Source organism: Dermacentor albipictus, chromosome 9 (genome assembly GCF_038994185.2).
Source record: "Dermacentor albipictus isolate Rhodes 1998 colony chromosome 9, USDA_Dalb.pri_finalv2, whole genome shotgun sequence".
Classification (NCBI taxonomy): Eukaryota; Metazoa; Arthropoda; class Arachnida; order Ixodida; family Ixodidae; genus Dermacentor; species Dermacentor albipictus.
Genome location: NC_091829.1, coordinates 3,954,291 through 4,484,773, shown reverse-complemented (window position 1 = coordinate 4,484,773; position 530,483 = coordinate 3,954,291). Strand labels below are relative to the sequence as shown.

The 530,483-nt window shown below is 46.1% G+C and overlaps 9 protein-coding genes and 1 long non-coding RNA gene across 35 annotated transcripts; 5 read left to right on the top strand and 5 right to left on the bottom strand.

Moving 5' to 3' along the window:
• Positions 1-7,495: 7,495 nt before the first annotated feature.
• LOC135906113 (uncharacterized) lies at positions 7,496-16,017 on the bottom strand. The gene is made up of 4 exons (XM_065437327.2): positions 15,023-16,017; positions 14,796-14,935; positions 12,797-12,922; positions 7,496-11,356 (listed from the first exon to the last, which is right to left on the bottom strand). The coding sequence occupies exons 1-4, from the start codon at positions 15,204-15,206 to the stop codon at positions 9,452-9,454; spliced, it is 2,355 nt and encodes a 784-aa protein (XP_065293399.1). The 5' UTR covers positions 15,207-16,017; the 3' UTR covers positions 7,496-9,451.
• A 5,396-nt stretch (positions 16,018-21,413) lies between these two features.
• Art4 (arginine methyltransferase 4) lies at positions 21,414-212,524 on the top strand. 9 transcript variants are annotated; one of them, XM_065437332.2, is made up of 16 exons: positions 21,416-21,740; positions 31,565-31,699; positions 52,392-52,495; positions 77,622-77,726; positions 92,826-92,939; positions 93,287-93,397; positions 113,386-113,563; positions 113,623-113,713; positions 114,435-114,464; positions 134,540-134,621; positions 142,124-142,299; positions 145,513-145,823; positions 145,980-146,043; positions 164,903-165,064; positions 172,582-172,694; positions 209,386-212,524. In XM_065437332.2, exons 1-16 carry the CDS (start codon positions 21,608-21,610, stop codon positions 209,430-209,432), a joined length of 1,956 nt encoding a protein of 651 aa, XP_065293404.1. In that variant the 5' UTR covers positions 21,416-21,607; the 3' UTR covers positions 209,433-212,524. The 9 variants fall into 9 exon arrangements, with proteins under 9 accessions (XP_065293407.1, XP_065293408.1, XP_065293404.1 ...); XM_065437328.2 differs by having other exon boundaries at positions 21,417-21,740; positions 145,980-146,039; XM_065437335.2 differs by lacking the exon at positions 172,582-172,694 and having other exon boundaries at positions 21,414-21,740; positions 145,980-146,039.
• LOC135906114 (uncharacterized) lies at positions 57,386-60,998 on the bottom strand. 3 transcript variants are annotated; one of them, XR_011508612.1, is made up of 4 exons: positions 60,710-60,996; positions 59,502-59,649; positions 59,185-59,400; positions 57,386-58,342 (listed from the first exon to the last, which is right to left on the bottom strand). It is a non-coding gene; the product is annotated as an uncharacterized lncRNA (long non-coding RNA). The 3 variants fall into 3 exon arrangements; XR_011508613.1 differs by lacking the exon at positions 57,386-58,342 and adding an exon at positions 58,349-58,669 and having other exon boundaries at positions 60,710-60,997; XR_011508611.1 differs by lacking the exon at positions 57,386-58,342 and having other exon boundaries at positions 59,102-59,400; positions 60,710-60,998.
• A 17,761-nt stretch (positions 212,525-230,285) lies between the features above and the next one.
• MED8 (mediator complex subunit 8) lies at positions 230,286-268,229 on the top strand. Of its 3 annotated transcripts, XM_065437339.2 has the most exons (8): positions 230,286-230,507; positions 230,635-230,722; positions 230,811-230,929; positions 243,142-243,286; positions 244,734-244,874; positions 249,183-249,267; positions 253,240-253,398; positions 268,113-268,229. In XM_065437339.2, the coding sequence occupies exons 2-8, from the start codon at positions 230,717-230,719 to the stop codon at positions 268,190-268,192; spliced, it is 735 nt and encodes a 244-aa protein (XP_065293411.1). In that variant the 5' UTR covers positions 230,286-230,507; positions 230,635-230,716; the 3' UTR covers positions 268,193-268,229. The 3 variants fall into 3 exon arrangements, with proteins under 3 accessions (XP_065293411.1, XP_065293412.1, XP_065293410.1); XM_065437340.2 differs by lacking the exon at positions 230,635-230,722; XM_065437338.2 differs by lacking the exon at positions 230,286-230,507 and having other exon boundaries at positions 230,534-230,722.
• Positions 268,230-276,035: 7,806 nt separating this feature from the next.
• CNPYb (protein canopy b) lies at positions 276,036-279,082 on the bottom strand. The gene has a single exon (XM_065437343.2). The coding sequence runs from the start codon at positions 278,856-278,858 to the stop codon at positions 278,232-278,234; it is 627 nt and encodes a 208-aa protein (XP_065293415.1). The 5' UTR covers positions 278,859-279,082; the 3' UTR covers positions 276,036-278,231.
• A 9,104-nt stretch (positions 279,083-288,186) lies between these two features.
• Positions 288,187-396,901, top strand: LOC135906118 (proteoglycan 4-like). 5 transcript variants are annotated; one of them, XR_010565637.2, is made up of 12 exons: positions 288,187-288,431; positions 306,841-307,681; positions 308,138-308,285; positions 315,426-315,579; positions 316,771-316,811; positions 317,245-317,329; positions 337,152-337,326; positions 340,144-340,196; positions 346,009-346,091; positions 347,427-347,464; positions 387,175-387,215; positions 387,386-387,498. XR_010565637.2 is itself a non-coding variant. In XM_065437344.2 (11 exons), the coding sequence occupies exons 1-11, from the start codon at positions 288,426-288,428 to the stop codon at positions 387,406-387,408; spliced, it is 1,605 nt and encodes a 534-aa protein (XP_065293416.1). In that variant the 5' UTR covers positions 288,188-288,425; the 3' UTR covers positions 387,409-387,498. The 5 variants fall into 5 exon arrangements, 1 of the variants encoding a protein (XP_065293416.1); XR_010565636.2 differs by lacking the exon at positions 346,009-346,091 and adding an exon at positions 396,782-396,901 and having other exon boundaries at positions 288,188-288,431; positions 387,386-387,460; XM_065437344.2 differs by lacking the exon at positions 346,009-346,091 and having other exon boundaries at positions 288,188-288,431.
• On the bottom strand, positions 389,510-406,396 carry LOC135906119 (uncharacterized). Of its 4 annotated transcripts, XM_070525054.1 has the most exons (5): positions 403,135-405,753; positions 399,579-399,682; positions 399,380-399,464; positions 391,774-391,857; positions 389,510-390,345 (listed from the first exon to the last, which is right to left on the bottom strand). In XM_070525054.1, exons 1-5 carry the CDS (start codon positions 404,123-404,125, stop codon positions 390,233-390,235), a joined length of 1,377 nt encoding a protein of 458 aa, XP_070381155.1. In that variant the 5' UTR covers positions 404,126-405,753; the 3' UTR covers positions 389,510-390,232. The 4 variants fall into 4 exon arrangements, 1 of the variants encoding a protein (XP_070381155.1); XR_010565640.2 differs by lacking the exons at positions 391,774-391,857; positions 403,135-405,753 and having other exon boundaries at positions 399,579-402,876; XR_011508368.1 differs by lacking the exons at positions 389,510-390,345; positions 391,774-391,857; positions 403,135-405,753 and adding an exon at positions 405,985-406,396 and having other exon boundaries at positions 394,016-399,464.
• Positions 406,397-410,272: 3,876 nt separating this feature from the next.
• On the top strand, positions 410,273-447,689 carry Csp (Cysteine string protein). Of its 2 annotated transcripts, XM_065437355.2 has the most exons (7): positions 410,273-410,602; positions 410,893-410,974; positions 411,357-411,413; positions 418,777-418,929; positions 422,385-422,516; positions 424,880-424,915; positions 445,789-447,689. In XM_065437355.2, the coding sequence occupies exons 1-7, from the start codon at positions 410,577-410,579 to the stop codon at positions 446,008-446,010; spliced, it is 708 nt and encodes a 235-aa protein (XP_065293427.1). In that variant the 5' UTR covers positions 410,273-410,576; the 3' UTR covers positions 446,011-447,689. The 2 variants fall into 2 exon arrangements, with proteins under 2 accessions (XP_065293427.1, XP_065293428.1); XM_065437356.2 differs by lacking the exon at positions 424,880-424,915 and having other exon boundaries at positions 410,280-410,602.
• Positions 447,690-447,755: 66 nt separating this feature from the next.
• LOC135906120 (glycoprotein-N-acetylgalactosamine 3-beta-galactosyltransferase 1-like) lies at positions 447,756-451,158 on the bottom strand. Of its 3 annotated transcripts, none has more exons than XM_065437346.2 (2): positions 450,352-451,158; positions 447,756-449,087 (listed from the first exon to the last, which is right to left on the bottom strand). In XM_065437346.2, exons 1-2 carry the CDS (start codon positions 451,156-451,158, stop codon positions 448,869-448,871), a joined length of 1,026 nt encoding a protein of 341 aa, XP_065293418.2. In that variant the 3' UTR covers positions 447,756-448,868. The 3 variants fall into 3 exon arrangements, with proteins under 3 accessions (XP_065293418.2, XP_065293420.2, XP_065293419.2); XM_065437348.2 differs by having other exon boundaries at positions 447,756-448,478; XM_065437347.2 differs by lacking the exon at positions 447,756-449,087 and adding an exon at positions 449,217-449,411.
• Positions 449,448-530,271, top strand: LOC135906122 (protein YIPF1). 4 transcript variants are annotated; one of them, XM_065437354.2, is made up of 10 exons: positions 449,448-450,286; positions 451,825-451,864; positions 451,932-452,041; positions 459,887-460,070; positions 475,096-475,212; positions 497,872-498,026; positions 514,009-514,128; positions 524,644-524,706; positions 529,931-529,967; positions 530,051-530,271. In XM_065437354.2, the coding sequence occupies exons 1-9, from the start codon at positions 450,245-450,247 to the stop codon at positions 529,937-529,939; spliced, it is 840 nt and encodes a 279-aa protein (XP_065293426.1). In that variant the 5' UTR covers positions 449,448-450,244; the 3' UTR covers positions 529,940-529,967; positions 530,051-530,271. The 4 variants fall into 4 exon arrangements, with proteins under 4 accessions (XP_065293426.1, XP_065293422.1, XP_065293425.1 ...); XM_065437350.2 differs by lacking the exon at positions 529,931-529,967 and having other exon boundaries at positions 449,450-450,286; positions 530,076-530,271; XM_065437353.2 differs by lacking the exons at positions 449,448-450,286; positions 529,931-529,967 and adding an exon at positions 451,056-451,189 and having other exon boundaries at positions 530,076-530,271.
• Positions 530,272-530,483: the final 212 nt, after the last annotated feature.

Genomic DNA, 530,483 nt, shown 5'->3' with positions numbered 1-530,483 from the left:
ATGAGCAACATGAAAACAAGGTGAAAGTAGGAGCCAACGTTTCCAAACGTGGACCTTGAAGAAGACAAGTCCACTAGTCGAGACGTTGGCTCCTGCTTTCACCTTGTTCTCGTTTTGCTCGTCGTCCTTTCTTTTTCTGGTAATTTGTATAACTCGCCACATTTTTACAAATGAACCGCAGTTGAAAGTTAGTCCTCGTCCATATCTAGTGTCATCCTGTTGATACTGCTTCATGCTATGCACTCTTGCAACATTTGTGTGCGTGTGTGTGCACACATGTGGATTTGTATGTGAGATCGGGCCCTTGGGCAGAGGTATCATTCTTCTCCTGTGCAGCCTTATGAATTCATTAACTATAGTGCAACAGAAATGCAATGGACAGGAACGAAGTGAACACACAGAGCGCTTTGTTCTTGTCTGATGTCTATCTGTTGCACTTTAGTTAATAATGAATACATACAAACTCTAGTTTTCAGTTATTATGTCAGGCTTATAAGCCCGCTTGTGTCCTGGAATATTTGCATGGCTATGTATCCTGTAATTTAATTTCTGGCCATGTGCTTGCAAGTCGCGTGTCAATCTCCTGATTTTCCTGACAATCTTGTGTGATGTGCAGGCCCAGACAGTTTCTGGTGAATCCATGCAGGGTGTTGTGCAGGGTGTAATCTGCACTACAAGTACTGCTTTGATTGCTTTCAGTTCAGCTTTTCTAGGTGTAGGATGACCTGGAATGGTACTCACTTATATGGAGTTTAGTTTTATGTAGTGTCATACTACTGTTACACTGCTATTGCCAGATCAGTGTACTATATGTGCCTTATGTTTGCTTGCATCTTCATGATTAGCAACCTCCCCTGTGGTTTTGGCAGTTGCATATAGTCTCCTGGCCTAATTGTTTACCCCCATATTCCACGGTATGGGCCTGTTGTGTTTCAAGTTCAGGTACTCCCAAGGTTGTGTTTCTGAAGGGAGGGGTAGTCGTCTTTGCATCTCATATGCTAGCTGGCATAGCATCTTGGTACGAGGTTCTGAGCTCTTGAGACAAAGAATTTGTGCTGCAGGCAGCAATTCTACTCTGTCTAGGTGCTTGTTCGTTAGCTCTTTCTCATAGAGGTCTTCAAGCATGGTACAGTTGGAAAGACCTGTTATTACTACCCGATGCCTGTATTCGATGAGTTGTCTTTTTTGTGTGCTGCAGGTAATTCATACCGTACCATACCTTGGACACAAGCAAAGCATCTGCGATTTTCTACAGTATCCACTCGTCCACCCCCATTATTTTGAGATTATTCTTTTCGCCAGGTGTGGAAGTTGCGTCCAAGCATTGCATAATTGTTTCACCCACGTGCTGGCTCTGCCGTCATGGGCTTACACTAGCTGAGGATTTGTGGACGTTGACTTGCGGGCATACTTGTCCAGCTATGTGGATCACAATGTGCAATCTGGGGTAGTTCTTGATTCTAGTCTTTCTTTTTTTCCGACGTCGATATGAGCTGACTTATCAGAAAGCGAGAGGCCAGACTGGCCAAGAAAGTCTGCAGTGTTGTCGAGGGCTTCTTGCATCATTCTTGATTTCTGTATAAGATAGCTTTCACATAGACTGTAATTTATTTATTTATTTATTTACAATACTGCCAGTCTCTACTGAGACCATAGCAGGAGGGCACTATACATATGTACATGTACACTGATAATGTTTAATACATGTATAAAGTCAGTTTCGCACCTTAAAACATCAACAATTTTCACTACAAAAATGTATACACCAAACACAAGTACATGCAAACTTTCAAAAAAAAAAGTAAGAAATGGCAATTGAGGTATTCTATGCTGCATACCCGACTACATACACAGGGCACAAGTACATGGTAGTTTGCACGATCAATAATAGCACTAGCAATTTTAACCTGCTAAACAATTTTTTCAATTTTTGATTCAAATTGAGACAGTGACTCTGTGTTAGTGGTGAGAGGTGATAACATATTCCATTCACGGATCGCAACAGGAAAAAAGGAATATTTAAACACATTATTATTACATTTATATTCTACTAAGGTGTTTGTGTGTTTGTGCCTGGTAGGTCGTGTTTGTGAATAAGATATGTAACTTGAAATGTCAATTTTGAAAGAATTATGCAGAAGTTGATAAAGAAATTTCAAACGTGCCTGTTTCGCTCGTGCTTCGAGCGTAAGGAGCCCAGAAATTGCTAGAAGATTAGAGGGAGAGTCTTCACGTCTAAATTTGTTGTGAATAAATCGAATGGCCTTCCTTTGTATTGTTTCTATTTTCTTTATGTTAGTTTGGGTGTGAGGGAACCATACAGTGTTTCCGTATTCGAGGATCGGCCTAACGAATGTCTTGTATGCTAGGAGTTTTGTTGACAAGGGTGCGAGTCGAAGTGATCTGCGTAGGAAAAATAACTTTTGCATAGCAGATGAGGTAATGTGGTGAATATGCTCGTCCCACCTTAGGTCTGACGTTATTGTTAAGCCTAGATATTTATATTTTTGTACTTTAGTCAAAACTGTACCATTTATGGTGTAGCAAAAGTCTGAAGGTTCTTTTTTCCTCGTTATGGTCATACATGCCGATTTTTTTACATTGATTATCATCTGCCAGTCTGAGCACCATTCCGCAATACTACTAAGTGATTTGTTAAGGGAGTAGTGGTCTTGATCATTTTTAATTTCTCTATAAATGATACAGTCATCCGCGAATAACTTTATTTTACAGTCTATGTTAGTGGTTATATCATTAATATACACGAGAAATAACAAGGGCCCAAGCACGGAGCCCTGTGGTACTCCTGACGTAACTGATACTATATCTGATGTTGTATGTTCGAAAATAACAAACTGACTCCTATTAAACAAAAACCCACGAACCCAAGCAACAATTTCTGTGTCTCCGATAATGCTCTTTAGTTTATTTATTAGTTTGGTGTGACAAACACTATCAAACGCTTTAGAAAAATCAAGTAGGATTAGGTCCGTTTGGCCGTGATTGTCAATACCCAACGCGAGATCGTGTATGACTTCTGTTAATTGAGTTATGGTCGATAAACCCCTGCGAAAACCGTGCTGGTTAGGGGACAGGATGCCTTCGTTTTCAAAAAAAATTGTTAAATGTTTTAGAATTATATGTTCGAGTAGTTTGCATGCCGTGCTCGTTAACGATATTGGTCTGAAGTTTGATTCAACGGATTTATCTCCCGACTTGTAGATCGGAATAATTTTAGCTATTTTCCAATCTTTGGGTAGTTTTGATGTCGACAGGGATTTACGGAAAATAAGCCCGAGGTATCTGCTACACCACTGTGCGTATCTTTTAAGAAATTGGTTGGGTATATTGTCTGGACCACATGCTTTTTTAGTGTCTAGGGCAAGAAGAAGGTTAAGAACACCAGCGTCTGTGATAACGAGAGGGTCGATAGTGGAAACAGTCCGTGGAACTAAGTCCGGCATGACGCCATTATCGTTTGTGAAGACCGAACGAAAGAATTGGTTATATCTGTTGGCTTTATCCGCTTTTTCACTTGATGAGAGCTGAGTTGTGAGTGTGCTTTTTTGGCGAAAGTGGTTCCAGAATCTATGCGGATTGTTCTTTATAAAGCTGGGGAGTACGGTGTTGAAGTAATGGTGTTTCGCTTCTTTGGATTTCTGTTTGAAATTTTTTGCTGCAAGCACTAGCCTAGGGGTCTTAGATGGAGTATTGCCTGTTGCCTTGCTAGCTTTGCGTAACCTTTTGAGTTGGCGTTTTGCATGTATTACTTCCCGAGTAATCCATGGGTTATTTTTCAAGGGTTTTTTCGATTTAACAGGAATAAAATGGGTTACACAGTGGGACACTATGTCTTTAAAACGTATCCAGACAAGATTTATATCAGACAAAGGATCTGAGGCCAATGCCGAAAACTCTTGGAATTCGTGAGATAAATAGGTTTGTATGTGGGCGTCATCTGCTTTGTCGAAATTGATTATAGTTTGTGCTGTGGTTTGCACTGATAATTTGTAATCTAGTGGTAAGATACACATCGGAATATTGTGATCGGATATGCCTTCTATTACTTCTAACTTCACTTGTTCTAAGAGAAAGTTACTACTTAGTAAGATCAGGTCAAGTATACTCCGAGACTCGTTTTGCACCCTTGTGGGGTATTCCACAATTTGGCGTAAGTTGAAATTTAACATCATATCGAGAAGGGCTTCCGAAGCCTTTGTTGTGTACTGCATGGTAGACCAGTTAATGTCGGCAAGGTTAAAATCACCCATAAGAATAACACGACAATTTCGAGCATGTTGCTGCAAATATTCTTGTATGGCAATTATGCATTCGTGTCCACATACGGGGCTTCGATATAGGCAACCAACAACTATACTTGTGCCCTTAGTGTTAATCTTACAAAAGATTGCCTCGGCATCAGCTACCTCTGGAAGAATGACCAGTGGGATTGATTTCTTTATTGCTAGCGCCACGCCTCCACCACGTGATTGCCTATCTTTGCGAACCAGTACGTAGTTTGGGGGAGTGACTTCATGACTTGAGACAGACAATGATAACCATGTTTCGGTGACTGCCACTATATCTGGTTCACGATCGAGCAATAAGTTTTCAAATGGCTGCACCTTATTTAAGATACTTCGAGCGTTGACGTTTAACAACGTTATTTTTTCTTGCGCTGGTATTGGCGTGTTGCCGGGCGGTTTACTTCGTTTTTTCCTTTTTCGACGTTCGCGTTCTTTTTTTGCTCCATTTTGTCGTGCTTCTTTATCTCTACCCTGTCATTCTTTTCGTCATCCCAGATGAAAATACGGTTGTTAATGAATAGTTTGTTGTACGCTAACGACACCTTGTCTTTATTTTCGCGGTTTGCCTGTGCACTGTTCCAGAGTTTCTTTCGGGTCTCCCTAACTTTTCGCGAAAAATCTTCCCCTATTGAGAGGTCTGATTTCTTTAGTTTAAAGCAGTTTTTTAGTATGACACTTTTATCTCTTGCGTCTAGTAATTTAAATATCACTGGCCTCGTCTTGTTCGGTCCTCGTCTTCCTAAACGATGTATGCGCTCAATGGCCACAGGTTCGAGTTCAAGGATTTTTGTGATTATTTCCTCATTTACGGCCTCTTCTAGCGCTTCGCTTGTTTCTTCTTCCATTTCTGGTAGGCCATAAACAATTAAGTTTGACCTTCTGCTACGGTTTTCGATGTCGTCTATTTTTTCTTCAAGACTCTTAATTATCTTATTCATAGAAGCCATTTCTTTATGACACGCGGTCACTTCAGCTTCGAGTTTCGTACGCCATAGGCTGTAGTGTTTCTTGTAGTATGCCCGTGTTGTTGTTGTGTGTGGGCCAAATGTACCTCCAACTTTGATCTGGAATTTTCTGTCTTGCAGAAAGTTACTGTTTAAGTGCTGTACCAGAAATTTTTTTTGCTCATCGTTCCTCTTATTAGAGCAGCATAAGGTACTGCTGTTAAAGGCCTCTTCACTCTTTCATAAGCGGTATTACACAATGTCCTGCGACAAAGTTTCTGCTGCTTATGGCCCACTCATAACTGCCAGAAGGGACAACTCTTGAAAAAGGTTTTCTTTGTGCTATGTGTGCGACGTAGTATGAGCATTCATGCCTTGACATTTATACATCTGTAGAACCAGCTTCCTGACACAGTACTTGCTATACCTGATCATGCTTATTTGTGCAGTGCTGTTGAACAATACATATTGATGCAATGAATATTTACACACTCGAATTATCACGAAAGATGGCTGTTTTACAATTCTGCCCTCTGCTTTCTATTGCTTTTTTATTGGTGTTATATTTTGCATAAGCATGCCCCCCTATGCAATAGTATTTTGAAGTCTAAGGGTTCAATAAAAGGTGATGAACTAAATCTAAGTGCAAGAGCTTTTTTTTTTATTTTTCACCTACGACTCCCATCGAAATGCGACTTCCATGGCTGGCAAATCAACCCCTCACCTTGTGTTAGCAGCAGAATGCTATAGACACAGTGGCAGGTGAACAAATTGAAGAACAATATTTCTGTCTATTATTTTTTTTCTTGCCTGTATGCAAGTAAAGTTTGGAATAAATTTGTCATTGCAAAAAAAGCCCAGTTTGTGGTCCTTTATCGAATAAACCACATATTGTGTATTGTTGAAATGCAGAAATTTGTTCTAAGATCCTCGGGTGATATATGTTCTTGCAAGTAGCATGGTATTTCATTACTTATAAAGATAGTAATCGCAGCGGATATCGTTATATGGGTTTACACACTAATATATGTGATCACAAACTTATTAGAAACATGTAAGGCATGAATGTTTCTGCACATTTGATCAGCTGTGAACGTGCAAGAACTGCTTGTACCGGCCGACTTCACTGCACAGTTTTGATTTACTTTTCTTCAGCGTGTCGTTTTATACTGTTTTATCCCCACAAGAACAGGCCGTTTGCCTGCTTTTTGCATTGTTGCACCAGTTCTACATGATTGTGCAGGAGGGTACGTTGTCACTGTGCCACTATAGCAAGCAATTTACTTAATCTACTAGCTGTACAGTTAATTACCTTGCAGAGCAACTGTTCATACAGATGCAATAAGGATACAAAGTCCGCAACATAGTCGATGTTTATTGGTTTTTGTGCAAGAAAAAAAAATTCTCCAGAGAAGAGGTGCAACTTAACGTGCATGTAATAGTTTATTCGAGCCACGGATTTAATGCTATCGTAGCAAATTCATTACGATAGCCTACACTTTTGCTCTGTCAAATTTAATAAGAGGCAAGATGAGCTTTCAAGATGCATCGGGAAATTCATGCTTGAAAACCGACAAGAAAATGCAACTGAACGGTACCGCGTTCAGCGCAACGTTGAAATTTCGGGTACTTTGCTGTCTTGTCATTTGCCCTTGCCGAGGTTGAAATAATTCAAGCTGCTCCGTAAGCGCGATTTTTCTATGCTACTCAACAAAACATTGCAGCAACCTCGTCGTCTGCTGGGGATCGAACATCTCTAGCTAGCACTGACAACTCGCAAAGGCGCACGAAGCAAACGTGAAAATGCACTTCATTTGCTGTGTAGCGTGCAATAGGAGAATGCAATCTGTACAAGTTTTTTATTCTCCCTTAATTCGCGCACGTACCTAATTCGACGATCCACGTTTCCGCGATTGCACTTGTCGTGCGAGACGCCATCAAAACAAACCGGCGAAATAGCTCCGTTGACAGCTCTCCGCGCAATTTCGACGGAAAATCGCAGCGATCGGTGCGACGGTGCGACTGTGCGACCAACCGGTTGGTCGCAGCCGAAAATCGGGGGGACGGCACTGCGACTGCGATTTTCATCGCAAACGACGGAAATCGCACTTCCGGTGCGACGAAAATCGCATCATGTGAAACAGGCTTCAGAGGACCCAATCAAATATGTCGCTTTACAGTAGTCGAAATCAAGCTTCGAAGAACTTGAAAGATACGAAAGCTCTCAGGTAGGCATATCTGAAAGAAATGTTGGACTTACAGCTGCTGCAACAGGCATTTATATGTGCTGCATGCAGGCAGCCGCCCGCGGCTGTGTCTTTGATGAAGATATGAAGATATTAAAGGTTAGCGCTAGTGTTGGTCTACTCTATCCGAACGTTTCTGCTGTACAGGTCATTTATTCGAGCGTTTAAGCACCGTCCTATGGTAAACGCGGCAAATGCTGCAATTGCTACCACACGCAAACTTGGCGTGGCAAACACTTCGCAACGGTAGCAACGGCTACGCGCTTCCTTATTTACCGTACGGCTGTTGCAGCTGCGCTAAAGCTCTCCATTAACTGGGTCTCAGGAGGGTGCTCTGCTGTGGCGGCTGTGGGTATCTCCAAATAATGCGCGTATTGCGCAGCATATGGGGCATATGGCTTTGGGGGCCAGTATACTGGCAACCAAAGCCATGCAAGCTAGACGTCCACGTATGTACTAGCAAAATATCTTGAACAACGAAAAGCCAACACTGGCAGCCGCACTGACCACTTCATAAATGGCTGTTGCGTGCGCGTGCATTACGTTTATTGCACTGATGGGCATGCAAGAAGAGAAAATGAGGACTGCTGACCACGATGCGTGAATAATCAAAATATAGTTTATTTTTGCTAAAGCTTACTTACTATAAATACAAAGCACATAATTAAGGTCTCGTATTCGAGGACTTGCCGTGGCAAGTAAGACGAATGTTGCTACAAGAAAGCTACATCACAGGCATACATTTATTATACACTGTTACAAATGAGTGTAAGGGATTGGTAAATCAACATAAAACTTAGATTTGAAAGTAATGAGTAATATATATGAGGTAAGTACACATGGGCAGCAGAGAAATAAATATGCATAAAAAGTACTACAAAAACATTGCTGCAACCCACAAGGACACATAAAAGACTGGTATATCTGTAGCATTTCTTCATCTAGCACACAAGACACACCAGGAAGGGGTGAAAACACAGACACGTGCTAATTTCCAACAGATTGATTTTCAGAAGCGTCCCACACATATATATGGCAATGAACAAGTGCATGGGCATTTACAACTGCGTTTGTAACATTTGACGTGATACAGGCACAACGAATAGGCCAATACAACAATCAAGAAAAAATGGACTTTCCAAACGCATGATGGATAGTTCAGTTGTAAATTACAATAAAGAAACTAAAATTTTTGTTGGGTGGTTTTTTGTTGTGCTTCCCGCCAAGTCTTTCACTCCTTATGGTTGAGATATTTTTTTCTATTAAATCAACCAATGATGTGCACTCACACACACGTCCCGAAAAAATTTTTCGACCAAGATTCTCAAAAGCCATGGCAGGCTATGCAACCACTATTTCCAGCTAAGTATGAAATAAATGAAATACCAACATATTCTATATTTAGCAGATTCCAGTGAACCACAGTGCAGAAGAGCAAAATCACAGAACATCGTTAATGGAGTGTGAAGGAAAGAAACAAATGAAGGTGTCACGCGAAATGTCTCTGTCATCATGCCAAGGATTCAGCCTACCTCTCACTAACTCTAGCAGTACAAACCAACAAAGAATACAACACAACATAATTGGAGCATCGAATACGAGACGGGCACAGCTAAAAAAAAAACATTGGCATAAAAGCTACGAAGGATGAAAATGAAGAAATGGTTTTACTTATTATAGTATTTTTACTTCCAAGCACCAAACATATATATAGGCTTACAATTATTACAATGGTGATTTGTAACATTCCCTCACAATTTCAGCCTTTCTGCCCACCCTTCCCCGTGAAACCCAGTGCTCCTTCTGGCGCAGATGGTCCTTATGCAACTGCAATTTCTTCATTGCAACTCTAGTTGCCGGTGATGCCAATGCTCTTTTTTTTGCTTTCACACCTGAGCACCCTTTTGTCGGTGAACCTCTAACAGCAATTCCATTGCTTGTGGTCACGTTTTTTTCAGCGAGCATTCTTAAGCTCATGTAACGATCCAAACAACTGCTGCAACACTGTGTCATCATGAATGTAGTGCAGGGAAGACAGTATGCGCTCGGTTTCAGCCCTTATCTTCGATTTGAAATGGCGCCTGCTCTGTTCAGATGTTTTCTGCAAATCGCACTCAATATGTTCAGTGTCTACATCACCTAGCTCTTCAGTGTGTCGTGCGTCAGATGTGCAGCCTGTAACAGCATGAGCAGTCATATTCGGCCCTTCCCTGTATTCTGCAGGCAGACGTGAAAAACCCCACCCATCAACAAGCAAAAAAACTGCAGCAAAGTGCTTGCATGGCAATTTTGACCTGTTAAAGTCGAAGCATGTGCAGCTTGGAGTGCTGAAGTTAACTTTATGAAAGCCCCTCCCCTCATTGACAGAACGAATATGGAATGTTCCTTCCTCACTGCCAACTTCCACGTCCTCGGACCTGTAATCAGACGCTCGTGCAAGCCGCTCCATAATGTGTTTTGCTACAACAGGAGGCCTCCCATGGAGGAACTCGGGCACAGCATGGTGGTAAAGACGGTATGAAGGTGAAAAACTCAGATTCGCCTGCAAGAATTGCACCTCTTTCTGCGGAAAAAAATTTTCAACCAAGACCTTTAAAAGCCCCTGCAGACTACGGCGACCGCTATTTCCAGCTAAGTATGTCTTCAGCTCCTTGTTTTTTGATTCAGTTCCATTGTTCGTGCCAAAAGGGAGGTCCAACCTATACATCTTCACCCACATTTCCTTTACTGAGAGCCATTTACTGCTTACATAGGCTTGCAACTTCTCATTTTTCTTCCATTGTGGTGACTGCTTCACAGCTTCAATAGCTTTTGTTAGATCATCTTCATTCGCACTGGATGCTACTTGCCTGAGCATTTTCTTCACAATGTCGACATCTTCTACTTCATTTTCTTTTTTTGAAATCCACCTGTGCCAAGCCTGTTCTCTGTGAAAATCACACAGGACTGGCCGACTGTTCGGGAAGGCAGCAGAAAGTGCGCTGATTTCCGCCTGGCTGTAGTCCACCATCCAAAACTTAGGACTCAGAGTTGGGTTCCATGCCTTAAAGGTGTTTAGTGCCTCTTCGATGCAATCAGCTGTTTCAAATTGCACCATGAATGCACCAGCAATAGCATAGGAACTTGCAGTCTTCACTACAATAAGAAATAGTGGTAGGGCATAATCCGTTGTTTTATATGTGGCATCAAGACATACCACATCATCACTATACTTAAGCATCAGTTCCCTCATGAACTCAGTCTGAATGCAAAGCAGCAGTGTCTGCTCGCATTCCTGTGCAACAGTTTCCAAAGCGTCACAGTAAGGTAACTCATCCAGCGGCTCCTCTTGCCCTTCTGAATGATGTTCCATTGACTTCACATGATAGGGTCGAAAAAGACATCTTGTTCCAGGTGCTTTCTCAATCATTTGTTCAACATACACAGCTACATTTTCTTGATCAATTGAACTACATCTATCTTTACGGAGTGCCTTCTGGATATGATTTTTTATGTCTGTCTTTGTAGGGTAGAAATCTCTGCATGTGGTCGGGGGGCACTGCTTGTTTGAGAACAGTACATCTCGGACAAAAAACCTCAGACAGCTCTCAACTGTTTTTACAGATGTCACACCTTGTTGTACAAGCTCACATATCTTTTTTGACACTTCTGAATTTATTGGCTGCGCATAGCCTGCACACCGGGCATCAATGTCGTGGTTGCAGTGACTTTCCCTGTCGGACATGCAGACATAGAAGCGATGCTGGCGCAGAACAGGTTTATCACTAGATTCTTCTTGCAATGCCAACCTCAGCCGGGACATCACCTCCTTCGAAGCTGTCTCGTGCTGCCATTTGCTACATTGTTCTGAGATGTTAATCTAGAGAGAAAAGAAAAGAGCAGATGGTAAACAGAGTAAACAAAATTAAGTGGTTCTGAATTTTGTCTGAAGGAAATAATAACCTCTTTCAGTGATAGAGAATAGAGATAAATTTGACATACGAAAGCAAAGGCATGACAGCTTAAATGCATAGGCATTAGAAGCTCATGTCATTATATTGATGACATTACAGAACAACATCAATACAATAACACTACAATAATTTTAAATAATTTTTTACAGCTTTATCAGCATTTGCCAGGGGGTCTATACATGGCCAAGCATCCTTTATCCACAAATACTGCAATTCAGTGCTGTAAAGCGCACTTTTTTTTATGCTTCTCAACCGACAGTTTCACCTGTGGCATCAAATGCTAAGATTTTGCATCAAGAATTGCAGTATGAATAAGTGAAAAGATCCAAACCAAAGGCAAGAAATAATAATGACAACAAACAAGAAAAATCTTGTACATTTATGCAACAGTCAAATGTATTACAAAATGGAGACTGTCCATGTTTGTCAGGAAGCATTTCAAGATGTCTGTACAACACTCTTGGTTTCTTGGGCCTTGTAACATGCGCTAGCAATTGTACTGTGAAATCAAACTCATGCGCTGACCCAGCATTCCAAACGTAGTGTAGAGAGGGATATATCTCATCTCAACAAGCACACTTGGAATATGAGGTTATCGCCATGACATAGAAAGAAATTATTAAAACAAGTAGTTACGTTCACAAGCTGAATAACATTTCATTCAGTGACTGCAAAAACAGTCATAAATAAAGCTGTAAGACTTGTAGGTTGAATAATTGTCCATACCATCTCTAAAAAAATTGATTATTAAAACAAGGGCGGAGGCGGAGGCATGTACAATTTAAAATTGCTCATACTCATAGGCATTACCCCGTCAGTTCAGCCACTTTCAACCAGACACATTTCTGCACTCGAAGAGGAGCAAAGAATGTTGTTCAGTACTGATTGCACAATCCACGTGCATTCACAAAAACATGTCTTTCATAGCGCATATGTCAAACCACAAGTTTCTTTCACAAAATTAATGACAACTAGTTGTGCTTAGTGGATGCCCCCAATTTTAACACCCTAAATTGTCCTAAAATAATTAAAGTCAATGTATGGAGAGAGTAAGAGTTTTTTTATTGGAAAAGAAAAATGAGAATTTAGGCATCATTTGAAATTCGCTGCATGTCAGTTCATTACTTATTTGGCTGCAAAAATCAACATTTTATTCATGACCGCTAAGCTGATGAAGTGAATGTCTAAGCTGAAATGGTCTAATTTCAAGTCCCTTAATTTAAAAATAAACATGCAGCTAAAGAAGGCTGTTTACGTTATCATCAATGTTGATCTTCCTGGGCTTCCAGCGAGTAAATCAATCCGAAAGTCAAGAAGTTATATATAGGCTATGTGTTTTTGCTTACCCTGAATTCCGGAAACAACTCCACTTGTTTTACATGCATCATTGCAGTGCAGCCCTTCTTCTTCGTTCCTTGTAACTTCACCTTTTTTCGTTGGAAGGTAGCTGCTGACCATTCTGCGTCTTTCTCCTATTGAATGAAGTGACATATCGAACATCAGTATGCTATAAATAATCACAATTATATTTGGATGAGTGCATGCAGTTAGTGCATTCATTACGAGTTCAGTATTGGTTCCTTGCTCATGCTCGTCCTTTATGGAACAATAAGTTCCATGGTCGCTTTAGCTCCTGCCAGTTGTCAATATTGTAATTCAGCTTCGGAGCAGCACTTCGCACGTTCCCTTGGGCACAGGCACCAAAACATTTGGCTCACATTTACATTAGCATTATAGATCAACCCTCCCTCCCGAACTCCTCCCCTCTTCACCCCCCACTGAATTCCGTGGATTTTACAAATTTTTTAGTGTATAGTGATAGAAATGCTAATAGGGCTGGGTGCTTAAACACTTTAATCTGATTAATACCTAACGTTTGAATAACTAACCATCTTTTAACTATCGCTTTACTGATTTACAAGCATATAGTACCTAAAATGGAAGAAAACTGCATTTGAACGAGACAGGTCATTTTTAATGATGTCGACTTTCACATTATTTGATGCTCCCTGTGCTACTCATTTATGGATTTGCCTGACCTCTGCTGTGTTAATATTGCAGCATGCCACTGGTAACAAATAAACCCTGCAACCAACAAGCTGGTTCCAATGTGTCTTACAAAACACTGGGGAGTTCATGCTCACTCCTGCTTTTTAAGCACTTCAGAAGGCACCAAAAGGATGACGTGAGGGATGTGTTTTGCAATATCTTCACCAATTTTCTTCAGGTTAATGTCAACTGTATGAACGTGCCACCCAGTTACCTTCATATTTCTCCGTGCTACTAATAATAGCAGGCTTACAAATTTCGCTTATTGTATTTTTCCGTGAATTCTGCCATGACACACAGCACTGGAAGTCCTGCTACTAGAGTACGGTTAACTTCAGTCTAACCTCCCCCAAGTGCGTGTCACATTTTTAGATGGTATTTTTGACTAATATCAAGGTTAAGGCCTCCATCGTCATTACGGGCATAATAAATTGATCAACAGGGGAATGGGTAAATTTGCATACTTTAAATATTAACTAATTAAAGAAATATGAAAGAATCCTGAATAAATAGTAAATGTTAACGATGTTGACATGCATAGACTTGAATGGATGCACTGTCCGCTTCTGTTTCTTCAGAAGCATCGCCATTGCTCAGTTTTAACGGTATTTTATCATTACAGAAACTATATAAATACTCACTTGGAATACTTGTCTATAAATCTGTTAACGGTAAGCTCCTGTTCTCTATAATTAATTACTCACGACCAGTTTCCTCACTCCACATCCAACCGGTTCACTTCTACCAACAGCTATTCATTACCACAACCTAGAACTAATGATGGTAGATTCACTACTAATTTTTTCCGCCACACAACTCAGGAACTCAAATAACTTGTTGTATTAAGATACAATGTCATTTATACACATTTAAATCGACCCTCCGTGAATTTTTTCACTTATTATGTTCATTTCATCCCCATTTTATTATCAATTATTTTGTGTTATTAAAATACCTTACAGTGTTAGCTATAGTATCTCATTTTGAACAGTGCCTTATGTGGCATATTGGTGCCTTGGATTTAATTATTCTACTCATCTCTAGCGGAAGGTTCCTTGTGAAGTCTGTTGACTATGGAACCTCCCTCTGTATGCATGTATTATTTCCCATTTAAAACCTAAAGAAAATTATAACATTTCACTGCAGCAGTGATGCGGACGGCATATATGCTATCGTGAACGCGCATAAGCAGAATTTCGTGCGACGTACCGATGCTTGCACGCTTCAGTGCGTAAGATATATGAGCGCGTTCTACCCATATCGGCTCCACATAGTATCCGTTCAATTGCCACGTACCTGTCGAGCACTTCTTGAATCTTGCACCTTGTGAAGGTCTCGCCCAAAGAGGCAGCCTCTGTCCACGGCTTGGACAACCTTAAAAGGCATGTCTTCATTCACGACCACATGTCCGCGCTGAGTGCTGAACATCAGCCTGCCTGATATAAAATAAATATTTATATCATCGTACCGTCGATCCTGACGCGGTACGTACTATACGTACTACACGCTTGCGATGAACATACCTTTTGGCTTCACGGAGTGCTCAGTTTGGAAGCACACATTGACAGCGGCTAGGTCCCTCAGAAGCTCTTCGTATACTTCTTTGGAGTCTGCATAACCGGCCCAGGTGTTTCCACACTTTTTCAAGTCCCGCAGGTGCCTCTTTAAAACTTCTTCTTCAGGTGCTATCGGCACAGCAGGCTCCATCGTGACCCCCGCCACAGAAAAAGTGGCGCGAAAATCTGCTCACGGCCACAGGCCAACGCCAAGGAGGCGTTGCACAGGCACACGGGCGCGCCTGCTGGTGTAGTTGTATATTATAGTTTGTGTTTCTCCAGTGCGCTCATTCGATTTTCGTCTGCTGCACGCGCCGGCGCAAGCGGTGGTACCGTTGCTAGGCGACGGCCGGGCATGCGCAGTGTAGAGCCATGTGACACGTACTGCGGAGAACCTCTCCCGTTCGATTTATCTGCACTACCTCTATGGCACTACCTGAACTAGTTCATGTGGTGCCACACTCGGCCATTCGTTTTGGCAGTGCAACGTGGCGCCCTCTGAACTACGGCGTTCGTTTTAAACAAGTGCAGGCGTCGTGCAGGGCTAGTTCAGGCAGACCCTGCACCGTGTTGAGAGGTGGTGCCGGTCGTGCACAAGCGCTACAACCATGGCAGCAGACGACGGCAGCATTTGCGTCGCAATAGGCGGCGTGGCAACGAAGCTGACGCCGATCGTCAATGAAGATGGGAACCGTGTTTGGCGATAGGCGTGTTTGGGAACCGTGTTTGGGTACCGTGCGACTCACAACTTCTTCACAGTACTTAGGAATTCTATTGCGTTGCAACCTAGTTAGCTTCAGCGCTAGAATTGTGACAACATCGTCGAAATCCTCGTCTTCACTGTCCGAGTCCATCAGCTCAATAACTGTTTGAACGATGGCTGCAGATGATGCGCCGCAATCCATAGCGGTTTCCACCATATATCAACCAGCCTGTACACCCTTCAATACACTTTCGCCTAACCGCGGGCATGCAGGCTGGATCAATCCATGAACTAATGTCGACGTGCAGCTAGCGAAGCGCCAAGACCAGCAGAAGGCCTGCACTACCTGCACTTCAGCATTCGTTTCAGTTTGGCGCTAGTGTCGCGCTATGCCTGCACTGCTGAACTGGCGCTGCATGAGTGTGGCACTTTTTCTGAACTGCCAGGAACTAGTTCACGCAGTGCAAGGTAAATCAAACGGACCTATAGAGTTTCTCACTGCATTATAGTGAGAAACTCTATGCCAAGAGTCATTTATGCCTTCCACAGTGCCACGAAAATAAAGATAGCGGTGGCGTCGTGAACTAAAGTATGAGGCGGAGAGAGGGCGCGGGCAACATCAACCAACCTAGGGTGCCTCGATGCGCGCGCCGCGCGCGCATCGAGGCACCCTACAACCAACCAACCAACCAGAGTTTGTGGGGGTAACAGAACTTTATGCGGCATAGAGTTTCCTACAAAAATTACTAGAGGGAAGTCTGGCGCCTCCTAGACGAAGATGAAAACAGACTGGGAGGAGAAGCGGCAATAAATTACATCCGAAACGCAACAGCCGAATCCTTCCAAGGCAATGACGAGGTTGTACTTGAGGAAAAAAAGAGCATGAAAGAGACCCAAGTGGAAAAGGAGCTGGTGCTGACAAATTTAAACTGGAAGAAAGCGGAAGAGAAAATTCGTAAGCGCACAGCCACAGGGCTAGACGCGGTTCCCGTTAGGCTGATAAATGAACTGGGACCAAAAAGTAAGGAAGCTCTGGTGAAAGCAGTGGAAGACGAATACCAGACAGTTGGCGACAAAGTAGAATGAATTTAATTTATAAAGATAAGGGGGAGAAAGACAGAATTCACTCGTATAGACCGTTGGCCATTACATCGGTAATATACAGGCTAGCAATGCAGGCAATCAAATTAAAGCTTCAAGCATGGGCAGAGAATAATATGGCATTTTGGGAGAGCTTCAGAATGGCTTTAGAATAGGTAGGCGTTTGGATGATAACTTGTTTGTTCTTACTCAGTGTATCGAAATATCAAAAGCAGAAAGCAGACCGTTGTATGTGGCCTTTTTGGACATTACAGAAGCATACGACAACGTAGACCGCAACATCTTGTGGGATATTCTGGAAGGGGAAGGCTTAGGTAACGATTGTCTACAGCTTTTGAGAGAGATTTACCTAGAAAATACCGTTTGCGTTGAATATGGGAAGGAATGAGAAGCGCGGAGAAAGTTCAAATCAACAAGGGACTGAGGCAGGGGTGCCCTTTATCCCCTGTTAGATATGGAGCTGTTTCCTGCGATTACGTCGAGTTCCCCAGACCACATCGGATTGCAGCGCAGCTAATTGAGGAATGCAGAAGCAGGAAAGCGCATTCCAGAGGAGACACGTGCAAACAAGTTTGCGGCCCCCAGGTCGTGTGCCGCCGGGATTAGAAGGGGCCCTGGGACAATGGAGCTCAATCGTCCCCCTTCGCCTTTGAAGAAGGCATTTGCCACCGCTGCGGAGCCGAGTCACTGGAAGCAGGTGGGCCCTTGTACAATGGAGCATGAGCGCCCCCCACCTTCTCCATCTTAGAAGAAGTGGGTTGCACCACTGTGAGGCAAGACCGCAGAGAGCCGCCGGGTGTGACAACGCGGTACGGGCGCCAACCATTGGCTGAAAGTGGCGTCATCGGAGCGGACTCTCCTATTGGTCGAACATGACGTGACTTCCAGTGCTCGAAGGGTTTATAAGAAGCCTTCCAGAGAGACCTGAGCATTCTGGGACATTCCCTAGCTGATTCCCTGATTCACCTCTCTCGAACTTCTTGCCGCGGGCCGCAGCGTTCGAGTTGCTGCCGGCCCGTAATGTCTGTACGACTGTTACTTGACTCCCAAGTTGTGTTTCATCCCGAAGTCCCGTCCTTCAACCCCTACACCCCGCTGCTGTTTATGATGTACATGGTGAGGATGGAGAGGGCACTAGAAGGAAGTAATATCGGGTTTAATCTCTCATACAAACAGGCAGGTACAGTAAAAGAGCCGCAACTCCCAGGTTTATTTTATGCGGACGACATTGTGTTGCTCGCTAACAAGCAAAGTGATTTGCAACGTCTGGCTAATATCTGTGGACAGGAAGGCAACAATTTGGGTTTGAAATTTGTTAGAAAATCAGGTGGTATGGTATTCAATGAAAACAGTGATACAGACAGTGGAGATACAGGGCCAAGAAATACCTCGGGTAACAGAATATAAATACCTTGGTATATGGATAAACGAAGGCAATGGATATATGGAAACACAGGAAAAAACCATAACAGTCAATTAAGGGGAAGAGAAATGCAGCCATAATGAAGCACAGAGAGCTGCCGCTCACTTTTACTCAACCATGGCTTACTCGTTCTTTAAAAGAAAAATAGAAAAACAAAAGACGACACAGAAGATCCGGCTCTCTCCTGATTGAGAGCGCTATGGGGATACAATAGGTACGAGGTCCTCCGAGGTATGTGGAAAGGGGTAATGGTTCCAGGATTCACTTTTGGAAATGCGGTTGTTTGCTTTAAATCAGGGGTACAATCAGCAGGGCTCGACGGGAACCAAAGGTGAGTGGGTCGCCTCGCATTGGGCGCTCAAGGGAAAACTACAATTGAAGCTGTGCAGGGGGATATGGGCTGGACTAGTTTTGAAGTGAGGGAAGCTCGCAGTAAAATTGAGTATGAAGAACGGCTGAGAAATATGGAAGAAAGTAAATGGGCTGGGAGAGTGTTCAGGCATCAGGCAAAACATTGATTCACAATGGAGGAAAAGAACTAGGAAGCTTACCTGGAGCAAGTATGCGGCCTGTGGGGTGGGCAATAACACAGCAACAAAGAAGGTCAAGCGGAAAGTCAGAGAGGCTGAATTAATCTCATGGGTGGCGGCAATGGAAAAGAAACCTGCCATGAGTAACTACTTAAGAGGAAAAAACGAAATCAGAAAAGAAACCATTTATGATAACTCAAATTAAGGGAAGCTCATTACTTTTCGAAGCGAGATCGGGATGCCTTAGAACACGCACCTATGCGAGATATCAGATCACGAGGGTTGCAATGTGGGCTTGTTGGTGCATCTTCAAGGGGAGTATGGCAGCGCGATTCAAAGACAAAGGGACAAACACAGCGCTTTGTGTGTCCCTTTGTGTCTATCTCTTGTCCCGTCTTTGAATCGCGCTACCCTACTCCCCTTGGAGATATCAGAAGGAAGAAGAAGCATGTGCTTGCTGCGGTAAAGCTAGGGAAACGACGGAGCATATTTTATTAGAATGTGAAGACGTCTACCCAGCGGTCGATTTAGGCAACACTGGCCTCCTTGAAGCCCTTGGGTTCAGCGGGAGCAGTGGTAAAGCAAACAGGTCCGCAATAGACGTTAGTAAGAGGCGATTGGAGGATGCCTCCTTTACTAGATGCCAGCCGCGTTGCTCGCTTTCCCATTGTGGCGGCGGTTTCCTTAGTTGAAGTTAGTTCAGCATAAATTCCGTGAGGCGGCGCTCGTTGCCTTTTCAACTAGTGTTCCTGTATATGCTCCCTGCGGGAGCATATACAGGAACACTATTTCAACTTTCGGCGGATGTGGCAGCGGCGGCTGAATGCTCCGCCGGCGCTTTGTATGAGCGGGCGTCTGTTAGCGAGCGTTATCGCGGGCCTCCGAGATGGCAACAGACGCCATGGTAATCTTTGAGGCCGCAGCACGTGATCTAGGTTGCAGACGTCCGCCACAAGCGGCGCTCCTTGCCTTTTCGCGGAGGAGAGAAAAGGGAGAGTGCCAGGAACCGAGTTTACGGACAACGCGGCTGGCATCTAGTGAAAGAGGCATTGTCTGTGGTAGTACGTTCTCTTTTTTGCTGATTTTTTATTTCTTTGTTGCAGCGGCCACTCTTTTCAGACTACAATGGCGGCTTTGTTTTGGTTCTGTGTGCTCACACGTGTTGCTCCGTAGGTTTCGTACCGTGGCAGAGGCGCCGTGCGGGCAGGTTTGCGTTGGTCTCCGTGTTTTGTTGCGCTGCGTTATTTGGACCGTGCTCTCCCGGATGTTGCTGTGGCCATGTGGGGCAGGAGGAACTAAAGTTCATGAAATGAATGCGCATGCAACGCTGTACGCAATGTACCGCGCCACGGCAATGGCTACGGACGAAGGAATATCCGCGGGAAATTTCGCCCTCTTTCGCGGAAGCATGTTAACGTGCTAACGACTGCTTAGTATTGCTGCGGAGCGCGGGCGTCCGAGCAGCACGGTAGCGCGCTGCGCGGCTTGGTTTCGCGAGAAATGTAAACAAGAGAGGAAGGAAACGCCATGAGCAACGCCAATTTCCGGCTTCACTTTAGCTTCACAAAGAGTGACGTCAGGTCCTCTCCTGAGTTTCTTTCCTCCGTGCCTGGCACCATAGAGTTTCCTACAAAAATTCTTGTAGGAACCTCTATGCCTGGCACTAGAGTTACTGTATATGCTACCACAGGTAGCTAGCATATACAGTAACTCTACCTGGCACAGACTTGTCTCGCCGCCTGCCGGTAGCAGCAGGAAGGAGCTGGTAGCAGCAGGAAGGAGCTGCTTGAAAGGATTGAAAGGAAGGATCTTGAAATCGGCGTTTACGCGACTGCAGCTTTTTCCTGCTGCTACCGGCAGGCGGCGACACAAGTCTGTGCCAGGGCTGGCCAACGGCTTTTCAGATGCCATTCTGCCCATAGGCGAGAACAGTTTCTCATTTTTGTTTTAAAAATAGGCGACTGATCGTGCCAACTGTTATACTAAACGACTCGGACAACAAAATGCGATCGTTCTGCAAAATTTGAGCAAGAACAGTAGAGTGATGAGTACAAAATCTTTTTTTTTTTCGAACAAGCGCAATCAAATATCCTGTACTCTGTATGTACGAACCCTTGCACGCATAGAGTTTCATATTAGTATACCTTATTTAGAAACTCTATGCTTGCATGTGATGGGGCACCATCCACATGAGTCTAAAAAAAAAAACATGCAAAAGAGGCAGTGGCAAAATGCCTAGAACAAAGTTTCAGCGCATGTATTCGAGGTTGTTATATTTCACAATTAATATATTGGCTCAGTGTGTATTGGCTTTGTAGCAGAACATCGCGGCGGCTGTGCGCCGTGAACGCGCATAAGCGCAAGAGGAGAAAGATAGAAATGCAGTGGCACACGTGAGAGAGACGATCGTTTATGAGAGAAAGGTGGAGGTCTCAGTAGCCACTTTTTAAACTCCATATGCTGTCGATAATTTTTGTGGGAAACTCTATGCTGCCGATCACGGTAATCTATAGTAGGGTGGGGTCAAATGAACAATGTCATCTGTCTATGCATGCTTTAACTCCCTTACCTTGCATTCAATATGTCTATCAGTCGCAAATTACGCTCGAAGCCCATGTGCAAGTCATGTCACAGAAAAAAAAAGAAAAAAAAAGGAGGAGTATAATATCTGCGTGGTAGGATTTCGATAATCCAGCGGGCTCGTCTCGCGCCCCTCCTCGCTTAACGCGCCGCTTTTCTTCTTTTACCCGTGGAGATCGCGCACCTGCACCTGGCGGTGGCTGGCAGTTGTAAATATGGCGGCCACGTTTGAAGGGGTGCTTTTATCCAGTCTGTCCGATACCGGCGAAATAACTCAGAAGTTCCCCATCCCTTTACTTCTGACAGTGGCCGACGAGTCGGATAACCTCATTGTGAAGTTCAAGAAGCGTGAGTAACACCGTGCACCGATCCCTTGCGCTGTTCGTCGGCTCTGTAAATCGAGCTTCTTTGTCTCCGCGCGCATTGTTTACTGAGGCGCATACATGTTGCACTTTCTATAATCTGTTTAGGCCTAAGGTCCTTTAATCGGTCCCTACTATTGTTTCACAGATCCTTGGCTGTTCGAAAAGCTCGTTTCGGCTTAGACGCACGGTGGCCGTACCGAAGGCCTGCGTGCGCGTTCGAAAGTGCGCGACATGTCGGGCCGCGTGGTGAGCTTTGCTGGCCAGCCGGCATCGGGCGGTTTCACTTCACCGAATGTCGCATGCTGCCAAGTGTAGCGGTACCTGTCGTTGGACCTCATAATTTGCGTGACATGCGGTCGGTGACGCTTCAGACATGTCGGTCGAGCAGCCATTTCCACCGTTTCCTGCTCGAAGAGCCTGCGAGTCTTGTGTATAGGTGTCCGTGCGGGCATGTGCGTTTCGCAGCGATGGTAAACGTTGGTCAACTTTGCTCTCGTGAGGGGTGCCCAGAGTACTTCCCAAACAAAAAAAAAAAAAATTAGATAAATAGATACTCGTGTTTGCCCTGAATAATCAGAATTGTAGGCTTTTTGTCTGTGAAAGGGCTGCTATCAAAACTACTCTAGCAACTGGAAAGACGCTCAGTGCGATCGCATCCTACCATCTCGAGCGTATTTACCGGCCGTCTACTAGAATTTTTTCCCACAAACGCTAGCGGTTGTGCAGATCGTGATGGTGTCGGGTTGTTTCCTCTTTAGTCGTATTGTTAGACCAATCAATAAAGGTCAACATTTAATCGAACAGCTTACCTTCATTTCATGGCAACACATATCGCAGACACGTTTTTCTGGTCTTGCCATAGGCAAACAAGTGCTCTGATGAGTGCAAGAAGTTTATCCTGTTACATGTCCTTCATACTATTCATAAGTGTAGGTAGTCACTTTTTGAGTGCACACAACCAGGTTTAGGCTCCTTGGGATTCTGTATCCGGCAGTCTTGGAAATGCTGTTTTTTCCCCATTTTGCCACACTGAAGTGAGACGCTGTTGTAGCTCTTCTGAGAACATGCAGTCTAGAGATCGGCATCTATTACTATTCTTGTACTACCTTGCACATCAGCCTCGATGAGCTGCTTCATACTCTTTCAGCAGAGCTGTTACCCTGAGCCAAGTATGGAAAACCGTTGGCCTCTTCTGCAGATGTTTTACTGTAATTGCACGATTCTAATGCACACTTCTTGAAATAAAAGGTGCGTCTAAATTGTAACTTCTTTTCAATGAAAGATAGCTACTCGCACTGCCATCGAACGGATCGTCTAAAGAAAGGGATGCTCGGAGATGCAATGACTCTGGTTTCGTTACGTGATGTGTCCAGTAGAATCGGCACCAAGTTATTTAAAAAAAAAATATTTGGATGGTAAGAGCAGGCTGGGGAACAAGCAATTGACAACTACGGTGTTGATTTTAGGAATGCTGGAGGAGAGATGTTGATAGGATCTGCAGAAACAAATAAGCTTTAATAATGAATACCTTTTTCAGGAAGCGTAGCAACCGAAAGTGGACCTGGAAAAGCCCTAATTGTGAAACAAGAAATTAAATCCATTTCATTCTTTCTGCCGATCCCAGCATAGTGTAGGATGTAGAAGTGATAGGTAAGGTAAAGTGCAGCGATCACAGAATAGTGAGGGCTAGGGTTCACATCAATTTGAAGAGAGAAAGAGCAAAATTGGTCAAGAAGAAACGGGCCAACCTAGAGGCAGTAAGGGTAAAAGCAGACAAATTCAGGCTGGTACTTGCCAACAAATACGCAGCCTTAGAACAGAGAGATGAAGATGACATAGAGGTGATGAATGAAACCGTAACTAGACTGGCTTCAGAGGCAGCAGTTGAGGTGGGAGGCAAGGCAATCGGTAGGCAAGCTCTCCCAAGCAGTGGCGTAGCTAGGTCTTCTGGCACCCGGGGCCCTTAGCTCTTCTGTCCCCCCCCCGGGGTGTAGTCGATGAAGGCGAGGATATCGACACTTTTCGGGTGTCTTCAGACGTATATCTCCCAAGTAACTCTGGGAGATATACTGCTCCCAAGTAACAAAGGACCCAATAAAGAAATGACAAAAAATGAAAGTGTCCAACTCAAGAGATTAGATAGAATACGCGGAACTGTCAAAACTGATCAACAATGCGAAAATAACTGATATTTGAAACTATAACGGGAGAAAGACTGAAGAAGCCGTAGAAAATGGTGGCATCCTGAAATCAGTGAGAAGAAAACTTGGCATAGGGCAAACAAAGATGTGTGCACTGAAAGATAAGCAGGGTAATATTATCAGCAATCTCGAAGGTATACTAAAGCAGCGGAAGAATTCTACACTGACCTGTACAGTACCCAAGGAGCCACAATACCTCCATTCGAAGCAGTAATGAACAGGTTGCAGAGACTCCTCCTATAACTAGTGGTGAGGTCAGAAGGGCCTTGCAAGACATGAAACGGGGAAAATTGGCAGGAGATGGAGTAACAGTAGATTTAATCCTAGATGGAGGAGACATAATGCTTGGAAAACTGGCAGCTCTTTATACGAAGTGTCTATCAACTGCAAGGGTCCCAGAAAACTGGAAGAATGTGAACATTATACTAATCCACAAATATGGAGACGTTAAAGAATTGAAAAACTATAGGCCCATTATATACTCTCGGTGTTATATAAAATATTCACCAAAATAATCTCGAGTAGAATAACGGCAATACTGGGCTTTAGTCAGCCAAGGCAACAGGCTGGCTTCAGGAAGGGATACTCTACAATGGATCACTTCTTTTTTTACTTTATTACCCACAGTGCCTTAACAGGAATTACAGTGGGAGAGGTATACACAAAAAAGATAAAAATACATACAGTGTCTGTCACACAACTAATACAAGTAACCACTAATCACAATCAGTCACAAAATACACGTCATTGGAACAAACTTAAACGCGGTTATGCTAACATAGAAAAGAAAACATCATTAGATATAACAGAGGCAATGTTAGACGGCAATTGGTTCCATTCGCGGATTGTTCTAGGAAAGAAAGACAATCGAAATAAATCAGTCTTGCATGCGATTTCCCTTACCTTGAACATATGATCAACTTGGTCTGAGACATAGTGAGGTGCAAGCAAATATTTTCTATTTTAGATACCAACACGACCATGGTAGAGAGCATGAAAGAATTTCAATAGGAACTTACGCCGACGATTATCTAAATTCTCTCAATGCAGTGTTTCGTTTATACTTTCCGCCCCAATAGTCCTGCGGTAATTGCCTGACACAAACTGGGCAGCCAAATTTTGAATCCTTTCCAATTTATCAATGTCTCGCTTTGCTGGAGGGTCTCAGACTCTGCAGGCATATTCAAGTGGTCTAACATTGGTTTTGTACAATAATTATTTAGTAGGTACAGGAAAAGTTATGGCATTCCGAGGTAAAAAGCCCAACACTTTCACAGCTTTGGCTGCAACGTAATCAACATGTCTCTGCCACCTTAGCGAAGATGTAAAATAAACACCTAGGTATTTGTAATCTGATACTTGTTTTAAAGGTATGCTGTTTAGATTATAACTGCTCATGTGTGTGTGGATACTTTTTTCTGGTAAATGTCATGTAAACAGTTTTTTTTTCATTTAAGTTCATATGCCACTTTACACACCACTCGTTGATTTTGTCTAGATCTTGTTGGAGAACACCTACATCAACACATTTTACTTCCCTTTATAGCACACAATCATCGGTGAATAAACACACCTGAGACTGGATACCCTCAGTTATACATCATTTATAGAAGTCATAGTGTCAGAAATAACCTGCAGATTTATATTATAAGCTCCAAGTTTTTTAATTAAGGAAGCATGGGGTATAGTGTCAAATGACATTAATCAGGTAATCGAGAAATCCATAGATCATAGATTATGTAAGCGCATTTGATACAGTAGAGATACTAGCATTCACAGAGGCATTACGTAAACAAGCAGTACAGATCGCTTGCATAAATACCTTGGAAAATATCTACAGAGATTCCACAGCCACCTTAATTCTACACGAGAAAAGTAGGAAGATGCCTATAAAGGAAGGGGTCAGACAAGGAGACACAATCTCTCCAATGCTATTCACTGTGTGCTTGGAAGAAGTATTCAAGCTATTAAACTGGGAAGGCGTAGGAGTAAGGATCGACAGCAAATGTCTCGGCAACCTTCGATTTGCCAATGACATTGTTCTATTCAGCAACACTGCAGACGAGTTACAACAAATGTTCGAGGACCCTAACAGAGAGAGTTTAAGAGTGGGGTTGAAGACTAATATGCAGAAGACAATGATGAATAGCTGGGCAAAGGAACAAGAATTCAGGATTGCCACTTAGCCTCTAGAGTCGGCGAAGGCGTACGTTTACCTAGGTCAATTAATCACAGGAAGCTCTGATCATGAGCAGGAAATTCATAGAAGAATAAAAAAGGGTTGGATCGCATACGGCAGGCATTGTCAGTTCCTGACTGGAAGCTTGGCATTATCATTGAAATGGAAGGTGTACAATCAGTGCATGTTACGGGCGCTGACATATGGGGCAGAGATTTGGAGACTGACAAAGAAGCTTGAGAACAAGTTGATGACCGGGCAATGGGTGATAGAACGAAGAATGCTAGGCATAATGTTAAAGAGACCCTGAAACGATTTTGGCAATTTTCTACAAACGTACTGAGTCGTTAGAGTACGTTCTTCTGATCATTAATTGATGCATCTAAGTGCTCTGCGTAAAGCGTGTAATTTATTATAAGGTTTTAAAAATACCCATCGCTGCCGATCGCAGCGCACTGCTCGGCGGAATTTTAAGCCGCCCCTACCCATATGATGCAAATAACCCATATTACGTCACATGGGCGAGCTATCTGATTGGCTGACCAGGGCGCGTGGTCGATCATTTTTCCAACTTTATGGTGAACAAATGATGCTCGTAATAGTTGGAATGTTAGTTACTTTGTTTTTGTAAAAAGAAAATAACTTAAAGAGAATACACAAGAATAGTCTTTTAGTACACTTCAGCACTTCCGGCACACAGCAAGTGTCGTCTGCTTGTGTTACAACGTACTCCATTTTGACGAGAGCTCCGCGGTCAGAGTCGGTCTCAGTCTTTTCGCGAGCACTATGATTCAGCTTTGTTGCCTTGTGGACTGCAAACCTAGCGACCTGCAAACCGCGAGTCCAGTATTAGGGCAAACGCAAGCGCAGGGGGACAGGGTCTGGCCGCTTGACTGTGCCGGGATGAGCCACGAGATGAGCAGAAGGGCAAATGTGAACGGTCTGCACGGTGCAGCCACCTGGTGGCACAGAGCTCAACCACACACAGTAGCAGCAACGAAGTGTATTCTTTGCTGCTGGTGTGTATTTTTCGCAGGAGTGTAATCATCAACACGTTGATTTATAAATGTTTAAAATGCTTTACACTTGGTTAGAGCAATATTAGCGCTTTGTTTGACTGGTTAAGCGCTGCGCCAGCAAGTGTCTGGACCGTGCAGACCGATCAGGCTGCTCACGTACGTCTACGCTAAAGTTCCTTCATCAGCTCGAGTTTATGCCTCCAGTCATTTGCCGAAATGACCAGCTTGCCTGTTTTTAGCGGAGTACCGGACACGTTCGGCGCTACAATAGAATGCTCGCAACGCACGCTGCTTCGATAGCTCTCGGTCGACGGCCAAGCGACTAGCGGAGAGGTCTCGCGCGGGAGGGGGCGTGCTCCTAAACAACCGGAAGTGAGCGATGTGACGTCGCATCGTGACGCTGAACCAGTGAAGGCGGAGCTTAGCGCCGCTCGCTCGGCGAGCGAGTTGAGGAGGAAAAGCATAGCTAGGGAGGAGGGTAACTTCTGATCGCTTGCAGCTCCATTAATGCGTAACGCTTCACTTAAATTGTGGTGCGAATGTTCTACTTAAGCTGTACCCTACGCACCTACAAAATTTGTCCGAACCGTTTCAGGGTCCCTTTAAGAGACAGAGAGCGGTTTGGATCAGATAGCAAACGGGTATAGCCGATATTCTAATTGACATGAAGAGAAAAAAAATGGAGCTGGGCAGGCCATGTAATGCGCAGGTTAGACAACTGTTGGACCATTAGTGTTACAGAATAGATACCAAGAGAAGGGAAACACAGTCGAGAACGGCAGAAGACTAGGTGTAGCGATGAATTTAGGAAATTTGTGGGCGCTTGTTAAAATCGGTTGGCACAAGACGGGGCTAATTGGAGATGCTGGGAGACGCCTTCGTGCTGCAGTGGACATAAAATAGGATGTTGATGATGATGATACCTGCACATTACAGTCGGTTACAATCATCGGGTCTTGGCTCTTCTGTACCGACTACTTCATCAAAAAGTTATTACAGAAAGTCACAAAGGCATAAATACGCTTTAACTTACCAAATAAATTGCAAGATGCGGTGAGAATGTAAAGGACAGGACTGATGAAAGATGAACACACTCTGCTGATAAATGCAGTTGTTGAACTGATGTGCACAACTAAAGCATTTTTTAGTAGGCGATGGTACTGATTCACGATTTGTGTACTCGAATTGTGGATAGGTTTTGAACAAAGTTCTTGGTTTCTGCAGCATTGAAATTTGTTCAGATTCTATGTAGGACTTCAAAGTCATCATAAGCATCAGCCTATTTTATGTCCACTGCAGGACGAAAGCCTGCGACTTCCAATCACCCCTGTTCTGCGCCAACCGATTCAAACTAGTGCCTGTAAATTTCCTAATTTCATCACCCCTCGTAGTTTTCTGCCGTCCTTGACTGCACTTCCCTTCTCTTGGCACCCATTCTGTAACCCTAATGGTCCACGGGTTATCTAATCTACGCATGAGATGACCTGCCCAACTCCATTTCTTTCTCTTATGTCAGTTAGAATATTGGCTATTCCCGTTTGCTCTCTGATCCACACCGCTCACTTCCTATTTCTTAACGTTACGCTTAACGTTCTTCGTTCCATTGCTGTTTGCACGGTGCTTAACTTGCTTTTTAGCTTCTTTTTCAGTCTCCAAGTTTGTGCCCCATATGTTAACGCCGGTAGAATGCACTGATTGTACACTTTTCTTTTTAATGATAGTGGTAAGCTCCCAGTCAGGATCTGGCAATACCTGCAGTATACGCTGCAGCCGATTTTTATTCTTCTGCAAGTTTCCTTCTCATGATCAGGGTCCCCTGTGAGTAATCAAGCTAGGTAAACGTGCTCCTTCACAGACTCTCAAGGCTGACTGGCGATCCTGAACTTCTGTTCCCTTGCCAGGCTATTGATCATTATCTTTGTTTTCTGCATATTAATCTTCAACCCCACTCTTACACTCTTTCTGTTAAGGTCCTCAATCATTTGTTGTAACTTGCCCCCGTGTTGTTGAACAGAACATTATCATCTGCAAACCGTAGGTTCTTGAGATATTCACTGTTGATCCTCATTCCTAAGTTTTCCCAGTTTAATAGATTCAATACTTCTTCCAAGTATGCAGTGAATAGCATTGGAGAGATTGTGTCTCCTTGTCTGACCCCTTTCTTTATAGGTATATTTCTACTTGTGGAGAATTAAGGTAGCTGTGAAATCTCTGTAGATATTTTCTAAGATATTTACGTAAGCCTCCCCCACTCTTTGCTTAGGTAATCATGGTTTTTCATTTGAATTCACTCTGCCGATAAAAGCAGTTTTGGAATTCATCTGCACTACCAAAACTCCCTTTGTTTTGGTAGGTGATGGGCCTAAGTCAGGATCTGTGTACATAAACTGTGAATAGATTGATTTCAAACAGAGTTCTTAGTTTCTGCACCAGCAAAGTTTGTCAAGGTTATTCGTAGGACTTTAAAATATCCATTGTCAAATAATGCATACCCATCATCTAAAGTGTGCAGACCAGGGGTTCCGTGGAAAAAAAAGAAAAGAAAAAAAAGGGATTTCTTGATGCCTTGGCATGCAGCCTGAAGCTGAAGACTGCAGTTTAGAATGCATATTTTAAACGTTGCTATGCGTTCGTCAGTTTCAGGATGGTCTGAGTTGCCAAGATGTCAAGTTTTATTCCCGCCTGCAGAATCTTTGGTTTGCATACTTTTGATCAGAGGTGTACGTCCCGCCAGATACCGTGCTGAAACTTCCATCTCTAGGTTTACTAGTACGATGATTCACACTTTAGTTTCTATACAACTTCAGTTCAGGAACAGGTGTAGGTGTGTGGCAAGGGACAGGAATGAGGAATGATAAATTAAGCTGCATTTATCCTGGCTTGAGTAGGGGGTCATTGTGGTTGTCATTTTTTTCATGGCCTGGAATTGAGTACACAGTGATTCTACATGATGCAGTATTGCAGCGGTGTGCACGTGTTAAATACTTTATGTTAATATAATAGACCAACCTTTACCTTCAAGCTAGTAAACTGGGAAGGTGTAGGAGTAAGGATTGACGGCGAATACCTCAGCAACCTTCGATTTGCCGATGACATAGTTCTATTCAGCAGCGCTGCGAACGAGTTACAACAAATGATTGAGGACCTTAACAGGGAGAGTTTAAGAGTGGGGCTGAAGATTAATATGCAGAAGACAAATATAAGGATAAATAATCGGGCAAGGGAACAAGAGTTCAAGATCGCAAGTGAGCCTCTAGAGTCTGTGAAGGAGTATGTTTACCTAGGTCAACTAATGACAGGGAACCCTGACCATGAGAAGAAAATTAACAAAAGAATAAAAATGGGTTGGATCGCATACGGCAGACATTGTGAGCTCCTGACTGGGAGCTTAACGTTATCATTGAAAAGTATACGATCAGTGCATTTTACCAGTGCTGACATATGGGGCAGAGACTTCGAGACTGACGAAGAAGCTTGAGAACAAGTCAACTACCGCGCAAAGAGTGATGGAACGAAGAATGCTAGGCATAACTTTAAGAGACCGAGAGCGGTTTGGATCAGAGAGCAAACGGGTATAGACGATATTCTAATAGACATCAACAGAAAAAAATTACGCTGGGCAGGTCATGTAGTGTGCAGATTAGATGGCCGGTGGACCATTAGGGTGACTGAATGGGTACTAAGAGAAGGGAAGCGCAGTAGAGGACGGCAGAAGACTAGGTGGTGCGACGAAAATAGGAAATTTGCGGGTGCTAGTTTAATCGGTTGGCGCAGGACAGGGGTAATTGGAGATCACAGGAAGAGGCCTTCGTCCGGCAGTGGACATAAATAGGCTGATGATGATGAATATTGAAGAGCTCCCAGTTACTCTCTACTGACTATTAAATTTAGGCATGTAGGAATGTTGCAAGTTCACTGGTAATGGCAAGAAAGCTTGCCCCATTGTAGGCTCTAATATACTTTGGCTGATACTTCTTGCATTCCCTGGCACAGTTAATTACAAAGTGAATGAAACAGTGATCACTAAAACCAACTAACAAAATTATATTGTAAACCATTTCTGCAGTAGTGCATACGAGGGCGAATCAGTCTTTGCCCCTATATTTTTTAGCCAAATTATGGCTGTAAATGTAAAGTCAACATATACATTCCCAGCAGCTGATTTTCTTCAATAATAATAGCATTCTTCTGCCAAATGAAGACTTTAACATTGACTGCTTTATGTAGCTTTAGTGTTGTGTGCCCTTTTAAGCTTGTAGAAACAGTGATGTGTTATGCTAGGAGAATGCCAGCAAATTAGAAAAACAAAATCGAGAGGCAGACATAGGCAAAGTGACGGGAAGCTGGCTGGAAGAGTGATATGAGCAGTACTGCGTAGATGTGGCCAAGTGTGGTGTTTCCTGTGCAGGCGAGAGCAATGGGCCTGAGGCTGTGCACGAGGTGGAGGTCTTCAAGGACACGGACACAGCCCGTGTGGGCAAGCGTGCCTTTGTCATCACCCACACCAAGGGAACACTGCTGGCACTCTTCCCCAACAGCCAAGGTGGGCCTGCTGTACTAGGTTGCTTTTCATAAGGAGCCAGCTGTGGATTACAGATGAACCTGTACCTAATAGATTTGCTTTAAAAAACAGGCTTGGGGATCCTACCATATTTCGGTTCTATGCCCACTTAAATGCCTGCTCCTTGTGAAACATTGGTTGAAGGTCTTTCTTTCCCGCGGAACATACCTTTGCAGCTCCGAACTTGAATTCGCTACTTGCTCTAAAGAATAGATGTAGAAAGTAGGCCGTGAAAGACAAACTTTATTTCTAGTGCCAATGACCGTGTTAAGGGTTAGGCACGCCGAAATAGTCCGAAATCTACACTTGCTCGTGCGGCAGCTTCAGCTTCACAACTGTGGTGTGCATGGATTCCAGCTGCTGCGTGAACACTGGCGGCAATCCTTTAGCATGCATAAAATCAATTAAAGAGTCGATCGACGACAGTGCCCTTTGCGTGGACATCGAGGTCGGGGTCAAGGAGCCTCTGTCAATCTTGTTGTCACTGTTGCTGCTGCCGTCGCACAACTTTGGTGTCTGTCGTGACAGCACATCTTTGTTGATCGCCTTGTCGGTGACCTCATTGCAGAACGAGACAGCACTGTCTGCAGTCAAAAACTCCTCCTTCGATGCACCACCTGTGTCACCAGTAGGAACGAGCTCCCAGAGCTCGGTATTGTCAGCGGCTTCCACCGTGTTGGTCTCAGTGGGTTGGGGAAGTTCGTCCTTACGCACAAAGCCTGCCTTATTGAAGCAATTGGTGATGATCCACTGGTAAAGTGCCTCTTCAACATCGGTGTACAATGGGTCTCTAACCCTTTTCCGCTGATCGGCATGGCCACTGATAGCTCCTGCCTTCACAATCGTGGCGCTCCCGGTTTTCAAGATGGTTGATATCGTTAACTGGGCGAGCTCATACATCTTCACAAGGGCGCTCACCTTGAAGCCGCATCGAGAGTCCTGCAAAATATCCATCTTCGTGTCAAGTGACACAGCTTTGCGCTTTATTGGCGCCATCTTCGAACTGGGTTGAACCGTTGGTTGCACTTTGCTTCGGTGGTGTCAGCCTGCTATCGCAAGAAAGAGAGACGCGGGACGGGCGCCACCGCGCCGCTTTGCTTGTTGCGTTTTTTTTTTTGTTTCTCTCTCTTTCGGAGCGACTGTGGCCGACGCGCATTAAGCAGCTAGCGCCATGTTGTGGCGCGCTGCGCCTACTCAGCTATTCTCCGGTGCGCGGGTGGGGCGGGACGCGCTGCGTGCTTATGGTGGCAGATGCGAACTTACAGAAGTAAACATTGCCTCGTCTCAATATCGTTTGTTTCTGGGAACTAAGCAACGCAAATGTTACGATTATTTGGCATGGAAAACGCCGTCCAGACTGCAAAATTTTGATCGTTATATCCGATATACGGTGAATAACCTATCGTTATAAATGCCTTTTTCCCCATAGACTTTATGCATAAAATGACACTCTCATGTCGACCCATCGTTATAACTGATGTATCATTATATGTGGTATCTATATAAGTGGACTGCACTGTACAATTATTGCTCATTTGAGTTAAACAGTTGAAAAATATATTAGGGTGTCTATCAACCGGGAATCCTCAGGGATTTTAAATAGTCTGGAAATAGTTGGGGGAAAGTAGGGGGGGGGGTGCTTCTATCAAGCAAAATTAGCTGTAATTTTATTGAAAGGGAACGAAAGTCGCGCTAATGCAGGCCGAAGTAACAGAGGAAGTGCAACCAATTGTCTTTGACGCCGTGTCATCTGCCGAAGGAGTTGTCAGTGTGTAGTCAATGACCGATTATCCATGTGCCTGATTTATGGGACATGTCCGATAATTCGGATGGCTTCGTGGCATCACCACGTGCCTCATAGAGTCAATGCATAAGAACGTATGAAATTTCGCATGCAAGAACCCTTTGCCGTCCAATTTGCCGGACTTTTTACTGTCACTGCACGTCCGAAACGGCATTAATGAGAGCCACCACCACCCATGCCTTGAACCAGTGCTACAGTGTACTAATATCAGGGCAGTGTGGTCAGGAAGTGCTCGCCACTGAGGCTGTTCATGTAGATAGCACGAGATGGCGTTGTAGGAACATGGGCTGTACAAAGCCGACGGTGCAGCACTCATGCTGCGTGTCAATATTGTTGTGATAATTTTCTGTCGCAGTCAAATAGACTTGCAAATGCTCGGCGGATGATAAGATGCATGCCTGAAACGCACTTCATATAAGAGTTGAATTATATGTGTACTTCTAGCGCATCTTAATGCTCATTATTTATTTATTTCATCAGTCATCATTAAACTCCTCATTAGACGGATTTATTAACCTGACAACAAAGGCATTGCAGACACGAAAGTAGTTGTGTAAAGCCTTGAAATCTGTTTCCGTTACCAGAAATTATTCGGACGGAAAAAGAAGACTGATTGTTTAATGGGTTTAATATCTGCAAGCAACACTCATGCTGGAAGTAGCACCATAGTAAGGGGCTTTGAATTGATTTGAAGCAACTCAGATTCCAGACGCACACATCTTTATTTTGCTGTCCGCATTAATAAAAAATGACCGCAGCATCTGCGATCCAACATCAATGGTGCGATCTTGTACGCGTTCCAAAATAGAACGGAGGCGGTTCGTTCCACCAAGCCAAATACGATTCGTCAATTTGAACCGTGCCGAACGCCATGACGTCAATTGCGGCGTGATATCTGCTATCAATCATTCCGTGTCGTCTGCTATCGGACGAACGGAACGGAACATACCGCCTATTTTGTGAGATAAAGAACGAACCGCCTCCGTTCTATTTTGGAACGCGTACAAGATCGCACCTCAAGTGCTTAGTTCCTCAGCCGTTGTAGAAGAGAAGGCAAAACAGTATGTACGTAAACGGCCCAAAAACCTTCTCTGCTTGGCATTTACTTTCTTTAGCGATAAACATTTGTCCCTCCTTCTTTCATCCCGTTTCGCAAATCCCCCGCAATAACTACACTTGCACAGTTTATTTGTGAATATTTTTATATACGTCATAAACTGCTCCCGAACGTCAGGCTCATGTGCGAGTATGAGACACATCGACATCCTACATTTTTATGAAAGGAATAAGACAGGTAGGAAAGACGCCAAGTAAAATGGATCTCTGAAAAACTACGCACAGTATGCCAAAACACAGAAAAACAGTGCGAGTACATTCCAGCCCAGACACTGTAGACCTACAGTGGAATTAATATGCTTTAATGAATTCCTTAAATTAATTTCTTAATTATATTCACAAAATTAGCTTTTTGAATGCACCAGTAAAGGTTGTGCATTTAGATAAAAAACAAAGTGCTAGCGTACTTGTTGCACCAGCCAGCTAAGAACAGTATAGCTAACTTCAAAGTGCAATTTATTTTTTCGTCGTGCTTCTCTTCACTGCTTAACACCTTTAACGTAAAATTGCAGCCTTGTTAACACATAAAAACGCACAACTGCTGATGTGAAATCATCAGCATGTGATATACAGCCTATGGCATAGCCATATTTAAAGCTTTCACTAGAATCATGGTATCAACCATGCTGTCGCTGCGAAGCTACTTTTTGCTGAAGAAGGTTGTAAATATATTCCCTCAAGTTTCTTTAGTGCTTCAAAAAGCAACTTGGAAGGATACAGCAATCCTCCCCTGTCCCAAATTTCGTGAATTTTGAGACTCTGCCACTGACACTAGAGTTCTGCAACAGAAGAGAGTGGCAGTCCTCACACTTTTTGCATGTAAAAAATTTCTGTGCGACATGCCCTGCCATATAATGGACGAGGCGGTCATCGCTCCTTTCCTCCACATAAGCTCAGTGCTCTGCCGGAGTACTGTTTAGCCTTTGCTCTAGCAGCATCAGATTTCCAGCTTCATCTAACTCGTCAAATGACGCAGCGTCCCCTTCCTTGTCAGAATTAACAGGTGAGTGAAGTAGCGATACTGAATCTTCGCTGACCTTTGTGTTCCCTGTTTGTGTTACCTTTACCAAGTTATAAAAGGACTGGAAATTCACAACTATAAAAAATTGAGACAGCATTGGGTGAACGTTGGTTCCGCATGACTACCTCAGAAGAAGTTCTCTGTCTTATATTGGCTTAGTCAAGATGTGAATAGGTATTTTAAGGGGGGACGCGGGTCTTGAAATCGCGAAAAATGGTCAAAAATGGCAATTTTCAAAAATTGCGTTTTTGAAGTCCTTAATGTCCCAACTATGCCTCTACAAAATATTATGGCGCAATTCCTACTCGAAGTATAAAATAAACGGTAATTTATAAACGTCGGTGAGCCGAAATTGAACGCCAAGCGCGAAGATTTGCCTCATTTTCAAGCTGCCGTAGCTCCGCGCGACGCGTACCGATCGGCGCCATCTTGGTCTCGTTTGAAAGCTGGTTTCCCGCTCTCCATTCTGGCGCCCCTCGGCACGCTGTAGACCCTCGTGCAGCGGAGGGATTGGCACCCGTTCTCAAGCGGGAAATCGTCGCGAGACAGCCGCTGATTGGGTGAACCGGGCGCCTCCTCGAGGCGCAGCCCTCTGATTGGCCGTGACGTATGCTTCGCCTTCCGCGGCCGCGTTGTCCGACTCCTTCACGTCGTCTGCTTTCGCCTGGACGCACGTCATTTTTCGAGCTCCTCTTTGTTTCCTAGTATTTTTCGTTCTGCCTTTTTCTTTATCGTTCTTCTAGATATTTTGGCTATTGGGTCGCTTCTTTTAACCACGAATTTCTTGCTTTTGCGTGCCTGGTGGCTTTGTTCCGCGTGTCACGATGGCGCGAGACGCGCGCTTGAAAGCAAGCACGCGAAAAGCAGTCGGCAAAAAGAGACGCGCATGGAATAAGAACAGCGCTACATCGTCGAGAACTACAGCTTCGGTGATGCCGCAAGCTGCTGTGCCCTTGGTGGATGCGGCAGGACTGAGCTCGCCAACAACAGCTTCGCCGGTGGACGCGGCTGAACAAACCCCGTCGACGCTAGCTTCGCCTGTGGACGCGGCTGGACAGTGCCGATCAGTGTCAACTTCGTTACCGCAAGTCTGTGCAGTGCCGGTGGATGCGCCTGGACTAAGCCCGTCGAAAATGCCAACTTTTGAGACGCTGCAAGTCGCTTCGGATTCCGTGTCGTCGGAAGCGGCCGAGCCGGCTGACCTAAGCCTAACGTTGACTTCGGCGTTTCCGCACGCCGCTTCGGTGCCGACGGACGCGGCTGAACCGAGCTCGCGTGCTCAACGCTTCGACACGGTGTTTTTCACGGAGGCGGAGTGCGCGGGGCGCGAAAATTACGCAGACAACGTTAAAACTTCATTGGCGAAGCAGTCCGCGACTTCCCGCAAGTTCGAGCTAATGAACGTCGGCACAGCAAGTGAAGATGACGATCGCGGCACAGAGTACATCATCGTTGATCTCTCAGTGCTAAAGAAGATGTTTGTGTCCACAAGCTGCAGCAAGTGTGGGATGACCACTCTCCAACTCGCAAAGTGCAGTGAGAGAGAATACGGCCTAGCAGTGAAGTTGGAGCTCACATGCTCAAATTGCGATTTCGCCGAGCGGCACTTCTCGTCGCCACGAGTGCCCGGGAAATCCAACATCACGCCCTTTGAAGTCAATTTGCGGGCAATGAAGGGAATTCAAAGTATAGGCAAGGGAGCGACTGCCCTAGCAGATTTTTGTGCCACCATGAACCTCTCTCACCGAGGACTTCACCACAAGACTTTCAGGGGGCATATGGACACCATGGTGAAAGCTTGCCAGGCAGTAGCTACTGCTACAGAAGCAGCAAGCGTCAAAGTGGTGAAGGACATGTACAAGAACTTCCTGAATCCACCAGGAAATGTAGATGTCATATTTGATGGCACATGGAAAACACGTGGTCACAATTCAAATATTGCAGTAGGCTGCATCATAGAGCTATACACTGGCCTAGTACTGGACCATGTTGTGCTCTCGAGGTACTGTCGTGGGTGCCAAGGGGCACCTGATCCCAGTGATGATGGGTACGGTGACTGGGCTATGAACCACAAGTGCATGAAAAACATCGACTGCAATGCCGGCCGGATGGAGACTGAAGCAGCTATCATTTTGTTCAACAGGTCTCTGGAAAAAAATGGGTTGCGGTACACAACTATACTTTCTGATGGTGATAGCCGCACCTTTCATGCATTGACCTCAGGAGAAGTGTATGGATATATATCCATTGAAAAGAAAGACTGCTTGAACCATGTCCACAAGCGGATGGGGACGGCTCTTCGCAACTTGGTGGAGAAGAAGAAGGCACAAGGAGAATCTCTTGGCGGAAAGGGCAACCTCACCCAAGATAAGATAAAGAAAATTACAAACTACTATGGGTATGCCTTGCGGAGCCACAGCCACGACGTTGCAGGCATGAAAAAGGCAGTGCATGCCACGCTGTTGCACATGACCTCGACAGATGAAGCCCCAGACCACAGTTGCTGTCCTCAAGGGGTTGATTCGTGGTGTGCCTTCAATCGTGCTTTGGCGAACCAAGTGGAGCCGTCACCACACAAAAACCCTCTGCCAGGCCACGTTCGCACTGCTCTTGAGCCAATCTTTGCAAGGCTGGGCGACGAGGCCCTCTTGGAGCGCTGCAAAGATGGCATGACACAGAACGCCATTGAGTGCCTACACTCTGTCATTTGGAGCCAAAGCTCCAAGAACACGCATGACTCTTTGCTGGCTGTTGAAAGAGCTGTTGCAGAAGCAGTTTCTCGCTTCAACCAAGGAATGGCAGCAACCAGCAGAGCTGTTGCAGCACAGCTTGGTTACAGTCCTGGGAGCTGCCTCATTCGTAGGAGCCTTGAGAAAGATAAGCAGAGGCTGTGCAGGTCTGATAAAAGTCACACCAACGCTGAAAAGGTGAAGAAGAGGATGGCCAAGAAACACAAGCCTGACAGAACCCAGGACTACTGCCCAGGACTTTTGTGAATGTGTGGCAGATTCATAGAAAATAGCAGGTGACTTTTTGAGCTTTTTTTTGTCAAAGGCCAACGCAATACAGAAGTTTTCACAATCTTTACATGAACAGATTTCTGTGAGTTTGGTGTTATTGTGTTCAGTAATGACTGGGCTGCATGCTAAAGCATTAAATTTTTCCATGTGATAGGTAAACAAAAGTGGCAGAGTAAGCAAAACTTTGAATGCAATTTTCTCAGCTTTGCTTTTTCGATCAAATGCCTTTGCCTTACGGAACTTTTCATAATGTTTGCATCAACTGATTTTATTGAATTAGGTATCATTTTTTTCAGTGAAACCTCAGCTGCATCCTAAAGCTTTCCATTTTTCATTAAACCAAATAGACTAGCAATTAGGTCAGGTGTAAGCTAATTACTCCTGCATTGTTTTTTTCTTCCTACTTTGATATTCATTCATGACCTATATGATGACTTTTAAAAAATTTCTTTAGCTTTAGGATGTGCAGTAGGTCCTTGGAAATGACAGCTATTCTTTAAAACTAGTTTTTTTAATTAAGAAATTACCATAATGGCCCGTAACAAAAGACCTATGTGGGATAAGTTATTTTGCGATATCTTCATTTCTAAATGAGATATATCAAATCTGAATATATATTTGGAATCAGCATTGAAAGATATATCTGCATGCGAATTTTCAGGAAGATACGTTAAGAAATAAAAAAAAAGTTTTCAAGACCCTCATCCCCCCTTAAAACCCTCTCCTTCCAAGTATTCTAACAGAGCCAAAGTGCTGCACAATGTCACACGGAGCCCATCTGCCGTCGACTGGCTCAAGAAGCCGCTAACTTCTTTTGCATGGGATTCCCAGCGAGACAGAAACTCGAGGAATTTTTTCACAGTCTTCACATTCTCGGATCCTGGGCGAAGGACTCTGGCTAGGAACCGAGAAGTCATGATCTTGACGAGTTGGTTGGTAGACTTGAAACAGTGTGAAATTCTCTTTTAAAAATGCACTTGTCTTAAAGAAAGGCACTTAAAGAAAGGTCGCTTGTCCTGAAGTATTCTAAATAATAATTCCTGCTTACGTGAGAAATCAGGATGTTGCATGAATCTTCCCCCACGACGACTCCAGTGTATCTTTGTATCAGACTGTCTCATGCAAAACTGTTCCCAAACAGCTGAAATGCAAAGGCCACCCGCATTTTCTCAAAGCCGTTTGGCTGCAGATGTACGAGGGTGGGACCGGGTATCGCCTTAGGAATGATATTCTTACTGCCTGTCTTGAATGGTTCCCTCAAAGGTTGGATGGAAACCTGAAATTATATCTGGGGCGCTATTCTGGACATTCCGCCATTTTCTTCAGTGCGTGACGTAGACGCGACGCAAACAAAATGGCGCTGGTGGCCCAGTTTTGCTTACGTAACGTGACACCAACTTGACGTCTCGCCTAAGAAACTGAAATGAAGGCACTGAATGTAACGTTATCGGTAATGCAAAACAGTTTTCCTCCGCAGTAAAAATAAAGCAGCTATCTCAAAGCGTATGATTGTTCCGTCGAAAACGCTTCGCGCTTCCGTCGTCTGCTGCGTAGAAGCCGTCGTCTGCTTCAATAGCTAGGATGCGTGTCCCCGGAAAATGCAATGAGTCATCGCATGTTGGCGCCAACGCACTTGTTTTCTTGCTTGAGACAACATACGCGACCTACCAGTGGTGATGCGCGCATGTTATCGCTATCTCGTGAAACGCAAGGGACTCGGCCTGACTCGACTGGCTGAGAAACGGCCGAATATCACCGATAGCGTTGCGCGCGCCAGAGATATCCACTAGAGCGACGCAGGCGCAGGCGCTGCCATCTCTTGTTCATTTCGCTGGTTACTCGCACCGAGAGAGGAAACTTCAAGGCGCCGCCTTGCGTACATTTCTTTTTATAAATTAGAAAGAGGCCGTTGTCATAACGTTTCATTGTGCGAAAAGGCATTAATCTTGATTACAATACAAATGCAGCAGTGAAAAGTGGACAACATTGCCGAAAGTTTGCCATGTTCAACCAATATTATTTTGTATAAACGCGTTCTTTTAAAGAATGATGGCCCCAAACACAAATGCCAGCACTACCCGAGAGCCATGCAAATACTATGAGCACGCATTATGAGCAAAATATTTTTGTGGCGCCAAACGACGGGGAAAATGTGGCGATACGCATTCCTCTCGGCTGCCATTGCATATGGCTGCTCATTAGCATAATTCGCGCGGCTCGTCGCAGCAAAAATTATGGCGGAAAATCTCAGCAATGGCGGCCCAGCGCAACGTCACGCATCGTCAAAATGACGTTTACGAAACAGCCCTTCCTGTGACGCTCCCCACGAGATATTCCTTCAGCCAATCAGCGAGCTGGCATGGCGCATATCTTGGATCAGCACCACATATTCGCGCAATTGTAGATGCATTGCACTGGCTTTTGCACGCTACTGCTCACATTCTTTTTGAAGCGCTAACATCACAATATATCTGCCAAGGACCACAAAAATGTATTAGTCCATGAAATTTGCAACTCCACGTCACGTTTCGTCATCTTGATGAAAACGCAAAATTGCATTTTGCAATACTTCCACTTCCCGGCACAAATTTCAAAACACGTGACCTCTCGACAGCCAATCAGAGAGTAAACATGGCAGATAATGGCGGCCGTGCAGCCGCCATGCGTGTCCAGAATAGAGCCCCTGTACGTAGTTGTAAGAGTTCAGTGTGTACTCAATAGCACAGTGCAACTCAGCAAAATTAAACTGCAGGTGATTATAAGCCATTGACATGAAATCAAATAACACTTATTAAGGCAATAGTTTGGAAGAAACAGAATTTAAGTGACACTTCTTATGAAGAGAGAATACTTACCATCCCATTCGAAGTGTACAGTGGGTGGCTGAGCAATGTATTCCTCACACATTTGATTAAGTGGGGAAAGTCCGACAGAAAAAAACAGGTGACGAGCAGGATCTGCAGGGTGCTCAGACTTGCAGGTGACCTTTCCTGACTCCACACCAATCCCCTAGATCTTCCACGTGTGGTGGTTCCATGAGGCACTGTCACGCATGATAAAATTAACAGGAAGTCCACTGGCTTCAGCAAGTACTGTTGCTTCAATTAATATCTTGGCTAGGAGCTCTCATTTCGCATTCCCTCAAGTGCAATGGAACCTATCATTTGCATCCACTTCCTAATAAAGGGCAGGAACATACAGTGAAACCTCGTTATAACGAACAGTTGAAAAGTTGGAAATTAGTTCGCTATATCCATAATTCGTAATATAAAATTTCGTAAAAAATGCATGCAAGAGGAGCAAAATTCAATCAGAGAAGGCACAGCAACTCGAACGGTGCTTACTTGGGTCACGTTCATTTATTTATGCACAAAGAACTGCGTTATCGCGGCCTGCTTCTTGGTGTTGATTGCATTCCGTATCACGCTCTGTTCCACACTTTGCAAACACTCAACAAGGGCAAACCCACTGCCCTCAATAGCACTGCAGTGGCGGTGCAGTAAATCCAACGCAGCAAGTGCTTCTTGTGAAGTCAGAATGTTCTCATCGTCTACAGGGTCAGCCTGAGCTTCGTCTGCGGAATGTTCAGAGACTTCCACAGCGATTTCGGCGTCCGTCAGTATAGTCGTGGTCGCTGAGATGTCGTCACCACCTACGAAGTCTTCTGCAGTTATTGTGAGATGCGGACGATTTCTTTGGCTGTCAACTCTCGATGACAACGTGGCATCTGTGGCGCTGTCAGCGCCTGCGAGGTAGTCCTGAACGTTTGCTGCGCCGCACAACACACTTGTAGTGCAACGAAGCCTGCCGCCTGCTATTAAAGTGAGGTAGGGCTTGGCGTCGCGAAGTTCGTTATATCCGTTTTATGCCAAGCCGCGTTCACTATAGGAAGTTGAAAATACATGTGTTTGACAAAAATATTTCGGAAGAGTTCGATATATTCAATAATTCGTTATATGCGTGTTCGTTATATCGAGGTTTGACTGTACCACCATTCCGTGGTCGCAGGGAGTGCCCTCTCCTCCTATGGTAAAAGAGCTAATGTCGACAAATCCCTCAATATGCCCGGATGACGTCACATTTAGGTGCTCTGACAGTTTGAGTTCATCGACCAATAGCCTTCCATGCCTGACAAAAGTGCTCATGTGTCTTGTTTTTTTGCTTCAGTTGTCTCAGTATTTTAGTGCTGAAATCGAAACCACTAGTGTACAGCTTCAAGTAACGTTTCAGTGTGTTCTTGCTTGGCAATGAGAGAATATTGTGCTTATGAAAATGTTCGTAGAGTTTGGGACTTTTCATCTTCATAAGGATACATTCTATAAAATCCAGTCTTTTGAGTGCGCATTACCCTTCGCACTTTTCTTCTCGGCCACTGAGAAGCACTGTTGGACACAATCTTGCTGTTTCAAAGGCAGTGACGCAGTCTATCCTTGTAAAACTTCTTTGGGCTTTAGGAAGTTCTCCTCCTGCATTTGCATCAGCCGGTCTTTTAACTGAACACAGAGAGAAAGGAGTTTCCTATTTTTTTTCTGCTGCTACTCGGAGCCTAGCAGTAGTGGTTCGGGTGCATTTTCTTATCAACCTTCAGCCTTGACTTTCGGGACTGAAGTACCTTTCTGGCGCACTGGCAGGAGATGCACGCTTGTCCTGCCAAGAGTAAAGCAAAACTGTATTCTAGGAATAAAAATTACTTAATCTTGATAAAAACTCCACCATGCACCATAGTAAGTGAACTTGTAAATTACCGCCTGTTTGTATGCATTAAGCATAGGGCACAGAAAATCATATCCTTTCCAGCGCATTTCTTGCTGTAGTATGTCCCATTACAGATGGTGACCTGCTGCTCTAGGCTTTCTGTTAAGTTGTGCTTGGGCATGTGACTCGTTTGCAAGGCGCCAGGGCAGACACGATGCAAATCGGTTCTGAAGGGAATGTCCGCTGCTTGTTCACACCTCAGAAGGGTTCCCTTTTCGACAATGCGGCCGTAGAGATAAGCTGTGCTAGTGATTTGAGGCTTGTCATGCCCTGTAAGGATAACCGCCCTTTCACAGACTTCGGACTTGCACGTACTGAGCTTACAGTATACAAATAAATTATGGCCTGGTACGTTGTGAGAACTCCAGTACATGGAAGGCACATGTGAAGAGTGCGAAGGGATAACGCAGAGTTTGCTTCGAACAGCTCCGATTCAGGTGTGTTGCCTTGCAAATCCGGCCTACCAAGTGGAGCGAATTCATTTTCAGCATTATTGTGGCTATTTTGTTCAGTAGAAGGCCTCTTTGGCTCAACACAATACACCGTGGAGTTCTTCCACTTTCTTGGCGCCCGAGGCTTCAGTGTCTTTGATAAATGGGCTGCGTGTTTGGTAGGAGCGTATGTACGGTCTTCAGCAGCAGCTCTGGCTTTTCTCACGGGATGCGTACCTCTTTCCCGTGTATTGGCCTCGAGCTCCACCACTGGAAAAGCTGGCGCCACCATCGGCGTGACGTGCAAGGAGGGATCACGTGGACATAGCGGCCGCGTCGGCTGCTTCGGGCGCGCTGAAGCGAGCTGAAAACGAGTTTAAATTCCCTCGTGCGCTGCGGTCCTCATTTAGTGGCGAAATTTTCCCGCTTTGAGTGTCTCCTTTACAATGCTTAAAAGCACTAAAATAGGTATTGGCTGCCTTTGAAGGCGCGCAACATGGTAGGCTACTGCTCAGTGCCGCAGGGCCGGACGCACGTAACGGAGGCCGGTGTCAGCCTTATTCACACGTAGCTGCAGGACAAGAAGCTGCGTGAAGCTTGGCTCGCGAAACATAAAACCGGCAAACAGTCATCGGCTACAACAGACGCGAGGACGCTTTTCTGCTACGGCGCCCGGTCTGCGATGTTCTGAAAACGCGCACATAGACGCTCGCCCGAGTCCGCTGCCCGACTAATGTCATGACGGTTTGGTCTATGAACTTGTCGATGCTATAGATACTGGCAAGTTCAGTGGAGTGGAAAGGCAGCGGTAAGAAGCACATTTAAAAAAAAAGCATGGCATATGGTCATGTTTGTGTTATGAATTAATGCACTGGATTACAAAGAAGGAGCAGCGGGAAATGGCACGCTGAGAACAACGATAAACATACAGTGCGACGCAACTCGAGAAATTGTATTGAAAGATCAAAGAATTTAGAAGAAAAAAAAAGATTGAATCGTCGCGACGTCACATCACAGTCCCCGTAGGCGTCGAAGTCTCTACAATGAAATTATTTTTGAACAGCTCTGATAGCGCCCACGCAACAATGATTGCTTGTATACTGTCAAATGCTCATATTCTGCGGCCTAAAGCTCATGGCACGGTGCGAAAACGCGCGCGCGGAGAAAGCGACACAGTGCGCGGACAAGCATGCAGACGCGCAGTCGGTCGCTGCCAATCTGCGCGATCGCTGCATTGAGGCTTCGTTCTATTACACTCCATTTAGTTATACAAACACTATAAGAACATATTTCACATAGTTTGCTCCCAGCGTTTACCTACCTTTCACGCAAGAAGCCAGTTCGGGAGACTCCATCGCGGCGACCGCGCCCAGTGGCGTTCACTGTACGTATTCGGTAACGAGATAGCGTCTGTAAACGATTGTGTGCTTTCAGTTTGCCCAAGATTATTATTTAGACAGTAAGAAACTTCTCTCGTTTCGAAAGTACTTACAGAAATGTCTGGGAGAGCTCGCGCATGGTGTTTTCAGTGAGCGCTGACAGCAAAACCTATGAGGAGCGCGCCACGTGATCCCTCATACTACGCCAGCGAGGCGCTTCCGATAGATGGCGACTCCGTAACCCCTCGCCGCCAATAATATGATCGTAATCTCGCAAGATACAAAAAGGCTCGAAATCATGCTTGCAGTCTGAGCAACTTTCATCAAGTACATAATCTTTGTGATGCAAGTTTCGTTCCCAAGCCTTTCTTCTTTCTTCATCTTTTGGCACAGCGAAGAGGCAAGGCTGCTTGCCTTGGGCCCACTTGTAGTTTGTGTCACACCTCGGCGCAAAGTTATGACATTGCCTGCGACAATTAGGCATTGGCTCTCACTCGCGAACACTGCATGCAACAAAACATCACACGGCCCGAGCGACCGAAATACGTAGTTTCTTCACAGCAAGATGGATCTCGGCAAGCACGCAGCATTCGGCTGCAACACACGGAGAACACGTCCGTGCAGCCTGTGTGATAACAGTGCCGCTGCATACATCCGGGACCTGTCTATCCTCCCGGCTTCACAGAAGTGCGTGGAACGCTTCGCCGTCTGAACACACTGCCGCTATTGCAGTACACTGTACCGGTGCTCTCGCACGCAAATTTTCTGGCAGCTAGCCACCACCATGGGAACGCTAGGCCTACCTACTTTGACGTTCGCTACTGTTAGCAATATGCTGCTGTTAGCAATGTACCGACTCGGTCTTTGTAATCCTCTCCAATGGCTTCGAAGGTCAAAAAGCACAACTCGTTATGCCTGTTTTGAGAGTAAGCTTGGCCTCAATACAGAAATGTTACGCGGTGAAGCATACGCAAAGTATTGCGGTGAAGCTTAACATGTGCGGGTGTAGTATTGCAGTGAAGCTTAAGATGTGCGGGAAGGGGCCATTGTCATAAGACTCGATATGTATTCCTTAGTTATACACACGTGCACCCACCATCTCCTGTCTGAGTATGAGAACCGATCTGCCTGATAAGTGTACTTGCAGGCCTTCAGAGGTTTTTGGGATGTGCCTGCGGCGATTCGATCCCTTAAGGGCAGTAAACGAGATGCATTCATTTTCTTAATCTGCCCGAATTTTCAGAGGTTTTCGTGGCCCCTAGGGAGTCCGAAAAATTGCATGTTGATTGTACTACTGAACAAATGGTTCATGGGACGAATGCGCACCGGAAGGGGGACAAGAACAGAAAGGACTGATGCAATGAATGAATGGGAAAGGAAGCGTGCTGCCGCTTCTTTGAAGGAGATTGATCTAAAAAAAACAGTGTCCCTCATCCAAACCACAATAAACTCTTCAAAGCAATGAAAGGCAACACTGAGATGTGTGCGGGCTTAGAGTATGTCAGGACAGTTGAGGTTGTTGAGAGAGAATCTCACTTGTGACAAAGTTTGGGCCTCGTATCTATGAGCTTGCTATCAGTCAATAGAAACAGCTCATATTCTAAACGATTTGCTTCTGTATGCATCTCCTTTTTATTCATATTTGAGAATGTTCAACTCGATTTGCAATCGGTTTTACCATTTCTTTCGAAGATATTTTATTCGCTGTCCATTTTACTAACCCCTTGCTTCATTTTTCTTTATGAATAAAATAAACACTACTACTTACTATTCAAACTGGGTTAAGTTGCTATACATGATTAAGTATCTTGTTTAAACGTGCTTACTAGGGAGTGACAGCATGGGGCGACATAGTGTCAACCCGTCATGACATAAACCAGAGTTTTGTGTCACTCGGGAAATTTTGCAAACGCACTCGGGGACAACCTGGAAAATTCGGGGAATTCGGAAATGTCAACTTGGTAGACACCCGAACTATGCATCCTTCCAATGAGATTTCCATGCCAGTTATGATCTCAAGCGTGGAGACACAAAGGTTGGCATTAGTGCAATAAATGCTAATGCAAACCTCTTGTGGTGCAAGCAGCACCCATTTTGGACACAAGCTGTAAAACTTTGACAGGGTGATGGCACTTTCAGGGTGAGCTGCTTTGAACATCTGAAACATCTCGGGGATAGAACGTGTCGTAAACCACCTTGAGATGTATTCTCTCTTGCCGTTCGTGATGACTGACACAATGTCCTTCTTGTTCGGTCTCTTCCAAGAGCAACCAAGTTGTCCTTGAACTAGTCGTGCGTAGCTTGTGCATTCGATGGGCTTAATCTTGACCTCATGTACAGATCAAAATCTGACTACATTCCATGCTTTTCGTGCCAATTTCAGGCCTTTCTGAGCATGTATTCGTTTACAGTTGGGATTGCCTCTTGAATGTGTTTTTGACTTCGGTGGCACGACGGTCAAGAGACGGAGGTGCTCTCGATAGGACCTTGTGGCTACTTATGCTTGCTTCAAGCTATTTAACTAGCCAATACATGCCCGACACTTTGTTACAGACAGTTCAAGTGTACTGATGCTTCCGTATGCAAAAGTTGAATGTATCTTCATCACCACCACGCTTTCAATCTCTGCCTTTTTTTTTTTCTTCCCATAAGATTGTCTGCTGCGTTTGTGAATGCAAGATGGTGGCTTCAATGGTGAAACATCATAAGAAATGTGAACCTGCCTGTTCCAGTTGTCAATCACTTCTTCCTAAAGGAATGCCTCGTCAGCTTCATTTCAGGTGTCATTAGATGAAGATAGGATTTCTTTGAGGTGCGTAAAGCAGTGCTGGCAGACCTTGTAGGTGTCGCGAATATCCTTATGTTCTAGCAGTAGTTTCTGCAGGGAATCAACATGTGAAATGTTTACGCAATGAAAATTTTTTTCTTGGCAATCTTCTTCTTGTGAATATAAATAATCGGCACAGGATACCAGAACCGAGCTATGAGCCACATGCATTATGCATACCTACCAACCCTCCCGATTCGCCCTGGAGACTCCCGATTTATTATTGAACTTTCCACTTGTACGATCACTGTCTTATATCTCCCGAAAAGTGGTCTCTGTACGAGCAATAATGGTTTTTGCGAAACTGGCACTGTGAAATCTAAAGCCACATCGTAATCGTCAGCATCGCCAACAGCAGCCGCACTAGCACCATCGGTATCATCAACTAAGCAGCCGACTACGGTGCCTAGTAAGCCGACAAAAGCCAGAGCCAATGTAGCTCTTGCATTACATGCAGGCATTCCTCGATGGCACATCTTGTTGCTGCTGCTTGCAAGGCGTAGCTCCTTGTGTGTATGATTAGTGTTGGCTAGGCCGTGTGCAGGCTGTGCGCCGTGTAAAGTTCCAATCCTCGTGTGCTTGATGCTATAGCACTATCAAAGCCCAAGAAAAGGTATTTGCAGAAGTTTTTGTGATCTTATACTTCTGAATTTCCGTGCTTTTAAAATAACATCAAGAAAATGAGAACCTGATGCATTTTGTACGTGTGGATGCGATGTCAGCACACGGTGCCAAAAACGACTTGAAACTGCACGTTTCCACAGTGCACCGCTGCGCAGCAAGACAACATATTGAACTTTCTTCGGAACAACTGCAACGACAGTGTCATACGTGTGGAGTGCCTGTTTACATGATTCCTCATCAAACACAACCTAGCCCTTAGTGTCAGCAACCACGTTGGGGCCTCTTCTACGGAAAATGTTTCCGGAATGCGACGAGGTGAAGTGGTATGGATGTCGACGCAACTCTGAAATGCAACTTGGAAGAATGCGGAGGTGGCCAACCTGAGATTTATTTCGCAGGCATCGCTCTCGAGTCTTCATTTTTTTATTCAGAGTTTCCTTCAGCTGCTGCCCCGAAATTCAAATGAATCTGCTGAAGACGTGTAAGATGCTCTCGAAGCTGAGTTTGCCACACTACAGGCGTACAGTCTTGAAGAGCACATTCTGAATGAAGAAAGGTGGGACGTGCGTTGTCGTGGTTGGAAAAATGAAAAATACTGATGGAAAACATGTTTCACCGAGTTGCTAAGGTGATGCTCAATTTACTTGTGATACCTCATAGCAAGGCAGAGTGTGGGAGGATTTTGGCATAGCGCGAAAAGCTAGGACTGAATTCCGCTGGTCATTGTGCAACAAAACCCTCCAACACCTGATGCTAGTGAAGGGCCGTCAGTCTGGACAATGTTTTGAGCAAAGCTACTCGAACAAATTTTTGAAGTGAGCAAAGCCTGGTACTGCAAGGTTCCTGCAAAAGGAGTCATCAAACACTGTCTGAAAGTTTGAGCCCCCCCTCCCCCCCCCCCCCCCCCCGTCCCACCAAAATTTGAAACTGTCGCGCATCCTACAATATTCCAACAAAGTCGCGCATCCCCACAATATTCCAAACTATACATGTCATTAACTATACCCTAGTGATCATTTGCAGCAGGAAGGCCATCCCAGTTTTGAAGAAGGAATGTATAGTGGGAAAATGAACAGTACGGACACACAGGCATGTGACTAGATAATAACCAGGTGTTCATGTTGTCTGCTTAGGTACAGTTTTAAGGATACGAACCCTTTCAGTGTCGCTTACCTACCGGTACATTTCCAGATTTATCTCACACCTTGTCACTGACATACCTGTACATAATGCACTCTATCCAATAAGCAGCTGTGGAGTGTGCCCCTTCATGGGCCTGGTTGGGCTGGGCAGAGCGCGTACATCTACAGAAGGGAGGGATGGCTCCTGGACATTGTACGTCACTACGGCAGTGATTCTTTGTTCAAATATTCACGCTGTCGCGTAAGGCTACCACTCTTACATGTTTCCGTTATTTGTTGTACAATTTTAGAAGATACAGTGAAACCTCGTTAAACCGTAGTTGGCTGAGCTCGAAAAAAGTACGTACTAAACTGTAGTACTGCTTAGCCAAAATAGCATGAGATCGCCCACTTACCTATCAAAAACGGAACTCAGAGAGAGTGCGATGAAAGGGGGAAAAGACATGTAGTATTTATTCACTTCGCACGACAAAAGTCTTATTTTCGTTTGATGCCGCGGCGGCCTAGCAGTGACGACAGCGGCCTCAAACTTGCTGAAGCTGTGAGCCAGCTTTTTAGCCTGCCCCCGTCTTCTCAGCAGACACTTGCGCGGCAGATTCTCGCATGGGTGCGGTAGCGCTGCAGGAGTCGCGGGGCGCCTTTTTCATTGTGGGGTGCTGTTCTTGTCGCGACAATTGCATTCATGAGGCTGACGTAACATGCAGCTTCGGTCACTGTCGGGTCTGAATCGCCCGTGCTGTTGCTTTCCGTGTTGTGCTAATCACTGTCGCTAGTCGACACTTCGGCAACAACAGAGGCAACGATGGTGAAAAGTCGAAGCTCTTAGCCGACATGGTATCTCCACGGTCGCAGCAGCGCTGTCGAGCAACTTCTTCACACTTCAAATGCCACACACCATAGTCAACAGTAGACCTCTGTCGCGTGCAAGCGCCAACTTTGTGTCATGTTCGATAGAACAAACGATGTCCAATTTTTATTCTATGCTGAGCACCCTGTGTCTTTTTTATCCGAGCTTCGGCATGGCGCGAGCCCTTGCTTGCACGATGCCGCAACGCTCTCTGGCACTGCACCCAAATGATGTTGATGTGGCTTCACGCGCAAATGCACAGGGTGCTTGGAGGCCGTTCTGATCTCTGAGGTTTGTTCTGCCCGAGTGAGGTGACGCACCGTCGTGTTTACGCGATGAAAAGTGGAAACACTAAGTGGCAAATGATACGTACGCAATAAGCTGGTACAGTTTATGCAGATACAAAACACATTATGTTCAATGGCTGTCGAGTTGGGGACTTGACTTTACTACTTTTAATACGAAACTACTGTTTAAGCGAGTACGGTTTAACGAGGTTTTGCTGTATATATATATGTATTTTTTTTCGTTGTCTTGCATTGTCTTCACTATGCCACACCTCTTTTCCAGCGATGAGGTTGTTCCTTTCATTAGTTTGCTTTCTTCAAAATGATGCTGCCTTCTGTTGTATCCCTATCATCTGTTGCTCCCCTGTTTGCTTTGTCTGGTTGAGTATGTTTAAACAAAAGCACTCCTTCGTTGAGCATGGCCGCATGATCGCTTTGAGTTGGCTGCTTGCTCAGGGTCTTCAACTGTTGATTGAAGCGGCAGTTATACTAACTCCGAATATGAGCCATGCCGAACTCGTCAGATGATAGCTTGTCGTCTGAGGAAGAGGCAACTTCGACCCTGTCGGACTCTGACCCTGACCCAGCGATGTTATCGCAAAAGCATGTGCATCAGAATGAAACTAGGTAGGAGACAGGAAATGGAAGATAAGAATGTGAAGACCGTGGATAGAGTGCATTTGCCATTGTCTGTGTCGTTTTTTTCCCTTCTGCATAACCAAGAATAAACTGTTGTGCTTGTCTGATAACACCCAAGAAAAGAAACCTGACACTGAAGGGGGCTAATGAGAAAATTATAAAATTACCAGCCTTCCAGCTTTGCCAAGATTGCTTCACTAGTACTCTTCACTCATTTATAACCACAATCTTAAAAAGGCAGCGATCACGTACGATGCTAGAGTTATTTTCTCTGTTTCATTGAAGTTAGCATAAATATGTGCTTTGCTAGCCAAGCAAAAGAAGAATCGTATACAAAAACCGCACACTAGACGCACTGATTGCACATTGTGGTATACAAGATTTCGCTAAGTTGTAGATGGATGTATTATATTGGCTAGACAGGGCGCTACTTCATTGTGAGAGTGCACTAGCATGGCCGAAAAATTTCTGGTGATTTGGGCTTGCATCGTACTTATATAAGACTACCTTTTTAAGGCATGCAAAAACAAAACACAAGGAAAGCAGTCCACTATTAGGTAAGCTGCATGAGCACCACTAGTAAATATTGCTGATAAACAATTGCAGTTTCCGAATGGCCATATGTGACGTTTATTTGTTGTTTGATCATGTCTGTATATATAGGAGTGTTGATAGTTTTCTTCGTGTTCCTATATGTCCTGTCTATTTGCTCTGCACAAACTCGGTTTTCATCTGAGGGCCCATACCAAGCCAATGGTATTTGCTATGTGGACTGTGCGCAGAGTTGCTTCGGTTCCATCGGATAGTGGATGCCTTCAAGACGGGCCAGAGCAGCTCCACCTTTCGGCAAAGGACCGATGAAGCCTCGGCCACCCAATATTTCCAGGTTGGCACCCTTTCTTGACAGTGCAGTGCCGTGCAAGTTGTCATGATGTGCACCTGCCCAGTTTTGCAAAAGTCCAACAGAGCCACCTATTTTTACAGTGTTTCTGTAGCTAGGGGAATTTGAGCATAGTACTACCCTCACAACCTTTGGCACTCTCGGCCAGAAGTGTCCCTTATGCCATAAAACCCAATCATCCTCATCATCATTGTAGAAAATAGGGAATGTATTCCACAGGTGCACATCCCTACACATCTCATCCGACTTTACCAAGATGGTGGACCTCGGTCTATAAATTGAAATATAATATCTCTACATAGACTGGTGCCACCACCACTGCCTCTGCTAACCTCAATGTCTTCCATCTCTCGGCTACTGCAATGTTGCAAGCAGAAGGTTGGCCACCTTGATGAAGACGCTTTAACACTTCTCTATCTGCGAGAAAAAAAAAAGGCAGTTCTTGGGTAGTCCAGCAAAATTTTTTTTAATGCCATTGCAAATGCTTGATATTAGAGTGTATGGTATCAATTTGTAGAAAAAGGTATGTGCTTTCTAATTGCATAATTTGCAAGCTACCATTTATTAACAGTTCTTTAAAAAATTATTTATTACAGTGAAACTTCGTTAAACTGTAGTTGGCCGGAGCTCAGAAAAACCATGTGCTAAACGGTAGTACTGTTTAACCGAAATAGCATGAGATCGCCCACTTACCTGTCGAAAACGAAACTTGGAGAGAGTGCGATGAAAGGGGAAAAAACATGCAGTATTTATTCACTTCGCGCTACAAAAGTGTTATTTTCGTTTGATGCCGCGGCGGCCTAGCACGATGACAGCGGCCTCAAACTTACTGAAGCTGTGCGTGCCAGCTTTTCGGCCAGCCCCTTCATTTCAGGAAGCACTCGCATGGCAGATTCCTCGTTGGCGTTACGTATTCTCTGTGCACGCGCCCAGTAGTGCTGCAGAAGTCCCGGGGCGCCTTTTTCATTGCCGGGTGCCGGAGTTTGGAATAGTACTTTTCGTTTGGACTAGTTACATTATTGCGCCTCTGTTCTCGTCGAGACGATTGCATTCATGAGGCTGACGTAACGCGCAGCTTCTGCCACTGTTGCGCCTGCATCGCCCTTGTGCAGTCGCTTTCCGTGTCATCTTCATCACTGTCACTAGTCAACACTTTGGCAACAACAGAGGCAACGAAGGCGAAAAGTTGAACCTCGTAGCCGACATCTCTTCGCGGTCGCAGCACCGCTGCTGAACAACTTCTTCGCATTCCAAATGCCACACACAGTAGTCAACAGCAGATGCATGTCGCGGGCCAGCACCGACTTCTTCGTGTCACGTTCGATAGCACAGACGATGTCTAATTTTTCTTCTATGCTGAGGACCCAGCGCCTTTTTTATCCGCGCTTCGCAATGACGCGAGTCCTCGCTTGCACGACGCCATAACGCTCTCTAGCACGGCGTCGAAATGATGTTGATGTTGATGTGGCTTCACGCGCAAGCGCACAGGGCGCTTGGAGGCCGTTGTTCCGAGCTATGAGGTTTGTTGTTCTGCCGGGCCGCCCGATGGAGACGACGCACCGCTGTGTTTGCGCGACGAAAAGTGGAAACGCTACGCTTTAATCGACGCATACGCAATAAGCTGGTACGGTTTATGTGGATACGAAATACGTTATGTTCAATGGCCATTGAGTGGGGGAATTGACTTTATAGCTTTTAAAGCGAAACTACTGTTTAAAGGGAAGCTGAAACGGTTTTCAATTTCCATGAATTGCTGGGATTGGGAAGAACAGACCTAATAATTTATGGTTCCGAAATTTTTTTCTTCGTTTTGGTAATATAAGGGGCAGGAATCGCTTTCTAAATCACCCCCGCGGACACGCCCCCATCGCTTCCCGGAGCGCCGGGTGAGGTGGTTGCCAGAGGAGAGAACTGGCGAGAGTGACGTCACCGGCGGGGACCGAGCTGCCGGACTGGCGTGCTGGCGTGCGCTGGCATGCCTCTTTCCGTCCTGCGCTTTACTGAACGACGCTACGAGAGATTTGCCGCCGCCGCCGCTCACGTTTGTTTTGCGATTTTCGTAAACTGTTCTTTCCTTCTGTGCTGTGTGAGTGCCTACAGCCAAGGGCGCCCAACATGCCCTCGTTCTGTGCAGCATTCGGCTGCGCGAACACACGCGGGCGAGACGATGTAGTGTTTCACAGGTTCCCGAAGGACAAGAAGCTTGCAGCGCAGTGCAGTGAGGAGAGATAAATTCGTGCCGCCGAAATCAACTGTGCTGTGCTCGGACCATTTCCACGATATTCGGATAGCCTAACGACAAATGTGGAAACGCGTTGTTGCTAGCGTTGCTATACTCCGTTTCATACATCAGGTGCAACGCTCTGGAGGCTTGAGATACTTCTTGCAGTGGCTGTGTTCACACTTAGAAAAAGTTCGGTGTTTCTTGACCCGATTTTTTAGAAAACTTTTCATATATAAGCTCAGTTCTGCATGAAAAAAAAAAAAAGATTTTCCCCATAGAAACAATCTGTGTACTTATACGGCTGCTAACACGTGCTTTTAAATCAATTTTCTTTTTGGCATTTTTTTTATTGCAGCCCGTCGCGGCAGCTTCACGTGCATGCTCGCGCGAGCAAACGCCGCTGGCACGCTGCGAACCATAGACGGAAACGCGCGCAGTAATAAATTTTGGTAACCGGACTTCGTGCGTAGCTTCCACAGCGTTGCACCTGAGGTATGAAATGGAGTATAGGCTTGCCTAGTGACATTCGACGTCCGGTTGCAGTTATCATGTTTACCACACGGCGGTGCTAAAACTGCCTAATATCTTTATGTCAACACTAGCATGGAGCGCGCATACCGATTCTTGATCGAGCCACAATCGCAAAGTCGTCGAACCACATTCTGAATATTGCACATATAATCCCCCTGACCATCTCGATCTGGATGGGTAGATAAGCAACTTCCATGACTGTACCTAGCAGCACTGCATGTGCACGCTTTGAAACGCGGCACTTATGTTCGCGATCGTGTATCAACGCTCAGAAAACCACGGGACTTTAGACAAGCAGCGGCAAGGTGCTTGACATCGCGGAATTGTACCCGTGTTTACAATCTAATGAGAAGTTAGTGCTTGGGCATTCTTCCAGCAGCAAGTTCCCAGTGACACTTTAGCGCATTTTTTCTCCCGTCATTGGAACGTGCAGCTACATGAAAAAAAAAAGCATACGTAACAGCTAAGATTTCAGCGCGAGAAGGTGCACACATCACTCTTGCTTTTGGCACACTCAACATCGTCGTTGCCACCGTTGCCGCCATCGTTTTCCGTATCGGCTGTCGGTTCGAATATGTACGGCAAAAATACAAGCTGTCCGGGACAGCGAGAACGTTCCATAATGCTTACAACTCAGCTATGAAGCCAGAACAGAGCAGCGTTCTCTGAAACGGCGGCGCCGACCGGCGACTGCCGGTCGGCGCCACCGACCGGCAGTCCTCCGGCGTGACAGCGGCGTGACAGCGGACTCGCACGACAGTCCTCCGGCGTGACAGCGGACCCGCACGAGATTGTGGTGAGAATCGCCGACGCATTCCGGGACCCATCGATCGTGGAGGCAAAGTGTTTGTGCACTGCTGGATTGTCGCAAAAGTGCAAGCACATCTCGGCTGTTTCTCCTGGCACCTTATCCTGGAACATTTGGTGTGGTTGTCAGTCCCTTTAATGTTTCATCTCTACATTGCGTTTCAATGTTGTTCATATTGCAAAGATCGTAGTAAAGTGAAATGTTCATGTGCGTGCACCGTTGTAAGCAGAAGAGATCCTATTATATGCCGAACTGCAACTTAGCTTGACCTTGTGCTGTGGCGCTTGGGGTTACCTATCACAATACATATCCTGCTTTTTTTCTTTTTTTGCCGACATGACTGTTCGTTTCCTATGGCTCATACGTTATTGTTTCACAATTTGTGCTCGAGCAACTGCATGTGATATCAGTGGCGACTCAGGCAGAACTCATGAAACCAACTTTTGTTGTCTTTGTTAGTGCCCTTCTTAAAGGGGCCCTGAAACTGGCATGCCGCATAATATAGATACCACGACCACCACAAGCTCTGTTCGCAGGACGATCAGACAGCCGTGTGTATTTATTGGTCTCTGTAAGTGATGTAGCTCCAGGCGTCCATCTTGCGTTTAGAGAGCGCCACACATGCCTGAACCACAAGTAGCAATGTGTAAAAAAAAAAAAAAACTTGACCAGGACCTTGCTACCTTGCCATGCACCGTGTAGCTTCCAGCACACTAGCTGAGGCAAAAGGAGAAAGCAATGCATCAGTGCAATAACTACTAATTCCGCTTACAGTTCAATGATTCGAAAAATTTTTGCAGCAGGCGGTGTCCTTTTGTAGTGAGGTAACTATGATCAGTCGGAAGTGTTTCAGTGCCCTTTTAAATGTTTGTTAAGTGCTTTAAGTGCATGTTAAACTTTTATGTCACTTACTTTCCATTTATTGATATGTTGATAGTAAGGACAGCTCTATATGCTCTCTGGAGGTCAATAATTATCATTCACTGATGTTAAGTCTGCACAAGTGTCTCCCCATGTTGTATTACCAGTGGTTTAGTTATGCTTCCCAGGACAGCCATTTGCACTGTATTCAACAAACTGGGAAGAAGCATAAATTATGGTACATATACCAGCTGGGGTCATTTGAATCAAACCATTCTTTCAGAGTACTCAACTCTGGTGGCCAAACTTTTTAAATACTCATCGTATGCAGGTTTGACACTGTTCCATGTTACTTCTCATGTTCTGTTTGGCCAGATATACGCTCATATGCTAAAAAGTGCAACAAAAATGGGCTTGAGTAAAACGTATGAGGCAAGTACAGTGAACAAAATATTGAGTGCATGTGGTTTATTTTGTGAAAAAATACAAGTAAGGAAAGGGACAACAAACAGCCATTGAAGAATAACCACAACTCTATGCACACAGATCATAAGTGAACTGCAAATATCTCGGAATACCATAAGATGAAAACTTGCATCAGAATGCGTAGTATAAATCAGCATTTCAATGAAGAATACAAGTTGCAAAAGAATGTGCATTGCTAATTTACAAAAAGTGTGTTGAAGTTGAAGTCTGCAGGTTTGGCCAATGCAAACAAGTGCAGCATGTAGATCACATGGCAACGACCGTGTCTGAAAAGTATGAAGTGGCTGAGTGACATAAAAAATGCTGGATTTCCAAACAGAAGACCGCACTTACTCTCAAGGCCGCCACGCTTTGATGGAGCCAAGGTCACACGCACAAATGCCTCTGTGCAGTACAGGCTACTTGCAATATCGCCAGCCATGGCACGACTTCAGGTGAATCACCTAATGCCGAATATGCAAACGTGCCACTGGAATTCATCTTTTGGTGGCACAGCCACAGTTACTTTTAAAATTTCACACATCAACTGAGCAGTCTCTGCAATTATGTTGCTACATGTAGTTAGAGAACAGTTAAAAAGGTGACTCAAGAATGCAGTGGAAATATGCTTCAATTTCACCAATGTCAATGCAATTGTTTTTACACATAACTGGTGCCGTCCTGAAAGTGGATGAATTTTTGTGTAGCACGTCACACGAGCATTCAGAACATCGAATGATAGCAGGCCTGTGAATGTATTTACGTTGCTACTATTTATCGTGTTCACAAACTTCTGTGGAAAAGTACCCGATGTCACTTGGGCAGCCTTGGTTTCTGTAAGCCTTGTCCGTGAAGCCATTTCTAGCAGGAAATTTGCCACGTCTTTTTCTTCTCTTTAGTACTCTGCCATTAATGTCCGGAGGCCAGGTTGGCAAGCACATTCCTGTCACAAAACAAAAGCAAGAGTTGTAATGTCTGACATATCTGACGCGAAATGCAGCTTCTTTTTGTCATTCCAATAATGCACGTCAATGTATTATATTCAATGTTGGAAGTAGGAAAGCCAGGCTTTTTGCATCAGTTAATTTGCACCCATCACACACCACAATCCTTTCACGAAGTTAATCCAGAAAACATGCTGCCGGCTAGGTAAAGACAGCTACCACATCACAAATATATAGAAAAAATAAATTGCCATATTTGCTATGTCCTTGTCCCTTATGGTGTTTGCAAGGCTTTGGTCCATGCTGTTAGGGGATGGGAAATCGTCCTGCAATGTCAGATAGAGTTCAGTTCAAGAAACCAGTGGTTAAGCAATGTGTGCACAAGTTGCAATTAATGTGCACCCATCACACACCACGTGCTACAATGCTTTTACGATGTAAATCCAGAAAGCATGCCACCGTCTAGGTAAAGACAGCTACCACAACACATACATATACAAAAAGAAATTGCCAGGGAAAAAGGGCTATCTCGACGCCTTTATCTTGAGTCCCTCATGATCCAGACTACGCCACACACTCTGAACAGGAGCGATGGCAATCTGCCGTCAGTGTATGCGCGCTGCCTGCGTCATGTGTTCTAGACTATTTAAGCGAGCTGCTCGAGCACCTTTGTTTATTTTACCTGTGAACCAGGCTCCCGTGTGGGAGCCGAAACGTCTTCTTTTCTTTTAAATCTTCATTTGGTCGGTGAAGTGCCCCGGGTTTTTGTTTACCCTTTTAACCATGTTTCATCCCGACCAGACGGGCTTCCGTCAAACACTGAACTTCAAAAAGAAATTACCATATTTCCTTTGTCACTTATTTGGTCCATGCTGTTGCGGTCAGGGGATGGGAGATCGTCCTGCAATGTCAGAGTTTAATCCCAAGGAATTAGTGGTGAAGCAATGTGTGCACAAGTTGCAGGCAGCCAATTTACCATGGTGGTCGTGCTGACAGGTGCATGGGGCAACACCTTTGCTTCTAATGGGGAGGCAACAGTTTCTTTGCTTGATTCATTCTGTAATGCATTAAAAGGTGTTGACATCTATTGCATGCTTGTAGACATGGTGTATGTACCATAAGCATATAAGTGCTGCACATGTAGTCAAATTAACTTACTCTGGCTGACCGATACACACGTCGGCGAAGTCTTGCCAGTGAAAGCTCTTTCATATGAGCATCCTTGTTCTCATCATAACATGACGTCCTTGGCAGGTTTTCAGTTGGTACTGCATTTTTTTCAGCCGCTGTCTTTGACATGCTACATCTGAAAAAAATAAATGAATTGTTTATGCTTTATTGTGCCTCAATATGGGCTGCACCCAGAATTTTTTTCTTTTTACCTCAGAAACAAGGCCACAATATTTATAAAAAAACATTTGCAAGGAAATGAAGCACGGTTTCAGTGTGCAAGGCTATGCAACGTTGTACACCGAATGTAGCATCTGCAAAACGTAGTTGAAAGCTGCTCATAACGCAAAGTACACAGGTGCAAACACCACTACATGACCGGAGTAGTTTTGCCACTGACTTGGGGATGATTTAATGACACAGATAAAGCTAGCATAGGTACTAATACTGCACATACATATGCGACACGTCAGTAGACGGCGGACGCCGTAAATTTTCCTCGAAACTAGCAAACGCATGTAAAATTGACATGTGGCTATCGCGTAAGTGGCAAACTTCTGCAATGAACGTGATAGGCTCGCCGTCGGTGCGAAATACTAGTGTCATATGGCCACTCTTGAGCACGTCGGAGATTCTCAAGTGCAAGTGGCAAATTCGTAATCAGTCGCGCTGGGAAGTGCCCGCGTGCAGTGCGCCTGTGCTGCAAGTTCATCCGCACCACGCATGATATTTATTCCGCTTTAGCATGCCACATACGTGGGACGTTTACACTCAACACTTCCCGAACTTGCTAGTACATCATTCGTAAACATTTGAATCTCCGACGCCCGTATAAGTTGCGCGAGACGTGCTGGGCATCAAAAGCCTCCCGAGTTACAGCCGGGTTAGCCAACGAGCGCAGAGGTGACGTTGCTCGCAGAAACCGCTGTGAAGCGTCGAACATGAGCTCTAATTACAGCCAATGTGGTTAACGAGTGCAGAAGAGACGTTCCTCGGAGAAACCGCTGTGACAGGTCTCGAACCTGTGCTCGAATTTCGCGTTGCGGCTAACATATGCAGCAAATAATGCATAGCCCAATCGCCAGTGCCCGCAATGCGAAACGTGTTTACATAAGGTGACACAGCGACATGTATAATGGCCACGCACAATGGTCATGCATTAGGGTCGAGTTCACAAGTTCACAATAGTGTCTCACCTGGTAAGGAGAAATTATCCCGTGCAAAATGCCGTGAGCAAACAGTCACTGTAAGCGCCACAGCCTTACCGATGCGGAGGTTAGCGATCCACCTGGTTCTGCGGCTTCAGCCTTTCCACTCGGAGGGAAGTGCGTGAACGGAAATATCGCTGTCCTTCCATCTCGCTGGCACGCACCGAGGAACACAGCAGAACTGCTTGGCCGTTCGCTTTTTCTTTGCTAGCAGCTTCATTCTTCCGTCCGCGACAGCAGCCTCTACGGCACACACGGTGACTGGACCTCCGTATTTCGTTTCTCCCTACTGCCGCTAGGTGTCGCATGAATTGCTGGAGTTGCGAATTGCCACGGAATACAGTATGTATATCTTAATTATACACGCGGGCACCCGGCATTTCCTGTCACAGTACGAGCACAGGTATGCCTAATACGTGTACCGACAGGCCTTCAGAGCGTTTTAGAACGTGCCTGTGGCGGTTTGAGCCCCCAAGGGCAGTAAATGACACGCATTTATTTTATTTAACTGGCCGATGTTTCGGACGTTTTTGCGGGCCCTAGGGAGCTCGAAAAATCGGTCGTGGACTGTGCAACTGATCAAGATGCTTCAAATGGTCCTTGGGGCGAACGAGTGGCGGAAGGCGGACAAGAACAGAAGTGACCTACGCATTGAGGAATAAACGAGAAAGGAAGCTTGTTGCCGCCGTTTTGAAAGAGCTTGAGCTCAAAAAATAAAGTTTTGGCTGATGCCGAGATGCAGGTGTCCCTCTTCCAAACCAAAATACACTCTTTGAAGCAGTGCAACACAACACTCGGGCGTCGTGCGCGGGCTGAGAGTATGTCAGGACTGTTGAGGTTGACTTACGAGCTCTTGAGAGAGAATCTCAATTGTGACAGAGTTCAGGCCTCATCCCACTGAGGTTGCTATCAGTTGATAGAAATAGCTCATATTAGAAAATATTTGCCTTTGTATGCATCTCCTTTTTATTCGTATTTGATAATGTCCGACCCTATTTGCAATTGTTTTCGAAGACACTTCATTTGCTGTGCATTTTACTAACCCCTGCCTTCTATTCTCTTTTTGAATAACATCAACACTGCTCCTTAGTATTCAAATGGGATTAAGTTGCTTTTTTTTTCATGTGCTTACTAGAGAGTGACAGCATCAGGCGATATGGTTTCAGCCCGTGTTGATATAAAACATAGTTCTGCATCACTCAGGGAAATTTGCAGTGGCACTCAGGGAAAACCTGGAAAACTCAGGGAATTTGGAAATGTCAACTTGGTAGACACCCTGGGTTTTGTGGCAGCTTCTTCGGAGGATGCCTCTGAAATTTCAGCAGAGGAAGCGTCAAGAAGCGAGCTTGACAGCACTGATTTTGGTGATGCTCTCGGGGACGTCACTTTTGAAGATTACGTCGCCGTAGACAAGGCAGTCGAAACGTGCGGTGCGCTGACGGATAGCGAAATTGTAGATTATTCGGCCCCAGGAAGCGACCCAGGAAAGCGACGACGACGTTGAAGGTGAGCCGCAACCTAAGGCTGCCGATGTAGCTGCGGGCCTTGCTCTTGCGGAGCGCTTCTTTGCTGCTGAAGGTAACGCGGAAGAAGCGTTCCGCCACTTCTACAGCCTGCAGAACTTGCTTTTAGCAGCGCGATTCGACAAGAAGAAGCAAAGCAAGATGACCGACTATTTTTCTTAGAGAAAATACTCGATTTCGCCACAAATAAAGTGCTGTTTTTTGTGTTTTGTGCTTAATTGGAAGTTCGTTTAATTCGAAGTTTTTTGCGGTCCCCGTGAACTTCGTATTAACGGGAGTCGACTGTACAACATTCCCCCAAATATGAGCTCTCTATCTGTAGAAGTTCTTTAATATATAGACCAAAATGTAAGCCTTAGTGGCTATTCAACGGTTCGTAAAAGCCACGTGGCAGCTTTTTGACGAACTGCCGCATAAAACTCCAAGTTTTTTGCCGCCTTCAGCAAGTGGTCCTGCCCAAATGACTGTTCACATCCTACAGATAAAGACTGACCTTTACCACATTTCGGATATTTTTAGTTCTGAGTGCGGCTGCGACGAAACGGTTCGGAGTATAGACCTTTGCACTGAGGCTTCCACGGGCGCCACCATATTTGGACTACCGGCGCTGCCTAGCGTCTGCTTGGCGGCGATGCCGTACAGGACTGTCGTTGCTCAGCCTCAGCCAGCTCAGCGCTGCTGTTGCTATCAACAAGCAGATTTAAAAACGTTGGTTGCTATCTACATCTGTGTTTCTCCGTATCTTCGGCCTTCACAGAGTCGTCTTGCCACTTTCGTGCTGTTCTCACCAGTGTCGAGAGGCATCGGCTACGCATCGAGACAGAAACTTTCCTGCTGGCAGCAGCTGTACGACTGCGCGCGACTGCCGGATGGTGCCGGCAAGCGTTTGCCGAGCGCTGCAGCTGCTTTCACCTATGGTTCTCCGTGTCATAAGTCTCCTCAGCGTCGTTTTGGACCTTTAGTGCTAGTATCACCAGTGTTGAGAGGTGTCGCGTTACGCATTAAGGTGAATACTTTTCTGTTGAGCGCCTGTGGCTGCGAATCAGCGCATCTTACCTTCCTTGCGTATCCGAGCTGAAGCGTTGGCTCGGATTCTCAAATGTTCGCTTCCCGTCGATAAAATGAAGCAGACGCGTGACGACTCCGTATGGACGAATTTCTTACGATTTACAGCGCTAATCCTGTGATGCTTAAGTACCGCATCGGCAGGAAACCGATGCAACAGGTACATGTTTCAGCTGCAGTCCTTTTGCAGAACATTGTGCGTGCTGCACTGCACTTTTCTTGCTGCATTGCACTTCTTCTGGTTGTTCGAACAACCGTACACAGCGCAGTGCTGCCCGGACGTTCGCATAACCTGTGCGGATAAGCTTAAGATCGCGGAAACGTTGTGCAGTCAATGCGGGAACTGGGTGCGTGACAGTCCAGCAAGAGAGGGCAACTATGAGACTGTAGCTACTCCTGCTACCGGGGGCCTAATATCCGTTTCCGACTCTCTGGTTCGAGGCTTCTGGTGCAAAGGTCTGTAAAACGAAACTTGCCCATGGAAAGCTGTTGACGTCCCTGGGCTATTTGATGCACTTTCACCGTTTGTACTGAAGCCTGATGAATCAAAATCTTTTCTCGAGCCTGTGCTGCTAAAATATTTTGTTGACGACTCGTCGAAATCCATCAAAATTAGCCGTTTTCTAACGGCAGCTGCGTGCGACATTGGCAGCATATCAGAAGCTACGAGTGCTCATCCATGGAGGAAGGAAAAAGTTAGGCGAGGGCATTACTTCATGTTGCAAGCCTTGGCAAGCAAACGCTCCGTGAAGCCCATACATTTGCTCAGTGGTGGTCCCACGCGTGACATCTTGCATCGAGATCACAAAGCAAGAATTGTGGTTCGCTGAGATGTTTGCTTCCCAGTAGCTATGCCAGTAGTTTTTATTCGATGTGCATTTGAGCGTCTGCCCTGCCGTGGCTCTGCCTGCGGAGCGGGAACACTAAAACCAACTGCGCACATAGAAGTGTGATCACTTGTTGAGCCGACAGGTTTGGCTTCAATCGCATTGCGCGATGCTCCCTCCTCTTTTTTTCCTTCCTCCATGTGCTCGTTACACTTGGCTAAAAGGCACTTTAAAAGTTCCGCACTGCAACGCAAAAGTGCAACTAGAAAAATAGTTTACCTTTTAGGCGCTGGATAGCACTAGCTGTCCAAAAGCGCTCCGAGCGCGGTAAAATTTGAAGTTGACATCATCGATAGCGGGTTATGGCACTGGACAGGTCATGTAATGTGTAGATTAGATAACTGTTGGACCATTAGGGTGGCAGAATGGGTACCAAAAGAAGGGAAGCGCAGTAGAGGACGGCAGAAGACTAGGTGAGAGTGCGTGTTAGAATGAGTTGGCACAGCAGAGGGCTGATTGGAGATCGCAGGGAGAGGCCCTCGTCCTGCAGTGGGCATGAAATAGGTTGTTGATGATGATGATAATAATTATAACGAAGTCGCTTTACTCGAGTTGTTGCTTTATTCGAAACTTCTCTCAGTCCTGACCAGAACATATTTAAGTCAGATTACTTTAAATTTACGATCAGATTACTCGGAAGCACCCCGATAAGCTGCTGCACTTAGAGTGAACTGTGAAGGGGCGCATGTGCAACCATAGGAGCGCTCGGTGCCTTTTGCACCGAGTGCTCTCTGGCGCTAGCTGAGCCATTGTGTGCCGCCTGTGCCTGCGCCTTATAAGCAGCAAGGGGGTGCATACTCACGGCTGTGCTCAGCACCTAAGCTTAGTGTATAAATTACGTGATGAAGAGAAACTGTCATGGCACTGGCACAAGCTGAAGCAAAAGACCAAGAAAACAAAAGGCATGGTGGGCAGCGCACGAATGCTCATGCGGTTGTTTTTGTGGAAACAGCAGACGTGAACAACGCGAGTCCGCTCCACCCAAAAGGGAGCCACAGATAAACCAGGGATCTCTTCACCTGCCTTTGCTCGCTGGCTTGGGTGGCAAGGTAAAAGAATTTTGCTACCTTTAGTTTTATTTGGGCGACTTACATATTCAGTATCTGAGCAAGCGACTTTTGCTCACTCCTTATGAGTCGCTCCATGGTGACTCGGAACCTGCACCTCTATGACACGGCGGCCACGGCACTTTGAGAGCAGAATGCAATGGAACAGACAAATGTTACTTCGCGTCGCCTTCCACGGGCCTTGTGGGCCCAAAGTCAATTGAACCAAGAGCCCACTGGCTCCCTCCCGCAGCTTGCCCAAAGGAGCCAATCACGACTGAGAAATTCGATCACGATCTGACTCGAAAATGTGTCACCTGACAACCGTACCAGACTTCCGCAGAGTTGTGTTATTTCAGCGCTGCATTTTAGTTGTTATGGAGTAGTCCTTTTTTATCCAATTTCCACTTGTACAAAATTTTTTTGCTGTCCCTTTCACTTTGTTTTATCGAAGATTTAGTGTGTTTGATGCAAAAGGATTAATCTTGACATGTTGATCATGGAATTTAGCATGTAACAAACATATGCTTAAAATAAATATTGAATGCAACAATGATACGTTCATATTGGATTAGAGTTTGTTTTAGTGAAATCCTAGCAATTAGAATAAACAGATGAATCATTACTTTGCCTATAAAAATGGTAAGTTTAGTTGCCAGTAAACACCGCTGTATATTGAAGATTAATTTTTTATAGGTTTTACAGAAATTACGTGCAGTGCTACGCACTGAAATAACTTTTATAACTTCTTTTTTTTTTTTTAGTGGTGCTTAACGCACACCAACAAACATTCTAAACACTGCGAGTATAAATTCATTAGGGCCCGTACATGGTCGCTCCGCCCGTCCGTTCCGCCCTCGTCCGGTCGCGTGCGGAAGCCCGAAAGGCGGAAGGTGTCGCAAAATTCGATGCACGCTCAATCCGCACGAGCGGAACGCACGCGCACTCCTATTGGGCGACGCGGCCTGTTGACAGCTGGCAACCGTTCGGCGGAGCAAAGGTGTTCAAGGTTGGCAACGACCTTTGACAGCAGACGACACTGGCATATTTTTGCAGATGTGATTTCAAGTTTCCGCGTTCCGGTGAAAATGCGACTCTAGGCTGCCACATTCTGTTCTGCAGCCATATATGTTGCATTGACATCGTCATCCTTCTTCGAAACATTGCGCAGTCGTCTTATCTGCGCCACCGTTTACAGATGTATTGCAATCGCATCACGTCGCAGCACGCGACGTATTCTCGGATGATTACTTTCAGTGCGCGCTGCCTATGCTGGTTGAACAAAACCTCTCTAATTATCGAACGTGAAGCGTTCTGCGTCACGCGAAACGGATAGTGTCGCCGGAAGCGCGGTTTCTGTAGTGCTAGTGACAGCTTGCAAGAATATGGAACACACGCACATCTGTCGCGGAATGCATTTGCGTAGGTCGCCAAGACACCTTTTTACCACTGAGCACGCGTGTGAGGCTCCGAGTACATGATATGCTTGCTCGTGCTTTTTTTTTCACTCTGCCAATTTTATGAGAGTGCTTAAAGTAGTTGGATGCATGGAATGCCTTTTCTTTTTTTACAGATATAAAGGCACCAAAGATGAGGCATGAAACATGCACCTTAGGAATTTAATACTTGCTGCTTGTAAACTTTCTAAACAAAATATAACCTTAAATGATGTGCCCAGCGATGAATTAAGTTCTCACCGTGTGCAAGAAGGTTGTGCATAAGTGGTTAACTTCATGCAGCAAGGAATTGAAGGTTAAGCAGCGAGTGTACAATTCACTATGACTGGCTTAAAGCAATATGTATGTATAGCGGTGACCTTATGCAGATATATGTATACTCATGAGATGTTTCCAAGGGGAGTATTTATTTGAAAGCATATAACTTACATTGCTGATAAGAAAACTTATTTTGAGTGAAATCGAACAATTACATTCTTTCTTGCCAGCCTGGGTGGCCAATATGTTGCCACCTTCTCTACTTAACATACCTAATTTAACATTTCAACAATGTACAAACATTACCGAAGCGCACAAAATTCAGTAGTACCTTGACAGTCATGCTCCTTCTCACCCATGGCACCAAACAAGGATGTTCGACTTGAGACTGTTTGATACTGTCAGCGTCATACGTGCGTGTTCTATTTTGATTGCTCTACATATAAAAAATAAGCTCTACTCAGGTTATATGAGTAGTTGGGCATGGGCTGCATGTTTATTTATTTATGCAGTAACAACCTAGCTAGCTCATGCACAGCCGTGTTTTAGAAAAATGAAAAATGCATAGCATAACATAAACAGCTGGCCAGTGCCTGTATTTATTTGAAAGCAAACTGAGATTATCAAGTGTAGATTAGCAGTGAGTTCAGTGACCTCTTGTGGTGTGAAAAGGTTGATGTAGTTAGTAGTTTTGTGTTTGTCTTTTTTAATTAGTTGCTGTTTTAACATGCTCATGACAATGAAATGAAGGCACGTAGGGCAGAAGACAGGGCCACACAAAAAGTGAGGAAACATTCATTGCCATTTTTTTATTTCCATAGCAAACCAGCGAATAGTTCCTTAGGTTCAGCTTTGTGAATAATGCACAAGGTGTTCTGTGTAAAACTGAAAGATTGTAGTGCTCCATTACGTATTCACTATTTGGGTAGCCAAATGAATTATACTCCCATTAGCACTGTGAGAGCACAGAAATATGCAGTCAAGAGGCCGTAGTGGCTCAGCCTCTGTGCCAAATGTAAAATTGTTCCAAAAGAAAACATGCATACTGGTGAATTGGGTATGCATTCACATCTACTATTCAAATCCACACATCACAAGTAATCTTTCATTCCTTGGCGCATTTCTCACCATTGTACAGACTTTGTTTCAGTGCTGTGTGTGTGAAGCAATATAACTTGGTAAATCAAAGCTGTGGTTATTCAGTACACTGAAAGCAACTTTGCGTGTGGGTTAGACAGGGTGTCTACCAACCGGGAAAACCGGGAAAACCGGGAATTCTCAGGGATTTTGAGTAGTCTGGAAAAAGTCAGGGAAAACTCAGGGAATTTGGGCCTCTATCAGGAAAAATTAGCGGCAATTTTATTTAAAGGGTCGAAAGTCGCGGTAATGCTGGCTCGAGTAGCAGACATGAATCGTAATGAATCGTCTTGGACGCCCTGTCGTTGGCAGGAGGAGTTGCCAGTGTACAGTCGACGAGTGACTTTTCGGATTCCCGATAATTTGGACGGCTTCGCGGCGCCACCTCGTACCCCATAGTGTCAACGTATCAGAACGTGTGAAATTTCCGACGCAAGAACTCCTTGCCGTCCGATTTTCCGGACGTTTTGCCGCGACGCAGGTCCGAAACGGCATTAATCAAAGGCACCACCGCTGCCGTTTTGATTACTTCACCGCCTCGAACCAGCACTCTCGCACGCAGATCCGCTGGCACCCGTTGCCACCACTGCGGCAACGCTAGGCCTAGCTGCTTCGACGTTCGCTATGAAGCTTCTTGCCATTGGGTGCCGAACTTTTTTTTCAAAGAATTCGCTGCTGTCAGCAATGGCACGGACTCCACCTTTGTGGTCCTCGCGATTGGCTTAGAAACTTGGAAAACACGGTGCGTTGCATAATGCCGGTTCGTAAAAGTCAGCTTCGCGTCTGTACAGAAATGTTACTCGGTAAAGCTTACGGAAAAGTATTGCAGTGAAGCATAACAAGCGTGGGAAGGGGCTATTGCCACGGAATACAGTATGTATATCTTAATTATGCACGCGGGCACCCGGCATTTCCTGTCACAGTACGAGCACAGGTATGCCTAATATGTGTACCGACAGGCCTTCAGAGCGTTTTCGAACGTGCCTGTGGGTGTTTGAGCCCCTAAGGGCAGTAAATGACACGCATTTATTTTTTTCATACTGGCCGATTTTTCGGACGTTTTCGCGGCCCCTAGGGAGCTCGAAAAATCGGTCGTGGACTGTGCAACTGATCAAGATGCTTCAAATGGTCCTTGGGGCGAACGAGTGGCGGAAGGCGGACAAGAACAGAAGTGACCTACGCTTTGAGGAATAAACGAGAAAGGAAGCTTGTTGCCGCCGTTTTGAAAGAGCTTGAGCTCAAAAAGTAAAGTTTTGGCTGATGCCGAGATGCAGATGTCCCTCATCCAAACCAAAATACACTCTTTGAAGCAGTGCAACACAACACTCGGGCGTCATGCGCGGGCTGAGAGTATGTCAGGACTGTTGAGGTTGACTTACGAGCTGTTGAGAGAGAATCTCAATTGTGACAGAGTTCAGGCCTCATCCCACTGAGGTTGCTATCAGTTGATAGAAATAGCTCATATTAGAAAATATTTGCCTTTGTATGCATCTCCTTTTTATTCGTATTTGATAATGTCCGACCCTATTTGCAATTGTTTTCGAAGACACTTTATTTGCTGTGCATTTTACTAACCCCTGCCTTCTATTCTCTTTTTGAATAACATAAACACTGCTCCTTAGTATTCAAATTGGATTAAGTTGCTTTTTTGATTAAGTTGCTTTTTTTTTCATGTGCTTACTAGAGAGTGACAGCATCAGGCAATATGGCTTCAGCCCGTGTTGATATAAAACATAGTTCTGCATCACTCAGGGAAATTTGCAATGGCACTCAGGGAAAACCTGGAAAACTCAGGGAATTTGGAAATGTCAACTTGGTAGACACCCTGGTTAGATAATGCAATGCTCCTACATATGGGTCAGCTTAGTATTATCAGCCGCTTTGTTTAGTAGTTCACTGTTACGCCTGAACTATATGGCGCCACTGGACAATGCTGTATCCCTGCAGGCACGCTAGAACAGCTTGGCTATGCACAAACAACCCTTTACATCGCACTTAAATTAAGGTGGTGTAGCTTTGCTGTCACAATGTGCTTGTAAGCATAACTGCCAAGCATTCAAAAAAGTGTTTGAAATGTAAGGGTGGATGCTCAGGTTTGCAGGTGTGACGTTTTACATTTATAGTGCAAGGACACACCGATGAACAGGAAGGATACCACACAAATCCTCGTGTTGTGACCTCGCAGTCACAATGCAAGTAGTTTTCTGTGGTTTTTAGCTATAAACATGTGAAGCAATCTGTAAATTCAAAACTGTATTAAGTAAACTGAGACACCATGCAAAGCAACATAACACTAAGGTATACATATTTTTTTTTGTCACATCAGCTCTTTGTGGAGCCGGTCAAATATGTATGCACGCTATTTGTAGCTGAAAACAGCATGCATAACATTTAGAGCTCAGAATGTTCAATGCAAAAGATTTTTAATGTGTCAGACATACATATGGTACCTTGTCCAATGCTTTGCACACAGATAGCTATGCTTGGCACAACTTGAGTAGCACATTCATAAGGGACTACTACATGCAAAATCCGTTTTGCACCTCTCCTTTGATATTCTACCCCCCGACACAGAAGTACAGACTGGAATTTTTCTTTATGTCAATATTTAAAAGGCAAACAGGTGTTTGGCATCACAGGTCTCAATCTCCCACACAGGGCACTTATTGCATGTTATGAATGTGCATTAATTGCCGATGACATATCTTCTAATGTGAAAATGGTTTGTTCGACATAGTTTTACCCGTTTATTTTTGAAGTTACCCACAAGTTCTCTGCCCTACTTGTATATACCTCCTTCAGTACTGGTATCTGTGCTGTGCCTTCAATAGCGCAGTAAATGTTGTGAAAGCTGTTAATTTATAAAGTAGGAAGCCTATCCAATATAAACAAGGAACTTGCAGGCAAAGTAATCACGACAAACCAGCTGAGACGGCGGTACTATTGTACTTGTTTTCGCTTGTGATAGCTCAAGTGTTCCCACTTGTGCTGCTGGATGGTTGTGACTGATATGCTCGCAAAGGTTTGGATCATTCACATTTCAAGGGATGAGTAACTGTTACATACGTGCATCATCTTCCTCTGCCTATATCAATGACTTAACTATATGTGCCAGGTTTAGTTGTGTGATTATTGGTGTAGCTGAAGTGATGTATCACGCATAGTTTCCGCGCACTACCCAATTGGCAAAAAGCATGCAGGAATTGGTCTTTGAGCTATTGGTTCAGTGGTGGCTTTCCACTAAACTGACTGTTGAAGAGGCAGATTTGACTTCATCGAAAGGCCCATGTGAAAATTAGCCTAGAACTCATGACGCCAAATACTGTCAACACGTGTGACTGAAGAACATGTTAGAGAACAATGAGCAGTGGAATTAATCTCACTAGTATACAAAGAATTGCAGCTGCATTCAGTATTTCACTGCTGGTATACTAAACACAAACCTTTATACGAATTGTTTGGATGGCATAATCAACAAGATCCCTCTAATAAGCTGTGGCAAAGCTAACTAAAAAGTTGCTACCCCAGGTACTGCATTGGCCTAAAATATGCATTCTCACATGCAGTGAATACAGTTATTAAATTGGTTTACATACAGGTATGAAATGCTGTAACTGCACCATGTGATAAAATTTCAATTAGATCGGCTGAACACCACATAGAACATCTTTAAAGGGTATAGTTGGTACAACGTCCCTTGATATTAGAAGTTGTGCTGTTTTATTCACACACACATGCACATAAATGCAAGGTACACATACATTTGTGTTCACGTGTTACTGTGTGCATCAAATGAATAGCACCACTTATACTACAAGCCATAAAGACAAATAATTTTTTTGTACCAGTCTAATTCCTATTAGCAATGCAGTGACTTTTCTTCTCACATGCAGCAACTCAACTCCATGCATAAGTTAAGCTGATGTTGCTAATCTAAGCTAGACTTGGGTGTCATGTTCAGGATATCATAAAATAAAGAAGTGACCATGTGTACAGGCCTAAAATTCATGGTTTGGCAATATCTTGTCTGGCTGGGTAGTAAATTTCTGTCAAAAAAGAACAATTCAGCACACTGACAAAACAGTGTGGCTAACATAATATAGGGAGCAGACACTCTGCCTGCAGAGTCACTTGAAAATTTTGCCAGCAGTTCGTGCTCATTGGCTGGCTTCGGTCACATAACTAATGCTTACATAACTGTGAAAATTCGTGCTCAGGATAAACTCATAGCAGCCAATAGGCACTTTTTAAATTGTGATAGCAGCTGACTTCTCAGGGACAACGCACTGTGGCCATGAGCATGCTAAAGAATGACAAGAGGCGAGGTCCCCCTTTCTATAGTCTGGCAGCGCAGCTGATAACGGTTCAGTTAATGAGTGGAACTGAGGCCTATTCAAAATGAAGATCAGTCAGATAGCCACTTACAGCGTCCAACATCCCGCACCCACGAATGATAGGTAGCAGTAAACTTACTGGCAGATGAAAGTGCACTGGAAAAACATTTAATGGACATACTTTACAGGCCCAAGTCAGTTTAATGCACATTATTTGCTAATGACTGTTGGCAGAATGAACATGAGGAAAGAAAATAAAGCACCTATCAGGCATACAATGCTGGTACTTGTGCTATTGTTTGCTTTAAACTGAAGGCTCGTGCCAAAACAGGCGACACGAACCAGATAATCAAATAGAGTGGATAAACAAAGTAACCACAAACTTTTGCTTACCGAATTCTGCCTGCATTAGTAACGTGACCGTGGCTGGCCAGTGAGGAAGAACTCTGGGCAAAATTTATTTCACGCAGTTCTGCTGGCTGCTAGCAAAATGTTATATAACACCATACCTGTGACACTTACTTGTTACTACTCGTCCTACGTGTTCATTTTTACATTCATATTGCTTTTTGTCAGCAAGCGTAAAATTTTTAGTTAATAAGAAGTAGTATCCAGTTCCTACCTATAACATATTCATCTACCATGCCACTAGTGTCTTCACAAACAGATTCTGTGCTTCGTCACTAGTCAAAAACAAGCAGCTCAGATTTTTGCATCACAAAATAAAGCAATTTACTTCGTGAAATCTAGAAATTCTTGATCTTCACACTAGTGTCCACATTATGAAAATCAAGGCTGCCAGAAATTTGCATTCATGACATTAGTGCTCTCAGGGGCGTCCACATTTCACGAAAGCGCTGAACGTCTTGACGTATGCAATTATTATGATGTTCCCTAATTTCCCCCCACCGATATAAGCATCTCCAACCGTGCAGTAACAACTTTTGAAAGAAACGATAGATGTACGAAGCAGAAAAGGCCGGTGTGATAGGGCTTATCTGTAAGGGTACTAAATATGAAAACGCGATCGGCAACACTTCTGCACAGTTCACTTCTGAGCAAACGCACATCGCATAGAACGAGCACTTCTACACCCCGCAACGCTGCGACACATCGCACATATATATCACTGTTTGTAGCTTGCAAACGCACTTCATAACAGCAAGAACACAGCTCGAACGTCGCGGTCACCTCGACACGTCGCAACCGGCAAAACGGCTCACACGCAGTATAGAAACACACTTCATAACAGCAAGAACACAGCTCGGACGTCGCGGTCACCACGGCGCATCGCAGCCGGCAAAACGGCTCTCACGCAGTATAGCACACGCAGAATGGCAGCGATAACGAGGCGATAAAAACTTATCGCTACTGATCGTATGATTACTTCTGAAAGTTGCGAAGGGCTGCCGTTCACCACTTCATGCAACGATCCGCATACACAGAGCAGAAACCAAACGTGTACACTGGGTGCGCCAGTCGGACGCTACTTATTTCGCTACGCCTTGAACGTGTGTGCTGCTCAGAATGCACGTGTATGTGATGGAGTTCTCGTCTGCGACGCACACGCGAAGCATGGCACAAGAAATCACGAAGTCGACGGCTTCAAATATTTCTTCCGACGCTCTCGTAAACACAACACACACTTCCTGCGTTCCGTCTGTTTCTGTTGGCGATCGCACGCACTGATGAGGTCTGGAAGGGTACACCGGCTTGCTGCTTTCGATGACTATCTCCGTGGGTGCCAGATAACTCCAGTAAAAATCACAAAAAGGAGAAAAAATAGACTGTTTCTGACGCGGCTGTAGCTTAGGCCTTACGTCCCCGCTTCGCTTCGCTTCGAGCACGCGCCATGTTTGCTGTGACGACAGCCGAACCATCCGCCTCGGACCAGCCAATGAGAGACGAGCAGGCGGCCGGACGGGAAACTTGCGTCCGCTCCTCGCTCACCAGTAGAGAGCTATCCGCACGCGGCCGGGCGAGGGCGGAACGGACGTGCAGAGCGACCATGTACGGGCCCTTAGTGCATAACATCTTTTCCTGCTAGGATATTTCGGAAAGAAAGAATGCGTACGACATAAATTGCCGTGATTAAAAGAAAAATGTTTGACATGTCTGGGACACATGGCAGAGAATGACCCTTCTTTGTCCTTTGCCTAGTACCACTATAGCCAAGATGGCACGGGACGCCTTGATATGCAGTGCGTAAATTTGGCATAATGAAGCCTCGTAAGGCAGATGTGGGTGCAGATGCATGTTATGCACTGTGCAGCCAATGCGCATTTTATGTATTGCAGAATAGGTATGGTTGATGGTGCAGTCAGCGCATGAGTAATAACGCAATGTTAAAGATAGCATAAACAAGCACTTTATTCTAGACTGGCCATACAGTCGCCGACCGTTTATTCGGACCTCACGGGGACTGCGAAAATGTCCGAATAAACAGGTGTCTGAAAAAGCAGATTAAGAGAAAAAAATGAAATCCTTTATTTCCACGCACTTATTCGGGCTTGGCAGTAGGCTTGGAAGAAATCGTTAATGCGCCGTTGCACGCTGCTCCGTTTACGCGCTATCAGATAAGCCTGAATCTCGGAGAGGGTCGTACGGTCACTATTAGTGGCTGAAAGCACAGTCACTACACGCTCCGCATGCCACGGCAGCGCAGCACATGGTGCGTCATCGTCCGGCGGTGCAGCAGAAACCTCACGAATGATCTTGCCGTCGTCAAGTTCTGCGCATTTCAATACAGCAGTGTCAGCACCTATGAAACTTTCAAATGAGACGGTGTCCGGAATTGCAATGCAACCACTGCGGAGGTCTCGGCAGAACATTTCCCGCATCAGTAGGGAGCACATCGGAAGGCGACAAGTCTTTTAGGCCTCCCGGCACCCGCTTGCCGGCATTCCCCAGCACGGTCTGCGCCGGCACTGTCGGCGCCATTAGATCCTTGACGCGATGTTTACGTATGCCGCGTTGGATCACCGAAACCTCGACACAGCACACAAAGTAAACACCACCGTGCCGACACCAGTCGCACAAACGGAAAATGCGGCCTGCTCGCAGTGTCTTGCGCGAAGAAACAAATCAGCTGCTGGATTGTCTTGACATGGCTTACTAAGCTGAAACCGGAACTGCTGCAGAGCCACTTCATCTAACCAGGCAGAAACGATGATGATGAGCGGGGATTTCCAGTAGCGCCACTTCGTGGGGCAGCAAGGAAGCTCCGTTCAAAAGAAAAATGGCGTTCAGCAAGTCGAACTATGCACCGGTCAGAGTCTGTGCATGGTGCTCTCGACCGAGTTGGCTCAAGGAGTGTCCGAAAAATCGACGAGAGGTTGCAAGGTGTCCGAACTTTCGGCAGTTGTTATACATTATGGTCTATGGGGAGAATGGCGGGGCCGCGAAGCTGACCGAATAATCGGGCACGCCCGAATTTTCGGAGTCCGGAAAATCGGTCGGCTACTGTACTAAGTTAAAATGGGCACGGATGCTTAAAGGGCCCCTGAAACGGTTCGAACAAATTTTGAAGACGCGTAGTCTACAGCTTGAGTAGAACATTCGCACCACAATTTAGGTGAAGCGTTACGTATTAATGGAGTTACAAGCAACTAGAAGTTGCCCTCCTCCCTAGCCATGCTTTTCCTCCTCAACTCGTTTGCCGAGCGAGCGAGGCTAAGCTCCGCCTTCACTGGTACTGCGTCACGATGCGACGTCACATCGTCCACTTCCGCTTGTTTTGGAGCCCGCCGTCGACTGAGAGCTATCAAAGCAGCGTGCGTTGCGAGCATTCTGTCGTAGCGCCGAACGTGTCTGGTATTCCGGTAATCACACACAAGCAGAACGTTTCGACAGAACGGTGAAGTCATAAAATCAAGCTGATGAAGGAACTTTAGCGTAGACGTACGTGAGCGGCCTGATCGGTCTGCACGGTCCAGACACTTGTTGGCGCAGTGCTTAACCAGCCGAACAAAGTGCTCATTTGCTCTAACCAAGTGTAAAACATTTTAAACATTTATAAAAACAACGTGTTGATGATTACACTCCTGCGAAAAATACACACCAGCAGCAAAGAAGAATACACTTCGTTGCTGCTACTGTGTATGGTTGAGCTCTGTGCCACCAGGTGGCTGCACCGTGCAGACCATTCACATTTGCCCTTCTGCTCATCTCATGGCTCATCCCGTTACGGCACAGTCAAGCGGCCAGACCCTGTCCCCTTGTGCATGCGTTTGCCCTAATACCGGACTCGCGAAACGCTATTGCGTTAGTGATCTTCCGGTATAAAGCGACGGCCACAAATGCGCAAATCCTGGCGCCGATGGGATAGCGGCAGTCCGATGAGCAGCAGCCAGTTCGCTCGTATGCGCAAATCCTGGCGCTGATGGGATAGCGGCAGTCCGATGTGCCGCAGCCAATTCACTTGTATGCTGCCTTGCAGAGGGACACGATGTCGCAGCTTGACATATTGGCAGTCGCTACGTTTGCAGTCCACAAGGCAACAAAGTCGAATCATAGTGCTCGCGAAAAGACTGAGACCGAATCTGACCGCGGAGTTCTCGTCAAAATAGAGTACGTTGTAACACAAGCAGACGACACTTGCTGTGTGCCGGGAGTGCTTAAGTGTACTGAAAAATTGTTCTTGTGCATTCTCTTTATGTTACTTTATTTTTATAAAAATAAATGAACTAACATTTCAAGTATTACATAGATCGTTTGTTTACCATAAAGTTAGAAAAATTATCAATCACGCACCCTGGTCAGCCAATCGGATAGCTCACCCCACTGACGTCATATGGGTGATTTCCGTAATATGGGTAGGGGGCGGCTTAAAATTCCGCCGAGCAGTGTGCTGCGATCGGCAGCGATGTGCATTTTTAAAACCTTATAATAAATTACACGTTTTACGCGGAGCCCTTAGATGTGTCAACTAATGATCAGAAGGACCTACTCTAATGACTCAGTACATTTGTAGAAAATCGTCAAAATCGTTTCAGGGTCCCTTTAAGTTTTACAGAGAGAACTCTGTTATTGTTATCAGGTAGAAGCTGAAAAATGCATTGCAAGTGGGCAGCTGTCTCAAATGTTTTGTGTGCTACCATCGTAGATTGAAACCTTAAATGTTTCTTGAATCCTTGCATGCCAGTTTTGATCCTTGGTATGTATGCGATAATTGGCTTGTGCTTGTGGTTGCAGTTTTACGGCTACCTGTCGCAGCAGCAGAACATGATGCAAGATTACATTCGCACCTCCACCTACCAGAGGGCCATTCTCAACAACATGGAGGACTTTAAGGATAAGGTATGCCACCTGCTCATTCAAGATGCTCTGTCATGTAGTGAGTAATGTCATTAGGTTTGCATGTTGTCTTCTCATTTGTGTTGTGGGGAGCACACGCGCCCATCTTCCCCCGCGTCGAGCGCCGGCATAGACCGGGGAGAGGCGCACTGTGCCCTCTCCCGATTCTCCATCGCTCTTGCGACGCGCGCGCGCCCTTCCACCCCCACTCGCGGGCGAGTAGCTTACGGGCGAGGAGGACATTCCCCTCGCCCAGGTAAAAAGGTACAAAACAGCGCGACCGGGGGAGACTCTCTCTCTCTGAGGCCGGACCCCTAACCTGCCGGACTGGAGTACCTGCTGCAACCCGTGAGTGACCACGTTGCCTGACCATCCCGGGCAACGAGGCCAGCCTATTTATTACTATTACAGAGAGGACATCCCTCTGCGAGTGTTCGATATTGCTAGTAGCAATAAACGTTGTTACCGTTGACACCGCTGGTTGCCTTATTTGTCCGAACCCGGCGTAGCCGCGATTCCCGCGCTACGGGTTGGGAGTACCACGAAGCGACTGCGTGGGGCTAGATCCGGAGCTCGCCTTCAGCCCTAGCCGCACGGAGAGTGGAACCCCCACAGTGTTGAATAAGTGCACTGCTTTTATGAAATGTTTGAGTAGCCGCAAACAAGCCTGCAGTTGTGTAAAGGTTAAATTTTCGTCGTGACATTCTTTTTGTTTATCAGTAAATCTGTATTTCTAGAAAGATTATCGTGGCACATTTGACAGGTCTTTTGAGAGTGTGTTGAGAGTGCGTAAAAGGAAAATGAAGCTGTGTTACGAAGACAAATGACTTCAGTAGCATTATTTCACATTTGTTCACACTATAGGAGTGTGCGTACATATTGTCATGACAAAGCTTAGTTAAATTTTTAAGGGGGGAAACAGGGATCAGATCGCAGAAAAGCGCCAAGAAGATAGTTTTTGGTAAACCACTCATTTCCGCATCTAATGCCTAATCATCACTGTACCAAACGATTTACCTAAAAGTACACTGTAAGTGCCCTCAATATTTATTTTGTTCAGCACAGATGGCGAGAAAGAAGCTCAAAATCACGCTAAAACACCGAAGTTTGTGTAGGTTTCTCTCGTCTTTCCTGCCGCCGAGTGCCACCACTTTGGTACAGTACGAAAGCTCAAAGTTCTGCCTTTTCATCCCTGCCCTCCTTGCGCTAACATGAAAAATCGGGGACTGGTCCGACTAAGTTCGCGAGAATTGAGAAGGGTTGTCTCGCTTGCCACACATTTTGTGGCCCATACGTACTCGGTGACCAAAGCTGGTGAGACCTTCAACAGTGGCGCATACTGCGGCAATAGCGGCACATACTAGCTATTGTTTAAAAACAAAATGTGAGACCTAATAATTAAATACATACCAACCATTTATGTTACAGCGTATAACCTCCTCTTCGTTCAATAAAAACTTTAAACGTCTGAACAACAAAAAGAAGAGACTCTCGAGCTGCCAAAAATTCAAAACAACGCATGTGCTTGGGCAAGATACTGTGCGGCAGAGAAAACATTTCAGTGCTATGCAGCAGAAGCTAAGCAACCATTCTTTTTTATGACAATAGGCATGATGTTGCGGGATAATCCAAAGCCATTCTGGAAAACAATTAAGCCAGGTCGCCATAAAACTATCACTATGCGATCATCACAATAAATCTCTTCCTGAAACTGAGGTCCCTAATGTACTCAATGACACATTTTCTTCAGTACAGTCAACGACTGGTTTTTCGGACCCTCTAGGGAACGTAAAAACGTCCGAAAATTCAGGCAGTCCGAAAAAATGAATGCATGCAAAAAACTGCACCTCTTTTCTTTTTTTTCTTTTATCTAGAGGTCAGAGGTCTAGAGATCTAGAACTTGTTGATTGTTGTTTGGACGGCGTTCCGGTTACATGCGATCATATTCGCCTCGATCTGAGCAAGGGTCATGTCAGCTCTGTACACCGATGAAAAAGTCAACATTGCTCGCGTCAACTCGGCGCTTGTAGGCGGCGCAGGCATTGGCTCCTCATTTTCAACGTCGGAGTCTTCTGAACCTGACGGACTATTCCCTCGTCAGTCAGTTCTGCGCAGAAGTTGAGCTCGTTGTCAGCGTCAAAAAACTGTTTAAAAGTTATTTCCGTGGGTACGGTACTGCTTTCCGCGCTTCGATGCCGTCGGCGAGGACGACGAAGATGGAGTGGGGGGGCCATCGAAGGCAAGCGAAATCCTCAAGTTGCGAACAGTGGAGTTCGCTGACGAGCGTCGAAGCACCTAGGCCTAGCGTCGCAGAGCACACTTGACACAACAGCACAACCACACACCACGCTAGTTAAAACGTGGCCTGCGCAAACAAACGAAATAGGGCCGCTCCGGAAACTCCGCCAAAAGCGGAAGTGCGGCCATTTGCGGCGATGTACGTAGCCAGCGTGGCCAGACCAAATCGGTGTGTGACGGCTAGATTCGGCTAGTTGTGGTTCAAAGCGGTGATATGCTTCGGCTGCAAGTTGATTTCCTTCGCAAGGGCGCTGTGCGAGGTGCCAAAGGACCTTCCGTCGCGTCAAAAAGTCCGGAAAATTGGACTGCGGGGGGTTCGAGCGTCCGAAACTTCAGATGTCCTTATACATTGATTCTATGGGGCTCGTGGCGGTGCCGCGAAGACGTCCGAAATATCGGGCATGTCCGAAAATTTGGGCGTCTCAAAATTCAGTTGACTGTATTTACCCTCAAACCCAGTGATAAACTGCCTGATTTTCTGTAATGTACTCAATGACGCTCTTCTTCTGTATTTATGCTCAAACCCAGTGATAAACTGTCTGATTTTGCAGAATTTAATTGCCGTACTATGCCCGACATACTATTCAGCCCTCATGGTATCAGCAGTATAATTGACAACCTTAAAGGGGGACATGGCTCTTTACGGCGAAAAAAATCTCGAAAAAAAATTGATTTTTTGAAAATGCAATTTACAATATCTGCAGCTAAGATTCCTTTAATTCACCAAGTTTCGGATCTCACGGGAGAGTATTTCGCCCGCAGTATCATTTTATAACACCACTGTGAGCTGAATTCCGCGCAAGGACGGGCCCTTTTTATGGCAGCGCGCAGCTCTTTTTCTAGGCGCGCGATCGCAGCCATCTTGGTCTTGTTGGAAAGAGGAGCCTTCCTTCTTTAATTTCCCGCCAAAGGTGACTCCGTAGGTTCGCCAGTGTTGTTGAAATACGGGGAGAAAAAAAAAAGTCCGAACGCACAATCCGATTTGTTGACTAGTGCAGGTGACCAAAAACACGTGTTGTGGTTGGCTGTGCGAGGTTCCCGTTGTCTGCTCCACTCCGTAGGCGACGCAACGGCGCGTCTCGTTGTCCACAGTCGTAGGTCCGTGACAAGTGCGCAACTATGTCCCATCCACCGCCTCTTTTTATAGCACCTTCATTGATGCTTTGGCAGGGTTTCGGAAGATTGGTACTTTGCCCTTTACCTCTAGATCCGATAAAAAAAGAAAAAAGGTACGGTGTTTTGCATGCATTCATTTTTTCGGACTGCCTGAATTTTCGGACGTTTTTACGTCGTCTAGAGGGTCCGAAAAATCGGTCGTTGACTGTACTCCATGCAGCGGGAGCCGGAGAAACGGCAAACTGCATAGCATCGCCATCTACAGGCAGCATCTGGGATCGAGACAGCCAATGTGTGCCCTTTATTATCTGCAGGCATGTCGCTTTACTCGTGTCATTGTAGATGGCGTCGCGATGCAGTGTGTTGCTGCTCCGGCTCCCGCTGCGTGGAGTATACCACTTTCGTTGGCGCCTTTGCGTGAAATCTGCATTACACGCTAAAACAGTTCTCGAGCACTCTCTTGCGCTGAAGGGACTGCGAGGGCTACTTGAGAGCACTTATTAAATAAGCATATATGAGGGCGGGCTGGTGCGTTCTGCATGTTCCGTCGGCGCTGCGCAATGAGCAGGGTCATCTTTCCAACTGCGCAGCACACTGCTGACTGAGGAATGTGGACCAGATCCTCGGTGACTGAGTGAAACGTGCCAGCGCCGTAATACCTGAGAGCCATCAACAACTGCAGCATGGGAGGCACAGGCTGTCCTCAGTTGTCCTCACTTTCCCTGATAGGCAACTTAGAGAGAAACTGTCGCACGGCGTTCTTCGTGAATCTGTAGCGACCGAGGACTTGTTCGTCATCGTACAGCTCCATCGGATTTTTCGGTCACGTAGGGCGGGTCGCGGAATTTTTGGCAAGGGATCCGTTCGGGAGGCTACTATGTTGGAATAACGCACGAAGTCAGTTTCAAGCTAGCCCGGGAGCAGACTTGAAACTTCAGCGGACTTCGACCAAGCCAAGTTGTGCGCAACTCATCCGCAAGGTCAAGCACGATTTAAGATGCTGGCGAAGCTCTCTTGAGACAGCCAGATGTCAAGTTCGAGCCTAGTTAGACCTCTGCATTCGGGGGTTAATCACATAGAAACGTGCTTGATAATGCAGGCCTTTCAGTGCACTGGCAAATGTGCCATGCCATCTTTGCTAAGATTTAGGTCGTGTCCCCTGGCTCATTCATTTATACAGCACCTGGTCTGTCTGCAACCTTGCTGCCCCGTCTCCTCACTGGTGGTTCTCGAGCAGAGTCGAACCAGCTTGACAGGGGGCAGGAAAGGTAAACGGGTGGTACCCCAACACCGGCCTGCCACCTTTTCGAGGTTTTGGATCATATGTACATAAGGAATCGCTGCATATATTACGGTTCTAGTAGTTTCTTCCTTTGTAGTGGCACATTTTTACCTTTTCTGCAATTTCCAAGAGATTCAGATTCTCGGTAGAAGTAAGAATTGGACAGCATTTGAGCTAATGGAAGCTTATTGCAGCATAGACCGCTGTAGTATAGTGTCGCCCCCTGTCAGATCTCTGTGTTATCGTACATGTATGTTTTGTAGTTGTTTAGCTAGATGGTGCCCCCCCCCCCCCTTCTGTCATGTGACGAGCTTGGACCAATCGGTAGGTGTCATCGGGCGTGTGAAGCCTTTATTAGTAATAAATGGCCGCGGGTCGGCTGAGTCTTCGTTCCGGTTTTCATCGGGAGCAGTTGGCTCCGTGTCTCCCTCTCTGCGTCGGACGCTTGCGCGCGTTCTCTGGCCGGGGGGGGGGCCCCACTTGCCTGCCACTGCCGACACAACAACCGCTTATAGCATAAGTTGCCGGAATCGTTGATATCCACAGTGTAAGCGCTACCGCTGTTTAACCAAACAACAGTGTTCAAAGGCTGCACGTGTGCAAAACATGTAGACCAAGCAGCTGCGTGTATCTGAGAGTCGAAGCATGCAACCGGGTGTTTTGTATCTGTTTAAACTTACAAATGTTGAAAGGTTAATGTCCAAGTACCCGTGGTCTTTGGATGGAGCAGACAAAGTAATAAAAATTTATTTGAAAAACGATGCCGACCGAAATATCAGATGCAGTACAGTCTTGTCTGATTTCTCGGACTGATTGGCGTATGCACGGTGTCGAAAACATAGTGACCGTGGACAAAGTTGCCAACATTCGAGTGTAGCCTGGGCCTTAATTTTTGTTATCAAGGTGGTTTTTCCAATTTACATGTGCCATACAACTGCTGCAACACGTTTAATTGATTTGGCACCAAACCACAACTTTGGTCATCAACAAGGTGCGCTTGTTACGCCTAGCCGGTGGGGGTATCGGGCGGCATGCCGTCACGGGAAACTTACCCTTGATATGTTTGTGCCCATAGACAATTACATAGAGATTACACATGTAATCATGTGCATGGTCTAAACTAACAGCAGCGTACGCCATGCTGAGCTTGGTTTCTCGGCCAATTATTCGTGGCTATTACTGCGCATGCATACCAAGTCTGTATGTGTGCACACTGGTAGGAATGACGGAAGCTCACAGGTACACATATAGCCTGAGAACTCCAGACTAAATTTGAGGAACACAGCTTAAATTGACAGTGGTCGAAGTTCCACGCTTTATATCTGCAAATTTCCCATTGGTCGGTACACCGCACCGCCACGCTTGTTGGTGGGATTTTCCCCCGGAAGCCGCATTGTAACCGGTATTTCGTCTCGCGTGGCTGCAGTGTAAGCGGAGTGCATATACATTCAATGACCGATTGTTTTCTTGACATGCTCGACAATTCAGACGCTTTTGCGGCACTGCCATGTACCCCATAGTGTCAGTGTATGCGAACGTCTAAAATTTCGGACACAGAAAAACCTTTGCGTCATCACGTGACGTCACATCATGTGGTCTCACTTCAGGGTCAATGGTGGCCACCGCCGGGAGGCGACCGACGGCGCGATATGAGGCACCATCTGCAGCCGGTGTGACGTCATCATGTGACGTCATGTCACGTGACCTACTTGAAGGTCAATGGTGGCCACCGCCGGGAGGCGACCAACGGCACGATATGAGGCCCCATTTGCAGCCTGTGTGACGTCATCACCTGACGTCATGTCACGTGACCCCACTTCAGGGTCAATCGTGGCCACCGCCGGGCGTCGCGCGAAGGCCCGAAACCTACGTTAATATGCCTCGCATAAAATTAAATTGATTTCCACGCTCTTAATCGGGCTCGGCAGTAGGCTTGAAGAAATCGGGAATGAGCCGCTGCACGGTGTTCCGTTTACGCGTGATCAGATAAGCCTGAATCTCAGAGAGGGTGGTACGGTCACTATAGGTGTCTGAAAGCACAGTCACTGCTAGTACACGCTCCGCATGCGACGGCAGCGTAGCACATGGTGCGTCATCTTCCGACTTGGAGTCATCGTCCGGCGGTGCAGCAGAAACCTGACAAATGGTCTCGCCATCGTCGAGTTCTGCGCATGTCAGTACAGCATTGTCAGCACCTGTGAAACTGTCAAATGAGACAGTGTCCGGAATTGCAATGCAACCACTGTGCCTGTCTCGGCAGAACATTTTCCGCGTCAGTAGGGGCACATCGGAAGGCAACAAATCTTGGGCCTCCCGGCACCCGCTTGCCGGCATTCCTCAGCGCAGTCTGCGTGGGCACTGTCGGCACCTATTAGACACTTGATGCGATGCTTCCGTATGCCGCGTCGGATCACCGGAACCTTAACACCGCACACAAAGCAAACACCACCATGCTGACACAAGTCGCACGAACGAAAAACGTGGCCTACTCGCAGCGTCGTGTGCAAAGAAACAAATCATTTGCTGGATTGTCTTGACATAGCTTACTGAGCTGAATCCGGAACTGCTGTAGAGCCGCTCTATCGAACCAGGCAGCAACGATGATGATGATTGGGGATTTGCAGTAGCGCCACGTCACGGGGCAGCAAGGAGGCTCCGTTCAATACAAAAAGGGCGTTCAGCAAGTCGAACCATGCAGCGGTGCATGGTGCTCTCGATCGAATTGGCTCAAGGAGTGTCCGAAAAATCTGACGAGTGGTCGCTAGGTGTATGAACTTTCGGCAGGTGTTATACATTATGGTCTATGGGGCGAGTGGCGATGCCGCGAAGGAGACCGAATAATCAAGCATGTCTGAATTTTCGGAGTTCGAAAAATTAGTTGGCGACTGTATTGGGTTTGCTTCTCGCCCACATTAGGTTAGGTTACCTTATGTTTAGGTAAGCTTAGCGTAAAACGCATTAGAGTGGCGCGGCGTATTCTTACAGCAGCCATGTTAGGTTACATTAGGTTACCGTAAAAGGCATTGCCATATTCCCCTGCTGACTTGTCTCCAGCCTGCTTCTTGCCTACCCTGGCATTGAAGTCGCCCATCAGTATAGTGTATTTTGTTTTGACTTTATCCATCACCGATTCCACGTCTTCATAAAAGCTTTCGACTTCCTGGTCATCATGACTGGATGTAGGGCCGTAGACCTGTACTACCTTCAATTTGTACCTCTTATTAAGTTTCACAACAAGACCTGCCACCCTTTCGTTAATGCTATAGAATTCCTGTATGTTACCAGCTATATCCCTATTAATCAAGAATCCGACTCCTAGTTCTCGTCTCTCCGCTAAGCCCCGGTAGCACAGTACGTGCCCGCTTTTTAGCACTGTATGTGCTTCTTTTGTCCTCCTAACCTCCCTGAGCCCTATTATATCCCATTTACTACCCTCTAATTTTTCCACTAACACTGCTAGACTCGTCTCACTGGATAACTTTCTAACGTTAAACGTTTCCAGGTTCAGATTCCAATGGCGGCTTGTTCGGAGCCAGGTATTCTTAGCACCCTCTGCTGCGTCACAGATCTGACCGCCGCTGTGGTCAGTTGTTTCGCAGCTGCTGGGGACTGAAAGCCGGAGTTTGATTGTTGTATTCATATAGGAGGTTGTGGCCAAGTACTGCACCAGGGTGGCCAATCCTGCTCCGGTGTGAGAGTGCGTTACCAGTTCTGGTCACCGGGATCAGGCCGCTTCCAGGCCTCCAGGCTCTAGGAATAGCAGGGGAGAGTTATTAGTAAAGTTTGCAGCACAGAATAATATGCGGATAATGAATACCTTTTTCCGCAAGCCGGTTAGCTGAAAGTGGACGTGGAGGAGCCCGAATGGTGAGACTAGAAATGAAATCGACTTCATACTCTGCGCGAACCCTGGCATCATACAAGATGTAGACATGCTCGGCAAGGTGCGCTGCAGTGACCATAGGATGGTAAGAACTTGAATTAGCCTAGACTTGAGGAGGGAACGGAAGAAACTGGTACATAAGAAGCCAATAAATGAGTTAGCGGTAAGAGGGAAACTAGAGGAATTCCGGATCAAGCTACAGAACATGTATTCGGCTTTAAGTCAGGAAGTGGACCTTAGTGTTGAAGCAATGAATGACAATCTTATGGGCATCATTAAGGAGTGCGCAATAGAAGTCGGTGGAAACTCTGTTAGACAGGAGACCAGTAAGCTATTGCAGGAGACGAAAGATCTGATCAAGAAACGCCAATGTATGAAAGCTTCTAACCCTACAGCTAGAATAGAACTGTCAGAACTTTCTAAGTTAATCAACAAGCGTAAGACAGCTGAGATAAGGAACTATAATATGGATAGAATTGAATATGCTCTCGGGAACGAAGGAAGCCTAAAAGCAGTGAAGAAGAAACTAGGAATCGGCAAGAATCAGATGTATGCGTTAAGAGACAAAGCCGGCTATATCGTTACTAATATGGATGAGATAGTTCACGTGGCTGAGGAGTTCCATAGAGATTTATACAGTACCAGTAACACCCACGAGGATAATGTAAGAGAGAATATTCTAGAGAAACTTGAAATCCCACAAGTAACGCCGGAAGAAGTAAAGAACGCCTTGGGAGCTATGCAAAGGGTGAAGGCAGCTGGGGAGGATCGGGTAACAGCAGATTTGTTGAAGGATGGGGGAGCATTGTCCTAGAAAGAGTGGCCACCCTATATACACAATGCCTCATGACCTCGAGCGTACCCGAATCTTGGAAGAACGCTAACATAATCCTAATCCATAAGAAAGGGGATGCCAAAGACTTGGAAAATTATGGACCGATCAGCTTACTGTCCGTTGTCTACAAAGTATTTACTAAGGTAATCGCAAATAGAATCAGGAACACCTTAGACTTTCGTCAACCAAAGGACCAGGCAGGATTCCCTAAAGACTACTCAACAAGAGACCATATTCACACTATCAATCAGGTGATAGAAAAATGTGTGGAATATGACCAACCTTTATATATAGCTTTCATTGATTACCAGAAAGCCTTTGATTCAGTTGAAACCTCAGCAGTCATGAAGGCATTGCGGAATCATACTGAAAATACTGAAAGATATCATACTCAAAATACTGAAAGATATCTATAGCAGCTCCACAGCCCCTGTAGTCCTCCATAAAGAAAGCAACAAAATCCCAATAAAGAAAGGCGTCAGGCAGGGAGATACGATCTCTCCAATGCTATTCACAGCATTTTTACAGGAGGTATTCAGAGACCTGGATTGGGAAGAATTGGGGATAAGAGTTAATGGAGAATACCTGAGTAACTTGCGATTAGCTGATGATATTGCCTTGCTTGGTAACTCAGGGGACCAATTGCAGTGCATGCTCACTGACCTGGAGAGGCAAAGCAGAAGAGGAGGTGTAAAAATTAATCTGCAGAAAATTAAAGTAATGTTTAACAGTCTCGGAAGAGAACAGCAGTTTACGATAGGTAGCGAAGCACTGGGAGTGGCAAGGGAATACATCTACTTAGGGCAGGTAGTGACCGCAGATCCGGATCATGAGACTGAAACAATCAGAAGAATAAGAAGTGGCTGAGGTGCATTTGACAGGCATTCTCAGATCATGACCAGCAGGTTGCCATTATCCCTCAAGAGAAAAGTGTATAACAGCTGTGTGTTACCAGTACTCACATATGGGGCAGAAACTTGGAGGCTTACGAAAATGGTTCTGCTGAAATTGAGGACGACGCAACGAGCTATGGAAAGAAGAATGATGGGTGTAACGTTAAGGGATAAGAAAAGAGCAGATTGGGTGAGGCAACAAACGCGGGTAAATGACATCTTAGTTGAAATCAAGAAAAAGAAATGGGCATGGGCCGGACATGTAATGAGGAGGGAAGATAACCGATGGTCACTAAGGGTTACGGACTGGATTCCAAGGGAAGGGAAGCGTAGCAGGGGGCATCAGATTGTTAGGTGGATGGATGAGATTAAGAAGTTTGCAGGGACAACATGGCCACAATTAGTACACGACCGGGGTAGTTAGAGAAGTATGGGAGAGGTCTTTGCCCTGCAGTAGGCATAATTAGGCTGCTGCTGCTGATGATGAAAAGGCATTTGGGTGGCGCGGCATATTCCCACAGCGGTTACACCACACGTTGGTTAGATTAACATTAATTTTGGTTACGTTAGGTTAGCGTAAGAGGCGTTAGGGTAGCGTGGCGCATTTTCATTGCGGTTGCAGAGGTGTCGAGCGTCACTGGCAGCCTTTCAGCCACTTGCGTTCAACTGCGGTTGCTAAGGCTTCTAGATGTTCAATATATGCAGTCTGACCTCCACTACGGTTCTTACTGCACCCACGGAAGCATCTTTGATGTTATTTTCAAGGTTCATTGCCATCAGGCGCGAGAAAGCTATGATTCTGCACGACTGACTTAGCACGAGGGCTACAGGTGCCAAATGAGGCATCAGTGCCTGCTGCTTCATATATTTCACTGCGTTAGCTGCCAGCATTCGAGCGTAAACAAACTCAGCCTTATTCCACAATGCCAAGATGCGTAGGGACAAACACATACAGCACGTGCTAAGAAACCTCCGTAGTGCCTATCCAGAGTCATATATTCAAGGAGCAAAAGCCCCCAGATTTTCTTTCTTGTGCGTGCTCTTATTTGTGCCTGTGCATAGACGTCAGGCGATCCCTAAAATGACCGTCTCGTGGCTAGTTTAGCATAAGCGACGCATTGCATGTGCTTCACTGACTCCTCCTCAGTGCTGCGCTCTGCGCCTGCTGTGGGCACTGAGGAATGGCGGCTTGCATCCACAAAGACACACGACACCACGGCTGCTGGATAAAAAAAACGTGCAGCCTGCCGCGTGCATCGAAAATGGTGTGATTTGCCACGGTGCATTGAGCCAGCGATATTAGTCTGGGATAGGCGTAGAAAATGCATCCTTCTTTTTTTTTCATAATCCAGTGGCCCTGCTGCTTCATACTTTTTTATTGACAGTGTTTTAAAATGCTCCGATCGGTGGACGTGGAGATCGCCGTGGAAGTAACATGCGAACTAAGACACTGGTGAGGTTCATCCAGCAAGTGTTGATATTGCCCCGCTCCCGACTTCAGCTGAGGCTGTAGCTGCTTCGACTTTTCTTGCCGCTACTGCGGTACTATAGAAGGCACCGGCCTATTACTTGTGGATCATTTAGACTATGTTGAGGACGCTGTGGTTTACCATGCGGCTGCCATTAAGAAGCAGGCTACACTGTTGCAGTACTTTCAGCCAAAGAAATAAGCATTTTGTGTGACGATTTGAGTATTTACTGCACCATGGTTCATGGGTCAATTTTTATAAGCTTTTGACACATTTTTTGCGAATTTTATTTAATGAATTCTGGCTATATTGAACTTTTTTGCGATCACTGCGTTGTTCGATATACAGTGGAACCCCGTTCGTACGTTTTTCACCGGACCGCGAAAAAAAAAAAAACGCAACAGCCGTGAAAACGCAACAGTGATGAAAGGTCCGAAAATTAATGAAAACAGTGCAGCTTTGCCTTGAAACAATTTATTTCAACATCAAGTGAGCTTACGTCTTAAAAAAAAAATCTGGAATGGTCGATTGCCGTTTTTTCCGCTCGCTGGAAAACACGCGTTTCTCAATGGCCTGGAAAGCCGCATTGCTCTCAGCGTCGCTTTGAGGTGCGACGTACCTGCGATGGAGGTCCAGAGCCGCGACGGCTTCTCCAAAGCTCGGGTCCGCCAACTCCCCGGAATCATGCGGCTCGTGCTCCTCGTCGTCATCACAGTCTGAGGCTTCACTTGCTACCGAGTCTGCAACGATCTCGGCGATACCCTGACACTCGGTAGTCACGACAGCAGCATCCACGGTGACATAGTCGTCATACGTGACTTCCGTGGCACCCAGCGCATTCAAAGCTTCACTCAGCTCTTGATCATGAGAGGCTGCTTCCGTCTCTTCAGCTTCCGTGGCAGTTTCCTCTCCGCCACCCATGTGAAAGCCACACCGCGCGAAGCAGTGCTGTGCAGTTGACGCGCTCACTGCAGTCCACGCCGAAGCGACGTAGTGCATAGCGTCCAGTATTGAAACGATCGTAGGCTGCTGTCCGCGATCAATACGCGCCAGACAGCGCTTTACGATGGACTTCCTGTACGAGTGCTTTAAGTTCTTTATGACGCCTGCATCCAACGGCTGCAAGTGGCTTCTAGTGTTTCCAGGAAAAAAAACAAGCTTAACGTCCCGAAGAAACGACGGGTCTCTCGGGTGGGCAGCACAATTGTCCAGAAAAAGGACAACACTCCTGCACTGGGAGCCCATCTTGTTGTCGAAGTAACGAAGAAATTCTTCGAACAAAGAACCCGTCATCCATGCAAGACTGTTGCTTCTATAGTGACATGGCAGCAGGCGAATGTTCTTTAAGCACCGTGGATTTCGGTATTTTCTGATTACCCATGGCTTCAGCTTGTCCGAGCCATCCATGTCAGCAAAGGAGCACCGTCAATCGTTCTTTGCTGCATTTGCCTCCATGGCATGCTTCGCCCTTCAGGCTTAACGACTTGGATGGCTGCACCCGAAAGAAAAGACCCGTTTTGTCGGCATTGTAATTGTCACGAGGCTCATACCCCTCAATTATGGCAGATAGTGTGGCCTTCCTATCGTCGACTGTTTCCAAGTTTACACTTGCTGCTTCCCCGGATACCGTCTTATACGCGATGCCGTGCCTCTTCTGGAAACGGTCGATACAGCCATTTGACGCCGCAAAGTCACCGATGCCCAGTCGGTCGGCTATTTCCATCGCCTTCTCGCGCAAAATGCTGCCGTCGAAGTTCACACCGGCAGCGCGAGCTTGTTTAAACCAAGTAAGAAGCGGCTCTTCGAGGTTTCCATACTTGGCGCCACGAGCCTGCTTAGCTTTCGGTTCGAAGAGCGCGGCCTTCCCTTGTATCTCAGCACGCTTCGAGACGATGCTGTTAAGCGTCGAGGGTGGCAGACCGACATCCTTGGCGATGTAGACTCTTTTCCGCGCTGGCTGCCTGTCGACTGCGTAGTTAACATCCAGCTTTTCCTCGTGGGAAAGCGCCTTGCACTTGCGCGACGCCATCGAAGGACGACAAATCGCTTGTGGTGTTAGCGAGGCCCGACGAGGCGTAGGCAACGTAAGAATTGAAGGGAGGACACGGACGACTCGGATGGGTTGAACCGCACAAACAAGAAAGACTGCATTAGCGAGGCCTGACGAAGCGTAGGCAGCGTAGCTGTTGACGGAAGGACACTGACAACTCGGATGGGTTGAACCGCATAAACAAGAAAGACTGGATTGCTGCGGGCCCGCGGGTTTTACTCGCTTCGGCTGACGAGGCAGTGGCCATCTAGTAACAATCTCTCCAACTCGCGTGCGGCTTTTTATGGCCTCCGAGATTACCCACGCACGTGCAAGGGGGTGATCTCGAAGGTCATGGTCTTGTAGCCAATTCCGTAGCCAAGCCTGGCCAAGACTTGTCAAAATGGCGGTTTGCTCACGTTGCCCGGCCGGGTTCGGGGTGCCAGGTTGCGACGTATCATGCGGGAACGTTTTAACAGTTACAACGTAACAGCAAGGTACCCAATGCATTGGATCCTATGGGAGCTATGCCGGGACCGGACAAAAACAACGTAACAGCCAGGAAAACGCAGCAGTGAGGAACGTAACAGCGGAGTTCTACTGTATTGGGCTTCTACTAGAGACACAAGCGTGTTTTTACAAACTTTGTGCAGTTTCCTCCCATAATATTGATTTTTTTTCTTTCGTCCCTTTTCTCTTCTTATTTATATACTGAGTGCACTTTAGTAAATGTTTTTTTTTTTTTCACGAGCGCGATTTTCTACTGCTGCTGCTGCTTTTATTCTCTCTTTCTGAGACATGATAGCTCGATGACATCCAGTGGAGCAGATAATCCCCCCCCCCCCCCCATCCGGGCCCCTTCCACGAAAAGCACTTGGTTGGCTGACACACCACACTACTGCATATTCCCTCACCGATGTTGAATAGCACCCCTTTCTTTTCAATTCTACACCCTTGCTGCTAACACAGCTTTGGTCATTGCCTCACCCACCTGCCTTACCCTCTCTCCCCTTTATAAGAAGCCTGCCTATATATACTGTGCTGAGGAAAGCATGTCTCCTTGAAAAAGACAAATCCACTTGTCGAAATGTTGGCTCCTGCTTTTCCCTTGTTTTCATTTTTCTCATTGTCTTGAATTTCCATCTCCCGCCTTCCCCGTGTTTTACCTGAATCTTGATTTTGGCAATTTACATATTTTATGGCATACATGTCGTGCATAAAACATTTATGCGTGAGAAGTGCATTCATTCTGCTTTTTGTTTTTGTATTCCATAAATAATTGAGTGTTTTTTTTCAGAAAAAAAAGGTCTGGCTTAACCTGCAGCTAATTTCCCCAAGCAGTGAAACAGTTACGCAAAATCATGTGAATAAGCAAGGGAAAAATGACACTGGCTCTGTGAATATCGTACAGGTAAAGAAACTGTGGCATGTTGCATTGTTGTGTGTTTCTTTTATTCCTTCTGAAGGTAGTTTTCTGCCATTGCCACAAGTGTTTTAGTACATATTTGTGGAACTGCCACACACAACAAAGTTCATGTGCTCTACTGGTTGATTAGACCAGGCACCAAGAACGCAGAAGTTTGTTCCGAACTAAAAAGACTTTGTATACCCCTCCCTTTTATTTTTTCCACCTTTAGCAGCCAGTGGTGTAAAAATTTGCATTTACCTTGCTGCATCTTTGATATTTGTTTTTAACAAGATGTGCCTCTAAATGTCCTGTTGAATGAGGAACCTACAGAGAGATCTCCTTGCTTCCAGGTGGTGCTCGATGTTGGTGCTGGGTCGGGCATCCTGTCCTTTTTTGCAGTGCAGGCCGGCGCCCGCAAGGTGTTTGCTGTTGAGGCCAGTTCCATGGCTAAGCACGCAGAGGTGGGTGTTTGAGGCATGCTGGGCTCGATGGACAGCTGTGGTGTGATCCTGACTGACACCATTTGCCAGTGAAATGCCTGGTAGGCAGAGCCAAGCCATGGCTGCGTTGAATATGAGCTGAGGGACTAAGGCTGCCGAGGGGACATAGTTTAGCCACATGCACACTGGCCAGCCAATTTTTCAGAGTTGCTTGATTGTAGCATTGCGGTACACCATAATACGATGTGGGATATATTACAGTACCTTGATATAAACTACAACGGTTGTCATAAAATATTTGTGTAGTTCAAGATTTTTACCAAAGGGAACAACTGTAGTTAGTTAAAGAATCAGCATAAATGTATTTTCTCATATTTTTGGCTGAAAGTGTCCACACAATCATGGACTGTAAGTGTTCAATTTGGCAGTACATTGAAGACTATAGGAGGGAAAATGTATTGCGTTTTACTGTGCAATCAGGACATAAAGCTCCTCAGGAGAAACACTAAAACAGTTCACGCTGATGGACTGTTCTTTCAAAACACTATTTTCACTATACATTGCTGGTCCAACTGCACCATTTGCAACATTTGGCTACAATTTACGTGCCTGTTCCTGGCTGTGCCACTAAAGTGCCATTTGCGCCGACTGTGCAAAAGTGCGGTACTTTTACGTTTTTACGGCAATGCCATGTTTTCATAGCTTTATGCAACTGCAGTCAACGACTGATTTTCCAGATGTCCGATCTTTCGGATGTGCCCGTAATTCGAACACTTTCGCGGCACCACCATGGTACTTCATAGAGTCAATGTATAAGAACGTCTGAAATTTCGGTCGCAGGAACCCTTCGCCATCCGATTTTCCAGATTTTTACCACGACCGCATGTCCAAAATGGCATTGATCAAAGACACCAGCACTACCATTTTGATTATCTCACCACCTCGAACAGGCGCTCTCTCACGCAGATCTGCTGGCAGCTGTAGCTGAAGCCACCACTGCCACAATGCTAGGCCTAGCTACTTTGACGTTCGCTACAAAGCTTCTTGCTGTTCGGTACCATGTTTTTCATTAAAAAATTCGCTGCTTTTAGCTGTGGCGCTGACTTTGCCTTCGCAATCCTTACCAGTGACTTGAAGCTCGGAAACCACGACGCTTTGCGTAATCAAGGTTCCCGAAACTCACTCTTGCCTCGATATAGTTGGGCTACGCGGTGAAGCATATGTGAGGGTTTGTGGTGAGGCATACCAAAAGTGGTAAGAGACAATTGTCACGGGACACAGTATGTATTCCTTAATTGTACACACGTCCAGCCGCCATCTCCTGTTACAGTACGAGCACTGATATGCCTAATAATTGTACTGGCAGACCTTCAGAGCTACTTAGGATGTGCCTGTTCCAATTTGAGTGCTCGGGAGCGGTGAAAGGTAGTTCTTCGAAAAGTCGGTTGGGTATGGGTGACGAGTTATGGTTTTATGCTGTATCGACTCCTATCTATTCACGGAGGCAACACGACAAGGTAAGCCAACAAACTGCCTCGCAACAAAAGTGAGTGTACGGAATTGTACGAACCTTGTTCTCGACAGCAATTGCAACCTTACCGACACCCCAAACAGGCATCTCATCTTGGCGGCGCTCATAGATGTGTAGTGTTTTGCGGAGCTTCTAGCATTGTTATTGGGCGTAATACACATTTTGTCTTTTGAGGTAAAGCATATTGAAGTACATGTGTCATTTGGAATGCACATAGGACATTTGCTGTCACTTGTCCTGTGCCTGACGGCGTAAATTGTTCTAGCTCATTTGTAATTTCATGTCTGTCATGCACCCAGGCGCACATCTTTGTTCTCGTTATGCTCCAAATTTTATTTAATTGTTCACAAAATAAGTTTGTTGCCTACTTAAATGAAAATGCTGGCAACATACCGTGCATGGTATGCCATCTGTGGGAAGGCAACCTTAATAGGTCGCTGTTAGCGTTATGTCTTTCTTCATTGTTGAGCAGCACTTACTGAGTGTACAGTAATTACATGCTTCACCATTTGGCTACAGATTACTGCTATACTACTACAAGTGTTACGAAAAAACTACCGTATTTACTCGATTCTAAGCACCCCCTTTTTTTCACGATTGCGATGCCCAAAGTGAGGGGGGTGCTTAGATTCGAAAAATCTAGAACGTCCCTCCCCCCTCTCTCTTTTCGCTGCGACATCACGATGAGACGGGTGCAAGAAATAACATTTTATTTTGCAAACATTCAAAAGCAAAATTGGTGCAGACAGTGAACCCATCGCTTGTGTAGAATGCTCAGTTACTATCACTGCCACTCGAGTTCGTCGCACCTCTTGAACCGCTGCTCTCGGTATCCCACAGCAGGTCGTCTTCCGTTGCGTCGAAGTCGTTTGAGATCGAGCACTTAAATTATTTGACCACAACACCCACTTGGATTCTCTTCCACGCATCCGAAATACACTTTGCGATGGTTTATGGGGACGCTTTCTGCTGCTTTCCCTTCGTCGTCTTCTTCCGGTAGGGGTTTCGCACCCACTCCTCGTACTCCTGTCGGAGATTAGCTTTGAAGGGCTTGTTGACTGAAACATCGAGGGGCTGCAGCACTAGCATTATGCCACCCAGAATCACAACCAAGTTCGATACAACCAACCAAGTCCAACCAAGGCTCGATACGTGTCCAACAGAGACATCGAACGTGTGCCTGCAGGTCTGCCGAGCAATAATTCAAGAGTGAGCAAGCGCGTTTGGCGGCCTTGGCTACGCGTTCTTCCTAACAAATAGGGGGGTGCTTAGATTCGCATGCAAACTTTTTCCCCAACTTTTTTGAAAAAATGGAGGAGGGTGTTTAGAATCTCGAAAATACGGTAATTTTTGTGCTCTGAAGCTGCCCCAAAATGCTGGTGTGGCTGCTCCTAAACTACTCCAGAATGACATTTTTTCTGCTCCAAAAATTGCGCTACGAATCTTAAGCTGGCTGGATTATCAAGGACTATATTTGGTGGTAATAGGTCGACTACTAAAGGTAAAATGCAGGTCCAAGTTGTATTTGCTTTATATTGTCCAAGAACCCCTATGCTGGTCTGTCAGTAATATTTTGTATTTCAGTTACCCTATTCTTTATCTCTTTTTTGTTGTTCTGCTTAAGTAAAACTTGTTCAATCTTGCACAGTGTAATGAATATAATGTGGGTCCATCTTTACATTTAACTAGGCCTTAGTGGACACCACAGCAAACTAGTGCGGCAACTTTTAGCTAATGTTGCATTTTGTCTGTGGGTTTTCTCTGGCTTAACAAGCTATTCAGTGAGGCTCTGTGCAAATACTGAATAGTAGATTTCGAATATCCAAAACCTTTTCGCAGAATTTCATGCTGTACCAATTTTGGGCAAGAAAACGGTGCTGAACATGCTTGCGAGTCTCCTAGCATTGCATAGCAAGAGTGTAGCAAGCTATCACTGACTTTAGGTACATAGAAATAATGATAAACAGTATGGTCTATTCTTATCAATAGGGATGCCGAATTAGTATGCCAGCACTAATTACAGACGAGTTTTAGTAGACGGTGTGGAAAATATTTCTTTACGCATACATTTTCTGTTGAACAGAATGAACTGCTTTTTTTCCTTCCCTGATACTAATGAACTAGTGATGTTCATTTCTTCTGAATACCAATGACGTTCCCAATCTAAGGGGGGATGCAGCTTTTGCGTCCTGAAAAATGGCCAAAAAACGATTTTTTGAAGAACTGCATTTTAATTTCTATAACCATTCTTTTTTTCTGATTCTGAAATATCCTTCAAAACCACGCAGGAGTGGTCTAAAATTTTTTTCATATGAGCCAAGGTAGCAAGAAATGTCACAAAAATCATGAAAGAACAGCATTTTCAAGCCACAATATTTCCAGAACGCCACAACCAAGCGACGCCGTCTCGGTCTCGGAAGGGGCATTTCTCCGTCTTCAAATTTGCCATTTCATTTAGTTCCTCCGTACAGAAAGAAGTTCACAAAAAACATGATTGAAGGTCTTTCAGGAGTCTGAAAGGCCGCTGTGAGACTCCAGCGTGGCTCGCCATTGGTCTTGCGCTTGCTCTGTAGGTCTTATTGTGCACCTTGCGAGCTGTTAACATCTCGACCACCGTGGTCTCGACGAGTGTCGAAACAGGCGCAACACAGACATCGTAGAAGCACGGCCGACCCCTCTGTTGCCGTGCATTCTCGGACTCACTCCGCGCATTCCCATACCTTCCACCTCTTCTGAATTTTCCGTAATATGTACGAATTTCAGGCATTCTTACAATTTTAAATTTTACAGAAAACATTTTATTTGCAAAAAAGAAACACTGTGAAAATGTTGTGGAACTACACCCCTCGTAGCTTGCGACTCCACGAGAGGGCAATACGTATGCATGTTATCCTGAGCAGCAGCTGCAAGGTTGTAGTGACCTCTGTTGTATACTGGGGGGGTCACGAATCCACATCCAAAACTCGATAGTGCCGTTAGGCAGGGTTGCCAGATTTGGCAATTTCTAGCCAAATTGGTTACGTTTAGAGGCTCCTGGCGACCGAAAATTGTGCTTCCCGGCTTGGCTACCTTCTGGCTACTTTTGGCAGTGGTAATTGTTATAGGTAGTGACTGAATCACACTGCCTCCCGACGGCCCCCTCGTAGCAACAGCCCCAATCGTCAGATCTTCGAGGCCACACTTTTGTGTATTGCGAACTCCGGAAGCAAATTCAGGAGCTCAAAATATATCATAGCCTCCACATAGTCAGTGGACCTCTTCGAGGCCCACTGATTCAAAGGTGAATGCTCGTTGGCTGAAATCAACGCCTCGGGCTGTTGAGGACTGTAATTTACGGATAATTAAACAGGCCCAAGCAGCTCCCTCTGAGTAACCATAATTAACCAATCTTAAACGCAATGCTTTTGCATCCTTTTAAGGACGGAAGCAGTCCGTGGTGTCTTAAGGGGGGAGGCTACACTTGAAACACAACTTTTTTATTTGTGGACAGATCTGAACGAAATTTTCACACATTGTGTATTTTAATATGCAGATTCTAAAAATATAATTAATTTCGCTACAGGATAGGTAGTTTCTGATATACTCTAAATGCATTGTATAAGCCGAGTCCTTTGTTTGGAGGAAAATTAGCATCTAAACAGAAAACCCTAACACATTAATTTGAGTATAAAGACTATCTAGGATATTCAGGGAGTGCCATAAGGTATTATTCAACGTTCTAGGCTAATCTGAGCAAGAGTTAGAGCTCATCAAAGTTGTGAGAAAAAAATGCCATCTTGACATGTCAAGCATGTGACCCATTTCAAAAACTTTTTGAGAAGAGTGCTGCTTTGAAAAGGTGCATATTGCTTACTGCATACATTTATCTTTCTGGCAAAAAAAAAATTATGTTGATAGCTGAAATAGGACAGAAGCTATTTTACCTCCAAAATTGGAAGTCTGTCGGAATTGTTGTTTTGAGAAATCAAGGAAAAACATTCTGCAACATCTTTATTGAGAACATACCAATAAAATCTTAAGGAAATTCACCAGGGGCATAATCTGGATACATCCTATCTTTTTGCCGTTTTTTGGCCAGCTTCCTTGCGCTCAAAGAGGCTTCTCGCTTCTTGCTGGAGTTAGCACTTCGAAGGTCCGGCGCTCCGGACGTTTTCCGGCGCTCGCTGCGCGCTCGCTACTTTCTTCAGTCGTGAAGGAAACGGTGCCTGCACGATCTGTGCCAACACGCGTGGCGTGGGCGGACGAAGTGTTGACGCTAGACGCGCCAGTTTGCAGCTCGGAACTCGATCCGGTAGAATGTCCAGGCAGGCCAGCAACCGGCAACTCCGCGAGTATGACAGGCCTAGCCGCCTTCCGTCGCGCATTGCACAGCCGCTTGACGCGTAGTAGCCTTGAGACGACAATCTTTTCCAGCCATCCGGGCAGCGAAATGAGCATCTTATCAAACGTCGCGAAGCAAGCGGCTGAACAAACGTAGACAGCGGTGCGATGAAACCAGAGATAAACAAACGTAGCGAGACGCGAGAGCGGTCGAGCGCGCGCCGACGAGCACCGGACCAATAGGAGCGAGGCGCGCGGGGGTGTGCGCGCTTTGGCCAATCGGCGGCACGGACGCATCCTCCAGAAATGACGCGATAGCGTCGGTTTCCCTTCACCGACGCCATTTTGAACTGGTGCAAAATGCGCACAAAGAAAACAGCTTCAAAACAAGCGCAAGATGGCGGCCATCGGCCACCGCGTTCGCAAATGGTGACGGCGCGAAGTTTGAACATTTTTGACCAAATTTTGCTGATTTCGCGTTCACCCTGGCCCCTTTAAGCGCGATTTTTTATTATTTTCCGATTAAATTTAGCTTCTAGATTTCGCGGAGGGATTCTTTAATATATAAACGTAGCGAAAATGCACTTTTCCAAAAATCGACTTTTTTGTGATTTTTTGCCGTTTCAAGACCCGCGTCCCCCCTTAATATTGCTACGGGATAGTATTTCAAATGACGAAGAGCCGAGCAGGAAGAAGACGAAGACGACGATTGGAAGCTAGCGCGGGCTGTTGCCTGTTGACCAACTGCGGCGTATTGCCTTGTAAATATACTTGTACATAGCTTTTCGTCGGCGTCTTCCTAGGTAACATATCTGGTGGAGGTGGATGTTCCCTGTACCTCGTCACGGAGCTTCGCAGTGGACGGTACGTCGAGCCTTCCTTCATGGCTTCCGGCGACGACAACCCGACTTCGCCGGCTCCGACACCTGCTGCCACTTCGACGACCTACATCACCCTCTCCGCTCCCCGTGATCCTGGCATATTCTCGGCAAAAGATGGGGAAGACGTCGAGGACTGGATCAGCCTGTACGAACACGTCAGCCGCAATAACCGGTGGGACCCTACTATCATGCTCGCCAACATAGTCTTTTACCTCGGTGGTACACCTCGAGTTTGGTATTGGACTCACGAAAATGAGCTGACCATTCGGGATTCGCTTAAGCAAAAGCTTCGCGACTTCTTCGGCAACCCCTACGGTCACCAACTTGCCGCGCAGAAGGCGCTTTCCAGTCGTGTGCAGACGTCAACGGAGCCCTACGTCATGTACATTCAGGGCGTCTTGGCTCTATGCCGCAAAGTTGACGCACACATGACTTGAGTCCGACAAGGTCTCCCACATCCTCAAAGGCATTACCGATGACGCCTTCAACTTGCTCGTATTTAACAACGTGGCGTCGGTGGATGCAGTTATAAAAGTGTGCCGCCGCCTGGAATTCGCTAAAAGCCGACGTATCGACCAACAGTTTGCCCGTCTGCCCAACACCAGGATGTTACCAGGATTGTCCGGCGTGAGATCGAGGCCGCCTATCCGGCTGCGTTCGACTCCAGCCCCTGCAATGCACCTGCAGTCACTGTTTCCCTGATCCAGGCAGTTGTCCGCCAGGAGTTCGCCAACATGGGTATTCACACCATCTGCTCGGCCCATCGCCCTGACACCCCTCCTGCTTCTTCGATTCCACCCCGTCCCGCACCTTCTTACCCACCACGTTTCCGCAACCCCTCTGAATGGCGCACTGCAGACGACAAGCCAATTATTTTTCACTGCCATCGAATTGGGCACATTTCTCGGCACTGTCGCAGTCGCTGGAGTTCCCAGTCTACATATACTGCCTACTCTCGCCCCCCAGGTGGCCTTTCTCGTCCCTATGCTGCCCACTCAGATAATGCCGCCACCGATTCTCCTGCGCCGAACCACCCCTATTCTCGTTCGCCTTCGCCCCAATGATGACAATCTCGCTTTCCCCAGCCCCGTCGTTCCTATTCGCCGACTCCCTTCGGACGCCGCTCCCAGCCGGAAAACTAGACGATGCAGCGCCTCGAGGTGACACTGCATTGCTCCCTACGGCGCCAAATCCTCTCCTGACGTTGCCCACTCATCTGAACCTTCTTGACGTGCAAGTCGACGGTGTTCCTGTATCAGCTCTCATAGACACTGGGGCGCATTTGTCGGTAATGAGCGCGGACCTTCGTAACCGGCTGAGGAAAATAATCATGCCCGCCACGACGCCTGTTGTCCGTGTCGCCGATGGCGGAACAGCCCCTGTAATTGGTATGTGTGCCACCCGCGTCTCCTTTGCCGATCGCTCCACTACTGTGCTATTCATAGTCATCGCTCACTGTCCCCACGACATCATCCTCGGCCTAGACTTCCTCTCCGCACATTCTGCTCTCATCGATTGCTCCGCCAGTACTCTCCGCCTCGACCTGCCTGTTCTGGATCCCGCTGAACAACACTTTACTCGCCTCAGTTCTGTTGACTTCGTTCGTTTGCCACCTTCGGCACTGACTTCCGTTGACTTCGTGTCATCCCCACCAGTGCCCGACGGTCACTACATCGCGGCTCCTATGCAAGACGTCCTCCTTACACACGGGATCACACTACCTCATAGAGTTTTATCTATTGTGGCGAATTGCGTCTGCCTGCCAGTGGTCAATTTTGGCTTGACGACACAAGTGCTGTCACGTGGGATGTCTCTGGCCCAACTTTGCTCATTCGAGGATCACTCTGTAGCATCGATTTCAGTAGACGACCATTCAACCGATCCTCCTCTACCATCGCAGTCGGCAACTTGTACCATCGCCAACTTACAGAAAATGATTGCACCCGACATGCCGTCCGAGCACGCTCATGCGCTCTACCGCGTTCTGATTTCTTACCAAGACATTTTTGACTTTAACGATCGTCCTTTGGCCCAAACAACAGCTGTTAAACATCGCATTAATACCGGAGATGCCCCTCCTATTCATCGCCGCCCGTATCGAGTATCACCGGCTGAGCGTCAAGTTATTCACACCGAAGTTCGCAAAATGCTTGCCAGGAACATTATTGAACCATCATGTTGTCCATGGGCGTAACCGGTTGTGCTGGTAAAAAAAGAAGGATGGCTCATGGCGCTTTTGCGTGGTTTATCGGCACCTTAACAGGGTTACCAAAATGGACGTTTATCCCCTACCTCGGATTGATGACGCCCTTGACTGCCTCCATGGTGCTCGCCGTTTCTCCTCTATTGACCTTCGCTCCGGCTATTGGCAGATTGCCGTGGTCGATCTCGACCGCGAGAAAACTGCCTTTGTAACACCCGACGGTCTTTATCAATTCAAGGTGATGCCGTTCGGCCTATGTAACGCTCCTGCCACCTTTGAACGCATCATGGACTCCCTTCTTCACGGTTTCAAATGGTCCACGTGCCTGTGCTACTTGGACGACGTTATAGTATTCTTCCCAACATTCGCTACGCACCTTGAGCGCCTCTCAGCAGTCCTGCAAGTTTTTTGGCGAGCCGGTCTGCAACTCAACGCATCGAAGTGCGAATTCGGCCGTCGCCAGATTACCGTCCTTGGACATTTCGTTGACGCGAACGGAGTGCAACCGGACCTAGGCAAGATCCATGCTGTTACGCACTTCGCTGTTCCGAAGTGTGTCAAGGTTGTGCGCAGCTTCATCGGCCTTTGCTCGTACTTCCGCCTTTTCGTGGCATATTTCACGGCCATAGCACGACGACTAACCGAGCTATTGAAAAAAGATGCCCCTTTCCAGTGGGGCGATAACGAGGCCTCTGCATTCGTGCTTCTAATCGACCTTCTCACAACGCCTCCTGTTCTGGCCCATTTCGATGCTTCTGCGCCTACCGAAGTCCGTACTGATGCCAGCGGTCACGGAATTGGCGCAGTACTGGCACAACGCCAGCGTGGCCACAACCGTGTTACCGCTTACGCCAGCAGGCTCCTCTTGCCCGCGGAGCGCAACTATTCCATCACTGAGCGTGAGTGTCTGGCCCTCGTTTGGGTGGTTGCGAAGTTCCGCCCGTACTTATATGGCCGACCCTTTTCCGTTATCACAGACCATCACGCGCTTTGTTGGTTATGCTCCTTGAAAGACCCTTCAGGAAGACTTAGTCGCTGGGCCTTACGCCTCCAAGAATATTCGTTCTCTGTCACCTACAAATCTGGCCGACTACACAAGGACGCTGAATGCCTGTCTCGCTACCCGGCAGACGAGCCTGACGACGCCGACAGTAGTACCGCTGACGGCATTTTCTCTGTGTCTGCCTTCGCTAACATCGCCGATGAGCAGTACTGAGACCTATCGCTGTGAGTACTCATCGAGCGTCTGCGCTCTACACCTACCGACGCATCCGTTCGCCGATATGTCCTCCAGGGCGACTTTCTGTACCGAAGGAATTTCCTCCCTGATGGCCCTGATCTTCTTCTTGTCGTGCCAAAACATCTACGACAAACTGTGCTCTTTGAGATGCATGACGCACCCACTGCAGGACATCTTGCGGTAACCTGCACGTACGACCGCGTCCGCCACCGCTTCTATTGGCCTGGTCTCGCTCGCTCCGTCCGACGTTATCTTGCTGCCTGTGATCCCTGCCAGCATCGGAAAACGCCTCAGGTGCTACCTTCCGGTCATCTTCAGCCGCTCACCGTCCCTGTGGAACCGTTCTTTCGTGTTGGATTAGACCTCCTCGGTCCCTTTCCCACGTCATACTCTGGGAACAAATGGGTAGCCGTCGCAACTGATTACACCACCCGATATGCTATCATGCGGGCTCTACCTACCAGTTGCGCCACTGACGTCACGGACTTTCTCTTGCGTGACATTATCTTAGTGCACGGCGCCCCGCGACAGCTGCTTACTGACCGTGGTCGTAACTTCCTCTCGAAAGTTATCGCCGACATTGTGCGTTCCTGCTCTATTCAACACAAGCTGACTACCTCATACCATCCTCAAACCAGTGGCTTGACAGAGCGGTTAAACCGTACTCTTACCGACATGCTGTCCAAGTACGTTTCGAAGGACCACCACGACTGGGACGTTGCCCTTCCTTACGTCACATTTGCTTATAATTCTTCCCGACACGGCACCGCCGGATTTTCTCCATTTTATCTACTCTACTGTTGCGAACCGACCTTGCCCCTTGACACGGTACTTCCTCCTGCACGACCTCAACAACCGAGTATGCGCGCGACGCCATCGCCCTCGCCGATCATGCACACTAGCTTGCCCGTGCTCGACTGACGGACTCGCAAACCACGCAGCAGCGTCAGTGCAACGCCCGCCACTGTGACGTATAGTTTTCACCTGGTGCGCTCGTGCTCCTGTGGTCGCCCTCTCGTCACGTTGGACTTGCAGAAAAGCTCCTTTCGCGATACACAGGGCCCTACCGCGTGCTGCGCCAGGTGACGCCTGTGACGTACGAAATTGCTCCTGTGAGCTCAACCTCGTCATCTGCTCTGGCATCTAATGACGTCGTGCACGTCAGTAGGCTCAAGAGCTACTACAGTTTGAGTCCGGGCTTTAGTCGCTCCGGGACGGCGCTTTTGCCGCCGGGGGTAGTGCTACGGGATAGTATTTCCAATGACGAAGAGCCGAGCAGGAAGAAGACGAAGACGACGATTGGAAGCTAGCGCGGGCTGTTGCCTCTTGGCCAACTGCGGCGTATTGCCTTGTAAATATACTTGTAAATAGCTTTTCGTCGGTAACAATATCATTCCCGGCAATGGTTACTTATATAGAGAATCTCGAAGACCATGGTTCTTGGCATCAGAAACGACTGCAATAAACGAAACCACATCATGGTAGCCAGCACATTACAGGTGCCTATATCTATGTCACTATGCGACTGCTTACCAAGGAGTGTAGAGCATGTGTGAGATGATAGAGTTCGCAAGGGAACATTTCAATTGAAGTTATAATGCCATAGAGTCAATATAACCATCTGTCCCATGTAACCAATGACCCCATGGACGGGATACCCAAGAGCTGCACTCTCGCCTCGAAAAAAAAAAAAAATAGAGCAGCTCACTGCCTCCATCGCTGCGATGCGGACTTTGAGCCATGGTCGCTCTCACGGCAACTCACGTTCGCATTCTCGTTCCCACACTCGAAGCAACTGTGACATCTACTGCTGGTGTCATGTCCGTTTTGGTGCCAGCGCTAAGAAGTGTGGGGAGCCCTGTCGCTGGCAGGAAAACACGAACACGAGTCGCTAATGATGGCAAGGGACTCGCTTGACCTTGCAGTGAAATGCAGCTGCCTGCTGTACGTATCAGACAGAATAATGGGACGTCGTTTTCTGGTCAACAGTGGCGCTGAGATAAGCGTTATCCCTGCCTCACATCATGACCGACAACGCGCTGAAAGGACTGAATCGTTACAAGCTGTAAATAGTTCCACAGTCGCCACATTTGGACAGCGTTCGCTCACCATTGATTTCGGACTGCGCCGCACATTTCGATGGATATTCATCGTCGCTGGTGTGCACTTTGCTATACTTAGAGCGGGCTTTCTTAACAACTTCGTCGTCGGCGCCTGAAGTGCTTGGTCGCGGGTCTGAGCCGTCGGCGCCTGAAGTGCTTGGTCGCGGGCCCAAGTCGTCGGCGCCTGAAGTGCTTGGTCGCGGGTCCAAGATGTCGGCGCCTGAAGTGCTTGGTCGCGAGTCCGAGACGTCAGAGCCTGAAGTGCTTGGTCGCGGGTCCGAGACGTCGGCGCCTGAAGTGCTTGGTCGCGAGTCCGAAACGTCGGCGCCTGAAGTGCTTGGTCGCGGGTCCGAGACGTCGGCGCCTGAAGTACTTGGTCGCGAGTCCGAAACGTCGGCGCCTGAAGTGCTTGGTCACGGGTCCGAGACGTCGGCGCCTGAAGTGCTTGGTTGCGGGTCCGAGACGTCGGCGCCTGAGGTGCTTGGTCGCAGGTCCGAGACGTCGGCGCCTGAAGTGCGTGGTCGCATGCCTGAGACGTCGGCGCGCAAGATGCGTCATCGCGGGTCCGAGACGTCGGCGTGCGAGGTGCTTGGTTGTGGGTCCGAGGCATCGATACATTGAGGGAACTGCTGCTGTGTGTCCACGATGTCCGCGCCGCACTGAACATCAGCAGAATCAGCACTGGAGGCTGTTGACGACGCTTTATTTTTGGGCATCGGAGACTTGCGCTTACGGCTGCCGAATTGATGTGAAGTTTTGTATTTCTTCTTGCGCCGTCGCCGATCCATGATCACAGCCGAGATCCAACGCGAAACTAAGCCACGGAGCTTCATAGCCACTACCGAAACTATGGAGAGTTTCGTGATATGGGCGATGGAGAACATAGCTGCGGGAAGAGCAGATTATGTGTGGCGCCGTTGCTAAGGGCAACCGCTCCAGAGACCAACGGGGCCGCGCACCGCCAATCAGGAACCTCCGTGAGACCTCGAAACTGGTGCTTTTTCTGCGTTTGTTTTCGCTCGGAGAAGGCCGGGAAGGTGGCAGATTTAAAGCTGAAGAAATGCTCTTTCTGGTGCGACCAAGAAGCCGGCGCTCGGTTGCGCCGTTACGGAGATATCATGGCTTGAAAAACACTGTCTTTTTGCGATTTCCGCAACACTTCTCGTTCTGTGGCTGATACAACAATTTTTTTGAAGTGCTTAAGCAGTTTTTATGCAAGATATTTGGGAATCAGGTAGAGAAAGTGTTATAAAAACTGAAAATATGATTTTTTAAAAATTGGTTTTTCGGTCATTTTTCGCGATGCGAAAGCCGCATCCCCCCCCCTTAAGACACTCGAATGATTTGCTGGCTTGTGTGAGTGTGGTTTGCCGAGTGACTTTGTGCCCTGCCCTTGCAGATGTCGCAAATGCTCGGTGCTTCACATTCTTCGTGTTCATACAGTTGATAACCAGAGTAGATGGTGGAAAGCGCTAGGTAGTGTTTGCGTGAGCATCTCAGCCCGCATGTACGAACGATTTTGTGATGTGGTGCGGCACCTGCGTTCCTCCACCAGAGCATGCTCCGTGTGTTTAAGTGCAGTGTTGTACTTTATGGCGTAGTGTTCCTGGCAGCAAATGAATTAACTCTCCTGGACGTGTCCTGTTCATGGGAGAGAGAGCTCGACATGTGCTACAACAGCCGGCCAGGCATTTTTTTTTTTTTTTCAGTGCTCGAATGTGCAGTTGGTCAATTGCCACACGCTGCCATATCCTAAAGCCCCTCTTTTGCGCAAATTGCTGACATCACGTGGGGTGATGCAGAGTGAGGTGACATTTTGGCACCCAATGTCGGGCAGTACCTTTCTTTGCATTACTGCTGTGCGTAATGAATCGAGAATCTGTGTGATCGGCTTGCCGTTCCATGTTTTCCAGCTTCAAGGAGTAATTGTTGATGACTTACGAATGTCGCTTTGTTCGACTCCTCAGCTGATGCTGGTGTCAAGCAAGGCACAGCTCCACTCCCAGCCACGAAGCACGGAGTGCAAACTTAGCGAGTGCAGACCTCTTAGGTACCGTATTTATTCGAATCTAGGCCGATTGAATTTAGGGTCGGCATAGATTCGAGTATTTTAAAAAACGCACCGGGTTGTAATGTAAAATTATAAACATGGTGCATAGCTAGCATAGTGAACTAGAATATTTCTAGTTTACTATAACAGCTAGTGTCATCTAGAAAAGTCAGTATCGTAGCCTTTATTAGCCACACCAGTAGCCAACTGAAGTACACGAGCGACGTCGATATTTTGACCTGTGTCCTATTGGCGTGCGGCGTAGCCCATAGCGTGGCTTTATCATAATGGCGCCAAACAGGCGATGCCACTATAGTGCCTGTTTCAAACAAAAAGTTGTGCTAGCTGCAGAGGCATCTTCAAACGTTCAAGCAGGGCAGGGCTTCAGCATTGATGAAAAAAACATCCGTCATTGGAGAAAGGCAACGGGGGATGCTTGTTGCGTGTGCCGCAACAAGGAGATGACAGCGATAAGGAAAATAAGCGCGCGATTACAGAGAGGAGCTGTTCGCCGAGATTGTGCTGCATTTTGAGGTGTGCGAGCTGTGCCGCACTGTCTGCGCATGTATGGGCGCGCGGATGTGAGCTTGCGTGTGTCCATAAGCATGCTTGTGGTCTGGGCTATCTGCGATAACATAGAGGGAGCTCAGCATGTTCATGATAAAACCCTCTTCAAAAGCGAAATGTCCTATCTAGAACGCTTTGGCAGATGATGCATGATGGTCATTGTGCGCATGTCTGTGATTTTCCTTATATTTGCTGATTTTTGGTGAATAAAGATAGATGAAGTTGGCGCTTGTCCTGTGTCGTTCTCCCTCTCGTGATCGTCTTAGTTGGCGCTGTTCCTTCTCGATTCAAGTACGCACCATCTAGCCTAAATGAATGTTGTCCTAAACAATTAATAAGCTCCACGGGATAAAGCCACAGTTACGATTCTGGCCCTTCGCAACAAAATCACGGTGAACAGATGTCCTATCCTGTCGTCTCAGAATAAGACACATTTGGCACCCATAATTTTCTACTCACTAAAAATGAACCTCGAACCTGTGGTAGGTGCATGGAAAGGCTGACTGTCCTCCACATCCTACGGGAGTGTTGAGAAGCTGAATCTGAAAAAAGTGACATTTTCTCCTAGCATACCAGCAGCACATTTCTCTTCATCCTGTAATGTTTCTCAGTCCCGAACTGTTTTTTATACTAAGACTGTTGGGCTGCTGAGCTCAAGGTTACGGGATCGAATTCCGGCCACGGCTGCCACATTTTTATGCAGGCGAATTGCAAAAACACCCGTGTACTTAGATTTAGGTGCACGTTAAAGAACCCCAGATGGTCGAAATTTCCGGAGTCTTCCACTACGGCGTGCCGCATAATCAGAAAGTGGTTTTGGCACGTAAAACCCCATAATCTAATTTTTAATCTTTAGTCACAGTACGAGCACCAATATACCTAATAACTGTACTGGCAGGCATTCAGAGTGTTTTCTGATATGTTTGTGGCAATTTCAGCCCTTGAAGGCAGTAAAAGACATGCATTCATTTTGTCTAATTGCCTGATTTTTCGGATGTTTTCGCGGTACCTAGGGAGTACTAAAAATCGTATGTTGACTTTGCAACTGAGAGGGTGGTTCAAATGGTTTGCGAAGTGAATGTGTGTCGGAATGAGAACGAGAACAGAAAGGACCTACGCATTGAGGAATGAATGGAAGCATACTGCTGCCGTTTTGAGGGAGCTTGAGCTCAAAAAACAAAGTGTTGGCTAATGCCGAGATGCAGGTGTCCCTCATCCAAACCAAAGTAAACTCTTTCGAGCAGTGAAACGCAACACTGAGGTGTTGTGTGTGGGCTGAGAGTATGTCTGGACAGTTGAGGGGCACTTAACAGCTGTTGAGAAAGAATCTCACTTGTGACAAAGTTCGGACATCATACGAATGAGTTCGTAACCAATCGATAGAAATAGCTCATATTCGTAAGTATTTCCTTCTGTATAGATATCCTTTTAATTCGTAATTGAGAACTTTCGACTCGATCCACAATAGGTTTTACTTTTTATTTAAGATATTTTCTTTGCTGAGTATTTCACTAGCCCCCCTCCCCTTTCTGTTTTCTCACAGAATGAAATAAGCACTTCTCCTTATTATAAAACTGGATTAAGTTTTTTTATTTTTTAACATGTTTACTAGAGAGCGACAGCGTTCGGCAACATGGTGTCAGCCCGCTTTGACATAAAACAAAGTTCTGTGTCACTCAGGAAATGTTGCAAAGGCACTCGGGGGGAAAAACTGGAGAATTTGGAAATGCCAGCTTGATAGACGCCCTGAGCAGCTGCTCGATATTTGGCTCAACAAGCCAGTTAAAGAAAGAACTTGAGGGCTGCACACTGAGGAGTTTTTAAGGCAGACATGGGTTCCGGAAAAAACAGTTTGACTCTAGACACATGAAATTGTTAGGGAATATTCAATCTTGTTTGCTGAATGCAAATATGAAATTAGTTTTTTTGCTTAGTCAATCCAAAACAAGTTGCAATAACTTTTGTATTATAAATATAGGATGCAACTTGCAAAAAGTGTACTGCACCAAAAGAGCTCAAATTAAGCAGGTACGTTCCTTAATGTTCAAATAACTTGTTTGCATTTTAATGTTTGTAGTTTGGATGATAATAGAAAATTTCAAAGTTGTAACTTTGCAAATGAGAGTTTTTATTGGGGATTTCTACCAAATTTCAAAATGTTGCTCAAAAGAACATTTGTCGCACTCACCATCTGCACTCTTAAACAAAATTGCACCCTTTGGGTGGTATCTTGCCACGCAACAATACTATCATCTGTCTGCATATCCCTTCTTTAATGCTGTGAGTCGGGTACATCCAAGTCTCGAATGGCATGCGCATTATCAGCGTGGCAGACCATTCTCAACAGGAAAGGAGCGGGCGCAGCGTTTTCAAGAAAGGAAACGCAAGTAAGGCAGATGAAGATTATTGTTGTGTGGCAAATATGCACCTCAAAACATGTACCTTTGTCTAAGAGTGTGTCCTAAGAGACTAAGTTTTTTTTGTACTCTCCGACACTCTAGCATTCAAGCAAAAAAATATTTGGAAAATATGAAAAAGCATTGAATGAGTAGCAGCAGACACATGTTGCCCACACAATATAGACTTGCTAAAATCAAAATTTGAGAAACATGTAATAAGGAATGTGAACATACACACTTCATGGTACAAAACTAAGTAGATTTCTGCTAAAGCAACATTGAAGGTTTGTTTTAACATAAAAAGCAAGCTGGAAAGGAGCTCTTTCAAACGAGTCTTAGGTTACCTGGTTGTGATAGACACTTTTGGAATGTTGAACTGGTTATGATAGACACTTTTGGAATGTTGAACGGCTCAAAATTAGTCATTTCATCACTTTCGTGGGCAAAACTGAGAATTTCGTAGGACAAATAGTGTTTTCTTGCTAAACAACGTCATTGTGAGCAAAATTTTTTGCCAGCTGATGCACCCTGGTGATATGGGAATAAATAAAAAAAAATGAGCAAAAAAATGTTTTCATGAATGTGTGCCTAGCAATAATATGAGGCTTGTCTCACTGCTGAACTTTGCCAGATGGGCGAAAGATGGAGTCCATGATCCCATCTGCATGGTCAGCAAGGTCTTCAAGAAGTGCAAGATTTTCAGTGTCATTTCTCACACAAGTCTGATACCACCATTGTGATGACGATACTTTCGGCAAAACATCGTTTGTTTCGTTGGCCGAATCAACCCCTTGAGAATAAATTCATATTTCCAAGTGAGAAAAAGTTTCATATCTGTATGAAGCATAAAACTGATGTGCTTCACAATTGAGGACGTCGCGTCTTTTTTTGGGCCGGGAGACGACAAAAAACAGGTGTGCGTTACAATTGATGGTGGATCAGAATCAAGTGCAGAATACAGTGCAGTCAAAGCCAACCCGTTACCAACTGAATTATCCTGTGGAACTATTTCTGAACACAGTATAGTTGCCATGAGTATTATAGCAAAAGTTACACTTATGTTGAACAAAAATAGCAGTGGCTTCTGATATGTCGAATGTCAAGTGTTGTAAAAGTGCCCCCAGAAGATACCTTTTTCTCGTGGTGGCAAAGAAACCCGCTGACCATAGGACGGCAGTGTCGGAGAATACTCACTCGCACTCACCACAACTTTTCCAGGACCCGCACTTACGTTCACACTCACCTCCACTCACTCACAAGCGCCCACTCGCGCTCGCACTCGCCCCCACTTTCGGTGGCACTCGCCCGCATTTTCATCCAGTCGCGCTCACTTGCGCTTGCCTCCACTCACGATCACTGGCACTCGCCTCCACTCGCACTCACTGGCTCTCGCTCACACTCGCACTCACCTCTGCTCACACTCACTTGCACTCACGCCTTTGAAATGTGTGCGAGTGAGTGTACCGACCTATGTCTGAGTCATTACTTCAATGTGGGACTACTAAAGCCAAATATAAGCATTGACAATTAAAGGGACCCTGAAACGATTTTGACGGCCTTCTACAATGTACTGAGTCGTTAAACTAGGTCCTTCTGATTATTAATTGATGCATCTAACTGCTCCAAGTAAAGCGTGCAATTTATTGTAAGGTTTTAAAAATGTACGTTGCTGCCGATTGCAGCACACTGCTCGGCAGAATTTTCAGCCACCCCTACCCATATGACGTAAATCGCCCAATTGACGTCAGTAGGGCGAGCTGGTGCAAGTCCGAGTTGCCTCGCTGCGTTTCTCGTATGTTGTGTTTGCGCCTTCTGGGCCTTCTCCCGCAGTGTTGCTGTGATGGCTGGCACAAAGTGCACTGAATTTGCCTTTTCCTGTAGAGCTCAATATCTTAAATCGAGTCAAGCACGGTAAAAAGTCTTTCGGCACAATCTTGAAAAACAAGGGGGAGATTAGGGCTAAAGCGGACAAACAACCTGGTGCCTGTGGCGGACAACGCGTACGCACAGCCATAAGGTCGAGGCGGCCGTGTACAAGTGGTTCATCCGAAACTGCTTCAGATGTGCCTGCTTCCGTATGCTTAGTGATGACTCTGAAAATGCTTACGAGTGTGACGAAGCCATTGCCAGTATTGTCGAAGTTTTGATTGAGCTGTCACATTTGGAAGCCGTTGACGGGTCAACGGTCAAGTTTGTGAGTGCAGATGGTGGTGTCGCGACCACAGGAGAGCCCATAAACGAAAACTACATTGCCAACATCATACTGAACACAAGTGAAAGCGGACAGAATGAGGAAAGCAATGACGATCCTTTGCCCACATCCTTCGAGGTGATTGGTGCACTCGCACTAGTCTGGTGCTTTTCCGCGAATGCGGAAGGTTGCGGCTTCAGCTCTCCTGAGGCTATTGCGAATAGTATGCGTTTGGTTCAGTTTGCTTTCGATGCAGCTTTTATTGTTAAATTCTTGGCTCAGGTTATGTAGGACACCCTGTATACCGAACTCATAGGCATTTCTTTTGCGACATTGATATAACAGGGTTTGACTGTACGATGCTTTTTATTATTTGTGGGAGGGGGAGATGGAGTGCTTAGGTATGGGAATATGAATAGTGTTGAGCTGCAAGTTGTATTATTAGACATGTAATGCAAACATTTAGCTTTTCATGGTGGGTGGTAATATAGGAAGTTATTTGAATGTGTGTGCCATGTTCCGCAGTGCCTGGTGTACCATAACAAGGTGTCCGACAAGGTGGTGGTGATACCGGGCAAGATAGAAGAGATCACGCTGCCCGAGCTTGTGGATGTGATCGTGTCGGAGCCCATGGGCTATATGCTGTTCAATGAACGCATGCTGGAGACCTACCTTCACGCCAAGAAGTGGCTGAAGCCCCAAGGTTGGCAGCTTTCCCCCTCCCTGCTGTTCACCTAGATTTGACAGCCGTCTCCTGTGCAGGTAAAATGTTCCCCACACGTGGGGACCTGCACATTGCTCCCTTCTCGGACACCTGCCTCTACATGGAGCAACTCAACAAGGCCAACTTCTGGTTAGTGGCTTTCTCTGGGCCTAATGGTCTGCCAGATATTGTGCAGTGAACCTTTTTTATGAAATTGCTTTATTTGAATAATCGCTTTATTCGAAGCTCTTCATAGTTCCAAATGGTATGCATTGACTGCATTATTTAAAGGGGAGTATTGCCACACGGCTTGGTACAAAGGATGCAAGTGAAAATCTGCATGGGACCTCTCTAAAAATAAACTAGTTGAAGCCACCCTGGGCATTTTCAGCAGCGTTGTGAGTATTGCCATGGGAGGAGGTGAATGATGCCCATGATGGCATACAATGAGATGTCTGCGTGTATGTCGGTGCTTCCATGTTTCACTTCATTTGTAATGTGGCCATCCTGACTGGGTATTTATGCAGTCCTGTAATTTGCAGTTCAAATTAGACTGGATAAATTGAAAAGCGTGCCTGTACCATCCAGATAATTCATAGTTTTCGGTTGTAGCTTCCAGGACCGGAATGCTGCAACCCGTTTGTTTGGAACTGGAAATGTTCAGCTTGGCAGCCACAGAATTTGACAGTGCGTTTTACTGTGCTTGTGACAGGCATTGGCCGTACTGGAATGGGAGCGGGCTCTCCTAATGAGCTGGTTGTGTGGCGGTGCCAGTGCTGGGCTTTTGGCCACTGAGCTCGGTGTGTGCTGTGCTAGGTGTTGCCTTGTGTGCTGCAAGTGTCAACGTAACGAGCATGCTGTGTTTTTTCAGTGAGGACACCATGCTTCACTTGGCTGATAGGCAAGTACAGTATAACCTCGATAATTCGATATCCAATTATTTTAAAATTCAAATAATTCATGGAATTTATGCAGTCCTGTAATTTGCAGTTCAAATTAGACTGGATAAATTGAAAAGCGTGCCTGTACCATCCAGATAATTCATAGTTTTCGGTTGTAGCTTCCAGGACCGGAATGCTGCATGCCGTTTGTTTTTGCATGTCTTGGAGCCAGTGTCGGAAATATGGTGGCCCTGCAGTACATCTTATTTTGTTGTAGCGCAAGCTGAACAAGCACAACAGAAAGGCACATCTGACACACACAGTGCTAACTATCAACAAGAGATTTATTTACCATTCTCGTCGCTATATATCCACCCTTGAAACATCATACAGCATGTGTAAATTTGATTGTTCGGTAAATATGAACAAAACAAATAAACTGGGAACCACACATAAGCAATTTTTTTACTCTCATATTCGCAGACATGTACACATTCAGCGCAAACAAAAATAATTGAGCTCTTTTGAGGATAATGAAATGGGAGGTTTACTGCCGCATGATGTGTTGCCGAATGTTGATATGTGTCTAGCTTCTATCATCCAGTGCGTCATCTCGCACCTGCTTCTACTCATGATGACTGTTTCTTTAAATCTAGGTTTGCATTTGCATCTCTGGCAATGGATGGCAAGAAAGCCGTCAGCGGCCAAGTTGTTTACTTTGCTATTGTGTTCTCGTAGCCTGTAATTTATGCATCTGCCTGTTTGACCAATGCAGGATCGTCCACATCCGAGAGGAATGCGGTATACCACACCCGCGATGCAATCAATTAAGTTGTTTTAAGGTTTTTTTCGCATGCGGTAAGTGCGATTCTTTCTGGCCTTGTGTTTCTACACAGGCTGATCAATTTATTAGGCGCCGAAAATACAATGTTTATGCCGCTCCTTCCAGCAATCTTCTTTAATCTATGGGAGAACCCGTGTATGGAGAGGATGAGAGCAACCTTTCTTTTGTTCATGTCGGTGCTTGAACTGTGCACCTGCTCCGAACTGCTGTGCTGTGCCTTCTTAAGCAGTCCTTCTGCTACTGACACAAGCACGTGGCTGGGGTAACCAGCGCAGCTTAAATGCGAGACTTGCCATCCGATGCTATCGTGCATTAGATGTTGGCATGGTTTCTTCAGTGCTTTGCTGAAACACATTTTCGCGATTCCCCTCCTCACAAGCTTTGTATGCGCGGAATGAAATGGCAAAAGTGGCTTTCTTGCCCTAGGTTCGTAACACGAGCAGTTTTTGTTATTTTGTTATCAGTGAGCACCAACTTGATGTCAAGAAATCTAATCCTCCCGTCACATGGCATTTCAAAGGTCACTTCTAGTAGGTAAAGACGGTCACGAATAGCGGTAAAAGTGGGAGCACATTCATTATTAGTAAAACAAGCGGATGTACAGTCAATAAGAACGAAAAAGTCGTCAGCATATCCTCAAAAGAGCCTAATTATCTTTGTTCACGCTGAACGTGTACAGGTCTATGAATATGTGAGTCAAAAACTGCTTATGTGTGATTCATAGTTTATTTTTTTGTTCATATTGTTACGGTGAAGTGAAGGAAGAAGTTCGATTGGACGAGAGGAAGACGAAGTCTGGCACTTGCCTGAACGCCATTAACCTCAGTTGTAAATATACATTATTTTACATTCGTAGGCCTGCTTCCTGCAACATTTTGGTGGAAAGTGCGGGGTACAATCACGGAACTTCGCAGCGGACGTCATCTACCTGCCGCCACAATGGCAAATCAACCGACACAAGCGACAATACCTCAGCAGCCCGTGCCAACAGTCATCCTCACTCACCCGCAGGACCCAGGGACATTTTGTGGCACGAACAACGCCGACGTCGAGGACTGGCTTAGGATGTACGAGCGAGTGTGCGACAACAACAGGTGGGATCCAACAATGATGCTTGCAAACGTGATATTTTATCTAAGAGGAACTGCGAAGCAATGGTACGACACACACGAAGCTGACCTAACGAGCTGGGATGTCTGCAAAGAAAAAATGCAAGACCTGTTTGGCAGACCTGTCGGTCGTCAGCTGGCAGCAAAAAAAGAACTTGCGTGCCGCGCTCAGACATCCACAGAATCCTATGTCGTGTACATACAAGATGTGCTGGCTCTTTGTCGCAAGGCTGATGACAACATGACCAAGGCAGACAAGATTGGTCACATACTTAAAGGTATTGCAGACGATGCCTTCAATCTCCTAATGTGTAAGGATTGTGCCACTGTGGATGCAATTGCAAAGGAGTGCCGGCGCTTCGAACAAGCGAAGGGCCGCCGCGTCGCTCAAACTTTCGACCGGCTGCCCAATACCTTCGCGACATCTTCCTGCAAAGACCCGCCGCGGTTCGTTCAGCCCGCAGGACCGGAAGATATCACGCGCATCGTTCGCCGTGAGCTTGAGGCCATGGCTCCGGCTCCACTTCGTCCCGACTGTCGGGAAAGCGTGCCCGCTATCTCAAGCGGTTGTTCGGGAGGAACTAGCAAGTTTGGGCGTTCCATCTTTCTGCTCGGTCCGCCATACAAACACCTACCAGATTACTCCGGCCGCTTGCTCCCAGACGCAAAGCTTTCCGTCACGCCGTCACAACCCAGCTGACTGGCGCACAGCAGATGATAAACCCATCTGCTTTAATGGTTCCGATATTGGACACATTGCCCGTCATTGCCATAACCATTGGTCGTCGCCTCCTCGGTGGTCGTCTCCGAGTCACTACCGCCAAGTACCAGACAATCGTACTTTCTCGCCCTATACGCCGTCTAGGAACATCAACGCCGACAGTGCTCCACCAAGATCTAGCCGCTCCCCGTCTCCGCAAGTTCGTAGGTCCCGTTCGCCTCTCGTTCACCGCTCTTTGTCCCCTTCTGCAACTGGTCGCTTCGCTTCGGGAAACTAGGCGGTGCAGCTCCCGGAGGTGAAGCTGCATCTACGACCCGGCCCACAAATCCTCTGTTGACCCTGCCTACATGTGGAAACCTACTGGACATTGAAGTTGATGGTGTTCCTGTTTGATCTCTCATTGATACAGGAGCGCAGCTTTCAGTTATGAGCGCTGCTCTCCGCCAAAGGCTCAAGAAGGTTCTGACACCCGCCGTACTGGGCACTGTGCGAGTCGCCGATGGGAGTACTTCACCTGTCCTTGGAATGTGCACAGCACGTGTGACCATTGGGGGCCATTATACCGTTGTTCTATTTATCGTCCTTGAACACTGTCCGCACGACCTAATTCTCGGCCTCGACTTCCTTTCCAAACACTCTGACCAAATTGACTGCTCCACAGGTGTTGTACAGTTGGATCTGCCGCTTCCTGCCGACGCAACAACTTGCGCTTCACACCGCTTATGTTCAGCTGAGTTTGCAAGGCTGTCCCCACAAGCGGCTACAGATGTCCTCCTGACGTCCTGTCCTCCCGTACCTGATGGCGAGTACGTCGTGTCGCCGCTTGCTGATGTGGTTTTGTCGCGCAATATCGCCCTGCCGAGCACCTTAGGCCCGTATTCACAAACCAACCTTATCTTAACGCTATAAGGCTGAGGAAAGTATAAGGTTGAGAAAAGGCCAAGGTATGATTCAGAAGCGTCCCTTATTGCGTGAAACGGTGTCCTTATCGAAGGCGGCCTTATTGTCATAAGAGATGAGCATGGGTGCGAGGCTATGAACTTTTCTTGGCCTTAAACCGCTCAGTTATTAAAAAGGAAACACATTTTTGTCACTGAGAACAACAAATATAAAAATTGGATGGCGCATTATTACGCGTTGTGAAAAAGCAATGTGAAAAGAGCGAGTTCTAGCTGTTGCGCGTCTCTCATCTGCAGATGAGAGACGCGCAAAAAATCGGCAACGCGTGTTGCCATGGCAACACGCGTTGCCATTTTTCTTTTCCCCCATTTGCGGTGCTTCATTTTCCATTTCCATTTTGCGGTGCTCGAGCGCAGTTCCTTCACTTTTTCGCCTGTGTGTTAGCCATAACTGGCGTTAGATGCTGTAAATATTGCGCGTATTTATTTATTTATTTCCTTATTTGTTCATTTATTTGTGTTTTGAAGTGTTCGTTTGCTTATTGTAAGATCTGTTGTGGGAATGGCCACTGAGAGGAAAAAAATCAACTTTACGGAGGAGGAGCGGGGAATTTTGATTGACTTGCTGACGAGAGAGAGCAACGTGCTGGAGAACAAGCTTACTGATGCACTGTCCCTGAGCGAGAAGAAAAAGAAATGGCAGCAGGTAGAACAATAGTTCAACAGTAAGAACGGAGGGAATCCACCCGCGCACGGAGCATCAGCTACGCAAGTGTTGGGACAACTTGAAAGAGAAGTGGCGGCACGGGCGAACCGCGATCGTCTGGGCTCAAAGCAAGTGGCAGGATGGAGAGATGTACCACCGCTCGTTTCGAAAAGCGGAACCTGCCAAGAAACTCGCCGTCGTTGTACATCTCCATGACATTCTGACGGTCCCTGAGTACACGCCGGATGAGCTTTACATAAGGAAGGGCTTCGCGAACATCGGCTTCTCTTAGGGCGACAAAATCGACTAGCTCCAAAAAGCTGCTTGCGTGGTCGGCCATAATAAGTGGCGCCTTAAGGTAGCTGCCGGGCTACCTTAAGGAACGCTCCTTTTCCGAGCCGGTAAGGTTAAGGAAAGGTTCGACTTAAGCATAAGGTTTGTCTATGAAACGCGTTAAGGCGCTGAAAAGGTAAGGAAGGCAAAAGATAAGTATAAGGTTGGTTCGTGAATACGGGCCTTATTCCGCGTCCGCGAAAACTGCGCTCGCGTGCCCATCCTCAATTTTGGATTTTCATCGCATGCGCTGCCACACGGTGTCGCCATAGTGCATATCACTCCTTTGGAAGAATTTGAGGTTTCTTCTTTGACCTCTGAATCCTTCCTCAGTACCAATGGACCTTTGTCACCCACTCCTCCGTCCTTGACGCCTACGGACGATGTTTCTAAGATGATCGCCCCAGACGTTCCTTCCGAGCAAACAGCAGCTCTTCTTCACCTCCTGTCATCTTATCGGAACATCTTTGATTTGGACGACCGTCCACTTGGTCAGACATCTGTTGTCACGCATCGCATCAACACCCGTGACGCCAGCCCCATTCATAGGCGGCCATATCGTGTCTCCGCAACAGAAAGGGCCATCATACAAAAAGAGGTAGGCAGGATGTTGGACAAGGACAACATTGAACTTTCAAGTAGCCCGTGGGCATCACCAGTTGTCTTAGTAAAGAAGAAAGACAACTCGTGGCGCTTCTGCGTTGACTACCGTCACCTCAACAGAATAATAAAGAAGGATGTTTATCCCCTGCCTCGCATTGATGATGCTCTTGACTGCCTTCACGGATCACAATATTTTTCATCAATTGACCTCCGCTTCGGCTATTGGCAGATTTGGTTGATGAGATGGACCGCGAGAAAACCGCCTTCGTCACTCCGGATGGTCTGTACCAATTTAAAGTCATGCCCTTTGGATTATGCAATGCACCAGTTACATTCGAGCGCATGATGGACTCGAATGTAGCTGCGCGGCTTGAAGTGGTCTACACGCCTCTATTACCTCGATGATGTGATTGCGTTTTCGCCGAACTTTGGGAGCCATCTGCGGCGTCTCACAACCATACTCTCCGTGTTTCGCAGGGCTGGCCTTCAGCTAAACTCCTCCAAGTGCCATTTCGGTCGCCGTGAAATTAACATGCTCGGCCATCTCGTAAACGCCGCCGGAATCCAACCTGATCCACAGAAAGTTCACGCCATACGAAATTTTCCTGTACCTTGTTCAACCAACGATGTCCGTAGTTTTCTGGGCTTATGCTCTTATTTCCGGCGTTTTGTGAAAAATTTTGCTGGCATAGCTCACCTTCCCACTGACCTTCTTAAGAAAGACGTCTCTTTCTCTTGGGGACCACTGCAGGAGAAAGCGTTCTCCGCTCTGATTGAGCGGCTTACAACTTCCCCAATTCTTTCACACTTTGACCTTTCTGCGCCCATAGAAGTACGAACTGACGCGAGTGGTCATGGCATCGGCGCTGTCCTCGCTCAGCGTCAGCAGGGCCAAGACCGTGTCATCGCTTATGCTAGCCGCCTTCTTTCCACGCCCGAGCGAAATTATTCCATCACTGAGAGAGAATGTCTCGCGCTCGTATGGGCGGTCGCGAAATTTCGGCCGTACCTTTTCGGTCGGAGCTTCTGCGTCGTAACCGATCATCATGCCCTCTGCTGGCTCTCCTCTTTGAAGGACCCCACTGGACGACTTGCATGTTGGGCCTTGCGTCTACAAGAATATACATTTTCTATTAAGGTGTCAAAGGCAAGGTGTCAAAGGGCATTTTTGACACCTTGCTACCTTCCGCAGTACAATCACCCAGCACTGATTACGCTCACGATGCCATTGACTTAGCCGCCCAGGCCCGAGAAGTCGCCCGTCATCGCCTCACAGTCTCGCAAGCTTCTCAAAAGCAACGCTACGACCTTCGGCACGGAGACTCCCATTTTTCACCTGGTTCCCTTGTCTTTCTCTGGACGCCTTCACGTCGTGTCGGCTTGTCCGAGAAACTACTTTTCCGTTATTCTGGACCGTACCAGATCTTACAACTGTCCGATGTGACACACGAGATCGCCCCAGTCGGTCAGCCTTCAGTGCATTCCAACGTCACCAGCGATGTTGTTCACGTCGCCCGGCTGAAACCCTATGTCCCCCCATTAATTGAGACTCGATAACTTGCACCGGGACGGAGCTACTCCACCAGGAGGGTGATGTTACGGTGAAGTGAAGGAAGAAATTGGATTGGACGAGAGGAAGACGAAGTCTGGCACTTGCCTGAACACCATTAACCTCAGTTGTAAATATACATTATTTTACATTCGTGGGCCTGCTTTCTTCCTGCAACAATATTTACATTTTATAAAATTTTAGACGTGCTGTATGTCGTTTCGAGTGTGTAAGCGTCGAGAAGGGTAAATAAATCTGTTGTTGAAAGTTAGTGCTATGTGCGTCAGATGTGCCTTTTTGTTGTCCTTGTTGAGCTTGCGCTACAACAAAATAAGATATGCCGTACCAACAAGCCTCTATAGCTATTATCCTCGTCGCCTGAAGTACGCACATGCATGGTCTTTGAGATCGGATCCAAGATAGCTGTTGCTGGGGGTGCAATTCGTGCACCACCGATTGAGCAAGTGTATTTTCGCAATGTGGACACTGATGAACCGTACAGCTGTGCTAAGTGCTTATGTTGTGTGGTCATGCATGTTAATCTCGTGTTTGTGTGTGCTACAAAAAAGCAAGTCAGACTATCATTAAACGTAGTGCTTTTGCTTTTCTGTTTCTGGTTTCTCCCATATGAATATTCACTGTGGCGTCAGTGTCACATATGTTACGTTTTCTCCACTGCTTGTGTGATGTGTGCGTATGATTCCTTACCCAATGTAAAAGCCCGCCCATGTGTGCATTTTGGCTAGTGTACGAAAACAGTTACTGGAGTGACAGACTTGGTTGACTAGGCAAGCCGACTACTTGTACATAGACGTACGAACATTGTACGCTAACATGAAAGATGGAAGGCAATAAACAGTGGTCCAGTAGGCGAGGGCAAGGATGCTAATGGGCCCGTACGTGCACCCACTTTAGCGATGGTCACAAGTACCTAAGAATTGTCCTCAGCTTTGTCGAGTGTAACGGCAAGGATGATGATGAGCCCACTCATGCACCCGCTTTAGTGATGGTCACGAGTACCTGAACCTTGTCTGCAGCTTTGTTGAGTATAATGGTGGTGACTGTGATGTTTCACATGATTAGCAGGCTAGAGGTCATGACCCTTGCTGCAATGTGCTGTGGAAAACATTTCATGGCTATGAAGTGAAGGCTGCGGAACCAAAGTGCGCCTCTTTCGCCGCTGCTGAAAATAGTTCTGCGGATTCCATTCCATTTTCTTATGTGGAAAATACAAAACATCATTTTTTGTTTGTTATGGCACCTTTTTTGAAACGATATGTAACATTCACCGCTCAGCTAGTTGTAATTGTTTGTATTTATAGTTAGCTTTTTCAAAGTTTTCGCACACCCAAGGCCGTCACACGTTTTATAATTTTCTCAAAGGCAAAATGGTGCCCATATCTGCTGGTGATGTGCGCCGCTTGCTGTTCTGCCAGCCAATTACTCTGAGAGGCTGTTGACTGACTTCAGCAAGAAAACACTTTTGAAGCAATTGTAGCAACTGTTCGTAGCAGTCGTAGCAAAGTCGGGCAAACCTATCTCGAAATTAGAACCATTAGCGTGTACAAATGAGGGAACAAGTTGACTGTTGCTCCGGTTCTATTGACACCAGTGTCAAATGTGCGTTCAAGTCCCAATCGATGCCAAAGATGGCCGCTTTGTGGCTCCGATGCAGGCTGTGTTGCTTGCTCTTTGGAACTTGGTGCATGCTGGATGTGTGTAAAGATTGATCGATTCACACAGAGTTAGTTGTCTCTGCCTTGACTAAGGTAAAGAACAGGGTGTCTACAAACCGGAAAAGCTGGGAATTCTCAGGTATTTTGAATAGTCTGGAAATACTCTGGGAAAACGCAGGGAATTTGTGCTCCTATCAGAGAAAATTAGCCGTAACTTTATTGAAAGGGAACCGAAAGGTGCGCTAACACTGGCTCAAGTAACAGACAGGAATCGTAACGAATTGTCTTTGACGCCATGTCGTCCTGTGGTGAAGTTGCCAAAGTACAGCCAACGACCAATTTATAGGACGTCCAATTTTTTGGGAAATGCTTGATAATTCGGACAGCTTCGCAGCACCAATAAGTCAATGCTGTGGGGATGCGCGACCCTCGCGCCTCCCCTGATGTTTTTCCCGCATAGCGCGTCTCCTGTAGTGCGGCTTCGCCGCGCACGCGGCGTCGGAGTGGTACAAGCGTGGTGCGAGAGGTGGCGCGAGCGTCGCGCCACTGCGCGGTTACTTGGGCGCCGAAAGGAAGGCGCTTGCTCTCTTGGGGGTTCGGGAAGCAAGCGGGACGGACGTGCCGTGCCCCGCGCCGACCGATGCTTCTCCGAGACCGTCTCGCGTGGCCGCCTTCGAACGCGCCACGATTCGCGTGACTGTACACGCGAACGACCAGGCGTTGGGATCCAGCATGGGGCAAACATATTCGCTCGCGAGGACGCGGTGAGTCGGACTTCTAGATTTGTCGCGCGCCCATCGGCATGTTTTGTGGATAGCAACTCGCCTAGCAGGCATTGATGTATGAAAGGTGCAATAAATGCCCTTGTGATTGTTTGCACTACTGTGTTGTCGTTCCTTTGTCCCAAGAGTACGGGGTGAGAACCCCACAATGCATAAGAACTTATGAAATTTCGGAAACAAGAACCCCTCATGTTTCTGAAACTAAGTGCGCAAAACAGACAAGGACGAAGGAAAAGCTCAACACTACACTTGCGACACACGACACAGCGCCAGTGTAGTGTTCCTTTTCTTCGTCGTTGTCTGTTTTGCACTGTCAATTTCTGAAACGTGAATCACCACCAACTCGCCCAAGTTTCTCTTCTAGCAAGAACCTTTTGCCTTCTGATTTTCCACTTCTTCCCATGACCACATGTCTGAAAAGGCATTATTCAAAGCTACCACCACCGCCATTTTGATTATCTCGCCGCCTCAATCTTGCGCTCTCGCACGCAGATCTGCTGGCAGCCTTAGCCAACACCGCGGCAACGCTAGGCCTAGTTACTTAGATGTTTACTACTGCTAGTAATTCGCCACTGTTAGCAATGGCGCCTACTCAGGCTTTGTAATCTTCGCCAATGGCTTCGAAGCTTGGAAAGCATGCCGCGTTGAATTATGCCAGTTTCTGAAAGTAATCTTCGCTTCAATACAAGAATGTTGTGCGCCGAAGCATAACCAATCCATTGCGGTGAAGCCTAGCAAGTGTGGGAAGGGGCAATTGTCACAGCACCCAGTATGTATTCTTTAACCCTTTGAGGGTCGAATTATTTTGAAGAAAACTTTCCCGGGTGGTCAAATTATTTTATTGCGGATATTGAATGTACAAGATGTATATAGTCGGGAATAAATAGTAAAAAAAATTAGGGAACAGTATTTTGGTGTCGGCATCACTCGGAACTGCAATATGTTCAATAGTATTTTAGAGTGTGGTACTCCTTGAAGCACAAGTCTCCGCGCAGCCGCAGAGAGCTAGAATACCTCATGAGTGGCGGTGATAAACGAGCTAAGAGCCGTGCCAATCAAGACAGAAATCAACTTCCGCCGCCCCTGCGATAGCGTGCCGACAGAGATAAAAACCACGTTCCGCGCGCCTCCGTGTCGGCGGAACCAAAACCGCGAAAGCGCGTTGCCGCTGAGAGCGAGAATACCTCGCGAGCGGCGGTTATAAACAAGCTAAGAGCAGCGCCAATCAAGATAGAAATCAACTTCCACAGCATTTGCAAGAGAGCGCCGACAAATAGAAAAATGAAGTTTCGCGCGCCTGCGTTGTGATCACGTGGCGAAACCGAAACCGTAAAGGGGGTGTGGCCGCAGTCTGCGCGACGCGCTGAAGCTTGAAGTCAGTTCTGTTCATCTCCCCAAGAAGGTAGCACAAATTTCAAACGCTTCTTGTAAGACCTAAGAGGTGGCAGCACCTCCCAGGAAGCGTGCATCGTCATTATGGTGCGAAATTTCAAACGGAGGGTCGAAACCGTACCCGTACGACGAAGACCTTGCGGGACAGAAAACCGCCGCTGTACATGTACGGCTAAAACCGTCAAAGAGTTAAAGGGAAGCTTAAGAGTCCGTCGAATTCAATAAGACGCTCATATACGGATGCAGGGACCTTATAAACTATGTAGGTAAAATTTGTTTTTGTTTTGTTTTTTTTCCCCCAATTAGGAGCGACGTAATCGTCGGTTTAAATTGCGCAGTAGCTCCGCCCCTTGTCGAATGCCGCACGCTGCTGCTGACGCTGACGATGCGAGCGGAGATCGGAAACCGTGGTATTGTGGCGTCAACACTAGTGTTCCGTTCCTTCGCAGCCTCCGCGACCGTGCCTGACCGTGCTTGTTTCTGCGTGCGTGCCATCGTAATCTGCTTCGATTGACCCTGCATTCCTTTGTTGGTGCGTCTGCGTGTACGTAGAGTGGTAGTCAACGTGTGCAGTACAACTGAAGTGGTGGGCCGATCATGCCGGCTTGCTGTGCAGCCTACGGTTGCACGAACACCAGCGGTCGCGACAATGTTGTCTTCCATTACTTCCCACAAGACAAGAAGCTTTTAACAAAGTGGGCGGCTGTTGTGAAGCGGAAGAATTTCAAGCCCTCAAGAACAACAGTGCTGTGCTCCAACCACTTCCGTGACGACGATTATCACCAGAATTTATCATTAATGTGTGCGTTGGGTTTGCTAGTCAAGTCGGCTCGTCTAAGGCCCGCCGCAGTGCTGTCAGTGCCGCCCTTGACGCAGGTTTCGTCGCAAAGCGCCGCGAATTTTCTATTTGCACGTGTGTTGTAAAACAGCCTTCATGCAGCTACCATAACGCAGTGCAAATGTAGAGTTTGCATGTGCTGGAAAGCCGGCGCACGCCAGGACGCTGCGCTCCCCCCTTCTCTCGCGCACAGCGAGAAACCGACCGTCTCACGTAGCCGACGGAATTCGCGGCCTTTACAACTTCGGTTACAAGTAGTGTGCGGATGGCGCACAGATGAAGGTCACTACACGTACTGCATGAACCGGGAAGCTTTTCACGCGTTTAAACTGTCTTTGTGGATTGCCGACAGCTTTGGACAGCGCACAAATGCCGACGATCGCATCTCCGCTTACGTTCCACGAAGAGGCATGCAGGAACACAACACTACAGTTGTTTGACCAGAAACGAGCTCACTAGATCGGCAAAAGATCGGCGAGATCACTAGAATGCTTTGCAAAAAACATACTCGCCAAAGAGCATTTCCAACACGAGGAGATCCCAAGACTTTGCTTTCAGTTATGTTTCAGTTATGAATTCCCAAAGAATTGGTTGAGCAATACTGTCAGATCTTAATACAGTAAAACCTCGTTAAACCGTACCCAGTTAAACAGTAGTTTCGTTTTAAAAGTAGTAAAGTCAAATCCCCGACTCAGCGGCCATTGAACATAATGTGTTTTGTATCCGCATTAACCGTTCCAGCTTATTGCGTACGTATTGGTTAACACACAGGGTTTCCACTTTTCGTCGCGCAAACACGGCCGTGCATCGTGTCCATCGGGCGGCCTGGCAGAACAAGCCTCAGAGATCAGCACAACGGCCTCCATGCCCCCTGTGCATATGCGTTTAAAGCCACATTACTATCAAGATCATTTTGGTGCCGTGCCAGAGAGCATTTTGGCGTCGTGCAAGTGAGAACTCGCGTCATGCCGAAACTCAGATAAAAAAGATGCCGGGTGCTCAACATAGAAGAAAAATTAGACATCGTTCGTACTATTGAACGTGACATGAAAAGTTGGCGCTGCCACGCGACATGGCACGTATTGACTACGGTGTGTGGCATTTGGAATGTGAAGTTGCTCAGCAGCGCTGCTAAGACTGCGAAGAGATGTCGGCTAAGAGGTTCGACTTTTCGGCATCGTTGCCTCTGTTAGCAGGGAAGAAGTTTGGGCGTGTTGGTGGGCTACATACAGACTGGGATACATTCCGCAAAAAGTGACACAGGGCTGGCTGCCCATTGTAGAAAATGTGACGCGAAGGCACCATGCTTCCCGCTATTAAAACAAACTGTTGTTGTCTATCGCCACAGAAATAAGATTACGAGGGAAATTGTGGAAGCAGCTGAGATAGCCAGAGCAGGTGACGAGTGCATTGCATGCTGTCTATACTTTTATCAAGGAAAGAGCTTGAATTTTTGGGCATAGTAGTCGCATGACTGTTTTTTCCTCCTTCCCTTCAGTGTGTTCTTTTGCAGTGGCGTCCCAGTGAGTATATATATACTCACCAGCTGCAATAAATCAATTGTTGAAAGTTAGCGCTCGTCCTGTGTTCCTGCTTGTCCCTGTGTCATTTTTTGCGCTATGTATCCCAGTCTGTATGTTGCCTCTGTTGTTGCCGAAGTGTCGGCAAAGAAGTGTTGTCATAAGGACGACACGGAAAGCGACAGCACGGTAGATTCACGCCCGACAGTGGCAGAAGCTGCGTGTTACGCCATCCTCATTAATACAATCATCACGACAATTACAGCACCTCGCAGTGAAGAGGTGCCTCGCGACTTATGCAATGCTGTCGCGCCTGCGCACGGAGAACATGCAACGCTAACGAGGAATCTGCCATGCGAGTGTTTGGCCGAGAAGACGGGGCTGGTTGAAAAGCTGGCTCACAGCTTCAGCAAGTTTGTGGCCGCTAACGTCGCTGCTAGGCCATGGCGGCATCAAACGAAAATAACATGTTTGTCCTGTGAAGTAAATAAATACTGCATGTTTTTTGCCCTTTCTTCGCACTCTCTCCGAGTTCCGTTTTCAACAGGTAAGTGGGCGATCTCATGCTATTTCTGTTAAGCAGCACTACCGTTTGGTGCGTACTTTTTGGAAGCTCCGGCCAACTACGGTTTAACGAGGTTTCACTGTATAACGAAGCACGTGGTACCGTTGAAATTCGTTCGTTATTTTTGAATATCATTGTAATGAAAAACTTACGGTTATAAGCCAGTGGAGAAACCTAGGAATGTAAATGACGTACCTTGGCAGTAGACGCGTGTGCAGACAAGCAAACTCTCAAATAAACATGTTTCACTCCCTTCAAAGCTGCTTTTCTTGAAGAAATCAGTTATTTTCTTCTCGCGCGTGCAGCACACATGACCGATGGAATTGTTGCCATTTAGCTTCACATTCTCGCATCGAAACTATAAGGGCTCTGGTGGAGTGTTTGAGTGTTTTGTTTGATTATGCGATGTCTTGCAACTGGTATTTGGCGAATCCTCAATGACGTCGAAAAGCAATCTTTGTATCTTAGTAAAAGACTTTTGCGCTTTTGCTGCTTACTCATGGTGAGACTTGGATTTATGTTGAAAACTGGTTTGGGAACTATGGTCGTTGAGGTAGGTAAAGCAGAATCTGTCAGGACAAATTCATAGCTAGTTTCCTAGCAGCAGGTAAGTCGGCATCAGTTTTTTTCCCTCTGTGCAGTCAAGCGATCCCTCTTGCGGTGCAACGATTGGCCAGTAGGCGTCGGTTGCACTTGGTTATGCCTTCTATGCCTGCTGGTGTTTCGGTATTGACGAAATTATCAATGCTGGAGCGAGGCAGGAATCTCACTTGATCTTTGAGCACACTCAAGGTGCTGTGGCTGGTAAAGCTCTCTGGCACTATGACATGATTTTTGGCTAGCATTATTGACTTCGGCCTAGGTCGGTAATTGCGCCATGTTGGTTCAGGCAGTCCATGCTGAAAATTACACCCCGTGAACACTGTTGGAGGATAATGAATGTGGCCATCTAGGTTCGTTCATGAACGGTAATTCTCCGGGTGTAGAGACTAGTCAGTGTTATTAGGTGCCCTCCAGCTCTCCTGGTTAGCTCGGATGGTAGATATGGTACATATTCACAGTGTCCCAGTTCCTCTGAGTTCAATAATTCACCCTCGCTCTGCCATCAGCTAGCCTCCTGGTTAGCTCAGATTGTAGAGCGACTAGGAAAGGTGTTGGTCCTCAGCTTGAGTCCCAGACCTGGACAAATTTCTCAACTGTGAGGCTTTCTTCCTGAGAAACTTGCATGGGTTTTCATTGTAGCTTTGTGCTACAATTCGGGTGGATGCCAGCTTTTCCCTTTCATGTACTTTCCTCCACCTTGCGGGGTGTTAGATATGGCGCCATTTCCTGAGGCTACTTCGAGTTCCCCAAACCGCTTCGAGTTGCAGCACAGCTAATTGAGGAATGCAAAAGCAGGAAAGCGCATTCCAGAGAAGCGGCCGAGCAAACAAGTTTGAGGCAACAAGTTTACGTGCCAACAAGTTTGTGCGCCGCCGGGGTTAGCAGGTGGGCATCCGACAATGAAGCAGGTGCACGAGCGCCCCCCGCTCCTTCTCCAGCCTACAAGTGGATTGCCAGTCTGCGTGGCAAGACCGCAGAGAGCCCCGACAGGTGTGCCACGCGACACGGGCGCCTACCATTGGCTGCAAGTGGCGTCATCGGAGTGGACTCTCCCATTGGTCAAACATGACGTGACTTGCAGTGCTCGAAGGGCTTATAAGAAGCCTTCCAGAGAGACCTGAGGATTCCGGGACATGCCCTGATTCCCTGATTCACCTCTCTCGAAGTTCTTGCCGCGGGCCGCAGCGTCCGAGTTGCTGCCGGCCCGTAATGACTGTACAACTGTTACTGGACGCTCACCTCCTTGTATATAATGTAGAATAAATCCTCCCAAGTTTGTGGGTTTCCATCCCGGAGTCCGTGCCTCCAACCCCTACATCTGGTTGGCAGCGGTAGGATCGCCTCCGAATGCATCAGCTGGTGGCAGCGCTACGGATAAACCTTCGTCGAGAGAGATCGCAAAGAACCGGGAAGAGCGGAGAAGAGAGAGCCTTCGTCGAAAGAGGTCCGAAGAAACTGGGAGTAGCGAAGAAGGAGCGAGCCTTCGACCCAGGGAGTCCGGAGGAACCGGGGACAGCGGACGAATGAACCGGATGGCAGGGTGCTGCAACCGTAAGTGAGCGCGTGGTTTTTTTCCTTATGATTCGCCAGACTCAAAGGTTGTGTGTTCAATTTTGATGGTTCTGGGAATCGGGAATTTGTTGCATTGTGTGTTTGCACAAATTAATTAAGGAAAACAGTTTTAACCACCTGTCGGGGCAGCTGCCATGGATCTTAGAAGGTTGACGACGTTAGACTTGTTGTTGGTGTGCGACGATTTGGGAGTTGAGGCGGACGAACGGATGGAAACGCCAGCTATCATAAAGGCGATTAATGATAGTGGCAATGATGACAAAAGCATTGAGCTTGCTTGGGAAGTGATACAGGAGCCACGGGAGCGTGTGCGTCGTGTACGTTTGCGAGAGCGTCGTGAGCTTAGGAGTGAGCGTCAGCGTGAAGAACGCGAGAATGAACGGAAGCAGGAGCTTCAAGAACTTACTCTTAGGTGTCAGCGTCACGATCGTGAGAAGGCACGCGAACGTGAGCGAGAGGAAAAGTATGAGAGAGAGAAGGCAGCACTGATCAAAGCGATACAGGATTGTGATCAGTTATTGGCACAGAGACACCGGCTGTCTGAGAATTCTGTAGGAAGTACAGAGCGAAAGAATAAGGAAGTGTCTAGACTTTCGCCAGAAGCCGACGAAAAGAGTAGTGCCTGTGAGATTGGCTGCAGATTGATAGGTGAAGGGAAAAGGCTAGCTGCTAACGATGCCTTAGTGGCAACAGAGGCCGTTAAAGGCGGCAAGGAGAGCGACGAGGTGCTGTGCCAACAGATGACTGTAGAGACAGCTAGGCCAGCTGCGAACAAATTGGCACAGTTACCGAGCGTGTGCGTCGCTGGTAATGTTAGCGAGGTTGCTAGCGAAGAAAAGGGTACTGCTGACCAGACAGAAGCGAGCACCCATGTAGAGCCAGATGTGCGTGCAGAAATGGAGTGCGAGCTGGACGATGCAGTTGAGAATAGTTCTCGGGGTGGCGAGCTCCGTAGCTCACGAGAGAACAACTGCATTGTTCAGGGATCGGTGCGGCTCTCCGCCAGTCTAGATAGCCTAGAGAGGGATGGTTCAGTTAATAATCATTCGGACTGTGCGCGTGAGACAGCGATCGATACCGACGGGCTGTGTGCCGATGCACAGCGTGAGCTGGGCAATGTAGCAGAGGGCAGTTCGCAAGAGTGCGAGTTGTCTTACTCGAGTAAAGCCTGCTGCATTGTGCCAGAGTCGGTTGGGCTGTCCGCCAGTCGAGGCAGAGAGAGGGTTGATTTAAATGTAAATCACTCAGACTGTGCGGGTAAGAGGCCGATCCGGGCCGACGAAATGTGTACCGGCCAGCACGAGGCACGAGAAGGCGACATGAAGGCGAGTGCAAGGAGAAAGCGCCGTAAAAAGAAGCGCGGTAAAGACCGAAAGTCGGTAAATAATGTAGCGCCGCCAAAGATGGCGAGAAACCCAAAAGGGCAAGGCGCGAGGAAAAAGGTGCGGTCGTCAAGGACGATGTTGACGCATCCAAAATGGTCGAGCCACCGGTCAAAGGGGGACCGCGAAGAATGTTCTGCGCGGACGCGGACAAAGGGCACGGGGCAGTTAATCTCCTCGTCGTTCCGTAGTTCTTTTCATAGCTCAGCGTGCAGTTCGAAGAAACGCAAGGTGGCAGGACGAGACCAGGTGGGGAGTAGCGACGCGGTCAATCGAGTTTGTGTTGAAAGCGGGGCGCGAGGACGCAAATTGGCAGGAGACCGTAACGTCTTGGGGGAGCTGATAGTGAATCAGCCCTTTTGTTGTCTCTCGGCAGCCAGAGTAGCTTTCAGACCACGTCCACCCCGGGTTAGACTCAAAGTATGAGTCAGACGCAAGCGTTTGGAAAGGGAGGCCAAGAGCCCTTCCGTAGTAATGAAGTGTTTGCTTTTTATTTTTGAGCATCGGAAAATTTCGCGATTTGAGACTAGAGTTTCTTTCAATATGTAAACGTATGAGCTTTGTTTGTGTTTTCGTTTGAGAAGCTCGAGATTTGAAAGATTTGAAGAGTTTGTGTAAACATGTAGTCTCGCGAGATGCTCATTAATAAGTAAATAGGCTTTCTTTTTGTGTGTGTAAGTAACCTGAGGGTCAAGGTTATCGTTCAGAGGCCTATGGTAAAGCGCGTGTGTTATTTAACCTTTTCTTTTTAAGTGTTTTTGAATTTTCTAAGGTTAAGCGCGTAGATTTTCAGTGAGTGCATGATTTGCACGGAGAGGCGTTCTTAGTTCCATTAGCGCGTGTCCTGTGTGGACGGAAGGAAGCAGACTTTATGACTGGGTTGCTAGTGTGTGTGGAGGGCAGCCGTATTCTGACTTCTTTAGTGAGTATGCGTGGAACGAGTTATTAAAAGACGCATTATTTTAAGAGTTCTGCGGAGTGTGTAAGTCCCGCAAGTTTAATTGTTCGTTTATGTCACGTGTCCTGTAGGACTTTCAGGAAAGAAACGTGAGTAAGCGTGAATGAAAAGTTTGCCTACAACGCAAGTACGCGTTCTGTTTAGTGACCACAAGGCTAGTGCGCTTGTGATTACGTACTTGTGAGGTTGACCAGATTGTTGAGTGGCACCATTACGTGCGATAAGTACGCCACTGCGATAGATTGGAAACATGCTGTTCGTGTAGTTAGGCCACTTATGTTATGTTCGGCTGTTTTCATTTGTTGTTTGCATCCTCGACGACCCTTTTGTTTTGCAACAACAATAGTGCTCTGGTCTTGTCGGCAATCGAGGAGAAATGCATGGCTGTTTGGAAAGGTGGTTACAACTGTTTTGTCAAAATTGGGGAACTAAATGATCAGGGTTGATTTTGACTCAGTAATAGCCTGGCGAGTCAGGGGTGAAGAGCCTGCGCTTACACGTGGGGCAGCGCTGTGTTGTTTGGTTTGTTTGACGTATGTTTTCCAGGGTCCAGGATCCCGAGGGTTGTCAAACGAGGCTCGACCCCAGTACCCTGCAGCTTCTTTCAGCGTTCCTCATGGCCAGCGAATTGAGTTCACCGGCCATTCAGAACTACCGGGGCGAGGACGAGCTGTTAGATATGGCGCCATTTCCTGAGGCTACTTCGAGTTCCCCAAACCGCTTCGAGTTGCAGCACAGCTAATTGAGGAATGCAAAAGCAGGAAAGCGCATTCCAGAGAAGCGGCCGAGCAAACAAGTTTGAGGCAACAAGTTTACGTGCCAACAAGTTTGTGCGCCGCCGGGGTTAGCAGGTGGGCATCCGACAATGAAGCAGGTGCACGAGCGCCCCCCGCTCCTTCTCCAGCCTACAAGTGGATTGCCAGTCTGCGTGGCAAGACCGCAGAGAGCCCCGACAGGTGTGCCACGCGACACGGGCGCCTACCATTGGCTGCAAGTGGCGTCATCGGAGTGGACTCTCCCATTGGTCAAACATGACGTGACTTGCAGTGCTCGAAGGGCTTATAAGAAGCCTTCCAGAGAGACCTGAGGATTCCGGGACATGCCCTGATTCCCTGATTCACCTCTCTCGAAGTTCTTGCCGCGGGCCGCAGCGTCCGAGTTGCTGCCGGCCCGTAATGACTGTACAACTGTTACTGGACGCTCACCTCCTTGTATATAATGTAGAATAAATCCTCCCAAGTTTGTGGGTTTTCATCCCGGAGTCCCGTACTCCAACCCCAACAGGGGTTTGAGAGAATTGATTTGCCTTCTTCAGTGTCCCAGTGCCTTGATTTCTCGATTAATTCACCCTCCCTCTACGATCGGCTATCCTGCTGGTTAGCTCAGATGGTAGATCAACCGCCCCAGAAAGGTGTTGGTCCCGGGTTCAGGTCCCGGACCAGGACGAATTTTTCGACCGCAAGGCTTTCTTTCTGAGGAACATGTATGGGTATAGCTTCGTTTATAGCTTCATGCTACAGTTTGGGTGGATACCAATTTCTCCCTTTGATGTTCTTTCCTCCACCTTACAGGTTTCTGCAGAACTGATTTGCCATCCTAGACTTCATAAACCATTGTTACCTCATTGCATCATGTGTTTGGCACTCTTTGGCCAGATCTGGTTCTTGTACCATTAAAACCCAATCATCAATCATTTGAGTTGAAGTTGGTCATGAATGCAAGTGCCCATATATATCCTTGTTTCTGTGGTGCCCATAGTGGAGACTAATTTGATGTGCCTGTGGCCCAAGTCTATCTAGTGTCATCTGCTGGCAATATGGGCATTGTGCCGGCTGTACTGAGTGTGCTGACACATCGCAGTATGTTCAAGCTCTGACTCACTCAGCTACCATTGCACTCTGTAATATGCGTTGATGAAAATATTGAGAACAACTGTGTCAATGTTTTAATTTCCTTGTGGTCAATCTGCTGTTGGACTGCGTAACACCAACATGTGCTTGGTTTGGGCAAGCAGTCTTGACATGTTGTGGGATATTTGTACAGGTACCAGCAGAGTTTCCACGGTGTGGACCTGTCCAGCTTGCGAGAGGCGGCAGTCAAGGAATACTTCAGGCAGCCTGTTGTGGTAAGTTTTATCCACACACAGCTGGGGAGAGCTTCATAGCAACCACAGAGCCACCAGTATGGTGTTTAGGCAAGTAGGAATTGATGCCAGGTACTACCAGCTTTAAGAGCATTTGAAATGCCGGATCCCAGAACGCTATATTTAGTCAATGCAGCTCAAGATAATAGGATCTTACAGTTGCCACTGAGACTCTGAGTGATCTGCGAACCAAGCTTAACAGAATTTTGGTCACTCTGAGTACGAGTGAAGGCTCTAAGCAAAAAATAAATGTTTGATTCAGTCTGCATGATTTCTGTTTATTTCGTCGGCCTATCCCACACCTAGAAATATCTGGCAGCTAGCAATTGTTGCTACCCACAACACCCTATTCTTACGAAGGTTTAACTGGATGTGCTCAGCTGTTCGCAAACAGCAAAAGTTTTACTCTTCCATTAAGCATCAAGAACATCACTTAACCAGGGTGTCTACCAACCAGGAAAACTGGGAATTCTCAAAGTGTTTTAATAGTCTGGAAATACTGAGGGAAAACTCGGGGAATTCGTGCTTCTATCAGGGAAAATTAGCTGTAACTTTATTGAAAGGGAACGAAAGTCACGGTAATGCTGGCTTGAGTACCAGAGAGTAATCGTAACGAATCGTCTTTGACGCTGTGTTGTCAGCTTGGGGAGTTATCAGTGTACAGTCAACGACCAACGTTTTGGACGTACGATAATTCGGACGGCTTTGCGGTACAGCTACATGCCCTACAGAGTCAATGTATCAGAACGTCTGAAATTTCGGACGCAAGAACCCTTTGCTGTCTGATTTTCCCCACTTTTTTTGCTAGACCGCCATTCCGAAATAGCATTAATGAAAGCCTCCACCGCTGCCACTTTGATTACCTCGCCGCCTCAAACTGGCACTCTCGTTTGCAGATCCGCTGGCAGCCGTAGTCACCACTTCGGCAACGCTAGGCCTAGCTGCTTCAACATTCACTATTAAGCTTCTTGGTATTGGGTGCAGTGTTTTTCATGGAAAGAATTCACTGCTCTCAGGAATTGCACCGACTCCACATTTGGGGTCCTCACGATTGGCTTCAAACCTTGGAAAGCACGGTGCATTGCGTAATGCCAGTTCCAGAACATCAGCTTCGCCTCTGTACAGAAATGCTACTTGGTAAAGCATACACAAAAGCATACCAGTGAAGCATAACAAGCGTGGGAAGGGGTATTGCCACGGGACGCAGTATTTATTCCTTAATTATATACTCGTTTACCCGATATCTCCTGTCACAATACAAGCACCGATAAGACTAATACATGTACAGACAGGCCTTCAGAGCTTTGTCAAATGTGCCTCTGGCAGTTTGAGCCCTGAAGGGCAATAAAAGACGTGCATTTTTTTCCTACTGGCCAATTTTTCAGACATTTTTGCGGCCCCTAGGAAATTTGGGAAATCGAACATTGACTGTACAACTGACCAAGAAGATGCTTCAAATGGTTGGGGGCGAACGAGCGGTGGAAGGAGGATGAGAACAGAAGGGGCCTACGTGTTGAGGAATGAATGAGAAAGGAACTGTGCTGCCGCCGTTTTGAAGGAGCTTGAGCTCAAAAAACAGTGTTGGCTGATGTTGAGATGCAGGTGTCCCTCATACAAACCAAAATAAACTCTTTAAAGCAGTGAAACACCATACTAAAGCTTCGTGCGTGGGCTGAGAGTATGTCAGGACAGTTGAGGTTGACTTACAAGCTGTTGAGAGAAAATGTCAATTGTGACAAAGTTCGGCCCTCATACCACTGAGCTTGCTATCAGTTGATAGAAATCGCTCATATTCAAAAATATTTAGTTCTCTATGCATCTCCTTTTTATTCGTAATTAAAAATGCCCGACTAAATTTTCACATTTTTTTCAAATACATTTCATTGGCTGTGCATTTTTAACCTTTCCCTTCTATTCTCTTTTTAATAAAACAAACGCTACTCCTTGATAATGAACTGGATTGACATTTTTTTTACATCATTTAACATGCTTGCTAGAGAGTGACAGCATCGGGCGACATGGTTTCAGCCCATCTTGACATAAAACATAGTTCTGCGTCACTCAGGGAATTTTGCAAAGGTACTCAAGGAAAACATTGAAAACTCAGGGAATTTGGAAATGCCAACTTGGTAGACACCCTGCTATTGCCCTTGGTTGTGCATGCTTCGCAGCTTTTCCTGTTCAAATGGGATCTAGCATGCAGAAAACATGTTATACGATCGCATTTTCCTAATTCTATTGTTGCAGGAAGAAAGCAGGCCCACGAATGTAGAATAATGTATATTTACAACTGAGGTTAATGGCGTTCAGGCAAGTGCCAGACTTCGTCTTCCTCTCGTCCAGTCCAACTTCTTCCTTCACTTCACCGTAACATCACCCTCCCGGCGGAGTAGCTCCGTCCCAGTGCAAGTTATGGAGCCTCGCTTAATGGGGGACATCGGGCTTCAGCCTGGCGACGTGAACAACATTGCTGGTGACGTTGGAATGCACTGAAGGCTGACCGACTGGGGCGATCTCGTGTGCCACATCGGACAGTTCTAAGATCTGGTACGGTCCAGAATAACGGGAAAGTAGTTTTTGGACAAGCCGACACGACGTGAAGGCGTCCAGAGAAAGACGAGGGAACCAGGTGAAAAATGGGAGTTTGGTGCCGAAGGTCGTAGCGTTGCTTTTGAGAAGCTTGCGAGACTGTGAGGCGATGACGGGCGACTTCTCGGTCCTGGGCGGCTAAGTCAATAGCATCGCGAGCGTAATCAGTGCTGGGTGATTGTACTGCGGAAGGTAGCAACGTGTCAAAGGGCAAGGTGGGGTCGCGGCCATACAACAGGTAAAATTGTGAAAATCCGGCAGTATCGTGACGTGACGAGTTGTATGCGAAATTGATGTATGGTAAAGTGACGTCCCAGTCGCGGTGATCATCGGAAACGTACATGGCCAGCATTTCAGTTAGCGTGCTGTTGAGTCGCTCGGTGAGGCCGTTCGTTTGAGGGTGGTACGCGGTGGCAATCTGGTGTTGTGTAGAACAGGAGCGGAGCAGATCATCGACGACCTTCGATAGAAAGTAGCGGCTGCGATTTGTCAGCAACTGGTGAGGGGCGCCGTGGTGCAGGATGACATCGTATAGTAAGAAGTCGGCGACGTCTGTAGCGCAGCTGGTTGGTAGCGCTCGTGCGATGGCATATCTCGTGGCGTAATAGGTTGCTACAGCAATCCATTTGTTTCCTTTGATGGAAATTGGAAAGGCGCCAAGGAGGTCTAGGCCCACACGGAAGAAGGGCTCTGTAGGGGTGTCAATTAGTTGCAGCAAACCAGTGGGAGGCATAGCAGGCGTCTTCCAGCGCTGACACAGGTCGCAAGAAGTGACATAACGGCGCACAGAGCGGTAAATGCCGGGCCAGAAGAAGCGTCGCCGCAGGCGGTCGTATGTTCGAGTGATGCCCAGATGTCCAGCAGTAGGAGCGTCGTGAAGTTGCCGGAGCACGGCTAGTCGAAGGTGCTTGGGAACGACTAGGAGGAGCTCCGGGCCGTCAGGACGAACGCTACGACGGTATAAAGTTCCATCGCGGAAGGTGAACATCCGGAGGGATGGGTCATTGGGCGAGGAGCTTAGGCGTTCTACAAGTGTTTGAAGAACAGGATCTTTGCAGTGCTTGTCGCCAATATGGAGGAAGCCGGAGAGGGATAGAACACTGATGTCCGAGTCTGCATCAGTATCGTCCGGTGGATCCACTGGATTGTGGGACAGGCAGTCAGCGTCTTTATGCAGGCGCCCTGACTTATACATAATAGAAAATGTATATTCTTGTAGACGCAAGGCCCAACGTGCAAGTCGTCCAGTGGGGACCTTCAAAGAGGAGAGCCAGCAGAGGGCATGATGATCGCTTACGACGCAGAAGCTCCGACCAAAAAAGTACGGCCGAAATTTCGCGACCGCCCATACGAGCGCGAGACATTCTCTCTCGGTAATGGAGTAATTTCGCTCGGGCGTGGAATGAAGGCGGCTAGCGTACGCGATGACACGGTCTTGGCCCTGCTGACGCTGAGCGAGGACAGCGCCGATGCCATGACCACTTGCGTCAGTTCGTACCTCAGTGGGTGCAGAAGGGTCAAAGTGTGACAGAATTGAGGAAGTTGTAAGCCGCTCAATCAGGGTGGAGAACGCTTTCGCCTGCAGTGGTCCCCAAGAGAAAGAGACGTCTTTCTTAAGAAGGTCAGTGAGAGGGTGAGCTATGTCAGCAAAATTTTTCACAAAACGGCGGAAATAAGAGCATAAGCCCAGAAAACTACGGACATCGTTGGTTGAACAAGGTACTGGAAAATTTCGCACGGCGTGAACTTTCTGTGGATCAGGTTGGATTCCGGCGGCGTTTACGAGATGGCCGAGCATGTTAATTTCACGGCGACCGAAATGGCACTTGGAGGAGTTTAGCAGAAGGCCAGCCCTGCGAAACACGGAGAGTATGGTTGTGAGATGCCGCAGATGGCTCCCAAAGTTCGGCGAAAACACAATCACATCATCGAGGTAACAGAGGCGTGTAGACCACTTCAAGCCGCGCAAGAAAGAGTCCATCATGCGCTCGAATGTAGCTGGTGCATTGCATAATCCAAAGGGCATGACTTTAAATTGGTACAGACCATCCGGAATGACGAAGGCGGTTTTCTCACTGTCCATCTCATCGATGCTAATCTGCCAATAGCCGGAGCGGAGGTCAATAGATCAAAATATTGTGATCCGTGAAGGCAGTGAAGAGCGTCATCAATGCGAGGCAGGGGATAAACATCCTTCTTTGTTATTTTGTTGAGGTGACGGTAGTCAACGCAGAAGCGCCACGAGTTATCTTTCTTCTTTACTAAGACAACAGGTGATACCCACAAGCTACTTGAAGGTTCAGTGATGTCCTTGTCCATCATCCTGTCTACCTCTTTTTGTATGATGGCCCTTTCTGTAGCAGAGACACGATATGGCCGCCTATGAATGGGGCTGGCGTCACCAGTTTTGATGCGAAGCGTGACAACAGATGTCTGACCAAGTGTACGGTCGTCCAAATCAAAGATGTCCCGATAAGATGACAGGAGGTGAAGAAGGGCTGCTGTTTGCTCGCAAGGAAGGTCTGGGGCGATCATCTTAGAAACATCGTCCATAGGCGTCGAGGATGGAGGAGTGGGTGACAAAGGTCCGTTGGTACTGAGGAAGGATTCAGAGGTTAAAGAAGAAACCTCAAATTCTTCCAAAGGAGTGATATGCGCTATGGCGATACCGTGTGGCAGCGCATGCGACGAAAATCTTAAATTGAAGAAGAGCATGCGAGCGCAGTTTCCGCGGATCCGGACTAAGGTGCTCGGCAGGACGATATTGCTCGACAAAACCACGTCAGTAAGCGGCGACACGACGTACACGCCATCAGGCACGGGAGGACAGGGCGTCAGGAGGACATTTGTAGCCGTTTGTGGAGGCAGTCGTGCAAACAGCTGAACATAAGCGGTGTGAAGCGCAAGTTGTTGCGTCGGCAGGAAGCGGCAGATCCAACTGTACAACACCTGTGGAGCAGTCAATTTGGTCAGAGTGTTTGGAAAGGAAGTCGAGGCCAAGAATTAGGTTGTGCGGACAGTGTTCAAGGACGATAAATAGAACAACAGTATAATGGCCCCCAATGGTCACACGTGCTGTGCACACACATTCCAAGGACCCATCGGCGACTAGCGCAGTGCCCAGTGCGGCGGGTGTCAGAACCTTCTTGAGCCTTCGGCGGAGAGCAGCACTCATAACTGAAAGCTGCGCTCCTGTATCAACGAGAGATCTAAGAGGAACACCATCAACTTCAATGTCCAGTAGGTTTCCACATGTAGGCAGGTTCAACAGAGGATTTGTGGGCCGGGTCGTAGATGTAGCTTCACCTCCGGGAGCTGCACCACCTAATTTCCCGAAGCGAAGTGACCGGTTGCAGAAGGGGATGAAGAGTGGTGAACGAGAGGCGAAAGGGACCTACGACTTTGCGGAGACGGGGAGCGGCTTGATCTTGGTGGAGCACTGTCGGTGTTGATGTTCCTAGACGGCGTATAGGGTGAGAAGGTACGATTGTCTGGTACTCGGTGGTAGTGATTCGGAGACGACCACCGAGGACGCGACGACCAATGGTTACGGCAATGACGGGCGATGTGTCCAATACCGGAACGATTAAAGCAGATGGGTTTATCATCCTGTGTGCGCCAGTCAGCTGGGTTGCGACGGCGTGACGGAAAGCTTTGCGTCTGGGAGCAAGCGGCTGGAGAAATCTGGTAGGTGTTTGTATGGCGGACCGAGCAGAGAGAGATGGAAGGCCCAAACTTGCTATTTCCTCCCGAACGACCGCTTGTATAAGGGAGATAGCGGGCACGCTTTACCGACACTCGGGACGAACTGGAGCCGGAGCCATGGCCTCAAGCTCACGGCGAACGATGCGCGTGATATCTTCCAGTCCTGCGGTCTGAACGAACCGCGGCGGGTTTTCGCAAGATGTCGCGGCGGTATTGGGCAGCCGGTCGAAAGTTTGAGCGACGCGGCGGCCCTTCGCTTGTTCGAAGCGCCTTTACAGTTGCATCCACAGTGGCACAATCCTTACACATTAGGAGATTGAAGGCATCGTCTGCAATACCTTTAAGTATGTGACCAATCTTGTCTGCCTCGGTCATGTTGTCATCAGCCTTGCGACAGAGGGCCAGCACATCCTGTATGTACATGACATAGGATTCTGTGGACGTCTGAGCACAGCGCGCAAGTTCTTTTTTTGCTGCCAGCTGACGACCGACAGGTCTGCCAAACAGGTCTCGCATTTTTTCTTTGCAGACATCCCAGCTCGTTAGGTCAGCTTCGTGTGTGTCGTACCATTGCTTCGCAGTTCCTCTTAGATAAAATATCACGTTTGCAAGCATCATTGTTGGATCCCACCTGTTGTTGTCACACACTCGCTCGTACATCGAAGCTAGTCCTCGACGTCGGCGTTGTCCGTGCCACAATATGTCCCTGGGTCCCGCGGGTGAGTGAGGATGACCGTTGACACGGTCTGCTGAGGCATTGTCGCTTGTGTCGGTTGCTTTGCCATTGTGGCGGCAGGTAGATGACGTCCGCTGCGAAGTTCCATGATTGTACCCCGCACCTTCCACCAAAATGTTGCAGGAAGAAAGGAGGCCCACGAATGTAAAATAATGTATATTTACAACTGAGGTTAATGGCGTTCAGGCACGTGCCAGACTTCGTCTTCCTCTTGTCCAATCCAACTTCTTCCTTCACTTCACCGTAACAATATTGTATTGGGTCATTTTTGTGTGATTATATTGTATGGGCTCATTTTTGTGTTCTCAATTGTAAATGTTCGTTGTGGGAAACCCTACAAAGTGAGATTGTATCAATAAGGTTCTATGGTGCAGTAATGTCATTTTATTCCTGGTGCGTGTATTGTGATGAACTTAAGGAGGGAGCTGGGGTTCAGAGCTACCATTGCACGCAGGACACATTTGATGTGCGCATCTGCCTGGCCAAGTCACTGCGGCACACTGTAGACTTTGAGCGTGCCACTGAGAGTGACCTGCACTGCATCGAGATACCCCTGCAGTTCAGCCTGATGCAGTCGGGAGAGCTGCATGGGCTGGCCTTCTGGTTTGACGTGGCCTTCGCCGGATCTGTGTGAGTGCACTAGCGCCAGAGGCTGCGGCGCCCATCTGCCGAGCATGAGGTTAATTAAAGAGATCATGACACCTAAATTATTGAGCTCAAATTGTGCATGTTAAACCATATGTGTCCCACAGCAAGCTAGTAAAATTTGAGTGCATTCGGCATGGTAGAAAATTTTTTTTCAATTCTTAAGAATTTGGATGGAAAAGCACTCTGGCAACACACATCTCCAGCAACAGCTTTTCACAGTAATTGAAGCTGATTTCAAAGGCGTTGCTTTTTAGTTCAGCCAGCTCCAGAAGTTGCAGCAGCCAGAAATACATTACGGTTGCCATGCATGGTTTCATTTTCGCATGTGTGTCTTGGTGATCAGCCTGTGACAGTTTTTGCAGGCATTCTTTGGTTTGTGCTGCTCGTATTGTGGAAGTCAAAGAATTGCGTCTTTACGTGCCAGAGCATACCGAACAAGGTGTCTGATCTGGTTTTGGATTGTTTTGGAGCAGCCGACATAGCGGTGGCCTTGCACTTCAGATGTTGCACGATCCATGCCAGAATGGTGGTCGCTGTTAGTGGGAGGAACTTACAGGTAGCTATTTGAAACTGAAATTTCAGTTTAGAAAGTGCAGTCAGTACCTAGTTATACTGTGCGTGCGTGTGGGTGCGCGTGTGTGTGTGCGCGCATGTGTGTGCGCGCATGTGTGTGTGTGTGTGACGATGTTGGCCCTTTATTACAATCTTAAACTGAGAATAGTTTGATGGCCTTATAACCCCCTCATAACGCTGCATCTAGATATTAAAACAATGGTAGAGAAACTTGTGGGATTTGTGACTGTTATGGCCTTTGTAACCAAATTGCTGTAGCTCTAGTCCAAAAAAGGTGTTTCTTGACTGTCGCTGCATCACTGCCAGAACCATAATGGCACATACTAATAATCAATGTAAAGGTATTATCTAAATAAGCTCCTCGTTTTCCTTCTGCAAAAGCAAATCTTGTAGTCTCATAGTTTCATTCTTGATCAAGAAGAAAATTGCTGCTCAGTGGTGAAATATGGTAATTTCTGTTTTCTATTTTGTTAGAAAGATGTTGGGTCTGTGTGGTGTGGGCTGTCCCCCTTCCAGTATCAGCTCCTGACCTTTGAGCAAATTGCATTAGACAGTGAGGAGCTTCGATTCTTATTGGGCACTAGAGTACTGCAGTAATTGGACTCTTCTTTTCTGGCCTCGGCCTGGCCTGAACACTAAGGTGCAAGGTGCTGTGTGCCTGTACCCGGACCAAATGATTTCAAACCTGCTGGCCCCAAAAGGTTGTCCTGGCCCACTGCCTTTCATCCAGTTGGCCCTTGATCCGAAATGAAGCAATGAAGATTTGACTGTATAAATTTTTTTTGGAGTTGCTACTAACCTAGTAAGGATAGTAAAAAGCAGAGAGGAAAGCACAAGTGTGAAAGAGAGAGGGGGGCACATGATTCGTTGATGCGGCGGTGACATGCACATGAACGGGAAAATTATCCACCTGAATGTGAACCGAAGCTTCAAAGGAAATCCAATAAACCCGTTTGGATTTCCTTTGTAACTTTGTGCTACAATCAGGTGGATGACAATTTTCCCTTTCATGAACCTTCCTCAACCTTCCGCAGAAATTATTTGCCATTACGTAAGGGGAATGCCAGTAAATCGAAAGGAAGACCAGGAAAGATCATCAGGCAAGATAGACAGGAACAGGAATGGTGGTGCCCTTCCTGCTCCTTTGTCTGTATCATACGTTACGATTTTTTTGTGGTCTTCCTTTCCGTTTGCTTGTGTTCCCTTCCATAATACCATGTACCAACTTGCCCAACAATCCACTCTTGTGATTTGCCATGTCATGCACACAGAAGCTAAAGAAAGGTGACGAGGGCATGTGCAACACCATGTGCTCTCTCAGTGCAAAACATAGCAGGATAACCGGAATGGTAATTTTGGTTTTGACAATCGCCTTTGATGGCTTCTGCTTGAGTTCTTTGGCTTGCAATTTATTCCATATTTATTTTTTATTTATTTATTTATTTATTTATTTATTATTTTATTTATTTATTTATTTCACAGTAACCCTGAAGGCCCTCTAGGGAGGGTATTGCATAGGGTAAAGGTTACATAGGTGAGGCAACGAACAGTGCATAAATGTAAATACAACAGAAAAATAAAACTGGCATAAAATTAATTACAGTGCACCAACTAAAAACACAAGAAACCAAAACGAAAGAGAAAAAATAGTTATCAGTGCAGTAACTTTAAATGATTCGCACAAACTATGACCACGTCACGGTGACATTGGTTATTGGTGTATGAAAAAGAAAAGTCAGTTTACAAATCAGAGAGTGAAACAATTTATATTTGGTATGCAATGGCGCAGAGTGGCGCAGAGCATCTGCAAATTTTGAGGCATTTGTTTCCGTGACAATGTGCGATGGCAGATTTTTCCACTCTATCGCGAATCGCTAATTAAAACTTCTATCTATGGGCCCCGGGTGCCAGACGACCTAGCTTCGCCGCTGTATGCATCCCTCATAAAGGCAGGACTACATGTAAGAGTAACAGGAGGAACTAAAGCAAAAAGAAATGCCCTTTTTGTGAAGCGCCACACTAATTGCAGTGCCAGAAATCTTGGCAGTGTATAGGAGCTTTTTAAACGATGAAGCTACTGCCAGCAGTCTGTGTACTTACAGGCGCAGGTGTCACAGTCTGGCATTTCATGGCAGTACTGTGAAACCGGCAACTGGTCTGGAGCACGCAGATGGGTTGAAAGCTAAATTTTCTTGGTGCATATAGGAGCTAGGATTGTAATGGAGCTACATGAGGTCACTGGTCACTGTATGAGATCACTTCATTCACAGCATGTGCATCGTGGATTTTGCTGATACCATGGATAGGCACCGGTGAGGTTGCCACCTTATTGTTACACATAGGTGTTGGCCAGCCTTGAGGACAGCCACACTGAAGGCTTGAGAAGCACTTGTTGAAGTGGGAAGACCTGCTGTGATGTCTTAATGGCTATGGTGTACTGCAGCTGGGCATGAAGTTTGATTCTGGGCAGTACTTGCAATGTGAACAGAAACCGTGCTGTGGTTGCACTTGAAATGTACCCTAGATGGTCAAAAATGATCTACATACAGCCCTGCACCGCAAAGTATGCCAGCTAGCAAAGCATGCAGAGCTATTTGAGCAGGATGTGATTTTCCCTATCAGGCAGACGGTGTGGCTGTCGACGGGTCCAACGCAGCCCCTGACCCACTGGTACCAGGTGCGCTGCCTGCTGGAGAGCCCACTGTTTGTGCAGCGAGGTCAACGACTTGGGGGTCGAGTGGTGCTGCGCTCCAATCGGCGCCAAAGCTACGACGTGGACATTGAACTAGAGCTCGAGGGGGGTGTGCGAGCATCAAATAGCCTGGACCTGAAGAACCCCTTCTTCCGGTACACTGGGCAGCCCCCACAGCCACCACCCGGTTGCCACGAGACCTCGCCCAGTGAGGCCTACTGGGCCACCCTGGATGCCAATGGTAACCTGCCTTCTTGGTTGTGCTCAACCAGGGCCTTCCAGCACAGTGGGGTGCTTGCAGGCTCTTGTTGAGAATGGCAAGCACAAAATGATATGAACTAACGTCTGCCGTGAGTCATTTGCTTAAAATGACACAGTATGGCTTGATTGTTTGCAGGTTTCTACTCGTACAAGCCTAATGGTGAACCTGTCGACTATGGTGCCTATGCTTTATGCAGTAGGTACTTAACCTTAACCTAATTGCTATGGGCAACACACAGAACGTAAGGATTTGAACTTTTGCTGGCCTCTACTTGCAGTTTGTTTAAAGTGCCCTTCCAGATGATCTGTGCCACCAATACAGCGGTTTTCTTCAATGCCATTTGTAGTGGTGGTTTCCTTGATGTAGTTGTGGTAGTTCGTAGTCTCTTACAGTGCTCTGTTTTAGCCTTTTGGGGGCCGTAATCATTGCTGGATGTGCATGCTTGTCACAGCTTCACATCTGTCACGGCTTCATACCAGAACCTTATTTGCACAACAGAGAGGTTCAGCCAATAATTGGCCCAACTTTGTCAGCAATGCTAGCCCCCACCATACTCTGAGATACCAACAGTGTGCACATGTAGGGCAATGGTGGCTAGACACGCATGCACCGTACATATTTTTTGTCTGTGAGCCCCATCTCTTCATTTCTGATTATAAATATTTCTGAAAAATTGTTTGTGTTTTGGCCGCACTCTTCTCCTTTTGCAAGACCGTACCTCACCAGCCATGGCTGCGTAGCGCTATCTCCACACCATATCGACACTTGGCACCGTCTGAGTTTTAGCTTGGCGACTTCTTTGTAATTAGATGGTAAAGGAGAAATTGTTTTTCTCGGCAACCACTGCACCAAATTTGCTGTGGTCTGTTGTATTTAAAAGTTGAAATCTAATGACTGTTGATAGCATATTTTTAATTTAGGCCCGTGATTTTTAAATAAATATTGTTGAAAATCATGAATTTTTCAAAAGAAAACTATCAGGTTTACAATTCTGTAACTCGACAATGAAAAATGACATCACATTTCTGTGATTGCCCCTCATAGTACATCTAATGCAGCCACATACACGGCTCTTGAGTACACCACTAATATGTGAGTAGGACTTCTGCAAAACCCTTGCAAGCATTGTAACAGAGTCATGTAGGATATAAATTAAGTGAAACCTTAATATGACCTTCGTTAATTTGGAACATCCGATCATTCGGACTCATCCTTTGCTTCTGGCATGCATATGCACTGTTTTATGCAGTCAAACTCTCGTTAGTTCGGATGTATTTGGCCACACAAAGGTTAATTCGAACAACTCTTTCAACTCGGTGATTGGCTTGCAATGAGTGTTTCCCGGATGAGCCTTCACGTGCAGGATCGTCTGCTTTGCTCCATGTGCGATCGGTTTGTTTATTAACTTAGTGCAAATGGCATTGGCGTGTCTACAATGACCAATACTGTTGAAGTTCAGGCACCCATTATTACAAGACACTTGCAGGACTTACAAATGATGTTGACATTTGGTCTGGCTGCTTAAAACTGAATGACGAGCTGGAACAGCTAGAACAATCACTGGCTGCTGCCAATGTGCAATTCGTAGTTCATTCGTCATGAAAAAAGTCGGGCAAGTGCACTAATCTGTGAAGGGGATTCAGACTGCTGTCAAGGGGGCACGTTCGATCACAGGCTACCTCGATCCAGATCAAACTAAATTAGGACCGAGCGCTGCTACACAGTCATTTTGATCGCATATTTGACTTTGATCGTCCTAATCCTACGTATGATCTTGAAGTATAATCATTAGCGATTGTGGTCAGTCGCTAACGAAAGTAGAGAAGCTTGAAGGCCGTGATGTAGACGCTCATGTTTTAGAGGTTGTACATTCGTACTCTTTGCTCATGACTCAGCGCGTTTGCTTGTATGGTAGGTGCGAATAATTTCGGCACGGGTATTGTTAATTAAATTCCCTTAGGAATTTGAATGTACCACCAATCTTCGAACTCTTTGCCACCGCCGCACCACCTCCTCGCCGCCTCCTCATCCCTTGCATGTCCCCGGTCTTGCCCTCGTTTTTCTGCACGACAATTGGTCTCGCTGCCGTTGCCCTTGGAAACGCGCGGATCTCACGTTTTGCTTGGGTTTTTCTTTTTCGTTCACGCCATTTTTCTCCTCAGCTCGGCTGGCTCAGCGCTCTAGCTCACCGTGGCGAGCGTTGTACGCTGCGTTTCCTCCTCTCTGTGCTTGCGCTATGCTGTGCTGTCGCACATATAACTACAGTCGCCGACCGTTTATTCGGACCTCACGGGGACTGCGAAAATGTCCGAATAAACAGGTGTCCGAAAAAGCAGATTAAGAAAAAAAAAATGAAATCCTTTATTTCCACGCACTTATTCGGGCTCGGCAGTAGGCTTGGAAGAAATCGTGAATGCGCCGTTGCACACTGTTCCGTTTACGCGCAATCAGATAAGCCTGAATCTCGGAGAGGGTCGTACGGTCACTATTGGCGGCTGAAAGCACAGTCACTGCTTGTACACGCTCCGCATGCGACGGCAGCGTAGCACATGGTGCGTCATCTTCCGACTCAGAGTCATCGTCCGGCGGTGCAGCAGAAACCTGACGAATGACCTTGCCGTCGTCGAGTTCTGCGCATGTCAGTACAGCACTGTCAGCACCTATGAAACTGTCAAATGAGACGGTGTCCGGAATCGCAATGCAACCACTGCGCAGGTCTCGGCAGAACATTTTCCGTGTCAGTAGGGACTTGTAGGGAGCACATTGGAAGGCGACAAATCTTAGGCCCCCCCGGCACCCGCTTGCCGGCATTCCCCAGCGCAGTCTGCGCGGGCACTGTCGGCGCCATTAGACCCTTGATGCGATGTTTACGTATGCTGCGTTGGATCACCGAAACCTCGACACAGCACACAAAGCAAACACCACTGTGCCGACACCAGTCGCACAAACGAAAAACTCGGCCTGCTCGCAGCACCTTGCGCGAAGAAACAAACCGGCTGCTGGATTGTCTTGATGTGGCTTACTAAGCTGAAACCGGAACTGCTGCAGAGCCGCTCTATCTAACCAGACAGAAACGATGATGATGAGCGGCGATTTCCAGTAGCGCCACTTCATGGGGCAGCAAGGAAGCTCCGTTCAAAACAAAAATGGCGTTCAGCAAGTCGAACCATGCACCGGTCAGAGTCCGTGCATGGTGCTCTCGACCGAGCTGGCTAAAGGAGTCTCCGAAAAATCAGACGGGAGGTTGCAAGGTGTCCGAACTTTCGGCAGTTGTTATACATTATGGTCTATGGGGAGAATGGCGGTGCCGCGAAGCTGACCGAATACAGTCGAACCTCGATATATCGAACAGCGCGGTTATCGCAAAATAGTTCAATATAGCCAGAATTCGATATATAAAATCACGTAGAAAACACGTCAAAAACTAGCACAAATCAATCAATGAACCAATCGTGGCGCAATAGATACTCGCATGAAGCTTCAAAGAAAGTATTTATTTCGTTCGCTGAAAGTACTGAAGCAGCGTAGCCTGCTGCATATTGGCAACCGCGTGCTTGACCACGGCGTCCTCAACATAGTCCAAACGGTCCACAAGAGACGGTCCAGTGCCTTCTATTGCGCCGCAGTAGCGGCGTACAACGGCCAAAACAGCTACAGGCTCAGTTGCAGTCGGGAGCGGGGCAACATCAGCGCTTGCTGGATCAGCCTCGGCAGCGTCTTCGTTTGGCCGCTCAGCAGTCACACAACAGCCGCGATCTCCACGTCTGTTGACTCCGCCACTGTTCCGGTGCTGTCGTCACCGCCAACGAAGCCCTCAATGCACATGCTGTGTGGCTCAGCACCGACTAAGCGCTCCAACTGGTTCCACGGCCGCCTCGATCACGCGCGCACGGCGGGGGCGCGGGCGCGCGTGATTGAGGCGGCCGGGCTGGCTTACAGCCGGGGAACGCGCGCGCTCCCCTCGAGACCGGCCGTGGCTGGCTCCAAGCCGTCGCGTGTGTACGCCGCTACGTTCAAATGGCGCCCTCGGTGCAACCGATGTGGGAGCTGTCGTACGCAGCAGTCTGGAACGCCCATCGCGCCGCCGCTATCTTCGAGTGTGTTGCGGGAAAGCTCGCCTCCTGTCAACAGAGCGCACTTGGTCTGGGGCGGCGGAGTTTGATATATCCATTTTACATCCGGCCCCGTTCGAAATAAAAAATTAAAAATGCATGCGATTTTCCACGTGATATAGAAAGTGTTCGATATACGCAATAATTCGATATATCCGTGTTCGATGTATCGAGGTTTGACTGTAATCGGGCTTGTCCGAATTTTTGGAATCCGGAAAATCGGTCGGCGACTGTATATGCCACAAGGAAAGCATGACTGCTTACGCAGGAAGCAGTGACTCCATAACTTTGGGCGAAAGAACTTTCTCTCAACAAAAAACAGTGTTTCTTGCGAGTTGATGAGTCTTTCTTATTGCTAATATCAAAGCATCCCCTTTTTAAGTTTTAAAGCGAAAGTCTTTAGATCTTTGGTGGTTGCTTGGGCTAGTTGGTAATTCATGATAAAAAAATAACGTACAGCGCGAAGTACAAGGACTGCGAGAGATGACATACACAGCGTTGTGTATGTCGTCCCTCGCAGTCCTTGTCCTTCGCGCTGTACATTATTTTTGATCTTTAGATCTATTGCAAGGCTGCATTGTGAAAAGAAAATATCACGTGACCCAGAAAGGCCACAAGCGACCCAAAGCACGTCCAGTCGTGCATAAGAGATTGATGATTGACCAAGTTAATGATTCATTAGTGATTTAATTCAAGTGTATTTAGGGGGGACACGGGTCTTTATACCCAAAATACCATTAAAAAAAAAACGAATTTTGGAAAATAGCATTTCTCTCATCTACATCTATTATTCTCCCTATCTGCCAAGTTTCCAATCTCGTAAGGTCATATTTCAGCCATACGAACAACTTGAAAACAGATAGGGCTCCTGATTTTTTGCGTGTGTCGACGCTAAAACGACACACATTCAATGACGTCGCGCTCACGTACAAGTGCCTTGAGGGTGGCCATCTTCGTCTCATTTCAAAGAACGTGGTTTCGGCTTCAAATATCGCAAGCTGCCACTTCGTTAGGCTTGCTGGTACAGTACGAAAACCGGCAGCAAAAATAGATGAAACGCACATTCTCATTCGCTGTAGCATGCACGTGACGAGATAATGCCACGTGATTGGCTGGGCGCACTCCCGAGGTGTCTGCTAGCCGCAGCAAAGGCGCAGGCGTGACGCCATGTTCGATACGACTATTGTGTGAGTACGCGCGACGATCCTCCTCTGCTCTGAAAGTTTGACTCTAAGCACAAGTATGGAAAGAAAAGGAAGAAGTCCATGCTCAACAACTTCAAAAAACGCCCCACCGCATCGCAAGTTGTTGAGGACGAGCCAACAAAGGCGTCAAGCGATGAAACTAATGGAGCCGACCTAGTGCTAGGCCTAGGTGCTGTGACGAGTAGGTGCGACGAAAACGCCAGCCGCATCCGTCGTGACACCGTTATACTGACGCCTTCAGATTTGGAGCTAATCGACAGGAAATCCGATGAGAAACTACAAGAGCTCATGTCAACTGCAGCAGTGAGCCATAAGTTGGAGATCTTGTCCACTGGCGATGTCGCTGCCGGCCCGCGTTGATACTGTTTTCACCGTGGTGTGCCTGGAATCGGTGAACGCACTGCTGGAGCATATGAATTGTAATACATGCTGCGGTAGCGCAAAAATCAGCCGGAAGGAGCGCGAATATGGCCTTGCAGTAAGTCTGGTGCTCATATGCTTGAAATGCGGCTGATAAAGCGTCAGCGTGGATCTCGCCACGTGTGAATGGGACTCAGAAAGTGAATCTGTTTACCGTTAATATTCTGGCTGCGCACGCAATGCAGAGCACTGGCAATCGGCAAACTGCATTCAATGATATTTTCGCAACAATGAATATATCGCACCGCGGGCTGCATACGAAAACGTGGCAGGGGTGCGTCAAAATGAAGTTGGCACTTGCCACGACCCGGGCAGCTGAGACGCTTGCAACAGAATGCGCGAAGTCGGTCCGGCAGCTTTACAGCCAATTAAACTTCGGCAACCCGGGCAACGTTTCTGTATCGTACGACTGGTCTTGGATGACTCGCAAGCACAGTTCGCACATCGGTGTCGGCGCCGTCATTGAACTTTTTACGGGACTTGTGCTGGACTACGTTGTGCTGAGCAATTTTTGAGCCGGTTGTCAGCGTGGACCAAAAGTTGGTGACCCTTCATACGAAGAATGTAAAGCCAGTCATGAGTGTCAGAAAAATATGGATAAGAAGGCTGGTGAAATGGTGATGGAGACTGGCCTCATTTTATTCAAGAGATCGCTGGAAAAGTACAGCCTAAGATAACACAACTGTTCTGTCAGACGGTGATAGCCGTACTTTCTTGGCCCTAAAGGAGTCCAAAGTATATGGCTTTATAGAAGTTGACGAAGAGGATTGTGTCAACCATGTCCATAAGAGGATGGGGACAGCCCTACGTAATGCCCTGTCAAAGCACAAGGGGCCTGGCTCAGAGCCATTTGGTGTAAGAGGAAGGTTGACTAGAGATTTGGTCAACAAATTTAGCTCTTATTATGGATGGGCTCTGAAGTCCCACACTGGTGACATTGAAGCCGTGGAGAAGGCCGTGATGGCAAGCTACTATCACGTAACATCAAATGATGTCATCTCGAATCATAGCTTTTGTCCAGAACGTCCTGATTCCTGGTGCCAGCAAAATGCGGGAAAGGCCAAAGGTCAACCCGTGCCGAAGCACCGCTACAATTTACCTACTCATGTAAGCAAGGCGGTACTGCCAATCCACCAACGGTTGTCTGGCAAGATGCTGCTTGAACGTTGCCACCAAGGCGAAACACAAAACAACAACGAAAGCCTGCACTCGCTAATATGGGGGCTCGCACCGTAGGAGCGGCACGCATCACTTTTCAGCGATGAGGCTGCAGTGGTGGAAGCAGTGATGAAATTCACTGCTGGCTACAGGAGAACCTCGGCAAGCATTTTGCAAGAACTCTTGATGAACCCTGGCAAAAAGTGTATGCAGCGCATGGAGGAAAAAGACCGGTGCCGATCAGCCGCATCTGAGCACAAGCGTGCATCGGCAGAAAATGTGCAGTGCTTATTCAAAGAGCGCCACAGAGGTACTAATGCCCAAACTGACTATGCCGCAGGAGCCTACTAATGTTTCGGGAATGTGTATGTGCACACATTTGTGACTCTTCACAATTAAATGTGACATTTATTTGTTTTCTTGATTTTCTCGAAATACTAATTTTGCACACCCAGCAAGACATTTACTGTGATATATCAGTAGCTATCATAGATACAATATTAATATTTTTTGTAGCATGTAGATAGATGTTTGGAGCACCAAACATAGAAAGCAGTTTTTCAAGTTTTTAAAATTTGTCTTTTGTGTGACTAATGCATGGCCATGTTCAAAACAATGGAGTTCAGTTCACAATAAAGTAGGAAATATTGATCCAATCATGAAAGTTCCTGTGTTGGGAAGCTTGTGCTTTCTGCTCTTGGACCATGTGTCAGTTGTCTATTTTTGTGCAGCGGTTATTTGTCTATTGTAGTAAGAACAAAAGACATTGTAAGATGCATTATTTTCTTAATTATGTAACGAAATAATGAACCTACAGAAAAAATAACTGCGTTTTTAGAATCGGGAGAAGAAACTAAATAAGCGTGCCAATTTTTTGGATTAAGATACATAAACAAGGGTTAAGGAGGATTACGGTTAATGAAGGAATATTAAGACCCCTTAGAGTATATAAAGGAGGATTAAGGAGCATTAGGGCAGATTAAGGTGGGTGAAGGTGAATTACAGTCGCCTTTACAATGCTTTCACATTTGCGTCTCTTAGGCGATACCTAAAGACACCTTGGATTTTTGGAATCTGCTTTTAACTGAAGTTCCACACACGTATGAATGGGCGACGATTATTATTTGGTTTTCTCGCAGATACAGGCAATGTGTAGGGGGTGTTCACATAATTGCGCACGCTTGCTGTCGATATCCACATCTAGGTGGAGGCACGGAATCTGCGCTTTAAAGGGACACTTAAGGTTACTATGAAGTCAAGTTAAAGGGATAAAGCAATGCTCTAGGACTGTCAATATAATCACAGAGCTTTAGTAACCAAGAAATTGAGGTAAATGCTTGACACGGCTTGAGACCCCCCCAGCGACTTTCTGGTACAGTAAAACCTCGTTAAACCGTACCCGCTAAAACAGTAGTTTTGTTTTAAATGTAGTAAAGTCAAATCCCCGACTCAGCGGCCATTGAACATACCGTAAAAACCGGACTATAGGTCGGACCGGAATATAGGTCGATCCCCTAACTAACGAATTCTAAAAATGAAAAAAATATTTTTCAGTGGCAAAAGTACCGAAAGACATGACACCCTTACCTAGAAACAAATGCGACTCAGCGGGTTGCACAATGGTGACAGTATTTATTTAAATGCTGCTCGCATGTGCACCTGGCCAAGTTTTTAGCGGTATCGCGCGACCATCGACCTGCGTGCTTGTCTACACCGTATTAACGACGCTGAGCAGTGAAACAAACGAGATACGCGCATGTGTACGCATGCCCTTACTTTCGCTATTTCGCCGCTCCGTGCCGTGATGATAAGGCGCTGACAAACACGCGGGTTGACGGTCGCGCGATACTGTTAAAAATTCGTCCGGTGTACAGTACACAAAAGGGCACGAAGTCCGCAAGCGCTACTCCGAATCAGAGCAACACCTTTGATCGGAGTTGGATGACGAGTGCTTCTCGCTGTCCAGTCCATAGGTGCGTGCGATCTCTACCGCTTTCAAACGAATGCATTCGACAACACGCAGCTCTCAGACGGACTCCGCAACCTTGCCTTCAAGTTCTGCAATCCGCTGTGATCCGGCCACGAAATGACGTTTTCTTTTGGTCGCTGCAAGTTGTAATACGTTGCTTTTGCCTCCGCCACTACCGAATGCTATTTTCGGATACTCCAAGTTCGCGCTGTGCCGCCAGGTTGCCGTGGGCTTCCGCGTACTCAATCGCCTTTTTCTTGAAGGCGATGGTGAATTTACGTCGGCATCCGCTCATTTTGAAACAAAATGAAAATGCAGCCTTTAATTAATACAACTTTGCGACAGTGGAAACGCAACATGCCGGTGCCACAATGTCGCCACTCCATAGAATAAAGAACTAACGCCGCGCTGCTGATGATGGCGATGGCGGCTGTTTACTTCATCCGCCCATTGTTGCAAGACTTCCGTAGTTTTTCCGCCAATGTCCGGTATATAAGTCGAGGGTCGACTTTTCGTGATGATTTTTTGAAAAAAAGTTCGACCTATATTCCGGTTTTTACGGTAATGTGTTTTGTATCCGCATAAACCGTACCAGCTTATTGCGTACGCATCAGTTAAAACGTAGCATTTCAACTTTTCGTCGTGCAAACACAGCGGTGCGTCGTCTCCATCGGGTGCCCCGGCAGAAGAACAAGCCTGAGAGATCGGAACAACGGCCTCCAAGCACCCTGTGCGTTTGCGCGTGAAGCCACATCAACATCAACATCAACATCATTTCGACGCCGTGCCAGAGAGCGTTATGGTTTTGTGCAAGCGAGGACATGCGTCATTCCGAAGCTCGGATAAAAGAGACGCCGGGTGCTCAGCATAGAAGAAAAATTAGACACTGTCTGTGCTATCGAACGTGACAGGGAGAAGTCGGCGCTGGCATGTGACAAGGATCTGCTTTTGACAACGGTGTGTGGCATTTAAAATGCGAAGAAGTTGCTTGGCAGCGCTGCTGTGACCGCGAAGACATGTCAGCTACGAGGTTCGACTTCTCACCATTGTTGCCTCTGTTGTTGCCAAAGTGTCGCCTAGCGACAGTGATAAGGACGACACGGAAAGCGGTAGCACGGGCAATTCAGGTTCGACAGTGGCAGAAGCTACGCGTTACGTCAGCCTCATGAATGTAATCGTCGCGACGAGAACAGGGACGTGATAATGTAACTCTATTCCAAACGAGAAGTATTCAAAACTTTGGCACCCAGCAATGAAAATGCGCTTCCGGGACTTCTGCAGCACTACAGTGCGCGTGCACGGAGAATACGTAACGCCAACGAGGAATCTGCCATGCGAGTGTTTCCCGAGGACAGGGGGCTGGCTGAAAAGCTGGCACGCAGCTTCAGTAAGTTTGAGGCCACTGTCATCGTGCGAGGCCACCGCGGCATCAAACGAAAACAACATTTTTGTCGCGCGAAGTGAATAAATACTGCATGTTTTTTCCCCTTTCATCGCACTCTCTCTAAGTTCTGTTTTCGACAGGTAAGTGGGCGATCTCATGCTATTTCGGTTAAACGGTACTACCGTTTAGTACTGCAGAAGGGCAGCGGATTGGGCGAGTTGGTGTTCCATGGTAACAATAAAATTCAAACAGCGCTAGACGACAGGATCAGAAAGAGGAGGAGACAAACACGGCGCCGCGTTTGTCTCCTCCTCTTTCTGGTCCTGTCGTCTAGCGCTGTTTCAATTTTATTGTTACCATGGAACACCAGCTCGCCCAATCCGCTGCCCTACTGCAGTTCATTTCTTGTACATGGGCTTCTTTTAAGTGTCTCAGCGCCGTGTTTGTCTCCTCCTCTTTTTGGTCCTGCCGTCTAGCGCTGTTTGAATTTTATCGTTTAGTACGTAGTTTTTCTGAGCTCCGGCCAACCACGGTTTAACAAGGTTTCACTGTACTAGCCCAATGACGAAGGCACTCCTCATCATAATTTATGTCACTAGTACTCAGCTACTCATATTAAAAAGATAATTTCATTAGATGATAAGATGGAAGAAAATGCTACTTATCTACTTTTTTCTATTCTAAAAAAAAAAATTAACATTTTGACGTTGCCCTTCAGTAGTACGGGTGGTCGAAAGGTTTCGTTTTCGCTCAACTCTGCGCGCTCGACTCTGCGCCGCGCGCAATTTGGAGTTTCAGTAGTTTTGTTATCGCGTTGTGCTGCGCTGGTTCCTCTGGCTCGTGAAACTTGCATTTGGAACATCATCCTCATCATAATTTATGTCACTGGTACTCAACTGCTCGTATTAAAAAGATAATTTAATTACGTTATAAGACGGAAGAACATGCTAGTTGTCTAGTTCTGTTCTATTCTTAAAAACAATACCATTTTGACGTGTCCCTTCAGTAGTGCGGGTTGTCAAAAGGTTTCGTTTTCACTCCACTCTGCGTGCTCGACTCTGTGCCGCGCACGCTTTGGAGTTCCAGTAGTTTCATTATCGCGTTGTGCTGCGCTGGTTCTGCTGGCTCGGGAAACTTGCATTTGGAACAAGCAGCGAGCATGCTACGTCCATGTGATGTCGTGGCATGCACAAACGGTTCACGGAACTTGGCCAAGGGCAGTTGCAGCGGCGAATACAACTTTGCTTATCACTATGTGCCAACGAGTCAACCTCTCTGTTCAAAGTAATTAAGTGCCGTACCTCTGCCACAGCGCAATGGCAAAGAGCCGAAAAATCGCATAGTGTGCTCGCTGCACTTTCGTTCAGAGGATTACGAGTTCAATGCCGACTTACTGAAGTCGTGTGGAGTGCCTTTCAAAGCAATGCTTTCCCATAGCGGTGTTCCGTCAGTCTTGCCTGCATTCTCCAAAGCGCAAGAACAACTGCAGGTCGAAAACGGGGCGGCGAGTGCGGCATTGGTTTTCACGAAGGAACAGCTAGAAATCTGCGAATATCTACAGCCATGACATACAGTTGCCATCGTAGTAGTACGCAACGACGCCAGAACCCCGAGCCCACAATAGCAGGTCACGTTCATCAGTGCTTAAATCGCTGAATTCTAGCCCAGCACTGCGAGCCAATGTGTCGTTCTCAGGGTCGTCCATTGCAACGACCATCAAAGTTGGCGTCATAAAATAAAGAAGCAGCTTATTGTCGCACGCTTTCCCTTCTGTTAACCACCATAGTTCTTCTTTCGCACTGCTTTCGGCTCTGTCTTGGCTCTGTTTCTGGCCGTGCGTTCGCGTTTTGCGCAGAAAAGCCGTAGCGCCGTCAGCGGGCGCTGTTTTACTCACCAACGTTGCAATGTCACTGTGCGACCATGATCTAACCACTCCTCGATAGGAGGGCGGGTAATTTGAACTGCGCTAGAGGTACACGGACACTTCAGAACACATTTTCTCTTAAAGTAAGTCTCTTCTTCGCATGAGACAAGCGTTTCGGGGTTTTTGGGATGGTATTTCAACAGTCCACATTCACTTACTATTAACCTTTAGTGTCGCTTTAATAGCGAATATTTTAAAACCACCTATCTGCAGTTTTGTTCTGTGGGGAATCTTTTTCCAATCATTTAACACAAGCCGAAATCATTGCATCAATGCGCTTTGATCTCAAAGGCTGAGCAATGAGTCACGATTGTGGTCATGATGTAGTAATGCAGAGAATATTCTAAAGCTAATAATGTGTAACACTGCAAAATATTTTACTCTAATCCACCTTCATCCTCCTTCATCGACCTTAATCCTCCTTAATTCACCATAATCCACCTTAATCCACCATACTGATGATCCAAACTGATGTTATCTTTATGGACTTTCGAAAAGCTTTCGATAAGGTTTCGCACAAGAAACTACTTCATAAACTCAGTTTTATTATAAATAATAAACAGATATTAACATGGATACAATCGTACCTATCTGATCGCCGTCAGTTTGCCGAACTACATAAAACTTGCTCCAATTACGTTCCTGTCGATTCTGGTGTTCCCCAGGGATCTGTCCTCGGCCCCCTACTGTTTTTAATATTTATTAATGATATTGTTAAAAACCTGCCATTACGTGTTAAGTTATATGCGGACGGCTGCGTGCTGTATGAGAAAATAAGTTCGACTGATGATCAAATTAGGCTGAATAATGATTTTGCAAAAATAGTTTCTTGGTGTGAGAAGTGGCAAATGTCAATGAACTTTGAAAAAACCGTATTTATGAGAATAACACTTAAAAAGCTCTCTCTTCTATATTACTACAATGCTAATAATAATTTTTCACGAAGTCACAGAATATAAGTATCTAGGTCTATGGATCTCTGATAACCTTTCTTGGACCAGGCATGTCGACTATGTTTCAGCAAACGCTCTCCGAAAGCTTTTTTTCTTACGACACTCGCTCAAGCTAGCAATCCCTGGTACACGCCCCCTTGCCTACAACACTATTATTAGACCAATCTTAGAATATGCAGTAATTATCTGGGACCCTTTTACAAAGGTAAACATAAATAAACTTGAAAGAATCCAAAAGAAAGCAGTAAGGTTTATATATAACACTTACGGGCGAGCATCAGTCAGTGACCTTCTCAAGAAAAGCGGTTTACCCTCTATTCCTAACAGAAATCGCATATGTCGCTTAAAGTTTTTCTATCAATTAATTAATAATAATCTCAAAGTTGACACCTCCAATTTCCTTACCTATTCGTCAGGGTACCAAACTAGAAATTGCCATTCTCTTTCTATAACACCATTAAATCCGCGAGTTAATTGTTTTAAATATTCCTTTTTTCCAAGGACCATCACTGATTGGAATAACCTCTCGGATGATGTTGTCAAACAGACATCATTACATTCATTTCAAGAGCATTTGAATTGATTGCTGTTAATTGACCTTGTCGCTGTATTCTCTTGTTGAATCTCTATGTGCAATTTTGTTTTCTTTGTGTCTGTAATTCTGTATCTTCACACAATGTTGCCCACCTGCTATGATCTTGTGTACAAGATCGCAGTATTTATAAATAAATAAATAAAATAATAACCCTTGTTAATACACCTTAATTCATCATAATGGGGAACGCGCGTTTTACAAAGGGAAAAATGGCCAAAAAAATTGATTTTTTGAAAATCACAGTTTCAGTTTCTATAACTCTTTTTCTATCTGATTCCGAAATACCGTATTTACTCGATTCTAAGCACCCCCTTTTTTTCATGATCGCGATGCCCAAAGTGAAGGGGGGTGCTTAGATTAAAAAAATCTGGAATGACCCCCTCTCCCCCTTTTCGCTGCGACATCACGACGAGACAGGTGCGAAAAATAACATTTTATTTTGCAAACATCCAAAAGAAAAATCGGTGCAGACAGTGAGCCCACTGCTTGTGTCGGATGCTTAGTCACTATCACTGCCACTCGCGAGTCCGCACGGCTCTGCAGTCCGGCTGTGCGGCAAGATCGCGCCGCGGACGCCGTTCCACCTCGGGACTCCGACGGCTCCGGCTCGATGACAGAGCGAGCAAGCGCGCTTGGCGGTCTTGGCTACGCGCTCTTCCTAACAAATAGGGGGGTGCTTAGATTCGCATGCAAACTTTTTTTCCAAATTCTTTCGCAAATGTAGAGGGGGGTGCCTAGAATCGCGAAAATACGGTATCCTCTATATAACCCCACATAGAAGTGCTCTAAAAAAATTTGTTTTATCAGCCAAGATGGCGAAAAATTTCATGGAAATCAAGAAAGAACCGCATTTTTCAAGCCACGATATCTCTGGAACGGTGAATCGAGTGCCGCCATCTTGGTCTCATTGGAAAGTGCATTTCTCTGTCTTCAAAGTTGCCGCTTCAGCTGTCTCCTCCATACAGAAACAAGCACACAAAACGCAAGTGATTGAAGGTCGTGCCTAAGTCTGCGATTGGACGTGCCCGCCACAAGACTCCAGCGTGGTTCGCCATTAATCCGGCGCTCGCGTCGTCATCTCGGCTCTTTCACAGCTCTTTGCACCTCCCGAACCTGGAAGTCTCCACTTGCCGTAATCTCGACGTGCCAAAACAGGTGCTACGCGGACATTGCGGTAGCGTAGCCGATCCCTACGCTTGTGGACGTCTCAGACTCGCAGCTAAGCACTCGGAGCATCGGCAATGTGTACCTTGCGACCAAGGTTCACACGCGGAATCCTCGGACATGCGGCTAGGCCTTTCAGCGCTCTGGTGTGTTCAAAATTCGTGACCAAGCACATTGCGCATGCAATACTCGGACACGCACCTAAGCATTTCGCGCATAGGTAATCTTCAACTCAATGATCATGCGCATCACGCACGGGCTTCTCCGACCCTCACCTTAGCATTGTGTGCACCGGCACCTCGGACTGCGCGAATAAGCGCATCGAGTGTCGACTCCTCGAGCTCGCAGCTACGGATTTGCTGCGTCGGTACCTCGGACTGCATCTGGAAGCGCATTGAGTGTCGACTCCTTGAGCCCGCGGCTAGGAATTTAGCGCGTCGGTACCTTGGACTGTGTGGCTAGGTACTTCGCGCGTCGACGCCTTGAACTGCGTGACTAAGCACATCGCGTGTCGGCTGTTTGTATCTGCGGCTAGGCATTTCGCACATCGGACCCGCAACCAAGCATATTGCGCGTTCACTCTATTATCATATTGTCAAGATAGCTTGTAACAATATCTATCATACCTCCTCTTCAAAAGAGAACCTCATCATGAGCTCTGTTGACTAGGCCCCTTGGGCTGGCACAGACACCTGGCTGCAGAAGTGATCGAGGCATTATACTGTGGGCTCACAGTACGTCTCCGCGCACGGCGTCGCCAAGTGGCCCCCGAGAAGTGGAGCCCCACGACGCGGCACGATGGCGCACGGTGATAGACCCACCGCAGGTTCGAGCACCGAGCCGAAAGACCTGGCCGGCTCTGGCCGTACGCATGGGCGCTCTCCCAGGAACACACGGCGTCCAGGACAGTTAAGGCGTTTATTGATCACAAATGGCCAACATGTACCAGACTGCACCCAAACACACGGAGTACACTCGGCGCCCGCGGTTCCGATGGCGAGGAAGGCGGGTTACACGCCGCGTCGAACAATGGCTTACGCGCGCGGGCCGAAATGCGTTCGCAAACGCTACCTAGCGCTTCCCGTCACCAACAATGGTCTGTGACGGTTCGGACAAGCAAAATGTGATGCACTGAGCACCTGCAACTACCGCAAGGGCGGAACACAGAGCCACTCAGCAAGTCACACTTACGCAAGCTGACAAAGCACGTGAACGTCCCCAGGTCGGGGCGTTGGGGACACAAATAGCTGGTCGCTCACGTACCTTGCAGCTTGCCTCTCGTGACCGGCGCTCTTCCCTGTCGCAGCACCACTCCCCCGCGCACGGCGATCGTCCCCAGTCGGGGCCTCTTCCCTACGTCACGCCCCACGACCCAATAGCAGGACCGCGTAGCATGACGTCGCGGGACGCGGCCGCGGCGCCCGGGGAAAACGGCACGCGGTCGAGGGTCAGGCATTTGGGAGAGGTTTTCCTCGCAACGGCGAATAAGTCCGGAGCCTTAGGCACAGCAACGACTGCGCCCTGGTAGACCGAAGGAACTCCCACAATACAAAAGTACAATTCTGCGAAGCCCCTAGCAGCTGCAAATCTATCACTGGCTCTCTGATCCCAAGTTCTACAGCCATTGTCCAGAATAGTTGACTTGGGAGGCTGCTGGCACTCGGAGCCTTCATTCAGTAACATGGTAAATTGTACCAAAAGAAAAAAAAAAAGTCGAATTTATTGTACTGGAGATTGCTATCAAACGGGCAGTCTGCGGGTACAGGCTGCCTGAATGTACACTGGAACTATATTCATGCCCACACAGAGTTCTGCACGTCACTTGGTCTGAAACTTAGACACCATGCTCTTAGTAGGGCAGCAGCAGCAAAGAATGCCCCATAAAAAGAAAAAAGGGGGGGGGGGGGAAGCGCACCAGACCAGAGGCCATATGTACAAGAAGCCCCACATCACAAAACACCCCAAAGACTACAAATGTGGCGCCTTTTAGAGGAATGAAGAGAAGGTGAAACTTTGAGAGCCCTTTTCTCAAAACTGATTTTCGGCCTTTCTGCTCACTTTCTGGAGCTGATTTCGTTGTTGCTGTTTAACATATTTTGACTCCGCTTTTTTTGTCACGTTCCTTTGGCTGCAGTGCAGGTCGTGACATTCTCGCTTTCTTATCTTGACCCTTCGTAAGTTTACGATATGGCTATTAGTCTACCCTGAAAAGTGTGTTTGATGTGAAGGTAACATAATATATGGCACTCCAAAAAATTTGTGTTGCGAAAAAAAAAAACATGTGAGAATGTCACGACCTTCAGCCTGCATTTAGCTATGTAGCCAATACTTAACAAGCCTTCTATCACGTTTTTTAAGTTCCCCAGGCTCTCCAGAAAGTAAGAGGGAGAAAAATTCTGCTTAATAAATTTGAATGAGATGTTCTCAAGATATCGCTCTGAAACTTTTATGGAAGCATCAGGAAGACTTTCTAAACATTTGTGCCAATTTTCATCAAAATCCAGGAAGAAATGAGGCAGTCGATTTTCAACTCCAGGTGGTCAAAATTTCCGGAGCCTTCCACTGCGGCGTGCCTCATAATCAGAAAGTGGTGCTGCCATGTAAAACCCCATAGTTTAATCTAGCTGCTCCAAAAGACCATGTGCTGCTTCCATCACTGTTCCCATGAAATCCAAATTAAGGTTTTACTGTATATCATATTTGTCCACTTTGAATGTTTTGAACGGATGCAGGTTACAGAACTGATATATCTGTGCTTGGTGCACAGTTATGAATTCGTAAACTTCGTGCTTCTATTTCTTTTTTTCTAGCTCGCCACTTTTGACTATTCTGCTAAAAATTAATCGGGCCCTAAATTGAAATTCTGTTCCCAACAGTCACTGGAATTTAATGTTTGTTTTACTGCTATTAGTAAAAACAAATGCTTCCTGTACAATAGGAACTTACCCGTTGCCGTCACTCTGGCCAGTGCTGATGCCATCAATTGTTCACAACTTTTTTTTTTTTTTTTGCATCATCTGACTTGCAGAAGCTGGGAACTAGGAAATTCAGGTCTCCTGAGATGCTTCTTAGAACTTTGTCCTGAGAATTCGCAAAATTGTCTGAACACTCGTTACAGTGGGATCTCGATGATGCAATCACTGCTAATAACAAATTTTTGTATGATACGAATATTTCTGTTATCCCGGTCGAGCCCCATTACTTTGCAACGTGCTAGAGAACGATTGTTACGAATCAATTTTAGACCCGTGTCAGTTGAAGACTCAGGAAATTCTAAAGTGTGCTTGGCGAAAGCCAGACGCTGCTGTCGTCTGCGCTCTGTTTTCTAGGCTTTGCGGTTCGGTGACAGAGCCAGTCGCTGCTGCCGTCTGCGCTACAATTAATTCGCTTTGGTGTTAGGCGATATCGCCTGTCGCTGCTGCCGCTTTCGTTCTGCTTCCCTGCCTTTGGTACCCGGCGATCTAATCAGTTGCTGTTGGCATTTCCGTTCTGCCTCCCTTGCTTTCGCGTCTTGTGACATGTTCAGTCGTCGCATCGCATGACGAAAAGGCGAGCAGGAAGAAGACGACCACGACGACGATTGGAGACTAGCGCAGGCTGTTGCCTCTTGGCCAAGTGTAGCGTATTACGTTGTAAATATATTTGTATATAGCTTTTCATCTCCGTCTTCTTACGTAGAAATATAATGGGATCAAATTTTGGCTGCAGTGGTTGGAATTCAGTGGAGATAAAATGCAAAAGCAGCCATGTACTGTGCAATAGATACGCGTTAAAGAACTCCAGATGGCAAAAATTATTCAAATCCCCCACTACAGCGTGCCTCAGAATCACATCATAGTTTAGGCATGTTAATGCCCAGAATTTAATCAATTCAATTAATAAAGCAACCTGGCTTACATGTGTCATAACGACAAGTAAACTTTTTGTTGAAAATATTGCTATAGAAACCTATGTGGGTGTTGGTCGCTTCATGCCCCTCTCGGGTAGATGACCATATTTCGCCTGTGTGGTGCATCGTTTGTTGTGCCCATGACATGGCCTGCCTCTGTGGTTGTTGAGCTGACCTGGTCTACAACTTCAGGCAAAATGCAGGAAGCTAGAGTAAGCTGTGTGTATGTGATTTGTGTGTAACCTGATGATAAAAAGTGCGGTGGTGTGACAAAATTCTGTGCAGCTGGCGTGGGAGCGGACAGTGCGGCATCCAGTCAGCTTGTGATGAATGGGGTGCCCATCATGAATGGCACTGGGGTTGTGGACATGCACGTGCAGCCAGCAGTAGTGGCGCAGCCACAGCAGCAGCCACTCGGAGTGCACCTGTCAAATGTAGTCTCCCTAGGTAAGAATATTTGAGCCCGCTTCCCCCCTTTTCCCCGTTAAGGCCCCCGAAATTTCATGAAGTAGCAATACTCTTTCAAGAATGCCGGCACCTCCTCAGGCGCCCTTGCCGAGGCTAATGCCTCGCCACTGTTGACTTACTGACGTTGTGTGGCACCTCAAGCCGGCTTTGTTTGTTTGCATACAGTCGCGCTCCACTGCCATTTATGCTTCAGAAACGTCAAGCAACTTGTGAGGAGTGCATGTTTGTTCTTTTGCGATTCCTTGTGCTTTGTTTGTAATTTGCACACATCCTCAACTAAGTTTCCTGGCAAGTGGGGCGTCGTTTTGCGGTGTTTTCCATCGCAATGAGCTGCTGCACCTTTCAATATCAAAATAGATTCAGGGCACACAAAAAGTTCTTCGTGAATGCGTTCAGGAAGCCTGTCAGGTTAAGAAGAAAGACATACGTTCAGTGAAAATTGAGAAGGTGAACTTCAGACCGACATCCTTCACACGACTATGCAAAGTAAGTGTTCTCTCATAGTATCGTACTTGCCGAGGCTTGCGTAGTTTGCTGCGGGCTGAAGCGTAGTAGACATGACATAGATCACTGAGCATGTTGCCTATTATTTCTATGTTTTAACACAATTTTTACGCGGTGTGTAATTTGTTTTTCTAAGCCCTATGCGATCTTTGACATACCATGTATACCCATGTAATGAAGACATTTTTTTTCCCAATACTCATCCTAAGCAAAGTTGGGAGGTGCTTTTATTATGCAGGGTAAGTCTCATGGAGACATTTTCGAAACGACTAAAATTGAAAAGTGAAATGGTAATGATTTGGAACGTGCATAAGGCAACTTATCTTTGCTGTAGAAATACATTCATATGATTTACAAACTGTAGCCTTACTCAGCATGAGAACCTCCACACGTGCCGTTCAGGTCACTTGCCGCTTCATTCACATTGTGGTTCCACTATAGAATAAAGAACCAACGCATCAGCTGCACAAAGTTGGTACGGCCTAGGCCACTCGCACGCTTCAAGACAAAGCACGCTTCCAACAGTAATCTTTGATCGCACTCCAGCTCGTTCTTGCAACCATTTGTGGTTACCACGTTGAAGCCCACACCTGTTTTGACAAGCATGCTCTGTGTGTCTGTCTTTCCTTGACTATCCTGCTCATTGGCATGTCAAAGTTTATCGGTGTCTGACAGCATTTTTATTTTGTGCGCAGATCAACTCTTTCTTGACTTAAAGCGACCCTGAAACGCTTTTGACGATTTTCTACAAACGTACTGAGTCGTTAGAGTAGGTCCTTCTGATCATTAATTGACACATCTTAAGTGCTCTGCGTAAAGCGTGTAATTTATTATAAGGTTTTAAAAATGCACCTTGCTGCCGATCGCGGCGCACTGCTCGGCGGAATTTTAAGCCGCCCCTACCCATATGACCGAAATAACCCATATGACGTCAGTGGGGTGAGCTATCCGATTGGCTGACCAGGGCGCGTGATCGATAATTTTTCCAACTTTATGGTAAACAAATGATCTTCATAATAGTTGGAATGTTAGTTCATTTGTTTTTATAAAGAGAAAGTAGCAGAAAGAGAATGCACAAGAACAATTTTTCAGTACACTTAAGGGGGGAGGCTACCCTGGAGACCGAATTTTCTTATTTTGTAAGATATCCAGATGAAACTTTCAGGATATGTTCACACCACCGAACTATGAGGAACTGCAAAGTTTCATGAAGATATGTTTATTAGTTCCAGAGTTATTGAGGTTTAACTAGGTGATTCATGTATATGCCTGAGGAAAAGCCCGGAGAAATGCCAGGACATTGTAGGAAGCTGAAATTCACTGTGATGATTCCTTGACAGATATCCCAGGGGGCTAAAGAGCCCTTTTCTTTAATTTCCCCTCCAAAAAATTTTAAGACAAATTTGAATTTGATGTAGCCAGTAATGACCACATTCATCAAAAATTAATTGCTTATTATAAATTAACTGCACCAACTTTCAAAAAAAGAAGCCTGTTACCCCCTGGCAAAGTCACTCAGGAACAGAATAAAAAAAACGGCATACAAATCTGAAAAGCGGTTCTTGAGATATCGCCTTCCCCAGCACCACTACTAGCGAAAAAATACATTCCGAGAAAACAGGCCTTAAAGTTGAACATGTGTTTTTTTTTTTTATTAGAAAGCTCCTGCGGAGCTTCTAATTAGCTCTTGCGGCTCCAGGCACACTCAGTGTGTCGGATTTTCGACTGGCGACAGCCGAAAGCACAGTTTCGCCGCTGAAAAGCGTCTACGCAGTCGGCACTCGCTGCGGAAGATAGGAAGTTCGATGCTCGTACAAGACGCATATCGCGCTCCCGTGCACCGAACATCTGCACTGTCTTGAGCTTTGCCGGCATCGCGTGCAGCGAAGAACTAGCGAAAAAAAAAAGAAAGCTGAGCAAATAATCTAAAAGATAGCGCTAGGCGATGAACAACTCGAAAGCAGGCGAGCAAGGGACGCGAGCGCGCCATCACAGGGAGGAGCCGCCGCCGCCAGCGCAGCAGCCAATGGCAGGCGCGCTTTAGCCCGCGGGATTTGAGCAGCCGCCGCCGCCGGCGCTGCAGCCAATGGTAGGCGCGCTTTACCCCTCGGGATTTGAACGCGCTGCTCCGGCCAATCAGCGCTCCGCATCACATCGCGGAAAAACGCCAATAGCGCCTCAACCGCGCCGACGATGCCATTTTGCAAGGCAGCAAAATAGAGACAAAGAAACCACGGTCAAAACGACACCAAGATGGCGAGGGCAGGCCGCATGGTCCGGGAATGGCGCGCGCGCGAAGTTTGACTTCATTTCGGCATCTGTGCGTGTTTTGTGGGCCGCGGTGGCCTCAAAAGTAGCGTTTTTTCTGTACTTTACGGTTGAATTAGGTGATGATAATTACAGAACAGGTAGTTTATGAGACATACAACCCAAAAATAAGGTTTTTCAAAAATCGACTTTTTCGCGATTTTTCAGTTTTCAAGGGCCGCATCCCCCCTTAAGCACTTCCGGCACACAGCAAGTGTCGTCTGCTTGTGTTACAACGTACTCCATTTTGACGAGAGCTCCGCGGTCAGAGTTGGTCTCAGTCTGTTCGCGAGCACTATGATTCGACTTTGTTGCCTTGTGGACTGCAAACGTAGCGACTGGCAATATGTCAAGCTGCGACATCGTGTCCCTCTGCAGGGCAGCGTACGAGCGAACTGGCTGCTGCGCATCAGACTGTCGCTATCCTATCGGCGCCAGGATTTGCACGTTTGTGGCCGTCACTCTACACCGGAAGATTACTAACGCACTAGCGTTTCGCGAGTCCTGTATTAGGGCAAACGTAAGCGCAAGGGGACAAGGTCTGGCCGCTTGACTGTGCCGTAACGGGATGAGCCGAGATGAGCAGAAGGGCAAAGGTGAATGGTCTGCATGGTTCAGCCACCTGGTGGCATAGAGCTCAACCATACACAGTAGCAGCAACGAAGCGTATTCTTTTTTGCTGCCGGTGCGTATTTTTCGCAGCAGTGTAATCATCAACACGTTTTTATAAATGTTTAAAATGTTTTACACTTGGTTAGAGCAATATTAGCGCTTTGTTTGGCTGGTTAGGCGCTGCGCCAACAAGTGTCTGGACCGTGCAGAGACCTATCAGGCCGCTCACGTACGTCTGCGCCAAAGTTCCTTGATCAGCTTGAGTTTATGCCTCCAGTCATTTGCCGATATGACCAGCTTGCCCGTGGCTAACGGAATACCAGACACGTTCGGCGCTACGACAGAATGCTCGCAACGCACGCTGCTTCGATAGCTCTCGCTTGGGGTCGACAGCCAAGTGGCTAGCGGGGAGGTTTCGCACGAATGGGGGCGGGCTTCAAAACAACCGGAAGTGGACGATGTGACGTCGCATCGTGACGCAGGACAAGTGAAGGCGGAGCTTAGCCCCGCCCGCTCGGCGAACGAGTTGAGGAGGAAAAGCATGGCTGGGGAGGAGGGTAACTTCTAATCGCTTGTAGCTCCATTAATACGTAACGCTTCACTTAAATTGTGGTGCGAATGTTCTACTTAAGGGGGGACGCGGGGATCAGATCGCGAAAATCTCCAAAAAGATCGATTTTTGGCAACGACGCGTTTCGGTATCTGCAATGCCTAATCTACGTTGTATCAAAATGGTTTGACTGAAAACGCGCTAAAAGTGGCCGAAAAAAATTAATTTATCAGTGCGTAGGGCGTGAAAACGGCTTAAAATCGCGTAAAATCATCGCAGTTCGCGGAGCCCTAACTCGTCTTTCCCGCCACCGAACGCCGCCATCTTGGTATCGTTCGAAAGCTCGAAGTTTCGCCATTCCGTTTCTGAATTCTTCGGTCGTCGCCATCTTGTAACAAACACACAAACACAAAAGAAGCGCGGGTCTGCTAGAGGCGGTCGCACGGGCCCTGCGATGAAAGCGGGCCTCCGATTGGTTGCCGTACTGAAAGGCGTCTCGCCATTGGTTGCTGCTGCAGCAGCGGGGAAGCTGGCAACCATGGCGGACCGCAGTTGTCTGCTTTGAAAACCACGCCGGCGTCTTTCTTCGCAGAATTCGGATTTATGAAAGCTCCCAGGTCAGCGATGGATCATCGCTCGTTCGAAAAGAACTTTTAAATGAAGCATGCCTTCGGAAAACGGAAGCGCAAGCCTCCTACGGCGAGAAAAAGACCGCGGCCAGCGGGAGAAGCGGAGAGAACCCGACTGAACACGCAGATAATTCGCCGCGTTATCTTGCACCGTGCGATTCCAGCAACGAAGTCGACAATCGCCCTGTGACATCGACACTGATAACCAAGCCACCGGAAGACGTGCCAACGGAGGCTCTCGCACCTGTGCGTACGGCCGCGCGAGTCAGCAACCGAGATCGCGTTGTTGGAGGCGACGCGGGTCGAAGGTCTCCATCGCCGGCAGAGCCGGTGTGCGTTTCCGATGCATCGTGCGACAGGGACACGCAGCCTGCGAGTGAGCCCCAACCGTCGACGAGCTACATACTGTATGGTGACTCAAGGCTCACCAGACGAATCGTCGCACGATTCAGACGCGCCTCGAGCCGCGTTTTGTGTCAGCGGTGACTGCAGAAGCGCAGGCATGCAGCGTTCGCGACTCCCTTCGCGCAGTGTCCACAACTGAGCGGAAGCAGCAATGCCAAGAACAAATTTCGGCCCCTTGTGACTGTGAGTTCATTATTATGCCTGTTTCCGCGATGAACTCTTTGATCGCTAAAACTCTGTGCCCAAGATGCCAACAGCGTTCTGTGGGTGTACACTGCGATACCAGGCTCGGTCTGGCAATGAAAATGGTGGTCATGCACTACTCCAGACGGCGCAAGAAAAGGATAAATAACGCCTGAAGAAGGCATCCAAAGCCCACCAAACAATGAGGCAAAGGTGTAAGAAGATGCCTGACAGCAATGATTCAAAATATTACAGCCCTGGTGCCTTTTAATAAATTTGCAGTGCTTTTAAAACTTTGCAGCCAGTTTTCTCAATTGCATTTTTTTAGTCAATCACCTCGCTCGTGGAAAGCGTAGCACAACAATGGCTGGACCGATTTTGGCCCAGTTTGTTTTGCTGTGATCCACAAGCTGTGCTTTACTTAAAGACAGTCTTGAAATGTTTCTTTATCTTTCCATTATTTAATTATTTCACAATTACTACATGGCTTCATGCAGTGAAGCACAGTCATGTGCATGTTATGTTGAGCAAAAAATTATTAGCGCTTTAAAAAAAAAAATCGAACACTGTCTTGATGTAGATTAGACATCTGGCCAAACATGCAAAGTATTCCCAGCTCCCTATCATGTTTCGTTACTGTGCCAGGCTTTCCACAAGCAAGGAACTTATAAATTCTTATAAAACAAAAACTAATTAAGATATCCTAATGAAATTTTAGATTTGTCTCTCTATTGCAATGTGCAGCGTGTGCGCCAAATTTCAGCCCTTTCTGTCAAGAAACAAAAAAGTTAGTTCTGATCCCCTCCTCCCCCCTTAAGCTGTACCCTACGCGTCTACAAAATTTGTCCGAACCATTTCTGGGGCCCTTTAAAGCCCATCACTTATATCGAAACCCAAGGCAGGCACAAAATCGAGCCACAGACACCCGAATTTGACACTACGCCCACTACGCCGATCAAGTGCCGGCCATGCCTTCTTAAATTCAACTCCCGCGCATGCGCTTTCTGTTACGTCAGTGTAAAGTATGTAAACTGCGTATGTTGTAGAGAGCCAGTTGTGCGGATTCTTTCTCTCTCTTGAATCTGCAAGGTGTCTTTGCGCTTTCACTAGCCAAAAGGATGCGTTAAGTTAAACACATATGCAAGAGTCAAAATTGTAGTCTCTTAGAAAAACTACAGCACGGCTGTTCGATCGTGAGACTGCGCAGTAGCAAAATTGTCGGTGCATTCATTACATGCGAAAAAATAAATTTCAGATTTTTCATTGTTCATTCGCGTGAGCTTGGTGTGTGAAGGTTTAGATGCGGCAGTGGAGCACTGCAAAAGAAACGTTCAGTCGCCCCAGGCATTTGTTTAGTCATTCGATCGCTTTAGTTGTTCGCTAAGTCGTAACTTCACTAGTCATATCTCGCAAATATTACCTCCGGTCGAGCGAAACTGTCCTCAATGCATGCGCCTCTAAATTACTGATGGTACAACTCGGTATGCAACGACGAGTGTTTCACTTCGTGAACGGACGAGCTAGCGCATGATGCAATGTTACTCATGATCAATCAGTAACCTGAAAGACATAGTAGTTTACTCAATGTAAGCTCACTATGTTCTTGTTTGAGCCCAGGTTAAGCACTGCTAATGCATTCTCACTTCGCAAATAAATGCGAAAGAAAGTGATTTAATTTTCTATGTACGCAAAGCCCCGACGATGCTCAGCCATGCATTTTTCTGTCAACTGAGGCATGAGAGACAATAATCGCGCGAGTGCGTGCCATTTTCGAGCTTTTGCACTTGCTTAGAATGTTGGCAAGCACGCACGAAGGCTAGTATGAAAGTATTATTTAGGTTACTGAGGGCTTGCTGGAGCCTGGATGTCTTGTATGCAACCATTCACAACAAGATTTTGCAACACACACTTGACAAATGTTGCGTACCTAATTGTAGCTACGCTGTCCATTTGGAGTTGTCATGGGATAGCGTTAGTGCTCGTTTAGGTACTTTACTTAAAAATAGTTATCAAAACAGGAAATAAAGCGACATTTACTGTATTTGAATAACCCTCAGAGCTAGAACGCTAACGTGAGCACTTAAAATTGCACCACCTTGCTATGCGTGCATTCACTCTGCAAAAGGTCGTCTACTATGGTGAAGCAAAATAGGTGGCACCACGGTCGAGGAGAGAGCACGAAAGATAGAAGAAAAAGGAGGAGTGAAGTCGGAGGAGGGGAGTCTCACTACATTATATAGTTTCAGGGGCTTTGCCCTGCCACTCCTCTCTTTATTTATGACACACCTTTCCACACCCACTTCCAGGGTCACTGCCAAGCCCTGGTACTGTAAACTCAACCAAGACAGTCAACTCGAGAGCTCAGGCCGTGCCCACAAGCTCAATTGGTGGAGGCATCTCACCAGCCTTGTTCAATCAGGTGAGTTTCAGTAGCCAAGAAAAGTGATCATCTCTGAGGCCTCTTTCATAGAGGTTTCCAAGGATTTCACAATTAAGGCCATTGTGTGTTTTATTCACGAGCTTGGGCCAATGGTTGCAGCGCCCTACACTGCTAGCGGCACTCTGCAAACACAGTGGCGACTTTGCATGTTGGCATGCGTTTTCGGGCAGTACAGGGAAGAAGGAAAAAGCTGAGTAAGTATGACGTCAGGCAGCTAGGCTATCTTCCTCCCTTTGCGGCCCATCTGTGGGTTGAGTCTTCGGAAATAGGCCCTCCGCAGGGTTGCCAGAGCTTTCAGGGCATTGTACATTTTGTGGTAGGTTGCAGTGATGCACATGTGATTTGTTGGTGTCATGCTCTCCATTCTGCTGCCCCCCACATTCTCTTTTCTCCCTGCTATGTTTATGATCTTTAGGTAAATTACCACTTGCCGGTCACAATGCATGAGCCAATTTCGAATGAGTCTTCTTTGTAGTGTGACACGGTGAAAAATGGATAGAAAGCAACTGATTTTTATGCATGGGCTGTTTACAGAACAGGGATGCCAAGATGGTGGAAGGGAAGCACATTAAATGTTTGGCTGATTGTGGAAGTGATGTGGGACCTTCACACCAGGCAAAGTGCAGTCTTGTGCACATTAATAATGTAAGCTGAATAGTATGGTTTGAGCTGGGAAAGACATTCGACGCTTTTATAGGACATCAGTGGAATACTTATGTCACTGGCAACGGTGAAGTTGGGTCTTTTAAGTCCCAGCAGAGCGCGTGGTGGTAGAAAAACTAGAAGTGGAATTTCTTACCAACCCAAACTAAAGTGGGGCACTTGTACTACGTGGTTGAAAAGTTGTACTTTCGTGGTACAAGGTGGCTGGCATGGGCAATGGCACATTGCTGTTCATGTTGGCATTGGGCAAGTGCTGAGCCTGTTTTGTGGTTACTAGCATTGGTACAAACTTCCATATAGGCGAAAGGGTCAAAATGTGCCAAAATTGGCTTTGTTTTAAGGGGGGAGGCTACCCTGGAGACCGAACTTTCTTATTTTCTAAGATATTCATATGAAACCTTCAGGGTAGGTTCACAACACCGAACTATGAGGAACTGCAAAGTTTCATGAAGATATGTTTATTAGTTCCAAAGTTATTGAGGTCTAACTAGGTGATTCATGTATATGCCTGAGGAAGAGCCTGGAGAAATGCCAGGACATCGTAGGAAGCTGAAATTCACTGTGATGATCCCTTGATAGATATCCCAGGGGGCTAAAGAGCCCTTTTCTTTAATTTCCCCTCCAAAAAATTTTAAGACAACCTTGAATTTGATGTAGCCAGTAATGACCACATTCATAAAAAAATAATTGCTTATTATAAATTAACTGCACCAGTTTTCAAAAAAAGAAGCCTGTTACCCCCTGGCAAAGTCATCCAGGAACAGATTAAAAAAAACGGCATACAAATCTGAAGAGCGGTTCTTGAGATATCGCCTTCCCCAGCACCACTAGCGAAAAAATCCATTCTGAGAAAACGGGCCTTAAAGTTGAACACGTGTTTTTTTTTATTAGAAAGCACTTGCGGAGCTTCTAATTAGCTCTTGCAGCTCCAGGCACACTCAGTGTGTCGGATTTTCGACTGGCGACAGCCGAAAGCACAGTTTCGCCACTGAAAAGCGTCTACGCAGTCGGCACTCGCTGCGGGAGATCGGAAGTTCGATGCTCGTGCAAGACGCATATCGCGCTCCCGTGCACTGAACATCTGCACTGTCTTGGGCTTTGCCGGCATCGCGTGCAGCAAAGAACTAGCGGGGAAAAAAAAGCTGAGTAAATAATCTAGAAGATAGGGCAAGGCGATGAGCAGGGCGCAAGCTCATGTTGAGGCGGATGGAGCAAGGGGCAACGATGCGAGCGCGACATCAAAGGGAGCAGCCGCTGCCGCTTGCGCAGCAGCCAATGGCAGGCGCGCTTTAGCCCGCGGGATTTAAGCAGCCGCCGCCGAAATTTGAACGCGCTGCTCCGGCCAATCAGCGCTCCGCATCACATCGCGGGAAAACGCCAATAGCGCCTCAACCGCGCCGACGCCATTTTGCAAGGCGGCAAAATAGAGACAAAGAATCTACGGTTCCAAGATGGCGTGGGCAGGCCGCATGGGACGGGAATGGCGCGCGCCCGAAGTTTGACTTCATTTCGGCATTTGCGCGCGTTTTTTGGGCCGCGGTGGCCTCGCAAGTAGCGATATTTTTGGTACTTTATGGTTGAATGAGGTGCTGCGAATTACGGAACAGGTAGTTTATTAGACATACAACCCAAAAATATGATTTTTCAAAAATGACCTTTTCGCGATTTTTCGGTTTTCAAAGATCGCGTCCCCCCTTAAGGGGCGAGGTGGGGATCAGAATTAACTTTTTTGTTTCTTGACAGAAAGGGCTGAAATTTGGCACACACACTGCACATTGCAATAAAAAGACAAATATAAAATTTGATTAGGATATCTTAATTAGTTTTTGTTTTATAAGAATTTATAAGTTCCTTGCTTGTGGAAAGCCTGGCACAGTAACGAAACATGATAGGGAGCTGGGAATACTTTGCATGTTTGCACAGATGTCTAATCTACATCAAGACAGTGTTCGATTTTTTTTTTAAAGCGCTAATAATTTTTTGCTCGACATAACATGCACATGACTATGCTTCACTGCATGGAGCCATGTAGTAATTGTGAAATAATTAAATAATGGAAAGATAAAGAAACATTTCAAGACTGTCTTTAAGTACAGCACAGCTTGTGGATCACAGCAAAACAAACTGGGCCAAAATCGGTGCAGCCATTGTTGTGCTACGCTTTCCACGAGCGAGGTGATTGACAAAAAAAATGCAATTGAGAAAACTGGCTGCAAAGTTTTAACAGCACTGCAAATTTATTCAAAAGCACCAGGGCTGTAATATTTTGAATCATTGCTGTCAGGCATCTTCTTACACCTTTGCCTCATTGTTTGGTGGGCTTTGGATGCCTTCTTCAGGCGTTCTTTATCCTTTTCTTGTGCCGTCTGTAGTAGTGCATGACCACCATTTTCACTGCCAGACCGAGCCTGGTATCACAGTGTACACCCACAGAACGCTGTTGGCATCTTGGGCACAAAGTTTTAGCGATCAAAGAGTTCATTGCGGAAACAGGCATAATAATGAACTCAGTCACAAGGGGCCGAAATGTGTTCTTGGCATTGCTGCTTCCGCTCAGTCGCGGACACTGCGCGAAGGGAGTCGCGAACGCTGCATGCCTGCGCTTCTGGAGTCACCGCTGACAAAACGCGGCTCGAGGCGCGTCTGAATCGTGCGACGATTCGTCTGGTGACCCTTGAGTCACCATACAGTATGTAGCTCGTCGACGGTTGGGGCTCACTCGCAGGCTGCGTGTCCCTGTCGCACGATGCATCGGAAACGCACCGTCTCTGCCTGCGATGGAGACCTTCGACCCGCGTCGCCTTCGACGCGATCTCGGTTGCTGACTCGCGCGGCCGTACGCACAGGTGCGAGAGCCTCCGTTGGCACGTCTTCCGGTGGCTTGGTTATCAGTGTCGATGTCACAGGGCGATTGTCGGCTTAGCTGCTGGAATCGCACGGTGCAAGATAACGCGGCACGTTGTCCGCGTGTTCAGTCGGGTTCTCCGCTTCTCCCGCTGGCCGCCGTCTTTTTCTCGCCGTAGGAGGCTTGCGCTTCCGTTTTCCGAAGACATGCTTCATTTAAAAGTTCTTTTCGAACGAGTGACGATCCATCACTGACCTGTGAGCTTTCATAAATCCGAATTCTGCGAGTGTTAAACGAAGAAACACGCCGGCGTGGTTTTCAAAGCAGACAACTGCGGTCCGCTGTGGTTGCCAGCTTGCCCGCTGCTGCAGCAGCAACCAATGGCGAGACGCCTTTCAGTACGGCGACCAATCGGAGGCCCGCTTTCATCGCAGGGCCCGTGTGACCGCCTCTAGCAGACCCGCGCTTCTTTTGTGTTTGTGTGTTTGTTACAAGATGGCGACGACCGCAGAATTCAGAAAGGGAATGGCGAAACTTCGAGCTTTCGAACGATACCAAGATGGCGGCGTTCGGTGGCGGGAAAGACGAGTTAGGGCTCCGCGAATTGCGGTGATTTTACGCGAATTAAATCTGTTTTCTCGCCCTACGCACTCATAAATTAATTTTTTTCGGGCACTTTTAGTGCGTTTTCAGTCAAACGATTTTGATACAGTGTAGATTAGGCATTGCAGATACCGAAACGCGTCGTTGCCAAAAATCGATCTTTTTTGCGATTTTCGCGATCTGATCCCCGCGTCCCCCCTTAAAGGCAGTAAAAAGGCATGCATTCATTTTTTTCGACTGCCTGATCTTTCGGAAGTTTTCGCGGCCCCTAGGGAATACGAAAATTGCCAATGCAGTGGATCTACCAACCGTGAAAACCAGGGATTCTCAGGGAAAATTAGGGGCCGCTTTATTGAAAGGGAAGGAAAGTCGTCCTAATGCTGGCTCGAGTAAAAGAGAGGAATCGCAACAAATTGTCTTTGACGCTGTGTCGTCGGCTGGAGGAATTGCGAGTTTACAGTCGGTGACCCATTTTCCAGATGCCCGAATTTCGGGACACTCCCGATAATGCGAACAGCTTCACGGTGCCACGTAGCATGTACCCCATATAGTCAATCTTTAAGAACATCGGAAATTTTGGACGCAAGAGCCCTTTGCTGTCCTATTTTCCTAACATTTTGCCGCGACCACAAGGCTGAAACAGCATTAATCAAAAGCACCACCGCAGTTTTTATTATCTCGCTTGCAGATCCGCTGGCAGCCGTGGCCACCACCGCGACAATGCGAGACCTACCGGCTCCAACATTCTTTATTAAGGTTACTATTTGTTGCCACGATTTTCATTGAAAAGATTCACTGCTGTCAGCAATGGCACCGAATCTGCTGCTGTATTCCTCGTGATTGGCTTCAAAGGCTAGAAAGCACGGCGCATTGTATAATACCGGTTCCGAAAGGCAGCTTCACCTCAGCACAGCAACGTTACGCATTGAAGGATATGTGAAGCATTGCAGTGAAGCTTAACAAGTGTGGGAAGGGGTGATTGTCATGGATGAAGTGGGTATTCAATAACCATACACATGCACCTGCCATTTCCTGTCACAGTACGAGCACTGATATGCATAATAAGTGTACTATTTCACACAATATATAATAACTATACTATTTCACACTGATATGCATAATAAGTGTAGATATTTCACACAATCCACGTATGGAATAGGCGCACATTTACAAGTATCATAATAATAATAATACCTGTGTATACATGAAGGTGTTGATTGAGGTAAAACACATTACAGCTTCTCTGCTCGTCCTTTTTCACAGAGTGCAAGGGGTGATGAATTTTTTGGTGTGGTTTTACTTTTTTCCATTGGCCATTCTTGTACCATCATTCAGTCGCGCCGCCGACTACAATGCCCGATTTTCGAGTAACGGAGCATATACAATCAATGACTGAATTTCGGACGTCTTCGCGGTACTGCCACGAGCCCCATAGAATCAATGTGTAAGGACATGCGAAGTTTCGGACGCTTGAACCCCCCCCGTCGTCGTCCAATTTTCCTGACTTTTTGACGCGATGGAAGGTCCTTTGGCTCCTCGCGCAGTGCCCTTGGGAAGGAAATCGACTTGCAGCCGAAGCACATCACCGCTTTGAACCACAACTAGTCGAATCTAGCCGCCACACACCTATTTGGTCTGGCCACGCTGGCTATGTTCATCGCCACACTTTCGCCTCCGGTGGAGTTTCCAGAGCAGCGCCATTTCGTTTGTTTGCGCAGGCCACATTTTGGCTAGCATGGTTTTTGGTTGTGCTGTTGTGTCAAGTGCTGACACAACCGTGCTGACATGACCCTTGCTCAGATCGAGGCAAATATGATCACATGCAACCGGAACGCCGTCAAAACAACAATCAACAAGTTCTTCAAGCCACTGCAGCAATAACACCGGCTGCCCGACGATGTACATGTACATAATAAACCGGCAGTTGGCTACATACAGAGTTTTTGAACGCCTCTTTTTATAGCCACTTCACTGATGCTTTGGCAGGGTTTCGGAAGCCTGGTACTTCCTCTACCTCTAGATCCTACCTTTACCTCTAGATCCGAGAAATAAAGAAAAAAGGTGTGTTTTTTTGCATGCACTCAGTTTTTCGGACTGCCTGAATTTTCTAACGTTTCTACGTTCCCTAGAGGGTTTGAAAAATCGGTCATTGATTGTAATGGTTTCGAATTAATAACATCAGCATTGTGACTCTGGCATAGCATGCGTAATTACACAAAGTTAGACTGCTGAACTATCACGTGACCACTTGTCACATGTTCAGGCCTCAGTACACGCAATGTAATCTACGTCGCTTACTTTTCCGTTTGCCGGTCATTTCGTTTTCCGGTTCTGCAACCAGTGATTTTGGCAACTCAGGATAACTGTTGACGTTGATGCAATTAGCATCGAAGATCAGTAGTGACGAACCATATTGCCACATCCAAAACGTGTCATGTATGCGTCGCTTACTGCAGCTTGGCTTTTTTCTCACGCTTGCCTCTGGACATGGTGCACCACCTAATGGCACCGCAACGAACTCTGCGTGCGGCGCGTGTTTAAGGGGGGACACCCCACTTAAATTTTCTTTTTTTATTTGTGGCCACAATTTGATAAAACTTCCATCACTTATGTATTTCAACATGCTGATTTCAAATATTCAATTGGTTTTCCCATGCAACAAGTACTTTTCAAAATATAAGCAATTCATGCTTTTTTGTATGGACTAATTTGGAGGCGAGTTCTCTCTACAATGCTGACTGTTAATGAAGGAGACTGGCGCATCAAAATGATGTTGAATGATCAGAGGTTGCAGTGCTACAAGAATGAATGTTCTAAACTGATTTATGCCAAAGTTACAGCATGTCAAACTTTTGTAAGCAGAAGGCATTTGTGAAACCCTGGAGAAACTATTACTTTTGCAAAATTTCTGTAATGATATTTGTTCACATTTTAGGCCTACTGCACTCCCAATTTGTCCACCTTTCTGGCGAAAAAAGAATTATTGCGATAAGATGAGTAGAACCAGAGATATCGTCACTCCAAAACTACACCACCATCAAAAATGTTGTTTTGAGAAAACGAGAAAAAACATTTCAGGACATGTTCATGGTGATTACGGCAAATGCTTGAATGCTAAATTGATCAAGGATGATACAGGGGTCCAACCAGGCAAGAATGAAACTTTCGCTTCTTTAAGGGGGGACACTAATTAAAATAATGTTCATGATGTTTTCCATCAATATTCATGAAACTTTCCATTCTTGTTAAGACTTGTGCCGATTTCAAATATCTAATTATTTTTCCAATAGGCCATTTAGTTCTGAAGATAAATGAAATTCATTGTTCATAATTTGTAGAAACAATAGGGGGGAAAATGCGCTATGGAATTCATATTGGCACATGCCTGGGTACTAGAAAACATAAGGAACATAATGGTAGGAATACTATTTTGATATATGTAATTAGCAATTTTACAGCTATTCAATCTTTACTGTTCGAATTGTGGCTACGCTACTGTCTGATCTAAAGCAGAATTGGAAATTTTTAAAGCATAAATTCCAAAATCTGACCCTACATTGTGTACAAGTGAAAAGTCGGTGTTTCGAGAAAACGAGAAAAAAAGATTACATTCACTTATAATCAAAAGTACAGAAATAATTTTGCATTATTTTGCAGTGAAAGTGGCTAAAAGCCACCAGGAATGTAGTCGCTCTGACCACGGCCACCCAAATGCGGCAAAAACATCGTTTAGTGCCGTTCGCCGATTCCCGGTGGCTTGCATCGCGCGCGCGGCAAGGTTGTCGTTCACGCGGGTCGAGCTCCACCTCGACGCGATATCGCCGCAACACGCGCATGTGATAACGATCTTTATTGCAAGGCCAGATTACCGTTCGCTTTTGCCTCCTGCGATGCTGCCGCTGCACACCTTGCACTTGACAAAAGACATCAGTGCGTTCACGGAGTCCTACTGAGGATAGCGAAGCCTGCCTCGGCGTCGACTGGCGCGGCTGCAACGCCGTCGGCGCGAGTGAGCAAATCCAACACCCGCTTTGTTGCTGACGTTGACGCAAGATCTCGAAGTTTTTTTGAGCATTCATCTCCCTCTGCAACAAATCCGCACGCTGCAACATTGCAGTGTCACGTTGAACGCGGCCGCTGTCCGTAACGATTTCACTCATTTGTGAGCTGGCTAGGCCTACTTCGGCATCATTTGCGGTTGGCGGCGAGCTACTCTCGATGCTTTCAGAAGGAAAGGAGCGCTTTTGAAAGTTATAAGCTGATCGCTTCTTCTTTTTGCCGAACTTGTGCCTCATGGCCAACTTTCCCGGTGGATCGGACATCGTTGGGCATGGTGCCATCAAACCTACGAGACGCGCAGTCGCGTCGCCTGCGGAGTGGAGCAGACGATGGGAACCTCGCGCAGCCAACCACAGCACGCATGTTTGGTCACGTGCGCTAGTCAACGAATCGGATCGCGCGTTCGGGCTTTTTTTTCTCCCCGGATTTCAACATCACTGGCGTACCGACGGAGTCACTTTTGGCGGGAAATTAAAGAAGGAAGGCTCTCCTTCCAACGACACCAAGATGGCTGCGATCGCGCGCATAGAAAAAGAGCTACGCGCTGCGATAAAAAGGGCTGTTTCTGCGCGGAATTCAGCTCACAGGGATGTTATAAATTGGTATTGCGGACAAAATACTCTTCCCTGAGATTCGAAACTTGGTGAATAAAAGGAATATTAGCTGTAGAATTCGAAAATTTCTTTTTCAAAAAATCGATTTTTTCGCGATTATTTCGCCGCAAAGAGCCGTGTCCCGATGTCTGAATGCAAATGGCACGGATTCTATCCTGAAGAGCATGGCTTGAGCTCAAGAAGCAAAGTGTTGACTGTTGCTGTGATGCACGTGACTGTTGTTGAAACCAAATTAAACTCTTTTAAGGGGAGAGGCTCCTCGAAACAACTTTTTTTTTATTATTTGTTTCAGAGACTTCAAAATTCAGCCAATTAGAGAGTTGTTTATGCAGATTTCAAATATGCAATTAGTTTTTGTGTAGCTGCTATAGTTTTCGAGTTATACTATACTGAATGACAAATTATAGCGATCTTTACGGGCACCTTTTTATGAACTAAACTTTTACAAAAAGTATTGTGCTATAGCTCATTTAGCTCTTCATAGATCACAGAGTGCCGATATCTAGTCAAAAAACATGTTCAGTTATTGGAAGGGGGACAAAAAAATTTTGACACTTCAACCATTGTTTCTTTCAGTTCCCTGAGATATAATTTCGTACTATTGTAATTATTGACGACTGATATTGAAATTTCAAGTAGATATCGGCATTCTACATACTTTCAAGAGTATGTATGCCAAATTTCGTTAGTATACACCAATTCTAAGTGTACAAAAGGCTTCCCGGAAGACGCGAAAATATCAAAAAATTTGAAAATGAGAAAAACAGGTTTGAAAGTTTCAAAACCTTATATTCTTCAAAATCCAATTGTTTTTGCATGAATCTTGGTCACACTTAGAAATAGCATGGAATGTCTTGTGATGCAGCGGTTTTGGAAGGCCGATGATCGCACAAGGTCGCAAAAGCCGGTCATATCCAGTACCTATTGGCCGCGAGATCGACCTATAGGTGGCAGCACCGTCGCCCCGTTAGTGTGGATGCGTCGCCCGTGCGGTGTGTGGAAGTGTAGGGAGCTACGGTTTCATTTCGCGATTCTGTGCTCCGTGCCCGCAGAAAACGCTTCATTTACCATCGTGAGATTTTGTTCGCTTCCGCAATGCAGCACATATTGCACAGAGCCAGGGATAAGCTTTCACTACTATCCCGTTGACGCGGCACGTCGCCGAGAATGGCTCGTCAGGCTTCGGAACGGCAAGGCGCCGTCCAAGTATGCGATGGTGCGCAGTAAGCACTTCGACGATGTGCGTTCAAGCGTTCGCTGACGAAAAAGGATGGCGAGTAGTCCAATATAATATCACGTTTGGGAATCCCAATCGGCAATCTGGGCATTAATGTTTGCTGCATGCGTAGTTGCTGTGTGGTTGCTGTGCGTGTGAAGATCGTTGCAGTCCGCGAAAGTTCGTGTCGGCGTGGCCTGGGATGCCAGTAATGAGTTGCCTGTGCTTTTATATACTTCCGAAAGTAAATTAACCGTGTGTCCACGCTGTGTCCACGCGTGCAATTTATTTTATAAACTTCATGTGCCGCCTGCGCAGTGAATTCAAGGTTCGCGCTCAGCTGCGAGTCCGTTTAAACGACCGTCACCGAGCGTGACTAGTTGTCACGTTTTCCGTTGTCTTTCCTCAGCCACGGAACTGTTCTCTGTGTTCGGAAGTGTAAATACGAGCATCGAAACACGGCAAGTGTGTACGCATGATCTCGTACAGATTAAACAGTGCCGTTTCGCGAGCCAACAGCGGATGGTCCATTAAGCGATGAACGAACATGCGCGAGCGAATTTATTGCTACTGCTCATATTGATATATTTGTTTCTCTCTTTTATAGGGGGGGCGGAAAAAATTGAAGCCCGATGCACTGCATTCAAGCACCACCGCAAATTCAAGTGCCTGCATGCGAAAGTAATTAAAGAGATCTAATGATTATGATACAACATAAATTATACGTTGCATGCTTTATTTGTGCTTCGTGTAACGGTTGCAACTGGTTATGAAGCGACTCGAAAACATTTTACAATGGTAGTAACACTGAAACTAACTCGAGATTTCGTAGGTCTGGCTAAAAACAAAAATTGATAAAGCAACATAAGTTCTCTAAATTTATCGCATAACGTAAACACATCGCAAATCAGCGAGTCAGCTTAGTATGATGTAATGTAAACAAATCGCGATACGCGCCGCGACCAACTACATCCGAACAACTTGAGGCAATACTTTACCCTGCAGGGCATGTGCAGTTCAATTCTGCTATTTTTGTCTCGTCGGTCAAATTCAGGTACTAAGCGCGGACGACTGCAGCACGAATGCGATAACGTGCACAGGACCGTCAGAGCAGCTGGTGGAAGCGACGGCACTACAATCAATGATGTGGCCCGCCGCAACGACTTGGTCGCCTTCGACGAGACACCTGACACCGTCCCTAACATGGTTGACAATTGTGCTTAGAGGCAAGGGTGCTGTAAAACGGAAAAAGAACGCATGTTAACCTCACAACACGTTGAAAGGAGACGAGCGCACATGGTGGGGTCGTGTTAAGGGGGGATGAGGGTCTTGAAAACTTTTTTTTTATTTCTTAACGTATCTTCCTGAAAATTCGCATGCAGATATATCTTTCAATGCTGATTCCAAATATATATTCAGATTTGATATATCTCATTTAGAAATGAAGATATCGCAAAATAACTTATCCCACATAGGTCTTTTGTTACGGGCCATTATGGTAATTTCTTGATTAAAAAAACTAGTTTTAAAGAATAGCTGTCATTTCCAAGGACCTACTGCACATCCTAAAGCTAAAGAAATTTTTTAAAAGTCATCATATAGGTCATGAATGAATATCAAAGTAGGAAGAAAAAAACAATGCAGGAGTAATTAGCTTACACCTGACCTAATTGCTAGTCTATTTGGTTTAATGAAAAATGGAAAGCTTTAGGATGCAGCTGAGGTTTCACTGAAAAAAATGATACCTAATTCAATAAAATCAGTTGATGCAAACATTATGAAAAGTTCCGTAAGGCAAAGGCATTTGATCGAAAAAGCAAAGCTGAGAAAATTGCATTCAAAGTTTTGCTTACTCTGCCACTTTTGTTTACCTATCACATGGAAAAATTTAATGCTTTAGCATGCAGCCCAGTCATTACTGAACACAATAACACCAAACTCACAGAAATCTGTTCATGTAAAGATTGCGAAAACTTCTGTATTGCGTTGGCCTTTGACAAAAAAAAAGCTCAAAAAGTCACCTGCTATTTTCTATGAATCTGCCACACATTCACAAAAGTCCTGGGCAGTAGTCCTGGGTTCTGTCAGGCTTGTGTTTCTTGGCCATCCTCTTCTTCACCTTTTCAGCGTTGGTGTGAGTTTTATCAGACCTGCACAGCCTCTGCTTATCTTTCTCAAGGCTCCTACGAATGAGGCAGCTCCCAGGACTGTAACCAAGCTGTGCTGCAACAGCTCTGCTGGTTGCTGCCATTCCTTGGTTGAAGCGAGAAACTGCTTCTGCAACAGCTCTTTCAACAGCCAGCAAAGAGTCATGCGTGTTCTTGGAGCTTTGGCTCCAAATGACAGAGTGTAGGCACTCAATGGCGTTCTGTGTCATGCCATCTTTGCAGCGCTCCAAGAGGGCCTCGTCGCCCAGCCTTGCAAAGATTGGCTCAAGAGCAGTGCGAACGTGGCCTGGCAGAGGGTTTTTGTGTGGTGACGGCTCCACTTGGTTCGCCAAAGCACGATTGAAGGCACACCACGAATCAACCCCTTGAGGACAGCAACTGTGGTCTGGGGCTTCATCTGTCGAGGTCATGTGCAACAGCGTGGCATGCACTGCCTTTTTCATGCCTGCAACGTCGTGGCTGTGGCTCCGCAAGGCATACCCATAGTAGTTTGTAATTTTCTTTATCTTATCTTGGGTGAGGTTGCCCTTTCCGCCAAGAGATTCTCCTTGTGCCTTCTTCTCCACCAAGTTGCGAAGAGCCGTCCCCATCCGCTTGTGGACATGGTTCAAGCAGTCTTTCTTTTCAATGGATATATATCCATACACTTCTCCTGAGGTCAATGCATGAAAGGTGCGGCTATCACCATCAGAAAGTATAGTTGTGTACCGCAACCCATTTTTTTCCAGAGACCTGTTGAACAAAATGATAGCTGCTTCAGTCTCCATCCGGCCGGCATTGCAGTCGATGTTTTTCATGCACTTGTGGTTCATAGCCCAGTCACCGTACCCATCATCACTGGGATCAGGTGCCCCATGGCACCCACGACAGTACCTCGAGAGCACAACATGGTCCAGTACTAGGCCAGTGTATAGCTCTATGATGCAGCCTACTGCAATATTTGAATTGTGACCACGTGTTTTCCATGTGCCATCAAATATGACATCTACATTTCCTGGTGGATTCAGGAAGTTCTTGTACATGTCCTTCACCACTTTGACGCTTGCTGCTTCTGTAGCAGTAGCTACTGCCTGGCAAGCTTTCACCATGGTGTCCATATGCCCCCTGAAAGTCTTGTGGTGAAGTCCTCGGTGAGAGAGGTTCATGGTGGCACAAAAATCTGCTAGGGCAGTCGCTCCCTTGCCTATACTTTGAATTCCCTTCATTGCCCGCAAATTGACTTCAAAGGGCGTGATGTTGGATTTCCCGGGCACTCGTGGCGACGAGAAGTGCCGCTCGGCGAAATCGCAATTTGAGCATGTGAGCTCCAACTTCACTGCTAGGCCGTATTCTCTCTCACTGCACTTTGCGAGTTGGAGAGTGGTCATCCCACACTTGCTGCAGCTTGTGGACACAAACATCTTCTTTAGCACTGAGAGATCAACGATGATGTACTCTGTGCCGCGATCGTCATCTTCACTTGCTGTGCCGACGTTCATTAGCTCGAACTTGCGGGAAGTCGCGGACTGCTTCGCCAATGAAGTTTTAACGTTGTCTGCGTAATTTTCGCGCCCCGCGCACTCCGCCTCCGTGAAAAACACCGTGTCGAAACGTTGAGCACGCGAGCTCGGTTCAGCCGCGTCCGTCGGCACCGAAGCGGCGTGCGGAAACGCCGAAGTCAACGTTAGGCTTAGGTCAGCCGGCTCGGCCGCTTCCGACGACACGGAATCCGAAGCGACTTGCAGCGTCTCAAAAGTTGGCATTTTCGACGGGCTTAGTCCAGGCGCATCCACCGGCACTGCACAGACTTGCGGTAACGAAGTTGACACTGATCGGCACTGTCCAGCCGCGTCCACAGGCGAAGCTAGCGTCGACGGGGTTTGTTCAGCCGCGTCCACCGGCGAAGCTGTTGTTGGCGAGCTCAGTCCTGCCGCATCCACCAAGGGCACAGCAGCTTGCGGCATCACCGAAGCTGTAGTTCTCGACGATGTAGCGCTGTTCTTATTCCATGCGCGTCTCTTTTTGCCGACTGCTTTTCGCGTGCTTGCTTTCAAGCGCGCGTCTCGCGCCATCGTGACACGCGGAACAAAGCCACCAGGCACGCAAAAGCAAGAAATTCGTGGTTAAAAGAAGCGACCCAATAGCCAAAATATCTAGAAGAACGATAAAGAAAAAGGCAGAACGAAAAATACTAGGAAACAAAGAGGAGCTCGAAAAATGACGTGCGTCCAGGCGAAAGCAGACGACGTGAAGGAGTCGGACAACGCGGCCGCGGAAGGCGAAGCATACGTCACGGCCAATCAGAGGGCTGCGCCTCGAGGAGGCGCCCGGTTCACCCAATCAGCGGCTGTCTCGCGACGATTTCCCGCTTGAGAACGGGTGCCAATCCCTCCGCTGCACGAGGGTCTAGAGCGTGCCGAGGGGCGCCAGAATGGAGAGCGGGAAACCAGCTTTCAAACGAGACCAAGATGGCGCCGATCGGTACGCGTCGCGCGGAGCTACGGCAGCTTGAAAATGAGGCAAATCTTCGCGCTTGGCGTTCAATTTCGGCTCACCGACGTTTATAAATTACCGTTTATTTTATACTTCGAGTAGGAATTGCGCCATAATATTTTGTAGAGGCATAGTTGGGACATTAAGGACTTCAAAAACGCAATTTTTGAAAATTGCCATTTTTGACCATTTTTCGCGATTTCAAGACCCGCGTCCCCCCTTAAGCAAATGCTTTTCGCATCAGTACACTAAAAAGGTACAGCGATTTACTTTACGAATTTCCGTTACAAAAATGAAAGAATAACAGGTTGAGAGGTTACTAACCATCGAACAAACCTTCCTCGTCAACATCCATCGTGATTTCGCGAACTACGATCGCTGCACACTGCGGCTGGAGCGGCGACGGGCCGCCGGCATCCACACTTAGGAGCTTCGTCACCTCGCCGCTAGGAGCCGACTCTGTTCGATCTCGAGGCCAATAGCGCGCGCTGCCAAAACAGTCTTCACGTTTACGGCAAAGCCGTCGCGCGAGCTCCCGCTGTCGTAGCGAGTGTTCGCCCCGGGGTCACCGCACGCACCGGCCGAGATAATCCGCTTCGACGTGTGCGTGAATGAAAGCACAGATTCAGGGCAGTCAGGATTTACGCAGCGTAGCTCTAGGTACGACGAAAGTCCTTTGCGCTTCTCAGCTGCGTCTTGGACGGCGAGTTTCCGTTCACGGCAAGTTGGGCATGCTGAACCCGTCACCAGTGCCGTCAATGCGCCGATCTCGCACAACACCGTGCTAGCAGCAGGGACACCGACCGACCTTGATTCAATTCTGAATAATTCCATCTTATTCTGCGATGCACTGACGAAATCCACAGCAGCGTCGATTTTACCACTGTGGCGGCGACATGCGTCGGCGGTAGGCCTAACCGACGTCGGAGCGTCGCGGGCGCCGTACTTGGCTGTCGTTTTTTTTAACGCCGTTTCCCTCGGTACTTGTGCCGAGTTCGATACTTCCGGGCGTCGAAACTGCACTTTTTCGGGCTAGTCATCTGAAGAAAACGCGGGGAGAACACGGGAAACTGTGTGGCTAGCGAGAACGCGCTGCTGCGGTGGTTCGGCTTTGCTGCACAGAAGGAGCGCCGCCGTCCAATGGCGGGGCCGCGCTGCATGGCGCGCAATTCAAAACTCGCGACAGTCTCGTCTTCTTTCTCGTTTTTCTTTTATTCTCCGTAAACATACGAGACTGACAGCCATTGAACCTTGGAGGAAAGGGCTGACGCTGCACGCCCCGATGAATGCAAGTGGCGGGCAGTGACGCTCGATTGCGTGAGAACGATGCAAACGGCGCGGACTTTCTAAACTTTCGGTGGACTATAGAGTTACCGCCGCTCGCTTAGGCGCATTTTTTGGTGACTTCTCGTGCGAATTTCGGCCTGATATTCACAGAAATAAAAGTTTATAGACCAAAGATGACAATGCAGCTTAAAACAAAAAAAGTGACTTTTTTTTAGAAAACCGCGATTTTTCGACCCGCGTCTCCCCTTAAGCCGTGAAACGCAACACTGAGGCATTCTGCGCGGGCTGATGGAAAGTTCGGACCTAATACCAATGAGCTTGCTATCAATTGATATCAATAGCTCGTTTTTGAAAAAATTTGCTTTTGTATACATCTTTTTTATTCGTATATGAAAATGCTCAACTCGATTTGCATTGGGCTTTACCATTTTTTTTTTGAAGATATTTTATTAGCTGTGCTTATTGCTAACCCCTCCTTTCAGTTTTCTATTTTCAATAAAATAAACACTACTCCTTATTATTCAAATTAAATTAAGTTGTTTTTTATTTTTTAACATGCTTGCTAGAGAGAGACAGCATCGGATGACATGGTGTCAGCCCATCTTGACATAAAACAAAGTTCTGTGTCACTCAAGAAATATTTCAATGGCACTCGGGAAAAACCTGGAAAACTCTGGGAATTTGAAAATGTAAACTTGGTAGACGCCCTGCAATGACTGTACAACTGACCATGAGGATGCTTCAGATGGTCCGCGGAGCAAACTTGTGATGAAGGAGGACAAGAGCAGAAAGGACCTACGCATTGAAGAATGAACGGGAAAGGAAGCGCACAGCCGCTTCTTTAAAGGACCTTGAGCTCAAAAAACAATGTTTGATGCGAAGATGCAGGTGTTCCAAATACAAACCAAAATAAACTCCTTAAGCCAGTGAAACGCAACAGTGAAACATTCTGCGTGGGCTGAGAGTATGTCAGGACAGTTGAGGTTGACTTTACAGCTGCTGTGAGAGGATCTCACTTGTGACAAAGTTCGGGTCTCACACCAATGAGCTTGCTATCAGTTGATAGCTCATCTTTAAAAATATGCTTCTTTATGCATCTCCTTTCTATTCGTATTTAGGAACGTTCAACAATGTGTTTTACTTTTTTCGAACATATTTTTTTTCGTTGTGCATTTTACTAACCCTTCCCTTCTGCTTTCTTTTTGAATAAAATAAACACTGCTCCTTACCATTCAAACTGGATTAAGTCGTCTTTTTTTTTAACATGCTTACTAGAGAGTCCTATCATAAGGCAACATGGTATCAGCCCATCTGTGTCATTCAGGCAATTTTGCAAAGGCACTCAGGGAAAACCTGAAAAACTCTGGGAATTTGAAAATCTGAACTTGGTAGACACCCTGTTATTATATTTGAGAAGTTGGTTCATTAATTAAGAATAATAATATAATTAGGTGAAATGAATAAATAATTTGAGTATCTCCAAGCGATGCAAAACAATGCTACCTTGGTTCTGTCCAGTTACATGGCATTCGCATGTTTTTGAACTCTGGCTAAAGTTAGCTTGGACGCCCTGCATACATATATATTTGCATGCTGAATGACCTCATCAGATCAAATTCTACGATCAAAGTAAATGCATGCTTACCAGCGGGAAAATAACAGCATAGGCAATGGGCCAGATGACTGATGCGCCCATAGGAGAAACAAAGATTTCGGTCTTTTATTGCTTATGCACTGCAGGTAATTAGACCCAAGAAGGCGAGTCTGACACATGCGGTACAATCGGGAACGGTAGAATCGGTGCAATGGTTAGTACTGCAAGCGATCCGATTCTTTCTCTCTCTCTCTCTCTCTGTGTGTGTGTGTGTGTGTGTGTGTGTGTGTGTGTGTGTGTGTGTGTGTGTGTGTGTGTGTGTGTGTGTGTGTGTGTGTGTGTAGAGAGAGAGGTGGTTTAATTAACAAGCCAGAACTTTGCACAATACACAGGCAGGTCTTTTGATCAAGTGTCTGGCACCGGGCACGCAAGCTCTGTTCTCGAGCGAGGCGTTGCCGATACGCCTGAAGCACGCGCCTGTTTTCTTCGCTAAAACTTTTCTCCGGAGAAGAGGGCGCCCTCCTGCACTGCATATGCATCTGCACCGTCTCCCTTACACGGCGCCTTAAGTCAGCGGGAGAGACTTGACAAGGTAATTTACCGCAGTTGTTTGTTGTACGACGCGGTAGGGACCATGGTACTTGGCTAGGAGTTTGGAGTGAAGACCAAGGGTGGTGGAAGGTATCCAGAGCCAAACTAAAGAGTCCGGCTGATATGAGCTGGTGGTTCGGTCGTCATCTCGGCGGAACTTTTGCTGCTGTTGGTCTTCAGTCGTAAGAGAGTGGGGTAGCTGGCAGCATTCCTCGGCGTATCTGGAAGCTTCAGACAGTAACGTGCACTCCAGTGGGTCAGGTCGGTAACGGGAGAATCATGTCACGGTCACATATAGGTACAGGAAGGTATGGTGAATTGAGGTCCCAGTTGGTGCGGTCGGACGCAATGTACATGGATAGCATATCGCCCAAAGTGCGATTCAATTGCTCAGTCATACGGTTAGTCTGCAGGTGATGGGCAGCACTGGTGCAATGGGCAGGACAGCATGGAATAAGGACCGCGTTAACTACCTTGGAAAGGAAGACGCATCTTCTGTCACTGAGAAGTTCTCGGGGCGCACCATGGTGAAGTACGAAGTGTTGGAAGAGTCAGGGTGCAACGTCCCGGGCTCTGGCGGTTGGTAGGGCAGCTGTTTCTGCGTAACGCGTAAGGTGATCCACGGCAACAACATTTCAGCGATTCCCAGTAGGTGTGTAGGTTAGAGGGCCGTGGAGGTTGATGCCGATGCATTCGAATGGTCAGGAGGGGCTCGGCATTCGCTGCAAGGGACCACAAAGATGGCGAGCAGGAGACTTGCAGCGTTGGCATTCTGAACATGAGTGGATGTACTTCTGCAGAAAACTGCGCCAATAAAAGCGCAAGTGGAGCCTGGTGTACGTTTTGAAGAGGCCAGCATAATCGCATTATGGGTCTGCATGGAAAGCAGAGCACACATCTGCGCAGAAGTGGCAAGGGACGACGAACAACCACTTGCAGCGGTTTGAAGGGTAGTTGCGGCAATAGAGTAGTCCATCCCATACTGTAAAGGCAGAAGCAGAAGCTTGACGGCGGAGAGCACGGGAAGGGCGAGTCGCCAGGGCGTCAGATAAGCCATCCAAAAATTGGAGGACGCTTAAGCTTCGCCTTCAAGAGTGGAACGCGACAGCGTTCCCATCGACCCGCCAAGGGGTGTAAGACAATGCGCTACGGCGCAGGGATCACTTACGAGGCGCCCCGCATCGGACTTTGCGCCCACCTATCACACGGAGAGCGTCGAGCAACGCAGTGTTCAGCGCGGCAACGAAACGTGCGCCTGAGCAAACGGAACGAACCAAAGAACTCGGTGTCTTGGAGGGGGAAACGATCTACGCCAGCCAAACGTCGTGATCGGCACGGGCAGAGAGATAGATAGATAGTAATCTAAAGAAAGGAACGGTGCTTGATTCTGCAACCCGCGTTGGAGCACGGCGAAGCGTCGTCAGTGGAGAGGGAGTCGGGGGAGAGGGAACCGGACTGCGCACAGCCCCATGCATGATGGCGCGCCACCTGTCGGGGCAGCGCCGTACATTGAGAGGAGGGGGTCTTCTGTGTTCGCCGCAAGATGGCTCTGCGTGTGCAGTAAGCGCAGAAGGAATGTAGCGGAAACGTACTTCGCTATCGTGTAAATGCGACTTCTGTAAGTTACAGGCTCATAATTACCGATATACACCGCAGTATAACTTTCTACGGCACGTTTTTAAGGCAACACCGCGTTCACTAGACGCGCGTTTGTACCGCTTTCAAGCATCGAACTCGTGGCTGAGTGATAGCGTCTCCGTCTCACACCCCGGAGACCCTGGTTCGATTCCCACCCAGCCCATCTTGGAAGTTGCTTTTTATTTATGAAGTGCCTGCCGTGATTTATTGCTCACGGTCAACGACGCCGACAACACCGGCTTTTTTGCGACACGAGCTCCTTAACGCTATCGCGTTAAAAGAGCTGCAATCCATGGATTTTTGCGCTACTCCGCAGCAATATCAATTAGCAGTGGTGGCGAAAGAAAGGGACGTCGTGTCACTTGAAGGGGGGGAGGGGAGAGAAAGGGTCCGTGTCGGTGTGTTTGTGACCAGGCCGATAGGCAATGCAAATGTTGGAGTCTTGCGACTAGAAAACCCAGCGAGTGAGGCGGCCTGATGGGGCTTTCAGTGTCAACAGCCAAGATAGGGCATGATGGTCGATAACGACATTGAAGGGACGGCCGTGCAGGTATGGTCAAAATTTTCCAAGGGTCCAAATGATAGCTAAGCACTCGTTTTCAGTTACGGAGTAATTATTTAGTGTTCTCCTGGTGTAGGCTACCACATATTTGCCGTATGCACTTGTGCACTGAGCGAGGACAGCACCTAGTCCTATGCGCAGTATGGGCGGCGATGTGAGCAGACGGCGCAATCCTGTAAACGCGTCATCACAAGCTGGGGACCAGGTAGGAAGGCCGGTGTCGGCTCGCAAAAGTTGGGTTAACAGAGCAATGATAGAAGCACAATTCCGAATAAAACAATGAAAGTATGAGCAGATCCCGATGATGCTTCAAGGTTCCTTCAGAGTCGTTGGTTTTGGAAAATTGGTGACAGCCCGAAGTTTAGAAGCATCGGGTAAAATGCCGTCTTTGGAAACGTCGGAAAGCATGAAAGCGAAAATTTGACTTTCGTGCGAACACTCAATGACGTCGTTGTGATCAGAAAGGAAGTGAAAAGACTATGTGAAAAGACATTTTATGCTTCAATGTTTGTTTGCTTGTTTTTACATTCACATTACAGCGCATATTAAGGGAAGACGCGGCTTTCGCATAGCGAGAAATGGCCAAAAAATAAAATTTTTGAAAATCACATTTTCATTTTCTATTACTCTTTTTCTATCTGATTCTGAAATATTATCACTGCAGACCATGTAGAAGTGCTCTAATAAATTTGTTTTATCAGCCAAGATGGCAATAAATTTCACGTAAATAAAGAAAAAAACAGCATTTTTCAAGCCACAATATCTCTGGAACGGCGCAATCGAGTGCCGCCATCTTGTCATTGGAAAGCACATTTCTCCATGTTCAAATTTGCCGCTTCAGCTACCTCCTCCATAAAGAAACAAGCATACAAAGAGCCAATGATCGAAGGTCATGCCGTAGTCTCCGATATGCCGCACCCCACCACGTGACTCCAGCACGGTTCGCCATTGGTCCGGTGCTCGTGTTGTCTGGTCGGCTCTTTGCACCTCGCGAGTCAAAAGGGGCACTACGCGGGCATGGCAGTAGCGTCGTAGTTCTTTATTCTATGGTAGCGTGTCCAATTCCTACGTTTGTGGACGCCTCAGACCTGCGGCTAAGCATCGGCGACGCGAAAATTGTGACCAAGATTCGCGCGGGTAATCGACACACGGCTAAGCCTTTAAGCACTTGGGTGTTTCGGAATTCGTGGCCAAGCACATCGTGCACACTATCCTCGGACCCGCTGCTAAGCATTTCTCGCAGAGGAGTCTCTAACTTGGCGATCAAGCACATCGCACGCAAGCATCTTGGACCCTCGCCTAAGCCTTTTGTGTATTGGCGCGTCCGTCTGCGCGACTATGTACATCAAGTGTCGACTCCTCGAGCCCGCGTCTAGGCATTTCACGCGTGGGCACCTCGAACTGCACCACTAAGAACATCAAGTGTCGACTCCTCGGGCCCGCGGCTAGGCATTTCTATCGGCACCTCGGTACTGCACGGCTAGGTACAGTAGCTGACTGTTTATTCGGGCCTTACAAGGACTGCTGAAATGTCCAAATAAAAGGTGTTCGATAAAACAGATTAAGAAAACAAAAATCCTTTATTTCCACACACTCATTCGGGCTCGGCAGTAGGCTTGAAGAAATTGTGAATGCACCATATCACGTTGTTCTGTTTACGCGCAATCAGATAAGCCAGAATCTCGGAGAGGGTCGTTCTGTCACTATAGGCGGCTGAAAGCACAGTCACTGCTTGTACACGCTCCGCATGCGACGGCAGCGTAGCACATGGGGCGTCATTTTCCGACTCGGAGTCATCGTCCGGCGGTGCAGCAGAAACCTGATGATGATCTTGCCGTCATCGAGTTCTGCGCATGTCAGTACAGCAGTGTCGGCACCTGTGAAAATAAAGAGTGGGAATATAGTGAGCTTCTAAGCGTAGTAACGACAGAAATATGGAAAGAGAAACAAGACGCTTGTAGGAAGGGAAAAAAGAAACAGAAAAGCTGGTGGAACAGGGAGATACGAGAAGCAATTGCTGAACGACAGAAAGGATCCCAAGATCACAGGCAGGCAAAGAAGGTGCAGTTGCCGCAGGATGAACTAGCCAGTAAGTGGGAAATATACCAGGAGAAAAAGTCTATGGTTCAAATGCTAGTGGAAGGAAAATTAAAAGGTGAAAGTGAACGTTGGTTTTTAGAAATACAGTCGAACCCCTTTACATCGAATTATCCTATATATCGAACAATTTCTGGACAAGGTTTAGTTACAATGAGTATATATAGCAAAAATTCCGCTTACACCGAACAAAAATAGCAGCGACTCCCAATATATCAAACATCAAGCGGCGGGAAAATGCCCGCAGAAGTGGGCTTTCCCTCGTGGTGGCGTGGAAACCCGGCGGCGCGGCTCCATCCAACTGCTCTCCCCTACCGTGACCACGCTGCGTTGAGCGAGCTGTCAACACCCCCCTGCAAAAAATGATCCTGGCCCACCTGCAGCGCTTGCTCAAACAGCCAATCAGAGGCTCTTGTGCCCTCGTCGTGCAAAATGGCGAAAGTGCGAGTTGTCTTGCTGCTTTTCTGGTTCATTGTGCGTGCGTCTTGTGGGCCTTCTCCCGCAGACGTAGCGGTCTGCACATGCGCAGACCGATGTGCAGACCGCTACGTCTACTTGCGTCTTTGGGGTGGCGGAAAACATCGCTGCTCCTAAGCGGTCACATTACTCACGTGACTCTCGCGGTGTATGAGAACTTAGAGTCGCTAGCGGGTAGATAATCTTATAAATCGTTCACCAAATGTCGACAGACATCGTTTTTATATATATTCGAGAAGTACAGTCGAAACCCGCAATAACGAAATCGCCGAGAAAAGCAAAACATTTCGCTTTTGCGGGAATTTCGTTAGCGCGAGAATGAGGCAGAAATGACAGGGAAGGAAATTGGCTTGCAAAAAAAAAAAATTATTGCCAAAAATCAGCTTATTTTGCCGAGCCTTGCCTTGCAGCAATTTTACTGCTCTCGACTCGTACTGCAAGAAGTGGTGCATTGCCACGTCGTCGTCATGCTCACCGAAAAATGATCGAATTACATCGAAGGCATTCAACACATCCCGCAGGTTCGCAGTCCTCTCTTGATTTGGTGTCTGATGGTCGTCGGCACCTTGGCAAACGCTACTTATGATGACCTCATCAGTCATCTCTTCATGGACGACAACACCTTCATCCACACGAACGAACTCATCGATGCTGAGGCTTCTTGCGATGCCACTGGATCAGTGCATGATGCTTGCCGAGTGGCGATGAAGCTGGCTAATTAAAACAATTAGCTATCACAGCTGGCGACGTCACAACCCATGCGGCGGCCATCATCTCAAGCGCCATGAACATGTCCACTATGGTGGGACGCTTCAACTGGAGGTTCAGCAGCAGACGCTGAATCAGCCTCTCCTTGTAGGCGCACTTGACGCTACGAATGATGCCTTGATCAAGCGGCTGCAGCACGGAAGTGCAGTTCGGTGGAAAAAAAACAAGCGCACGTTTCCCAGTTCCACGTCATCGACATGATGGGCACTGCAATTGTCCCAAAAAAGGCAGACCGATCTGCCTGCCTTCCGCATGTCCGTATCGAAGACCTCGAGCCAGCTGCCAAATATGGGCCGGGTCATCCATGCCTTCAGGTTCGCGGTGTACTGTACAGGCAGCCGACGATTTCCCTTGAAGCAGCGGGGCTTCTTACTTCTGCCGGTTACTAGCAGTGGCCGTTTATCTGTGCTGTCCATGTTGGTGCACAAAAAAATTGCTACACACCGCTTTCTGTGTTTCCCCCCGCGGCATTTCTGGCCTTTTAAGTCCAGGGTCTTTGATGGCAGCATCTTTTAGAATAAGGCCGTCTCATCTGCGTTGTAAACGTCCGAGGGCTTGTACTGGTCCAATACTTCTTTGTTGGTCAGCAGCCATGACGACGACGTCATCGACGGCTGCTGCCTCCCTGGAAATGACTTTGGCCATTATGTCGTGGCAGGCTTTGAAACGGCTCAACCAGCCAGGGCTAGCCTTAAAATCAGCGGGCCCGAGAGTGCATGCGAAGTCCAGCGCTTTCTGCTGAAGAACTCTGCCAGACAGCGGCACTTTGTTGGCACGCTGTTCACAAAACCATGCAAACACCGCCTTGTCAACGTCTGGAAAAGCCGCAGCGCTCACCGTTTTGTTTTTCGCACTCACACCATTTCCGAGCGCACCGAGAATGGGGGCCTTGTTTTTCAGAATCGTCGGTATCGAACTGCACGCAATTCCAAATTCTTCGGCGATATCCATTTTCTTCCTGCCCGTTTCAGCTTGGGCAATAATTGCAGCCTTATCCTGCAGTGTCATAAATTTCCTCTTTTTGGCTGGAGGTGGCATCTTAGCAGGCTGTCAAAGCAAATGGTCCGATTGGCACAGAGACACACAATTGACGCACTCTAGCACCAACGACACTGAGCACATGACCATGTGCGGCGGTACACAAAGCCCACTGATACTAAAGCGTCATCCGGGTTATCAGAGCCTTCACGTGTAGTACAGTCGCCGACCGATTTTCCGGACTCCGAAAATTCGGACATGCCCGATTATTCGGTCAGCCTCGCGGCACCGCCGTTCTCCCCATAGACCATAATGAATAACAACTGCCGAAAGTTCGGACACCTTGCAACCTCTTGTCTGATTTTTCGGACACTCCTTGAGCCAACTCGGTCGAGAGCACCATGCACCGACTCTGACCGGTGCATGGTTCGACTTGCTGAACGCCATTTTTGTTTTGAACGGAGCTTCCTTGCTGCCCCACGAAGTGGCGCTACTGGAAATCCCCGCTCATCATCATCGTTTCTGCCTGGTACGATAGAGTGGCTCTGCAGCAGTTCCGGTTTCAGCTTAGTAAGCCATGTCAAGACAATCCAGCAGCTGATTTGTTTCTTCGCTGACGCTGCGAGCAGGCCGCGTTTTTCGTTTGTGCGACTTGTGTCGGCACGGTGGTGTTTGCTTTGAGTGCTGTGTCGAGGTTTCGGTGAGCCAACGCGGCATACGTAAACATCGCGTCAAAGGTCTAATGGCGCCGACAGTGCCTGCGCAGACTGCGCTGGGGAATGCCGGCAAGCGGTTGCCGGGAGGCCTAAGACTTGTCGCCTTCCGATGTGCTCCCTACTGACGCGGAAAATGTTCTGCCGAGACCTGCGCAGTGGTTGCATTGCGATTCCGGACACCGTCTCATTTGACAGTTTCATAGGTGCTGACACTGCTGTATTGACACGCGCAGAACTCGACGACGGCAAGATCATTCGTCGGGTTTCTGCTGCACCGCCGGAGATGACGCACCATGTGCTACGCTGCCGTCGCTTGCGGAGCGTGTACAAGCTTATCTGATTGCGCGTAAACGGAACAGCGTGCAACGGCGCATTCACGATTTCTTCCAAGCCTACTGCCGAGCCCGAATAAGTGCGTGGAAATAAAGGATTTTTTTTTTTCTTAATCTGCTTTTTCGGACACCTGTTTATTCGGACATTTTCGCAGTCCCCGTGAGGTCCGAATAAACGGTCGGCGACTGTAGATGTCGATTTGGCTGCCACGCATGCAGGCGTTTCGCCCCGCATTTAGCACAAGCTGTAATGGCACACAGGATTAAATAAAATTTGCTCACTGCAAGATCGCCTACGGTTCTTGTCTTTTTTTATTTGTATCATTTAAATGCCAATTGCATTTTTGGCCCGGACACTGCGCCGTCACCCGTTGTGACGTGCGAACGACCACCATCATCATCATCCACCATCATCATTATCGCTGTTGTCTGTCACGAGAGGTGGTGCAAGGCTTTTTTTATTGTAAGCAATGATGGCGGCGGCCACGCAAGTGGGCTGTGGCGGTAGTTAATGCAATTTAAGCGCACAATGAATGCATTTGAGAAGTTTCCGGACACAACTAGTGTTACACGAGTAGATTATTTGCAGACTGTCGTTTCAGAAAATTTCGTTGATGGGGGATTGCTATAGAAAAAAAAAAAAATGGCTGTGGCTTAGGTAAGGTTAAGCCCAGGATGCGAAGCATACTAGCCTTTATTTTAGTTGTTGAACCACTGTTTAGCCTGGTGAACTGCTGTTGCTTGGCTATATTTGGTTCGGCTAGACGAAGAAACAACTCATGCATTACTTCTTCGCCTTCAAGAGTGGAACGCGACAGCGTTCCCGTCGACCCGCCAAGGGGTGTAAGACAATGGGCTACAGGGCAGCGACTACGCGCCCCGCATTGGACGCGGTGAGCGTCGAGCAAAGCAGCGTTCGGCGCGGCAACGAAATGTGCGCCTGAGCAAGAGACGCACGCCTTAGAAACAGCGCGTTTCTAAGGCAACACCGCATTCACTAGAGGCGCTTTTGTACCGCTTTGAAGCGTTGTACTCGTGGCTCAGTGGTAGCGTCTCCGTCCCACACTCCGGAGACCCTGGTTCGATTCCCACCCAGCCCGTCTTGCAAGAGTTGAGCCAAAGCCACTTCTCCTCTGTCGTGACGTCACGGTGTCACGTGATTTCATGGTCACCGCCGCGCCTGAGGAGCTGGGTTGAGCCCTCGTAATATGCTTCGCATAAAAGTTTCATTGTCGCGAGATGGGAAATGCATTGACTCCTATGGGTGTTCGCCGAGGATTTCGTTACCGCGGGTTTCGACTGTATAGCACGTCGGGTATTCTGGTAAACGCAGGCGGGTGGTGTTGGGGCTAAAGATTAAACGGGAGCGGCCTGCATGGTGCATCCACCTGGTGGTACAAAGCTCAAACGGACAAAAACGGCTAATATTGCTGTAACCAAGTCTATTCTACTTCGCTGCTGGTGTAAATTTTCGGCACTGGCGTAATCGTGTAGCTGCCGAAAATTTACACCCGCAGCAAAGTAGAATAGACTTGGTTACAACAATATTAGGTGTTTTTGTCCGTTTGAGCATTGCGCCACCAGGTGGCTGCACCATGCAGGCCTCTCCTGTTTACGGCTTTGCCCCAAGCCCCGTCCGCTTGCGTTTACCCCGAATACCGGACATGCTAAACCTCTCGATTAACTGCTTTTGATAAGAATAGTTTTATGTGGATTACTTTATATAGATGATTTCATATTTTGAAAAATGATGACGCAGCAAAGATCAGACGTTGATGGCGCTACGAGCGCATCCGACTTCACTGCAGCTTGCGTTTGGGGCCGCTAAGGTATAACGTGTTTCTGCTTGCTTACGCAAATGTAAAGGCGCCCAAGCGCTAGGGGCCTCAGCACTTTGCATCCCCTGAGCTAAAACTCTCTATTATAGTTTAACCTAGGTAGGACATTAGGCAGTATAACAGCAAGAGCTTGGTGGCACAACCCACCAACCCCGTTCCAGAGGGGACGCTCATAATATCCATCCATCCTTCAATGCTTAAAAATTTACCCTATTTACTCCCATAATGATCACACTTTTCTGTAAAAAAAATTTACACAAATTGAGGAGTGTGATCATTACGCGGTTTAAATTTCCCACAAAAAGAAAAAAACGTTTTGTCATCTCGCTTTTTCTGCGAAATGACGACAGGTCAACAATTAGGCTGCTGTCACTGTATAGAGTGCAGCACACGAAAACAAAAATGGCGGCCAGCTGAGGAAGGGAAACACATTTTTTTTTCTTCTCGTGAGTACATTACACGCATTCAAACATGCATCTGCTTAAGAATGTTGTGTGCGTGCAGACCGCTTGGTATGTCTTGAAGAGTCATTCGCGTAGCATTCGACAGATGGTAAGCGGGATCATTATTAGCTAGTCTTGGCACACGACATATCGCTGCGGCAAGTTCGGGGCCCGATCATTACACGGGAAGTTAAAAAAAATCAAATTTTGGCGACAAAATTTCTCCATGTTATGGTTTACTCTTTGTTGCATTGCATAGCAAGAGAAGCAAGTATGAAGCAGAAGTGTGAAGATTATAAACATCAACGCATGAAGCTTTAAAATAAAAAGAGAGAAACACTACCCCTTGCTGAGATTCGAACCCCGGTCTATTGCGTGGGAAGCAGACATTCTACCTCTGCACTATACCGTGTGAGTGCTACCGATCGCAGTGGCCATTCCGGACACTCTCCATGTTCTAGTACACTCTACCCCTGCTTTGATTCTGTGACTAGTTGGATGTCGCCAATGTACTCCATGCACTGTAGCTCAAGGTTTGTCTTGTCATGATGAGGCAGTGGCACATGGTAAGGCAATATCGAAGCAAAGGGTGTCATGTCTGGCCGCAACTTTATATTGTAGTTGCTCTGAAGCTTTCCAAGGCCCTGGAACACATCAGGGAAGTCGTGCTCGACATAGAGTGTACCAGTCGGTGAACCCATGTTGGAAAACAGGTCAGGGTTGTTGATCGCTGGTTTGCCAAGAAGACCCTCTGAGTAACATCGCCAGGAGGTAAACATTATTGAGGCTATGAGAACCATCCCATGAAAAGTAAATTCGGGCTATGCTGGATATCTTCACTGGTCATCCGTCCAGACTGCAGAGGCATTGTTGTGTCAGCGTTAAGAAAAAGTTCTGAAACATCTCTCTTAACATCGGCTTGGAGTCAACGGTCTTGTCTGCTCCGTTGTCCATGTTGAACTTAAGGTTTCTTGATTAGACTTGCATGGAGATGTCCCACTTGAGTGCTGAAGGGATCTGCTCCAGTAACAAGAAAACCTGGATTCTTCGCGACGCTCTGTACTGCTGGTGTAGACCTGAAAACTGTGTAGAACTACCCTTTTTTTTCTGCAGAATTTGCAAGATGCATCTTTAGCAGGACAGCCAGCTGTGTTGTGGCGATTACGTCTACGCCAGTCGCAGGTTTTCTTTTTCTTGAGTGTGGCAGCTTGCGTCGCAAGGGTAGGTTTAAAAAAGTGTTGCCTTGCTGTTTAGCATACCTTGCCTCATGCTTCGAAGGCTCGTTGCAACTTGACCGAAGACATTAAATGCTGCAAGTTTTTTTGATCAGTTCAAGTACAGCACCACATGCTGTAGTTACAGTGCTGCATGTGGACGAGCAATTGCGAGCGCCACATGCGCCAAATCGAGGCTTGAATCCAGCTGCAGTTACTTTGAAATCTTCTCATCCCGGAGGCCAGCTATTCTTGGCGAAGGCTACCCTAGCTGATGTCTCTGGCAGGGCATGCAGTGCTGTAGCGAGCTCTTCGACGGACTGACCTTCGAGCGGTACTCGCATGTTGAACTTAGCTTGTTCGAAAATGACATGCCTTTTTAGAATGAAGTACAATTTGACGATTTGCAACACAGGCTTTAGATGACAACAGTAACATGATCAGGACGTCTTCTGCGTGTGAGCCCATTAGGTACATTAATGTGTCAACTTGCTGCTCTTCGGGGCGATCGCTTAGTCCCGACGCAGTGCGATACCAAAGATACCTATTCTTCCGCTGTGGCCAGTCTTAGGGCTGGTGAAGATGAAAGGTTCCAGCGGGGCGATCTCGAATGTCTGCTATGACGGCAGGGCGACTTGTCATGTTGGCGTACCTTTAGATTGCGCGTATATCAGCAGAGCAGTGGCGCTGAGACTTAATGTCTCCCTGCTGACTTGACAGTTAGCAGAAAGTTGGTGTTTGAGTTGGTTGGCTCGAAAGACGTGCTGACATGTCGTTAGGGAAGAAGCTGTTGTCACCACGTATCTTTTCTGACACCACATTGGACAAAATGCCTCACGGGTGCAAGGCCCATGGTCTTTTTCTTCGGCCGTCGAAAAGACAACATAGGTGGCACCCTCGCAATCTCTAATCACAGTATTGAGTGAAAATACTCCTTTGAGGCATTCATATGCTTTATCAATCAATCAATGAATTAATCAAAAAGGGAACTTTAATTTATGATTAAGAAAAGTTACTAAGGAAATATTCGGATCGATAGCCTAAATGGCTAGTGACCGGTCCAATACAAAAATGGTTAGCAATCTTGTACAAACTGTTACTTGTAATAAATACTGATAATTATACATAAGTACTAATTAGTAACTAGGTATTTTTACAACATGAACAACCACAATAACAGGGTGTCTACCAACCGGGAAAACCGGGAATTCTCAGGGATTTTGAGTAGTCTGGAAAAAGTCAGGGAAAACTCAGGGAATTTGGGCCTCTATCAGGGAAAATTAGCTGTGATTTTATTGAAAGGGTCGCAAGTCGCGGTAATGCTAGCTCGAGTAACAGACATGAATCGTAATGAATCGTCTTTGACGGCCTGTCGTCTTCTGGAGGAGTTGCCAGTGTACAGTCGATTACCGACTTTCCGGTTTCCCGATAATTTGGACGGTTTCGCGGCACCGCCACGTACGCCATAGAGTCACGGTATCAGAATGTCTGAAATTTCGGACGCAAGAACTCTCCGCCGTCCCATTTTCCAGACGTTTTGCCGTGACCACAGGTCCGAAACGGCATTAATCACAGCCACCACCGCTGCCATATTCATTACCTCGCTGCCTCGAACCGGCGCTCTCGCACACGGATCCGCTGGCAGTCGTAGCCACTACTTCGGCAACACTAGGCCTAGCTGCTTTGACATTCGATATGAAGCTTCTTGCCGTTGTGTGCCGTGTTTTTTATTGAAAGGATTCGTTGCTGTCAGCAATGGCACGGACTCCGCCTTTTTAGTCCTCGCGATTGGCTTAGAAGCTTGGAAAGCACGGTGTGTTGCATAATACCGGTTGCCGAAAGTCAGCTTCGCCTTCGTACAGAAATGTTACTTGGTGAAGCATACGCACGTGTATTGCAGTGAATCATAACAAGCGTGGGGAGGAGCTATTGCCACGGGACACAGTATGTATTCCTTAATTATACACGCGTGCACCCGCTATTTCCTGTCACAGTACGAGCACCAATATGCCTAATACGTGTACCAACAGGCCTTCAGAGCATTTCCGAATGTGCCTGTGGCGGTTTAAGCCCTCAAGGGCAGTAAATGAATGACATGCATTTATTTTTTCAAACTGGCCGATTTTTCTGACGTTATCGTGGCCCCTAAAAATTGGACGTAGACTGTGCAACTGACCAAGAAGATGCTTCAAATGGTCCGTGGGGTGAACGAGTGGCGGAAGGAGGACAAGAACAGAAAGGACCTATGCATTGATGAATGAACGGGAAAGGGAGTGTGTCGCCTCTTCTTTCAAGGAGCTTGAGCTCAAAAAACAGAATGTTGTCTGATGCCGAGATGCAGGTTTTCCTGATCCAGACCAAGATAAACTCTTTAAAGCAATGAAACGCAACACTGAGGTGTTGTGCGCGGCCTGAGAGTATGTCAGGAGAGTTGAAGTCGACACACCAGCGATTGAGAGAGAATCTCACTTCTGACAAAGTTCGGACCTCATACCATCGAGCTTGCTATCATCTGATAGAAATAGCTCATATTCGAAAATATTTGCTTCTGTATGCATCTCCTTTTTATTCGTATTTGAGAATGTCCAACTCGATTTGCAATTTTTTCCGAATATATTTTATTTGCTGTGCGTTTTACTAACCCCCTCCCTTCTATTCTCTTTTTGAATAACATCAACACTCAGTGTTCAAATTGGATTAAGTAGTTTTTTCTTTATTTTTTTCATCTTAGAGAGTGACAGCATCGGGCAATATGGTTTCAGCCTGTCTTGACATAACACATAGTTCTGCATCACTAAGGGGGTTTTGCAAAGGCACTCAGGGAAAACCTGGAAAACTCAGGGAATTTGGAAATGTCAACTTGGTAGACACCCTGAATAATCTACATCAATAACGGAACCATACACCAGAAAAAAAAGGGGAAAAAATGAACTATGGGTTATGCACAAAATGAAAAGAACATCAGGAGAAGGTCAAGACAATGTTTGGTTAGAGAGGAAGAAGCGCTTACATATGTCAAAATTTTTTGCAAGTTTTATTTCAAGAGTAGAATGACAAAAAGCTGAGCTAGTTGGTAAGGATTCATTATGCAAAAAAGAAGTGAGGCGTGCAGACAGGACACAAGAGTAGAGAAGTGGACAACACAAACGCCGACTATCAACTGAAGGGAGCACTGAGGCGAAAAAAGAAATACGACACGAAACTTATCAGCACATGCTCAGGAATGGTAACACCACGTGTCAGTCGGGTACACGTGCCAGTCTACATGAGAGATAACTGTTAAGGCACTTAATTTCTTCCTTATGTAATGTAATCGAAGGGTGACTCATGCATGCACTTAAACCATTATAGATATGCCATGCCTCTACCATAAGATGCGTATCTTCATTCTTATGCCTGTACAATATCGCGCATTCATCTAACTCCGGGGTGCAGTTACAATCTCGGCAATGTAGCAAAAGATTAGAAGGCGATCCGCCGATTAACGACCTTTTATGTTCCATTACCCTCTGATTGATACATCGTCCTGTTTGCCCTACGTAGAACTGGTCACAGCTAAGGGGAATTTTATAAACCACACCCATACGACAGTCAGTAAAACTGTTGTTCTTATTGTGCTTCACTGGACAAGTATCTGTTCGTTTTTTGCCTTTTACCCGCTCCTTTTTTCTCTGTACGGCAGCGCATATCTTACCTAGCTTATTGGGAGCAGTGAAAGCAACATTAACATCATATCTACTTGCAACTTTTTTAAGCCTGTGTGGCACTGAATGAATATACGGAATAGCCACTACTCTTTTTTTGCTATTACTGCTTTCTGTAATCACGTCCGTCCCTCTCGAAACGGATTTCTTGTGTATGATCTTGCAGTTCCACATAGTAATAAACGACAGCACACCTAGTCTTTCGAAAAGAATACTATTGGCATTGTGCATTGTGGATAATGTAATGATACACATAGCCCACTATTGTAAACAGAGTAATGGGGTCAGATAAGTTGCATATGTTTGGCCTCACAATTTGCTGCAATAACTAAGGTGGCAGTGAAATTGGCTAATACCCTTGTCACACGGGCGTTTGGAAGGCCTTCCAATCAATAGTCATTTGACTCAAAGGTCAAGTTCGAGCTGCCACACGGGCAGTTTCGAAGGCCGCCGAGTCAATAGTCTATCGAGTCAACGGAGCACCTTACAACTCTATCGAAATCTCGATGGCCTTTGAGCAACGGAAGCGGAAACAGCGCGTACATGCCCTCTCGTTCACAGTGTGCTCTTACTCAAGGTTAGAAAAAAACAAATCGAACCGAAATGCTCTAAAAAATACTATACATGAGTGTTATTAATTATTCAATAAAGTATTTTTGCCACTTGACATGTGCGAACACACACCAAAACGGCAGTCGCATCGAGCGGCGCAAACGTTGCCGCAGTTTCGCTACTGAACAACTTAAAAACTAAACATATATGTATGGCAATGTATAAACAAAATTGTTTAAACGTACAAACAAACATAACAGAACTTATAGTGCTTTTAATGTTGTTTAACCTTTCGTGACATGAAAACGAAAAAAAAGATCCGCAGCGCCACACAATTTTGCGAGAAACGCCTGAACCACTCAACGGCCTTTGAAAAGTGCCGTGTAGCACCGCGACAACTCCTTTGAGTCGATAGAGTTGTGGCGTTTCAAAGGCCGTTGACTGGAAGGCCTTCCAAATGTGCCCGTGGGACACAGGTATAAAATACAAAGATTGTAGCAAAGTCAATTCAAAGTAGTTGTGCATCTGTGAGAATGTAACAGCTGAATGACAACTTTTTACAAATGGTGTTAATGTGCTCTTTCCAACGAAGGTTACTGCCAAATGTAATTCCGAGATATATAGTTATGTGAACGCACTGAATTGTTTGGTTGTTTAGTGATATATTAATCAAAGCGTTTTTTTATTTGTGAATAGAAAATAATGTATTTAGTCTTGTCAGCATTTAATAACAGTTGCGTGTCACGAAACCCTCTTTGAAACCGCTAGCAGTTCAGTGGACACAGTGTGTCGCAAGGATTCAAGTGTGCTTCCTGTAAATAATGTCATAATGTTGTCTGCAATCATTAAAGCATTTAACAACTGCAGTACTCGTGGGAAATTGTTAACATCTAAAGAGAACAAAATGGGGCCCATCACGGACCCTTGCAACACACCATACGTGCCATTTCTTGATGCGGATAGAAACTGACCAATTTGTACTTTTTTCTTTCACGATTTAAGATAACTAGAAAGTAAGTCGTGAGAGCAACCAACAATACTGTAGCACTTTAGTTTTTCTGACAGTGCCGAGTGACAAATGGTATCAAATGCCTTCTTTATATCGACGAAAATTCCGATAATCTTTTGATGGTTTGGGATAGAGTAAGGACAGCAGTAGACGTGGACATTCCTAGGATGAAACCATGCTGCTCAAGGCAAATGACGACCCACCATGGTTTCTTAGTGGCTATGGAGTTGGTCTGCTAAACAAGAGGTTGTGGGATCAAATCCTGGCCACGGCAGCTGTGTTTCTGTCGGGTCGAAATGCAAAAACACCCTTGTACTTAGATTTAGGTGCATGTTGAACCCCAGGTGGTCCAAATTTTTAGATTCCCCTACTACTGCCTGCCTCAATCAGATCATGATTTTGGCATGTAAAATCTCTTAATTTGAGGCAGATCATGTTATTTTTGCTAAGGAAGTCCTCCAGCTGTTGTGCGATTAATTTTTCGAAAATATTATTTATAGTGCTTAATATGAATATTGGGCTGTAGCTACCAGGACTGTTGTGTCTGCTTTTGTGCACTGGCACAACTTTGGCCAAATTTGATATATATCCGTATAGTAATTGGCCCTTCATCATCATCATCATCAGCCTTGCTACGCCGACTGCAGGACAAAGGCCTTTCCTATACTTCTCCAACTATCCCGGTCATGTGCTAATTGTGGCCCTTAACAAATGGTTAACCGCTGCCTAGCGCAGCTGTATTGACATGAAGCTGACTTAAGGAAATCGGCCATCACTGTGCAATACATATTAGATCTTTCCAGATTTTTCTTCCTAAAAAATCGGGTGTATATTAAATTTCTACTTTGTTGAAGAGTTGTATTATCTCTAGGTTAGTTTTCTGCTTAGGACACATAGAAAGTGGGCGCACCTTTTTTTCTATGGTTATGTTAGAATTGGGCAAATACTGCCAAGTGAATCAGCAGCTGTGTGTGGTGACTTTTTTTGTGTTTCTAAGTTTAATTCGACCAATTGCATCAGATCCATCAGGGTCAAATTAACGAGAATCAATTGTGCATTAATTTTTATAGGAAGATAAACGGGATTCAGGAAAGAGTGCATTTTGTCCAGTCTTGCACTATAAGCAGTTTTAAGTGGTCGGAGCTGTAGGCAATGACTGCATCAAGTGTAACATGGTTTCTGCACATCAGTATATTGCCCGTGCATCTTGTATGTATGAGCCCATGTCTGTGCATGTGTCGCCAACTTTTGCCCACAAATTTTCTGCAAAAGGCTTACTAGACAGGTCACAGAGCTTTTGTTTACAAGTGTCTCAGCTGCCAAGTTATTTTCTTGGTTTTCAAACCATACCTTTGCCATTCCATTCAGATAGATGACGTTGGACCACTTGAGTGTTGTGTCCCAATGACTGCTCGCTCATTCATACAGCACCTGCCAGTCCTCCATGTCAACATCCCAACAGACTGTGTTCTGGTATCTTGGGGTTGGTACAACACAACTTTTGGTGTTTTTGGTGATGACGTGAAGCACTGGCTGCTCCATCATGGCGTTTGCACGATAGTGTGTCTGGAAAAGATACCCAGCATCTCCACTATTGTGTGGCAGGTAAAATGCAACGGAAGGCATATACAAAGGCTGTCATATAGAGGATGGGGGGAAGCCAGGGTGACTGGAGGGAGGCACTGTAAACATTCGTCTCGGCTTCTTCCTCCACTTCATGGATGCATTTCCTAATATGTTTTTCTGTTTAGGATTTAAAATAGTCACATGATGCTCCCTCATGGTCTTTTTTGTTTCTCCATGAATGAAGAGCATATACCTTTTGGCACATAAAGGGTACTTGTGTGAGATTATCATTTCAAAACGTAGACCTGCTCTATAACAGATCCCTAAAAAAGGTTGCTTCACATTTAAAATAAAATGGCCTATGCACCACTTGATCTGGCAATACTGCGAACACTACTTTTCTTTCTGGTATTGGCACTTCATATTAATAGTAATAAAAAGTTACTTTGTGGATGTCCCTCTTGTATTCTGGTTACTGCAGTGGATAAGCTCATTAGAATGGTTCCACGCGTATTTTGCATGAGAATTTTCCGGTTGCCACTTTTGTTCTTGATTGTGCTTGTTTTTAGCGAGTTTCTATTATCTTTCTGAAAGCATGGGACATCTGCCCTGTCATAGCTTGAATGAAAGCTGAACAGTTGTGTTTTTTCTCCCCCTCATGCAGCAACAAGTGCTCCTCAGCAACAGCACATCTCAGTTTCCTGTAAATAGCAGCCTCATGATTGGAGACTATGTCACACCAGGCAACATCCTGATGCCCACCGGCACCTACAAGAACTGAGCGTCGTACTCTTCGCTGGCAGTTGGTGCTCGCAACACGTGGATAGCAGCTGAACTGGTTGTCGTGGAACAAGGCTCAAAATTTTGCCTCATCAGTGTCTTGTCTGCGCTGCCGCTGTGCTCTCCACGTGGTTGGTCTGCCATAGCTTCCATTGTCAGGTTCCTGGTGCTGCAGTGATGCCATTGCACGGGTTACATTCAGCTCAGCAGAGCACAGGGGGGCATGCTGTAGACAGGTGGCTTTGAAGCTGTGATAATAGGCCCACCACAGGTGCACCGCAGAGGCCTTTGCACACATACAGTCGCGCACAGGTGCACTGTTTTTGTAACCAGTGAATATGGATTGGCTCTGGTGCACACCTAGCAGTCTGGAAGTGGAGCATTCATACATTAAAATGTTGGGGCTTGAGTGGTTACCATCATTCGGGGGTTCAGCTCTTGAAAACGTTAGCGTGCAGTTTCATTCCTGAAACACGATATCTGCTTTAAAGTTTAATGCCACTTGACTGCCTTTAACAAGTGCACTATCCACATTGCCACAAGCTGCGCATCTCCCGAGGATGGTGGGTTGTGTGCGCTGTCCTTTTTTGGCAACCTGCTGAGTGTTGCACCTGTGTGGGTTGTTGCTGACTGTCGCATAGTTCTGGTCCCAAAGGCTGCGCTGCTTGTTCCCTTTGGGCTCTGTTGTTCTGAGTGCTGAATGTCGTGCTACCACAGGGCCAGCTACCATGGTGGTGCTCTCCACATCACACAGATGGTTGGTCACTGCCACAGTGAATGTGTGTGTATGTGTGTGTGTGTGTGTGTGTGTGCACATGCGTGCACACACGAATACACTGTGTGTGCACAACAAGAGCCACTAGCTCTGTTCCTGTCAGCTGCAGAGTTCACCAAGCGTGCATCTGTGCTGTGGCTTTGGCAGCTCATCCAATATGCATGCTTATAGTGGTGCAGCTCGCTCTCCTTGCTACGCACATAAAATGGGCATTCTGAGTAGACACTGATGGTCCTATGTTTAATTGTTGAACCATCCCCAAGTTAAGTGGTGCGCTTAGGCCTGCCATTCTCCCATTATTATAGAGTCTCTTACCCAGAGAGAAACGACCGTCTTTCCCGTTTTAATGTATTGAGCAGATAGCCACCTTGTAAATGTATAGAGAGTTCAGTTTAGCTTCAAGCTGGAAATATGGGTACGATGGGATAAGTAAATTTTTGCGTAGTGACTGCAGACCTCATCTTCATAACTCTGCACAGTACGGTTTACAGCGTGTACCCTGGCATAAGTACTCGTAATCAATGTTGTTTATAGCAACATAACACTGTCTACATAAGTGTGGTCTACTAGTGTGTAGTTGCCCTTTGCTGTCCGTGGCACACACGTCCTGCCTACGCTGGCTGCTTCACCACAATGCCACTATTTCCCTCTCCATGTAGTTACAAGAGGCTCTATCCAATTTACCAGCCTCGCTGCTTATTTGGCTCCTGTTGTGTACTCGCGGTGTTCAACATTGGGCGAACCTCCAACACAGTTGATGTGTTGCATGATGCGTGCATGTTCATATGCGTATATGCATGCGCGCATCACAGCTGCACTGTAATGTTGGCTAATGCTATGTTACAGCTTCTTGTTTTAAGGAGGCTGTAAGCCATGAAGTGTACATGTGTGTGCGTGTCTTTTTCTACACTTTTTTTGTGTAGCTGCCTTTTCATTATTTGTATGGTGTTTGCTGTGTTCTTTCTTGGCAGTTGACCCAGGTATGGTGGAACAGTGCTCAAATGTTTTTCCCTGTCCTCCTTTCCTCTGTGTGTATGGGTTCTGGGACACTTTCAGTGTCTTGCTTCAACCCACGGCAGCCGGGTGTGCCAGCTGCTGAGTTGAGATTAATTGCCTGCTGGTTCATTGCTACAGTGCATTCTAGTATGCCAAAGGCAGGTGGTATCAGCTTCTCCTTGGAGATGAAAATTCAGTGGGGTTACTGCCCAGTTGAGACACTAGCCTGGCAGTGTGAGCCATTCAGTGCTTTTCAGCTGCTAGCTGGCAGATAAATGCGTGGAATGAATTGCGTCCTGGAAGAATGGCATCTATTCTTTTCCTGGTTCGAGTTCATGTGGAAAATTGCCAGAAGTGTCTGATCTGAAGATATGCCAGCCTCCAAATTTTGTAATATATTTGCATGAATATAACATGTTTGCTGTGCATGATTACCACCTTGGTCTTGCATTATATTTGCAACCATGCTCCAAATACAAGATGTCCCCCCTCCAGTCATTTCACGTTGAAAGATATGGTGAACTCCACCATTAGACTGCATAATAAAGGCAGTGCTCCAAGGAGACTACAGTAAGCGCCTGCTCGTGGGGCTTCTTGGGGTGGCAGCACATTTTGGTCCTGCTGGAAGAGCAGCACAACGCACCTCCCATTGCACCAATGCATGCTGCAGTGGATCGTGCATCATGCAAAGCGAAAAACATTCAGTTTTGATTGTGCACTTACGGGTAAAGTGTGTATTTTGATTTGCATTAACTTTTTTATTATTATTATTTTCCCATCAGAAGTACCCCTTGAGTTATATTCATGCAAACATGTTATTGAAGGAGGTGGCATAAAGGTCAAGTTATTTGATGCATGGTTTGCCATGCCAAGCCTAAGCAAGCAGCATTTCTTGCGTAGTAGCTGCTGGAAGCTTGTGTGCTTGTTGGGCACATTTTCTGTAAACATTTGTAAATTAGCATCCTTCTCTTTCCCTAGGAACGAATTGCTGTTGTGTCCTTTTAATTTTTCAATGTACGGTAGACAAAGGAAGAGTATCCCTTCCAGCAGTGGGGGGACTGTGTTTCGGTGGCCTCACGCAGAGCTGGTCACTGAAATGGATAGGATTGAACCTGTGATATGCTTCTTGTCTCTGGCCGAGACTGTGAAGTATCTTGTATAAAATCTGTGTGTGGCATTCTCGTGTGGGGCGCCAAGAGCTCGTTGAAACCGAGGAAATCTTGCAATAAATCTGCTCATTCGGCTCATTGCTTATGCTGCGGCTGATTACTTGACCTTTGCCAACACACCCGAGTATGTGCTTGTTGTGCAACCAGATTTATCGTGCTTGGTGAACCTGAATGTTTATATGGTATATTGCTTGTGGAGGGAAAAAATGCGATATCGTCCGCATAAACATAAACATGTACCTCCGGAGACAAAGGAATGGTGCTTAGCAAAATGTTAAGTAATATAGGGGAAAGAACGGAACCCTGTGGTACACCTCATGTCTGCTTGTGTTTAGACATCGAAATACCGTGTTGGTAACAATAAAATTCTCTATCCCTTATAAATTCGTAGATCCAAGCGGTTATATGTTTTGGGAAATTCGTAGAGTGAAGCTTATCGAATAGAATGCAAAGTTCTACAGAGTCATATGCTTTTGCTAAATCTAGCGTCACCAAAGCTGCGTACTCTCGTTTGCGGCGAGCAAGTTTAATGCTGCTCTCTAAATCTACATGGGCGCACCATATGGAGTGGCCCGGACGAAATCCAATCTGACAAGGACTGAGAAGGTTATCATCCTGCATAAAATTAGTTATACGGCCGTGAAGAACCCTTTCCATTAATTTGGCCGCATTTGAGGTAAGAGAAATTGGTCTTATGTTTTCCAAGTCAAGTCCGGATGATTTTTTCTTCAATAGTGGGATAATTTTAGCTACTCTCCACTCTCTTGGAACCCATGAGTTCTTGAGAGAAATTTATTATGTTTAGTAGGTCCTGAGGCGCATAATCAAATAAAACTTTTAGCATTCCTGTTGTAATTTCATCTGGACCGGGGGCTGACGCCGGCAAAGAATTGATAATGCCTTCAAGCTCTGTCGCTGTTACTGCTACAAAGTCGTCTACCAAGGGAGGTTTCTTTAGCAATTGATGTGTGAAACGTTGCGCAAGTCCTTGAGCAATTTTCTCAAGTGATTCCGATATTTCTTTTGTTGATAGAACGACAGATTCAACGTTCACGGGGGCCGGTATAGCTTTGCGAGATCGAAGAAATTTAAACAGGGCTTTTTTATTGCTAGACTTCAAAAGGTATATGTAGTGCCTAGAATCGTAATCCTCCTTAGCTTTTGCGACTGTTCGTTTAAATGTGGTAGCTATATATGTATAATCAGCCCAATTAACAGGACACTGGTTGTATAAAAGCTTTTTCCATGCAGCTTTTCTATGTCTAAAATCTCGTTCGCACTCAGAATTCCGCCAGGGACAATATGATCTATCCTTATAAAATTTCACAGCAAATTTATCTTTTTTTGATGACTTATAGTATTGAACATAGGCTCATTGCATTAATATCCATCTCCATGCCCTCCTGGGCTTGTAAAGCTGATTTTAAAGCATTTTTAAATGTTTCATAGTTATCAAAAGTATGCATATTATTGTTTAAACTAGTTAACGGAGTAAGCAGTTCAAAAATTATAGGAAGGTGATCACTGTTAGTTCCGGAATCTACAGTCTTCCAGGAGGTGACTGTCATGCTCGGGGTAGCAAACGTAAGATCTAGGGCAGATCGCGACCGGCCACGCACGAAACTATGTACTCTCGAATTTAAGCAGGAGAAATGATTAATTAAGACCCAATACCACAGGTGTTTGCCACAAGTGTCCGTTCGGAAACCCCACGATACATGATGAGAATTAAAATCTCCCACTAGTATGATGTTCTTCTGACTGCGAGCAATAGAGGTATCTAGATAACGGGTATCTTGTACTCCAACGGGGAAGTACGTGTTAATTATAGAAAAAGGTGTACAACCAGGTAGTATTATATCCATTGCAAGGATTTCACAGTCTGGGGACATTATCTGGTATGCTATAGTAGCTCTATGGCAGATTTTTGACGACAAACAACAATAAACCACCGCCTCGGGATGGGCGATACAATCGAAAACATCGGAACTTTTTTAGATGAAAAGATTGTCCAGCAGCAAGCCAAGTTTTCTGTAAAACAATATCTGTAGAGTATGCAGAAATAAGATATAATAAATCTGTTGCGGCCGAAAGTGTGGAACGACAGTTCCACTGAATTACTGTTAAAGATGCTATGGTGAATAAATCCGAGCAGCAGAGACTGCTTGGTCTAAAACATAAGTCCTCCTTAGTCGGGGTCTCTCTAAAGTACTTTTTTGCTTTGGAGTTGATGGGAGAGCTAGATTTTTTTTATGTCGGTGACCTTGTTCGTTTAAGAGATCGGGGGTCCATATCTACATCTTGATTTTCCACCCCATCTGTGTCAGAGAGACAGACTTGGTTGACTTTCTCAGGAGTTACCGCAGCAAGCACGCTTCTTCCTTCTTATATCTCGCTGTACAGGTGCGTGTTCTAAGGCATCCTGATCTTGCTTGAAAAGTAATGAGTAATAAATTTTGTCCTTCCTGATTTCGTTTTTTCCTCTTAAGCAGTTACTCATGGCAGGTTTCTTTTCCATTGCTGGCACGCATGAGCCTCCAACTTTCTGCTCGACGTTCTTTGTTGCTATGTTGCTCACCATGGGGCTCTTGCATTGCCCAGGGGGCGCTGCGAGAACGGTGCTAAAAGAGCCCTCTGTCCTAAAATGGGTCGTACCAAGCTCGGTCGTCCGCTTCGGAAAGCACGTTTACAATATGAACCCGCCACTTTCGGTTGTGTTGTAGCACGGCCTGCTGCGTATATTGGGCGCCGAAGATTTTTTCAGGGGTGGCACGCTGCGTAAAGGCAAGAAATTATGCAGTGCCGAATACGTGTGCGCCGTTCAAGAATTAGGCGGCGAAGTTTTAGCGCGGTGTCAATCGCAAGTGAAGGGAGTCGCGTACGAAGTGGAACTACAGGTAAGATTTGCACGCTATCTGCTAGATTCAGGCGCACAAACGCGAAGAAATGCGTGCTATAAATGAATCCACAGCAGCGATAAGCAGACATGTGTACGGAACTGCTCGAGCACACGACGGTACGCGCCGCGATGTGCGAACTGCTCGAGCGCACGATTGTACGCGCCGCGACGGCAGCGGTCTTTCGACATGCCGCCAAACGGCGGGTCTCCTGCAATCTTTGTTGACTGCATGCCGCTATACTGATGCAATGAATATGAGCTCGCACGTGCGTGCGAATCGCGCTGTAGCGCGAGCTTGTGCGCTGCTCGCTTGATGTAGCTTTTAATGACAGCGCTCGAACATCGATGTGCTGCAATCAATACTGCCTTGCTGCGCTGCCTCAACGTGCTGGCTTGAGATCAAGGATGAGCGCATTTAACTCTCTGAACCTGTACTGCTCGTAGAGTAGTGAATTGTCATCGAATGAGCCCGACCATTTGTGCTCATTTGCACCACTTCGCATCGGTCGAATTGTTAATTGTCACTGTGGCTGGGTCTCGAATCGTGAATTACCAGCCATGCCTGCTGCTATGTCGGTCTGCTGTCGGGACTGTAGGTGCAAAAGACCAAAATTTCGAACGCAGATAATCAAGCAAGCTTCAAGACGGGCGAAGCAGTCAGCATGGCACGAAGTTTCGCTTACTCAGCGCGACGAACTGCAGCAATGCAGCGCGCCCGACGCTCCACTTCGTGAGGCCTTGAAGGAAAACGGTAGAATCTGATGTTGAGATTCAGGCCTTCTTGTTCATGGCAGCCCACGACGCAGAAGTAATGACGGTGACGCCTTTTCGAGGCTGGGCTAGGTCTCTCCGGATTGGCATCACCGATTCCTTCTGCTCACAGCATTACGTCGCACGGCACACGGAAAGTCCGTTTTCGTTAAACTATACGCTGCGGCGAGCTCGCAGCGTGGTCTGAGAAGTGACGAGCCTTTTCGCACTCGCAACAGGGCATAAAAAAGTGCGAATCGACGCAAAAGTCGGCCTAGAAATGTGCTTCGCCACAGCCAGGGCTCAATACGACCCGAGCTGGTACGACCCAGATGTCGTTTCCCGCACCGCCACCAGGCGCCGCTACTAGGAGCCGAGGCATTGTGGGGTTACAACAGGTATGAGGTACTGAGAGGCATTTGGAAGGGAGTAATGGTGCCGGGGCTTACTTTCGGGAATGCGGTCCTGTGTTTAAGGGCAGAGGTTCAGTCGAGACTAGAAGTAAATCGGAGAGCTGTGGGAAGGTTAGCACTAGGTGCCCCCGGGGAAACCACAAACGAAGCAGTACAGGGAGATATGGGCTGGGCATCATTCGAAGCAAGGGAAGCTCAGAGTAAAATCCTATACGAAAAACGGCTGAGGAAATTGGATGATAACAGGTGGGCAGCTAAGGTGTTTAAATACCTATACAGAAAGAGCGTTGACTCACAAATGGCGGAAAAGAACTAGGAAGCTAACCAGTAAGTATGCCAGACACGAGGACGAAAAAGGACAGAGCATTAAACGACAGGTTAAAAATGCGGAAGGTAAAAATTGGATAAATTCAATGGAAAAGAAGCATAGCGTAGAACTATATCGATACTGGAAACAGCAGATCAGGAAGGAAGCGTTTTATGATAACTCAAGAGGCAGTGCCCTACTCTTTGAAGCTAGATCAGGATGTCTTAGAACACGGAGCTATAAAAAGAAATTTAACGAAGAAGACGCATGTACTGTGTGTGGTAAATATGTAGAAACAATGGAACACCTCATACTAAAATGTGATGGTATCAATCCCGATGTCGATGCGGCCACAGTCACCCTTCCTGAGGCCCTAGGGTTCAGAGATAATTATAGTCATGTAAATAAATGTGCGGTGGAAATTAGCAAAAGGCGATTGGAGGATTGGTGGCTCAAAAGCAGAGAGGTGACATAAGGTTAAAAGGGTAGGAAGACGTATTTAAAGAAAATCGAGAAATTCAATAACACACAACACAGATAAAAATAAAAGGCAAAATAAAAATCTGAGCATGGTGGCAACTGCCATCGCCCCGTTTCAAAGGGGACGCTCCTACCTTCCATCCATCCATCGGCTGACGCCTGGCAGGTCGGGCAGTTGCTTTTTTAAGGGGTCCACTGCGCCTCAGGGCGTAGGGGTAGGTAGAAACAGTGTAGAAAGTGCAACAATAGAGGCTGACGCCAATAAAATGGCCACTAGGAGGTCCAGGAAGAAAACTACAAATAAATTTAACACCAGGATCAGGTACATAAACATGCAAGGCGGTAGAAAGAGAGCGAGGTGGTTAGAAATAGAACAGCAGTTAAAGGATGAAGAAGTAGGTGTATACGCGCTATGCGAAACACACCTCAGGGATCTAGAAGACCCACCGCTTATTGAAGGCTACGTCTGGGAAGGGAGCAATAGAACAACAACGGAGAGGAAGGGAGGAGGAGTAGGTATGCTCATACACCAAGGAACAAATTGGCAAAGAATAAAGTTAACTTGCAAAGAACATGTCTATGTATCAGGTACAATTGCCGGTAAAAAGGCATGGCTAGGAGTAGTTTATTTAGAGACAGGGGACAAATACAGGCAAAAGAACAAAGATCTAATGAAGTGTCGATGACGAAGCAGTTTGGAGAAGGTGCCGATATTTGTCTGCTGGGTGACATGAATGGCCACATCGAGGATCTGGATGGATACACAGATTGTAATGGGAAGTTGATGCTAGACTTCTGTGAACGACACAACCTAGTTATAGTAAATAGAGAAACTAAGTGTGAGGGACAAATCACGTGGGAGTCCCGTAACAGACAAACGACCATTGACTACTGCTTAATGTCGCAGGGATTGTATAGCAAGCTAGCAATAATGGAAATAGACGAAGAGGGGAAGTACAGCCTCGGAAGTGATCATAAGCGTATTAGTCTACAGTTGGGAGCCCTACTCAAAAGAGAAATGCAGGGAAGCCAAAAAGAGTACGCAAAATTAAATGACGCGCAAATAGCGCAAATAGGGGCTGGCACAGAGGAAGCAATAAGGAAACATCCCATGGAAAGGTGAGATTATAATCAGTTATAATCAGCTTTTGCGCCATTAAACCCCATTTAACTAACTAACTATAATCAGTTAGAACTACTCATTAGTACAAAAATAAAAGAGGTAAAAGGAGTAAACCGCTGGAGAGGAAAGGGGAAGCCACGAAGTTGGTGAAATACGGAAATTAGAGAGGCCATCGAACAACGACGGTGGGCATCTCGGGAACACAGAGAAGCAAAGAGGGCGCAGCTATCTGAAGAGGAAATAGGCCAAAAATGGGAATATTATCGACAAAAGAAACAACAAGTGCAGGTCCTCGTCCAGGCTAAAATAAAGCAGTCCTCTGATCGCTGGCTGGCTGAAGTTCGCTATGCAACTAAAGAGGGTTCAAGAAAATTCTGGAACCATATAAGCTGGCTGGGTAAAACTAATCACGGAAAAGAGGAACAGATTCACGATGCCGAAGGAAGTTGTTTAGAGGGAGATGACGCTGTGAACTACATTGGCTCAGTTATAGCAGAGTCATTTAGGAAAGACGATAGGGTAATCGCCCCAAGTGAGGGACCAACACAGAATAGCATAATAGAAAACAGCTTAGAATTGACCAATCTTAACTGGAAAAAGGCGGAAGCAAATGTTCCAAAATGCACGTCCGCGGGGATAGACGAAATTCCAATCAAGTTCAGTAATGAACTTGGCCCAAGAAGCAAGGAAACGCTGATAAAAGCATTGGAGGCAGTCATAACAAATAAGCAAATTCCGCACAGCTGGAAACAGAGTAAAATGAATTTGATTTATAAAGGGAAAGGTGATAAGAAGAACATAAAATCTTTCTGACCAATTAAGATAACATCAGTTATATATAGGCTGGTGATGCAGGCGGTGAAATTAAAAATGCAGTCATGGGTAGAAAGTAATAGAATACTTGGAGAACTTCAGAACGGGTTCAGAAGTGGTAGGCGCTTAGATGATAGCCTGTTCGTGCTTACCTAGTGCATAGAAATAGCTAAGGCGGAAAATAGACCTCTGTATTTATCCTTCCTGGACATAAGTGGTGCATACGACAATGTGAACAGGGAACTCCTGTGGAACATATTAAAAGCTGAAGGTATCGGTAATGAGGTAATTGATTTTCTATAGGAACTATATCGAGAAAATAATGTTGAAATAGCATGGGAAGGAATCAAGAGTACGACAACTGTCGAGGTTCACAAAGGATTAAGGAAAGGTTGTCCTCTATCACCGCTGCTGTTCATGCTTTATATGATAAGCATGGAAAGAAGGTTACAACGAAGCAATCTAGGGTTTAATCTGTCGTACAGATTAGGCGAAAAGGTTGTTGAGCAACGACTACCGGGTTTAATGTATGCGGACGATATTGTACTGTTAGCAGATAGCCAGGAAGATTTGCAAACCTTGGTTAATTACTGTGGGGACGAAGGAGACAGTTTAGGTTTCAGTTTTATTTAGTGCAGCTAAGTCCGGTGGGATGTTTTTCAACGATACAACTGATCAGGAGCTTACAATACAAGGCCACGAAATACCCCGAGTGGCCGAATACAAGTATCTCGGGGTATGGATAAACAAAGGGCAGATGTACACGGAAAAGCACGAACAGTCTCTAATAGCAAAAGGGCGAAGAGATGCCGGGATAATGAAACATAAGGCATTGTGGGGTTACAACAGGTATATGAGGTGCTGAGAGGCATTTGGAAGGGAGTAATGGTGCCGGGGCTTACTTTCGGGAATGCGGTCCTGTGTTTAAGGGCAGAGGTTCAGTCGAAACTAGAAGTAAATCAGAGAGCTGTGGGAAGGTTAGCACTAGGTGCCCACGGGAAAACCACAAACGAAGCAGTACAGGGAGATATGGGCTGGGCATCATTCGAAGCACGGGAAGCTCAGAATAAAATCCTATACGAAAAACGTCTGAGGAAATTGGATGATAACAGATGGGCAGCTAAGGTGTTTAAATACCTATACAGAAAGAGCGTTGACTCACAATGGCGGAAAAGAACTAGGAAGCTAACCGGTAAGTATGCCAGACACGAGGACGAAAAAGGACAGAGCGTTAAACGACAGGTTAAAAATGCGGAAGGTAAAAATTTGATAAATTCAATGGAAAAGAAGCATAGTGTAGAACGGCGGAGCATATATATGCTGACTGACGGAATAAACACACTTTGGTTGTTAGTCAGCGCTGTTGTCTGTGTCCCTTCACTCGTCCCGTCGTTTATCGCTGTTTTTATTGCTCGTAGAACTATATCGATACTGGAAACAGCAGATCAGGAAGGAAGCGTTTTATGATAACTCAAGAGGCAGTACCCTACTCTTTGAAGCTAGATCAGGATGTCTTAGAACGCGGAGCTATAAAAAGAAATTTAACGAAGAAGAAGACACATGTACTGTGTGTGGTAAATATGTAGAAACAATGGAACACCTCATACTAAAATGTGATGGTATCAATCCCGATGTCGATGCGGCCACAGTCACCCTTCCTGAGGCGCTAGGGTTCAGAGATAATGATAGTCATGTAAATAAATGTGCGGTGGAAATTAGCAAAAGGCGATTGGAGGATTGGTGGCTCAAAAGCAGAGAGGTGACATAAGGTTAAAAGGGTAGGAAGACGTATTTAAAGAAAATCGAGATATTCAATAACACACAACACAGATAAAAATAAAAGGCAAAATAAAAATCTGAGCATGGTGGCAACTGCCATCGCCCCGTTTCAAAGGGGACGCTCCTACCTTCCATCTATCCATCCTCCAGCCAACGCCTCCTTTAAAAAGATGCCTGCCGCGTGCGCCGAAAACGCATGGCGAATCGAACACGCATGGCGGCTGCACGGCCGCCATTATCCGCCATGTTTACTCCCTGATTGGCAGTCGAGAGGTCACGTGTTTTGAAATTTGTGCCGGGAAGCGGAAGTATTGCAAAATGCAATTTTGTGTTTTCATCAAGATGACGAAACGTGACGTGGAGCTGCAAATTTTATGGACTAATACGTTTTTTTTTTGTCCTTGGCAGATATATGGTGATGTTAGCGCTTCAAAAAGAATGTGAGCGGTAGCGTGCAAAAGCCAGTGCAATGCATCTGCAATTGCGCGAATATGTGGTGGCGATACAAGATATGCGCCATGCCAGCTTGCTGATTGGCTGAAGGAATATCTCGTGGGGAGCGTCACAGGAAAGGCTGTTTCGTAAACGTCATTTTGACGATGCGTGACGTTGCGCAGGGCCGCCATTGCTGAGATTTTCCGCCATAATTTTTGGGCCGGCGCTGGGTGCACGCGCGTGGCAGCAGACGACCCCAAGTGGAGTCCGCTGCTGCCACGCATGATGACGTCACAAAAAGAAAACTTAGTAAAAAATACATGAAATGCTAACGTTATCGTTTTGTTGTTAAATACACTACGCCTAAATAAATAAAGCATTCATTTTGTGCTGCGTTTTAAAACCGAAAATGACTGTCGGCGGCTACACACGCGTGCACGCAGTGGGAGGACCGTTGCGATTCCTTGTGGCTGTGTGGTGTGTACTGTAGTATTGAATCACTGTGTAATATCGGCGAGTACGAATAACGTTGCCGTTACGAAGCTACAGAAGCTTCGAACGAACTGTGCTGCATCCACGAAACAGCACGACATGTCGCATCATTTGGACTGTCGGTTTCAAAGAGTCGTGGTAGCACAGCGCCGACTGCATATTGGGTCACTGTGTAATATCGGCGAGTACGAATAACGTTGCCGTTACGAAGCTACAGAAGCTTCGAACGAACTGTGCTGCATCCACGAAACAGCACGATATGTCGCCTCATTTGGACTGTCGGTTTCGAAGAGTCGTGGTAGCACAGCGCCGACTGCATATATGGTGCCGACACGGATCATGCATATTGCAGGGTGTGTCGTATGTAGCGATTCTTTAAGTTATGTGTACGCCTTCTGGCAAAGTCGGATGCCTGTTTGGCCTTGGACACCACGTCGACACACTGCTCTCGAGCTCGAAAACGCAGAAGTGGTGCGCGTCGGCATTGACGTCGATGTAGGGTGCATACACATTTCCAAATCGCTGTGCAAAGTAAGGGCGCCTTTTGTCGATGAGCAAAGTGCATTCAAACATTTCGCGTCGCCTTACGCACGCAGAAGCCTAGTAACGAAAGCCTGGACGTGAAACGTGAATCTAACAGAAAGGCCAGTTCCCGCCTGAAGGCAATGTCAGCAAGTGGGCAGAACTCTGCCCAAGACCACACTACCAACCATAAACGCGCTCCAAGGCATAAAGAAACGAGCTGCTCCAGCGTTGCGCCCAAGTGTGGCTCGAGATCGCAAGCTCGAACACCATCCGGTTCTTCCAGCGCAACTAACTAGAGGGAGGGAGGGAAAACTTTTGAGTCTTTCGAGAGTTTCGCGGTTATGAAGTCTCCGTCGTCTTCATCTTCTTGGCGCTGGCGACTGGAGACTTCTCTTCAGCAAGGGTGGGCCCCTATTCCAGGGCTCCACTGAGTCGCGCTGCATCGCTCGCGTGCTGCACTAGGGCCCTTTGGGCCGTGAGCTCGCTGCTGGTGAGCCGACTCTGCTCCGCACTCGGGTGTTCGTGTTTGTGGAATGCTTTGTTGCGTTCGCACTCCCAGGTGATGTGGTAAAGTGTAGGTTTGGCACCGCACCAAGGGCAGGTGGCCCTGTATTGTGTCGGAAACATCTTATTGAGCACGTGTAAGTTGGGGAAGGAGTTTGTCTGTAGTCTGCGCCAGCTGGTCGCTTCCTCCTTTGAGAGGTCTTTGTGTGGTGGCGGATATCTAATTCTAGTTCCTCTATGTAAGTTCAGGGTCTCTGCGTATCCCCCCTCGCAAGCCTGTAGGTGGGTCTCCGGGGCATTCGACCACCCAGCTCGGAACGCTTCACCTCGAGCTAGGCTGTCTGCCCTTTCGTTCCCCACTATGCCTACGTGACCCGGGATCCAGATTAGTTTGTGTCGGGGCTTTTCCTTCTCGGCGGAGGTGGCTCCGCTGAGTATTCTGAGGGCAGTTTTGCTGATTCTGCCTCTCGTGTAGTTTCTGCACACCTCTTTTGAGTCCGTCAGTATGTTGAGAGATCGCCCTGTTCTATAACCTTCCGCTGCCGCCAGCGCTACGGCAATCTCCTCGGCCTCCGCTGTGCCAGCGACTTTTGCTGTGGCATACGTGATCGGGTTTCCTTCCCTATTAACCACTACCGTCGCGGCTACGCGTTCTCTTCCGTGTGGATATACGGCGGCGTCCGTGTATACTGTATTGTCTAGCTGGGCTAGCGTTCTCTCAACATATTCGGCCCTAGCTTTTCGCCTGTTTTCGTGTAAGTTGGGATCCATATTTTTTGGCAGTGGTCCCACATTAATGGTTTTTCTAAGGTGGTCCGGTACGTCCGCGTATCTGTCTGCCAGTCCGCTCGTATCTCGACCCAACCTCCTCAGGAGCGCTCGTCCCGTAGGGTTGCCTCTGAGTCTCGCGGTTTGCGTACCCAGCAGAGCCTCGGCGAGCTCGCTGAAGGTGTTGCTGATGCCCAGCTGGAGCAACTTCTCGTTCGCCGTGTTTCTCGGTAGACACAGAGCCGTCTTGTACGCCTTCCTGAGGATGGTGTCTGCTTGCTCTCTTTCTGCCTTGGTCGTCACGTGGTACGGCAGGGAGTACGTGACTCGGCTGACAATTAGGCTGTTGACTAGCTTCAGAGTATCTTCTTCTTTCATTCCGTATCTCTTTTGGGACACCCTATTGATCATGCGGCTCACCTGTTCCGCCGCCTTGCTCAGCAGGCTAATGGTGTGGCTGCACTTCCGGCTGCCTTGTAGCCACATGCCCAGGATCCTAATCATGTTCTTCTCCGGGATGCTGTGTCCCTCGAGGGTCACCTCCAGTGTCGCTTGCGTTGGGTGCTTGCCGACCCTGAGGAGCTCCGACTTCTCCGTGGAGCATCGCAGTCCCCTTTCTCTGGTGTAGTTTTCCACGCAGGTCGCCGCTTCCTGCAGTTTTTCTTGCTTCTCTCCGAGGGATCCTTGGGTGACCCAGATTGTGACGTCGGCGGCGTATATCGCGTGCTGGATGCCTCGGATCTCCTTAGGTTTTCTTGCCAGGCCAATCATTGCCACGTTGAAGAGGACGGGCGATATGACAGATCCTTGGGGTGCGCCCTTGCACGGCGTGGGGAAGACGTTGCTTCTCAGCTCGCCCAGCCCCACCGTCGCCGTTCTGTTGCTCAGGAAGTCCCTGACGTAATCGTGCACTCTCTTCCCGCAGTTGGTGTTGTTGATGCCCTCCATGATGGCCGCGTGGCTCACGTTGTCGAAGGCCCCCTTTATGTCGAGGGCCATGACGACGTTTTCGCCCGTTTTCGGCATCGTCTCGAGCACTTCCTCCTTGAGTTGGAGCAGCACGTCTTGCGTTGAGAGGTTGGCTCTGAAACTGTACATGCTGTCCGGGTACCATCGCTCGTTTTCCAAGTGCGACTGGATTCTCTTCGTGATCACTTTCTCGTACAGCTTGCCCAGGCACGACGTTAGGGATATCGGCCTGAGATTTTCTATTTGGAGTTTCTTCCCTGGCTTCTGAATCATTACAACGACGCCGTGTTTCCACTCCGCCGGAACTCTCCCTTCTTGCCAGAGCTTGTTGAGGTAGGCCGTCAGTTGGTCGATGGCCTCGTCGCCGACATTTCTGATTAGCGAGTTCCGGATTTTGTCCGCCCCCACCGCCGTGTTCTTGGTGGCCGATCTTATCGCCTCGACGACCTCTTCTCTCATGATGGGTCGGTCCGTAGTAGGGTTTTCTTCTAACAACATTCTATCACACAACACAGTAAGAAACCGTAAAATTTTGTTTTAGCTAAGCTGAAAAGCTGAAGCAGCTACAGCAGCGCGCGCAAAACTATAAACCGGAACACGCCATACTTGTTTAAACAACGTCATCATAACTGTGACGTCACTTCCGTGCGTGGCAGCAGCGTTTTAGTATGGCACTTCGCTTCTACCACGCGCGTGTCACCAGTTAAGGCCTAATTTTTGCTGCGACGAGCCGCGCGAATTATGCTAATGGGCAGCCATATGCAATGGCAGCCGAGAGGAATGCGTATCGCCACATTTTCCCCATCGTTTGGCGCCACGAAAATCTTTTGTTCATAACGCGTGCTCATAGTATTTGCATCGCTCTCGGGTGGTGTTGGCATTTGTGTTTTGGGCCATCGTTTTTTAAAAGAACGCGTTTATACGAAATAGTATTGGTTGAATATAGCAAACCTTCAGCAATGTTGTCCACTTTTCACTGCTGCATTTGTATTGTAATCGAGATTAATGCCTTTTCGCACAATCAAAAGTTATGACAACGGCCTCTTTCTAACTTACAAAAAGAAATGTACGCAAGGCGGCGCCTTGAAGTTTCCTCCCGCGGTGTGAGTAACCAGCGAAATGAACAAGAGATGGCAGCGCCAGCGCTTGCGTCGCTCTAGTGGATATCTCTGGCGCGCGCAACGCTATCGGTGATATTCGGCCGTTTCTCAGCCAGCCGAGTCGGGCTGAGTCACTTGCGTTTCACGAAATAGCGATAACGTGGCCTAGAACGTGCGCGCATCACCACTGGCAGGTCGCGTATGTTGTCTCAAGAAAGAAAACAAGTGCGTTGGCTCCAACATGCGATGACTCATTCCATTTTCCAGGGACACGCATCCGAGCTACTGAAGCATACGACGGCTTGTACGCAGCAGACGACGGAAGCGAGAAGCGTTTTCGACGGAATAATCATACGTTTTGAGATAGCTGCTTTATTTTTGCTGCGGAGGAAAACTGTTTTGCTTTACCGATAACGCTATATTCAGTGCCTTCATTTCAATTTCTTAGGTGAAACGTCAAGTTGGCGTCACGATACGTAAGCAAAACGGGGCCAACAGCGTCATTTTGTTTGCGTCGCGCCTACGTCACGCATCGAAGAAAATGGCGAAATGTCCAGCCCTAGAGCCCTAGGGCGCTATTCTGGACATTCCGCCATTTTCTTCGATGCGTGACGTAGGCGCGACGCAAACAAAATGGCGCTGGTGGCCCAGTCATGCCCAGTTTTGCTTACGTAACGTGACGCCAACTTGACGTTTCGCCTAAGAAACTGAAATGAAGACACTGAATGTAGCGTTATCGGTAAAGCAAAACAGTTTTCCTCCGCAGTAAAAATAAAGCAGCTATCTCAAAGCGTACAATTATTCTGTCGAAAACGCTTCTCGCTTCCGTCGTCTGCTGCGTACAGGCCGTCGTCTGCTTCAGTAGCTCGGATGCGTGTCCCTGGAAAATGGAATGAGTCATCGCATGTTGGCGCCAACGCGCTTGTTTTCTTTCTTGAGACAACATACGCGACCTACCAGTGGTGATGCGCGCACGTTCTAGGCAACGTTATCGCTATTTCGAGAAACGCAAGTGACTCATCCCGACTCGGCTGGCTGAGAAACGGCCGAATATCACCGATAGCGTTGCGCGCTCCAGAGATATCCACTAGAGCGACGCAAGTGCCGGCGCTGCCATCTCTTGTTCATTTCGCTGGTTACTCGCACCGCGGGAGGAGACTTCAAGGCGCCGCCTTGCGTACATTTCTTTTTGTAAGTTAGAAAAAGACCGTTGTCATAACTTTTGATTGTGCGAAAAGGCATAAATCTCGATTACAATACAAATGCAGCAGTGGAAAGTGGACAACATTGCTGAAAGTTTGCTATATTCAACCAATATCATTTCGTATAAACGCGTTCTTTTAAAAAAGGCGTAAACTGGTGACACGCGCGTGGCAGAAGCGAAATGCCACGGATGAAGGAAACTAAGGAGAGGCCCTACCCTCTCCGCGCGCTAGGAGAAAAGTGTGGCGGAAATGACGTAGTAGGTTCTCATTTTTTGCTGCTTTTTAATTTTTTTTGTATTGCCACGCTTTTTGGGCCACAATGGCGGCGTTCTGATTTGGCTTCTGATTTTGATCGCTCACTCGTGTGTTGCTCTGGTAGGTTTCGTGCCGTGGCAAAAGCGCTGTGTGGGCGGGTTTGCGTTAGTCACCGTGGCTTGTTGCGCTGTCAGCACCGTGCTCTGCCGGATGTTGCGCGACCGCGCGAACCACGCGCTGCGCGGCGTGGTTTCGCCAAAGATGTAAACAAGAGAGGAGGGTGGCACAACAGGGGGAACATCGCCATGAGCAACGCCAACTTCCGGCTTCACTTTCGCTTCACAAAGAGTGACGTCAGGGCCTCTCCTTGCACATTCACACCGGCGACTTGAGGAGGTCGCCCGACCATTTGCGACTCGCAATCAAAAAGCGACCGAAGGCGACTGATGTTCACACCGGCAAGCCCGGCTGAGCGCGACCCGCAAGTCGCAATCCTGGAGATTATCGTTCTCAGCGAGAACTCTCGGAATCTACGCGGAATTTGAATGCGACGCCGGAGGAGGCCGGATGTAGACACACGAAAGATCACTTCCGGTGCGCCGCTGATTGGTTTACCAGTTTGGTAGTGACTACAGTGACGGGGCCCGGCACTTTAACATCTGCACTACGGTGACGGGGCCCGGTACATTAACATCTACACTACGGTGACGGCGCCCGTCGCTTTAACAACAGCACTGCAGCGACGGGGCCGTCACGATGTCGGTATTGGGGGCGATTACGGAGTCGCCATCTGTTGGAAGCGCCTCACATGCGTCGGCGCCAAATAAACATACTACGCGGCAGCCCTCCTGAACAATTGTGCAAGTACTCTCGAAATGGCAGTATTTTACCTTTAAAATAATAATGTTGGACAAACATAAAGCACAGAATGGTTTACAGACGCTATCTGCCTACTACGTACAGTAAGCTGGGACACTGCGCGCGGTCGCCGCGATCGATTCCCCCGAACCGTTTTGCGTGAAACGTAAGCAATCGCCGAGAAAACTATGTGAAGTATGTTCTTATGGTGGGATGGCTGTTTGTGTAACTAAATGTAGCATAACAGTTAATGCAGCGATCGCGCGGGTTCGCGGTGACCGACTTCGCGTCTGCATGCATGTCCTCGCACGATGTTTCGCTCCGAGCACGTTTTCGCACCGTGCCTGAGCTTTATGCCGCAGCATATGAGCATTTGACAGTACGCAAGCAACCATTGTTGCATGGACACTATCGGAGCTGTTCAAAAATAATTTCGTTATAGCTAGGGTCTTCGACGCCTACGGCGACTTGTGATGTTCCGTCGCGATGATTCAGTCTTAATTTTCTTTTTCTTTTCTTGTATTGGAAGCTTCAATATCATTATTTCTCAAATTTAATCGAACTGCATGTTTATCGGTTCTCTAAGCGACCCGCTGATTCTTTTTCTTAATGCAGTAGAATATTCATTGTCTGGCGTTACACAAGCAGGAACATGTGCCGTGCCTTTTTTATGTGTTTTTTATCATTCCCCTTCCATTACAGTGAACCTTCTTTCTTTATTATAATCATCATAGGTGTTACAGTGCATACGCAAAAGATTGTTGGACCCAATAACCGCAAGCTAGTGGTTGGGTCCGGATGTGAAATATAATGGGGACAGTACTGCATTAAAATATCGCGGTCCGTGAAGTGCTCGGCATCCCCATAGACGCCAGCACCACGAAGCTCATGCAGCTGGGGGTCAACAACACCTTCCATGCGGTTGAGTCACAGAAATTAGTCCAGGTTGTCAGGCTCGCTTTCTCGCCTGCGGGGAGGCGGATCCTGGAGGCGCTGGACTTTAACCCGTCAGGGAAAGGCGGTGCGCACTCGACGCGTGGTCGCGGGAGGCCGTCACGGTCTCGCTGTTCCCGCACAACGTGCACCCGCAACGCAATGTAGGCAGACGCCGGGCCCGGGCGGCCACACTTCTCGGATCCGTCGCCGACGATCCACGATCGGTCGCGTTCGTCGACGTCGCCCAATACGGTTCGTCCGACCGGTTCGCAGCGGCCGTTGTGGATCACAGGGGCAACCTAACGCCGCGTCCGTGCGGGGCTCGTGTCCAGATTGCGGAGGTCCATTCTGCCCTTTAGAACACATGCTCTGGCGGTGTCCCTCGTTACGGGACCACGATCATCTCACCACGGAAGAGTGAGAGGAGGCGGTCAGGTACGGCCTGCCCGTCCCAACGTGGGAGCGCCTCGCGGCGGCCCCTCCCTCATAAGAGAGTTTCGGAGTCGCTCCTTAGGACCTTAATAAGGTTCACTGCCTGCCGTGAAGTGCTCGAAGTTGTTTGCATAGAATGCTGTTTGAAAGAAGTGCGGCCATTGACGTCGCTACAGTGTTGACGTTAAAGTGGAGATGGGCCCCGTCACTGCAGGGCAGATGTTAAAGCGCCGGGCCCCGTCACTGTAGTACAGATGTTAAAGTGCCGGGCCCCGTCACTGTAGTACACATGTTAAAGTGCCGGGCCCCGTCACTGTAGTACAGATGTTAAAGTGCCGGGCCCCGTCACTGTAGTCACTACCTATCAGTTTTGCGACCACGGTCGCGCGACTGAAAAATCGCGCAGAGAGCGACTCGCCCAAAATGGTCGCTTTTCGAGAAAGGCGACCGTTTGCGACCATTTGCGACTGGTCGCAAAGCGACCAACTTGGTCGCGCGACCTCCTCAAGTCGCCGGTGTGAATGTGCCCTTAGTTTCCTTCCTCCGTGCTCAACAACCTTTTCGCCTAATCTGTACGACAGATTATACCCTAGATTGCTTCGTTGTAACCTTCTTTCCATGCTTATCATATAAAGCATGAACAGCAGCGGTGATAGAGGACAACCTTGCCTTAATCCTTTGTGAATGGATGGATGGATGATTGTGGCTCAACCCTTTGAATCGGGCGGCGGCGACGCGCGCCACCTAGCCTTTAATCGTTCTATATGCATGCATACCTATGTATTTACTCCTTTACTTTTGCGTTGATATTGTCCACCAATCAGATAGCCTCCGTTTAGTTATTTCTACCTGTTCAAAGTCTATTCTACTTTCACTGTCTTTAAAACCCAAGGCTTTGAATAGTTCCCCGTTAGATTCAACTGCAGGGTGAAGTTGTTTACAAGCAAGTATCAGGTGTTCCGCCGTTTCCTCCTCCTCTCTACACGTCTCGCATACCAAATCTATCTCCTGGTATCTGGCTCGGTACGTTTTAGTCCTCAGTACACCTGTCCTGGCTTCGAACAACAATGAACTTCCCTTAGAGTTATCGTAAATGTTTTCTTTGGCTATTTCTTGCTTATAATAAACTGTTGTCGCCTCCTGTCGTCAGCTGCAGAAAGCGGTATTTCAGGAAGGGCAGTCGCTCAAAATGGCGATGCGGCAGGCGTCGGTGTTTTGCCGTTGCTGATGCCATGGAGGTGTGTGCTTGAGCAGGCATTTCAGGCTTGCGCGTCTTATGTATTATACAATGCTCACAAATTGTTCACTTTATTCGCTTCATTGTAGAGAGAAGAGAAGGCCTTGGATGTGGCCCTCGATGCCATGATTAGCCGAACCCAGGATTTGAAGAATTCAATTGCAGGCTTCATCATCAAGCTAGAAACCGAGTACGAGACGCTGCAATGGTGAGCGCTATGGTATCTATTGCAAGAGTTCAGGATCGCCAGTCAGCCTCTAGAGTCTGTGTAGGAGTACGTTTACCTAAGTCAATTACTCACAGGAGACCCTGATCATGAATGAAAATTTACGGAATAAAAATGGGTTGGAGCGCATTCGGCAGACATTGTCAGATCCTGACTGGAAGCTTACCGTTATCATTAAAAAGAAAGGTGTACACTCAGTGCATTCTACAGATGGTGACATATGGGGCAGAAACTTGGAGACTTACAAAGAAGCTCGAAAACAAGGACCGCGCAAAAAGCGATGTAACGAAGAATGTTAAGTATAACGTTAAGGAAGAGAGCGATGTGGATCAGAGAGCAAACGGGGATAGCCGATAATCTAATTAACGTAGCAATGGAGCAAGTAGCAAGAAAGCTTTACGCATAAGCAGTTACAATAATAATAATTGTCAGGGGCAAATTTCCTAAACAAGTACAAAATAAAAATAAATATACGCACTACAGGAAGTATGAATATTGACAAGCATGCCAATAGAGAAAGGAAACAATAATATGGAGAATACAAACAAATACTGTGACATCAGGCTGATTAGTACGTATTAAGTTAGTTATGCAACAGTTCAAGGAAATCATCAATTCTTTCCTGTTTGACTACAAGTCGGTCAAGAATATTCAATTCCCGAATGCATCAAGGGAGAAAAGAATAATAGAATGTATTGTTGGTGCACGAATATTCTTGGAGCGTGAGATCATGTGTATGATGTAGGTGCCTTGTTTGTTTAGTTAACGTATCTTGTGTGTTCCATCATAAAATAGTTGTGCAGTAGCCTATATAAGAGCTTCAGGTGGTGAATTGTAGCTCAACTTTGGAGTGAGGGCAACCTGCATGGCATAGCAATCAAGGCATTGATTGTGGTTAAAAATAAATGTAATTGCTTTGCGCTGCACATTTTCAAGCATGCTGATACCACTACTTGTAAACGGGAACCAGATTATATTGGCGTATTCTAGAATCGGTCGGACATGTGTGGTGTATGCTAAAAGCTTTGTGTCATGGTCAGCATTCCGAAGCGTCCACTTTAAGAAAAACAAGTTTTTCATGGCTTTCGCGGTTATAGCTTCCATGTGAACTGTCCAATAGAGATCAGAAGTTATTATTACACCAAGATATTTGTACTGGCCTACATTTCGAAGCGTGACGTTATTAACAGCGTAAAGAAATGCTAAGCTTGTCTTTCTTTTTGTTATTGACATTGCTTCTGTATTGTCTGAATTAATTATCATTTGCCAGTTAGAGCGCCAACTTACTACTTCATTCAGGGCAGTGTTCAGCTAAATTTGGTCACTATAGCTTTTAACCTCTTTATACAATACGTAGTCGCCTGCAAATAGCCTAATATTTCCATTAATGTTGACTGCCAGGTCATTTATAAACAACAAAAATAATATCGGTGCCAAGATTGATCTCTAGGGCACAGAAGATGTGACATTTAATATGTTAGAAATGTGACCACTGCATTGCACAAATTGTTGACGGTCGGACAAATAGCTTGATATCCATAGAGTCACTGGCCCATCCCCTAGTTTGCAGACCAGCTGGAAAACTAGCTTTTCATGGGAAACCCGATCAAACGCCATTGAGAAAGCCATAAAAATTTGGGAGTGTTCGTTAATACCTTGGGCCAAGTCATGCATTATCTCGACAACTTGCGTTACGGTCGATTGGCCTCTCTGTTTAAACAAAGACCAATTTTGTCGTCTTTGCCTCACATCAGCGATCGCCTGAGCTCTTTTAGTCTATTTCCATCAACAATCGCCTAATCACTGCAGTTGATCATTGCACCTATTTAGGTGTGGAATTTGACCGCCATCTTAAATTTCACCTTCACATAGCTAACATTAAAAAGAAAATGCCATACGGAATACGCGTTTTAATCAAAGCTCGACCATATTTCTCATTTTCTACTCTCACGTCACTTTACTATTCTTTTGTTCATTCTCACATTAATTATAACATTGAATCATGGGGAAACACATATAACAGTCACCTCACTTCATTGCAAGTCATTCAGAATTTAGCTATTCGGCTAATAACATTTTCACCTTGTAGATTTAGCGCAAATCGGCTGTTACGTGCACATAATATTTTGAATGTGACTGACCTTGTTAAATATAACCTGGCCATATTTATTTTTAGGGCATTAAGCAATGATATTCCGGTAACCATCATACCAAAGACATCCCTTACTAACATAAATAATACTAGATTTGCAGAAAATATGAACTTCATTTTACCCTTAGTTCGTGCCAACTATGGTAAGCAGTCATTACACTTTTCAGCTTTATCTCTGTGGAACACATTACCATTCACCTGTTCACTCGGAGCGGTGACCCGATACCCAGGGTCGACACCATCAGAGTCCTGGGTATGTTTATAGAATCACGCGGCGGCAACGGCACTGCGTTACGCAAGATAATTGCGAAAACCGACAATGCTTTTCGCCTTGTCCGAAGGGTCATGAACAGACATCGTGGCCTCAAGGAGGACAACCTGCTTCGGCTCATCAACGCCTTTGTGCTGTGTCACTTCACCTACACGGTGGCCATGCACAACTGGCTCAGAGCCGAGCGGGAAAAGCTTAATGCCCTAATTAGAAAATTCTTCAAGAGAGCCCTCGGGCTGCCCGTCAGAACGCATACAGAGGACCTCCTTCGGCTCGGCATACACAACACCATGGAGGAGATAGCCGAGGCTCAGGAACGGGCCCAGCTAACTCGGCTGTCCACCACGCCGGCCGGCTGGCGTATCCTCGAGGAGATCGGACTCGCACCAACCAAGAACTTGGCTGAAGACACCCAAATCCCCAGAGAAATAGGGGAGAAGATCTTGGTCGCCCCTTTGCCCCGCAACGTTCATCCCGTTCACAACGCAGGTCGTCGCAAGGCAAGAGCATTGAATATGCTAAAGCAAGTAAACAGGGACAAAATCACAGCAAGCTTCGTGGACGCAGCTGCATACCGAGACGGCAAGGTTTTTGCGGTTTCCGTCGTTGACACGCTGGGCAAAGTTATCAACTGTGCTTCCGTCCGGACGACGAACCCAGAGGTGGCCGAGCAAGTGGCCATTGCACTCGCCATGCAAGACGGTCGGAGAGACAGGGTGTATAGCGATTCGAAAGCCGCCATCAGGGCATTCCAGAAAGGCCGGGTAGCCCGGCAGGTAGTTCAAATTCTGAAAGGCGCCAAACACGGCAACGCCTCCATGCACTCGATCCTTTGGTTCCCTGCACACGTCGGGGCGATTGAGGGGGTTCCTCTGAACCTCAACGAGTCTGCCCACGAGGCTGCGCGTGGCTTTACTGACCGCGCTGCCCTCGGGTCGGGCGACTCTCTCCCCGGACACCGAGACGCTCCTCTCACACACAATGAAATAACTAAATTCTTCTACTTAGAGAGAAGGGTTTTCCCCCCGCCTCACTCCAAGTTAAGCAGGCCGCAGGCGGTCACACTAAGACTTCTGCAAACGAACTCGTACCCAAATCCGGCGTCCCTTAATAGCATATATCCAGAGATTTATACGAATTGTTCTTGCGTGGCCTGTGGTGAGGTAACTACGTTGCCTCATATGCTCTGGGAGTGCGGGTCACTGGGCCCGAAGTTCACCAAGGAAGAGTGGGACGCCCTCCTGCGAAGTCCCATCTTTGAGGATCAAGTCCTGGCCGTCCAGCGCGCCCGCGATCGGGCCAACAGACTAGATCTGTCAGTCCCGTCGTGGTATTAGCCAGGTGCGCGTTTTATTGCGTTTTGCTGGACCAAATAAAAGTTTATTCACTCACTCACTCACATTACCATTCCCTTTAAAATTGTTCAAAGCTCACAGATTTCGTGCAGAACTTAAGCATTTTCTTTTAGCTTCCTCCGACTTTCCCATTTGACTACAGTATGAGTTGTATTATTAACTTTCACTTTGTTTCTCTATTTCTCTCCTGCATTTTTTTTTACTTTTCTTCTTAAGCTATTTTTGTAGTTTCATCTTTTGTTGACTAATCCGAAGCCTTGTTATTGTTAAAAAATTCATATGCTGCTTTTCTGTTCATTTATACCATGTCTCCAAAAACCTTTATTCGTAAATTTTACATGTTGCCATTGTTGTTTGTATTATTAATTCTAGTCATCATGCACAGGAGGTCCTATTTCAGTTTATAACTACGGGACCTCCTTCTGTGTGTACATATGCTGTAATTATCCCCATTTTTGTCATGAATAAAACTGATTGTGATTCTGTCATAGTGTGGCATCGTTCAATTCGGCAAAGCACCGGTCTACAGGTTCCAAAATGGTTGTGGGAATAGGGACCAGTGAGCAAGACGGGTATTGCCGGCCACTTGCGCAAGCGGCCGAAAAAAAGTCAAAGGCAGGCTTAGAGATTATTTGTTGTTGTTGTTGGTGGTGGTGCGACCGTGACACCCTGACAGCTTTTTGTAGGAACCCCTGTGTATTCTCTGCCCCACATGTGCATTGAGAAGCTTGCTAAGACAGCAGGGTTGCGAATGCCTCGAAGTATGCGGTGCCTCCATGCAATTCCGTTTCCACGAATTGTTGACAGTGTATGTGTGCCGATGGCGCCTTATGGCCGGCGGCCGTCGTTTCTCCTGCATTTGTGAACGGACAATACAGACCTGCCACGGACTCAAAGGTGTGCGTGTGTGGTGCAGTACAAATGTGCGACCGCTAACAGCAGGGGGGAATCACCCGTTCCCTCACTTCTCATTAAAAGGGATGCAGCCAAGACCTCGGGAGGAGCCGGGATACAATTGGGTGAACTTGACTGGATTGTCACCAATATCTGCCGTTCCCTAACGCAGGGAACTAGGGAAAGGAGAAGTTATTTAAACATAGGTTTTAGACCGAGCTAAGCAGTCTCGAACCTGAGCCTATGATTTGCTGAGAAGTGTCGAGGAGCTAGTGCCGTCCAGTATTGCCTGGGCCACCTAGCTGCGTCTGAACTGTGAGTGAATAGTTATGTAAGAGACGACAAACCAACGTCTGCAATGAAGCTCGCGGTAGTTCCCCTCAAGTTCAACATGTTCGAGGGAAGGTGTCGGACCTAGACTCTCGGGGAACCCAGCACAGCAATTGCATCTGCCGCAACGAGATCGGCTCGCAAGCGTTCTTCGGGAAAGCTCTGCCGTCGACTCCACATTTTATAGACTTGCTGCTGCTGCCTGGCCATGCATATTCCATCATTGGTTTTCTTTTGAACTCTGTTTAGTTGATCACCGTTAAGTGTATTTTTGTGTAGCATTAGTTTTATATCCACTGTTAATTGCTTGCTGTATTTCTTTTGTCTTCATCATTGATCTAGATGAAGTGCATGTGTGTTAGTGTTTTTGTGTTGTTTTTTTAATTTGTGTATCATTGTCAGTTGATAAATATTTTTTTTTTCTTTCTTTCTCCCAACTCTGTCTCCTTTGCTGTGTTCGCTTGAGTATGGAATGACCAACCGGCTTGTATACCCCATTGACGACTTCGCGGTGATGGCGAACGGGTGACAAGCCATGACACACTCTAAAAACCATGCTGATTGGGGTGTAGCAGACGATTGTCTTCGACAAACTTTGTAATGAATTTGAGGTCAATATGCTCGAGTATTTTACAGCTGGTGTACGTCAAAGAAATTGTCCTGTAGTTTGATGGAATCATCTTGTCACCCGATTTATGCACTGGGATTATTTTTGTGTCTTTCCATTTGGAATTAATCTGTGAATCTTGGACAGATTTTATGAATATAAAGTGTAGATACTTACTAACTGGTTCTGCATACTGCTTGAGAAAAGTATTCGGTATCCCATCTGGGCCACAGCTCTTTTTTTCATCAAGGTTTAATAGCAGACACAGTATACCTCCGTCGGTTATTTCTAGGGTATCTAGTAATTTATTTTTAATAGATGGTCTAATTGGGGAATATTGCACTAGTCCATTATTGATTGTAAAAATCGACTGGAAGTAGTGATTGAATTGATTGGCCTTATCTTTTGTTTCTATTGAAGGACAGGCCTTTTGATCGCTATGTTTACCACTTACGTAACGCCAAAATTTTGCTGAACTTTGCTAGAGTGGTACCACAGTTGTCCATTTTGGAAATGCGTATCTTGGTTTTCAATGTTTTAGATAACACGGAAATCTGAGTGATGAAATTACCCGCTAAGCCAGACTTCCTAGCGTGCCTTAGCCCACTGATTTTATATTTCACGTGAATTATTTCGCATGTGATCCATGGATCATACTTTCTTGTAGCTTTGTGCTTTATTGGGACAAAATTTTTGTTATAATGCATGATGTGTGCCTCGAATTTCAACCATGTATAATCTATCAATAAGTTTTTATCCGAGAAAAGGTAAGAAAAATCGATAAATTCGTGAGTGAGATATGTGGTTATTGCTGCATTGTTGCTCTGTTGAATGCAAGAACACGTTTTACAGGGCCGTGGTGTCGTACAAGACCAGGTAGAGGCAGTGTGCATAGGACTCATTTTTGATCGGATATGCCGTGTAAGATTTCAGTGCATGTCTGGTCATTTAGGAATAGAACTGGATTTTCCCTGCATACGTGTGGGGACGCATACCAGTTGCTTGAGGTTAAAATTTAACAACATATCCAATATGATGTTATTTGCAGCACATCACTATTTTTTTTAGTACCATTCCATTTCAGGCAGGTTGAGATCACCAGCCATGGCAATCTTGCCGTCCGTCATGTGATCGTGCATATAATCCGGAAGAAGTTCCAGATAGCTTTCTCAGCGTTAGGCAGTCTGTAGATAGCTTATTATGCAGCCTTTCTGAAGCTGTAGTTTGCACCACACCACCTCAATTTCTGGGTTATCTGGTAAACGGTGTATCATAGTTCTTTCTTAAAGAAAAGTGTGATGCCCCGCCTCTAGTGCCGCTGTCTCTGCACACAATCCCGTAGCCCGGCAGTGATCATAGCACCGAGTGAAGCCATGTTTCTGTGACGACAATAATGTCTGGTTTAATTTCTAAAACAAGAGCTTCAGATTGGTCTATTTTATTTGCAAGACTTCGCGCATTTACATTCAACAGGGTTACTTTTGTCCACTTTTAATGACTATCTTTTGTAAGGTGCCTTTTTCTTCGTTTTTTTGGACTGCAACTAAATCTTCATGGTCACTATCCTAAACAAAAAGTTGACATTTATACGCACTTTATCGTAAACTAGCGACACTCTTTCCTGCTTATCCCAGTATTCTTTCGTTCAATGCTACAGCTTATTTCTAATGTCTTGAATATTACGAGAAAAATCTTCACTGATAGAAAAACCTGAGCCCTTCAGCATTGCGCAGGGCTTGAGGATTGAAACTTTGTCTCGATAGTCGAGTAGTTTAAGAATTACGGTTCTAGGTCTAGAAGTATCAGTTTGCTTCTTCTTACCTAGGCAGTGAATTCTTTCGATTCCCTTGGTTTTATCTGAAGTATACTATCTAAAATCTTCTTTCTGACCAATTCAAGAAGCATGTCTGATAATTCATTTTGTTGTTCTTTAACACAGTATATGACAAGGTTGGACCCGACGGCACCTGTTTTCCAGATCCTTTACTTTCTTTTCATGGCTACTAGGTTTTTTTCTAAGTTAGACATTTGTTTGTTGTTCTCTGGGATTTGTTTTTCAATGCCAGCTATCTTTTCAAGTTTCTTGTCAATTGCATTAAGTCTAGTGTTTGCTATAGAGTTTTCTTTCTTAATTTCTTGAATATCTCCTGCAATTAGCTTTAACTGTTCTGCTATGCCATCTAGTGTAGGGCCTGGGTTCAACTCAACATCTCCGCCCAGAACTAACAACAAGCGCAAGAAAACAATCGGTTTGCAAAAGGATTCACGAAGCGACTCTGGGCACGGCAACAGAATTAAGCAGACGTAGTTACTACGAAATGACTTGTCATAGCGTCTGCTCACCTGTAGAATAAACAGGAACGCGTTTGAAGGCTGCATCTTTTCAATGCTGCCATGCTGACTGCCAACTGTGCCGTATGCGCTCTGCTTTATAGGGTGGCTCCATGCTGTCGTCATTGGTGATCCCAGCATATCAGTCAATGTAGCACCAGCGCAATCATGGAAGGGCTGGTAGTTTTCGTCAACTAAGGCTCGGTGTATCAGCATATTCCTATCGCCGATAGTAGGAGCTCGAGATGATGGTTGTAGCTCGTAGCACGCCAGCGTAGGGCCCATGGGGAGCAGCAGGATGCCTGTCTGTAGAATAAGCAGGAACGGATTTGAAGGCTGCATCTTTGCGACGGTTCCATGCCCGCTATTACATTACAGATTTGGTCAGCTTTTCAGAATGTGAATGTTTACTCGTGTTGTAACGGATGTTAGCAAACATTCAGTTAGTCGCTTAAGTCTAACCTGGCCACTGGCTAACCAGTGAAGGGCATCAGGAGGAGGTCCACCAGATAATGGTCGACATTGAAATGGCAACTTTATAACTAAATGGAGATGGCCATTGATGTGAGAGAATTTCCTATGGACAATTTTTCAGTTTTTCACTGGCCCTATCTTGAGCGCTATACCCCAGTGCCAGCTACGATGAAGTGCTGCCCCTCATGGAGGGTCCAGACGTGAGCATCGTGGCATTGAGTAACCACAATCTTGTGCACAAGGTGTTCATGCGTTACAACTTGGCCGTTCTCTCCAGATAGCACATCAAACGAGTTTTCAGTGTCACTGCAAATTTCTTCACCTGAAGACAACGGAAGGTTACTGAAAAAGATTTTGAAAAGCAATTGGTAAACAAATGGTGAAGGACTGCAGAGAAAGTGAAGCACATATAGAAAGTGCCAGGCCAGCTCGTTCTATTTGCTAGATTTGTGCATTGTTAGTAGGAGTAGAGAGAAAAGTAACATTAAAGTAATCAATTGTATTTTACTAATCGTTTAGTTAACTTCATGCTGCAGTAAATGGTAACTGTAATCAATTACATTTTTGAAATAATTGTAATTGGTTACTTTTTTACTGTAAAGTGTATACATCTGCTTCTGGAGCACTTGTATTCAGAAATAGATCATAATGAAATTTGACACTCGTTACATTATTTTCTCACTCAGAGGAGGGAGTATTGATGGAAGGGGAAGCCCCATGTTACATAGCTGATTGTGAGGGAAAAAAGGGGGAAACCAGTCTCGTTTTTGCTAGCCCAGAGGAGCACGCAGTTTTATCATTTCCATCCAACTTCTAGGCTTCTGTGCTCTACAGCATCTTCTACAAGTTATGTCTCATGAAGGGTTTGTTTTTGTTGAGACTTCCACCTTGCAATGTAGTATTGGCAGGCAGAATGTCAAATATGAGTATGAATGTCTTGGAATACAAACACCTAGAAGAATAAAAGAAAAAAAGTTTTGTTTGAATATGACCGTCCTTTAGCTCCCTATTTATTTATGACATACTACAGGCCGCAGCCAACTCGGCCGCGCGAGGACTAAGCAACTGCGCAGCTGCGCAGCTGCAAGCACGGCCGACTCGGAGCGTTGGTCGCGGTGCAGTGCCAAGGACAAGATGACCACCTTCAACGAAATAGTGAAGTGGTACAGACTTAACAGACACACTATGCCGCCACCTCACCCGGGGCTTACCCGGGAGGAGGCAGTGTTATACAGGCAATTAGAGACGGGGTCCCTGCTCACCCCGGTGCTAGCTAAGCATGTGTGTCCGAGCATGTACGCGAGTGACGTGTGTAGACTGTGCGCTAAGAAGAGAGCCACCGCGGCTCACATCCTTTGGGACTGTAGCATAAATCCACGAGAAGCCAGTGAGAAGACGACAATCCCGCCGCAGCTAGAGGCTGCAACGAGGACCTATGACCAAGATACACAACTAAAGGCCGTCCAGCAGGTCTCGGCAGCTCTAGAGAGGCAGCGACCTCGCGAAACCGAGGAGAAGGGGGGCAGCACCCCCAGGAACGGGGTGGCGGCCCTCTCGGATCCGCGGAAGTAGAGACCTCGAGGAGCACAATGCACGAGACTGACGTAGTGGCCGCGTCGCGGTAAAAGCTTGTCCTCCCTGCGTGGAGGAAGCCTAACCGACTCTGCAGGCATATTTACTAAAGTTGTTCTCTCTCTCTCTCTCTCTACAGGCCGTAAGTCCCAAGCAGGAGTGGAATACAAAAATATAACAATGTTAAATTGCAACATCCAAATTCAAGTATAACGAGCAGTAGGAAATAACTGTTAACAATACCGTATTTACTCGATTCTAAGCATCCCCTTTTTTTCACGATCACAATGCCCAAAGTGAGGGGGGGGTGCTTAGATTCGAAAAATCTAGAATGACCCCCCCCCCCCCCCACGCTTTCTTTTCGCTGCGACATCACGACGAGACGGGTGCGATAATAACATTTTATTTTGCAAACATTCAAAAGAAAAATTGGTGGACACAGTGAACCCACCGCTTATGTCGGATGCTTGGTTACTATCACTGCCACTCGAGTTCGTGGCACCGCTTGAACCGCCGCTCTCGGTATCCCACAGCAGGTCGTCTTCCGTTCCGTCGAAGTGGTTTGTGATCGAGCAGTTCTCAAATGATCTGACCACAACGTCCACCTGGACCCGCTTCCCTGCGTCCAAAATCCACTTTGCGATGGTTGATGGGGACGCTTTCTGTAGCTTTCGCCATACATCCGCACAGTCCGGCTGTACGCGTACTTGCGCCGCGGACGCCGTTCCACCTCGACACTCCGACGGCTCCGGCTCGATGACAGTGTGAGCAAGCGCGCTTGGCGGCCTTGGCTACCCGCGCTTCCTAACAAATAGGGGGGTGCTTAGATTCGCATGCAAACTTTTTTCCCAACCTTTTCGCGAAAATAAGGGGGGGTACTTAGAATCGCGAAAATACGGTACTAATATGAGCTAAGCAACATGGTCACTTATAAGGTCAATAGAATCCGTACAGTCAGCCGGCAAAGGGATCCAATCAGTGATTGTCTAAGGAAAGAAAGAATGCTGACATAAATCATTCTTAGCAAAGTACGAGGCAAGAGAAAGGTGGTGGGAATGTCGGGTTTGTCTAGTTGTCAATAGTGCTATGTAAAGTGAGGAATTTAATCCAAGTTTCTTTTAATTAACAAATAAAAAAATTTCAAACGAAAACGTTTGTGGTGGGACTGAAGGGTTTGGATTAAATTCGATTGCATTAGTGCTGAGACGGAAACTGTTTGACTGCACTGTGAAAAAATAAAACGGACGGCTTTCCTTTAAATTTTCTCAAGTGCTTTTATGTTCGTGATAGCATGCAGGTCCCGGACAATGCATGCATATTCTAATTTAGGCATTATAAAGGTTTCACATGCTAGTCTTTTAACCTGGATTGGTGTATCGTTTAGTTTATGGTACAGCAAGCATAAGCACACTGCCCTGAGGGATGGCTGATGTGACCGGAAGGGTACAAGAATCTTCACCGTTTATAGATACATATTGGTTATGCAGTTTTAAATACGTTGAAACCCAGGCAATAAGAAAATCGGGCAATTGTGTAATCTGAAGTTTCTTGATTAATTTGTCATGTGATACGAGGTCGAAAGCCTTGCTAAAGTCCAAGCCTTGCTGGCCGGCCTTGTCAATGACGGAAGCAAGAAAGTGAAATACGGTGACTAATTGTGTAACTATTGAAAACCCTTTCAGAGTGTCCTTTCAGACACTTAAAAACATATACCATAATCAAGAAATATAAAGAAATAACCTTTTTTGTTAAGTATTTGTCGACTTTACTGGTTGCAGAAATTGTCTCTAACGAAGTGCATAAAATGTGCATGAAAACATTTTCATAGCTAGCACAGATTCTTTAAATTAGATTGCTGGTGCTTTATCTTAGAAAGCACTGTGTATCAGAGTGTTCAATCTCCCTAAGTCAGGAGGCAAGTGCTGTACGGCCACAGATGTTGCTTCCATTCGTGGGATCTGAGGCAGCTGGCAAAATGGTGCCTGTTGCAGGTGAACTAGCAAAACACAAACACGCAAACGCCCTGATGGACCGTGCATTTTCATTTATGAACCTAGCTTCAACCCAGCTTACAGCACGGCTGCCCCTGGTAGGCAGCGCTGCAGTACAATTTGTTTGCCGCTAAAATACTTTAAGCACATTGTCTCTGTTATTACATCGTGTGACTGCAGTGAACCAATGAGAGCTGTTATATAATTTTGCTTGCAGGCCGTCAGTTCTGAACAGCTTCGCCCTGTTGTCCGGACAGCTAAACACCCTCATGAAAGTGCTGCGAAACGAGAAGACTCCACCACTCAGGAATAGAATCCTGCTGCCACTCTTTTTGAACCCTGAGCGAGATGAAGAGCTAGCTGTACGTAAGACATCTAAGGACATTGATTATCTGCAGCAGCTGTAGGAAGCCGTTTGTGTTCAAAACTTGGTTGCTCAAAGTTGTTTCTCTTGAACTATGTGCACAGTGTAAATGCCACCCACCATTGTCCACTGGTGTAGTGGATGACCTCTAAGTGTCATGATTGCACCAGGGTTGTGGCACAACTCTCAGTGGGTAGAAATTTTCAACTGTGCCCCCATCTCTTGTGGCCGATCTGCAACATGGCTAAAAAATGAGTTGTTTGAAGCTTTCATTAAGAACAGACTCGGAGTAGTGCTGTTACATGTTTTTTGTATATTTGATGCACATAAATTGTTACTTGAATTATCCTACAGCCAGTGAGAGCAGAGCTTTGCATAACTTGCATTTACATATGCAGTCCCTTGAGAGCCACCTGAAGTAGTGCTTTGGAAAATTGTTAGTCAGCAATGCAACAACCAGTATGTTACACCATACATATGAAAACAATGCATTTTTGCTTGTTTGTTTGCAAGGCAGTACCAGCCTTAAACCATCACACTGCATTGCAGCAAACGTTGGCCATTGACTGGCGTGCATAGCAGACCACAGATATCAATAAGGAAATAGTACCCACACATACTACAAAAAAGAAAGCAAGCTCTTGTGCACTTAACAAGAATTTCATGCAAGCACGTGAAACATTGTTGTACCTGTAGTTTGCATTTTCTCACAATATAACACTCTGACTCCTATATGTGCCTCTTATTATGCCGTACAAAGTTGTGTTTCAAGTGCCGGACCAAGACGAATTTTTCTTCAACTGAGAGGCTTTTCTTTATAGGAACCCATATGTGTTTCCTTTGTAGCAAGTGCTATGACTGGGTGCATGTCTCATTCTCCTTTAATTAATTACTTCTCTCCACCTTGCAAGTTTCTGCACAACTATTACGTCAAACTCTTGCCTTTGCTTCGAGTTGTTGACAAATTCGACTTCGCCCTGCCATCCGCTATTTGCCTAGTTAGCTCAGATGGTAGAGCCGCTGCCCCGGAAAGGCGGTGATCCCGGGTTCGAGTCCCGAACCAAGATGAATTTTTCTTCAACTGAGAGGTTTTGCTTTATGGGAACCCATATCGGTTTCCTTTGTAGCAATTGCTACGACTGGGTGGATGTCTCAGTTTCCCTTAATTAATCGTGTTTTCTCAGAGAAGATGCAAACCTTAATATCCCATCATATCAGAATTTGATCACCACACAGTTGTGTGATATTACAGTTCGAAAAATAATAAAACATGTTCACATGTGGAAATTTATGCAAAAGGATGCACTGCATAGTTAATTGTGGTAGCACAATAGTTTGTCAGGATTTTGCCAGGAAACATTGTCACATGAGCCTTCATCACTGAAGTGAAGTTTGGAAACTTGTGATTCCCACAGTATCTGGAAAACTAGGCATTTGCTTTGCAGAAGTTGACTGAGAACAGAATTCAGTTCTTCAATCATGAAGTGGTCCCTGACTACCTGCGCACCAAGCCAGATCCAGAAATAGAGGCTGCAGAGCTCCAGATCAACACCAAGGCCAGCCAGATGTCCATGGACGCCGCACAGGCAGGAATAATCTTTTACATCAATCTCACTGCATATATTCCTGTACTGCCTAGCTCTTAGAGGGGCCATGACACCAAATATTCAAGCTTGATTTATGCATTGTATTACACAGCAAGGTGACAAAATTTGAGCACATTCACCATGGTAGAAAATGTGTATTTTGAATTTATTTTTATATTGAGGTTAAACCACTCAGCATTACTCATTATGAAACTACAGCATGCGCAACAAATGAGACATGAGACAGAGGTAACGTATAGTGCTCGCTTTTGTTACATTTGCCTTGTGTCTTGTTTGTTGTGTGCGCTGTAGTTTCATAATGAATAGCTGCCATCCCATCCAACTTTCAGTACCTTTACCATACACCAGTATGGCAACACTGACTGGTGACTAACTGAAACCACACCCCCACCACTGGCTCCCTCAGAGTAACGGAAGCCTTTTGGAAAGGCTTTTGTTCCAAGATCGTTACGAGCCTTGAGGGGAAAGAAGGCTGAATATACATGCTTTGTATATTGCGCATGCTCCTTGCGCATACTGCCCCAGGCTATAAAAAGCCTCTGTTCGAATAAACCATGTTCACTCTCGCACGCTTGTGTCTGGACGCTTCACATCGTTCCCTTTCCCGACCGTCGCTCGTACGGTAGGCCTCATGCAAACCCATCTGCACAATGTCCACATTTGCATTGCGCTGAGTACAAATAGCCACAGTGCACCAGGTGCATGCAGGGTGTCTGCCAACCGGGAAAACCGGGTATTCTCAGGGATATTGAATAGTCTCGAAATACTCGTGGAAAATCAGGGAATTTATGCGTCTGTCAGGGAAAATTGGCTGTAACATTATTAAAGGGAACGAAAGTCGTGGTAATGCTTGCTCGACTAACAGAGAGGGATTGTAACGCATCGTCTTTGACGCCGTGTCGTCTGATGGAGGAGTTACCAGTATACATACAGTCAACGACCGACTTTCCGGACGCCCGATCATTCGCATGGCTTCGCGGCACCACCCCATAGAGACGGTGTATAAGAACGTCTGAAATTTCGGAGGCAAGAACCCTTCGCCGTCCGATTTGCCGTACTTTTTGCGGTGACCGTAGGTCCGAAACAGCATTAAGCAAAGCCGCCTCGAAACGGCGCTATCGCACACAGATCCGCTGGCAGCCGTAGCCACCACCACGGCAAGCGCTAGGCCCAGCTGCTTCGACGTTCGCTATTAAGCTTCTTTACGTTCGGCGCCGCGCTTTTCATTGAAAGAATTCGCCGCTGACAGCCATGGCACCGACTCCGTCTCTGTGGTCCTCGTGATTGGCTTCAAACCTCGGAAAGCACGGTGTGTTGCAAAATGCCGGTTCCCGAAAGTCAGCTTCGCCTCATTATAGCAATGTTACGCGGTGAAGCACAACAAGCGTGGGAAGGGGCAATTTCCACGGGACGCAGTGTGTATTCCTTAATTATACACACGTGTACCCGCCATCTCCTGTCACAGAACGAGCACTGATATGCCTAATAAGTGTACTGGCAGGTCTATTAGGATGTGCCTGTGGTGATTTGAGCCCTTAACGGCAGTAAAAGACATGCATTAATTGTTTCGAACTGCCCGATTTTTCGGACATTTTCGCGGCCCCTAGGGAATCCGAAAAATCGGACGTTGACTGTACGACTGACCAAGAGGATGATTCAAATGGTCTGTGGGGCGAACACGCGGCGGAACGAGGACGAGAACAAAGTACCATCGCATTAAGGAATGATAGGGAAAGGAACTGTGAAGGAGCTTGAGCTCAAAAAGCAAAGTACACGTATTGGCTGACGCCGCGGTGCAGGTGACCCTTATCCAAACCAAAATAAACTTTTTAAAGCAGTGAAATGCAACACTGGGGCATTGTGCGCGGGCTGAATGTCAGGACAGTTCAGGTTGACTTACCAGCTGTTGAGAGAGAATCTCACTGTGACAAAGCTCAGTCCTCATACCAATGAGCTCGCTATCAGTTGACAGAAATTTCTCATATCCCCTTCAGTCACAGCATCCACATTTGTGAACGGGACCTATTTTTGCCATTTCTGTGTAGTGATAGCAAGTAATAGAACACAAACATTAAGCATAGGGTAAATTGAACATCCTTATAACCTAAATTAATTTCATTTTACTTCTGAGGTATATGTATCGTTACAAAGTATCGCTTTGGTGAATGCATTACTGTGTTTTACGTAACGTTTGGCATGGGGCATGTTGGTAGCAACCTCGGAATAACTTTTGCATGTAATTTGAGCGGGGGATTTAATGCTTTTTATGAAGAAATGTAGCATGACTGACTTTACAATATTAAAATGTTTAGTTATTCTGTAATTCTGATGTCTCATCATAAAATGCTCAAAAAGTCACTATACCGTCTTGATCTACTTTCAGTGGAGTCTCAAACACCATCTATGTTTCACGCACGTATCGACAGTGGATCATAATTCGTGACTGAAGGGGATGTTTGAAAATATTTGCTTCTGTATGCATCTCCTTTTTATTCGTATTTGAAAATGTTCGACTCAGATTTGCACTGGGTTTTGCAATTTTTCTTCCAAGATATTTTATTCAATGTGCATTTTGCTAATCCTTCCCTTCTGATTTCTTTTTCAATAAAATAAATACTACTCGTTACTATTCATACTGGATTAAGTTGTTTTCTTTGTTTTTTAGCATGCTTACTAGGAAGTGACAGCATCGAGCGACATGGTGTCGGGCAATTGTGACATAAAACAAAGTTCTGTGTCACTCAGGGAATTTTGCAAGGACACTCAGGAAAAACCTGGGAAACTTGGGGAATTTGGAATTGTCAACTTGGTAGACACCCGAACTGTGCATCCTTCCAATGAGATTTCCATGCCAGTTATGATCTCAAGCGTGGAGACACAAAGGTTGGCATTAGCGCAATAAATGCTAATGCAAACCTCCTGTGGTGCGAGCAGCACCCATTTTGGACGCAGGCTGTAAAACTTTGACAGGGTGATGGCACTTTTAGGGTGAGCTGCTTTGAACAGTCCATTGGAGGTTCTAGCTTATGCAGATTAACTCTATTGTATGTTTCTCTGGGTTCTCGTTACTTGGCCTTGTCTCCTAGCTGGCATGTCACTGTTTAGGGTATGGATCATGCTTCACAGGAGATAGTACTGAAAGAAGCCCGGGAAGAATTTGGCACGAAGCTGCTGATTGGGGCATTACTTCAGACAACTGATGCCACGATTTCTTTAATTTTGCAAATTTTAAGCATCACACATGCAACACTGACATGACATTTTCGATAAAAATGCAATAAAAAAGTTGCAATGAATTGCGCTACAGCCAGAAACTATATTTGGGCATCAACCAACCACTTGCTTTCTCTATGCCCATAATGTGCAGCAGTTGCATGTACTGTGTATCAACACTGTCAGTCATCGTACACCTGCTCTATTTCGGCATTTTATATTCGAGTTAGAACAACAGAATGGTGCCATAAAAGCCCAGTTTTCTTGTGTGTGTGTTTAACAATATTGAACACTCTACTCTGAGTTACAATGATAAACTAAGAATGGTTGAATGACTATGTCATGGCCCCTTTTAGGAACCATGACCACTCACACAGGGAAATGTCATTTCTTCCTTCTGCAGGGGTGTCAATGTGTGTTTGCTATAGCTGCATGCTCATTCAACGTCAGTTGCTGTTGTATCCGCATTTAACGCTGTGCATTGCAGCTTTAAAGGGACAATAAAGAGAAAAATTATTTTAACTCTGTTAGTAAATGACCCTTTTACAATACCAAAAAAAAAGGCATTCTTACTACGAGAAAATGCTTGGTATGCCAGAGAAGAAGCAGGAACTAAAGACTGGTGGCGACGTCATGGATTTTGATGCCATCTGCTCGGACCTAGTTTATTTATTGGAAAATATAGACTGCATCATATTCTAAAAGAGCCACAGACCGAACTTAGGAAGTTTTGAGAACTTTACTGATCTATAATGGCCGAAATGCGGAAAAATTCTTTGCAATTTGTGACGTCACACTGACATGCCAGTACTGGGGTTTCGGCACAAAATTCAGAAAGCAAACTTTGGTGCTGATTTTCTCGTCTTATAATCAACCTACTACCGTAATATCAATGAAAGTACAGTTCTCTAATAATTCTTTATCAATATACAATGATTCAGTGTTTCTCTTTAGTACGTCAAGGAATTATCATAATTGTCTGTTGCAGTAAGTTCAGGGCTTTTGAAAAATTTGCAGCCAACTTTCTTGCAGCTGTGGTGTCCAACACTGATATGTGCATCCTTTCCTTGACAGAAACAAATAGCTTCACTCAACAAAATTGTGAACACCATAGAGACACTATTGAAGACTGCACGTGAAGACTGGGAAAGCACATCAGGTGAGGCTTCACCTCCCTTCTGCCGCCTCTTCCGTTCACTTTTGCCATGTGTGTGAGCTGGCCGTTGGCCACTACCCAAATAGTGTCTTCTGTGCAAAATGACTCACGAAGGTGTTGTGCTGCTTCTAAATGGCTTGCACCTTCTGTATGCACTTTGTGGGCTCACAACTATCATGTGCAAAACAACAGTCAGACCCAAATGTATCAAACTCGAAAGTGATCGGAATATAGTTCGATGTGCAGATAATTAGAAATGTAAAATATATGCCTATCTGAAGCTTCTCTGAAAGCTTCACTCATCTCGCGGACAGTATCCCAATATGTGAAAAGCAGGAATTTACTGATCCCATGCCCGGAGCCACTTAGTGAAAAGATTGTGTGGCATCCATTTCTTGTGGAGTGTGTATGTTGGACCGGGAGACCTTTCATGTTCTTGGTGTTCCTCCTTCTGATAACAAACGGCTGCAGGTAGTATGCTTCATTGCACTGTTGTTCCTTCTTTTCGATATCAGTGTGCTTCACTGCATCACATGATTATGATGCAGTAAAACTTGCTTAATTAAATCCAGTATTATGGACTGCAAGTAAGACCCTTGCTGTACAATTCCTCCATATTTTGAAACACACCTTGCTACATGGCACGTACTGCCCTTCATATTCAGTGCCTCAGCGACATCTGCCAGAATGCTGTTTTTTCGTCATCATGAATATTTTCGATTTTGGAGAAGGTACAGTAAAATCTCGTTAAATCGTACCCGCTTAAACAGTAGTTTTGTTTAAAAAGTAGTAAAGTCAAATCCTCGACTCAGCAGCCATTTAATGTAATGTGTTTTGTATCCGCATAAACCATACTAGCTTATTGCGTACGTATCGGTTAAAACGTAGTGTTTCCAATTTTCGTCACGCAAACATGGCGGTGCTTCATCCCCATTGGGCGGCCCAGCAGAACAACAAGCCTCAGAGATCGGAACAACGGTCTTCAAGCGCCCTGCGCGTTTGTGCGTGAAGCCACATCAACATCATTTCAGTGCGCTGTGCCAGAGAGCGTTTGGCGTCGTGCAATCAAGGACTCATGTCATGCCAAAGCTCGAATAAAAAATACGCCGGGTGCTCAGTATAGAAGAAAAATTAGACAGCGTTCATGCTATTGAACGTGACACGAACTCGGCGCTGGCACGCGACAGGGATCTGCTGTTGACTACGGTGTGTGGCATTTGGAATGCGAAGAAGTTGCTCGGCAACGCTGCTGCGACTGCGAAAAGATGGCGGCTACGGGGTTCGACTTGCCATCGTTGTCTCTGTTGTTGCCGAAGTGTCAACTAATGACAGTAATGAGGACGACACGGAAAGCAACAGCACAGCGATTCAGGGCCGACAAGGGTAGAAGCTACATGTTACGTGAACGCAATCCTGAATGCAATCGTCATGACGAGAACAGCACCCCTCAATAAAAAAGGCACCCCGCAACTTCTGCAGCACTACGGCGTGCGTGCACGGAGAACACCAACGAGGAATCTGCCATATGAGTTTTTGCCAAGAAGAGGGGGCTGGCTGAAAAGCTGGCTCGGAGCTTCAGTAAGTTTGAGGCTGCTGTCGTCGCTGCTAGGCTGCCATGGCATCAAATGAAAATGACACTTTTGTAGCGCGAAGTGAATAAACACTGTATGTTTTTTCCCCTTTCATCGCACTCTCTGTGAGTTCCGTTTTTGACAGGTAAGTGGGGGATCTCGTGGTATTTCGGTTAAACAGTACTACCGTTTAGTACGTACTTTTTTTGAGCTCCAGTCAACTGTGGTTTAACAGGGTGTCACTGTGTTGCATTCTTGTGAGGAAAACCACACTTGCAAGGGTGTAATGCAATGGCAGCTTTGATATATTGAATGTGGCAAATATGTTGGATATATCGAATGTGGAATATGAACGGGAGTTAGATATGTGCATAGTACAGTGGCTATAACTTTTGCATGGGATTTCCAAGGGGAAATTACAACTGTTCAATGTAGACAAAAATTCTATATACGTGGGTTCACTATATCTGGGTTCAACTGTACCATTTCGGTAGAGCATGGGGCTGCTGTGCTGTGCGCTGGGTTCAAAACCCATCATTGGAGAAATATCTTTTCTTTTTATTGAGTGACATACCTGGCACTGCGCTTTCGCACGTTTCCCTCTTTTCCCATTTTCCCTTTCCCTTTTCCCTCTTTGTTCCTTGCCTAAATCTCTCCCACGCATTTAAAAGTGTGTTCCCTCTCTCAAACGTTGGAATGCAGCTCTTGTAGGGACTCTCTACTGAGCCTACTTGTCAAGAAACCCACCCAAGGACTAAAAGCAGGGGGGGGGGGTAGACAAAAAAAAACCTTCTCTCTTAAAAGACCGCAAACAGAAAAGCAGTTCAAGTAGTGTTTTCAGCCCTGTCAGACCTGGTATCTATGCATAAATAAATTTGTAGATTATGTGCCATGTGTTATCTATCAAATTTTGCTTTACTGCAATGCTTTGTACATTGGCCAAACTGGCGTTTGAGTCGATGAGTGCCAATGCGAATACAGCAATCTCTGCAAACATTTTCAGTCAGCCTGGAACCTATATGCACATTGCGCTAGATGTGGTTGTACAGTGTTGCTCAAACAGGCTTCAGTGTTGGTGCATAGAAATAACAGAAAGAAGCAGGAGATTAACGAAACTTTTAGCATGTACAAGCATCAATCTCAGCATGCATGTGTGTTGGCACTCCTGTAGTGCTGAGTGACCAGGAAGCAGCACTGATTGTAAGGAGCATGTGTGCTCCCCACCTTTCTTCTTTTTGCTTGTTCTTAGTTTATTATTTGGTTTTTGTGGACATAAATCCCATACATGTTGCCTTCTAAATTAGAATGAAACAGTTCTTAGTTTACTCATCATCCTGTGTGTGTTATTGCATTTTCTTGTTCGTGTTTGGCATTTTTTGTTATACATACACAGTGTAACTCACATTCATGAGTGTTTTAATGTTTGAAATGGCACTCTAGTCCTCCATGAATCATGCATGAAGTGGTGCACTTCATCGCATCTGTCTTTTCACTGACACATACAGCGTTTTAATAAATTGGCACAGAAATTCACACAAAACAGCATGTTGTGACACTCTACTGTGAAACTTTGACGCAAATATATTGGTGTATGCAAAATTGCTGTGATTGAGTGCACTGTGCCCACAGGTAGAAAAAAGATTTCTAAAATGTTTTCATAGTGTTTTCTGTAAAAGCAGTGCAAGGTTGGACACTCCAAATGGTAAGCACTCTGTTGCATACGAAAAAAGCAGGTGCCATAAAAACCAGTTGTCCCTGAGCTGGGATCAGATAGTCCCATGCATTTTACAGCTGACCTGCTCATAGTGGCTAGTTGCTGTCAACAGGACTAGCAACTATAGCAAGAATGCTTTGTTGCTTCCACTACGTACTTTCACCATCAAACAGGGTCTGTGCAAATCCAGGTTCTTATTTACAGCTAGGAAGTTGTAGTATGCACAAGTAGGTGCAGTGAACACACTTCTTTGCTGGCTGCAGCACAAACTCAGCTTTGTTGAAGAAAATGTTTCACGCCAACAGTACATAAAAGGTCCTGCTTTCATCAGATTGCAGCCTATTTTGTCACTGGGCACAGAAAAGTCAAAAGAGGATGCCTTTGTTATTGTCTTTTTTTTCTTTACTTTTGTATGTTCATTTTCATTTGCACAGTCTACTTTCTATATTTCACTTTGCACTGTACTCTTGACCATACAGGGACCACTTTGAGTTGTGATAACTGGCAGTCAGAATAACATTGCATGGCCAATTTAACATTTGAGGACAGTGAGACACAGCTGAAAAAAAAGGGAAATATTTACAGACCCATGAAATGTACTGGCAATTTGAGAAGCCTGTGTCTTTGCTGGCACTTGCCTTGTGGTGGGCTCAATCCCAGCTGCTCCAGCCATGCCGGACTAATGTGCAGGTCAGCGGAGTGCCTTGGCCCAGACATCTTCGCCAGCGGATACCAACACCTTGATCAGTGCTCTGAGCACTGGCAAGGGCCTGCGGCCCAGTCTCGGCTCCCCCAAGAGCCAGTCCCCGTTGCCCACAGCCCAGGCCAGAGGAGCCAAGGCCTTTTCTAGTGAGCAGCACATGCCTGTGCTAGAAAGATTCAGGAAAAGGCCACTGGCTTGATATCTACAGCTGCAGGGTTTTTTCAGCTATGAGAATGCCTGTTCATTCTGGAAATCTCACACATTTCCTTCCCTGTATGCTAAGCAGCCCTTCCCATGGGTCACATTCACATGAATGGCAGAGACATCAGTATGGCACTCTGCCTTGAAATACCACGCACTCTATCTACATGCTGTTATGTTATCTGTCACATTTAATACTGAGAATGTAAAGGTTTGTGTTGTGAATGCAAAAGTTGGCTACTTCGTGTTGCCAATACAGCCTCCCTATAAAGACAGTCGCACTTAAACTGGCACTCGGTGTGTGTTGTGCACGTGCAACATGCTGGGCAGTGGGCAGAAAACAGTTCATTTAACCCCTTCCATGTCACACTATTATACCAAGTTCTGACCAAAAATGGCGATCTTTCCTTATTGCCAAATTTAAAAAAAAAATGCAAACAATGATTTAAGTGGTTCGTTATTCAAAATTTCAACCATTATTGCAAAACAGAAGCTTAACAGCACTAGATCATATACTGCACAATACTCTCAGAAGGTGACGAGTGCATGCATACAGTAGCCGACCGATTTTCTGGACCTGGAGGGGACTGAAAAATAGTCTGAATAAAAGAACAGTCCGAAAAATCCACGAGTCGCAGAACCGAACTTTATTCCAGATAAACTGGACTGAAAAAGTCGCAGATGGTCCCTTGTTTTAAATTCCTGGTTTTTGTAACTACGTCTGCTTGCATCTGTGCAAGCATCATGTTCTTGTCATATGCACTAAACAACAATATTAGAGCGTTGACAACGTCTTGCGTTGATGGTTGCGGGCGACCAGAGGTGCAGTCGTTGGAGTCCGAGTCGCTTCGCGATGGTGCAGTCACCTGGCACACGATCTCGTTCGTAAGCTCCGTGCACAACTTTATGTTGTTGAGTGCGGCAAACTCGTGAAAAGTAATAGCAGCGGGAAGGTCCATCCCACTGCTGTGCAAGTCTGCAATCAGCTGCTTGCCGGTGTCAATGTCTTCAGTGGTGTCGTTTGCCTCACCGGTCACGGGCTCCTCAGAGTTCCTTCTGTATCGTTCCGAGCTTTCCGCAGTGAAGCAGCAACACAGCCAGTAAACAGTGAACACCAGTTTTTGTTGAGCGTCGGTATTTATAGCACACTCAGTCCTGTAGGGGTTGAAGGCGGACTTCGGGATGGAAACCCAAACTTGGGAGGGATTTATTCTACATTATTTACAAGAGGTGAGCGTCAATTAACAGTAGTACGGTCATTACGGGCCGGCAGCAACTCGGACGCTGCGGCCCGCGGCAAGAAGTTCGAGAGAGGTGAATCAGGGAATCAGGGCATGTTCCAGAATCCTCAGGTCTCTCTGGAAGGCTTCTTATAAACCCTTCGAGCACTGTAAGTCACGTCATGTTTCACCAATGGGAGAGTCCGCTCCGATGACGCCACTTTCAGCCAATGGTAGGCGCCCGTGTCGCGGTGTCGCACCTGGCGGCTCTCTGCGGTCTTGCCTCGCAGACTGGCAATCCACTTCTTCTAGGCTGGAGAAGGAGGGGGGGCGCTCATGCTTCATTGCACAAGGACCCACCTGCACCCGGTGGCTCGGCTCCGCAGCGGTAGCAGATGCCTTCTTCAAAGCCGAAGGGGGACGATTGAGCTCCATTGTACGAGGCCCCCTTCTAATCCCGGCGACGCACGAACTTGTTGGCACGTGAACTTGTTGCCTTAAACTTGTTTGCTCGGCCGCTTCTCTGGAATGCACTTTCCTGCTTCTGCATTCCTCAATTAGCTGTGCTGCCATCCGATGTGGTCTGGGGAACTCGAAGTAGCCTCAGGAAACGGCGCCATATCTAACAGTCCATAAGAGGAAGAGTGCGCTATCGTACATTTGACAGCGGCATGATGACGGCTTGCGCCCACTGCTGGTGCGCATGCGTACGATGCGATACATCTTCCCCTCTTACAGAAGTCTAGCTCGTTTCAGTGCCTGTAGCCGACTTGCTTGAAGTTGGCATCATAGGCGAGATGTTCTGGTGGCCTGGATTGCCTCTGCGATCTCCAAGGTAGTGTTGGAGGCGGGATTTGTTGTCTCACTGTTCCCATGCACACTAGTGGAGACGCAGCTGGTGGAGTATTTGTGCTGTCAGACGGCGTGTTATCATGTTCGTCGTCTGACTCACTTGCTGCCATGTCGGGATTGAAGCTTTCTTTCGTGGCTAGCAAGTGTTGGCGGTTACGGCGTAGTGTCTTGTGGCCCTCTGTGCGCACATAGTAGGAGCGTGGTCCAGCTGGTGCCATTACCTTGGCTTTCTCTGACCACGACGTTCCCTTGACTCTCACGACATCATTATGTTAAGGGGGGGGGGCAAGGCATGGTACCTCCAGTTTGTTTGCTTGTGCTTCATTGTATGAACTGCTGGTCGCGGTGTGAAGTCAGGTAGAGGTGTGTGCAAACACCTTCCTTGAGGCAGTTCACCAGGGGACCGCCCGTCTTTCAAGGAGCTGGCTCTGTAACTAAACAAACCAAGCCAGAAGTCTTCGCTTGCTTCGGTGGACTTTTTCAATATCCTTTTCACCACTTGCATGCCTTTTTCTGCTAGTCTGTTTGAGCGCGGCAACAGGGGACTTGAAGTCACGTGCTGAAAGTCGTACAGCTTATCGAAACGGGCAAACTCTTGGCTATGGAAAATTGAGGACCATTGTCAGTGCACGCATCTGTTGGGATGCTGTATCGTGAGAACATCGCTCCGAGCCTCTCCATTACGGAGTTGGTTGACAGGTCACGCAACTGGTCGACTTCTGGAAAGTTAGACATAGAATCGCAAGCACACAGGTAGTACTTGCCGCCGTATTGAAAGATGTCAACTCCAGCACGCAACCAAGCCTGTGAAGTGCTTGAGCAAAGCATTAACGGCTCAGCTGGCTGGTTGTATGCATGAGCATGGATACCTCAAGTTTTATTGATGCTCTCCGCAGATTCTTTGCCATAAGGAGCCCGGCAAAGCAAGTGAGGTCTGATTGCGGGACAAAGTTTGTTGGAGCATGCACCGAACTAAAAGTAAGCACCAATGGCCCAGACCATGGGAAGCTAGGAACATTCCTGTCAGACTATGGATGCACTTGGGTGTTCAATCCCCCTCATGCTTCTCACAAGGGAGGAGTGTGGGAAGGCGAATTTTGCACTCCATGCTTCTTGAGAATACTTCTCGTCGCCTTACTCACGAAGTCTTGGTAACCCTCTTGGCAGAAGTCTCAGGGATACATACCTTCTGCAAATAGCACACTTTTGTATTAGTGCTTCAATACTCGAGTTGATGTTTCACCAGAAGACGAACTGTCATGCTCATCCTTTGCATTTTTCTATACCTAGGTGCCCTGCACGAATTCTATGCAAAATTTCAGCCCGCATTTGTGTGGGAATTACAACCTTTGTCCCCTTGATAAGTATTCCATTCACGACTGAAAGCTCAGAGGATGCAGACGTGAGGGGTCCTTCCACAGCTTGTCCGTCCTTTACCTTTTGTAACACTATCTTCAGTTACGGGTCGCATGCGGACTCACATGCGAGGCTTCGGGCAGTTCTTTTGCTGACGAGTGACGACAACACGGAGACGGCGTGGACTTCAACGTCGGTGGTGTCTGTGGCAGTGCCGTCTCCAGGAGCGGGCGACCTTGACAGTATGTCCACCAGCGCCATCTGTTTGCCGGGAATGAACTCAATTGTGTAATCGTACTTCAAAAGCCTGAGAAAGAAATGCTGCACTCGTGGTGGCATATCAGATATCGCCTTTTTTGCAATGTCAATGAGAGGCCGGTGATTGCTTTCAAGCGCCAGAGCTTCTTTTTCAATTTGAGAATAGCACTGTTCTGTCTTCGTTAAAGATTTCAACGCATAGGCTACCGGTCTCCATCTGTTATCACGTCTTTGCAACAAAGCTGAACCAACGCCATATTGCGAGGCATGTGACGTCACCTTTACGTCAAGGTTCGGGTCAAAAATCGCTAGCAGTGGTGCTGTGCTCAGAGTTTTGCAAGTGTCCTGCCACTCTGTTTCATGGTTTTGCGGCCATTCAAACCGTATGTCATGCCTGAGAAGCGACCTTAACAGCACAGTTCGCTGCGCCAAGCCTGGCAAATATTTGCTGAAATAGTTGATAGTCCCAAGCATACTTTGTATTGCCTGCTTGTTTTCTGGTTTTGGCATCGCATGGATGCTGGCAGGTGCAGCGGTGGTGTAGAGGTAGAACATCCGCCTCGAGTGAAAGAGGTCCGTGGTTCGAATCCCGGTGCCGGCAATTTTCCACCGGATAAAAAAAAAAAAAACGTGTTGATAAAATTGCATAAACCGGCCTGGAGTGTGGCCCGATCCCGGTGCCCAGAACCGGTAACGCACTCCCTCACCAGAGCAGGATTGGCCACCCTGGTGCAGTACTTGGCCACAACCTCCTATATGAACACAACAATCAAACCCCGGCCCTCAGTCCCCAGCAGCTGCGAAGCAACTGACCACGGTGGCGGTCAGACCTGCGGCACAGCAGAAGGTGCTAAGAATCTCTGGCTCCGGACAGGCCGCCATTGGAATATGAACCTGGCAACGTTTTACGCTAGAACGTTATCTAGTGAGGCGAGTCTAGCAGTGCTATTGGAGGAACTAGAGGGCAGTAAATGGGATATAATAGGGCTCAGTGAAGTTAGGAGGCCAAAAGAAGCATAGACAGTGCTAAAATGCGGGCACGTCCTGTGCTACCGGGGCTTAGCGGAGAGACGAGAACTAGGAGTCCGATTACTGATTAAGAAAAATATAGCTGGTAACATACAGGAATTCTACAGCATTAACGAGAGGGTGGCAGGTCTTGTTTTGAAACTTAATAAGAGGTACAAAATGAAGGTTGTACAGGTCTACGCCCCTACATTCAGTCATGATGACCAGGGAGTCGAAAGCTTCTATGAAGATGGGGAATCCGCGATGGGGAGAGTGAAAACAAAATACACTATACTAATGGAGAGAAAAGACAGGGAATGCGGGAGATGGAGATTCAAAACGATATGCAAAACGTGAACAAGGTGAATGCAGGAGCCAACGTTTCAACAAGTGGACTTGTCTTCTCGTGTCGCCTTGAAGAAGACAAGTCCACTTGTTGAAACGTTGGCTCCTGCATTCACCTTGTTCACGTTTTGCTCATCGACTGTACTAATGGGCGACTTTAATGCCAAGGTAGGCAAGAAGCAGGCTGGAGACAAGGCAGTGGGGGAATATGGCATAGGCACTAGGAATAGCAGGGGAGAGTTATTAGTAGAGTTTGCGGAACAGAATAATGTGCGGATAATGAATACCTTCTTCCACAAGCGAGATAGCCGAAAGTGGTCGTGGAGGAGCCCGAACGGCGAGACTAGAAATGAAATAGACCTCATACTCTGCGCTAACCCTGGCATCATACAAGGTGTGGACGTGCTCGGCAAGGTGCGCTGCAGCAACCACAGGATGGTAAGAACTCGAATTAGCCTAGAGCTGAGGAGGGAACGGAAGAAACTGGTACATAAGAAGCCAATCAATGAGTTAGCGGTAAGAGGGAAAATAGAGGAATTCCGGATCAAGCTACAGAACAGGTATTCGGCTTTAACCCAGGAAGAGGACCATAGTGTTGAAGCAATGAACGACAATCTTATGGGCATCATTAAGGAGTGCGCAGTAGAAGTCGGTGGTAACGCCGTTAAACAGGAAACCAGTAAGCTGTCGCAGCAGACGAAAGATCTGATCAAGAAACACCAATGTATGAAAGCCTCTAACCCTACAGCTAGAATAGAACTGGCAGAACTTTCCACGTTAATCAACATGCGTAAGACAGCCGACATAAGGAAGTATAATATGGATAGAATTGAACATGCTCTCAGGTACGGAGGAAGCCTAAAAGCAGTCAAGAAACTACGAATTGGCAAGAATCAGATGTATGCTTTAAGAGACAAAGCCGGCAATATCATTACTAATATGGATGAGATAGTTCAAGTGGCTGAGGAGTTCTATAGAGATTTATACAGTACCAGTGGCACCCATGACGATAATGGAAGAGAGAATAGTCTAGACGAATTTGAAATCCCGCAAGTAACGACTGAAGAAGTAAAGAAAGCCTTGGGAGCTATGCGAATGGGGAAGGCAGCTGGGGAGGATCAGGTAACAGCAGATTTCCTGAAGGATGGTGGGCAGATTGTTCTAGAGAAACTGGCCACCCTGTATACGCAATGCCTCATGACTTCGAGCGTACCAGAATCTTGGAAGAACGCTAACATAATCCTAATCCTTAAGAAAGGGGACGCCAAAGACTTGAAAAATTATAGACCGATCAGCTTACTGTCAGTTGCCTACAAACTATTTACTACGTTAATCACAAATAGAATCAGGAACACCTTAGACTTCTGTCAAGCAAAGGACCAGGCAGGATTCCGTAAAGGCTACTCAACAATAGACCATATTCACACTATCAATCAGGTGATGGATAAATGTACGGAATACAACCAACCCTTATTTATAGCTTTCATTGATTTCGAGAAAGCGTTTGATTCTGTCGAAACCTCCGCAGTCATGGAGGCATTACGGAATCGGGGTGTAGACGAGCCGTATGTAAAAATACTGAAAGATATCTATAGCGGCTCCACAGCCACTGTAGTCTTCCATAATGAAAGCTACAAAATCCCAATGAAGAAAGGAGTCAGGCAGGGAGATACGATCTCTCCAATGCTATTCACAGCGTGTTTACAGGAGGTATTCAGAGACCTGGATTGGGAAGAATTGGGGATAAAAGTTAATGGAGAATACCTTAGTAACTTGCGATTCGCTGATGATATTGCCTTGCTTGGTAACTCAGGGGACCAATTGCAATGCATGCTCACTGACCTGGAGATGCAAAGCAGAAGAGTGGGTCTAAAAATTAATCTGCAGAAAACTAAATGAATGTTTAATAGTCTCGGAAGAGAACAGCCATTTCCAATAGGTAGCGAGGCACTGGAAGTGGTAAGGGAATACATCTACTTAGGGCAGGTAGCGACGGTGGATCCGGATCATGAGACAGAAATAATCAGAAGAATAAGAATGGGCTGGGGTGCGTTTGGCAGGCATTCTCAGATCATGAACAGCAATTTGCCATTATCCCTCAAGAGAAAAGTGTCTAATAGTTGTGTCTTACCAGTACTCACGTACAGGGCAGAACCTGGAGATTTACGAAAAGGGTTCTACTTAAATTGAGGACGACGCAATGAGCTATGGAAAGAAGAATGATGGGTGTGACGTTAAGGGATAAGAAAAGAGCAGATTGGGTGAGGGAACAAACGCGAGTCAATGACATCTTAGTTGAAATCAAGAAAAAGAAATGGGCATGGGCAGGACATGTAATGAGGAGGGAAGATAACCGATGGTCATTAAGGGTTACAGACTGGATTCCAAGGGAAGGGAAGCGTAGCAGGAAGCGGCAGAAAGTTAGGTGGGCGGATGAGATTAAGAAGTTTGCAGGGGCGACATGGCCACATTTAGTACATGACCGGGGTTGTTGGAGAAGTATGGGAGAGGCCTTTGCCCTGCAGTGGGCGTAACCAGGCTGATGATGATGATGGATGCTGGCAATTAATTCTGGATTAGGTTCGATGCCGTCACTGGAAATTGTGTCACCCAAGAATGCAATCTCTTGTGCATCAAACGTGCACTTTCCAGGGTTAAAGGTAAGTCCCGTGATCTCAGCTGCTTTGAGAGCACTTCGTAGGCGCTGGTCGCACCCCAAACCAACACGTCGTCCACATAGAAGTGCACACCTGGAAGGCCTCAAATATCTCATTTAGGGCTTTCTGGAACACTTCACTGGCTGAGGAAATACCAAAAGGAAGCCTGAAAAAACAATACCGGCTAAATGGCATCGAGAATGTGCATATTTTCGATGAATCCCCATCCAGCGGAATTTGATGGAATCCCGCATTGGCACCTAAACATGAGAAAAATTTTGCACCTGTTAGTTCCACCTCTACATCCTCTCGATGAAGAATGATAGTGTTCACATTTCAAGCTGTGGTTAATTTTCCTCGGGTCAAGACATATCCTTAGCTTGCCGTCTTTTTTGTGCACGATGACTAATAGGCTTACCCGTCTGTTGGGCTGCTCATCTTCCGCACGACCCCCGCTCGTTCCATCTGGTCCGATTCTGCACGCAGCGGCTGCTGAAGAGACAGGGGCACTCTTCGCGCTGGCTGGACGATGGGCGTAGCATCTTCGCGAAGCACAGTTTTGTATTGCCACTGAAGGCGTCCAGTTCCGTGAAATAGGTGGAAGAACTCCTGGGCTGTTTCTTCAGAGGTGGTTGTGGCTACAGTGTCAACGTTCCGCTGAATTACACCGAAGTGTTCACTGGCCTCCAACCCCAGAATGGCCTGATGGTCTTTTTTCACCACGAAGAACTGTGCACTTTCCTGCCGGTTACCAATGATGAGGGGTGCCAAGAACGTTCCATAGTGCTTGATAATTTCGCCGGTGTACGAGCGCAGCGCCGTGCCGCGCCGTTTGACTGAAGTGTACCGACATTTAACTTGTGCTAAACTGATAGAGGCACGAGGTTCGCTTGGGATCCGGTGTCAACCTTGAATGCGACGTTCCTTCCACGTATTGTGGCTTTCACAAGCCAGTTGCGTCCAGTCAGAACACTGTTTACGGCTACATCCAAGACGTCGAAGTCATCGTCTCCTCGCTGCACTTTGTCAATATTAGCTCTTTCTCTGCAACACACGGCAAAATGATTTGGCCTGTTGCACAAACGACAAGTCTTGCCGTATGCTGGGCAACGCCTTGGCAGATGCATTCGGTTGCAATGGGTGCACCTTGCTGGCTGACATGCCACCTTTCTGTTCGCAGTTACTGAGTCGACTTCAGGTGCTTCCTTTGTCCTGGACCATATCTCGTTTTGGCAAGCTGAGGTTTCGGCTGCTTTGCATAAGGCAATAGCACCTTCCAGGGATAACTTCTTTTCTCTGAGCATTTTTTCCCGCAGCTTCGGGGAGTTCGTTCCGAAAACAATTTGGTCCCAAACCATGTCATCGGTTACGGTACAGAAATTACAGACCTTGGCCTGTTTCTTGACTTCTCGTAGAAACTGTTCTAACGGTTCGGCCGCCCGCTGCATACGCGTGCGAAACGCATGCCTTTCGTGAACTTCGCTTTCCTGCTCACTGAAATACTCCTGGAATTTGGCGACGACCAATTTGTAGTCATGTTTGCTTTCCATCCCAAAGAACGAAAAGTTGTTGTAGGTTTCTATCACATCTTCGCCTGCTACGCTTAGAAGGAGTGCAGTTTTTGTCGCTTCTGACCTTGGTTTGTCAGGTGATGTTGCATCCAAGAAGAGTTTGAACCTTTGTTGGAACAGCTTCCAGCTTTTCCTGGTGTCTCCCGTTGTGTTCAATGGTTCCGGAGGCTTGACGCTTTCGATGACTGCTGAAGGGGGATCCACGACGTCCGTCGGCAGCTGACCACCATTAGTGGAATTCATTAGGAGCAGGCTTCACCAGTAGCAGAAACTTGATGTGGGTGAGTTGGTTATGCATACCTGATGAAATGAGCGCTGCGAAGACGCGGACGAAAGAACACATGTATGACATATGTGTCGTACATGTGTTCTGTACATGTGTTCTTTCGTCCGCGTCTTCGCAGCGCTCATTTCATCAAGCAGGCTTCACCACTTCTGACACCATGTATCGTCTTGAGCTTTCCGCAGTGAAGCACCGACACAGCGAGTGAACAGTGAACCCCAGTTTTTATTGCGCGTCGGTATTTATAGTGCACTCAGTCCGTAAGAGGGGGAGTGCGCTATCGTACATCTGACAGCGGCATGATGACGGCTTGTGCCCACTGCTGGTGCGCATGCGTGCGGTGCGATACGCCATCTAAGTGAAAATCTTCAGAAATCCTCTTCAGAAATCCAGCCTGCCTAAACCAATTTGCAATCGTCGAAGGCTGAACAGCCTTCCAGGCATCTGCTAGCATGCCTAGTGCCGAGAATAGGTTAACGGAGTATGTCTTCTCGTTGTCAAAGTACATCAGTGTGCCGCCAAGTAAACAGGCCCGGTAATGCACCTTGAGGATTTTAATGACCCCTTGGTCCATCGGCTGGAGCACACTCATTGCATTCGTCAGGAAGAATTCAAGACGAATAGCTTGCAGGTTGTTTACGGCGCCATGCACCCTGCAGTTCTCTATGACTATTACCGCTTTCCTCTTCTGGCGTTCAAACATCTAGTTGAGACGGCGAACATAATCGTCGAACAAGCTTTGTGTAATCCGAGCCATTGTATTGCTGCTGTACCACACAGGCAGGTTCTTCGCAGCTTTAAAGCAATGCGGGTTTTTCACCTTCCCTATCACTAGAAGGGGCAGCTTCTTGGTGCCAACCGCATTTGTAGGGTGCCTACCAACCGGGAATTCTCAGGAATTTTGAATAGTCTGGAAATACCCAGGGACAACTGGGGAATTTGTGCTTCTATCGGGGAAAATTAGCTGTAATTTTATTGAAAGGGAACGAAATTCGCGGTAATGCTGGCTGAAGTGGCAAAGAGGAATCGTAACGAATCTACTTTGATGCCGTGTCGTCGGCTGGAGGAGTTGCTAGTGTACAGTCAACAACCGACTTTCCTGACGCCCGATAATTCGGACAGCTTTGCGGTACCACCACGTACCCTGTGGAGTTTGTATAAGAATGTCTGAAGTTTAAAGTGCAAGAACCTTTCGTCATCCAATTTTTCTGACATTTTGCTGTAACCACAGGTCCGAAAGGGCATTAATGAAACAACGCCACCAGCACCGCCATTTTGATTACCTTGTCGCCTCAACGGCGCTCTCGCACGAAGATCCGCTTGCAGCCGTAGGTGCCACCACCGCGGCAGCGCTAGGCTTAGCTGCTTCCACGTTTGCTGTTAAGCTTGTTGCCGTTTGGTGCCATGTTTTTCATTGAAAGAATTCACCACTGTCAGCAATGTGACTCTGCCTTTGTCGTCCTCGCTATTAGCTTCGAAGCTCAGAAAGCACGGTCGTTACGTAATGCCGGTTTCTGAAAGTTATCTTCACCTCAGTACAGTACTGTTACGTGGTGAAGGCCAAAAGCGTGGCAGTTGGGCGAGTTGGTATGTCATAACTTTTTTAGGCTTCTATTTGCATCTATTTGCAGAAAAACGGAGTATGCATCGGTTCGTGCATTGCCCCGCTCCTCAGTAATTTATATTTAGCTTGCCTTGATGTCACCATGTCAGTGAACATTAATCAGACTAATGTTTTTAAAATATTTCATTATGTGGACGATTTTTTTGTTTTTTATTCAGGGTTCTCCGGCTGACCTTGAGATTGAGGTTGCCATGGTGGTGCCAATAGTCAAAGAATGTCTTGCGCCCCTTGATGTTACTTACGAGCTCCCACAGAATCACATGATCCGGTTTTTGGATCTGCGCTTAGCTTATTCAGGTATTCATACGTGTTGGTACTATGAACCTTGTGCTAATAAACAACTTCTTCCGTTTCATTCTGCTCATTCTAAGTTAATCAAGAGAGGCATTGCCAACCTTTGCCTAAATAATGCTTTGAAAAAGTAGTGCCATCATACTGTTTCGTCTAGCTTTGCCTCTCAGTGCGAACGGGTTTCGCAGGTGTCCCTACGTGTGTCAGTAGCAGAACGCATTCTAAGAAAGTTCAGAAAAGACAACCAGCACGAAGATAATCTTGCAACTACTCGGGGGTAGGACAAGCATCATTCCTTATATTCACACCGTTTCAGAAATAGCTCATATTCAAAAATATTTGCTTATGTATGCGTCTCCGTTTTATTGAGAACGTTTGACTCGATTCACAATAGGTTTTACAATTTTTTTTTTCGCAGGTATTTTATTTGCTAAGCATTTCACTAGCCCCTCCCCACTCTCCTTTCTGTTTCCTTATTGAATAAAATAAGCACTACTCCTTATTATAAAAACTGGATTAAGTCGTTATTAATTTTTTAACATGCTTACTAGAAAGTGACAGCATCGGGCGACATGATGTCAGCCCGCCTTGACATAAAACAAAATTCTGTGTCACTCAAAAAATTTTGCAAAGGCACTCAGGGAAAACCTGGAAAGCTCAGGGAATTTGAAAATGTCAACTTGGGTAGACACCCTGATTTGCCCCAACCATGACAGTTACCCTCTCCTTACTATGCTTCCCACCACCACAGGCCTCATCATCCCTTGTTTCGTCACTGAAGTCAGCTTTTCTTTTTCGCAATGAAGCAAATGAAGCTCAAACTGCTGGTGGCACCATGTTTAAAAACCCTATTTTCCAACTTGTTTTACATCCTTCAGCAGAATAATCTTGCTCCTTGCGCTGCCCCATGGCTTTTGTGTGCTGCCATCTACCAGAAGCACAAAAAAGCATTGAGGCCAAACCAGCTTGTCCATGGCATTGCTAGAAAATGAAAAGTACCGTCTAGGAGCTTAGCTCTTCCGTGGCCGTTTTTACGAGAAACCTGGACGAACTCTGCTCATCCATGGCATGGAAGGGGTTAATGCCAAAATCACACTTCAAGTGCTGCCTCTGTGGATTTCCCCCTTCTCCTACCATTAAATATAGCTTGACATAATCAATTATTAATGAATGCTGTGTTCAGGGTGGGCATTTTTTTCTTAATACTGGAGGGCCAACTTATCATGGTTATCAAGAAATAATCGGCAAGACTACATGGTAATTTAAATTCCAAGAGTGCGACTAGGCATTGTCTAAGTAACTTTTTCTTTTTTCTTCTTTTCTCACGTAAACTGAAGGTCTAACTGTTTCAAACATAGCAAACAGACATTGCAATTATTTACCTTTAGGTGCTTTAAAACAATACAGATTCAGAGCTTCAAGGTGTTGTGAATGCATTACATCTTGTTTCAATGTGTACTGAGTGTCTGTCTAGCAAGCATTAGCATGAAGAAATAACTAAAAGTTTAACGTAGAAGCCAGCTTGTCTAAGCAAATCGTAGTCGCCACCGTATGTTGCAATAATGTCACTGTGATGGCATGTCATTGCACAAAATGTGTTCCATTTAACTGTGGCAGCAAGATATACTGGTATCAAGGTACACAGTGGGAGTATGATGTCCAGAGCGGTTTCACAAGCTTTAGCCATTGATGCTCAGGTCTCTACTTCAAGAGACATAATGGCTAGCTTGATATAGCGGCTGCTGTGGAGCTCTATGGCGAGGGTAAGGATTTCCACCTTCACTAAAATGTGCGAGTGGAGAAACACAGAGGAAGAGACTGTTTGGTAGTGTATTTATGAGAGCAGGCTTGCCAGGGACCAAGGTGGAAAATGGCTTGTGTGAAAGCGAAGCTCCTCATTGTTTTCTTCACAGTGGCTGGTCTCTTCAGCATCTGCGTATCAAAATAATGTGTTTGGCATTTGGTTTTCTGTGACTACTGCAGGGCAACTCATTGATTGGATGAGTGATGTCATGCTGTGCCGTGGTTCATTAATTAATCGATGCATTATGGCACACACTTGAGATTGCCACGCTGTCCTCACTTAGCAACACATTACTGCTACTGGTGCCGCTGCTTCAAGGTGCATTAACAGCTACATTCTGATGGGGCAGAATCCAAAAATGCTTATGTGATGTGCCTTTTGCGCAAATTAAAGAAAGGACCACAGCTGGTCAGAATTATTTCGGAGCCCTCCACCACCAAGTCTCTTGTAGCGCATGTGTTGCATTAGGTGTTGACCCACAGCATTGATGCTTATTGCTTGACAACTCTGATGAATGTGGCCTAAACTTAGTACTACTGCTAGTGGTAAAGCCCATCATGATGTCCAGAACCGCCAGTAATTGTTACATAATTTGTAAGCACACTGGGCCTAATGCTGTACAGAGGGGCTTACCACCGGCCTGTTTTCCAGCTCTTTGGAAACTTTAAAAAAATTAAATTCTGGGGTTGTATGTACTGAAACCAATATATAAATATGAGGCATGACATAGCGGGGGCATTGAATTAATTTTGACCAGCTGGGGTTCTATAACAGGCATGTAATACCATTTTGCCCCCATCAAAACGACACCGTGAATCAAACCCACGGCCTCGTGCTTAGCAGTGCAATGCCATAGCCGCTAAGCCACCACAGTGAGTTGGGAAACGTTTAAGAAAGTTCAAGTGTGCTCTCCTGAAAATCAACAACTTAAAAGCCCAGTCGGACTTGGTGGAGTTCTTGCTACAACTAGCTTTTCACTTTGTTGATATACAAACCACTTGGGCAGTTTTTTGGCAACGTTGACAGCATGGCTCATGAAATGCATGTTTCTCAAACTAGTTGTTTATTTTCTCAGCTTTTAGCCTTCTCCATTAGCTATGGTGCCCTGTGCTTTTGTGTAGTATTCTGTTCTGTGTATGCACTGTGGGCACAAGCAATAGAAGGCGATCTTGAGCCTGAGTTATCTATGACACGTCTCCTGCTCCCAGGTAGCAAAAGTAGAAAGAGTTCAAGAAATATTATAACAAATTACTTCATCACTTATTGGCGACAAAGACATGACCCATTCTTAATACTTGAAGTACAGGTTGAAAAGCACGTTTTTGCTGTGTGCAATTTGGTCAATGTCTGTCGGGCACATTATCTGAACAGTTTTCTTTCTTTCTGCCAGTGCACCCAGCCGGAAAAATGCCAAGTGCCATCAAGACCAATATCAAGTCCGCTGGCGCCTCTCATCCCTATGGCCGATGATCAATAAAGCCACCTTCCCCTCTTCTCCCGAATGTAACATCAAGCCTCTGTGAACTTCTTTTCACTTGCGGAAGCTGCATTCATAAATAGGGTGACAAAATATTAAATTAGACCTATATCACTCACTAGCATACCATGTAAAATCCTTGGGCACATCTTATTTTCATGCCTTGCCAATTTTCTAGGATCTGATGTGTTTTCGAGTTTTTCACATCACAGTTTCTACAAGTCATACTCATGTGAATTGCAGCTAATATTCTTCACTTGCAAACTCCACATAATTCTGGATTGCATTTTTTCAAACTTTTCGAGAGCTTTTGAAAAAGATTGCCACAAACTTATGCTTTACAAACTTAGTTTTCTAATGTATATTGAGTGCTTTCTTATTAACTGCTCCCAGTTAGCTAACTGCTAACACTAATTCTGAGTCCTCTGTTGTCCACTCTGGTTTACCATGAGGCTCAGCCCTCTGCTTTTTCTATCTGTATTAATGACCTGGTTTCAGGCATAGGCAGAAAGCTTTCATTTTCCCGGGGAGGGGGGAAGGGGGGGGGCACACAGCTTCATGGACCTTATATATGTATGTATATCCTGCACTTGAAGAAACTTTGTGTGACCTCGAAGAATTGTTCACTGAAGTGACTGCCTTATATGAGAATTTACAAGACCTTGTAGTAGGAAGCAGTTCAATTTCACAGCCCGAGTCCTCTCCCACCACCAAGAATCTGTTGTCTCTCAGTGGTGCAATTTTCTTTCGTGTAATTGTCGTATGCTTTGCTATCATTATTACTGGTGCGTCTTTTCTGTGAAACTGCAGCTTCTCTCTGTCATTATTTTTTTCTGTGAGTCCTAGTATAAGCGCTCCTGCGCATGACTGCTATTGTTTCTGATTTCGAGTGAATCCGGCTTAGCCTGATTGTGAATTATACAGGATGCCCCAACTATCATGCACCAACACTTAAAGCAGTTAGAGCAGTTGTGTTAAAGCTTAGTTGTGTTAAAGCTTAGAGCAGTTGTGTTACTCGAAGAAAACCTAGTGCATATTGTTTCCAGTATAGTGGTGTGGCCACCAGTAATTGTTTCGTTCCTGAAATGTAATTCGACAATTGCAGTTATCTCATTCGAGAAGTACTGTCCTAATTATCAAAGTGCCAATGAGGCATCTGTAGGCACCCCCAGGCACCTATCTGATATGGCGGAAGTGGACAGTGACAACTTCAAGATAGTCATCGGAAGCAAAGAACGGTCAGAATCCCAGTGATAGTTTTGTGAACAGAGATAGGTGTTGATTTGAAAAAGCGGAACCCTATCAGGCTCTTCAAAGCCATTAAAGTACTGCTGGGATCTGCTCTGGTTCACAGTCGCTTCACAACATATGGTGCTCTTTATCTAGATATTGCAACAGAAGAGCAAGTTGACATTCTTCTCCTGTGCTATCAGATTGGTGACATAAGAGTGAAAGCGCAGTTGCCCCGCTCCTACATGATTAACACGTGTTATTAGGGGAGTACCAGTGTGGTATTCGGAAAGCGACCTTCTTGACTACTTGAAACCGCAAGGTTTTCTGCACGTGAGATGTCTGTTGCGCCGGGTGGACACTCAAGAAAAAAAATGGGCAGCGATACCTACCAACTCTGTTGTGCTAATGTTTGCTCCCAACACTGAGCGCCCCGAAAAAATTGAGCTCAGTTTTACCAAGCATGCAGTCAAAGAATTTGTTGAAACTCCTCTCCGATGCTTTAGGTGCCAATGCTTTGGGCGTGTAGCCAAAGTTTGCATCAAAGATCAACATTCCAAACGATGCGGTGGCGTCCACGATTACAAAGCCTGCAAGGCAGATTTTGCTTGCGCTAATTGTGGGGGTGACCATCCAGCGAGTTCGGTGGCTGCCCCTTCTGTGTAAGTGCCTTACACTGTCGAGTGTCCTCCATTTGTGGTCCCAAACCACAACCTACTGAGAAGCCGATATCTAGAAGTGACGAGTTCCCTGCGTTGGAGTCGGAAGTTCGTGGCATGGTAACAAGCAACGTCAGTGAGCGACCTGACCCTAGCAAGATGGCAAAGTCCTCCGTGGGTGAGTCGGTTGTTTGATCTGCTTCAGCAAAAAGTGTCCAAGTTTCTCAGCGACAAGATCACAGCCATACTCGACGACATGGAGGACATTCCCTTGCCTCAAAAGAAATGAAGAAACCAGCTGCAGTGGCCAAGAGTGGGTACCAGTCCGCATCTTTTGTTGAAGTTGTCAGGCAGTGCGTACAGCAAAATAGGGAGCTCAAAAATCGGGATCTGTCCAACCTTCTGTGAGTTTTGTTTGAACTCCTGCGTTCATATGTTCAAGCGATGCAGACTGGCACCCTGAAGAACTTTCTACAGCTTGTTCTTTCCTTTTGAGTCCATGATTACCACCTTCGCAGCAAACTTTACCTTATAATATGGCTAGTTTTCTTCAACCTTGCACAACTAAAAATAACCGAAAAGTGCCGTTTATTATGCAACGAAACTGTGCTGGGATTATAAGTCGATTAGCAGAACTGAAATTATTTTTGAAAAAAACTTGTGTTCCAGTATTGGCCCTCTCGGAGGCTGGCCTACCAAACAGGAGATCTTTTACTGGATATTTTTCCCACTAGAATTTCAGCATAAAGTCATTTCCCGCAGGAAGTGCCACCCTTTACATGCGAAGAGAGATTCCTCATGTAACTTTGAATGTCACCAATCTTTGCACCGATAGTATTGAAGTAGCGGCTGTGAGGATACGGCTCGGCTTCCAAACTCTTTCTGTTGCATCCGTATACGTGTCCTGTATACGTGTATACGTGTATACGCATCTGTATACGTGTATACTTATACGTGTTCTCGGAAGAAGGTAGCAATGGATTTGTTCTTCCAGCAGCTTTGCGATCATTGCCCAGCGCCCCGAATTATCTGCGGTGACTTCAACGCCCATCACTCTGTCTGGTGTGACAGGAACACAGATTCCCGCGGACGCAAACTTGTCGAAGTTATCGACAGTTTGGACTTGTGCATGGCCAATGACGGAAGTCCCACTTTCTTCCGGCCTCCAGCCTCAGCCACATCTATAGATGTAACCTTGCATTCACCTGACGTCTGTGTGAAGTGGCCAGCTGCACCTGACTGCATTGGAAGTGATCACAATCCACTTTTAGTGTTTACTGCCGACTTCCATATGCGCGGCTCTAAAATTAGCCATGTTGTTGATTGGGACAAATACAGAGAGCAACTTGCATGTGTTTCTGGTGATGTGATAGACAAAATGATTTCTGGTAAGATGGCTGCTACCACGGTGGTCAAGTTGCCTAATAGTTTTCTGACTCCGCATTTAAAACTCGGGAACCTTCGCGCAGCGCGCAAAAGGGCGGAACGACAACTGATGCGGAAGAAAGATGACAGATCCTTGATGACCTTCAATAGGCTTAACTCTGCCATTCGACGACATACGAACAAGCTCTGTAGATCTCAGTGGGCGTCCTTCTGCACTAGCTTGACTGTTTTCTCACCGATGACGAGAATTTGGCAAGTCATTGGCAGTCTCGCTGGTGATTCTTGTCCTAGTAAGCCTTTCAAAGCGCTTGCACTGCGCAAGCAGAAACCTCTCACGTGCTTGGCAGAGGAATTTGCAGATGCATTTGTACGTGCAAGTTCAGGAATTTATCTCTGCCTGCAACATCTACGTCTGTAATGGATGCCCTGTTCGCACTTCAAGAGCTACAGACAGCACTCGGCAGCCTGTGGCGTCGATGTGCACCAGGTCCTGACTGCATTACCAACTAGATGATGCAGAACCTACCTCTGGAACACCGAAGTATGTTCCTAAGCTATCTCAATCGAGTGTGGGAGACTGGCGACGTTCCTTCTTCATGGAAGGTGGCTTGTGTTGTCCCAGTGCTGAAGTCCGGCAAAGAAATGACAGTCTTGGCCTCGTATCGTCCTGTATCACTGACGTCGTGTGTGGCTAAGCTCATGGAGAAGCTGGCAAGTAAGCATTTATCTTGGTGGCTCGAAGATAGAAGGGCTCTGCCAACATGCATGACTCGATTCCGCACAGGTTTAAGCGCACAAGATAGCATCTTGGACTTGATAAGCCACATTGAGCATCATAGAGCTTTCGGCCTTTCAACACTAGCTATTTTCCTAGACGTATCAAAGGCTTATGATAGCATCCTTCAGAGCTCAATACTAAATAGTTCGCAGGCCATAGGCATACAGGGCTATTTCTGCGATTCATTCACTCATTCATCAGTGATAGTAAAATTCAAGTGCTGTTAGGAAGTACCATAAGCACCAAAAGGGCGGTATCGCGAGGTGTACCTCAGGGAAGTGTTCTTTCCCCAACGCTCTTTAATGTTGTAATGGCTGGTCTTCCCACTGAAGTGCAAAAACATTGCAGGCATGCCCATATGTCAATATATGCGGACAACATTTGTCTTTGGTTAACTGGATATCAACACAAGCGTTTAGCTCTGATAGCTCGACAGGCATTACTTTCAGTTCAAAATTACCTTCAAGGTGTTGGGTTGACTCTCTCAGTGGAAAAATCTGGCTTCATCATATTTCCAGGTAGAGGAAGACGGTATGTGCGGCTGAAGATAGACCTTGATCAATCTTGCCTTCGTCAATTGAAGCACAAGTGCTTTTTGGGCGTCATTATTGACTAGCGTTTACAGTGGCGATGAGCTGTGGAATCGATTGTGACATCACTATCTTCGCGTCTCGGTGTGATCCGTAGAGCTGCAAGTGAGCAATGCAGAAATCACCCTTCTTCAATGATCAGGCTGCATGATGCATTGGTGAGGAGTCGAATAATGTACCAGCTCCCTTTAATTTCCCCCTCGCTATCACAGCTGGAACGACTTGAGGTTTTGCACAGAAAGGGCCTAAGGAGGGCTCTTGGCGTTCCGCAGACTGCTCCTAACAATGCAGTACTTTATGAGTCTCTATCGAGACCTCCTAGCCTAGTCGCTTCACAAAGGTTATTGATGCAAATTGGCTGCCTCAAACAGACGGTAGCCGGGCGAGCCCTTCTACAGCGCATTCGAAAAAAATCTTAGTCCCGAGCGTACTTGGCCCTTAATACTCTTGGTTACCTGGGTCTTGATGCCAGAGGTTGAACTAAGAGGTTGAAACCACTTTGGTCATTCGCGAACTTTGATTGTTCGTTGGGAATTCTTCACGTTCGCGCTAAGCGGAGTTCTCCTTTGGTGGCAACGCGTTTGCTCGTACTCGAACATCTTGAGACTGAATATGCACGTCTTCAAATTTTTACTGATGGCTCTGTGGACAAGGTTAGAGGATCTAGTGCAGCTAGTTTTCACATTCCCTGAAGTATGATTGGTCTGTTCGCTTCACTGCAGTTGGTCCTCTACAAGAGATGAAAGTGTTGCCATTTTTGTTGCCAGCTACGGTTTTGTGCGCCTCAACCTGTTGTCATTCTTACAGATTCAAAATCTGCCCTTGAAAGGTTAGAGCACAGGTTCCCTACTGATGCCTTATGTCTTAGCTCCCTACGCTCGGTGCACAATCTCCATATCAAAGGCTTCTCCATACGTTTCCAATGGGTGCCCTCACATATAGGTATCATAGGCAACGAGATGGCGGACAGCCTCGCCCATAAAGCGCTGTCTGGGAATCCATTGAGAAAAGTGGCTCAAGAGGACAGGAGACTCTTCAGAGAAGCAGTGTTTTGTGCCACTTTATTTCTTTGTGGAGCTTAACTCGCAAGCCATGTGTGACCAAGGGTCTCAAAAGAAACCAAGCTACTTTACTGCTCCGCATTCACACGGGCTCTGCTCGTACCCCTGCGTGGATGTATAAGATTGGCCTGGCGTTGTCTCCATTATGTTCAATGTGTGGTGTGTGCGGCGACACAGAAAATTACCTTATATGCTGTACTCTGTATAACGCGGAAACGAGTATGTAATTAGGGTCCCTCAAGTAGACGGGTTCCTCACAGTTCTCTTCAGGACATTGTTTTCCCGCACGGGAACCAGTTGTGTAGGACGGAAGTTTCTCGCCTTCTTTTAAATTACCTGCAGGACACAGAATTTGGCCTCCACATGGTGACGTTAGGAGTGACTATTTGTAATTGTGAGGTCTGTGTCTTATTTATGCGATTTATTTAAAGTGTCGCTACGGTGGAGCAATTGTCGGCAGCAACTGCAAGGCTAATCCCACCAGTAGCCTAGAACCACTCAACTCAACTCATTTCAGTGCCCTTTCTTTATTGATTTAGAGGAATAAGGTTGATTACCAGTAACGAAAAAAAATGGTCAAACCTACTCAATTTTGAACTTTGCACTGAAACCAGCATATCAGAGTGACATCATGCATTTCAGTGTACAGTGGACTCCAGATAAATGTTGGCTACTCATAGGCATAACGTATTGTGCCTAATACTGTTTTGGAATAGACGGCAAGAGATGCAGTTGAAAGATTGCAGTGCTATTTTGAATGCGTGGTCTGCACAAAATTATTGGGAATCCTGTCCTGCATGAACACAACTTTAAATAAACGGAGTACAATTTTTGTTCCTTTGAGTTCCGTTTAGGTGGAGGCTACTGTAATAATTTTAAAGCTTTATGGGTTAAGTTATTGGTTAATGCAGTGTAGATTATCCAGGCCCGAGTAGAATCTGTCAAATTATGTGATGTCATGGCAACCTAGTGCAGCAGCTTCAGGGTAGCATTGCCATCAGTCTTGATTTTTGTGTCCTTTCTGGTTAACCAAACCTCCCCTCTTTTTAAGAGTTGCCTTTTGGTCATTGAAGAAGCTTAACTTAATATACTTTAATGTGCCTTTACACATGACACACTGATGACTACAAGTCAATAATCCAGGGTTGTATGCTTGATTGATCACTTTTAAGGATATTTTCTGCATGGCGTGGTTTCCAGTGTGACACTTGATTTTAGTAACAGGTGTTCTGTCTAGGTGCTCAGCCAAAAGCATCGAATGAAAGTGATATCCCCAAAAATGATTGTTTTCCAGTATGGCCCCAGTGCGAAAAAAAGAGGAGGGGGGGAGGGGGACCATTCTGGGTGGGCATTGCTCATTTCTTGACGTTGCAGGTTTAGAATGAGCACTAAATTATGGGGTTTTCATGCCAAAACCACAATCTTATTATGAGGCACAGTGTAGTGGGGTACTCCGGAATAATTTGGACCACCAGGGGTTCTTTATTAAAACTTCTTTCTGGGCGAGTTGGTGCATACTTGATTTGACTAATGTAACAGCACTAACACGTGCAACCACAAAGGAACAAGGATGAGACTTTATAGATGGAAGATGGACACCTTATATAAGGTGAAAGGCCTTATATAAGGTGTCCACGTAAGGTGTCTTATACAAGTGGGAAGGAGCAATACAAACAATACAATCAATACAAATTAGTTGACAGCGCTTGTGTCTCATCCTTGTTCCTTTGTGGTCGCATGTGTTAGCGCTGTTACATTTGTAAAATCAAGGGGTACTTTAACATGTACCTAAATCGAAGTACACAATTGTTTTCGCATCTTGCCCTCATCGAAATGCGGCCACTGTGGCTGGGATTCGATCCCGCAACCTCATGCTTAGCAACCCAAAACCATAGCCACTAAGCAACCATGGCGTGTCTGCATTGAGCACTGAGGTCATTGCAAGTGCTTGTATGTAGCTGCAGTGGTCAATGCTCACATTCGCTTTTGTATATTGTCATTTAGCACTGCTTACATCCAATGTCAGCATGCCTGAACCACTGAGTTAAAAAGCAAAATTGCAGTGCCAGAGGGCAAAGATACAAGCTTCAGGCTGAAACTGAACCAGTCATTTTGGTCAAAAAGCAGAGAAGCAATTTTAGCACCACCAAGCGAGAACTCGTTTAATGCACACAATCTGTTTACAGGGAGGGCGTGTAATGTGAAAATTACAGGTGAAATGCCAGAATTCTGAGTGCACTAGAAAAAGATGCATGAGGTGTGCCAAAGACAGTGTATTGCTTGCAAAGACAAAACTGCTTCCGTGATTTTCATTTGGGTTGACTTATTATCACACACATTGTCACTAAAAACATAGTTTTGACATCTTGAAAAATGTCTTTGCTGGCACCCTACAGGTCCATTTCAAGCATTGATATCACTGCTTTTAACAAACATTTCAATTTTATCATAACTCTATTGTAAATAAGGTTTATTGTGCAAGGTCACAAGCCAGTAAAGCATTGAAAATGCGCACATACATTCAGTAGTGCACAGATGGGGAGTACCTTCCTTGGAAGTTGTATTTTCAGTTGAGCATGCAAAAATGTATGTGTGTGTGTACACACACACATAGGTAGAGTTGAGTATGCTACTTTATAGCCTCTTCAATAACATCACGATTTCTTGCCTAAAATTAAGGCACAGAAATCAGACCGATTTAAATTGTGGTGTACTAATGCATGTGCCTCTGTCAATAGCATAGCTGGCAATGCTAGATTCAACTTACAGGTGCGGTGGTGATGTCATGCGGTTTGTTCACGAACCAGTGACTGAATGATTGGCCTCGGCTGTGTTTTGAGGTACAGAAAGGAGTAGGGACAACTTGCCTATCGATGCTCCAAAGTAGAAGTGTGGGATACTCAGAGAAAGATGGTGAAGTGCGGATTACCTGTGGCAAGCCAAGATTCTCTGAGAGGAGCTAAGCACCTAAGAACAGCACATGGTCAAGATACAGCCATGCCCTCACTAAAATGTTTTCCATCGAGGCCACTGTTCTGTCGACTAGATTTGCACAGTGACACAGGCCCATGGTCAGGACAGCTGACCATGTCATACAGGTGAATGCATTTAATTTGCTGCAGTAGAGTGCTAGTTATGATGCAGTGTGTTGTAGAAAAGAAACCACACACGCACATGCCAATTGTATACTACTACATGCACCTTTTGGCATGGCACAGCCAAGCTGCAGCGTATGTTGAGGGACCATGTAGCAACTGCCCTACAATGAATGTGCCTTCTTATTTCACCCTATCATGGGTGCTTTTCATAGCAAAACTGCTGCTTTTAGATTTTTAAATGAAACCTGTCTGCTAACATCCTAGTAAAATGAGCTGAGCACTGCCCTAGATGCACATAAATCAAGACAGTTGGTGTAACTGTGCTGTCCTGCTAGCCAGTAATTAAGTAAGCAAAGCCCCGCAACTGCAACTAACTATCGCCCAAAATTTTTGGCACCTATTCACTATACCCACTAGAATATTCATACTGTCGTTACATCAATTTGCTCCAGTTGATCGCCCTGCTCCCAATGAATCTGATACCCTGCTGCCATTATTATTATTACCACAGAACCATGACAAAAGTACTCAAAGCCACACACCGATGCAATGCTACCAGGAACTGCAAAAGCTTGTACAGAACTCGCTTCCAAACCATAAATCCATGACCAGTTCTTCACACTGCACTCTTGCTTTTGACAATCATGTGGAAGCAAAGCTCCTCCTGGGGCTAATGTGTGTCTCCTCTGCTGGTTTAGACAAAGCAGTATGACTCTTGACAATGTCCTCTATCCCCTTGCTCACTTACGTTGGGAATATGTTTTGCACTTTGGAGAGGGTGTGCCCAGCACTCAATTGAAGCGCTGATAATAGGCACTATGTGAAAGGGCTCCAAGTTTTTCATATACAGGTGCTTTCTTGTTTGACTAGACAACAATGTTGTGTGCTGCGCGTCTGGTATGGTTATACAACCGCACTGGCAGTCTGCAAGGTTAGTTTGGTCAGCAGCAGCACAAACCCAACACCAGAACGCATTGTTCTATTGCAGAGTGTAGCCAAAGTTTCATGTTGTGTAGAAAATAATAGCAAGGCTTCATTCATTTGTGTTAAATAGGTATTTGTGCTTGTTGGTCCACACGAGCAGGAAACAGTAGACGAGGACAAACGTAAGAGGTCACACTTGCCGCTTGACTTATGAAGTATTTGTGCACACCACATATTCCGTTGACTCGGACGAACAACATGTAAGAGCGGCTTCATCAGAGTCGCCGCTTAGGGTGTAGTAGCATCTCATAGCTCGGTCTTACGGCTGGCAGGAAATGAGTCGTCCAGGCAGTTGGCGTCGCCTTTGCGTAGCACGCGCTGGCGGCACAGGTAGGTGGCGAGTGGCTCCTCCTGACTGCCGAAGTACCATCGCTCGATGTCGGTCTCGTACTGCTCGAGCAGGGCCTCGCACTGGCTCTTGAGCTGCGTCACCTCGGCCGAAGGGCTGTCCCAGAGCTCGTACGGGATGCCCAAGTCCACCTTGACGCCCTTGGCGACTAGGCCATGCAGCGTTCGGAACGTAGTGCTCGTTCCTTTGGCGAAGCGCGTGCTATCCTTGCGTTCCTTGTGAATATTGTACTCGAGCAGCCGGTCACACACGCCGTCTAGCGACTCCACTAATCGTAGTTCAGAAACCGCATACTTCTTGCGTTTGCGCCCGCCGTCTAGGGTGTATCCGGTCTCGATGACATCGTGCGTTTTGCCAGTCTCCCCGAGACGTGCTTCCAGCTCCACGGCGAGGTACTTGCACGCTTCGCACCTGGACGCATACTTGACACCATACAGAGTCTCTTCTACGCTCTCATCCGCTGCTACACTGCTCAACGTAGCGCTAAGCGCAAGGATGATCGACGCAAGACACAATCCGCGCATTGCCCCTTCAGGCACGGAGCACTGACCGGCGCTACTAGTCTATACGAGCAATATGAGTCGGCCGCGAACGCTACTAGACTGGCTTGACATTCGGCGATTAGATAAATGTGCAACAGCCTCAAGACACCGTTAGCATGGAGCAGGCAAATACGCGAAGACGTTGCTCTGCTTAGGGCCGCTAGGGGCGCTATCCTGGACAACCGGCTGGGATTGCGGATTGTGCGGACGGCGGTACGGACGCTCCTGTGGTCGAGGCTTCAGCGACTTCGTTCGTAGCTAAGTACCTTTTTATCTTTATTAGCTAGTGTTTTGAAGTATTTTCTGTTGCATGGAGTAGGGGATTCACAGTGGAGGAAAAGAACTAGGAAGCTTACCAGCAAGTATGCGGCCTGTGGGGTGGGCAACACAGCAACAAAGAAGGTCAAGCGGAAAGTCAGAGAGGCTGAATTAATCTCATGGGTGGCGGCAATGGAAAAGAAACCTGCCATGAGTAACTACTTAAGGGGAAAAAACGAAATTAGGAAAGAAACCATTTATGATAACTCAAAGGGAAGCTCATTACTTTTCGAAGCCAGATCGGGATGCCTTAGAACACGCACGTATAAAGCGAGATATAAGAAGGAAGAAGAAGCATGTGCTTGCTGCGGTAAAGCTAGGGAAACGACGGAGCATATTTTAGGCTCTGAGTACGCCTCCCCCCTCCCCTTCCTATTCCCCATTATAGGCCTTCGCGCCATCCCTTAATAAATACATAAATACATGGCTGAACCCAACGTTACTAGACTAGCTTCAGTTGTAAAACTCCCCGCCCGCGCGCTTACAGCCGCTGTCGCCACTTCTGTGACAGCCGCCAGGTGGCAACGCTGTTCCATCGGGCTCCACTGCAGACGCCTCGGCACAGCCTTGAGCTCGTGCGGACAGGCAGTTTGCGCGTGTTTCACGCTCGCTGGTGTTCTCCCTTGTCCAAATTAGTGATACCACGAGAAAGCGGTATTCACCTACAGCAAGAAGATTTATCGCGGCAGTTCGTTAATACTGAAAGAAGGGTAAACTGTACGAAAGGAAGAAACGCATACAGCGAAGCGCAGAAGCTGCGTTTCTAAATGTCGTGTGTTTCTTCCTCTCGTTTTAACATTTCGCGCAGTTTAGGCTCACAAGCCTAAATATCTGGTCAAGGTGCGTGATTGTAGGATGATCTTCATCCCCACCGAAGCTTCTCACCACGCCAAAGAAGCGCTACAAAAAGAAAGATGAGGTCGGTCTTGGTGCACACAAGCCACAAATAAATAAATAAATAAATAAATAAATAAATAAATAAATAAATGAAGAAGTTGGATTTTTCATTCCGGCAAGATGCTTAATCAGCGGAGCTGAAACGTGCGGCCCCTGTGTTTATCACTGGGTTAATCCCGAGGGTTCATTAAAGTATTTCTCAGTCATGAGGTTACAAACACAATCGGCTGCGACGGAGAGAGCGACGTCACTGACGGTATGCCCGCAGTCCGCAGTTGTCGCTTGCGTTCGATGTCTCGAGTTTGCTCGGCGGCGTGGTTAGCAGTCTTCACCTGCGATTTGCCGCTTGCGATTCTTCGAAATTATTTCTTCAAAATTAAATCGTTCTGTTACGTAAGACCATGAGTGGCTCATACTCCCTTAAGCAATGGCTCATACCCCCGTAAACGCGGCCTCCCCATTACGACGACAGAAATGAAGTGTAATTCTACGGTGGAAAGATGAACGGCCACGCAGCCAGCTGTGGAAGATGACGACGAACGCGGGAGCAGTGGCACGAGCACGTGCCGTGGATTTCGCAGAAAGTTCGCGGTCGGAACGAGGAATCGCTCTGTTCCACGCCGAGCGAAGCGTCGCATTGCTGAGAGCACAGAAAAAGTGGTGCGCCGAACTGTCGACATCGTTCCGATAGCGGCCTCTGCAGCCAGGCACGCAGCACTTCGGCATCGTCTGCGGATATTCTTAAGAAACTCGGCGAAGGCTACAGTTCCACGGATGACATGCTTGCTGAAATTCGCTGTCAACAACGAACCACAGATTGCACCAACGCTGCACCGCGTGCTTAGTCTGGCCTGCCCGCGTAGCCGGCTAGTGAGGAAGTGGAGCCGGGCGCGACTGCAGCGCCACGAAGGCGCGGGCAGGCGGCGGTTCCGCGCAACGGCGCCGAGTTTTAAAACTGAAGCTAGTCTAGTAACGTTGGGCTGAACCCGAGGGCTTCAAGCAGATGGCAGTGGTAAAGCAAACAGGTCCGCAATAGACATCAGTAAGAGGCGATTGCAGGATTGGTGGAAGAAAAGTAGGGAAACGACAAAGGACGGAGACGTACAAAAGCACAGTTCGCAATAGGGTATCAGAAAATTTGTACGTGGTAGTTCATAGTGTGTTTTTTTTTTCTCATTGGTTAACCTAGGTAGGATATTAGGCAGCATAGTAGCAAGAGCTTGGTGGCGCAAGCCACCGCCCCGTTCCAAAGGGGACGCTCATAACATCCATCCATCCATCCATCCAACCGTCAATTCTTGGTAAGAGCAATGCATTGGTAAGAGTAGCAAACGCACCGGCTTTGTCTAGGTCTGGCGGCTCCCCCGTTGGGCCTAGTTGGTAGGAGGGACCTATAGGCTTCGTTAATTCTTTTAGCTAGCACCTCAAATTCTTGCATGGGGTAGGGAGTGATAATTTTAGTTTGGGATAGCGGTCGAGGTCGGCTTTGCTTGAGTGATTTGGCGAACTTCCTCGTTGGGCCTCGGGAACTAGGCCTAGCGATGAAATCGAAGAACGCGAAGGCCGCGGGGGACGGGGAGCAAGTGCAGTGCGACGAGTGCCTGCGATGGTGCTTCCTCGATGAAACTAAGTTCCAGAATGTAGCAGACGCGGAGGTGTCTAGCTTCACGTGCAGGTCGTGCGAGGGCGTCAGGGAAGCCGTCCAAAAACTGGAAGGGAATTGGGCGGCTAAGTTCGACGAGCTTAAGGCAGAACTGAGGGAGGAACAGGAGAAGCAGGTAGCACTGCAGGCGAAAGTTGACAATTTTGTCAAGGTGGAGGCGGCCCAGGCCGCGCAGTTAGTAAGGACCGTGGCCGAGCTTGAGGCAGAAAAAGAAAGGAGCGCCGAACTGGAAAGGCAGCTCGACGCGCTGGAGACGCGAGCAGCGGAGAAGGTCGAGTCAGGTCAACAAAGTGTTGGCAAAAACTCGGAAAGTAGGGTAGACCCTACAGGCGAAGTGGGAGGCAGGGAGCCAAAGCAAGATCGTCAGCTCGCCGCCGGTGAAACGGCGTAGTTATAGTGAAGCTGCACAACGCGCCCCGAGTGAGGCGACGCTGCAGTCACAGGGGCGCCAGCGGGCACAAAGGGAGGGGCAGCAGGCACAGGCTGCAGTCGAACGGTTTGCACGTAGAAGGGTCCTGGTGATAGGGGACTCCAATGTGGGGAGGGCCGAACAGGGCGTGATGGCGAGAGTGAAGGCGGACGGGCGAGTACAGGTGGAGGTGCAAACGGGCAAGGGTATGGCGGAAGCAATGACCAAGGCGTGGGAAGTAGTTGGGGTCAGCACGGATAGCGACAGCTTGGTCATTATGCATTCTGGGCTCAATGACGTGCTTAAGGGGAGAAGCCAGGACCTTCAGAGGCACATTGAGACTGGGCTGAGTAAGCTTAGAGAGGCCTCCGGGAGGGTGCATGTGACCATATGCACTATCCCAGAGGTCCAGGGCCAGGCTTACCAGGCAGAAAGGAGGGTGGTTGAGGCCAATCGGGTCATTAGGAGCCTGAGCGGACGACTCGGGTACAGCGTGATGGAGGTAGGGACGTGTACGGAACCGGCTTCCGGCCTTTTGTGCAGGATGGTATTCACTACAGTGGTGCCACTGGCAAACGGATAGGGGGCAGGATGGGTCGCCAGGCAACAGCTTTTTTAGGGGGACCCAGAGCCCTGAAGGAAGCAGTGTAGGCGTGGACGATTCGAGGCAGGAGCCACAAACACGCGAACATCGGTACTGTAGGAGAGGTGACAGGAATAAGCGCAAGAGCCAAATTAAGTCAGACATAGGGTTCATTAACATGCAAGGTGGCAGAAATAGGCTAAAATGGGAGGAAATCGAAGAACAACTAAGGCAGGAGAACTTAATGGTTTATGGGTTTGTAGAGACACATCTTAGGGACATGGAACAACCGCCCTGTAACCCTGATTATGCATGGGAATACTGCAACAGAGTGCAGGGTAGCAGAAAGGGTGGGGGAATTGGAGCATTCATTCATAAAAATACAAATTGGCAAAGGGTCAAACAGGAATGCAAGGAGCATTTATGGCTAGAAGGAAAAGTAGCAGGGGCGAAAACACTTCTAGGCTTTGTATACCTTTGGACAGGATCAAATGCTAAAGAGGAAAACAAAAAAATGTTGGACTGTATAGCAGCGGACATCAATGAGCTGGGAAAAGGATGTGAAGTAATGGTATTAGGATGACATGAATGTGCATATTGAAGATATGGATGGGCACACAGACTCCACAGGTAACATGCTGCTGGATATGTGTGAGAGGCTTAACTTAGTTGTCTGTAACTCTACTGAAAAGTGTGACGGGACCATAACATGGGAGGTAGGGGGTCGACACTCGACAATAGATTATGCGTTAATGTCACATAGGATGTACGATAGATTAGGAGCCATGATTATAGATGAACAGGGCTCCAGAAGTATAGGTAGCGACCACAAACGTATCAAGTTGAGTTTTAAGAGTGAAACTAAAACACGAACGACGCGCGAGGAAACGCCAGATGTGATTTTTTACTCAGAAGACGAAGTGGAAATAGCGGCCAAACAAATTGAAGAGGAAATATCAGAGGGTACTGAAACGGATTGGACTTACCCAAAGTTAATGAGACTATTTGAGCGTGAGCTAGGTAAGGCGCGAGTCAGGAAAACAAGGCAAGGGATACGAAAACTCAAGAGCTGGTGGGATGAAGAGGTTAAGAAGGCCATAAAAAAACGTCAGGAAGCCTCCAGGGAACACAGGTATTCCAAAAGTAAGGGAGAACCTGAAGCAGAAGTAGAGAGGAAATGGGTAAACTACATAAAATGCAAAAGGGAAGCATCTTATTTGATCAACGAGAAAATCAAGACATAAGGGTCCCAATGGCTGTCAAAAATAAGCAATAAAAAAGATAAACAGGCAGCTAGGAAATTCTGGCAACATCTGAACTCCTTGGGTAATAGGACAAGCCTAGAGCAGAGGTATATAGTAACAGCTCAAGGTACTCGGTTAGAAGGAGAGGGGGCAATGGAGCATATAGGAACCATGATGAGGGAAAAATTTACAAAACAGACAAATGATACATGCAGTACGTCGGAGAGGGATAGCCCGGTCAACCCACTGCTTTCGCTTGGACAAAAAGAGTGGGAAAGGGCGGAGAAGAGGGTACCAAGTAGCACATCGGCAGGCCCCGATGGTATTCCAATTATGTTAATAAAGAAATTGGGCCCGAAATCTAAGAAAGCATTGAGGGAGGTGGTGAGCAAAATGCTAGTGGATGGTAAAGTACCTGACGAATGGAGGCTAAGTAGGATGAGAATGATATATAAGGGAAAGGGGGACAAAGCTGACATAAATAACTACCGGCCTATAACAGTGACGTCAGTGGTTTACAGGGTGGTTATGCAGATTATAAAGGACAGACTGCAGGCATGGGTAGAGAACGAGGGGGTACTTGGGGAGCTACAAAATGGGTTCCGGAAGCATAGGAGGCTAGAGGACAATCTGTTCTCGCTAACACAGTGCATTGAAATAGCTGAAAAGGAACACAGACCCCTATGGCTGGCTTTTTTGGACATCAAGGGAGCCTATGACAGTGTACTTCAAGAGGGCTTGTGGGGCATTCTGGAAACTTTAGGAGTGCAAGATGGAGTAACCAATTTCTTAAAAGATATCTATAAAGGTAACCGGGTGATTATACAATGGGAAAAGCAGGTTTCGGAGCCTGTAATGATTCGGCGGGGGCTTAGGCAGGGGTGCCCATTGTCGCCTCTGCTGTGTACCTACAAGGTCTAGAGGCCAAAATACAGCAAAGCGGACTCGGCTTCAACCTATCATTTCTCAAGCAAGGAAAATTGATTGAACAGTCATTACCAGGACTGATGTACGCGGATGATATTGTATTAATGGCTGACAATGCAGAAGATCTCCAGGAATTAATGGACATATGTGGTACAGAAGGAGACAGATTAGACTTGAAGTTTAGCAAAGAAAAATCAGCAGTCATGATTTTTAATGATAACAGTTGCGGCGAGCATAAGATACAGGAGGCCACGCTGGAGATAGTCGATAAATACCTTATTATTAATTGGATATTATTATCCACCCCAAGGTGGATAATAATCCACCCCAAGGTGGATTATTTATCCACCTTGGGGTGTGGATAAATAATGGCATTGAGTATCTGACAGAGTACGAAAAATATCTAACGACTAAAGGTAACAGAAGTGCAGCGATTATGAAGAGTAGGGCACTGTGGAACTACAATAGGTACGAGGTAGTACGAGGGATATGGAAGGGGGTAATGGTACCAGGCCTGACTTTTGCCAATGCGGTTCTATGTATTAGAACAGAGACCCGGCAACAGTTGGAAATTAGGCAACGTGGGGTGGGTAGGCTCGCTCTGGGAGCACATGGCAAGACACCAAATCTTGGAGTGCAGGGGGATCTGGGATGGTCTTCTTTCGAGGGAAGAGAGGCTAGTAGCAAGATAGCCTTTGAGGAGCGATTGAGAAAAATGGGGGAAATTCGGTGGGCTAGGAAGGTTTTCAGTTACTTATACACGAGGAATGTTGACACGAGGTGGAGGAAGCGAACTAGAAAATTGACAAGCAAATACTTGGGCAGTAGCGGGGGAACAAGTAAGGAATCATCTGTCAAGAAAAAGGTTAAGGAGGCAGAGAGGGGTATGTGGAGTACAGAGATGCAAACCAAATCGGCATTGGAGACATACAGGACGTTTAAGCAAGAAATAGCCAAAGAAAATATTTACGATAACTCTAAGGGAAGCTCATTGTTGTTCGAAGCCAGGACAGGTGTACTGAGGACTAAAACGTACCGAGCCAGATACCAGGAGATAGATTTGGTATGCGAGGCGTGTAGAGAGGAGGAGGAAACGGCGGAACACCTGATACTTGCTTGTAAACAACTTCACCCTGCAGTTGAATCTAACGGGGAACTATTCAAAGCCTTGGGTTTTAAAGACAGTGAAAGTAGAATAGACTTTGAACAGGTAGAAATAACTAAACGGAGGCTAACTGATTGGTGGACAATATCAACGCAAAAGTAAAGGAGTAAATACATAGGTATGCATGCATATAGAACGATTAAAGGCTAGGTGGCGCGCGTCGCCGCCGCCCGATTCAAAGGGTTGAGCCACAATCATCCATCCATCCATCCATCGGGGAACTAACGGGGAACTATTCAAAGCCTTGGGTTTTAAAGACAGTGAAAGTAGAATAGACTTTGAACAGGTAGAAATAACTAAACGGAGGCTATCTGATTGGTGGACAATATCAACGCAAAAGTAAAGGAGTAAATACATAGGTATGCATGCATATAGAACGATTAAAGGCTAGGTGGCGCGCGTCGCCGCCGCCCGATTCAAAGGGTTGAGCCACAATCATCCGTCCATCCATCGCCTGCCATTCCGCCTCCTGGACATTCCGCCTGCCATGAGTAACTACTTAAGAGAAAAAAACGAAATCAGGAAAGAAACCATTTATGATAACTCAAAGGGAAGCTCATTACTTTTCGAAGCGAGATCGGGGATATAAGAAGGAAGAAGAAGCATGTGCTTGCTGCGGTAAAGCTAGGGAAACGACGGAGCATATTTTATTAGAATGTGAAGACGTCTACCCAGCGGTCGATTTAGGCACCACTGGCCTCCTTGAAGCCCTTGGGTTCAGCGGGAGCAGTGGTAAAGCAAACAGGTCCGCAATAGACATTAGTAAGAGGCGATTGGAGGATTGGTGGAAGAAAAGTAGGGAAACGACAAAAGACGGAGACGTACAAAAACACAGTTCGCAATAGGGGATCAGCAAATTTGGACGTGGTAGTTCATAGTGTTTTTTTTTCTTTTCCTTTTTCATTGGTTAACCTAGGTAGGATATTAGGCAGCATAGTAGCAAGAGCTTGGTGGCACAACCCACCGCCCCGTTCCAAAGGGGACGCTCATAACATCCATCCATCCATCCGCATAGACTCTGAACAGGTAGAAACACGAGTAGAAATAACTAAACGGGGGCTATCTGATTGGTTGCTAATATCAACGCAAAAGTAAAGGCATTGCAAAAGGAGTAAATACATAGGTATGCATGCATATAGTACCATTCAAGGCTAGGTGGCGCGCGCCGCCGTCACCCAATTCAAAGGGTTGAGCCTCATTCATCCATCCACCAATCCATCCATCGTCGGCATCATATAGAGTTTCTCACTATAACACCTAGAGGGTAATCTGGCGCCACCGTCTAAGGGAGTTTCTTAAGGGGGCACCGTGCCGTCATGGGAATGACGGCGAGGCTCGTGTTGGCTGGTGTTGTAAAAGGCTTCGTCTAAAACGTTGATATGGCTACGCAAATAACGGGTTCTCAAAGTAAAATCTTCATAAAATGTTTCCATTCACGCATATTGCATCTTTACTCACCTATAATGCATGACTAAGCGAGGAAAAGCAAGAACAGACGACAAACTGTTTCAAAGCGAGCGCGAACCTTGTCGTCTGTCCTCCAGCTTTAGCGGCCCGCTGATACTTTTTGCTTAACATGTAGTCGTACACACAATAATAAGTTCTCATAGTTAAACAAAAACATGCTTTCGCGTAATAATAAAGCTAAAACAGCTTTTCACGTGCTATTCTAGTAGAAAATGAATCATTGTGACAGACGGAACGGTACTTGCCAAGCGCGTCTTCAAGGTGTCCTGTCTCTACGAGAACGATGCCAATCAGAATCCACAATATACCGGCATTCCCATGCATACCACAGCGCAGCAGCGCCAGATTGCCCTCTAGGTAATGCAGTGAGAAACTCTATGGAGCTTCTCACTACATTACCTAAAGGGAAATCTGGCGCTGCTGCGCTGTGGTATGCATGGGAATGCCGGCATAGAGTTTTTCACTACATTAAGCAATAAAACGATGGATTACACTTCTATGAAACCCTATGGTTTCAAGGAAGCCAGTGGGGCCTAAATCTACCACTTGGCAGATGTCTTCATATTTCAATGTTTCGGACGTTCTAGTCATCAAGCGTATTCCCTTTCTTTAGATCACTATCATCATCATCATAATTTTTTATGCTGCAGTTGTCAGTGCGCGGATGCGCGTATGTGTCTGTCTGTGTGTCATCTGTCGACAGCTCGTGTGCGCGCGTGTTATGTGGGCGGTACACTTTGATCGTTGTTTGTTTAAGTTTCACTTACAGCTGTAGATTCGCTAGTTGGAAAAGTAGCGTCAGTACTGAAACCGTGGCGTTTTGAACTTTGTTGTCGGTTGACTTCGTCTACGGAAGGTGCAGTGCTTGTTAGCTGCATGAGGGTGAGTGAGCTCACGAGTCACTTGTTACTTATTTTGCGTCACGTTGTATTTGCGGAGGTGCTGGATCTCGGAGACAATGCTGGGAGTACGACACGTACGCATGGCATCGTTAATCGCTTTAAAAAGTCAAAGGAGCTGCTTGCAGCTGCGTAGTCCTCCTCTCCATAACCCGTATCGCTCTCTGCGCTTACGCCATGAGATAGAAAATGGGGGTGTGATATGTACCTTGTTTATGCTGTCTAGATATGTTTGTGGTATGCGGGCTTCGTACATTGACTTTGCTACCAGCAGTCGTTGTGGCTACACTTTTTGGCACAAAACATTGGTGGAGCAAACTTTGAAATTTCGCCTGCGCGCGTCCATCGTCCGCGCCCGATCTGCAAACGCTAAAAAGAAAAGGTTAATTGCTCCATACTGCTTGCCAAGCGAAGGCCGCCAAGCCATTGGCGAGGCGGGTGGTGCTTTTCTCGATGCCCGGCTCAGCCTCGCTGACCGGCATTCTCTTTTCCTTTTCCTGCGCCGGTCATAACGTTTATCAGCGGATGCCGAGCGGAAACGCGCGTCCGTAGCGTATCCGCCAGAGCTGCCGCATTTTGTTTTTCTGGTCCTATGCTCTTGTCGAGTTGTCTATCGCTCCGATGAGTAAGAGGGACAAATAAGTGCACGCGTGCGACGCGTGAGGAAAATCGCGTGGGTTCCCCGACGAGAATAATCGGACCACGGGAGGTGCAGCCACGCTAAATATGCTTTGCGGCCTGGTGGTGTGTTTTTGTTGAGGGTTACGCTTTACTATATATCGTGCTTAAGAAAAAAAAATGAAATTAGTTTTATACACACATACATTTACATGTGTTATCACATTCGCGCACTTCATCGTGAATATTCCAAGTTACACATAGGTTGTGGTGCAGAACATTCTGCCATAGGTGCTGCAACAAGAAAACTTTTTGACACTTTTTTTTTTCTTAGCTAACGAGATTTGTGCACAGTATGACTTACAGCATACAGTGATCAGACAGTGACAAACAGTGCACGCTAGTACGAAGGTTTTTTCTCATAAGAGGCAGAGCACCCAGAAATGGAGGAGGTCATTGTCCACGTGTGGCAAATGTTCACGCAGACATTGAGCGCCACTCAATTGGACACAATTAGGACTCATCCTGTGCAGGCTTCGGAGAACCCGCCCTTTGCTGCAGCCACTTCATCTCTCCAGAGGAAGTTGCAGACACTTGTTCTTCACGGCTGGTGGTGCCCAGACAACAGCTTGTGTTTCACTTGTTTACAAGCTGAAAACTGCACCACCAGTTAGCATGCATGAAATTATTAAATTATGAGCTTTATTTTCCGAGGAGAAACCTCGTTGTAGGCATTCTCTGCCAAAAATGCTCCTGAAATTCGTTAAAAAAATATATTTAAGTTTTAGTTTGTTTAACTTAAGTTAGTGTGACTTGTAGTTGTACGAGCAGCTTTCCCTACATTGACCTACACATAGGCGTCTGCAAGGCTTCTGTTCTGTTAGTTGACAGCAGGGCAGAAAAATGACTGTCAAGGACCATCTTCAGAAATGGGCAGAGGATTAGAAAAGCCAGCACATCTTCAAAGGCTGGAACCAGGAGCAATAGCTGTGTAACATATACTTTGCTATTGAGGATCCAGCATGATGCAGTTCAAGAAACATGGAACATCCCTCATTGTTGTGAGAGAAATTCCAGAGGCATCAGAAGGAAGATGAAGAGATGGCAGTTTACAAAATATTGCAATGCCTGAGCGAAAAGGTCACTGTGTATGACTTATCTTATTTGGATGTGTGGATGAGGATAGAAAAGCATGGCATCTCGCTGATATAATGCCTGACATCAGGCAAGATGTAGGCAGTTTGCCGAGTCTGTGAAAAAGGCACCACCTACAGACAATAAAGCAAAGAAGGCAAAGGTGGGAGAATACATGTGTGAAACATGCCTTGAACCAATTTTATTTTGATTTACTTGTAATAGCAAGTTATGCTTCGCGTTTGCATTAGTTTGCGTCGTCTTGTCTGAAGCCTGCGATGTGTCATGTCTAATCCCGCCAGAATGAAAGCCAGTAAAAGACAGCTGTGCAATTAAATATTAAGAAACTGCTAATGTATACACCGAGTGCATGCTTGTTGGTGCCAAAATGCTCTGCAGCATAAAGTTCCTAGAATAACTAATGTTGCGCCATTCATTGTTAACCTTGACCACCGCTTTTTATTGCAACCGTGAGTGTCATGTTGAATGTCCACGTGTCTTTTTTGTACACTGATTGGTGCAGCGATTTCATGGCACACCACGGCAGGTCTTACCGAAAGCGGGACATGGAAAGCATTCTGTGACATATAAGTGGGGGTGAAAGGGGAGCTTCATGTTCTGAATAAATGATAAAAGACAACCTTACCCCTTTTTGAATACGGAGAAGTACAGAGTGGAAGAGGCGATGTGCACTTGGCTCCACACTCGTGACAGGTGCAAGGGTGTGGTGCTTTCAGCTGGAACTTCCTTGTAAACAATTTAGACCAGGGCCAGGGGTTCCCAAACCAGGTGCTGTGAACTGTACTTTATGGTTTCGCGAGGTGCCAGAATGAGTCCGATTCCATACCCTCAAGGGGGGATTTTATGCTACAGTTTTAATTTAATGATTAAAACTACTACTTCTGCACTTCAGCAGTCTTCACGAGAAAAATTAATTTATAGCAACAATCACTGTGAGGCCATGGATAAGCACATTTATACGAAAAAGAAGTTTGAGAAGGCAGGTCGCAAGGCCAGAAAGTTTGGGAACCCTTGCTCTAGACTATGCTGCAGCTGCTACTTGGAAAGAGGCAAAGATGAAGATGAAAAGATGGCTATACTTTTGTTACGACAAGTCAGTTATGCGGAAGTCTGTAAGGTGGGGAAGGTTCACAAAAAGGTTAATTAGTTCAGATTGTAGAGTGACCCACTAGGAAAGGCGTTGGTCTCAGGTTTGATCCTTGAGCCAGGAAAATTTTTCTTCAGCTGCGAAGCTTTACTTCTGAAGAACCTGTATGGGTTTCCTTTGTAACTTCACTTGTGTTGTTCAGTGCATATACCATAGCAGCGAATACAGAGGTGTCACTAAGTTATATTCAGCCAAATCTTTTGTTGCCTCACGCAAGCAGCGAGTTTCTGAGTGCCAATGCCTTAGTGCAGACACAATTTTACAGATTACTCTCTTACATGCACAAGTTTTGTGAGCAGTAGCTTAACCTTAACCATGTTGAAAGCTCACTCCTTGTAATGCACTGAAAAGCAGAAAAAGTGGCACTCGCATGAGCTAGCTAAACGTCTTGTAATGGAAACATTGCGACAAACGAGGACTGAGGAACACACATGAGCGCTGCAGAGGAAACGCATACCAAGGAACAAGAAGTGTGTGGGACTTGCAATGGTTAGTCCACAGTCGAGTTGTTAGTACAGCACTTTTTGTCTTTTTCTTCCTGTTGTGTTTTCTGGTTTTCTTTTCCATTTGCTCGCATTCCCTCATGTACTACCATGTCAGTTGAACAGAGGTAAGCTCCTCCGTCAGTTTTGCTATGCACAAAGTCAGGCATACCAATAGAAAAAAATGGTCTGCCTTGTCTTTACCAGGCTTCAGCACTCGCAACCCAGACCATTTTTTAAGATGGAGACATTTTTTTTCTGTTTCCCAGATGTAGTCAGTAACATTAGCAGGCTACTTTCCGAGACCTGCTGGAAAGCATTCAGTCACTCGTTTGTGTGTGGCTGTAATTGGCCTCCCTTCTTGTCCTTCATTTTTTAGAGCGCAGCTCTTTGGCGTCCGTTCCTGGGTTTCGTGTCGTCGTCGGCGTTGTCGTCGGCCTCGTAACCAGCTCCGCCCCCTTTCATCCCCCCAGCGCTAGCAGCGACCGACTGATACCGCTGGATGCCGCTGACGCCGCTAGAGAGTCAAGATAACGTGACTGCATAGAACACCGTCGCCGCCATGCAGAAAGAGGAGGAAAGGGTCCCCCCCCCCCCTGTTCTTGTGTGGCGGATAGGGTGCTCTTCAGTTGCCGACGCGCCGGTTATTTCACGTAGGCCCCGGCACGTCGACGAATACGTGACCACCTTCCTACGGCTAGACCTGGTTCTTAGCGCTGCAGAAGCGAGGGTATCATATTGTTTGTGTCGGCATCGGCGGCGTTGTCCCTGAAACCCACTCCGCAGCTGGGGTTGACTCACTATCGGCGTCAGCGGCATCAGTCAGTCGCTGCTATCTCTTCCCTCCTCCCTTTATCGTGTTGTCCGCTTGCTGCGCGCGCTTCTGCCCCCATCGTTTGCCGCTGGGTGCACACGCCGCCCCCCTCCCCCCTCTTCCTGCGAGTCTCCGGTTGTCAAAGCGCCGGCTCGAACTTAATTCCTTTCTTCGCTCCTCCTCCAATGCAACCCCTGTGCGGTGGAAATCAGAGAGCCAGATCGGTGGCGGCGGATCTGTATATGTGCACCGCCCGAGCCGAAATTGCCGCTGCGGTGGCAATCAGAGAGCCAGATCGGTGACGGCGGATCTGTATATGTGCACCGCCCGAGCCGAAATTGCCGCTGCCGTTCGCCACTGCGAAATTATCTGCCAGTTCTTTCTGAGCCATGAGCGAGACGACCGATGGAAGTCCTCCGTCTGCTGCTGCTAAACGAGCTGCCAGAGCAGAGGCCCAGCGCCGTCGCCTTCAGAATCCAGAGGTGCGTGCCGCCGAAGCAGAAGCTTACCGTCGCCGCCGTCGAGATGATCCAAGAGTACGCGTTGCCGAAGCAGAGGCTAAGCGCCGCCGCCGAGAAGACCCTGCCGTTCGCGCCACCGAAGCGGAGGCTACAGCAACTCGCATTAACCGTCCATCGATCCACACCGATGTTAGTAGTGGGGGACTTTAATGTTGACATAAAGACAAACAGCAATTTCCTAACACTTATGCGGGAGAACATCCCGTTCCTCTCGCTCGTAACGCGTCCCACGGCTGTGACAACCTCGCGAGGCACTTGTATAGATCTCGTCTTTGAGAATCAAGCATTGGTGTACCAAGTCGAACATATATCAGTCTATTTCTCCGACCACAAAGCTTCTGTGATAGCGCATACATGTGTTGCTCGATTTCTTTGCCTCAATCTATCGAAAAGGTGAACCAGCTTATTTGCTGCGCTCAAATTTCGCATTAGGAAGTAACGTAATCGCCGGTAATTTTTTTTCAATAAGCAACCAATTACTACTACTATGTATGCCATTAGGTCTAGGAGCACAGCACTGATGAATGGAGGTTGTGGCCAAACACAATTTTTTTAAACTTAAGTGATGTGTCAGGAGTAAGAGGTGGAAGGGAGAAAGATATTCTACTTGATCTTCCAAGTGGGTAGGCATCTGCAGGCTGGAATGGTGAAACCAGTAAACAAGTAAATGAAGAGCTGAGGCATGCTGCCAAAGCTATTTACTAATCTTCCATATTCTTTACAACGGAGCAAAAGTACTCAACTCCACACAAAATGCTGTTCATTGTGAACTTTGTATCCTGATACTTTGTCTGTGTACAGCAGAATATAGCCTGTTGAACGCTATCTTGAGGCCAATTTGCATGAGTTGCCTTTCTGCTCTCTTTTGTGATGTGCACAAGTTATGGAGTTTTAGATAAAGGGTTGGGAAATGTGCAGGAAGCTTTAGTATGGTACTTGCTGCCACATTGCACGCTAACATTGAAGAAGAGCTGCAAGTGATGTTTTACTTGTATAGAAAACACAATATAAAGCTTTTAGGACAGGAAATCATTTGCCACAATGGATGAGGTCACACCATCTCTGGCTTCCAGCACATATTGACAAGATTAAGTGAACTTTGCACATCATCACAATAGGTACCTGGCTGCACTCTTTTCCACTGACCTTGAAAGCATACCTTCTGACAACAACTTCACCATCATTGAGGATCCGAGGCAGAAATGAAGACATCAAAAAAGTGCAGATTTTAGTAGGCAAAGCACCACCAAATCGCTTCAGCAAAAATTCGCAACACTGTATGCACCCATTGATGGCAACCAAAACTCCAGCTTGCAAGAAACCAAATTGTCACACTCCACCTGTGGAAACTTGCCCTTGGACAAGCCAAGTGGGTGCAAATTTAACCCAAGGAAGAACATTCTTCTAGTTGATGTGACCATGTGGGCCATGCTGGGTGCATTGAAAGCTGTTCAGATATTTGGACGCTACAGTTGCATTCTTTCACTGTGCATCGACATCACATGAGTGCTGGTGTCATTTTCAACATCCGTACCGTCATTATTGACACACTTGCAAGAGATCTTGTACTATTTTGGAAATGTTGTGGGGATGTTGCGAGTATTGTTAGGAATGGCCTGCCGAGGTGGCAACATGCAAGTTTTCTCAGCCAGCTGCGAGCGTTGCGAGCGTCCCTGAAGAGAACCATGGAAGCCTATCACAATTGCTGCAGTGACTCATTTCGTAGGGACCTCGAGGTGCCGCTTCAACACCCCCTCGGTGCCGTTGTGACTAAACGCGATCGGCGGACCAATATTGTTACTGAACCTGCCACCGCCGACATGGTCTCTCTGCAGCAAGAAGAGCATCCCTAACAGAAGGGTGCTTTGCGGTACGTGGGCCCCAGGATTCGTCACAGTCTGCTGACACTCGTTGCGACTACAGGACGCAAGACAGTGGACAACCGGCGGCCATGCTGCGGGGGTCAGCTCGGGGAACCAAAGCGCCTTTCAAGCCGTAAGCCCAGAGTTCTGCGAAGCCCGTCTCACGTCGGAGGGGGCAGTGAAACCTGTGCGGAATGTGTGTGTGTAAACCCCCTTCCCTCAAAGGCGGGCCGGCCACGAGGACTTTCTACGCTGACTGGTCGAATGTTTCCCTCACCTAGGGATCTAGGGAGAACGGAGTGCTTATAAGCAGCTGTTGTCGGCTGCTAGAGTGTGCTCTGTGCTCGTGAGCTGCGTGCTCGTCATCGTGCTCGACCAGCAGTGTGCTGAGTGTGTTTGGAGCTTCGTGCTCGTATGCTTTGTCTTGCGGGCTCCATTTGGGAGCCACGCTAGACTGTCGAATGTATCTCTTGTTTGAAATGTGAATACTGTAAATCAACCCTGTACGCCTAGTTCCTCCCAAGTTCCTCTCTACGACCTACAACTCCTACAAATGGTGGCAGCGGCAAGATCGTCCGACAATTCTTACAGTGTATAAAAACCATATTTACAACATATATGTACAGGATGAGCTAGAACAGCTAAGATGGCTTACCACCAACAACACGTAGCAGCCAGCGTCTCCAATCTTCTTCCTCTCTCTTCTCTCATCCTTCCGTAACAGGACCCCCGGATGGTAAAGCGACGTCTCGACGCATAGTAGGCGAAGAATTGCGACCGAAGTATGGATTCAGCCGCGATACATGGACCACGTCAACAAGCATCGGACTTGAGCATGCATCAAACTGTAGCGGCACAATCTCGTAATTTACGTCAACTTGACGTAGGACTTCATAAGGCTCTGTGTAGTGAGAGAGAAGCTTCTGGGAGAGGCCAACCAGACGACATGGTGACCAAAGGAGCACCCCAGCACCTGGCGCGAACTTAACATCGCGATGGCACCGCTCATAATGCTCTTTTTGTATATGCTGCGAGGGTAATAAATTACATTGCGTGACTTGACGTGCTGTGTGAGCGCGATCGATGACTTCACAAGTGTACTCAGTTGCAACACGTAGCACAGAAGGGAGGATGGTGTCGAACGGCAATGTGGGGTCGCGACCATACAAAAGATAAAAGGGTGAATATTTTGTGGTGTCATGTCGGGGCGAGTTATACGCGAATGTCATGTAGGCCAGCGTGGCGTAACAGTTGCCGGGATCGTTGGAGACGTACATCAACAGCATCTCTGTGATTGTTCGGTTGGGATGCTCCATCAGACCATTTGTTTTGTTTCTGGGTGGTAGGCGGTGGACAGCTTGTGCTCAGTGGCACAAGAGCGGAGGAGGTCGTCCACAACTTGAGACAAAAACGACCGGCCGCGGTCTGTAAGTAACTGTCGAGGCGCACCATGGTGGAGAATAACATCATGAAGGAGAAAATCGGTGACGTCGGTTGCGCAACTTGTCGGCAATGCCTTTGTTATCGCTAGCGTGTTGCGTAATCAGTAGTGATGGCGATCCACTTATTCCCTCTAGTCGTCGTTGGAAAAGGGCCAAGCAGGTCAAGGCTTATGAGAAAGAACGGTTCAGAGGGAACTTCAATTGGATGGAGTCATCCAGCAGGTGGCAGGGGAGGTTTCTTCCTGCGCTGACACAATTCGCAAGTTGCAACATAACGACGCACAGAGCAGTAGAGACCTGGCCAGAAGAACCGGCGTCGTACGCGGTCGTATGTACGCAAAACTCCAAGGTGTCCCGCTGTCGGTGCATCGTGAAGTTGTTCGAGAATACACGCGTGACTGGCAGGTCGCAGATTAAGATCAAGGACATGCAGCAACTCAGGGCCGTCAGGGTTGATATCGCGGTGGTAGAGGATGCCATCGTGCACCATGAACATGTGGCACGAGCCGTTGGTGCTGCCAGATTGCACTCTGGCAATGATGGACTTTAAGGATGCGTCGCGTTGTTGTTGTTCAGCGCGCATGTCGGTCATGTCAGGCAAAGCCATCACGCAGGTCACCGGATCAAGTGCAACAGGATCGGGAGGATCCATGGGTTGACGCGAGAGGCAGTCGGCGTCCAGTCTTGTAATGGACACTAAATGAAAATTCCTGGGGCTGCAAAGCCCAGCGACCAAGCCGTCCAGTCGGGTCCCGGAGGGAAGACAGCCAGCAGAGTTCATGGTAGTCGGTGATGACCGGAAATGTGCAGCCGTACAAATATGGCCGGAACTTGGCGACAGCCCAAACAAAAGCCAAGAACTCCCGCTCGGTGATGGAGTAATTTTTCGTCGGCACGTGACAACAGGTGGCCGGCGTAAGCTATCACGCACTCGGTACCATTATGGTGTTGGGCGAGAACAGCGCCGATGCCATGGCCGCTTGCATCAGTGTGGACTTCGATCGGTGCAGATGGATCAAGGTGGGCAAGTATGGGAGGGGTGGTCAGAAACCCGATGAGAGCGGCGAATACGTGAGCCTGCTCTGGACCCCATGAGAATGGCGTGTTCTTCTTTAGAAGATCTGTCAAAGGCTTAGCAACATCGGCGATGTTTTTGACGAAATGACGAAAGTAAGAACACAGGCTGGCGAAGCTTCATGTCAGAGGCAGAACGTGGCACAGGGAAACTGCGTATGGCACAAACTTTTTCCGGATCTGGTCGGGCACCGGATGCGTCAACGAGGTGTCCGAACACGGTGATGTAACGGCACTCAAATTGACACTTCGTGGAGTTCAGTTGAAGGCCGGCTTTTCAAAAGACCGCAAGAATTGCAGCGAGTCGGGCAAGGTGGCTGCCGAACGTGGGAGAAAAAACAATAACATCATCAAGGTAACAAAGACAGGTGGTCCATTATAGCCCCGCAGAAGAGAGTCCATCATACCGACACGTGTACTTATCTTTATCGGGCAACCACGTTTCACCGCCTAACAAATGTTATCGCATGGCCATGCGGGACACGCCTGCATGTATCCGAAGTTTCTGGGAAGTTATCGATGCTTCTATCCACTGTCTGTTGTCGCCGAACCTTGTGTTATCTGATTTCATCGCCTGACGTGAGTGGTGTAGAACTTTGTGGAAGGCACGTGGGTCCCAATGATTAGTCTGGAACATTCGACGACTGCTGTATAAAAGCCGACGCGCTTGACCCGCTGATCGGATTTTCGACGATCGCCGAGTGTGTTCGCCACTACCGTTGTTCTTTGAGTGTAGCCCGTTTTTGAGGGCATAAGTTCACCCAATAAAATGCTCAGTTTGTTGATCACAGTTTTGCTGCCTTCTTAACCGTCACTCTGGTGGAGATGCTGGTGCGTTCATGTACCGAACGCCCCCGTAAAGCCGCGATCCAAGCCCAAAGCCCGAGGACAAAACCAACATCGCCCAAGACCAGCATGCTAGCCGCAGATTGCAAGGATTGCCCCCAGAGCACGGACTTCTACCTGAGTCGACAAAGAAGATCATGGTAAAAAAAAACCAATGGCTGCCCCAGCGTCCCCCGTTATCCTACAACAACCTCGGGACCCACCGACCTTCCATGGAGCAGCGACTGAAGACCTGGAATCCTGGCTGGTGACCTACGAACGAATCACGACTTTTGACAATTGGGACTCCGACGACAAGCTGTGGCATGTATGCTTTGCCTTAGAAGATGCCGGGAGTCGACCTTGACCACATGAGACCTCTTCCGTAGCGGATTTTGCGCACCTTTACGAGTGTTGTGCGCAAGGAAAGGGCCAAAGCCATGCTGGACGCCCGAGTGCAGCTACCTAACGAGAACGTTGCCATCTTCACGGATGAAATGAGTCGTCTGTTCCGCCACGCCGACCTAGATATGCCCGAGGAGAAGAAAGTCCACCTTCTCATGCGAAGGAAGAACTTTTCGGCGCAATGATACGAAGCCCACCGAAGGGCGTAGAAGAGTTCCTTCGAGAGGCCACCAACATCGAGAAGACACTCTAAATGCGCATCCGGCAATTCAACCGCCGTACAAACCCTACCCACTACGCAGGAATTCAATCACTGGCCACGGACGATCTGCACGAGACCATCAGGGCCATTGTGCGCGAAGAACTGCGCAAGGTCTTGCCTTCGTCGCAGCCTCAAGTGGCCTCGATCACCAACATCGTGAAAGAAGAGGTGCGCCGATCGCTTGGAGTTCCTGAGGTGCAACCACAATCACTGCAGGCCCAGCCATAAGCGATGACCTACGCTGCTGTTGCCCACCGTCAAGGCCCCCTTGCACGACCGCGCCAGGGCCCTTTAACGCCACAATTACGTCGTCCATTGCCGCCGCCATCAGCACGCCCGCCCAGCGCCGCTACGCAAGGAAGACGGACACTTGGCGCGCTCCTGACCACCACCCGCTCTGCTACCACTGCGGAGAAGCGGGTCACGTCTACCGCCGATGCCCATACCGGGAGATGGGACTTCGAGGGTTCGCCATTAACACGCCATGACCACAGATTGGCGAACGACTTTGGGATATCGCCGACTACCTCGCCGCCACTCAGTGGAGCCCTCGACGACTGTCTCGTTCGCCCTCACCAGGCCGCTACTTGTCACCGCAGCGCGACCATACACGGGCCCTGTCCGGGGCCGGTCAGTGAGCCAATATCCGGAAAACTAAAAGCAGCAACTGATGGAGGTGCGGTTGCTGTTCGTCGAACTGACGAAGATCCTTCGCCACCGTCGAAGACGCCGAAGAAACTACCTCGACGACATAATGACACGCCGCCGTCCTGACGAAGTGTGGAAGCAAAGAATACAACGATGAAAGACGACCTGACAATGTTACATACCAGCCACAGGTCAACACGACGCAGCCGTGATCCCACGCCACGTGATCCCATGCAAGACAAAGAACCACCGACCTCGACATGCTTCTTGACGGCCATGCAGTCACCGCCTTAGTCGACACAGGGGCTGATTACTCCGTCATGAGTGGACACATCGCCGCCCAGTTGAAGAAAGTAAAAATTGCATGGGAAGGCCCTCAAATTCGTACCGCTGGAGGACACCTCGTCACGCTGACTGGAATCTGCATGGCAAGCATTTCCGTTCAAGACCGGACTTACCCTGCCACCTTCATTATCCTCCAACAGTGTTCAAGAGACGTCATTCGCGGCATGGAGTTCCTGAACCAATACGGCGCAATCATCGACCTGAAATCCAAGTCGATAATGCTGTCAGGAGATGAAATGATACCTTCGGAGAGCTCTCGTAGTCACCATGCCTTAAGCGTGCTCAAAAGTCAAGTCAGCATCCCGCCTCGCTCCAGCATTGTCGTTTCCGTTGGCACTAAAACACCTGCCGACATAGAAGGCGTCATCGAGGGTGACCAATGTCTACTGCTTGACTGTGAAATTTGCGTCGCAAGAGGGATCGCTTGACTGCACGGAGGGAAAACTGAAGTGTTGCTGACAAACTTCAACCAGGAGTTCAAGCACATTAACAAGGGCACGACAATCGCATACATCAAGGAAATTCTGGAAACCAGTAATGCGTTGGTCCTCTCGGATTCCGCCGCATCTACCCCGACGACCATGGTTCCCGAACCAGACTACAACATTAATCCTAGTCTCCCCATGATTAAGCAAGAATATCTCAGAAGACTGCTCTGACGATACAAAGGCTGCTTCTCGACGTCATCAAGGATTCAAGAGACACTAGTCGCAAAGCATCGCATAATCACCAAGCACTGCGCTCGACCACTCTGCCAGAGCCCTTACCGAGTTTCGCCGCGAGAATGTGAAGCTATAAGAGAACAAGTCGATGAAATGCTGCGCGACGACATCTTCCAGCCGTCGAAAAGCCCGTGGGCATCTCCTGTTGTCTTGGCGAAGAAAAAGGACGGAACCTTACGTTTCTGCGTCATTATCGTCGACTGAACAAGATCACAAAGAAAGATGTATACCCCCTACCACACATAGACGATGCATTAGATCGGCTCTGCAACGCAAAATACTTCTCGTCGATGTATCTCAAGTCTGGCTACTGGCAAATAGAAGTCGACAAGAGAGATCGCGAAAAGATTGCCTTCATCACGCCAGACGGTCTCTACGAGTTCAAGGTCATGCCACTCGGTCGGTGCTCAGCGCCTGCAACGTTTCAGCACGTCATGGACACGGTGTTAGCAGGATTGAAGTGGCAGACCTGTCTTGTTTACTTGGAAGACGTCGTCGTCTTCGCCGGAAATTTCGACGATCACCTTAGGCGGCGATCGACAGTACTAGAGGCCATCAAGTCATCAGGGCTCACTCTGAAGCCAGAAAAGTGCCGTTTCGTTTACGATGAACTTCTGTTCCTAGGCCACGTCATCAGCAAGTCTGGAGTCCGCCCCGACCCGCAGAATACAGCTGCCATCGCAAAGTTCCCGCAGCCCATCGACAAGAAGGCAGTGCGTAGATTCCTTGGCATGTGTGCCTACTACAGGCGCTTTGTCAAGGACTTTTCACGCATCGCTGAGCTGCTGACACAGCTAACTAAATGTGACGTCGAGTTCAAGTGGGAAATGCCGCAGGCCGACGCATTTCAAGAACTCAAACGACGCATGCCCGTCGCTGCCCGTACTTGCGCACTTCGACGAGGACGCCGATACCAAAATCCACACTGACGCCAGTAGGGTGGGCCTCGGTGCCGTCCTAGTCCAGAGAAAAGATGGGCATGCACACGTGATAGCATACGCTAGCCGGTCATTGTCAAAAGCCTTGTCAAAGCCTTGTCAAAAGGAAGGCAGTTATTCTACAACCAAAAAGGAATGCCTCGCCATCGTTTGGGCTACAGGGAAATTTCGCCCTTACCTATATGGCAGGCCATTCAAAGTCGTCAGCGACCATCACGCCTTGTGTTGGCTAGCAAATATAAAGGATCCTTCAGGACGGCTGGCGCGGTGGAGCCTAAGACTGCAAGAATATATCACTGTAACCTATAAGTCCGGACGAAAACACTCTGATGCCGATTGCCTATCACGCGCCCCCATTGACTCACTGCCACAATATGACGAAAACAACGACGCCTTTCCTGGCATTTTAAGCGCGGAAGACTTCACTGAACAGCAGCGAGCAGACCCGGAGTTGAAAAACAACCTACTTGTAAAAAAGAACTTCTCACCAGTCCGCCCAGCTACCTTGTTGGTGTCCTGTGAGGACTGCGTCCAGAAGTATTGCACGCCCTACATGACGATCCGACTGCTGGACACCTCGGATTTTCCCGGACACTATTGAGGATACAGGAAAGGTATTATTGGCTGCACCTGACCGCCGACGTCGCCCGTTATGTCAGAACATGCCGAGACTGTCAGCAATGCAAGACACCACTGACAAGGCCAGCAGGATTACTACAGCCAATCGAGCCTCCTTGCCGACCAATCCAGCACATCGGGATGGACTTGTTGGGACCTTTTCAGACGTCAACAACCAAAAATCAGTGGATCGTCCTAGCGGCAGACTACCTCACCCGCTTCGCGGAAGCTAAAGCACTGCCGAAAGGTAGCGCAGCCGAAGTGGCGAAATTCTTTGTCGAAAATATCCTGCTGCGACATGGTGCCCCAGAAGTCCTCATTACCGACAGAGGAACGGCCTTTACAGCGGAGCTCACCCAAGCCATTCTGCAATACAGTCAGACAAGGCACAGGAGGACAACGGCCTACCACCCACAGACGAATGGTCTTACGGAGCGTCTGAATAAGACCCTCGCCGACATGCTAGCAATGTACATCGACGTCGAACACAAGACCTGGGATGCCGTCCTGCCATACGTAACATTCGCTTACAACACGGCGGTGCAAGAAACAACACAGATCACGTCGTTTAAGCTGGTTTACGGCAGGAACTTGACGACGACGCTCGATGCCATGCTGCCGCACGTCACGGACGAGGAGAGTGTTAATGTGCTACCTATCTCCAGCATGCCGAAGAAGCCCGACAGCTCGCCCGCCTGCGAATCAAGAACCAGCAGAGGACCGACAGCCGACATTACAACTTCCGACGACGCTTTGTCGAGTACCAGCCCGGCGACCGTGTTTGGGTATGGGCCCCGATACGCAGATAAAGACTCAGTGAGAAACTACTGCAGCGCTATTTCGGACCGTACAAGGTCATCCGACGTATTGGCGCACTGGACTATGAGGTCGTGCCAGACGGCATTTCGCATTCACAGCGGCGCCGCGCACGATCTGAAGTGGTCCACGTGGTGCACCTTAAACCCTTTTACGGACACTGATGAACTTCCTTATTTTGTTGTTTTCTTTGCTACGAGTGCTTTTCTTTATTACTTTCGTCTGTTTGCAGCATCGGGTCGATGCTTTTTAAGAGGGGGGTATTGACACGTGTACTTATCTTTATTGGACGACCAGGTTTTGCCGCCTAACGAATGTTATCGCACGGCGCGGGACGTGCCTGCATGTATCCAAGGTTTCTGGAAAGTTATTGATGCTTCTATCCACTGTCTGTTGTCACTGAACCTTGTGTTATCTGATTTCATCGCCTGATGCAAATGGTGTAGAACTTTGTGAAAGGCACGCGGGTCCCAACGATTCGTCTGGAACATTCGACAACTGCTGTATAAAAGCCGAAGCGCTTGACTCGCTGATCTGATTTTTGACGATCGCCGAGTGTGTTCGCCGCTACCGTTGTTCTTTGAGTGTAGCCTGTTTTTGAGGGCATAAGTTCGCCCAATAAAACGCTCGTTTCGTTAATCACAATTTTGCTGCCTTCTTAACTGTCAATACCACGTGACAATACGTTCAAATGTCGCAGGGGTATTGCATTAGGCGAAGGGAATGACTTTGAACTGATATAAGCCATCCAGTGTGATGAAGGCTGTCTTCTCGCGGTCCATTTCATCAACTGAAATCTGCCACTAGCCGGATTGAAGATTGATGGACGAGAAGTACTTAGCTCTGTGCAAGCAGTCCAAGGCGTCAACGATGCGTGGTAATGGCTAGACATCTTTTTGCGTGATCTTGTTTAAGTGGCGATAATTGATGCAAAAACGCCAGGTACCATCTTTATTTTTCAGAATGACAAGAGGCGAAGCCCAAGGGCTGGCTGATGGCTCAATGATCCCTTTGCGGAGTATTTTGTCCACAATTAATTGGATGACTCGAAATTCAGCATGCAATACACGATAGGAACGCCAACGAATAGGAGTCGTATCTCCAGTGTTTATACGGTGGTGAACAACAGATGTTTGGCCTAATGGCCCGTCGCCGAAATCAAAGATGTCACTGTACGATTCAAGCAGAAGTCATATGTCCATGGCCTGTGCAGAGGTGCGGTCAGGTACTATTATTTTCGCGAAGTCATCTGTTAAGGAACCCGAGCTGTGAGCTGCAGTAGGTGCTAATAAGTTACTCTCGGCATTCAGGCTCTCAATGTCAAATTTGGAACCACTAGAAATGCTGGGCAAGAACGTGCCAGCCGGAGTCACTTGAGGGCACAGGCTGAAATTCAGAAGCGGTAGAACGACGTCGTTGTTAGTAACCGTGACCAACGTATATGGAACAGCAACGTTCCGGTTCAAAAGCATGTCGATGCGGCGAAGCACTTATTCACCATCAGGAACCTGTGGCTGGGCGGTCAAAGCGACGTAAGTAACTGCCTCGGGTGACAGGCGCACATCTGGAAGCGAGCACAAGCACGATGGGGCGGTACTTGGAGCATTCGCAAGTTGAGACAGTTCTAACTGAAGAACGCCGGTCGCGCAGTTAATGAGAGCAGAATGAGTGGATAAAAAGTACAATCCAAGGATAACGTCGTGAGGGCAGTTGTCGATCACAGCAAAAAGAACAGAAGTAGGGCGGCCGGCTATAATTAAACGCGCAGTACACATTCCAAGAACAACCAGCACGCCGCTGTCGGCCACACGAAGCACTCGGGCAGCTGCTGGGGTGAGGATCTTCTTTAAATGTCTACGTAGGCTAGCACTCGTCACAGATATGTGGGCTCCAGTGTCAACGAGTGCTTCAAGAGGTATGCCGTCTATTTTGATGTCGGGTACATTTCTCCTTGTGGGCACAGACAGAGGATTTGCTGTAGTAGTCGGCAATGCAGCACCACCTCCGAGGGCTGCATTTCTTAGTTTTCCGAAAGGGTGCAGCCAAAAGCCACAGAGGACGAAAGGCGACGTGTCTGCGGTGAACGAGACTGGTGGCCGCGTGGCAGTGGTGAGCGGCTGTACCACGGGGTCCGAGCAGAGTTGCCGGCGCTGTTAGACTCGGCGGTGGGTGAAACATTGCGGATATTTCCATCAGCACAGCTCAGGTTAGTCGGCATGCGAGGTGTTGAGGGCCGCGAGTTGTGACAGTATCGGTCGACATGACCAATGCGGCGACAGGTGAAACATTTCGGCTGGTTGTCCGCAGTTCTCCACTCAGTCGGGTTGCGATAACGTGGAGAGAAGCGTTGGGGTGGAGCGAAAATAGTAGGACGTTCGTTAGCTCTGGGATTGGCGACAACACACACAGACTGTAAACCGATGTTTTCAAGTTCCTGGCGAACGATGGCTTGTAAGAGGGGAACTGAAAATGTGGTAGCATCAGGGCTACGCGAACAGAAAGCTGCGGGCGCCATCGCATCCAGTTCACGTCTAACGACTCGCACCACGTCCTCTGATGGCGACACATGCTGCTGTGCGGGTTGATCTTCACATGTCGACGTTGCAGCAGTATTGGGAAGTCTGGCGAATGGTTGCAAGACGCGTCGGCTTTTGGCCTGCTCGACTTGTCGGCACTCTTTAATGATTGCGAGCAGCTCTTGCACATGAGCAGATTAAACGCATTGTCAGCAATGCCCTTAAGCAAGTTCCCGAACTTCTCAGCCTCTGTCATGTCGTGATTGGCTTTACAACAAAGTGCCAGCACGTTCTGGATCTACAAGACATAGGACTCCGTGGGGGATTGGGCACTGGAGACCAGTTCCTGCTTTGCGGCAATTTTACGGCCGGCTGGTTTGCCAAACAACTCTGTCAATTTCTCTTTGCATTGGTCCCAGCTGGTTAGCTCCTCTTTGTGGTTTTCGTACCACACCTTTGTCGTGCCTCTTAGGTAGAACAACAGGTTAGGTAGCATAACCATAGGGTCCCATCTGTCGATTCCACTCACGCATTCGTACATGGCCACCTACTCTTCAACGTTGGCGCCATCAGTCCCGCAGAAAGTTCCAGGATCTTTGGGTTGCACAACGACAACCGAAGGTGACAGCGACGTAGCTGGCGACGGGGACGTTGGAGGTCGCAACGACGTTGATCCCGCGTGCTCACAGTCATTCATGGTGCGGATGGTGATGCAACGTCCACTGCGGAGCTCCGTTTCAAGCCGTGGTACCCCCCACTTCTCACCAATATGTTACGGGGATGTTGTGAGTTTATAAAAACTATATGTACAATATATATACAGGATGAGTCAGAACAGCTAAGATGGCTGACCACCAACAACACGCAGCAGCCAGTGTCTCCGATCTTCTTCTTCTTCTCTCTTCTTTCATCCTTCCGTAACAATATTTTTTAATTCCATCATCGTGGTCAGTCTGCGAGCCTAAAAGCTATTTTGTAAGGGGAAAACCTGCCAACATGTGTAAAAGGAGGCTGTGTAAGGCACTTGGTGAACCTTTACGTGGGCTTTTGTGTCAACTTGTAGAACCAAAACAGATTTGTTTGGTGTAAATTTCCTGAAGCACTTGTCTGTGTAATTACTTCACCACAGATAGCACTTTTGTTTGCAGTGTTTCTCCTGTCTTTCCTTACTTTGCATTTCAGGATGAGCAAGGGGGCAAAGCCTTGGCTACTCCAAGGTCCAACGTCCAGACCCTCCGTGAGCTGTTCAGTGACAAGGATGCCAGATGCATGCCGCATGTTGCCAGTCTCAAGAAGCGAGAAGGCCCAACTGAGGTGCGGATACCTCGTCCCAGCCTCACACCAAAGCCATCTAACAACCGGAAGTTGTCTCTTGGCTCTGCCAAGGAGTCATCTGCTGAGCCCTCCAGCCCTGCTGGCCAGAGTAGCTTGTCAGGAAGCCTGCCTCGGGTGGGTGGGGTGTCCACCAGGAGAGCCTCCTTTGAGCATGGCAGAGTGGCCATAGTGCAGCAAACGGAGCTGCTGCCTCCGTCACCAGAGGTTGTTACAGCAGAAGTCTCATCCAGTAGATTGAGCTGTGAGGACTTCCCCTTGCCCCAGGCATTGCATATGGTTGCGGGGGACAGGAGCCCTGCCTCTGAGAAGCTGTGCTGTGATGCTTCATCTCTGTCTGAAGAAGAGGACTATGTGACACCCATTTCCTTATCATCGAAGCCGCTAGAAGCTGGTTGCCAAGGGAGTGTTGTACCATCACGACTGAGGAGTGAGGAAGCACTGCCGCGCACCCCAAAGTCTCCTGAGGGTTCTTCACCCAAGGTGAAACCCAAGCTTCCTGAGCCACCACTGTATGTGCCACCACAGCTGGTGCGCCATCCTGTGGCGCCTGGGTGGCAGCGGCGTGAGCTGCCTGTGGCAGCTGCTGCTTGTCCTCCAAAGCCAGCCAGGCCCTCTGGAATGTGCCTGCTGACCTACTCTAGTCTACACAATGTTGCACCCATTGCAGCTCAGCCAGACAGACCTTCATGTGAGTGCCAGTGGGGGCCAGTCTGTGTAGAATTCGTCTAATGAGAAATCTCTATTCCTGTATCTTGACTATGCTATGTCCTCAAGTTTGGTTTGCAAGAGTTACGGCACTGCTCTTTTCTTGTTGGAATAGTTGTGCGAGATAAATGCTTGAAAAATGACCCAGACTGTCAAATTTGACAAGGGCAGCAAATGTTATTTGAAGAGGTTGAGATGCAGCCATGATAGTGCCTTATGCTCAAGTTATTCAAGAATTGATCAATCTGCAGAGAGCTAGGTTTGGTGCCTTGTTTTGTGCCTGGAAGGGCTATATTTGTAAAGAAAGGATCTTTCTCTTTGCCTGACACTGAAATATAGATGCTTTCATATCCTCTTCTGTTGTTACTGAGCCTTGCTTTGCTGGGTATGCAATGTACTCAGTCACCCTGTGTGAGTGGTGTGAATCCCTTCTGTGCAGTGGCCAACCGAAGCACTCCCCCTGTGCCCCCATCGCGAGCCCCACCACCCCGACCCTTGGTGCCCAAACCACCACGGCTACTGCCATCGTTGCCCACTACACCAGCGGACGATACATGCTCAGAGCCCAGGCAGCCAACATCTCCCATGTGAGTGCATGCAGCTACCAAAAAGCAAGAAGTGGCAGAAAGGTCACAGTTCATTATGGCCAAATAGTGTTAACTCACACCCTTAGGCTGGCTACAGGTCTGGTGGGAAGGTGCTTCTGGTGAATACCTCCCTACTGCGGCTGAGGGACTGTACTGTGAATTGCATTGGCGTGCTTTCAAGATGCTTGCCAGTGGTGGCTTTGAAAGCGTGTGCACAATGGCACATATCTTCAAAGGAGTTGCTGCAACAAATCTTAAACCTAACTGAGGTACTGGGCATACTTGTTAACTATAGTCAGTCATGGCTGTAAATTTACCGTAATGTCTCCTCCACATCTGGTGATTGCAGCAAAGAAACAAGTGACTTGAAGCTGGGTTGATCGAAGAGGCAGCGTGTGGTGCATAGACAGGCAAACAGTGTGTACTAAACAAGGGCTTGTGGTTCTTGTCTCTCTTTGTATAGCACCGTGTAATTTAATTGCAATAGCATTATATGGTTCGTTCGAGTGCTCCCAACATTGTGACTTATCATAGAAAACAGCTCAGAGAGGCATAGAGGAAAAGTAGGTCAAGGAGCTTTTAGGAGGAGTTGGGCAGGCGCATTTTGGCAACTACATCATTGCGGCACTTCATTGCACTGTACACACGTCATTCTCGTCACTTGCTCAATCGCATTAGTGATGGCGCTGATCTATGCTTGCTCTATGCTATCTCTATGCTTGCTTTCACCAGTCGCAGCAATAATTGCATTCTCCTTGTGGGGATGCGCGACCCTCGCGCCTCCCCTGATGTTTTGCCCGCATAGCGCGTCTCCTGTAATCCCGCTTCGCCGCGTGGCCTGCGTGACGTCCGCGCGGTCGATGTGGTTGAAGCGCAGTCCGAGAGATGGCGCTAGTGTTGCGCTGCAGCGGGGTTACTTGGGTGCGGGAGAGACAAGGCGCTCCCTTTTGGGTTCGAGACAGCAAGCGGGACGGACGTGCCGTGCCGCACGTGCAGCGACCCTCTTTCCCGGCGGGTCGGCGCCCGGTGGGGATGTCTCCCGCGTGCGCGCCGACCCATGCTTCTGCGAGACCGCCTCGCGTGGCCGCCTTCGAACGCGCCACGATTCGCGTGACTATACACGCGAACGACCAGGCGTTGGGATCCAGCATGGGGCGAACATATTCGGTCGCGGTGAGTCGGACTTCTAGATTTGTCGCGCGCCCATCGGCATGTTTTGTGGATAGCAACTCGGCTAGCAGGCATTGATCTATGAAAGGTGTAATAAATGCCCTTGTGATTGTTTGCACTACTGTGTTGTTCCTTTGACCCAAGAGTACGGTGTGAGAATCCCACATCAGACCCCACATCCTCTACACTTGAGGTGCTGCATGGGGCACATTTCTGAATACACCATCCTCTTCACTCCCTACATAAGGTGTCAGTAATGCTGTAGAGAGATGGCATCACCAAGCCGAAGAATTGTGGAAACATTTGGCTACCAAAACGTCCAAGCAAATGGGATTCACTCGGGCATCCACGGTGCATGGTTTGGAAAAAGTATTGACAGAAAACATGAATATCTATCATGCTAAGGCAGAAGTTGAGAGGGAGCAGCATTTTCTTTTTGTGTCAGGTCGGGCAGCTGCTACTCTGCTGGCAGTTTTGCCTTCAATAAATATGAGTACAACGGCTCACCATGTCAGCCATCGTAACATTGTTCTTGCATAAATGCAGGGTGGGAAATCATTGAATGACAAAATCTTCAAAATGCTGTTATGTTACATTTCCTCGTGTGTTAATGTGAGAGGTTATCTCAATCTTAGTAACCAAAAAAGGCTGCTTGCAATGGGTGATCGAAGGTTTAAGCGAACTTTAGCTCTTAATGCTTTGCCAGCAATGTAAACATGCATGAAAATAAAATTTGTGGTTGCAATGATTACTAAGGACTAAGGACTAGGAGAAGGGCTTCCCCCAAGATCTATCCCATATTGGTCGAGGTCCATCTTTAAAAGATTCTATCAGTGTTACACATCTGTGGTGGTCTGATAACAAGGGATGATAATATTGTGCAGTGTAAATGACTGCATGTTGGAAGTTGCCTGGGAGAGGATATGGGAGCTTTGGCAGCTGGACTGTGACACCACACAGGTGTACGTGAAGCCTGTGCCAAAAAAGGCATTTAATTACATCAATGCGCTATGTGGCATGATTTGTATTGCAACGTTATGCTGTTCCACAGTGTAATACCATATTTATTCATGTAAGGCCCACACTTTTTAATTATTTTTTACGGGGCCTTACACGAGACAGCTTATGGCTACGCACTGAGGCCTCAAACTGCGCTCAGACTGCAATGCAATATAACCCAACCCATGAACATGCACTTATTCAGTCATCGCTTCCACTGCCATTGTTGCTGGACAGTTTAAGTCAGTGACATTCTCCTAAAGCTGGTCTTCCTTCATGCTGTCCATTACTTTTTGAGGTTCCCATCATCTTAAGGCTCTTGACAACAGTCTCGAGTGCTACATGTTATGCCTTCAAAATGCATTCACACACACTTCTTGCAGCCATGCCCTCTTAAAATGCTTCAGAAAGTACGATGCAGCTAAACAACATGCCTTAACACAGTCGATACCACTGAAGCATGCTGGAGAGCACTGGATCTAGGCCATGTGATCATGATTTGGTGGGATATGGTGACGATGATGCCATACCAAAATCACAATCTGATCTTCAGGCACGCCATATTGGGGGACTCCGGATTAATCTTGATCGCCAGTGGTTCTTGAATGTGCACCGAAGGCACAGTATACGGGTGTGCTTGCATTTTGCCACCATCAAAATGTGGCGGCTGCAGCCGGGATTTGCTACCGTGGCGCGTTGCTTAGGAGTCACTAAGCCACTAAGTACCATGGTGGGTAAATGCTTTATTAAGGCGAAAGCCTTATTTGTTGTGGGGTCTGATATGGGATATCTCACACCGTACTCTTGGGACAAAGGAACGACAACACAGTAGTGCAAACAGTCACAAGGGCATTTATTGCACCTTTCATACATCAATGCCTGCTAGCCGAGTTGCTATCCACAAAACATGCCGATGGGCGCGCGACAAGTCTAGAAGTCCGACTTACCGCGACCGGAAGCGAGCGAATATGTTCGCCCCATGCTGGATCCCAACGCCTGGTCGTTCGCGTGTATAGTCACGCGAATCGTGGCGCGTTCGAAGGCGGCCACGCGAGGCGGTCTCGCAGATGCATCGGTCGCCGAGCGCGCGGACTGTCCGCGCTGCTTCGGCGACCCGTCGGGGAAGAGGGCCGCTGCACGTGCCAGCACATCTGTCCCGCTGCCTGTCTGGAACCCAAGAGAGCGCGCCTTGTCTCTCCCGCCGACGGTAACCCCGCAGCCGCGCAACACTAGCGCCATCTCTCGGACTGCGCCTGTACCACTCGGACCGCCGCGTGTGCGGCGAAGCCGCACTACAGGAGACGCGCTATGCGGGAAAAACATCAGGGGAGGCGCGAGGGTCGCGCATTCCCACATCCCCCCAACCTTAAATCACTTCTTATTCCGGCGAAACATGTCACACGGTCTAACATCAACGCGCGCTTCGCGACAAGGTAGTACATGTAACAGTGGCCGCGCCGAAGAAATGTCCACACGCTGTCCATAGCATGCGAGCCGACATTGTCCTTGGGTGCACCGCTGGCGTCCGCCGGTCACAGCAGCGGCTTTGCAGCCTCGGCGGCACGATCCCAGGCCAGGACTCCGGAGACGACGACGCAGTAGTCGGTACGAGCAAGCGTCGCTCGCGCCGACTCGCCCTGCTGGCGGGAGCCGCAGTAGCTGTCGGTGACCGCCGGCTCTTTTGTCCGCCGCCGAAGTCGTCGCGCCGAACTGGCCACAGCATCACCATCGCCCGGGGGTGGCTCGATCGTAGTCCGGGGCAGCAGCGCAGACGATGTGCAGGCGACGGCAAACCAGGGGTGACTCCAATCACACTGCGTAAACTCAACACACTCGGCGAACACTAAAGTAGTGCAAGGGAGAGGAAGTCTGCATGCGCATCGCCCACGTGGTACGATGTTCAACTCGGCTAGCAAAAGATCGGGCAGCTATACTCAGATGCTAAGTTCACGTGAACGAAGCTCGCTTTCTTGAGTCGAACGAGTAATTTCAATTCGTGCGAGGCTAACTAGAATGAGGTAAGCAAAGTGCAACACCTCAACGCCACGGTCCACCAGGTTGTGTCCCTCCACGTGCGACAGGCAGCTTCGTAAAGCCTTAGGCCTAAAGCGTCGCTCTCTGACAACAACCGGCATCCAAAAACAACACCCAAAATGGGCGCGAAACAGGCAGCCGCGAGGAGACGTCAGCTCTGTGAGGTGGTCCTACTCCGCTCGGTGCACACAGCATCCGAGTTGACGGCGCCCACCGTCCCAGACGGTGTCGGAGCGCCCGGTGCCAGGCCGCAATACCAGTCAGCCCGTAGAGGCACCCGTGGCCCGCGGCCACCCGGCTCCCAGAGCCGCGACTTCATCCGAGTCAAAGAGATAGAAGAAGCTATTTACATAAGAAATTCGGACCACCCACGAGGCTTCCGTACTCACTCGCTTCAGGCTTGGCAATGCTCCGCGGGCGCTGAGCCTCGCTCTCCCAGGATGCAGACCACGTGGCTCTCGTACCACCGAATGCCATTAAAAAAAAACACTTGCGAAAAGGCTTAGCATGTTGACATGTTCAAACACACTACAGCCACCGTCACCTCGCTCAAGAAAGCACGCCGCCGAAGCTAGCGATCAAAATTCACGCTAGGCCTACGCTTCGGTTCAAACAAAGGTCTCGAACGAAGCAACACTTAAAATTATCGTCCGATGCCCCAAGAGTTCCACGTTGGGCAGCCAGATGTGGGGTCTGATATGTGGGATATCTCACACCGTACTCTTGGGACAAAGGAACGACAACACAGTAGTGCAAACAGTCACAAGGGCATTTATTGCACCTTTCATACATCAATGCCTGCTAGCCGAGTTGCTATCCACAAAACATGCCGATGGGCGCGCGACAAGTCTAGAAGTCCGACTTACCGCGACCGGAAGCGAGCGAATATGTTCGCCCCATGCTGGATCCCAACGCCTGGTCGTTCGCGTGTATAGTCACGCGAATCGTGGCGCGTTCGAAGGCGGCCACGCGAGGCGGTCTCGCAGATGCATCGGTCGCCGAGCGCGCGGACTGTCCGCGCTGCTTCGGCGACCCGTCGGGGAAGAGGGCCGCTGCACGTGCCAGCACATCTGTCCCGCTGCCTGTCTGGAACCCAAGAGAGCGCGCCTTGTCTCTCCCGCCGACGGTAACCCCGCAGCCGCGCAACACTAGCGCCATCTCTCGGACTGCGCCTGTACCACTCGGACCGCCGCGTGTGCGGCGAAGCCGCACTACAGGAGACGCGCTATGCGGGAAAAACATCAGGGGAGGCGCGAGGGTCGCGCATTCCCACATTGTCTCATTAGTCAGTCTACCTTGAGCAAAAACGCATTGACGCCACGAAAGGTACAAAAAAGCTACAAACCCTCAATCTTTGGTGGGAGTCGAACCAACATGAACAGCAGGTTGCCATTATCCCTCAAGAGAAAAGTGTATAATAGCTGTGTCTTACCAGTACTCACCTACGGGGCAGAAACCTGAAGGCTTACAAAAAGGGTCCTACTCAAATTGAGGACGACGCAACGAGCTATGGAAAGAAGAATGATAGGTGTAACGTTAAGGGATAAGAAAAGAGCAGATTGGGTGAGGGAACAAACGTGAGTTAATGACATCTTAGTTGAAATCAAGAAAAAGAAATGGGCATGGGCAGGACATGTAATGAGGAGGGAAGATAACCGATGGTCATTAAGGGTTACGGACTGGATTCCAAGGGAAGGGAAGCGTAGCAGGGGGCGGCAGAAAGTTAGGTGGGCGGATGAGATTAAGAAGTTTGCAGGGACGGCATGGCCACAATTAGTACATGACCGGGGTTGTTGGAGAAATATGGGAGAGGCCTTTGCGCTGCAGTGGGCGTAACCAGGCTGATGATGATGATGATGAGCCAACAACCTTTGGTGTTACTGAAGGCAAAGTTAATTAAGATAGAGTTAATTTAGGCACTGGAACCCACCACCTTTGGTGGTAATCAAGGTGAAGGGTAGGCACATGTAATTAAGAGAGGTAATGAATCCACTGATATGAACAATCTTTAGAGTTACTCAAGGCGAAGATAATTAAGACACATTTAATTAAGATTGAGTTAATTGTCACTTAATCTCACGGCTTTGGGTGTGAGTCGAATCCTGGACCTTTGGAATTAAGAGGGATGACTAAGCAATTTAAGAGGATGAGTAAGCAAATTAGACTAAGGGAATTCAGGGGAATGTCTACATCATCTGCCAGTCTTTAATGCATCGGCACTTGGGCTTTCGCCTTCAAGTTGTCTTAGAGATAACATAAGAGAGGCTGTGAATTTTCTGTACAGTTTTCTTCGAATTGAGGGCTTTTTTCACCTCTGTGCTATGCAATATGGTTTCTGAAGGATGCACACAAAGTGGAATTTTGCACAAAGGACAGAATCACTAATCCTAGCAAGGACTAGCAAGGACATGCAAGGACAGAGCTGTCTCATTGACACATCATGCGACTTTTTTTGAATGCTGTTAGTGAGGCAAACACGCTAATTTTATTATTACGGTTTGATGATTTCTTTCTTTTGCTATTGTGGAGATGATTAGAAACAGTGGCTCTTTACATATATTACCAAAACACCTTGTTACGGCTGTGCATGGTGCATAGTATATGGGCCTTGTTTACAGCAAATTTCACACAGAACTTGTGACTATTGTACAGCCAAATGTTTCGTGTACCTGAAGTCTATTTTAACGTGGTAAAGAGGAAAATGAATTATTCTGAACACTTCTGACGTTTTACTGTCATTTATTAGGTTTTAAAAAGTGGGACCACGTTGAGATCGGTAAAATGAATATGAAAGCAGGTAAATGTATTTACAATAATAGGCACTTTGGTGGTTCTCTATTAGACATGCCTCTTCATAAACCTGTGAACACCTACTAGTGAGCCCAGTGTTGCTACTCATTTATCAAAGAATGCGCCTCAGAAAGCCGGTCTCTGCAGCCCTGAATACACGGAGGATGAAGAGTTGGGCAACATGGCAGCTGATGAGGAGCTGTATGCAGACACTGAAATGGATGAGACACCACCCTCACTGCCACCAGCACGCACTCCTCCTGCACCACCTCGACCACCAGACGATGAGCTCTACCAAGATGTGAGCGCAGTGCTGTTTGATGGTACTTCCAGAATTCGGAAGGAAAGTGGGACCTAAAGGGCTCCAGAGGCATGGATGTCAGGGGTAGTGAAGAAAGCTCTCTCTCTCTCTCATTATGTATATATATATTACTGTGAAAAGGGAAAGGGGAACGCTAGAAAGTTTTCTAAACTCTTGTCATGCACCATCAACTGCCTATTGTCCTTAATGATTTGGAAAATAATGAGGACATTTGTTCTGTCAAAATACTTCTAAAAAACTTCAAGCGAAGATGAAGCATCAACATACAGTTGCCATTGCCATTTATTTGTTGCATTTGTCCTAATGTTTGTGCATGCTTGACAGTTTGTAGTCCTGATGGATATTTTCTTTGCAATGATATGAAGCTGAAACACATGCCTTAGACCAACCATTGTGGCTGTGGCATTTCGTTGCTGGGCGTTAGCTCGCAGGTTCGATTCGCTATGACTGCGTTTTAATACCAGCAGTGCGCAAGAACCAAAGCTTTGTGTTCACATTAGGTCCTGCACTACAACATGTACTAATAAATCAGTCAATCAATGTTACCAGTCTTTTGTGCCATCAGACATGAAAGGAGAAAGAGGTTCTACCAAAGGGAAGCTGTAAAAGCTGCAAGTTTTACCTTATCCTGTTATGTGATTACGTTACCAAAAACATGCTCTGCCTAAAATATATTAAACTTAAGAAGCATCCTGGGCATTCCCAGTATTGAGAGTAATGACTGGACAAATCATTATTCGACAAGCTAAGTGCTCTTTAACAGAGCTGCAATTTTACTAAAAGTGACTCAAAGTGACTGTTGGTGGTAGCCTATGTGGTAGCACTTATGTAACAAAACTCTTGTCTTAACAGCAAGCGCAGCATCTGATGAAGGTTCTGTTTTCCCTCTGCATTTAATGGACAGAGTGAATTATTTCTAAGGCCCTCTTGCCTCACCTCAATAATGGCTACTTGTTAGTGTGGTATGTTACCACTTACCAACAATGGATCAGGTTACACCTTTGATGTCACCCATGTTGGGCACATTGTGAGACCAGCTCTTATGCCAAGATTTGGCGCCATTAGAAGCTATCACTCTAAAGATGGTTGCACAGCTGCTACTGGTGCAAAATGTTAAGTGCTGTGACCTTGAGGCTGATTTGATAAACGCAGTCTTCTTGTCTGTTGCAGACCTTGGAAGAGCTCTATGAAGAGATGCCAACAGACGAGACGTAAGTGCGTGCCACTGGGGCTCACGATCAACCTACTTGGGATTCATTTTCCTTGCACTATGTACTGGAAGACACTAACAGGGACGAAATTAACACTGGTTATAAAGAGGACACGAAGTGACTCAGAGGAGCGCTTCATGTCCTCTTTACAAGCACTGTTTAGTGTCTTCCAGTACATAGCACAAGGAAAATGAATGCATACCAACTAGCACAATTCAACGCTCTTCTACTTTGGATTGTTTGTTCATAACGAGTGTGCAATAGTTTGCAAAATAGTAGTGTGCCAAATAGTATTTGTTCAACAACCAATAGTCTAAGCTAGTTAGAGTTGCTTGTCAGCTCTTAGCACAGCAGGAGAACAGTTTATATAAACTGCACGTCTGCATTGAAAATAACGAAGGTGTATGTAAGCAGCTGTAGTTTGCTTCCACAGTGCATCTGCCTTGCCACCTCCGATAAAGGTGCTGGACAACCTGCCCAGGCAAGACAAGCGTGACAGTGTATGCAAAGCATTTGGGGTAAGCATGCATCTATCACTGTGACATTAAGAAGCAGTTGAGTTGGTGAACATGTGATTAGATCACCTAATTTACCGTGTGCAAAATATACTGTTTTGTAAATTACTGAAACTAATGTGAATATCATGTCTTCCTGTTCATCAGTCGTGCTTTTACATGCAACTTTTTTTAAAGCGAAGGTTTCTTTTCCTCTTCCTTCGATTTTCCCGCTACTGCTGTCTTGTGTGCCACGTTGGGGGGTGGTTGAGGGTGTGCAGAATCTACTAGAGGGGTGCAAGAGAGCCGAAAGGCGACATCAGAAGGCATGCTAGTTTGGGGTCTCTTGAATAACAGAAAAAAAAAGTTTATGGTGGCATAATTTGAACTAGTGTCGTCCAGTGAAATAGCCTGGTGCTCTACCTCTTAGGCCACCAATGCAGTGATGAAACGAGTGAATATCAAGCTTACTACTCTTCGCTCTTGGCAGATCACAGGGTGACACTCACAAATGCATGAACGCATCAAAGCAAGACAACATGCCACATAGCAAAGCGTCTTATCAGCCACATTTACTTGAATGCGACAGAAGCACTAGAGCACATAGCGACAGTTGTGGACAAACTGGAAAAATGTAAGTGCAAAATATGGTATGGTAGGTTTATGCTATTTCTGAAAAATGAACGGAATGCAAGTTTCTCCATGCAGACGACAGACACAGGATATGGAAACACAAAGCTGCATTAACCCTCTGACCCCCAATCCCAAGCTGTACTCGTCATGGGAGGTTGTACCAATATCGCTAATGACGAGTCACACTCATGCAGCCTTATGTGCTGCTCCCACTGCCAAAGAAGAGTTACGGTCGGTAATTGGCTTTGGATTTAATTTTAACACAATGTTATCTCCTTTCTATAGTTCCTGACTCTCTTCTGTACTACATTGGCCCCGGTGGCAAAGAGGAGCCATCGTGGCGACTCAAGGTGATGTGAGCACGAGAGGGCTGTAGTAAAGCTTTAAGTGGTTCATGTGGACTGTTTCATGACCGCGGCAGCTTCTGTTGGTGGTAGGTGTCATATGCTCAATGAATCAGTTCATCGGCAATGTGCATTGAGTAGTGTGGTAGGGACCGTGAAATTTCGCTTCAAGCTTGTCAGAGAAACAAGGGGTCGGGCATGGAATGGACACAAATGAGCCAACAGAGAAGGTAGGGGCAGGTTTAGCCAGGACAAAGCGTTCTTTTTGTAGACCTTGTGTAAGGATGTAAATGAGCATGCTAGTTGACAGCACTCTTCGGCACATTGAGTGGGTTCTGAGGCGGGGTGGTACATGATGCATCGGGCAGTATAAAAGCATAGTATCCAGTATGGAAGAGAGCTCATGTTCATGTGGTAGAAAGAAAGGGAAAAATTCAGTGGTGGCTTGTGTGGCTGTGTTATAGGCATATGTCACGAAAGGAAGCAGCAAATCACAATTAGAATGGTGGGAGGTTATGTACATAGAGTGCATATAATCGAGTGTTTGATTAAAGCACGCCGTCAAGCCATTAGACTGAATGATAGCTTGTAGGGGTGCGATGAATAGTATTGCACTCACTTAGAAGCTCTTGGACAACTTGCAAAAGGAATATCTGGCCTCGGTCGCTAAGCAGCTTGTGTGGCGCGTCGTGGCAAAGAATGAAGCTCCGCAAGATGAACAAGGCAACATCACGAGCTGAAGCTGCTGGAAGAGGTGCAGTCTCGGCATATCGAGTGAGGTGGTTGACGGCCACAATAATCCACCAATTGCCCACTGGGGTGGAAGGAAGGGGTCCATACGGATCTATGCAGATTCTATCTGTCACGATCCACCCGGGTTTGTGAACGAGGGAGGGCTCGAGGTACCCTCCGTTAGATGGACGCTCCGCAGCGTGGTGGTGCTGAACGATGACTGACCGCCGAGCAGCTGTGCTCGTTGGTGTTTATTGCACTGCGGTGACCAATGTTGCCTGCCGAGCTTGGCAGGCCACCGAGCTTGGCGGCGAACAAACATTATGCCTGAGGGGGCGTCACATGCTTGCTACACCCCCCTTACCCCCACTTTGTTTGTTAAAGGGACACTAAAGGGAGACAAACAATAAAGCAGCTTAGATTAATGAAGCATTGTTTCAGAACTATGCAGGCAGTCATTTCAAAAAGATAGTTTGAATATTAGATGAGAAAGTGAAGGTCCAAGTATCAGTATTTGAATTTCGCGCCGAAACCCCAGCGTGACGTCAGGGATTCCAAAGTATGTTTTCGCATTTGGGCCGCGTTGGCGGAGTAAAGGTTCCGGAAACTTGCCATGTTTAATATCTGGTTCCTTTAGAACACAATGTAGTCAATCTGTACCGCTATATATAATTAGTAGGCCCTAGAAGATGCCATCAAAATCCAAGACGTCACAGCCCCCAGGTGCGGGAACTTAAGTAGGCGTCGCCACCCGTATTTCGTTTTTGCGCTTTTTCTGGCTTATCAAACATCTTATCGTTGTAAGAGTGGTGTTTTTGGTGTTGTAGAAAGGTAATTTACTGATGCAGAAGAAATCATTTTTCGCTTTAGTGTCCCTTTAAATAAAAGAAACAAATGTCCATGGTCAAAATACGAGGCTCTGCCTCCACCCTAGCTGGGTTGACGGTGCCTGCTATCCAGGTGAATAACGGTCCGGTGGCCTCCGCCGTCGAGTACTCCGCCTGTGCACCGGTGTTGACGGGTCGGGTGTGGCAACGCCGGGTGCTGCCTGAGCCAGCCTCGCTCCATCCAGAGGGTCCGTAGTGGTCGGCCTTGTGAGTGGTGCCGAGCTCGACACCGGTCAAATGGGTGCCGCACCACTGGCAATGGTTGCCGCCTCCGAGGTGGGCGGTGTCCCGCTGGAAGTGACTGGTGCTGCCACTAGTCCTCCTGCGAGCTGGAACTCAGAAGTGGCAGTCGAGGGTGCTGGCCAGGTCCCGAGGCGAGGCCTGACATGGTCAGCGTGTCTGTGCCACATGTGTTTGGGGTCAGCGTGTCTGTGCCACGAGCAGCGATGAAGCACTGGCAGGAGCCACCACCTGTCCGGCAGACCATGGTGGGCCAGGACGGAAGTTCCTGGCGAAAACTGGAGCTCCCAACTTTGGCAGGGGCCCGGGACGGCACCCTTGGTCAGCTGCCAGCTTCTGCTTCAGCTGCTTCAAGAGCACTGTGGATTGGAGGTCCGGATGCAAGACGACCAAGGGTGTCTTGACTATCCGACCCAGCAGGAGCTCACAGTGGGCACAGCTAGTGACATCGTGGGCCGTGGTTCGGTACTGACATAGTATCCGGGCAATCTGCGTCTGGAAATCCCCAGTCTGGCTCTTCTCGAGCTTGTCCTTGGTGGTTTGCACCACCCGCACGGCTGCACCATTTGAAGCAGGGTGCTACGGCGGAACCATCATCCGAAGGATTCCGTTCTTCGTCAGCCAGGCCAGGTGCCGCACCACTGTGCGGCACTCTGTGCTGGCGAAAGCAGGATCATTGTCGGACATGATGACATCCGGCAACCCCTGGGCAGCGAAGACCTGTCGTAGCGCTGCAATGGTCGCGCCTGCTGATGGAGTGGTGACAGGTAGAACCTCCACCCACTTCAAAAAGGCGTCCATTACCACCAGGAAGTAATGGCCCTTGAAGGGTCCCCCAAAATCCACATGTAGGCGGGACCAAGGTCTCTGTGGGAAAGGCCAGGGGGTGATTTCCACATGACGCGAGGCTCACTGATGCTGCTGGGAGATTTGGCAGCCCTGCACCAAGTGAGCGATGTCCTGGTCCAGGCCAGGTTACCAAACATGGGGCCGGGCCACCATCTTGGTCTTTTCTATGCCAGGATGACCTGCGTGCAGCAACTCCAGAACCCTTGACCAAAGACTTTGTGGGATCACCACCCTAAAACCCCACACTAGGCAGCCCTGCTGCAAGTTCAGCTCAGCCGCCTTGTGGCTATAGGCCTGCTGCACCAATTCCTCTCCGCGGGACACCGTCTTGACCACCTGAGACAGGACTGGGCTGGTCGCTTGAGATACCGCAGATCTGGAGAGCACCTCCGGGTACGCGTGTTCCAGCATGAATACTTCGGCAGGTTCTGGAACAGCATCAGACACCTCTGGCAGGGGCAGGCAGCTCAGGGCATCAGCAGGTCCCAGGTCCTTTCCCGGGCGGTAAACCAGCTGGTAACTGTAAGCTGCCACCCTCAAGGCCCAGCGTACCACTCAAGGTGATGCCTGCACAGGAACTGCCTTGTCAGGCCCCAGCAGCCCCAAAAGCAGCTTGTGGTCTGTGACCGCCTCGAACTTCCGGTTCCACAGATACTGGTGGAAGCGTTCGACACCGAACATGAGGGCCAAACCTTCCTTGTCCAGCTGGCTGTAACGTTGCTCTGCAGCATGAAGCCATCGAGAAGCAAACGACACAGGGCGTTCCTGACCAGCTTTTTCCCGCTGTGCCAGGATGGCTCCCACACCGTATGGCAACGCATCTACGGTAAAGACGACAGGCTTAGCATGATCGAAGTGCACCAGCACTGGAGCCTTGGTGATTAGCTCCTTGCTGCGCTTGAAGGCCCGGTCCTGCTCCTTCTTCCAGACCCATTGCTGACCATCTCGAAGAGCGGCTGTAGATGCTCCGACAGGTTCGACAGAAAACTCCTGTAGAAGTTGAGGCCAAGGTAGCTCTGAAGCTCCTTCTTGTTCTGGGGCTTAGGTGCCTTGAGCACAGCATCAACTATGCGGGAAGCCAGGGCTAGGCCTGCCTGGGAAATGACATGTCCCAAGTGCTCAACAGTGGGGGCCAGGAAAATGCACTTTTCCAGCTTGGGCTTGAGGCCGGCATCCTGCAGTCGTGCCAGGACGTTGTGCAGGTTCTGCAGGTGGTTCCCGTCGTCGCTGCCAATAACCCACGTGCCTCATGCCCCTGAAGAGGTTGTCCATCTCCCTCTGGGATATGGCAGGGGCCGAGGCCAGGCCAAACAGTAAGCGCGTGCACTGAAAGATCCCCAAAGTTGTCGATATTGTGACATACTTCTGGGAGGTATCCTGGAGCACCAGCTGCTGGTAAGCATCTCTGAGGACGAGCTTGGTAAACTTCTGTCCACCGGACAATGCTGACCAGAGATCTTCAATCCGGGGCAGCGGGTACTTCTCGACGGTAGCGACGGGGTTGATGGTAACTTTGAAATCCCCGCAGATCCTGACACTGCCGTCTTGCTTGAGGACTGGTACGATGGGAGCGGCCCAATCAGATGTCTTGACAGGTACCAGGATGCCCTCTCGCTGTAACCGTTACAGCTCCTGGGTGACCCCGTCCTTCAGGGCGAACGGCAGTGGGCGAGGCTTGAAAAAACGTGGCCGGGCTCCCTCAGGTACATAGATGCCAGCCATCATGCCGGCAAATGTGCCCACCCCTGGCTAGAAGAGGGACTTGAACTCGATCAGAAGGCTGGGGACGTTTTTCACCACAAGCACGCTGGTTTCCTGGTACTCTGGCACACAAACGCCCAGTGCATGAATCCAGTTTCGGCCCAGCAGCGTCGGCGACAACCCCTTCGTTAAGAAAGGGGAAGGCCAGGAAGGCCTCCACATCGCGGCCAAGGCCACGATGTGGAGGCCTTCCTGGCCTCCACATCCGCAAGGGTATGCCTCCACGCCCGCCGCAAGGGCCTCCACGCCCGCCGCAAGGGCCTCCACGCCCGTCGCAAGGGCCTCCACGCCCGTCGCAAGGGTATGCGACGGGCGTACGGCCCCGTCGCATACCCTTGCCACGGCTACCCTGGCGGCGGGCTTGTGTGGTACCTAGGCATAAATCAGGCTGCTGCTGCTGTTTACTGTTCATCCTTCCCCTTCGGCATACACATGCCAGGTGGCCAGTTTTCCCGCACGTAAAGCATTGTGCTTGAGAGAACAGGCACTGTGAGGGGGTGAGCTGGACACCGCAAAGTTTGTAGTGGGCCAGGCATGTGACAAGTTATTTTCCAGCATTGACACTCAATGCAGGAAGGAATGTACTTGCGGACGTATGTGTACATTTCACGCCAGTAGAATCACTGGCGAAGTCTTCCATAATTACTAGCACATCTAATCAAGACTTACTAGGAGGACATTAACTGTTTACAGCAATGGTGCGACCGGTGGTTAATGGAACTTAATCCTAAAAAATGCAACTTGATGGTATTTTCCCATCGGCGCGACCCATTTCCTTACCAATACACAATAACATTCCCGTGTGTGCTGCGCAGTCTTACAACTACCTAGGTGTTACTATATCTAGCGACTTATCCTGGCGAACACACGTCAGTAACATCATTTCATCTGCTAACAAATCGGTGGGTTTTCTCAAGCGTCATCTAAAACGCGCCCCCAAACCTGTTAAACTACTGGCCTACCAGTCAATAGTCCGACTGAAATTGGAATATGCATCCGCCATATGGAATCCGCACCAAACCTATCTCATTACTGCACTCGAAGCCGTTCAAAACCGTGCCACAAGGTTCATCCATTCTAATTATTCATATGACGTGAGCATATCTTACTTAAAGAAAGAATTGAATTTACTTCCCCTTTGTACGCGCCGGTGCACTGGAACCCTTTCACTTTTCCATAAGTTTTATCACAGCTCGCCTAATCAACCACCCTATATCCTCCCCGCAGCCCGAACATCTCATCGCATACGCCACACTTTTCAAGTGGGCCGCCCTTGCATGCGCACTGTTACCTTTTCCGCCTCATTCTTTTGCCATGCCGCTACAGATTGGAACAATCTGCCCCACCAAATCTCCACCATCATTTGCCCTTCTACGTTCATGGAGAGTGTCGCTGCACACTTTTCACAATAGAAATGACTTGTGTTAATAGACTTATATGCTCGTGCAACTTTAGTTTGTGTTACTTAGTTCTATGTATTTGCGCTGATGTATGTAACCCTTTAGCACGTGCAGTTTTTTGTTGTTGTTTGCGTGTTCACTTATGTATTATGCAAATTATCTACTAATGTATTCCCACCCCTTATGTAATACCCCTATCAAGGGGTCTTTAAGGTAATAAATGAAATGAAAGGTTTCAAAACGCCAATTTGCGAGTTGTGTGGGTCTGCGTGGAAGTGCGTGCACAGGTCGGAGCGCAAATGGCAAGGTATAACAACCATTTGTGACCATCTGGGTGATAGTTGCAGCGGTACAACATGATGTCCCAGAGTGCATAATGAGCTACTTGGCGATGAAGGGCGCAAAAGAGCTATGGGGATGGTGTCGCCGGAGGCATGGAGAGAATGTTCAAAAGCGACGTTATCCAAGGATCCCTGCGATACTCTGAAGGCATGTCAGTGATATTGATGTTAACGGAAGAAGTTGCGGAAGGGGAAACAGGTGCAACGTCGGAAGGCACAGGTGAGCGGAAGAGTGTGTTGGTGTGAGCGTGCTTGCGACCTGAGCAGTAAATGACGTGAATATCAAATTCTTGTAAACATAGCGCCTAGCATCCAAGTCGACCCGACGGATACCTTAATGAAGCCAGCCAACAGAACAAAGTAAGGATTGGCGACGACATCAAATGAATGACCATACAAGTAAGGGTGAAATTTCTGCAATGCCCAATCAATTGCCAAACATTCGTTTTCGGTAACCAAGTACTTGCACTCTGCCTTAGTGACGGCACGACTTGTATATGCAATTACGTACTCAGAGAAACCCAGCTTTCATTGGGCAAGGACAGCGCCAAGTTCGATCCCTCTGGCATCCATGTGCACCTCAGTTGGAGCGGTAGGGTAGAAGTGAAGTAGAATGGGTGGGGAAGTCAGGAGACGACATGATGTTGTGAAAGCCTGATCACGTGCCGGCGACCAACCAGACACCCATCGCTGGTGAGCAGCTTTGTCAGTGATGCTATTATGGAAGCGAAGTTCTTCACAAAATGGTGAAAGTTTGAGCACAGACAAAGCAAACTGCAAGGCACTTTCATGGCGGTAGGTTTTGGGAATTCAGCAACAGGACAAAGTTTCTGCGAATAGGGAAGGGCGCCATCCTTCAAGACTACGTGGCCCAGTATGGTGAGTTTGCGAGCTCTAATCTGGCAATTCTTGATGTTAAGCTGAAGTCCTGCACATGTCAAACAGCTCAATACTTCGTAAAGACAACCGAGGGGACTGTCGAATCAGGGGAAAAAATGTCACCGTCATCCAAGTAGCACTGGCATGTCTTTCATTTTAACTTGCACAAGACTGTCCATCATCCTTGCGAATATTGCTTGGGGCATTACCTAGACCGCAGGGCATAACATTAAATTTCTGAAGCCCACCAGGAGCTACAAAGGCAGTTTTCACCATTGTCATGAAACAGTCCACATGATCCACTTAAAGCCCTACTACAACCCTCTTAGCTACAGAACAGGTACTCGGCTTTAACTCAGGAAGAGGACCTTAGTGTTGAAGCAATGAACGACAATCTTATGGGCATCATTAAGGAGTGTGCAATAGAAGTTGGTGGTAACTCCGTTAGACAGGATATCAGTAAGCTATCGCAAGAGATGAAAGATCTCATCAAGAAATGCCAATGTATGAAAGCCTCTAACCCTACAGCTAGAATAGAATTGGCAGAACTTTCGAAGTTAATCAACAAGCGTAAGACAGCTGACATAAGGAAGTATAATATGGATAGAATTGAACATGCTCTCAGGAACGGAGGAAGCCTAAAAGCATTCAAGAAACTAGGAATTGGCAAGAATCAGATGTATGCTTTAAGAGACAAAGCCGGCAATATCATTACTGATATGGATGAGATAGTTCAAGTGGCTGAGGAGTTCCATAGAGATTTATACAGTACCAGTGGCACCCATGACGATAATGGAAGAGAGAATAGTCTAGACGAATTTGAAATCCCGCAAGTAACGACTGAAGAAGTAAAGAAAGCCTTGGGAGCTATGCGAATGGGGAAGGCAGCTGGGGAGGATCAGGTAACAGCGGATTTGCTGAATGATGGTGGGCAGATCGTTCTAGAAAAACTGGCCACCCTGTATACACAATGCCTCATGACTTCGAGCGTACCGGAATCTAGGCAGAATGCTAACATAATCCTAATCCATAAGAAAGGGGACGCCAAAGACTTGAAAAATTATAGACCGATCAGCTTACTGTCTGTTGCCTACAAAGTATTTACTAAGGTAATTGCAAATAGAATCAGAAACACCTTAGACTTCTGTCAACCAAAGGACCAGGCAAGATTCCGTAAAGGTTACTGAACAATAGACCACATTCACACTATCAATTAGGTAATAGAGAAATGTGCGGAATGTAACCAACCCTTATATATAGCTTTCATTGATTACGAGAAAGTGTTTGAGTCTGTCGAAGCCTCAGCAGTCATGGAGGCATTACGGAATCAGGGTGTAGACGAGCCGTATGTAAAAATACTGAAAGATATCTATAGTGGCTCCACAGCCACCGTAGTCCTCCATAAAGAAAGCAACAAAATCCCAGTAAAGAAAGGCGTCAGACAGGAAGATACGATCTCATCAATGCTATTCATAGCGTGTTTACAGGAGGTATTCAGAGACCTGGATTGGGAAGAATTAGGGATAAAAGTTGATGGAGAATACCTTAGTAACTTGCGATTCGCTGATGATATTGCCTTGCTTAGTAACTCAGGGGACCAATTGCAATGCATGCTCTATGACCTGGAGAGGCAAAGCAGAAGAGTGGGTTTAAAAATTAATCTGCAGAAAACTAAAGTAATGTTTAACAGTCTCGGAAGAGAACAGCAATTTACAATAGGCAGCAAGGCACTGGAAGTTGTAAGGGAATACATCTACTTAGGGCAGGTAGTGACGGCAGATCCGGATTATGAGACAGAAAGAATCAGAAGAATAAGAATGGGCTGGGGTGCGTTTGGCAGGCATTCTCAGATCATGAACAGCAATTTGCCATTATCCCTCAAGAGAAAAGTGTCTAATAGTTGTGTCTTACCAGTACTCACGTACAGGGCAGAACCTGGAGATTTACGAAAAGGGTTCTACTCAAATTGAGGACGACGCAACGAGCTATGGAAAGAAGAATGATAGGTGTAACGTTAAGGGATAAGAAAAGAGCAGATTGGGTGAGGGAACAAACGCGAGTTAATGACATCTTAGTTGAAATCAAGAAAAAGAAATGGGCATGGGCAGGGCATGTAATGAGGATGGAGGATAACCGATGGTCATTAAGGGTTACGGACTGGATCCCAAGGGAAGGGAAGCGCAGCAGGGGGCGGCAGAAAGTTAGGTGGGTGGATGAGATTAAGAAGTTTGCAGGGACGGCATGGCCACAATTAGTACATGACCGGGGTTGTTGGAGAAGTATGGGAGAGGCCTTTGCCCTGCAGTGGGCGTAACCACGCTGATGATGATGATGATGACAACCCTCTTGTGCTCGCATCGCCTTGAGTCGCCAGGATGGTTCCTCTGCATCGCCGGGGCCAATGTAGTGCAGAAGAGAGTCAGGAACTATAGAGAGGAGATAACATTGTGTTAAAATTAAATCCAAAGCCAATTACCGACCGTAACTCTTCTTTGGCCGTGGGAGCAGCACATCAGGCTGCATGAGTGTGACTCGTCATTAGCGATATTGGTACAACCTCCCATGACGAGTACAGCTTGGCATTGGGGGTCAGAGAGTTATTGCAGCTTTGTGTTTCGACATCCTGTGTCTGTTGTCTGCATGGAGAAACTTGCATTCTGTTTATTTTTCAGAAAAAGCATAAACCTACCATATCATATTTTGTATTTTCATTTTTACAGTTTGTCCACAACTGTCGCTATGTCCTCTAGTGCTTCTGTCGCATTCAAGTAAATGTGGCTGATAAGACACTTTGCTATGTGGCATGTTTTCTTGCTTTGATGCGTTCATGCATTTGTGAGCGTCACCCTGTGAGCTGCCAAGAGTGAAGAGTAGTAAGCTTGATATTCACTCGTTTCACCACTGCATTGGTGGCCTAATGGGTGGAACACCCGGCTATTTCACTGGAGGACACTACTTCAAATTATGCCCTCATAAACTTTTTTTTTTCGGTTGTTCCAGTCTGGCCTTATTGAGCTGACAAGTGCAGAGCATATTTTGCGCGATAACAATCATGTCTGCAAAGTATTACATCACTTCGTGCCACAGAGAGGCTTGAAATTTCAATCCGAACGCCGTTTCCCTATTCACTCGCGGCAAACCCGCCCGGAGAGGCACGGTGACTCGGTCGGGCTCCTGCGTCTACGTAATCGTGTCCGCAGTGTGACGTCGCTCGTGGTGACACGTGACTTCGAGAATTATTCAAGACATCTGTTATCTGTGCGATCTGTTGCTTGAATTGTTGAATTGGAAATAATAAAGCACACAAACTGAATGTATGCGTGTTTTTTGTTTTACTTACCACTGAAGCAAGAGAGATGTACTACCGCTTCATTTGCTTGTTCCCACGGTCATGCGGTCACATGCGGAGGTATCGAAACTATGCCATTTTATACTGTGTCCCAGCACGTGATCACTCTCAGCGATCCGCTTGTTCTGTCTCAGTATTCGTGTAGCACTGAATTGTACCGCTAGTCATGTTTCCTTGTGCACCGCACGTAAAATCGTGCGCTGCGCGAACAAGACAACAGCTCGTGCGCGATGCTGTCAGCGGAAATTCGTAGCGCCGAGAACAAAAAAAAGCAAGGAGCAAGAAAAATTCATGCTTGGCCTGTGACGTATGCATCACACGATCCTTGAGGTCCGGTATGGGAGAACGCAGGGAAAGAATTTTGCTTGCGTAGGCTAGATGGGGCTAGTGGAGAGAGCGTCTTGCTTGGCAGTGGAGCCCGCCTGTGGAAGTCATGGGTTCGCAGCACTGAATTATATATGTCTCGGTTATTAATGAGCCGATTCGAAAAACTTGTGTGGCAGAGCGCTCCCTAGAGGTCACGTAACAACTTCCAGCATATAACCAAAATTTGCTACGGAACCTGGTGAGGGGCTCTTTAAGTCTAGTGATGAAAATAATTAGGGCTGCTTGCAGGCAGTCTAGAACATCATCGATGCATGACAGGGTATAGACAACTTTGTGCCTAACTTTGTTTAATTGGCAGTAATTGACGCAGAAGTGGCTCGAGCTGGCCTTTTTTCTTGACAAGAACAACAGGCGATGACCACAAGCTGCAGGACGGCTGAATGATGCCACGCTGAAGCAGGTCATCAACTTGTTCGGAGATCACTCGATGCTCAGGAGGGGATTTGGGTAAGGGCACTGTCGCAGAGGCGCATGGGACCCGGTGTCAATCAGATGGACATGTGTGCGTTTGACCTAATGACGTCTTCTGGTAATCACACGAGCCACAAAACTGGTGTAGAAGTGCAGGAAGTTTCTCATGGTGCGCCTCTGCAAGTTCATCGTCGATGGCAGAGCTAAACATACTTAAAGGTGAGCGATCACATGTACCAGTAGAAAGGGTGTCATATGTAAGAGGCATGCAGCACGGAAAGGAAGAAGAGGACGATGTGCACATATCAGTCCGAATGGCACGAGCCCTCTAGGTGCTGGATCCGAGCTGTGATCAAGGGAGAAGCGGCGTCGAGCTGGGATTATCGACATGGCTTTGGGCCAAGAAGGTTGTAGCGTCAGCACCGCACTGGCGACAGGAGCCATGGAGGTTCGGTCAAGTCTGTGACGCTGGCGGTCCAGGGTGTGGCCGTCGACCTCATCGATGTTCGAGCGAGGCTCCTTGGACCTGCTGTAGCCTCTCACGGCAGTGCTGGGCACTCCAGGAAGGATCCCCCTTCAGAGGCAGACCAGCATGTACGATAGTCTATGGGGCGTCTCATTGGCACTTGAAGATGAAGTAGTTGCAGAACTCGAAGTTAGGCCTAACCAGTGAGGCCGGGGTGCCACGTCACAGATGGAGTTTGGGACACCAACATCAGAGACGGACGAGTTGACTGACCAACACCAAGGCAGACAGTTTATGGAGTCGGCGAGAACACCAACAATGATGAAGATCCAGCACACTGAGGACAAAAGTCAGTAAGAACGGTCCTTTTTACTAGCGTCGCAGCCATAGGCTAGGGTGGCCTGACTTTTGCTTAGTAAATGCCAAGGTCTAGCATAGCCGGTAATAAGGACATGTTTAATGATTATTAAGTAGGTTGCGTAAGTGTCAGTATTTCTTTATTGTGTTTTATTTTGAGTTTGGGGTAGAGTGTTATTAATATCTTTTTGGCAGTGCTGCTTCGCGCCTCGCAATCACATCTCTCATAAGATCCACATGCTCCAGAGATAAGTGACAGATGACAAGGGGTCAGGGTACTAAGTTGCAAGTTGTCCGTGTCGTCAAGGCAGAAGATGGAGTATACGTAGAATGCCTGAACTGCGCCTATACACTCTCCATGGAGTAAGGTTGAGGGAACTGGAAACGGATTTGTAACAAAAAAGGATGTAGTGCCGGTGGGCATGTCAAGAACGGCAAATAATAATGCGAGATCCTTGTGCTGTTGAACCGTCTCAGAGGGTGTAAATAGAACTATTGAATTACCAATACCAGCACAGGACATGGGGACAAGGACTGTACTCACTGGGTGGTATGTTCGTATCGTTGGTGACCTACAACTTTTTCAACGTAGGTTCAGACGGCGCGGAACACAATGTAGATAACACTACCTCGGCACAAGTGCAGTCAATAACAGCATGATGGTGAAAGAGGAAATCCCAAACGAGGATAGTGTCATGCGAACAGGCCGGCAGCACGAGAAACTCGGTGGGATACACAACATCTTGAATGATGGTGCGGGCTGTGCTGGCAGCTGATGGCTGAATATGGTGTACGCTGGCAGTATGGAGGGACAATCCCTTTGACGTTGTGGTAACCTTCCTAAGCAATTGGCAAAGTTTTATATCTGTCACTGAAAGGGCAGCGCCAGTGTCCACAAGTTCAAGGGTGCGAAAGCCATCCACAAAACCTTCGATAAGGTTTGCCGGAGAAATTTGAGGACTTGAATATTTCGATGACGAGACAGTTCGTGCCTTGGGAACTGTGGCATCTAGTTTTCCATGTGAGAAAGGCATAGTCTACGGCACATGGGTGACAGAGAGCGACAGCAGGCTGTTGGGGATTCGTGGGTAGCTGAGGGCAGGCATTCCAGTGAAGAGGATTGTTGAAGCTGTGCAGTTAAAGCGTCTAAGATCGTATGCAGACAGGCGCGTGGCACCAGTTTGAAAAGCAGGGCAACGGCTACAGAGGCATGCCACATGTCCTGCATAACTGCAAAATTAACATATAGGGCGATTGTCCGCAGTGTGCCATAAATTCGAACATATGGGGACTGGTCGGCTTGACAGAACTGATAGTGGCTGAACAGGTACTGACGCAGAAGAATAGGTGGGTTGGCAGGGCAACCCAGCAGCTACGACTTGTGTTTGCGCCAAGGGCACAGACTCTAGAGGTAACGGACAAGCGAACCGCAAAGCGTCAGTGACCTCTTCCTTTATCACTTGTCGTATGTCGTATGACTGGGGCCAGATGGGGTGCTGCTGCTGGCTCAGGCATGCTCGATAAAATGGAGAGCTGTCCGGCGACTTCCTCGCGCATGAACTGCTTGATCTGAATCAACAGTGCATTCCGGTCGCCCAGAGTCAAGGTTGCGATCGAGTCTTTTTGTTCCAGAGGACGTCGAGCTTGGGCAAGTTGCTTGCACAATTTGTCAAAACTCTAGCACAAGCTGACAACATCTGCGATGGTTTGTGGGTCTTTGGCCAATAACATTTTAAATGCGTCATCGGCTATTCCTTTGAGAGTGTGCTTGATTGTCCGACTTGTGCATCATCGAGTTTAGATGCTTACTCAAGTCGACGACGTGTTCAATATAACCGGTGTAGTTCTTACCAGGTTGTTTAGCACATTCACGAAGTCACTGTTCTGCCCGGAGCTTGTATACTGCGAGGCGGTCGAAGATTTCCGAAAAAGTTGTCTTGAATGACTCCCAGTTATGAATCTCCGCTTCGTGATTTCAGAACCAGAGACTGGTGCCGCTGGTCAAATAAAATATTACATTGGTCAGCCTAGTTGCTTCATTCCATTTGTTGACTGCACTCACCTTCTGGTACTTGTCAACCAGTCCTTGAAGTCTTAGTCGTCAGTCTCGCTGAATGTCGGTGGGTGACGCTGAGGTAGTACGCCAGGACAGATGGTGGCTTGAGTCTGGGAGCCTTGTGTTGGTTTCCTCCGGCATTGTTGAGGCTGAAGGTAAGACACAGCTTCGTAGTTCCAGGTTGACAACACTTGCAGGCAGGCTAGCTGGTAGATCGACGAAAAATAAGCGCACAGGAAGACACACACGAACAGCCGAGAAAGACACAGGACAGGTGCTAATTTAGTGCCTGTCTCTCTCGACTGTTCGTGTGTGTCTTGCTGTGCGCTTATTTTTCGTAGTTCTAGGTTGGGAGACTGGGAGACTACCCGGCACCTTCCACCAAACTGTAAGGGGGTTTATTTACCAGCCAGGCTACGCAACAACTGCCTTGGCCCAAGAGCGTCAGTTGCTATAGTTCACTTTTTGGGCTGCCCGACTTCGTCATCTTCTCTCAATAGTTCCTGACTCTCTTCCCCACTACAATATATCTCAAAAAAGAAAGAAAGATGTGCATTCATACATGTCGCTTGTGGTATCGGGAAGATGACATGAGCGCCAGCATGGCCAGGTGACAGGTGACTGTTACTCTACTTGTACAAAGGGAAGCCCTAAAGCGCAGAACACCAGGCAAAAGGAACGAACTGGACGTTTCCAAGGTTTGTGGCATGACTCTCGGCCAGCCATATGATCCTTTACTGTACTGTATGGAAGAGAGGTGCCATGGGGACATGGGAGTTACACAAGGTGCTGGCACGAGCAGAAGTGAAACTGAAACTGGTGCACCACGACATAACATTGGGCAACATTGGGCATTTGTCACTTCACCGCATTCTGCTGTAATTTTGCGAGTTCCTAAATAAAATGTACTGGCTTCATGCACGGACTACAGAGAAGGAGGAGGGTCTAAAAAATCGTCAAGCAACTCAAGATGTCTTCGAAGTATAGTTTAGGACACAAGTGCATGCTATCTTATAAACGTGAAGAGAAGTACCGTATTTACTCAAATCAAATGTTCACCTTTTTTCCGATAAAACTGGTCCGAAAATTACACGCGCGTTAGAATCGAGTACGGCCATAAATCCGTGTTACCATATCGCCGTCTGCATTCGAAACATGGCCACCTCGCACACGCTTCTAGCCTAGCTGCTGTAGCTTTCTCCATGTGCATACCTCCATGTTGTACGTGTAACCAGGCGCTGGTGCTGGTGTAACCTAGCAATGCCTCCTTTAGAAATGTTTTAGGAGATGCCTGCTGTGTGAGCTGAGAAGCTGGTTCCGGCCCCTCTCCTCATTCCTCCTCTCCACCAGGGTTGGCTGTAAGCACTCGTTGCGGCAACTGCTCCAAACTTGAATCGCATTCCCCTGCCTCCGAGATTTTAGCAGCATCTGTTGCGATCCCGGAGGCAGGACCCGCAGTCACTCGTCAAGCCATTGGTCGAGCGCGCACCAGCCTAGTAATTGTCACTTCCTCCGCAACAGGAAGTAGGGTCAGCAGCCAGCGCCATCTCTACGCGACCACCCTGTACTACAGGAACCTCCACTCCACTAGGAAATCTAGCGACGCGGCAGACATCTAGTAAAAGGGGCATAGAACCTAGTCTACCGCCTGTCGTCTCATTTTCTGCGTTTATTCCATGGCTTATTCAATCAGCATGGAAGTGCCGACTGCAAAGACACATCGAGTCCACCATGGCGCATTTAAAAGGAAAGTTATCATGTGCGCAGAGACGGGCGGAAATTAGGTCGCATCACGAGCATTCGGAGTTCCCGAAACTTGCTTGCAGGACTGGCGCAAACAGAAGGAAAATATTTTTGCCAGCAAAGCAACAAGGAAGGGTTTCAGTGGACCGAAGCAGGGCTGCTTCGCCGAAATAGAAGAGCTGCTCGTGCACTACGTGCAAGAGCAGCGAGCGGCACAGCGACCTGTGACAATCGATCTGCTCAAAGTATAGGCAATGCAGCTAGCTATACAGAAAGGGATAATGTGGAATGACTTCAAAGCGAGCAGGTTCTGGCTATCAAATTTTATGAAAAGAAAAGACTTTTCTCTTCAAAGGCAGACAGGGATATGCAAAAATTGCCCGAAGAATATGAAGAGAAGTTACAGTTTTCAGCGATACGTCTTGAAGTTGCACCATAGAAACGGCTACCACTTTGGACAGATTGGAAATGCCGATCAGACGCCGCTCTACTTTGACGTGCCTGCCATCACAACCGTTGAAGAGAAGGGGGCGAAACAAGTGCGCGTTTTGTCTTCTGGCCACGAAAAAACTAGTCACTGCAATGCTTTGTTGCACTGTGGATGGGCACAAGCTGCCCCCATATCTTATCTTCAGATGGAAGACGCTTCTGAAAGGAGTCGTATTTCTGGGTGGTGTGATTGTGCTTGCAAATGAAAAAGGTTGGATGACCATGGACTTGGTCGCTGACTAGATCGATAACGTTTGGCGAAAGAGACCCATTGGTGGTTTGGGTCTGCGTGGGATGCTTGTGCTCGATGCCTTCAGGTACCACCTTGACCAGCGCATCAAGGACAAGCTGGCTGCATGCAACACCGACCTTGTCGTGATACCCGGCGGCATGACAGCAGCTCCAGCCGCTCGATGTTTGTTTGAACAAGCCAGTGAAAGATAGAATTCGGGCGCTCTACACCGAATGGCTTGTCAGTGGCTGCCACGAATTCATGCCCACCAGTAAAATGAAGCGTGCCTCGCTGCAGGACTTTGCTGCATGGGTGAAAGATGCATGGTGCACAATCCCCTCTTCCATAGTCAACAAGGCCTTAAGAAGTACGGGATTTTTAATGTCATGGACGGCACCGAGGATGAAATGCTTTGATCTCTTGATAGCAACAAGGAGTTCTCTGATAGCGATGACGAGTGATATCTATTGCCCCACGCGACTCATACTGGCGCAGTGAAAATCTTGGTGGCAAGGTACGCCGCTTCCATTCGTGTTTTAATCATCACAACTTTAGTGTATTGGGAATAAATCTGTTTTTTCCAAATGAGAGAAAATAGTATTTTTATATGAAAGCTCGAGGTGCATGGTATTATACTCTTCTTTTTTTTCTTTCGTCATGGAAAACGGGTGCATGTTACAATCAAGGTTTCCATTTTTTTCATCTTTTTGGTCACGAAAAACGGGTGCGCATTACACTCGAGGGAGCGTTAGAATCGAGTAAACACGGTAACAGCGAGATGACTTATAAAATTCACTGGCGATTGCAATACTCCCTAATGCGAACTTTGAGTGCAGCTCTATGCGTGGTTTCATTTCGTGATATATTGAGGCAAAGAATTTGAAGGAGACATGTCGTAGAGTTGGCAATCATAGAAGATCTGATCTACAGGTCAAGTGCGTCGGCTTTTATACGTAACTTGTCGAAGACATTAGTTATCGCTGGTGTCCACTTGGCTTCCAGAAAGTACTACACAATTCGTGTCATGCATATAATCAGATTACAAAACAATAGGAAACAGTGACAGTCGAAACAAGCGCAAACGAGACCAAACTAAACAAGCGTGAGCGAGAGCTGACGCGAGCAGATGATGGTATGAAATGAGTGGTCCAGCAGAGACCAGATACAAATACACATCGAGCGCACAGGCGGGTCTGCATGACACCAGTTTCCCATGCACATGTCACTGAAGGGGCTGCTCTCATTGGTCTCTGCGTTCGCAGCTCGCGTCTTTAATCACACGCTCCATGTTCATTCTTTCATTCTTCGCTGTGCTCGTTCACTTGGTTATGCCACAGCCACCGCTGCCACCCGCTGTAGGAACGGGTGCCTCGGAGCTGCTATATAAAACAAATTACACTTTCTTGCACTCAAGTTCGTTGAGTATGCACCCGGGGCTATGATCCCTGGTCATGACAACAGCCATGAAAAGACACCGTCACTGCTTCTCTTACCGTTTACAATCCAACAAGCACTCGCATTCAAAACTATGCTTCGAAGACGTTCTTGTGTTGCTTAATGATGTTATTCCCTAATCACTACCCTGACAGTGTTCCCTGGGGACTTCAACGTCGATTTCAGGAAACCTAAAAGCTGCTGGCTACCGGCATGTGTGGAATAAGTCTTTGGTGTGCATCTCGTGAAGTGTGGCTCAAACACACCATCACCCAATGCCAGAACTGGTGGTGCAATTGACCACGTATTTGCAAGGGTAATTGCAACACTAAATGTTCAGTAGTCTGTTTCATACTTATCCAAGTGCACCATTGCTCACTATTCTGCCCGCACTGCAGTGTCAGAATGGCACTGCGCATGTGACTCTAGTACATCAACCGTTGTGCCACTATGCAATATGCCAGTGAGACGGTGACGCTGCAAACCTCCTCACTGCCTACGAATAATGGTGCACAACGATGCTGCAAGCAAACAGACCTCCCTTTTTTGTTTTGTATCCTGCATAGACAAACGTAAGTGCTGCACCTGAGATAATGTTTTATATCACTGTAACACTGTTGTTCCACAACAATGATATAATCCCACAGCAATGATTGTCATCAGTCTTGTGTGCATTTCCATTCTTTAATGCTGTGTGCTCGGCACTTTTCAGTCAGGAACAGCATGTACATCTCATTGTTCCATACTGTTCCTGGTTGGTTATTATTGGTTGTTATTGCAATCTGTTTACCAACTTATTGCAATAACAGCCAATTTGACAGAATGTCAAAAGTACGGGCTGTTGGCTGCTGTGCAGCTTCCTAGTGGCTGGGAGCAGCTGCGGCCTCTGGATGTCGGTTGTGCACGGGCTAGCAGCAGTGGCGGCACAAAAAACCTTGACCTACCACTGCACTGTGGCGAGCCTGTGTATGTTCTTCGATTTGAGAACAATCCCCCGGGCAAGTGGCTTGTGCGGAACCATAAGGGAGAAGGCAAGTACATCATAGGGCTTCTTGTGCTGGGCAAACCTCAGCTTGTGTTTGCAGTGCTGTGTTCTGAAGCTCTGGCCACTCAGTACTTACTGTACACTGCTTGCTTGAAAGAAATTTCTTTATCTCTAGTATCTTTTTGACAGTCAGTTTAGTGCCAGCATCCACATCAGTGAAGCATATTAATCTACTAATTGCTATATCCTAGTATATGCAATGCACCGTGTCAGTAAAGAAGTAGGAGAGGGTGTGTGTGTGGTGGCACTGCTTTCTTGCTCTATGCGCTCAAGAGGACTCAGTAGTGGTCACTGCCTTGTGCTTGAGTTCACAGCTACAAGGTGGTGCTAATAGCAAGGGGGTGGCACTTTCAACAAGTATATATTTAACGGACATACAGCAGTAAAGGTTCTCGTTACGAGTGGAGTCACTTGTGTTATCATTCGGTGCCCCTGAACATGGTGTCAGAAGTGTGAACTACTTAATGTGGCGGTTATGAATGTGGCAGCCGGTGAGGACACTGGTGATACCGAGGTCAACATCCTGCATGTTGGAATGCCTGCACTTGAGCCCTCACCACTGTTCACCTTCAGGAGCCCGGGGGAGCAGCCAATATGGATAGTGATGTACAAAGACTATGCCTTCGCCGCAGATCTCAGCACAGCCACCGACTAGGTGCAAGTGTGCACACTTTTGTATTGCATGAGGCCTCAACCATGGAGCGTCTTGTCGTCACTGGGAGTGTAAACTCCGGAAACTTCGTTTACGGATGTCAAGGCTAAGCTAGCATCGTATTTCGTTTGCCCAGTCAACAAAATGTATGAAAGCTGCCAATTTCATTGCCAAATACAACAGCAAGGGAAGCCAGCCTATGAATTTTTAACGGTGCTTTGTAATCTTGTCAAGCGTTGTAAGTATAAAAACCCCGAAGTGGAAGACCGCGTTGTTCGTGACAAGTTCGTTGTGGGATTGTGGGCAGAAAAGCAATCTAACCAGTTGTCCCAAGGTACGAAACTTTCGACGGAAGAAGTGCTGTGCCTAGCACGTGTGCATGAGTAAGCCGAGAAAGAGCGTCTCTCCCGTGCAAGCTTCTGCATGAGTGCAGCTTTCAACAGCTTAAACGTCAATGCGATGCAAGAAGATAGCGCCAAGCGCATTGTCACGCTGTAGCAAGTTGGTGCAGTCAACTTGTGGTTACTGCAACTGTTGTCTCCACCCACGGTACATATGCCTCGCTCGTAAGCCGGCTAATCAGACGGCTAGCAGGTGGCAGGGCGAAGTCGAATTTCTGAACAACTCCGAAGCAAAGGCAAGAGTTTGACATAATAGTTCTGCGGCAACCCGTAAGGTGGAGAGAAGTAATCAATAAAGGTAAAATCAGACATTCACCCGTTCGTAGCAATTGCTACAAATGGGTGGATAGTTCATCGGGTTTCCGCAGAACTATTACATAACTTTCCTTTGCTTTGAGTTCACAAATTCGACTTCATCCTGCCATCTGCAAGCTACCTGGTTAGCTCAGATGGTAGAGTGGCTGCCCCGGAAAGGCGGTGGTCCCAGGTTCGAGTCCCTGACCAGGACGAATTTTTCTTCAACTGCGAGGCTTTTATTTCGAGGAACATGTGTGGGTTTCCTTTGTAGTAATCTCTACGAATAGGTGCATGTCCGATTTTCCCTTTATTAAGCACTTGTTTTATATCAGAAGCATTTGGTTTCGGAAAGTAATCTATTCACAAGATTCCAATTAAAATGAAAGTGATGGATCCTTGAAAAGAGCTGCCACTGGCAACCAATCTTGGATTTATGAATATGACATCAAGCTGAAGTTGCAGAGCAAGAAGTGAAGGATGAGCAAAGGATTAAAAAATAAGTTCAGAAGAGCAAAGAAAAATTAGTGATGTTGATCATTTTCTTTAACTGCCATGAATTTATAGCTTAGAGTTAAACTGTTAGTGAAGCTTTCTATGTGGAGATCTTGAATTATATGAAATATCTTGTGCATTTCGTGACCAAATTAATCAAAAAAGAGATGCTGCATTGTGCACCACTACAATGCCCCTGCACACTCTTAATTGGTAGCGTGTGAGTTTTTGGCACGCACTTCCACCACTGTGCTCAAACACTGCCTGTGTGCTCCGGATTTATCACCCTATGATTTTTGTTCGCCAACTGCAAATTGCTGCTGTGAAGGTGGAATATAATGATATTACTACAATTAAATTTTTAAAAACATCGCTGCTGAAGCACTTTCCAAGGGTGCTTCCAGCAATGGAAGAGCTTGAACCAGCGCATTGTGTCTAATAAATAGAATATTGAAAGTGACCACGTTGATTTATCTCAAAGTTTGTGAAATGACTTCTTGAGATACATACCATACAAACTTTTGATACAAACTTTGTACTTCTAGACAAAATCTACTGTGAATTTACAAGTCTTGATTAACAGCTTGAGATCAACGGCAAACAATAAAATTGAAACAAGCATGTTTATATTTAAAAGCGGCGTATGTTTGTGTAACTTAACAGTACAAATCTACAAAACAGAACTAATCTGAAAAGAAATATTTGCTTCAAGAGTTGCCTATTTTATAAATTCTGAAAATTAAGGTACATGTCCCTTTCCTTGTTGGACAACTGTCACGGTGCTGGAACTTTCCTTATATGCAAAAATTTTGATGCAGCTAGTTCTTAAGAGTAATTCTTTGTTCTTTCACTGCTGAAATATTTTTTTTGTCATGCATGTCATTAAAAGCTTGGCCTGCCACTGAAAGAATCAGTGAAGTGGTGGCTCCCACAGCTGTATTTTACTTCACTTTCTTTGCAGTGGGCTATGCTGACCTGACGAACATAGAGGTAGATGCTGAATCCATCAAATTCGTAAGCACTTTTCCTGCTCTACAGTTTCATCCCTCCATGGCAGTGTGTGGTCCCATGTGTTGTAGTAGATGCTGAGAAATGGCCTTGGCTGCCCCGTTGCTTCTCACTTGGTGTGAGGCATTTGGGTTTTTGTTTGCCAAAGGTTAAGTGGTATATTGTTCTGCTTTATTTGGTATAGACTATAGGGCAGAAAGACGCAGTGTCATAATGGCGATTTCACTGTACTCAAGTGGGCCTGACACCTGCCTTCATCCCGTGTATCTGCTCAATAACTGCCGAGAGGTTTGGATTATGCAGAGGCTGCAGCTGAGAGACCAGGCTTAGGCCATATCAGGTGTCGTGCTGATGATCTAAGGAAGTATTGGAATCGCAGCGCTGACGCCCGTTGTTGCAATCGGACCGCTGGCACGAGTTGTTGCAACTGGGTCGCAAGCCCCAAGGGTAGCGTTGGCCCGGCGGCCTGGGGCACAACTGGAAGCATCCGAAGGTCCTGGCAAAGCATGAGTCGACTGCTAACAGAACAACTTGTTTATTCTAGCATCGCAAAAGAGCGGCCGGTCAGGTCGACCGAAGTGGAGAGACGGGAGAGCACGCTTCTGGACGGAAGAATTCGGAGCCTCTCTCCTGGCGTCCGGGGGCAGCTGCTTTTATACTCTCGGAGTTGAGGGCAAGAGGGAACGTGACGGGACGAGGCCACGTGACAGCGAGGCACGGACACGCTGAGAGACATGTTGAGACGAGTGTAGTGACTCATCCGCCGGGCTGGCGCCGGTCAGACCTCCTCGCTTCACACTTGGGGAGCTCCTCTCCCCGGCTGCCGCGCTTTGACAAGCTTCGGCACACACACGCACACACGAAGACACGTGGCACTGAAACACGCCTGGCGGGGAGGCGTTGCGGCAGCTCCGAACAGGCCAAAATGTCCGCCGCTTTGAACGAAGCTCCGGCGTCCGTTGCATCCGCGCCGGCTATACCGCGTGTCGTAGGCGAAACGTAACAGAAGCTAGCTTGCAGCTTTTCATCCACGCCTACAGTGCTCCAACATAGGCACAAACACTGATGGCAATGAATCTCAACGAGAGAATGCCCACTGTTCCAGAGCCTCTTGGTGACCAGAGGATTGGTCATGGTCACATGCTCAGTGCCCTTGAGTCATATCGGAAGTAAATTTGATGTAAGAGGTTGCCGGGCAGCAAATTTGACAGCATTCTTTCTACTCAACAGCAATTGCTACTGACCACTGAAAATAAGCCTTAAAGCAATCCATTTGCACCACATATACCTAGTAAACAACAATATTTTAAGAAGACCTGTTATTTTTTCAAAAGGCCTACATTAAAAAATAAGGCTGTTTGAGCAGCTTGTGAAACCAATTTTTCTAATGGTATACTAGCAAGAATATATATCTAAATTAGGAACTCAAAATAGTGTATAGTATTCCCATGTAAGGGTAACATCCATGTAAAGGCCCCACCCCATGTTTGGGCCTATATATTTCAGAGAGAAATATGTTCACATCTGGGCTGCACCTCCTCTTTCACACACGTACCTTGTCAACTGCAGTTGCAATGCGATATCTAGGCGCCATACCTACGCAGTACACAGAGGTGTATGAATCTCCTCTTTGGTTGTAAATGGAATTGATAGTCTTTTGGTGGGCAGCTCATCAACTTAACTGTTGCCATCATCACTAAATTGATTTTCCCACAGTTTGTACCGCTGTGCTTTTTGGCTGCCCAGTCTTTCATAGACAGCCGCACGTTGCCACCTGTGCACACCACACATGCGAGGCTTTCCGCACTTTATAAGTATGTTGTCTCTCCCACACTGCCTAAGAATGTGCACGTGTTCAAGTACAACAGTTCCATTCACATTTCACTTGATAACTTTGGGCATTTTTTATTGTACAATTTTACATGTGGCGCGACGTCCGAGCCCACATCCGAGGACGGCTTCACCTTTGAACAGCATATCAGTCATCTGTGGTTTCCACAATTATCGACTAAGCACCAACGAAATTTGTGTCCTCGCATCTCACGGTGTGTCCTGTGATGCTGTGCACACATGTTTGTTTAACGTATATATGCCCTGTCATACACGGTCTCAGCACTTTGCAGGTACCATATGTGTTTGTGCAGTGAGCTTTTGATGCCGCTGAGCCCACTGAAACATATGCTGGGACTATTATATGGAACCTTACATGTGACACGACGTCTGAGCCTGGTCCTAGGACAGTTTGTCTTGTAACACATGCTTGTGGTGAAGATTCCAGCTGCTCCAGCTCCATGGTTGCATGCCGGCAATGACAGATAGGGTAAACAAAAATGCTAAAATAAAGGCTTCCCAAGATCTCCACACACGGCAGTGAGCATGTCGTTTTTAGAGTGTAGCTTTTAGGCACCCGTTCCTGCATTTGGCGTTGCCGTCCCTCCGTAGTGTCTCTTGGCGGTGTCCCTCGGCGTCATTCCTCTGTGTAACCAAGCAAACAAGCACAGTGAAGGATGAAAGCGTAAATGGGGAGCACAGCGGGGAATGAAATATGGCAATAGCAAAGAGAGCGCAAGGAGGAAAGCGGAGTTGGAAGGTATGACAAAAGCGTGAAAAGAAAAGTGTTGTGCCACACAAGGTGGCGCCAGAGAAATGCGCCATCATGTGTTCATTGCTGGCATGCAGCGAGCGTGTCCACAGATACAATATATAAAGAAAGCGCTGCACAAGTGGAGGTCTGTCTGTGGCGGCTACTGTGAATTGCGCCCCCACGTCACCCACGCACTGCCTCTCATGATCGCCCGATTAGCGAGGCAGTCACACCGCACTTCACTCCGTTTGCAAAGTAGATGCAAATTTATTTACATTTTGCTTGTGTATCTGATGAAATTCAACTCCAAATTTATTTTTAAAGAAGTGTTCTTCTTGCACGATAATATGTGCTATTTTGCCGTGGAAGTTTGGGATGTAATCATGGGAAATCTGAAATTAAAAGAAAGGACCTGTGCTGCACATGACCCAGATTTCAGTTTCTTCTCCTCTGTCTTTACCATGCTTTGTGGTACAGGCAAATATGGTCACTTTATTTGTAGCTGTAATTCCAGCCCATAGATCTCATATTCAAAGAAGTCCTGGTTCAGCACTAGCTTGTAGGGATGTATATTGTGCGTACCTCACAGGCACAAATTTGTAGCTCCACATTTCAACTTCTAATGTGCTGTGAAGTATGTAATCATAAGTGCTTATTATTTCAAAGGCTTAGCACATGAAAAATTAGCTTTCTAAGCTCAGTCCCAATACAGTGAAGCCTCATTAAACCATAGTTGGCTGGAGCTCGGAAAATGTATGTACCAAACGGTAGTACTGCTTAACCGAAATAGCATGAGATCACCCACTTACCTGTCAAAGACGGAACTTGGAGAGAGTACGATGAAAGGGGAAAAAAAAAACATGCAGTATTTATTCACTTCGCGCGACAAAAGTGTTATTTTCATTTGATGCCACAGCGGCCTAGCAGCGACGACAGCAGCCTCAAGCTTACCGAAGCTGCGAGCCAGCTTTTCAGCCGGCTCCCTCTTTGCGGCAAACACTCGCATGGCAGATTCCTGGTTGGCATTACGTATTCTCTGTGCACGCGCGCGGTAGCGCTGCAGAAGTTGTGGGGCGCCTTTTTCATTGCGGGGTGCTGTTTTTGTTGCGATGATTGCATTCATGAAGCTGACGTAACGTGCAGCTTCTGCCACTGTTGGGCCTGAATCGCCCATGCTGTCGCTTTTCGTCCTCATGACTTGCAACAGAGGCAACGATGGCGAAATGTCGAACCTCGTAGCCGACATCTCTTTGTGGTCACAGCAGCGCTGCCATGCAACTTCTTCACATTCTAAATGCCACACACTGTAGTCAACAGCAGATCCCTGTCACGTGCCAGCGCCAACTTCTTCGTGTCATGTTCGATAGCACGAACGATGTCTAATTTTTCTTCTATGCTGAGCACCCGGCGTCTTCTTCATCTGAGCTTCGGCATGACGTGAGTCCTTGTTTGCACAATGCCACAACACTCTCTGGCACAGCGCCTAAATGATGTTGATGTTGCTTCATGCACATACGTACAGGGCGCTTCGAGGCCATTGTTCCGATCTCTGAGGCTTGTTGCTATGCCGGGCCTCCCTATGGAGACGACGCACCGCCGTGTTTGCACGATGAAAAATGGAAACATTACGTGTTAACCATTACGTATGCAATAAGCTGGTATGGTTTATGCGGATACAAAGCGTGTTAAGTTCAATGGCCGCTGAGTCGAGGATTTGACTTTACTACATTTAAAACGAAACTACTCTTTAAGCAGGTACGGTTTAACGAGGTTTTACTGCACTGGAAGTTCAGCTGCACTCCAAGTTCCGTGTGCAACTTGGTGAAATGTGATACACTCGAACCTCGATATAAGAAACATGGATATAACGAGTCATTGTATGTACAGTTAAACCTTGGTATGACAAAATCTGTGAAATTGCCAATTTGCTTCATTATACTGAAACATTGTTATATTGAAATTCTATTTTTTATGTAATTAAGTACAGTAATTGTAAAAAGAAAATTTAAATGGGGAAAAAATGATTTTGTTGACTTTCAGAGTCAGCGATGAAAGATGCAGTTTCATGCCATGTCGACGATATCGTCACATTGGCAGTATGTAGTGAAGCCAGCCACATTTTCGCATGCACTGCTCCCAATGCTGATAGTCTCCTGCAGAAGAATCGACATTTGGGCGAGTTGGTACTGGTAGAACATCTTGAAGGGACAGTGCAAGAGGCAGGAAACACCGCACTGTCCTGTGTGTTTCCTGCCTTTTGTCTTTTTTGTCTTGCACTGTCCCTTCAGGAAGCTGATAGTGTCGCCTGCAGTAGGACTACGCTATTATAAAAAGAACCAGCAGTGGGGAGCAAATGCTTTGTCTGCTTCTCATTTCAATGCGTTTCCGAAACTCGAGATTACACAACTTCAAGCACTAGGTGCGCAGAAAGACAACGCACAATGTTACTCAATCTCAGCTTGCCCTGTCTTTGCTTACACAGCAGATTACCTCTAAAACAGGGGGCACAGGCTGCTTATGCGTTCAGCCGCACTGACAGCCATGCACACCCACGGTGGTGCTAGAAAAGGCAGTGCACGCCAACCTGCTCCCCGCCCCCTCCACCCTTGCTACTTGCATGATGGTGTAACCGCAAGCTCACGTCCCTCCCCTCTTGCTCGAGCAGGAAGACGGCGCTCACCAAGCCACATCCTTCTCAGCTCACCCTCACACGCTTTCACTCGTACCTAAAGCATACAGCGCGGGGCACGATAGGATCTTATCGCACTAGAACTTTATACGGAACATGATGCTGCTGCTCTTCAGCGGCCACTTTGAGAGGTGTGTTTGCAAGCAGCTGCATGTTATACAACCATTTGACCATCTTCATCTGCAGAACTTTCCATTTATTGTAGCGGTATTCCTCTGTGGTGGCAGTGAAATTTCGTTATATTAAAATTGTGTATAAACACACTTTCGTATATTGAGGTTCAAGCTACATGGTGTTCTATGGACAAGGAGTTATAAAGAGGTAAATGCTTTATTATATAGAGAATCTCATTATATTGAAGTTCGTTATATTGAGGTTTAACTGTAGTGAAGTAAATCTAAAATGTTTCATCGATATCGGCATGTAGCAAATACGGGCCTTTAAGGAACATTGGATATAATGAATGTATGTTTGTGTCGTATGCAATTTTGTTTGAAGAAGGTTAGACTGTACCGTCATCCATCCAATTGTCAAAACCCTCGTAGGCGCCTGAAGCGAACGTGGACAGGAGCCCTGACCACCCTTGCCACTGGTTGGCCAAATTGACTTCCTGTGTTGGGCAAGTTAGGTCAGCTTGGCTCTGTTTGCCTACTTTCTCTCTGTTGCTTGATGCAAAGCTGCAGTAACAGATGCTTTCCGGTGCTGCCTGTGCAGCCATTTGCTGGAGGTTTATTGCACCAAGAACATGAAACGGGCACATCTGGAGCATTGATATTTCTGGCTTTTCTCACTTGTCAGTTGTTCTTGACATGATTAGGACACCAGTGACATTGCTATTGTGTACTTTTGAATTTTAATTTGAACAGGTTGCACATGCAGTGACGCTGCATACAATATTGTTGATTTGAGCTTGCCATGTTTTTGTTTCCAAAGCACTCCTACTGGCAAACATTTTGTTATTGGCCATCTTTTATTAAGATATTGATACTGAGAAGCTTTGTCATGTTATGTTGTCATGCAAAGAGAAAGCTGTTTGATACATACATGTGCATGTTACCTACTAGTGATAAACCAAAGCAGGACTGCTTCAGTGTGATGTTTCTGGTGTAGTCTCTCATAGGTAAGGCATGATAGTAAGGAATGCATGTTCCTGCATATTTGCACTAGCATGGTTTGTATGTGCAATTACCATGAGCACAGTCTGCAGAGTTGCTTCAAAGACTGACCATAAATGGGGTAAAAAGAAAAAGATGCTGTTAATCTATGAGCTTTAATTCATGCTCAGACATGTGGTAACCATATTTTTCTTCGTATAACCTGCACCCCCAGTTACAACAGCCGGGGGGTAAAAAGGGGGTGGGGGGTTGCGTATAACTTGTGGAGATAGCTGCATACAACAGCGCTCAAATCTTCACAAAAACAGTCTCCGTTCGTGGATATGCGACTTGTCCACATCATATCTTCGGTCAGCAGCTCCGGCTCCCCTTTGGCGTTGCTGATAAAGCTAGATTGTGACACTTTAAGTGACACTTTAAAATGAATTTTGCATATAAACCGCACCCTAGCCTTACTGGCAAATTAAAAAAAATTTTGGTGCTGGGTATACATGCAGAAATATGGTAGTTGTTATCCAAGGACAGTTATCGACCTTGGGCAGCCTTCAGTCTTGGAGGCACTGCTGTGTTCTGTGCTTGCATGCAGGTCCACTTTGACTGTCTTGACATTGCCAGAGAGTGGCATGTTGTTATGCCAGGAGTGATGAAAATTGTTTTGCATGCATTAGTATGTCTGCCAGAGAAGCTGACGATCTTGCATGGCAAAGTGAGCACCTGGCCTGTGCCTCCCTACATGCTCACTGAGGACACTGTACCTGCACTGTTCAATTTCGGCACATTGTCACCCTGCTGCATGCAAGACTATTTTCTCATAATGTCGCACATTGCTCTCCTCTTTTTTCCCACAGATTATGACATCGCACAGAAGCCCATGCGCAAGCTTGAGGTGAGTGCTCTTCCCTGCTGTCGGCATTCACAGCAAGTTTTCTGTCTCCTTGCTCTCTGGGCATATCTGTCCCATTCCTGCAGCATTCATTTGCTGGTTATAAGTCAGAAACGCTATCATACCATTTTCAATACATTTACATATTAGAAAATGTTTGCAGGGTAACTAGAATATATTAATGGCAGCAATTGTTCCTTTTGCAACATAGCTACATTTCCTTGTATATAACATGACCATGAATGCAATGTGAGGGTGCACATTTGACATCCCTGAAAGAAAGAGTACAGCAGATTCTCAGTACCCAGAAATTGCTTAAATCAAATTGCTGGTTAAACGAGAAACAACCGCCTCTGATTTGGTTGGCTTTGTATTTGGATCACACAAAAAAGAACTTTCATTAATCGTAACCTAAATTTTCTCAGCTCTCGGTAAACAAAACTACAGAAGCAGGCTCAGAAGAAACTCCTTTTCATTTCATTTCATTTCATTTTATTACCTTAAAGACCCCATTCGGGGTATTACATAAGGGGTGGTTAACATGTGAACACAAGAAAAGGCAGGTGTTACATTGAAATACAAGTTTCAACAGTTTCTAGAAATTGTGAATGACATGTGATGGCAGCCACATTAATGGGTAGGTCGTTCCAGTTCTTGGCAGCTCGAAGAAAAAATGATGATTGAAAAGTGACAGTTCGTGTTCGAGGATGAGAAACTTGGAGTTGATGATTGGTGCGCTGTGACATGCGTGAAGATGATGGCGTGACAAAAGGCGGGCGGTGTTAGATATGGAGCTGTTTCCTGCGATTACTTCGAGTTCCCCAAACCACTTCGAGTCGCAGCACAGCTAATTGAGGAATGCCGAAGCAGGAAAGCACATTCCAGAGGAGCGGCCGAGCAAACAAGTTTAAGGCAACAAGTTCACGTGCCAACAAGTTCGTGCGCCGCCGGGATTAGCAGGTGGGCCTCGGACAATGGAGCATGAGCAGCCCTCCCCTTCTCCTCGTTAGAAGTGCATTGCCAGTCTGCGAGGCAAGACCGCAGAGAGCCGCCAGGTGTGACACCGCGACACGGGCGCCTACCATTGGCTGAAAGTGGCGTCATCGGAGCGGACTCTCCCATTGGTCAAACATGACGTGACTTACAGTGCTCGAAGGGTTTATAAGAAGCCTTCCAGAGAGACCTGAGCATTCTGGGACATGCCCTGATTCCCTGATTCACCTCTCTCGAACTTCTTGCCGCGGGCCGCAGCGTCCGAGTTGCTGCTGGCCCGTAATGACAGTACGTCTGTTACCTGACGCTCACCTCCCTGTATAAAATGTAAAATAAATCCTCCCAAGTTTGGTTTTCATCCCAAAGTCCGTCCTCCAACCCCTACATCTGGTTGGCAGCGGTAGGATCGCCTCCGAATGCATCAGCTGGTGGCAACGCTACAGATCAACCTTCGTCGAGAGAGATCGTAAGGAACCGGAAAGAGCGAAGAAGAGAGAGCCTTCGTCGAAAGAGGTCAGAAGAAGCTGGGAGTAGCGAAGAAGGAGCGAGCCTTCGACCCAGGGAGTCCGGAGGAACCGGAAACAGCGGACGAATGAACCGGATGGCAGGGTGCTGCAACCGTAAGTGAGCGCGTGGTTTTTTTCCTTATGATTCGCCAGTCTCAAAGGTTGTGTGTTCAATTTTGATAGTTCTGGGAATTGGGAGTTTGATGCATGTGTGTTTGCACAAATTAATTAAGGAAGACAGTTTTAACCACCTGTCGGGGCAGCTGCCATGGATCTTAGAAGGTTGACGAGGTTAGACTTGTTGTTGGTGTGTGACGATTTGGGAGTTGAGGCGGACGAACGGATGAAAACGCCAGCTATCATAAAGGCGATTAATGATAGTGGCAATGATGATAAAAGCATTGAGCTTGCTTGGGAGGTGATACAGGAACCACGGGAGCGAGAGCGTCGTGTACGTTTGCGGGAGCGTCGTGAACTTAGGAGTGAGCTTAAGCGTGAAGGACGCGAAAATGAACGGAAGCAGGAGCTTCAAGAATTTGCTCTTAGGTGTCAGCGTCACGAACGTGAGAATGAACGCGAACGGGAGTATCAGGAACGTAAGCTTGAGCGTGAGCAAAAGTATGAGAGAGAGAAGGCAGCACTGATCAAAGAGATACAGTATTGTGATCAGTTATTGGCACAGAGACAATGGCTCAGGGTGTCTACCAACCGGGAAAACCGGGAATTCTCAGGGAATTTGAAGTCTGGAAAAACTCAGGGAAAACTCAGGGAATTTGTGCTTCCATCAGGGAAAATTAGCTGTAACTTTATTGAAAGGGAACGAAAGTCGTGTTAATGCTGGCTACAGTAACAGAGGAATCGCAACGAATCGTCATTGACGCCGTGTCATCGGCACGATGTATTGCCAGAGTAGTTAACGACCGATTTTCTAGACGCCCGATTTTTCGGACATGCCCGATAATTTGCACGGTTTTGCGGAACCACCACGTACTCCATATACTCAATGTATACTGCCCTAACTACAGGTCTGAAATGGCAATAATCAAAGCCGCCACCGCCGCTATTTTGATTATCTCGCCGCCTCGAACCGGCACTCTCGCAGGCAGATCCGCTGGCAGCCGTAACCACCACCGCGGCAACGTTAGGCCTAGCTGCTTCTATGTTCGCTATTAAGCTTCTTGCCGTGCGGTGCCGTGTTTTTCATTGAAAGAATTCGCCGCTATCAGCAATGGCACCGACTCCGCCTTTGTAATCCTCGCGATTGGCTTTGAAACTCGCAGAGCACAGCGCGTTGCGTAATGCCAGTCTCCGAAAGTTAGCTTTGCCTCAGTACAATTGCGTTAGGCGGTGAAGCATAACAAGCGTGGGAAGGGGGCAATTGTCACGGGACATAGTATGTATTCCTTAATTACACATGCGTTCACCCCGTCTCCTGTCACAGTACAAGCCCTGATATGCCTAATAAGCGTACTGGCAGGCCTTCAGAGCTTTTTCAGACTTGCCTGTGGTAATTTTAGCCCTTAAAGGCAGTTAAAGACATGCATTAATTTTTTTCAGACTGCCCGTTTTTTTTTCGTTTTTTTTTTTTGCGGCTCCTCGGAAATCCGAAAAATCAAATGTTGACTGTACAACTGACCAAGAGGATGCTTCAGATGATCCATGTGGTGAAAGCGTGGTAGAAGGAGGATTAGAACAGAAAGGACCGACGAACTGAGGAATTACCGGGAAAGGAATTGCCGGCGCCTTTTTGAAGGAGCTTGAGCTAAAGAAACTAAGTGTTGGCTGACGCTGAGACACAGGTGACCCTCATCCAAACCAAAATAAATTGTTTAAGCAGTGAAACCCAACACTGAGATGTTGTGTACGGGCTGAGAGTATGTCAGGACAGTTGAGGTTGACTTTCCAGCTGCTAAGAGAGAACCTTAATAATTAGTTGTGACAAAATTCAGGACCTCATACAGATGAGCTTGCTATCAGTTGATGGAAATAGCTGATATTAAAAAAATATTTACTTATGTATGCATCTCCTTTTCATTCGTATTTGAAAATGTTCGACTCAATTTGGAATGGGCTTTACCATTTCTTTCTCTGTGCATTTTACACCTTCCTTCTGTTTTCTTTTTAAATAAAATAGATATTACTCCTTACTATTCAAACTGGATTAAGTCTTTTTTTTTTGTTTCAGTATGCTTATTAGAGAGTGACAGCATCGGGCAACGTGGTGTCGGCCTGTCTTGACATAAAACAAAGTTCTGGCTCATTCAGGGAATTTCGCAAAGGTGCTCAGGGAAAACCTGGAAAACTCAGGGAATTTGGAAATGTCAACTTGGTAGACACCCTGATGGCTGTCTGAGAATTCTGCAGGTAGTAGAGAGCGAAAGAATGAGGAAGTGTCCAGCAGATTTTCGCCAAAAGCCGACGAGAAGAGTAGTGCCTGTGAGATTGGCTGCCGATTCATAAGTGAAGGGAAAAGGCTAGCTGCTAACGATGCCTTAGTGGCAACAGAGGCCGTTAAGGCCGCAAGGAGAGCGACGAGGTGCTGTGCCAACAGATGACTGTGGAGACAGCTAGGCCAGCTGCGAACAAATTGGCACAGTTACCGCGTGTGTGCGTCGCTAGTAAGGTTAGCGAGGTTGCTAGCGAGGAAAAGGGTACTGTTGACGCGACAGACGTGAGCACTCATGTAGAGCCAGATCTGCGTGCAGAAGTGAAGTGCGAGCTGGACGATGCAGTTGAGAGTAGTTCTCGGGATGGCGAGCTCCGTAGTCCACGAGAGAACAACTGCATTGTTCAGGGATCGGTGCGGCTCTCCGCCAGTCTAGATGGCCTAGATAGGGATGATTCAGTTAATCGTTCGGACTGTGCGCGTGAGACAGCGATCGATACCGACGGGCTGTGTGCCGATGCACAGCGTGAGCTGGGCAATGTAGTAGAGGGCAGTTCGCAAGAGTGCGAGTTGTCTTACTCGAGTAAAGCCTGCTGCATTGTGCCAGAGTCGGTTGAGCTGTCCGCCGGTCGAGGCAGAGAGAGTGTTGATTTAAGTCAGAATCACTCAGACTGTGCGGGTAAGAGACCGATCCGGGCCGACGAAATGTGTACCGGCCAGCACGAGGCACGAGAAGGCGACATGAAGGCGAGTGCAAAGAGAAAGCGCCGTAAAAAGAAGCGCGGTAAAGACCGAAAGTCGGTAATTAATGTAGCGCCGCCAAAAATGGCGAGAAACCCAAAAGGGCAGGGCGCGAGGAAGAAGGTGCGGTCGTCTAGGACGATGTTGAAGCATCCAGAACGTTCGAGCCACCGGTCAAAGGGGGACCGCGAAGAATGTTCTGCACGGACGCGGACAGAGGGCACGAGGCTGTTAAACTCCTCGTCGTTCCGTAGTTCTTTTCATAGCTCAGCGTGCAGTTCGAAGAAACGCAAGGTGGCAGGACGAGACCAGGTGGGGAGTAGCGACGCGGTCAATCGAGTTTGTGTTGAAAGCGGGGCGCGAGGACGTAACGTCTTGGGGGAGCTGATAGTTAGTCAGCCCTTTTGTTGTCTCTCGGCAGCCAGAGTAGCTTTCAAGCCGCGACTACCGCGAGGACGGCTCAGAGTATGAGTCAGACATAAGCGTTTGGAAAAGGAGGCGAAGAGCCCTTCCGTAGAAATGGAGTGTCTTGTTTTTTTATTTTGAGCATCGGAAAGTTTTTCGCGATTTGAGACTAGGATTTCTTTCAATGTGTAAGGTTTGAGCTTTGTTTGTGTTTTCGTTCGAGAAGCTCGAGATTTGAAAGATGCGTTTTAGGTAAACCTGTAGTCTCGCGAGGTGCTCATTAATAAGTAGATAGGCTTTTTTTGTGTGTGTGAGTAACCTGAGGGTCAAGGTTATTGTTGAGAGGCCTATCGTAACGCGCGTGTGTTTTATTTAACCTTCTTTCTTTTTAAGTGTTGAATTTTCTAAGGTTAAGCGCGTAGATTTTCAGCGAGTGCATTAGTTGCACTGAGAGGCGTTCTTAGTTCCATTAGCGCGTGTCCTGTGTGGACGGAAGGAAGCAGATTTATGACTGGGTTGCTAGTGTGTGTTGAGGGCAGCCGTATTCTGACTTCTTTAGTGAACGTGCGTGGAAAGAGTTAGTAGAAGACGCATCATTTTAAGAGTTCTGCGGAGTGTGTAAGTCCCGCAAGTTTAATTGTTCGTTTATGTCACGTGTCCTGTAGGACTTTCAGGGAAGAAACGTGAGTAAGCGTAAATGAAAAGTTTGCCTACAACGCAAGTACGCGTTCTGTTTAGTGACCACAAGGCTAGTGCGCTTGTGATTACGTACTTGTGAGGTTGACCAGATTGTTCAGTGGCACCAATACGTGCGATAAGTACGCCACTGCGATAGATTGGAAACATGCTGTTCGTGTAGTTAGGCCACTTAAGTTATGGTCGGCTGTTTTCATTTGTTGTTTGCATCGTCAACGACCCTTTTGTTTTGCAACAACAATAATAGTCTGGTCTTGTGGGCAATCGAGGAGAAATGGATAGCTGTTTGGAAGGGTGGTTGGAACTGTTTTGTCAAAATTGGGGAACTAAAAGATCAGGGTTGATTTTGACTCAGTAATAGCCTGGCGAGTCAGGGGTGAAGAGCCTGCGCTTACGCGTGGTGCAGCGCTGTGTTGTTTGGTTTGTTTGACGTATGTTCTCCAGGGCCCAGGATCCCGAGGGTTGTCAAACGAGGCTCGACCCCAGTACCCTGCAGCTTCTATCAGCGTTCCTCATGGCCAGCGAATTGAGTTCACCGGCCATTCAGAACTACCGGGGCGAGGACGAGCTGTTAGATATGGAGCTGTTTCCTGCGATTACTTCGAGTTCCCCAAACCACTTCGAGTCGCAGCACAGCTAATTGAGGAATGCCGAAGCAGGAAAGCACATTCCAGAGGAGCGGCCGAGCAAACAAGTTTAAGGCAACAAGTTCACGTGCCAACAAGTTCGTGTGCCGCCGGGATTAGCAGGTGGGCCTCGGACAATGGAGCATGAGCAGCCCTCCCCTTCTCCTCGTTAGAAGTGCATTGCCAGTCTGCGAGGCAAGACCGCAGAGATCCGCCAGGTGTGACACCGCGACACGGGCGCCTACCATTGGCTGAAAGTGGCGTCATCGGAGCGGACTCTCCCATTGGTCAAACATGACGTGACTTACAGTGCTCGAAGGGTTTATAAGAAGCCTTCCAGAGAGACCTGAGGATTCTGGGACATGCCCTGATTCCCTGATTCACCTCTCTCGAACTTCTTGCCGCGGGCCGCAGCGTCCGAGTTGCTGCCGGCCCGTAATGACTGTACGACTGGTACTTGACGTCTCACCTCTCTGTATATAATGTAGAATAAATCCTCCCAAGTTTTCGCATCCCGAAGTCCGTCCCTCAACCCCTACAGCGGCTTAGTGAGCTGTAAAAAAATTTGTGATAAAAAGGGAGCGTGGTGATGCGACGACAAAAAGCAAGAGATGCCAAGCTAGATTGTGCCTTTAAGTGTGAAATGCTGATGTTATATGAATATAAAGAATGGATGAATCTAGTCGCACGATTCTGAACTGACTCGAGTGCATTGATGATATATGTTTGATGAGGGTTCCAGATGGTGGCGGTATTTTCCATTTGTGGTCTGACAAATGATTTGTATGCGAGTAGTTATAGAACATGGTTGTCTGTTCTCTTGAAGTTTCGTTTAATGAGCCTATTATAATATTGCTACGGAACAATATGTGCGATCACGAAAAGGCGAGCAGTGCGAAGACGACGCAAACGATGAGAAGCTAGCGCGGGCTGTTGCCTCTTGGCCAAGCGCAGCGTATTTTATTGTAAATATACTTGTACATAGCTTTTCGTCTGCGTCTTCCTACGTAACATATCTGACGGAGGTGGACATTCCCTGTACCTCGTCTCGGAGCTTCGCAGTGGACGGTACGTCAAGCCTTCCTTCATGGCTCCCGGCGACGGCAACCGGACTCCCCCGGCTCCGACACCTGCTGCCACTTCGACGACCTACATCAGTCTACCCGCTCCCCGTGATCCTGGCGTATTCTCGGGCAAAGATGGGGAAGACGTCGATGACTGGATCAGCCTGTATGAACACGTCAGCCGCAATAACCGGGGGGATCCTACTATCATGCTCGCCAACGTAGTCTTTTACCTCGGTGGCACACCTAGAGTTTGGTATCGCACGCACGAAGATGAGCTCACCAGTTGGGATTCACTTAAGACACAGCTTCGGGACTTGTTCAGCAACCCCTACGGTCACCAACTTGCCGCGCAGAAGGCACTTTCCGGCCGTGTGCAGACGTCAACAGAGCCCTATGTCACGTACATTCAGGACGTCTTGGCTCTGTGCCGCAAAGTTGACACCAACATGACTGAGTCAGACAAGGTTGCCCACATCCTCAAAGGCATTGCCGATGACGCCTTCAACTTGCTCGTTTGCAACAACGTAGCGACGGTGGATACTGTTATAAAAGAGTGCCGCCGCCTGGAATTCGCTAAAAGCCGACGTATTGACCAGCAGTTTGCCCGTCTGCCCAACACCCCAGCGACATCCTCCTGTGCCGACACTCCTCATCCCAACAACACTGCCGATGTTTCCAGGATCGTCCGGCGTGAGATCGAGGCCGCCTATCCGGCTGCCTTCGACTCCAGTCCCACCAACACATCTGCAGTCACGGTCTCACTGATCCAGGCAGTTGTCCGCCAAGAGTTCGAAAACATGGGTCTTCACACCATCTGCTCGGCCCATCATCCTGATACCCGCCCGGCTTCTTCGATTCCGCCCCATCCCGCACCTTCTTACCCACCACGTTTCCGCAACTTATCCGAATGGCGCACTGCTGACGACAAGCCCATTTGTTTCCACTGCCATCGAATCGGGCACATTTCTCGGCACTGTCGCAGTCGCTGGAGTTCCCCGACCCGGTCTACTTATACCGCCTACTCTCGCCCCCCAGGTGGCCCTTCTCGTCCCTATGCCGCACGCTCCGATAACACCGCCGCTGATTCTCCTGCACTGAACCGCTCCTATTCTCGTTCGCCTTCGCCCCAACGACGACGATCTCGCTCTCCCCAGCCCCGTCGCTCCTATTCGCCGACTCCCTTCGGACGCCGCTCCCAGCCGGAAAACTAGACGATGCAGCGCCTCAAGGTGACGCTGCATTGCTACCTACGCCGCCAAATCCTCTACTGAGTCACAACTGAATATCACAATTATAATGTGTGTGAAAGAGGCATAATGAAGCTGTGTGTGTGGGATTGATAGCACTGTGCATGATCAATAGTATCCATGGGCTTCATAGTATGCAGTATGCACCAGCACAGGACCAGCTGCATACGTGCTGTGGCCCAAACGAGTCTACTTGGCCGATCATGCTGTGTTAAAAGTTTCTGACAGGATGATGCATTGTGGATGCACATTGCTGTAGTGAATGGGCAGTCAGACCTCAAGTTCCAACACAGGCTTTTTTCTGCACTTTTGGAACTTTTAGTGCTGTTGGCAGTGAGGTTGAGCAGTTGCCACCTGGTGAACACTGGCTTAACCACGTCTAGTGCAGATGGGATGTTGCTTCGTCTGCTAGCCACTACACTAGAGGCTACCAGTATGTGTTCGTGTGTGCATATACATCATGCACATTATAGAGAAGCTGTTTACTTCTAGCCGTTGTATACATCCCCTGCATGCATTCGCAGGAGGGGTACCCTGGGCTGCTTATGTCTGTATTGGGGACACTGCGCATGGACAGAAATGTAGATGGCTTTGGCAGAGGAGAAAGAGTGTGGCAACAGCACTGCAGCAATGGAGAGGGGTAGGGGGAGAGGGCGAAGTAGTGTGATAACGGCACCTGTGCACATGGCCTGCGGGTCTGTGGTTATGAAGCGGTGACCACGACAGCGCTTATGTCGGCGTAGTGTGGTGGCGCACAACGGAGGAACAAGTGGAGAGGCACCTACAGCAGAAACTCGAATACAACGAGCGACAGCGTGACCATGGAAAGGCGGAGAATTTGTATGCAGCCTAAAAAGCTTCGCTGGTAATCCGTCGCCATATGAATGTTGTGGTCATAGGCGTATTTACCGGGGGAAGGCGCTTACCAACTCCCCCACTTTTGAAAACAGGCACTTTCCCTGCACATTCGGATAGTCCACCCAAGTACAGCTGAAGCAAAATTTTCTTTTTTAATAGGGTGGACACATAAGTAACGCTTTTCTTTAGTACCTATATCCTGCATAGGCAGCGAGGATTGCCTTTTGTGCCTCCTCGGGACGTGCTGTAATGGACGGCGCACAAGATCCGCCATACATGCTCACGTTGCGGTGAAGGCCTGATGCTGTGCAGTTTCCATGCTAACAAATATCAGCTTTCGCTTCTTGGATCACACACAGTTTTTTGGGACATCTATATCCGTATCTGAAAACACAATCAACTTTCCATGTTTAAACTGTGGACGAGGGGAGGTCCAGATAAGGTATTATAATCAGCCATGCCCAACAATTGATGTGCCTTACGGCATGAAATTGTTGGATTATCAAATGCTTGAACTATTTAATCTCTGTCCAGAAATAGCCTACATAGCATTGCGGTCTCACTATCTTATAACCATTAAAAATCTAACCAAACCCACTGGTGGTCCAGCTGCGCTATTTTGCTACAATTCAGCTTGCCTGCTCAAGTGCCGTTTGTGCCAACTGCGCAAAAGTGCGTTATTTTCACGTTTTCATGGCAGTGCAATGTTTTCAGTAAGGTTATGCAACTACAGTCGATGACCGATTTCCCGTACACCCGATTTTTCGGACATGCCCAATAATTAGGATGGATGAATCGATGTTATGAGCACCCCTATGGAACGGGGCAGTGGGGTATGCCACTAAGCTCTTATTTTATTGCCTAATGTCCTACTTATGTTAAAAAAGACAAAAAAAGGGGAAGAAAAACCCACGACGAATTCCTATAACCAAATTTTCTGACCCCCTATTGTGAAATTTATTTTTGTACACATCCATTGTTTGTCATTTCCCCACTTTTCTTCCACCAATCTTCCCATCACCTCTTACTAATCTCTATTATGGACATGCTTACTTTCCCCCTGCTCTCGATGAATCCAAGGGCTTCAAGAAGGCCAGTGACTTCTAAATTGACGGCTGGGCAGATATCTTCAAATCCTAATAAAGCATGCTCCATTGTTTTCCTATCTTTACCGCAGCCAGCACATGCTTCTTCTTCTTTCTTATATCTCGCTCTATAAGCACATGTTCCAAGGCACCCTGATTTTGCTTCAAAAAGTAATGAGCTTCCCTTTGAGTTATCGTAAATTGTTTCTTTCCTGATTTCGTTTTTTCCTTTGAAGTAGTTCCCTGAAAGTTCCCTAGCTTTCACTTGGAACACTTCTTTTGTCACTGGAAGGGCAGCTGCTCTCTGCGTCCGAACAGTCGGCCAAAACTGTCTACACTTCATGGTGATGGCCTTTCTTTGGTCTGCTAAATGCCATCTTCGTTGCGGCGCAAGCAAAAAGCTGTTGTTATTGTCCCCTCCAACGATGGACGTTTTTCTCGTCAACGCCGAAGTCCCGCCCGGCTTGAAGGTTTGATGATGCCTCTGTGGCTATCACAACTTTTCGCTTGAAAGCGGCGCTGTAGGGGCATCTCCTGCTTGGTGCCATCACGATAGCACCACACTGTTCACCAATACGGCCGACAAAACACGGATCAAAATGGCGACCTCGCTTGTGTGCGGTTGGCTACTGGCATGGCTAGTAGCGGCTGTGATACTGACTTTTCTAGATGGTGCCAGCTATGCACCATATTTAGCAGTTTCAATGAAAAACTGGTGCGTCTTTTAAAATCTTCAAATCTAAGCCGACCCTAGAGTTTGGAATATGATTATTTGAAAAAAACTGTTGGCCTAGATTCGAATAAATATGGTATTTGTTCAGTGTTCAAATTATGACTGGCCATTTTGCGCTCCCCGCTCTCTTTCCCAACTGCATATTCCATATTCAAAACGATGCGTTTATGGTCACACCCTATGCTGCTATACTCTTCCTCGTCAATGACCATTTCACTCAACTTATCATGAATTCCTTCTGCCATCATACAGTAATTGGTTGATTGCCGGTTTCCCACTTCCCACGTGGTCTGCCCTTCACACTTAGGTCCTGTATTCACAATTACGAGGTTATGTTGCTCACAAAGATCTAGCATTGACTACCTGTTGCTGTCAATGTAGCCATCTAGATCCTGTATGTGGGCATTCATGTCACCTCATAGGATAATTTCGGCATCATTCCGAAACTCTTAATATCGGCACTTAGGCATTTCGCTAACTCTTGATTCTTCTCTGTCCAATTGTTTCCAGTCCACAAATATGTTATGCCCAGCCAAGTTTTCTTTCCACTCATTGTACCTGTTAACCTAAGGTGCTCTTGACCCATTTGGCTTCCCTGATGGATGAGCATTCTGACTCCCTCTCCTTTTTTTTCCGATTTAGTTCTGTTGCACCCTTCCCAAACATAATTCTCAATCACTGGCGGCTCTTCCGAGTGTCTAAGGTGCGTTTCTGTAACCGCATCTACCCCTATTTGTTGTCTGTTTTTGCTCCTGAATCTCTACCTACTTTTCCTTTCTTGTGCCGCCCTGCATGTTTATGTAGCTTACTGCATGGCGAGCTCTCTTTCTTGTTTTCCTCCTTTTTCTGTTATTAATAGCGATGCTGTTCTGAGGTTCCCCTAGCCTTCTTCATTACTACCTACACTGGCCTCCTGAGCGCTCCTGGGCCCCCTGAAAAAGCAACCGTGTGACCAGCAAGTCGCCAGTCCACTTCTCTTCCAAGCCTGTAATTGAGGTGGATACCGTCTTCTTTCAAAACCACCACACCTCCTCACTTCCCTGTTTACTTCGACAACCTCGACACCTTTCTCTCGGCTCATTGTCCACATAGCCCCATTAACAGCCACTACGGCTCTTTGTACATTACTGTCACATGCAGGCACCTCCGGCACCATGCACACCACGATCTGCACCTGAGGGGACAACTAGCGCAAGTTGTCTACCCCCCTTTGCCAAGTGCTGGGCTAATCTTGTCCCCTTTTTGTTTACGACGTAATTCAGCCCACCTGCTACTACGACAAGGTTGCGTCCGTGGGCATTTTCCGTGAGCTTTGCTTTTGCTCACTCCATGACAGAACCCATTGTCTGCCGTGGAAATGTCCCTACCGCCACTCTTTTATCGGCTTTAACTTCTTGCCCAATTGCCTCTGAGCACCTAGCCAGGTTTGAGCCGCCGGCGATAATCACCCTTTCGCTCTCTTATACTGCCAAGGCCTCTCCCTGCTTCCCTTTGTGACCCTTTTCCATGTGATTTGGACTTGACGAGGGGCATTGACACCTGCGTTCCTGCATTTTCTTTGTAGTGGCCTCAAGGTAGGTGCAGCTCTTTCCAGCTGCTCTCTGCCATGTCACATCAGGAGACGACGTTCCATTGTCACAACCATTCTAGTTCGTGATGGCAGCCCGGTTCAGCTTTTCCTTCGCTGCTTGAAGTCTTTTTTTCCACCGCCTCCCGTGCATCGTGCTCCGTATTTAGCTCATTGTTGAGCTCTTCGACCTGTTTCACAAGCTCGTGCTTGAAATCATCTATTTTATTTAGCCTAGTATCAACATCACAGTGTCTTGACTGACTTTATTGACTCGATTTCTCCATTCTCGTCCTTCCCCTCGTCTACCTTGAGGAGACCCCCGCACACTGCACACTTTGCCATCATTTTTGCCATGAATACACACTGCACGCTTTGCCATCATTTTTGCCATGTTTTGCAATACACCAAAGCTTTCAGAGCATGTGCCCTCTAGCAAAAGCCAATATGCATGGTATCTAAATTTTTAATATGCCGCAAAATAATTATCGCCAATGTTTTAGAAGGAATAAATGCCGCACAGACTTAAAATGCAACTCCGGCAATTTTTTGACCATGTCAAGCTAATGGACTATTTACGTTCCCGAGAAGACTCCCCTGTCACACGTCTGATACAGTCGAACCCGGCTATATCGAACTTGTATAAAGAACGCCTATCAGTTCGATATAAGGCATAATACTATATAAACCTGCTAAAGAATTGGACTTCATAAAAGCACATACCATATATAAAATCACTTTATTGATGAAACTAGCTTAGTTTCGCATGAAGTAGTCTTGTATTTTCTTCTGCTTGGGCAATTTCGCTGCCTGCGGTGCACGCACTTCTCCACATTGTCCAAAGAGTCTAAAGAAGCACCAGACTAGTGCAAGTGCACCAAACACCTTGGCGGATGTGGGCAAAGAACCATCGTTGATTTCCTCATTGTGCCCACATTCAATTGTGCTCGGTACAATGTCGGCAATGTAAGCTTCATTTTCTGGCTCTCCCGTGGTAGCGACACCGTTGTCTGTGCTCACAAACTCGTTGACCGTTGACTCGTCAGTGGCTTCTGGAAATTCTGGCAGCTCGCTCCAAACTTCGGCAACACCAGCAACGGCATCGTCGCACTCATCAGAATTTACAGTTGTCACCAGGCACACGGAAGCCGGCACGTCTGAAGCAATTTCAGATTAACCACGTGTACACGGCCATGCGTGTGCATTGAGTGCCACGGGCACCGGCTCGCGTGTTTGACCACGTTAGGCCTGATCTCCCCCTTATTCTTCAAGATCGTGCTGGGACTCTCGTAATCTTGAATGCTGCGGGGTGCTCCGACTTCTCACTGCGTTCGACCCGATTTATGTTTTCAAGCTTTACGGTGAAAATTCTGCCGCTTCATCACACTAACACTGCGGGAGAAGGCCCACAAGGCGCAAAACAATGAACCAGAAAAGCAGCGAGACATTTCACACGCCATCTTGCATGACGAGGGCACAACAGCCTCTGATTGGCTGACTGAGCAAGCGCTGTGGGCAGGCCAGGATAATTTTTCGCAGGGGGGGTGTCGACGGCTCACCCAACGCAGTGCGGTCACGGTAGGGAGAGCGGTTGGATGGAGCCGCGCCGCCGGGTTTTCCCGCTGCTATGAGGGAAAGCAAACTTCTGGGGACACTTTTTCGGCGCTTGTCTTCAATGTATCGGGAGTTGCTCCTATTTTTGTTCGATGTAAGCATAATTTTTGCTATATATACTCATTGTAACTATACTTTGTTAAGAATTGTTCGATATGCAGAATAATTCGATGTAAACGGGTTATACTGTTGTAGAATTGTTTAGCAGATTCGAACATAATTTTAAATAAACAAAAAAGCTTGAAAACGAAACCGAAACCTGACCAAGGTGCCGAGCGAACCTCTTCGTGTGACGTCACAAGTGTCCCCAACAGGGAAGGCGCGCAAGGCATGCCAGTCTTGCCCGCTGGCAGCAAAGAGCTGAGGCTCAGCTGAATCATGACCACGCCAGTCGTTTGGGTGATAGTGTCAGCTGCGCCAGCTCTTCAGATCTGTCAAATATTGATGGTTATAATTCTGACGAATTCAATAGCCATGAATCGTCGTCCGCATTCGACCTGCCACCACGAGAGCCAGTGCCCATGTGCTACATATCGTACTGCAACATGAAGACCATGGGTGTTCATAATCACTGATTTTATATGTGCTGCCTGCTATTTTAGGTGTTTTACCCCTTCTCAAAGAAGCGCTTTGCATGCTCACTGTAAGATGTGGCGCACGACTTTCCACATTTGTATCTCGTAAGAATGCCGCTGACAGTCCAAAGCACCGAACATTTGTTTAGATAGGCAGGTACAGCGACTACTCGTCGTTCGTTTGAGATATAATGCTAGCCTCTCATCGGTGACATCAATTAATATCAGAACACATCAAAACAGGCAGATTTTTTGCACATAAGCACCATTGCATCACTCTGAATCACGCTGATATGAGAGACGAGACACCTTAAAAAACAGTGAGTGGAAGACCGTAGTACGGGAGCGTTGTTATGCTGCGTACTGATCATTCTTCGTATTCTCTTCATGCATGCAATACGTTCCACAAAGTGGACACAGATCAGGACTTTGCGCATGTAATCGTTCATTTAAAGAACGCATAGTTTTCTCGCGGAAACACTGATGCCAGTATTGACACCGTTGGCAGCTGAATGAGGCTGTTGTTTACTCTCCTGTATCGAAGGGGCCTATGCTTGCTGCACATTTTGGATACAAGTCAAGCAGTGCACCTAAGAAGGTAAATAATGAGTCTGCATGACAATACGTAGAAATACACCCATGTTCGCAGTCGCATTTAATTTAGGGAAGTGCCGGTGAGTGCGGTAGGCAGCTTTTCGTCGAAAACGGCAACAAACGGATGTCGATACTGCTCCGTGTTGTCGCTTCTCACTTTTTGTGTGTACACTGTATGAAATGAGGAATCGTTTATTTCAATTCCGTATGATCAAAAGTGAACTATAGAAGTTTTCTTCATCCTAATGACTTAAATTAGCTTCAGGTCAGTCGTTCAGGTTCACCAGCAGTAGACGCGTGAACTATGCGGCTATGACATATAGGCTTAACCTCGGCTGAACGCGATCGGCATCGGTTCAAACTGTGTGTGGGGATGGCGAGGGCTGAAGTTCGTGCAGCCACAACACAACACCACTCGCCTCCCATCTCTTGCCCTTCTACAGGGAATGCAGTGTATCGCGACAGCAACTTCTCATGCCATGCACTAGCTCATGATCGCCGGCTCCTCGATGCTCTCATCGCTGTCGTCTGCATGATCTCGCCACGCTTTGCATGGAACACTCCTGACGTCATACACAATGTAGTCTGTAACTAAAAAGGAGGCAAGGTAGGGTGTTCAAGGCAGTTAATTAAATTCATTTGTAAAAGAACCTGTGCAACTCAATGCTGCTTTTCTGAGGACATGACGGAAGTGCTCAGAGGAACGCACCCAGCGAATTTCATCGGCATCCGTTGACACTGAAAAATCACCACGTGTTCACACTTGTATAACCACATGGCCACTCTCTCACTGTCCTACCAAAGCAATATTCCCACTACCAATGCACACACAGTAAAATCACTAATAGCTGTTAGTCTTGCCACTTCCAAAGTACTATTTAAAGGCTGTAAAGATTTAACGTCCCACACGGTTGCACATGCTGAAGCACGTTGCGCAGAAGGACTCTCCTACTTTTCTGCAAAACCAAATATACATGAAAAAAAAAGGAGAAAAAGAAAGCTAGCCAATTATTTAAAGGCTAAAAAAATAAAAATGAAAAGCAGAAGCAAGCCGAAAGCATGCACAAAAAAACTTACGTTTTCATCGTCGCCATGGAGCCCTAGAAAAACACGTCCGTCAGCCACAAACATCACATCATCCTTCACAGTGCCGCCACATCAATCAACCCTTCACGGCACTGCCACCGTACCACGTAGAGTCAATGCATAGGAACGTCTGATATTTCAGACGCAAGAACCCTTCGCTTTTCAATTTTCCGCACTTCTTGCCATGACTGCAGGTCCAAAACAGAATTGATCGAAGTCACGACTGCCGCAATTTTGATTATCTTGCCACCTGTAACAGGCGTTCTCACATGCAAATCTGCTGGCAGACCACCACAGCAATGCTAGGCTTAGCTACTTTGACGTTCACTGCCAAGCTTCATGTGTTCGGTGCCATGTTCCTAATTAAAACAATCTGCCACTGTTAGCAAATGACACTGATCCCGCCTATCCAAGCTTGCTTCGAAGCTCAGAAAATAAGAGTTGCACAATGCCCGTTTTCGAAAATCAGCTTTGCCTTAATACAGAAGTGTTAGGCGGTGGAGCCTACGCAAAGTTGCACGGTGAAGCATACCAAGATTGAGAAGGGACGATTGCCAGAGGACACTGTATGTTACCCAAGTATTATTGCGCAACAAAAAAGACACAGACGCAAGAAAAGAAGAACACATACCAAGTGCTACGTCTTCTCTTACGTCCATGTCTTTTTTTGTTGCGCAATAATACTTGAGTAATGGATTACCAACTTGACCCGGAATGCTGCTCTCACACAGTATGTATTCCTTAATTATACACACATGCACCTGCCGTCTTCTGTCACAGTATGAGCACTGATATGCCTAATAAGAGTACCAGCAGCCATTCAGAGCTATTTGACCCCTTGGCGGCATTAAAAGGCATGCATTCGTTTTTTCATACTGCCCGATTTTTCTGACGTTTACTGTACTCAACTATACAAATTGATTTGTGAAAAGTCAAATAATTTTTCAGTTCACGACTCGATTATTCTCCAGTTTTCATATATTTGGTGAAATACACAACTGAGGTTGATGCATCAATTGCACACTGCCTTACTATAGCGCTCAGTTGGTTTCGGGACAAAAGAAAATTTAATTCTGGAGTTTTTATGTGGCAAAACCACAATCTCATTATAAGGCACGCCTGTCTTGGTACAAGGGTCGTCCAGGTCATCAACTTCATTCGAAACAATTCCTATACCCGATGCCGACAAAGGAAATGGCGACGAAAGCAGCATCTCTGTGCGAAGATATAGGACCGATTAGCCACTAAAAGGCACGCAGGTCGTATCGTATACGTGTGCTCATGTACAAAGATTCACGCATTTGCACTTGCAGTTTGGAATTTTCTGTCAGATAGCAAACTTCTACACACAATTGCAGTAATTTCCAGCTTCAACTGTTGACAAAAACACATGTGCATGATCTGAAAACTGATCGCCCATTAGCCACTCGCACAAAAATATTAGCAGCAAGCTTTCTGTGATGGCTTGTGGAAAGTTTGCAGGTCGCATCGGCCCAGAGCCAACTTTTGCCCACACTGCCTTAGCCGTTAGGCCTAATTGACAGTGCTCCGAAAGGTTGGTCAGGCATTGGCAACAAAAGTTACTGTGTTGCACCAGATCGACTCCTGTATATTCGCAGAGGCCACACAACACACGTGAAGTCTACAAACCACCTCACAACAAAAGTGATCCTACGGGATGGTACGAACATTGTTCTCCACTGCCGTCACCACCTTTGTGACACACCGTACAGAGGCATCTCATCTTGGCACTGTTCATAGACGCATATTTCCTTGTCAAGCTTCTAGCATTGTTACAGGACACAATACACATTTTGTCTAGTGCGATAAAGCATATCAAAACACATCTGTCATTTGGAATGCACATAAGACACTTGCCATCACTTTTTGTCTTGTGCCTTATGGCACAAATTGTTCTAGCTCATTTGTAATTTTATGTCTGTCTTGTGCCCAGGCGCATATATTTGTTCTTGTTAGCCTACAAAATGTTATTTAATTGTTTACAAATTGAACTTCCTTGGCTACCCAAATAAAAATGTTTGCGGCATCCAGTGCAGTCCACTTATAACAATATCGAGAAAGACGAAAAATATATGATCGCTATATCTGGACTGCAGTTATTTAAAAAAAATTTTTTTTTAAACGCGGAACAAACCTTTGCAGCCCCGAACTCGAATTCGCTACTTGCTCTAAAGAATAGATGATCTAGAAAGTAGGCTGTGAAAAACAAACTTTATTTCTAGTGCCAATGACTGGGTCAAGGGTTAGGCACGCCGAAATAGTCCGAAATCTGCACTTGCTTTTGTGGCAGCTTCAGCTTCACAACCGCGGTGTGCATGGATTGCAGCGGTTGCGCGAACACTGGCAGCAATCCTTTAGCATGCACAAAATCAATTAAGGAGTCGATCGACGACAGTGCACTTTGCGTGGACATCGAGGTTGGGGTCAAGGAGCCACTGTCAATCTCATTGTCACTGTCGCTGCTGCCGTCGCCACCGTCGCACAACTTTGCCGTCTGTCGAGACAGCAGATCTTCGGTGATCGCCTCGTCGGTGACCTCATCGCAGAACGAGGCAGCACTGTCTGCAGTCAAAAACTCCTCCTTCGACGCACCACCTGTGTCACCAGTAGGAATGAGCTCCCAGAGCTCGGTTATGCCAGCGGCTTCCATCGTGTTGGTCTCAGTGGGTTGGGGAAGTTCGTCCTTACGCACAAAGCCCGCCTTTTTGAAGCAATTGGTGATGAACCACTGGTAAAGCGCCTCTTCAACATCGGCGTACAAAGGGTCTCTAACCCTTTTCCACTGATCGACATGGCCGCTGATAGCTCCTGCCTTCACAATCGCGGTGCTCCCGGTTTTCAAGATGGTTGCTGTCGTTAACTGGGCGAGCTCATACTTCTTCACAAGGGCTCTCACCTTGAAGCCGCATCAAGAGTCCTGCAATATATCTATCTTCATGTCAAGCAACACAGCTTTGCGCTTTGTCGGCGCCATCTTCGAACTGGGTTGAACCGTTGATTGCACGCTGCTTCAGTGGCGTCGGCCTGCTATCACGAGAGAGAGAGACGTGGGACATAGAGAAAGATGTGCGGGACGGGCGCCACCGCGCCGCTTTGCTTGTCGCTTTTTTCTTTCTTTCTCTCTCTTGCGCAGCAAGTGTGGCCGACGCGCATGAAGCAGCTATTATTTTATTTATTTAATAATACTGTCAGCCCATGAAGGGCTGTTACAGGAGTGGAAAATACAAACACATACAAGGATACAGTATGACAACAAAAGCAAGTAAATGAACAGCAGCAGACATTTCAGCAGGGACGCGAATCGGTTTGGATTTTATGCACCTTACAAACTTCCCCCCCAAAGTAAGAAACAAAATGAACAGATACACCTTTGACAAAGTTATGATATACATATTAGTTAGCGGCAAAAAGAATAACGTGTACACATTGCAAAAACTCCTCAACGCATGAGGCCGACATGACAGAGTCAGGGAGCGCATTCCATTCCGCAATACCTCTCGGGACAAAGCTGTACTTAAAACAGTCATTTCTGACCTGAGGGGGTGTGATGTACTGGCTATGACGATGTCAGGATATTTCATTTGTCGAGATTTTGAAGAAGTTGTGCTTGTCGACAAGCAAGTGACCATTAATGATAAGGTAAATTAGTTTCAGTCGCTCATACTTGGTACGTAAGTCTAGCGGAGGTAAGTCGGCAAGCTTACAAAGTTCAGTGGGGGATTGGCAGTAGCGATACTTGTTAAATATGAACCTTGATGCTAACCTCTGGATTCTGTCAATCTTTTGTTGGTTGGATTTAGTGTAGGGATCCCATACAGCTTTAGCATACTCCAAGATAGGACGTATTAAGGATTTATAGGCTAAAATTTTGACCTCGGGTGTCGACGCACTTATATTCCATCTTAGGCTCCAGAGCGCTTTGCTGGCCTTATCACATACAGCATCAATGTGTTGATTCCATCTGAGGTCAGAAGCGAACGTTACTCCTAGATACTTATGTTTATCGACTCTGCTAATAGTTATACTATTTATATTGTAAGGGTAATGCAAAATTTTTTTCTTTCTCGTTATGGACATAACAACAGACTTAGCTGCGTTTAGTTCCATCTGCCAGTCGTCACACCATTTTTTAATTATTTGCAGACTAGACTGTAAATTGGCCTGATCATTACTATCCCGAATTTTATTATACATCACACAATCATCAGCAAACAGTCTGACAGGGACACTAATATTACTGGGCAAGTCATTTATAAAGATCAGAAATAAAAGAGGACCTAGGACACTTCCTTGCGGAACTCCGGACACAACACGGGAAGGGCGTGATGTGCACCCCCCGAATTCAACGTATTGTTCTCTAGAAGAAAGGTAAGATGAAAACCACTGAGTGATTGCGGGGCTCTGAAATACAGAATCAATTTTTATGATTAACTTCGGATGGGACACTTTGTCGAATGCTTTTGCAAAGTCGAGGAAGATTATGTCTGTTTGACCACGGGAGTTTAACGTTTCAGAGAGGTCATGTACAATTTCAATGAGTTGGGTGGTTGTTGAGAGCCGTTTTCGGAAACCGTGCTGTCCAGGAAAAAACAAGTTGTATTTGTCCAAGCAAGAAACTAATTGTTTATTAACAATGTGCTCAAGGAGCTTAGAACACGCGCTTGCAATAGAAATTGGTCTGTAATTTGCCACTTCCGCTGTACTGCCACTTTTGTGTATAGGTATGATTTTTGTGCATTTCCATGCTACCGGGAAGCAACCACTATCAACAGAGGACTGAAAAATTTTAGTTAGGTATTGAGAGTTCCATTCTGCATATCTACGTAAAAATTCATTTGGAATGCCGTCAGGACCAGGACTCTTCTTAACATCAATATTCAGGAGAAGATTTAAAACGCCTTGTTCATTGATTTCAATGTCTGCAATGGGTGGTCTAGCAGCTGTGTAGGCTATATGAGGTGTATGACCATTATCTTTAGTAAAAACGGATGCAAAGTAAGCATTAAAATTATCAGCCTGCATTGCAGCAGTACTGCAGGATTCTGAGGATAACGGTTTTGTGGATGGGTTGACGTACCGCCAGAACTTCTCTGGCGCCTCTTTAAGGAACTTCGTAAGTGTCACATTATAAAACTTGTCTTTAGATTGTTTTATAAGGCATTTCAGGTCATGGCTCATGTGTTGAGTTGAGATTTTCTTATCGGGGGTTGGATTCCTCGAACAGTCCCCACGTTTCCGCCTTAATTTTCTTTTTAGACGTATAACTTCCCTTGTAATCCAAGGATTTTTCCTTTTAATTCTTTTATAGCACTTTGGTATGTAGTTTTTAATACAATCCATGACCGTTGCAAAGTAGTAGTCCCATAAGTTATCTGTACTAGTATTTGACTCAAAGAGATGAACAAAATGGTCGAAAGAACGCTCTAAAAAGTCTAACACACCAACATCATTGGCAGAGGAAAACTTCAAAAATGTTTTACGAAGAGCACATGGGTATGGCACAGGTCCTAAGTTTAGAAATGCTTGCACCATTTTATGGTCCGAAAGACCATCCTCCGTTTTACATATTTCTAGATATGGTATTAAAGAATTTGACAGAAAAATGAAATCGAGTATTGATGACTTAGTCTCACAGATTCTTGTATAATCTGTCACTACCTGGGTTAGGCCTAAACAGAAAGCTAGCTCCAAAAGCTGGTCACAACTTGAAACCTCAGTCTGTCCCGGTGAAAGTGTCGGCCAATCAATGCCGGCCAAGTTAAAATCACCTAAAAGTATAATGTTATTGCCTTGATGCATGTTCGACTCCATAAATTTTCTTAAATGCAAAATAACATCTACGGGTGAGTTAGGAGCCCTGTAAATACAACCAATAAGGACTTGATGTTCACCCAACTTTGTTTTGATCCAGACCGTTTCCATCGCTTTCTCGGTCTCGAGAATATCGTATGGTACACCGTTCTTTATCAAGAATGCTACGCCACCACCTCGACCGTCCCGATCTCTTCTGACAATTGAATACCCAGCGGGTGTGACCTCCGAATCATTTACATCCTTACGTAGCCATGTCTCAGTTATACCCATGACATCTGGTTCATGCTCCAAGACAATGCTCTCTAGGGATTCCAACTTATTTAGGATACTTCTGGCGTTGACATTAATAATACTAAACTTTGCCTCTTTTGTACGGGGATGTCAGGTGTTTTTTGCGCGAAGTGGTTGCACAACTTTGACCCTTTCATGTTTATCTTCATCCCAACTGAACATCACATTATTAACTTTCAATTTATCGAAGATCAATGCCACTTTTGCTCCACCTTTCCTTTCCTCAGAGCAAGAATTCCACAGCTTCTTTCGTAATTCAACAATCCTTTTAGAGTAATCTTCGCTAATACTAATCTGGGTGCCTTTGAGTTTGGAACAATTTTGTAGTATTATTTTCTTATCCCTGAAATCTACGAGCTTTAGTATGATCGGGCGGTTCACACCAGGAATCCTTTTTCCGAGCCTGTGAATCCTCTCGATGGAGCCTAACTTGAGCTTGAGTATACCTTCGAATATGTCGTCGTTTACTTTTTTCATTAGCATTTCCTCACTTTCTTGCCCTTCTTCCACAACTCCGCGTACAATTATGTTATTTCGTCGAGATCGGTTTTCTAAATCATCGACTTTACGGCCGAGCTCAGCCAAATTAGCATCATTCCTGATAACTAAATTCTCAATTTTTGTGAGCCTGCCACGTGTTTCATCCAGAGACAGCAATTTATTTTCTATCGTTGATAGCCTGTTTTCAACAAGTTACAAACTAGCATCAGAAGAAGCTTGCTTTTCTTGTATGTCATTAAGCTTAAGCAGGATTTTCTTCTGCGTTTCAAGTAATTCCTTAAGCATCTCGTCGGTCAGAGGACCAGGGTTTTCTTCGACGTCTCCGGATATTAACAGCAACATCCTCACCACTGACAAACAATCACATGAGCAATTCCAAAGGATGTGTGGACACGGCAGCACGACCAAACAGAGCAAATTGCTACGGAAACCAATATTTTTTTTACTAACCTGCAGGAACAATGGTATGTCAGTCGACATAGTCACGGCCGGGCTGCCATGTCCACTGAAGGAAAGAGCCGGTGAAGATCCTTTTATAAGCGGTGGGCGTGTGCCAACGTCAAGAGTCCATTGGCATCATCGTGCGCCCAAATGCTGCGCGGTAGTTGACGTACACGTGCGACAGCAGCGGTACCACCCAGATATCAGGATCCGGACGGAATCCGCCGCCTTCACTTTCCAAAGCAGGGAAGCACAGTGTTTGAACGGACGCAAACTCCAGCGGGCAGGAGCCATGGTCCGCACGATGTAGATCGCCAGCTGCAGTGAAGAGCACGCAGGCCGAAAAGACCTGCAGGAACAATGGTATGTCAGTCGACATAGTCACGGCCGGGCTGCCGTGTCCACTGAAGGAAAGAGCCGGTGAAGATCCTTTTATAAGCGGTGGGCGTGTGCCGACGTCAGAGTCCATTGGCGTCATCGTGCGCCCAAATGCTGCGCGGTAGTTGATGGACACGTGCGACAGCAGCGGTACCACCCAGATATCAGGATCCGGACGGGATCCGCCGTCTTCACTTTCCAAGGCAGGGAAGCACGGTGTTTGAACGGACGCAGACTCCAGCGGGCAGGAGCCATGGTCCGCACGATGTAGATGGCCAGCTGCAGTGAAGAGCACGCAGGCCGAAAAGACCTGCAGTAACAATGGTATGTCAGTCAACATAGTCACGGCCGGGCTGCCGTGTCTAGCGCCATCTTGTAGTGCGCTGCGCCTACTCAGGTACTCTCCGGTGTGCGGTCGGGGCGGGACGTGCTGCACGATAATGGCGGCATATACGAACTTACGGAGGTAAACATCGCCTCGTCTTGGCACCGTTCGTTTCAGGGAACTAAGTAATGCAAATGTTACGACTATTTGGCACGAAAAACGCCGTCGAAACGGCAAAATTTTGATCGTTATATCCGATACGCAGTAAATAACCTATTGTTATAAATGTTTTTTTCCCCATAGACCTAATGCATAAAATGACTCTCTCATGTTGACCCATCAATATAACCGATATATCGTTATAATAGGACTGCACTGTACCATGCATGGTAAACTGTCCGTGGGAAGGCAAGCTTAATTGGTTGCTGTTGGCTTTGTGTCTTGCTTCACTGTTGAGCAGTGCTTACTGACTGTGCAGTAATAACAAGCTTCGCCAAATGGCTACAGATTACTGCTGTACAAGCTAGTGTCCCAAAAAGACTAATTTTTCTGCTCTGAAACTATTACAAAATGCTGGTGTGGCTGCTCCTAAGCTGCTCCAGAACGACATTTTTCCTGCTCGAAAAATCGCTCTGAATCCTAAACTGGCAGGACCAGCACTGCAAACCTCTTACAGGTATAAATGTCAAATTTGATTGTGTTATCCCGACTTATCGCAGATATGTTCATGAATGCAATCTTGGTCGAACTTGCAGAGCTATGTCAATACCAATAGAACACTGACTTGAATTTTTTCTAAAGGCATGTGTGACTTCTGATGTTGTCGATTTCATTTCAGGCTATTTCTATATAAGAGCTATACCAATACTTGTTTCCCGGCAGGATGAAAAACAGCAAATATTCTATATTTTGAACAAATGAGGGCCACTTTTTGGTGACGTGTGCTGAAAACTTTTAACTGTGTAGGTTGATTATGTGGTCTAAAAACACATAGTGGATACTCGCTTTCTCTGAATTTTTACGCATCATACATGGCATTTAGTAGTTTTCCCCTGGTATCCTCGCTAAACTATAAGGGGCACGGTGTTTAAGGATGGAGTGACAATTGATAAATGTCTATTCTGTGTAGGTTCATTGCAGCCTTTGTTGTAAGATGCTCATTGAAGCATTCCAAGATGTTATATTGAAACTAATAAAAATGTTTAGCAGACTACTAAAACAACAGCACAAGATAGGGAATTGAAATTCTGTGATAGTGGGGATAATTTTAAGTGCAACATGTAGCAAAGCTTTCACTTTCCTACTTTAAATGCAAGTGTTGCAGATAACTAAACCATTGCTTTTCATCTGTTTTCATGCATCATACAAGATTTTTAGTTTGTTTCTGCAATGTCCTCGATGAGCTGAACCAGGTGTCTTGTGACCCATGTTTACATGAAAGAGATTTGTTGAAAAGTTGAATTTTTCCTTTATTATTTCTATGCATGTGCTTCTTTCTGATTATGAAATACCAGCTGGTAAGTACAGGTGCTTGCTCTACTGGAGGTGTTCATTGCAGCTCCACAGTAATAGCCTATGAAGCTTTAATTTTATGCCCCTCTCCTATGCCCACCGTTCAGTACCAGTCACCACTGTTTGCTGCGCATCGACTTCCTAAGGCTCATTAGGAACCTTGTGTCAGTGATCACAGCCAAGATGTGCGACACCCTACATTTAGGGAGGCTTCATTACATCGAAGTGGGCTAGTGTCATTAGCAGCGCTGCACGATTGTACATCTAGCATCCCTCTAGTGGGTTCCCTTGTCATCACGCATCCGCTAGGTAGAGTAGCAGGCTAGAGCACAGGTGGACCTCTGTGACTTGGATAAAATCTCTCTAAAAGGGGCAGTGTGTCACATGTTCATGCAAATACAGCATAAAAATTTGGAGGATGCTTAAGCTTTGCCTTTAAGAGTGGAACACGATAGCATTCAAAGATCGCTGACTGCTTTTAACGCCTCCCGGCAGCTGCAGCGTATGTAACCATAATGTTTATCACGAAACGCTTGCAGTGAACACTATGCACGAAGGTGGGCTTTCTGGGCAAAACACAGCCTCTTGCATGGGTCGCGATGTGGCAGATGCGAGACCATCTGGAAGTCTTTCAAGAATGTGGGCGCTTCGCTCCATGGACTCTGAAATATTTATGTGCCGTTGCGTGCAAATGGCAGACATCGCCTAGGTTTGTGCATTGTAGAAACACTGGAAAAGGGGTTTGTTTGAGTTTTCACATAACAGAATTATGTTTTCTTGTAGATTCAAATTACAATCCGAGAGCTATCATGACTGTAGGTTGTGTGCAAGTCGTAGTTTGCGATTTTTCCACGTATTTTAGCATGAGAAATTAAATTAGTTCAGTGAATTCTTTGCGTCACATGAACGAGCTGGATATGTGTGGCTCAAAAATCTTTTTTCTCATTGTGGCGCCCACCGCCGGACGCCAGTGAGGGACGCCGATGTCGACGCTGGATTTTCTGCCACAAGGGCTCCTTGAACTTAACGCTGTCACGTTAAATATTCTGGCAGAACCAATCTCTCTATGACTGTTGATGGTAATGCATTAGCATTGAATCAATATAGCAACACAACATATCGCCACTGTCAAAGCGAGTTATGTATGAGGCATGTACTGCAGCAGGACTCTTCTTTTGCGCTTCCTGAAGAACATTCAGCACCAACTAGCGCCGCTGCCGCAAAGCCTGCACACGGCCTCCAAAATACGAGGTCTGTTAGAAAAGTGTCCGACATTATTATTATTATTTTTTTTAATGCCTGATGGATATGAAACAAATGCACTTGCATCAGCCGACCATGAACCTTCGTGCGCATGCGCAAATTAATTTTCGCCTGCTGATAGCGTCAGTCGCTGAGATGCCGCGTTTTTGCGGGGTAGTGCACAGTGCTCTCGTTGGTTTTTTATTGCAAGGAAAATGGTGGAGCAACTGGAGCAGCGCTACTGCATCAAATTTTGCCAGAAACTGGGCAACAGCCAAGTGGAAACCATTTGGAAGATTCAGATGGCTTTCGGTGACAATGCTATGAGCAGCACACAGATTAAGGAGAGGTACAACCGGTTTAAAGACGGCCACACATCGGTGGAAAGCGAGCCACGCTCCGATCGGCCATCAACATGCCGAAAGGACCACGTCATTGCCGAAGTGAATGCTGTGGTGATGCGGGACCATCGTGTGACTATCCGAGAAATTGCGGAAGAGGGGGGCATCGGAACTTTTTCTGCACATTCCATTATGACCGAAGATTTGGCCATGAAGAAAGTTGCGGTGAAATTTGTGCCGAAGCTGCTCACGGTGGGCCTACGTTGGGGTGATAGAGGTTCATTGAAGAGTGGTACATATGCACACACTGCCACATACTCGTTGATCCAAGTTGACCTAATGGTTGGTTTAAAACCCTGTTATGTCAGCAAAGCAGCCCGATGTGCTACCCATTCGACCACTGACTACTCAGTGACCCAGGTAGGCGGGAAAAGTTAGGTATAAACTTGCATAGATACATAGATGATCATCATCAGCTTATATTTATGTCCACTGCAGGACGAAGGCCTCTCCCAGCGATCTACAATTTCCCCTGTCTTGTGCTAGCCAATTCCAGCTTGCGCCTGCGAATTTCCTCATTTCATCAGCCCACCTAATTTTCTGCCGTCCTTAACTGTGCTTCCCTTCCCCTTGCACACATTCTGTAACTAATGGTCTAGCGGTTAGCTACCCTATGCATTACATGGCCTGTCTAGCTCCATTTTTTTCTATTAATGTCAACTAGAATATTGGCTATCCCCATTTTCTGTCTGATCCACACCACTCTTTTCCTGTCTCTTAACATTATGGTTGACATTTTTCGTTCTATCGCTCTTTGCGGGGTCCTTAACTTATTCTCGAGCTTCTTAACCTCTTAAGTTTCTGTCCATATGTTAGAATGCACTGATTGTACACTTTTCAACGCTTTCAACACTTTCACTTTTCAAAGTGGGCTCGTCGGCTGGCCGCCAGTCAACATGACCAACCCGTTGCTTTTTTACATGCAGTTTTTCCTGTTCGGCACGACAGCGGTCAGCGCATTGCAAGATTCAACGCCCTTGCTCATCACCACGGCAGGTTTCTACGGAGACTGCGCATACGCGCCGCCACACCATGAAGATCACTGGGCGTCAATGCATCCAGACCTATCGACATCATCAAGAGCGCATATAAGAAGCCAGCTGCCACCAGAATCTTCCAGTGGGCTCGTCGGCTGGCCGCCAGTCAACATGACCAACCCGTTGCTTTTTTACATGCAGTTTTTCCTGTTCGGCACGACAGCGGTCAGCGCATTGCAAGATTCAACGCCCTTGCTCATCACCACGGCAGGTTTCTACGGAGACTGCGCATACGCGCCGCCACACCATGAAGATCGCTGGGCGTCAATGCGTCCAGACCTATCGACATCATCAAGAGCGCATATAAGAAGCCAGCTGCCACCAGAATCTTCCAGTGGGCTCGTCGGCTGGCCGCCAGTCAACATGACCAACCCGTTGCTTTTTTACATGCAGTTTTTCCTGTTCGGCACGACAGCGGTCAGCGCATTGCAAGATTCAACGCCCTTGCTCATCACCACGGCAGGTTTCTACGGAGACTGCGCATACGCGCCGCCACACCATGAAGATCGCTGGGCGTCAATGCGTCCAGACCTATCGACATCATCAAGAGCGCATATAAGAAGCCAGCTGCCACCAGAACCTTCCAGTGGGCTCGTCGGCTGGCCGCCAGTCAACATGACCAACCCGTTGCTTTTTTACATGCAGGTCAGTAACAAAGCTTGTACTGTTAAATCCAGCGATAGATGTTTCATCCAGCTGACGTGCCGACGCAGCCTTTGTACGCTCTGTTTGGTTGTTCATGATTTTGTCTTCTCTCTTCTGATGCTTTCTGGGGACGTAGAGCCCAATCCTGGGCCTGGGGCTACAACCGATGAACTGTTAGTCGAACTACTTAATAGCCAGAAAAAAAATAGAAAAACGGTTAGATGAAATTGAAATGAAACTAAAGGTGGTTGAGGAGTCGGCATTGGCTATTAAAGAAGTCGGCAAAAAAGTCTCTGGCCTCGAGAAAAGTGTGCAGAGGTTGCAGGAGAAATTTGTCGATCTAAAAGATCGTTCCAGGAGGAACAGCCTTCTGGTTTTTGGAGTCCAAGAAACAGCTGCCGAAACTCATGATGATCTGAAGCAAGCTGTGTTAGAGGGCGTGTTTAAGAGCATTCTCGGTGTGCAAGTTTCCTCGGCTGAACGACTTCATAGGATCGGGCGCAGACACGGGACTAGACCATGCCCAGTCATAATCAAGCTTTTCGACCACCGCGAAAAAATGGCCGTACTACAGAATTGTTTCAAACTAAAAAACAAAGATATTTCGATCTCGGAAGACTTCTCAGCGCCCACAAGACTTAAAAGAAAGAAACTCTGGGATAGCGCCTCCGAAATTAGAGCTGCTGGGGGGAAAGTCCAACTGGTGTACGACAAAATTAAGAATTATGACGAGCTATTCCGATGGGATGGCACAAGTGACAGAAGGATTCCCACAGGCAGACAAACTGAAGAAAGACACCAGTCACAATGAACCCAAGCAGATGCCCAAAAGCCGCTCCGTTTCATCAGCCTTAATGCACGTAGCATCGTTAATAAAGCTGATGATATTGAAAGTATCATTTTAACACACAAGCCACATATTCTTATAATCATGGAAACTTGGCTTCACCCCGATATCTCCGACGAGGAAGTAACATCACCAGGTTACGGAATTCATCGTAAAGATAGAAGTTCGCGCGGCGGTGGTGTAGCAATTATTTATCAACCGTCACTACTCGTGTCTAGGTTACCTGATATACCTGCCATTGAGTGCGTGCTCATTAAAGTATATTTCGATGGGCACACTGTAATTGTAGGAGCCTTCTACCGTCCCCCTACTCAAGATAACTTCTTTCTCGAGCTTAACGAATTCCTTTGTTCTAGCAAAAGCTATTCTTGTAATGTCCTCCTGGGTGGTGATTTCAATATGCCTTCAATCGACTGGAGTACTGATTTTCCTGAGCCCCTTTCTAGTGCTGCTGAACCTTTTGTAGACCTCATAGTATTCCATGATTTAGCTCAGTTATTAAAAGAACCTACGCGCATTCAGAATGGTACAGCTTCAATTTTAGATCTATTCCTTGTAAGCAATGCAGTGCTCAGTCGTGATCCCGAAGTACATATTTTTGACGGTATATCTGATCACAAACTGATATCTTTAACAGTTGAACTTGGACTTCCAACTGAAACCAGGAAAAAAAGGTGCCTCGTTCCAAACTTTTGCCGCACTAAGGACGTTGACATATTGGACGCCATGGATAGGTCGCTGGATGATTTCATACTTCTTTCTGAATCGAGCACGTGCTGTGTGAACGATCTGTGGTGCTTTTTTAGGAACCTAGTCTTAAAATGCGTCAGGGACTTTGTTCGAATGAGACTAAGCATTCAACAGCGCACATGCCCATGGATTACAAAAGAGATAGTGCGGCTGGAACGGGAGGCTAAACGAATAAGAAAACAGCACCGTCAGTGTACCACAGAGGACAATGCCAGTAAACTTTCCAACATACGTCTGCAACTAAAGGCAAGCATTAAAAAGGCAAAGGAATACTATCAAAGTGTATCCTTGAAGAATTTTCTGCTGTCCTCCCCGGCAAAATTCTGGCGTCATTTTTCTTCGAAAAAGCAACCCTTGTCTAGTTTCTGCATCGACGGGGATACCGTAACTGATAAAAGTTTGATAGCAAAGTCTTTCAATCAATTTTTCTGTTCGGTATTTACTGATTACGACAGTCGTAAACCAAGCTACCTTCCAGTTGATTGCCCGCTAATTGCAGATATCTCAGTGACCGAAGAAGGCATTTTATCTCTCTTGTTAAATTTGAATACAAAGAAATCGCCTGGAATGGACGGCATACCTACTGCCTTTCTCGTGAGATATGCCGAATGGTGCTCAAAATATCTGCGCATCATATTTAGCAAGTCTTTATCGCGTGTGGAAGTTCCGGATGACTGGAAGTACGTTAAGGTTACCCCGATACCCAAATCAGAAAACAGGTCGCTTATCACTTCATACAGACCAATTTCATTGTTACCCACAGGTGCAAAAACCCTTGAGCATATTATATTTAAACATATTTCGGTTTTTCTTAATGACAACAATACAGGGTGTCTACCAACCGGGAAAATCGGGAAAACCGGGAATTCTCAGGGATTTTGAGTAGTCTGGAAAAAGTCAGGGAAAACTCGGGGAATTTGGGCCTCTATCAGGGTAAAATAGCGGCAATTTTATTGGAAGGGTCGAAAGTCGTGGTAATGCTGGCTCGAGCAGCAGACAGGAATTGCAATGAATCGTCTTTGACGCCGTGTCGTCGGCTGGATGAGTTGCCATTGTGCAGTCAACGACCGACTTTCCGGATTCCCGATAATTTGGACGGCTTCGCGGCACCGCCACGTACCCCTAGAGTCAACGCATCAGAACGTGTGAAATTTCGGACGCAAGACCCCTTCGCCGTCCGATTTTCCGGACGTTTTGCCGTGACTGCAGGTCCGAAACGTCAATAATCAAAGGCACCACCGCTGCCGTTTCGATTACTTCGCCGCCTCGAACCGGCACTCTCGCATGCAGATCCGCTGGCAGCCGTTGCCACCACTGCGGCAACGCTAGGCCTAGCTGCTTCGACGTTCGCTACGAAGCTTCTTGCCGTTTGGTGCCGAGTTTTTTATTGAAAGAATTAGCTGCTGTCAGCAATTGCATGGACTCCGCTTTTGTGGTCCTCGCGATTGGCTTAGAAACTTAGAAAACACGGTGCGTTGCATAATGCTGGTTTCCGAAAGTTAGCTTTGCCTCTGTACAGAAATGTTACGTGGTGAAGCATACGCAAAAGTATTGCAGTGAAGCATAACAAGCGTGGGGAGGGGCTATTGCCACGGAAAACAGTATGTATTCCTTAATTATACACACGTGAACCCGGTATTTCCTGTCACAGCACGAGCGCCGATATGCCTAATATGTGTACCGACAGGCCTTCAGAGTGTTTTCGAACGTGCCTGTGGCGGTTTGAGCCCCTAAGGGCAGTAAATGACACGCATTAATTTTTTTCCGACTGGCCGATTTTTCGAACGTTTTCGCGACCCCTAGGGAGTTCTAAAAATCGGCCGTGGACTGTGCAACTGACCAAGATGCTTCAAATGGTTCCTGGGGCGAACGAGTGGCAGAAGGAGGACAAGAACAGAAATGATGTACGCATTGAGGAATAAACGGGAAAGGAAGCTTGCTGCTGCCGTTTTGAAGGAGCTTGAGCTCGAAAAACAAAGTTTTGGCTGATGCCGAGGTGCAGGTGTCTCGTATCCAAACCAAAATAAACTCTTTAAAGCAGTGAAACACAACACTCGGGCGTCGTGCGCGGGCTGAAAGTATGTCAGGACAGTTGAGGTTGACTTACGAGCAGTTGAGAGAGAATCTCAATTGAGACAGAGTTCAGGCCTCATACCACTGAGCTTGCTATCAGTTGATAGAAATAGCTCATATATTCAAATACATTTGCTTCTATGTGCATCTCGTTTTTATTCGTATTTGTGAATGTCCGACTTATTGGCAATTTTTTTTCGAAGACACTTTATTTGCTGTGCATTTTACTAACCACTGCCTTCTATTCTCTTTTTGAATAACATAAACACTACTCCTTACTATTAAAATTGGGTTAAGTTGCTTTTTAATTTTTTTCATCTGCTTACTCGAGGGTGACAGCATCAGGCGATATGGTTTCAGCTCGTCTTGACATAAAACATAGTTTTGCATCACTCAGGGAAATGGGCAAAGGCACTCAGGGGAAACCTGGAAAACTCAGGGAATTTGGAAATGTCAACTTGGTAGACACCCTGCAATATCATTGATCCCAGGCAACATGGGTTTCGGAAGGCACTGTCTACAACAACACAGCTACTGGAAACTGTCCCCGAACTCGCAGCAGTTCTAGATAAACAGGGCCAAACTGATTTAATATTCATAGATTTCGAAAAAGCATGCGACCGTGTGTCTCACTCTGAACTGCTGTTAAAGCTACAAACAATACTTAAAACTGATTCTTTGATTTCATGGATTTCAGCGTATCTGTCGTTAAGGCGGCAAAGTGTGTTTATTGATGGCGCGCTTTCTGGATCAGCACCGGTTCGATCGGGCATTCCGCAGGGGTCCGTCCTTGGGCCTCTTTTCTTTCTAATCTTTGTCAATTACTTAATAAAAGAAGTAAACGTGAAAATACGTTTATTTGCAGACGACTGTATACTATATCAAGAAGGTAATAGCGTAAATGATCAGGTCCGCTTGAATTCTTCACTAGCCAAGGTAGAAGCGTGGAGTGCCACATGGCAAATGAATATTAATGCAAAGAAAACGGTTGCTATGTCAGTAACACGAAAACGCCACCCCTTAAAATTTTCTTACAGTTTCAATGGTAATAATATATCTACGGTTAGTAGCTACAGATACTTAGGCCTCGTAATTTCATCCTACCTTAGATGGAACGATCACATATCTTATATTTCAAGAAAAGCAATGTGCCAACTTGGTTACTTGAGAAGGTCGCTCCGACAGTCCACACAAGAAATCAGTCTTTTAGCGTACAAAACGTATATTAGGCCAATTCTTGAGTACGCCTCTGTAGTGTGAGACCCGTACACCCTGAAGAACATTACTCAATTGGAAAATATTCAAAGAAAATCTGTTAGATTCGTGTTTAACTGTTATAGCTGGCACGTATCTCCGACTGTTCTTATTAATGAAATTAACCTGGAAACATTAAAATTAAGGCGATATAGGGACCGTCTGAAATACATGTATTTACTTTACCATGATATGCTGGGGATAGATAAGGATATGTATATTACTTTAGTCATTAGGCATGCAACACGATCTAATCATCAGAAGAAAATAAAGGAATTTTCTTGCAGAACAAACGTATTTAAAAACACATTTTTTCCTCGTACGATAGGTGAGTGGAACGCGCTCTCTGCGAGTACAGTGGAGTGCCCGACCGTCCAGTCATTCTGCAACCAGCTGAATAGCATTTAGACGATGTTATATGTATATGTATGTATGAATGTAATTTTTCTTTTTGCTTTTTGATTTACAATATACGGAAGTGCTATTTTCGCTTGCCTGTCATTACTATTTGTAGATTTCTTGCTGCTCAACCTACCGAGACATGCGCGGTGTCTTTCAGCATACCAGTATGAATGCGACTCCTTGTTATCAATATCCCGTTGTTATCAATATGCTCTGTACAGCTTTTGTGGTTCAGCGAATATCCGTATTTTAAAATATATTGAAATTTTGTAATGCTTTTTTCGTTGGAATGCTCTGTACGGCTTGTGCGGATCATGGAATATGTCTATTGCAGTGTATTGAATTCTTGTAATGATTTTTGCTGTTAATTTTTGTTTTGTTCATCTGTATATCGCACTGTCCACTCCTGCCCAAGGCCTAAGTCTAAGGCCGGCAGTATCCTGTAAATAAATAAATAAATAGACAGTGGTAAGCTCCCAGTCAGTATTTGGTAATGCCTGCCATATGCACTTCAACCCATTTTTATTCATTTATAAGTTTCCTTCTCATAACCAGGGTCCCCTTCTCATACTCAGAGTCCCCAGTGAGTAATAATATCATGTGTGAGTGGCTACATTGTTTTTCACTTGCTATTGTGACATACCAGAATGGTCCCAAAAATGAGGGTGCTGATTTGAGTTTGATTCAACATAAACCACGTTTATGCTTTTAATGGATAAAAACTTTAGACAGGCTTTCACAAATGGCTTCCCACATTTTGCTGGCTCTTTTGATCATCAGCACTCAAGTGGGCTGGTTCTTGCATATCCCAAATAATGTCTCATAAGGACTCTTTGATGTCTACAGTTCAGCAAAAAGTGGTTCATCGGACTTTTAGAACCTAGACCATTGCTACAGGAATGGAAATGTCAAATTTACTGAGACTTGCAGCTTGATGTAGGACCTTTGCTGGAGTACCCTAGAGACATGTTATGTGTGAAATGCTGATACTACTCTTATATGCCATCTTGTACCGTTTTCTAATCGTCGAAATATAAAACCTTGTTTCCGAACTTCAGTATCTAGGCAGTGTATATATGTAACAAACTCAGCATGGTATCTGTAGTGCTACCTCTGTAATACGCATAGGAAAATCCTTTTGAACAAGGACATCTACACTTCTCACAAAAAACAGAGGACCAACTGAGCCTTAACTTTTATGTGCCACTTCCTCGTGGCGGTGCGGGCTACTTGTTTGGGCTCGTGAGCAATGTGACATGCTGTGAATGTTCTTAAGTGCAAGTTTAAGGACGTTCCTTTAAGGATGAGACATAAAATTATGTGAAGGTAGATTATTTTTCATTTAAATGTGCAAAGTATGCCAACAATAAGGCTATTCAATGAAAAATATATATTTTTTGCAGAAACACTTTCAGCATAAAGGGGGGGGGGGAGGGGGGGAGGCAACACCAGGCAGAACACTGGAACTCTGTGGCTTCGTGCATAACTTTTACAGACAGTTTCTTATCAAATGGGAAGCAGAGGTGTACTACATTGCATGTCCTCTGCATTTCTGTTGCAATACTGCTGCAGCCACTGATTTTGCATCAGTCTTTCTCAAGCAAGTCATGCACCAAACTTCTTCCTTGTCATCTGTTCCTGACCTAATCCAACAAATGGCATTTGCTGCCTATCATTTAGTGTTGGCCTAAGATATTTAGCCAGAAAACTTGTATTCATAGCCGAAACTCTGCAATAAAAAAATGTTTTTTGATCTGTTGCATGTAGGCAACTTGTCCATAAACCATTAACATTAAGGTTTCTGTACTTTTGCAGCCAGTGTTGCAAAGGAGCTGTGGTTTGCTTGTGACACTGGATTCTGGTTTCTAACTGCCTGCTTCTCCATAGCTGCAAAGTATAATTGCCATGCCACGCTCAAGAACTAGTTTCTACTGCTTTGTTGACTTCCCTGCAGTAGTGCAAAAGATGCATTTGCCTCTTGACTTTCACCTGAATGATAAATAGGTGGTGCTTTTGGGCAACAAAAGCAAATGCCACGTCACACATATAGGCTTCAATGTGAATCCACAGCGTAGTAAACTTCACTTGACCTTGTGGCAAACTTGCGATGTGAAGAGCTTGTCGCAGCTTTGACCCTTTGGTTACGGCTAGACATGTTCGTTTTCGGTGCTTTTATGTTTTAATATTTTATTTCAAGACATAGTAGTTTCAACATATACTGCAATACATGAAATTATAGCCTGGTCACTGGTGTTTTGAATAAGAGTATGGCATTAATAATTGAGCAGACAATTTTTGAAAATTCTTATGTGAAACTTCAAAGAAGCACCTCATGGAACAGAAATGAAAGTAATAATTTGCTATTTTTAGCAGAAGTATCGAGGGAATGAGAAAAAAAAAAACTGAAATGTAGAAAATATGCACCTGCTTCCGAGTTTCCAACTTTTGCAAGTGAGATCATGCAAAAAAATTATTTGAGGGGGGGGGGGGTGGCATAATACTAGCCATAGTAATGCCTATGTTATGCGGGAAAGCAGTAGCTTGGCAAATGTGAAAACGAGTAAGTTCCTATTGTACAAGGAGCATTTGTTTGTACTCATTGCTGCAGGCACCTGGTTTGTTTTTTTACTGCCTTCTTTAGGCTTGCGAAGCAGGGGTTGTCAGATAAGATAGCATGCAGAAGCCTCCTCATACTTGATTGTTGCTTTTCATTGGCATTTCTATGCAAGCAAGGCGGTCTAGTGGGCAACCGACTGGCACTGGAGCCTCTACATGCTCTGTTCAGTTCCTGTGCAGTGCTGTACAGTAATGTGGAGTGTTGCACAATAGAGTGTTGTACAGTAATATATAAGGGCACTTGCACAGGCAGTGATCAAAATGCCATAGATTAGGCAGTCAAACTTTGATCGAAGGTTGGTATAAAATTGACTTCGTGCTACTCGTAATAATTACAGCGACGCTGTATACCTCTAGTGTCCAAGGAAATTTTCGTGTCATAAGCAAGAAACTTCCCACATGTGGGCTGATCCCGGAGACAGTGCGATGCCGGGCCAAACTTAGGCCAAACCACGGCGGAGGTGAAGCAGGCGTTAAGCACTCCCCATACGTGAGCCGATCCTGGAGATAATGCAATGCTGGGCTGACCCGCGGCAGAGGTGCGGTTCGCCATTAAGGAGGGGCCTACATACACAGCTTCGCTGATCATCCTTCTTCACACAGTGGAAGGGCAGTGAGATTTTTTTTTGTTAGACACTGTCGAAGCGGTGATGGATAAAAGCTATCCACGGGGGGGGGTAAATAAAGTGGCACACTACTAGCCTAATACAATTATCAAAATAGCACAAACTCACTAGCACCTGCCATTGTTTGAGACCTGATCATTGAAAAAGTCTGTACATCTGATTGTAAAATTCATTACCCGAGAGAAACTTCTGTGTCTTCACTGTTGCTGTCATATAAAAATTGTTGCAGAGTCGACCGGAGCGGAAATTTTTTGTATTTCTTTAATGGAAGTACTAGGAGCACTGGAGGCTGATCTTAGCGATGTCATCACTCAAAGGTCTATTTTTCCAGACTCCCAATCTGCCTAAAATTGTCAAACTGACAAATAGTTAAAGTTCAGTTGTCATTCCAGACAGTGCATCAAGTTACTGCTAGAAGGGCTCCAATGGAAATGTTTAACAGTGCATAGAAAAAGTGTTGATCAAAGTGATGTAATTTTCGCTAAGCGGTGTGAACAATGGCAGATGGAGGTTAATGTTTCCAAAACAAAAGCTGTAACATTTACCACAACTAAACTCACTGTGTCCTCCTTTTATTCTATCAGTAACATGGCCATTGAGAAAGTTTCTCCAGTAAAATACTTACGCGTTCATATTTCTTCAGACCTGACATGGCATAAACACATTGATTATATCACCACCAAAGCGTCGAAGACCCTGGGTTTCATTAGGCCTCATTTACATTCCGCAAATCAGGAAACCAAACTTCTAGCATACACAACTTTAGTCAGATCCCAAGTAGAATATGCCGCCATCATCTGGAACCCGCATCCAGCATACCTTGCCGGGAAACTCGAATCATTGCAAAATAAGGCCTCTAGGTTTATCACAAGGAAGTACTCTCGCTACTCCAGCATTACTGGTATCAAATCTCATCTAAATTTATGTTCACTGGAAGCGCGACAACTCGTTACCCTGTTATCTCACTTTCACCGACTTTATCACAATCCTGCGCCATTTACAGAATCTCATATCAAACCGGCTCATTGCAACTTTCCTCGATCAGACCACAGCTTTAAAGTACAACCAAAGATCGCTCGTAGCAAGCTTATGCATCATTCACCATTGTTCCTTGCCATTTACCATTAGAATAAGCTGCCTGCGGAAATCGTTTCTGTCAATAACCATGACACTTCTTTGCAAACTGAAGTGGTTATTGAATTATACTGTTGGAATTATATTGTGCTGACTGCTTAGAATCGTATTAGTCTCTATTGTTGCCACTACCATTTTAGTTCTACTTTTTCCAATATCTTCTCAGTGTTTTCAGTGTATTTTTCAGTACGTTTTATCAAGTTCTGTTCTCAGCAAATGACGCTCATCTTCATTATTTATTCACCGTAATATGTTATGTAATGTTAAATAACCCCCTATGTAATGCCTGTAAAAGGGCCTTTAGGTTATATGAATGAAAAAAAGTAATAATAATGAGAGTTGTGTACCAAGCTGGGTGGTTGATTTCGATTATGTCCACTGGTAACAACTACCATTTCAGTCGAGAGAAGAACTTCAAATGCTTAAAAAAGAAAGAAAACTATGCCCATGAGCCATATCTTTAACACTGCTTTTGCGTGTGTGTTGCTTTGTATAATTTGTGGATTGTTGTGATGCATGCGTGATGTCGTAGCTATGAGCACTTGAGTCTTCTATTACCCAGACTCTGCCCTCGTATAGAGGGCAGTCAAGACTTCTGCTTATCAATGTTATTTTTCTTTCTAGGAAGCAACAAGCAAGTGCTGTGCAAAGTGAAGATGAAGAAGGTCTGTTCATTTTGAACTGTTTAATTACTGATTATCATCAGCTGGCTTAGTAGAGGTTTAGTAGAGTCCTTGCAGTTCCATGTTTTGAGCTTGCTTTGCTTGAGCACATATATTGTGCCGGTCGAGAATGTGTTTCAGTGTTTTACCGCAATGGTTTGTGTTTATTGCAGCCATCTATGAAGAGACCTTTTAGGCCATGGACCCCACATCAGCAACTGTCTCACAGAAAGATAGATATTGGCTCGGTATGTGCCTTGTGTCAAATATCAAAGTATTTTACCTATGCTGTGGCCCTGTCTTCTCTTGCCTCCATTTATTGTTCCCATTAACACTCATTTTTTGATGCCTTGAAAATTTAATCGGTGCTAAGTGCAATCAGTCTTTTGAGCTGCCTATTAAATTTTTGTTGTCTTACTGCATAAATATGATAAAACACGAGCTTACATTTCCCCAGAAAAGTAGCTGTGGTGTTACGAATTTTTTACATGGTAATCTAAAATTTATTCAAAGTGAGATTTCAGACCCCTGTTTTCCACCACACATTTGTTTAGGCTGCATAAGAACGTTGGTAGGTGATTCATCCTCTGATTGAAGTCCATCAAAGAAAATTTAATTCTAAGTGAGTTGGGGTCAAGAAAAATGCGGAGTCACTGCCCATGGCACTCTATTGCATGGCCCCTCGCAAATGGAGTAGAAGGAACATCGGACTGCTTAAATTTGACTGCGCTATCTTTGGGATTGGCCCAAATTTTTAGTCTGCAATACATTCGGCATCAGCCTACACAAGAGGCTAGAAGCACACATACCTGATACAGAAAAGTTCGAGTGACTCATTAAGAAGGACATTGTCTTTACTATGACATATTACTGCACTCACTACACTTTTTAAGATCTGGATTCTTGTGCATCATGACCAACCAGTGAATGATGCACCTTTGCTACTTTCTCAGGCTGTATGCAGCAAGGTGACATCACTACCCTTGGTATTTACCAGGTGCATTTAAAATGCATTGCGATATGTCGAGGTCACATTACAGGATTCTCTGGAAAGCCACACAGCACCGATTCATAACAAGATACAGATGCTTTTCTTTACTGATGTGGCATAGTTTTGGTGTCTGCACACGCAACTGCATGACATGGGAACAAGCAGACAAAACAGAATTACATCTCTCTTGCTGCAGTGCGCAGTAAAACAAAACCACACAGAAAAAGGTTTGTGTGTTTTATTATTTCTCTAAATTTTAATTCATCTATTGAAGCTACAGATTACACAAATGACAGATATTGCCTTGAATAATTCTAGAAGCCATGTGTCACTGTGAGCGACGTCATAGTACAATAGTAAAGACAGATGTACCAGGGTGTCTACCGACCGGGAAAACCGGGAATTCTCAGGGATTTTGAGTAGTCTGCAAAAACTCAGGGAAAACTCAGGGAAATTGTACCTCTATCAGGGAAAATTGGTAATTTTGTTGAAAGGGTCGAAAGTCGCGGTAATGCTGGCTCGAGTAATAGACAGGAATCGTAATGAATCGTATTTGACGCCCTGTCGAAGGCTGGAGGAGTTTCCAGTGTACAGTCAACGACCGACTTTCGGGATGCCCGATAATTTGGACAGCTTCGCGGCACCACCGCGTACCCCATAGAGTCAGTTTATCAGAACGTTTGAAATTTCGGACGCGAGTACCTTTTGCCGTCCGATTTTCCAGACTTTTTGCCGTGACCGCAGGTCCGAAACGGCATTAATCAAAGCCATCACCACTGCCGTTTTGATTACTTCGCCGCCTCGAACCGGCACTCTCGCATGCAGATCCACTCGAAGCCGTAGCCACCAATGCGGCAACGCTAGACCTAGCTGCTTCGACTTTCGCTGTTAGCTCATCGCCATTAGGTGCCGTGTTTTTCATTGAAAGAATTCGCTGCTGTCAGCAATGGTACTGACTGCACCTTTGTGGTCCTTGCGATTGGCTTAGAAGCTTGGAAAGCACAATGCGTTGCATAAAGCCAGTTCCTGAAAGTCAGCTTCGCCTCCTTACAGAAATGTTACTTGGTGAAGCATACGAAAATGTATTACAGTGAAGCATAACAAGAGTGGGAAGGGGCTATTGCCACAGGACACAGTATGTATTCCTTAATTACACACGCGTGCATCCGGTATCTTGTTACAGTACAAGCACCGCTATGCCTAATACGTGTACCGACAGGCCTTCAGAGCGTTTTCGAATGTGCCTGTGGCTGTTTGAGCCCCCTAAAGGGCAGTAAATGACATGCATTTATTTTTTCCAGCCGGCTGATTTTTCGGATGTTTTCGCGGCCTCTAAGGTGTTCGAAAAATCGAATTTGGACTGCGCAACTAACCAAGAATTAAGATGCTTCAAATGGTCCGTGGGGTGAACGAGTGGCGGAAAGAGGACAAGAACAGAAAGAACCTACATATTGAGGAATGAACAGGAAAGGAAGCATGCTGCCGCCACTTTGAAGGAGCTTGAGCTAAAGAAAAAAGTGTTGGCTGATGCCGAGATGCGGGTGTCCCTCATCCAAACCGAAATAAACTCTTTAAAGCAGTGAAACACAACACTGAGGCATTATATGCGGGCTGACAGTATGTCAGTACAGTTGAGGTTGACTTACGAGCTGTTGGGAGAGAATCTCAATTGTGACAAAGTTCGGGCCTCATATCACTGAGCTTGCTATCAGTTGATAGAAATCGCTCATATTCGAAAGTATTTGATTCTGTATGCATCTCCTTTTTGCTCGTATTTGAGGATGTCGGATCCGACTCGATTTGCAACTTTTTTCGAAGACATTTTATTTGCTGTGCATTTTACTAATCCCTCCTTTCTATCCTCTTTTTGAATAAAATAAACACTACTCCTTAGTATTCAAACTGAATTAAGTAGTTTTTTTTTTATTTTTTCATATGCTTAGAGAGTGACGGCATTGGGCGACGTGGTTTCAGCCTGTCTTGACGTAAAATATAGCTCTGTGTCACTCAGAGAGTTTTGCAAAGGCACTCAGGAAAAACCTGGAAAACTCAGGGAATTTGGAAATGTCAACTTGGTAGACGCCCTGTGTACGGAGGCGCACTTGCACATATACGTCAAGCATCTGGCTTGGAGTGCAGTGCCTGCGGGGAAAAGGGAAAACGGCATTCTGTTTGAAATTGCATCTTTTTCCGCAGCAGGTAGCGATGTAATACTTAGCAAACACAATCATTAGCACGCATTGTATACATGGCACTTGTCAGCTCAATATGACCAGACTTGGTGAGGGGCCCTTTAAAAGTTGAATGACTAACACTTTTTTTTCCTTCAATCATGTCATAGATAATCCGATCATGTATGATGGTTTTCTGGCTGTTAACTGAACTTCCACTTGCACAGCATGAGTGCCTTTTAATAGGCAAGCACGTATTATGATTCTATTTTATCACCACTGGCTATGCCCTCATATTTTACCACAGATGCACTTTTTGGCTACGTCTCCTGCAGACTTCCTGTGCCAAACCGGAACAGAAACTGTCATTTTTGACATATTGGTGCCAGTATTGCGAAGTTTTTTCTGAGCATGTCGCTAAACTGAGACAAACAAGTCTCTGAACTATCATTAAATTTTTCTCCCAGGTCACTGAAATAGTTGGAACTGTCGAGCGAATTTGATATGATGTAGGAGTTCTTAAAACACTGTAATACAAGCTAATGTGGTATAATTTACCCACGGAAATGTTTCATGTTTGTCTAGTGCCCCTGAAGGTGAGGAATAAAAAGTGAATTTACTAGCATTATGTAGAGGACTTTTAATTTACCAATATACTGAAAGAACTAGGCACAATGACAGCTGAAATCCTGCACTTACGTTCAGATTATAAGATTACAAATCCAGCATGGCCCGAAAAATCATGTCCCCTGATTTTCCAAGCATAAGGTGCACTTGGTCATGCCTACAAATTTTCAAGTTTTCTGCACTAGTGAAAATAGAAATAAATTATATGACAAAATCTTGGTCATGTTAGCACAGCAATGACAGTTATGTGACCTTTTTACACCTCGAATACTACATTGCCGCCCCTTGATACGCATGAATGATCCGTGCACTAGTCATTTAAATCCCCAAAACCCATAAGAAAAGGAGTTGGTGCATTCAGATTTATGCGAGCAGGCCCAGCCGCTCTGATACATACACTTTTCAACAATTGATCTTTCCTATTTTTCAACTGCTGCATTCCAAATCTCCCCGTAAAATTTATTGCAATATGTTTTAGTAATTGAATTCACTGCTACGCTTGCAAACATCCAACAATCAAACGTACCATAAAACGCGCATGTAATATAGACACTCATAATATGAGGCGAGATTTGAGGATAGCGGAGGGAAAAGAAGAAAAAAATAATGTTTCATGCACGTATGATACGAATGAGGCAAGCTCAGTGAAAATATTTATTTACATCGGACTTCAAGCTTCAGTCATGATTGTCCTTGGTTGCACTTGTGCTGTCTTTGGACACTCTTCCTAGGGATAGTCATCTTCTGTGCTGTTCCTGGAGAGCATACTCACCTATGCTTCTGCAGTCCACTTGCACAGCATGGCTGGCTATGCCCGCTTTAGTTGTCCTGGCAGCATCACTCCGGGTTCGCCTAACTGCATTCATTCGGCATAGAGGGATGGATGCTGCCTTGTGTGCTGCCAGTCTTGTATAGCCCATGTACTACCAAGGAGCGCATTTGCTTGCTATGTCAGCACATTATAGCAGCCAAAGCTGCATTGTTTTTCCCTCTTTAGTAGTTACTCATGAAAGGTTTCTTTTTCATTGCCGCCACCCATGAGATTGTTTTAGCCTCTCTGACTTTCCGCTTGACATTCTTTGTTGCTGTGTTGCTCAGCCTGCAGGCCGCATACTTGCTGGTAAGCATCCTAGTTCTTTTTCTCCACTGTGAATAAATGTTTTTCCTGTACAGATAGCTCAACATTCTCCCAGCCAATTAATTTTTTTCCATATTGCTCACTCGTTCTTCATACTCAATTTTACTGTGAGCTTCCCTCACTTCAAAACTAGTCCAGCCTAAACCCCCTTGATAATTTGAAAGTAGCGACACTCTCCTCTTCGCAGTGCTTTCCTCCTCAATTCTCCTTGCCCGCCGGCTGTGCAGGGCACACTTTTTCTCCTGGGCTCCCGTGGGCGGGCCGCAGCATTCTATAGAGGTGTTATTGTGGGCCTGTTGCACGCCCCAGTGGTGTTGAAAATTTTGAGAAATGCTAATAACGGCATCGATAATGCTAAAGGCAACGTTTGAGGAGGTTGGTTTTTTTCTTAAAGCTGTGATGTAATAGGAGCTTTGAGGCAAGTTCTATTCTTCAGGCAATTTTTCTGCCACATCATGAAGTGGATTACTTTGTGTGTCTGGTCTATATTGCTTGTGGCACATCTCTTTGCGCATGGCTTATTAAGCGAAAGCCTTAGATCTGTTTCAAGGTCGTGTTGTGAGCTACAGAAAATATCACTTGACTGAAGGAAGGCCGGAAGCGAACCAAAGCATGTGCAGCCATGTATAAGGGATGATTACTGATTAGCAAAGTAATGATTGATTTGTGATTGGATTAAGATAAATTAAGGTTTATTAAGGAGGATTAAAGTGTATTAAGGCAAATTAATGTTGATTAAAGTCGAAGAAGTGGATTAGAAAGGGTTATGGTGGATTAAGATGAATAAAACAGAATGAAAAAGGATTAAGGGGCATTAAGGAGAATTTTGGTGGATGAAGGTGCATTAAAGTGAATGAAGGATTAGGGTGGATTAAAGCATATGAAGGTGGATTGGGGTGAATTAAGGAGGATTATCGTGGATTAGGGTGGAATGAAGGAGGACTAAGGTGGATGAAGGATTAGTGTGGATTAAGGTTTGTTCATCATCATCATCAGCCTCGTTACGCCCACTGCAGGGCAAAGGCCTCTCCCATACTTTTCCAACTACCCTGGTCACGTACTAATTGTGGCCATGTTGTCCCTGCAAACTTCTTAATCTCATCCGCCCAGCTAACTTTCTGCCGCCCCCTGCTACGCTTCCCTTCCCTTGGAATCCAGTTCGTAACCCTTAATGACCATCCGTTATCTTCCCTCCTCATTACATGTCTTGCCCATGCCCATTTTTTTTCTTGATTTCAACTAAGATGTCATTAACTCGCGTTTGTTCCCTCACCCAATCTGCTCTTTTCTTATCCCTTAGCGTTACGCCAGAGCCCTTCCATTTTTTTTTCTGGTCATGAAATTACCGCCTCAGTTTCATATAGAGCCAGCGCCCGCCGCTAGAGGCGCAACCATGCATGTGAGGGCATGCGAACGCTGCTACCGCTGTGGTTGTGTGTGGGGCAGCCTCGGTATTCTAGCTTTCTCGACTTCCTCAACGGTCGCTTTAGTTTCACGTAACTATTTTTAACATTGAGTATGCTTAAATTACTGCCGGAGCACGTCTTCTGCCATGATATGAGCGCCCGAGACGAAAAAAACCGCTCATAACATGGAGCTTGAGGCGGTCTCAGACCAAAAAAAGAATTTTAAAATCTGGGATTTTAAGAGCCCGAACCACGACACAATTATGAGGCACGCCGTAGTGGGGGACTCAGGATTCATTTTGACCACCTGGGATCCTTTAAAATGGAACTAAATTTGAATAAACGTAAATAAAGGTCTGAATGAGATTTAGGTAGGATTAATGCAAGACAAACTTCGCTATTATATGTCTTTAAATGCACCTAAATGTCTGCAAAGCGATGAGATTTACATAGGATTAATGCAAGATAAACAACATACAAGCACGATCATTTATTTATCATGTAAAATAAGCGGAGCGAAATACAAACAGCACAGAGGCCTCCGGTCACGAATGGTCCACTATTCACAATGCAAGAAGTTTGTTAAAAGCATGACACTGATATAATAAGCATAAAGAAATAACATCAAACGTGAGAGATATGCATTGGGGGGCAGGAAACAAATACCAGGAAACGAATGGCAATAAATACAGAATACATAATCGTTTGTTTCTATAAACAAGAAAGTGTAAAGCATAAGCATTTCATAACACATGGTAAAACAACTCTCAAACGAACAGAAGCAGCCACATCACAAATACAGCAATTTTTTTTAAATGGCTTGTTAGAGGTACCACCATTCTACTTCAGCTGTTACTTGCAACACGTGTTCGGCATTGTTGTCCCACCCCGCCACTTCAACTAAACAACCCAGCACTCGAAGAATAGCGCAGCACATGCACAGAACGCACCCGATCACTCAGTTCGCCTCGCACTGTGCACGCGTCTCAATACGCGAACAATGCCTTTTGTGGCACAATGGCGCCGCGTTGCGGCACCTTTGGGCAGCATATGAACCTCTCCCATAGCGTGACGGCGGAGTTTCGTGACCAGAAAAACATGGAAGGACTCTGGTTACGCCTATCATTCTTCTTTCCATAGCTTGTTGCGTCGTGCTCAATTTAAGTAGAACCCTTTTCGTAAGCCTCCAGGGTTCTGCCCCGTACGTGAGTACTGGTAAGACACAGCTGTTATAGACTTTTCCTTTCAGGGATAATGGCAACCTGCTGTTCATGATCTGAGAATGCCTGCCAAATGCACCCCATCCCATTCTTATTTTTCTGATTATTTCAGTCTCATGATCCGGATCCGCAGTCACTACCTGTCCTAAGTAGATGTATTCCCTTAACACTTCCAGTGCCTCACTACCTATCGTAAACTGCTGTTCTCTTCCGAGGCTGTTAAACATTCCTTTAGTTTCCTGCAGATTAATTTTTAGACCCACCCTTCTGCTTTGCCTCTCCAGGTCAGTGAGCATGCATTGCAGTTGGTCCCCTGAGTTACTAAGCAAGGCAATATCATCAGCGAATCGCAAGTTACTAAGGTATTCTCCACTAACTCTTATTCCCAATTCTTCCCAATCCAGGTCTCTGAATGCCTCCCGTAAACACGCTGTGAATAGCATTGGAAAGACCGTATCTCCCTACCCGACGCCTTTCTTTATTGGGATTTTGTTGCTTTCTTTATGGAGGACTACGGCTGCTGTGGAGCCGCTATAGATATCTCTCAGTATGTTTACATATGCCTCGTCTACACCCCGATTCCGTAATGCCTCTATGACTGCTGAGGTTTCGACTGAATCAAACGCTTTCTCCTCGTAATCAATGAAAGCTATATATAAGGGTTGGTTATATTCCGCACATTTCTCTATCACCTGATTGATAGTGTGAATGTGGTCTATTGTTCAGTAACCTTTACGGAATCTTGCCTGGTCCTTTGGTTGACAGAAGTCTAAGGTGTTTCTGATTCTATTTGCGATTACCTTAGTAAATAGCTTGTAGGCAACTGACAGTAAGCTGATCGGTCTATAATTTTTCAAGTCTTTGGCGTCCCCTTTCTTATGGATTAGGATTATGTTAGCATTCTGCCTAGATTCCGGTACGCTCGAAGTCATGAGGCATTGTGTATACAGGGTGGCCAGTTTTTCTAGAACGATCTGCCCACCATCCTTCAACAAATCTGCTGTTACCTGATCTTCCCCAGCTGCCTTCCTCCTTTGCATAGCTCCTTAGGCTTTCTTTACTTCTTGCAGCGTTACTTGTGGGATTTCAGATTTCTCTAGACTATTCTCTCTTCCATTATCGTCGTGGGTGCCACTGGTACTGTATAAATCTCAATAGAACTCCTCAGCCACTTGAACGATCTCATCCATATTAGTGATGATATTGCCGGCTTTGTCTCAACGAATACATCTGATTGTTGGCAATTCCTAGTTTCGTCTTCACTGCTTTTAGGCTTCGTCCGTTCCTGAGAGCATGTTCAATTCTATTCATATTATACTTCCTTATGTCAGCTGTCTTACACCTGTTGATTAACTTGGAAAGTTCTGCCAGTTCTATTCTAGCTGTAGGGTTAGAGGCTTTCATACATTGGCGTTTCTTGATCAGATCTTTAATCTCCTGCGACAGCTTACTGGTATCCTGTTTAACGGAGTTACCACCGACTTCTATTGCACACTCCTTAATGATGCCCACAAGATTGTCGTTCATTGCTTCAACATTAAGCTTCTCTTCTTGAGTTAAAGCCGAATACCTGTTCTGTAGCTTGATCCGGAATTCCTCTATTTTCACTCTTACCGCTAACTCGTTGATTGGCTTCTTATGTACCAGTTTCTTCCGTTCCTTCCTCAGGTCTAGGCTAATTCTAGTTCTTACCATCCTATGGTCACTGCAGCGCACCTCGCTGAGCACGTCCACATATTGTATGATGCCAGGATTAGTGCAGAGTATGAAGTCTATTTCATTTCTTGTCTCCGTTTCAGCTCCTCCACGTCCACTTTCGGCTATCCCGCTTGCGGAAGAAAATATTCATTATCCGCATATTATTCTGTTCTGCAAATTCTACTAATAACTCTCCCTTGCTATTCCTACAGCCTATGCCATACTCTCCCACTGACTTGTCTCCAGCCTGCTTCTTGCCTACCCTGGCGTTGAAGTTGCCCATCAGTATATATTTTGTTTTGACTTTACCTATTGCAGATTCCACGTCTTCATAGAAGCTCTCAACTTCCTGGTCATCATGACTGGATGTATGTAGGGGCGTAGACCTGCACAACCTTCAATTTGTACCTCTTATTAAGTTTCACAACAAGACCTGCCACCCTCTCGTTAATGCTTTAGAATTCCTGTATGTTACCAGCTATATCCTTATTAATCAGGAATCCGACTCCCAGTTCTCGTTTGTCCGCTAAGCCCCAGTAGCACAGGATGTGCCCGCTTTTCAGCACTGTATATGCTTCTTTCGTCCTCCTAACTTTACTGAGCCCTATTATATCCCATTTACTGCCCTCTAATTTCTCCAATAGCACTGCTAGACTCGCCTCACTAGATAATGTTCTAGCGTTAAACGTTGCCAGGTTCATATTCCAATGGCGGCCTGTCCGCTTCGAATAGTATTTAGCTCCTGCTTGCACGGAGCTAAATACTTCTCGTTTGTCGATGGAGACAGTGGAGACAAAAACACTGGTAAGCAGGCCGGAAGAATAAAAAAAATGCAGCATTACAGGATGCTTTGCTACGAGCTATAAGAAAGATGCGTCAGCTCGCAAACAACGCTGTACTTTGTCGGAACAAAGTTCTTTCGGCCAATGTCATGCAGCCACTGCTTCCTGCGCACGCCGTCACACTTTCCTTGTTGTATCATAAAAATGGCATAACCATCTTCAGGCTTCTTCCTGCAGTTATATGCGCAACAGCTCGGCATATCGCTAGCACATAGAGCAGGAAACACAGCGTACAACGTTCGCTACGCTGAACTAAAGCGCCGAGCCAGCCGTGCTCAGGAGGGAAATGGCGCGAACGAAAAAGAAAAACACAAGCACAATTGGAAGAGGACCTTAGTGTTGAAGCAATGAACGACAATCTTGTGGGCATGGAGACAGTGCTTACAAGGACACTAAATGAACATATAAGTATGCCCAATTCATGCTCACGGATTTTTGTAAAATGCAATTTACGGTTTCATGTTGAACAAACATCTCGGTTTGCGTATTCAAACAATGCAAAAAGGTTACAAGGAGATGAACACGTCAGTTGAGTAACAGAGGTGAGCAAGGGAAGCCTAAGCCTGTAGCCAACATTTCAAAAATCAAACATATTTGTAAGGGCGGTGACGAAGATAAGTTCCCACGCTGAGGCTTCCCTTGCTCGTCCACTGTTGATTGGCTGAATGTTAAGCCAAACTTCGAGTATACTTCAAAAACTTTTTGTGAACACACTGTCCTCAGGTATGTCATCCGCTGTTTGAAGAGAAAGAAAATTTGATTTTATTGGTTCGTCATGTCTGAGAAGTGTGGAGTAGGCCAGTTGTGTGAAGTTGCCTGTTCTAGCCATTTCTTATGGTGCAGGGCTAGCCTAGTTACTGATTTTTGCAAATGAAAAATGCAATATCCAGTTCTAATTCTAACCCTATCACTTACCGTCTTAACAAGGCTCCCTTAGATTTCATCATGTCCTATAAATATATTGGTGTACACATTACAAATAAATTAAATTGGACCAATATAGAGTGTCATTAACAATGCAATTCACCTGCTCGGGTACTTACAGCGCAACTTTTCCAAAGCGCTGTCTACTTTAAAACTACACCTTTACAAGACAATAAAACGCTCAAAACTTGAATATGCATCTGCAGTATGATATCCCAGTTGTGTTAGTCTTACTACTTCACTTGAACTAGTACAAAATAACTCTGCTCGTATCATTCTTTCTAATTATAACTGTACCGCGAGTATAACCTTAATGAAGCTAACCAGCACTTATTCCCCTAGCTATTCGCCATGTTTTGCTATTTCATAAAATTTTCCGTCATACCACACTTCACGACGACTTCATACCATGGCCTCAAGTACATTTCAAACTGCATCGATCATCGCAGTAACGCAGGGATTGATTCTTGCTACATGAAGTCTTTCTTTCAATCTTTAATCCCCTGTACATCTCAGGAATGGAACCACCTTCTCTCAAGTATCGTAGCCATCACTGATAACAAACTTTTTTCGCAATACATTAGCTAACATTGTATAATCAGGATAATCGTTGTATTACCAAAACTCACTACTCTTGTTTGTTTTACTCTCCTGCTTTGTAACCACTCCCCTCTTCAATGGCATATGGCCCTGAGCATACTTTAAATAAAAAAAAACAATAAAGTGAGGAGTGACTGCCAGAGTTTTTCAGTGAACATGAAGCATCATTTCCTCAATATTGCACTTAGCGGTTTTGAAGACTTTAAAATTCTTTGCAGTTTCATGTAACAAATTAACATTATGAGGGAGCATGTGATACATGGTAGTAATGCCTGTCAATCTGATTTGCAAATAGCATATGACAAAGTTTGTGCACTACCAAGTAGCAGCTTGCTACACGACGAGAAAAGAAACAAGTTGGCACCAAACTTGTTACTTCTTCGATTGTCATAAAATGCCCTTAAAATCAAGCAAGCTTGTATGTCAAATTTTAGCATTCCCGCTTGGTACGATACAAAACTGTAGACTGTTGCTTTCCTGATAGGGCTCACAGCCCTCTATCTGGTAAACTTGCAAACGTTTCATGGTGAGGCACCTAGTTCAAGAGGACCTGTTGTTATTATGGTGTCCGTTGAGCTTCTTATGGCTTGGCGTGGGCAGCTTGCAAACCAATAATCTCTCTTTTGTCCGTCTTCCTGAAAAGAGAAATGATGAAGCCATGACAAACATGCACACAATGAATGGTGAAACAAAAGTTTGTCCAATAAATGAACAAATCACAGTTCTAGTTGAAGTGTTCAGAAACATACCTTGCGAGGATTCTGCCTCTGTGGTGACACATTCACTGGTGACTTGTATGTCCAGAGACAATAGAGTCCAAAGTGGTGATCAAAAATGAGCACCATCCTGGAGGCTGGAGGCAAAAGAATAAAGACTCAGTTACTATGGTGGAAGCGTGGGTGAGTTTGTGATTCATGTATGACCCAGAACAGTGCACAAAACGCTCCATGACAGAAAACACTCAAAACAGCGTTGTGTGTGTTTTCTGTGATGGAGCGTCATGCGGGCTGTGTTTTGTGAAGCCTGAATTGAATTTTTTGCCAGCTACTAGGTAATAAACACTCGTAATTTTATTATGCATCAAATGATATTAATCCAACAGTATCACCGGAAGTACACTTGCACTAATTTGCTGCGAATTTATCGTAGTGTATCTTTCATGTGGACAGCCAAAGCTATTTATTTTTTATACTGTACTCCGTGTTAGGAATTTTAGCAACGTCTCGAAATAACAAGAGCCTTGCTTGACTTGCCTTTGAAGAGCAATAACTTTATTATGATTTTCCACTTTGAAAAAAAAAAAGATGACTTAAGCAATCTGTTTTACCCCCTTGCACCCGAAGAAATGGAAAGTTGAAAATGCGAAGCAGTGTCTTTTGACTCGCCGGTGCACACACCCAGAAGCTGCACGGTTAATCCGCTTTCTTGGGTAGTTTCCCGACAGACTGTGCTCAGTTCCAGCGACGAGTGTTCACGTTAGCTAGCACATTTTCTTCAAGCAAACCGTTATTATGCGGCTAGGCGCGGCAGACCGCTGACGACAGAAGCCGTGTATGTACCCATAGCGCCAGTGAAACGCCGCAGCTGATAAAATTTACCGTGTTTAAACACGATCGTCTGGTAGCGGCTATCGAATGTCGGATGCACAAATTGGCTGAGATATTATTGTTGGCTAATTAAGACGAACCTGCGTGATGCTGCACAAATACGGCACGAACTGCAATCGATACCAGTGGGCTGCTGCTTATCACACGTCTATGAGGTCTCAAACCTTTATTCAAATAATAAAGCAAAGGCTTTAATAACGGAAGTTTAATAAAAACAGTTGTCTGTTTATCTTGCAGAAAGTTACACGTTAACTATGTTTGACGGTTATTATGTGTGCATTTATAGATCAAATGGATGGATGGATGGATGTTATGAGCGTCCCCTTTGGAACGGGGCAGTGGCTTGCGCCACCAAGCTCTTGCTACTATGCTGCCTAATATCCTACCTAGGTTAACCCATGAGAAAAAAAAACACACTATGAACTAGCACGTCCAAATTTTCTGATACCCTATTGCGAACTGTGCTTTTGTACGTCTCCGTCCTTTGTCGTTTCCCTACTTTTCTTCCACCAATCCTCCAATCGCCTCTTACTGATGTCTATTGCGGACCTGTTTGCTTTACCACTGCTCCCGCTGAACCCAAGGGCTTCAAGGAGGCCAGTGGTGCCTAAATCGACCGCTGGATAGATGTCTTCACATTCTAATAAAATATGCTCAGTCGTTTCCCTAGCTTTACCGCAGCAAGCACATGCTTCTTCTTCCTTCTTATATCTCGCTTTATACGTGCGTGTTCTAAGGCATCCCGATCTCGCTTCGAAAAGTAATGAGCTTCCCTTTGAGTTATCATAAATGGTTTCTTTCCTAATTTCGTTTTTTCCCCTTAAGTAGTTACTCATGGCAGGTTTCTTTTCCATTGCCGCCACCCATGAGATTAATTCAGCCTCTCTGACTTTCCGCTTGACCTTCTTTGTTGCTGTGTTGCCCACCCCACAGGCCGCATACTTGCTGGTAAGCTTCCTAGTTCTTTTCCTCCACTGTGAATCAATGTTTTGCCTGTACAGATACCTGAACACTCTCCCAGCCCATTTACTTTCCTCCATATTCCTCAGCCGTTCTTCATACTCAATTTTACTGCAAGCTTCCCTCACTTCAAAACTAGTCCAGCCCATATCCCCTTGCACAGCTTCATTTGTAGTCTTCCCGTGAGCGCCCAATGCGAGGCGACCCACTGACCTTTGGTTCCCGTCGAGTCCTGATTGTACCCCTGATTTAAAGCAAACAACCGCATTTGCAAAAGTAAGTCCTGGAACCATTACCCCTTTCCACATACCTCGGAGGACCTCGTACCTATTGTATCCCCATAGCGCTCTGTGCTTCATTATGGCTGCATTTCTCTTCCCCTTGACTGTTATGGTTTTTTCCTGTGTTTCCATATATCCGTTGCCTTCGTTTATCCATATACCAAGGTATTTATATTCTGTTACCCGAGGTATTTCTTGGCCCTGTATCTCCACTCTCTGTTCACTGTTTTCATTGAATACAATAACACCTGATTTTCTAACACTAAATTTCAAACCTAAATTGTTGCCTTCCTGTCCACAGATATTAGCCAGACGTTGCAAATCACTTTGCTTGTTTGCGAGCAACACAATGTCGTCCGCATAAAATAAACCTGGGAGTTGCTGCTCTATTACTGTACCTGCCTGTTTGTATGAGAGATTAAACCCGATATTACTTCCTTCTAGCGCCCTCTCCATCCTCACCATGTACATCATAAACAGCAGCGGGGATAAAGGGCACCCCTGCCTCAGTCCCTTGTTGATATGAACTTTCTCCGCGCTCCTCATCCCTTCCCATTCAACGCAAACAGTATTTTCTAGGTAAATCTCTCTCAAAAGCTGTATACAATCGTTACCTAAGCCTTCCCCTTCCTGAATATCCCACAAAATGCTGCGGTCTACGTTGTCGTATGCTCCTGTAATGTCCAAAAAGGCCACATACAACGGTCTGCTTTCTGCTTTTGATATTTCAATACACTGAGTAAGAACAAACAAGTTATCATCCAAACGCCTACCTATTCTAAAGCCATTCTGAAGCTCTCCCAAAATGTCATTATTTTCTGCCCATGCTTGAAGCTTTAATTTGATTGCCTGCATTGCTAGCCTGTATATTACCGATGTAATGGTCAACGGTCTATACGAGTGAATTCTGTCTTTCTCCCCCTTACCTTTATAAATTAAATTCATTCTACTTTGTCGCCAACTGTCTGGTATTCGTCTATCTTTTAAAGTTTTTTCAACTGCTTTCACGAGAGCTTCCTTACTTTTTGGTCCCAGTTCATTTATCAGCCTAACGGGAACCTCGTCTAGCCCTGTGGCTGTGCGCTTAGGAATTTTCTCTTCCGCTTTCTTCCAGTTTAAATTTGTAAGCACTAGCTCCTTTCCCCCTTGGGTCTCTTTCATGCTCTTTTTTTCTTCAAATACAACCTCGTCCTTGCCTTGGAAAGATTCGGCTGTTACTTTTTGGATGTAATTTATTGCTGCTTCTCCTTCCAGTCTGTTTTCATCTTCGTCTAGGATATGTTGTTGTATTGTTGTTGATTTCCTGCCTAATAATTTTATGTGATTCCAAAATATTCTAGGTGCGGCCTTCTTTTTCTCACGTATTTCTGACAACCAACTTTCACTTTCACCTTTTAATTTTGCTTGCACCAGTATTTGAACCATAGACTTTTTCTCCCGGTATATTTCCCATTTACCGGTTACTTCATCCTGTGGCAACTGCGCCTTCTTTGCCTGCCTGTGCTCTCGAGATGCTTTCTGTCTTTCGGCGATCGCTTCTCGTATCTCCTTGTTCCACCAGCTTTTCGGTTTCTTTTTTCCTTTCCAATGAACGTGTTGTTTCTCTTTCCGTATTTCTGTCGTTACTACACTTAGAAGCTCACCATATTCCCACCCCTTACTTGGCGACTTGCCAATTTCTTCCTCCACTCTAGTGACTATATTTGCTATTTGTTCAGCGTTCAAATTTGGGCTGGCCATTTTGCTGTCGTCGCTCTCTTTCCCAACTACATATCCCATTTTCAAAATGATGCGTTTATGGTCACTCCCTATGCTGCTAAACCCTTCCTCATCGATGACCATTTCTCTCAACTTATCCTGAATTCCTTCTGTCATCAGACAGTAATCAATGGTCGATTGCCGGTTTCCCACTTCCCACGTGATCTGTCCTTCACACTTAGGCCCTGTATTCACGATCACGAGGTTATGTTGCTCGCAAAGGTCTAGCATTAACTTCCCGTTATTGTCGGTATAGCCATCTAAATCCTGTATGTGGGCATTCATGTCACCTAATGGGACTATCTCAGCACCATTCTCGAAACCCCTAATATCAGCGCTTATGCATTCCACTAACTCTTTATTCTTCTCTGTGCAATTTATTCCGGTCCACAAATACGTAACTCCAAGCCAAGTTTCTTTCCCACTCATTGTACCTGATAACCAAAGATGCTCTTGACATTGTGAATTTACTCTTTTCCGTTTGGCTCCCTGATGGATGAGCATTCCGACTCCCCCTCCCTTTCTTTCCGACTTAGTTCTGTTGCACCCTTCCCATACATAATTCTCAATAACTGGCGGCTCTTCTGAGTCTCTAAGGTGCGTTTCTGTAACCGCATACACCCCTATTTGTTCTCTATGTAACTGCTCCTCAATCTCTGCCCACTTTTCCTTTCTTCTGCCGCCCTGCATGTTTATGTAGCCTATTGCATGGCGAGCTCTTGTTCTTGCTTTCCTCCTTTTTCTCTTATCGACGGCGATGCTCTTCTGCTGTTCCCCTAGGGGACCTTCTTTATTACTACCTACTCTGACCTCCCGAGCGCCCGCGGGCCCCCTAAAAAAGCAACAGCGCGACCCCCAAGTCGCCAGCCCACTTCTCGTGCTAGCCTGTAATTGAAGTGGATCCCATCTCGTTTAAAACCACCACAACTTCTCACTTCCCTGTTTACTTCGACAACCTCGAAGCCTTTCTCTCGGCTCATTTTCCATATTGCCTCATTGGCAGCCATTACGTGACTGTCACGCACAGGCACCTCCGGCACCGTGCACACCACGATCTGCACCTGAGGGGATAGCTCGCGCAAGTCGTCCACCCCCTTCGCCAAGCGCTGGGCTAGTCCTGGCCCTTTCCTGTTCAGGACGTCATTTAGCCCACCTGCTACTACGACAAGGTTGCGCACGTGGGCATTTTCCGTGAGCTTTTCTTTTGCTCGCTCCATGACAGAACCCAGTGTCTGCCCTGGAAATGTCCCTACCGCCACTCTTTTGTCGCCTTTCACCCTCTCCACAATTGCTTTTGAGCACCCAGCCATGTTTGAGTCGCCAGCGATAATCACCCTTTCACTCTCTCCTACCTCTCCCTGCTTCCCGGCTTCCTGTGGCTGCAGCGTCGCCTCCCGCGGGGCGTGTTGCGCTGCTTCGCTATAACTACGCCGATTCACCGGCGGCGAGCTGACTACCGCTTGCCCTGCCACCCTGCCCCCGACTTCGCATGTAGGGTCTACCCTACTTTGTGCTTTTGCCTCCGGCTTGGTGTCCCGACCCAACATTCTCCGCTGCGCGCGTCTCAAGCGCATCGAGACGCCTATGCAATTCTGCTCTCCTTTCCTTCTCTTCTCCAAGCTCGGCCACGGTTCTTACTAATTGCGCGGCCTGCACCGCTTCCACCTTGACCAACTCGGCGACTTTCGCCTGCAAAGCTAACCGCCTCTCCCGCTCCTCCTTCAGGTCTGCTTTCAGCTCCTCGAACTTGGCTGTACAATTTCCTTCCAGTTTTTGGACTGCTTCCCTGACCTTTTCGCACAGCCTGCACGTAAAGCTAGACTCTTCCGCGTCTGCTAAGCTCTGGAAACTGGTCTCGTCGAGGGAGCACCAGCGCAGGCACTCGTCGCACTGCACTTGCTCCGCATCCCCCGCGGCCTTCCCTTTGTTTGGTTTCATCGCTAGGCCTACTTCCTCAGGCTCAACGAGCACGTCCGCCAAATCACTTCGAAGAGCTAGCTGAGATAGTTACATAGGCCTATCAAACAGGTCCCGCCTAGCACCCAGGCCCAACGAGGGAAACCGCCAGACCCAGACAAAGCCGGCACGTTTACCACGCTTACCACGAATTCAAAATTTGCGCCCCCGCTCCATGCAAAACAAAACTCTTCAAAAACATCAGCCAACAAGAAGAAAAAAAAATGGCTGTGGCTTAGCTAAGGTTAAGCCCAGGATGCGAAGCATACTAGCCTTTATTTTAGTTGTTGAACCACTGTTTAGCCTGGTGAACTGCTGTTCCTTGGCTATATTTGGTTCGGCTAGACGAAGAAACAACTCATGCGTTACCCTGCTTCGCCTTCAAGAGTGGAACGCGACAGCGTTCCCGTCGACCCGCCAGCGACTACGCGCCCCGCATTGGACGCGGTGAGCGTCGAGCAACGCAGCGTTCGGCGCGGCAACGAAATGTGCGCCTGAGCAAGCGTCGCACGCCTGAGCCTTAGAAACAGCTCGTTTCTAAGGCAACACCGCATTCACTAGAGGCGCTTTTGTACCGCTTTGAAGCATCGTACTCGTGGCTCAGTGGTAGCGTCTCCGTCCCACACTCCGGAGACCCTGGTTCGATTCCCACCCAGCCCGTCTTGCAAGAGTTGAGCCAAAGCCACTTCTCCTCTGTCGTGACGTCACGGTGTCACGTGATTTCATGGTCACCGCCGCGCCTGAGGAGCTGGGTTGAGCCCAAGCAATTTTTATGTATCCTCCTTGGTTGAGCCCTCGTAATATGCTTCGCATAAAAGACCACCTAGCCACGAATGAAGTCGCTGAAGCCTCGACACAGGAGCGTCCGCACGCCCAATTACTATTTAAATACAAAAAAACAGCTAATAAAAACAGAAGCAAGCTCAAAGCATGCACAAAAACTTATGATTTCGTCGTCGCCACGGAGCCCCGAAACGCACGTCCATCCGCCACAAAATCCAAGACAGCCCCCAAGACGGATGGATGGATGGATGTTATGAGCGTCCCCTTTGGAACGGGGCGGTGGCTTGCGCCACCAAGCTCTTGCTACTATGCTGCCTAATATCCTACCTAGGTTAACCAATGAGAAAAGAAAAACACTATGAACTACCACGTCCAAATTTTCTGATACCCTATTGCGAACTGTGCTTTTGTACGTCTCCGTCCTTTGTCGTTTCCCTACTTTTCTTCCACCAATCCTCCAATCGCCTCTTACTGATGTCTATTGCGGACCTGTTTGCTTTACCACTGCTCCTGCTGAACCCAAGGGCTTCAAGGAGGCCAGTGGTGCCTAAATCGACCGCTGGATAGATGTCTTCACATTCTAATAAAATATGCTCCGTCGTTTCCCTAGCTTTACCGCAGCAAGCACATGCTTCTTCTTCCTTCTTATATCTCGCTTTATACGTGCGTGTTCTAAGGCATCCCGATCTCGCTTCGAAAAGTAATGAGCTTCCCTTTGAGTTATCATCAATGGTTTCTTTCCTAATTTCGTTTTTTCCCCTTAAGTAGTTACTCATGGCAGGTTTCTTTTCCATTGCCGCCACCCATGAGATTAATTCAGCCTCTCTGACTTTCCGCTTGACCTTCTTTGTTGCTGTGTTGCCCACCCCACAGGCCGCATACTTGCTGGTAAGCTTCCTAGTTCTTTTCCTCCACTGTGAATCAATGTTTTGCCTGTACAGATACGTGAAAATTCTCCCAGCTCATTTACTTTCCTCCATATTCCTCAGCCGTTCTTCATACTCAATTTTACTGCGAGCTTCCCTCACTTCAAAACTAGTCCAGCCCATATCCCCTTGCACAACTTCATTTGTAGTCTTCCCGTGAGCGCCCAATGCTAGGCGACCCACTGACCTTTGGTTCCCGTCGAGTCCTGATTGTACCCCTGATTTATAGCAAACAACCGCATTTGCAAAAGTAAGTCCTGGAACCATTACCCCTTTCCACATACCTCGGAGGACCTCGTACCTATTGTATCCCCATAGCGCTCTGTGCTTCATTATGGCTGCATTTCTCTTCCCCTTGACTGTTATGGTTTTTTCCTGTGTTTCCATATATCCGTTGCCTTCGTTTATCCATATACCAAGGTATTTATATTCTGTTACCCGAGGTATTTCTTGGCCCTGTATCTCCACTGTCTGTTCACTGTTTTCATTGAATACAATAACACCTGATTTTCTAACACTAAATTTCAAACCTAAATTGTTGCCTTCCTGTCCACAGATATTAGCCAGACGTTGCAAATCACTTTGCTTGTTTGCGAGCAACACAATGTCGTCCGCATAAAATAAATGCGAACAGGTTACAGGTTAACAGACGAACAGACGAACAGGTTATAAAAGCGCCACCTATGGCCGTCGGTTGAACGAAAGTGGGCGCAAGCTGCTCCCATAGAAGCCGGATATCTGTGCAGGTCTGGAGTTCCAGTCATAGAGTTTCTCACTACATTACCTAGAGGGAAATCTGGCGCTGCTGCGCTGTGGTATGCATGGGAATGCTGGTATATTGTGGATTCGGATTGGCACCGTTCTCGCAGAGACAGGACACCTTGAAGACGCGATTGGCAAGTACCGTTCCGTCTGTCACAATGATTCATTTTCTGCTAGAACAGCACGTGAAAAGCTGTTTTAGCTTTATTATTACTCAAAAACATGTTTTGTTTAACTATGAGAACTTGTTATTACGTGTACGATTATATAATGCGTAAAAAGTATCAGCGAGCCGCTAAAGTTGGAGAACAGACGACAAGGTTCGCGCTCGCTTTGAAACAGTTGGTCGTCTGTTCTTTCTTTTCTTCTCTTGGTCATGCCTCGTGGGTGAGTAAAGATGTAATATGCGTGAATGGAAACATTTTATGAAGATTTTACTTTGAGAACGCGTTATTTGCGTAGCCATATCCACGTTTTAGACGAAGCCTCTTACAACACCAGCCAACACGAGCCTCGCAGACACATATCCCGTCATTCCCATGACGGCACGGTGCCCCCATAAGAAACTCCCATAGACGGTGGCGCCAGATTACCCTCTAGGTGTTCTAGTGAGAAACTCTATGGTTCCAGTAGGTCGTGAGCGGAACCATAGTAGCGTTCTGCCTCCCACTGCGTTCTCGCTTCAAGCTACGGCAATGCCTCCTTTACTAGATGCCAGCCGCGTTGCTCGCTTTCCCATTGGATGGATGGATGGATGTTATGAGCGTCCCCTTTGGAACGGGGCGGTGGCTTGCGCCACCAAGCTCTTGCTACTATGCTGCCTAATATCCTACCTAGGTTAACCCATGAGAAAAGAAAAAAAACACACTATGAACTACCACGTCCAAATTTTCTGATACCCTATTGCGAACTGTGCTTTTGTGCGTCTCCGTCCTTTGTCGTTTCCCTACTTTTCTTCCACCAATCCTCCAATCGCCTCTTACTGATGTCTATTGCGGACCTGTTTGCTTTACCACTGCTCCCGCTGAACCCAAGGGCTTCAAGGAGGCCAGTGGTGCCTAAATCGACCGCTGGATAGATGTCTTCACATTCTAATAAAATATGCTCAGTCGTTTCCCTAGCTTTACCGCAGCAAGCACATGCTTCTTCTTCCTTCTTATATCTCGCTTTATACGTGCGTGTTCTAAGGCATCCCGATCTCGCTTCGAAAAGTAATGAGCTTCCCTTTGAGTTATCATAAATGGTTTCTTTCCTAATTTCGTTTTTTCCCCTTAAGTAGTTACTCATGGCAGGTTTCTTTTCCATTGCCGCCACCCATGAGATTAATTCAGCCTCTCTGACTTTCCGCTTGACCTTCTTTGTTGCTGTGTTGCCCACCCCACAGGCCGCATACTTGCTGGTAAGCTTCCTAGTTCTTTTCCTCCACTGTGAATCAATGTTTTGCCTGTACAGATACCTGAACACTCTCCCAGCCCATTTACTTTCCTCCATATTCCTCAGCCGTTCTTCATACTCAATTTTACTGCGAGCTTCCCTCACTTCAAAACTAGTCCAGCCCATATCCCCTTGCACAGCTTCATTTGTAGTCTTCCCGTGAGCGCCCAATGCGAGGCGACCCACTGACCTTTGGTTCCCGTCGAGTCCTGATTGTACCCCTGATTTAAAGCAAACAACCGCATTTGCAAAAGTAAGTCCTGGAACCATTACCCCTTTCCACATACCTCGGAGGACCTCGTACCTATTGTATCCCCATAGCGCTCTGTGCTTCATTATGGCTGCATTTCTCTTCCCCTTGACTGTTATGGTTTTTTCCTGTGTTTCCATATATCCGTTGCCTTCGTTTATCCATATACCAAGGTATTTATATTCTGTTACCCGAGGTATTTCTTGGCCCTGTATCTCCACTGTCTGTTCACTGTTTTCATTGAATACAATAACACCTGATTTTCTAACACTAAATTTCAAACCTAAATTGTTGGCTTCCTGTCCACAGATATTAACCAGACGTTGCAAATCACTTTGCTTGTTTGCGAGCAACACAATGTCGTCCGCATAAAATAAACCTGGGAGTTGCTGCTCTATTACTGTACCTGCCTGTTTGTATGAGAGATTAAACCCGATATTACTTCCTTCTAGCGCCCTCTCCATCCTCACCATGTACATCATAAACAGCAGCGGGGATAAAGGGCACCCCTGCCTCAGTCCCTTGTTGATATGAACTTTTTCCGCGCTCCTCATCCCTTCACATTCAACGCATACAGTATTTTCTAGGTTATAAAAGCGCCACCTACGGCCGTCGGTTGAACGAAAGTGGGCGCAAGCTGCTCCCATAGAAGCCGGATATCTGTGCAGGTCTGGAGCTCCAGTAGGTAGTGGTCGTGCCAAGGTTGACCCAACTGTTCGTGGCTATCTGTGACGCAGTACGCTTGCAATCTGCTCGCAACACTGGGAACTGTCGCTCACTGCCGCTCATGTTGTCGCTGGCAGCCGCTGGGGATGCGGGTGCAGCAGCAGGCGTATTGCATTAGAGGTGTAGGATAGTGTTCTGTGGTGTAGGAGCGGCGGTGGAGCTGTGTCCGACCTCACGAACTGTCATATGGGAGCGAGGGCCGGGACAGCGATGAGTGGAACCACGTGTTCTGTACGATAGCGACCCTCTGCTACAGCTCGGCTGTTCTGCGCTCGTCGCCTGCAGGACTTTATTGGGTCCCGACATGGACTACCCCGGCCGAAAGCTGTCGTGAGTATGGTCTAGGTTTCGGGACCTCTTTATAAGCCTAACGCACAATCCTTACGGGACTGGAGCGCGGCCTGTAGATATTGTTGTTCTCGAGCTGTTGTTTTCATTCTATTATTTTTCTTTTGTTTTCCGGCGCAATTGCCCAGGTGTGTAAGGCTTCCTTGTAATGCTTCTGTCTTCGAACAGCCTCCGCTTGTGTCCGCAGATTGGGAGGCGGGGGGTGAGGGGCGGGGCACCGGGTGCCTTGTGCACCAGTTATCTTACAGTGCACAATTCTCTCTTGAGCGCAGCACCTCCGGAGATTCCTTGTATGAAATTTTGGGTCTACCAAAGACATCGACGCCAGATGACATAAAGAGGACATACCGGCGGGTGAGTTGCACCTTGGGCTGCTCGGTTGACCGTTTTGGTACTGTCAGCCAACGTTCAGCATTAAAGTTGAAACACCTGCTGTTTATAATACAAAATTGCAGGAGCACAGCTTGCTTGCAAAATGACTCTGCTGGGCCTGACATCCAAATTAGCAACGCGGCTTGTCGAACCGATTGCAACCTGTGTCAGCTCAAACCTGTTAGACGAATTGACCCAAAATCATCTATATGAAGTATGCAGTGTACACACGGAAAAAACAATACCCAAGCAGAATTTCCTTGGATCACATACGTGTATATTAGCGAATTGCAGTAGCAATCACTTGGATGTTTTCAAAGAGTCTCATGTGTTCCTTCCTCTGCTCTTCATTTCGTGCCTGTAGTTAGCCCTCAAGTATCATCCGGACAAAAATCCTGATAACCCAGAAGCTGCAGAAAAAGTGAGTCACCCTCATGAGCATAAGTTGCGTGTGCTTGCCTGTCTAGAAATTTGTAAGCAGTGGTAACATTTCTTCTCTTGTGCCATTGCAGCTATATCTTAGGGCTTGACAAGGTTTTGTTATATGGCAACTTATCTTTCAAATTTGATATTGTGGAGATGGGTTTGCACGTGGCTTACCCTATGAAGGACGGTCACGAAAAGGCACTATTCGTGTGGAAAGGCGCCTCGATCCCCACAATATCGGCACAACAGCGTTAAGATGCGTATATACTTGTATAAGGGCCACACATTCTTTTTTTCTGAAATCTTGGCTGGGTGCAGAGTGTACATGAATCATGCTGAGGACGGCCCACTAAAGGTTCGTACCGTTTCTGCAACTATAGCAAAGGGTGAGAAAGGTGCAAATGACATAACACTGCATTAAAGGATTTCAGTTGCTAGCCTATCATCCCCAACCAGCTCTGACCAAACAAGGCTCCCTTCTTTAGAGGCGAAATGTCACTGAGCTGGCTGAAAACACTGCCAACACAGCCGAGACGAGGCACCACACAAAGAAATAACGTAGCAGTGGCGGCCTGAGTGGTGCTGACGGAAAAGCAGCTAGCGTTATCTAGCAGCAATGAAACTAACTTAATTTTTCAGTGGGACAGTTGGAACCTTTTCCCAAAATTTTGCCCTCCAATGTTAGGCTGCGGCCCTTACACGAGCATATACGGTACATGGTGCTGCGTCTTGGCTTCTGCAATACACTCCTGATATTTCTTTCAATACCTAGAAAATATGAAAACTCGATTGGTTCACAGTAACAAATTTCTCGGGTTATTTGCAGCTTCCATAAGTTTTGCATGTCAAAAATTTCAGGTGAATCAGCATTTTATTACTTGTTTGGTTATACCTGGCAGCTCTGTAGCCATAGCATTCCTGGCGCCAGTGGCCACAATCCACTGAGGGCAGAATTCAAAAATAGTTGTGCACATTGAAGAACCCCACATTATCACAATTAATCTGAAACCCTAAACTGCCTTCATAGCCTACTGTGTAGCTTTAGATTGTTAAATACCATATCTGCTGAAAAGCTTATGGTAATCATTCAGGCTTCACATAAGCTTTGGCTTTCGTGTGCTCCCTTTGTGCTGTCATTTGGCTGGCAAACCATTCTGGCAAAGAAGTGCAAGTGGGCAAAACCCTCATGTGCACCTTTACTGGCATATGAACGCTATCTCCTATTTGAGCATGCTGCAGAATGAATATATACTCTGTATTAGCATGGAACATTCAGTAGACAAGTCTGTTGGCAGATCCAAAGTTGAAAAAAATGTTTATAAACATTGCTGTAATGAGCTGGTGTTTCTTGTGCAAAGCAATCAAGGTCACTGGCATTGCAATTTTCAGCAATCTTTTGATTGAAAGCCTTAAAGGGACCCTGAAACGATTTTGTACAAATGTACTGAGTTGTTAGAGTAGGTCCTTCTGATCATTAATTGACGCATCTAAGTGCTCCGCGTGAAGCGTGTAATTTATAAGGTTTGAAAAATGTACATCGCTGCCGATCGTAGCGCACTGCTCAGCGTAACTTTCAGCCGCCCCTACCCATATGGCTTAAGTCACCCAATTGATAGTAGGGCGAGCTATCCGATTGGCTGCCCAGGGCGTTTCATCGATAATTTTTCCACCTTTATGGTGAACAAATGATGTTCGTAATAGTTGGAATGTTAGTTCATTTGTCTCTATAAAAAGAAAGTAACAGAAAGAGAATGCACAAGAACAGTTTCTCACTACACTTAAGCACTTCCTGCACACAAGCAACGTCTGCTTGTGTTGCAGCGTGCCCCATTTTGACGAGAGCTCGGTGGTCAGAGTAGGTCTGTCTTTTAGCGAGCTCTGATTTGACTTTGTTGCGTTGTGGACTGCAAACGTCGCAACTGGCAAAATGTCGAGCAGCGGCATCGTGTCCCTCTGCAAGGCAGCAGATGAGCGGACTGGAGTTGCGCGTTTGCGGCCGTCACTTTACACCGGAAGATTACTAACGCAATAGCGTTTCGAGAGTCCGGTATTAGTGTAAACGCAAGCGCAAGGGGATGGGGCCTGGCCAGCTGACCGTGTTGTTTCGCGGAATAAACAAAAGCGCAAATGTGAATGGTCTGCACGGTGCAGCCACCTGGTGGTACGGAGCTTAACCACACACATTAGCAGTAATGAAATGTATTCTTCTTCGCTGCTGGTGTAAATTTTTCACAGGAGTGTAATCGTTAACACATTGTTTTTGTATATGTTTAAAATGTTTTACATTTGGTTAGAGCAATGTTAGCGCTTTGTTTGGGTGATTAAGCTCTGCCAACGGGTGGCTGTACCGTGCAGACCGGTCAGGCTGCTCACGTACGTCTATGCTAAAGTTCCTTTATCAGCTTGAGTTTATGCCTCCAGCCATCCATCGAAACGCCCAGGTCGCCTGTGGTTACCAGAATACGACATGTTCGGTGCTGCGACAGAATGCTTGCAACGCACGCTGCTTCGATAGCTGTCGCTTGGGGCTGACTGCCAAGCAGCTAGCGGAGTTTGGAGAGGCTTTGCGCGTGCGCTCCTAGAGAACCGAAGGTCGACGACATGACGTGCCATCATGACGCAGAGCCAGTGAAGGTGGAGCATAGCTACGATCACTCGGTGAACGAGTTGAGGAGAAAATGCATGACTGCATGACTGTATTGGCGCTGTTTGGCCATACCTGGCCCTTGCGCCACTAAACAACGCACATTAATTCATTCATTACTATGGAAGAGGGTAACTTGTAATCGTCCATAGATCTCTTAAGCAGAGACGTTTCACACTAATTGTCGTGCAAATGATCAACTTTAGCTGTACTCTACGTGTCTAAAAAATTGGTCCGAACCATTTCAGGGGCTCTTTAAGCATTATAAGAAAATGCTGATAATTCTGCTGCACATTTTTTGTTGTCCCTTTGTATGACCTGGGCACAGCCATATTATGTATCTTGGCCTTGTCAGAATATGCTTGAGACCAATGTGACTGCATTGTTAAAGGTGTGACAGCCAGTACTCTGCTGAAGATGGTGTCTAGTATTTAAAGTTCAAATCATGTACACAAACTCCTACCTTGGCGCGGCTTGCTGGGGGAACAGTAATCGTCGTGTGCTTGAAATTGCACCATTTGATGAAAGAAGTCAGTTTGGTAGGACACCAAAAGCCATATTCTTGAAATCCTTACTGGTATTTCAAAGCTTGCAGAGATTACTCCTAGTTTCCAGGTGACTTTTTGTGCAGACATATTAAGCTGTTCAAATTTTCAGTTTTCATAAAACAGTGGTAAACAAAGATTTCTGGCATGACAGTTCCGAGCGTACATAGTACCACACAAACCCAGAGTTGGCCAGACAAGAAAGGTTTTACTGGGCTGTCTGCATGCATATGTCCTGCAGATTGCATTATAGACTTATTGTTGATTCAATATAAAGTTCGAAACAGGCCTGGAAACCAGGTTACATGCTCTCGCCTTGCATTTGGTTAGGCCAAGCTGGCCTTCATGAATACATTAGTGTTTCTGTATCTGCACAAAGCTGTTTAGAAGAATCACCTTTGTCCTCTCTGTAGAAATTTAATTAGATTGTTCTTCACAGAACGGTTATACTTGTCATTTATGTCCTTGCCAGAGAGCATGTTCTCCATGTCCACATAGAGCTTGGGATCATTATTTGTTTATTGTGCCTTACATCCTTTCATAGAACCACTTGCAAGTGGTAAGAGAATACCAACAACATAGACCTGCACCTCCATGAAACCAGATATGTCCAGTGTATGAAAGTGCCACTCTTAAAAGAATGTCGGCGCGCACCAGTCCTTTGCCTGGATTTAAAATACTTAACCTTGGGAGGCATTTGCCCAGTGTCCTTTAAGGAAATTGCAATCATTTGTTAATGGTTCATTGCTACTAGTATTTTTATCCATATATATGGATAAATCTATATATGCCCGCGTGGTACGATTTTGAACCGTTATGTGACTGGACATTGACACATTTAAAGAAGACACCCCACGCGAGCACATTATACAAGAATTCCATACTCGTCGGGACAAATATCAAAATCACATGGAATTCTACCCTGATGGCTCTAAAACGAAAGAACACGTGTGTGTGAGGGTCGTAACGGAAAATTGGGAAAAAAGTATTCGATTGCCGCAACACGCCTCTGTTTTCACGGCCAAAGTTTTCGCTATTTGGATTGTTAAAAAGATTATCGCTGATAAACAAATGCAGTCATATACACAGATTCTTTAAGCACACTGAATGCTCTACATCTGAAATATGAGTGTGAACCCCTGATAGGAGACATTTTAAACATGGTGGCGCTTAACAAATACAGGAGGTCAGTTTGTTTCTGCTGGGTTCCAAGCCATGTTGGGATACCAGGTAATGAAGCAGCTGATATATATGCATCAACGGCAGTGTACAGACATAAATACAACACTCCCATATAAAGATAGCATCCATGCGATTAGAAAAGCCTTAACGGTAAAACGGCAATGCGAATGGACCGTTGTGCCGACAAGCTACATCTCGCGAAACCCATAGTTGGCAAGTGGAAGACATGTTATCGGGAGCGGTTCATCGAAGTAGTTTTATGCCGACTATGCATTGGGCACACACACCTCACACACAATTACTTACGAAAGAAGACACACCAACATGCGAGAAATGTCAACAGCCACTAACAGTTACGCACATATTACTCACATGTACTCAGATTGAAACACACAGACGAACACTTTTGCAAAAATTATATCAACTACACATTACCTACCTTTACACCCTGCTCTAATTTTAGGTGATGATCCGCTAGTCCCATTATGTGACGTCCGTAAATTTCTAGATGACACTGGCTTTTTACATAAAATATAGATTATTAACATTTCCCTTCATAAACTGGATTTTAAAACACCTCGTGTTTGGTGCAGCATAGCCTTAGCCGCTTTTGTGCCATTAAACCCCATTTAACTAACTAACCAACCATATATGAAATTGTATGCAATTCCTAAGGCTTCTTTCCTTAACTTGAGTAATCCTCTGCAGACTATGATCACCCATGACGCGTAGGAAACAGAACGTCAGTGATCACTATGGTACTGTGGGGTTGTCGCCCGTGCTCTTGGGACAAAGGAACGGCTACACAAAGGAATGGCAAACAATCACAAGGGCATTTATTGCACCTTTCACAGACTAATGCCTGCTAGCAGAGTTGCTATCCACAAAACATGCCGATGGGCGTGTGACAAATCGCGGAAGTCCGACTCACCGCGACCGGATAACGAGCGAATATGTTCGCCCCATGCTGGAAACCAACGCCTGGTTGTTCACGCGAATGGTGGCACGTTCGAGTGATTGCGTTCATCCATTCCGGGGTAAGCCTCGTGAGACGGTCTTGCAGAAGCATGGATAAGCGCTCGCGCAGAACGTCCATGCCAGTAAAACCCAAAAGGAAGAGCCTTCTTCTTTTTTTGTGCCCAAGTAACCCCACTGTTAGGTGGCGTTAACAAAGTCACACTTGCGCCATCTCTTGCTATGCGCTTCAACCAGACCAACTGCCGCTAGCATCAAGCCACACGGCGAAGCCGGATTACAGGAGATGGCAGCTATGTGGGAAAACAACATATCAGGGGACGCGTGAAGAGTCGCTCATCCCCTGATAACTGGCGACTCAATGCCTTGCTGCAAAGTGCCAGATGTTCTGTCTCTTGATCAAATATTGCTAGCATTGGTCCCTTGCACCTGTTGTTTCATATTTTGTTTTTCTGCAAGTGCCAGAAAGTTCCTGCTAAAATAGTCAACCATTTGCTGGACACCTATATTGTCATAGGACTGACATGATGAACAGCTGACAAATGTAAGACTGGGAGAGATTCTAGTTTTGCTTATGATGTCACCTAGGAATCTCCACAACAAAGTGGCACTCCTACAAGCTAAATGTAAGGCCTACTTGTTCTGTTGCAGAGAACATGGCCTTGAGGCATTATTGTGCACTCGTTTAGTAGAGCTGCTCACCAAAATGCCTACCTGGAATCGCCACTGGTAAAAAAATATTGCTGTGGCTGCTGAAAAATCTGCACCTGAAGAAATTCCAAATGGAAAGTGCAAAGAAATATAGGAAATTAAGCGAGATGTGAAATGTGCATATCTTTGTCGTTTCATTCAGTGGAACTTCATTTAGTTTTCAGTAACGTTAATGACAAATTTGCCTTTTTATAATCTCAACCACTTTTTTACTGACTTTTTGCTGGCCAGTTAGCGGTTCAGGCAGCATTGTGAGCAACTGCCTCTGGGATTTTTGAAGAAGTCTAGATAGACACAGCCAATATTCGAAATTTTTGACACACACACTGTGCTATACTCATAACCATAATGTCAAGGTTGTGGGATCATTCCCCACCTGCGGCAAGCTGTTTTTTCATCCACTTTCATTTCCATTAATTTATTGTTTCTTTATTTCATTTATTAAGCACAAGTAATTTTCCCTATGTTGTCCTTGGTGTCAGTGCTTGTTGGCTTCTTATGATGACTAATAAAAGTCGGGCCCATCTGTTTACCCCCTTTCTTGTTCATTACATAACGAGGGTGCGGAATCTGGCAAAATTGATGCCTTCAGGTAGCATGGGGGGTTTATTGACCAGTTGCCTTCACCCAAAAAGATGACATTCTTGTGACGCCTGTGGCAGAAAGGATGTTCAACATCTGCCGCCAAGGTTTGTGAGTGGTGGTGCTGGCTAACACTCCCAGGGTTCTAATAGGAAACATAAATACCCAAGAAAGTGGATGGGAAAATGGTGCTGTGGTAGCTCAATTGGTAGAGCATCGCACGCGAAATGTGAAGGTTGTGAGATCGTTCCCCACCTGTGGCAATTAATTTTTTCATCCACTTTCATTTCCATTAATATATAGTTTCTTTATTTCATTTATTAAGCACAAGTAATTTCCCCTATGTTGTCCTTGGTGTCAGTGTTTGTTGGCTTATGATATGACTAAGTAAAATCAGTAAAACCTACATTAACATTAAGTTTGCACTGCGCGCCATGGTGACATTAGTAGGCGGAGCGTTGTGGGCACGACTCGCACCGCCGCAGCCTTCGCAGTGCAAGGCATTGAAAGAGTAGAAGCACTGTGAAGAATGTGTTTGATTGCCAGCAACTCTGCTTCTGCTGAAACCATTGAAGTACTTTATGCGGCAAACTATTTCTGAAATAGCGTATTTTAACTTCAAGTGCATTTCTCCACTTAGATAAAAAGGGGTTTGGCGCCCGTATAAAAGTGGGTATGCACTGGGCCAGGCTAGCATTCACTATGACGTGTTCACGCAGTTTAAGGACATCAACCGAGCGCACTCCATCCTCACGGACCTCACCAAGCGCAACATCTATGACAACTATGGCTCCCTGGGCCTCTATGTGGCTGAACAGTTTGGTGAAGAGAATGTCAATACTTACTTCGTGCTCACGAGTGGCTGGTGCAAGGTGGGTGCACAGAGTGTACTAAAATTAGCATTGTCTAAATCTTAGTGACGTGGCACTTGTGCCAGCAGCCTAGACTCCTTGTAGGATTGACAGTCAGCAGCTAGGTTGGCCTAGGTGCAGTGACATATGTAAGATGGTAATGCACCAAGGATTGTATGATTTTGTGCATGCAACCTCTGGTTTAAAGCAGCAAGTGGCAAAATGGCAGTGTAGTTTCTTGTGCTTGAATTTGACACTACTTAACACCTTGACATACCTAATTGCATATTCATTCTCCATAAATGTTAGCGCATGTTCAAGTAGTAGTGATACTTCTGCTGTGCAAACTGCACTGAGAAGCAAACCCTGCTACATTCTGCTAGATTTAGGCAAAATATGAGAAATCTGTGCCTACCCCTCATCAAAAAGATTGTCCCAGCTTTTGAAAAGATAACCAAGCCACTAAGCCCTCAAGTGCTGTTTCTTTGCACCATTGAAAGTGGCATAGTGTGGATCAGCGGCTGCGTTAGCTTCTCCGGTGGACAGAGCCAAGGCACTCCAATTAAGCCAGGATTGTATCTTTCTTCCCTGGGCTGTTGTCTGTAGTCAATACATTTCACCCTGCCACATGCGCATTGCTTAGGCTATGGGACAGAGTCGCTTTTCAGGGGGCAGCAAGCGATCACGCTGATGCAGAGGCATACCACGTGCGCTTCTCCTATATGACCAATGTAAAACAGTGACCGAACTTTCTGATGCTGTACTGTACCCTGCTCATTTTTTTAACATTATGCACATGATGTCGCAGATGTGGCAGCTGTGAACAAAGTGGTTGCTATTCAATTTGTCACCCTCACTTTTGATGGTAAGGTGATTTCATGGCATTAAGGATGCCCACTACTAAGATTTTGTTTGAATCGGCACCAAGCAGCAACTTTTGCTGCTGGATACTGACGAAGTGGTGCTGGTTAGGCCGAGCTGCATTGAATGGCCATGACGGAAATTCGCATCCAGCTTACGTGATGTCTGGCACCAGGCCGTCCTGGCAAGGTGGCCATCAATTTGTTTGGACTAGTGAGCCCCCCTCCGTGATACGGTGTGAGACCACAAGCTATACTGGTGGCAGGAAGCAGAGATGGGATCTGCAGGTGACATGCCAGCAACTACTGTGAATTCTTCTGCGAAGCTTGTTTTTGAGCTTATGGGATGAAATGGCGAAAGTTTTCATGTCGGCAGAAAGTTCTAAGCTGAATTTGTGCGTCACAGCCTAATTGAGTGTCTCAAAGTCAAAGGTTGCGCACGCATATCTCAAGGTGCACGGTACATTGAGCTGCACAACGATGAGCAAAAGCAAAATACCCCCACGGGGTCGACCATTGCAGTATTCCAAGTAGCCGGTATATATCAGTAAAGCACACCCCGGCAAAATTGAGCAAATTTACATACCACTAACGTTGTGAAAAGCAACAAAATTAATTTTCTGCTCAAGTTCATGTTTTAGAACTGCCTGACTATTCGATCGTTTTTGAGAGTAATCTGAAAAAATAAGTCGACGACTGTTTTTAGCATTATGTCGACACTCTTGCTAATTTCACATTCAAAAGCAAAAGCCTCGACACAAAGCCGAACCCACGATGTGATGTAGGTGATCATGTAGCATTCCAGCCTAGAATCCTGGCAGAGCTTACAACAGCTGTGCTACTGCCGCCGTCTGTCGACCGAGATTTCCCCGCAATAAGCTGCATCAATTGAGAAGGGTACAGGAGGGTGGGTCTGTTTAGACTCCCACCTGCAATTGTAAAGTTGCCCTACTGACTCCCAAACATGATGATAAATATCTTAGAAAGGAAGTGTTCTTGAAGAATCAAACAAAATTAAGTTGTCTTTGAGTTGCTTATACAATTTTTAAACATATATGCAATAAATCGTACAGTAAAAACATTTTTATTTGCCGGCTCTACTTGTTCACAAAAACTGTCAGCGTAAGCTAAGTACATAAACTACCTATGCAAGCAACATTTCGCGTAGATAGCAGTAGCTTTATCTTTTTATCAAAATTACTAATACGTTAACTTTAGAGGACTTGTATAGTGTTAAGTGTGTTGCGACAATGCGAAAATAAGAAATGGACAACTCCATTTAAGGAGGTAAAAAAAAAAGTGCACCCATTATACTAGGCTCTACTGTATTATGTATTTTTTTTTTCAGAGTGCTTCATTCAAAAAAACACATTTATAGAACTTAAAATCGCGCTGAAAGTTGTTAAAACATCTAAGTCTGCATGTTGCCCATCCAAGCACTTCTGTGCTTTTATAAGCCACTGAAGTGCTTTTTAAGCACATCTTAGGATACCAGTGCTTTGTCGCAGTCCATAGTGAGGACTGTGACGAAGGTGGGGTGTCATTTTAGTGTTTTGATTGAGGTTGTATACCTACGACCACTTGCTGCTTTCACATGGCTTGCCCACTGTACAAGATCCATATAATATAGTTTAATATATTAGTATAATATATAAATCCATATATACCGAGTCTCTCGATTCATTCATTTGGTGGGAGAAGGTTGATACAGTCAGTTTTCATTAATTCGACTGTCTGGACCAATGAAATTGATTTAAATATATCTGGCGAGCAGACTTCAACAATAGACATAAAAAAAAAATCAAAACTCCTTTATTCATTTGGCAGGTTTTAATGTGCCCCCAAATCAAGTGTGGACCCACTTTCTCCCTCTATGTTGTGAACACAGTTCTGGTTTTGTATCTGATTACACCGTGCTGGTAATTTTTTAACCTGGTTTTATTTATTTTAATTTATTTTGTTTGTTTTTTGTTTCTCCCCCCAAAAGTTTCTCCCCCCATCAGGTAAGTACTGTAATAATTCACTGTGAGCTACAGTTTTCACTTGAAAATCTTTCTAGGCTGGAGGCCACAGACGGTCATTTTCGACAGATGTGTGCTCAGTGCACTCACTATACCATAAGCACTGCCAAGAGAGGCACTGCCGCTATCGGCATGACCTTTGGAGTCGCCATTGGGATCAGGGACATGCATGCTGACCAGTCAAGTTTGAATAATCGGGCAAAAGCCAATTTCATGCTTGGAATAATGCTAGTTCCAACCTAAGGCAGCCTATATTAGGTATTGAAAATTGTGGTCATCTGGTATTACACAACGCTGGTGTTTTGCATGAGTTGACCTGGTATAGTGAATGGGTATGACCCTGCCTATGCATCTGGCAGTTCCATAAGCATGCAACTTGACCCACTGTGTAGCTTTTGGATGTGGTTATACATAGATTCATTGCTGGTTTAATGTGTTGAGTATGTGTTATTCTTAGTGCAAGCGCACTTGTGATTCCATGTTGGATGAAAAGTTTGTGTGGAAATGTGAGGCCAGATTGACCAGTCAAATGTCATCGTAGTGACAAAGTGGCACCATTGCCTTTGTTCTGAGCGGGCACATCTTGTCTGCACAGGCACTGTTCGTGTTCTGCGGGTTGATAACGGGCTGTTACCTGTGCTGCTGCTTCTGCTGCTGCTGCAACTTCTGCTGCGGCAAGTGTCGGCCCAAGCCACCCGAAGAGGCTGGAGACTATGCCAATCTGCATGTGAGTAGTGCAACAGCAGGTTGTTGAATTTGTGACCAGAATGTCAGCGCTAAAAAAAAAAAAGTCTGGGGTTTTATCTGCCAAACCCACCATCTGATTGAGGTACATGTAGTGGGAGACTCCAGATTAATTTTGACCACCTGGTCGTGCACGGTATACATGAGCATTTTTTGCACTTTGCTACCATTGGATTGCTGCAGCCAGGCGTCAAACCTGTAACCTCGAGCTCAGCAGTGCAGGCTTGGCTAATTCAAGCCGATCTTTCCTGTTTTTTAAACTTGTTTCAATTGTATGTGAGCAAGCGTTAGTCTGCAGTGTTATATGAAAGAACCAGGACTTGCTGAGACATCATTTCTAGAATGTTACATTTGTGCAGCTAAGGCCATGTTCTTTAGGCCAAAGTGCATTAAAGGAGCTTCTGTGTGCTAGTGTTCCCTTAAAACATGTATGATGTAGCTACATTTTTCTCTAGGCTGGATCAGTAGATCTGGGCTCTATCAGTTTGCACTGTTCTCTTGCTTAGGGAAATAAATATTAGTGGAGTGGGTTTAAAGGGACCCTGAAACGATTTTGACATTTTTATACAAACGTATTGAGTTGTTAGGGTTGGCCCTTTTGATCATTAATTGATGTGTCTAAGTGCTCTGCGTAAGGTGTGTAATTTGTTATAAGGTTTTAAGATGTACATTGATGCCAGTCGCTGCATGCCACTACCCTGAGTTTTTAGCCACCCCTTGCCAAGCAACACGAGGTGACCATGTGACGCCAGTAGGGTGAGCTGTCCGATTCCCTGCCCAGGGCGCACTATCAATAATTTTTCCAACATTATAGTGAACAGATGGTGTTTGACTTAAGTAGAATGTTAATTTGTTTCTATAAAAAAGAAAGTAACGGAAAGAGACTGCGCAAGGACAATTTTTATCACTACACTCGAGCGCTTCCGGCAAATAGCAAATTGCGTCTGCTTTTGTTACGTGCTCTGTGTTGACACGAGCTACTCTGTGTTGGTCTCAGTCTGTCTTTTCGCGAGCACCATGGTTCGTCCTTGCATTGTGGGCTGCAAACGTAGCAATTGGTGACATGTCAAGCTGCAATATCATGTCATCATCATCATTTATCATCATTTATTTTTCCTTAAGGACCCCTGTCGGGGTATTACCTAAGGGGGGGTTACAAAAGATAAGGATAGAAACAAAGATATGGTTACAATTTCTTACAAGACTCAGCCTGTGGATTCGCATTAAAACAAACAAACAGCAACAAAAAAAATGTCCCTCTACAAGGCAAACGTGCAATGGAGTGGCTACAGCGCTGGTTGTCTATCCTATCATACCAGCCTCTACGCATTTGTGGTCATTACTTCACATTGAAGGATTACTATATACAGGAAAACCTTGTTAAACCGTACCCGCTTAAACAGCAGTGTTGGACTAAAGGTAGTAAAGTCAAACCTCCAACTCAGTGGCCATTGAACATAATGCGTTTTGTATCCACATAAACCATTCCAGCTTGTTGTGTACGTATCAGTTAACAAGTAGGGTTCCCACTTTTCGGCGTGTGGTGGTACAGCAGCTTGGCAGAGCAACAAGCCTCAGAGATCAGATCGGCCTCCAAGTGCAAATGCAGAGGGCACTTGGAAGGGTGGAGCCACATTAGTGCCAACATCATTTCGGTGCCATGCCAGGGAGTGTATTGGCCTGTGCTGTGGCGTCATGTAAACTAGGATGCGCGTCATGCCACAGCTCGGACAAGGCACGAGGAAATCGGTGCTGCCACGCGAGAGGGATCTACTGTTGACTATGGTGTGTGGCATTTAAAATTCAAAGTTGCTCGGCAGTGGTGCTGCAACTGCGCAAAAACATCTGCTAGGAGGTTTGACTTTTCGCCATCATCGTCTCTGTTAATGCCGAAGTGTTGCCTAATGACAGTGATGAGGACGACACGAAAAGTGACAGCACTGGCGATTCAGGCCCAACAGTGGCAGAAGCTGCGTGTTACGTCGGCCTCATGCGAGGCCTCAAGGGGGGGCTTCGCACAAATTACTGTGCAAATTTTTTACAGTAGCTTGTCCAAACTGTTTCAGGGACCCTTTAACGGAGGGCCCAGTATTAGTTTTCTTAAATATTACATATTTGCAGTGACACTGCAGAAATTCTCCAGGCATGTGAGACAGTAGCAGTCAACAATGTTGTGAGAATGTGCATAAAGTAATAGACGGCTTTGCCCAGGTTCAAAGCGGCCGAAAATGTGCCCCTGTGCAGCAGCAGCTGCTGAGCCCATTTGTTTTGCTCTTTGAACCTTGCATGTGTGGTGCATGATGTACCTGACTTGCGGCCCTTGTCCTGCATGTGTTGTGGGCCCAGGATGGAAAAAGTGAAGCGGTCAGAGGAGCCCCCAAGGTGAGAGATGCAGCACCACAGGCCCCCGAAGACTGGTGGCAATCGTGAGGCCATCACAGTGTGCTGCTGCACAGTGTGGCACATATTGGCGTAACCACCTGTAGTGGATTCCTTACTATGTGCTGTTGTGATCCACAGTGGCTCTCCTGTAATCACGCTCAATGTGACTCGCTTGATAGGGGCTAGATTTGCACAACATGAGTATAATTCACGGTGTAAATATACACTTGTACTTTTTAGGTGAGGACACCCACAAGGTGCGATTGACCAGATAAAGTAGCAACGGCACGTGCCTGTCGGTCAGGTGACAGCAGCGGCTTTCAATTGACGGGATGATGCAACTTCAAGACAGAAAAGGTTTTATCTACTGTTGCTGTAGCAACTGGCACTTCGTAGGAAATTTGAATTGAATGACAGACGGGCGCTCTTTCTGCTGCATAGCTGCTATTGTCACAAGGTCGTGAGAGGCGTCTTTCTTTCTCCACCAGTGAACTGATTATTTGATTTCACACGAAGCGCTGGTCGCCATATGAACGGGTGATAAAACCTTTTCTATCTTGAACTTTCATTGCACCACTGATGGGTAGATTGCTGGCCACTTCTGACAGTGGACCGATGAACATGCGAAATTGTTGCTTTATCTGGTCGATTGCAACCTCGCGAGCAGGCAGAGAAGTGTCCCCAACTAAAGAGTGTCTTACACCGTGGTGCAGGCGCAGGTCCTCCATAATAAGATTCAGCGGCAGAAAGAATGCACATTTTTCATGGCACGATGGCGCATGTGCCCTGCCCTAGTGGATGAGTCACAAAATATTTTGGAAGGGCCGTGCGTGCTGCCACGTGCCGGAAAGTTCCCGAAAAAAAAAAAAAAAAAACTTTACTAAGTGCTCGGATGCACGCCGCTGCAAACACTCGTGCCATGTACTGCGTTAAAATGGTTGAAACTCCAGTGGTAGCATGACGTCGGCACGATGCCGAAAATGTCTACAGCGTAGGTGAGCAACTCCATTTTAAAACAGAAAGCGGCCAGGGCTTTGTCTGAGTTGTCCGGACTGCACCGTGAGCCAGGTAGTTGCTGCATTTCATTGATTGCTAGTAAATGTAACAAAAAACCCGTGCGTTACACTTGGGTGACAGTTAAAACATCACGTTGCTGATGAAGTCTTCTTGCAGCATTCGTCCTCATTTGCTGGTGGTGGCGCAGCGCATGCCTGACTTCACGTACTCGTTTAAGGCGCGTTAACACTGGGTCGATACGAGTCTGACAAGATGCTCACGTCAACGATTGACCAACTATTCAGTACAGTGCACCACTGAAAGCATTTTATCATACCAGGCCGACACCGATGCAGCTGACGAGTGTCAGTTGTCGCACTGCGACAGGCTTTCTTGTCAATGGCACCAACATCAGTGTGCCGACCATCGTTTGACCGAACCCTGTGCAATCGGCCATCAAACTGACAATGCGATATAGTAACAATGCCTACACTTGTTAATTAATCGCACTTAAAGTGAGTCAAAACATGCCTACGAAGTTGAAATGCACAAGCTTTAACCCTCTCAAGCCATGCACATGAAGTTTGAGCCAGTGTTGTTCCTGTTTAGCCAAGGTTAAGCCTGGTGCCATCGTGTTCGTGCACCCACTACTGGCAGACTCGAACTTAAATGCAAGCAGTTATAACGAATGAAACTGCCTTTATAGTTCAGTTCTGTCCTTAGCGATTTGAAATCAACTACATTTCACTTCGCACGGCACGAACACAATAAGCAGCCAGCAGCAACACAGCGCTGTGCCAACATGTGTCCATCACCATACCGTAGGCTGCTGGTCGCATTCGCTACGTAGATGGGTGTGTCTTTATGTGTTGTTACGCTGACACATTTCTCACAACCGTTTCGCTGAGTTATACCAACAGTGTCAGCGATAGTATCTGCATTTTCGCATAAGAACAAATACCCTATAGAAGAGTACCCAATTTATGTGAGCACAGTTTATTCTGTTTTATGGAACGCGCTAACTGTAAGTATGATGGAGTTAAAGAAAAGTGAGAATCAGAGATAAATTAACAGCCCGTAATGCTTTCTGGATCACAGTTGCCATTGTTTAAGTGGTTCGACCGCTCATGTTATTTCATATCAGCGATGCACCTTTTCCACAATATTTGATGCTAACAACGATCTGCGTCTGTAGATGTCATTGTAAACAAGTGCACTGCTGTGATAAATCCGGCGTGGAAGGCTGCACTCGAAGACTTCTTGAATATGCAAAATGTCAGTAATGTTTAAAAACAGTACAAAACACAACCTCCAAGTGTCCCAGTGCAGAAATCAGCGACAAACTCCAAAGCAGCCGTGCCAGCAAAGGGAACTCGGTGTGCCTTTATCGGCCGCACTGTTTGCACAACAGCGCACTCAGGCCTGCTCACCCAGTAGTCATTGAATGCTTCATGGTTTCCAGGAATGACATTCTGCCACAGAGAAGCCATTAATAATGATTAGTGGTACATGAAATGCACAACTGACGTGCATTCAACGGGGGCGCAGGTACACAAATAAACCGGCGAAAGCCCCGGCACCCTTCCAAAACGTTTCCAGTGGTGTGCGGCAGAGGGCAACACAGGACAGGTTCCTGTAAACTCCAAGTTGCATATTTTATTTCCCTATACACCCCTTGCAGGGTATTACATAAGGGGTGGGAATACAAAAAACTAGACTGTCCACAATATTATTTACGAAGCACTTGTTTCGTCCATGAAGGCAGATAAAGTGAGTAAAACTTAAGTAGCATGAGGAAGAGGACAGCAATTGAAAAAAAAACGACAGGACAAGTGCTGTACTGCCAACTGTAAAATTGAAAGAACAGCCAGCTTTTATAACATGTAAAAAAACACACCTACAAATGATAGTGGTGATGGCAGTGATGTGGTGATCGCAGCCATGTGATGGGGAAGGCCATTCCTGTCTGCTGCTTTGCGGGGAAAAAGTTATGATGAGAAGGCGACAGCATGTGCATGTGGGCAAGGAACATTTAGTGGATGGCTTGTGCGCAATGATATATGTGAGTGTGGTAGAGTGTAAGGCACCTGGCGTAGTGAACTGGTGTAGAACTTGCGAAATAAGCTCCCAATATGGCGCCAATGGAATAGGGTGTCTAAACCCGGTTCCATTTTTAATGATGTCACGCTGATGTCACCAGCTTGTCGAGTGAATGAACCTTGTGGCTCGATTCTATATGAATTATAGTGCGTTGGTGAAGTAAATCTGATTCCATATGGGTGATGCATATTTGAGTTTTGGCCTAACCGGTGCCTTAAATGCTAGTAATTTAACATGTTGAGGAGCATTGTAAAGGTTACATTCTACCAATCCTAAGGTTTTAATTGCAGCCAAGTTAGCTACATGTGAGCACCAGTTTAGGTCATGTGTGGTAGTAAAGCCTAGATGCTTGAATATGTCTACGGCATCAATGGGGATGCGAGTAATTGTGCAAGATGAGTTGGAACAATTTTGACTACAGGAAACTGACATTGGTCTACATTTAGTTGTGTTTAGGATCATTAACCAGTGATCACACCAGTATTTAATGTTGTTTAGATCTTCCTACAGAAAAATGTGATCATCAATGTTAGTTATACATTCGAAGATAATGCAGTCGTCACCAAACATTCGAATCTGAGAAATAACATGCAATTCTAGATTGTGTATGTATAGTAAGAACAAGAGGGGACCTAATACCGAATCTTGAGGAATGCCAGATGTTACGGGAAGAAAGTATGAAGTATTGCTGTTAATACTGGCAGTTCCTAAGAAATTACTTTATCTAGGTTAAGACGTCAGAGGGTGTGTTCAACTGAGAAAGCTTTAATATTAAGCGTTGATGCGCGACCTTATCAAATGCCTTTGTGAAACCAAGAAATATTATATCCGTTTGAGTGTTATTATCAAGGTTTGAATGTGGGTCATGAAGAAAGGTAACTGGGCACAAGACAGACCTTTATGGAAATCGTGCTGTGATAGATAGAAAACATTGTTGCTGTATACAAAATTCATTATGGGCTAATATATGACATGTTTCATGGTATTGCAAGGGACACTAGTTATGGAAATGAGACGATAGTTTAAAAGGTTGATTCACGGTTACCTGATTTGTAGACTAAAACGACCTTGCCCATTTTCCACGCATCCTGTATGGTGCCCGATGATAGTGATTGTAAAAACAGCAAGGTTAGATGCATCATGGAGATACATTGCCAAATGTTATTCTAGTGGCAAAATGTTTAACCAGTTGCAGACATAGCAAAAGAATAATTCTGTGCAAATTTTTGATGTGGTACTATTTTTTTGCTTTGGAAGAATGCCCAGAATAATATGCTCTTCTGTTATGTAGTTTGCAATAATATTGATGTGAATATTCTTCATTGCTGTGCCTATGAACTATCAGATCCACTGTGCTACAGTTTTATGAGGGAGGGAAATGCATGTTGTCCTTCATTTTGTTCAGTAAGGAGAGGAAGCTACTCACATGCAAGACTAGTAAGGGTAGACAGTAGCAGTATTTAGTTTCATGCAAATTAGATCAAGTAGGCAGTAATGAGCCAAGTTCCAGTCCGCTTTTTTTTTTTCAAATCTACCACACGTGCCTCTTTTTTTTTCAACTACAGTCACTTTGATACAGTAGAATTTAATACGTACCTGTTTAAACTAGTCACATTGAATTCCCTGCCACATTGCCATTGAACCTAATGTATTGGCTGACCGCTTAGGCGGTAGCCACTTTATCATCATCATCAGCCTGATTACACCCATTGCAGGGCAAAGGCTTCTCCTGTACTTCTCCAACTACCCCGGTCATGTGCTAATTGTGGCCTTGTTGTCCCTGCAAACTTCTTAACCTCATCCGTCCACCTAACTTTCTGCCACCCACTGCTACGTGTCCCTTCCCTTGGAATCCAGTCTGTAACCCTTAATGACCATCAGTTATCTTCCCTCCTCATTACATGTCCTGCCCATGCCCATTTCTTTTCCTTGATTTCAGCTAAGATGTCATTAACTCGCGTTTGTTCCCCCACCCAATCTGTTCTTTCCTTATCCTTCCATGGCTCGTTGCATCGTCCTCAATTTAAGTAGAACACTTTTCGTAAGCCTCCAGGTTTCTGCCTCATATGTGAGTACTGATAAGACACAGCTGTTATACACTTTTCTCTTGAGGGATAATAGCAACGTGCTGTTCATGATCTGAGAACGCCTGCCAAACGCACCTCAGCCCATTCTTATTCTTCTGATTATTTGTGTCATGATCCAGATCTGCGGTGACTACCTGCCCTAAGTAGGTGTATTCCCTTACCACTTCCAGTGCCTCACTACCTATCGTAAACTGCTGTTCTCTTCCAAAACTGTTAAACATTACTTTAGTTTTCTGCAGATTTTTAGATCCATCTCTTGCGCTTTACCTCTCCAGGTCAGTGAGCATGCATTGTAATTGGTCCCCTGAGTTACTAAGCAAGGCAATATCATCAGCGAATCGCAAGTTACTAAGGTATTCTCCATTAACTCTTATTCCCAATTCTTCCCAATCCAGGTCTCTGAATACCTCCTGTAAACACGCTGTGAATAGCATTGGAGAGATCGTATCTCCTTGCCTGACGCCTTTCTTTAATGGGATTTTGTTGCTTTCTTTATGGAGGACTACGGTGGCTGTGGAACTGCTATAGATATCTTTCAGTATTTTTACATACGGCTCATCTACACCCTGATTCCGTAATGCCTCCATGACTGCTGAGGTTTCGACTGAATCAAATGCTTTCTCGTAATCAATGAAAGCTATATATAGGGGTCAGATATATTCCGCTCATTTCTCTATCACCTGATTGATAGTGTGAATGTGGTCTATTAAGTATTAATAGTATTAATGTGGTCTATTGAGTAGCCTTTACAGAATCCTGCCTGGTCCTTTGGTTGACAGAAGTCTAAGGTGTTCCTGATTCTATTTGTGATTACCTTAGTAAATACTTTGTAGGCAGCGGGGACAGTAAGCTGATCGGTCTAGAATTCTTCAAGTCTCTTGGGCTGCTGAGCACGAGGTCGCGGGATCGAATCCTGGCCACGGCGGCCGCATTTTGATCGGGGCGAAATGCGAAAACACCGTGTACTTAGATTTAGGTGCACGTTGAAGAACCCCAGGTGGTCCAAATTTCCAGAGTTCCCCACTACAGTGTGCCTCATAATCAGAAAGTGGTTCTGGCACGTAAAACCCCATAATTAAAAAATTTTTTGAAGTCTTTGGCGTCCCCTTTTTTTAACAGATTAGGATTATGTTGGCGTTCTTCCAAGATTCCAGTACGCTCGAGATCATGAGGCATTGCATATACAGGGTGGCCAGTTTTTTTAGAACAATCTGCCCACCATCCTTCAACAAATCTGCTGTTACCTTATCCTCCCCAGCTGCCTTCCCCCTTTGCATAGCTGCCAAGCCTTTCTTTACTTCTTCCGGCGTTACTTATGGGATGTCATGTTCCTCTAGACTATTCTCTCTTCCATTATCGTCATGGGTGCCACTGGTACTGTATAAATCTCTATAGAACTCCTCAGCCACTTGAACTATCTTATCCATATTAGTAATTATATTAGTAGCCACTTAAGGGGGGACACGGGTTGTGGCGACCAAAAATCGCAAAAAAAAACTCATTTTTTTTATTGCATTTTTGGAATGTACAGCTATTATTGCATCTATATTGTTAATTTCATACCGATAACATCAGTATTTTAGCCGCAGTGACGCCTTATACGACATGTACTAGCTGAATTTCAGGTGGAACTTGCGCTGAAATGGCATATTTTCCGAAACGCGCGCCTGCTCTTCCACGTGCGCTAGCGTGGACATCTTGGTCTCATTTGAAAGAGGCGACTTTTCCCTTCAAATTCCCGCCAGAACGGGCCCCATTCAGCCATTGGCCTCTTAGAAAATGCGCGGCAAAAGAAGGTACTAGAACGCCCTCCTATTCGTCACTCGGTGCACGTGACTTGAGCTTGCCTCCCGATTGGCGGAACTGCATGGCCATCGTCTGCTCCGCGCTTGGAGCCGCGCACTGAGGTGCGCCATCTTGCCCCAGTATCAACGCGATGTCTGAAACGGAGCGCAAATTTCGAACGCGGTACAAGTATGGTGCACAAAAAGTGCGACGAACGCTCATCGAAAACTGAAAAAAAAATCGCTGCTCAACACTGCAAAACGCTCAGGACGCCACAACCCCAGCGACCGATGCCGAAATCGTCGATGCAGCAACGGCAGGCCTAACGACCGCATCGGCTGCTGCTGATACTGTGACAAGTCCGCCTGCCGCGGACCCTTCGACCAGCGCTCGCATACAGCTAGATATATTTTAATATATATAATATAATATAATAATATATTTTTATATATTTTTTCGAACGAACACGCGTGTTGCGCAAATATAGCGATCAGAAACACCGGGAAATATATGAAGCGTGTTGTTTCTCCAATGCAAACGAGAACTGTGTCAGTGCCCCTTCTGTTGCACTCGGGACAAAAGAAATTGATTATCTCTGGGCAAACGGGTGTGTCGAATCAGCTAGGCAGGGCGGGATATGAACAAGATTGTATTGAGTGACGTAAATAGAAGAAAAAAAAAAGAGGGAAAAGTTTCTCTCTCTCTTTTTTTTTTTGTTTTGACACCCGTGATGACTTTTGCCTAGACCAAGGATATATTTTTGAGTGGTCCTGCGCAGTAGCAGTCACCCACCCCCTCCCCCTGTGTACATAAAGCCATGTTTCCAATGAATAAAACTCAGTTTCCGGCGTTCGTGTTGTCTTTCTCGCCTCGTCCTTGTTCAAATGTGCGCTGGAAATATGTCTCCTAAAGCACTTGCATTGGTGTAAACAATCTTCATTCTCAATATTTATTTTACTGGAATGAAATTTGCAAGAAATCTGCACCATGGCCATCATTTTGTATGTTACAAACTATCGCATGATGCCACACAGCAGGGATGTACGAATACTAAAAATTTTGAATAATCAAATAGTATTTCTGTTATCTGTCCAATAGCTTTTGAATAATTAGCATCGGCAGGCAAGCACTATGAGAAGGTCAAACTAAAACAGTGAAGAGTTCAGTTTTGTGGTTTCTGTGCTTAAACTACCACAAATCTGATGCGTAGTCAAAGCTTTTATATTACAGTGGGCACAGTATTTATCTTGGGACAATGTTCCTGCTTAGTGCTTGTGTGACACTGACCCTCCAGTTTAACTAACCTGATCTTATGATAGGGTTGGGGGCTTGTTTATTTGTCTCATTCTATTCTAGAGCTTTCTGTTCACCGTGCTCTTGGTGGAACTCTGGTATTTGCACTTTTCTGGCAAAGCTTTCATTTTGTCAAACATTTCTGATTAATAGTAACTTTTACTCAAAATTTATAAGTGGTGGTAACAAAACAGCACCTTGAATACCATAGTCACTGCTATGTAGGAGCTCGCTTCTGTGCATAGGAGCTTAGTTCAGTGCATGGCATTCCGGTATTCGTTTGAAATTTATAAATGTTTAAAGGCACTGACAACTGGCCAGAATGTGTTGAAATGTTGATGGAAATGAAGTGGCCATGATTTCTTTTGATAGAATCCAGCACACAGTTTGCAATTTAAGTAGGAATTCTAATTTTATATTGGCAATCAAAGCCTCCAAAACCAGCAAGTGCCATGAACTGGCAGTGAGGCCTTGGTACTTTGGATGTGGTTGTGTTAGATCATTGTACGTAAGTTGGCTATCATTAAGTACCACATACCTATTGCTTAATATAGCAGTTGATTATTAGGCTTCTGCACTTCATTCTATGTGTATTATGAAGCAAAGTCCGCATCGACGAGCAGCGCTCGCGTCCCTCAGTGCATGGCAGCACATACGAGCGCTCTTGTATGCGCGTGAAATTCTGAGCTAAAAATTCTTTGTTCCAGCTCTTTGGTTTTCAAGAGATGACATGCTTTGAAAATTAAAAGCGCATGCATGACTACGGCAACACGCTGAACTGTGTATCAAGTAATACATAACATAAAAAAAATGTAAAAGTGTCGTTTCACTTTGGAGCACTTGGCTTGGCTAAAAAGCACCCTTGACTTGTTAATGGCTGAAGCTATTGGACAGGAAACCACGAAAGCATGTGGAGATTATCCTATAAATAATGTAACATTTCGGGAAACATGAATTCCAGGAACATCAGCTTCATAAACAAAATAATTTTTCACAGCTACAACCCTGCTTGTCGTCTACCTCCCACCAAAGCCAGCATATAATCACTATTGTGCTCTCCTATCACTGTTTGCAGCATGCTTCTAGTGAACAACTACATGCTCACTGTGAATCGAAAAATGTTTATAAGAAATGTTCCAGTGTTTTCACTGCGTTACCACTGCGTGATTTGACACTCTAACCGCTGAGCTTTTCATTGTAGTGAAAAAAATGGGTGCCATAAAAACGTTGTACAACTTGGGCAGTACATAGAAATAGTGTACACTGCGTTTCTCATTGTTACTGAGTTGTCTTGTGAGCTATTCGAAAGAGTATCCGTATTTGATACAGATGTAGTGAAACGTAGCACTCTGCGTACTATAGCTGTGAGGTATGCTGCCAGTTGTGGCAGACCACTAGTCCTTAATGCCATTGGCAGTAGCAGAGGAAAGGTGTTTTCTCTTTTTTTTTTGGTAACGACATACAATTTATGTACTCATTATGTCATTGATGGGGGCATATTGATTTCACTATACTGGGTGTCCCATTTATCTCGAGTCGACGCTGCAAGAGAGCTTCGCAGTCTCGCTCAACCATCACATTAAGTTACTGGCATACACCACAGAACTCTAAGTGCCGTTTAAAAAGCCTCAACCCATCACTGAAACTTAAATTACCAGCGAACCTTTCACAATGTGACGCAACACTGCTGTGTCGGCTGTGGGTAGCAGGAGCATTCACCAACTCCTACAGCTATCGTATTGGAATGGCGGATTCACCAATGTGCACTAAGTGCAAGTGCGAAGAGGCCATCAGTCACCTTCTGTGCCACTGTTCTCGCTTCGATAATCAACGCGAGACTCTTCAGTGTGCCTTGAGTAGACTGGATGACAGGCCATTTACGGAAGCAAAGATCTTGGCAGCCTGGCCTCGCAGTTCATTAGCCCAGAAAGCAGTTCGAGCGCTTTTTCACTACCTGAAGGCAACAGACTTGATTGCCCAACTATAGACATTCTACACCTAAGTTCTCTCTCTCTCTCTCTTCCTCCCATTCCCCTCTCCACGTGTAGGGTAGCAAACTGGACTGTCTGGTTAACCTCCCTGCCTTTCCTTCTTCCCTTCTCTCTCTCTCTCTCTCTCTCTGGGTGTCCCAGCTAACTTTTGCTGGACAGCGCTGCAAAAACCAGTTATGGTAGCGAGAGCTCCCATTAAAGAATGTCCCCACCCTGTACGATGCGGTGGGCGAGGAGGTCATATAGACATCCAAACTTGGAGCTCTGCACGAGCCTGGGCCGACCTGAAAGCCCGGGCCTGGCCTGCACCATCCGAAGCATTATTTTTGGCGGGCCCGCCCTGGGCCTGGCCTTGAAGCCACAGGCCTGGGCCGGGCTCTGGCATGAGGCCGCGAGCCCGGCTCTGGGCTGGTCATTAAAGGGCCTAACTAGTGCCTTCGAGCACATGCAAACATTACGCATTGCATGGTCCAAGGCGTTCTGTGCTAAGCTGAAGTGACAGGTGCGAAGAACTGGCTGTTCGCATACCTTAGCAAAGAAAATAGAAAAGCAGATAAGGTTGATTCTTTCCTTTTACACAAGAATGAAAATTGTTTCCACGTAAGAGAAAATAAATTATACAAAAACATCAAACCATTTCCCTGTTACTGCTTTTGCGATAGCATTATTACATCTCTCCATACAATATTATTTTAGCACTAACGCAAGGGGTCTCTTTCTATTTGTGTTTATTTTATGTTGTATGCCCATAAATTCGCCTGTTTGTATATATACTGGGTGTCCCAGCTAAATTTAGCCAGAGTTTAAAGATATGCGAATGCGACATAGCTGAACAGAACCAAGGTAATGCTGTTTGCCAAAGCTTGGAGATACTCGTATTATTTTTTCATTCTGCCTAATTAGATAATTATTCTTAACCAACTTCTCAAATATTACAATTAGATGAAAAGTGGAAATGAGAAAATTGTAGAGCGACATGAAAAACTCAATGCAGCTATCTGTTGTTCAATACGTGCTCCATAAGAGTTTTTCAGAGCGTGAAAGAAACCCAGACGCACGCAGAATTGCCGCACAACTGGCTGCTCGAGGAACTTTGTGTGCATTCGCGGGTTTCTTTCATGCTTGGAAAAACACTAATATGTAGCTCGTATTGAGCAACATAAAGCTATAATGGGAGTTTTTCATGATTCTCCATAATTTTCTCATTGACACTTTTAATCTAAATATCATATTTTAGAAGTTAAGACTAATTATCTAATTAGGCGCAATGAAAAAAATATTTTGAGTATCTCCAGGCGACAGCCAACATTACCTTGGTTCTGTCCAGCTACGTGGCATTCGCATTTTTAAATTCTGTCTAAAGTTAGCTGGGACACCCTGTGTATATCCACATTGTTGTCACGATCGAAATGTATATCATAAGATATTTGTTTCAATCTATAACTGTGTGGTAACATTTCCACCATTATTACCACACAGTACATAATGTATGATCTAATGCCTGCATACCATGAAAAAATGTGTAAAAAATTATCTACACTGTGGTGCTTGGAGGCTTCATTTCTGCTCTTAACAAAATATGAGACCCTTTGCTTTAGAGTGAAAAAATGTTAAAGGGAAGCTGAAACACTTTTCGAAAAAAATGAGTTCTCTGCGGCATTCTACAGTTTTGAGTCCCCTGAACACGAATATCTCGTTCAAAAAGGGCGGAAACAAGCGCAAGCGGCTGTTTTTTCATGAAAACGCGCACCAGCGCCTCAGGGTATCGCGCGAACGCCGCTGTTGCCCGTGATTGGTCGGAGCCGCTGTGACGTCAGTGGCGGCAGTCGCCGGTCGGCGCCGCCGTTTGAGAGCGTAGCACGCTGTTCTGTTCTGGCTGCATAGCTGAGTTGTAAGCATTATGGAACGTTCTCGCTGTCTCGGACAGCTTGTATTTTCGCCGTACATGTTCGAACCGACAGCCGATACGGAAAACGATGGCGGCAACGGCGGCAACGACGATGTTGAGTGTGCCAAAAGCGAGAGCGATGTGTACACCTTCTCGCGCGCTGGAAATCTTAGCCGTTACGTATGCTTTTTTTTTTTCATGTAGCTGCACGTCCCAATGACGGGAGAAAAAATGCGCTAAAGTGTCACTGGGAACTTGCTGCTGGAAGAATGCCGAAGCACTAACTTCTCATTAGATTGTAAACACGGGTACAATTCCGCGATGTCAAGCACCTTGCCGCTGCTTGTCTGAAGTCCCGTGGTTTTCTGAGCGTTGATACACGATCGCGAACATAAGTGCCGCGTTTCAAAGCGCGCACATGCAGTGCTGCGAGGTACAGTCATGGAAGTTGTTTATCATACACATCCAGATCGAGATGGTCAGGGAGATTATATGTGCAATATTCAGAATATGGTTCGACGACTTTGCGATTGTGGCTCGATCAAGAATCGGTATGCGCGCTCCATGCTAGTGTTGACATAAAGATATTAGGCAGTTTTAGCACCGCCGTGTGGTAAACATAACTGCAACCGTACGTCGAATGTCACTAGGCAAGCCTATACTCCAATTTATACCTCAGGTGCAACGCTGTGGAAGCTACGCACGAAGTCCGGTTACCAAAATTTATTACTGCGCGCGTTTCCGTCTATGGTTCGCAGCGTGCCAGCGGCATTTGCTCGCGCGAGCATGCACGTGAAGCTGCCGCGACGGGCTGCAATTAAAGAATGCCGAAAAGAAAATTGATTTAAAAGAACGTGTTAGCAGCCGTATAAGTACACGGATTGTTTCTATGGGTAAATTCTTTTTTTTTCATTCAGAACTGAGCTTATATATGAAAAGTTTTCTCAAAAATCGGGTCAAGAAACACCGAACTTTTTCTAAGTGCGAACGCAGCCACTGCAAGAAGTATCTCAAGCCTCCACAGCGTTGCACCTGATGTATGAAACGGAGTATAGCAACGCTAGCAACAACGCGTTTCCGCATTTGTCGTAAGGCTATCCGGCTATCGCGGAAATGGTCCGAGCACAGCACAGTTGATTTCGTCGGCACGAACTTATCTCTCCTCACCGCACTGCGCTGCAAGCTTCTTGTGCTTCGGGAACCTGTGAAACACCACATCGTCTCACCCGCGTGTGTTCGCGCAGCCGATTGCTGCACAGAACGAGGGCATGTTGGGCGCCCTTGGCTGTAGGCACTCACGCAGCACAGAAGGAAAGAACAGTTTACGAAAATCGCAAAACAAACGTGAGCGGCGGCGGCGGCAAATCTCTCGTAGCGTCGTTCAGTAAAGCGCAGGACGGAAAGAGGCATGCCAGCGCATGCCAGCACGCCGGTCCGGCAGCTCGGTCCCCGCCAGTGACGTCACTCTCGCCGGTTCTCTCCTCTGGTAACCTCCTCACCCGGCGCTCCGGGAAGCGATGGGGGCGTGTCCGCGGGGGTGATTTAGAAAGCGATTTCCGCCCCTTATATTAACAAAACGAAGAAAAAAAATTCGGAACCGTAAATTATTAGGTCTGTTCTTCCCAATCCCAGCAATTCATGGAAATTGAAAACCGCTTCAGCTTCCCTTTAAGGGGATAGCTGAGGCAAACTTGCCTTTCCTCGTGCAGACGCATTTACACAACCCACAAATGGTTGGTTTTCTTTCAACAATCTCCGTTACAAGTACTTCAGCTTTTCACTATTCATTCTGCTTACCAGTCTTTCGAGCCTCGGGCACACCATATAGTCTTGCTTCTTGTTCTGGCAATGACTATGTATCCCCTTCAATCATGACACTGCTAATACATGTGAAACTTGTGTAACATTATTCTAAAGCGTTGGAGACGGCGCTGAAAGCGAGTCCAAAGTGGTAGGATGGCACTTTGTGGATTTTCAAGTGTCATCATAATTACAAAATACTTTAAGTATTTATTGTGCAGTCCGTCATGCTGCATTTCTTTATAACATGAATTGGATCCCCATCTCAAAGTGCATGCACAAGTTAATTATTGGCTTCAAACATTAACAGACAAGAAAAATTGCTCGACACTACCATGCTTGATGGAATACGGCGTATCGAACATTCCATCAAGCACATCACCAAAGTTGGCCATTTATGGTGACCCACTGAACTCTGGAGTGAGCTGGGGCCACATTGCGTAAGGAACATCCTTCAGTTTAGGTGAACATCATTGTCCACAGTTTTTTTCTTGCCGCTGCTGGACAGAAGTGGAAGAAAATGTGACTGGAAAGATATGCAAAGTTAGGCGTTTTTGGTGTCTACTAGTGTCCATTGTAGCTGTCATTGCTAAAAAAAAGAAAGTAAAAATGTTTTCATTGTGTTTGAAATTGTGGCGATGAAGAGTAGGCGAAATTATATTTACAAATATAGAAGTCGCAGCATGATCGCAGAATAACCATGAACAAGCTTCTTCGATCGTCATCTTCGTTGTCCTGCTGAGCGCCTTCTTGAGAATGTGCAAATAGCCTGCAAGATGTCACTCCCGGTAGTCAGAGCATGGTCTCTGCACTTGGACAAGGGAAGAGCTGTAGGCTGAAACATATGGCTTGAGACGGGACACATGCAAGATGTCATTGGTTGGCACAGAAGATGAGCGAGCATCCAGCGTAGTGATCTCGTATGTGACCTCAGTGAGATGGCATAAAACCCTGTAGGGCCAAGAGTAGCAGGAAAGAAGTTTCGAAGACAGGCCAACGTGGCTGCAAGGGGTCCAAAGAAGGACCAAGGAGCCTGGCTCGAAGTGAACGATTCCGTAGTGGACATCGTAACAGGCCTTTTGAGATGGTCTCGTGCGATGTGATGAACCTGATGAGCACGAGCAGCAGCATTGAGAGTAATTGTGTAGCAGTGTGCGTGGCTGATGGAAGTAGTGTCTCAAAGGGGCAACCTGGGGTGGTGGCCAAACAAGAGATAAAAGGGGGAAATTTTGGTGGTGTCGTGGTGGGATGAGTTGTATGTGAATGTCTCATAAGGCGAGCTTTTGTCTCAGGCACGATGATCTGCTGAAACGTACATGGATAGCATCGTCATGAGCATGCACTCGAGGTGTTCTGCAAGTCCATTAGCCCACAGGTGGTAGGCAGTGGTTAGCTTGTGAGGTGTGGAACAAGAGCGAAGAATATCAACTTATGAAAGAACAGACCAACAGCGATCTGTCAGTGGCTGCTGATGAATGCCATGGTTGGAAGATGACGTCGTGAAGCAGGAAGTCTGCAACGTCCGTAGCGCAAGTGGTTGGCATTGCCTGTGTGATGGCATATCGTGTTGCGTAGTCAGTAGTTATGACGATCCACTTGTTCCTCAAAAGAGAAGTCAGAAATGGTCCAACAATATCAAGGCTGATGCGGTAGAACAGACTAGTTGGAATTGGCTGAAGTGTTGGCTGAAGTGGGGCAGCAGTCTACAAGAACGAACACTTGCGGTGTTTCTAATACTCGCAACCAGCAACACACTGACATACAGAATGCTAAAGACCTGGCCAAAAGAACCAGTACCGCACGCGGTCATATTGTTGCAGAGCAACCAAGAGTGGCGCCAGTCAAAAGAGGACAATTTGAAGTGTAGAAGTGGAATCGCGATCTCGACAGCCTTATTTTTTATGCATTGTCGTCTCTCTTGTAAATATTGTGAAGATGTGCCTCGTGAACACATACTACAGGAATTTTGCGCAGAGCGAGACACGTATGACACTTCCACAGAATTTTACACTGATGGTTCGAAGATGCCCATTTATGTCTGACGCAGCGTAAATGAAGGTTAACAGGAACTCAGGCTACCACAACATGTATCAATTTTCACTGCTGAGTGTTACGCCTTATGGATGGCAGTACAAGTGATTATAAACGCTAAACACAAAAAATCTAATTTATACAGATTCTTTAAGTGCACTTAAGCCCTGAATACACAGTGATAGTACGAACCCATCATAGGCGACATCCTATATATACTGACAAACCTAAATAAAGACCAGACCGTTCGTTTCTGCTGGGTCCCAAGCCACGTTGGGATCCCCGGAAATGAAAAAGCAGATGAATGTGCAGCAAGGGCAAGAAGGGCATCCTGTTCAGGATGAGATACAAGCTGTTTACAAGGCACTGCTCTCTAACTGGCAACGTGAATGGCAGTCTAAAGACATCAAACTTCAACTCATTAAACCTGTCCTTGGGGACAGGTTTAATGAGTTTAATAATCCAAGTAATTCTTTGTCAACTTCGGATAGGCCACACATGAATCGCACATAACTACTTATTGAGAGAGGTGGAACAAACATGTGACAAATGCCATGAACCGTTAACAGTAATACACATTCTAATCGTGTCCACATCGAAACGCATAGACAAATACTTCCGCATATTGTACAAGACACATACCCCATTTCACCCGATGTTGATGCTAGATGATCTATTAATACCTCCGACTGATGTAATTAGCTTTTTAGACGAAACAGAATTTTTAAGTAAACTTTAATTAGTACAGAGTATACTGCATTTATTGACAAAATTTTATCACCGTTTCAGGTGCAGCATAGCCTTAGTCGCTCTTGCGCCATTAAACCCAATTTAACTAACTTTTCCATTGTTTAAATCTGGCAATAAATAGGTCATTGTCGCGACTGATTACGCGACTTGGTACGCGATCACGCAAGCTTTGCGCACAAGCTGTGCAACTGAGTTGGCAGATTTCTTTTTACATGACGTCATCCTACATCACAGTGCACCCCGGCAGCTCCTTACTGATCACGGCCATACCTTTTCCAGAGTAGTTGAAGACCTACTTGGCTCTTGTTCTGCCGAGCACAAGCTTTCCACCGCCCACCACCCACAGACAGTCTGACGGAGTGGCTCAATCGCACGTTGTGGACGTTTCTGACGACCACAGTGATTGGGCCAGCACATTACTCTTCGTGACCTTCGCCTATACTGAAGTAATTGCTTGAAGTAAACAATGTGGGTGATGTGAGAACCTTCTTTAAACGACGACAAAGCTCTGAAAACATCACAGATAACTGTGCGCCCGTGTCAGCGGGAGCAGCATTGTGTATACTGTTCACTTTAACGTCCATTAGGTTAAGTCTAGTTGGCAGTGTGGTCAGAGGATTTTTCAGATGGGTCGTTAATGCAGCATCACCTCTGGGAGCTGCATCTTCTAGTTTTCCTAAGGCAGGCGTCCAATCGGCAACGACAGGTGGCGGAATTGGGGCGAGCGAGATGACGGACGACGAGAGAGCGGAGATTGGGACTGGAGTCTACACGGAGTTGGTGAGCGTCAATATGACATGGTGAGAGCGTCGTTGCTGGCGGCATGCAATTCTGCGAAGTGAGGTTCGAAATGGTCCGGATTGCTCTCAGGGCAACGGTTGTGGGCATAGGGCACACAAGGAGGCCAGGACCAACAGCTGTTGCAATAGCAGGTGACGTGACCTAAACAATCGCAGCTATAAACAGATAGGCCAGTCATCGGCAATCCTCCATTCAGCCGGATTGCGACGACATAGCGAGGGCCTCAGGCCTGGAGCATAGGACAATTGGAGATAGTCATTTGGTCATGAAGCAACGGCACACACAGTCCAAGTCAATACTGGACAGCTCCTGACAAACGATGGCTTGGACATGCAGTATCATCGGGCACGTAGACTCAAAGGTGCGGGAGCACGTCGAAGCAGGAGAGATGGCCTAAATTTCGTGCCGGACCATCTTTGTGACAGGCTCCTCGGTGAGCTGTACCTGTAGTGCAGGTACTTCTTCGCACGACGATGTTGCTATCATGTTAGGCAGTCACATGAACTTATGGGCTATGTGTCAGCTTTTGATGTTTTCAAAACACTTGCACTCTTGGATGATGGAGTCGACCATGTTGCAGTCCTTGAAAATGTACAGATTGAATGCATCATCTGCTATTCCTTTTAAAACATGTCCCACTTTATCCGACTCCATCATGTCATCTGCTTTGCGACAAAGGGCCAGCACGTCCTGTATATAAGAAAGATAGGACTCTGTAGATGTTTGGGCACGTGACGCCAGCACCTTCTTCGTTGGGGCCGTACGACTAGTCACCTTTCCAAACACCGCCGTGGTTGCTCAGTGGTTAGTCTTGGGCTGCTGAGCACGAGGTCACGGGATCGAATCCCGGCCACGGCGGCAGCATTTCGATGGGGGTGAAATGCGAAAACACCCGTGTACTTAGATTTAGGTGCACGTTAAAGAACCCCAGGTGGTCGAAATTTCTGGAGTCCTCCACTACGGCATGCCTCATAATCAGAAAGTGGTTTTGTCATGTAAAACCCCATAATTTAATTTTTAATCATTATAACAGGGAATTACATATCTTCGCCACGACCGTTTCTGAACAGATCACGAATTTTTGCATGAATCCCAAATTCCCGAACCAGACCTTTGCTGTTCCTTTTAAGTCAAATATAACATTTACCTTATACCTTATATAAATAATCTCTGTGTGCATGCACTGCGTGAGGGCTTTCCTGTATCTAAACTGCAATGCAAGGTTGCTTTGCAGTCACTTGTATGTGGTTTTCAGTGGATCCAGCTTGACGAACGAAAAAAATCCTTAAATCACGAATGTTGCTAAATTTAGATATGACTGAAGGCAAGAAATCGATGCGTCAGTCGTTTTATGTGCAAGGAAATTTTGCTGCCACTAACCTGGAATGGTATTGTATTATGCTAAGGCTGGGTAACTGTGTATATGTTGTCCCCCTTATGAATGTTTCTGGCCAGTGCAAGCAGACTTGGCTGCAGCCAAACTGTGCAGAGCTCGGTGATAATGCTCAAATGTAAAAGGGGAAGCCCTTGCTAGTGACAACCACTTTAACTGGCAAATGTTTCAGATGTTCATGTACGTTGTCTGAGGTGGTTCCTCTGATCTTGCTTGAATGTACTGGTCAGTATTTGCCTGCAGTTTTCAGGTCTATCGTATACTCAGCTTGCACTAATGCTGGATGCTGGAGCCATTAGGAGTTGCACATGGTCAGTTGACTCCCAGGAAAAAATAAGAGAAAGAAATGCAAGCATGTTGAGCTTTGCTTCTCAGTATTCACGACAGCATTTTAATATTTATGCCCTGGTCAGACAGGACAGATTTATTGTGACTTGAAAGATGGCACACATTGCTTCACTAACATTTTGACAGCTCAGTGGCACAGTGCAAAACATTGTCATTCAATACTGAACTGCCTTGACGACTCAGTTTCTGTATTCTGTTGGTAAATGTAAAATTAGGGTTTGATAACCAGCGTTGGCAGCCTCATTACTATAAGAATGGAATGCATGAACTCTACTGTACTTGGAGCTCGGGAGCTCAAAATTGATTTGAAGCCCTTTAAACAAAAAATGCTTTTGTTACACAAAGAGCATAAAATTACTATTATTAATATATTAGTCTCAGGAAAATGGTACTGTTGCCTTTTAATTACAAGAACATGTCTACAGAAGCTGCTTAGATGGCAAGACTTACATGGTACTCAAAAACTTTCCAATTCTCTGTGCAAAAAACGTAGGACAAGGAGACTTTGATTTAACTACATCTAGAAGATAATAGCTGACTCGGGAGCGTCTGCTTACTTAAATGTCCTAATAATCTGGAGTCCAAAAAAATTATTTCTCAAAATAAGAGCAAAAGAAAAAGCATCTTTATCTTGCAAGAAACATAAGAAAAAAGCCTGAAGTGTGTTCAATGTGGGGGCAGGAACCAGGGCTCATTTCACCCACTTTATATTCATTGTGAAACAAAGGCTTAATGTACTGTATATAATTTACATTAATAAGCCATAAGCTTTCTTTACATTCTAGCCCATACCTGTCTTTCTGCATCCAGAAAGTCATTCCTGTCCTTTTACTTTCGCTCTTTACCTTGCCAGGACAAACATCTTAACTATTCATTTTTTCCAGAACTATAGAAGAGTGGAATGCCATACCTTTTTATTGTCTTAGCTCTGCAGAATCATTCGAAGCTCACATTGTGAATAGTTTGTTCTAGGTAAAATAGGTTAATTCTAGGTAAGTGTATGTACTTCGATCATTGTTGTGCCGTCACTGTACATAAACAAAACTGCAGCCAGTGCTTCCAACAAGTGTGCATTCCCTGGTAGCTTCAAACTGTGGTTAACTGCTCTACGCTAGTCGAATGACTGCAGCCTTTGACATTGTTATTGTCCGAGGGTTGTGAAGGTGTAGTTGATGCCATTTTGAGCTGCTTGGTGATTTTAAGTGATCAAGTTCTGTTTACAGCAGACAGCCACCCAAGGCTGCGTTTATTTCATTAAGCAACAAATATTGGGTGTGAATGCACAAGGTGAGCACACATGTTAAGGCTCGGTACCTTGAGTTGTCTCATGGGTTGGTCACCATGGGTGATTACTGGATAGACTAGGAATGAAAGGCACTCTCTTACATCATCAGATGTGCTCTGGAAAAACATCAAAACAAGGTCACTTTCTTTTGTTGTGGCTGAATTGCAAGGTGTGCAGGCATAGTCTGAAAACTCTGTTGTTGCTACTCATTCAATTCATGGAGCATGTACCAAGATGAGGCTACACAGTTTGACATCAGTATCGTGACAGTGTATGGCACAAAGGGACAGAGAGAAAAGCAGTGGGTGTGCCCTGTCGTTTCCAGGAGGAGTATAGCAGCGAAGAAGGCCAGAGCCCAGTGACCACACAGCCTGCGTCCAGTGCCAAGATGGACGCCCCGGGGTCGGTGCCCCTGGCCATGCCTCCTCCACCCTCAGCCACTGACAGCAACCTGAGTGAGACGACCAACCTGAGCACAAGTCAGCACCACACATACATGACGCAGGACGCCACTTCTGCAGCCGTGCCCACCAGCAACCTGCAGTAGGCTCCGTTCCAAAAGGACTCCAGAGACTCCAGTGTCTTTATTTCGTCTTTCTTTCCTTCCTTTCCTTTTTATTCCGTTTCTAAGAACACTTTCCCCCTGCGTAGCGTATGCACTATATTATAGAGCCTGCTCATTATGGCTTGGGGGAGGTGCATGGTGCACTGTTGTGCATGGTATCCCCATTTGTTTGTACAATCACATTGCCTCTATTTCTTTATTACTTCCTTTCGAGATAATGGCGTGGAAACTTTGCAGTTGTGATGCCACTTGTTATTGCAGTTGCCCAATTGTTTCTTTTAATAGGACAGGACTTTTCTTGTAAAACATAGCTTGAGCCACCAATATAAATGCACTGTCATTGTTATCTATTTTGAATTGTGAAAACACCTTTACAGCATGCCTGCACACCAGGAGTGGTTTTAATTTTCTGGCCAATAGTTCGGTATGGACGTGTAAATTTCAGAGCAGCTGTCCTTCCGCCTTTTCGTCTACTAGCGTACACACGGTAATGGCATGTGTGCATTCTTTGAGCTGCATGCCATTTCTGCAGTCATCCTTGTGATGCTCTTGGGGAAGAATTGGGAGTCGTGTAGTAGCACCCCATATAGGTGGGTCTCTTAGTGAAACAATGTATGTTGCAAGTGGTGTGTGTGTTCAGTCAACTACGGTTACTGCTGGCCTCTGGGTTCAATGCTGAGCCATGATTATGTGAGTTGCATGTGCTCTGTAGACAGTGAAGCACAGTCATCTTACCCACATGTCCTGCTGGTGATTGCTTTGCATTGAGGAGCCCATCCCCAGAACTCGGCCTGCAAGTGTGGATCTCTTGCTGCACATCACTTGCACGCTCCCCATGTTGTGGCTGCACACATTATTTGTCTGCTTAGTTGTGCCCCACCATCCTGCTGGTGCTTTGTTTGTAGCCCTTTGCACACCTGCTACACTGGCCCTGCCACAAGGCGTTCAGCTCTGGTGCATTCTAGAGTGTTGAATGCTGACCGCTGGCGCAGCATCTGCTGCATCTGATGCTTGTAGCAATATGATTTTCTGGTGAGCTGTGCACAGCTTCTTTCATTAACTTCCAGCACTGCCTGCACCACAAACTATTATTTTCATTTACACTATGCCAGGAGAGTCCAGGTATTGTCATAACCTGCCTCCTTGCATTATTTTGGGCATAACTTTACATTTTCTAATACAATGCCTCAGAACTGTGTTCCATACGCAGCAAGCACATACTACAGAGCAATGAGCGCCAAAAAGTGCAGAGTAACAACTAATGTGGGCAGCACAGCACTTTGCATGTAATCTTGGGAATGCACCAGTTCTGCAATGCCTGATATGCCATCGGAGGCAGGTGTTGCAGCCCCTTTTATGTTCGAATGTTGTGAACAGTGAGGCTGTCATACCAGTGTTAGGTCAACTCTATACTGCATCGCTTGGCTAGATAGGAACTAGCGAGCCAGCTGCAGATGTTTCCAGTGCAGCAGGTTGTGCCAGGAATTTTGAGGGTGAGAAAGGTCCCTATCCATGCTGACTGCAGACCAGCAACTCCTACAGCTGCCACCTGTTCTTTGTCCCAGTGAATACACAAAGGCCTTTCCTGTGTGAGTGTATGTGAAGCAGCAGTACTTAACTGTCAGTACTGTGTAGCCGATTAAAAAATACTTGGGTGCTTCTCTCGTGTGACGTTTTCGTTTGCTCAAAAACAGCCGTGGTGAAAGGTAAAGATGCAGAAAACTCCATTAGTAAGGCACTACTTCAATGTATTTCACAACAGCCAACAGCCAACCATTCACTCCTACACACACAGGCCAATATGTCCAGTGAAGAGACCCAGCTGAGAGGGTTGCTGCATTGGGTTACAACCATATGCTTCTGTGCCGATTCCAGATTTCGCATTGTGTAATGCCAAAATGTAAAGGAGAAACAAAAAATCGGACTGTCGCGACAGGGAAAGGGTCTCGTCATTCCTGCACCAATCTGATAAAATGGTCTAGCAGAAAGTGTAGGGAACAGTAGTGCACAGTTCAAAACGGCTGCACAGCACGATGTTATAAAAAGGCATGGAGAGCCCCCAATGCTCCTCATTCCTTTCCTTTCCTCCCCACCCCCCTCTTGTCAGTGCTAGCTAGCCTTTGCCCAATCGTGTTCTGCCACCATGCTGTGCAACAAAGCTTGTGTTAAAATGATTGGAGGACATGCTGTCAAAGGAAAAGTTCTGGGCAGTCTTGCAGCATAGCACATGCTAGCGTCGTGCAAGATGCGGAGGCACAGACTCACTAATTGCTGATAATGATTGTGTGTGTGCATTTGCTCGTGTCGCTGGGTGACCCAAGATGTGGTTGCTATAACACTGCTGTCTGGACCACCAGTCTCAATGCTCCTTTGCGACCAAGATGCATGACCTCTGCTGCACTTTCTCCAATGAAATAGATATTGCCAGGGCATCTTCTAAGCTTTTCTTCCTCCATGTAAAAAAAAGAAAGGGCAGCACTTACACATCCATTAATAATAGTTTCAGATTAGGGGGCGCAAGAACCACGGGCCACAGTACTACGCATGCGCAGTACTGTCGCCCCCTAGTTGCATACACAAGCTGCTTGCGTCCCCTAATCTAAAGCTCTAATGACAATTTACAAGACATTTTACACTATTTTTGAGCTCTGCGTGGTTTCCATGCACATCACATGTATTTCTAACCTGGCTAAGCTTGCATGTGTGACTACATGGACATTTACAGTGCTGAGCAATTGGTCATAAAAATAAGGCACAACTAAGCAAAGGAGTTATGCATGAACATCAAGTGAGGCAAGAACTGTTGTATCCTGCAATCACTTTTTAGCACAGCACTGCCTTCAGAAGGTGCCAGCAATAATTCCGTATGGCTTGACAAAGGCTTTTCCCCTGAGAAGGTTCGCAAGCTCCATGGGGGCATTGGCAGGTGGACTGCTGGTTGGGGAAAGACCACCCCCAGACCCAACATGTAGCCCGTACACAAGGTATTCAAGCAGGAACATGTCCACCGGGTTCACTCCGTGAAAGGTGATTGCATGCTGGCTGCAGCAGCGTCCCCCCTGCAACGACGAACAATATTGTGGTGCTCTGCAACTACCTTTCATTACACATTCATTGATCAAATCTGTGGCATTACATGGAGCAAATACTAGTATGTAAGAAATAATTGGTTATCTGGAGCATAGCGCTCAGTAGAGTATCTAAATTTATTTCTTTAAAGGCCCCCATTTCGGGTAGTGTTACATAAGGGGTGTGACTACATTTCGAATAAGAGAAAACAAAAGGCAAAGATTAACATTGAGGATGATCAGTTGTGCGTTCTTGGAAAGCAGATGATGTAGCGATGGAGATGATGTCATAGGGTAGGCCGTTCCAGTCTGCACCTGCTCTAGAAAATAATGAAGCAGAAAACGTAGCAGTGTGTGATGGCAAACAGTGCGGTAGGATATGCATGCTGCAGCTGTAATATACAGTGCTTGATTGAGAGAAAAATGGAGAGGCCAGCAATGCGGCGACAATAGGAGGGGGGCAGGAGACTGGATTGTGCTTTCAAAGATGAAGTACTGACGTCCTATGAATATGAGGAATAAATGAATCGGGCGGCATGATTTTGAACAGCTTCTAATGCTGTGATTAGAAGCACTTGATATGGGTGTTTCGTTCAATGCTGAAATAATGTTATTAATATGGGCGCATCATGGTAAATTGGAAGAGAGGGTGACTCCTAGATATTTATGAATCAATACTTTGCTTAGTGTGTGACATACAACTTGTATGGTGTACGATCATGCATACAGATGACTCAACCATGGTTAGGCATCTAGCTGACAAAAGCTTAACATTTGAAGGCATGCAAGGATACACAATAGATGCTAACATCTATTGTCATTCCCCTCTTTTAAGAGCATTTTTCCTTATTTTTTCGGTTTCATTACAATGTCCATGTGTTGCAAGAAATTACTGTTATGCATAGGTTAATGGTTCTTAAAATGTGTACCGCCATAATTGCAATTCATATAATGACAGTTGTAAGTCAAAGAAAAATTGCGTCCTATTGCTTGGAATGCGTCTTGATCTGTGGTCATTTACAATCGTACTAAAACCCGATCTCTAGGCTCATGGTAGATCTCAGTCTGGGAATTATGGCGACGGAACAACAGTAACGCTATGTCTAGCAGTTATTTTTCTAGTAATTCTCGATGTAAGGAGTTCACTAATGTGCCGAACTAAAAGTACACTGTTTGCTGTCAATATACTTGTAAGTACGACATCAAAAGAGGTTGAAGCGGCCGCCGTGAAAGCGCGTCGTGCTTGCCCGTCTACCTCGGGGCTGCGGAAGAGGCTTGAACGCCGGTGTGGGTGGCCGTACGCCACGGACCCGGGCACTATCATCTCCTCGACGGAGAACGGGTTGAAACGGCCCCGGAGCAGCGGGTCACGCGTGTCCACCGGGGTGCCGGGCAGCGCGGCGGCCACCGACCGCTCGAGCTCCTCGGACGACGCTGCAGCACGGCAGCGGTGGCGCAGCGCCTGCACGGCGCCCTCGCTGAGCGCGACGCCGGCCGCCAGCGCGTTGTAGAAGGCGGATCCCCATCGCACGGGGTGGCCCAGGTAGTGGATGTCGCTGGCGTTCAATGGGGCCACGTAGAAGCGCAGGTTCTCCACCACGGCGAACGCCTCGTCGTCCACGAGCAGCAGCCAGCGGAACGAGCCGCTGTGCTTGGCCAGCACGCGCGTGAAGAGCGCGCACGCGCCACCAGACACCCGCTCGACGGGCACGTGCGGGTCCGACAGGCCCCCGAAGAACACTGCCCGGTTACAGCGGCGGCTCCACGTGTTGAGCACCGATCGCGCCTGCTGCGCGGAAGTGGCGCGGACCAAGCAGAGCACGGGCACGCGTTCGTACAGCAGGCGTGCCTCGCTGGTGGCCCCGCTGGCCGCGCGCTCCATACCCAAGTTGGACAGCCAGCCCTGGTAGCTGGCCGACCGCAGTAGTGCATATCTGGCTGGCGGTGTAGCCAGGTGCTCGCTGCTCTCGAGAATCTCTCGATACTGCAGCACGATCACTGCCAGCAGCGAGCCCGACACGGAGGCGACGAGGAAAGCGGCGACACGGACAAGGCCGTGCATGGGGCCTGTCGGGGCTTTCAGTGCACTCGGTGTAAACAAAATACATTCCCTTTAAAGGTCCTTTGTTCCACCACGCACTGAAGGAGAGGTCGCAATGAAAGCCGCACCCACTCGCGGCTCCACAACCTGTCTACACGAAGGGCGGTGCTACCTACATCCCACCACGCGAAAACTACCGCCGTTTTTTTACAGTCGTTTCTGCCGACGATCCGAGGCAGCGCAAACAACCGCAGCACAAAGTGTTCAAAAATCAATTTAAGCGTTTCAAAGCTTTATATATGCTAATTTAAAACGTATTTTGCGTTGGAGCTAATGAATTAGCGCTACATCCTTACCTGCGTTCACTTGACATTACGTACCAGTGCATGCGTACAATTGCGTACACCGCTGGCAGACGTGCACTTTAAAAATGGCTGCTCCCATAACGGCGAAAATTATTGACTTTGATGTAAGGTGATTTTCGTCATATTTAAAAGCAGCATTCAATTGTATGAATACTATCAGAGATTAATAAGGTGCTCACAATTGCTTAGGATGATCTCTTTCTTATTAAGCGTGGTGTTTTCTTACCGCGCGCGCTAACCGCCCTAACCGTGCCGGTTGTAATCCCACTTTCGTTGTTGCCTTCACGGCCTGGAATACAAACTTCAATTTGTGCGATTTCAGGGCGACCAAAGCGAAGCACAAGCAAACCTGCAGTTCCAAGGTAAGCAGGGAAAACATTCATCAACGCTTTGCGTATCATGCTCATGTTCCGGTGTGTTTTGAATCAGATTTCTCGGACACGTTGCAAGGCAGCAGCGACCAGCGCAGTCGGCAAGCAGTGAATCAGCCATACACCAGCTTCTCGGACATGAACGATGACGAAGACGAGAGCGACGAGGTACGCTTCACCGTTAATTTAACCTGCGTTGGTATGTGCTGTAGTCGACCATTTTCGGAGATACTTTCGCGAGATATCTTTGCTAAGTGCCAGGGACTTTGTCGCCCACAGACGCGCCCGGCGCTCACATGCGAAAGTGAAAGTATTTCCGAAAGGGATCGCCTGAGAATACTACCCCTGGTCACATTTCTACTGTTGGACTATTTGTTTAATTTCTTAAAGAGACAACCGTTTGGAACATGAATGGAGATAATCCCACTGATGGAAAGAAGGCCTATCATAGTGGCTAAAACGAGCCATGTTTTTCTCATTAAACGTGGATTTATATTTTAACGCGAGAGCGTTAAGGAGTCCGTGCAGCCGTAAATCCGGCATCGGCGTCAGACACCGCCTTATGGATGGATATATGGAAGGTAGGAGGGTCCCCTTCTAAACGGGGGGATGGCAGTTGCCACCATGTTCAGCTTTTTGTTTTTAACTGTGTTGCACGTTATTAAAATTATTAAAATTCGCCATTTTCTTTAAATACGTCTTCCTACACTTTTAACCTTATGTCACCTCTCTGCTTTTGAGCCACCAATCCTCCAATCGCCTTTTGCTAATTTCCACCACATATTTATTTACATGAATAATGTTATTTCTGAACCTTAGGGCCTCAGAAAGCGTGACTGCCCGCATCGACATCGGGATGGATACCATCACATTTTAGTATGAGGTGTTCTATTGTTTCTACAGATTTACCACACATAGTACATGTTTCTTCTTCGTTAAATTTCTTTTTATAGCTCCGTGTACTAAGACATCCTAACCTAGCTTCAAAGAGTAGGGCACTGCCTCTTGAGTTATCATAATACGCTTCCTTCCTGATCTGCTGTTTCCAGTATCGATATGGTTCAACACTATGCTTCTTTTCCATTGAATTTATCCAATTTTTACCTTCTGCGTTTTTAACCTGTCGTTTGATGCTCTGCCTTTCTCCACCACCACCAAGTTGTTACCACCACCATTTAGTATAGGATTTTACTCTGAGCTTGTCGTGCTTCGAACGATGCCCATCCCCTATCCCCCTGTACTGCTTCATTTGTGGTTTTCCCACGGGCACCTAGTGCTAATATTCCCACAGCTCTCTGATTTACTTCTAGTCTCGACTGAACTTCTGCCCATAAACACAGGACCACATGCCCGAAAGTAAGCCCCAGCACCATTACTCCCTTCCAAATACATCTCAGTACCTCATACCTGTTGACCCCGACAATGCCCTATGTTTTATTATCCCAGCCTCTCTTTGCCCTTTTGCTATGAGAGACCGTTCGTGCTTTTCCGTGTACATCTGCCCTTTCTTTATCCATACCCCGAGATATTTGTATTCTGCCACTCGGGGTATTTCATGGCCTTGTATTGTAAGCTCCTGATCAGTTGGATCGATGAAAAACATCCTACCAGACTTAGCTGCACTTAAACTGAAACCTAGACTGTCTCCTTCGTCTCCGCAGTAATTGACCAGAATTTGCAAATCTTCCTGGCTATCTGCTAGCAGTACAATATCGTCCACATGCATTAAACCCTGTAGCAGTTGCTCAACAACCTTTCTGTCTAATCTGTTCGACAGATTATACCCTAGATTGCTTCCTTGTAGCCTTCTTTCCATACTTATCATATAAAGCATGAACAGCAGCTATGATAGGGGACAACCTTGTCTTAATCCTTTGTGTACCTCGACAGTTGTCCAGTAAAGTGGAAAGTTGGGCTAGTTGGTGTGTGATCATGGTACCTTGGTGGTGAAGCAGCGCACAGACACGGACACAGTGAAGAGAACGAGTGTCGTCTTTTCCTGTTTCTCTTCACTGTGTCCGTGTCTGTGCGCTGCTTCACCACCAAGGTACCATGATCGACAGTTGTCGTACTCTTAAAATTCCTTCCCATGTTATTTCAACATTATTTCCTCTATATATTTTTGGTAGAAAATCAATTACCTCATGACTGATACCTTCTTCTTTTAATATGTTCCACAGGAGTTCCCTGTTCACGTTGTCGTATGCACCGCTTATGTCCAGGAAGGCTAAATACAGAGGTGTATTTTCCGCCTTAGCTATTTCTTTGTACTGGGTAAGCACGAACAGGCTGTCATCTAAGCACCTACCACTTCTGAACCCATTCTGAAGTTTTCCGAGTATTCTGTTACTTTCTACCCATGACTGCATTTTTAATTTCACCACCTGCATCGCCAGCCTATATATAACTGATGTTATCATAATAGGTCGGAAGGATGTTATGTTGGTCTTATCCCCTTTCCATTTATAAATCAAATTCATTAACTTTAGTTTCCAGCTGTGTGGAATTTGCTTATTTGTCATGACTGCCTCCAATACTTTTATCAGCGTTTCCTTGCTTCTTTGGCCAAGTTCATTAATTAACTTGATTGGAATTTCGTCTGTCCCTGCAGACGTGCGTTTTGGAACATTTGCTTCTGCCTTTTTCTAGTTAAGATTGGTCAGTTCTAGGCTGTTTTCTATTGTGCTATCCTGTGTAGCTTCCTCATTTGGGGCGATTACCCTATCATCTTTCCTAAATGACTCAGCTATAACTTAACCGATGTAGTTCACAGCGTCATCTCCCTCTAAACAATTTTCCTTGGCATCGTGAATCTGTTCCTGCTTTCTGTGATTCCCTTTACCCAGCCTGCTTAATGGTTCAAGAATTTTTTTTGACCCCCTTTTAGTTGCATTGCGAACTTCAGCCAGCCAACGATCAGAGGACTGCTTTATTTTAGCTTGGACGAGTACCTGCACTTGTTGTTTCTTTTGTTGATAAGACTCCCATTTTTGGCCTGTTTGCTCTTCAGATAAGTGCGCCCTCTTTGCTTCTCTGTGTTCCCATGATGTCAACCGTCGTTGTTCGATGGCCTCCCTAATTTTCTTATTCCACCAACTTCGTGACTTCCTCTTTCCTCTCCAGTGGATGACTCTCTTTTACTTCTTTTATTTTTGTACTAATGAGTAGTTCTAGCTGATTATAATCCCACCTTTCCATGGGATGTTTCTCTGTGGCTTCCTCTATGCTGGCTGCTATTTGCGCTATTAGTTCGTCATTTAATTTTGTGTACTCTTTTTGACTTCCCTGCATTTCTCTTTTGAGCAGGGCTCCCGACTGTAGACTAATGCATTTATGATCACTTCCAAGGCTGTACTTCCCCTCTTCGTCTATTTCCCTTATTACGAGCTTGCTATACGTCCCCTGCAGCATTAAGCAGTAGTCAATGGCCATTTGCCTGTTACCGGATTCCCACGTGATTGGTCCCTCACACTTAGTTTCTCTATTTACTATAACTAGGTTGTGTCACTCACAGAAGTCTAGCATCAACTTCCCATTACAATCTGTGTACCCATCGAGATCCTCGATGTGGCCATTCATGTCACCCAGCAGACAAATATCGGCACCTTCTCCAAACTCCTTTATATCATCATTGAGACACTTCACTAGATCTTTGTTCTCTTGCCTGCATTTGTCCCCCGTCCCTAAGTAAACTAATCCTAGCTATGTCTTTTTACTGGCATTTGTACCTGATACTCCAACATGTTCTTTGCAAGTTGACTTTATTCTTTGCCAATTTGTTCCTTGATGTATCAGTATACCTACTCCTCCTCCCTTCCTCTCTGTTGTTCTGTTGCTCCCTTCCCAGATGTAGCCCTCAATAAACGGCAGGTCTTCTAGATCCCTGAGATGTGTTTTGCATAGCGCGTCTACACCTACTTCTTCGTCCTTTAGCTGCTGTTCTATTTCTAACCACTTCGCTCTCTTTCTACCACCTTGCATGTTTATGTACCTGATCCTGGCGTTAAATTTCTTTTTTGTAGTTTTCTTCCTAGACCATCTAGTGGCCATTTTAATGGTGTCAGCCTCTATTGTTGCAGTTTCTACATTGTTTCTACCTACCCCTATTCCCTGAGCCGCAGTGGACTCCCTAAAAAAGCTACTGCCCGGCCTGCCAGGCGCCAGCCGATCTCGACTCCTAGCCTTCCATTAAAGTGGATGCCATTTCATGTGAGGCCTCTGCCAAAGCCTGCTCTATGCACTTCTCTGTTTACGTCTGCCACTTCAAAGCCTTTCTCCTGGCTTCGCTTTCTTATCTCCGGATTAACAGCTACGGCGTCCGTGGTAATTTCTCCATTCTGTCCTTGCACCTCCAGCACTGTGCATACCATGATCTGGAGTTGCTGTGCTATCGCCCTTAAATCGTCAACTTCCTCCGCTAATCTTTCCACTACTTTGACGGCTTCACCATTCAGGACATCATTTAGCCCTGCCACTAACACTACCAAATTGCGCTCTGCAACATTCTTTGAAAGCTCGCTTTTTGTTTCTCTTGGTACTGCATCCATTGTCCTGTCTGGGAACACCCCGACTACTACCCACTTATCACCCTTTACAGGCTCTATTATAGTTCATTTGCACCTACTCATATTTGAGTCACCACCGATAAGTACTAGGGTATTCCCTTCCTACCTCCGAACTTCCAGATTATGCTGCCTCTTATCGTTTACTGTGACCTCATTCCTTGGGGTTAGCTTGTTCTCCTCCTCTCTTCGTGCCCGCTGGCACCCCTGTGGCGGCAGCGTCGCCTCACTCGGGGCGTGTTGCGCTGCTTCGTTATGCCGATTCACTGGCGGCAGGCCAATGACTGCTTGCTCTGCCTCCCTGCCTCCTACTTCGCCTGTAGGGTCTACCCGACTTTCTGGGCTTTTGCCACCGGCTTGATGTCCCGACCCATCATTTTCTGCTGCCTGCGTCTCAAGCGCATCGAGCTGCCTTTCCAGTTCGGCGCTCCTTTCCCTCTCTTTTCCAAGCTCGGCCACGGTCCTTACTAATTGCGCGGCCTGGACTGCTTCTACCTTGACCAAATCGTCGACTTTCGCCTGCAGTGCTACCCGCTTCTCCCGCTCCTCCCTCAGGTCTGCTTTAAGCTCTTCAAACTTCGCTGCCCAAGTTCCTTCAAGTTTTTGGACTGCTTCCCTGACACCCTCGCACACCCTGCATGTGAAGCTAGACCCCTCTGCGTCTGCTGAACTCTAGAAACTAGTCTCGTCGAGGAAGCACCAGAGCAGGCACTCGTCGCACTGCACTTGCTCCCCATCACCCGCGACTTTCCTTTCTTCCATTTCATCGCTAGGCCTACGTCCCTGGTGTGAGGATTTACTGGGCCACATAAAACCAACAATTTCAGTTCTGGCAAGCTTCAGTAGCTTTAACATGCAACGCAATGCACTTGTGCAGTCATGCTGCCTAACTAGCACAACGCAGTAAAGAAGAGGCAAACGGCATTCACATCTTCAGCGAAATGCCTTTAAACTGCATGCTGCACTGCAGACGAACTTCATCGCATCATCATACTCATCATCATCATCCTATTTTACGTCCACTGCAGGACGAAGGCCTCTTCCTGCGATCTCCAATTACCCCTGTCCTGCGCCAACCGATTCCAACTAGCACCCGCAAATTTCCTAATTTCGTCGCACCACATAGTCTTCTGCCGTCCTCTACAGCACTTCCCTTCTCTTGGTACCCATTGTCACCTTAATGGTCCAACGGTTATCTAATCTGCATATTACATGACTTGCCCACTGCCATTTTTTCCTCTACTGCAGTTCCCTTCTCTTGGTACCCATTCTGTCACCCTAATGGTCCAACAGTTATCTAATCTGCCCATTAAATGACCTGCCCAGTGCCATTTTTATCTCCTAATGTCTATTATAATATCGTCTATAACCGTTTGCTCTCTGATCCAAACCACTCTCTTTCTGTCTCTTAAAGTTATGCCTAGCATTTTCTGTTCCATTGCTTTTTTGCGCAGTCCTTAACTTGTTCTCAAGTTTCTTTGTCAGTCTCCAAGTCTCTGCCCCATATATCAGCACTGGTAAAATGCACTGATTGTATACTTTCCTTTTCAATTATAACGGTAAGCTCCCTGTCAGGAGCTCACAATGTCTGCTGTATGCAATCCAACCCATTTTTATTCTGTGAATTTCCTTCTCATGGTCAGGGTTCCGTGTGATTAGTTGACCTAGGTAAACATACCTAGGTAAACCTAGGTAAACCTACCTAGGTAAATAGGACCTAGGTAAACCTAGGACCTAGGTAAACATACTCCACAGACTTTATAGGCTGACTTGCAATCTTGAACGCATGGTCCCTTGTCCGGTTATTTATCATTATCTTTGTCTTCTGCATATTAATCTTCAACCCCACTCTTATACTCTCCCTGTTAAGGTACTCAATTATTTGTTGTAACACGTGCGCAGTGTTGCTGAATAGAACCATGTCATCGGCCTGTAGCCAGCCTGTTCCTTTGGTTGACTAAAGTCCAGTGTTGCCTTTATTTTGTTAGAGATTATTTTGGTAAATATTTTATATAATACCGGGAGTAAGCTAATAGGCCTCTAATTTTTCAGTTCTTTTACGTCTCCCTTTTTGTGGATTAGTATAATTTTTGCATTCTTCCAGTTTTCTGGGACCTTTGCAGTCGATAGACACTTCGTATAGAGAGCTGCCAGTTTTCCTAGCATTATGGCTCCTCCATCTTTGATTAAATCGACTGTTATTCCATCCTCTTCTGCCACTTATCCCTGTTTCATGCCTCGCAAGGCCCTTCTGACCTCATCTCTAATTGTAGGAGGAGTTTCTGTATACTGTTCAAGATTGTTTCGAACAGAGTACTCCTGACTCCTCTGGGTACTGTAAAGATCAGCATAGAATTCTTCTGCTACTTTTATTATACCTTCGAGATTGCTGATGATATTACCCTGCTTATCTTTCAGTACATACATCTTGGTTTGTCCAATGCCAAGTTTCTTTCACACTGATTTCAGGCTCTGTCTATATTTTACGGCTTCTTCAGTCTTTCCCACATTGTAGTTTCGAATGTCACTTATTTTCGCCTTGTTGATCAGTTTTGGCAGTTCCGCGAATTCCACATTATCTCTTGAGTTGGACACTTTCACTCTTTGTCGTTTCTTTAATAGGTTCTTTGTTACTTTGGACAGCTTGCCTACTGGTTGCCTTGGTGCCTTGCCTCCCACTTCAGTTGCTGCCTCTGAAGCCAGCCTCGTTACGGTTTTATTCGTTAGCTCTATGTCATCATCATCATCTATTTGTTCTAGGGCTGCATATTTGTTTGCAAGTGCCAGCCTGACTTTGTCTGCTTGTACCCTTACTGCCTCTAGGTTGACCCATTTCTTCTTGACCAATTTTACTCTTTATCCCATTATTACAGTATACCGAGTTTGCACTTTTCTCATCGCTAATTGAACATCTTCATAAAACTGATCTACTTCCTCATGATCGTGACTGGATGTTGGAGCGTAGGCTTGTACTACCTTTAATCTATACCTCTTATTAAGTTTGAATACGACTACTGCTACCCCTTCATTAATGCTGTAGAATTCGTCAGTGTTGCCCGCTATGACCTTACGGATTAGGAATCCTACCCCATATTGCTTCTTATCTGGGAGACCTCTATAGCAGAGGATGTAGTTGTACTCAGCACTGTATAAGCCTCACAAGTTCATCTAATCTCACTATGGCCAATGGCATCCTAAACAATGTCTGATAGTTCCTCAAAGAGTCCTGCTAAGCTAGCCCCACTTGACAGAGTTAGGGTGCTAAAGGTCGCCAGGGTCAGTTTCCATTGGCAAAGCAGAGGCATACACTTTTCACAAAACTGCTTGCATGTTTAAGCTTTTTCACCTGTATCTATGGTGACTCAAGGTTTGCTCATTCAGCATGCAGTGATCCAGAAGAAAGCCGGTTGAATAAAATCAAGGCTCCTTGTGCCTGTGCTTGTGCTGATAGTTACAGCTGCTGAACCGAGAGAGAGATGCCAGTGCACCGTCGTTCTGGAAGTTCAGCTACTACCAGAGCCTCTTTGACGTGACGACCAATGATGTGCTCAGGCGGCTGCTGTGGTCAGCCATGCCACAGTTTTCAAGCCCATCCTACCTCGAGAAGCACATCAGGCCTAACCCTGACCTCTATGGTGCGTCCACAAGTGCTGTCTTATTGTCTTTGATGATATTTTCAGCTCAAGCTGTTATGGTGATTCATTTCCCGTCTGTGTAATGTCGCCTTAGGCCGTGTTTTGCCATCAGGTAATGCCCAGAGTATACTTGACTTTATATTGTGCAATTGGCTTCGTACTTATGACCACCCCCTAAGCTGCAAACAAAAGACACCTCTTGCAGCTGTGTGATACCGCACATGCTCTGTTGTGCACCCACCTCTTAAACAATTGCGCAACGGATGGTGGCAGATAGTGCGAGGCCTACCAGTTCTGCAGCAGTCCTTCAGTGCCATCTGGCTTAACATGGTGGCATTGGAGCAAAAGGTAAAGTATCCACCGCAAGTCAAGGTCAGGACTTTTTTAGTCTTCGCTGGGAAACGTGTACTGCAAGTCCACGCCTGTGCACCTTGAAGCTTCTGATATGTAGCACAGACAGTTTATTAGTACAACAGCATATTAGCTCTTCACATCGTTGATGTACATGAGGAAGTACACTTTTTATTATAAAAATGGTGAGAATGATGTACTGGTACACCATTTCAGTACACTAGTCAAGTTTAGTCAAGTTTACTGCAACAGTCATGTTTGAGTTACATGGTAATAGCATTACAGCAGGAGGTTCCAGAGTTTTGAAAAAACTGCCAGTGGACCTCCTATGATTAGAAAAATAGGGTTATTATACAAAAACAGCAAAGAAGTGTGGTCATGTGAATAATAATAATAATAATAATAATAATAATAATAAGGCAAGTTGATTATTTGTAACAGGAAATTGGCTACATAAGTTAATGGCAATGCTAATTATTAAAAAAAAAACGTGAAAAATAATAAAAAATGTGGGAAGTAACAGAATAACAACGAATGTTAACAAGGATAATCAACACAGTGCTTGTGATGTGGTTCGTGTTTCTTTGTTTCCATCCCAGTCGCGCTGCACCTTTTGAATAGGAATGAACCGACATGAGAGACCAAACTCCTTTCATTATCAATAACATTAATTACTTATACAAAAAACAGTATGTATGCAGCAAAATGACATACATTTGAATAGTTAATTAAGAAATTAAGATCTTAATTCCTGAATGAAATATTCCTTTGTGCCTGCGTATATGTATCAACTTTGTATGATGATTTTATTTCTAAAGGTGACGAATTACATATTGTTATGCCAGAGGAGAGGGCTCTGAACTTGTAAAAGAAGATTATTGCACAGTCAAAGCCGGGTACTGTTTTTGTTAGTGCTGTGTTCAGGATCAATACATTCAATGAAGATGTCGTGTGTGATGAGCCTGTATGCAATTATGGATAGTTTCTGACAGAATAATTGTTGTAACGGGAGAATGTTAAGTTTAGGAAACAGTGACCTGCAGGACAAATCAAATGGGCTGAAAGTCATTGGTCTCATAGCTTGGTTCTGAAGTCACTGCAGACGTTCAGTATTCATAAAATACGTATTGGCCCATGACGATACACAATATGAAAGGTGGCTATGAATATAAGCAAAATATAAAGATCGTACGATGTGAGGTGGAAAGTAAGTTCTTGTCTTGACGATAATGTGGATGCCAAATGCAATCTTTTTCACAAGTGATCAGGTTTGTCCATGAAATTTTATTTCAGTATGTCCATGTTTATTATATAGAGCTTTCACTGTATTTGATAAATGCATGTAATGCAGTTCACAACTGGACATCCACTCAACTGAAGAACTCGTAAATGGGAAATAACTGCTTTCAGTTGTAGGGTGTGCCATGACAGTGGCAGTAATGAAACATAGTAACAGCGTGCCCCCAGATGCACATAGAGTTCATTGATACTATGGGATCGCACATTGCTCACCAGGCCCAGTTGGATATTTTTTCTTATTACATTGAAAGTTGTAAAACACTATCTAGGGAGTGTCTTCGTGCACGAGTTCTTTCTATTGTTTCAGTGTTAGAGGAGATAGGAGAAATAAAAAATTTCCTGTGCCATGCTGTTAGGAGACAAGCTCCACCAGACAGCCAACATAAATGCTTTCTCCTTTTGCCTTGACTAACTTGCACAAGCGACATTCCTTCCTTCATTCTTTCATACCAGAGCAGAGGGACTGCATCACATTTGTTTCACGAACCCCGCCTCCTTTTTTCCCCTTCTCTTCCTTTTTTTTGCTATGTGGTGCACTTCCAGTGGTTCTCTCGCACATTTTGCAACCTTCCAAGAGATTTTGGCTGCCTTCATAATGATTGAATCAGAATGCAAATTAGTGCGACAAAAAGGGCGGTCAGCTTTACGGCGGCGGTTAAACTAACCCGTAATAACAGATAAATTGGCTCACTAAGAAGTTCATTTTTCAAGTGTGTATTATGAAAAAGCTTGTTGAAGACTGATAAGCAGGGCATTTTCCCACACAAAGAGAGGTCAGTAAGCTGCAAAGTGAGTTTCGTCGATAATACACCAGAAAGGTGGTAATAATTTGACAAAATCAAACACCCTCTATGGTTTTTATCTAATTCTAGTTTATTAATGTGAAATTCTTGACTAGAATGGTACATATTAATAGGTGTTGTATTATATCAATATATTATTCTGAGTGTATTTCAGTGATTTATTTATGTGCCAGTTCAATCAAGCACATAGAAAAAGTTTGCTTTTTGGACATGTTCTTCACACGCAAATCGGGAGGTAAAGGGTGCAAGATATATGAGCTCAAAATAAATCTGTCTACAACACAGGACATGAGTTCACTTACTTCATTGACAACCTGAGGCACTACAACAACATATTTTATGGTTTCACACCTACTTGCCTACAAAAGTGGACAAAATGCATGTGTCTTCGGTATAACATAGCACTCATAATTTACTATTAAATGAATGAAAATTAAACGGTAACCTAAAGAAACCAAGATGAACCTCGACTAATTCACAAACAGATAGCTTCACACTCAGGTGGCTCATAAAACAGTATGCTGTGCAAAGTATCTTATTCGAACGGGGGTGGGGACCATCATGTGCAGTGCCTCGGGGAAATGCGTGCAGCAGTATGGCAATACCTGCTTTCCTGTTTTTGCTCATGCCACATCAACCAGCAGTGGCGTAGAGGTAGAACACCTGCCTCGCGTGCAAGAGGTCCGTGGTTCGAATCCCGGTGCCGCGCAATTTTCCACCAGATTAAAATGAAACAAAATAAAATAAACGCCTGTTGATAAAATTGCATAAACAGGTCTGGAGTGTGGCCTGATCTCGGTGACGAGAACCGGTAACGCACTCCCTCACCAGAGCAGGATTTGCCACCCTGGTGCAGTATTTGGCCACAACCTCCTATATGAACACAACAGTCAAACCCCAGCCCTCAGTCCCCACCAGCTGCGAAGCAACTGACCACGGCGGCAGTCAGACCTGTGACGCAGCAGAGGGTGCTAAGAATCCCTGGCTCTGGACAGGCCACCGATGGAAGATGAGCCTGGCAACGTTTAACGCTAGAACGTTATCTAGTGAGGTGAGTCTAGCAGTGCTATTGGAGGAATTAGGGGGCAGTAAATGGGATAAAATAGGGCTCAGTGAAGTTAGGAGGCCAAAAGAAGCATATACAGTGCTAAAAAGCGGGCACGTCCTGTGCTACCGGGGCTTAGCGGAGGACGACAACTAGGAGTCGGATTCCTAATTAATAAGAATATAGCTCGTAACATACAGGAATTCCATAGCATTAACGAGACAGTGACAGGACTTGTGAAACTTAATAAGAGGTACAAAATGAAGGTTGTTCAGGTCTACGCCCCTACATCCAGTCATGATGACCAGGAAGTCAAAAGCTTCTATGAAGACGTGGAATCGACGATGGAGAGAATGAAAACAAAATACACTATACTGATGGGCGACTTCAATGCCAGGGTAGGTAAGAAGCAGGCTGGAGACAAGGCAGTGGGGGAATATGGCATAGGCTCTAGGAATAGCAGGGGAGAGTTATTAGCAGAGATTGCAAAACAGAATAATATGAGGATAATGAATACCTTCTTCCGCAAGCGGAATAGACGAAAGTGGACGTGGAGGAGCCTGAACAGCGAGACGAGAAATGAAATAGACTTCATACTCTGCGCTTATTCTGGCATCATGCAAGCAAGGTGCGCTGCAGTAACCATAGGATGATAAGAACTCGAATTAGCCTAGACCTAAGGAGAGAATGAAATAAACTGGTACATAAGAAGCTGATCAATGAGTTAGTGGTAAGAGAGAAAATAGAGGAATTCCAGATCAAGCTACAGAACAGGTATTCAGCTTTAACCCAGGAAGAGGACCTTAGTGTTTAAACAGTGAACGACAATCTTGTGGGCATCATTAAGGAGTGTGCAATAGAAGTCGGTGGTAACTCCGGTAGACAGGATACTAGTAAGCTATTGCAGGAGACGAAAGATCTGATCAAGAAACGCGAATGTATGAAAGCCTCTAACCCTACAGCTAGAATAGAAGTGGCAGAACTTTCGAAGTTAATCAACAAGCATAAGACAGCTGACATAAGGAAGTATAATATGGATAGAATTGAACATGCTCTCAGGAATGGAGGAAGCCTAAAAGCAGTGAAGAAGAAACTAGGAATTGGCAACAATCAGATGTATGCATTAAGAGACAAAACCAGCAATATCATTACTAATATGGATGATATAGTTCAAGTGGCTGAGGAGTTCTATAAAGATTTATACAGTACCAGTGGCACCCACGATGATAATGGATGAGAGAATAGTCTAGAGGAATTCAAAATCCCACAGGTAATGCCGGAAGAAGTAAAGAAGGCCTTGGGAGCTATGCAAACGGGGAAGGCAACTGGGGAGGATCAGGTAACAGCAGATTTCTTGAAGGATGGAGGGCAGATTGTTCTAGAGAAACTGGGCCACCCTGTATACGCAATGCCTCATGACCTCGGGCGTACCGGAATCTTGGAAGAACGCTAACATAATCCTAATCCATAAGAAAGGGGACGCCAAAGACTTGAAAAATTATAGACCGATCAGCTTACTGTCAGTTGCCTACAAGCTATTTACTAAGGTAATCGCAAATAGAATCAGGAACACCTTAGACTTCCGTCAACCAAAGGACCAGGCAGGAATCCCTAAAGGCTACTCAACAAGAGACCATATTCACACTACCAATCAGGTGATAGAAAAATGTGCGGAATATAACCAACCTTTATATATAGCGTTCATTGATTACGAGAAAGCGTTTGATTCAGTCGAAACCTCAGCAGTCATGAAGGCATTGTGGACTCAGGATGTAGACGAGCCGTATGTAAAAATACTGAAAGATATCTATAGCAGCTCCACAGCCACCGTAGTCCTCCATAAAGAAAGCAACAAAATCCCAATAAAGAAAGGCGTCAGTCAGGGAGATACGATCTCTCCAATGCTATTCACAGCGTGTTTACAGGAGGTATTCAGAGACCTGGATTGGGAATTGGGGATAAGAGTTAATGGAGAATACCTTAGTAACTTGCGATTCGCTGATGATATTGCCTTGCTTAGTAACTCAGGGGGCCAACTGCAATGCATGGTCACTGACCTGGAGAGGCAAAGCCGAAGGGTGAGTCTAAAAACTAATCTGCAGAAAACTAAAGTAATGTTTAACAGTCTCGGAAGAGAACAGCAGTTTATGATAGGTAGTGAGGCACTGGAAGTGTTAAGGGAATACACCTACTTAGGACAGATAGTGACTGCGGGTCTGGATCATGAGACTGAAATAATCAGAATAAGAATGGGCTGGGGTGCATTTGGCAGGCATTCTCAGATCATGAACTGCAGGTTCCCATTATCCCTCAAGAGAAAAGTGTATGACAGCTGTGTCTTACCAGTACTCACATACGGGGCAGAAACCTGGAGGCTTATGAAAAGGGTTCTACTTCAATTGAGGACGACGCAACGAACTATGGAAAGAAGAATGATGGGTGTAACATTAGGGGTAAGAAAAGAGCAGATTGGGTTAGGGAAGAAACGCGAGTTAATGACATCTTGGTTGAAATCAAGAAAAAGAAATGGGCATGGGCAGGACATGTAATGAGGAGGGAAGATAACCGATGGTCATTAAGAGTTACCAAATGGATTCCAAGGGAAGGGATGCGTAGCAGAGGGCGGCAGAAAGTTAGGTGGGCGGATGAGATTAAGAAGTTTGTAGGGACGACATGGCCACAATTAGTACATGACCGGGGTTGTTGGAGAAGTGTGGGAAAGGCCTTTGCCCTGCAGTTCGCGTAACCAGGCTGATGGTGATGATGATGATGATGACATCAACCAATTATAATCGCGATTAAATCATTTATCGAACAATTGGAGAGTGAGAATTGCCCTTCACAAGGCACTAATAGTAATAAAATCGCCTCCAGTGGTTGTCGAATAGGTGCCGCAGTGCTACAGTTAACCTGCCAAAGGGGGGACCGAGCCCCTCCTGACTTTAAGCACTGCAATTGTTTTACATAATGCTAATTTAAGGGACGATGACATCCTTGAAAAGTTGAGGTGTAAATAACCGAATGTGGGATATAACATTATTCATGATGTAGTTAACATGATTTTGATCAAGAAAGGTTGGCAGTTACGTGAACTCCTAGATGCCTATGAGAGATTACTTCATCTTGCACAGAACCAACATTGTTATAAAGAGGTGGGTAATGTTCGAAAGATTCTCATTAAGCTACACTTTTTAGCATTTAAACACATCTGCCATGCATTGCACCAGTTAGTGATAGCTTTAAGGTCAGACTGAAGTGTAAGATCAGCGTGGAAGGTATGCAATAAATTACGCAGTCATCAGCATAAAGCCTAATAGATGATTGAACTACCTTAGTCAGGTCGTTAATATAAATTAAATATAGGAGAGGGCCAACGGCAGAATCTTGTGGCATACCCAAGGTAACTGGACAAGAAAGAGAATCAAAGTACTTAGCTGTCACCAATCGCGTTCTGTTAAAAATTTGCAATCCAGGCAATAATATTGGGATCAGTGTTCTATTTGCTTAATTATAAACATAGTAGTGGGTGACGTACAAGATCAGGTGATTTTTGAAAATTTATGAATATGCAATGATTGAAACTCCTATTGTCAAGAGCAGTGTAGAGTTCATTAGTAAAACAAATTATAGTTGCATTTCACACGAAAGTGATATGCGCAACCCGTGCTACTTAGCCGTAAAAAATGCATCAGACTTGAGGAAGTTAAACAAAACTTGAGCAGATGATATGTTCTAAGAGCTTGTAGGGAATGCTAGTTAGTGCTAGCTGGGCAATGCTGCAAGGGAGTCGTGCACATGCCCAGAAGATTCTGCGAAGCTTGTGACGCTCCATTTGAAGACACAGGTGTGCAAATAGTTCTGGCTGATAACACCTGCACCAGGTGCGCATTCCTGCCATGCTTTCATAGCCACTGAAGAACCACACAGATAGCTCATGCTCAAGTTGCAGTGGAAGAAGGCTTTATGACATCGTCGATGAAGCTGGCATTTTGGGGAAAGTACTCGGAAGAACGGCAATGGCCTGGGCATCCGGAGCTGGGCAATACTGCAAGGGAGTCGCACGCATTCGCAGCTGATTCAGCGAAGCTTGTGGCACTCCATCTGAATATACAGGCATGTAAATAGTTCTGGCTGATAACACTGATGTAATTTTGTAAGCATTTGGAAAGCATGGAAAGCATATTTAGCGCCAGCGAACAAGGACAGAAGGGAGACGACACCACAGTGAGCTAACTTCAACAACTTGATTTTCAGGAAACACCCACCTATTTAACCTATGCACAGTGGCACCACCTCCTCCAAATTTTAACCATCCAAAAAAGCCGTCTCCTTATCTAACAAGTCAACTGAAGGGGCACTAACACAGGTATCACTATTCCGACATATAGCCTGAGCCTCAACAATCTCTCGCACATCTTTATCTTTGTGCTTCACAAGCACCCGGCAGGAGCCATACACAGGCGCACAGCCGCGTTCCTGACAGTGAGTTGACAGATGACCGTATTGCTCATTTCTCACGTTTAGACTATGTTCTCGTAACCAGTCATTAAGGCACCTTCCGGTCTGTCTGATATATTTTTTCCCATAGGACACTGGAAGCTCATAAACAACAGCTTCTACGCTGTTGTTCTATGCAACCCACTGGTGCTTTACGATGATTCGTAGAGCATCCGACAGCTGGCTAACGGTACGGGTCCATTCACCGACATATTTTCACGAGTTTTGCTGCTGCTGAAAAGACCACTTTTGTGTCCACCCGGCTAGCCATTTTCTTTAGACTATGTTCCGTTCTATGCAGATAGGGCACTACCGCTACCTTACCCCTGCGCGCCGTCCATTGATTTGCGCGTCCCGAGTTGTGCTGTCTGACCCACATCTTCTTAGCAGCCCCCTCTATGACCAAAACCTGCACTGACTCTGCTGCTAAAACCCTGCTGCTGATAACCTTCCCGACTGATCCATATGACTCGTATACATTTTATGGTGGCAAGATTTCTTTAATGCTTTTACAAAGCACAAGTTGGCAATGCCCCTTTCGATGAGCTTCGAGTGAGGGGACCGATGTGGCAATGGGGGCTTATTAGCCCTAAGTTTATACTCCCAACACATGTGCTGTTTTATGAACTAAAGCTGAATATCTAAGAAGCGCAGCACATTATCAGTCGGCTCTTCAAGCGTGAGAGTAAGTGAGCTAAGGCCTGCAGAAAAAAACTTCGTAAGCTTGCCTACTCTAGAACAGGCGTCTGGTTCGAATAGGACTAAATGGTTATCAACGTACCTGACAACTTTAACCACTTGATGCTCTGACAAGGTACGTGACAGGTTTTTGTTATGGTGGGCTAGAAAAATGTTGCTTAGTATAGGCGCCAAACATGAACTGATGCAGACCCCCCGCTTTTTCATGAATATTTCATCATTCCATGCTGTATACATTGAGTGAAGGTAGCGACTAAGCATATCTAAAAAGCCCTGATCAGATAAACCAGCTGAATTTTGAAATGCAGCCATGCTATACTCGTTTATGCACTCTTCTACACATGGTATGAGTTTCATTTGAGGCAAGGCGTAGTACAAGTCATTTATGTCAAAGGAGCAAGCCGATAAGCTTTTGTCAGAATATCCTTTGAGGAAATCCACGATTTCCACAGAGCTCTTATTTATTTTATTTATTTATTTATTCGGTACACCTACATTGCCTGCACGGCATTATCGTAGGGGGGTTAAAATACAGATGGTCACAATGGGAAAATATTCAGCAACATCAAAAGAATACATCAGTAAATACAACATCTTCTAAGCCCTGAAATTCGCAAGAGCGGAAGACAAACTAACAAATTACCAAACAAAGTAAGTAACAAAGTAACTAGAAAAAAGAAAACAGTAGCATATGTACAGAGATGAATAACAGAACATTCAAAGAATATGGCTCTCAATAGCATTTTCAATACTAGACACTGCCATCACTTCATTAGGGAGCTCATCCCAATCGTTAATCATGTTAGGAAAAAATGAATACCTAAACACATTGGTACGGCACTGATATGACATGACAAGAACTTTATTTGAGTCCTGAGGGACTAAGACCTCGGGGAGCCAAACCGAAGGCTCCCGAAGATCAAGTCGGTGGCTCCGCCCACGATGGAACCGGGAGATCAAGTCCCGCGGCAATGTCGTGGGCCCTCTGGACAGCCTGGAGTTGAATGTTGAGATTGCTGCTCTTGAGAGAGTCCTGCCATTGTTCTTTCGTGATGGGTGGAGTGGTGGGGTGGGGTGGTGGGTGGGTGGAGTGGTGGGGTGGAGTGGTGGTGATGGGTTAAGGGCTGGGCACAGCCAGAGCATGTGGTCAAAGGAGCATGAGTCATGACCACATTTGGGGCACGACTGTGAGTGTTCAGGATCTATCCTCTGAAGAGACCGAGGAGTGGGATATGTACAGGTTTGCAGGAGTCTTAGTGTGGGCACTGATAAGCCCTAATTTTGTCAGTGTGGTCTCTCCTAGATGAAATGTAATGTGGCTCCTTAATGAACATTGTTTTGTCGATACCAGTTTTACTTTTGTATATATTGTAAAGGAATTTCAACCTTGGGATTTTCCTGCTTGAAGAGAGAGCTTTCCAACCCAACCCTTCCCGTATTCCAGATCCTCTCATAGTAAAATTATAATTACCTGTTACAAAGCGTGCTGCTTGCTTCTGGACGTGTTCTATTTTGTCTGTGAGGTTTTTAGTGTACGGATCCCAGGTAACGCATGCATATTCTAAAATAGGCCTGACATTTGTTAAATACAAGGTTGCCTTCAGTGATGAAGGAGAATGTTTAAAATTTTGTCTGAAAAAGTGGAGACAGTAAGCTTTCGCACAAATTGAGTTAACATGATTAGTCCAGTCAAGTGTTTCAGAAAATGTAACTCCGAGGTATTTAACATGCTCATTGGTACTGAGTGCAATATTATTTACGCAATAGAAACTGGGGAATTTTTTCTTTTTCTTTGTAAACTGCACATGGTAGCATTTACTGGTATCCAGAGTCATCTGCCACCGGTTGCACCAGATAGACACTTTTTCAAGGTCATCCTGTAAGACGGACATATCAGCATGGCATTTCACTGTACGATACATGACACAGTCGTCGGCGTACAGTCTAATGGCTGATTTGAGGCCTACTACCAAATCATTAATTTAAACAGGAACAAAACTGGTCCAAGCACAGAGCCCTGAGGCACTCCCGATAGCATGTGCATTGGATCTGATGTCACCCCATTAATAGCAACTTGCTGTTTGCACAGCTGTAAATAATCCCTTATCCAGCTGAGAATATGTTCAGGAATGCCTAGGAATGGTAATTTTAAGCAAAGGAGATTGTGCGGGACGACATTAAATGCTTTCCGCAGATCAAGGAAGAGTGAATCTATTGGTTCACCATGGTCCAGGCTGAGTGCAATGTCATGCGTGAATTCGGTTAGTTGTGTTATGCACAAAAAACCAGAGCGGAACCCATGCTGAGCCGAGGTGAAAAAGTTATTTGCTTGAAGACGCTTCATCAGATTAGAGCTAGTGCAAGACATCAAGCGTCTTACAACAAACGGAAGTTAAAGTTACCGGCCTGTAATTACCTACGTGTGTACGATCACCCTCTTTGAATATCGGAGTCACGTTGGCTGTCTTCCAATCTTCGGGCAGCTTTTGAATATCTAGTGACTTGTTGAATGATATTACTAAAAAAGGTGCTATCTGTCTTGAACAGTGCTTCAAAACATGATTAGAAATTCTATCAGATCCGTGAGCTGAATGTACGTTCAGATTAAACAACAAAGCCTCCACTCCTTCCTTGTTCACGGGAATTTTTTCCATTTGTGGTAATCGTGTCGATGTGTCAGAAATGGCAATGCTACATGGCTTCGTAAAAACTGAATGAAAATACTCGTTAGAGACTTCTGCTTTTCTTTTGTCTTCCTTAATTAGGTTACCATCATTTGCGATGGCCGGGATGCCAGTGTCATCCTTCTTGTTGCTCTTGATATACCGCCAGACCTCTTTGGGATTCGTTTTGAGTTTATCTGCTAAGGTTTGTAGATATGCATTCTTCACAACCTTCAATTCGCTTTTATGTTTTGTGCTGATATCCCTTAGCTTTGTGTACAAGTTTGGGTTGCTTGTTTTGCAATATATTTTGTAAGTTGGCAATTTTTTCTGAATTGATCTTTGTGGCGCTTAGCCGAAACCACATTAGACGGAACAAAATCTGAGGTCATTATAAGCAGTTTATCCCTGAATATGACCCACAGACTGTCGGTGCTACTAAATGAACTATAATGCTCAAATATAGGCAGGAAATAATTTAACTCATTAGAGATAGCCTCATAATTACCCCTTTCTTAAAGAGTACTTTTCTCGGCCGCATTTTGGTAAATTCTATTTTTCTGCAGCGAATAGTGCCTGCAACTACTTCATGATCACTAATCCCTGGTACTAGTGCAGTGAAGTCTATGACATCTGTCTGGTTGCTAAAGGCCAAGTCTAACACATTTCTGTTTGTACATCCAAAACGAGTAGGAAAATCAACGAACTGGAAGAGCCTATAAGTCATTATTATCTTGCAAAATGCCGACTGAAGCAATGACCATTGTCATTCTGCTCAACCATTGTCATTCTGCTCAGGACATAGATCACACCATTCGAAATCTGGCATGTTAAAATCACCCTCAAGAATTACAGTTTTAGACGACTGGGCTGAGAGTGACCTTGAAAGGCTGATAAATGGTTCAACAGTGTTCATATTAGGTGGTCTGTAGAAAGAACCGACAATAAGGGTGCTTCCATCTGAGAAGCATAGCCTGCACCATACAGATTCTAACGTATCGTAAGCTGGAAATAATGGTACACTTTCAATTGTGTCCCAAACTAGAACAAACACCCTGCCCTCCCCACACATTTCGGTCCTTCCTATATGCAACATAGTCTGATGGAAAAACCTCAGAATCCGCAATGTCAGGGTCTAACCAGGATTCAGTGGCGATAACAATGTCAGGCTCTGATATCGATAGAAGGCCTGCAAAATCAACAGTTTTATTCTTTAGTCTTCGGCAGTTTACGACAATAAAAGAAAGTTGTTCAGGTCTATTTCTAGTAAATTGGGAAGAAGGCTGTGTTGTTTGCTATTGCATACATTCTCGAACAGAACCAGTAGAGCCGTCAAAAATATATGTTTTTCCACCCATCACCACCTTGTTATATCTAAGCGTGTACTTCTTTTTTCGTTCCCGTGCATATGTGAGCAGAGAACTTCTTGCCTGACGGACATGTCTAGAATAATTTTCACCGATGGAAAAGTTAGTTCCCTTAAGCTTAGAGGCAGCGGTCAAGACCCTTTGCTTATCTTTGAAAGCAGTGAACTTCACAATTATAGGCCTCTTTTTGTTAACTACGTGTCTGCCAATTCTGTGCGCCCTCTCTATAGAGGAGGGGTTAATTTCTATTTCCAGATTTTCCGCACAAAGTGAAAGCACCTTGGACTCGGACTCGTTCCATGTTTCTTTTTCGGTGGCATCCAGACCAAAGAAAAGTAAATTATTTCTGCGCGACCTGTTTTCAATATCGCCTTGTTTTGCCAATACATTGCACACGGTATCAGCCAGATAAGTGTTTTGTGCCTGGAAACTTTCCTTTCCATTGCCCTCGGTCAGAGTTTCCATTTTTTTTGCCATCTGTTCAATTTGCTCATGCAGTGTTTTCTGCTGTGACCGCAAAACTTCAAGCTCCACGAGGATCTTCTCTTGGTGCTCTAGTAGTTTTGGTAGACATTTTATTGCCTTTAGTAATTGATGTTCTGCGTTTTCAGAAAAAGGGCCGGGATTTTCCTCAACTTCTCCTGCCATGAGTAACAGTACTTTCATCAAAGAAAACGTTAAACATACAGCACACCACACATCATTTACTAGCCCAACAAGCCCCCAGGTGACGTGTAGGGTTCTGGCACCGACATTGACATTCCGCAAACTGGTCTATAATGGTAAAATTCACCAACCTGCAGAAACAGGAGCTTTAAGTGCATGGTCCTCGTGTCGGCACCGGAACCCAGTTGAGCAGAGCATGGTAACCAAAAATGTGTCATCAGTATTAAGAATTCTGAGTTTTTCTTGCAAGAAAAGAGCAAACTTTCTCTTTTGCCATGACTCAGATTCCACCCGCCGTGGTTGCTCAGTGGCTATGGTGTTAGGCTGCTGAGCACGAGGTCGCGGGATCGAATCCCGGCCACGGCGGCCGCATTTCGATGGGGGCGAAATGTGAAAACACCTGTGTACTTAGATTTAGGTGCACGTTAAAGAACCCCTGGTGGTCAAAATTTCTGGAGTCCCCCACTACGGCGTGCCTCATAATCAGGAAGTGGTTTTGGCACGTAAAACCCCATATATTATTATTATTATGACTCAGATTCTGGAGCTATTACCCTTAATGGGCACTCATGTTTGTGCACCTTTTGCGCTAAACATGATTTGAAGGCAAACAGACTTTGCGTTGTCAATTTCACAAACTAATTGACTAAGGTCTGCCTTCTTGCAAAGATGCTTTGTTTCTAGCGTGATCTTTCTAAGAGATACATCTGCGATTGCCTCTGTGTTTGACCAGTGTCGTAACGTGTCTCTTAGAAAGACCAAGCTAGAAACAAAGCGTCTTTGCAAGCGAAACACAGTAGCAGTAACGAAGTGTATTCTTCTTTGCTGCTGGTGTAAATTTTTTGCAGGAGCATAATTGTTAACACATTGTTTTTGTAAATGTTTAAAATGTTTTACCCTTGGTTAGAGCAATATTAGCTCTTTGTTTGGCTGGTTAAGCTCAGCGCCACCAGGTGGCTGGACGTGTAGAGCGATCAGGCCGCTCACGTATGGCTATGCTAAAGCTGCTTCATCAGCTTGAGTTTATTCCTCCACCCATCCGTCGAAACGCCCAGCTCACCTGTGGTCACCGGAATATCAAGACACGTTCGGTGCTGCAACAAAGTGCTCTCAACGCATGCTGCTTTGATAGCTCTCGCTTGGGGTCGACTGCTAAGCAGCTGGCAGAGACGTTGGAGAGGCTTCGCAGGCGTGCTCCTAACAGCCGGAAGTAGACGACACAATGTACCATTATGACGCACAGCCAGTGAAGGCGGAGCTTAGTCCTGATCACTCGGCAGACAACTTGAGGAGAAAATGCATGACTGTAGAGGAGAGTAACTTGTATCATCTGTAGCTCCCCTAATATGAGACGCTTCACAGAAACTGTGGTGCGAATGATTAACTTAAGTTGTACCCTACGGACCTACAAAATTTGTCCGAACTGTTTCAGGGGCCCTTTGAAAACTCTATTTTGTATTTGCTGATACTCAAACCTATGTCTGAAGATTGACCTCTGAACAGTGAGGCGTCTCGTTTGTGGTGTTTGAAAATCCATGATAATAAGGGAAGAATGAGGAATATGGTGAAATGACAGTCAAGGCATATTTGTGAAGGTGAGTTTTGGTACAGAACCAATGTGCACTGTGTTTGCAGGGCCCATATGGGTAGGCCTGACATTGGTGGTGACTACGTCAGTGAGCAGCAATGTGGCCAGCTACTTGGAGACAGCTGGCCAGAGCAAGGACTTCTGGCACACTGACTACACTCGAGGTGGGGACCTTGCTACAGCATGTACCATGCCCCAAATGGGCCATTATGCCGACATGCTGGTCTCACCATTTTCATACGTTGACTAAGTGTTGAAATAGCTGCTTTGGACTGGTAATTTTGAATACTGTAGCATTTATTGCTCTTAACAGATAAGTGTACCACACTGAATGAACTGGGAAATAATGTTGCTCTCATTTTTCCATGAGCTCAGTGGATCCCACAAAGATTCGGCCCCTCATTGTGCAAGTGGCACGGCTGCACTATTCTGTGTTTCCTGAATTAGTCTTTCTTTATGCTAATCATGCAAAATATTGTGCACAAAAAAGGTGGAGGGCTGCGTAAAACACAGCATTAAACATTGCATGCATTAGTTGCTGGCTTGGCTGCTGTAGCAAGTGCTTTAGTTTTCATAGATATAGTATATACAATAGTCGTAGTCGTTGGCAACCCTAGAATTAAGTGAGAGTTGCACTGCTGTCCAACTAGTAGAGAATTCATATACAGTCGTCAACCAATAATTCGAACTCAACAAAGACTGCCAAAATGTCCGACTAATCGGTTGTCCGAAATACCGGATTCACCCAAAAATAAGTGACCTTATTCCATAAGTGGCCAAAAAAGTGTGCAGTATTCTCAGATCATCACTTCAATAGGTACCTTCAATTTAAAGAAGGGAATTGCGCTAAAAAAAAGACACGGACGAGTAAGGACATGGACCGTCCATGTCCTTACTTGTCCGTGTCTTTTTTTTAGCGCAATTTTCTTCTTTAAGTATGTACGACCGACTCGCCCAACAACGTGCTCACCTTCAATTCAGCATGACTGAAAATGGTCCTTCTCATGTACACATTGGCGTTTAAGAGCGACGGCATTGTTGGCAGAGTGCCAAGCACACTATCTTTCACATTATTAGCTCAAGAACCATTGTTGTCTACAAGTGATGTCATTCTTGCCACACTGTCTTATTACTGTGCGGAAACACTGCCACCCGTCGATGCGTCCGGTGCTAGTCATGTGAAATATCACGAAAACAAAGGTATCTTTCGAAATTGATCATTGAAAAATATGACCCAAGTTTATCAATGTGTGTAGCTGTTTGCACAAACACTTGCCTTTGGCTTAGACATTCCATGGCCATGAATTTCTTGCAATGATTTGTATGCAATTCCTTTTCACACTTTTCATGCTTCGTCAGTGGTCAGGGTGATGCTCCGACGGGATCAGCCTGCCATGAACAGCAGATGATAAGAGGGGCATAGGATCAAGCAGAAGGCATTTCTACAATATCACAGCACGAATCTCAACCATTGTCATGCCGTCGCACATGCTCAGAGGCTACAGATAGACAAAAATACTGTCTATGAATGCACTGAATTATTATTGGCGACTACAAGATCGACTAGGCTTCACTTGTTTCAGTTACACGGAGCGCTGGCACCATGGCCGATTACCATGCCGGAAACCATGCCGGCAACATCTCAAAGTAAAAATATAACTGTTTCTGAGTTACTCGATGGCCATACTTAGCATACGGTCATGCAATCCAAGTCCGAATCATTGCACAACTTGCTGCAAGGGCCTGAGATTTTGTTTGTCCTTATACACTGTCTATGGGACCCATGGCAGTGCCACAGAGCTATCCAAAAAAACAAGCATGTCCGAATTATTTGTGTCCAAATAATGTGTTGTTGACTGTACATAGATGCTCCAGCCAATTACATTTGCTCATTTTCATGATGTTACAGAGGCTATAAACTTATTTCAATATCGCGTTGTACCCATGTAAACATATTTGTGGCACTAAAAGACACTGAGAGCCACCAAGATTCTTATGGTAATTTTTGTGTTCACTCACCCTTGTTCACATGCATACTTGTGCAAACATCCTTCAGATTCAATCCAACAAGTTGCTTGTGTCACAGTGAGAACTTTGTGATTATGTTGCTTAGGAAAAGCCATGACCTTGCTTCTTGAACATTTGCACACAGTTGTTTTGCCAGTGCCCAGTTGCAACACAGCATGTCTCTTTCTCATGTATTTTGGCTACTGTGTATAAAAGTTGAACGTGTGTGCCTGCATCATTGCTTCACTGGCAGAAAAGGACTTCATGGTGCTGTTGGCATATGTCACATTTATCATATATACATGGTCCTTTATGGGGTGTGGAACCTGCCGGTGGTATTTTGGTCATCTGCAACAAGTGCCTTATGTGTAAGAGCAACTTGCTGATGCAAAATAAAAGTATCAGCTTATATCGTAGCTTGCAGAAGGGCATTTAAAGCAATTAAAAAAGTGTGAAATTAAAGCCAAGCATTAAACCATGGTTAGAAAAGCACAAATTAAGCCTTCTTGAAGAAGTAAATTACATGTACTATACTTTATTTGGAGGCGTTCTCAGTAGCACATACTTCGAAGTTTTACACTTGCATAATTAGTTTTATGTTATGTACGCCTGTATTCCTAACACTCAGTAGAGATAGGGCTGATGTTTGTACATAACTCTCAGCACTCCTGGTGCAAAGTACTTTTTCTTCGCTGCATTTAGTTTTTGTAAACCTGTGGACACCTTTCTGTATAGTATTTTTCATCACTTACACATCTGTCAAAACTCTGGTAATATGTTATACAGTTGAGACTCAATTTAACAAAGTGATGACCACACTTGAATTGTTTAGTTAAATAAGGAAGTTTGTAAAATCAAGTAAGGGATTTTTAGGTCCTTCAAAATCTAACATTGTAACATAGCAACACCCAAAAGGTGCCATGGCATTGTATTTGCCACTAACCCACGCCTGCGCATGTAAAAAGTATGTGAGGACGGCCTAACTACCGCCGTCCTTAGCGCCATCTGGTACGTAGAATGCTAGCGACTGCTGAGTCCGTTGTTCCATACAAGGGCGTGACATGCAGCCTCGTCAAAATAAAGCTAGGAAGCTAGGGCCGTGACAGGGTGCCTCAATGTTTAAACACGATAGTGTTAGAGTGCACGCTAAAAAAAAAAAACCATCCGTATGAAAATTAGAAAAAAATCTTTTTTTACTCATCTATTTCTGGAAAAACTTCATTGAATCTGGTTTAATACAAGCTAGTTTCGTTGATTTGGGTTGATGACAACATTGAACCTTATGGGTACTTACCAGGGAATGGAAATTTCTTCGTTAAATCAGAAAAGTCGTAAAATTGGGTTTTGTTATATCGAGTTTTAACTGTAGGAAGTTGTGATGGTGGCTTGCAAGCCGTCGCGTTGTCCCTACATTTATTTCTAGAGCGGAGCAGTGGCTGCAGCAACCAGCCCGGTCCAGAATGAAAGTGCGCCTCGTGACTGGTGTCACATGCAGATGTGCAGCACTGATGATTATGGTGGATGAGTACTTGCGATGATAAAGATTGCACTACAATGTGACTAATCTCCCATTTTGAATAGTTAGATATTATGAAGTAGACTGAAAAATTTCTACGGTATGTAGTTTGTCATCATCATCATCAGCCTGGTTACGCCCACTGCAGGGCAAAGGCCTCTCCCATACTTCTCCAACTACCTTGGTCATGTACTAATTGTGGCCATGTTGTCCCTGCAAACTTCTTAATCTCATCCGCCCACCTAACTTTCTGCCGCCCTTTGCTACGCATCCCTTCCCTTGGAATCCATTCTGTAACTCTTAATGACCATCGGTTATCTTCCCTCCTCATTACATGTCCTTCCCATGCCCATTTCTTTTTCTTGATTTCAACTAAGATGTCATTAACTTGCGTTTGTTCCCTCACCCAATCTGCTCTTTTCTTATCCCTTAACGTTACACCCATCATTCTTCTTTCCATAGCTCATTGCGTCGTCCTCAATTAAAGTAGAACCCTTTTCGTAAACCTCCAGGTTTCTGTCTCGTACGTGAGTACTGGTAAGACACAGCTGTTATAAACTTTTCTCTTGAGGGATAATGGCAACCTGCTGTTCATGATCTGAGAATGCCTGCCAAACGCACCCCAGCCCATTCTTATTCTTCTGATTATTTCAGTCTCTTGATCCAGTCCCGCAGTCACTATCTGTCCAAAGTAGATGTATTCCCTTAACACTTCCAGTGCCTCACTACCTATCGTAAACTGCTGTTCTCTTCCGAGACTGTTAAACATTACTTTAGTTTTCTGCAGATTAGTTTTTAGACCCACCCTTCGGCTTTGCCTCTCCAAGTCAGTGACCATGCATTGCACTTGGTCCCCTGAGTTACTAAGCAAGGCAATATCATCAGCGAATCGCAAGCTAATACGGTATTCTCCATTAACTCTTATCCCCAATTCTTCCCAATCCAGGTCTCTGAATACCTCCTGTAAACACGCTGTGAATAGCATTGGAGAGATGGTATCTCCCTGCCGGACGCCTTTCTTTATTGGGATTTTGTTGCTTTCTTTATGGAGGACTACAGGGGCTGTGGAGCTGCTATAGATATCTTTCAGTATTTTGAGTATGATATCTTTCAGTATTTTCAGTATGATTCCGCAATGCCTTCATGACTGCTGAGGTTTCAACTGAATCAAAGGCTTTCTCATAATCAATGAAAGCTATATATAAAGGTTGGTCATATTCCACACATTTTTCTATCACCTGATTGATAGTGTGAATATGGTCTCTTGTTGAGTAGTCTTTACGGAATCCTGCCTGGTCCTTTGGTTGACGAAAGTCTAAGGTGTTCCTGATTCTATTTGCAATTACCTTAGTAAATACTTTGTAGACAACGGACAGTAAGCTGATCGGTCTATAATTTTTCAAGTCTTTGGCGTCCCCTTTCTTATGGATTAGGATTATGTTAGCGTTTTTGCAAGGTTCCGGTACGCTCGAAGTCATGAGGCGTTGCGTATACAGGGTGGCCAGTTTCTCTAGAACAATCTGCCCACCATCCTTCAACAAATCTGCTGTTACCTGATCCTCCCCAGCTGCCTTCCCCCCTTGCATAGCTCCCAAGGCTTTCTTTACTTCTTTCGGCGTTACCTGTGGGATTTCAAATTCCTCTAGACTATTCTCTCTTCCATTACCGTCGTGGGTGCCACTGGTACTGTATAAATCTCTATAGAACTCCTCAGCCACTTGAACTATCTCATCCATATTAGTAATGATATTGCCGGCTTTGTCTCTTAACGCATACATCTGATTGTTGCCAATTCCTAGTTTCTTCTTCACTGCTTTTAGGCTTCCTCCATTCCTGAGAGCATGTTCAATTCTATCCATATTATACTTCCTTATAGATAGAATTGAACATGCTCTCAGGAATGGAGGAAGCCTAAAAGCAGTGAAGAAGAAACTGTGATGAAACAGTGAAGAACTTTGTCACCTGGTAACTAATGCTTGAAAGCAGTTCTTATTTTTACTATTATTCATAAAAGGTATTTTGTACAATTTTAGAGTGCAGCTCTTAAGCAGCCATTCCTGTGTTTCGTGGTGGCGGGGTCCTGTCGGCATCTTCCCTCGGTGTAACTGAGCAAACAAGCACAGCAAACTATAAAAGAGTGAGCGTGGAGTACAAAAGGAGGATGAAAAGTGGCAATAACAAAGAAAGCATGAGAAGAAAAGTGGAGGAGGAAGATATGGCGAAAGCTTGAGAAGAAAAGCGTGGTGCTGTGCAAGACGAGCTACGTGGCGATGACCACTACGACATAGCGTCAGAGTAGCGCACCATCCTCGGTTCACCGATGGCATGCAACGAGCACATCGACCAGTACCATATATGAAAACAAAGCGCTGCATGAGTGGAAATCTGTCTGCGGCAGCTGCTGTGAATCGCAGCCATGCGTTACTGCACACTGCCTTTTGCGATGTCCCAATTAGCGAGGCAACCACGGCACACTTCGCTCCGCTTGCAGTGTGCCGCATGAGACAGATTTTCCGTGCAAGCCAACATATCTCAAAATAAAAACACGTATAGAGCTGGGCTCAAATTTGCATTAGGTAGTATTGTAACCGTCGGTTAATTTTTTTTCTGCTTACTAATGCAAGGCAAAGAATGTTGCTTGTGGCATTACGGATAATGGCTTCTTTCAATAGCACATTGTAGTCATTGTGGAGCTCTCTATTACTTGAAGAATTCAGAACATTTTTACAGCAGACGATTCGTGAGGCGACAGATTTCAATGGGGAGGCCATTCTATGACTGCATAGAAAGGTGTTTAAGGACCCTTTTAGAATATGTGCAAGTTTTCTTGGTACTTTCATCACTTCAGTTATGTTAATACAGTTGAACCTTGCCATAACGAAATCGGCGGGGAACGCAAAAAAAATTCGCTTTCGCGAGAATTTCGTTGTTGTGAAAAGACAACACAGATAAGTAATGCATCGCAGAACAAAACACTACTGTCCAAATTCCGTTAGCCTACTTTGCAAGCTTTGCTGAAGGATATAGAACTGCATTGCCGACAGTGCAAAGTGTGCCGCATGCGTCGACCAGCAGTGGCAGTACTGCCGTAGTGCAGTATTCTCTGTCAATTGCTTTCGAAGATGTGATCACTTTGCAAGACATTGCGTTACTTGGCACCGGACACAGAGCAACAGCGCATGCAGCAGCACTTCTCCAGCGCACGCTCTTGCCCGTAGGTGCCGACGCGTCCGGTGCCAATCGCAAAAGTGATTGTATCTCGTCTATGCGAAGGCAAACGATCAAGATAATGGCCCTTTTGCTCAAGTCTACGTCCAGTGCCGAATCCGCATATGATGCCTGTCGGGTGGCACCAAAACCAGTGTTCTTGAAGCAAGGGATGCGTATTCCCACGCGATCACTGGCCTGATGCATGACAATCTATATGCTGCGACTGCCATCTCAAGCGCCATAAACAATTCCATGTAGATGGGGCGTGGATTTCTTTGTTTTTGCTGCATTTTTCTCACCGAGGCGCACATTACACAGTGCACTGCCGCGACCGGGGATTGTTGTTCGAAACACACGTCAAGTTTGCGTTCAGTTTTGCCTCACGCGATTGACCTAGGGCTCGCCGAGTCGTCAGCCACGGGGAACGCAAACTGAACGCGCGTTTTGAACAACGATCTACGATCTCACCTAGTAGGTGTGCAAACACCGTCATCACATGTCAGTAGCAATGTGCGTGCCACTCATGGTGCCGCTTGAAACGGGCTATCAACAAACTAGATGGCAGCCATGACGTGTTTCCAGCTCACTGATCGCTTCCGGCGCCCACACAAGTGTAATGTGGTGGTATTTTATACAATTTTAGTGCAAAACAATTGCATTTGAGCACATTTTGGAGCCTGCTAGCCTTATGCAATATGTGGAGTTCACGCAAATTTCGTTGATGCGGGATTGCAGTACAGCAACATTTCTTTTCCGAGAGGTACGAAATGCATTGAATCCTATGGGCATTCGCTGGGGTTATGAAAATGTTTCGTTGTTGCGGTATTTCATTATCACGGGTTCTGACTGTATACCATCAGTCTGCTTAATATAGTGAACAACCACGTCAGGAGTTGAAACAACATGTTTGTTCAGCACATATTTTACTGCATATATATAACAATGTAAACCGTGCTGCTCTTGCATTGAAAACTGCAGCTTTCTACTTCACTTTCTTTCATCCTGCTGTTACCAAATTCTGATGCACTCAGTTACAGATTGCAGAAAACCTAACATGAACCTTCCTTCTTGCATCTTCATTCAATCCCTGTGCCTTGTGCCAGTAGTAGCGGCAACACAATGACCCAGACCACCCGCAATGACCTCTACAAGTGAAATGCTATGCATGCTCAAGGGAAACTACTTGAAATATCCATTACCTCATGTGGGAATGTGAAGGACCCCAGACATTCTGGGACTGACCTAAGTAGGCGACATCACTTCAGGACTGGGTTCAACCATATGCTAACATCGGAGAGATTTTAGGTACTGAGGGCCTCACATGTGAAGCGTCTGTATTGAGCCTTATTCAGCTCCCTTACCCATTTCCCCAATTAGGCGTTGAGCCATTGTGTAAATAAGTCAATCTCGGATATTTCTAATTATTGTCTGTATCGAACAGTTGCAACATTCCCTTGGAAATCCTGCGCAAAAGTATAGCACGGTACTACGCCTGTATTGAACTCCCATTCACCACCACATTTAATATATCGAATGCTGCACTGCGCCCATGCAAGTGCACTCCTAAAAGGGGTGCTATCACTTCTCGCACCATCGATTATTCGAAACAAAAGTGTTTTGGCAGATGCAGTCAAACAAGACATCAAATCTAAAGGGCTGTACTTGCCGTGGAGAAAAAATAAGCAGAGTTTGTGTCTCATTTCTTCTCGCTCTGATATGGATGGCTCATGAAAACTCTACATACTGAATAAACAGCACAGAAACATGACTATGAGAAGCTGTGTCTGTGCTGTTTATTCAGTATGTCAATGTTCAACCAACTAGCCCAAATTAGCACTCTTCATGAAAACTGGGGCCGTTTGTTATTGGCAAGAGCAGGTCACCACTCTGCTTCAAGAACGTGAAAGACCTCTTGGTGCGATACGCGTTCGACAGGAAAGCATGCATGACACTCAATCTTTTGATTGAGTGGCCACAGTCATGCGATGCTGAACTAAAGATGGCTGCACCACCTGGTCTTTCTTGTAGGGCAGGGTTTTCTGCAAACATTTTTGGGTTCCATGAGTGGCCAAAATGAATCCGACCTCAACCCCCACTTGGATGGATACTTAAATTACAGCTTGCATTTAAAAAAGCCACCACATGCCCCATTTGCACTTGGGTAGTTTTTGTGGGATGACCACTGAGGTGGCAGGACCAAGACTCATCTCCGCGTAATTTGTAGGTCCATGCTGAAAGCATTTGATGTGTGAATGCAGCCACTTCGAAGCTAACAGCGTCTGTGTATTGTTGGCAGTTACCAACACAGTAGTTGAAGAGAAGGGTTGAGCTCGAGAGGACCACACAACATCAGGGCACTGAGCAACACTCAAGAGAGGGCAAACTTAAGGGAGACAAGTACAATCGGTTTCAACAGGAAGTTGCTTCCAAAACCAAAACCCAACAGAACAATCTGACTGGTTGACTAATTGAAAATAGCGTCAATGAAATGGGTGCACGGGAAAGGCAGACAGCGTCGCTGTGATTCTGTCCGGATTGGTGCACTGCAGTGACGTCGTACTCCTGAAGGCAGAGGCTACAATGAGCAGGAATGCCTGACAGGTCCATTAGATTGCAAAGCCAATAGAGTGAGTCACTTACTGCTCGAAATGGCCTATCATAAAGGAAAAGTCCGAACTTACTGATGGCCCAAACGACTGCCAAACACTCCTTTTCAGTTGAGGAGTAGTTAACCTTTGCCTTTGGGAGAGTGCAGCTCGCGTAAGCCACTACTCATGCTGCACCGCCTTGCCATTGAGCGAGAATACATAGCTCCCACACCCACATTGCTGGCATCTGTGTGGACTTCTGCATCAGCTTATCAAAATTGCTGAGGACAGGGGCCATTTGTACTTGCCTACGCAGTTCTGCAAACGATTTCTGTTGTTCTTCCGTCTACTCGAAGGGTATGTATTGGTGTGTGAGTCTCGTTAGTGGTTCCACGATCATTGAGACGCCTTCAACGAAATGAGGAGCCTTCTTGTCTGTAGGAAGTGGAAACTCCGCGACAGCGGTTAGCTCCTCAGGGTCTGGCTGAATTTCCTGGGGGCTGACCATGTGTCTGAGAAACTTGAGCTCCTGAAAGCTAAAATGACACTTTTCCGGCTTGATGGGGAGGTTGGCGTTAGAAATTGCAATGAGTACATCCTTGAGCTATTCGTCAACTCATCATGAAAATACCACAATATCGTCCAAGTAAACCAAGCATGTCTGCCACTTCAGTTAGGACACAGTGGTCCTCTTGCTCCAATCTGCTACATTCCATTAAAGCTGCTACATCCATGCTACAAATGAGTGAAACTGCTCCAAAGCTGCTCCAAGACAAGCTGCATTGCACAATCTTGGAGGCCACTGGGAAGAGGAATTGAGGTCAATGCCAGGTGGCGGTCACCTCCACCCTATACAAAGAGTGCCGTCACCCTATGCAACTCCTAGAACCAGTGTAGCTAAGGGCAAATGGAGCTAGGGGCGTTTCCTGTGTAGTACCCAGGCAGCACATTTCTTTAGGGTGTCCATCATCTTCTGAAATTTAGCAGCTGCAGAACACACATCGAACGGAAGGATTCCGAATTTATATAGTCCGTCAGGAGTCAAAACGCTGTTTTTTCATGTTTACACTCATCTACTTCAATCTGCCAGTATCCTGGTTTGATATATATCCAGATGAAGAATTAGGTGTGGCGTAGATGGTCCAAGGCATCATCGGTGCACATCAAGGAATAAACGTCACATTTGGTAACTTGGTTTAGCCATCTGTAGTCCACACAGGACTGTAGTGTGTTGTCTCTATTTTTACTAAAACGACAGGCGATGCCCAAGAACTTGTCTGGTTCTTAATCACCTCGCTTTCCTTTGGCGAGATGTGGTACGGATGCTGACGAACAGGGTATGCTGACTTGTCTGTAAGAATACGATGTTTTGTAACATTTGTGAGACAAACTTTAACTCGGTAGAAAAGCAGCCAGAGAAGTCACTTGTGTGATTTAGTAGTTGCTGTTTTTCTGGTTTTGACAAGCCGGGGTTAACATGTATGCGGCGGGTCAGGCTATCAGCATTTTTTGGATCAGGTGATGCAGCTTTCAATGAACAAAGGTTGGAGATGGCAGCAATTTCATGGAGGAGGGCTATAGCTGTGCCTTGAGTTAAGTGCTGATACTCATTTCTGAAATTTGTCAGCAGGATGAATAAGCTGTTGTTCTGAAACCGGATGTGCCCTTGCATAATACAGAGTTGTCATTGGAGCAGCAATGGAATGCTTGCCTCAGCAAGACTCTCATAGTCGTCAAATACGTTGCAGGTTACAAGAGTCAGCAGACTACTTCTTGGCGGTACCATGACACTGTCTCGACTATTCTCAAGGTGTTATCACAATTATGCCTGTCGTCGGCATTGCTCACTATCGCATGTGCAGTAGAAAAGGTCGCCCGTGATTCTTTTAACCCTTTGAGGGTCGATCTTTTCGCCATATGCGACCGCCCAGGGTCTATTTTTTTTATTGCAGATTTCAATTCTGCTGAGAGACTTACTTTGACAAAAATTAACCGTAATTTTTCTAGGGTGACCATAAAATGAGAAAAAGATATTTTGCGTTGGTACATATGTACCCTTTATTCATGAATAACAACAATAAAAAAAAGAAATAAACTTATAGGAATTCAAAATTTGATGCATTGTTATAGTTCAAGGCTTAGAACATGTGCACACGAGAATATTTCACAAGTTTCAAATGTTCCTGCTCTTACACTAATATTTACATCCATAGCATAATTGAACTGCATAGGTGACCGCACTCAAGAAAACTGTGTGGCTGTGTGCCCATCAAGAAAGCAAAATGTGTGACAGACTTCCGCTAATATTAATCTTATCACCAACCAGAGACAACTAGACATTGCGAGATGATCCAAAAAAAAAGAAGAAAAAAGAAAAGGAACACATGCATGGCGGCATCCTTCCTATGCTCACCCCTGTGAGCACTAAACGAGAGAGAAACAGGCAGCCACCCTTTTGGCAATTAGTAACGAGATAGCCATCAGTTTTGCAAATACAAGAAGCCGACACCACCCGCGGAACAAAACCCAAACTGCCACCTGCCCACGCGTGCGCCAATGTGCGAGCGGTAGTATACACATGTGCCAGAGCGAACTAGCTCTAAAACAAACCATGCAACGAAAACTGAAAGAAGAAGGCGCAAGAAAAAAATTCCCTGTATTTCCCCATAGTGGCAGCACATGCCAGGAAAGAAAAAAAAAATTAGGAAATTGGCGCGCTTTTCAAACATACAGACAGTGCCGTAAATACACGGCATCAACCATTTTCTACTTGTTCGCGGTGCCGTATATTTACGTCATTGACCCTGAAAGGGTTAAGTCAGTTATGACCCCATTTGCCAGCAGAAAATCCATTTTGAGTATTAAGTTTTCTGAACAACTGGGCAGAATACCGTGCTGTACACTTGCCCATGGGAGTTAAAAGGTGACCTCCAGCAATACGGACCTGTGACCCAGTCCACTCCATATAAACTTTCTTCAGCCTAGCGGCAAGTTCTGTGCTTATAACTGAGCTATCCGCACCAATGTCAATTAAAGCTGTGACTTTTTTGTTGTCTATGCTTGCGAGTATATGTGATGTTACCACGTGCCTTGGATCACCTGAGTGCGTTTGAACGTCGCTCTGTTATCATTGCTGTCGTCACTTTCGTCACAATGTAGTGTATGCGGTACACTCAGCATCAGCAGCCTCACCTCCAGAAGTTGCTGAACTCAGTTTTCCCAGTTTGCAGGGCTGGGCGAACGTTGCCTGGGGACGTCTCAGAATAAGATGGGACTTAGTGGCCGGTATCGTGATGGAGCAGGTGATAGGGAGTGAAGCTTGTGCCTTTGCTGTTCGAATGAATTGTGACGACTTGCGAGGAAGCTGTCGATCTCTACTGGGCGCTCACCAGGTTGTGGATGAGGCACATTCGGGGAGAACCCACAGAGACCGACACAACAGGAGGGACATGTCCTGTACATACGTCTGGCTTCACCGCAATGAAAACAGAGGTGACCGTGGTCAGGAGCACACCAGACATCGCTCTTTCTTGGACCGGACTTGTCCATGAATGGTGGACTACTGCAATGCCCTGTACATATGTCTGGCTTCACCGCAATGAAAACAGAGGTGACAGTGGTCAGGAGCACACCAGACATCGCTCTTTCTTGAACTGGACTTGTCCATGAATGGTGGACTACTGCAACGCCTGAACCCTACTTCCATCTGTTCCACGGTGCGCACGATGTTTGAGGTGTTATACAGTGATGGGTGTTGTATGGCTTCCACATAAGCCATCCAAACTTGCTTCTGATGCTGTGGTGCCCCATGGCATTCAGGAACTTGGATTTCTTGCTTGATCTCATCTTGTACCATCTCCGCCTCAGAAAGTCGCACGACCGGGGGCTCGACCGTCTGCATTTTCTGGAGCTCTTATGACAGCGCTTATCAATTCCCTCAGGTCACTGATGTCACTCACTCCTAACCGTCCATCCCTAACTGTCACATTAGGGATGGAACTTGAAAGTGCAGTCACGTTTCAGTTGTAATGTCTGGTAAGCTGCTGTAGAGCCCTTTCATTGTAATGCAGGCTTCAGCGAGAAAGTTCGCAAGTGTAGTCAGTGGGTTGCGGATAAGGCTGGCAAAGATTTCCTGCTTTACACCTTGCGTTAGGTACCGGGCTTTTTTGTCAGGCATTGAAGCATCTGCACACCTGAAGAGCTGAGCCATGTCTTCAGTATATGCAGTGACGCTTTCATTAAGAGATTGCATTCTTGCCTGAGTAGCCAACTCTGCTCTGTTCTTTCTGGTCATGCTGGTGTGTATGACTACTAACTGCCAACGAAATGTCAATGTCGCCTCGTGGTTACCACATCTTTGCAAAATCCCCGAGAGCGAAGTACACATTACGCAGCTTATGCTCTTGGGACCAGCCCTTGAATTTGGCTACCCTTTCAAACGGGCCAAACGAGTCTTCGGCATCTTCAACAACACCTCCATGGAACACATTGGGTGTCTGCAGCTGATGCAAGAGGACCTGCATTGGTACAGCAATTGCAGCAGTAGATAGCTGCTGCAGCGTCCTTGTAGGATCAGGTAGCAGGTCGTGCTGTGGCTGGAGGCCCTAATGACTATGGCTGGTACATACATGCACAGGGGTTAGCTCTGTTGGATTACTCACTGGCATTGAGTCAGAAGTATGCTGTGTCTCTGGCAGTCGTATCATTTACGACCATAGAGTTTCTCACTATAACACCTAGAGGGAAATCTGGCGCCACCGTCCATGGGAGTTTCTTAAGGGGGCACCGTGCCGGCATGGGAATGACGGTATATGTGTCTGCGAGGCTCGCGTTGGCTGGTGTTGTAAGAGGCTTCGTCTAAAACGTGGATATGGCTAAACGAATAACGCATTCTTAAAGTAAAATCTTCATGAAATGTTTCCATTCATGCATATTACATCTTTACTCACCTACAGTGCATGACCAAGCAAAGAAAAGCAAGAACAAACGACAAACTGTTCCAAAGCAAGCACGAATCTTGCCGTCTGCCCTCCAACTTTAGCAGCCCACTGATACTTTTTACCTATCACATAGTTGTACATGCAATAACAAGTTCTTATAGTTAAACAAAACATGTTTTTGTGTAATAATAAAGCTAAAACAGCTTTTCACATGCTGTTTTAGTATAAAATGAATCATTGTGACAGACGGAACGGTGCTTGCCAAGCGCGTCTTCAAGGTGTCCTGTCTCTCCGAGACATTGCCAATCCGAAGTCACAATATACCGGCATTCCCATGCATACCACAGTGCAGCAGCGCCAGATTACCCTCTAGGTAATGTAGTGAAAAACTCTATGATTTACGACACACCTCCACCAGAAAAGTGTCACGGAGTTAATTCATAAGAGCTTGCCAAGCGATGGTCTTTCTTTAATGGAGGCAGGCAATCAGAGGAACGTGCACAGCCGGATGTATACATCCGGATGTGATGTATACATCTACAAACCAAAATCAACACGACATGGTGCAGCGCAGCGACACGGCTTTGAAAAAGTCCTACGCCTCAGTCGTGACAGAAAACCAGCAAAGGCCTTCAACTGCAACGAATCCATCAAAGCCCTCAAGTGATATAACCTCAACCCTACGACAGCAACAAGTGTCCTCAAGGTCGCAACAGAAGAACAGGAAGAACCAAGAAAGGTTGTTAGATGGTAGCACTGCAAATGAGATATCAAGTATGCTGATTCCCATGATGTTCGCCGCAATCAAGGCCATTCTCCGTGCCAGCCCATCGTTTAAGAGCATCCCTGAAGTAGAGGCCGTCCTGGCTTTGGAACCGCTAGTGTCGTCTTCTTTCACGGCGCAAAGCCGTGATTCTTCGCAGTAGCAACGATGGCTTCGCCAACAATCGTCTCACAAGCGGTGTCCACCAACAAACACTTCCGCACATGTACTATATTCCAGTGGAACGCTCGCGGATTGTGCTCGAAGTTAGCAGATTTTAAGCATCTTACGCGAGTGTACCGATTCCCTTTTTTCGTCATTTCCGAGTCTCGCGTCGACGAGCACTTTAGGATAAAGGGGTATTATTTTCATCATTCAAGGCGACAAAATGGAATTAGCCGACTGCTCGTTGGATTTCGCAACGACATACCTGCCTCTGCGATTGACGTAACTCCACATGACCAGAACGAATATATTTGCGCAACCACAGTGATTGCATCCAAAGTGTTTACCCTGATCGGCGTCTACTTGGAACCAGGATCACCTTTCGACGTGACCAGATTGGAAAACTTGTTGACAAACACTCAGTCTCCACATATTATTTGTGGCGATTTCAACGCACATAACGAGATCTGGGGCAGTTCACATACATGTGCTCGGGGTGCCAAGCTGGCGAAGCTTTTTGCAAAATACGATATAGAGCCCTTAAACGATGGCAGCATAACATACCTGAAAAATCCGACGACTGTTAGCTGCATTGACGTCACATTCGTATCAAGTCAAGTGGCCCCTATGTTCGGTTGGTGTACAGATTTCGAGACTCGAGGTAGTGATCACTACCCAATCCTAATCTCTGCCCTTCATTTTCGGACGTCGCCCAGAAAAGTGAAACTGAAGTCGGTAGACTGGGAAGCTTACACAGCAGCCGTAGACAAAGGAATCACAGCCTCGACTACGAATACAGAAATAATACCGACAATAGCTCATTGCCTCAAACAAAGTACCCGCTCTGCCACTAAGCATTGTAATGTACCAACAAACGACGAGGAATTTGAAAGGTTATGTGCAATTCGAAGGCGTGCCGAAAGGAAGGCTCTACGTACTAAGAATATCGAAGACCTCAGAACTTGTCGACGGGCACAAAGACATATACGACGTTACCTCACCAAACTGGACCGAAAAAGGTGGAGGGACTTTTGTGGGACACTGGACATACGACAACCGCTGAGCAAAATCTGGAGAGTCGTCAGAGGCATTCACAAAGAGCCGCAACAGCTTTATCCTTTTATCGCCCTCTCATTACATGAGCGCGCATCCCTGAAAGAGGTGGCAGAGCAGTACTGCAGGCTCCTTTCCAACGGGGCACAACCTTTGCGGCAGATTGCAAGTCGCCAGCTTAGTCCACCTCGAGCTACCCTTCCTGACTTAGAATTACCATTCACCATCGAAGAGCTCACGGCAGCAATCAGCGACGTAAACAAGCGATCATCACCTGGCCATGACGGCGTGAGTTATGAAGCACTCGCAAATCTATGTCACACATCTCGCCTACGCCTTCTGGAGTACTACAACGCCTCATGGATAACTGGGGAGGTTCCTACGGAATGGAAGCTTGCGAAAGTCATTCCTATATTGAAACCATCGGAGCAGCCAACAAATTACGCCTCCTTCAGACCCATATCTCTGCTTAGCTGCGTAGGGAAGCTATTCGAAAAAATGATCTAGAAACGACTAAATTGGTTCCTGGAAACTGCAAAAGTTTACCCGGAGGAAATGAATGGCTTCCGGCAAAATAGATCCGCAATTGACAATGTCATTGCCTTGGTCTCATCAATTGAAGAGGAATTGGTCTCTGGCAACATACCTACTGCATTATTTTTAGACATTAAGGCAGCATATGATTCGGTCTATCATACAGCAATACTTGACGCTTTGGAAACCCTTGGTCTTGGAGGACAGCTCTACGCATGGATTGCAGACTATCTTCAAGGACGCCAACTTTTCATGTGTACCCCGGATGGCCCCACGGCGCTTTATGCCGTCGAGAAGGGAGTGCCACAAGGAGCTGTGTTAAGCCCGTATTATTTAATTTAGTCCTCATCCATCTGAAAAGAAACCTGCCCCCTGGCGTCAAAATCACACTGTATGCGGACGACATCTGCATTTGGAGTGCGGCGCGTTCCCGCAGTACCACCCAACAACGCCTCCAGAGAGCGCTAGCAAATATATCGGCCTACCTAAATCCAAGGGGTCTGAAATTGTCCCCCGACAAAAGCGTTGCCATGGCTTTCACGCGGAGGTGTATGGAAAAATACCCAATAGTGTTGGGTGGTCGCGCCCTTCCATACGTCAAGACACAAGGGTTTCTTGGAGTGACGATCGACAAGAACCTCACATGGTCGCCCCAAGTGAAAAAACTGAGTGAGAAGATTTCCTCGGCGTCGCACGTATTCCGATTTCTAGCCGGATCACAGTGGGGCAGCACCTGTCGATCAATGGTGCTCCTCCATAAGGCCTACGTCGATGGTACACTCCGATATTACCTCCCGATCCTGCACAAAATATCTCCCACAAGCAAGAGAAAACTCGAGGCAGCACGAAACAACTGCCTTCGCGTATGTCTTGGCCTTCCGAAGGGGTCGTCCCGCTCAGGGACTGTAGCAGAAGCCGGATGCCTGCCTCTGGAAGTGCTATGTTCGCAGGAGACACTTCGGATACACCTCCGCCACGTCATTCATACGAAGACTCACTTTTTAAAGGATATTTCCAGAACCTGTGCTACATCTAGCTTTGGGCAGGCCGTCGGAAGCATATCTATTTCGATTCCTGCTCAGGCGTCACAAATTATGCCGCGAAACATTTCACCATGGACACTGTCCCCACTGGAAATCGTGCCATACATACCTGGAATCAGTGCGAAAAAGAAAATGCCTCAAGCAGCGACTTATCAGATAGCTTTAAAATATATGCACAAAGAATACGCAGCCGCAACGCACATTTTCACAGATGGCTCTACAACTCCACATCGTTCATCATGCAGACTTTTTGTTCCCTCTACAGGACAACGATTCTCGTTTCGTCTTGAGCGAGCGACATCATCTACCTCAGCGGAGCTATATGGCATTAAGGAGGCCTTGTGTATATACTTCGACAGCAGCCGCCAAAGACATGGGTGATATTCACAGACTCAAAAGCAGCCCTACAAAGTATATGGAACAGGCACAAGCGTTGCAATAATCAACCAGCAGCATTTGACATTGCTTATCTTCACCACAGGGCTAAGATTGCTGGGCATTGCATAAAGTTCCAGTGGATACCTGGCCATGCCGGCATTTCGGGAAATGAAAGAGCGGACGAAGCTGCCAGAAATGGACTCCAATACCACAAGTTCAGAAGAACATATTTTACAAAAGCCGACGCTTCAACCATGGCAAAAAAATATGCCTATCAAGAAAAAAACCGCACTTCCTACGTTACATTGACCCAGAAATGAGACCGAAAATTCCACGACCACTTCCTCGACACTTAGAGACATTGTACCATCGTCTTCGACTGAACGTGGCATATACGAACAATTATCTGTACCGCATAGGACTTACCACTAACCCATACTGTGATAACTGTCGCAACTTAGAGACAATTGAGCACATATTACTAGAATGCTCCGCGTACCGCGACGAGAGACAATTTTTCGAGCACCAAATGGACATGATTCGCCACGAACCGTTAACATTACCGAGTATCTTAGGTCCAATGCCCGGCCCTTCAAAACAGCGATGGGTTTTGGATTTATTCTTCAAATACCTTACAGAAATTGGTCAAATAGGAAAACTTTAAAAATTGCATCCTTCCTATACAAAAGCCTAAATTAACCCGCCATGTCACGTGTAAAAATTAGTATCAGGTCCACTCGGACATTTCATATTTATTTTTATCCTTTTTTTTTCCCACTCTCTTCTGGAATCTTTTAATCCCATTCCCCATCCCTATACAGAGTAGCATGCCAGCGGTTATATACGCGCCAGCAAAATTCTCTGTTCTTCTAATAAAGAGCCCCCTCTCTCTCTCTCTCTCACAGCCGTCCACTTCATCATCCTCACTTTGGCAACCAGCGGTTGTAGTGGGTATAATACTTTGCGTCAGTGTGACAATCAGCTGTTTCAATGGCATGTTGTAACGGACAAATAGGTGGGGATGTTCATGTGTGATTTTCAGTGCAAGTCCACTGATGGTGTTACGGCACATATCCATCCACACAAACTGCATCACCACAGATCAGCCACTGCACATGTTTTCACCTGCTCTTCATTCTACATTTGGTGGGTGAAATGTTACTTGGGCAAGCAATCTGATTGGCTTCATACATGACATCATCAGATTGCTTCAAGCATGCTGCTCTACTAAGGTTCTTTGAACTCTTTAATGACGGCACATATAGATAGTCGGAAAAAAAATGTTTATTTTCTTTCTAAATCTACATAACACATTGAGAACAAGCATAATCAATGTTAGCACTCTTTGGCCATGATTGGCCTTTATGCCATATACCCCACATATCATCACCAGCATAATCAATGTAAGAATAAAATATTTTGCTGAAACTTTTTCAGCACTAGAAAAAAAAACGGCAGGAAAAGAGCTAGAAGTTGGCTTTACCCCAAGCTACCTATGGCTTTGTTTGAAATTTCTACAGACGGCTTGTTGTATGTGAACTAGACTGTGTTCACAGTCCAGTTCCTCGTCCTGTGTTCCTGCCCTAATTCAACAAATGATGCTTCCTGGCTGTTATTTAGTGTTAACCAAATGCATTTAGTCAGAAACTTCGTACCCAATACCAAAACTCAGCTTCTTTTTTTGTTGCTTGTAGGCAACACTCGTCAATAAAGGGTTCATAATAGTATGTGTATGCATACTAATTTTAGTACAGTTGACAGGAAATGTTTTTGTTTGACACAAACGTGTGCCCAAATGGCTGCTCTGCAACACTTCTGGTGTTCCAGATGCTGTTGAGAGCAACACTAGGATAGAAGTGTGTGCTCTTGTCGTCTGCTGTCTTGTACACATTTTTTTTTTTTTTGGTCAGCACAAGACTCTTTTAATTTTCTCTTTCTCACACAATGTGCCATTTGGCTGTCATAGCAACACCCTGTTCTCTCAATAGCAGTATCATTAAAACCAATAGCTGCCCTGTGCTGCTGGGCTTATATCATAATTTCATTGGGCTAAACACTTTATGAGAATGAGTCAGTAGAAAAGAATTGCACAGTACAAGAGAGCTGATATGCCAGTACATGACGAGGACACATTTTTGACCTAGCACATTTCTCAGTGGCAGCTGTTGCAACAGTTAGTGGCATGAAGAGGCAGCATAAATTTGCTGTTGAGTGTACCTGTGAAAATAAAAACAACTGCAATAAATGTATAAGCGTCTTCAAACCAGTGGTGCTATTTCTTTGAAGAATGTGGATTGTGCGCTGCGGCTGTTTGTACACATGCATTTGCGAGGAAAGGAGTGGAATAAAGGAAATTCCTCTAAGCTAGGCTGCATGGCATAAGGAGCTGGGTGAGTAATGATGCAACATAATTTAACAGTGGCAATGGCCACTGGTTATCACACATAAACATAGGTGCAACAGTGTATCCTTGCACTGTGCAGTTATGTACCACTCAATGACTTTCGTAAACCAGTGCTCAAACTTTTGTGCTGCAGTTATTTGCAGGGAGTACACTCCAGCAACTGTGCACTGTAGGAGATCCTGGAGATGCATGTGCTACATGTCAACTTTGTCTTGAGGACAGCAACACCTCAGTAGCAGGATATCTTCATAAAAAAGATATGTGGGAACACTCTCAGTTCAAATGAATTGCAAGTAGGGACATAGCCATGGCCACATGGGATACGAGTTGAAGGGAAACACTACAACTTGAGTGGAGGGTTATGTTTAATAACGTTTAGCTGTACGGTGCATTGACATACAATTCTTGTGAGAAAGCATTACTTGAGAGATATGCTCTATATTTAGTTGATATTCGTATGTACAACAAAAATTGTTTCAGAAACCTTTTAATGGATGGTACCAAGTAAAAACTCTTAGTAAATTTCATTAACAAGCTTATAGGGACTGTAATGGCTTATAAGGACTGTAACTCTTTAAATGGCCAATCAGCTACAAATATTGGTTGCAGTTTGCATGGGAAAAGGGTAAATTCATCATACCTAAAATTCACATTTACATCCTCGTGACGCTTTCATGTGCTGTGTGCCCATTTGTGGATGTGACCTGTTTTATTGAGATAGCTATTATATGGACACTTCAAGCGAATGTTTGCCGTTGCCAAATTCACCGCCATTGTCATAAGGTTTTGTATGAAGTCCAAGTGAAATAAGAATGCAGCTGCGTGCACTATGCTGTGGGGCAAGGGAAATCATGCGAGCATGAGCCGAGAAGGATGGTGACTTGATGCGGCAGCGTCTTTTTGGATGCACAAGGCAAGAAGGCAGGAAAGGTGCACGCAGCCTTCTTGCGCATGCAAGGTGGTGAGTGGTGGGAAGAGGGTGGGAGGAGGCCAGGTTAGCGTGCATCTTCTACTGTGGCTGGGACTGCACCTGGCGCAGCCGTGCACTCCCTGTATTGATGGTAATCTGCGGTGGGATCGAACACTAGACAACTTAGAGATAGCCGATTGCTTTGTGTGTGCTGTGTTCTCTTGTGCCTCGTTCTCTTTGAAGTGAGAGTCAGCATGAAAGGAAATTTGTTCGCTGCTGCTGCCACTCTTCATCAAGCCACTGTTCTGACAGTGAGTGTCCGCGGTCATCAAGTGTGATGCATTCATGGATGTGTGTGCACATGTAGCACCATGCTTCTTAATTTTGTTAGTATGCAAATTTTTACAGCAGTTCATACTGCTGATAAAACCATTAACCTTACTTTGTGTAGCTGTCTAATAATTTGCAATTGCAGTCAATAGTTCGCCTTTTGGGTGAAACTGTGATTTTTTTTTTATTTGCCTGTTCTTTGAAATGGTGGCCAATAAAAAGCAGCAGTCATTTAGCATCAGGTGAACCCCCGCATGTGCATTATGCCTGCATTTCTCTACCAATGTGCTTTGTACTGCTACAGTTTACCACTTTACTGAAGGAACTACCATGTTTCATGGGCCATTCAGTGTGCTGCATTCTGGTAGCACTGTAGAAAAAAAACATTGCTTTTCTGTAATGCTTGCAGTCAATATATAAATTGTGCATGTGCTTCAACTCTATGATATAATTTTTTAATGTGATAACAGAGCATTATTGCTTGCACAGTATATAAATATTAATTATGATGAGTAATTACGATGAGTCATCAGAAAATGCACCAAGTGCCATCCTACCACCTTGTCTTTCTTGCGGTGGAGCATAAATTATCTTAAAATAGTTTTTTGTACATTGGACACATTTATAGAGCATGCATCATAACTCGCGCCTGAAAGGGCTAACAATAGTTCTATTTAACGATTGCCAGCTGCAAAGATGTGTTTATACACTACTGCAGCTATGGAGGGTCTGCAAACAATATCTACATAAGACTTGTGCGTATGACCCAGGACTGCAAATACATTCGCATCATTTCCCATGGCCATTTCAACATCTTTGCACATGGAGGTTTAGAAGCCTTGCATTGCCGTCCGTGCCCACAACGAATGCAACAAGCAACAGGTCAATGACAGTCAGCATTCAAGGCTTTACCTGTTATGAAATACTTGTAGGAAGATGCATCCATGCTGTGTCATTGTACATCCATCTCTTCTTGGTGCAGTGTCATTTGCATCGACGGCAATCATGGTGTACATGTTTTTGGTGCCACTGGTGCTGTGGGCGGTGCTCAAGTACCGCAAAGTGGAGTCTCGCTACTCCCTGTTGGAGACTCTCTGCCTATATGGCTACTCCCTGGCCATCTATGTGCCCATCTCTGTGAGTACTGCTTTTCATCATGAGGCTGCTAAAGCAAAGAGAACTAAAGAATGAGTTTGAATTTGTTACACAAAACACGTATTGCATGTAGGTAGTCAAAAAACTAACAATATAGCTGTGACACTGTAGCCCTTATCAGACCAACATCCGCAACAATAAAAAATAACGTATAGCGCGAAGGACAAGGACAGCGATAGACGACATACACAGCACTGCCTAGTTGATGTTGCCGCTGCTGCCGATGTTGATGCTGCCGATGATGTTGGTTTCAGCGCTGTGTATGTCGTCTATCACTGTCCTTGTCCTTCGCGCTGTACGTTATTTTTGATCATGAATTACCAACTAGCCCAAGCAACCACCCTAATCCGCAACAATGTTTATGAAGAATGCAGGATGTCCTACCAACATACATTTGCTAGGATCTCAAAGAATAGCACGGCAATCTATACAGGTAAACATTATGTGATGTTTAAAGGGACTAACAACCACCCAGAATGGGTCATGAGATGTTGGTGGAAATAAAAAGACTATGATTTATAGTGATAGATTTAAGCATGCTGTTCACAATTTAAGTAGAAATTCTAATTTTTAATTTGTCACAGAGAGTAGCAAAAGATGCTAAGTTGAGTGAACTGGTGATGGAACCTTGGTACTTCAGCTGTAGTCAATGAGATTACTGTATGTAAGCCGAAAGTGCTGCATAGTTATTGTTTAATATCTCAATGTTTATATTACACGTGCATGTGCGCTTTATTCCATTTGTATTACGAACTAAAAGAAAGTTCATGCTAACGAGCACCACGAGGGAAACGGCAGACCCGTAGTGTCCCTCATTGCATGGCAACACGTATGAGTGCTTTCGTATGCGTGGAAGTTGACGAGTGGGTACCTCAATTTTGCGGTCTACCGATACAAAATGCCATTGACTAATTGTGCGGTAAATGGGTGCCAGCACTACAGTGCATATTAGGTTGGTTTGATTCATGAAAGGTTCACGCACCTCAAATGAAAAGCTTTAGGCGGTGCTGGTTGTGGTGCGTCAGGCTGCACCTACCTGCTGCAAAGGTTCAAAGGTGCGCTGCACCATGACAGCACCTTGCCTTGCATCCCGTGCGATCGAAGACTGCGATGCAGAGTGCACTGCTGCACCTTCGAGCATCAAGGGCGTAGGTGCAGAATACCATGAATAGGTGCTCAAGAATAAACCTTAATAGCACATCTGGCACAAACAAAAAACTTCTATGTAATCGAAGTGGTTGGACAGGGAAGCTATTATTGGAGAAATAATTTGACACTTCGGAAAATAAAACTGCAGGAACATTAGCTTAATTTGTTTATTTGATAGTCTAGATATCTGTAAAATGAATTCTTTCATTTACCTGTAAACATGTTGATATTCTGGCAACTGTCATGCGTTTGCAGCTTCTGATGGCATAAACCACGACCCATTCCACATGCCTGCTTTTGTTGTTGATGATGTTGTTTTCATTGACAGAGCCAATGCTTGTTTGCTTTGTATGAAACACAAACAGTAGTTTGCTGAAAATAAATGACATGGCGTAATAGCAGAACAAACAAATCCTCTCAACTGTCTAAACTACTTTCACTCAGAGAAGCACTGGTTAGTGTGAGTGGTTAAATTGAACAATGGTGATGGGTTGCCATTGGCACCAGTTGATACTGCATCCGCTTTCTTCCTCCTATATGCTCTCTGGGGTATAAAAATGTTATTTCAGGTGATCATGACCAGTGTTAAATTTGAAAGGCACTCATCTTTCTAGAATTGTTTAATAGGTATATATTGCATTGATTGTACCATGTGCATGAATTGTGTGGTGAGTTAGGCATAACCTTCATGCATAGGAGACAACATTGGTGAAAATCTATATACTGTAGACTTTTGTTAATCTGACTCTGGTTTATTCGAGTTTTCAGTTAATTTAATCCCACCCAAAGGCCCCATACGACGTCCATGCATTTCTATGGACCCAAGCTTTCGTTATTTTAATCCTAAAATTAGCCTTCATCGAATAATTCGGACTTGACCAGTTAGCAAGCATGTGCCTGACCCCTATGGTGAAATCAATAGTGACCCCTTTAGCAGCAGCATCTGTCTCGGTGTAGCTTAGGAGACAGTGAATACGTTGAACACACTTCATCTCCAATCGAAAACGGCTATTTTCAGCCTGCCTTAGGAATATTTTCAAGCAATATCATAGTCCAGAATATCTGATTATAGAACTGACCTAATTCTAATGCATGCCCCCCCCCCCCCCCTTTTTTTTTACTGTGATAGGACTTATGTGGGCGCTCCAAGCACATTTCTGCCGTCACCATGAGGTACCGCATAAAGTCTAAGGCCAATAACACCGTTGCCGCACGCCCTACGTTGCATTGCGAGTGAAAGCATGCCGAGGGGACAAGACGATTGCAACTCAATCTCTCCGCCTGAAAGGGACGGAAGCGCAGAGAAGCGTGTCATCTCCCATGCTGCGCAACGAACCCAATGTTGTGAGGCATGGGGGGGGGGGGGGGGGGCTGCATTGGGGAAAAAGTCTATATGCATGGTGGTGGTGGAAAACATTGATTAAATACTTGAGCCTTATATACAAGCTACGAATGGGTTGGCTGTACATCTCGTAGGGTGGCTGGGAGCTTGTGACCCTCAGCGACTCTCAAAGCCCAGCCCACCAGCTGCTTTTGCGCAGCTGGGTCGGAACTAGACACCGCAATACCCCGTAGAGAATATTGTTACGTGCTATTCCCGCGCACTGCCAAGCATGGACCAGAAAGACTGTGAAGACAACGATCAAAGTAGCGCTCGTGTTGTTATTCTGCCATCTAGCCTGCAGCCGTCTCTCTCTATATATGTTCTATAAAAACAATTTCTTATCCCTTTTGGCTGCTCTCATCCCTGTGGCAATATGATGGAAGTCTGCTCTGGAGGCACCGCATGGGGTGCGTTCCGGTGAATATAGACCTGGGTGTATTAGAGCTAAGTGAGCTGGGAATAGGAATGTGCAGGATTGGAGCTGCTGCCAGTTCACTTCTTCGACATTGGTGAGCGACTTATAGGGAGGTGGATACTGGAGGCGCTGCTCCTGGTAATGTAGAGTAATTTTATTTATTATATGTGACCAGGCAGTCTCTGGGACTGTAGCCGGCCCTGCCCATTTAATGGTGTATCCACACGACAGACGGCTGCGCGAAAATCAGTCCCGCGGATGGTTAATCCGCCGCTCGTCCAGCTGCAAAGCACATCCAGATGACGGACAGGGTAAGCACACGACCGCACCGGAAAAATAAACATGGTGGCACTGCCCGAAACGGCTGCCGTCCGCCTCGAACCTATCAACTCGTCGTCCTTCACTGTGTGGCCTGTAAGTTTCAAACTGATGCTTGTATTTGCCTTACATTTGTATCCAGAAGCTTCGACAGCAAAGTATTTGTGATGCCTGGCCACCGTTTCCGAAGGCCCTACTCAGATTCTTGCCGTGTAGCAAACCAGCTACCAGAGTGGCAGTATTGGTTGAACATGGCCTCGAAGATTTTGCGGCCGCCCGAGCAGATCTCAGTGGCCGTAAGTTGCAAATGTTTGCTTGTTTCTGCTCTCTCTAGATAGTGCCATCGGTGTAATGAAGACTAGGTCATATTTGTTTTTCGCTCTGAATGAACATGGACATCGAAAGAAAACGACAGTTGGCCGCAACAGCTGTTGCTTTGTCCGAATTGTATGATGGCGAGTACTTGTTAAATCGAAAGAGGTATTGTTGGCATAAGGACTATATTGCCAAGAAGCATCTGGGTATGCAAAACCACTTGTACTAGGAGATGTTGGTCAGTGACGTTGAGGAATACCGGAGGCTGCTTCGAGTGACAAGAGAGCAGCTTCTTCAGTTGCTGTCGCGTGTCATCGTATAGGAAGGCAGGACAACATGATGCAGCGAGCAGTACCAGCAAAACAACGCCACTTCAGGCAAGAGCCTCATGTTTGTGCATTGTTGGCAGACTTATAGAGCATCCTAGGCTAAATCCACAACATTTGACCGCCAGAATCCTTATGCAAAAAATAGCTCGGCATTTTCTGTCCATGGGGGTCGTGGACGACGCACGGATGGCATGAATCTGTGACATGTAGTCACGTGATGCGCCATCCCTCGCGGGAACGATGGATTTAGTCCGTCGTGTGGATCCACCATAACATGCGCTCAAGCAAAGTGATGGGCCACTTCGTCCTCAGGGTTGCCCATGTGTGCCGGTACCCAGGGGAGCTGAATTGGTCTAGAAGGGGGCCTCGAAGAATTGAGAATTTGGAGGGCTAGCTTATGTAGCTTGTCCTTTGAAAAGTTCCATATAGTGAGGGCCATGGCAGCTTCTTCTGCCTCCAGTGAGGAGTGAGCTTGCGTTGTGCCTTAGCATGTTAGAGACAACGCTTAGCGCGAAGGCATTGTGTTGAGTGTATTGAGCGGCTTCTACATATACCGATCCAGTGTTGTGCAAGTGGTGCTTGTGTAGGACTTTTGCCTGGGCTTCTTTCCGAGCTTGGTGATGGACCAGGTGTGCATTCTTAGGTAGCAGATGAATTGTGAGAAGATCCTGCACTTCTTTGGGGATGGGATACATATTGTGAACTGGTGGTGGTGTTGTGGGGTTGAGCCCCAAGGTTGTGAGAATGTGCTGGCCTGTGTCGGTGGAAGTCTAGCTGCATCAGTGGCTTGTAGCTTTGTGCATGCCGTGTGTTCTCAGTGCTCACTTTGCATTGAAGTGATAGACAGCATAAAGATCACTTCACATGCTGCTGCTGCTGCTGCTGCATTTTTCTCACGCCAGCGTTTTGACAGCAAGTGTCCGTGGTGTAGGATTCGTCGGATGATCTCGCTGCTGCCACCATTTGTTAGAGTTGTCGGACGATCTACGAGCTGTAGGCCGATCTCACCGCTGCCATTCAGATGTAAGATTTGGCAGTCGTAGCTGTAGGAAGGAGCTTGACTCTTCGTTGGGACTTAGGAGAGCAGGATTTATTTACATTATTTACATCTTAGACAAGAGATGCGCCGACAGTCTAGCGTGACTCCCAAATGGAGCCCGCATGACGAGCAAACAGCAAACAGCTTACGAGCACACAGCTCACGAGTACATTTCGAGCACGACAATGAGCACACTCTAGCAGCCGACAATCGCTGCTTGTAAGCACTCTGCTCGACGTCATAGTTCGACGTCATTGAAGATGACCCGCCCTTTTGGAGGAGGAGGAGGAGGGCTCACATACATGTGCCGCACACACACACAGGTGTAATGGTCCAGAGCCGACGTCAGAGGGGCTTCGTAGAACTCTGAGCCGTCCTGGGCAGCGCGCCCAGGTAGCACATTGTCTTGCATCTTGGTCGGTGCGTGGGAAGGAGCCTTCGTCGGCGTTCCCGCGGCAACTCCCCCACTCATAGCAGAACAGGGCGGCATTGTCGTGTTGCGCACAAAGCCTGCTTCGTCGAACTCGGAGCCTTCCCTAGTGGTGCGCCCGGGTAGCACATTGTCTGGTGTCTCAAAAAGCGCATGGGGAGGTTCCACCAATTACCTCCCCTCAAGAACTCCCCTGAGCTGACCCCTCGCCACGTGGCTGCCGGTTATCCGCAGTTCTCTGAAGTGCGCCACCGTCCCGGTTGGATCGGAACACGTGCAGCGGGCTGAAATAGCTGCAGGCTGATCCTAACAGCTCCTCCATGTCTCGGAAAATCTCGCCTGTCCAGTGCTGGTAACCGCTGGGCAGGAAGAGAATGGCTGGCAAGCAAGACGATGGCTTTGCTCTCTGCAACCCCTGCACACTTGGAATGCCTTCAACCATCTCACAACAACTGGCACAGAAGAGTTGATCCCGGCAACACAATACTACTCCGCATGCAAACGCCCGGAATTAGCGGTTAACCCACCAGGCTTCCTATAAAAATTTCCATGCATGCCACTTGAATGGGAATCCCAAATTTTGCCCCAAAATTTTGTGCCGCCAAAGCGCGCGTTCACGTTCCTCTTGAGTTCGACCAAACCTGACCGTCGCGCTGCACAAGAGTAAAGGTTTTCGCAGAACTGAACCGAAGGCTCTCAACTACCAATACCCGACCATAACTTAAGCAGCTTAGCTTCACGAACAGTCTGTTCTTACCCTATCACAGTGGCGTACTTATCTCACGTACTGTTGCCACTGAACAGTCTGGCCAACTCCATAGGTACGTAATTACAAACGCGCTAGCTTTGTGGTCCCTATTCCGAATGCATACTTGCGTCTTACACAAACGTTTCATTACGCTTACTCACATCTGTTCCTTTAGTCCACACAGGACACGTTCCTTAAACGAACAACCAAACATGCATAACTTACGCAACACAGAGGAACCTTTAAAAAAATGTGTCTGCTAATAACTCGTTCTACGCACGCTCACTGAAGAAGTCAGAATACGGCTGCCCTCAACACACACGAGCAACCCACTCATAGATCTGCTTCCTTCCGTCCACACAGAACACGCGCTAATGGACCTAAGAGTTCTTCTCTGTGCAAATGATGCACTTACTGAAAACCTACGCGTTAACCTTAGGATATAAAAAAAACACATAAAAAAGAAGGTTAATTAATACACACGCGCGTTACCATAGGCCTCTCAACAATAACCTTGACCGTCAGGTTACTCACACACACAAAAAAAGAGCCTATCTACTCATTAATGAACATCTCGCGAGACTAAATGTTTACCTAAAACGCATCTTTCCAATCTCGGAGCTTCTCGAACAAAAACACAAAGAAAGCTCAAACCTTAAACATTGAAAGAAATCTTAGTCTCAAATCGCGAAAATTATCCAATGCTGAAAAATAAAACAAAACAGCACTTTTTACTTCTATGGAAGCTCTCTTGGCCTCCCTTTTCAAACATTTTCGACTGACCCATACTTTTGAGCCGTACTCGAGGTGGTCGCGGTTCAAAAGATATTCTGGCTACCCAGGAACAACAAAAGGGCTGACTCACTATCAGCTCCCCCAAGACGTTACAATCTCTTGCCAATTTGGTCCTGGTGCCCCGCTTTCAACACGAACTCGATTGACCGCGTCGCTACTCCCTATCACCTCGTTTCGTCTTGCCACCTTGCGCTCCCTCGCCCTACACGCTGAGCTTCGAAAAGAACGTCGAGGAATTTAACTGCCCCGTGCCCTTTGTCCGCGTCCGTGCAGAACATGCTTCTTGGTCTCCTTTTGACTTGTGGCTCGTTCTTAATGCGCACACGTCGTCAGTGACGACCGCACCTTTCTTCTCTTCCCGCCCTGCCCTTTTGGGTCTCTCGCCATCTTTGGCTGCGCTACATTAGTCACCGTCTTTATCGCGCTTCTTTTTACGGCGCTTTCTCTTTGAAGTCTCTTTCATGCCGTCCTCTGGTGCCTCGTGCTGGCTGGTACACATTTCGTCGGCCCGGATCGGTCTCTTACCCGCACAGTCTGAATGATTTTTAACTAAATGATCGCTCTCGTGGCTACCTAGACTGGCGGAGAGCTGAACCGATCCCTGGACAATGCAGTGGTCTTCCCTGAGAGCTACGGAGCTCGCAATCCTGTGGACTACTCTCAGCTGCATCGTCCAGCTCGCACATCACTTTGGCACCCAGATCCGACTCGACAATGGTTGCTCGTATTTGTCGGGTCAACAGTACCCTCTACCTCATTAGCAACCTCGCTAACATTACAAGCGACGCACACGCACAGTAACTGTGCCAATTTGTTCGCAGCTGGCCTAGCTGTCTCTACAGTCCTCTGTTGGCACAGCACCTCATTGCTTTCACTCTGGCCTTTAACGGCCTCTGCTGCCACTAAGGCATCGTTAGCGGCTAACACTTTGAGTTCACTTCTGAACGTGCTGCTACTCTCGCAGGTGCTACTCCTTCTCTCAGCTTTCGACTGAAATCTGCTGTCTACTTCCTCCCACTTTCGCTGCATCCAGCCTACAGATTTCTCAAGCCACTGTTGACTTTGCTCGATTAACTACTCAAAACCTTCAATCTCTTTATTCAGTGCATCAATGTACTGCCTCGTAACTTCTATTAGGCCTTCTTCCTGCGAAACCCCTTTCAGTTTCTGTCTAGCTTCTTCCTGTTTTTGCCTAAAATCATCCTGTTCTTGCCTAATTGCTTCCTGTTCCCGTTTCTTGCTTAGAATTCGGTTACCCGTTTGTTCGATGAATTTCAAATCATTGTTACTTTCTAGAATGTTTTTACGAATCTCCGATTCCTTCAAGTCCTCCTCTACGTTTACCTCGATTTCTTCGCACAACCACAACAGGTCAGCCCTCGTCAAACAGATTAGGACCATGGTCGCTACTTCAAGCTTTGGCTCTGCTGTTACACAATACTTGCTGTGATACCCACGCAAATCATAATACAAGTAAAAAGATCCCCAGCGAATCAAATCCAAAACCACAGAGAAATTGAAGCCTGGTAAATTTTACAACCAAAACGAAACGCTTACCCACTGAAGCAGCACCATATCACCAGTCCTTCTCCGCCGCACCCAGTCAGTTGCAAAAGGTGGTCAATCTCAAGTTGCCTCCAACTTGATCAGGATACCAGTCGGTCACCATGTGCCAGCGTCCCTCAGCTGCCGTTGCTGTCTCCGACTCGTAGGCCGATCTCCGAGTCGTAGGCTGATCTCACTGCTGCCAACCAGATGTAGGATTCGTCGGAAGATCTCGCCGCTGCCACCATTTGTTAGAGTTGTCGGATGATCTACGAGCTGTAGGCCAATCTCACCGCTGCCATTCAGATGTAATATTTGGCAGTCGTAGCTGTAGGAAGGAGCTTGACTCTTCCTCAGGACTTAGGAGAGCAGGATTTATTTACATTATTTACATCTTAGACAAGAGATACATCGACAGTCTAGCGTGACTCCCAAATAGAGCCCGCAAGACGAGCATACAGCAAACAGCTTACGAGCACACAGCTCACGAGTACATTTCGAGCACGACAACGAGCACACTCTAGCAGCCGACAATCGCTGCTTATAAGCACTCTGCTCAACGTCATAGTTCGACGTCATTGAAGATGACCCGTCCTTTTGGAGGAGGAGGAGGGCTCACATACACGTGCTGCACACACACACAGGTGTAAGGGTCTGGAGCCGATGTCAGTGGGGCTTCATAGAACTCTGAGCCATCCCGGGTAGCGCGCCCAGGTAGCACATTGTCTTGCGTCTTGGTCGGCGTGTGGGAAGGAGCCTTCGTCGGCGTTCCCGCGGCAACTCCCCCACTCATAGCAGAACAGGGTGGCGTTGTCGTGTTGCGCACAAAGCCTGCTTCGTCGAACTCGGAGCCTTCCCAAGTGGCGCGCCCGGGTAGCACATTGTCTGGTGTCTCGAAAAGCGCATGGGGAGGTTCCGCAAATCACCTCCCCTTGAGAACTCCCCTGAGCTGACCCCTCACCACGCGGCTGCCGGTTATCCGTAGTTCTCTGAAGTGCGTCACCGTCCCGGTTGGATCGGAACACGTGCAGCAGGCTGAAATAGCTGCAGGCCAATCCTAACAGTGGTCATAGAGTGTGATGTGTTCATGTTTGCTGTGTGCCCTGACAGTATTCTCGTTAAGTTAGTTAGCAAGCGAATATTTACAAGTTGATACAGCCAATAAAACAACTATCCTTGCTTCGTATGGTTGTCTGCTAATTTGCTATTGCAATCGATGCTTCGCCTTTCAAGCAAAACTGTGCTTTTGTTTTGTCAGAAATATTGAGCCGTAAATTGCCTTTGCGGTGTTTGTATTCTTTACTGCACAATATGGTGGTATTGCATCGAAGCTGATTTATGAACTGGCCGCTATTGTGCAGCACGTATTAGACCCTCGTCCATTTCTCTTGCTAAAAAATTGGGTGCGCATAAGATTTCTACTTTGTTTAGGAGCTTTAATGCCATTTCTATGTTAGTTTTCTACTTTGTGCACATAGAAAGGGGCAACATGGTTGATTCTGGAGTGTGTTAAAATCAGGCAAATACTGCCAAATGAATCAGCGTTGGGTTTTGATGTTTTTTATGCACCATATTTAATTCTATCAATTTTTTTGGTCCAGTCAGGGTCTAATTAACGGAAGCCCAAAATAGCTTGTTATTGGGTTAGTTGGTTCCTGGCCTGTGGAGGTTCCTGACCTCCTAGCATTCTCACAGCTCATCTAAACTCTGCTGCTGTATGGTTGATTTCATGATTTCAGTGGAACTCAACTGTACAGTTGAGCCTGGGTACAACGAACACCTTCATTATGCAAAATTTGCTTGCTATATCTGAAGTTCCTTATAATCGGACTGCTCTCAAAACTGCCAATAAGAACTGAACAAGGTACACTACAGATGTTTTATTCCCAAAAGCGCTGTATGCAGCACTTACTCCCAGAAGTTAGTGTTTGAGGTCTGTTTCAGTGGTGTCTATCCGATAATGGCACTATTGGGTGAGGCTGTGACACCTCGGCAATCAATGTCGAGACAATTGAGGGCGCAGTTGTAGGCTCACTGGTTTCCTGGTCATTGTCATGCACTAGAGGCCTCCATGTTCGGTACTTGTCGCAGTTGTCGAATGATTGCTTCATCAGACATACTCTCTGAAGTATCTCAAGACACCTTAACACCGTCGGCCATTTCTTGAAAAATTACACCTTTAGCACAGATGTCAATCACTTTAGGCTTCTTTGATGTCGAAGCATCTTCTAATATTGTGAACCATCCATGCCTTTAACTGTTAGCAGCTCCAGACTGAATTCGAAACCTCTGAATAAAAATTTTAAAAAGTGATGCACAGCACAGCCATAATTTCTGGTGTGATGCAACCGCTGCGGCAATGCTTCTTTGAGCCAAAACAATTTTTAAGAAACAATTAAAAAGATGAAGCTGATGCGCTGAACTGCAATGATTAGCCGCATTGTGTGACTTGCACTGTGCGGTCACTGCATAGCCTTCTCTCAGCTCGTCTAAGCTCAGCTTCTCTACAATTGAGCAGGATGCGTTGTTGGGCAAGTTGGTTCATTGTAATTGGGAACATTGGTTGCGCTTACTAGACAATCACATGAAAGAAGACAGGACAGGCGCAAACTAACAACTGAGGTTTATTCGAGAAAAAACACTTATATATCACACAATGCCAGCGCAAGCGCTTCAGGGTATCAGCAGCATAATCAGAAAAAACCAATGATGATGTACCCTTCAGAGCCATTGTTAGCGAGAAAGGCACATGGCAACACGAAATTAGTATTTTTCTGCAGAAGCATTTGAGCATGTTGCATATTGATGATCCTTTTGCCACGAAGAATTCGGAAGACGTTTTTTCGCTTCTACAGACAGTTGTCTCAATCGGTTTTGGGTTCTCAGTTGATGTAGAAGATTTATTCTACTCCATACCTCACCAGCCACTTTTTGAATCAGTGCGTAGCTGCATTGAAGCTAACGATGTCATTGGTTTCCAAAACTCAGCAGGCATTTCGGTAGACAGTTTCCTGGCCCTTTTAGAATTTTATCTCAGTGCTACTTTTATCAGCTTTGACAACCAAACCTTTTTGCAGCGACAGGGAGTGTGCATTGGGTCGTGCGTAGCACCAGTTTTATGCAATATCTTTTTATCGAGTATTGACCGCACCTTGTTTGGTGTACTTGACAAAGACAAAGTTGCACACGTTTTCAGGTATGTTGACGATTTTCTTGTACTGCTGGAAGTACGAAATGGTTTTATGTATGACGATGCTATTGCAGACATTTTAAATCTCTTTGAGAATAATGCCTTAGGTCTAACCTTTACACATGAGCTCCCTGTCAATAACACTCTGCAGTTCCTTGACCTTAAACTTACCTTTGGAAAAGAGCACGTTTGTAGCTGTTTCTGCCCTCGCACACAAAAACAACTATTACCATATGATTCAGCTCACTCTAAAATAACAAAAAGGGCCATTGCTAAACAAATTATTGAGCAATCTTTGAAGAAGTCATGTACGCATGCCATGCAGGCTAGCTTCGACATGCAAATTTCCAGGCTGAAAGAGGCTGGCTTTCCTGATGTGGTTTTGCTGGCAGTGATTGAAACGCTACAAAAGAGGCTAAAAGCACCCCAAAAAGCAAACTCTGATGTTGTCAACAAAGCTTCAAAGCCAGTTGTAATCCCATATGTTCACAGAACAGCACATAATTTGAAGAAGATAGCAACCAAGCATGGTGTCCCACTCGTTTTCTCGGCTCCCTGCAAGCTGAGTCACCTTTGTGCCCGCATTGGGAGACATCATGCCAGAAAGAAGCAAGGTGGCTGCGGCATGAAACACAAGAACACCTATTTAGATTGCCAAGTTGGCGTTGTAAATCAGATTCCCCTGACATGCGGCAAAACCTACATAGGCCAGACGGGCCGTTGTTTAAACGTGCGAATCCGAGAACACGAAAGATCAATTATTAACCGGGAGCAACGTCATTTACCGATGCATTGCTTAGACCGCAAATGCAGGCCTCTGCTCGACCAAGTTAAGATCCTGTGCAAGTGCCATAATGACAAAGCACGAGAACTTCTTGAATCATATTACATAAAAAAGAAGGGACAAGCATGCATCAGTGACACATCGGTCATGCTCTACAATAGGGAGGCTCGTTTCTTAGATAGTATGTTTAGGTAAGCCACGTCATTGGTTTTTTCTGATTATGCTGCTGATACCCTGAAGCGCCTGCGCTGGCATTGTGTGATATATAAGTGTTTTTTCTCGAATAAACCTCAGTTGTTAGTTTGCGCCTGTCCTGTCTTCTTTCATGTGATTGTCTAGTAAGCGCAACCAATGTTCCCAATTCTCTCCAATTGATTCTGTTTATTCTTACTGCACGGAGCAGGGCAATAGGTTTTTATAAGTGCACAGCTATCTCACAGACTCCTTGCAAGACATTTCGAGTGTTGAGAAACTCTTTATTGTTTAACAACAAATTTAACTTTCATGACAACAAGCTGACAAAATGTTAATGCTGTGCTCTTCACAGATTTGGAGAAAACAAATCTCGACCAATATTGTGCAATGTTTCGTTTTCATGATAATTTTTTCTCCCCTTCAGAGTGGTCATATTCTAGTAATTAATTAAAATCAATGCAACTGACCCGTGCTCTCTCATTAAATATTTTTAGAGCTGCAGCCACAACAAATTTCTGGGAGCTAAGCAAAATGCGGATTTAGCGAAATTTGCAATAAGCGCTTCCGACTGACTGGGCGCTTCCATATTTTTTCGTGACGACAAATCTTTTTCTCACCATACCAAGATTTATTCCGTCTTTCTTGGCACTCAGGTAGCAAAATACATTTTTTAAATCAACATGTAAGAATGATCACCGTGCATGCCCAGTAGAACTTATCTGAACACACCCTACTTATTCCTGAGGCTCTCAACAGTAATTGAGTACTGTGTCGTAGCACTTGAAGCACTCTCCTGGATGGAGGCCAGGATTTGTACTGCAGGTTTATAGGATTCTCATAGTCGGCGCATTCTAAAGTGCTCTCATGTGAGGACATTTGCTTACTATCTGAAGGCAAAGTACATTCATCAATGGCACTAAAATTCTCTTCTGATTCACTGAACTTATGGTAATTTTGTCTATAAGATGCATGCGCAGAAAACACCACTATCCTGCCAGCACTTCACACCACAAATCACACGAAAAGCTCTTCAAGTATGAAGGAAGACCTTCCTTAACAGTGCTTGTGGTGTCGTCTTCTCGTCGCGTGTTCCATCTACATTTTGCGCTGTTAACACCAGGAGCAAAAAAAAAAAAAAAATCTGGCCCTCATCTGGAGACACTGCAAAGTGCACTTATTACTTGACAAGGTTCCCAAAAGTTTGCTCTACCAATTAAAATAACCAGGAAATGCGTGCATGTGTGTATATTGGGCTCTACCCGATATTTGACCAGAAGGAATATTTTTGTGTGTCAAGATGGGCCTGACACACGACCTAATCTTGGGTTGCAGCGCGAAGGGACATGGACACAGACTAGAAGCAGACAGAATGAGCGCTCGTCCTGTGTGCTTGTAGTCTGTGTCCATGTCCCTTCGCGCTGCAACCCAAGATCACGTTACGATACCAACTCGCCCAACTTTCTATCCTTTTGACACATGACCACGAAGGAGTGTTCTGGCTACAGGAGTGTTTGGTACATCTGTGTTCAATTTGATTGTCTCTTATGGGGAATATGTGTACCATTTTGATAGTACATCAGCATGCAAGAACAGAACATGTTTATGGCTGTAGACATTAATTGCTATTTAGATATATGTGCTGTCATTTCTTTTTTTTTTTCACATTTTGCATTTTCTCATTGGTGAGTGCCGTGCATGCTCAAGGTCAAGTGCATTGTATTTTACTAGCTAATTTGTTGCCTTATGATTTAGCCAATGTTTTCCTTCCTGTGCGTTGGGCAGTATTCATTTACTATGTGCACACCTTGGTGCAGATTTAGGTAGTGTTCATCCTCAGTAATCTATGTATCAGCAAAGTGCAAAGTGCTGTTTAAATCACCTTTAGTGAAAAAGAAGCTTTAATAGTACAGTCCAGCCCACATATAACGAACTTGATCGTCACGTGGCATTTGTTCGTTGTATCCAAAGTTCGTACTAAGTGGACCACCTATAATACGGGAAAAAAGAGCAAGCGAGACGAAAGTTCACTTTATTTTTGAAAAAAGTCCGTGATGCATGCCTGCTTCTTCAAAGCTGATTGCATCACTGCCGTTTCTAATTTTTCCAGCGCGGTAATATGTTCATCGCCAAGGCCTCTGCTGCACACGAGTTCCTTAAGCGACGCGATGTAACCGATCGCGGTTGAAGCGTTCACAGCAACCGGCGGTAGAGCAGCATCCTCGTCATCGTCCTCGTCGGTCTCTGGGCAGTCAGGAAGGGCTCGCACTTCACGCACAATAGCTTCGTCAGTGCATGGCTCCGCTATGTCGGCGTCGTCATCAGCAGAAACGAAATCGTCCCAGGCAACGTCAGGTCCGGCCAGCTGCGTGTCAACGACACGTTGCCACAAGTCCTCATGCGACCAGCCTTCCGATGGGTGATCTATGGCGTCCTCGGTGCCTGGGCCCATAAAACCCGCCTTGCGGAAGCAATTTTCCATGCACTCCGCGGTGAGTTCCATCCATCCAAACACCGCCGGCTCGGTCAACTACAGGGGCCCGACAGCTTCGCATTCACTTTAACCGAGTGTTGAGGCCACAACAATTCGTTCTATGTGAAACACTGTGCCATTGCCCCAATATATATTTTGACGGTAGCACCGCCCTCGTTCGTGCTAAGCGAGCGTTCGTTATATGTGCGGCTGTTATAAGTGGGCTGGACTGTATAGCTGTTATGATGCACTGTGTGTGTAGTGCTGTGTTTGCGAGTAATGAAGTACCAGAAATTTGAAGCAATTGTGTTATGTCTTGCCATCTGCCACTGTGTCACATGCTACACTTCATTGCTCCCAGCATGTCATTACGATTTTGTGCTACTGCTTACTGATATTTTCTCAAATCGGCTGCGTTAATGTTGATATTTTGTGCGAGCTGTTGCAGCGTGCACTGGGCAGTTATTGACAGAATGCCTGCATTATTGGTAATTTGTGAAATAAATCAAGTGCCCCTGAAGTGCGTGCTTGTCATCTTACATTCCAAGGGGGTGGGTGAATTGGGGATATTACTTCTGCTACCAGACTTGTGTTACCTGGTTTGAAATAGCCGTTGCTTTGTTTTGCAAGCTCTTAGATGTACAAGGAAATTAACAAAACATGCACTCAACAATTGCACTTTGTCATGAGAAATTAAATTGAAAGCTTCTCTGTCTCGCATATCCTTATGGGCTGGGTGAAAGCTGGTAACCCCAATGCGACATCGCTGCTGTCAGCAGCACATTACATGTTGCCTACATCAGCAACTGTAGGAGGTCTGTTCTCCTGTTGTACTTATCGTGTTCTCAATATGCCCAGATCCTGTGGGCTGTGCACCTGACCTGGCTGCGGTGGACATTGGTTGTCGTGGGTGCTTCGCTCTCTGGCTGTGTCCTGGTCACCACTTTGTGGCCTTCTTTCAGGGAAGACTCCCGCAAGGTCAGACACAGCAAGCTCTGTGCGGTCGGTGACCCACACAATTGCCTGCTGAGGGGCACATATGTTTATTTCATGGATGCACTCACAGGATAGCAAATAGTGGAATAAAATGGACACTCGCCAGGAGGTAAAGTGTACTAAATTTAAACTTGATGCATCGGGGCCCATACGTGTCCCTTCATCGCAATGAAAGCAAATGCGGTGGCTCTTGTTGAAGCATGGGAGAGATGTCGAAGTGCGCATGCGTAGATTTCGGGCAGATTCCCACGTGTCCTATTTATCACCACGGTGAAGATACTGCCTGCATGACTAATGCTAGAATCGCTGCACATTCAGACGATGCAGCACACGATAAATATGTGATACCTTATATCCACCGGTTGTCGCACAGCCTAAAGAAAATTGCCCGCCGAGGTAACATTGGTGTGTTTTTTTTCTGCACCTAACAAACTAATGAGGTTGTGCAGGAAAACAAGACTAGAAAAGAAAGAAAGTGCTCCTAGCTGCCAAATTAAACACACGAAGAAGTTTAGAGATTGTAAGACATAAATTATATATCGTATATCCTTATCGTGTGGAAAGTATTACGTCAGGCAGTCGCATAGGTGCATTAATGATATACTGTGCAAACACAAAAATAAAGTCGACAAAGTTGCATCAGATGCATTTTTCTCCCATCACTGTAAGCGACATAAGTGCTCCCCTCTCTTCGAATCAACAACCATTACTGGTAGAAATAAGTGCGAACTGACTAGGCTTATAATAGAAGCTGAGCAGATTGATGCCCTAGGGGATTCCTGTATCAGCAAACCGTCATTGGCTCTCTCTAAAAGAGAACTGAAATTTTTGCGCATGGCTTAACATATCACTTATAACATATCACTTATAAATATGTTTCGCTCTGATTGTTTATCTGTTCACGTGGCTGTGACTCATGTTGGCTGAGGGTATAAGTACGACCTGGTTTAAGTTAGCGCTGTATGTGTCCCTAGGTGTCTTTTTGTCCTGTCTTTCAATCACGCTACCGTACATCCCTTTCTTCAAATCTCGTGTTTTGCTTGTAGTAACTTCCTAAAATCATGGGTATATTCCTCTGCACACTTCCCACTTGTCCTCAAAAAGTCAGATTTGAGAGTGTTGCAGATTCATTACAAATGAATTTGTTAATTCCCTGAGCCACCTGCCTTGCCTTCTCGTCAGCTACTGGGCACATTGTATCAGGATGTAAAGGGCTGCATATGCAGAGCATGCTGGGATTGAATGGCAGATGAGAGCGTCGAGGTGCGGACGATCGTGAGCTAGTGTTTGGCATGAGAAGTTTCTGTCGGGAGAAGTTGCGTTCTTTGTGGACGAATTTGAGGTGATGCCAATCGCATTCAGCCGAGGTTAGGCCTTGCAGTCGCCAAGTTCGTGCATGTACTACTAGCGGAGCTGAGTGACTAATCCGAAGTAATTAAACCATTAGGATGAAGAAAACTGCTTTTGTAGTTAAGTTTTGATCATGCGGGTGTGAAATAAACTATTCTTCATTTTGTACATTGCAACACAAAAAGCGACAAGCAACGATACGGCGCACTATCAACATCAATACACTGCTGTTCTATAAGGCTGCCGGTTGCATTCACCAGTGCTTCCCAAAACAAATGTGACTATGTAGTCTAAAGAAAAGTAAGAACGAAATTTGCAATGCCATTAACCAGGTGATGCAAAAAAAAAAGTAATCTTCTTGCCCTAGCTACACAAAGTTAACCACAATCTGAAAGAAATTTGGAAACATGTCGTAGATATTGCATTCTCTGACCCTTTGAAGTTGTCTAGTTTGTGTGCGAGGGTAAATGCGCATATGCGCAAGCCTCGTGGGTGTAATACTCACTGTAAACCGCTTGTTTCTTGTGTTGAAGGTGTGGTTTACTGCATCCCGTTGGACTGTGGCAAGGAGTATATGGGACAGATGGGCACGTGCATCAATGAGCAATTACGTGAGCACAGGTATAATGTTGAAAAACTAGCCATATCAGGCCATCTTGCCACGCATTGCGCATGCTGCGGATGCAAGCCTCTATTTAGGCGCACTCATTCACTGGCCAGAAACCCTGACCAGCTCACCAGAGAAATAGTAGAAGCTGCAGAGATTAGGAACGGAAATTGTGTTGGTTGCCCGTCAGTCTCCTTATCAGAGAAAGAGATGTTGTTTTTGTCGTGTTAGCCACCTGTGTCAGTTGAACTTGCTGGATTGATTTGTTTGTGTGTCTTCCTTCTCCCTCCTATATATGTGTGTGTGTGTGTGCGTGTGCGCGCGCGCACAATGAATACGTACAGTTGTTAGTGCTGTGTCCCGTCTGTTTCTTTCGTCATCCGTGTGCTTCTGCACTGCTGTGTAAATAGCGACTATGCACAGAGATGTGTCTTTACATATTGTCATGCTGAGTCATTATTTACCTTCCGAGATGCACTGTTTGCCTCTCATCCCAAATGGGCAATAAGCGGAGGCCCCTAGTTTCGATACAACAGCTTAAACAACTGCTAATTCAACTGCTAACAGTGATGAGATACTGTGTCAAAAGCTCTTTTAAAGTCAAGGAATAGCATATCTACGTGTTTATCCTTATCACTGGAATTACCTATAAAGTGTTGGAATTCAACTAATTGTGTGTTGCACGAGTAACCGTTACAAAAACCATGCTGTGAAGCAGTAAAGAAGTTAATAGATTCAAGGTATTTAAATAATTGACCACAATATATGCTCAAAAACCTTGCACGATATTGAATTTAAGGATGTAGGCCTGTTTTATTTTTCACTAGTTTCTTGTCTCCTGATTTAAAGATGGGATTAATAGCCGCAATTTTCCAGTCTTGTGGAACCAACCCAGTCTCGTACAAGATTTGAAATATAATACAGAAATATTGTGCAACAATGCCATGACATTTCTTTAGAATATAGGAGGGAATTCCATCAGGACCCATAGATTTAGAGGTGTCCAATTTCCACAGAAGACAGTTTATTTATTTATTTATTTATTTATTTATTTATTTATTTATTTATTTATTTATTTATTTATTTATTATACATACTTTCAAGGCCCTAAGGCACTACAGAAAGGAGTGGTACATACAAAGCAATGTAATATGCAGACAGTGGTATGCAGGCAACGTTAAGCGATAGTGTGGTAGACTGCTGTTTTGAATGAAGTTACATCTGTGATCTGAACGATGGAAGCAGGAAGGTGGTTCCAGTTGACACTTGTGCGGGGTAAAAAAGAATCATGATACTTGTTCGTGCGGGAGGATGGGACGGCAACTTCATATCTGTGGTCTGAACGGGATCAAGTGTAGGAAGGTGGGGTGATAAGTTGATTCTTGAGCACCTGGTTTGAGTGATAAACCTTGTGAAATAGGCAAAGACGAGCACATTTGCGGCGTAAAGAAAGATTTGGCAGATTCAGGGTTATTTTCATACATGTAACACTGGAATGGCGGGAATAGTTAGATAAAATAAAGCAAGCTGCTCGATTTTGAATTGCTTCAAGCGTTACGGTTAGTGATGCTTGATTGTTATCCCAAATGGCAGATGCGTATTCAAGTTTTGAGCGAACTAGGGTTTTGTAGAGCGTCAATTTTACCGAAGTAGGAACGGTAGAAAAGTTACGACGAAGATATCCTAACATACGATTAGCATTAGCAGTAATATAATTAGTATGCAAATTCCATGAAAGATCATTAGTTATGTGTAGGCCAAGATATTTGTGAGCGTTAACAGATGCTAATGAAGTGTCATTCAGTACATATCGACACTGATTGCTATTGCTGGTTTTACGTGATATGCGCATTGATTTACACTTGTTAGCGTTAAGTTTCATGAGCCATTTTTTAGACCAGAGTGATATGTTGTGAAGATCTCCTTGCAGTTTATCTGAATCATCAGGGTTAGTAATCTTTCGGTATATTACGCAATCGTCTGCGAACAAATTAATTGATGATGACTTTACACAGTTAGGGAGATCATTAATATAAATCAAGAAGAGTAAAGGTCCCAAGACGGAGCCTTGTGGCACTCCGGATGTAACTGTTAACAATGCAGATGAAGAGTTATTGGTTGTGACATACTGAGTTCGATTAGAAAGCAACTGTTTAATCCAAGACAACACATTTGGGTCAATATTAAGCTGATTAAGTTTATGGATAAGTAGGTTATGACATACAGTATCGAAAGCTTTGGCAAAATCTAAAAAAATACAGTCAATATCGAATCCTTGATCTAAGGTGGCAAACAAATCGTTAGTGAAGCAAAGAAGTTGTGTATCGCATGAAAAAGTTTTTCTAAAACCATGTTGAGATGGATGGAAGAACGAGTTGCTTTCCAGGAAATCGATGAGGTGAGAATAGATTACGTGTTTTAAGAATTTGCATGGAATGCTGGTTAATGAGATGGGTCGGTAGTTCTCGGGACATAATGCGTTATCTGATTTATGGACTGGAACCACCCTCGCCGTTTTCCAGTCTGAAGGAAGCGATGAGCACTGTACTGACTGAGTATACAGTTTAGATAGAACAATAGATGAAAACAATGCAGTACATTTTAACATTTTTGAATTAATAAGATCAGGACCTGCAGAAGCTGAGATTTTTTGATTATCGATCAAACGCTTAATACCAACCCAATCAAATAATATGGGATCCATAGCACAGAACTAGGAATCAGGAATATTTGGTAAATCGGCAAAGTTATCATCACAAAAGAATGAGGTAAACACTTCATTTAACACGGTGCAACACTGGTTTTCGTCAACATCACTGCCATCTACATGAACTAAATGAATGGAGTCAGCTTTCTTGTCGCCAACAATACTCCAGAATTTACGTTTGTTTGTTAATAAGAGGGATGGCAATGTGACATTAAAATAGGTTTTTTTGGCATTGCTAGCGGCATAAATGTACTCGGCTTCTGCACGATGGTAAGCATCCCAGCGATCGGCAAGATTGGTTTCTCTGGCACGACGGAAGATACGTTTCTTTTTGTTGCGAAGTCGCTTAAGGTAATTATTGAACCAAGGTGAGCATGAGTCATAAGGAATCTGCCTTCGAGGTACATATCGGTTAATTAAGTCGAGCAATTTATTTTTGTAGAGCTGCCAGTTTTCTTCGACAGATCGTTCATCGAATTTGATAAGGTAGTTGCTGGTAAACGTTTCCAGTTCACTGGTCATTGAGGATACGTCAGCGCGGTTATAGTCAACAATAATTTTAGATCGTCTCTTGGTAGATACATGCATTTTCAACGTGAAATTAATAATGGAGTGATCACTTATGCCTTGGAGGTAAGTTAGTTTACAAACAAGGTCAGGCACAGTGGTGAAAATAAGGTCCAGGATGTTAGATGAGTAGAAGTTTTACGGGTGGGTTCATGTACTGACTGTGACAAGTTAAAGTCTGAACAGATATTTAGAAATTGTGCATCCTCAGATGAGCTTTTTGCCAGGGTATGGAACCCGAAATCACTTCTCCAGAAATTATTAGGAAAATTGAAGTCCCCCAGAATAAACAAAGCTGACGTAGGGTACCGAACAGTTAGATTGTTGAGAACATCATGTAAATCATCGCAGAAAGATTTTGGTGCTGTTGGGGGTCTATAGCAAGCGCAAAAAATGCAGTCACGATTATCAATAACAACACGTACGCACACAAGTTCTAAAGCAGGCACCACTGGAACATTAGATGATGAAAGTTGATCATTCACAGCAATTAAAACACCCCTGCCAGCACGAACATCACGGTCGTACCAGTAGATATTGTAGCTTTTTTCACATTCGAAAATCTCAGCGTTTCTTATTTTTGCCAAAAGCCAGGTTTCTGAAAGGACAACTATGTCAGCTGAGCATGCGTCAGTGCAAGATGATAAAGTTGTTCGTTTATTGAGAATACTGCATGCATTGGTGAAAAAAATTGAAGCACCATCTGCAGATAGGGGAGATAGCTACGCCGATCTGTCATGCGTTGGGTTAGCAGGTGCTTTGCGAGTGGAAGCTGCACGTGCCTCTGCAGGGGATACCAGTTCACAAACAGTGTCAGTGACTGCGCTGTATATGTAGGCTTTATTGTTAATGACTAGTTTATTAAAACGAAGTGAAAAAGGCTGGCCGCTAGACTTGCCGAATTCGAGAAGTTTTTTTCGTGTCAATCGCGTTGCCCTGCAGAAATTGTCGCTAATGGAAACACCTGTACTTTTCAATTTAGATTTCTGTGAGAGAATACTTTCTTTGGTTTTGAAGGAAGAAAACTTCACGATGATTGGGCGTGTCTTATTTGCAACATAAGCACCCAACCTAAGTGCTCTCTCCACCATGCCATCTGTAATACGCAAATTTAAATGGCATGAGAGAAGCTCACAGATATGCTCTTCCGATTGTGTCCAAGTCTCGGAAACGCCATCCGGGATGCCAGAAAACAGTAAATTATGTCGCTGTGACCTATCCTCTAGATCATCAAGACGCGAGGCCAACGCAATACTTTCAGACTTAAAGGCCTGGGCAACAGAACTACTGATATCTGCTGTAGGTAGCGCTGTTTCAAGACATTCGACAGTAGATTCAAGATTTGCCAATCTGCATGCAAGATCTGCGACTGTATGTGAAAGTTCCTCTTGGTTTTCTTTTAGCTCAGCAAATGCATGCATCACCTCTGAGTGGCGATTGTCGATTTTCGTTGAAAGGGCTCCTATGGCGTCAAGCAATTCTTTGTGCGATTTGCTAGAGTCAGCGTTTAGCGGACCGGGATTTTCTTCTATATCCCCGCAAAGCAGTAAAAGTTTCGCAACAAAAATGCATTCGCACAGAGTATCGCAAAGCACACTGGGGCGCGGAAGCAGCAGCAGGCAAAGATTGTTCGATCGTTTAGAATTAAGAGATGAAGTACCACCAACCTGCACATGAAAGAAAAAGGGATTCGTGAGCGACATCATTTTTGCCGCTCTCCCGTGCCCACTGAAGGCGGACAGCCGACGCCAGTCCTTTAAGGGCTCGCTGTGGAGTGATGGCGCTGGTGTTGCCGATGTGCCGCTTGAGTGCAATGCAAAAGCACTGCGCAGGTCACGTAGGGCGAAGCAGTCATCTTCGCTGATTGCAGTCGTGACTGTCAGGGGTGGTCTTGAGTTCAGCACAGGTGATGATAAAGGAACACTTGCTTGACCGGGAAGCAGGGAAAGCCACACGCCGGTTAGGGCAACAAGCTGCACATGAAAGAAAAAGGGATTCGTGAGCGAAATAATTTTTGCCACTCTCCCGTGCCCTCAGTTCCCGTGCCCTCAGTTGATACCATGTAAAGTACATCAATGTTTATTTCAGACATGCCGTGGTCAGAGGCATAGCTAGAAGAAAGTGATGTGGTCGCATCAGCCACTGGTTCCTCCGAAAACGCCAATTTAACATATAGATTAAACAATTCAACCTTTTCTGTGTCTGTCGTTATAGCAGTGCCGTTCGATTTCAGGGCAGGAACTGAAGTGCCATCGATTCTACTTGTTTTTATATATTTCCAAAAAGCTTTAGGTTTTTTTTTTTCAGGTCTGTGTTTAGTTGGGCGAAAAATAACTGCTTTGCTTTCTTGACTCAACGTCGGTTCTCCGACATTGCGGCCATCCCATGGTGGTGTCATGTTGCGGCGTTGACCAAGGCGTAAACGGCGGCTTGTGGTATGACTGTAACTGCATAACGAGTGCGCGCCTCGAAGCCTCCTCTTGCGGCGGCGACCAAGGAGCAACTGTCCGAGGCTGGTGGTATGGTTGTGTGGTTGTAACAAGTGGTGGACATCGGACAGCGGCTGCATAAGTCATGGGACGCTGGTGATCTTGAAGATCGGCTGCCAGTAACACCTGCTTGATTTCGTCATGCACCACTTCAGCAATTGACGCTACGGGTCTATCCACTGTCGGTGTCAAAATCTTTTGAATTTTCTCTCTGATGAGTTCTCTGATCAATTCCCGCAAGGGGTTCGCACCGCAGTGACTCCCCAGTCACTGGGGCGGAATTGATTTTGGTGATGGTGGACAGTTGATCGTACTGCCTGCATTTCTGAAAAAGGGCCCGCTCAATAGCCTCTTTGATAAAGTCAGCGACGGTGACTGGTGGATTCCGCAGAAGCCCCGCGAACAACTGCTTTTTTACACCTCACATGAGGTAGCGCAACTTTCTTTCTTCAGTCATGTTCGTGTGGGCTCTACGAAAGAGGCGAGCCATGTCCTCGGCGAACATTGTGACCGACTCATTAGGTTGTTGTACCCGTAGCTCCATCATCTGCTAGGCGCGGTCGCACCGGTCGGCACTCACAAAAGTATCCGTGATTTTCTGACAAAAGACATTCCATGTTGTTAGGCTAGCTTTGCGGTTCTCATACCAAGTACGGCCACTATCGTCAAGGACAAAATAGATGTGGGAGAGCTTTTGCTGCTCAATCCACTAATTAATCTGTGCGATGCGTTCATACTGCTCAAGCCAGTCTTCAATGTCTTCGAAGACTGCACCACGATAGTGATCGGGAACCAGAGGATGCAGAAGGGTTACTTGCTGTGGATTGGAAAACCAGCTGCTTTGGGGTGCTTGCAGTGGGCTGGTTTCGGCCATTGCGAGATGTGTGGAGCTCCTGGAGAGATGTGGTTGAAGAGGGGAGAACTCCGGGGCAAGGCCTAGCAGTCGATGACTAAAGCGATGCACGGGTATCGTAACTGGTGATAACACATCCGGGCTACATGAACGCCTCCCAGAAGGACTCCGGAGCATCATGTGCGGTCAGTACCTCGCACTTCCACCAGTGTTGCAGTACAACGCGGACAGTAGACAGGGAGACGTTCTTCAAGAACAGTAGGACTACTTGTTCAAAAACAAATAGACCAGAGACAACGTCTTCTTCGTCCTCGCCGAATCTCACTGACCCACTAGATGAAGTCTGTTAATGTCCCTATCTTCGTTGTCGTCTTCATAGAATACATGCGTCAATATTTTGTATTATGTATTGTAATCTACTTGTTTTCATTTCACTTTTGTTACGGCGTATCAGTAATCTCAACCTGTGTACCTTGTACAGCTGCGGCCATGTAACTGTCACCTGGGCCCTGTCAAGCCGTTTTCATAACTTTTAGCCCAGTGTACGTTCCGGTATATTGCCTGGTAAATAAATTTTAATAATTGGCAAGACAGCAGGTAGCCAGCACCACACAAAGTGGGTGAAAGAGGCAAGGAAACCTTGATTTCAGAATCCTTGTGTCTTTATGTTCATTGTAGACCAGTACACAGCTGTTTCTATATATAGCTCTAGTCTTTAGGGACCCTTAAGCTGATATTCAAAGCTGTTTTTTAGGGGCTTGCAAATGTTTGAAATAACGAACCAAATAGTGTTCTGTACAACTCGGTCTTTGAATCGAATAGTTGATCACTATTCGTAAGTGCAAATATATTTAGAATACTTTACTAATACTTCAAAACTTCGCATCAACTGCGCCCAATGAAACATAAAATTCGAGCAAGAATACAGTACATTTTCACTTATGTGGGCAGAGTATGGACATAAAACGTTAGAACTTGTGTAGGGGCGTGGCTGTGTTACTTAGGTAGTCATACTTTACTGGCTATACAGTGATCATTCGCACTCTTAAAAAGTTGCAGTTTCACCCGAAAGGCAAAGTATCGATTGCGATAGCAAATTAGTAGACAGCTATATGAAGTAAGCATATTAGTTTTATCGGCCATATAAACTTTCAAACATTCGCTTACCAACTAAATTAACTAGTGCGGTGTAACGCGTTCACAGGTAAACATGGACACATCTCGCTCGCTGACTGCAGAAACTCGCTGTCAAAACGCTCGAGTGATGCGACAGCAGCAGCAAACAAGTTGACCGCCATGCTGTCTCTCGCTGCAATGCAAACTAAATGTCTCAAGCACAGCGCACACGAAGCTGCCGGCACTTTGTGTAATCGCAGATTGCTTTGAAGATGAGGCCTGTGAGGGTGCGCACTCTATCCATATCGTAGATCACTTGCAAGATACGGCACCTGCACTGTAAGCAGCAGCCACTGGAAAAGAATGTCCCCTCCCTCCCTCGCCTCACCCTCACCCTCGTACGCAACTGAAGATGGCGCACTGTTGTTGCACCTTCCTCCTTCACACACGCAAGGTTCAGCCGCGATCGTTGGCTGACCCTCGCAGGCTTTTACTCGCACATACAGCATACGGCACGCAGCGATGATATCGTATTTGGACTTTATATGGAACATCACGACGACGGCGACAGCAGAATTGCACTTGGAGTGTCCATATAATTGCTATCTCAATAGAATAAAAATGGCAGTGTAGATTTTCTAGTATTGTTGGCCTTAGCGGTTTTAGAAAGCATGCAGGCACGCGCACACACACGCGCGCATGCACGCACACGGTCTTTTGTGATATCTCCAGATTTTGGTATTTTGAAACGGTGCAAGAAGCAGAAGTTGACTGGGTGCTCCTGTCCTGTGTTTTAACTTTTGCACAGATGGCCATCATCACGTCTGCTGTTGTATTTGCATTACATGCATTACTGGCTCTTGGCTTTGTGGTGAGTACCTCTGGATGTGTGTACCTCTGTGTATGTGTGGGCAGGTGCTGAGTGGTCACCATGCATGCTGCAGGCACAGCAGTTATGGTCCAGTTATTCCAAGTATAATCCACACCAATTATTTTCTTCCATTTACTCGCTATGCCCTGCCCAGAGGAAATGGAAAAGCACCATTTGACCAACAGTGCTAGGCTTTAAAGCTTTTTTTTATGGGCCTTTTATTTATGCTAAGCTTTAAAAGTGATTGTCACACAAATTTGCTTGTAAATTATTGGGGAGTACATTTTATTAGCTGTAGAAGCTGTCGTTTCCAAAATGTCAAGATGTCCTGTGTTGGTATTTCATGCCCTCCTTTGGAAACTGCTCTTTAATTTCACAAAGATCAGTGAGGATGCTGCAAACATAAGTAATTGTACTTTGCAAACATTGAAATATGAATGTCAGTCTTCGAACTCAACTTTATTAAAACAGTGCTCATGCAACTTACAGCCTTGGTTAAAAGTGTATGCACATTCACTATGCACGTTTTTTGGCTGCGTGGTATGATTGCCTTGGCGCTCCTGATACACTACATATTAAATATGAAGGTTCTGTTCATTCCCCAGGGCATTGGAATTTATGGCATACCATTGGAACTTCCCTAAACAGAGTGCAGCTAGTCAGGCTGTCATGGGCGAGGTTGCTGCTATGCTTTTGACAAAGAACCTTCATGCATAGGCAGATCCCATAGCAGCACATCGTGGGTGGGATGTCCTGTGCAAGTCAATTGCAAAGAAACAGAAAAGCATAGCATGTGAATTAGAAACCGTCACGTTAAGGTGTCTTATGTTGTAGTAACACATGGCATACTTGGATGGCCTTTTCAGAGTGCTCTGGCAGCAATACAAAGGTTGTGTATCGTGTAAAAGAGGAACTAAGTGTTGCTGCTAGCATGAGTGGACTCCACTGATCGCAAAGAACCAAATTCATCACTCCAGTGCCCAGGTATTCTCATGATTCATCACCTTCATGCCACTGCACGAGCGCTCTGCAACGACCACCGAAATATGCCAACAGTACTTTAAATGGCTGTGGATATATAAGTGAGCAAGAAGAGAAATCATGATGCGATTACTTGTGATTTATAACTGAATGCGAGTGTTTTCACTCACTTGCTCCACTGATAGTCTCAAAGAAGTTATTGCTTTAAGTCCAGATATAAGTCATTCCATATTAAATTGCACAAAGAAATTAAGTGGATATGTTGTTATGAATTCTCGGTAAAACCAAGTTATGCTGGGGTAGGCTATATTAGTATTAATTAGCACTGGAAAGCATTTGCTGCAGAAGGATGTCTTAAGCAGGATTATGGCAATAGGCTAGGAAAAACGCAATGCTCATATTATTAGAAGGTACGACAGAGGCACAATACTAAGCTCAACAAAGATCTATGTGACCAGAGTAACAATGCGAGCAACTAACTTGAGGTCTAAACAAAATTTTTAAATGGCCCAGTGATCTAAAACAAAATTTTATATGGCTGTGGATAACTGTACAGTATAATATGGTGAGCATTTGGAAGCTGAAATAAAGCCAAGCTTTAAGGAGGGTGCATATATATCACAACTTTTATTGTCAGTCTTAAGAAATTTGATGATCAAATCTTGAAGGGCACCTCACCAGGTTTGGACATTGCAAAGAGACAATTTCAGTGCTTGCAGTGACAATCAGGTCTGCAAAGCATTGTGCCATCGTATGCTACTCTTATAAGGAATGCTTGTGGGAGAATTCTGCCTGGATGGCACTTTGCAGCTTCTTGTGTATAGCCAAAATTTCTGACGGATACTGGTGGGACGACATGCAAGTTAATTACTCAGCGAAGTAAAGGTTGGCAGCAGTTTGCTACACGAGGAAATTCAGGTCTCTTTGAGAATTGGAAGGGAGTCTGTTGAGGTCTAGATTGGGTGGAAGCAGAGTTGTTGTTTTTCCTTATGTAGTGCTGCTTATGTAGTGCATCTCGTAATGAGAGGAGCAAATTGTTTATATTGGTTAAGATCCTCTGCAAAATACTTTGTTCAAAATGCAGGAAGCAGCCCATGTTACAATGCTAGAAGAGTGCATGAATGATGAGCTATGGCAATCGGACAAAAAGAAACTTCGCATACTCTATGCTTTTTGTGGGTTGCACCCAACAATACATGTAGCCCTCCAAATGAGTTACTGGGGCTGCTGTGGCAAATCTTGCATTGATGCAGAAGCATAATGCAAGATAACCTAGAACAGTATAATGTATTGGAAAAAGTCAAGACGTGTCGATTGTAAAGAGAAATACAGCATTATTCATACAATAGTAAGGCATTTGAGTGTTCCTTTGCATCTTGCTTGAATAGTGTATTTAGTTACCCAGACTCCTCTGTAGTATTGCTTTTCAAAATGTCTTTGACCTTGCTGATGAGTGCCTTTCAATAAGTTTTTGAGCTTGCTTACGAATCATCTCTCGATGGAGTACAGACAGAATTTTTTTTTTGCTTTTTTTAGGTTGCGTAATTTTTGTCCCACTAAACACAATATGGGGCCTAGATTACCCTGCCATGCAACAGATAATTATAATTCTTTAATTCAACAATCTGATAATGTGCAATGATGGTGATTATGCATGCTAGTAGAAGCAGTCGCATCTTGGAATGAGAGGGATTTGGCTTCTGCCAGCAACAGATGATAAGGACTGATGATGACCGAGAACCACATGTCAAAGCTTACTGTTTCCACTTATTTGGCACAGCTGGACGACTTAAAGCGACCTTTGCAGAGACATCAGAAAGGGGATGTCATTGTCAGTGCTCTAGTAATGATGATGTTGACTTTGTATATACAAACCTCACTCATGATGATGAGTGAGGTTGTGTGTGCAAAATGTGTGCAAACCTATGAGAACAAATGAAACTATAAATTGACACAAAAGAGCATTTCTCTCTGTGAAAAATGTGAGGTTGTAATAAAGTATTCCTTTAAAAAGACATTGTTAAGGAATAAATAAAGCTTGACTAGTCACTGAGGCATAATTTGTGAGCACAGTGCTGTGAGGTGAACTACACACAAGAATTTACATCTGTGGCCAGTTAAAAAAAAAAAAACTTTGTCTTGTGAAGCTTACAAACAAGCATTGCTTGGGGCAGTGGTATCCACGAGCTCTCTGAAGCTAAAATGCAATGAATGTATGGCCACACTAGCAGATGCATGTGCACAGAAAACTTCTCAAATCCATTGCTTGTCTTGGCCACTGGCCAACACTCGCATGTTTGGAGTGTGATAGTTCCTTGGTATGCCTTAAGAAGAGAGAGTCTCTGTGCTGAAGCTGCGCATTGCACACAACGACTGGTAGGAGCTTTCTGGACAAGGCACTGAACAGTGTTTCGCACGACTGTACCACATGGACAATAGTATTGCAGTGCCTCCAGAATGAATGGAGCTACCTATACAGCCATTGCACTGTGTTTTCACACCGCGGAGACACCAACACTGACACAGTTTGTAAAAGGCCAGAGCAGGGGTGTCACTACTCCTCTAAATGCTGTATGGGGCAAGCATGGAGCAAGCTGTCATGCACTCTGATGTAAGTTTTCTGGTGGGTTTCGCCAGTGGAGGTATGCCGAAAACGTGGATGCTGCTAGGCCTTGTGTTCATGGATGACCTTGTCCTTCTAGAGGAAAATTGGCAACCACTGCAGAAGCTCGGGGGAAATCTCTTCAAGCCACTTAGCTCTGCTCAGGCTCACTTTCCATCCGAAGAAATCTGCAGTCATTCATTTCTTGGGCCTAGTCTACATTACCGAAGTCGTGACAGTTTCCAAGTGGCACAGCCTTGACTTGGGCCACATGACACCCTTACATCAGTGTAACAACCAGGTTCACTGAAGTGTACCTCAACGACACAGGAAGTCTAACTTTGGCAGATATTTCAACAGGATAGCTACATTCTTCAAGGACAAAGCATTTGTAACTGCTACCTTCTGGAACAAGTGTCCTGGAAGTTTGACATTATCTTAAGCTTGTCATTCTTAACAAAATTGTATGTTTGTCAGCCGAAAACCACAAGTGGCTAGTAGCCAACACGAGGCAGGCGACCTGCTTGTGGAGTGTCGGAGAACAGCAGCTGTGAAAAGCATCTGCAGTGACCTTAGCTCATTCTTATTTGAGGCATAAGAAGCCCGAAGCAAGAGTGAATATTATGGACACTTTTACTTGTTGTATGACAGCAGATAGGTTCACTTCTTTTTCTTTTTCTTTTTATGCCACGATTTAAAAAAATTTAAACAAAGGGGACTTCCCAGGTCAAGTTCTGAAAATATTGCTTCCCTTTGCCTACATAAGCCTGCATAAAAAAACAGTCTTGTACAGGAATGGGAAAATGTGTGTTCATACTTAGCGATACAAGTTAAAGGGACTTAACTATGCACACAAGTTGGTAATTGCAGAATAATTAATATGCATCAGCAGGGGTGGCAGTGGCTTGCTACCCTGGCCACAGCGACTTTGACACTGCCCCAGACTTTCATAATATATATATCAAGCCTGCGGGGCAGCAGAAGAATGGGGGGAGCATTTGGTGCTGCAGTGCTTAAGCCTGTTTTGTCCTCCAAGGAAAGATGCTTTTTTTGCCGCACGTATACTTGCCTGTTAATGTGGCCATACAAACTAGTGATACTATATACCCCTGCCATCAGATTGCACCATTAGTCTAGCGGTAGTGCTCGTAGCTGTCACGAACTTAGTTACCCCTGGCATGTTTTTGTTTTGCAGGAAAAATCACGAAACTATATAAAGGGTCGAGGGCCCCGCGCCTCCTCAGCCTTAAATCGATACATGCACCTGTGAAGGTGTGCTACAGGTGCTAGTAAAGAAACATGCCCCATGAATTGAACCAATGCATGTAGCACTAAGAGAGTGTGTCCACCTGCTTATGCCTACATTTGCCAACCTTGTTGCTGGCCAGCAACACTGGTTTCCGTTGTTCACCAATGGTGGTGCAATGTGTATCATGCCTTTCTGCAGGCTGCTGGCATGCTCAAAAATGACAAGAAAAAATTTTGTCAGTACTCCTTTAAAATTTCATTGACTTTATTTATTAGTAAGTTTCTTTTTCTTTCGAGAATTCAAGATTCACTTTCAATGCTCACTGAGTATTTGCTTTTGTGACCTTCACTAAATTTATTTTTGGTGCGGACTACCTCTTTTGTCTTTCTAAGCATTCTTAGTCAGCATGTTGTCATGGATGTTGCTCAGGTAAGTTGTATTTCTATGGAGGCTTCAAAATTGTCGTGTCATTCACAGATATGCACAGTGTCTTTGTTTCTTATGGCTTTCAGCAAGTCACTGCCCTCAACTTTTCAGAGGTACTTCTTTCAACATGAGATTGTACACAACGTGCCAGCAACGCCACCACCTCCCCTGGTCGTCACAACTGCAGGTAGTCACTTCAGTGGTGACGTAACAAAAGTGGTTGTGCCAGTGAGCAACGCACATTAGCACTGTGTCATGAGAGTCCCCATTCTGTGATATGTTGCATTAAAACAAAACATTGATACACTGTGTGTTCTCCCTCACTTGTGGCATTACAACAGCTAGCTAAAGTGTCCATTTTGCTTGACCAACTGCAGGGTGCACAAGGTATCCAAGGACACAGTTTCGGATTGATATAGGCATTACCATTCTCATTCTGTCCAGGCACCTAACTTTCTCTTCACCAACCACACTGTCAGTTTTTTTACCATATTTATTCCAGGGCAGCAGCTACCAGTT

What these genes read in the sequence shown, in the direction of transcription:
- LOC135906113 (XM_065437327.2), bottom strand. Translation starts at nt 15,206, where the DNA reads ATGGAGCCTGCTGTGCCGATAGCACCTGAAGAAGAAGTTTTAAAGAGG. An exon ending in ATTCAAGAAGTGCTCGACAG is followed by an intron (nt 12,923 to 14,795) that starts GTACGTGGCAAT and finishes TTCATTCAATAG; the next exon opens with GAGAAAGACGCAGAATGGTC. An exon ending in AGTTGTTTCCGGAATTCAGG is followed by an intron (nt 11,357 to 12,796) that starts GTAAGCAAAAAC and finishes TTTTCTCTCTAG; the next exon opens with ATTAACATCTCAGAACAATG.
- Art4 (XM_065437328.2), top strand. Translation starts at nt 21,608, where the DNA reads ATGGCGGCCACGTTTGAAGGGGTGCTTTTATCCAGTCTGTCCGATACC. An exon ending in GCTCTGTGAATATCGTACAG is followed by an intron (nt 92,940 to 93,286) that starts GTAAAGAAACTG and finishes CCTTGCTTCCAG; the next exon opens with GTGGTGCTCGATGTTGGTGC. An exon ending in CACCAGCCTTGTTCAATCAG is followed by an intron (nt 172,695 to 209,385) that starts GTGAGTTTCAGT and finishes CCCCTCATGCAG; the next exon opens with CAACAAGTGCTCCTCAGCAA.
- MED8 (XM_065437339.2), top strand. An exon ending in GAGTACGAGACGCTGCAATG is followed by an intron (nt 230,930 to 243,141) that starts GTGAGCGCTATG and finishes TTTTGCTTGCAG; the next exon opens with GCCGTCAGTTCTGAACAGCT. An exon ending in AGGAGCCAAGGCCTTTTCTA is followed by an intron (nt 253,399 to 268,112) that starts GTGAGCAGCACA and finishes TCTTTCTGCCAG; the next exon opens with TGCACCCAGCCGGAAAAATG.
- CNPYb (XM_065437343.2), bottom strand. Translation starts at nt 278,858, where the DNA reads ATGCGCGGATTGTGTCTTGCGTCGATCATCCTTGCGCTTAGCGCTACG.
- LOC135906118 (XM_065437344.2), top strand. An exon ending in GAGATGCCAACAGACGAGAC is followed by an intron (nt 316,812 to 317,244) that starts GTAAGTGCGTGC and finishes TTGCTTCCACAG; the next exon opens with TGCATCTGCCTTGCCACCTC. An exon ending in ATGCTGAATCCATCAAATTC is followed by an intron (nt 340,197 to 347,426) that starts GTAAGCACTTTT and finishes TTTTTCCCACAG; the next exon opens with ATTATGACATCGCACAGAAG.
- LOC135906119 (XM_070525054.1), bottom strand. Translation starts at nt 404,125, where the DNA reads ATGCAGGGCGGCAGAAGAAAGGAAAAGTGGGCAGAGATTGAGGAGCAG. An exon ending in AGAGGCAGAATCCTCGCAAG is followed by an intron (nt 399,465 to 399,578) that starts GTATGTTTCTGA and finishes TTCTCTTTTCAG; the next exon opens with GAAGACGGACAAAAGAGAGA. An exon ending in GGACACCATAATAACAACAG is followed by an intron (nt 391,858 to 399,379) that starts GTCCTCTTGAAC and finishes GAATGAATGCAG; the next exon opens with TTAGGCGAACCCGGAGTGAT.
- Csp (XM_065437355.2), top strand. Translation starts at nt 410,577, where the DNA reads ATGGACTACCCCGGCCGAAAGCTGTC. An exon ending in TACCCCGGCCGAAAGCTGTC is followed by an intron (nt 410,603 to 410,892) that starts GTGAGTATGGTC and finishes TCTTGAGCGCAG; the next exon opens with CACCTCCGGAGATTCCTTGT. An exon ending in ACCCAGAAGCTGCAGAAAAA is followed by an intron (nt 411,414 to 418,776) that starts GTGAGTCACCCT and finishes GTGTTCACGCAG; the next exon opens with TTTAAGGACATCAACCGAGC.
- LOC135906122 (XM_065437350.2), top strand. Translation starts at nt 450,245, where the DNA reads ATGTGCCGAACTAAAAGTACACTGTTTGCTGTCAATATACTT. An exon ending in TGTTTGCTGTCAATATACTT is followed by an intron (nt 450,287 to 451,824) that starts GTAAGTACGACA and finishes GTGCGATTTCAG; the next exon opens with GGCGACCAAAGCGAAGCACA. An exon ending in GCACACTGACTACACTCGAG is followed by an intron (nt 475,213 to 497,871) that starts GTGGGGACCTTG and finishes TTCTTGGTGCAG; the next exon opens with TGTCATTTGCATCGACGGCA.
- LOC135906120 (XM_065437346.2), bottom strand. Translation starts at nt 451,158, where the DNA reads ATGCACGGCCTTGTCCGTGTCGCCGCTTTCCTCGTCGCCTCCGTGTCG. An exon ending in GCCTCTTCCGCAGCCCCGAG is followed by an intron (nt 449,088 to 450,351) that starts GTAGACGGGCAA and finishes TCGTCGTTGCAG; the next exon opens with GGGGGACGCTGCTGCAGCCA.